General features: G+C 44.7%; 3 protein-coding genes and 2 long non-coding RNA genes across 11 annotated transcripts; 2 read left to right on the plus strand and 3 right to left on the minus strand.

Annotated features, from left to right (window-relative positions):
* Positions 1–610: 610 nt before the first annotated feature.
* LOC134808484 (uncharacterized) lies at positions 611–33776 on the minus strand. The gene is made up of 3 exons (XR_010151535.1): positions 32063–33776; positions 27175–27427; positions 611–901 (listed from the first exon to the last, which is right to left on the minus strand). It is a non-coding gene; the product is annotated as an uncharacterized LOC134808484 (long non-coding RNA).
* A 97154-nt stretch (positions 33777–130930) lies between these two features.
* LOC129137170 (collagen alpha-1(I) chain-like) lies at positions 130931–134160 on the minus strand. Its single transcript, XM_054667171.2, has one exon. It carries the CDS (start codon positions 134158–134160, stop codon positions 132340–132342), a length of 1821 nt encoding a protein of 606 aa, XP_054523146.1. The 3' UTR covers positions 130931–132339.
* A 513-nt stretch (positions 134161–134673) lies between these two features.
* Positions 134674–449347, plus strand: IGF1R (insulin like growth factor 1 receptor). 6 transcript variants are annotated; one of them, XM_016927493.4, is made up of 22 exons: positions 134674–134767; positions 192566–193111; positions 376223–376535; positions 381649–381797; positions 384353–384497; positions 393573–393787; positions 396192–396318; positions 397926–398164; positions 400845–401012; positions 401550–401754; positions 407019–407302; positions 408745–408881; positions 409394–409553; positions 414440–414542; positions 415118–415188; positions 419698–419927; positions 420191–420301; positions 424070–424229; positions 427793–427922; positions 433441–433575; positions 441950–442356; positions 442841–443680. In XM_016927493.4, exons 1-21 carry the CDS (start codon positions 134674–134676, stop codon positions 442320–442322), a joined length of 4095 nt encoding a protein of 1364 aa, XP_016782982.1. In that variant the 3' UTR covers positions 442323–442356; positions 442841–443680. The 6 variants fall into 6 exon arrangements, with proteins under 6 accessions (XP_016782982.1, XP_016782983.1, XP_054523143.1 ...); XM_016927494.4 differs by having other exon boundaries at positions 441950–442349; XM_054667168.2 differs by having other exon boundaries at positions 414443–414542.
* Positions 449348–453158: 3811 nt separating this feature from the next.
* PGPEP1L (pyroglutamyl-peptidase I like) lies at positions 453159–455920 on the minus strand. Its single transcript, XM_054667190.2, is given in 4 exon segments — positions 453159–453370; positions 453373–453491; positions 454229–454455; positions 455825–455920. Coding segments are annotated over 3 exon segments (447 nt in total). The 5' UTR covers positions 454438–454455; positions 455825–455920; the 3' UTR covers positions 453159–453251.
* Positions 455921–493595: 37675 nt separating this feature from the next.
* Positions 493596–513983, plus strand: LOC104002454 (uncharacterized). Of its 2 annotated transcripts, none has more exons than XR_010151817.1 (3): positions 493596–493671; positions 510809–510882; positions 513759–513845. It is a non-coding gene; the product is annotated as an uncharacterized LOC104002454 (long non-coding RNA). The 2 variants fall into 2 exon arrangements; XR_008539417.2 differs by lacking the exon at positions 493596–493671 and adding an exon at positions 500750–500859 and having other exon boundaries at positions 513759–513983.
* Positions 513984–576716: the final 62733 nt, after the last annotated feature.

Raw genomic sequence — 576716 nt, forward strand, 5'->3', positions numbered from 1 at the left:
GTGGTGGCTCACACCTGTAATCCCAGCACTTTGGGAGGCCAAGGCAGTCGGGATCATTTGAGGTCAGGAGTTCAAGACCAGCCTGACCAACATGGTGAAACCCCATCTCTACTAAAAATAAAAAAAAATTAGCCAGGCATGGTGGCACGCCCATAGTCCCAGCTACTCGGGAGGCTGAGGCAGGAGAATTGCTTGGGCCTGGGAGGCAGAGGTTGCAGTGAGCCGAGATCACACCATTGCACTCCAGCCTGGGTGACAGAGCAAGACTATGTCAAAAAAAAAAAAAAAAAAAGGCTGGGCGCGGTGGCTCACGCCTGTAATCCCAGCACTTTAGGAGGTCAAGGCGGGCAGATCACGGGGTCAGGAGATCAAGACCATCCTGGCTAACACAGTGAAACTCCATCTCTACTAAAAGTACAAAAAATTAGCCGAGTGTGGTAGTGGGTACCTGTAGTCCCAGCTACTCAGGAGGCTGAGGCAGGAGAATCGCTTGAACCCGGGAGGCAGAGGTTGTAGTGAGCCGAGATCACACCACTGCAGTCCAGCCTAGGTGACAGAACCAGACTCTGTTTCAAAAAAAAAAAAAAAAAAAAAAAAAACCCAACAACAATATATATGTCAATAAACAGAAATACGAATGCACTACTGGATCCCTAAAACCTGAAAATAAATCAGTTCTGCTTTCATGTCCTTCTAAGTTCAGCCTATGAGCACAACCATCATCTCCTACGGGTTTGATTCCATCCATTGTATATGATGAAGTCAAGATGCCCGTTTTTGAAATCCATTAATAACCACCAACCTGTCTTTGTGTCCTGGGGATTAACAAAACCAGTATCTTATGTTGAGGTTCATCACGGTGCACCGTGCAAAAGCAGACATATGAAGCTTCACGTTTCACCTGAAAAAATAATAAAATAACCGTTTTGTTATTTCATCATAATACGGGCACGGGAATTTACTTAACATTAATTAGCATGGTGTGCATTGAAAGAACACTGTTGCACGGAACACAGGCTTAATTTGACGGAACACAGGCACCACAAAAATGGAAACCTTCCCCATGCTGAGCTAAACACAAGGGGAATTTCAAAAACTTCTTCTCCCATCTCCCACCCAGCACACCTTTTCTTCCCCACGTCCACATGTCCATCTATCCATGTGTCAACTAGACACCTACTCGTCGGCCAATCACCATTCGGCTCTCCCTTCCAAACGCTTCCTACCGCAGCAGCTCTCTGGATCCCAATCTGCCCACCTCGGGCCCAGCTCTTCTCCCAGGGCCCCGGTGGCCACTGTATGGACACAGCCTGGGACGTGCCCGCCTCCCCTTGGGATGCCACTCAGGCTGCCTGCTGCCCTGGCTCAGTCCAGCAAGCAGTTTCAAGAAATGCACACCTTTGGCCAGGCGCAGTGGCTCACGCCTGTAATCCCAGGACTTCGGGAGTCAAGGCAGTTGGATCATTTGAGGTCAGGAGTTCAAGACCAGGTTGGTCAACATAGTGAAACCCCATCTCTACTACAAATACAAAAATTAGCCGGGCGGTTGTGCCAGATGCCTGTAATCCCAGCTACTTGGGAGGCTAAGGCAGGAGAATCGCTTGAGACTGGAAGGTGGAGGTTACGGTGAGCCGAGATCGTGATGCTGCACCTCAAGTCTGGGCAACAGGGTGAGACTCTGTCTCAAAAAAAAAAAAAAAGAAAGAAAGAAAAAGAAATGCACACGTTCTCTGGGCCCTACAGGCCCAGTCTAGGCTCCCTGTCAGCCCTGGGACAGAGAAGCTCAACACTGAGCACTTGTTTGTTATATGAGACAGAAACCAGTGTCTCTAATACTGAGATTGTCCCAGAGACTTCTCTGAAGTGCCCACATCCAAAGCCCTCTTTGTGGTCATCAAATGAAAAAGGTCAATGTGCTCTGGTACCAAGTCTGTTTTGAAAACCAAGAAAGGTATAAAAAAATTACAAAAGAACACATGGGCTGAGCTGGGCAGCCAGGTTGCTTGTTAAAAGTTGATAGCGGCCAGGCGCAGTGGCTCACGCCTGTAATCCCAACACTTTGGGAGGCCGTGGCGGGTGGATCACCTGAGGTCAGCGGTTCAAGACCAGCCTGCCCAACAAGGCAAAATCCCGACTCTACTGAAAATACAAAAAAAAAAAAAAAAAATTAGCCGGGCGTGGTGGCCAGCACCTGTAATCCCAGCTGCTCGGGAGGCTGAGGCAGAGGAATCGCTTGAACCTGGGAGGCAGAGGTTGCAGTGAGCCGAGATAGTGCCACTGAACTCCAGCCTGGGTGACAAGAGCAAAACTTTGTTTCAAATAAGTTGACAGCAGGCCTCCACAGTTTTAGAGAATGATTTCTTAACAAATCTTGCAACCTATAAATGTCTTGGTCTTTGGCGTCACTTTAATGAAGAGTCCCCAAGCTGGCCCTCCCGAAAGGTTGTGTGCAACATGGTTCATCCACAAGCCAGCTGTTACAGGCCATTAAACCCAAAATTTACAAAGCATTGGATCAACACAGAAAGACAGTTGAGTACAATGGCTCATGCCTGTAATCCCAGCACTTTGGGAGACCTCAGTGATCACTTGAGCCCAAGGCTTTGAAAGCAACTTGGGCAACATAGTGAGACCCCATCTTTACAGAAAATAAAATATTAGCTGGGCGTGGTGGCACATGCCTGTAGTACCAGCTACTTGGGAGGCTGAGGTGGGAGGATCGCTTGAGCCTGAGAGGTAGAGGCTGCAGTGGGCTGTGATCACACCACTTTACTCCAGGCTGGGCAACAGAGAGAGACCCTGCCTCAAAAAAAAAAAAAAGGAAAGAAAAAGGAAAAGGAAAAGGTGCTTGTTATAAACCACATTGTATTCGGAGAGTAATCTCACCCATGTTTTTTTTTTTTTTTTTTGAGAGGGAGTCTCGCTCTGTCGCCCAGGCTGGAGTGCAGTGGTGCTATCTTGGCTCACTGCAGACTCCGCCTCCCATCACCCATGTTTTAAGAAATGCAAAAATACAAAAGTCAAAAGCAAACACATCAAAATGCTCACAGCAGTTAACTATGGATGATTTTATTTTCTCCATCCTTTGTAACAGTTCCTAAATATTAAACGACGAGCATGTACTAGAAAAATTGATAAGTATTAATATTATTGTATCTTAAATGTGATAGGACAATTTCAAGACTGGAAAAGAGTTAATTATCAAAAGGAAATATTTTTAGGAGGACCAAAGTGAAATGACATGATGTATGTTCAAACCACTTCCTTATCTTTCTTTTTGTTTCGAAAAACTTCTCTGCATTCAAAAAGAAAAGTTAAACCTTTTCTTCTTTAAGCAATGAGGAGGTCCAATATTATTCCAAATTAGACTATTTCAACATCCCGAGTGGCAGGAGACGGCTCCCATTTCTTTCTTTCTTTCTTTCTTTCTTTTTTTTTTTTTTTTTTTGAGATAGAGTCTCTGTCTGTCGCCCAGGCTGGAGCGCAGTGGCGAGATCTCAGCTCATTGCAATCTCCACCTCCCATGTTCAAGCGATTCCCCTGCCTCAGCCTCCTGAGTAGCTGGGATTACAGGCACATGCCACCACACCCAGCTAATGTTTTGTATTTTTAGTAGAGCCGGGGTTTCACCATGTTGGCCAGGATGGTCTGGATCTCCTGACCTCGTGATCCACCCGCCTCAGCCTCCTAAAGTGCTGGGATTACAGGTGTGAGCCACCGCGCCCAGCCTCCCATTTCTTATTAACTACAAAAATAGTAAAATAGTAGGAAATCAAATGATTGTTTTCATGAAACTTTCTTTTTCTTTTTTTTTTTTTTGAGACAGAGTTTCACTCTTGTTGCCCAGACTGGAGTGCAGTGGTGTGATCTCGGCTCACTGCAGCCTCCGTCTCCTGGGTTCCAGCAATTCTCCTGCCTCAGCCTCCAAAGTAGCTGGCATTACAGGCGCCCACCACCACATCCGGCTAAATTTTTTTTTTTTTAATTTTTAGTAAAGATGGGGTTTCACCATGTTGGCCAGGCTGGTCTCGAACTCCTGGCCTCAGGTGATCCGCCCGCCTCTGCCTCCCAAAATGCTGGGATTACAGGCGTGAGCCGCTGCACCCAGCCAAAACTTCCTTTTTTTAGAAAGGGAAAAAGGAAATAGGTATAAAGTCATTTCGCATTCCTATCACATTAAAACAACTTAATTTTAGTAGCTGTCTTATGCTGTCACTAATAACACTAAAATTCTTCACTCACTGAGTATTCTACATATTGGGGCGGGGTGAAAGTAATGTAATCCATAAATATGTGTGAAATAAATGCAGATGATTGAAACTCCATCCTAAAGTACTTCAGGGCTAACTCTTGTAATTCTCCCCACTTTCGAGATGACCTAGCACCCCCACACTCCATGCAACTCTGCCCCTCACCACGCTGGCTCGCTAAGACAGCCACTAGCCTTGACCGAGCTTTTGTCTTTTTGGCTTAATAGCCACTAGGGGGCGCTAGAAGCGTGTGAGGAAAGCGACCTCCATCTGCAGATCAAAAACGTGGAGGCTTTTGATCACAGATGAGCGCTGGATTCTTCAGGGAATGACTGCGAGCTAGCATCTCCAAAATCTCAAGGAAGCCACACAATAAACTGTACAAGTCATTGTTTTCATTAACTCAGGAACAACTTCAGTGCAGTGAAATAAAACCCTGTCTTTCTCAACCAACTTTGCCCACCAGATAACAATACCTGCTGTGAGTGAAATTGTATCCGTATAAAACAAGAAAACTTTGTCTCTTTCAACAGATCAGCCTCAAATCTGAAAGAAAGGTAGCTGACATACGTATTGACTAAAACTTACATATTCTTTTTACTTACTGCAGGGAGGGAAATAAAGATCTTAAAAGTAACACAATTTTAATATTTCACCCACAATCCTACTGTCCTAACAAATGGTTTTCATTTCTCTCTGTTGCTTTTCAGTCCCTACTCAAAATGCATAGAATTGCATCAGTGCCAAAAATCAAAATTGATATAACTTCATTCCACATCACAAAGTTTTGGAACTGAATCAAACCTCGGAGACTGAAGACCAACCAATCCCCTCATTTACAAATGGGGAAACCGAGGTAGCTGGGCATAGCACACAGTATCTCACTTAATTCTCATAACAACACTATAAGATATGTGCTGTTATTGTCCCCAGTCTAGAGATGACAATACCGAGACCAGAGAGGTTAAGACACTTGCTCAAGGTCACACAGCTAGTAAGTGAGTGGTAAACATTCACACAGGCTTTCTGGCTCACTGCCTGGCAACTCTGGACGGACACTCTGGACTCCAGAATCCCAATGCAGGATTCATTCTGCTTCTGAGGGTGCACTTATTCTAATACTCCAGAATGGTTTTTTTTTTAATCTATTATATTCTTTCAATAACATTCTACTCTGTAAATTAGATTTTACAGAGCTCTTCGCCAAGGAAGATCACGTATACCTTCTCCCCAGTGGGAAGACAGAAAACCTCAGCTGGGGCCCCAGCTCCTTCCCTAAATGAGGCATAGTAAGCCAGAGCTGCTTCCTGATGTGCGTCAGGATCATCTTCCAACACATCTACTGGATACATGCCTGCTGGGGTGGAAGAGGCAAGAAAGGACATTAGTTTTACTCTTTTGTGAAAGGAAAGTCACTTATTCCTTGAGGAGTTTTTTAAAAGTGAACACTTGGGCCAGGCGCAGTGGCTCACGCCTGTAATCCCAGCACATTGGGAGGCGGAGGCAGGAGGGTCACGAGGTCCGGAGATCGAGACCATCCTGGCTAACATGGTGAAACCCCGTCTCTACTAAAAAATATACAAAAAATTAGCCGGGCTTGGTGGCGGGTGCCTGTAGTCCCAGCTACTCAGGAGGCTGAGGCAGGAGAATGGTGTGAACCCGGGAGGCGGAGCTTGCAGTGAGCCGAGATTGCGCCACTGCACTCCAGCCTGGGCAACAGAGCGAGACTTCGTCCCAAAAAAAAAAAAAAAAAAAAAAAAAGTGAACACTTGCTCTAAAAGTTATGTTCACCTATTTTTTTTTCTTTTTTTTTAGAGACAGGGTCTGGCTATGTTGCCCAGGCTGGACTTGAACTCCTGGGCTCAAGTCATCCTCTGAAGTAGCTGGGACTGTAGGCACATTGCACCTTGCCTGGCTCACCTATTTTTTAAAAAAATTAAAACAAACAAACAAACAAAAAGCAGCCCAGCAGAGGGTACCAAAGAAAATAGAAAGCATTCCTGATGGCAGGATTGGCCCCAGCCCCAAGGAGATGAAGCGTGAGCCCTCTTAAGATGGCTATAGAGTCAGCCTAGAGACCATGCAGACATGCTGGTACCCTGAGCATGAGACTAACGGGATAGAACTTGATGACTTGGTCAAAATCCAGCTTGAGTTATTATTTTGCTAGCTTACATTGGCCGTGCAGGTTCATAAGATTATGCCAATTCTTCTGCTTTAATTGGGCTAGTCTTTGTAAGACTCTGTAAGAACACTGCTAGTATGAATTATAAAACTACATGTCCACACACAGACGGGCTATCGTACATATTAATGTGCTGGTTATTCGTCAACTCTTCCTCTGCATCTCTTTCCTCTCACCTTACTTTTGGAGGTAAATTATATCCTTGAATACTCAGATGATGGTTTTGTGTGTGTGACAGGTCTCGTTCTGTCGCCCAGGCTGGAGTACAGTGGTGCGATCTTGGCTCACTGCAACCTCGGCCTCCGGGTTTCAAGCAATTCTTGTCCCGTAGCCTCCCAAGTAGCTGGGACGACAGGCACACACCACCATGCCTGGTTAGTTTTTGTATTTTTAGTAGAGCCAGGGTTTCACCATGTTGGCCAGGCTGCTCTTGAACTCCTGACCTCAAGTGATCCACCTGCCTCAGCCTCCCAAAGTGCTGGGATTACAGGCGTGAGCCACCATACCCAGCCAGCTAAAACAAATAGATAGCATCCAACTTCAGCTGAGAAGCAGCAGTCTGTTTCCCACTCTGCAGAGACCAAAGATTCTGGCTGGCATGTCCCCAAGTGGGGAGGGGCTGTATCCCCAATCTGTGGACCCCACCTCAGCCTCCAATTCACCTCTGAGCATCCCATAGGGGAAGGAGGCTGCCATAGCAACTGCCTCCTCCTCTGCTTCCTCCTCCTCTGCCTCCTCCTCCTCCTCCTGCCCCCCCCCCTTCTCCCCCAAGATAAGCCTGGACGTAAACACCCACTTGGTGCCCCTTGTGGAACAGCAGCTTCCCCTGCTTGTTTCGGAAGCACCATTCCCCCTGCCAATCGCTATTCTGGAATCAAAGACTGCAATAAGTGGCAAAAAGTGTCAAGTCTTCAGTCCACCAAGTTTGCCTAGGAAGAATTTCACTGCTGGGAATAGCTCCTGGAGGGAAAGGCTCCTAACTTTGGAGGATGTCAACAGCTTCAGTGGGCCAGAACTCAGCCTCTGCAGAAGCCTCACCTCCTTGTCCCCCACCTTCCAGGGTGAAAATGTCATGGGCATACAGAGTGGTAAATAAACAGCTGAGTAAACACATTCTTTCAGCCCCCTGGCCTGAATCTACAAGCCTTCCCTACGCCTTACTGGGCCCTCCAGGTGCACAGCTTAGGAGCCAAATGGATCCGTGATGGCACCCCAGTTCCTTCCTCAGGGACCATTCAGATCTGCCATAAACACCAAGCTGAGCCTGCACCCCCTCTCTCCCATCGTCCTGACACCACCTCTCTCCCATCGTCCTGATGTGCATCCCTTAGCTCAGGGCCGCAGCATCTTTTCTTTTTCTTTTTTTTAAGACAGGGTCTCACTCTGTCACCCAGGCTGGAGTGCAGTGGTACGATTTCAGCTCACCGTAGCCTCAACCTCTCAGGCTCAAGGTCCCCTCCCTCCTCAGCCCCCCAGGTAGCTGGGGCCACAGGTGCAAGCCACTATGCTCAGATAATATTTGGTGGTGGTGGTGATTTTTTTTTTTTTTTAGAGATGGGGTTTTGCCATGTTGGCCAGGCTGGTCTCAAACTCTTGGACTCAAGCATTCCACCCACTTCAGCCTCCCAAAGTGCCGGGATTACGAGCTTGAGACACCGGGCCGGGCCCTCAGCATCTTGTAACAACTATCTTCTCCATCCACCCATCCGCCCTCCCTCCATCACCAATTAAAATAACAACAGCAGCTGATGTGTTTTTGGCTCCAGTTGCCAACAAGATGCTGAGCACTCCACAGCCGTGATCTCACTGAATCCTGCTTAACTCATTTACAGAAGAGGAAACTGAGGCCTCTAGAGGATAATGCTTGGCCAGTAAGGGGCAGCACTGGGGCATGAGCCCAGGTCTATCTGATTTCAAAACCTGTGTAAAACATTCAGCTGGTGCTACTGACCGGATCAAAACAGTCCCCTTTACCAAGCTCAAATGCCATTTAAAAGTCCCAGGTCAGGCCAGGTGTAGTGACTCACGCCTGTAATCACAGCACTTTGGGAGGCCGAGGTGCATGGATCACCTGAGGTCCAGAGTTCGAGACCAGCCTGACCAACATGGTGAAACCTCATCTCTACTAAAAATACAAAAAGTAGCTTGGCGTGGTGCCAGGCGCCTGTAGTCCCAGCTACTCAGGAGGCTGAGGCAGGAGAATCGCTTGAGCCCGGGAGGCAGAGGGTGCAGTGAGTTGAGATTGCACCACTGCACTCTAGCCCGGGCGACAAGAGTGAAACTGTCTCAAAAAAAAAATTCCCAGGTCCCTCCTCTGCCGTACCCAGGGTGCCCTATGCCCTCCGCTTCAGAGCTCTCTCTGCCTGTCCATCCTCAAGGCCCACCTCAAATGCAGCCAGCTCTCTCCTGGAGCCCTAAAACACAAGGGCAAGGACTCTGGGGGACACAGTCCTGTGTTCAGCCCAGGATAGGATGAGCACATGTGGGCCACATCCTCTGTCTTGCCGGACTCCCTAACTCACAGCTCAACTCTGTCTCAGAGCAGTCACTCCCCAACTCACAACAACGAGAGGAGCTGGGGCATGCCGAGTACAACACAGCTTCCCTCCCCTCCCCAGCCCACCATGAAGACCCCTTCCCGTGCTTTTCCCATACAAAGCATTCAGTCCATTTGCGTGGTTGTTCAACTAAGCTCTCTGTTGAAACTGCTATTCATTTCAACTCACTGGGCAAGTGGCTTCCCACAAGTCTGAAAAAAGATTCACTGAACGTTCAAAGAAATTAAGAAAAACAAACTGGTGAGAGGGCTGCTTCCACCCTGGGGCCTGCACGCATGCTGCATGCTCCTCCCATGGAAACCAACTTCAATAGCGACCTTTCTCAAAACACACCCAGGAACTCCAGCGTTAAGGGGCAGGGACAGATCTGATCTTGATTTTTACTTTCTGTCGCTGGCCCTGTGTTCTGGGAAAGATGTTTGTCAGATCTGGACCACCCGTCTCCTACAGCAAGGTTGCAAGTTCAACGGAAGAGCACTGATTGACCAGCCCCAAGAAGATGCTGACCTTGGCCCTTTGTGAATTGACCTCCTGCCAGGGGAGTGCTAAGACACTGTGGTCATTTGGATTTGCAGGGAGGGGGGCACCTCACCCAAGGCCGTCAGGTCTGAGGCCTGGGTGCTCAGGGTCCTGCCTGATTCTTGCAGGAAGCCGAGACTTGCTTGGCATCATTTCTGGTCACATGTGATCAGGAGAAATGCAGTGAATGTTTTGCTCCTTCCACACCATGAAATCGTTTCCCCTACAGGTTATGCTGTGGGGGCTGTCACACTCCCTCAAAGAACTCAGTGGACTCTGTCCCAGGGCACCACTGCCCCAGAGCTCTAGTGCCTGGCCACCCAAGAGGCCACAGGGACAGGTCCCTGGGGGAGTGTTCTCAGCACTGAAGCCACCAGGATCAGCAGACACAGCCCAGCTCAATGATCCTGAGAGTGGGGGCAGCATCAGGCCCACCTCCGGAGAGCAGGGTCCCGGAGGCCGCAAAAATTAACCCTCTCAGACCACAGCAAACTGGGGGAGAGCTTAATGCTCATAAAGTAACGTGGCACCCAGAGGCTTGGTTCCCTTTTAAAGATTGAAAGCAGGACGCAGTCCCCTGTTTCCCCAGGAAGAAGAGCCACAGAGCAGGCACCAGGGCCACCTCTCCCGGGCCGTCCCTCAACCCAGCCTGGGTGACTGGTGACAAGGGGTGCCAGACTGAGGCCTGCAGCTCCAACCCACACCAAGGCCGCAGGCTGCCCAGCGTTTTTTGTTCAAATTTGTTCTCTTCCCTGAGGGATACTTCCCTCTCACACGGAGAGTGTTTGGGTTGGCTTTCTGGAAAACTGGGTGGGAGTGAAAAATAGCTGCTTAAGGCATGAGGGGAGGGGGGATGCAACACTCACTAGGAAGAAAGATTCCCCTCCCCACCCCCGGGAGAAAGAAACCCCCCTCATTACCCAAGAGGAAGACTCCTCCATCTCCATCCCAGGAAGAATGAACACACACACACACACACACACACACACACACACACCCCTGCCCTGGGAGCAAGGAAGCGCCAGGAATGAACACACACACACACACACACACACACACACACACACACACACACCCCTGCCCTGGGAGCAAGGAAGCGCCTCTCCCCCGCTCAGAACCCCCTCACTCCCCGAAAACCCGCAAGGCTGAGCTTTGGGAAGTAAACAAGTCCCAGCGCTTTACGCAGGCGCTGGGGGCCCAGCCAGGCCGCCACACTCGCTTCGCTGGTGACGGGAGGCACAGGCTTCCAGATGTGAAATGCTAACAGGCTGTAATGGCTTGAACTGAACAGGAAATATTTTTCCAAAGCCAAAAGAATGTAATCTTTTCAGTACAATGAAAAATGCTTTGATGAAAAAGGCACACAGTTAAAACGATAATTCACTGCAGACTGTAAAGAAACCGAAACCCCCAGCAAACCCCAAATTTAAGAATTGCCTTTAAGCATATGTGGACGTAGTTACCTTAAAAACAAAAATAATGGTACGTCTTAAGGTGTTCTTTAGGGAAAATGCTTAAATCATTCAGAATCTTCGTATCAAAGCTTGGGTTCCCAGGGCTGCAGCAATAGATTGACTCCCTCGGCCACTGCCTGTCCCATCAGCCACGACCACGGCTGGGTCAGCCACTGCTGATCAGTCCAGCAAGGCCTAATGTCCAAGGCCCTTCCTAGCACCTTTTGGTCCTTCCTATGTAAACTGCAAGGTCAACTAATGAAGACCTTCAACGGGATCAATGTTTTGCAATTAATCATTGATTTAGTATCACTAGCAAAATATTCTCTTCAAAGACTACCTTACCACAAAGGTTAGCAAAATCTTTTCAGTTTAACAAATGTAATTTGTATCATATGGGCCCATTATTTTAAGAAACATTACCGAAGATATTTTACATTTTACTAGCCTCACTCTTAGAAACTTGGACTTTGCCGAAAGCCACTACCTGGCAGTAACTATGAGGCAGTATGTCATGGGAAAAGCTGGCTGAAATCACTTGATTTTTTTTAGTAACGTGGGCTGTCATTCTTCAACTACAGTACGAACAATTCTTGCTCTGGATAATGTGAACACATTTTTAAGGACACAAAATTATGAAGTATTCAAGTCTTTTTGTTTCGTTTTCCTGTTTTTTTGAGGCAAGGTCTCGCTCTGTTGTCCAGGCCAGAGTGCGGTGGTGCAATCGCGGCTCATTGCAGCCTCCACCTCCCAGGCTCAAACAATCCTCCTGCCTCATTTTTTTATTTTTTTTGTGGAGACAAGGTCTCACTACAGGCTGGTCTCAAACTCCTGGGCTCAAGCGATCCTCCTACCTTGACCTCCTAAAGTGGTGGCTGGGCTTACAGGTGTGAGCCATTGCAGCTGGCCATCAAGTCATATATATATATATATATATATATATATATATATATATACACACACACACACACATATATATATACACATATATACACACACACATATATATACACATATATATACACACACATATATATACACATATATACACACACATATATACACATACATATACACACATATATACACATATATACACATATATACACATATATACACATATATATACACACATATATATACACACACATATATACACACATATATATATACACATATATATATACTTTTTTTGATATATATACTTTTTTTTTGATATATATATACTTTTTTTTTTTTTGAGACGGAGTTTCACTCTTGTCACCCAGGCTGGAGGGCAGTGGTGCAATCTCGGCTCACTGCAACCTCCGCCTCCCCGGTTCAAGCGATTCTCCTGCCTCAGCCTCCTGAGTAGCTGGGATTCCAGGTGCCCGCCACCATGCCCAGCTGATTTTTTTGTATTTTTAGTAGAGACAGTGTTTCACCATGTTGGGCAGGCTGGTCTGGAACTCCTGACCTCAGCTGATCCACCTACCTCGGCCTCCGAAGGTGCTGGGATTACAGGCATGAGCCACTGCGCCCGGCCTCAAGTCCTATTTTTAAACAATAGTTAGGAATAGATACTGCTTATACAAAACCTTTTTTTATTTTTGTTTTTCTTTATTTTGTCACATAGGTGGCCTGTTTCTTTCTTCACAAATCAATTTTCTTGTAAAAGGAATTTATTATAGAAGAAATCCTTATTAAATAAGAAATCTGCCAGAAGTGGGGGGGGGTTAAATGACTAATTTTGGGCTCAGCAGAGAGCATGAAAACTAGTTTCTAATCAGAAAGAGGACAACATCAGAAAATATAGGAAGCTTGTGGCAAGAGCTCTGCAGGGGTCTGAACCCAGGTGTGCCGCACACCCACGGTAGCGGTGAAGCATCCAAAGGGAGAAGAGTTCCAAATGCCACCTCAGCAGCTCAGAATCCAGAACCAGAAATGTAGCAGGGGTCCTGATTTCTAGGAAGGTATGTGCTTCACAGCACAGTCCAGTCCCCAGAGCTGCGTGTTCTTAAGTTGTATGCCTTAAGAAAACTCAATACTCACAAATGCAAACTTCATTCTGAGCCTCCAAACCTCACCACATGATGTTTTAAAACTCAGAGCTACTTTTAACTTAAAGTATGCTTATGTTTAACTTTTTTTTTAAGGAGGGCTGTTGGATTCAGTAAGGAATGCCCACAGTTGTGCGAGGCAGTGCCTGGCATTTATTTAATATCAAAGAATCTGAGGTTTTGTGCAGTCATCACCACAGCCTCCCTGGTATCATGCTGGCCCTTTCCCAAGCGCATCTTCGGAACGCTAGCTGCACAAGCTATGCTTCAGATATCCTCATGAAAGGGGGTTTCTGAAGTCAGCAAGATTAGAAAAGGGTGGCATGCTGCGCCTATCAGAAATCGAGGACTTTTGGAAATCCTGCAACAACAGAGTTTGCTTAACTCAGCATTTATTTCCCAAACGTACTTAACTAGAGACGCTTTGTCCCAGAACGTTGACAGGTAACAAAACCACCTTGGAGAAGAGTGCTTTGGAATGATGTCACAGTGGGAGGACCCATCACTGTCAGACAGAAGGCAAACAGGGAAGCACCCGGAGTTCAAGGTCAGAGCGTAAGAACTCATGGCCATTTGAAAGAGCCATGGTGACAGCAGCACATCCCTCTACCCAGAGGAGGAGAGAACAGAAGGTAAGGCAAATAAACACTTGGATATTTTTGTTGTTTTTCGAAGAGCATCTGATTGCCAAAATATTCTTAGCAAAGAATTTTTTTTTAAGTGGGAAGACAGAATGTAGAATATGTTAGAATTTCTTGAGCAGATGAGCAAAATTGTCAGGGAACCAGGAGGCACTGCTGGAGGTCTGCAGGTGGTGGTGGTGAAGGTTCTATTACCCAGTAATTGACAGGCAGCCTGTTGATCTGTTATCAGGTATTTAGTATTGGACAACGTGCAACTTGTCATTGCCTTGACTGAGAATAAATCACTTTTCCCAAATCTAAGAAGGTAAAATATGCAGATGCCTTTCTTTGCCACCCACACAAAGGTTTATATAATCCCAATTGCTTTTAATAAGAAGGTCTTGTAATCTGAGCATTGGTACCTCTTACTTTTAGGCAAAGTAAAACTATTTTTTACAAGATAAAACTATTTTTTCCCCTTGAATCAATCAAAAGGAGATGAGGTGGGACTAAAACATACTGTCCCTTTTGCATTCAAAGAGGTGTCACGTCTGGGGACCAATGGGTCTCTACATTTGGGACAGACAGGAAGATATAACGCCTCAAATATCTGCTTCCTTTTGAATGGTAACCAAAGACAGGTCCTGACCTTGACCCCGTGCAGGAAGCTCAGGCTTCCCTCACCACTGACCATGAGCCACCCCATCCCTGTGGTCATGATGATGTTGCCCTATTTGTCTAACCTTTACCAGGAAGGAAGAGGGCTTTGGCACATGCACAGGAAAACACGGAAAGCCCGACTCTTCGTATCCTGAATTTAATTGACCAAGAACTTGTAAAAATACCAAGTCCCAGTGTCAGTAATCCCACAACACCATGCGGCGGCCCCAAAGCTGGTGGGAAAATGCTGTGGTGGAACAACTGTCCAGCACGGATCCGGAGCCCGAAACCACACAGCACACATGAGAAGAAAAATAACCCCTCGTCACCAGAATGCGTTTACCCATTAGTCACAGAATAACATTTCTCAGAACTTACCCCCAAATTGTGTCTATTAATGGGCTTTATAAACTGTCGTCCAAAGATCACATCCTTACATGTTTATCTATTACATTTCAAACAATAAAACCTCTGAAAAGGAAAAAAAATGGTTTTGTATTTGGCATGCCTCGTTCTGTGCAAGTGATGAGGAGACTTGAAAGCACATTGGTCCTCGCCTGCACAGCCTAGTTCTGGGTTAAGCTGGTGCACACCATCTAAGTACTTAGACTCCACATATGCTGCACTCGAAAAACGTATGGTGTTGAACGTGTTTATCTTGAACTTAGACAATGATTTACCAGGGAAAATGCAGTCACTTCCAAATAATTGAAAATGTATTAAGATGACAATATTTTTACAAGGGCACTGAACTCATTTGTGTAAAACTGAAAAGTAAATGAGGAAATACATGCAGAATACTAATATTTGTATCAAGATTGCAATACTGGCGCCAATTCGGTTTTAAATTGAAGAAATAGTAAAGGAATGTAACATTCTGCCTTCTGCAAATAAACAATATTTCCGAAGTACTTACTGGGAGAAAATGTATGGTATTACAGAATATGGTGATAGGCTATATTAAAATGTACTCTTTTACACCTGTAATCTCAGCACTTTGGGAGGCCAAGGCAGGCAGATCACGAGGTCAGGAGATCAAGACCATCCTGGCCAACATGGTGAAACCCCGTCTCTACTAAAAATACAAAAATTAGCCGGGCATGGTGGCAGGCACCTATAGTCCCAGCTACTCGGGAGGCTGAGTTAGGAGAATCACTTGAACCCGGGAGGCGGAGGTTGCAGTGAGCTAAGATCACAGAGTGAGACTCCGTCTCCCAAAAAAAAAAAAAAAGTGATCTTTTAAACCTGACATTTGCATAGAGTTTTCCAGTTTACCAAGGGCTTTCACATTTCCTCTCTTGTTTGAAACTTACATCAACCCTATGAAAGCAATGAAGCACGAAGCCCTAACCCCATTTTTCAGGTGTGGAAACAGAAGTTCAAAAACAAGAAGTTATTAGTAATGAGGCTGGGGCTCCAACCCAGGTCTTGAGATTTCTAGCAGAGCCTTCACTGACTCACCTACTTACTAATTTCTATTGTCCTACCCACACACTGTGCAAACGGCAGCCAGGGCTCAGCATCGCACTGTTGAAAATACCACTGAACTAACTTGCACACCCACTTTCATAGCAGCGTTATTCACCATAGCCCAAAGATAGAAGCAACTCAAGTGTCCATTGATGGGTGAGTGGATAAACAGAATATGGTATACACATACAATGGAATATTATTCAGACTTAAAAAGGAAGGAAATTCTGACGCATGTTACAACATGGATGAACTTTGAGGACATTACACTTAGTGAAATAAGCCAGTTACGAAAGGACACGTGCTGAATGATTCCACTTATATGAGGTACCTAAAATAGGCAAATTCATAGAGACAGCAAATAGAAGTTAACAGGGGTTTCGGGGAAGGAAGAGTGGGGAGCTTTTAATGTTTAATGTTTGCAGAGTTTCTGTTTGGGATGATTAAAAAAATCCTGGAGATAGATGGTGATGAAGCTTGCACAACAATGCGAATTTACTTAATGCCAGTTAAAAATGGCTAAGATGGTAAATTTTATGTTATGTATATTTTAACACAATAAGTAAAATGTTGGCTGGGCACAGTGGCTCATGACTGTAATCCCAGCACTTTGGGAGGCCAAGGCGGGTGGATCACCTGAGGTCAGGAGTTCGAGACCAGCCTGGCCAACATGGTGACATCCCGTCTCTACTAAAAATACAAATAATTAGCTGGGCATGGTAGCGAGTGCCTGTAATCCCAGCTACTTAGGAGGCTGAGGCAGGAGAATCACTTGAACCCAGGAGGCGGAGGTTGCAGTGAGCCGAGATCGTGTCATTGCACTCCAGCCTGGGCAACAAGAGCAAAACTCCATCTCAAAATATAAAATAAAATAAAATAGGCCAGGTGCAGTGGTCATGCCTGTAATCCCAGCACTTTGGGAGGCTGAGGCAGGCGGATCACGAGGTCAGGAGATCGAGACCATCCTGGCTAACATGGTAAAACCCCATCTCTACTGAAAATACAAAAAACTAGCCAGGTGTGGTGGCACGTGCCTGTAGTCCCAGCTACTCGGGAGGGTAAGGCAGGAGAATTGCTTGAACCTGGAAGGTGGAGGTTGCAGTGAGCCAAGATCACACCACCGCACTCTAGCCTGGCAACAGAGTGAGACTCTGTCTCAAAAAAATAAAAGAACTAACTAACTAAATAAAACATCATAAAATGTTAAAAACACTGAATATCTGGCCCCTTCCTTCAAACGTTTTGTTTTATATGGAAAAGTATGACACATTATTATTTTAGATTGTTTTCACGGATGTAAAATACATGTAACATGAAGTTTCTCACTTAAACATTTTTAAGTATACAGTTTTGTGGCATTATGTGCATTCACACTGTTCTGCAATTATCATCACCACCTAGCTCCAGAACCTTCTCATTTTACCAACTAAACTCTGTACTCCCTGTACAGAAGTGACTAACCCTCCCTGGCAACAGCCATCCCACTTTCTAACTCTATCAATATCACTACTCGAGGTACTTCAGATTAAGTGGAATCTTACAATATTTGTCTTTTTGCAACTGGTTAGTTTCATGTACCATAATGTCTTCAAGGTTCATCCATGTTGTAGCACATGTCAGAATTTTCTTCCTTTTTAAAGCTGAATAATGTTTTTTTCAGATTATTAGGTTTACTGAAACCATCCTCTTTTTATTATACGTATAGACCACATTTTGTTTACCCATTCGTCTAGCAATGGACACTTGGGTTGTTCCCACCTCCTGGCTATTGGAAAGAAGGCTGCTGTGAACACAGGTGTACAAATATCTGTTCAAGTCCCTGCTTTCAATTATTTTGGCTATATATCCAGAAGCAGGATTGCTGGATCATACAGTAATTCTATGTTTCCTTCTTTGAGGAACATCTGCACTGTCTTCTGCAGCAGTGACACCATTTTACATTTCCATCATCAATGCACAAGGATTCCAATTTCTCCACATCCTCAGCAACACCTGTCATTTTTCGTGTTTTCGTTTGGTGGTGGTTGTTGTTATTTTGTTTGTTTATTCTGAGATGGAGTCTTGGTCTGTTGCCCAGGCTGAAGTGCCATGGAGCGATCTCCACCTCCTGGGTTCAAGTGATTCTCCTGCCTCAGTCTCCCAAGTAGCTGGGATTACAGGTGCTCACCATGACTCCTGGCTAATTTATTGTATTTTTAGTACAAACACGGTTTCACCATGTTGGCAGGCTGGTTTCAAACTGCTGACCTCAGGTGATCCTCCCACCTCAGCCTCCCGAAGTGCTGGGATTACAGGTGTGAGCCACCATGCCCAGCCAGTTCTCATGCTTTGTGACTTGCATTTCTCTAATGATTAGTTATGTTGAGCATCTTTTCATAAGCCTATTGGCCATGTGTATATCTTGTTTAAAGACATGTCTATTCAAAGCTGGGCATGGTGGCTCACGCTTGTAATCCCAGAACTTTGGGAGGCCGAGGCAGGCAGTTCACTTGAGGTCAGGAGTTCAAGACCAGCCTGGCCAACATGATGAAACATGGCAGGCCGAGGTTGCAGTGAGCTGAGATCGTGCCACTGCACTCCAGCCTGGACAACAGAGCAGGACCTTGAAGGAAGGAAGGAAGGAAGGAAGGAAGGAGAAAGAGAGAGAGAGAGAGGGTGAGGGAGGGAGGGAAAGAAGAAAGAAAGAAAGAAAGAAAAGAAGGAAAGAAGGAAAAGAAACAAGAAAGATGTCTGTTCGAATCCTTTGCCCATGCATTCATTTTTAACATCAACTCTGAAAAACTTCCAAGAGGGAGAAAGATAGATATTCATTCAGTAGGGGATAAGTAAGTGTGTGTGTGTGTGTGTGTGTGTGTGTGTGTGTGTGTGTGTGTTGCTTCCTCTAGAATATACTGCAATAGGAAACCAAATCAGAGAATCAGAGTGCCAAGAGTTCAGGCAAGACACAGTGACAACTTCGTCTAGTGATGGCATTGAAGATGGCATTGAAGAGAGGGATGGGAGACTCGAGCCAGGTTTTGGCAATGGACATGGCAGAACTTGCTGCTAAGCTGTAGATGCATGATGAGGGCCAAGCTGACCTTCTCCTTTAACTCTTCCCCTCAATAAAATTCAACTGGCAGCTTCCAAACTGTGACAGACTTAGACTGTTTCCAATGTTACTTTATAAACCTATTAAGATCCTAGCCTTCCCAAAGGGTTAAACTGATGAACACACCAACAGAAGAATGACATGCACATTACTCTAAAACAACAAATATTGTTAAGGTCTTTTAAACTGAGCAAGTATGAAAAGGAAAATGAAATGCCCACAAGAGGATGGCTTTCATATATTAGATTGAAACCTGGAGAAACTCAAAGAATGATACCACGACTCTCCTCAACATTAGGCCACGCAGATGTTTGGACACGAAGGCAAGGGCACCCACTTCGAGGTCATTCAGACTTGATTTCAAAAATCCCTGAGCATATGATTAAAGAAATTGCCAGGGAAGAACCAGCATAAACTACAGAATCGGACCCATCAAGACCACAGATATTAAAACTATTTCATATAGAAGATAATGATACTAAATAAGTTTCAGGAAATTTAAATAAAGAATTTAAAGGGCCAAGATTTTTCAAATTGCCCAATAAGATTCCAGGGGGAAAGAACTTCTAGAAAGGGATGTCTTTAATAGCCAAGAAACTGGAAAATGTGTCTGAAGAAATTACCCAGAATGCAGCACAGATGAACATACAGGTGGAAAACTTGAAAGGCAGGTTAAAAGAAAGGAAGAATAGAATGATAAAGCCCGGCAACTATCTAATTGAGGTTCCAGATGGAGAAATTAGAATGAGGAAGAGTCAAGATTTGAAAAAATAATGCTTGAAATTTTTCCAGAATTAATGAAAAACATCTACCCTAACATTCTGGAATTCCAACCAATCCCCAAAGCAGGGAAAATAAGAGAAAAGTCCCCACTTAAACACACTGTAGTCAAACTGCAAAACAATAAACACAAAAAGATGACTATAAAAAGAGCCAGAAGGGCTGGGTGTGGTGGTTCATGCCCGTAATCCCAACACTTTGGGAGGCTGAGGTGGGTGGATCACCTGAGGTCAGAAGTTCAAGACCAGCCTGACCAATATGGTAAAACCCCATCTCTACTAAAATAACAAAAATTAGCCAGGCGTGGTGGCATGCGCCTGTAGTCCCAGCTACTCAGCAAGCTGAGGCATGAGAATCACTTGAACCCGGGAGGCAGAGGTTGCAGTGAGCAGAGATCGTGCCACTGCACTCCAGCCTGGGTGACAGAGAGAGACTCTGTTTCAAAAAAAAAAAAGAAAAAGCCAGAAGGAAAAGACAGATCCTTTCAAGAGAATGGCAATTAGGGCCAGGCGCCGTGGCTCACGCCCGTAATCCCAACACTCTGGGAGGCCGAGGCGGGCAGATCACCTGAGGTCGGCAGTTTGAGACCAGCATTGCCAACATGGTGAAACCTCCCCCCCTCTACTAAAACTACAAAAATTAGCTGGACATGGTAGCACAGGCCTGTAGTCCCAGCTACCTGGGAGGCTGAGGTGGGAGAATCACTGGAACCCAGGAGGCAAAGGTTGCAATGAGCCGAGATCTCACCACTGCACTCCAGCCTGGGCGACAGAGCAACACACCGCCTCAAAAAAAAAAAAAAAAAAAATAGAGAATGACAATTAGATCAACAGCTGCCTTCTTAAGAGCAACTGTGGAAGCCAGGAGACAATGGAGTACTATTTTTTAAAGTGCTAGAAGAAAAATAACTTCCATTCTCCATCTAGCAAAAGTAACTTCCAAGTATGAGGCAAAATAAAGCAATATTTAGAAAAATAAGACCTGAGGGAATTTGCTACCAGAAGATCCCCCTAACATCATTTCTACAGGATGCACATCAGGGAATAGAAAAACAGGCCAGGTGCGGTGGCTCATGCCTGTAATCCCAGCACTTTGAGAGGCCAAGGCGGGCAGATCATGAGGTCAGGAGATCGAGACCATCCTGGCTAACACGGTGAAACCCCATCTCTACTAAAAAATACAAAAAATTAGCCGGGCGTGGTGGGCGCCTGTAGTCCCAGCTACTCAGGAGGCTGAGGCAGGAGAATGGCATGAACCCGGGAGGCGGAGCTTGCAGTGAGCCTAGATCATGCCACTGCAATCCAGCCTGGGCGACAGAGCGAGACTGCATCTCAAAAAGAAAAACGATTCCCGAAGAAGAGGTGATGGTTGCCATGCATGCATGAGGGCAGACCCCACTGCCACCACCCCAATGAAGCACTTTGGCAGGCACCCCCCACTGGAGTGTTGTGGCCAGTGGACGATGTGACACATTGGCCCCTGCAGCACAGCAGGTGCTTAACCTTGAGAGGCCAGAGAACAAAGCCATAGGCCTGGTCCCCAAGCCCCCCAGGGTTAGAGCACACAGCCCAGGAAGGCTGAGCTGTGCCTTTGGCCCCTGAAATCTTCCAGAAACCAAGCCAGTTGACTGAACCCACCTTATACCACAGTCAAACCCTTAAGAGCATCAAAGAAGATAAAAGCAAAAAACCCATTGAAAGGACAGCAACTTCAAAGATTAAAGGAAAATCAACCGACACAGAAGAGAGAGAACCAGCAAAAGAACTCTGTCAACTCAAAAAGCCAGTGTCTTCTCACCCCAAATGATCACACTAGTTCACTCTAAACGGTTCTTAACCAGACTGAAATGACTGAAATGACAGTCAAGAGGAATGAATCTGGACAGGAATGAAGACCATCAAGATTCAGCAGAAAGTTGAAACCCAATTCAACGAATCTAAGGAACCCAATAAAACAATACAAGAGCCAAAAGATGAAATAGCCATTTTAAGAAATAACCAGGCAGGGCATGGTGGCTCAGGCCTGTAATCCCAGCACTTTGGGAGGCTGAAGCTGGTGGATCGCTTGAGCTCAGGAGTTCGAGACCAGCCTGGGCAACATGGTGAAACCCCATCCCATCTCTACAAAAAATACAAAAATTATCTGGGCCTGGTGGTGTGCACCTGTAGTCCCAGCTACTTGGGAGGCTGAAGTAGGAGGACCTCTTGAGCTGGGGAGGCAGAGGTTGCAGTGAGCCGAGATCATGCCACTGCAGTCCAGCCTAGGCAGCAGAGCCAGAACTTTTCTCAAAAAAAGAAAGAAGTAAAGAAGGAAGGCAAGGTAAGGGAAAGGGAAGGGAAAGGCAAGGGGAAGGGAAAGGGAAGGGAAGGGAAGGGAAGGGAAGGGAAGGGAAGGGAAGGGATAGGGAAGGGAGAAAAGAAAGAAAAGAAAGATCAGGTTGCTCCCATGAAAGGACAAGAGAACGTGGTCCCTTTGGTGCTGGCCACGGTGGAAGACCAGGCCCCAGCCTCACTTCAGAGGCAGGGACAGCAAGGAGCATGGGACAGGGGGATCCAGTCTATGTTGCATCAAAGTTTTGTTTTGTGTTTTGTTTTTCATTTTCAGATGAATAATTCAGTGGCTATGCCAAGGTTGAAATATTTTCTGTTTTCAGTAAGATGTGAGAAAAGGAAATGAATTTTAATGAAATGTTTTGGTTTACTTTATCTGAGGCTTCCAGTGTAATGGGATTCCCACGCCCTAAACAGATGTCAGCTGTTTCATCCTCTTGCCTGAAAAAGGCAACAGAGAGCTGGGGGGCTCCCCTGCTCAGCCCTCTTGCACTCGCCTCCCCCATTTCCCAGATGGGCAGGACTACCTGTGAGCGCAGCACTGGGAGAACTTTGAATGTCCCAGCCATTCAGAAAACTAAAAGTGCAAGTGATGATTATGATGTCTTCACAGATGCAGATCAACAGGTCTCCATAGGTGAGAGCAAAGCACCTGTTCCAGGTTCCTGGGGCCTGTGCATCCCTGCCCCGCCAGGAGGCTCAGACTTTGGCAGATGGCCCACGATCTCTGAGCCAACGACTCCCAGGAAGAACTTGAGTGTCATAAAATTCTGAAAACAAGATTTAAGGAGAGGTGGAGAAATGTGGCAAGATCTCTAAGGAGAAGGCAGAGCTGTCAGGTGGAGGTGATGTCACAGACGTCTGAAAATCTGCCAGAGCATGAGCTAACTTATAGCTGCGGGCTCAGGACATGTTTCTGAGCAGAAGTTTCTGAACTAAGTTGGCAACTAACAGACCACATAAATTCCCTTAAATGGGATTACTGATGGGATTCCTTCTGATTCAGTAAAACACCTGCCCAAAATGAGCTGTCATCAATGGATCCATCAAAGGAATGATGCACTGAGCCCTTCCCAAGTGTTCGTGCAATTGGGGATGAAGAGGCAAAGATAACCAGACCCTGCCTGCAAGGGCTTATGAGAATATGCCTGTTGAGGCAGCGACCCTGCATGACAAACCAAAGAAAACCCAAAAAACGTCTGTAACCAAGTGCTCTTTGCCTAGATTCTCAGCTGCCACCACCCCTGGGGTGTCGCCATGTCTAGAGACCCGAGTGAATATCTGAAAAGAAAAAAAGAAGAGTAGTTGTTGAAAGAACACAGCTATAAAAGATTTATGTGGCCACTGGGGTGTCATCAGAATTCTCTTTTCATATCCTTTGCCAGTTAAGATTTTCAAATCACATTCTGTATCATGGTTCCCCTGGTATGAAAAGGGTGAAGGTCTTTGTCCTGGTTTTACTGGTGATTTAGAGCACTGGGATTCCCAATCCCAGCTTCCCAGCAGCAACTATGCTTGGCTTTCCTGTACTGTGAGGGGGTTGTCCAGCGGGCAGAAAACCCGAACAGTGGAGGACTCTAACGAAAGCCACACCAGAGCCTCCCTTGCTCCTTCTAGTTCTCCAACAGGGGAAATGTCCCAGGCCTTCCTGGTGAAATGTGACTGTGTCACCTACCTTCCCAAAAGTGGCCAGCAAAATGAGAAATGCTGTTAGTCAACTTTCAATGTCCTCTCTGCCCAGTGCTTTGATTCCAACAGCCTGTAAATGCTGTTTCTACACTGGATTAGTCCTTCAACCCCACCGCACACGCTGTCTGCTGTACTCAGTTTCATCAATCCGCATTACCTAGAGGCCAAGCAGACACCATCGTCGTCCCTTGCGGGTGAGAGGGTGATGGAGGGACCCTCAGGAGCCCAGCAGGAACAATGTCTATCTCCGCAGGCTTTGCAGAGATCCTGGAATATGATAATATGGCGGGCAGAGGCAGGTGGGAGAGGCATGTGTAGATCGGGCTCGAGGAATGGATCTGGTTAGGAAAAAAGGGATCAACAGAGCAAACGAAGCACTCCAGTGTGTAGACAGCTGCAACTAAGGGATGAATGAATCAATAAAAGCCTGTAGGAATGTAATATAATCCAGAAAAACACAGCTACCCCTTTCTCTGCCATTAGACAAGCTGATTCTCATTTACATGAGAGCAACAAACAAGAAAGACTGGACAGAAAAGCTGTGAAAAAATACAATGAGAAGGAAAACTTCCCTGCAAATAGAACAGACTACAAAGCCTTCATAATTAAAACAGTGAGGAAGTGGCCAAGTGTCCTCCAAAAATCCAGAAAGAGACCCAGAGACATACGGAAATGTATCTGGTGTCTCATTTCAGAGGAGGTAAATGTTAACATTTTAAATACATGGTGCTAGGACAAACGGATAACCATCAAAAAGACAGAGCTGGATCCATACCTCACACTGTACATGAGGATAAATTCCAAATGGATTGAAATTTAAACATGACAAATTAAATTTTAACAGTGTAGGAAGAAAACATGAACAAATTTTTTTGGAACTTTGGTGTAGAAAGGCCTGTCTTGATTTTAAAGATCCAGAAGCCATATACAAAAAAAAAAAATTGATTATATAAAAATAAAAAGCTTCTAGAGAGGGAAAAATACCATAGCAAAGCCAAAAGGTAGGTAAATGAGAAAAAAACATTTTCAACTCATACCTTCTTAATATATCAAGACTTCCTAGAAATTGAGAATATGAAAAACCTATAGCCCAAAAGAAAAGAGGCAAAAGATTGGAATAGAGAGTTCACAAAAAAGAAATACAAATGGCTCTTTTTTTTTTTGAGACAGAGTCTCACTAAGATTGGAGTGCAGTGTCACAATCTCAGCTCACTGCAACCTCCACCTCCTGGGTTCAAGCAATTCTGCCACCTCAACCTCCCGAGTAGCTGGGATTACAGGTGCCCACCATGACGCCTGGCTAATTTTTTGTATTTTTAGTAGAGACAGGGTTTCACCATGTTGGCCAGGCTGGTCTCAAACTCCTAGCCTCAGGTGATTCGCCTACCTCAGCCTCCCAAAGTGCTGGGATTACAGGCATGAACCACTGTACCCGGCCACTTTTTTTTTTTTTTTTTTTTTGAGAGAGGGTCTTGCTTTCATGCCCAGGCTGGAGTGCAGTGGCTCCATCACAGCTCACTGTAACCTTGAACTCCTGCGCTCAAGCAATCTTCCTGCCTCAGCCTCCTGAGTAGATAGGACTACAGGTGTGCACCACCACACCCAGCTAATTTTTAAAATTGTTTTGTAAAGACAGGGTCTCATTATGTTGCCCACGCTGGGCTCTTAAATTTATAAAAGATGTTTGATGAAGAAAGTTTCAGAACACCCTACAGGTGTCTGGACAAACGTAGCTCATGGAAAGACAAAATGGTTCCACTCTTGTGGAGGGCAATCTGGTACTTAAACATTTATCAGAATGGCTAATGTACTACTGTTGCCCGGTGATCCCACCTCTGGGAATTCAGTCACAGCTGCACATGGACAAAATTATGCATGAACAAGATCCATCATCGTAATATTATCACAAGGAGGAATATTGGAAACATCTCAAGTGTCCATCAATGGGACAGCGGTTAAATAAACCTTGTAACACTATGCAACTGTCAGAAAAAATGAATGAGGGGTGTTCTGTATCCTAATATGGAAAATTCTCCATAGTATAGTCAGGGGGGAAAGCAAGTCTTAGAATAGTGCGCTATCTTTTCTGAAAGAAAAGGGAGAGATAAGATTGCATATTCATGTTGGCATGTATTTGCATAAACACAAGAATAATACACAGGAAACTAATAAAAGTGGTTATGGGGATGTGGGATGGAACAGAGTAGCCAGGGGTGGGGCAAGGACTGAGACTTTTGGTCTGCATCTGGTCCCGAAGGGGAATCCAAAGTCTTCCCAGAGGAACCAAGTGGATGAATTAAATTTCAAATTAAAAAAAAAAAACAGGGTTGGGCGCGGTGATGGTGGCTCACACCTGTAATCCTAGCACTTTGGGAGGCTGAGGCAGGAGGATCATTTGAGACCAGGAGTTCAACACCAGCCTGGCCTCAATATCAAATAGTGAGACCCCCGTCTCTACAAAAATAAAGAAATTAACCTGGCGAGGTGGTGAACCTGTAGTCCCAGGTACTTGAGAGGCTGAGAGGGGAGGATCACCTGGGCCCAGGAGTCGGAGGCTGTAGTGAGTTGTAATCACACCACTGCACTCCAGGCTGGGTGACAGAGCAAGACCTTGTTTCTAAAAACAAACAAACAAATAAACAAAACAATAAAAACAACCAAGCAAGCAGTCAAATTTAAAAAAGAAAAAGTCAGTAGGAAGAAATTCAAATGAGAAAGAACTTGCTCTGAATGTCTGCTCCATCCTCCAGATCTTTAATCTGAGTTCCATCCCTCATTCTGTCAAAACTCAACAAGGAGCTCCAAGTTTGGAGTTGGTGTTTCCTGAGAAAATCAGTTACAGCTGATTTGCAGGTTTAGCATGGCTATTTGTGCAGTCTAAACGTCCAAGCCAGATTTCTACAAGACAGTAAGATTACACCACAACGGTGGGAGCACACATATATGTCTCTCCTATTTCTGATGTTATGTTGTAAATATTTAAAATAAAGCAATCCAGCCGGGCGCGGTGTCTCATGCCTGTAATCCCAGCCCTTTGGGAGGCCGAGACGAGTGGATCACTTGAGGGCAGGAATTCGAGACCAGCCTGGCCAACATGATGAAATCCCGTCTCTATTAAAAATACAAAAATTAGTCAGGCGTGGTGGAGTGCACCCTGTAGTCCCAGCTACTCAGGAGGCTTGCTTGAGAATTGCTTGAGCCCGGGAAGTGGAGGTTGCAGTGAGCAGAGATTGCGCCACTGCACTCCAGCCTAGGCAAGAGAGAGAGATTCCGTCTCAAAAAAAACAAAAATAAAAATAAATAAATAAATATCTAAAAATAAAAATAAAATAAAGCAATCCTTATGATGTTTTAAAAGACTATGAAAGGTGTATTTACAGGGTAGTTCCGGCCATGTTTTCTGAGCCGGTATTGCAGGGAAGGCTCTGCGTCAGACCTCAGGGCCCCCTTGCTACTAGGAGAACCAGCAAAGTCCCTGTGGGCTGGGTCTTCCCCCGCATGCTGTGCTGTAGCTCAAGCCACTCACCTTCATATTCTGTGCCCTGGCCACGCAGGTCTGTTGATTTCTTGCCTTCACCTCTGCTCTGCTAGATACTGTTCCCGCTGTTGTCTCCCTTCCCTCACTATCTGACAAGTTGACTTCTGTTCACACCTCAGGTCTCAGCTGAAGAGCCTCTCTTCACACAAAGCACACCTGTGGTTGCCAGGGGCTGGGGTGGGGGTCCTGGAGAATGGCTGCTCAGCGGGACAGAATTTCTTTCTGGGTTGATAAAAATGTTCTGAAATTAGATAGTACTGATGGTTATAAAACTCTGTGAAAATGCTAAAAACCACTGAACTGCAAAACTTTAAGAGGTGAATTTTATAGTATGTAAATAATACTAAATCATTCTTTAAAAATCCCTTCTTAACCGGATGCAATGGCTCACACCTGTGGTCTTAGCTACTTAGGAGGCCGTGGTCGGAGGATTGCTTGAGGCCAGGAGTTCAAGATCAGCCTGGGCAACATAGTAAGATCTCCCATCTCTACCAAAAAAAACCATTAAATTAAATTAGCTGGGCATTAGTGGCATGCACTTATAGTCCCAGCTACTCAGGAGGCTGAAGTGGGAGGATCACCTGAGCCCAGGAGTTTGAGGCTGCAGAGAGCTATGATTGCACCACTGTGCTCCAGCCTAGGTGACAGAGCCCTGTTTAAAAAAAAAAAAAAAAAATCCCTTCTTCAAGGAAGTCCTCCTAGGTGCACCTGGACCCTCTACCTCAGAGGACCCTGTGACATCCATTACAGCAGATACCACAATTATAGAGAGTAATGGTGTTACTGGTTACTAAATGCAGTAGGATACTGAGAGCAGGTAGGAGGGGTACACTGTCAATAATTTAAAAACAAGAATAAAACAAACCAAAAATTGATCTTCTCTTTACCATGCCATGCCCTGGCAGTTCTAAATAACATCAGTGATAAAAGTCACCTCCCCTCCTCAAATATTTTTTGGTTTAAGTTCTAAATAATTGCAGGGACTACTGTTGAGTTTGAGTGATATGCATGTAAGCTTCAAATTAACACATTCTAATTACTTATCCCTTAATAAGCATTATCATTCTACATGTAACTTAATTCAGAAACTTCCTAATTACAGCCAGTCCTCCACAGATGAACCCAAGCAATAGGGTTTGTTTGTTTTTGAGATGTTTGTTACTATAACAATGTGGAGTGGCTCAGCTAGCATTTCCCGCCCTGTGATACTATTTATGCCTGCTGCCTTTAAAGTGTAGAATCAAAGTAAACACTGATAGCACACTGATAATGGAGAAAGAAAACAGAATTTGATGTAGCTCAATTCTCTCACTCTATGTAACTGTGTGAGTTTTGATTTGTGTTTTAAAATTTGAAACAGTGAAACAGTGAGAAGTACAAGGTGTAATATTTTTGTTTGATGAATGCAAATTTTAGTCCATGCATAAAATATTTGACTAAATTTGACACTTAAGTTTATTCTTTTCTTCTAATTGTTGTTTGTTTTAAACTGAAGGACAAGGCTGGGCACAGTGGCTCACGCCTGTAATCCTAGCACTTTGGGAGGCCAAGGCAGGCGGATCACGAGGTCAGGAGATTGCGACCACCCTGGCTAACACAGTGAAACCCCATCTCTATTAAAAAATACAAAAAATTAGCCGGATGTGGTGGTGGGCGCCTGTAATCCCAGCTACTCAGGAGGCTGAGGCAGTAGAATGGTGTGAACCTGGGAGGCAAAGCTTGCAGTGAGCAGAGATAGTGCCACTGCACTCCAGCCTGGGCAAGAGAGCGAGACTCTGTCTCAAAACAAAACAAAAAAAAACTAAAGGACAAATTTTTAAAAATTGTTACATTAGTAATTGACTAAACTCTACCTTTTACACAATTTGGTTTTATTAAAATTCACTTACTAGTTACTGAACACTTACATAAAATAATATTACATGAGACTGTAACCAAAATATCAATGTTTAATCTTTAGTAAATATAAAACTGATTGAATAACTGGATTGAGTTTTTTCCCTTTTTTTGCATGATAACTTATTTTTATTCATTTTATTGACAAGATTATGTAAAGATTCAATATAAGGAAATTTCCAGTGTTTGCATTTATTTTCTATTTTTGTTATTAATTTTGTGTTATGATTATTGCTAAAAAATAATTTAAGCATATAGAGATTATTTTCTAACACTCCCTTTATTAAACTGTAATATTCATGAAGAATATATTAATGAGCTACAAACATGCTTTACATTTCTAAATATTCTTAATGTATATCAAATACATAATAAGTATGTATATTTTGAAGAATATTCATATTCATTTAAAATATCTAAAAACTGGTTTAATGCAAGGCTTTGGTAAATTGCTAAGTTTGGTGAATTGTTTGGTGATTTAGCCATTCAGTGATTTGTTTTTTGCCCCGTGAGATAGATAGTTTTATCATTACTTCCAAGGGAAAACTGAGGTATAAGGTATGTAAACTATTTGTCCATGGTCAGAAAACCAGTAAGAAGAGCTATGATCTCAATCAAGATCTTCTAATTCTAGCCATTATACTATATTGCTTCCTCACATACCTCCCATTAAAACTAAAGTTGACCATGAAATACCATCCAGCTATAACTTCACCAGAAATGCTGCCTCGGTGAGAATGAATAGCCACATGGGACTACAGACCCCCGTCTACACACCTATGAGTCCAGCTCCCACTTCAGCCTAGTCATCAAGAATTAGAGATCACACGGAGGCAACCCATCAAATGCCCATCAAGTGTCCAAAGTGGTTCACTGGGTCCATGTTCTGAGCCAGATTTTTGATCATGTTAGGTTCATTCCTGCCTCAGGGCCTTTGCACACACAGTTTTCGTTGTTGTTGTCGTTGTTGTTTTGGTTGTTTTTGTTTTTGAGATGGAATCTTGCTCTGTCACCCAGGCTGGAGTGCAGTGGCATGATCTTGGCTCACTGCAACCTCTGCCTCCTGGGTTCAAGTGATTCTCCTGCCTCAGCCTCCTGAGTAGCTGGGACTACAGGAACACGCCACCATGCCTGGCTAATTTTTGTATTTTTAGTAGAGACAGGGTTTCACCTTATTGGCCAGGCTGGTCTGAAACTCCTGACCTTGTGATCTGCCCACCTGGGCGTCCCAAAGTGCTGGGATTATAGGTGTGAACCACCGCACCCGGCCTGTTTTGTTTGGCCCTGGCTTTCCCCTCTGGCTTTTGAAATAACTCTTCCTCATGTTACCTCCTCAGAGAGGCTTTCCTTGACTACAATATCTAAAGTTACTCCTCCCAACCACTAACCATTGTCCTAGTGCTTTGTATTATTTCTATGCACCATTCACCCATCTATATTTCTTTCTCTCTTCTTCTATGTTATCAGTGACTTGTATAGAATAGATTCCTAATAAGTATTTATTGTTATTGAAAGAATGAGGCCAGGCACAGTGGTTCATGCCTGTAATCCCAGCACTTTGGGAGGCTGAGGCAGGCAGATCTCTTGATGCCAGGAGTTGGGATATCAGCCTGGGCAACGTGGCGAAACCCCGTCTCTACCAAAAAATACACAAATTAGCTGGGTGTGATGGTGTACGCCTGTAGTCCAGCTACTAGGGAGGCTGAGGTGGGAGAATCACTTGACCTCAGGAGGCGGAGGTTGCAGTGAGCTACAGTGGTGCCACTGTACTCCAGCCTGGATGACAGAGAGAGATCCTGTCTAAAAAAAAAGGAAGAAAAGCATGAAGAGATTAATCACAGTGCTAAGGACTCCTCTGAGGTCACATCCAGGCTCAGTGGGGCAGAGCACTGAGAAATGAGCCTGTGCTGTCATACGTAGGATGTGGGGAGGCCTGGCTCACCAGCACCTGAGAACCCTGACTTCCATATTATCCATAACGGGGGTACAGGCTAGGGCTTTCCCCCATCAGCACCCAGCAACACACTACCATCTGTCCATTCACAGGTGGGAGTCTCCAGGAGGGGAAGCAGGTAAGGCACAGGCAGGGCCCTGCGCAGGTGGAGACTGGTTTTGTGTCTGGGGTTTGTTCCTTCTGGTGGGTTCCTGGTCTCGCTGCCTTCAAGAATGGAACCGCAGACCCTCACAGTGAGTGTCACAGCCCTTACAGATGGCACAGCCCCAAACAGTGAGCAGCCGCAAGACTTAATGTGAAGAGCAAAAGAACAGATATCCCACAACATGCAATGGGACCCAAGCAGGTTGCCTCTGCTGGCTGGGGGGTGGCCAGCTTTTATTCCCTTATCTGTCCCCGCCCATGTCCTGCTGATTGGTCCATTTTACAGAGTGCTGATTGGTCCATTTTACAAACCTCTAGCTACAGAGCGCCTATTGGTGCATTTTTACAGAGCACTGATTGGTGCATTTTACAAACCTCTAGCTAGCTACAGAGCGCCCATTGGTGCGTTTTACAATCCTCTTGTAAGATATAAAAGTTCTCCAAGTTGCCACCCGACCCAGAAGTCCGGCTGGCTTCACCTCTCAGTTTCGTGTTCTACTCCAATACCATCTGTACACCTTCATGCGGGGATTAGGGATTTGACAGGTGAATAGGTTACTCAATAGCGTTCAGGGTTCATAAACCAAGAGTCTACCTGCTTCCCACAGCCTGCGTTCATGGGAAAGAGGCAAGAAAATAAAACCAGCCTCAGCTATATCGAATTCTTTCCTTCCCCTCCCAAGTCATTAACAAAGACTGACACTGTAGTATTTATCAAAAAATCTTGTTCCCTAAGTGGTGATACAGAATAATTATCTCAGCATGCAATCAGCTCAGCGATCTTCTTCAAAGCAATTTGTGGCAAGGATATGCAGTTTTTAAATAGATTAAATGTTCAAGAGCTTGCCTCTGAAACCTGGTCAGAATGTATTTACAACTCACCTGGTGAGATGATGCGTATCTTGAAGCTGGAATTCTCTTTCGTTAGGTCTTGCTTAATTGAATCAAGCAAAGTCATTTTGGGATCGTCCCAAAAGAAACCCTTTTATCTCAAGGCAAATGTGTTTTAACAAGGCCCTAAGGTAAATAAAAGCCAGGTTTCCACTCACCAGAGCTCTCTGCTCCTCCTTTCAAAAGCCTACCACTCTACTTCATTTGTTTTTCTTTTAAGTGAGGAAATTGCTTATGGAGTTAACTGCTGCCAGTGAAAGCAACAAGTTGCCTCTCCCCTCCTCTACTCTTAAGAAACACCTTGTTTCCCTCCCTCTCTTCCTTCCTTCTTTTAAAATAAATAAGTTATGCATAGCTGGAGCGTGCATGCAATGCTCAGGCGTGGTCCTGGTATAGCCAATAGCGTCATATTCAGCCCTGTTTAATTCCCACTGTCTTGGATCTAGAATTTAGGCTTTTGAGAAATCTTTATTGAATTAATGAAAACTCAAAGACCACGATTCTGCATTCCCCCAAATCCTGAAGTGCAGTAGGAGCCCATGCAGGGCTTGGGACGGGCTTTTTGCCTCCGCAGCCAGGACAGCCTCTGCATCCGTGACCACCTCCCCGCCCCCCTCCCATTCCCCCCCATCCCCTGGCGATATCCTTCTAGCGCAGGCTCGTGCTCTGGAGGCGGGGTGGGGCCGGGATTCTGCAGCTGTAACCAACTCCCCCGCTGGGGGCATGGGGCTGGTCCCTGGGGCGCACTCCAGCCTTGGAGAAGTTGTGACAGATAATTGACGTGATCGGGAGGGGCGTCCAGGCAGACCTCATGTGACTTCTAAAACCAACCCACAAATCTGAAGCGTGGCTTGCGTGGTCAGCCGCCTGCCTGGCACCCGGTGAACAGTTTCTCCCGGACTCTCTGCATCTAGCCCCAAAGAATCTAAGATTCTTTGTCTAGAAAAGTGCCCTGGTCTTCCCTGGCACCCTTCGCGGTGGGTTTCCTTGACTCCGCATAAACTCCCGTTCCAGCCCAAATCAGAGGCGGTCGCAGCAGCCGTTCGTCGTCTCCATCAGCATCCGCGTTGCCATTTCCCCGTCCGGAGCTGTTGCTCATATCAAATGTCACTCGGGAATGACTAAGAGCCGATGTTGATGAGGAGCCTTCAGCGTTACGGTAAAGGAGCTCGTGCAAACTTAGACCCCAGTCATCTGACGGTCACGTGGGCGGGCGTCGCGGCCCAGGCCCCCGCCTCCTCCATCCTCCGCGATTCGGGCATGACACGGTCCTCCGCGAAGGGCAGGCGTTACATAAACCCTGCGAGCTCACACCGTGCGGCGGGGAGCAGCGCGAACGCTCGACCCGGACACCTCCCTTCCAGGTCCCGGCCCGTAGGCGGGGCCGCTCCAGAGGCACAAGGAGGCCTGCGCGGCGCCCGAGGTGTCCGGATCCCAAAACGGGACCCCAGGAGTTTCTCACACTCAGGACTGGCCCCTAGTTGTCAATCCAGAAAAGGCATCCTCCGTCCTAGATCCAGCCTGTATTTCACGGAAAGCGTTTCCTCCCCCATCCCCAAAGCCGGCAGGGGTGGGGCGGAGAGGGGAGGCCCGGGGAGACTGACTCTATTATATAAACTTGTAATTGGCTCCGGTTCCTGCGGCTCGGGCACTGCGGGACGTTTCCAACCAGATGGGTTGTAAGGCCCGGCGGCTTCCTCCTCCTCCTCCCTCCCCCTCCGCGCCCGTCCCCTGGCCAGCCAAGCCCCACCCTTCTGCCTTCCCAAGGCTACCAGAATTTCCCTGTCTTTCCAGTCCTCCCCTGCACAGGAGATGGCACCCAGAACAGAAATGCATGATGATTTGAAAATGGTATTCCATTGTTAAACGAATGTTTTCCCAGTCTGCTAGTCCTGGCTCCAGCTGACTCTTAGAATCAATCACCTCAGTAACTCAAGTGTTGCAAGCTGGGAATCAGTCATCTCAGACCCGCATTCTCAAATCAGCTGGGGGTAGGGGGGTTGTCAAAACTCGGAGCGCTGAGCCCGACGCCCAGAATTATGTTCGATTGCTCTAGATTGGGCCCCAGAAATGCGTATTTCTTTATTTTTAGAGGCAGGGTCTCCTTCTGTCGCCCAGGCTGGAGTCCGGTGATGGAGTCATGGCTCACTGCAGCCTCCACCTCCTGGGTTCAAGCCATCCTCCTGCCTCGGCCTCCCTCATTATAGACATGAGCCACCACACCCAGCGAGGAAGGTGCATTTCTACAAGTTATCAAGTGATGCTGATGCTGTGGAATAGTATACACAGGAGCAGGGTGGTGGTTTATACAATTTTCCTTCCATTAAAAAGGTTTGCAAAACAAATTAATAGTGTGAACAGAATGTCAGGAAGACCAGCCTCCTCTCAGGGATTCTCTGGCAGTTTAGAAGTGAGAGGTGACAGCGTGCTGGCAGCCCTCACAGCCCTTGCTCGCTCTCGGCGCCTCCTCGGCCTTGGCGCCCACTCTGGCCACGCTTGAGGAGCCCTTCAGCCTGCCGCTGCACTGTGGGAGCCCCTTTCTGGGCTGGCCAAGGCCAGAGCCGGCTCCCTCAGCTTGCGGGGAGGTTTGGAGGGAAAGGCGCAGGCGGGAACCGGGGCTGTGGGAGGTGCTTGCGGGCCAGCGTGAGTTCCGGGTGGGCCGTGGGCTTGGCGGCCCTGCACTCAGAGCGGCCAGCCGGCCCCACCGGCCCCAGGCAGTGAGGGGCTTAGCACATGGGCCAGCAGCTGCTGTGCTCGACTTCTCACCAGGCCTTAGCTGCCTCCCTGCAGGGCAGGGCTCGGGACCTGCAGCCCGCCATGCCTGAGACTCCACCCCGCCTGCCATGGGCTCCTGCATGGCACGAGCCTCCCCGAAGAGTGCCGCCCCCTGCTCCACGGCGCCCAGGCCCATCGACCACCCAAGGGCTGAGCAGTGCGGGCCTACGGCCCGGGACTGGCAGGCAGCTCCACCTGCGGCCTCCGTGCAGGATCCACTGGGTAAAGCCAGCTGGGCTCCTGAGTCTGTTGGGGATGGAGAACCTTTATGTGTAGCTAAGGGATTGTAAACACACCAATCAGCACCCTGTGTCTAGCTCAGGGTTTGTGAATGCACCAATCAACACTCTGTATCTAGCTACTCTGGTGGGGACTTGGAGAACCTTTGTGTCCACACTCTGTATCTAGCTAATCTACTGGGGAGGTGGAGAACTTTTGTGTCTAGCTCAGGGATTGTAAATGCACCAATCAGCACCCTGTCAAAATGGACCAATCAGCTCTCTGTCAAAATGGACCAATCAGCTCTCTGTAAAATGGACCAATCGGCTCTCTGTAAAATGGACCAATCAGCAGGATGTGGGTGGGGCAGATAAGGGAATAAAAGCAGTCTGCCCGAGGTAGCAGTGGCAACCGGTGGGTGTATTGCGCTGGTATATGCGGCTTTGGTCTTTCGCTCTTTGCAGTGAGTGTTGTTGCTGCTTTTTGTTTGGGTCCACGTTGCTTTTGTGTGATGTAACACCGTGAAGGTGGGCAGGTTCATTCCTGAAGCTAGTGAGACCACAAACCCACCGGGAGGAACGAGCAACTCCAGTACGCGCCGCCTTAAGAGCTGTGACACTCACCGCGAAGGTCTGCAGCTTCCCTCCTGATGTAACAAGATCACGAACCCACCAGAAGGAAGAAACTCCGAACACATCGGAATATCAGAAGGCACAAACTCTGAACACGCCGCACTCGGCCTTTAAGAACTGTAACACACAACGGGAGGGTTTGGCTTCATTCTTTTAGTCAGACCAAGAACCCACTAATTCTGGACACAGAAGCATACATTTACCAACAACAAACATGTTCATTATAAGTTATAACATCTATATCTGTGCGTGATGAAGCAACTCTGCAGGAAAACCTCCGATTAGTAACCAAGGTTTGCTCACTCCAGCAACTTGAAATTGAGCATTTTATAGCAGCAGGTGACTTCAGAGACTGGCCAAGCAAAAACCTCATCTAATAGGTGAGAAACAAATGATGGGCAGCAAGGTCGGTGGATTTGTGTGGTGAACTGGGAAGGCTGACATCCAGGTAAGCAGGTGTAACTCTCTGAGTAGGGTCAGACTCCAGCCTCCACCTGTAGCTAGCTCCGTAACCTTCTTTTCCCCATTTCCCAATCTGTGAAATGGGATTAAAGTCCATCTTGCTGCAATGTTGTGAAAATTATATAGGATGTATAAAAACCACATAATTCAGATCAGGCTTCCATGTGTGTCATAGTATTGCTGTTATTAATGGTCAAAGCCACTGTGCTCATTAGCAGGATCCCTCATTTCTCATCCGGATTGATTTTTTTCCCACTGCCCTAATGAGTAGGGAATGTTTCTTTAAAAATACATACTTATGGCACTTACGGCTCAAGCTTCTCAAGTGAGAAGCATTTGCTCTTAATTAGTCCAAACAGATGCAGTGGGTTGGACTTTGTGGTTGTTTATGAGGCTGATGGAAGTAACAATCAGCCCAAGAACCAGGAGGATTCAAGATGCCACTTTGGAGTTTTTATGAAATGCATACCCTGAGTGGTGTGATTCAGTCTCTCCTGGTATTTGAGACGGAGTTTTGCTCTGTTGCCTAGTCTGGAGTGCAGTGGCGCGATCTTGCCTCACTGCAACCTCCACCTTCTGGATTCAAAGCAGTTCTCCCTGCCTCAGTCTCCCGAGTAGCTGGGATTACAGGCACCCACCACCACGCCCGGCTACTTTTTGTAGTTTTAGTAGAGACAGGGTTTCACCATGTTGGCCAGGCTGGTCTTGAACTACTGACCTCAAGTGATCCGCCTGCCTTGGCCTCTGAAAGTGGTGGGATTACAGGCATGAACCACCGCGCCTGGCCTCTCCTGGTTTCCAAAACTGGTGTTTTTCAAATGTCACAGGCCAGGGACAGATGTTGTATACGTTATTACTGCTGCCCCTGAGGGCAAATACTTTGAAAACTAAAGAATCTTTGAAACTTCAGTCTAGAGTTTAATATTGCTCTCTCTGAGCTCCTAAACGGGTGACATTAGTGCTGAAACTGCTTCCTCTGTATTTTCAGGAAACAGACTGTTACTCATACCTTTGCAGCCTCTCTCATTAACCCCCCTGAGAGACCTCTGCTGCTGGGAGAGTCCCAGGAATGAAAGGGATGGGGGAGGAAGGGAAAGCAATGGAAGGCTCCGGGTGGGTAAATTGGAAATATAGAACCTCCTGGTGTGGCACTGAGCACTATTGTGGGTGCTTGAGTACGTGGGTACGTGGCATTCACATTCCCACAAGAAATGAGATACTAAATTGCTAATGGCTTCCCAGGGGTTTAGTTCCCTGCTGCTATGCCTTCCATGATTTCATCAGAGTTTAGGCGCGTTAAAATATCACAATTTAGGCCCACATGTGCGGCATTCACTCATGTTCCTGACATTGATGCTGAAATCCTGTAAGGAAGAAAAACTTCTTTTCTTTGTAATCCGACTGCAATTATCAGTGTCAACGGACAATTTCAAGTGGGGGATCCCTCTTACTCTAAGAAGCAGTGATATCTGTGGCCTTTAAGTTGTTGTAGTGATACACAGAACAAGTTTGGCTTGTTGCTTTTAATTCTCAGAATTTGTGTCTTTTCCACATTAATTTGTTTTCCATCTCTCCAACCTAATTCAGCCTTCAGTTTTATTTCATAATCGCTCATAACATTTTTAATCCCCACCCCCCATCTTTGAGCCAAATGGTCTTTAAGATTTTGAATTTCTACTGTGATTCTCGTAACTCTTTGGATGATGAAACTACAGGCATGGTTTTTAAATCCAATCAAGCATACTGAGATGTGCGTGTCTAATGTGTCTTCAGGTAGGTGGCATCTGTAACTAGGTAGAAATCTGTAAATCAATATACTTACTAATCTGCACATTTATTCTGGGTTTTTTCAAGTTGTTGTCATAGAGCAGTCACTTATTTTGTCTTTCATCTTCTTGATATTTTCCTTCTGGGTTGGTAAATTTTTAGCATGTCCTTAGGTACTGTAAGAGAAAGATTTTGATTTATCCAACCTTTTACAAATTCAAGAGCATGGCTCACGCTTCTTGAGATTGCAAGTGAGATTTTGATTGTTTCTCTGACAATTATTGATGTATGTAATATATCCAGACCTGTCGTTTACAGATCCCTTCTAGGAGGCGGAGTTGATATAAAATTGAAATAATTGCTCACTTGGTGCCCTTTCAAAGTTGCAGTGAGATTGTTCCTCTTGGGTTAACGCTCGGGTGTTAAACACATTTCCTTATCTAGCAAACACTGAGAACCCATTGTGCCAGCCCCAATTCCTGGTGCTGGGCATACAGAGGGAAGTCAGAGAAGGGCCTTTTTTGTGGGAATCTGGTGATGGTGCCAAAATATGGACAGATTTTATCCTTAATGGAGCATAATAAGAAGGGCCAGGGGCTATGGAAGCCAGAGGAGAGGGACAACTGAATTGCCTCTGGAAGGCCAGAATGGCTTCCGAGTGCAAGCAACACCTCGGCTGAGCATTACAGGAAAAACGGGAGTTAGGCGGACAGAATAGGCCAATCAGTTTAAATGGTGCTTGAGGCCAGGTGTGGTGGTGCACGCCTGTAATCCCAGCACTTTGGGAGACTGAGGCAGGCAGATCACTTGAGGCCAGGAGTTCAAGACCAGCCTGGCCAACATGGTGAAACACTTGTCTCTTACACACACACACACACACACACAAATATATAAAAATTAGCCGGGTGTGGTGGTGCATGCCTGTAATTCTAGCTGTTCAGGAGGCTGAGGCATGAGAATCACTTGAACCTGGGAGGTGGAGGTTGCAGTGAGACAACATTGCACCACTGTACTCCAGCCTGGGCAACGGAGTAAGACTCTGTCTCTCAAAAAAAAAAAAAAAAAAAGTGCTTGAAAACACTCTATGTAAGTTAAGATCTTGCTTGTTTACAAATAGCCAAGACCTAAATGAATAATTGCTGAAACAAGATAGCTCATTTCTTTCACATATAAAGACCAGACGTGATTTGAGGCTCTCTGGCATCAGCAACATAAGGTCCTGCCATCTTGTTGCACTGCCAGGTGTGGCTCCATCTCCACATGACCTCTTGGTCTAAGATGGTTGCAGGAGCTCCAGCTGCAACAGCCTCATTCCAGGCAGCATACACATAGAAGGGAAGGAAAAGAAGCCCTCACCTTTTAAGGAGGCCTTTTGATGTGCCATACTTTCCTCATTGACCAAAACATATCACATTGTTCTACATAGCTGCAAGGAAGGCTAGGGTATGAGGTCTTTGACTGCATGGCAAGGTGTCCAGGTATTATAGAAGTCGGTGTCCTTACTGAAGAAGAAGGGTAACTACTGGGAAGCGACGAACTGTTTCTGCCCTAGTGATTGAGTGTGGGGAGAAGGCTGCCTGAGCAAGGGAGAGAAGGAAAGCTTATCTTGTTTCACAGAATAGATAAGTAAGTCAATTTGGTTTGCCAAGCGATAAGGCTGGGAAAATAAACAGATGCTGGGTTGTAGGAGGTCTTGCAAACTGTGCCCTGCAGGGGAGCTGGAGTTCTGTCCTCAGGACTATGGCGAGTGGTTGAAGGAGTTTTATCATTGAGGTGGAGGGAAAGGCACTGGGAGGTGAGAGCAGGCCCATCATTAGGAGGCACTCACAGCCTTTCAAAAGAAACTGACAGCCTGAACTAGGTGGTGGAATCAGGGATAGGGAGATGTGAGCAGATTCCAGAGATATTAGAGAGGCAGAACTGGTCAGAAGTAGGTGAGATGTAGGTGATACGTAGGTGTAAAGAGATTAATGATGGCAGACACCCAGGCATCTGGGTGGATGTGATACCTTCCATTGAGATAACAGGGATTCTGGAGAAGGTGGGTGGAGAAAGTGAGCATGGTTTGGGCATTGTATCTACACATACAGATTAGGTTGACCCATTTTTTTTTAGCAGCTTTGATGGGAGATAATTTACGTACCATAAAATACACCCATTTTAAGTGTACAGTTGGACAAGTTTCAGTAACATACAGTTGTGCAACCCTCACCATTACCCAGTGTTGGAAGACTTCCACTGTCCCAGAAAGCTCCACTGTGCCCATTTGCAGCCAAGTTCCTCCCACCCTGAGCTCCAAGCAGTCACTGATTTCATTTCTGTCAGATCCACCTTTTAAAGTGTAAATTCAATAAAATGATGAGTGCAGTGATTCTCTGATGGGGAAGGTGTGGGGGGTTGCGGAGAGTCATGATCCCCCAGGACAGTGTACAAGAATCATCCAGGAGGCTTTGTCAGACTGCATATCTGTCCCACGCCCCCTCAAGAGTTGAGTTCCCTTCATCTCCCCCACCCCGCAGAGTAAGCCATTGTTAGAGTCCTGAATAAGAAGTATTCAAGTTTGCTGGCCTGGCACAGTGGCTCACACCTGTAATCTCAGCACTTTGGGAGGCCGGGGCAGGTGGATCACTTGAGGTCAGGAATTCAGACCAGCCTGGCTAACATGGTGAAACCCCATCTCTACTAAAAATACAAAAATTAGCCGAGCATGGTGGCAGGCACCTGTAATCCCAGCTACTCGGGAGGCTGAGGCAGGAGAATTGCTTGAACCTGGGAAGCAGAGGTTGCAGTGAGCCAAGATCGTGCCAGTGCACTCCAGCCTGGGCGACAGAGCAAGACTCTGTCTGAGGGGGAAAAAAAAAGTATTCAAGTTTGTTGGGGCAGACGATGGAGAACCTATAAGCGTGTTTTTTCGTTTTTTGTTTTGAGACGGAGTCTCGTTCTTGTTTCCCAGGTTGGAGTGTAATGGCACGATCTCGGCTCACCACAACTTCTGCCACCCAGGTTCAAGCGATTCTCCTGCCTCAGGCTCCCAAGTAGCTGGGATTACAGGCATGTGCTATCATGCCCGGCTAATTTTTGTAATTTTTTTTTTTGTTTTTAAGTGGAGATGGGGTTTCTTCATGTTGGTCAGGCTGGTCTCAAACTCCCGACCTCAGGTGATCCGCCTGCCTCGGCCTCCCAAAGTGCTGGGATTACAGTCTTGAGCCACCACACCCGGCCGTGTGTTGGTTTTTAATAACTAGCTTGATAGATATTTTGTTTTACTCTGTTGTTTTCAACTAGACATTGACACTCATAGAACAGAGCTCAGATTTCTGTTATGTCCCAAATACCAGATGAGATGGTGCTCAAAAGCACACACTGTATGACATGGCACTTTTTGAGGAAGTCTCCTTGATTCCCCACAGAAAGTATCTCCATATTACCAATTGCACTCCTTGAATGAAGTTTTTCAAATGCAATTCAGCAATTTACAAATCCAAAGGGTGCCCCAGCCTCACTTGATACTATAACCATCTTTTTTGGCTGTGACTAATTCCACATGTAAACACAGATGGAGGATTCTTTTTTAGTGGCAATGCAACTCTGTTGAGTGGTTTGAGGACACACTGGTTTGAATGTCCCTGGTTTTCTTCAGGAAGACTGTTCCATCAGGGACACCTTTTCTTAGTACTTGACTTTGAACTAATTACAGTTATGTGAAGCCTCTCAGACTCCATGTCAATTATCTCTATCTTTAGTAATATCAAGATTTCTTAATTAGTTGCTAAAACCATCAATACTATGAAGCTTAAGATTGCTGTTTTACAGACGAGTATTACACAGGCACTTTTTCCTCTGCTGTCTTGTCTCAAAGCATGAAGGATTCAAAGTGGCTTTTGGGTGGAGACCGTAGTTCTAACAGTTTTCCATTGCCCAAAAGGACTTTTCTACTGTCTCACCCTCCCTTGCATAGGTAGGCAAAGTGAAAATATTAAGCACCATACAACCCAAAGCTTTAAAAATCATCTTATCAAATACTCTTCAAATTCAACTTACTTTCTAGCTGGCAGTACCGGTATTGTAAGTCTTTGAAATCAGTGCACAACTTCTCCAGGAAAAAAATGGCAAAGAGAGGTTACCAGGCATTTCTTCATCCCACACATATTTTTTGAGCACCTACTATGTGCTAGGCCCTGTTCTAAGCACATGGGATACAGCACTGAATAAGACAAGAAAGGGCTCTGCTTCCTGTGGTGGACTTTCTGGTGGGACAAGAAACAAACAATAGGTAGGATGATGTCAAAGTAGTAAAGTAAAGCAGACAGAATGCTGCTGAGTGATGTGAGGAGAGTCATCAGAGAGGCCTTTAGAGGAGGTGGGATTTACACTGCATCCCAGATAGAGAAGGGAGTAGCTGAGGTTGGGAGGACCATTCCAGACGGAAGGCCTGGCAGAGGAGAGGGCTTGGCATGCTCAAGGCATTTCCGGGAGGCGGGGGGTCTGCAGAAGAATGATTAGGGTGGGAGGAGACTGGTGTGTAATGGGGTGGGGGGGAACCACAGGGCACCATTCAGATAAGCTGGCCTGTAGCCCACAGCAAGACATTTGGATTCTATGGTAAGGGCCATGGAAAGTCACTGGAGGAGGGGCCTTAAGCAGGCTAGAAGCATGGCGCACTTGGCTGGGTAGGAAGATTACTCTGACTGTGGAGTAAGGGCTGGACTGTAGGTGGGGCAAGAGGAGGCAGGGAGACAGGTTAGGAAGCTATTACATAATGGAGGTGAGAGAGGACTATGGCTCGGAATTGGATAATGGTGTGGCAGGCGGAAGGAAGGAGTGGGATTGGGGGCATATTTTGGAGTTGGAGCGCTGGGCTGAGATGACATGGTAGTAAGGAAAGAGAGGAGTCAAACATGGCGAAAAGGCTATTAGCTAGACGACAAGATGGCAGGGGTGCTGTTTACCAGGGTGGGGAGGAGAGCGTGGGGGTATGGAGAGTTCTGTTTTGAACATGTTAAGTCTAAGATGTCTAGTCATTCATTCATTCAACTCTCCTAGAATGTACATTCTGTTTCAAACACCAAGCACTCTCACTGGAATCATAAACAAGCCAGAGCCCTTGCCTTCTAGACGTTCCTAGACGACTAGAGGACGTGGACCTGCAGGAAGAGGGCTATGATGGTCATAACAGAGGGGTGTCAATGGACCAGGCATGCCCACCTGAAGCAGAGCTTAGGGATACTTAGGAGACAGGAGCTCTCCGAGCTGGGTCTTGGGGGATGAGGCCAGTAGCCAAGTTTTCCCATAAGGGAGATTTCCTTTGGGCACTGGAGATGGTGGCTGTTGGGCCATAATCATCCAGCCCCAGAAGGGAGGACCTTACAGAGCAGCAATCAAACCACAGTGACTGTGGACCAAATTGAAATAGTTACACGTACCAGATAGCACTGATGAAAAAAAATGTACAAATATACTATATTACATTGGCCAAAAATAATAATTTTGAAAAGGAAAATGTATATTCTTATTATTTTATTTTTAGACAGGGTCTTACTCTGTCACCCAGACTGGAGTGTAGTGGTGCTATCATAGCTCACTGCAAACTTGGTCTCCTGGGCTCAAGTGATCCTCCTGCCTCAGTCTCCTGAGTAGCTGAGACTACAGGTGCGTGCCACCATGGCCAGCTAATTTTTTTTTTTTATTTTTGTAGAGGCAGGGTTTCTCTATGTTGCCCAGGCTGGTCTCGAACTCGTGAGCTCGAGCAATCCTCCCACCTTGGCCTGCCAAAGTGCTGGGGATTATAGGCATGAGCCACCGCGTCCAGCCAGAAAAGGTATTTTTCTATGTCTGGAGGTGTCTGTCCATGTAGGGGAATGTAGAGGAGTTAAGGAACTTGCCCAAGGTCACTCGGGTAATAAGTGCCCAGCCAGAATTTTATCCCAGTAGGTCTGGCTCCGATGCCCAGTCTTGCCCCTGCCCCTGTATGTGCCATCATGGGATGATTAGCTGGTGAAAATTAGGACATTTCAGAGCAGTGCGTTCAGCGTGATCATGATCCTTTTTATGTTTATGGGGGGGGGCACTTCATCACAAACATATATTCACATATATTCTGTGCATAGAATTTTTCTTTTTTCTCTTTTTTTTTTTTTTTTTTTTTTTTTGAGACGGAGTCTCGCTCTGTTGCCCAGGCTGGAATGCAGTGGCGCGATCTCGGCTCACTGCAAGCTCCGCCTCCCGGGTTCATGCCATTCTCCTGCCTCGGCCTCTGGAGTAGCTAGGACTACAGGCGCCGCCACCACCACGTCCGGCTAATTTTTTGTATTTTTAGTAGTGACGGGGTTTCACCGTGGTCTCGATGTCCTGACCTTGTGATCCGCCCATCTCTGCCTCCCAAAGTGCTGGGATTACAGGCATGAGCCGCCATGCCTGGCCAGAATTTTTCTATTAGGATTTTTTTTTTTTAACTTAAAGGTTACGTTTGGGGAGTAGTAATGAGGTTAGAGGAAAAGGAAACTTTAAATGTTACATGTTTCTGCTGCTTGGATTTTTCTTAAGTGAGAATGTATTTGTCATTAAAATCATAAGTTCAGGTCATCCAGGCAGGGCCAGGCCAGCATCCATGTTCCACCTGGCTGACCACCCCATTCCACCTTTGTGGAGTTCTTAGGATCCTGGGTCATTTTCCATCTGGCTGCTGCCCAAGACCATTTCGGGGCATACTTGGGTAGCAAGGACCCTCACTTTGGAGGCTTATCTTTTGTAAATTTAGTTCCTGAACCTTCTTACCTTCACCTCACACCGATCTCTATTGCCCTCACCTTGGAGCCTGAGGTCTAGAGAGAGGTCATAGAATTCTTTACTTGTTGCCCTGGGAGGAACATTCTCTATTGTCTTGCCCTGAAGGATTGCAATACAAGCCAGCAATCTTTTAGGAACTGGAACCCTAGATACTGGACAACCTGGAATAACTAGAGGGTACAGATGGCCCAAGCGGGGTACCTCCAGGCAGCAATAAAGGGGAAAAGGGGTGATTGGGGTTCAGACGTTTCTTTTCTATATTATTTACCTGACACCATCTCATTGTGGTAAATAACCATAGATGTGGCAAATAGGTTTTTACCATGAGTGCCAAATATGTTCAATGATTGTTGGCTGCCAGGAGCACTAAATTGAGAAAACTTCTGAGACAGAGTCTGAGCTCTGCAGAGAAAAATGAATTAGTAATTGATTAGTGATAACTGCCATTGGCAAGACCATTGCCATTGCCATAGATGCTTCAAGTATGTGTGCTAGGTAGTTCTCATCTCAACTTGAGTTCAATCCTGCCTTTGGCTTTGTCCTCAAATGAGATGAGTAATTCAGTCTCCCAGCTGATGTCTCTCTTTCTTCCCCTACCCTCATAGCACTTTGTTCATGTTTCTGGAACCACACTTGCCACAGCCTGCCTTGTGCCTGAGTTAGTCACACGTGTGTCTGTCTCTCTGGAGCTCACTGCTCCAGAGGGAAGGAGTGGTGGACAGGTTTTGCTAGAGGTGATGAAGAATGGGGAGAGAGGTGAGAAGGAAGAATGGGGACTGTCTTGAGGATGAGGAAAGGCCTCTGCTGGTCCTCTTGTTTCCAACCCCACTCCATGGCCTTTTATGGGGAATGGCACACAGGGAATGCTTGTGGGATTGAACTGTGTGGAACTGAATGTTCGTGGGGTCCCTGAGACATGGGCAAAATGGAGAGTCTGGAGGAAGCACAGCAAGAGAGGGGAGAAGCTGCGAAGCGGAAGCGGACAATGTGTATGAAATATTCATTTCATTTAGTATTATCTACTTATTTACTTGGTTTTGAGACAGGGTCTCTCTGTTGCCCAGGCTGGAGTGCGGTGATGCAATCAGGGCTCACTGCAGCCCCAACCCTCCAGCGATCCTCCCGCCTCAGCCTCCCGAGTAGCTGGGACCACAAGTGTGTGCTACAGTGTCTACATTTTTTATTGCTTGTAGAGACCGGGGTCTCCCTGTGTTACCCAGGCTGGTCTTGAATTCCTGGGCTCAAGAAATCCTCCTGCCTTAGCATCCCAAAGTGTTGAGATTACAGGTGTGAGCCACGGTGACTGGCCTCAATTTATTTCCATGGCTGCTGTAACAAGTCACCATAAACTTAGTGGTTTAAAACTCAGATTTCTTATCTTATAATTGTTACAAGATAAGAAATCCAACACCCTGGAGCTGTGTTCCATTTGAAAGCTCTAAGAGAGGATCTGTGTCTGCCTTCTCCAGCTTCTAGAAGCTACCCACATCCTTTCCATCTTCAGAGCCAACAACAGCATCTTCAGATCTCTAGATTCTCTTCTTTCAGCCACTTTTCCCACAGTTAGGGCCCCTTGTGTTTACATTGAGCCCACCAGGATGACCGCAGAGAGTCTCCCTGAATTTCCTTTGCCAGGTAAGGTGGTATATTCATAGGGACCGGGCATTCGGAATGGACATCTTTGAAGGAGCCACAGTTCTGCCTACCACATCTTCAGATAAGCCTACAGATGACTGAAGCTGCAGCTGGCGCAGTTGAGGGACGTTTCACCTGACTCAGAATCAGAGCTCTCCCTTCTTTTGTTTCACAAAGACCAGAGAGGCCCACAGGGCCCCAGGGGCATAACACTACCTTCCTGTCCATCATAGCAGCATTATGGTGGCATCAGTCAAGCTTCGAGGTTCCTATGGGGTGCCTTTCAGCTTCTTTTTTTTTAAGCTGGAGTTTCGCTCTTGTCGCCCAGGCTGCAGTGCAGTGGCGCCATCTCAGCTCACTGCCACCTCCACCTGCTTGGTTGAAGCGATTTTCCTGCCTCAGCTTCCCGAGTAGCTGGGATTACAGGTGCCTGCCACTATGCCTGGCTAATTTTTGTATTTTTAGTAGAGACGTGGTTTTGCCACGTTGGCCAGGCTGGTCTCGAACTCCTGCCTTTCAGCTTCTGTAGCATTATCCAGTCTGGGAACCTCAGCAGGGGCATCCAGCTTCCTTGAGTACCAGCAGGAGCCTTTCTGTGGCCTGAAGACAGTCCCCTCTCTCTCAGCTCTTCTTTGGGACTTCCAGCAAAATCTGTCCAACAAGCTGAGAGGTTTTCAAGACAGGATCCTTTTCTTCTAGACAGACACACACACACTTTAAGCTTTTAGTGAAGCAAAATTCCCTGAGGTGTAAATACTTACGAAAGGCCCAATGAGATGCTTGTAAATAGGGCGGAGGAGAGAAACACAGAGAAGGAAATAGACATGAATACCTCAGAAATGTCTCAGGCCGCACCTTTTGCCCAGTTTTGCCTGGGGCCTGTCTCAGCTCCGTGAATGCCTCATAACAACTCTGCCTGGGGTGTGCTTCCCATGTGGGCCTGGGCCATGGGAACCGATCCTCTCCAAGCCCTGGGCAGGAGGCGGCCCCCCTGGCCACTGGCTGCGATGCTCATAAATGCCCAGGCCAGGCTGGGCACGTCAGAGCATCTGCGGGAGCTGGCGCATGTCTATACAGCTGGCAGGGAGGCCCGGCTCAGCGTGAGAAGAGGCCTGTTTATAGTAGAACGCCCGGAAGGATTTATGGAGGGCCGGCTGCTGAAATAGAGTAGTCACGAAGGAGAGGTGGGCAGCCTTTGGAAGCGGGAGTATTTAGTAATGACATGGGCACAAACATTGGTCAGGGAGGGCCTTCCTAGAATGTGCTGTTTTCTATTTGCTTTGTGGGGGAGGAGAGTCAGCTGCCTTTTTTCGGAAAACAGGGATAAAAAGGTGTGGATTTAATGCTTGTGAGAGGCAGAGGAGAGCCTTGAAAACGAAAATCCTTAACTCAGCCCCAGAGGCAGAGGTGGGCCCTGGCTGTGACCCTGGGGCTTGCTGTGGGGCTGAGACCTGGGGGAGAAGGCCCTGGAGACCCACCCAAGCAAATCATGCCACCCCAGAGCTAGCTGGGAAAGACTTCTGGGTTTTCCATCTTGAGTGTACTTCATTTTATCTGCAAAGATCAGCAAGACAAGCTTCTACTCTTTCCCTTTTGGGATTCTTTTTAAAATTCCTAACGCTTTTGAAAGGACATTACCTTAGAATCTAAGGCTTAGATGGATATGTCTTTTGTTTTGTTTTGTTTTTTGTTTTTTGAGGCGGAGTCTCACTGTCACCCAGGCTGGAGTGCTGTAGCGCGATCTTGGCTCACTGTAACCTCCACCTCCCAGGTTCAAGCAATTCTTCTGCCTCAGCCTCCCAAGTAGCTGGGACTACAGACATGCGCCACCACGCCTGGCTAATTTTTGTATTTTTAGTAGAGACGAGGTTTCACCATATTGACCAGGTTGGTCTCAAACGCCTGACCTTGTGATCCGCCCGCCTCGGCCTCCCAAAGTACTGGGATTACAGGCGTGAGCCACCGCACCCGGCCCACAAATACGTTTTTTTAATGTAAAGACATTTTGTAAATTCAAATGAGCACTTAAAATAATACTGTTTTCCCAGTTTCTCCCTTTTGTTCATAATGGCTCATTTCCTCATTTGCAGTTTTTGTACCTAACTCATTACATCTTCATTGGTCCTGTAACCTTGAGAGAGCAGAGGGCCTGTTCTTGTCCCCACCTGCATCAGCAGGACCTTGCCCCAGGTCTTTTGGCCAGCTTATGCAGCTGAGGGGCCACCCTGTTGTTGACCGTGAAGTGCCTGTCATGAGAACAGAAGTCTACGCAATGGAGATGGTGCCCCAGTGCTCCCAGAGCTGCCTGAGAATGGTGCAAAGAAGGAACGTTAGTCACTGGGAGGCAGCATGGCGTAGTGGTTTATGGCATGGTTTCAGGAGCCAGAATAATCATAGTTCCATTCCGGAGCTACCACGTATCAGCTACATAAGGCTGGGACCTGCTCCCTAAGCTTTCTGTTCTCAATGGCCTTATCTACTAAATGGACCTGATAGTAATATCTAACCCATAGGGCTGGACTGGAGGAGTCAGCGAGTTATTGTTACTCATTGGACCCCAGATCCCAGAAGCAGGACTGGTTAGGCCCAGAGTCTCACAAAATTGTTCATGAAACCCCAGGTTAGTATTTCCCAGCTATGTAACTTCAATGAGTCATTTACTATCTCTATAAGCCCAGTTTTCCTACTTGAGAAAAGAGGATAATAACGACAGCATCCTTATAGGAATGAGCGAGGACTGGATAAAATAGCACTTGTCAAATGCTTGGTACATTGTAGCTGCTTGGGACATATTCACTGTCATGGGGACAATCATAAAAGCTCTTTCCCGACAGATTAGAATGGGCCCACCTAGCTGTCTTTGCAAGCAGCAAACCTCTCCCAAGTGTGAGATGTGACAAGGGGCCATCAGCCTGAGCTGGGGCATCAGGGATTCTGCTTCTAGTACATTCTCCAACTGTGTCCATACATGCTAACATATATGCATGTGAGCGCGCACACGAGCGGGGACACCTTGGGCCAGGAAGTCTCAGCCTTTTCTTGGACAATAGGCAATTGCTGTGAAAATTGGTTTCGATACTTTCTATTTGCCAATTACCCATTTTAATTCAAATGGAATCTCCTTGGGCTGCATCACACAACACTGTCCTCTCCAATTTCCCAGGTGAGGAAATGCATTTCCTGGCCAGGCACGGTGGCTCACACCTGTAATCCCAGCACTTCGGGAGGCCAAGGCAGGCAGATCACTTGAGCTCAGGAGTTCAAGACCAGCCTGGCCAACATGGTGAAACCCTGCCTTTACTTTAAAAAAAAAAAAAAAAAAAAAAAAAATTAGGTGTGGTGGCAGGTGCCTGTAATCCCAGCTACTCAGGAGGCTGAGGCAAGAGAATTGCTTGAACCAGGGAGGTGGAGGTTGTAAGCCAAGATTGTGCCACTGCACTCCAGCCTGGGCAACAGAGCAAGACTCCGTCTCAAAAAAAAAAAAAAAAAAAAAAGCATTTCCATGAAACTTTGCTCTTCTTTCAAAAGGTATTTATTTTAAAGGGTTCAATTTTCTTATTATGTAGCAATAAGTTGATAATTTATTTTAATGTAACTGGCTTTTACGTCATCAAATTTTACCTTTAACAAACTGTGTTTTTGGTTTGTTACTAACTTGATAATGTAGACATTGTCTGGTTTTAAATGGACTGTCATTATACTAGGATGATTGGTATGGTATATTTTATTCTCTCTTTCAGAGAAATACTGATGCTCTGGAAACAAAAAATTGTTGAACTTTTATGTTTTTTAAAAAGAAAACCGATAGGCTTTTTGGTCACTTGAAAGCTGAAAACAAATTACATTGATGTATTTAAACATGCCTCTGTGAACCATTATTTTCAAGAATGAAAAGTATGAAGAACTGGTATTTCTAAATCATCTTAGCTGAGAGGATGGGAAATCCCAGTCTAAACACAGCCTTGCAAAAGAATGGAGAGAGAAGTCAGTGGAGTAGGAGGAAGCATTCTGCCTGTAGGACACAGTGCCCACTGTGGCTCCCCTGGGCACAGAGGAACCCTTTCCAGGGCTGGCCTCAAACTTGATGGGCAGGCGGACCCGCGAGTGAATGAAAGTTCCATTCATATGGCTCTTTTCATCCCAGAACCAAAAAAGACTGCTGAGCGCCCAGGTCAATGAGCCGTGGTGTAACCGCAGACGGGCAGCCACCTCTGAGACGAAACACAAACCCAGGTTCTTGCCAGAATATTCCACCAAGGGGATGGGCAGCCGCCACACACACCTCCAAGGAGCCATGTGCCACACTCTGTTTCCCTAGATAGGCCAAATGTTTTGGCCCGTTAGCGTTCAGCTTAGCATTTTTTCCTATCTGCCTGTGTTTGTCTCTAGTCCCACTCTGATCTCCCCAGCCTGCTTGGGGCATTATAACTAGCCTAGCTCAGGTTTTGTCTGTCTTTTTTAAGAGACGGAGTCTCATTTTGTCGCCCAGGCTGGAGTGCTATGGTGCGATCTCAGCTCACTGCAACCTCTGCCTCCCGGGTTCAAGTGATTCTCCTGCCTCAGCCTCCTGAGTAGCTGGGATTACAGGCCCGTGCCACCATGACTGGCTAATTTTTGTATTTTTAATAGAGACGGGGTTTCACATCATTGGTCAGGCTGGTCTCGAGCTCTTGACCGCAGGTGATCCACCTGCCTAGGCCTCCCAAAGTGGTGGGATTACAGGCATGAGCCACTGCGCCTGGCCCCGCTCAGTTCTTAAAACCAAACAGACCGGCTGGGTGCAGTGGCTCACACCTGTAATCCCAGCACTTTGGGAGGCCGAGGAAGGCAGATCACGAGGTCAGGAGTTCGAGACCAGCCTGGCCAACATGGTAAAACCCCGTCTCTACTAAAAATACAAAAATTAGCTGGGCATGGTGGCGCATTCCTGCAATCCCACCTACTCAGGAGGTTGAGGCAGGAGAATTGCTTGAACCCGGGAGACGGAGTTTGCAGTGGGCCGAGATTGTGCCGCTGTACTCCAGCCGGGGCTACAGAGCGAGACTCCGTCTCAAAAAACAAAAAACAGACCAGGCTCTGAAGCCCAGCTGAGTGTCTTAACCAAGAATAATTTAACATATTATCTATGCATTGGAAAGTTTTAATTCTAACATCCCTTCTGGGCCTTAGTTTCCTCTTTGGTAAAATCACAATAAGTGCCTGCCATATAGGTTTGTTGTGAGGATTAAATGAGATAACCTGGAGAAGGCACTCAGGACAGAGGTTGGCACCTAGTACATTCTTAATACATATTAGTTATCATTTGTATTTTTATTATCACTGGAATATGTGGGTAGTCTTCCAAGGTTTTAAATGTCCTACTTTGAAGAACAGCTGTCACTCAATGACAAGCTTCTTGCATAATGTTAAAAAATAAGTTCTACATCATCACAATCCCACAACTTTAGGAGATGACACCTTCTATAAATTTGAACATGATTGGGGTAAAGCAATTTAAAATGTGGAAATGAAATAAATGTCAGCTCAATGATCCTACCCAGCGACATGAAAAAGTGGGGAGAGATGGCCTATGCATGGGAGGTTCTATTTAATCCTTTTGATCTCCTGCAATTTTTATTTCTCTCTCTAAAGTTTAATTTTAAGTTCCAGGATGCATGTGCAGAATGTGCAGGTTTGTTACATGGGCAAACGTGTGCCATGGTGATGTGCTCACCTATCAACCTGTGACCTAAGTATTAAGCCCAGCATGTATTAGCTATTTATCCTGATGCTCTCCCTCCCCCAGCCCCCAGAACAAGCCTCGGTGTGTGTTGCCCTCCCCCGGCATGTCCATGTGTTCTCACTGTTCATCTCTCACTTATAAACGAGGACATGTGGTGTTTGGTTTAGATTCTTTATTTCTTTCCTGCTCATTGGAATTCCATCACAGGTGGACAGGTTGGTGCACTGCTTGGTTTTCTCTCTGGAAGGCTTCACTTTCCCAGAGGCTGACTCCGTACCTTTGTGCTGACTCTTAAGCAACCGACAACCCTAAGTCACAGATTAAAAGCATCCAGTCTAACACATTAGTCAACACTTTAACTGTCACTCAAAGCTCAGACTTCTCTCCTTCAGGCAGCTGAGAACTGGATGCCCATACATCAGGGTTTGCCTAGAACAACCCCAGTTTACGTCTGTTGCCCTGACATCCTGTCCTTGTTGGTATCTGTCCTGGGTTTTCCAGTTTCCATGAAGTATTATTAATAATAGTTGCATTAAAAGAAGCTAGGATGGGTTTGGGGACCTCCACTTGGTACTTCCAGCGCTTCCAAGTTCTCTACTAGAAGCATGAAAATTCATGCACAATAAACGAGACTCATGCACGATTAACTCAAATGTGAAAACTGAAAGATGAATGAAACTCTCCCTAGTTCTTTCCAGACCCAAAGTAACTCACACCTTCATTTCGGGGATGGCATGTCGGGTGATGGCTAATAGAACAGTTTGCCCACACACAAGCATCTGGGGACAGCTGGCTCCTTTCAGTCTCAGTGGTGAGAGAATAATTGGCGCCTCTGGGCTGACCAGCCGCATGGTGTACCGGCCAGGCATACCATGGTCTGTGCTGAGTCACAAAGCTGCCAGGCTTCACTCGGCAGAGTTAGGATAATAACGAGAAATCATAGGTTAGGTGTGAGTGAAATATGTGCAGAAAATAGAAGCTGCAATCCTGCTAACAGGCATTTTAGAGAGTCATCTGAAAACCTTTGCTCTGGTGCTATTGTTACTTATTATATGATATAAATCCACAACTATTAATTGGTAATGATTTTTATTTTGTAATAGACCAGCAGCAATGACCCATAAAACAATGTAGGTGCATGTTTAATGAAATACATTAAGTACTGCATTTCCATTTCTTAAAAAACTTGATGAAGAATACATAATTTGCACAAGATGTCTGTCAACATTTCTCCCACCAGGGGAGCTGTGACAATTTTACTGACCACATAAAAAACAGAAAACACCAATCTGCTGAAAACACACTAACATCTATTACATATAATGCTTGCAATTGCAGACAGGGTTTTATATATTACTCTGGGAAGCATGACTTTTCATTTAGATCAAATGTCTTTCTTCAAATTGAATTTTGCTCATTTTCTATTCCACGTTTTCTTGTGCACATAGAAAAGGGAAACCGTAGCTGTTAATGTGCTGGCTCCACTGGAAGCAGAAGAATTTTGCATATGGTCAAGTCATGCCTGATTTATATCAGTGACGTCAGGTTCTTCAAACTCAAAAACAGTGAACTGTAATAGTAATGTAATGGTTTTCATCTAGTTCATGGTGTCAAAGTCAGGTTTTTGGAGGCTCACTGTCAACACTGAAACAGCTGATAGATGGATAATTTTGTAAATCCAAGTAAGTTCTACATTAAAGATAAAATTGTTTTTATAGTGATAACAGAATTACCAACTTTAGTGGAGCACATAGTATTGTAGTTAAAACATGGTTAATGCTAAATTAAGAAACTTACGGAGCAGAAATCGATTTAGAAGTGGTTGTGGTGCACAGATAATGTATTGCATGTAAACAAGCTGATAAATTTTCTTTTTAAAATGGAAGCAGTGGTTATCTGTTTATCTACCTTTCTACCCACCTATTAGTAACTGAACTACACATTTTTTGCAGCTGAGATGATGGTGAGCACAAAAACATACTTTGGCATGGCAGTATGTCACGTCCTTGGACTTTTTTTTCCCCTCTTAGTCATGAATAAGATTATAAACATATTGGAGCCTTTAAAGAAATATTTTATAAACCAACGAAAATATCCTGTAATGGAATTAAACATTTCTGAAAATGAGTCATCCAAATGTTGGTTGCATTTTGGTTACATTTTGTTCCAAACAAATTAGTTGGAATATTCAATCAAATATTCAAAGAATGAAGCAACCAAAAAAATAATCAGCTTTTAAGGCTTTTTAGAGAATGGCAATTGCTGAAAGTGGGAAAATATTAAATTTTTTTCTCCAAAAAAGTAAGGCAGGCACAATGAAATACCATTTTCATGCCACTGGGATGGCTATAATAATAATTCATTAATCAAATAGGAAATAAGGCCAGTGTGTGGCTCACGCCTGTAATCCCAACACTTTGGGAGGCCAAGGGAGGTGGATCCCTTGAGGCCAGGAGTTTGAGACCAGCCTGGCCAACATGGTGAAACCCTGTCTGTACTAAAAATACAAAAATTAATCAGGCGTGTGTAATCCCAGCTACTCAGGAGACTGAGGCAGGAAAATCGCTTGAATCTGGGAAGCGAAGGTTTCAGTGAGCCAAGATCATGACACTGCACTCCAGCCTGGGTGACAGTGTAAGACTCCGTCTCAAAAAAAAGAAAGAAAATAAGTGTTGGTGAAGATGTGGGGAAACTGGAATCCTCGTACACTGCTATGAAATAGCAGTGGGATAGAAAATGGTGCAGCCGCTATGGAAAACAGTTCAGCAGTTCCTCAAAAAATTAAAACTAGGATTACCATATGATTTAGCAATTCCACTCCTAGGTAAATAAGGCAAATAATTGAAAACAGATCTTCAAACACTTGTACAGGACTATTCATGGCAACACTATTCACATTAGCCAAAGGGTATCAATAATCCAAATGTCCATCACTGGATGAATGAATAAACAAAATGTGTAGTATATCCATACAACGGAATAGTATTCAACCATGAAAAGGAATAGAGTACTGATATATACTACAACATGGATAACCTTGAAAACATGTTAAATGAAGGAATCCAGAAACAAGGATCACATATTGTATGATTCCATTTATATGAAGCATCCAGAACAGGTAATTTCATAAAGACAGAAAGCAGAATAATGGCCGGGCGTGGTGACTCACACCTGTAATCCCAGCACTTTGGGAAGCGGAGGCAGGTGGACAACTTGAGGTCAGGAGTTCAAGACCAGCCTGACCAACATGGTAAAACCCCATCTCTACTAAAAATACAAAATTAGCTGGGCATGGTGGCACCTGCCTGCAATCCCAGCTACTTGGGAGGCTGAGGCAGGAGAATCACTTGAATCCAGGAGGCGGAGGTTGCAGTGAGCCAAGATTGTGCCATTGCACTCCAGCCTGGGCAATGAGCGAAACTCCATCTTAAAGAAAGCAGTATAGTGATTGCCAGGAGCTGGGGCTGAGGGGTGGAGAATGGAATCGGGAACGGCTGATCTGCTGAGTGGGTATAAGGTTTTCTTTTGAGGGGATGAAAATGTTTTAGAACTAGATACAGAAGACGGTTGTGCAACATTGTGAATATAGTAAGTGCCACTGAACTGTACACTTTACGATGATGAATCTTATTTCAGTTTTTTAAAAAGCAGGAGAGAAACAACATATTCAACTAAATCATCTGCAAGATTTAACTCTGAAATTCTGTAATCATGCTTTGAAATATGTTGATTTATGGAAGGACTATTTGGGTGGGGCTTTTTTTTTATTAGATGTTTAGTATTAAGTCGCAGAATAGAATGTAATTGAAATACCTAAAACATGGTGAAACATTTTTTAAAAAATAGAGAAAACAATTAATTGTGTCTTGCACAAATATTTGTCAAGGAAAGGGTATCTGAATGAATCCAAAATGATAATACCTGTGAACATATGTTGACTAAAATATTTTCATATTTCAAAGACTGAAGAAATAGAATACTCCAACAGAATTTGCTCTCTGGTTACCATGTACCTCACTCTGTACCTATCAAGAGAGGTTTTTGTTGTTGTTTTGTTTTTAAGCGATGGTCTCTTTCTGTTGCCCAGGCTGGAGTAGAGTGGCACCATCGTGGCTCACTGCAGCAAGAGGGTATTGTTAAAGTTATTATGGTCTACAGAGAAAACTCAGTTGAAAATGTTACCAATTTCAATTTATTATTCATAATAAATGCATAATAAAATGCATCTTTGAGGGTGGCTACAGCCAACTTTATTTTTTAAAAAAAGTTGACTGCATTTTTACAAAATATGTTAGAACAAATAAGGCTAAGAAACTGATAAAAAGTATGTGAATATGCACAAGATTTATATTCTGTTGTTGTTGTTTTGAGACAGAGTCTCTCTCTCTCTCTCAGGCTGGAGTGCAGTGGCACAATCTCGGCTCACTGCAACCGCCTCCCCGGTTCAAGCAATTCTCCTGCCTCAGCCTCCCAAGTAGCTGAGACTACAGGCACCTGCCACCACGCCCAGCTATGCTTATGTTTTTTAATGTTCAGATTAATCATAAAGGCATTTCATTTTTCTCTTTAATGTACAGAGATATTTTTATTTTTAAAGAAATGTATTTCAAAAATTATTTTTGAATAGGACTATTTTTACAATATAATACAACAGGCTGGGCGCGGTGGCTAACGCCTGTAATCCCAACACTTTGGGAGGCCGAGGTGGGTGGATCGTTTGAGTTCGGGAGTTGGAGACCAGCCTGACCAAAATGATGAAACCCCGTCTCTACTTTAAAAAAAAAAAAAAAAAAAAAAAAATTAGCTGGGTATGGTGGCGCATCCTTGTAATCACAGCTGCTTGGGAGGCTGAGGCAGGAAAATTGCTTGAACCTGGGACACGAAGGTTGCAGTGAGCCGAGATTGTGCCAGTGTACTCCAGCCTGGGCAACAGAGCGAAACTCCATCTCAAAAAAAAAAAAATACATACATATATATATATATAACAACAAATGTGTAATATATGTTTTAAAATAACATTTATGTTTAGTGCCAACTTTCACCCTCAAAAGTATCTTGTTTGGATAATTAATCATATGACCGCCCCAGGGGAGTGGTGGAAGGCAGGGAAGCGGACATGCCCCCACGCCTATCGCTTCTCTTTCCATCCTTCCCTCCCACAGTGGCTAAAGAAGGGAAGGGAGAAGGAGAAGGGTATTGGAAAGTCCACACCTGACTGGATGTTTTCAGCTCTCAGGGTCTGGAAGATATTTGAAGATGACTATCTCGTGGGCACTCTCACAGGCTCTATGAAGGTTGTCTGCATTGGGAACCTCCACTGAAGATCCCAGTAAGTCGGCAATGCATCATCTTTGGGGACCACTCCCCACCAGGCTCCCACCGCTGCCATTCGTTTGCTCTGATTCTGGCTACTGGAGTCATGCCATTCTCCAGGAGTTCCTGCGGATCGAGAGCAGAACTTAACATTAGCCTGGAAATCTCACACCAGAGAGTAAAGAAATGCTGAAAGACCATGTAGTCATGTCAAACGGACATGAGACTTCTCGAGTTTTTGCTGGCCACATTTAGACAATCTGTGCATCAAACTAATAATGAATATGATTGATTAGAACATATTGACTGTTTTTGTTTGTTTGAGAGTCTCCCTCTGTTGCCAAGGCTGGAGTACAGTGGAGTGATCTTGGCCCACTGCAACCTCCGCTTCCCGGGTCCAAGTGATTCTCCTGCATCAGCCTCCAGAGTAGCTGGACTACAGACATGCACCACCACGCCCTGCTAATTTTCTGTGTTTTTAGTAGAGACAGCGTTTTCCCATATTGGCCAGGCTGGTCTCGAACTCCTGATTTCAAGTGATCCACGCCTCAGCCTCCCAAAGTGGTGGGATTACAGGTGTGAGCCACCGTGCCTGGCCCTGATTAGAACATATCGAATGAATAAGTATTCATTAATGAATAAATAGAAAACAATGAGAATGCAGGGGGGAAAAAAGCAGCTCTTCTTTACTGAAAAACGTCGTCATCTGATAAATACACGGGTGTAGAATTAGAAAATTACCATTTTGAACCTTCAGTGTATCAACTGATTCAGGTAAGGGTCTTCCATAGGTGATAAAACTATTAGATGAAAAATTATTGGGGGACTGGATATCTGTATGATGTCAAAGCACTACTCTCTTAAAAAAGCTATCTTTGACCAGGTGCAGAAGCTCGTGCTTGTAATCCCAGAAGCTTGGGGGGAGGGTTATATTTGTAATTTTGTACGCTAAAAAAGCTTTTTTTTTTTTTTTTTTTTTTTTTAAGACCAAGTCTTGCTCTGTTGCCCAGGCTGGAGTGCCATGGTGTGATCTCGGCTCACTGCAACCTCTGCCTCCTGGGTTCAAGCGATTCTGCTGCCTCAGCCTCCCTAGTAGCTGGGATTACAGGCGTGCACCACCACGTCCGGCTAATTTTTGTATTTTCAGTAGAGACAAGGTTTCACCATGTTGGCCAGGCTGGCCTCAAACTCCTGATCTCAAGTGATCCACTGGCCTCAGCCTCCCAAAGTGCTGAAATTACAGGCGTGAGCCACCATGCGCAGCCTGAAAAAAGTTTCTTATACAGCTTCAGACGCTACAAAATCTGGGTCCCTTCAGAGGTGTCTTACCTGAACCCCAAGATTATTGAGATTATGCTATGAATGCCCTAAAGGCACCTCCTACTTTTGCTTGGTGGTTCTGACCATGGTTTATAGTTACACACTCATTATGGCATCTGCCTCCCCTCACACCTTAGCTTCTGAGAGGGCAAGGACCACATCAGGTGTTATTCCCAGTTATATTCCCAGTGCTCAGCACAGTGCCTGGCACATAGTAAATGCTCAGTAAATGTTTGTTGAATGAATGCATGAACAAATGAATGAATATATAAACATGCCTTGTCTCTTTATCAGCCTTAAGTAACCTGATAGTCTGTCAGTCTGATTCTCTGATTGTGTAGTGATTTCTCAATTTCAATAGGTGGCCTAAATTGTGAAGGTGGTAAGGTATTGCCTTGATGTGTTTTCTAGCTATTAGCTTTTTCTATGTATTTATTTTTCAAAAGACAGTTGATCATAAACCTTTATTTTATATCTGTAAAGTATTGTGCTGCAAAAGGTTTTCCTACTTTGTTACTTAAAAAGAAATAATGTTCTTTTTTGGTCTTCTCAAAAAAGAATGTATTTTCTCATGTACTAAACTTTCTATGCTTGTATAACTTTTGCTGTTAATGTCCCTGAAATGCTATCTTCCTGTATGAAAATTAGGTACCTTGGAGGAATTCATTCAGAAACCCGAAGGACTCTCAGTGGGTGTGGAGTACTAGGAGCCAGGGTAGTCCCAGCAGTGTCAGGTTAACCAGGAAACCACTCACTAAAATGGGGAGAGAAACTTCTCAGGGCAGTTCTGAGGATGGCAGGGAGATGCTGTGTTTGAAAAGTCCCCAAACCATAACGTATGTTGCATTTTTATTATTATTTTTTTGAGACAGAGTCTTGGTCTGTTGCCCAGGCTGGAGTGCAGTGGTGCTATCTTGGCTCACTGCAACCTCTGCCTGGGGAGTTCAAGTGATTCTCCCACCTCAGTCTCCTGAGTAGCTGGGATTACAGGTGCATGCCAGCATGCCTGGCTAATTTTGTATTTTTAGTAGAGACAGAGTTTCGCTATATTGGCCAGGTTGGTCTCAAACTCCTGACCTCAAGTGATCCTCCTGCCTCAGCCTCCCAAAGAGCTGGGATTACAAGCATGAGCCACTGCACCCAGCCCATATATTGCAAATATTAAGCTGCCCCTTTCTCTCCCGCTCCTCCCTCTCTTCTTCATCACAGTGTTTTACCATGGTTTTAACATTATTAAATAAATAACTTATACCAATTCAAGGTATTCACAGAAAAAAATCTTGGGGAGAAAACATAATTCTATATATTTATTACTTCTATTGCAACATTTTAATGAAATCGTATTTTTGTTTAAATGAAATGTTTTCTTCTCTAAAACAAGGCTATGGTAATTTTGTAAGTACTATAGCCCAGTTTTAAAATTTTTTAAATGGAAAGTTCTTAAGAATGATTTTCCAGAAACAAGAACCCTCTTATTTCAATTCACAGAATCCATTGCCAGTTTATTCTTCAGTAATTTTACATGAAGGGGAGGCTAGATTTCTTCCGATATCAGTTCATCTTTTGATAGCTATTACCATCTTGTGAGCTAAAATATAGAACTATTTTCTCAATGAAAAAGCGTCCTTTCATTGAGAATGCTCACAATGGAATATGAATTTCAGCCTTGTCTCAGTGCAAATAGGGGAGAAATGGGCTGAGTTCGGTGGCTCAAACCTGTAATCCTGGTGCTTTGGGAGGCCAAACGGGTGGATCACTTGAGGCCAGGACTTAGAGACCAATCTGGCCCCAACATAGTGAAACCTTGTCTCTACTAAAAATACAAAAAATTAGCCGCGTATGGTGGTGCAGGCCTGTAGTCCCAGCTACTCAGGAGGCTGAGGCATGAGAATCACCTGAACCCTGGAGGCGGAGGTTGCAGTGGGCAGAGATGACACCACTGCCCTCCAGGGTGGGTGGCAGAGCAAGACTCCATCTCAAAAAAAACCCACAAACAAACCCTGTGGGGGAGCAATGTACATATGAATGCATGGAAACAAGGAACCTTGTTATTAACCCCCTTAATCCTATGTCAACCAGAAAGGGTTTTTAATGTGTTTCTTTCTAAAATTAAAAATAGGCTCGGCATATTGACTCATCCCTGTAATCCTAGCACTTTGGGAAGCCAAGGTGGAAGGATCAGTCGAGCCTAGGACTTCAAAACCAGCTTGTTCAACATAGGGAGACCCTCATCTCTACAAAAAGAAAAAATATATTTTTTAATTAACTGGGCGTGGTGGCACATGAGTAGGTTGCAGCTACCCAGGAGGCTGATGCAGGAGGATCACTTGAGCCTGGAAGGTCGAGGCTGCAGTGAGCTATGATTATACTGCTGTACTCCAGCCTGGGCAACAGAGCAAGATTCTGTCTCAAAAAATAACAAATAAAATTTGTTTTATTTTTTGAGATGGAGTCGCACTGTTGCCCAGGCTAGAGTGCAGTGGTGCTGTCTTGGCTCACTGCAGCCTGTCTCCTGGGTTCAAGTGATTCTCCTGCCTCAGCCTCCCGAGTAGCTGAGATTACAGGCATGCACCACCACACCCGGCTAATTTTTGTATTTTTAGTAGAGACGGGGTTTCACCATGTTGGTGAGGCTGGTCTCAAACTCCTGACCTCAGGTGATCTGCCTGCCTCGGCCTTCCAAAGTGCTAGGATTACAGGTGTAAGCCACTGTGCCTGGCCAAAATAAATAAAATTTAAAATTAATATAATAACATGAATTTGACCCAAGATACTTCTCTTCAGCTCCGAGCTTGCTTATGCATCATTACTCATAAAACCTACCCAGGACTGGGGCCATTGACAGACACCCACTCCTACCTAAGATTCCGTCACCCTTACTGAAAGCTATCACAGGAATACAAATGTTCACAGGTACTCTATTTTTATCTGAAACAAGACAAGTAGAGGCTGAGCTGATGGTTCTGCCGATTTACCAGTGACCTCTGTCACCTGACCCTCAGGTTGATCACAGTCAGCTCCAGCGGGAATGTGTACCAGCAGATGGTTCACTACCACAAAGGTCAAGTGTGTTCACTGAAGAAAATTCAGAGAAAGGAGAAATGGACCCAAACCATATAATAAAAATTACTATAACCCTACCCCTGAGAAATAGCCTACTGTGAACATTTGTGTGGAAGTTCTTTCAGTATGTTTTCTGAGCATATATGATGATTTTTTTCATGATTGTCATCAATATGATTTGTAACTTGATGTATATCATGAGTGGTATTTCATATCATTGGATATATCCTTTCTTTCCTTTTCCCTTTCCTTTCCGTTTTTTTTTTTTTTTTTTTTTTTTTTTTAAGACAGAGTTTCGCTCTCGTTACCTAGGCTGGAGTGTAATGGCATGATCTCGGCTCACTGCAACTTCCACCTCCCGGGTTCAAGCAATTCTCCTGCCTCAGCCTCCCAAGTAGCTGGGATCACAGGCATGCACCACTACTACTACCAGCTAATTTTGTATTTTGAGTAAAGACAGGGTTTCTCCATGTTGGTCAGGCTGGTCTCGAACTCTCAACCTCAAGCAATCCACCCGCCTCGGCCTCCCAAAGTGCTGCGATTACAGGTGCAACTTTTTTTTTTTTTTTTTTTAAATAACCTGAGAGAGAGTCTTGCTGTGTTACCCAGGCTGGAGGATGGAATGCAGCCTTGACGTCCTGGGCTCAAGTGATTCGCCCACCTCAGCCTCCGAAAATGTTGGGATTGCAGGCATATGTCACCAAGCCCAGCTAAAGATATTTTAAAATCATCTTTAGAATATATCTTATGAGGCCAGGCATGGTGGCTCACGCCTGTAATCCCAGCACTTTGGAAGGACAAGGTGGCTGGATTGCTTTGAGCTCGGGAGTTTGAGACCAGCCTGGACAACATGGCAAAACTCCATCTCTACAAAAAATACAAAAAAGTAGCCAGGCGTGGTGCTGTATGCCTGTGGTACTAGCTACTCAGGAGGCTGAGCTGATCACTTGAGCCCAGGGGGTAATGGCTGCAATGAACTATGATTGTGCCACTGCACTCCAGCCCGGGTGACAGAGCAAGACCCTGTCTCAAATGAATAAATAAAATATCTTCATGGTAGCCATTCTAATGCTTGTGCCATAACATGCTTGTTCAGTATTTAGTGACATTTGTATACAATTTTGAGGATACCCTTTCCTGTACTCAGAATGCATTCTAAAAGTAGAACTTTTGGGACAAAGGATAGTCATGTTTTTAAAAGCTTTTGATAAATATCTTTAAACTGCTTTTTAGAGGGCTTCCAATAAGTTGAACCTCAGATGTCGTTGCCAAACTTTGATATTATCATCAAAGCAACAATATACTTAAAAAAACAATTGGCTGGGCACAGTGGCTTACACCTGTAATCCCAACATTTTGGGAGGCCAAGGCGGGTGGATTGTTTGAGCCCAGGAATTCAAGACCAGCCTGGGTAACATAGTGACACCCCATCTGATATGGTTTGGCTGTATTCCCACCCAAATCTCATTTTGAGTTGTAATCCCCATAATCCCCACATGTCTAGGAAGAGACCTGATGGGAGCTGATTGGATCATGGGGTGGTCCCCCCATGCTGTTCTTGTGATAGTGAGTTCTCACGAGATCTGATGGTTTGCAAGGGGCTCTCCCCACTTCACTCCTCATTCTTCTCTCTCCTGCCAGTTTGTGAAGAAGGTCCTTGCTTCTCCTTCACCTTCTGTCATGGTTGTAAGTTTCCTGAGGCCTCTCCAGCCATGAGGAACAATGAGTCAGTTAAACCTCTTTCCTTTATAAATTACTCAGTCTGGGGAAGTTATTTATAGCAGTGTGAGAATGGACTAATACACCATCTCTTAAAAAAAATAGGTGTGGTGGTGTGCCTGTAGTCCCAGCCTCTTGGGAGGCTGAGGTGGGAGGATCTCCGAAGCCTAGGAAGTCAAGACTTCAGTGAGCTGTGATCACACCACTGCACTCCAGTTTAGGTGACAAAGTGAGACCCTGTCTCAAAAAATAATAACATTAATTATATGTTTATATTCATCATTTGCATAGATTTTTTGGCGAGGGAGTTGGGGAGAGGAAGAATCACTTCTCCATGTCTACTAGGGCGAGGAGTTGTCTTTTTGTCTTATTGAATTGTATGAATAAGCCTAGTTTTTACAAATGACAAATTTCCAGGACACCAGAATAAGTTACTTGGTGATGGTCAGATTATGTTATATTGCACTAATATCATACTCATCTTTTGGATAAAACACAACAGGCACAAAAAATATTTTATAATGCCGATCTGCAGCTAAAGTGCCAAAGCTACTATAAACCCACCCTTGGCATTTCAAATTGGGGGTCCTTGGAGTGGGGTCCAGCCCCCATGCCCTCCTGGAGAGATGCCTTCTGAAGGCTACACCACCTCCAAGGGCACAGCTCCAATGTGCTACCATATTGCTGTGAGGGCCACTTCTGTGTGATGGTCTTGGGGAGGGGGCGGGTGTCCTTTTCTGTGTATGGGACCATGGAGCACATGGTGTCAGGTGGCTGGCCCCGGACACACCTGCTCTCAGGGCAGCCTGGGTCATTTGTGAGAAAAAAGACGCGTAGCCAGGCGTGGTGGCTCACGCCTGTAATCCCAGCACTTTGGGAGGCTGAGGCGGGTGGATCATGAGGTCAGGGAATCTAGATCATCCTGGCTAACACGGTGAAACCCGTCTCTACTAAAAATACAAAAATTAGCCGGGCGTGGTGGCGGTGCCTGTAGTCCCAGCTACTCGAGAGGCTGAGGCAGGAGGATGGCGTGAACCCGGGAGGCGGGGCTTGCAACGAGCCGAGATTGCACCACTGCACTCCAGCCTGGTCAACAGAGCGAGACTCCGTCTCAAAAAAAAAAAAAAAAAAAAAAAAATCGGTGGTAGCATCTCACTCATCCGATTGTGGTGAGACACAAATGAACTAAGATCACTAAAGCACTTTGTGTAACACACACACATCAATTTATAAGGAAAACCAGGCGGAGGTTGCAGTGAGTCGAGATCGCGCCACTGCACTCCAGCCTGGGTGACAGAGCGAGACTCCATCTTAAAAAAAAAAAATATATATATATATATATATATATTTCCATATATATATATTTTTTCCATATATATTTCCATATATTTCCATATATATATATTTCCATATATATATTTATATATTTCCATATATATATTTATATATTTCCATATATATATATATATATATATATGGAAAACCTTGTGTTTTAGAAACAGCAACCAAAACTAACTTTCCAGGATGGCTTAACTAGCTGGTTGCTTTCTGATGACTCAATTGTGGATTCACATGGACATAATCTCATACTCCTTTCTTGAATAAAACGTTCACTGAGCACCCAAAGTGATATTATTTCTATTATTTTTCTACAAGCCTGGCGGGAACAGGAGAGCAAGAGAGAGGAGAGGAAAGTGGGCTAAGATCTGGGCACTACGGAGCACCATTTTGGCACAGTTCGAGTTGGATAATAGCCCCACCAATCCACCCCAGACAACCCCTGCCACCACCTCAGAGCAGGATAGTCCCCATGAGCCTGGTCACTAAGTACACACTTTGCTCTCTCCTCTTGAAAAGCAGGTATCTTACGGGTGCAAGCCTCTCTGAGCTTCTAGTCCTATCCAATGTTGACTCTTACCCAACGTGGCAGAGCAGAAGCCACAAGGAAAACGTAAATGGAGCCCACATCCCCTGCCAGAATGCTCGCTGCAGCCAGACAGCTGGCCAGGACACTGTTGTCAGTGGAGGATGTGCGTGTCACTGAGGATTCCAAGGAATTTGGCTTGTTCTGCGCTCTGCCTCTCCAACTAAATGAGTTCCACTTGTACCCCGCACTACGGGCTCTGTCGATTAGGCAAAGTGGTGGTATCCCTTCCCGGCACAATTGACAACACTAATAAAAATAGATAACGTATTTTTAAAACTACAGCAAATTGTCATGGTAATAAATAATTGTATCATGTTGCTGTCATAGCAACGAAGTCTGTGTAACAGAGGCAAATCAAGCCTATATGGAATTTTTCTAAATTTAGGTGTTTGAAAAGAGTTAAAATAGTCTATAGTCATCGGGAGGTGCATTAAGAGAAAACTCCTTAACCTTCATTGGAGAACATATTTTAGTCATTTTTTAAAAATCTGAATTGCTTGTTTTAATATTTCTCCATTCTCTTCAAATGATAAAACTCAACTTTCCTTTTTGTCATATATATATATTTATATATCCTTAAGACCTTTCATAAACAGAAGACTAGAGCTCTCTCCCTCTGTCTCTGTCTATGTGTGTGTATCTCTGTATCTGTCTCACTCACTCTTTCACTTTCTCATCTTTGAAGTAATTTACAAGGCAGCATATCATAACTCTTGTACTTTCCCTTGGCGGCTAACGACACAATATTAATGAAATAACAAGTTACATTAGCTAAACCACGCCATATCAAATTAATAGCTAGTTTCCATACTCTTTGCTCCATTTTTTAAAAAAGCATTCATTACTGCATGATATGCAGTGTGTCATTAAGCACTATAGACTACCAGAGCAAACTATGATTATTTTCTGACACAGTAAACTTTCCTTCCTGACTTCAACTAAATGCTATTGAAATGACAAATAAGTGACATTGCCCAAAAAGGAGGGAAGGATTTTTTCACAGATATGTAATTATTGTGCCATTACGAGAAATCTCCAAGTCCAAAATAATTGCATGAAAAAATTCTGCAGTTTCCCGCCTGACAAGACCTATGTCCCTTGATTTTTTTTTCTTATATTTGGTTTTGATGAAATAAAAATGTCTCTGTTTTCCTCTGTAAAGGTTTCTTCTCTCTGAGTCCCCACTAGGGGCTGTTGTACCATAGAAATAGGGTTTAAATCGGAGCTGAGCTACCTATATCAAGGTAACTTGCAGCACGGATGGGCAGTATTCGTTAATTCTTTAAAACGTATAGGTATTATTTAGAAAAAAATTAGATTATAAATTTTTAAAGATAAAATAATTAGGCAGGGTGTGGTGGCTCACGCCTGTAATCCCAGCACTTTGGGAGGCTGAGGTGGGTAGATCACCTGAGGTCAGAAGTTTGATATCAGCCTGGCAAACACGGTGAAACCCCATCTCTACTAAAAATACCAAAAAATTTGCCAGGCATAGTGGCACACACCTGTAACCCCAGCTATTTGGGAGACTGAGGCAGGAGAATCGCTTGAACCTGGGAGATGGAGGTTGTAGTGAACCGAGATCACACCACTGCACTCCAGCCTGGGTGACAGAGCGAGATTCAGTCTCAAAAAAAAATAATGAGATAATATGTGCAAAGTTAGCTGCTGCTTTCAATTCAAGCCAAGCATTGAATTATATTCAACTTTAATAAGAAAGTAAAATGATGAGATCTTTAAACATCTTCTGTGATGTAAACATCTATGATGTAAAAAACGTAAGCATCAAAGTAAAATGTAAATCAGTGCCTCTAATGTTATTGATTTTTTAATGTGTTGTGTCCCTTTATAATTTTCATGACTTATTTTTCTCTGATGCACTGTATTAAAAGGTGACTGTCAAAGTGAACAGACACTGGCCTTAGGCAGAGAGGGAAGATGATATCACACATGACAGCATTACTCTACTGGGGGCCACCACTTTTGCTGCCTGGCACCCTGAGCAAGTGGGACTTCGTGGAAAGGGAGACACACCTTATGTTTCTGTGCCACCCCACGACCCCTAGCTCTGATCCAAAAACTTGATGGCTGAGTACGTATTAATGCCTGCAGAAGAAACCTGGGAAGGAATTATAGAGATTACAACTTGCCAAAAAACCAGAACTGAATATATTAATAAGAATAAAGTACGCAGCAAGCCCAGGAAAGGAGGTCCCATCTCCTTGCGGATTCCTCCCCCAGAGCAGATGCCTGCCTGACCATGGCTGCAAATGTGAGCTTTCCTCTTGTCAGCTATATGCAGGCACAAGGGCGAACTCAATGACTTTGCAGAGAGAAAACTTACTTTGGGGTGGTGCTGACTTCTAAGAGGATTCCTTTTTCCCTTTACTCTGGGGTTTCGTTTGACTTATTTCGTTTTGTTTTTAAAAACATTCAAACTTTTGGATAATATTTTAGAAGCAAGTCATCTCTTTTAAAGTTGTACACCCATAAAAACCTATCACAAGTGCAAAAAATCCTTCACCAAACACAGAAAGATGCGTGGCTTTGCCATTTTCCTTACTGCTGCAAAAGTTGATTTCACAGAATTACAAACCCAGATATATAGAATGTGAATTTTAATATACACTTCTAAAGACAGAAGAAAAAATAAAATTGTTACCTGAAGAGTAAAATTAATTTGTCATTTCTAGATGATGTTACTGTGGATGATTTTTTCCTCTCATATTTTACCCCATTTCTACAACTAACATTTTTATCTGGAAAAAAAACCTATAAGGGAAATAAAATTCACCTTCATGTGTATCAATTGCCCTAGCAATTCTGTGACCCCTTCGGCTTTTACAACCTGTGGGTTCAATTTCCACAGTTACCATGCCAACTGAGAAGAGGTGACACAGATAAAGTCATCCTGTTTTTTAGTTGTTATATTTATTGTTTTGGAACTATCATTAATACTGTCATTGCATTGCATATGAATTTTTTAAACAGTTTCAAATTGTTTTCACATTAGTTATTTTCTTTTGAGACTGTGACGTAACTTTACCCATTTTACAAAAAGAAGATTGAATCACCTCATATCCAGTTTTTCAGAAGCAGTTTTATATTGTCTCTAAGAAATCCAAAAGCCACTTAGAGTTGACATTGATTTATATGTGGTATATGATTGTGTGTGTGTGTGTGTGTGTGTGTGTGTGTGTGTGTAAGACAGAGAGGTGGCAGCAAATTCATCTTCCTAATTATGTTTTGCTTAGGCAAACATAAAAGTCGGCTTGCATTCTCTGAGCATTCGCCAGCTGGGAAGTGGAGAGTGTTTTGTGATGGTGGAAGTTGCCTTGAGATTCAAACTTGGCCGTATTTAAAAACAAACAAACAGGGAAAAACATTCATAGCATGTGACCAAGCACGTGTAGAATGTGTACATGGGTAGCAAGAGTTAATATCTTTATTATGTAATGAGCTTAGGCAAATTGATAACAGCAACGCTAAGATCTAACAAAACAGGCAATAATTTCTGTTTCTAATATTTTCCATGACTAGGAAAAGAAATATTTCTAGTTGAAAATATAGAAATGTTTGCTCGAACATTGCATTTTTGTTCAACTCTCTAGTAACCAAAGAAATTAAATTTAGACCAAATTGGGGTGAGACACGTTCTAAAATAAGCATTTACAATGTGAAATCAATACACTAATTTTGAATGTTATCCTTTTCAAACACAAATCTGTCAATACTGATCAATATGTATTAAGAGCCATCAAAATGTCCAGAAATTTTATAGTTTTAAGACAATTTTATATATATATGTGAAAAATGCAAGATGATGTTTGTGATATGTAAGAGGACTATGCAGCAATGTGAAAAAAAAAATCCTGATAAAATATACACTGGGAAAAGGAACACAAAATTACAAGTACCCTGTGGTTATAATGACTTAAAAATAACCATGGGCAAACAATGGAAAAGAAAGACATCTGAAAAACAGTGGTTGTGGAGGTTATTCTCGTTTCTTTCTTTTCTCAAATAGTGATTGTTGGGATTTTTTTTCTCTTTTATTTCTTTTCTTTTTTTTTTTTTTTTTTGAGACCAAGTGTCTCTCTGTAGCCCAGGCTGGAGTGCAATGGTGTGATCTCAGCTCACTGCAACCTTCGCCTCCCGGGTTCAGGTGATTCGTCTGCCTCAGACTCAGGAGGAGCTGGGATTATAGGCGCGTGTCGCCACGCCCGGCTAATTTTTTTTTTTTTTTTTTTTTTTTGGTGAAAGTGTCGCTCTGTCGCCCAGGCTGGAGTGCAGTGGCGTGACCTCGGCTCACTGCAAGCCCCACCTCCCGGGTTCACGCCATTCTCCTGCCTCAGCCTCCCGAGTAGCTGGGACTACAGGCGCCGCCACCACGCCCGGCTAATTTTTTGTATTTTTAATAGAGACGGGGTTTCACCGTGTTAGCCAGGATGGTCTCGATCTCCTGACCTCGTGATCCGCCCACCTCGGCCTCACAAAGTGTTGGGAGGAAAGGCGTGAGCCACCGCGCCCGGCCATTTCTTATTATCTCTATCCCTGTCTCAATTCTTTGTGTGTTTTGTTGTTGTTGTTTGTTTGTTTTGTTTGTTTTTGTTGTCTGTCCCCCGGGCTGGAGTGCAGTGGCGCCATCTTGGCTCTCTGCAAGCTCCGCCTCCCAGGTTCAAGCAATTCGTGTGCCTTGGCCTCCTGAGTAGCTGAGATTACAGGAGTGCACCACCATGCCCAGCTAATTTTTGTATTTTTAGTACAGCTGGATTTTCGCCATGCTAGCCAGGGTGGTCTTGAACTCTTGAGCTCAAGTGATCCACCCACCTCAGTCTCCCAAAATGCTGAGACTACAGGTGTGAGCCACCACGCCTGGCCCCTTTCTCAATTCTTTAATGAAAAAAATACAGCCGTGGACCATACATACCTGGAAAGCTGGGGGTGGGTCCACGACACCAGCAAAGTGATGGAAAGCAGACCACTGTCTCCCTCGAGGTCTAAGAATATATAAATGTCATCCTATAAACCAATAGGAACTTGAAATGGTTTTATATGGAATGATGTCTTTTTGTACATGTTTTTATCATCGGGACTACAGAATCTCAGAAATGCCTTTACTCAGTTACCATTTAAGGCCTTTTCTAAAGGGTGATTGTGAGAATAATCTATTTGAACAGAATTTTTCCCTCTTGTAAAACCATACTTCAGAATGTGGTATTCTCTGAACCACTCCCTCACTCTCTTAACAAGGACCTATGTCATAAATTCCTGCTTGGTTTAGTTCTAGGAAAAGTGTTTTTTTGTTGTTTGTTTTTTTTCCAGAGTGGATTAATTTGGAAGCTCTCTTCTTAAAAACAAAAACACTCTTCAGCCTCATCGCCTGGATGAGAACTCTTTTCTGTTACTCTGGGGTTGCCAGGGAGCCACGAGCCAGAGTCTTTGCCTTGTTCACTGTAATCACACCTTTGCCTATTTGACTGTAATCAATCACGCCACATGTCTGTAGCCTTGGTTTCCTTCAGGTTGTCTGTGTTCTGTGGTTTTGATGCTTTGATGTTTTATCTTGAAGTTCTCTCAGAAGTAGATAGGCGCAGAAATTGAAAATAAACAAATGAAAAATTTTGTTATACAAACAGAACATACTAATTGTTTTTATTTGAAGATGCAAACCATCTAAACAAATAGAAAATCAAAGTGTGCCTCTACCCAATCCTGTGCTGGGAAGTAACCCAGTCTGAAGTGTATCTTTTCATATTTGTAACTAGACAAACTTATTTTTTTCTAAGAAAAGAAAGACACGTGGAAACATGTGTTTTTAACAATGGGTTTAATGTTTTGAACATTTAAACTTTTTCAAAAGTGTATGCTTTTTTGAAACGTAGACTATGACATCCAGGTCAGGCAATTGCTCACAATTCCACGTATGTGAGGCATGCTGAGATTCAGGTGTGTTTTCCAAAAATAGAAGAATTGTGTTGTGTGTGGCAGAAGGACTGCAATTTTACATACAGATTAAGAAATCACTCATAAATCCAAATAGTTAATCAAACACCTCTCTGAAGAATCTGAGCCACTTAGCTTTGCAAATTCAAGTGAAAGCTCTGCAGAAACACAAGCGGGGAAGCCCTCGGTTGTTGTTTCTGGGTTTCATTGTTGGGTGTGTTGTTTTGATTTTGTCTTTTCCTCTGGTAGGAATGGAACTTTTGTTCCGATATTTCAGACGTGTGACCAAAAGTAGTGCTTTCCAAAGGCTGCTTCGGGTAAGTGTCACCATGGACCCTCTTTTCTGATCAGGAAGCTCTAGGACACCTGGAAAAGATTGGCCAGGCATGGTGACTCATGCCTGTAATCCCAGCACTTTAGGAGGCCAAGGTGGGTGGATCACCTGAAGTCAGGAGTTCGAGACCAGTCTGGCCAACATGTGAAACCCTGTCTCTACTAAAAATACAAAAATTAGCCAAGTGTGGTGGCACATGCCTGTATTCCCAGCTACTTGGGAGGCTGAGGCAGGAGAATCGCTTGAACCCAGGAGGCAGAGGTTGCAGTGAGCCAAGATCATACCACCGCACTCCAGCCTGGGTGACAAAGCAAGACTCCATCTCAAAAAAAAAAAAAAAGAATTCTTAATGATTTTAGTTGTTGTAGAAGATATAAAGACAGCTGGGGCCAGGCACGGTGGCTCACGCTTGTAATTTCAGCACTTTGGGAGGCCGAGGTGGGTGGATCACTTGAGGACAGAAGTTCAAGACCAGCCTGGCCAACATGGTGAAACCCCATCTCTACTAAAAATACAAAACAATTAGCCAGGTGTGGTGGCAGGCACCTGTAATCCCAGCTACTCAGGAGGCTGAGGCAGGAGAATTGCTTGAGCCCAGGAGGTGGAGGTTGCAGTGAGCCGAGATCACGCCATTGCAATCCAGCCTGGGCAACAAGAGCGAAACTCTGTCTCAAAAAAAAAAAAAAAAAAAAAGGATAGCTGGAATGTGTATCACCCCATCTCACATTATAAAAATTGGAGGCTGGGAGCCACAGCTCATACCTGTAATCCCAGCACTTTGGGAGGCCAGGGCAGGAGGATTGCTTGAGCTCAGGAGTTTGAGACCAGCCTGGGCAACATAGGGCGATCCTGTTTCTACAAAAAAATTAAAAATTAGCCGAGTGACATGGCACATGCCAGTAGTCCCACCTTCTCAGGAGGCCGAGGTGGGAGAATTGCTTGAGCCCAGGAGGTTGAGGCTGCAGTGAGCCGTGATCATGCCACTGCACTCCAGCATGGGCAATGGAATGAGACTCTGTTTAAAAAGAAAACAAAATTGGAGTCAAGTTAAAAAGTATAAAGAAAATTTTAAAATATCATAAACATAATAAAATACCATCAGCAATGAAAGGTTTATATAAATATTAGCATACAAAATAGCCTGATTAAAAAAATATTTTTGGAAGTATTAAAGAGAATTTAAAATCAGAATTATTTGTTATTTGCATGGCTTTCTTTTAGATCTAGTATTTATTGGCAGAGAATATGCTTGCAATTTCCCAAAAATGAATAACTATGTCATTACGAATTAATGAAAATAGAAAAAATTGAGGTGGAGTTATATTATTTAAATGACTATTGATCCTTTAAAATTATTTTTAATGAAAAGAGTGTAATTCCTGTTAAAATAAGAAATTATACTTAATAGTTAATTTATTCTATCTACAAGCCAAGCTGAAAAGTCTATATTACTTACAAAAGACATGTTTCATTTACTTAAAAGGCTACTTTTTTTAAGATGGTTATTAAACAAAATTTTGTTGAAAGTCTGGCTGGGCATATTGCAGAGAATGACTAAGGAAGGAATAGGGTTAGAATACCCTATTTCTTTTTACTGACAGGAAATACACATCCCAAATCAAGAATATTTGTATAAGAAAAAGCAAAAATATTCACTCGAAATATTCATGTGAACACTACACAATTCCCGTGTGGCACAAAGACAATCTCTTTGTGATGTACCATGTTAGTTTTAGGTGGTGATCAGAAATAGTACCACCCTGCCATGATTTACAGAAACTTCCTCCAAACCACAAAATCTGAGGGGAAAAAAACTACACAGACACACACACACAGACACACACACACACACATTCTCTCTGTCTCTCTCTCACACACACACCTTAAAAGCAAAGTTTTCTTTTACATTCAACTTCAAAAATTTGGCAATTGGCTAGGCACCGTGGCTCATGCCTGTAATCCCAGCACTTTGGGAGGCTGAGGCAGGTGGATCACTTAAGGCCAAGTGTTCAAGACCAGCCTGGCCAACATGGCAAGACCTCCTATCTCCACTAAAAATACAAAAAAATGAGCCAGGCATGACAGTGCGTGCCTGTAATCTCAGTCACTCTGGAGGCTGAGGCAGGAGGATCGCTTGAACCCAGGAGACAGAGGTTGCACTGAGCTGAGATCGCGCCACTGCACTCCAGCTTGTGTGACAGAGAGAAACTCTGTCTCAAAAAAAAGAAAAAGAAAAAAAGCATCAGGAGATTTCAAAAATACGTTTGATTTTTAAAATTCAGCATATTTTACTCTTAAAAGTTGTATTATTTTAGGGTGAATGGTTAAGCAAACAGTGGTATATTCACACCTTGGAATAATATTTAGCAATAAAGAGGAAGGAAGTAATGATACCTGCAATGACTTGGATGAATCTCAAGGAAATTATGCTGAGTGAAAAAGCCAATCCCCAAAGGTCATATTCTATAGGATTCTATTTCCATATCATTCTTGAAATGACAAAATTATAGAAATGGAGAACAGATTGGTGATTGCCAGAAGTAAAGGAGGAAGGGAAGGGTGGGAGAGAAGTTGGGGAGGCTGTAAAAGAACAGTGATGGATGATGGAGCTGAGGTGCTAAAATCTCATACCTACACATAGGATCAAACCGTAGAGAGCTAAATACACAAGTAAGTACAAGTAACAAGGGAAATCTGAACAATATCTTGGATTGCATCAATGTTAATAATTTCATTGTGATATTTTATTACAATTTTGCAAGAGGTTACCACTGGAGAAAAGAGTAAAGTGTACATGGGGTTTCTCAGTATTAGTTCTTACAATTGCATATGAATCTACAATTTTTTCAAAACAAAAAGTTTAAATTTTAAAAAGTCACATTGTTTTGGGATTATACCTTCTAACTTGAGTTCAAACAACATCTTACCTCTCAGAAGATGAATATAAGATATATATGGCTGGGAAACAGCAAAAAATGCTCACTTAAAATATTCAAGTGGGCTGGACATGGTGGCTCATGCCTCTAATCCCAGCACTTTGGGAGGTCGAGGCGGGTGGATCACTTGAGGTCAGGAGTTTGAGACCAGCCTGGCCAACATGGTGAAACCGTCTCCACTAAAAATACAAAAATTAGCCAAGCATGGTAACAGGCATCTATAACCCCAGCTACTTGGGAGGCTGAGGCAGGAGAATCACTTGAACCCAGGAGGGAGAAGTTGCAGTGAGCCGAGATCATGCCATTGTGCTCTAGCCTGGGTGACAGAGTAAGACTCCATCTCGAATAAATAAAAAATGAAAAAGTAAAATATTCAAGTGAATATCATCCCCAGTGGTCCTGTATCTTTCAGGGATCCTAATGACATATTTAATGGAGCTGAAGGGGCCTTTCACCCTTGGAACAACCCAAATGCTTCTGAACAGTTGGAAGCTCCAGGTATGGCCCTGCTTCTCCTGGTCTCAGTAGATGTTCAGAGAAGCTCTTTCAGATTCTCTAGAACAAAATTCTGATCTTGTTACCACATATAAAAGCATCAAGCTTCAAAAAGCACATGTTGTCTAAAACATTTTTCTCCTTCTATATAGACTTCGCTCTTTCCTCAGCTGGTATTGTGTTTAGATTTTTTTTTTTTTTTTTTTTTTCCCCCTGAGACAGGGTCTTACTCTGTGGCCCAGGCTGGGGTGCAGTGGTGTGACCAATAGCTCACGACACCCTCAAACTCCCTGGCTCAAGTGGTCCTCCTCTCTCGGCCTCATGAGTAGCTGGGACTACAGGCGTGTACCACCACACTGACTAATTGTTTAATTTTTTGTAGAAACAGAGTGTTGCTATGTTGCTATGTTTCCTAGGCTGATCTTGAACTCCTGGCCTCGAGATCCTCTCACCTCTGCCTCCCAAATTGCTGATATTACAGGCAGGAACCACCACACCCAGCCACTGTGTTTGCATAGAACCAGAAGAAAAGCTCCCTCCTTCCAAGTGTGTATTTTCCCAATCCTTAGGGTTTTATATGTATAGGAAGCTTGCATTCTAGCTTCATGTCCTCATTCATTGTGGCCACCAGAGGCTGTGTGCCTCCACACCCACCTTGGGTTTCTCTTGCTTCTTCCTTTTTTCCCAAGCCATGGAATAGGTCCAAGAAAACCATTGTCTGGAAAAGCTCAGAGCTGCCCCCTGTTGCGGAGCCCTCAGATCCTCCTCGCTAAGCTTTACAACCACGTTGTGATTCTCCAAACCAGTGGGTCTTTCTGGGGAAGCTGTTAACAACTGCTCTAGAAGGAAATAACTCTTACTGTTTCTAAAGTCAAGTATTTTAGCCATTAACACACGGAAGAGTTCTTCTGATTCATCCCTTTCTGTCTCAGAACCTGTCCAACTCTTGGCCCTGGTTTGGTTTTTGCTGTCACTTACCCCTGTTCTTTTCTGCTTTCTCCTGTGTTTGTCTCCCAGAAAGCACGCCTGTATCTTTTCCCCTTCGAGTCTGTCTAACCCACATATCTCCTGAGCCACGAACCCAACAGGTCCCTCCAAGAGGATGCCGCTTTCTCTCTCTCGTCATAGATGAAGTCCAGGAAACAGGACTGCCTTTTGCTGTTGTTGTAGGGGGTGAACCCCAGAAGGAAAGAATTGCCACGATCCTTGCGGAGGAGTTGACACGGGAAATGTTAACGTTCTTATCTGTTTGGAGGAGGCACCGTGTACTCCTTGACAGCAATGCTTAATAGATTGTCTCCCAATAAAGCCAGGGTGAAACAGGATTTACTAATTTACTAATTTCAGGGTGACCATAGTATATGTTATGTAAAATAGTTTTGAAACACTCCCTTCTTTGGTTTGCCTGCAATGATAGTCTTGAAACTTTTTTTTAAAATGAATGAGAAACCTTCTTGATGCTAAATACAATGAGGTGGGGAAGGCTCGTGCTCCGCTCTCCAGGCGGTTCCCATCCAGCCCTGCCTGGAGGGAAGGTGTGAAGATGCTCACAGTTCTCTAGGCTCTGTCACCTGCCTGCACAGTTGCAGGTCGCATGGTTCCCTCAGAAAGATGACAGTCAACATGAGCCACCCGGAGGTGACAGACACACCATAGTAGGGAACAGGTTAGGCCACCCGCCTCAATTTGGTTTAAAAGACTTCCTTCTCTCCCTGTGTCCCACCACCCCCCCCGCCCCCATCTATGGCCCACCTTGTGGCAAGCTAGCGAGGCAGATGTAGAGAGCCCCAGGTGAGACGAGCAAGGCAGCGGAGGAGCTGCCTCAAGAGCCAGCTGATGCCAGCATCCCCGCTCTACACGGCACTAGCTCAAGTCTGCAAGGCCAGTCCCACTCACCTGACCGACCACGGCCTGCTCCGCCTCCACAAGCCCCTCCTTAAAGGCTGTCTGACTTGGTCACTCCATTTCCCCACCTCCACTCTCCCTGCCAGCCCCTTGAGCTTCATGAGAAAGGGTTGGACAGTTGAAAGTTCTATTTGATTTCCCAGCTCTGTTTTTAGCTTTTCTATGCCCACGTTGTAAAAGAAACAACAACAGGGCTGGGTGCAGTGGCTCACGCCTGTAATCCCAGCACTTTGGGAGGCTGAGGCAGGCAGATCACGAGGTCAGGAGTTTGAGACCTGCCTGGTCAACATGGTGAAACCCCGTCTCTACTAAAAATACAAAAATTAGCCAGGTGTGGTGGCGGGTGCCTGTAATCCCAGCTACTTGGGAGGCTGAGGCAGGAGAATTGCTTGAAACCGGGAGGCAGGCGTTGCAGTGAGCTGAGATCGCGCCACTGCACTCCAGCCTGGGTGATAGAGTGAGACTCCTCTCGGGGAAAAAAAACAAAAAGAAAACCAAAGGAAGTTAGCTAGGCTCAATCGCTCCTGCACCTGGATCCCTGGCTGCTGGTGGGGTGGAGGTGGGAAAATTGCTTGAGCGCAGGAGTTTGAGTCCAGCCTGGACAACATAGCAAAACTCTGTCTCTAAATAAACGAATAAGTAAATAATAAAAAGCGAATTCCTATAAGATTTTGCGCATTTTGTGATGTGAGAGGCATAAACATTGGTCATCTGGGGCTTCGGAGACCTAATTAAAACAATCCGTGTGAAACAAAACATTGGCTTCTAGTCCTGTCAGACCGGTAGCCTCAGTAAAGTCACTCTGCTTTTCCAGATCTCAGTTTCTCCTTTTGGAATACAAGGAAATTGAGACACATTATTTCTGATGTTAGTTTCAAAGCTAACATCCTATGGTTCTAGGAAATATATATATGAATTCTTTTGAAGGAGGTTCCTAAAAAATGCAATGCCATTTTAATAGAATTAGCAAATTTAGGCTGAGTGCAGTGGCTCACGCCTGTAATTCCAGCACTTTGGGAGGTCAAGGCAGATGGATCACCTCAGATCAGGAGTTCAAGACCAGCCTGGCCAACATGGCAAAACCCCATCTCTACTAAAAATACAAAAATTAGCCGCACATGGTGGTGCATGCCCGTAGTTCCCTGGCACATGCCTGTAATTCCAGTTATTGGGGAGGCTGAGGCAGAAGAATTGCTCGAACCCAGGAGGTGGAGGTTGCAGTGAGCTAAGATGGCGCCACTGCACTCCAGCCCGGCCAACAGAGCCAGACTCTCTCAAAAAAAAAAAAAAAAAAAAAAAAAGGAATTAGCAAATTTGTATATTTTTAAAAAATTCAAATTAGATTTAAATATTAAAGGTCCTTCTATCAGTATTTATATCCAAGAACTAACGGTCACGAGGTCACATAGAGAGGTCAAAGTGACCACAACATGGAATATTGACTGACAAACTGATCACTTTTTTTTTTTTTTTCTTATTGGAGACGAAGTCTCTCTCATCCAGGCTGGAGTGCAGTGGCACGATCTTGGATCACTGCAACCTTCACCTCCTGGGTTCAAGCTATCCTTCTGCCCTCTGCCTCCCAAGTAGCTAGGATTACAGGCGTGTACCATCATGCCCGGCTAGTTTTTGTATTTTAAGTAGAGACAGGGTTTCACCATGTTGGCCAGGCTAGTCTTGAACTCCTAACTCAACTGATTCGCCTGCCTTGGCCTCCCAAAGTGCTGGGATTACAGGCGTGAGCCACCACATCCAGTCCAAACTGATCACTTTTAATACTTATTCTCAATTAACTAGGCTTCCAGGTGTAAGAGTAACACCCACCCACACCTATCACATCACTATTGTTTCTTTGTTATCGTTTGTTTTTTGAGACAGGGTCTCACACTGTCACCCAGGCTAGAGTACAATGGTGCAATCATAGATCACTGCAGCCTCAAACTCATGGGCTCAGGTGATCCTCCTGCCTCAGCTGCCCAATTAGCTGGGATTATAGGCACATGCCACTGTGCCTGGCTAAATTTTTTGTTTGCTTGTTTGTTTGTAGAGACAGGGTCTCAATTTTATTGCTCAGGTTGGTCTCAAACTCCTGGCTTCAAGTGACCCTCCCACCGTGGGCTCCTGAAGTGCTGGGATTATAGGCATGAGCCATTAAATCTGATCTCACATAAATATTATTTTAGGTCAGCCTCTTTCTGATGATGACACTATAAATATCTAACAATACAAGGCAAAGAAAAACCAAATTGGCCATAAAATGAGAGTATGAATTGTAAAAAAAAAAAAAAAAAAAAAAAAAGCTACAAAGTTCAGCCCTGATGAAAAAAATCGCATTATTTTATCACTGGAACTGTTTTGGCAAAACCCTACTACCAAAGACAATAGCTGAGTCACCCTTTGTTCTTACTTAAATTGGTACATGGTTTTTGTTATGGCCTAGATAATTTTCGTTAAATTTTAGTTTATGTTTTGGTATTAAGCTCCAGTTACACTGTTTTTCCCATCATTTGCTATACAATTTGGTTCCTGCTTTCAGTGTTTTGTTTGTTGGTTTGATTGGTTAGTTTTGGTTTTGTTGTTGTTTAAGTAAGGGATGATTCCTCCAGTATTGATCATCAGGCAATGAGAACCCATTAAACTTACTGAAGAAGACCAAAGAGACTGCCAATTTAGAAAGAGTGGGCTGGGTGTGGTGGCTCACACCTGTAATCACAGCACTTTGGGAGGCTGAGGCAGGCAGATCACCTGAGGTCAGGAGTTCAAGACCAGCCTGGCCAACATGGTGAAACCCCGTCTCTACTAAAAGTACAAAAGTTAGCAGGGCGGGTTGGTGGGCACCTGTAATCCCAGCTACTTGGGAGGCCAAGGCGAGAGAATTGCTTGAACCCTGAAGGCAGAGGTTGCAGTGAGCCAAGATCGTGCCACTGCACTCCAGTCTGGGCGACAGAGCGAGACTCTGTCTTGAAAAAAAAAAAAAAGAAGAAGAAGAAATAGTGGCCAATACTCAAGTAAATTGCCAAGTATAATGGATCACCAAAAACTTGCTCCATAGTGTCAATACTGAAGGGACTTGGGACTGAGTGAGAAGAGGGCTGTGGGGGACTTGTTGCAAATCCTGTTTGGATAATAATAGGTATTGTTTATTGAGGGCTTACTGTACTTCAGAGTTTATACATACCATCTCTTTTAAACTTCACAATGATCTTACGAGATAACGACTATTATTTCTCTGATTCTGTAGACCAAGAAGCAACCATAGAGCTGTGCCAAATGGATACATCTACTAAGAGACTAAGGAAGACACAGACCTAGTCAGTCTGGCTCCAAAGCTCAGGCTCATATATGTCAATAGTTCTTAAACCACATGGGGTCGCTAGAGGAGAGCCAGGGACCTGGGTCCTTTTGAAGGTTTCTCAGATATGGCTGAGTGCGGCGGCTCACACCTGTAATCCCAACACTTTGGGAGGCCGAGGCAGGTAGCTCATTTGAACCCAGGAGTTCCAGTCCAGCCTGGGCAGCATGGAGAAACCCCATCTCTACAAAAAAAAAAAAAAAAAAAAATACAAAAAATTAGCTGGGTGAGGTGGTGCACGACTGTAGTCCCAGCTACTCGGGAGGCTGAGGTGGGAGGGTCACTTCAGTCCAGGGAGTCGAGGCTGCAGTGAGCCATGATCGCACCACTGCACTCCAGCCTGGCTGACGGAGTAAGACCCCACCTTAAAATAATAATAATGACAATAATAATAATTCCCAGATGCTCCACTGTGCCTCGAGAAAGGAGACCATTGGCTCAGAGGAGCAATTTGATTCCAACGTGCACATGAATTCCTGGGGAATCTTGTTAAAATGCTGACTCTGGTCAGGAAGTGCTGCAAATTCTGTGATTCTATGGTTCTAATAAACTCTTAGGAGAAGCTCGTGTGGATCCATGGCTACCGTCTGAGGAGCAACTAAGAAATTCTTCCTCTTTAGGGGTTGGGGGGTCATTTTGCAAAAAGTTCTGGGGGTGGTGACCCCCTGCCTCATCTGCAAGCCGCCCCTTGGTGGCATCACTGCAAGGGACCCTTGAAAACTCACCATCAACCAATTTTCCACAAGCAGGTGGTCTCCCTTGCTTCACAGGGAGGGGAAGTAAAGGAAAGATTAATCTTTCATACTCTGAGCCACAGCAATGCCAACTTGATATGGGTAGGAGTGAAAGGAGAGTCCCCTCCAGACACCCTCTCTAGCCCCTTCCATCTTCGGTGGCTTTAACATCAGCCTGGGCAGCTGCTCACTAGTACCCAGGACTGAAGGAACTCCCTCTGTTCTGGCACTTCAAGGACAAACCTCTACTTTGCAAAGAGACCCTGAGGCCATTTTGGTTTCTTGTGGAGCACCATGATCAGTGCCAGTGGAGGGGGAATAGACGTGCTCCACCCTGGTGCCTGGGAGAAACGGAAAGCTTTTTTCTGAGAAGTGTTGCAACCCTCCTGCTTCTAGCTCCCGCTGCCCTCCAATCGTCCTGTCTCCCAGGGACACACATTGCTGATATCAAATAACTTTTATTGTTTAAAGGCAACTGAATACATTGTGTACAGAAAGATACCGTCATTACCAGATGGACCTAAAATCTACATGATACAGACAGGCACTAAAAGACACATAGAGAAAGTGAGTGTGCCAGAGAATTACATAAGGCTAGGGTAGACGGGGAGTCACGAGGATGGCGAGATGTTTATTGTCATGACGGTATGTGTGTAAAAAAGGAGCTGTGCCGTTTAACTTCAAAGTGGATGTGAAGAGCAGTGTATACGTTTGAGAGCTGCTGAGACAAAGCTCAAATGCCAGGAAACTCCAAGCATTTGGCTTCTGCCACTTCCAAAGAGATGTGCGCATGTGTGTGTGTATTTAAGAGGGAGTGATGAAGAGGGAGCTATTTAAAGGTAATCAGGATGATACAATATTTCCTTTCATTATGTTGCATTGTATCTGGAACTGGACCACGTGGTTTCCACATCTTGGCCTTGATGCTTGGGCTTTTTCACTTACCAAGAGCAACATTGAAGTCCCCTGCGAATATGCCCCAGAGGGACCCCAGGAAAGAATGGCACTGCACACTACTCCCACTCTGAAAACTTCTCCAGGTCTTTAAAATGTCCAGACCTGGGTGGGAAGGAGTCTTCTCTCTCCAGAAGTTAAATCTCCAAAACAAATGATTGGTTCGTTTTGTTCTTTGTTTTTGCTGTTGTGTGTTGTGTGAGTTGGAAGGCTCCTGAGCCAGACATGGGAGGGGAACATGCAGCTTGGCACCTCCGTCATTGTTGACACCCAACTGGTTCCTGTCCCACATGTACCCCCTCACCAAACCATCACGTATCCTTTGCACACGCAACCCCTCCTTTCTAGAAGCAACAGCCTGTGTCCAAAGCTACTTGCTTTGTGGAAGGGCACCTCAGCCACACCTGGTTTGATCAGTTTTGCTTTCTTAGCACTCCCCACTCCCAAAGAGTGTCTTGGAGCAGGATCTATGACTCACTGGTTTACCAGGAGTTCACAGCCCCGAGTCATTTAGGATCAGAACATCAAGAACAAAGAAAAGCCCCAGGATGCCTTCTAGGAATCTTATGGCATCCAAAAGGAAAAGTGAGGGTTCCCTGGACTCTCTAATCGCCTCGTGAAACACCAAACATACATTTTAAAAGACCAGAACATCTTCCATCCACTGCTACATCATGAATCCTCATTAAGATGACACTTTGCTCCGAAAATATTCCAGTTGGCATTTTAAGATATTTCCTTTTTAAAACTACTTAAATATCTGATGTGTGAAAAACATTGAATTTTACCATTTGTAATTGGAACCAACATTAAGCAGAGTTTGTCAACAAGGTTTGTGTAGAAATGTATATATACAGACTCTTCATGTACATATATAGCATATGTTGGATGAAGAGATTTATGAAAATACACAACATATAATTCCGTAAAGCAATAATTTGTTAAGCAAAAGAAAAAAAAATACATTTCAGGGTAAATTTTAGAAGATTTTTTTAAAAACTTTACATGAGAGTTGACTTTATGAGAAAGCATTCCCCTCTGGTAGGTCTGATTGTATCATTGGTGTCTTTCCCACTAGACTGTGAGCTCCACAGTCTGCAGAATGGGAATGTGCAATCTGTGTTTTCACTACCAAATCTCTAGCTCGCACTCAGCACAGCACTTGGCACTACAGTAGGGTTCTACAAGCATTTGTTGAATTAACTAAGTTATATTTGACTGCTAGGAAAGCCCACTCTTGCATTGAAAGAGAGAGAGAGAGGAAGGAAGGAAGGGAGGGAAGGAAGGAAAGAGGCTTATTGCTTTCAAATTGATCTATTTAATTCAACACCTGGGAAAGCAATCCTGTAGCTTGGTGTTCCACACATCACCGGTCATCTTACCAGATCCTAACAACACTTTTTTTTTTTTTTTTTTTTTTTGGAGACTGAGTCTTGCTGTATCGCCCAGGCTGGAGTGCAGTGGAGCAATCTCGGCTCACTGCAACCTCCACCTCCCAGGTTCAAGCGATTATCCTGCCTCAATCTCCTGAGTAGCTGGGATTACAGGTGCCTACCACCATGCCCGGCTAATGTTTGTATTTTCAGTAGAGACAGGGTTTCACCATGTTGGCCAGGATGGTCTTGAGCTCCCGACCAAGTAATCCACCCACCTCAGCCTCCCAAAGTGCTGGGATTACAGGCGTGAACCATTGCGCCCAGCCACAACACCTTTCTAAGTAGGTAGAATTACCATCATCACTATGCCCATTTTACAGATAAGGACAGTGAGGTTAAATTGTTGCCCAAGGTCACAGAGCCAGCAAGGGGTAGAGCCCGGATTCAAACCCAGGTCATGTGGCTCCACGCCCCAGCCTGAATTGCTGCAGATGCAGTTCTGCAAACCCATTCCTGGGAAAGAATGCTTTGTTTTTAGGTGATAAAGACAAGCCATCTACTTCTGCAAAATCTTGCATTTTAAATTTGAAATTCAAAGCTAGCAAAGCTCCCAATCAGAACCTACTGAACTCAAATCCAAGCTCAGAAGATGTGACTTCCAGCAAATTACTTGACATCATTGAAGGCTGAAAAAATACCCGTCTCCGAGAGATGATGTGCGGAAATTCTCTGGCTGCTGGTAGGTATGGAACTGACGATCACTAAGTGTGTTTAATGTCCTTGCTGGAGTAAAGAAAGCACTGGGCAAAGCTCGTGGCTCCTAGTACGTCCTCCGTGTCTGTTTTCTCCATCTCCCTTCTTCCGTCTTTCACACACATCGGGAGAAGAGTGTGGATGTTATGTCCACATCATTGAGATAAAAGATATTTATCAACAAACAATTGCAGTTGCAACGGGAAAGCAAGACAAGAGCATGGGATCCATGGTTTGTGTGAATGCAGATAGCAGGGATGCGATAGCATACATATGGCAAATATTATGTGCCTAAAAGCTGGAGAGCTGCAAAACAAACCATTCCTATTTATAGTGAGAATAGACAGCCCGCAGGCTTTGCCACCACATGTTCCTCTTGCTGCTCAGGATGAATGGGGGCTTCAGACCAAGTCCCAAGTTTTTAGTTAACAATCCACACCAAGTTTTAGATTTAACATTTCCAGGGCCCCTATGTCATGAACTAAATATGTGAAGTTCAAAAAACTGGAATGGAATTTAATTTGCAGTGGGATCAGGACCTTTTGCGAGTAGCTGATGACCTAGGGTGGATGTAACGCATACACATGTGCAGGAGAGAGCTTTAAGCACCAGGGCAGAGCTGAGGCCTTCTTAAAAAAAAATGGTAAATACAATTCCGAGAACAATCAGGCCCCTGTATTTCTTGAGCTGGAGAGAATTGGGCATACAGGTATGTTTACAAAGACTGAGCTCGCGGAAGAGGTTTTAAAAGACCAAAAAAAAAGTCTCAATGGGAAAAGATACCTTCTGCCCTGCCTCCGCCACCTCCTGCTGCTCCTCCTCTCTCTCTCAGCTCATGCGCATGTACACACACACATACACACGCACACTTACACACACATACACACGCACACATACACACACTGCACTGGCAAGGATCCCATCCCCAAGGCTCCTCGCTCCGGAGGGTGGTCACTCCCCAGAGAATGTGCTCTTTGGGGTTCCCCTGCTAGGGAGCCTGCAGCCCTCCTCCTGGCCCTGCCTGCTCTCTGTCGGTTGCTTTCACTCTCACTTTCTCTTCCTGGAAGCCCTTTCCTGATTTACACTGATAGCCTGAAATCCTATGAATTCAGAGCTGCCACACTGTGTTCATAGCAAACATACAATATATTATTTAGTTCGTTTTCAATTACAAAGATATTTCCTTGAAAACAATCATTCACAGGAACTTGGCCATGTTTTAAATACGGGAAATAACAAAGTGGCCAAGGAAAGCCTCAGTAAACACGCAGGGAGAGCACACCAATCAGTCTTCTTATAGACATTTTTGTTTCCTTACAAAAACTTGAACCTTCATAACTTTTCACAGTAGAACACTGAAAGCCAAGAGACACAAATCATTCTAAAATAGTGAGTTAGCCATACAAAATTACAGAAAAGTCTAGATAAGTTGAATCGTTGGTTTCACTTTTTCCTTTCAAAACACCTTATTGTTAAGAAAGTAAGGCCAAAAAGAAGCAAGTTAAAAAGGCAAATTGGAAAACAATGGGAAAAAATATTTGAAGGACCTTTTTTTTTTTTTTTTTTTTTTTTGAGATGGAGTTTCTCTCTGTCCCTCAGCCTGGAGTGCAGTGGTGCAATCTCGGCTCACTGCAACCTCCACCTCCCGGATTCAAGCAATTCTCCTGCCTCAGCCTCCCAAGTAGCTGGGACCACAGGTGTGCACCACCATGCCTGGCTAATTTTTTTGTATTTTTACTAGATACGGGCTTTCACCATGTTGGCCAGGCTGGTCTCGAACTCCTGACCTCAAGTGATCCACCCACCTTGGCCTCCCAAAGTACTGGGATTACAAGCGTGAGCCACCACGCCCAGCCAGATCCTATGTTTGATAAGGGACTAACATCCAGAATACATAAAGAATTCTTTCTTTCTGTTTCCCGCCCCCCCCCCGCCCCAAGGCAGAGTCTCTCTCTGTCTCCCAGGCTGGAGTGCAGTGGCACAGTCACGGCTCACTGCAGCCTGGACCTCCTGGGCTCAAGTGATTCTCCAACTTCAGCCTCTCAAGTAACTGGGACTACAGATATGTGCCACCAAGCCTGCCTAATTTTTATATTGTTTGTAGAGACAAGGTTTCACCATGTTGCCCAGGCTGGTCTCAAACTCCTGGGCTCAAGAGATCCCCCTGCCTTGGCCTCTCAAAGTGCTGGGATTACAGATGTAAGCCACTACACCCAGCAGGAATTCATATAGCTCAATAACAAAAAAAAAAAGACAAATAACCCAATTGTAAAATAAGCAAAAGATTTGATTAGATATTTCCCCAAAAAAGGTATACAATGACCAATAAGCACAAGAAAAGATGCTTTGCATCAGGAGTCCCTAAGCCTGGGCAGTGGACTGGTACCAGTCCGTGTGGCCTGTTAGGAACCCAGCTGCACGGCAGGAGGTGAGAGTCAGGCCAGTGAGCATTACTGCCTGAGCTCTGCCTCCTGTCAGATCAGCTGCAGCGTGAGATTCTCATAAGAGCATGAACCCTTTTGTGAACTGACATGCGAAGGATCTAGGTTGCACACTCTTTATGATAATCTAATGCCTGATGATCTGAGATGGAACAATTTCATCCTGAAGCCATGCTGCTCCCTCCACACCACGTCTGTGGAAAAACTGTCTTCCATGAAACTGGTCCCTGGTGGCAAAAAGGTTGGGGACCACTGCTCCACATCATTAGCCATCAGGGAAATGCAAGTCAAAACCACAGTGAGATGCCACTTCACGTCCTCTAAGATGGCAATAACGAAAATGACAGATGAAAGCAAGTAGTAGTAAGAATGTGGAGAAATTGGAACCCTCATATACTGCTGGCGGAAATGTAAAATAGTCCAGCCACTGTGGAAAACAGTGTCACAGTTTCTCAAAATGTTAGACACAGAGTAGCCATATGACCTGGCAATTCCACTCCTAGGTGTTTACCTAAGAGAAATGAAATCTGGCCAGGCGTGGTGGCTCACGCCTATAATCCCAGCACTTTGGGAAGCCAAGGTGGGCAGATCACCTGAGGTCAGGAGTTCGAGACCAGGCTGGCCAACATGGTGAGACCCTGTCTCTACTAAAAATATAAAAATCAGCTGGGTGTGGTGGCACATGCCTGTAATCCCAGCTACTTGGGAGGCTGAGGCAGAAGAATTGTTTGAACCCAGGAGGTGGAGTTTGCAGTGAGCCAAGATGGTGGCATTGCACTCCAGACTGGGCAACAGAGTGAGACTCCATCTCAAAAAAAAAAAAAAAAAAAAGAGAAATGAAATCTACATCCACAAAAGCTTATACATAAATGTTCGTAGCAGCGTTATTTATAATAGTAAAAAAGTGGAAACAACTCAAGTGTTTATCAACTATGAATAGATAAAATGTGGTATATCCATATAATGTAATATTATTCAGCCATAACAAGGAATGAAGTGCTGATATATACTACAGTGTGGATAAATCTGGAGAACAGTATCCTAAGTGAAAAAAAAACATGAATAAAATAGCACATATTATATGATTCTGTTTATATAAAATGTCTAGAATAGGCACATCTATAGAGATAGAAAGTAGATTAATGTTTCTCTAAGACTAGGGGTGGTGAAGACAGTAGGGAATGACTGCTAAAAGGTTTGGGGTTTATTTTTGGGGTGATGAAAATGTTCTAAACTTAGGCTTGGTGCAGTGGTTCACACCTATAATCCCAGCACTTTGGGAGGCTGAGGCGGGTGGATCGCTTGAGGCCAGGAGTTCCAAACCAGCTTTGGCAACATAGTGAGATCCTATCTCTACAAAAAAAAAAAAACAAACAAAAAACAAAAACAAAAAACCCCATAAAAATGAGCTGGCCATGGTAGCACGTACCTGTAGTCCTAGCTGCTCTGGAGGCTGAGGCAGGAGGACCGCTTGAGCCCAGGAGTTCAAAGCCGTCGTGAGCTAGGATCAAGCCACTGCACTCCAGCCTGGGTGACAGAGCAAGACCTTGTCTCTAAAAAAAAAGAAAGAAAGAAAAGAAAAATCTATGCTTTAAAATTAGATCATGGCGGATGATTGCATAACTCTATGAATATAGAACACCACTGAATTTAACACTTTAAATGGGTGAATTTTATGGTATGTGAATTATATCTCAGTAAATATATTTGAAATATAAAATTAGTACATAGTTAACATCTCTGTAACTCTGTGCTAAACACCTTAATTTATCATTTTGTTCATAACACACCATAGCACACCTGTTAGACTATTTCTATCCCTAATGGTTAAAAAAAATGTTTTGACATTAAATTGGAAAGAAATGACAATGGTTAGGAGTTAAACTTTCCACTTTTCTCAATATAAGTACTAGAAAATGTCATCATGCAAAGAACAGAATTCATTTACTTCATAGAACAACAAAGGATGTACTTTTCAAGGTCCTTCCTACTGAAGAATGCTAAGCACTTAAAAAAAAGTAATTCTTTTGAGAATTAGAAACACCACCTAAGTATTTTTTTCAAAACTTTCAAATAAACACACCCTAACAATTATTTCATTTTCTCAGGCACTAGCTAAATATCTCAAGTGGGGGCTTTTTTGGCGGTATTTCCCACCCCCCAAGCCCTTGCGTGCAGGTAGTGCCTCATAAGTGTTAAGAAAGTCTATGCACAAAGTAAATGACATCTGCCTACAGGACAGTGGTCCTACCGTTTACAGTATTTCCACTGGATACACGAAGAAAATATGGAATGATTTTCACACAATTTCTCTGAGTGTTAGGCCATGTATTCTCCTGCTCCTTCTGGAGATTCCAATTCAATACGTGCTCACCCACGAAGCATCTGGGACACACAGGGCATGTGACAAGTGCTTCCCAGGGAACAAAGGTGAGGAAGGTGGCTCCCATTCTTGTGGCACCTTCCATCCACGTGGAGATGAGAAGATCAGCCAACCACGAGCATCACAGAGCAGGGCCTGCCATCAGAGTGGGTGAGCTTCTTGGGGAGCCTGGGTTTGATATAGAACTGGGAGAAGGAGAGAAGGCAGCAGAAGGAGGGAGGAGTGCAGGGAGCAGGAGGGGGTCTTTCCAGACAAGAGGAACATCATGAATAAAACCTGGACCCTGAGAAGAAAAGGACCAACCTGGGAGAAGAGTTTGGGGGAAGGTGGAGATGACTCAGGGAAGCAACAAAGCCCATTTTCTTTTCTTCTTCTTCTTTTTTTTTTTTTTTTTTTTTTTTTTTTGACAGAGTCTGGCTCTGTCACCAGGCTGGAGTGCAGTGGCGGGATCTCAGCTCACTGCAACCTCTGCCTCCTGGGTCAGCCTCCCGAGTAGCTGGGATTACAGGCACGTGCCACCACACCCAGCTAATTTTTGTACTTTTAGTAGAGACGGGATTTCACCATGTTGGCCAGGATAGTCTCGATCTCCTGACCTCATGATCCGCCTGCCTCGGCCTCCCAAAGTGCTGGGGTTACAGGCGTGAGCCACCGCACCCGGCCTCAAAACCCATTTTCAGTGCCACCGGATGAGCAGCTCTGCTGGGAAAAAGTGAAGGAGAGGGAGCCAGGAGCACCTGTGGAATACGGATTTGGCAAAATGCCACCCAGGGAAATGAGGACATTGGCTGCTGATTCCAAGGGACTCTCCTCTGCACATGCGCGCTTAACAGGGTAGATGCAAAAGGCCCTGTGTTAGGGAAGGAGCTCCTGTGTCAGCTGATTGACTTCTCCAGTGATGGTTGGTTCTGCCGCGGGCCAGGACGACCAGCAACAGTAGCAAAGTCCGAAGTGTTGCACGTATGCTTGCTGTTTTTATGTTGGGTCTCAACGGACTAATAATTTATGGAAATATTTCATCATGGTCCAAAACAGAAGCAGAAACTTCCAAACAGTATTTGTTTGGAAGTTTGGGAAGGACCTGAGAACACAGAAATGGCAGTTAAAAACTCAGCATGAACCCAGCAGCAGAGGCTTACAGGCTGCAGGCAGCGGGAATTCCATTTTCTAACAATCCCAGGAAGGACGAGAGTTAGTGGGGAAAAGAAAGTTATTGAACAGTGGCCGGGAGCGGTGGTTCATGCCTGTAATCCCAGCATTTCGGGAGGCCGAGGTGGGCGGATCAGAAGGTTAGGAGTTCGAGACCAGCCTGGCCAACATAGTGAAACCCCGTCTCTACTAAAAATATAAAAATTAGCCAGGCATGGTGATGTGTGCCTGTAGTCCCAGCTATTCGGGAGACTGAGGCAGGTGAATTGCTTGAAGCTGGGAAGGGAAGTTGCAGTGAGCCAAGATGGTGACACTGCACTGCAGCCTGGGTGACAGAGCGAGACTCCATCTAAAAAAAAAAAAAAGTAATTGAACAGCTTCTGTTTCTCCTATCTGTTGCCTAGGGCCCCTCCCACGTGGCAGATGGGTAGTTTCTGGTATTTACCTTGACTGCTAGGTGAGCTAGTTGGGGCAGGAAACAACACTGAGGTTCCAATGGTCTCAGGAGGAGATTCCTTCCTCCTCATTCATTTATTCCTGGAAGGAAATCATTTCATCCTCTTGTACTTCAGGGAACTTTCTACAGCTTTTCACAGAGTAGTGGACTAAGGATTTTCTCATCACCAGTGAGAGAAAGCTGAATGAGAAAGTTGAAGATGGGTTGGGAGATGAAAACACAGGGGCAAATTGCATGGAAGATGCCTGCTCTTCACTCCTAAGATGCATGGGCCTCTCAGTCTACCAGGTAACCCCAACCCTCTCTGCAAGGCCATGCTTTAGCCTCTGCTCTTCTAGAACCTTCCTTGGCACCCTCTCCACGGCCACCAAGATGGCAGCAGTTCTCTCTGGCACCATGGAATCTTACCCATCCTCCCGCCTGCCCTCCCTGAGCTGGTTCTGAATCACCAGTCTCTCTCTTGGACAGAAAGAGGAGGCTGACCCAGGCATTGTCTGTGGGTCTGTAGCTTCTAGAGCGATACCGGCACACGGTAACCCCAATAAATGTTTGCTGAGTGAAAAACCAACGGTCTCTTTGGTATCTGATGGTAAATGCAGATGGAAAAGGTCACCACAGACGTCTTTTCTTCTTGCTTTGCCCTCAGTAGAGTCTACCTGGCCAGGGACCTGATCTCTTGACCTTTGAAATGGAGCAGAAAATAAAAACGTCTCAGGATTTAGGGATGCCCAAAGGTCACCTGATCTAAACTCCTACTTTTATGGATGAGAAAACAGGACTTTCCAGTGCTAACCCCAATTTAACCCGTCCCCCAAGTGCCCAGAACTTGCTGTGAGATCCTGTTATACATGGGAACAGACAGGGAGGGCATTGGGTAGGAACAACTCCTACAACTGCAGGAAGTAACATACAGATGATTGGCTCTAGAAGTGGGGGACCTTGGCTCAGGTCCTAGCCCCTCTGTCCTTTGGGCAAATCCAGTAAATTTTCAGCTTCAGTCTCCTCATCTAGAAAATGGACAAGAATCATTGTTACTATATGGTTTTCATCACAGGACTTTCGTGAAACATTTGGTCTGAAGGCTCTTGGAAATCTGTAAACGCCTTCTACATGTTAGCTATGGTTTCATTTGTTGTTATTCTCCATAAACCCAAGGCTATTTAAGAAGGGAGAAGACATAATTGCAGTGTGGCAGTGAATTTTATAAATGCTGAGAGATTCTAAAGATGGGACACCTGAGGATGCTCAAGGTTATTTTATTTTATTTTATTTTATTTTATTTTATTTTATTTTATTGAGATGAAGTCTCATTCTGTCACCCAGGCTGGAGTGCAGTGGTGCAATCTCAGCTCACTGCAGCCTCTGCCTCCCAGGTTCAAGCAATCCTCCTGCCTCAGCCTCCCAAGTAGCTAAAATTACAAGCATGTGCCACCATGCCCAGCTGATTTTTGTATTTTTAGTAGAGATGGGGTTTCATCATGTTGGCCAGGCTGGTCTCGAACTCCTGACCTCAAGTGATCTGCCTGCCTTGGCCTCACAAAGTGCTGGGATTACAGGCATGAGCCACCATGCCTGGCTTTTTTTTTTTTTTTTTTTTTTTTTTGGCAAGGTCTCACTATGCTGCCCAGGCTGAGGTACAGTGGTGCAATTTTGGTTCACTGCAGCCTTGGCCTCCTGGGCTCAAGTGATCCTCCCACCTCAGCCTCCTGAGTAGCTGGGACCACAGGCATCCCCACCACACCCCAGTAATTTTTGTATTTTTGGTAGAGTCGGGGTTTCTCCATGTTGCCCAGGCTGGTCTCAAACTCCTGGGCTCAAGCAATCCACCTGCTTCTGCCTCCCAGACTTCTGGGATTTCAGGCGCATGCCACCACACCCAGCCGGGTTAATTTTCAATGGATCCAGCCTGTCCCTTCAGGACAGATGTAGTCCAAGTCAACTGTCTGGGGCCAAGTCCTGAAGTCTCTCATTTACCTTCCTTGGCTGGCATTTTCTGCCCTGCTGTAAAGAGATAGCAAGGCCCCCTTCTGTCATTGTCTTGGGTGATAAGTGGGTGAGGAAACAGGGGTGATTTTGTGGTCAAGGCCCCAGGACACTAAGGAGACCCTCCACTCCTGTCTTCTTCCCTATTTGGAGAATACACAAAAGCACAGAACCCCAGTCCTGCCACTTGGCACCTGATTCTATATTTTCCCTCATGAATAAACTGCACATCATTTTCACACACACATCATTTATAAATTAGTAGGTTCAATGGCTGAGATGTCTGATGATTTTCCTGGGTTTATTTATATAAGAAGAGAATACTTCTTGATTGATATATATCTACATCTATATCTATCTATCTATATATGTATCTGTTTAGAATGGATTCCTCCCAAATACAAAAGCAATGCATGCTCAATTCATACATTTGCTCATTTATCCTCAGATTTGTTATCCTCTGTGTGTTAAGAGCTGTCCTAGACACTAGAGAAAGAGTAGTGAGCTAAAGAGACAGAAATCCCTGCCCTCGCTAAGCTTAGGTCCTAGTGAACTCTAGATGCAAAAAAATAAAAATTGAGGAAAAACGCAAAACATCCTCTTAATTTCAATTCCTAATGGTTTAGAAATGCCCATCCATTGCTTCTTTTATTTATCTCTTCATTCTGAGATCTTAATCATTTTTAAATAATAAATAATGTAGTCCATTCTCGCTACTTCTCTGTATATTTGAAATTTTTGATAAGAAATTTGTTGTTGTTGTTTTTTGAGACAGAGTCCTACTCTGTTGCCCAGGCTGGAGTGCAATGGCGTGATCTCAGCTCACTGCAACCTCCACCTCCCGGGTTCAAGCGATTCTCCTGCCTCAGCCTCCTGAGTAACTGGGACTCCAGGCACCTGCCACCACACCCAGCTAATTTTTGTATTTGTAGTAGAGACAGGTTTTCCCTATGTTGGCCAGGCTTGTCTTGAACTCCTGACCTCAAATAATCCACCCACCTCAGCTTCCCAAAGTGCTGGGATTGCAGGTGTGAACCACCGCGCCTGGCTTTGATAATACAAATTTTAAATCTGGGCAATCCAGGCACTTGAGCCCTCTCCACCTGTGTCACCTTTCTAGATGGAAACAGGTTGCCCTCTCAGTCTCCTGCCTGTTTTTTCCAGAATTATTCTGTGGATGTTCAGGCACATTTCTGTGCCAGCTTGGATTCCTACCTGTGAAACCCAAGAGGCTGTGCTCCCTGGACAAGCCCAGCCCACTCAGCCTCACCCCCAGATGATGAGGCCATGATGGTGGAACACTTCCTCGGGCTTGGGCTGCCTCTGTTCCATCCATTGGCCTGTACCCATGACCTGGGCCAAGGCTGAAAAGGCCTGGGCTCTAGGCAGGATGTGCACCTCCCACCAACGCTGTGCAGTCCAGGCACAGAACCACGACCTCCTGAGCCCCAGCGTTCACACTGGCAAGAGTGGATGATGGTCTCTATCTGGCCTCACAGTGGTCTCTGTGGAGTCAAGTCAGTTGGGACAGCACCTCACAGTCCTACTTGCCGTGCATTCGTGTAGTAAAAAACGACCTCAGAGCAGAGGTGCTCCCCTTGGTAGCACATTAGGATCCCCTGGGGAGATAAGAGATACATCTACACAAATGCCAGGTCCCACCTGGACCAGTTAAGTCAGCCACACTGGAGGTGGGGCCCAGGCACCGCCAGTTTTAAAGCTCCCCAGCTGGCTCCAGCAGGCAGCCAGGCTGTGGACCGGGATTCAGGAGCACGTTGACTCCCGCTGGAGTTTTGCGGAGTGAGTCATATAGGCAGGAATGCCAATTAAGTTGTGGTATGTGGGCTGTTTTTACAGTTCTGATTTGGGGAGAGCATGGTCGTTACCAGATTTGTTTTTAAGATCACAGGTGTTTCATAAAAGTCTGAGAGGACATCCACCAAAGTGTTCCCAGAGGTGATAAATGAGTTATCGTTCGTGGTTGGGGGGTGTGTATTCGTGGAGGGGGCACCCTGTGGGTGCTGGCTCTACAGCAGTTTTCAATTTGCCGTACACAGGAGTGTGCATCCAGCAGCACACGGATGATTTGTGCACTTTGCTGCAGGTGTGCTATGCTCTGTTAAAGCTTTATTTTGTTTTGTTTTTGAGACAGTGTCTCGCTCTGTCACCCAGGCTGGAATGCAGTGGTGCGATCTCGGCTCACTGCAACCTCCGCCTCCTGGATTCAAGTGATTCTCCCACCTCAGCCTCCCAGGTAGCTGGGAAGATAGGCGCGCAAGCCACCACGGCCGGTTAATTTTTGTATTTTTAGTAGAGATAGGGTTTCACCATGTTGGCCAGGCTGGTCTTGAACTCCTGACCTCAGGTGATCTGCCCACCTTGGCCTCCCAAAGTGCTCGGATTACAGGCATGAGCCACCGCACCCGGCCTGTTGTTAAAGCCTTAAAAGTCACACACACACACACACACACACACACACACACACACACATTCTGCCACAAAAAGGTTAACAGTAGTTACCCTTCAGGTGATTAGAATTCAAGCAATTTAGGCTTTTTTCCTTTGTACATTTCGACGTTTTTTGAATATTTTTCTGTGAGCAGGTATCATTTCACAAAAATAAAGCATTTATCTAAAAGAAAGTCAATGGAAAAGAAAGAGAGGGCAAAGGAAGAGAAAGGGAGAAGGGGGAGACTTTTTTGTTTTTGAGACAGAGTTTCGCTGTTGTTGCCCAAGCTGGAGTACAATGGCGTGATCTCAGCTCACTGCAACCTCTACCTCCCGGGTTCAAGCAATTCTTCCGCCTCAGCCTCCTGGGTAGCTGAGATTACAGGCACGTGCCACACACCCAGCTAATTTTTTGTATTTTTAGTAGAAACGGGGTTTCACCGTGTTAGCCAGGCTGGTCTTGAACTCCTGACCTCAGGTGATCCACCCACCTTGGCCTCCCAAAGTGCTGGGATTACAGGCGTGAGCCACCACGCTCAGCCTGGGGAGACATTTTATTGCTTATCAGGATAGTTCTGTTCGTGTCTCATACTTCAGTAAAGCAAATAGTCATGATGTGACTGCTTCCTATTTGAGATCTGTTCCCTAGCAAGTAGTCTACCTTGGTAATGGCTTTTGACCCTCTTCTTGAGTGACCCTCCTGAGTCCAGAGCCCATCTTCAGCTCCCAGCATCCCAGAAATATTGGCTACCTGGGCCCTGTCTGACCTTGGGCAAGGCCTCTGTTGAAGGTTAAGCAAGAACCCGGGCGTGCTCACCCCAGACGCCTACGCAGGGGATGTCGAAAGGGGCTGGGGAACTCCAGGCACAAGCTCCAGCAAGAGAGGTCTATTATGTGTGGACAGACTAACTCCACTGGGTGTCTGCATGAATGCCCCAAAATTCCTCCAGCTAGACTAACTGAAAATTCATTTTCCCTCTTGGACTTTATGCTTCTCTCAAAATTTCTCTGCTGGATAGAGAGGGGAAGGAGCAAGTGTTAATCAGTCCACTAGTGTGATCTGAGAGCATGATACACACCAACTATCAGCCCGTTGTAAAGTTACTCATCCCCTAAATAACTTTATTGGACTCTTATTGGTGACTGTTTTTATTGGACTGTAATTGATGACCTTTTTTTTTTTTTTTTTTTTTTTTTTTTTTGAGACAGGGTCTCACTTTGTCACCCTAGGCTGGAGTGCAATGGTGCCAACACAACCGACTGCATCCTTGATTTCCTGGGCTCCAGTGATCCTCCTACCTCAACCTCTGGAGTAGCTGGGACTACAGGTGCACCACCAGACTTGGCTGATTATTATTATTATTTTGGTAGAGACAGGGTTTTTCCATGTTGCCCAGCCTGGTCTCAAACTCCTGACCTCAAGCAATCCACCTGTCTTGGCCTCCCAAAGTGCTGGGATTATAGGCATGAGCCACCGTGCCCCGCCTGTGACCCTTTTATTATTGCTTGGTCAATGGAAGAGGAAGAAAATGTTATTATCTGCCAATATATCTTGTAGATTCAAAAATAGTATTTAAGTACACTATTGACTATTGCCCTGTAAACAATGAACAGGTCTCTATTTCAAGGAGAATTGTCCACAGCTGTGTCAACAAAGGTTTCATGCTCCCTGTCCACCAGTGGGAGTGCACATGATATTTTGAAAAACAGGTGTAAAATCCCCATTGCTCAGTCTAAGAGTGGTTGTGGATTTCTCCTGCCTCCTTCAGAGCTGGAATCATATCAGGTGGAAATGGCCCTGGCTGACATCTCACCAAGCACCTACTCTGAAGGCTGTGATGAGGTGGGCGGAGGAGTGGAACCTGCAGAATGGGAATTTTCTTTTTTTTCCTTTTTTTTTTTGAGACTGAGTCTTGCTCTTGTCGCCCAGGCTGGAGTGCAGTGGCATCTTGGCTCACTGCAACCTCTGCCTCCTGGGTTCAAGCGATTCTCCTGCCTCAGCCTCCCAAGTAGTTGGGATTACAGGCATGCGCCACCATGCCCAGCTAATTTTTGTATTTTTAGTAGAAATGGGGTTTCACCATGTTGGCCAAGCTGGTCTCGAACCCCTGACCTCAAGTGATCCTCCCACCTCAGCCTCCCAAAGTGCTGGGATTACAGGTGTGAGCTACTGCACCTGGCCAGAATGAGAATTTTCAACTCCCCTTCCCAGCAAAACACATTCTGAGAAATGGAATTCTGTGTAGAAGCAGCTTTCTTCTGGAGCATGCCCTTGGTTCCTGGGACTGGAAGTAATCATCTCGCAGGGCTCTGTCTCCGCCCTTTTGAGTGAGTTCAGTGGGAACAATATCAAATGAAGAAAGGACCTCAGTTCAAGTGCAGGCTCTGTGTAACCTTGAGCAAGCTTGAGCCTTGAGACCTTACCTCTGAAATGAACGATAACACACGGGATGATGGTTTTCTCTCAGGGTTCTTGGGAGGCTTCCATGAACTGGGACAAGGGAAAGTACTTTGCAGCCAGTCAGCCACCATGCAGCAAGAGACAGCTTTGCTGCAACCACAACTTCATTTCCTGTTTTCACTCTATCTTCTGTTCTCCTTGGAGTCCTGGCCACCAGTTGCATGGCACTTCCCATTGAGGAGGGGCCCAGGGTGAGGATTTACTTTACCAGGCTTGGAGGATAAAGGAGAAGGTGCCAAATCGTTTGCTTATTTACATGCTTATTATTTGTGTCGTGACATTACAATGCCGGTTCCTTGAAGACTGTCTGCTGGGTCTATTGCAGTATCATGGCAGCCAGGGCAATGCCTGGACCTCTGTACCAATACATCAGTTATCAATCTTATATTAACATTATCGTTGCTATTTATCATCAACTTATTATTTTGAGGTAGAGTCTTACTCTGTTTCCCAGGCTGGAGTGCAGTGGCATGATCTCGGCTCACTGCAACCTCTTCCTCCCTCGTTCAGGCGATTCTCCTGTTTCAGCTTCCTGAGTAGCTGGGATTACAGACGCTCACCACCACGCCCAGCTAATTTTTTCTTTTTTTTTTTTTTTCAGTAGAGAAGGGGTTTCGCCATGTTGACCAGGCTGCTCTCAAACTCCTGACCTCAGGTGATTCATCTACCTCAGCCTCCCAAAGTGCTAGGATTGCAGGCATGAGCCACCATGCCCGGCCTCATCAACATGTTATTAATTATATATTATTTATTACTTCCATTATATAATATTATCAATTATATAATAATATACCATCAATATTTTAAATTACAAACTCCCCATCAAGGGGCAGCCCCTGGGAGACAATGGCATGGATGATCCCACGCAAGAAAGAACTTGATGTCAGCTCTGTTGAAAGGGTCACAGCAGGCTGGGCATGGTGGCTCACGCCTGTAATCCCAGCACTTTGGGAGGCCGAGGTGGCCAGATCACTTGAGATCAGAAGTTTGAGACCAGCCTGGCCAAGAAGAGGAAACCCCCTCTCTACTAAAAAAATACAAAAATTAGCTGGGCGTGGTGGTGGGCACCTGTAATCCCAGCTACTCGGAAGGCTGAGGCAGGAGAACTGCTTGAACTCAGGAGGCGGAGGTTACAGTGAGCCGAGATTATGCCACTGCACTCCAGCCTGGGTGACAGAGCGAGACTCCATCTCAAAAGAAAAAAAAAGAAAGGGTCACAGCACTTTTGAGAAATGCCACCGGAACATTCAGACTTCAGGCCTTAGTGCTTTACAATGCCTCAGTGATGTGCCAGCTCAAGCCTTATCAGCCACTGGGGTTGCCCTCCCCCTGGCCATCTGACTAAGCTAGAATACCATGATTTACACGTGTCCTCACCAGAACCTAGAAGCTTCCATGACACCTCCAGGAGACTTTCCTTCTTGCTTAATATTTCTTTTTTATGAACTCCAGAGAAACTTTCTATTCTGCATGAAATGTTCAAAGCCTTATTAAAAAAAAAAAAAAGTATACTGTTCTCAATCCCATGTTGCACAGTTGGATGCATTTCCCCTGAAGGGGAAGCTTCTGAGGGCTGGAAGTTCCATAAGCTTCTTGAGTTGAGGCCCCACTCATAGAGAAAAGAAAGAGTTGACTAGGTGCAGTGGCTCACGCTTGTAGTCCCAACACTTTGTGTGGCCGAGGCGGGTGGTTCACTTGAGGTCAGGAGTTCAAGACTAGCCTGGTGAACATGGTGAAACCCCGTCTCTACTAAAAATACAAAAATTCGGTGGGTGTGGTGGCGCATGCCTGTAATCCCAGCTACTCCGGAGGCTGAGGCAGGAGAATTGTTTGAACCCAGGAGGCTGAGGTTACAGTGAGCCGAGGTCGTGCCACTGCACTCCAGCATGGGCAACAGAGTGAGACTCCATCTGAAAAAAAAAGAAAAAGAAAAAGAAAAAGAAACAATTATCTCAGGAAGGTCTGGGAGCCAGGTACATTGTCCAGGCATGCAACTGGGAAGGCATTTTACAGGCCTGGCATGTGGTGAGTGCCCCTCACATTTTAGTCGGATGACTAAACACAGAACATTTGATTTGTTCTTTCCAGAACCTGGAACTCAATAGGAGGCTTACAGAGAGCATCAGAAACAGAATAGGAACAATGGAGTTGAGGTTTGGCCTTGAATACGAGTAGCGGGGAGGCTACCTGCTGGAAAATCAAGGGACAGCAGACCCAGGCCAGAGGCAGAATAAAAAACAGTGCTGGGCCAGGCGTGGTGGCTCACGCCTGTAATCCCAGCACTTTGGGAGGCCAAGGCGGGCGGATCACGAGGTCAGGAGATCAAGACCATCCTGGCTAACACGGTGAAACCCCGTCTCTACTAAAAATACAAAAAATTAGCCAGGTGTGGTGGTGGGCACCTGTAGTCCCAGCTAGTCAGGAAGCTGAGGCGAGGGGAATGGCGTAAACCCAGGAGGTGGAGCTTTCAGTGAGCCGAGTTCGTGCCACTGCACTCCAGCCTGGGTGACAGAGCGAGACTCTGTTTCAAAAAAAAAAAAAAAAAAAATTGCTGCCAAACTAGAATCTAGGCGTCAACTAACCAGGGACTTTGTAACCTGCACTTTGTGAACTCACTCTTTTCTTTTTTTTTTTTTTTTTTTTTTGAGGCAGAGTCTCTCTGTCACCCAAGCTGGAGCGCGGTGGCGAGATCTCAGCTCACTGCAACCTTTGCCTCCTGGGTTCAAGCAGTTCTCCTGCCTCAGCCTCCCGAGTAGCTGGGACTACAGGCATCCACCACCACACTCGGCTAATTTTTTATATTTTTTAGTAGAGACGGGATTTCACCATGTTGGTCAGGCTGGTCTTGAACTCCTGACCTCAAGTGATCCGCCCTCCTCAGCTTCCCAAAGTGCTGGAACACAATACAGGCATGAGCCATCGCACCTGGCCTGAGCTCACTCTTTATTTCCATCATCTGTGTCCTTTTTCTTTTCTTAATTTTTAAGACAGTCCCTTGTGAAAAAGCCTCCATCCTGTTCCAGCTCTTCCAAGGGAAGACAGGGACAGGCCTGGGCTCTGTGTCTGGAGCCAGAGAGACAAAGGAGGCAAAGAAGGGACCCTGGCTTGGGAAGGGCTGTGACCACCCAACCTGTATTTGTGCAGCTTCTCCAGACCCAGGGAACTCTGTTTTCTGTTTTATCCTTACAACTGTGATATAATCAAGGTTGCTGGAGAGAATTTACATAGAACCCTACTGGGGTGGAAAAAGCTCGAGAGGAGCCAACTAGGGCAGCTCTCGTCGTATAAATGCAGACAGCCCCTCGACCAGAACTTTCCAGAGTGGATTTTTGGGGCCAGGGTTCTCTGGGTAGTGGCAGGCGTTTCTCAAAGAGAAGGTTTCAAGGTCAAAGCAGAAAAGCAGTCATTACCACAGGACATTCAGAGCTGCATCCACTCGTAGTCAGCTGAATAATAATAATGATCTCTAAAGAGATCAGGCCCTAATCTTTGGAACCACATATGGTAAAGGGGTCTTTGCGCATGTAACTAAATTAGGGATCGAGAAGAGAGATCATCCTGGATTGTCCAGGCAGACCCTAAATTGCAAGATACCTTATGAGTGGGAGGCTGAGGGAGATTTGGCACGGATGGGAGGGGAGGAGGCAGAGATGAGCGTAAATATGGCCACAAGTCAGGAAATGCTGGCAGCCACCAGAGGCTGGAGAAGGCGAAGAAGGGACTCTCCTGGCACCTGGGAGGGGGCGTGGCCCCGTGGACCCTGGCTTTTGACCTGGCCTGTGTGCTTCAGATTTCTGGCCTCCAGAACTGTGAGAGAACAAATTTCTGTTGTTTTAAGCCATCAGGTTTGTGGTCATTTGTTACAGTCCGCACAGGAAACAAATATGTTCATTTAAAACTGTAAATTGGCTGGATGTGGTGGCTCATGCCTCTAATCCCAGGACTTTGGGAGGCTGGGGTGGGCAGATCACTTGAGCCCAGGAGTTTGAGACCAACCCCGGGCAACATGACAAAACCCCATCTCTACAAAAATACAAAAATTAGCTGGGTGTGGTGGCGTGCGCCTGTAATCCCAGTTACTCAAGAGGCTGAAGCAGGAGGATTGCTTGAGCCCTGGAGGTTGAGGCTGCAGTGAGCTGTGATGGTACCACTGCCCTCCAGCCTGGGCAACAGAACCAGACCCTGTCTCAAACAACAACAATAAAAACCTTGTAAATTACCTGAAGGTTTGGGACTCTGTCTGATTTGTTTCCTGTTTCATCCTGAGCCCCTAAATAAGACCCGGCTTTGGTAAATGCTTAGTACATATTTATGGAATAAATGTTGGGTGTTCACGGGTCTCCAAGAGGAGGGTAATAATTTGTGGTGCTTCCCAAACTTCTTTACCAAAAGAACCCTTTTCCAAAAAACATCTTTTGTTTCAAGGGTTTCTCACTCTGGGAAATACTGATTTTTGTTGTTGTTCATGCTGCTGCTGAATCTTAGGAAAAATGTAGAGGGAGTTGTTTCAATGGTAGATTCTACAGTGCTGGTTTTTTGCTTTTTTTTTTTTTTTTTTTTTTTTTTTTTTACCCTAGTAACCTGGTTTTTACCCTTGGAATGCTCAGCACTTTACAGTGTCCCATTTTTCTTGGGTGATGGGACATGCTTGTGGCTGCTGATGCTCTGATTGTGAGGCAGAGTATTTATGGGAATGAATGGCTCTGATCCCACATTTGTATTAACAAAAATGTGGTGCTTTGAAATGTTTAAATGCCACACAGTCATTATTTACATATTGTCCATTTAAAAGGAGAGGCAGTCAGAAATGTCACGCCTGCCCAGTTTTACAGTAATAACACTATTTATTGCAGAGATACAAATTGTCACACTAGCGATATTTAGCAGTGGTATCCAGCTTCCCATCTTCAGCCTGTGCTGGCACTGTATGTTGTGTGTCAACTGCAAATGATCAATTACAGTTCTTCTGAAGGGGGCCCCCTTCTTTTCCTCTCCAAGGTGATTGGCGGTGTCTACAAGAATGAGAGAAGCCCTTACTCTCATTGCCTTTGCTAGTGTGTTTATTTTAGGTTTATAAAAGAAAAGTGCACACAGGTATTACTCAGATGTGTAAGACTCTGGAGCCAGAGGGTAGGTGGATGCAATCCTTTTTTTTATTTTTATTTTTATTTTTGAGATGGAGTCTCGTTCTGTCACCCAGGCTGGAGTGCGGTGGCACAATCTCGGCTCACTGCAACCTCCGCCTCCCGGGTTCACGCCCTTCTCCTGCCTCAGCCTCCCGAGTAGCTGGGACTACAGGCACCCGCCACCACGCCCGGCTAATTTTTTGTATTTTTAGTAGAGACGGGGTTTCACCGTGTTAGCCGGGATGGTCTCGATCTCCTGACCTCGTGATCTGCCCGCCTCGGCCTCCCAAAGTGCTGGGATTACAGGCGTGAGCCACCGCGCCCGGCCGGTGGATGCAATTCTTTCACAGCACACGATAACGCATAGCAGTGGGTCCTGCTGAGCCCTGTGCACGGGGTATTTTGAATTCACTCACAAGATGCACTCCTGAGAAGGAGGTCGAGAAACACAGGAACAAGCTGGTGAAGGTCCGGGCGAAAGGCAGGTAATAGTGGTGGCTGTGTTGAAACAATTTCCAGTCTGTTTTTTTGTTTTGTTTTGTTTTGTTTTTTTAATGGGGTCTGGCTCTGTCGCCCAGGCTGGAGTGCAGTGGCACCATCTCGGCTCACTGCAAACTCCGCTTCCTGAGTTCAAATAATTCTCCTTCCTCAGCCTCCCGAGTAGCTGGGATGGCAGGCGCGCACCAACATGCCCGGCTAATTTTTCTACTTTTAGTAGAGACAGGGTTTCACCATGTTGGCCAGGCTGGTCTCCAGCTCCTGACCTCAGGTGATCCGCCCGCCTCGGCCTCCCCAAGTGCTGGGAATACAGGCCTGAGCCCCCGCGCCCAGCCTCCAGTCTGTTTAAGAAATATTTTATTGCTTCCCCCCCACCCCACCCCTCCAAGAAAAGATAACTGTATTATAAATTCTAAGAAGTTCTGGAAGAGAGGGTATTACATACCCAGGTGGCAAGAGGTTGCTGAGAAGCAGAAGTATGTGTAAATGATTAGTAATGGGAGATCAAACTTCAGAAATCAAAAGATCCCTAAGAGAAGAGAGTTTTTAAAATCTAAGATCATAGGATTCAAAGGATGAAGTAAGTTCTCAAGTATGTCTCCCTTTCTAGAAGTCAAGAAGATTTAGTTCTGTTTTGTTATCAAGGTCAATTACAGTAATGGATACTATCTGTTGTTTCTCAAGATAAATTTGCATTTTCTGCAGGTTCTTTTGGAAAAGTCAGGTCACTTGGAAATAACAATGTTCTGGGTAGATGACTGAGCAAGAGGTTCTGTATGATAATTCTTCTCTGTTAATACCATCAAGATATCAATTTAAAAAAAACAGAAATCTAGAGACTATTTAGTGAATATATTAATATTGAGAGAGAAAGAAATTAGCCCTTCTTAGGAGTTAGGTTAAAAAAAAAAAGAAGAAAGGTAAACACTTTAAAAATAAGTGAAACCCTTATTCAGTACACACCATTAATAGCAAGAAAACCATTAAAGCTCCTTTCCCTTCTAAAAATAACAGCTAAAAGAATCACAATGAGAATATAGATGACCTTCATTCTCAAATACAGAGGAATGGGACAGAACAACCACTGAATCTGTTGGAGTTTTAAAACCATAAAATGTAGTGATTGCTTTAAACAGAACCATTTAGAACATTCTAGAAGCAGTAACAAAAGAGAGAGAGAGAATACTCCAGAATATTGAATTACTAAACTAAAGAATAACCTGGAAAATCAAGTGTATGATAAAGAAGGATTAACCCTTCCATAGATAACATAAAAGAAAAACCATACAGCCTGGTTTTCCAACCTGGCAGCCAGGGCCCAGAGATCAATAAATGTTAGCCACTGTTGAAACTATTCCTCCTAAGAAACAATTAAATTATGGCCCCAGCCCATAATTTAAACCATAAGCCAATAAAATTTCCAGAACTGATTAAAGAGGTTAGATTGGAAACTGAAACAGACAGTGGTGAATACATACATTTGATTTTATAGGCATTTAAAGTATTCCACATCTCATTCCAAAAAAGAATCTCAGCTCTATGGGGCAGTTACATAACAGACAAGCTATAAATAAAGAATGAGATCAATCGATATATAAATAAATGAACTCAGCGATAATGAAATCGTCACCAGAGGCTTGGTCCCTTTGACCACTCTCAGCACCTCTCTGGGAGTATCTCAGTGTTTAGGAAAAGATACTGCAGTCAGTGGCAGAGTTAAAACTCTAAACTCCGTGCTCCTCCCAGCAAGGGCCCATAAAGTCTGACAACCACACAACAGCAGCCAGATAGTAATGCTCAAGTTTCCCAGTGGAGAACAGAGAATGCAACCATGTTTTCTCAGTGTTCAGTGTAAAATGAATACAAGTGACTGGCATGATTTTACCTGTTCTATTCATGTTCTTATTTAAAATGTAATCAAGATGGGTGGTTTTCTGCTTTTAAAAAGTGCTTTACTGTAGCAGTTGAGACTGTAAGCTTCCTAAAAGCGATGGAAAACTATATATAGTCTTCCTAAAAAGGACAAAAAAAAAAAAAAGAGATTCTCACAGATTATCTACCAGATTTGATCTCAGAAAATGCTGCAGATACTCCCTGACCATACACTCCCCTCCGAATAGCATTTCCAGAGTCATAGCAATGAATGATCAGCATCAGTTACAGAAAAGTGTAAGAATTATTTAAAACTATTTTACAAGTTATGAGGAATGAAAAAGGAAAAGAGAGGGCAGGTGTAAAGTTAAACGTGCAAAATTCTAAATGTCAGATTTTTATGAGAAGTCATTATTATGTATTTAAAAAATACCAATGTTTGTTTTGTATTTCTTTTTAGAATTAAGTGAAGTAAAAGAAGCTTAAATATGACCCTTTCCCAAGTGAAGAAACAAAAAAGAAAAATAACAGAAAACAAAATAATAAAAATATGGTTACAATGGTTTAAATACAAAATTACAAGAGCATGCCAATAGATTAAATTTCAATATTTTCTTAAAAAGAGTTTCAGGTTGAATTCAAGAAAAAAACCAAGAATATTTTATTTAAAAGAGAAAGAAGATGAGATGTGGAAAGAACAAAAATAATTGGTTAGGTAAGAAAATATCAATTAAATATATTATGATATCAAAGCAGTATATAAAGCAAAAAGGGTTATGTGTGAGTTTGTGTGACAACAAAAGGCAAAACAATCACTAAAAACAAAAAGTATTTATATGAACTACAACACATTGCAACAAAGTACATAAAAAAACTTAGACCTGCAAGATGAAATTGAGAGAAACAAAATATTAGCAGAAATCCTTATCCCACCATAAAAATTAGAAGGATGAATTAGGGAAAAAAAAAGAAATAAGACTTTGTAAAACTGAAAACTACAAGAAAGAAGGCCGAATGAGCAATTTTATGGTGAGAATTTAAAGAGAAAATGCAGAATATATAAAACTTTCAGAGAAAAGAAATGAATGGAACTTTTCAATAAAGGAAAAACACTGATAATTGTATGCACTGTATTATGTGACATTGCTGCAAAAATGTTCATAGTTTATTTTAAATAAACGAAAAATAACTAAATATCAATGAAACGAAAATTCTATCACCTGGTCAAAGAAATTTAAAATATAACAACAAATCATTTTAAAATATGAAAAATGAAGATACTATTCAATAAATATTTGAACTTAGAGAAAAGATATATTTAAAGAAAATGTATTGTTTTACATGTTTTATTAATAAAGTAAAATTTAAAGAACTAGAAATACACTTCTAGATACAGGACCAAGCAAAACCCTCAAGACAAAAACACCTACAGCAGTAAACAAATTGATTCTGTGAAACTGTCACAAAACATTCTGCGAAATGCTAAAACAGAGAGCTCTCTTACTTTGAAAAGACAAAAAAAATCAAATTCGCTTTCAAAATTAATGAGATTAAAAACCCTAGAAAGTTTTGAAAATCAATGAAAAGAGACAAAATCATTAGAGATTATGGTGTCCATTTACAATGGTGATGCACTTAGAAATTTAAATAAGATGGATGATTTTACAAAAGTTAGAGAATATAAAATGGTATCATGAGAGACAGAAATGTGAACAGGCCAGTTGCGAAGGAAGAAATTAAGCAGGGTAGCCAAGAGACTGCTTTCCTTGCCACAAGGAATTAGCTGGAAATTTTTTCAAAATTTCAAATAAAAGTTAATTACACCTAATAAAAATTTTTCTTAAGTTAAATAGTTCCCAGTTTATTCTAGCAGGCAAAAATGATTCAGTTCTTAAAAAGTGTAATACTACAAAAGAAATCTGTCTCTAATGAAAACGCTTGTAAGTGTGAAGATATCTGCAAGTAGAATGTGATCCTATTTTTAAAGATTTGTTTACCATATCTTTATGATAGGGTTCATCACTGTAATATGTTTAGTTTAAAAATATAAAGTAATGAATAAAGTACACAATTTAAATAAATTCAGGAATAAAATTTTTATGATCTTCCTGATACAACAGTTAAATATTTGATAAAAATTTAATGCTCCTTCCTGTTATAAATTTAAATACAGAAATAGGAAAATATTTCTTTAACATGAGATAATTTATCAGTCTGTAACAGAGAAACTTTTGAAGGACTCCACTTAAAAACAAGCAAAACAAAGATTTTTTTTTCTTAAAATTATTTAGCATATCAATGGAGATTCTTGTCATCCTAACAGTGCTTCAAAAATGTGCTAGAGAATCAATATTATGAAATAGAAAACAGAATCATTAAGTTGAACCCAAAGAAACTAAGAATTCCCACTAAAATATTAGAAATAAAAAGAGAAGTCAGGAAAGTGTCCAGATAAAAGTGAAATCCACAAAACCCTAAAGCATTTCTACTAAAAACCAGCAAGTAACTGGTAATTGGTTTGGGGCAGTCTCATTCACAATGCTGACAGAAAATATGTAATATCTGATAATTTTCCTGATATGAAATATGCAAACAAAACTAGAAAATGCTAAACTTCAAAAGGAGATGTAAAGAAAGATGAACAAATGCTTTATATTAGGTGATTAAATATAAAAAAGAATTTATTTTATCTCAAGGTAATTTTTAGATCTGATTTATTTTTAATCAAACTATAAAAATACTTATAAAATCTAATAGCAAAAGCTATTCCAAATTTATAGCTGAAAAATAAATAGGCATGAATGGCAAATGCAATTTTTAGAGATTTTTCCTCATTATGAAATACCAAAAACAAAATAAAATGCATGCTCATTGAAAAATTTTAGAAAACACAGAATAGTGTAAATGTGAAAATTAAAATCACCATGGGCTTGGTTTAAATGCAGAAACAAAGTACAATAGAAAATGCAGAAGTAGATTGTGGTATGTGAGAAACTGGCGAATCATAAATATTAACAAAGCAAAAGGAAAAGTAATAATTATTTAATAAATGCTCTGGGGATACGTAGAAATCAGAATGAAGAAAAAATTAACCTGACCTAGACCTCAAATCCATTACCATAATAAATAGCAGGTAGATTAAATGGTAAACTAATAATAATAGTAATGACAGTAACAATAGAAAAACTAGGAGAAGAATAGAACTATGTATGAAAATAATTTTGATTATTCAAGAAACGGAAAAAGTAGACTGATATAATTAGATTTCTAAAAAATCATATAAGATAATGAAAAATATTTGAAATAAATTATAGGCAACTGTTTGCCTATAATCAATATCTAAAATTGATTAAGGATTTATACAAATTGATTAGAAGAGAAGCAAATACCAGTGCTCAAGAGACAAACGTTAAAAGCAAAGGGATGGTTTAAACAAAACAAAACACAAATAGAAAACCAACATCTGACAAACCAAACACCTTTTCTAAAATTTAAAGAAATTCAAGTGGAATCAATGTGTTTTCATTTCACACCCATGAAATTAAATGAAAGGAAAGAAAATGATAAAACTCACTGATAGCTGGACTTTGGGGAAAAAGAGGACTCCTATTTTGTTGATGGCAATAAAAATGGGTTCATCTCTTCTGGAAGGAAATGTGATGATCTGTGTCACAGACACACATAAAAGTTCCACCCAGAAACATTCACCTCTCAGAATTTATCCTAATGAAATTAGTTTTTTAAAAAATTATATACAGAGATGCTTATAATGGCATTGTTTAAAATTTCAAACCCTGAAAGCAGTTTAATAGCAATTTAAATATTACAAGAATAGTTGTAAATGTTAAAATCAACTTCCAAAATGGTTATGCAGGGCAGGGAGGGCACCCACCACACTATGGATGATTTTGTTTGATCAAAGACTTATTCTGCTAAAGAAAGTTTAAAAGTAACTCCTTTCCAGGACAAAAAGAATTTAAAGATAATTGCAGATACATTGAAAAACATGTAATAAAAAAGTGGAAAAGCAGAACATAAAAGTGCAGGAAAATGTGTAAAACTATGGATAATGGTGGTGTAAAATCCAGTAAATATAGGGATAAAAATCAGAAGAAAGGCTTAAAGTAATAGAAATAAACAATTTAATTAAAGAAGGTGAATATTGTTTTTAAATTGGTTTACTAAAAAATGAAATTAAAATCTTAGGCTTAAGAGTAGAAAAAGAAAGGATGAATCCTTAAATTCCAACTAGTGTACGAATAAAGTGCTTTTGGGTATGCATTTTTCAAATCTCAGCTTAGCAAGACCCCCTACTGGAGTAAGTGGTGGTGGGGCAAAGCAGAAGAAAATTATTTCAGATCTGGGATCTTTATCATTGCCTGGGGATCATTTTCCTTCAGCAAAAAATGCTCAAAGAAGAATTGTGAGTTATTTAAGCAACTTAAAGACAAATCTACTGACTTATTGGTGTTTATAATGTACCCGGGTATGTATTGTTTTTTCTAGTATCAATTAATATAATATTGGGTAAATATCTTTATGATATTTTGTTTAAAAAGTAAAACAAACATATTTCCATCAAAAACAGCACCATTGTTCCACTTATTGATGTTAAGTGTGTGTGTGTGTGTGTGTGTGTGTGTGTGTGTGTGTGTGCGTGATTCTAGGAACACATGGAGGAGGACAGGGGTCTTTGGGGCCAGTGATTCTTGCTTGCTCAGCCAAAGGAGCTTTCGAGGACAAGGACCATGTGAGTTTCATCTCCATATGACCATAACAGCCTAATCCAATTTTGCTCCTATATAGATCATTGTTGATAAAAATAACCAAACCTAACAAAAATACTAAAATAATTAGAAAGGAATATAATAAATTAGAATGATGGACTAGACAACAGTAAATTAATCAATAAATATAAGTGAAGTATATGTGTCCTTTAAGAGAATTTATCCTAAACGATTTGCTGTTAAAATGTGTTCTAAGCCTCTTATTATTAAGATGCCATTCAAATTTTCATCCTCAGAGCATCCACAACATCAGCATACAGTATCTTTATGCGTTTTTAATCCCGTACTTCCAAAAGGGCACACAAGCCCTTCCTTACATTTTCAGAAAAATTGTTTGCATGAAAGCCCTTTAGTTCTCTCGCAACTTTGCACCTTGACCTGATGTCTTAACATCAGAAAAGCTGCAAATCTGACAAAGAGTGGCCGCATTTTTGGAAAATCAGCTTGGGCTATCATGGAGAGCTCTCTGGACATGGGGACAGAAGTCTTTGGCGTGAGTTGCTGCTTTGTCCAGTTTTCCCAGACCTCAGAGTCCTCACATATAAAATGGGGTAATAGGCTGGGCGTGGTGGCTCACGCCTCTAATCCCGGCACTTTGGGAGGCCGAGGCGGGTGGATCGCTTGAGACCAGGAGTTGGAGACCAGGCTGGCTAACATGGCGAAACTCCGTCTCTACTGGAAAAACTAGCCGGGCGAGGTGCCACGTGCCTGTAATCCCAGCTACTCCGGAGGCTGAGACACGAGAATCGCTTGAACCCGGGAGGCAGAGGTTGCAGGGAGCCGAGATCGCGCCGCTGCAGCTGCACTGCAGCCTGGGAGACAGAGCAAGACCCCGTCTCTAAATAAATAAATACATACATAAAAATAAAATAGAGGTAATAATCATGACAGTGTATGCACTACCAAGTTTACACATTAGTTCTTAAAAATTTTTTAAAACTAGATAACATATGTAAATGTTAAGGTGTTACACAAACACGTTATTCTTTCATAATACCTGAAGACTATATTTCTTATATTTGAGAATCTGAGCACTCTTCAAGAATTGCGCACTCAGTATAAAAGGTACCGTGTTCCAGGCAGTGGGGTTGTCTGTCCATCCCATCCTGCCTCCCTGTCCCCACTCCCAAGCCTGGCCCACCTACTCATATAAAGCACAGAATTCCAATCTGGTGCATCAGCCGCCCCCACTCCCCATTCACTCCCAGTTTGCCTCCTCCCAGGTCCCAGCATCCTCACCCCTGGCCTCCTGCTTGTTTCAAATGATGTTGTGCCTTTGGCAATCCCCAGGCTCTCCTCAAAGCCTATTTTAGAAGGAGCTCACCACTCCTGCCCATTTGTGGGTTGAATTTGCACCTATGACGTTTCTTCTCCCTCATGGCCCCAGGCTGCTCACCTCTGGCCCACAGCGTTTAATTAGATGGATATTGAGGATTGAATGGGTCTGTACTTGAGGAAGGGCAGAAGTATTTCATGGCAAAGAGAATGACAGTAGCAAAAACTAAGAGGCTGGAAAGAGCTGCGCACGCTTCTGCATGTGACTTGGGGAAGGCTTGGATGGCTAAGGACAGCAAATGTAACTTCCTGGGCAAGGTAAATTCTCAGGGCATCTAGGTACAGATGATAGTGTTAGAGAATGGCTCAGAATTCGAATGTGACGAATTGCTATTGATTTCTTCCATCCATTTTTAATTTATAAAAGTTAATCTTTTTTCCTTTCTATACCATCATTGGTCCAATGTCATATTTCTATGGAATTATTCTGATCAATTTCAGAGACTTTTATAAGATGTAATACTCAGTGAGGATGCAATAAAATCTCATATTTGGCTGCTGAAGTATAAATAACAAAACTTCCTGTGGTACAAATTAATAGTACATATGCATTAAGAGATTTTTTTAAAATTCATATTCTTTGATCCAGCGATTTTACTTTAATTTATCCTAAGTAAATTATCAAATGCTTATAAAATTTTTGTACAAGGATGGTCACTACAAAATTATTCAAAATTGAGAAAAAATGGAAAACATTTTACATATCCAACAATAGTTGATAGGTTTGAATAAATTAAGGCTCACGGATAAGATTGAATTCTACTGATTGTTACAACGAGTAACAATACAGTGAGAAAAGCAGGCTCTGTGTAATCCTGTGTGTGTGTGTGTGTGTGTGTGTGTGTATGTGTGTATCTGCATACGTCTATACAGATCAGAAGAGGAAACTGCACCACACATTAATCACATGTTATCACTACTTGGTGGAAGAACAGGTGGCTTTAATTTCATTTTACTTTTCAAAGTTTTCCTAGCTTTCTTCAAGGAGTATTTGTTGCTTTATTGGAGGAGGAGTTTGAAGAAACCTCGTTTAAAATTTTTTTGTGGTAAAAGACACATAATATAAATTTTGCCATTTTAGCTATTTTTTAAGTATACAATTCAGTGGCATTAATTATATTCATAAAGTTATTCAACCATCACCACTACTTATTTCTAAACTTTTTCATTTTCCCCAAACAGAAACTCTGGACCCAGAAAACAATAACTCCTAATTTCCTCCACCCCCCTACAGTCCTTGATTACCTGTAACCTACCTTCTGTCACTATGAATTTGCTTATTCTAGATATTTTATATAAGTGTAATCATGCAACAATTTTTCTTTTGTGTCTGGTTTATTACACTTATAAAGTTTTCTAGGTTCACCCATGTTATAGCATGTATCAAAATTTTATTTTAAAGGGTGAATCATATTCCATGGTATGAATATACCATATTTTCTTTATCTCTTCATCTGTTGATGGGCACGTGGGTTTTTTCTACCTTTCAGCTATTGAATAATGCTGTAATGAGCATTGATGTATAGGTATCTGAATCCCTGCTTTTAATTCTTTTGGGCATATACCTAGGAGTGGAGTTTCTACATCATATGATAATTCTACAATTAACTTTTTGAGGAAACTGCTGCTTTTCATGAGAAAAGCACATATTTTAAATTTCACTGTGATTCAGCTTTCAATAATATAGTGTAGAAAGGGGAAGGTTGATGTCAGCATCTATCAGTTGTAAAATTGAATGCCTCAAAATGTTCTGTGTTTTACACATGTCCTCACCAGCTAGAAACTTAGGCCAACTTTTAGAAAATGTCAATATAAATTTAATTTATCCAAATATCCGTAAGAGCTTTATGTATGCCAAGCATTTCAGGGCTAGAAGCTAAAAGAAACTTTGTGATCAGTAACTCTTTTTGGAATGTTTCAAGTTGCAAAATCACCCCTGAGAAAACCACATCATTTACTTTATTGCAATCTTTTGCCAACACTTAGATCTTTTCCTCTCATTTCCACACGCTAAATTTTCAGTTCCAGGCAAACTCCAAGTATTTTCATTTAGGAATTGCTTTTTTTTTTCTTTATAATCAGAATGTCACTTTAAAAATTTAGTCTGAAATTCAATACTGTTTAGTTTAAAGAAAATTTTCTTAGGTAACTTGTCAGAAAAGGATGATTGATTGTGTATGGGTTGAATGTTTTAAAAATGAGAATCATGGAATTTAATAAAGTATATTGTTTTCTCTTGGGCTTAAGACATCCACAAAGGATCCAATTCAAATATGAAGTTTAAGCTTCTCTAATTTTTTCCTAAAAAATCTTTTTCTTATTAATCTGACAAAAGAGGTCTGGCCAACAGTTGTCAGGACAGGGGATATCCTTTTTTTGTCTATTTAAAAAACTCTTGTCTACAAAGAGAAGTCTCTATAAATAGGAGAATGGGTCAAATATCCTTAGAGAAACAAGAATCTCTATAAATACCTGAGTTTCAAACTTTTCTAGTTATACCATCTATTTGTATAATCTAAAACCACAGGTACCTAGGATATATTTAAAAAAAAAACCAGTGTATTTTATAGCAGAGTAGACATATTTTTCTAAATGGGCTTATATGGCAAGTGGGGACATTATGAGGAGAACATAAAAGTAGAAATTTAATAGACAAAGGATTCATATCTAGAATGCATAAAGAATTCCTATAAGTCAATAAGAAAAAGACAAACAATTCAGCTTAAAAAAAGACAAAGGGTTGAACTGGTAATACCCAGAAGAGAAAGCTGGCATGGCCAATAAGCATATAAAAATACACTCAGCTTCATTAGCAACTGGGGGAAAGAAAATTAAAACAACCATGAGAAGGCATTTTATATCCATGATATCAGTCAAAATAAAAAGATCTAATGACATCAGGTATTAGTGTGGAAGCAGGGAAATAAGGGCTCTCGTCTCTTGGTGGGAGTATAAATGGTAAAACCACTTAGGAGAGTAATTTGAAAAAACAACAACAACAACAAAAAAAAACTAGAACAGTTGAAAACATGCATCCCCTGTGACCCAGCTATTCCACTGCTTGGCAAACACCCTAGAGAAACTCTTACACGTGTGCTTAAGGAAACAAGTGCAATATCCTTCACTAAAATTGGCAAGTGTATAGGGGAAATACAGTTGGGGCATGCTGCTCAAAACCTATAGAACTTTGTCACCCTAGCACTAACAAAAGCTACAATGTTTTAAAAATTATGACACAAACAGAGTTGGTCCCATGCTGGCATTGTTCCCAGCATCCCAGGTGCCTGTCCTTTGCAGCCTTTAACCCGAGGCTCCTCCTTCCGGGACAGGTAGGTAGAGAACATTTTCATCAAGATTAAAAATATGGCCCCCGGACTGTATTTTTTAAGGTCCGCAGTTTTAATACAAGGAGAAATGCTTCCAATTTCTTTTTTTGTTTGTTTGTTTTTGAGACAAGTTCTCGCTCCGTCGCCCAGGCAGGAGTGCAGTGGCAAGATCTCAGCTCACCACAACTTCCACCTACCAGGTTCAGGCAATTCTCCTGCCTCAGCCTCCTGAGTAGTTGGGATTACAGGCGCCCGCCGCCACGGCCAGCTAATTTTTGTATTTTTAGTAGAGATGGGCTTTCACCATGTTGGCCAGACTGGTCTTGAACTCCTGACCTCAAGTGATCCACCCGCCTCAGCCTCCCAAAGTGCTGGGATTACAGGTGTAAGCCACCACCCCTGGCTGAAATGCTTCCAATTTCTTAACGTTATTCTTCTGCACCCACAGCAAAACCATATAGCTTAATAGCTCTATGGAAAACATAGTGCCCTCGAAGTCACTAACCCTGTAAGTATTCGCTCTGAAGGAAGACATTTTAGTAGATTTTCAGCTCCAGGTCTGTATTCATTGCTACGACATTTTTTTTTTTTTTCTTTTTTTTTGAGATGGAGTCTCCTCTGTTGCCCAGGCTGGAGTGCAGTGGCGCGACCTTGGCTCACTGAAACCTCTGCCTCCCGGGTTTAAGCGATTCTCCTGCCTCAGCCTCTGGAGTAGCTGGAATTACAGGCGCCCACCACCGCGCCCCGCTACTTTTTGTAGTAGAGACGGGGTTTCACCATGTTGGCCGGGATGGTCTCGATCTCCTGATCTCGTGATCCACCCGCCTCGGCCTCCCAAAGTACTGAGATTACAGGCGTGAGCCACTGCGCCCGGCTGACTTTCTCTTTTAATTGCTTTAAAACAGTAACATGTTGTGGAAAATCATGTGTAAGCTAACATGACTTCCGTGTTCTAACATCCTCCCCTTATTTACCAATTGTGTGTTAGGTAATTTGTACAAGAAGTAACCCGAGTTGTAATGAGGATGTACATTTCAGCATTGTTTGTTATAGCAAAGAGCTGGGTAGGGAAACTCTGAAAGTCTCTCACTTGGCAGTGGTAAGTAAAACCTGGTATATTCACATCATGGGATAGTATATAATAACTAAGGCAAATAAGCTAGATCCATGTCTATCAATATACATTGGTCTTGAAAACATAATATTAGTTTAAAAAGCAAGGTGCAGAACATGTAAAGTTAGAAAAATAATGAAACAATACTAAGGATTATATGCAGCAAAAACATAAAATGCAAATCAGAAAAATACATACCAAAATAATGGTCATAGTTTTCTCTGTAGTGGGCAAGAGGATAAAATCATGGAGAGGAACGTCTACTTTATCTCTGAATTTTATTTCTTTTTTGAGATGGAGTCTCATTCTGTTGCCAGGCTGGACTGCAGTGATCTCGGCTCACTGCAACCTCCGTCTCCCGGGTTCAAGAGTTTCTCCTGCCTCAGCCTCCCGCGTAGTTGGGATTACTGGCGCCCGCCACCATGCCCGGCTAATTTTTTTTTTTTTTTCCTTTGAGAAGGAGTCTCGCTCTGTCGGCAGGCTGGGTGCCGTGGTGCGATCTCAGCTCACGGCAACCTCCGCCTCCCGGGTTCAAGCGATTCTCCCGCCTCAGCCTCCGGAGCAGCTAGGACCACAGGTGCGCGCCACCATGCCCAGCTAATTTTTGTATTTTTAGTACAGACGGGGTTTCACCATGTTGGGCAGGATGGTCTCAATCTCTTGACCTCGTGATTGGCCTGCCTCAGCCTCCCAAAGTGCTGGGATTACAGGCGTGAGCCACCGTGCCCGGCCTCTAAATTTTATTTCTTTTAAACCAACAAAATTCAAGGCAAAAATGAGAAAAATGTTTTCATTTGCTAAATCTGGCTCATGGGTAAAGCGTCTCTTCAATAATTTTCTCCTTAATTTTGTGTCAAAATTTTTTCCCAATTAAAAAAATAGGAATTTAACTCAGTTTGGTAGACATTTACTGAATGCCTACTATGTGCAATCACACCCCTAAGTAACACTGGTGAAAGAAATGACACAAACTCTGCCGACACATCATTTACGAGGAGTGGAGATAGTAAAGAGGGGTGTGAGAATAGGAAGAAGGAAAAGCTAATTCCACCTCTGGGGAACCAGGGCTGCTCCTCCCTGAAAGACACCAGGCTATGTAGAGTGAGTGAGTGAACAGCGTTCAGGAAGGAGTTTTTTCTTTGAGGGATGACATGTAGATATAGAAGGGTTTCTTTCTGTTTCTTTCTAATGGAAAACCCAAGAAAATGAAACAAAAGAACCCAATGATTTCATCATAAATGGCACAAGAAACCCAAATTCCGCTTTTTTTTTTTTTTTTTTTTTTTTTTTGAGATGGAACTTTGCGCTTATCGCCCAGGCTTGGAGTGCAGCGGTGCAATCTCAGCTCACTGCAACCTCCACCTCCTAAGCTCAAGCGATTCTCCCACCTCAGCCTCCTGAGTAGCTGTGACCACAGGCACACACCACAGTGCTCAACTAATTTTTGTATCTTTTGTAGAGATGCTGTTTCGTCATATTGCCCAGGCTGGTCTTGAGCTCCTGAGCTCAGGTGATCCACCTGCCTCAGCCTCTCCAAGTGCTGGGATTACAGGTGTGAGCCACCATGCCTGGCCTTGAATGTAATTTAAATAAGACAGAATTTGAATTCCCCACCCATGGAAAGAAGTTAACCCCACTTTGCTCAATAAATTCATTTTGTAAAACGTATTTTAAAAATGATCACTATGTCTGTGTTTAAGGCAGACTTTGTAATGCTATAATACTGTAAGTTGCATATTTAACACTATCATACTGTAAGTTGCATAAGTTCTTGGGAACTTATGCTCTCCTTTGACTTCAGTTTCCCCATCTATAAAAATGGGTATGAAAATAACGACTATTTCTGTTTGTTAAGGAAATGGAGGTGGTGCGTTGTGTGCAATGTCTGGCTAAGAGCTTGTACTCAACAAAGTTACTTTCCTCTTCTTCTGTAAGAACCTGTTTATAGATAGAGCGAGACTCCATCTCAAAAAAAAAACAAACCTGTTTATATGAGCAATGTCTACATTGCACTAGTTACAACAAATATTTCTTATCGATTCATTAATGTACATTCTCTTTTATCACAATTTTTTATTTTAATAATTATTTTTATAATTTTGAAAATAATGAAAGCTACAATCTGTTTAAAGGATTCTGCAGTATAAATCCTTCCCTAGTTCTCAGAGTTTTCTTGTAACACAGAGGCAGTGAACACTTTGGTGTTCAAAGTACATCTGCAAAAGGCCTTAGAGGTCTCTGAACCCTAGAAAGTGTTTGCAAAATTGTGTGTATGAATAGAGACAGATTTTTCCAGGGAGAGGACCCATGACTTTTATTAGATTACTCCCACTTTACTCCAACTGCTGCTATAACCTTATATTGTGTGTCTTTTACAATAACTCAGCTTTGCAACTATACAGGAAATTGAAAACTACTTGCCCACCTTTATGTTAATAAAAATATTAAGGTGGCAAATTAGACTGGGGTATGAGGATAAAAGAGAATACATTAACTTAGAAAAGAAAAAGAAAGGAGCATGCTACAGACCAATAACAAGGAAGATGAGGCAGGGCATAGTGGTGCACGCCTGTAATCACAACATGGAGGTTACTCGGGAGGCTGGGGTGGGAGGATCACTTGAGCCCCGGAGGTGGGGGCTGCAGTGAGCCATGATCATGCCACTGCACTCCAGCCTGAGCGACAGAGTGGGTACCATGGCTCACGCCTCTAACCCCCAAATTTTGGGAGGCTGAGGAGGGAGGATCACTTGAGCCCAGTAGTTTGAGAATAGCCTGGGTAACATGGCAAGATCCTGCCTCTACAGAAAATTAAAAAATTAGCTGGGCATGGTGGTGTGAGCCTATAGTCCCAGCTACTCGGGAGGCTGAGGCAGGAAGATCACTTGAGTTCAGGAGATCAAGGCTGCAGTGAGCTATGATCGCGGCACTGCACTCCAGCCTGGGAGACAAAGCAAGACTCCATCTCTAAAGAAAAATAAAAGACAAGAAGTGAAAAGAAAATAGAAGTAAACAGCAGCTCAGCGATGGCATCTAATAAAGTCTTCTTCTCCTCTCCTTTTTCCTACTATCCTAGTTGTAGACCAAGAGGAAATATTTGATGAAAATTCAATGCCTTTATTGCAAATAACAAAATTTGGAGAGTGAGGAAACGTTTTTTTCTTTTCTTCCTCTTCCCCCTCCTCCCCCTCCTCCCCCTCCTCCCCCTCCTCCCCCTCCTCCCCCTCCTCCCTCCTCCTCCCCCTCCTCCTCCCTCCCTCCTCCTCCCCCTCCTCCTCCCTCCTCCTCCCCCTCCTCCTCCCTCCTCCTCCCCCTCCTCCTCCCCCTCCTCCTCCCCCTCCTCCTCCCTCCCTCCTCCTCCCCCTCCTCCCCCTCCTCCCCCTCCTCCCCCTCCTCCCCCTCCTCCCCCTCCTCCCTCCTCCTCCCACTCCTCCTCCCTCCCTCCTCCTCCCCCTCCTCCTCCTTCTTCCTCTTCGTTTTTTTTTTTTTGAGATGGAGTCTTGCTCTGTCGCCCAGGCTGGAGTGCAGTGGCATGATCTCGGCTCACTGCAAGCTCCGCCTCTTGGGTTCATTCTCCTGCCTCAGCCTCCTGAGTAGCTGGGACTACAGGCGCCCACCACCACGCCTGGCTAATTTTTTGTATTTTTAGTAGAGATGGGGTTTCACCGTGTTAGCCAGGATGGTCTTGATCTCCTGACCTGGTGATCTGCCCGCCTCGGCCTCCCAAAGTGCTGGGATTACAGGAGTGAGCCACCGTGCCCGGCTTCTTCTTTCTTCTTTCTTTTTCTCCTTCTCCTTCTTCTTTTTCTGTAGAGACAAGAGCCTTCCTGTGTTGCTTAGGCTGGTCTTGAACTCCTGGGCTGAAGCAGTCCTCCTGCCTAGGCCTCCCAAAGTGCTGGGATTACAGGCGTGGGCCACCATGCCACCTGCACATTTCTATCTTTATGCTCTAAGTGCTGCAGATTTGGGGGAAGCTCTAGCTCTGATGGGAAATGTCCGGACCCCTTTAATTTTCTTCACCCTGTTCCACAGGTCGGCGTCTTTATGCCTTCATGCGCCCTTCTCTCTTCGGTCTCTCAAGAGTAACTTGGTGCTTTCTTCTCTGTGGTCTTCGGAGTTCTGCTTATTCCTCTTCCTGAGGCCAGGAGACTGTTGGCTGTCCTAGTGATCTGATTGCATCAACACCCACTTTTTCTTCTTGGAAGCGGCCATGGTCACTTTTCCCATGGGCAGGGAAGAGCAGCTTCTGAGGATTACACGGAGCACAAAGGCCACGGAAGCTCCCCCCCAGTATAGGGGTGGGATCTTAGCACCTACCAGTAGGTTTTAGCTTCAGAAGGAGGGCCTTGGGTGCTCTGCCTGTAGGGAGCCCTAAAACCCCATCCGCAGCATGGCAGGACAAGCCAGTCCCCAGCCTCCACTGTCCTGAGGCGTCCCCTCCTCTGCCCGCGCTCTCTGCCTCATTCGTCCCCACCCCACCACATGGTCTCCTCTTAGGGGATCTCATGATAGGCAGTGGTTTTCAAACTTTTCAGAAAAAGTGGTGGAATCATTCATTTCAAATTAATTTTTCATCCAAAATCTAATGTATAAAACAGCTTGAAGCCAGGCAGAGCTTGGATGGTGGGATTGGTCATTTCTTTACCTCCTTAACTTCCTTTGACTCCTCCACAGCCCCTTCTTTTGACAACCCCCAGGAGGGGCTATATAGCACCCCTCAGATTCCAGGGACACCACTGAGGAGCCATTGATGGAAGGAAGCAAAGCAGTCACTGCTGGCCGGGCACGGTGGCTCATGCCTGTAATCCCAGCACTTTGGAAGGCTGAGGCAGGTGGATCACTTGAAGTCAGGGGGTTCAAGACCAGCCTGGCCAACATGGTGAAATCCTGTCTCTACTAAAAATACAAAAATTAGCACACCCGTAGTCCCAGCTACTCGAGACGCTGAGGCAGGAGAATTGCTTCAACCTGGGAGGTGGAGGTTGCAGTGAGCCAAGACCGCACCATTGCACTCCAGCCTGGACAACAGAGCGAAACTCCATCTCAAACAAAAAACAAAACAAAACAAAAACAGTCACTACTCACTATTCCTGTCAAAGTTCTTGTTCACAAACAGCAACATCCAACTGTAGGCCCTTGATCAGTACAGGAATTTATTGGAAGACTACACTACTGGATAGCTGAGAATTATAAGGAAGGCTGGGAGAACCAGGCTCAAAAAAAGGGGAAAGGACCATGGGGGACTAGATCGGCTGAGCTCTGGCCATGCAGTTTATGTTCTGTGCAGTTCCAGAGCATCAGTCACTATACTTGTGCAGTGCAGAGTCTGCACAGCCACCCATGTAAGTTCTGAGCAGGGCCCCTGTGACCCCCTTCAGGGGTCCGTGGTGTGCGGATGCTGGGCAGCCCAGAAGGACAGTGTCCTTCCTGCTTCTTTGTGCCAGCTCCTTTATTTATTTCAGCTCCTTTCATCCTATCCAGAGCCCATCCTAAAATCACCAGGGGACCTCGTTAAAATGCAGATTTCTAGGCTCTCTCCCACACCACCACCTACCTCCCCACCCCCAGGATCCTGTCTGATAAAAAAGTTCTGGGTGGCAGCCTGGGAAGTTCCATTTAACAAGCACCTCAGCTGATTCTGATGTGGGTGGCACAGGAAACACATTCAGAGAAACACTGCCCTGCATGCTAAGCTTTATGATTGCTATTTTATAAAGGGGTAAAGTTTCACTCACCCAGGATCACAGAGCTGGCAACTGAATTCAGACCCTTCTGGCTCCAAAGTGTATGCATTTTTCACCATAGTCAAGACATCTCTCTTCATACCGGTTTCTGAAACTTCAGTTTTTTTCCTGTTCCAAATGTCACTTCATATGTTTCTTTAAACTGATTTTATTAAAAATAAAACTGGCCAGGCACGGTGGTTCATGCCTGTAATCTCAGCGTCTTGGGAGGCTGAGGTGGGTGGATCACTTGAGCCTAGGAGTTCGAGACCAACCTGGGCAACAGGAAGACCCCGTCTCTTAAAAAAAAAAAAAAATCAGCCGGGCATGGTGGTGCATATCTGTGATCCTAACTACTTGAAAGGCTGAAGTAGGAGGATCGCCTGAGTAGGAGGATCGCCTGAGGCTGGAGTTTGAGGCTGCAGTGAGCTATGATCGTGCCACTGCACTCCAGCTTGAGCAACAGAGCAAGACACCATCTCAAATAAAAAATAAATAAAAATTGGCCGGGTGCGGTGGCTCACGCCTGTAATCCCAGCACTTTCGGTGGCCGAGGCGGGCGGATCACGAGGTCAGGAGATTGAGGCCATCTTGGCTAACACGGTGAAACCCCGTCTCTACTAAAAATACAAAAAATTAGCCGGGCGTGGTGGTGGGTGCCTGTAGTCCCAGCTACTCGGGAGGCTGAGGCAGGAGAATGGTGTGAACCGGGGAGGCAGAGGTTGCAGTGAGCCAAGATCGCGCCACTGCACTCCAGCCTGGGCGGCAGAGCGAGACTCCGTCTCAAAAATAAAATAAAATAAAATAAAATTTAAAAAAACCCTAGATTCATTTTTTAAAAAAAGTTATTATTTTCATAAATAGAAAACCATTATTACTTGCTATTTGCTATAAATCGGAGGTAACCATAAAAGCAAACTGGCAAACTGAGTGCAGTGGCTCTTGCCTGTAGTCTGAGCTACTCAGGAGGCTGAGGCAGGAGGATCACTTGAGGCAAGGAGTTTCCGGCCAGTTGCCCAGGCATCTGGTCTTTTTTTTTTTTTTTTTTTAAATCTTTTAAAATTAGTCGGGCACGGTGGTGTGCCTGCAGTCCCAGTTACTTGGGAGGCTGAGGTGGGATGATTCCTTGAACCTAGGAGTTCGAGGCCACAGTGAGCTATTTTATTTTAAAGAGACAGGGTCTCACTCTGTCACCCAGGCAGTGGTGCCATCATAGCTCATTTTAGCCTTGAACTCCTGGGCTCAAGCCATCCTCCCACCTCAGCCTCCTGAGTAGCTAGGACTAAGCCATTTTGTCTGGTTTATTTATTTAGTTTTTTGTTAAGATGGGGTCTTGGTACGTTGCCTAGGCTGGTCTTGAACTCCTGGCCTCACATGATCTTCCTACTTCAGCCTCCCACAATGCTGGGATTACAGGCATGAGCAACTGTGCCTGGCCTGCAGTGAGCTATGATTGTGCCACTGCACTCCCGCCTAGGCGACAGAGCAAGACCTGTTTCTTTTTTTTCTTTTTTTTGAGATGGAGTCTTGCTGTTTCCCAGGCTGGAGTGCAGTGACGCGATCTTGGCTCACTGCAACCTCTACCTCCTGGGTTCAAGCAACTCTCCTGCCTCAGCCTCCTGAGTAGCTGGGATTACAGGTGTGTGCCACCATGCCCAGCTAATTTTTGGATTTTTATTAGAGACAGGGTTTCGCTATGTTGGTCAGGCTGGTCTCGAACTCCTGACCTCGTGATCCACCCGCCTCAGCCTCCCAAAGTGCTGGGATTAGAGGCATGAGCCACCGCGCCCAGCGACCTTGTTTCTAAACAAACAAACAAAGTGAACTGTTAGTGACAGATCCTGACCATTCTGAAAAGAACAGGGCTGAAGTAGTGTAGCCTTCAGACTTGGTTACCCCTAGTCCTACTCCAAACACACACACACACACACACACACACACACACACACACACACACACACACACGGCATTCATGCAGTATACATGAAGCTTTCTTAACCTGAGGCCTAAGTATGGGCTCAGAGGAGGGAACAGTTTTTGTGCTGTTTGATCTATTGGAATGTTTTCCTGAGCTGAGCATCCATTGCCCACATTCGAGTCTCAAAGAGGCTCACTATTGAAAAAGGTGAAAAATTGCTGTTTGAAGTGAATGTTTCCAATCTCGCTTTTCTCTTTAGCTTATGTTATGTGATTCCTCCTCCCACCTAATTTTCTTCAAGGATCCCCTCCCACTGTGTCCTGGACTTGGTGCTCTTTATCCCTCACAACTGGGTTTCAGAGACCTGTTCTGAAGGGACATTTGGCCTGTGTTTCCATGAATGCCCCCTGGAAGGGCACAAGACAAGCATGTCCTGGCCCTGTAGAGAGGTCTGTGCTGGGAATGGATCATGACATGAAACTTCTCCCTGCAAATGTCTGCTTTGTAAATAGTCTGCATCTTTGGTCTGGATGCTGTAATAAGTTGAAGCATTTCTTAGCAGCATTTATTTTTCTTCTTAAAAAATTATAAATTGAGGCTGGGCACAGTGGCTCACACCTGTAATCCCAGCACTTTGGGAGGCTGAGGCAGGAGGAACACCTGAGGTCAGGAGTTCGAGACCAGCCTGGCCAACATGGTGAAACTCCATCTCTCCTAAAAATACAAAAATCAGCCGGGTGTGGTGCCAGGTGCCTGTAATCCCAGTTTCTTTGGAGGCTGAGACAGGAGAATTGCTTGAACTCGGGAGGCAGAGGTTGTAGTAAGCCGAGATCACACCACTGCACTCCAGCCTGGGCAACAGAGTGAGACTCGATCTCAAAAATAAAAAATACAAATTATAAATTGAACAATGATGGCAGATGGTGAGAACCAGGGTTCTCACTAATGGATGGGAGCAAGGGCAAGGGGAAGGAGGCTAGGATGATCTATGTGCTAATGGAGCAGTTGGAAACTTCAGTAGGAACTTCGCTTGGCTTCACAGAGATACAGATGGTTACATATTGAAATATTTTCAGATATGTGTAAATACACAAGTTAGTATGCACAGATGTGTTTCCTTATTTCGTCAGCTGAGAGGACCTAGAAGCAATGACACCCCAGTAGCAACAAGCACACCTGGCAGCTGGCTTTTGGTTTCTGAAAGCGTTCTCCAGTTTCCACTGGAACCAGGGCTCCTTGGAGAAGTAACTGATTCTAGGGCTGAGGCAGGAGATATATGAGATCAGCCTGGAGTATCTTGTAGTGCCGGAAACTAAAATTGCTAAAACCAAACCAAAACCCAAAATGATGGGGATATGTCAAGTGGACCCAAGAGGCAAATGAAATTACTCCCAATAGCCAAACCTGGAACAATCTGAGCAACATAATAAATAAAGTACTACTGGGTTATAACCCAAAATATGAAATAAATATCCACAAGCCTGTACTGATATAAATAAAAAGTTATTATATAAATAAAGGAGGAGAATAGACAAACCTGCTGTGCAGAAGAATTCTAGATAACTTACATAGATATGTTTCCCTTACGGAGGTGGAGCATAAGTGTGGGATAGGCAGAGTGACTTTCTTTCAAAGAGTACAACATATAAAGAGAGAGAAAAATAGAGATAACTTTACAGTAGAAAACTTGATGAACATCACCTCAGGCAGGTGATCAATGTTAACATCATGTTGATAGCGTGTATGCTTGTTATGATGTGATAAGAACAGCACTGTACCTCTGGAGTCTTTCTCCCAGAAACACATTATCCAACATGGTGAAACCCTATTTCTACTAAAAATAGAAAAAAAAAAGAAATTAGCCAGGCTTGGTGGTGGGCGCCTGTAGTCCCACTTACTCGGGAGGCTGAGGCAGGAGAATCGCTTGAACCCGGGAGGCAGAGGTTGCAGTGAGCCGAGATTGCACCACTGCACTCCAGCCTGGGCAACAGAGTGAGACTGTGTCTCTGAAAACAAAAAAAATCATCATAATAACGAAGTCTTAATATTGGTTCATTAGTTATGACAAATGTCGCATAGCAGTATGTTAATAATATGGGGAACTGGGTGTGGTTATATGAGACTCTCTGTACTACGTTTGCAACAGTTCTGTAAATCCAAAACTATTCTCTACTAAAAAGTTTATTTAAAAAAAGACAAAGGAAAAATTTATAAAACAGTTCAAGCCTACAAAAAATACACAAAATAACTTACAGACACACATGTACCCGCCGTCCAGGTTTAACAGATATTAACATTTTGGGTCATTTGCTTCAAATATCTTCTGCCTTTTAAACAAATAAAAGGTTGTCAGTATAGTTAAAACTATTCTCTATTTTTTGTCTCTTCCTTCATCCTGAGAGATAATGTCTCACTGACGTTATTATCTCTTCCATGAATATTTTATACTTTTGATACATATGTATGTATCCACAAACAATAATGCTATTGTTTTTGTATTGATAGTTACAGAAACAGTAGTATATCATTATTTAACCTTTGCAAATTGCTCTTTCACACCATATTGGCTGTTAAATCTATCTATGTTGATTCGCTTAGATCTAGTTCATTCATTTTAACCTCTGTATAGTATTCTCCCTATTCTACCGTACAAGTAAAGCACCATTATTCATCCTTCCACTGAGGTACCTAGATTGTGTCTAGTATTTTACTATTGAAAACAATGTTCCAATTAACATTCTTGTTTGTGTCTCCTGGTGCATATATCAAGAGCTTTTGGGGTATCCTCCTTATGAATGGAGTTGCTGGGTTGTGGAGCAGGTGTATCTTTAACCTTATGGATATTGCCAAGCTGCTCTCCAAAGGGTATGTACTAATTTATTTTCCCAGGAGCAGTGAATGAGAATGCAATTCTCCCCATTCATCCTTGTGAACAGTTGGTACTGTCCAATTCTTAATTTTGCCAACCAGGTTGCTGAGTATATTTTCATGCTTATTGGACGTTCTGGCTTCTTTTGTGAATTTTATGTTTATAGCTATTGCTATTTTTGTACTGGTTTGCTTATAATGTTCATATGAATATATATTTAATTTGTTACAGAGGCAACACAAGGTTTTCAGCTATCTTAGCCCAGTGATGTATCGGAGCAGGCTCACACTGTCTTACAAGAAACAACTGTGCACAACTTTTCAGACTTCTGTATCCAGTGACCTTACATTGGTAGCTCAAATTGGCCATGGTGGGAATATTTCCACAAGGGAAATTGGGAAACTGCAGATCTTGGCTTTCCCCGCCCCATAGTCCATGTTAAGCATTTACCAGCTTACCACTATCTTAATCTCCACCTTGGCCCAAGCATCTCTCACAATATGACTGACTTGAAAATAAATCTTGATCTAAGTTGGCTTTTCAGTCTGTTGGAACTGGGCCTTGGACCTCTTTCAGGAGCGATTTCATCAGGGTTTCTGTAATATATGAGAAATTCAATATCCTTTTGAACTAATGCATCTTCTACTCTGAAGTGGATCACTATTCATTTAAAGCAAAGTGAGGGTCCTTCGGCAGCTCATCAGTCACAGTAATCCAAGCACAGAGTAGAATCCAAGTATCCAGTGATCCTGGAACTGGAAGGGATGGCAAATGTCACCCCCCTCCCCCCCCACATACACACCCCTACCATCTTCTCAATCTTGTTTCTTTGGACAATTTCCACAGCAGGTATCAGTTCAGTCTCTGCATGGACATTCTGATGACAGAGGGATTTCTCTCACACCACGTAACTCTCCAAGCAGAGACTGCAAAATAATACTGACTTTTTGTTTCAATTGGAAAAGAAGAAAAATTCTTTAAAATAAATGAAACCTGTTTTCCTTCCCATTAGTCTAGTTCTGCCCATTGGCATTACCTGGATCAAGTCGAATGACCAATGGGCAGAGCTAGACTGATGGGAAGGAAAACAGATTTGAAAAGTCTAATGACTTCTTCAGGTATTTGAAACCAGAAATCATATACGACCTCTCTTAATGTCTATGTGTCTTAATAATTCCTCATGGATGTAGGAACCAGCCTTTTCCAGGTTCAGGTCCCTGTGGTCCCTGTTCAGTTCTCTGGTTGATCAATGGTACTCCAAGAACAAATATAAACAACTTGATTCTGCAGCTGATTCTCCAAATTGCAGAGCTGCAGATATCTGCATAACTTCAAAATCACCTTATTTTGTAGCCTGTTCATGAGGCCAGATATAGAGTTTGCTGCTAGTAAGGAGCCTGACACAATGATGTTGCACTTTAAAATGTACTGAAGAAATGTGCAAATATATTCTACAGAATAAGGTTCCACTAGAACTTAATATCCCAAAGAGAATGTTTTGCAGGAACATTCTCAATGATCAATTGAAGGATCCCTTTTGTGGGTTACCTGTGACCACTTCCCCCTGCCTTGCTGATGTTTCTGTTTGTCTTTCCATACTCACATTCTTAGGAGAAAATATATTGAAATTCAAAACTGCTAAAAAATATTTTATGCTATACTTTAAGAAACCCTGGCTGGGCATGGTGGCTCATATCTGTGATCTCAGCACTTTAGGATGCCAAGGTGGGTGGATCGCTTGAGCCCAGGAGTTTCAGACCCACCGGGGCAACACAGTGAGACCTTGTCTCTATTAAAAACAAACACACAAACAAACAGCTGGGTGTGATGGCACACTCCTGTAGTTCCAGCTACTCAGGAGGCTGAGGTGGGAGCCAAGATTGCACCACTGCACTCCAGCACTCCAGCCTGGGTGACAGAGCGAGATCATCTCAAAAAAAAAAAAAAAAAGAAAAGAAAAGAAAAGAAAAGAAAAAAAACCTCTAATGTGTGAAAAATCTGTATTAATAAAACAAATGAGGAAGCGTTTATTCCCTGAGCCTGGCTGCTGTTGCCTGTGTGTTCATTTATAGATTTATTAATTACTTGACAGAGAAGGCAAAAGTACAAAATGTACAACTAAAGTATGAGATATCAAGGTACCACTGTCAATTAAAAATCAAAAAAAGAAGTCATATTTTAGAGCGGAAAGGTCAACGTCAACATGATCATTTCATAGAGGAGAAAACAGAGAGGTGAAGCCACTTGCACAGAGTCACACAGCTTTGCAGAGTAGGGCGGGGTAGGGCAGAGGAGTAGCTTGTCTCTTCCTGGCATGCTGCTGATACAACATCTCAGAGCTGGTGGCATTAATCAGAGGGAACAGAAATTTTGATTTAACCCCACTTTTCATGTACATCCATGATGCATTTCAACAACGAAGAAGCATCTTTTGTACTGTCTGCCAGACAGGGATCCTTACTATTGATATGTTTGAAAGTTAATTACATGGAGGAGTGAAGACGGCACACCCATCTCAGAGACTAACCACTGCAAATGACAAGTGAAAAAGACGGAGCCGTTACAGCGATCCTGGTCGGGTTTATTTTCCCAGACTACCATGTGGGGAGTTGAACATACCCACCCTCAGGTCGGGGACAGGCTCGTGACGATGCTCAGGGTAGTGGTGGAGCCCCAGAAGCCTCCAGTTTCCATTTTGGACCCACGGAGATCTCCAGGGTGCCTATCACTCTTGGCCCAGGCCTGGGCTTTCCAGGAACTTCCCTGATTGATGTTTTACTGAACGTGGTGCCGAAAGTTAGTCACAGGAAGACATTATCTCAGCTGTCTCTGCGCAAATGCTCTCTGAAACCTCCACGTTGCTTTTAAAGCATCATGGAGAAATGTAGCATTTATGCCTTGGGAGCCAGCTATCTATGCAGAGCTAAAATAGAAAATCTTCTCAAGTTGAGTGTAAACAGATCCTCAACAAGACTGAGACTCTTGTTGCTTGTGGCTGTGTGGGGACTGGAATCAGCTACAGCATCACTTGTATTTTTCCTGCCCTTGGGGTGCTCTGTGGAGACCATGTGATGCCTTCCACAGCTAATGCCCCTAAGGAAAGACCTTAGGCAGATACACACTGAAAGTATACACATCTGTAGACAGCTGTGGGCAAGGATGTTGGAGTTTAGCATCTCTACTAACTCACCTAATAGTAAAAATGGGAAGCATTGTGCTAACATTTTTTTTAGAACAGCTGCAACTATCTAAATTATAATACAATCTTAACAATTTAACATTCAGATACAATTATGCAGAATGAAGTGCACCCATCTTAAGTGTACAGTCTGATGTGTTTTTACTACATGCATATACTAGCATAGCCAACACCCTATCAAGATATAGAGCATTGCCATCACCCAAGAAAGTTCTTTATGCCTCTCCCTAGTCATTTGAAACTTTCCCTCTCTACCCACCCAGGGCAGCCATGATTCTGATTTCTAGCTCTAGATCAATCTTGCCTGTTTTTGAGCTTTACATAAATGAGCTAATACAGTATGTACTCTTCTGGCTTATACATTATGCTTTGGAGACTCATTTATGTTTTTGCATGGATTAGTAGTCCATTCCTTTTTACTGCTAAGCAGTATTGCATTGAATGGATATATCATGATTCGTTTATCCATTCTCCTTTTGATTTACATTTGGGTTGTTTTAGTTTTTGCTATTATGAACAAAGCACCTATTGACATTCCCATAGAGGTATTTTTGTGGAATTTTCATTTCTTTTGGGTAAATAACTAGGGCTAGACTTGCTGGATCGTAAGTTAGTTGTATGTTTTACCTTATAAGAAACTGTCAAACAGTTGACATAATGCACTCTTAATGAAGCTTATTACCTGTGAAGTGAGGTCTTTTAAATTTTTTGTCTTTTGATTTTTGTCTTAAATTGCATCGATATTAGATGTGTGGACATTCTTCTGAAATATCTTAAGGATCAGACCTTGATTAACCGTGTTATTTTAGTAGATCTTTAATGCTTCTGAGTTATTTATAGGAACAGCTCGAAATCTGAACGACTCCCATTGGAAAACCAGAATGATCTCTTTCATGGATCTCTCCCATATTTTTATTTATCTTCCTTAATGTTTTATACATACAAAAATATGTAGAACATGTGTTAGTTATTAAGCATACTTATAAAATGGAAATTTGTAAATCCGTCACTCAATCCAAGAGTGAACACATTTCCAAATTACAATGGAAACCCATGTGCCTGTGGGCTTCTCATCCTCTCCAAAGGAATTCACATCCTTCATTAATTCTTTTGCTAAAACAAAAGCAAAACAAAGGAAAAATATTTATTATTTTATTATTTAAAGCAAGGGATTTCTATAAAAAATTTTCTGTAACTTTTAAAGTTTTCCTTGCTTTTAAGAGCTTTATCAAAATGGTGTTACGCTGTGTGCGTTTTTGATATTTGTATATTTTTACTCAGTGTGTTTCAAAGATCTGCCTATGTTGTGTGGGGCTGTAGTTTATTCACTTTTGCCGCTAACATTCCTTTCTGCGAATATATCACAATATACTGTATTACTTGATACTTGTCAATTGTTGTGCTGTTTCTCACGTTTGCACTTGATGTATATGATATACATTACATTTTTTGGGGAGTCTGGTACATTTAGCAGAATAATTTGAGATGAAACTGTTATCAAGTAAACGGCGTTTTTAAAAAATGAAAACAAGCAATCAGTTTCTGCTCCAAAAGAGGGAGAACCTATAAGATACCTGAGTAAAATGGTATAAAATAAAAAGTGTGGTGCATTGTCAATGTGGGTATAAAGCAAAGACTCCAATTAATTTTTGTCTACATGATTTTATTTCAAGGTTGAAAAAATAAGTTTGACTTGTGTATGTAAAATATAATCATTGAAGAAATACAAATCACCTCCTTTGTCCATGTGGTCAAGTTAGAGCGTAAAGACAACCTAAATTTTTGTTCCTTTCTTTCCCCTAAATATTAAGCTATATAATGATACATCTCCCACTTCACTGTTTAAAATAACTTAATACGATTGATTTCCTACTACTTCAGGAAAACACAAACATTTAAAAAATTGACAAATAAAAATCATTTTAGTAAAAAAAACACATAAAAACAAATAAATCCTACAACCCCTACAACAACCTGTATACATTTAAAAATTCTATAGATCTCTTTATGTTCTTGGGGACAAATAAACAGGCATATTTATTACTAATACTAAAAATACATTGGGTAGTATTTGAAGATTTTATATTAGCACTAGCCTTTTAAAAATCAGCTCTAAATTTTTGTCTTACAAGTATGTATTAAAAATTCTGAAATCAAGTATAATGAAATTATATATCAATATTCCTTTGCATTTAACTCCAGAGTGGATCTGCAGGAATCAAGACCAACCTCATGCAGAGAACTTAAGAAATATTTAAAAATTAGTAGACTGGACTTTAATTCTTCATGTGTAGTGCCTAATTTTTAAATAATACATTTTAAGTTTAAGATTCTAATAAATTTCTTTCACTGTTAAATCTAGGAACATCCAAAACTGAAACTCTTTATTTAAAAATCAAGCTGAATTTCAGTTAAACAAAACCATCCCATCATATGAATAACTTTCTTAGGTAAAACAAGGTTTATTTTCTTTCTATACAACTGACTCTGAATTGAGCTAGAAATTTCCAAGGAGGAAAATGATCTAGGAAACAACTTTAGAAAAAAAAGGGCTAAGTTTCCGTTATGATAGCTTTTGACTTGTTTTCAGCTCTTAATTTAAAAAATTATTTACGAACGATGGATACACGTTCTAACGCAGAAGTATTTTAGAATTAGAGAGTAATAAAAGAAACCTACTACCTTCCTTTACATCAGGTCCCTTCTTACCATCCTACCCGATTGTTTGAGACAACCACTTCTTATCTCGACAATTCACAACTCTTTTATTAGCTATCTTAAAAAAATTTATTACTGGCATCAATTAGCCTGAGTCATGAAACCGGACCACATTAAGGGCGACACATGGTCCAATCACTGTTTGTAAAAGTCCACGTATTTCAAATTCCTCTCTCCTGCCACTGCTGGGCTGTTTCCCTCTTTGAGGACCTGGTCTCCGCAGCATTTATTCATTAGATGGCAGTCCTAAGGAAGTCTCGCTTTGGGGAAACCTCTCCTCCTGCACATTCAAGAAAACCACCGCGGAGACTTAGGATCGGTACTGGTTTCCAGTCACTTACGTAGCAAACGAAGCAAGAGGAACGTGCCTGGGAGGACCCGAGACAGGTGCGGGTGGGTTTCCGCAGTAGCCGCTGATCCCGAGTGCATGCGGCGTGTTCCCGGGTCGGGACCGCAGCCAAGGGAGGCTTCCCGGCCCCAGCCTCCACCCCCTCCTCGGGGCCCCGGGACCCAGACACGCCCCCCCAGCTCCGGAGCCCCGCAGCGTGCACGCGCCCCGGCCGCTCCCCGCAGCCGCCCACGTGGTGGAGCCCTGAGCCGCGCGAGGCCGCAGAGAGCGCTCAGGGCGGGCGGCGGGTCCGGGAGGCCACGCCAGCGCGACCCAGCCGAGTCGGCCCCCAGCCCGGGCCCCCACATTTCCTCCCCCGGAGGGAGGGAGGCGACTCTCCGCGGGCTGCCCTCCCCAGCGCCCGCCGCGCCCTCTGGCGGCCGCCGCGGGGACGCGCCCGGGGCTCGCGGGGCTGCCTGTCTGGGCCCCCCTTCCGGGGCGCGGGGCCCGCGAGGGGCGGCGGGGTCCTCTCTCCTCGAGCCACTCCGGGCCGAGCCACACGGGCCGCGCCCTTCCCCCTCCGCTCCCCGCGAGCCCCCAAACTCCGGGCTCCACGGTCGCAACGCCGCGGGCACCCCAGCCTGGCGTGAAAGTGCCCGGCGTAGTAGCCTGGTGGGGGGGGGTCCCCTTTCTCCCAGGTGCGCCCCTTCCGCCACGTTCGGGCTTTCCAGTACGCAGCGAAAAAAATGCCGCATGCACGCACTTATTTATTTTGCAACAGCTGCAAGAAACAATGAAGCTTTTCAAGAACCGGGGAAACGCGCTTTCCAGCCGCGCTGTTGTTGTTTTCAATGAACCTCTCCCAGCCCCGCACTCCCCGCCCACCCCTCCCCTCTCCTGCCTACCCCTCCCCTGCCTAGCCTTTCTCTGCCTACCCACCCCTGCCCCGCCGAGACCGGACCGGCGGCGGGGGCATTGTTTTTGGAGTCGGGCGGGAGGGGAGGGCGCTTGCGGGGTGGCCGGCGCAGTGCGGTGGGGGCGGGAGCGGGTGGGCACGCGCGCGTGTCTCTGTGTGCGCGCGGGAGGCGGCGGGGCGGGAGATGGGGGCGGCGCCTCGCAGTCTCGCGCCCCACGCCCGGGCTCCGCTCCGCACGTCTTGGGGAACCCGGGCTCCGGTTTTTTGCGCGCGCCGGCCTGGGCCGGGCCCTCGGCGCGCCGCTGCTGCGGCGGTGGCCGCTCGAGTGTGCGAGCGGGCGCGTGTGCGCGGGCCAGGGCGCGCGCGCGCGCGAGCCCCCAGTGTGTGGCAGCGGCGGCGGCGGCGCGGCGAGGCTGGGGCTCTTGTTTACCAGCATTAACTCTGCTGAGCGGAAAAAAAAAGGGAAAAAACCCGAGGAGGAGCGAGCGCACCAGGCGAACTCGAGAGAGGCGGGAGAGCGAGAGGGACGCCGCCAGCGAGCCTGCCCGCGGCCGGCGCTCGCAGACCCTCGGCCCCGCTCCCCGGATCCCCCCGCGCCCTCCACGCCCCTCCCGCGCGGGGGCAGCTCCACGGCGCGCCTCGCCTCGGCTGTGACCTTCAGCGAGCCGGAGCCCCCGCGCAGAGCCGGCGGCGGCGGGCGGGGGCCGGGCGGGGGCCGGCGCGGGGCGGGCGGCGGCGCAGAGCCGGGCGGCGCGGCGGGAGTGCTGAGCGCGGCGCGGCCGGCCCGCCGCTTTGTGTGTGTCCTGGATTTGGGAAGGAGCTCGCCGCGGCGGCGGCGGCGCTGAGGGAGGAGGCGGCGGCGAGCGGAGCCAGGAGGAGGAGGAGGAGGAGGAGGAGGAGGGGGAGCCGCTCATTCATTTTGACTCCGCGTTTCTGCCCCTCGCCGGCCTCGCCTGTGACCCGGACTTCGGGGCGATCTTGCGAACTGCGTCGCGCCCTCCCGCAGCGGAGGCTCGGGCGTCCGGCCGTCTCCCGCGCGGCCAGGGCCGGGCTTGTTTTTCCTCGCCGAGGCAGATTTGGGCTTTGCCCCCTTTCTTTGCAGTTTTCCCCCCTTCCTGCCTCTCCGGGTTTGAAAATGGAGGCCGACGACGCCGACAGCCCGCCCCGGCGCGCCTCGGGTTCCCGACTCCGCCGAGCCCTGGGCCGCTGCTGCCGGCGCTGAGGGGCCGCCCCGCGCCGCCCGCCCCGTCCGCGCACCCGGAGGGCCCCGGCGGCGCCGCCTTCGGAGTATTGTTTCCTTCGCCCTTGTTTTTGGAGGGGGAGCGAAGACTGAGTTTGAGACTTGTTTCCTTTCATTTCCTTTTTTTCTTTTCTTTTTTTTTTTTTTTTTTTTTTGAGAAAGGGGAATTTCGTCCCAAATAAAAGGAATGAAGTCTGGCTCCGGAGGAGGGTCCCCGACCTCGCTGTGGGGGCTCCTGTTTCTCTCCGCCGCGCTCTCGCTCTGGCCGACGAGTGGAGAAAGTGAGTATGTGCCCGCCGCCCGCGGCCACTGCGGGAACTTTTCCTCCGAGGGGCTGCGCCCTGTTTGCGAAACCCGAGTTGCCACCGTCGCAGCTGTCGGGCCCCCCGGCTCGGGAGCGGCGGGGTGGGGCGCGGGGCGGCTCTGCCGGGAGGGAGGCTGCAGCGGACCCGGGTCCCGGGCTCGTTCGTCTGGAGCCCCGCGGGCCCTGGCTCCGCGCATCCCCGCGCGGGAAGGGCCTGAGGGGCTTTCTCTTTCTCCGTCCTGACAGCCCAGCCGTGTCCCCCGGCTAGGCGCGAGGGCTCGGTAGGGAAGTTGGTGCCGGGGCGGGCTCCGCGGTTCCCGGGCCCCGCGACCCGCACCTCGCCCCTTCCGTGCGCACGAGCCTCTCCGCACACGGCGCTGATCCCCTGCGGCGCGCAGGCAGCAGCGACAGCACCCTGGGCCGCACCGCGTCTCCGCTGCTGGGGCTGACCGGGCAGTGGGGAGCGGGCAGCCGCCCGGCCCGCGGGGTGCGAGTTGCCCTCGCGGGGGGAGGTGCCCTGCGGAGAGGCCCCGAAGCCCCAGGACACGTCTCCAAGCGCCCGGCGCTGCCTGCCGTCGCCCAACGTGCTTTTGCCCCTCGGGCTCCTCGAGTTCCTGGCCTTGCCCGTCACTTTGGCCCGCTCCTCGTTGGGTTACCTGCCCCCGGCGTCCCGGGGCTGGGCGGTGGGGTGAGGGGAAGCGCTCTCTGGGCAGCCCCCCGGGAAGTGCGAGGCCGGGAGTCTTCCTCAGCTTGTCTCTTTCGGGGAGCGCCACTGGGTCCCCAGTTCAGAGGGCTCTGGGATGGTCTCCCAGTTTCTCCCGGGCCGGGGGATGGAGGGGTAGTAGGGCCGCATCCGAGTGTGCGTTGGTGGGTGTGTGGTCGGAGCCGACGTGCATTCCGACACACGTGCTCGCAGCGCGGGGTGTAGTCGCCGCCTCACGGGGACACCTAGACGCCCGTCCCTGGCGAGAGGTGTCGTACGCTGTGGTTTCAGCTCCAGGGTCTGCGGCGGCGGGGGGAGGGTGTTGTGTTTTGCGAGCGCGGAGCCCTGGCCTTGGTTTTGTTGTGGTCGGCGTCGTGTCGCCCTCTCTTCTGCCGCCCCGCACTTCCTTTGTACGTAGTTAATAAGCAGTATCGCTGCACATTCGCTATCTTTTGCAATCTGATAGCTTTTGTTTTGGTGGTGTCGGGTGGGGGTTAGTAGGGAGGCGCGGGGATGCGGGGAGTGAGAACTCCCCCCGGTGTCTACGGCCGGAGGAGGTGGGGGTTTTATTCTTCTCAGAAAATTGAAAGTGTGGCTTACTGGTACATTCAAGATGGTAGGGTAATTTGAACACGATTAAAAGTTTAAATGTCGCAGAACTGGGACTGGGAACGGTGAGGGCGTGTTGGTGAGTAATGGTTGCCGAGGGTATGCAGGTGGTGCCGATTAACTTTGAAAAAATCACGACTGAGCCTTCAAGAGTGAGGCGGAGAAGTAGGAGGCAGCGGAGGTTGTATGGCCCCATCACTGGGGCAATTCAGAAAGGCTGTTTCTATAAACAAATCCTTAAACGTCTCGTAAGAAATGAGTCCGCGACGGAACGAGAGCAGATCGTGGTTCGCGTGTTTACTGCCGAGTGGGACGCGGACTGGGGCCGGACCTTCCACAGATCTGGGCTCTCCTGCTCTTTGTTTTCTAAACTTTCAGCGGACTCGATTGGGCGAAAGCCTTCCGGCTCCCTTTACTAAGTGGTTTAGGTGGTGGTTGGGGGGACAAAGGAGGGTTTTTATCTTTAAAAGGTAAGTACGGTTTAGAAGACACGGGAGAAATAATCCATTTTGTTATGTTATGCAGTTGAACTGGATAGCTTCTCTAGGTTTGTGTTTTTAATGTTCTGAAATTCAAAATAGCAGGGATGGCCTTCGCCGACGCAGGAGTCGGGCATTTTAAAATAGGCTGTTTTTCTTTTGGAGCGTTCTTCTGGAAGGATATTCTTTGTGCAAGACGGCGATTTTTGAGAACACAGGCAGGAGGGGAGGGGGTGTTGTAATGTATGTTTTTACTCCATGATACCAAAGCTTCCCCCCAGGATCCCTTTACAGTGGTTAGTTCCTGGAAGCCTGATGGGTGGTCAGAAGGCACCCCAAATCTCGATTATGGTTTGCTGAAGTCTTGACTGACTCAGTACCTGCCCCTCCCTCCATCTCTGAAATGTGGAGGATTAAAAGCTATGCCTGTGAACGGGCGTTCAGTTTTTAGCCGGGAAGGTGCTAGACCACTTAACTCTGATAGAAATAAGCTGCTGAGCCCTATCAGGGAGGGCGTTCTTTCAGCTGTTGTCTGGTAGAGAAATAAAGACAGGGTGTTGGTTCAGTTGCAGGTATTTTGCTGGCGTATTGAGAGATTAGAGTTTCCTCTTTGAGTGTGATGGCAGTAGAAAGAGTGTTGTTTATCTTAGAAAACTTAGTTTCTGAAGCAGAGGCAGTCATAAGGATGTGTTTGTTTTGTATCACCATAATGTGAACAGAGCATCTAAATGAAGGAGGTTCGGAGGTTCTGAGTGATAGCCAGATAATCTGAGGGCTATTTTGTTTTTAAAAAGTCAGCATGCACTTTAAATTTGTTGTACCCATCTCCTTAAAAGGATTCAGTCATCTTTCTACCCCAGGCATCCTGTTGTCAGGGAAATGTAGGTATGTGAAATGTTGGTGTTTAAAGAAGTTAGTGTTTTATTACCAGAAGGAGAACCCAGAAAAAGAACTTCTGAAAGAACCTAAACAGCAAATTATAGTTTAGATCCTCTAGAGAGACATAGCAAGCAAATGGTGTTTTGTGGAAGGGTGGGGTTTGTGTCAGGATTTGAAATGTAAAAGGTCATAATGTTTGATTTGTCGAAAAGATTAGAAAAGTTCAACTCTAAGAAATATGCTAAGGTTGAATAGATGAAGCTTAAAAATATCACAAAAAGTGAAAGAAGTCAGTCACAAAAGACCACATATCGTATGATCCGGTTTATGTGAAATGTCTAGAATAAACAAATCCATAGAGGCAGAAAGTAGATGAGTGGTTGCCAGGGGCTGGGGGTGGGTGGAATGGGGAGTGACTGCTAGTGGGCACAGGGTTTCTTTTTGGGGTGATGAAAATTGTTCTAAAATTAGTTTGTCGCGGTGGCTGCATAGCTCTAAATATACTTAAAACCATTGGATTATATACTTTAAATCGGGGACTTTAATGGTATGTGAATTATATCTCAATAAACCCGTTTTTTTTTTTTTTTTTTTTAAAGAAATGTGCTCAGGTTGAAAATAACTTGTTATGCTACCTTAAATTACATTAAAATTGTTACATATATTTGACAGGCTGATGTCTCTCTCTGTTTTCATTTATGAGTTTTTCAGATCTGTGAGTTGCAGCAATACAACAAACTGATAATTGAAGCTTAGCAACAGGGATTCAGTCCCGCAGTAGAAATGGGCAAGCAGGAAAAAAGAATCTTGGTTCTATGTAGCTTCAGTTAAGGATTGAGGAGCTGGATTTAAAAAACACAAATGCTGGTGGAGGGCAGATTTTTGACAATAGAAACCTCAGCTGAATCTGAAATGATGGTTTTTTTCAGGATAGAGTTTAGGAGCTGAGTCTGAAGGGCTGTTTGTATTTCCAGTTTTATTATGTTTTCCAACAAAGAAAGAAATTGCTGTTTTAAGATGTTTTAAACACTCATTTTTTGATATGCCACATTGACCACAAGTGGTAGTAAGGACTGAGGATGAACAGAACAGTTCATTTTAATGTAGTATTGTTGTTTCTTTTCTTTGCAGTTTTATTTTATTTCTTACATAGTTCCAGGGTCTGAGCAGGAGAAAGAATCTTTAGGATGCAGTAGTTTTAGGATACACTGTTTCAAGTATACAGTGATTTTTATAAAATTAAAATTCCTTACAGAACGAAAGGTTTTAAAATGTGGCAAAGGCATTTTTGTTTTGAAACTGTGTGCATTTATCCAGATTTACCCTGGCCTTTCAATAGGAAAAGACCTAGAGAATAATTGTTGTTTACATTTGCTTTTGGTCTTTGTCTAAGGCTTAGTTTACTAATAAAAATGTTTCCTGCCCTTCCTATTGTTGCAAGATCAGGGCAGTAATGAAAATCAACTGTATCATTTTCACTTGTTGCCTTAGAGTTTTTGCCAAGAGGAACCCTCAAGGGACGGTGGTTTCCTTTTAAATCTGGTTTCATTTGTTTTGTAAGAATGTGCTGTAAGAAGCAACTGAATCCAGCCAGCACTTATTGTGCACCTACTGTATGAAAGCTGACCTTGTGCTACTCAGTGCATGAACCTGCAAAGTCTTGCATGAAACCACCTTTCTTGAAATTCAGATTTTTTTTCAGACTCAGTATAGGGTGCAGTTTTCAAGTAGACAGTAGTTAGCATTTTAAAGGTTCTTTTAAAAATATTTCTGTAGACTTAGGACTCTAGTGTTGTTCATCAGAAGCCTTTACCCTATACCGTTTTTGCCTCATTGGTGCTTTCCGTTATATTGGGATGTCACTGTAGACTGTGACATACAGGTGATGTTAACCCATCTTGACTGGCGGCACTGCCTTCTTTATAACATTGGATGGCAATTGTGATTTACAAACTGCAGTGTTGTAGTTGTCTTTTTCCAAAAATTAGGAGTCACAGGTGTGTACATGAACGTTGCATAGCATGTTTTGAGTTGTAAGAAAGATGGAACTTATTTCAGAAGTTTTCTGGATTTACATATTGCTTAGTTAGCTTTCTAGAAATCAGGAAGCATTCATAATTTCAGGGCATTTTATAATTTGTAAATAACTTGGTGTTTTTAAAAGCGTGAGGGAGTAAGAGTGAGGAGACAAGTCCTGAAAGTTTTTGTTTTTTAATTGTAAAGCATACAAGATACATTTCTTTATAGGTTGTGATTTTCCCCAATTTGTTTTCAAAACTCATTTAAAAATCAGACCTAGTTCATGGAAGAGGTATTTGCGCCTGTGGGCGAACTTGATTTGAACTGCTTTTCTTAGCCAGCTTATGACAGGTGCTGAGTCCAGGAGATGAGCTCTTCTCAATTGTACTAAATATATAATAGTTGCACACATGTTACGGATATAGTTTCTTGATTTCCAGTCTGAGATGTTCTGAAGGAAAATTCTGAACACTTTAGAGACAACAAAGTGCCTAATGAGTGATGCACTCTGATCCCTCCTGGAAAATGGTGTTTGGCATCAGCTTAGCAAGAGGAGGTTTTCCAGTTATTTGTAAAGATGTGATGTGGCTTTAAGTGGGGATGGGGGAGGGCAGCAGCCCCAGTGTTTGTGGACATTGAGACCTGTTGACATTTGGGAAGCATAACTGAGTTCCACTATTTGAAAAGATTAAAACTTTGATATATGTACACATCCCCTCATGCCTGCAACCCCATCCCCGAGGGTCTGGAAAAGAATTGATTTGTTCTGAGGAAGGAACATATATTTGGAATATAAAATGGTTAGTAAACAAAGGATCTTTAAAACAAGTTAGATTGTTATCTCAAGAGAAGCATACTTCCTCGGCATGATGTTTTCTTTTGTTAAATTGCTTTGGTTTTATTTGACTCAAAGTATTAACAATACCTTTGATTTTGAGACTTTTGGACTTTTGAAGACTAAGTTTTTAAATGGTCAGTTTTACTCGTTTGAAAGTCCCAGATACCATTTTTGAAGATTTCTCTCCCTTTTTTTCCACTGATGCCGGCTTTACTTATGTTTTATTTTCAAATCTTAAGGAAAAACTGATATTTCCTTACTTGAACTGAGAAATAGTCGTTTTCCCTCCCTCTTTTCTTCCACAGTAAATACATGTTGAGTACTTACTGGATGCAGTTCTTTAGGTTTAGAAATTATTTGATACTGTAAAATGTCTTACCATAAGTTTTTAAAGATACCCGTCAAACTATAGATGTTACTGCCATGTTTATTTAAAAAAAAAAACGAAACAAACTAGTAAGCAAGCTTAAAATTTTTCTTTTTCCTACCCGGGACTACAGATTTTTTTTCTTTTTTTTTTTTTGAGACAGGGTCTCTGGTCACCTAGGCTGGAATGCAGTGGTGTGATCACGGCTTGATTCTGCCTTGACCTCCCAGGCTCCGGTGATCCTCCCAAGTAGCTGGGACTACAGGCACACACCAGCATGCCTGGCTAATTTTTTGTATTTTTAGTACAGACGAGGTTTTGCTATGTTGCTCAGGTTGGACTCAAGCGATCCACTCACCTCGGCCTCCCGGAGGGCTGGGATCACAGGTGCGAGCCACCGCCCCCAGCCTACAAGAATTTGTAAACTCATAGATTGCTCTTCTGTTTTCACTGGACCACAACAGAAAGTAGTTTCTTTTATGGTGAGGGATGAACACCTACGATTGCAATGTAAGTTGTTGGGCCTTGTGTCCATGGAGCTCACTTGGTGGTTGGTGGTCTTGAAGCACTCACATTCTTTGGAGTAGTGGGGCGGCTGGCTGGTCACATGGGGAAGATGTGCACACCTGTGGATGGGGCCATCACACACTGCAGCGATAGCTGGGCCTACCTTACTGCTCACCTGGCTGGGCACAGCGGCTCCTGCCTGTAACCCCAGCACTTTGGGAGGCCAAGGTGGGCAGATCACTTGAGGTCAGGAGTTCAAGACCAGCCTGGCCAACATGGTGAACCCCCTTTCTACTAAAAATACCAGAATTAACCGGGCGTGGTGGCCCGTGCCTATAATCGCACCTACGTGAGAGGCTGAGGCAGGAGAATTGCTGAAACCCAGGAGGCAGAGGTTGCAGTGAGCCAAGATGATGCCACTGCACTCCAGCCTGGGTGACAGAGCGAGACTCCATCACACACACAAAATACATATATAAAAATAAATTGCTCACCTGGTAATAGTCTGGAAAACATTTTTTTTGTTTTTTTGCATATTTTAAAGACTTTAGAAAGTAGTCTTGCTAATCCAGAAAGTTCTTGCGGGGAGGAGTTTGAAACTTTGTTTTATCTCCTCAGTCTTAGCCCCCTTAATACCATCGGTCTCTACTTCAGTAAGAGTTACATAATACGAATGCCGTTTGTTCAGAATTGTGTATCTCCATCCATCCGTCCATCGTCCAAATTCTGCGAGTTTGAAATACATTGTTGTTGCTGTTTTGTATACTTTTGTTCAGCCATTTTCTTTTTAACATGGCACTAGCTTTCTCAAACTGGCTTTGGAATTATTTGTCAGTTTAAAAATCAATACCACTTTAAAAATTACTCTTGACATGGGAGAACAAATATATTTTGATAGTTGTTAGAGCATAAATATTTTATAGAGCATAACTTGAAATTTTTCCTGATACATTGTGAGTGCTTTCAGCTTGTCCTCTGCTGTAAAAAGTACAGTCGTGCTTAGTCTCTGTAAAGTTGGTTATTGGGAATATATGCTTGATTACGTAAATGAGACATCACCAATTTAAGTCAGCCAAAGTTTAGTCAATAGAACTTTAAAGAACAGAAGTCTAATGGTAATTGGGGAGAGATGAATTTATTTATAGGAGTTTTCCCCAAAGTGTGTTAGTGACCTTTGATAACTTCCTGGAAAAAGTAGGAAGCATGGAGAGAAATTCCAGGTAGGAGCCCATGATCCAATTGACTGCATCAGCTTACAAAGTGTTTTCTAAGTCATTAGCTATTAATTCTGTCTAGATTGTAAAATCCCTCTCAGTTGTGTCCACATTTATCTGTGTTGTCCTGTATTTATTCTCTTTACCTAATTTCCCTGAGTCTCATTTTAGTGGGATAATACACAAGCTTACAGACTCAGGACTTTAAAGAGAAGCACAGATTGCCACGAAAACAAATGAACACAGAGACCAGTAGCAGCAGAGGGAGATCTGCTGTTAGGCTTCCCTTAGTTCTGTTGTCTGATTTCTGTGGATAATGAGTTCACTGCATATGTTAGGTCACAACATGATATCGTGTAGTCGTAGGTACATAACTTTTGTTATGGTAGCCTTTCTCGGTCAGGTGATACAATTGGGATTTTCTTTCTCACATGCACCTCAGTAAAATTTTCAGCAACAGAGATTGGCTCAGGATGGAATTTGTTCAGTTTCAGTTCTGCAGCCTGTCCTTTTCTGGGGAGACTCATTAATTGAATGTTTCCTTTCGATCTCACTGAGTCACTTGAAATCGCTCAGAATGACCCCTATTCCGAGATCCAGCCTGGTCCAGTGCAGACCTGCATTGACTCTGACTACATGCTGAGTTGGCCTCTGAACCAGTTCCTGTACCATTCCCTTAGTCTGATGGACTTGCCAGCTCCAAATACTCAGAATGTGCCTCTTGTGGTCCTAGGATCAAGTCCAGGGTCCTTAGAATCAAGTAATGAAACAGGTCCTTAGTAATCCTGTGCTGTAGGGATCCACTGTTAGTTCCTGGTACTCCCCAGCATCTGTGCATTAGCTTGATGGAAAGGAAGCCGTGTTATGCCTGTCTCCAAGTTTTTGCTTCTGCTGTTTCCATAGCTGAGAATGTTTTTCCTCTTCACTACTCTGCTACTTCTCCTTCCATGCTCAATACTGAATAGCAGAAAGTGCCGCTTAAGAACACAGGAAGGTCACCATAGCTTTAGTTTCTCCTTAGCTGCCAATTAGTTCTTTGGTCCTAAAGTTATTAACTTTTCTGAGTCTCGATAGAAATGTGGAGACTTAAAAATATTTGGGGGAGACATTTCTCCTTTTCTCACTAAACAACAGAATGAAAACCTTTTCTAACATGTTTAGAAAACCAAAGTCAGAAAAATTGTGAGGAAATAGAATAGGTTTTTTAAATTGAAATAATTTCCAAGTTCCAGGTGGATCTGTAAAATAGGGACAAGATCATAACTTTCAAAAGGCAAAACACTAAGTCAGGTGATTCCTTTCCCCCGTATGCCTTTTCTGTGGTTTGAATAGGTCAGAGATGCCATCTTTACATTTCCAAGTCAGATTCCTCTTCCTTCTTGAAGGTTTTTGGGATTTCCCTAACTTGTATAGATCTACTTTCCCATTACTCCTTTTGAGTTCATAACCCACGGTTTTGCTGGTTGACAGTGATTTGTCTTGTTCCTTGCTTGTAATTTTATTAGGACCATGGAGCCAAAGTGGCTGGTTTGAATCTCAGCTCTTCAGTAGCTAAGCTCTCAGGCAAATAATTTAATCTTCTTGTGCCTCAGTTTCCTCATCTGTGAAATTATAATTTTAATAGAATCTACTTTAAACATTCATAAAAATCAAATTCGTACACATGTCAAGTGCCTAGAATAGAACCTGGCACCTGGTATTAAGCCCTTGGACTTCAGCTGCTACTGTTCTTAGGGTTGTGACATCCTCGAACAGAGTTCTTTGGATAGAAATATAAGGCTTACTTGATGTTTGGTTGCCCTTGCCATTTGAATATGTTATAGAACCTGGCACATAGGTGCTCAATAAATGTATAATAAAACTTTATTTTGCTAAGGTGTTTATTAACAAGATGGCATGTTGCTTATTAAACAGTTGTGATTTTTTTTTTTCAGTAAACGATGGTCATCCCCCTGCAGTTTGCCTTCCATTTCAGAGATCTGTTTATTACACTTTCTCCCTTAATATTGTCATTTGTCAATTTCTGCTCACACCTGAGAGGTGTCCAGTGTGCACCTTGCCCATCTCGCCTATGCATAGGCTCCATCTAGTGGCCAGAAGGGAAATTCAGCGTATTCGGTGACTGAATTAATAGTGCCCCAAGGAGGAAGATAGCGATCCCAACCCACTCTCTGGCTTGCTTCCTGGGGACTGATTGCAAGAAAATGTGGATACTACAGACTTCTGTAGAAATCACTGGGCTACAGTTTTGGATTAAGGTTACTCTACTGTGTCAGTGCGAGCTGTCCTGAGAGAATTAGGGTCTTCCTAAATGATGCAGACAGGCGTACTGCAACTCCATGGCAGAGCTGTTAACACCTAGTGTGTCTTTTACAGTTAGAGTTTTAAGATAATTTTACAGGACTTTAATTTAAAGCTCCAAAATATTTGAGATTAGAGATTAAAAAAACACTACTGATTTCATTTGGAAAAATACAGCAAGATTTACCTTCCATTGCTCTGTTTAAACAGGTAGTAACACTTTCATTCTCTTCTCTCTCCCCTTTGGCTATTCTATGTGGTTAAGATGCTCGCCAGCCAGAAATTACTCACAGAGAATAAGAATAAATACATCCAGCGTTGTGTTAGGTCCCACACCGTCTATATTTCGCTAGCTAATTTTATGTATTTTGTTTCATGTTTTATTGATATTTTCAGAATCTTTCTTGCTGAGATTACACAAAATATATAGCTGGTTATTCAGTTTTACGTGTCAAAAGCCTTAAACCTGTTTCCCCATGATTGCCTTTTATTATTTTTAATTCGGAAATCTTTGTTTGGCTGTCTGAGAGAGAACTTCAGCCTCCCTTCCTCCCAGACATTTTGAACAATTCAGGCTGTACTCATTCGTGTCTCTTTGTCTTGGCAGGTGGAAGCCCCTCTGCTTGGAATAGCAAACAATACTACCAGCTTGCCCTCTGGCAAGCTCCTTTAAGAGTTAGCTGTAATTTCACCCTCTCTCTGGCCTTGATTCTGCATGCAGAATGATTGCACTGACTTGAGCTCCTGTGGTCTCTTGCTATACCTCCTATTTGGGCATCTCCCCCGTATTGCTTTCCCCCACCACTGGGGAGGGGAATGGTACCTTGGTTATCTTTGAATTCCCAGGAGGTGGCCCAGTGCCTGGTGCATAGCAGGAGCTGAAGAAACGGAAGACTTCTTAAAGGGATACTTGCCATTCACTTTGAAGCACTTCTTTGTACAACAAATTTATTTTCATCTGATCATTGCACCTCTGCTAGCCAAAACATTTTATCACACCAGTTACTGCTGCATGGAACTTGAAAGCAATAAAATTATCTTTAAAATCATTGTTTCGTTAGGCTTTTTGCACATTGAGGTGAATAAAAAAAATTAGAACTCCCGGAAGGGTAATTTGTGAGTCTGGCCTTGTGTCAAGATCGCCTCATCCCTGTGGATGGAAACTTTGTTCTATAAGTTCCCTGTAGATAAGATGTAATGAATAATTCATTGGCACCGATTTATGTCTGTAGTGTGCTTTTAAACCCTCCTGGAGCTGGGTGCCTGAGGAGGAAGCATCTGCAGGCTGGACTCGGCTGCCTGGTGGTCTCCGGAGTGGCCTGGTGCAGAGGGCCAGGGTGGCATCTCAGAAAGTTGGGTGGGTACTTGCACACCTGCTGACCTTGAGTGACAGGGTGCACCTAGGTCATTTCGCAGGCCCTTCCAGCCTTCAGATCTCAAGATACTAGGCAGAGAGAGAGATGGAGATTTGAGGGAGATGTGGTTGGAACAAGCAGAATCACCACGTATGGAAGTTGGCTTCTATTTTTTGCATTGTTTTCTTGGTGAGGCCAGTAAGCTTTTGCCTCACTCCTGGGAGGGACAGTAGCAAGGTCTTACAGGTCTCTCTATCATTGAAGCACCCTCCCCAACCCTGCCGGTTTTGGTTGCTGGTGAAGGCCTTTGACAGTGTCCTGGTAGGGCGACGGTGAGGCCAGCTCCCGACTTCTGGACAGAAGAAAGCTTACTTGTCTAGGTTGGTGTCAAGGGGACTCCTGAACTTAATGAACACCTTAGAAATTATCCTTAAAGTCTCCTCTTCCGAGGAGTGGGGTGGGATATTTCTTGCAGAAAATGTAAACATAATCATTTGAAGCTGGAATGTTAATTTTCAAGAGTAGCTTGTAAAAAAGCATCTTGTGAAATTCTCATGTGAATGCTGAACCGGCTGGATGTGAACTTAGCTGGACAGCCTGGCCTGTCTTTGCTCTGCTCTTCTCCGTGGGGTTTGCATATGTGCAGGGCTTCCTTTGAAGCCTTGTCCCCTCAAACAATTCACTGTCTCCCTCTCTCCCACGCATGGAGGCATGTTGGAAAGGGAGCTCCAGGCCTCAGTGTCTCTGCCTGTGATTGGAATAACACTGCTCTAGCAGGGATGCCAATGAGAATTAGCAATAGATAATGTATCCAAGCTGCCCAGCAAACCTGGCAAATAGAAAGCATCCAATAAATGGATGCTTTTCTCTTTTTTTCTCCTCCTCATGGTGGGTGGCCCTGATGGGCTCTCTCTGGGGCCTCCAGTCCTCCTTCCCCACAACACTGGGGCATTGCTGCCAGTTGAATAGGGCCTTTTTTTTTTTTTTTTTGGAGACAGAGTCTTGCTCTGTTGCCCAGGCTGGAGTGCAGTGGTGCAATCTCTGCTCACTGCAACCTCTGCCTTACTGCAACCTCTTCCTCCCAGGTTCAAACAATTCTTGTGGATCAGCTTCCCAAGAAGCTGGGATTACAGGCGTGTGCCACCACGCCTGGCTAATTTTTTTTTTTTTTTTTCTAGTAGAGACGGGGTTTAGGCATGTTGGTCAGGCTGGTCTCAAACTCCTGGCCTCAAGCAATCCACCGACCTCGGCCTCCCATAGTGCTGGGATTACAGATGTGAGCCACTGTGGCTGGCCAAGGAGGGTCTTTTTTTGCACATCTACAGTGAAAGGTTTGAACCCGGACGTCTGAGTCTCAGGTCAGTCGTTGAAACCACCAAGTAACCACCTTGCTTCTCTGTGCCTGAAGAGAATGGGTTTTTAGGTTAACCAGGCTGACTGGTTCAAGGTCATGTCCCTCTCTGTGGAAGGGGAGTGGGAGTGGAAGGTGAGTGGTGACAGAGTATGGAACCCTGTTTCTGATATCTAGATTATTTGAGGGCCTCCAGTGGTCTCTGCTCCATGGAAAGCATATGAAAGAATATGATTTTTTTTTTTTTACCCAAGGAGCTTGTTGTCTAGTTGGGAAAACTCAGCTACTGGTGGAGAGTAACAGACGCTATGAGTTTAGTGCTAAGTTAGGGGATGCTGACCGGAGAGAAGTATGTGGGCTGCAGGCAGTGGGGTCACGGAACTGCAGAATGGCTTGAGAAGCTTTAAGGAGGATGTCTGACTTTAGTGTGCCCTAAATATTTGACTCTCAAGATCCAAGGAGGCAGCTCCCCGGGAGAGGAAGGGACCATGTGTGGTGTGGGTGGCAGTGTGCACTGATGGAGTGGAGAGGGTGTCAGAATCCGGTGTTTGTGTGGTGGGAAGGAATTGACTGCTGGCTAGAGAATGAGGAGCGCTGAAACCTTTGCACCATTGCAGTGGACCCGCTGAGAAGGGTGTTCTGGGGAGGCTGCTCTGGTCTCTCGACGGAGTCAGGATTGGGGGACAGACAGACACCCTGGTGTGAGCCAGTGATGGTATAGATGAGGGAGGCAGTGAGGACAGGCTCAGGGAGGGAAGTCTTATCTCTAGACCTGAGACCAGGAAGCAGGAATGGACTGGACAGGTTGGCCCAGCTGAGGGAGGTGACTGGTGAGACGGGTCCTCGGTGTGAGGGGCTGGGTTGCCAGAGGAGCTGTGGGCTGGGGTGGTTTGTCGAGAGAGCGGTCCCAGTTGATGGAGAGGCAGGACCCGCAAAACAGGTTGGCTGCAGGACTGGGGGCAGTAAGTAGCACAGAGCAGCTCCCGAGGAGACACCTGGCACTTTTAAGGCATGGAATGGAGAGAGCTAGGGGAGAGCACACCTGCAGTGAGGCAATTCACATAGCAAAGTTCTCCGGAAACTGCAGTGTTCAACTTTTTTAAAGAATAGCTGGATGTTAGAAAAGTGGAGGAACTCTCACCTTTATTAGGGGCATCATGGATACCTGGTAGCATCAAGGGCTAGGGTTAAAACCCGTGGAGTAATACGCCCTCCTATTGTGTTCCTCTCTAAAAATGAAGGTGAAACTGTTTCAGGTGAGCGCCCTTGTTGTTCGTTTGCTGGGGCACTGCTTTCTGATTTTTAGAGGAGTCCAGGCTGGAGACTGACCCCTGCCTTTTTCTGAGTTGGGCCGGCTGGGCCCGAGGCTGGTTCTGGGCTGGGCCAGGCTGATGCAGTGGCCTTGGGCTTCCCGAGGCTGGGAGAGGGCGGTGGCCCCCGCTACCCTGAAGAGCTGGCCAGCGCGGCAGGGCTCTTTCCAGTCCTTACCATGCAAGTGAAGAGGAACAGTTTGTTTAAAGAGGGGTGCCAGCTTCACATCCAGGCCTGGACTTTGCCACTGGTGCTTTTGAACTTGTGTTGATTTATGTTTGTAAATTGACTGGACACATTGTGGTTCTTGATGAGAAGCAATTGCCCATCCTTAGCCCACGATTAGTGCCACTCTCTGGGTGCTGCCTGTTCTGCCACTGTAACTGTTTTCACTTGACAAATAACATTAAAAAACACAGTACTGCACGAGACTTCCTGGGAGGGTGATATCATTTGGCCTGTGGGCTTTTGTAATACTTTCCTGCTATTAGGAGAGTGAATTCTGAATTTTCAATCGTGTTCACCTGTTGGAGCAAGTAGAGTTTCAGACGGTCTCCGCTTTTCTCGACTAGAAAGCAGGCCTTCTCCCTTCCCCCCCCCGTCTTGTTTCATGACACCATTCCCTTCTGAGATGAGGGTTGGAGAATTAGAAGTCTACTGATGCGTTGTACCGGGGCACGTTATTTACCCTCTCTGCTCTCCTTTCCTCATCTGTAAAATGGAAGATAATGCCACCCATCAGGCCGAATGCGGTGGCTCATGCCTGTAATCTCAGCACTTTGGGAGGCCGAGGTGAGCGGATCACCTGAAATCAGGAGTTCGAGAGCAGCCTGGCTAACATGGTGAAACCCTGTCTCTACTAAAAATATAAAAATTAGCCAGGCATAGTGGCATGCACCTGTAATCCCAGCTACTCAGGAGGCTGAGGCAGGAGAATCACTTGAACCTGGGAGGTGGAGGTTGGAGGTTGGAGGTTGCGGTGAGCCAAGATCGCGCCACTGCACTCCAGCCTGGGCGAGAGTGAGACTCCATGTCAAAAAAAAAAAAAAAAAGTGTCACCCATCTTGGAGGATGGTTACCAATACTTCATGAGTGAATACATACACATTTCTTAGAACCTAGGGCTTATAAACACTAGGAGTTAGCTGATACTGTTGTTGCTAAGGATAGAGGAAATACGCATTAGAAGTTATTTACTTCCTTTAAAAAAAAAATACCCTTTGGGTGTGTATTGATTCTGATGTTTTGCTCCTAGCTACACTTGCTGTTTTTTTTTGACTGCAGAATTAGGAACCAGCTTCATTTTTTTTTTTTTTTTTTTGGATGGAATCTCGCTCTGTCGTCCAGGCTGGAGTGTGGTGGCGCGATCTTGGCTCACTGCAAGCTCCACCTCCCGGGTTCACGCCATTCTCCTGCCTCAGCCTCCCCAGCAGCTGGGACTACAGGCGTCTGCTGCCACACTAATTTTTGTATTTTTAGTAGAGACGGGGTTTCACCGTGTTAGCCAGGATGGTCTTGATCTCCTGACCTTGTGATCCGCCCACCTCAGCCTCCCAAAGTGCTGGGATTAAAGGCATGAGCCACCGCGCCCGGCAGGAACCCAGCTTCATTTCATGTAAAGAGAGTTTGACAAGCGCTCCACTGGGGATAGCAGCACAGCTTCCTCCTTTTCTGTCCCTGTCTCCCTCCTGACTCTGCATCTGCCTCCGTTTGAAGCATCCTCCTCCAGTAAGTGGGTCATTTGGATTCCAAGGCCCTTTTGAGGCCATGGTGATGGATCATTTGCGTTATCAGTGTGAACTGTGGATGTCCCTTCGCCCTTCAGTCTCTTCCTTCTTCAAGGAGGGGGAGGTAATTGGGGGTCATGTGGCCTGGGGAAGAGCCTGGTCACGAGCATGAGGGATGTGAGTGGGACTATGTTTCCAGCCAAAATTTAGGGCACGGGATCTGAAAAACACTTAGATTAAGTATCTGCAACACAAATTAGGGTATTTTAAATTGAATGTGGAGAACCCTGAGAACCTGTGCCCTTTGTGCGTGGATGGCTGCTTGCAAGGATGAGCATCCCCAGCTGGAGCGGCCCACGGCTGCCAGAGCAGGAGAAGGCTTCAGTCAGGTGGGAAGCCAGCTGCAGTGTGTTGCCTGATGCAGGATGGTGCGAGAAGGAGCTGCTCTCTTGCTCTGCTCCGTGGATCGCACAAGGTCTTCCTGAGACCAGAATTCAAGGTTAGTCCTGTTTAGGCAACTTGGTAGATGGACTTGAATGGTCTTGCTAAGCGAATATTGTCTATGGTGGTATTTGCAAGGAAAACAAAAGTGTTTTGAGCCCAGACTAACCGATTTAACAATGCTAGTAAGTAAGGATACTACTGTTTGCTTTCTGTGATGAGAGGTCTCTTAGGAGGAGGGGTTAATTCTTTTGATTTAAAACTTACTACTTGAGGCAAATAGGCACATGAAAAGATGTTGAAAGTCACTAGTCATTGGTGAAATGTAAGTCAGACCCACAATTGGTACTTCATACTCATTAGTATGGCTATTACCAAAAACACCAGATGATAGCAAGCATAGGCCAGGATGTGGAGATGTTGGAACCCTTGTACCTTACTGGTGAGACTGTTAAAATGGCACAGCCATTGTGGAAGATGATATGGTGCTTCCTCAGTAAATTCATCATAGAATTGCCATATGATCCAGCAATTCCACTTTGGGGTATATGCCCAAAAGAAGTGAAAGCAGGGGCTTGAACAGATATTTGTACACCCATGTTCATGGCAGCAAATAATTCAAAATAGCCAAAAAGTGAAAGCAACTCAAGGGTCCATCCATAGACGGGTGGATAAACAAAATGTGGTCTATCCATACAATGGAATATCATTGAGCCTTAAAAAGGAAGGAAATTCTATGATGTGCTGCAGTGTCTGTGAACCTTGAAGACACTCTGCGAAGTGAAAGAAGCCAGTCATGAAAGGACAAACAGTGCATAATTGTTACCCTTACATGAGCTATGTAGCGTAGTCACATTCATAGAGACGGAAAGTAGAATGGCGAGGGACGGTGAATAGAGGCTGCGGGGAGGGAGCAGTGAGGAATTGGTGTTTAATGGGTACAGAGTTTCAGTTTGGGAACATGTAAAAGTTGTAGAGGTGGATGGTTACGGTGGTTGAGCAACATTGTGAATCAGTGTCAGTGAACTGTACACTTAACAAGGGTTACAATGTTAAATTCTTTGTTGTGTATATTTTACCACAATTTTAAAAAGCTTATTTCTCAATTGTTTATGCGAGTATATGTGTGGAATAGTTGGGGAGACAAATTCAAGGAGACCAGTCCTTGTCCATGGCGGTCCTAGGTACCATAGGATCACTGGGGGGGAACTGTGAGGTCAGGAGAGGCCTTGAAAAACGCAGGTTTGAGCTGAGTCAGAGGGAATGGGTCTGTTTTCTATATCAAGAGACAGTATTGCAGATAATTTTTTCTTTTGAGGAAAGCAAGTCAGGAGTCAAACTCTCATGCCACCGTAGTCACAAATGAAATTTATTGCTAATCAGCCATGTGACGTGTAATTGCTTTTTCATTTTCTTTTTCCAGAAGAGAGATGTGTTTAGATGTTTGATTCCCTCACTGATTATGATTATACTGGAAGTTTTTCATTTGTTTTGACAGCTCAATTTTTTTTTTATTGTAAATGGACTCCCTCATTACAGACGGGGGAGCCCTTGAAAGAAAGGGATTGACTTCTGCAGGCAAGAATCTGAGCATCCTAAAAGTAGAAAAGGGCTAGAGGCTTCGCCTTACAGGCCAGGAAGCTTGGAGGGACGCGCTGCTAGAGACCATGGCACGCATGCTGTGTGTCGAAGGCCAGGTCCGCCTCTCCAGCAGATACTCTCTGGGGCTGTTTTTTTCTGCTTGGTTGTCATCCTTTGGTTTAAACAGGCGCCAGGGCTCAGGCCTGGACCTGCTGGATTCCAAAGAAGACTTCGAGGTGGCCGAGCTTGTCTGGCTTCCAGAGGAGCTTTCTCTGTCCCGCCCGGGGGAGTGGCTCACCTTGGTCTGAGACCAATGGGAGGAAGCCTGCTGCGGGCAGCTGGTCTGTGCCTGGAAGTTGGACTTGCATTTTCTCTGGACCTCCAAAGCAAACCCGAATGAGCACTCTCATCCTCCCAGTTTGCTTGTTTGTGTATGTGCTTGTTTTGCCTGGTCTTCAGGCAGGAGGTGGTGTCAGATGATGAGAGGTGTTGCTCGTCCCTGGGTTGGTTCTCTTACGGGGCTGTATGGATGTCGTCGCTCAGACTGCTGTGACAGGTTACTGTAGACTGAGGGCTAAAACCACAGACTTATGTTTCTCACAGTTCTGGAGGCTGGAAGTCTGAGATCAAGGTGCCGACCGAATTTGGTTTCTGTTAAGGGTCCATTTCTTGGCTTGCAGATGACAAATGTCTTGTCATGTGTCCTCACAGGGTGGAGAGAGCGAGGGGCTCTGGTCTCTTCCTCTCTATGTAAGGGCGTTGTTGCCATTATGGGGGCTCTACCCTCAGGAGCTCATCTAAACCTGATTACCTCCCTGAGGCCCCACCTTCGGATACCACTGAAGGTATCTGGGGGTTGGGGCTTCAGTATATGAATTGGAGGGGACACAGTCTTGCAGTTCAGAACAGTGGAGCAGTGTGCCCTAGTGAAGGGATCTCCAGACCAGGATTCTCTATGGAAGTTCTTGGCCAGGTCTGAGGGTTGGTTACAGATCATTAAAATTTACATAGAATCCAGTACTTGAAAGTACATGTCTTCAGGATGGCGCTGAGCACATTCGCCTCCGTAACCAAATGCCTGAAATGTGTAGTGCGCCTTCTGAGCACCCCATTGCTTTCCTTAAAGTGACTGCAGTTTGAGAGGAACTCAATTATTGAGAAATTTTATATGACCCCATTTCTCTCATTTTAGGACAGATAAGTTGCTTATTTTAAACTCTGCAGGAGCTACATAGAGGAAGTTATACTCCAGGAGAGCTTAAATTTCACTCTTTGAAAACTCTCTTCCATGTAAGTACATTCCTCCTCTCTCCCCTCCTCAGTGAGCACGCACCCATCAGATGTGTGGGATTCTATGAAAAGCAGCTCCTCGTGACCCTGCCCAGGGTCTGTTTTGTAAAGCTGACAGCAGCATCGGCGAGCTGGAAGGGGCTGCCACAGAAGACAGACTTACCGCTGCCGCCCGCTTCCGAGCTCTCAGTAGTTTTTCCTCTCCCAGCAAATCCAGGCGGCTGGGAAGGTGATTGTTAATTGTTTATAAGCATTAACTGCTTACCAGTCATTCTTACTATTTTAAATCTGACCCTGCTATTATGTTGTTTTGTTTCTGTTCACAGCTGAGCTTTAAGCTGGGTAGAATTTCGTGATGAGTCACTCCCATGACTGTAAAATCAGTATCGATCAAGCCTTCCTGTTCAACCATAAGCAGATGAGACAGGCTTATGGTTTCCACCGGCTCGGCTCCGTGCGTGTGCGGATTGGGCTTCCTGAGAGCCTGGTTAGCCCCTTTTATCTGCTGCTCTGAAACCTGCGCAAGGGTGTTTAGCATGCACCTTGAAACCTCTGCTGCCTGAAGACAGTGTGCTTAAATGAAGGGTATACAAACCCATGTGAGGTTTTCTCTTCCCTTTTCCATGAACTCCACCCCAATTACCTGTTTGAATTTTGCATGCCAGTTATTTTCAGGGAACTAGTGACCCTTTTCTTGCCACCCTGGGCTTTGAATTGAAGGCCAGTGTGCCACCTTTTCTTTGGCTTTGTTAGAACGTTGCCCTCAGGGTCATATGTGCTGGCTGCTATGAATTCTTACTGCTTGATGGACAGAGAAAGGTGAGGGTTAGATATCTGGACAGGGCATGACAGGGCGGGTCATCGAGTAGGAACATTGGGACCTTTTGCTTCCAGGCTTGAGCAGTGGGTGAGAAACACTGTCTTCCCATTAGGGCAGTGGGTGAAACACTGACTTCCCTCAATCCTCTGGGCAGCCTTGTCAGGTGGGTGTGGAAGCTGAGGTGTGTCTGCCCCAGGCTGTGCAGTCAGCCCCGTGTTCTAGCTTCCCGTGCCGAACCTGGCCCCAGAGGCTGTCTGCCTGGCAAGGGGGCTGCACAAAGCTCACAGGGGCATTTCTGGTGCTTAGTAGATGCTAGGCCGGCCCCCAGTGCACTGATAAGAGCATGGGCTGAGAGTGCCGCTTGGATTCGGCTACAGTGGGCAGCAGAGTAGGGGTGACTGGTGTTGCTTTTACTCTAGAGCAGAGGAGGCAGATGAGGTAGATCAGGGCCCCAGGGATGCTGAGCTGAGCTGGGTAGAGAGAATTTGGTTTTGTAGGATTTGGAGACAGAGACAAAGTTGGAGTGTTTGGATGTTCGGGGACCTGCAGGAGGTATGTGAGGTGTGTAAAATGCAGCCCCTGTTTTAAAAAGAGCTTACATTGCCTCTTGAGAAGATAAGGTGTGCCCAGCTGTGGAATGGAACCAGATGCTTTTATGAGTGAGGATAGAGTGAGCACACTGGGAAAGAGCCCTGGAATTGGAGGAAGAGATCATTTTGCCCAGAGGGATCTTGGAGGTCTCCTGGAGGAGGGTACTTAGATGATCAGAAGGATTATACTAGACTTGATGGGGTGGTCTTGGCATCAGAACTTTAAAAATGTATTTTGGGGCTGGAAGCAAGGCTGGAGAGGAAGGTTTGTTTAAGTTGTAGTGGGGGATGAGGCTGGGGGCAAATCGGGGATGGTTTTCCAGGTCTGTAAAGGCCGGGGTAAGAGGAATGGTTGGTTCTTAAGAGCAAAAAAAATCCCTTACATATTGGTTCTCTTATTTGTGCTAAGTTAAATACATGGGAGGCTACTGGTGTTTATGAAATAACCCTGAGCCTTTTTGGGGAGGTAGTAGTGGAAGTCTGATGGAAGAGATAGAAGGCTGGTCCCAGGGGTTCTGGGTGGCATCTTCCTCTCAGGTCATCACTGTGCTTTTGCACATTGCAGTTATATTTGACTACATTTGATTATGGCAGATTTACTTAGAAGGACACTGGAAAAAAGCCTCCCAAATTACAACTGACACAGGAAATGACTTTATTTTCTTCTATTTTTTTTCTTTGCTTTTCTCCCCCAATCAACATACATTTTTAAACCTGTCATCTCACATGACCTGCCGGTAGAATTGATATGTTTAATTTCTGTAGAAAATAACTGGAAATATTTCACAAGCTCCAGTAGCTTCCTGTTGTAGGGATGCTTAGGACTTTGGAATGAGAAGTTTTCTATTGAGTTGTCATATTTGGAAGGATAAAGGTGCCCTCTTTTCCCTCGATCCACATAGTAGACTCCTGTGTGCGGACATTTGTTTGGTGTCTCACGTTGATGCAAATGCAGCCATTGCAGAGTGAGCCCCGCTCTGTTACTGGATCTCCATTTGCTCAAAAGAGAGCAGTGTCCCCCTCCGAATCTGCATGTCTGAAAGCATTCATGCAGGTTCATTGCATGGGTCTTTGCATTTTACTTAGACTTAGCAAAAATCAGGTATAGTCTTTCCTGAAAACAAAAGTGACCATTGTTTTTAATCAACTGTAGGGTGTTTGGAGTTGTGAAATATTTAGGGTCCCGAGTCCATTCCAGATTCAACATTGGGAAAGAATGAGAAAGCTGAAGCCTGGGGCAGGCTCTGTCTGCAGAAACCATGGGCTATCGCCCCCCTCTCCTTAGCAGCATTGTAAACAAAACCCCATTTGTAAGGAGCATGTCCCAACTGAGCTTGTAATTATAGGGGCAAGATTTGTGTGGTGGTAGGGGCATGGAGCTGGAGACTGGGGGCTTCCTTATTGGTTCATTTATCCTGGCCCTTCTCTTTTCTCTCAAGTCTCAGCTCTTTTAAGATTCAGAAAATAATGCAAAATGCCTAAGATTTCTGAAATTCCTGGCTTCAGAGACTTGACTACATAAAAGAGCCAGGATTTTCAGGCTGGCCATTTCAGGATCAGCCATTTCCCACTTCCTGATTCATAGCTTCCAGGATTTGTAATGCCTGTAGACTTTTTTCTCTCTTGCTTAAAAGCGGCCATTGAAAGAAAAAATAAATAGCAAAATCCCCATCCCAGAAGTTCTGCTTCCTGTTGTTGTACTATTGAGCTCTGAAAAACAGCTTTGTAAGTTTAGGCTCTTGTTTGGACTATTTCAGTGGAATTCTTGAGATCTTTTTGTTTGGACAGGCAACTATGAAGGCGATAAGTCGAAAGAACTGCAGCTTACTCAGCACAGAAATGCAGAGGCTCAAATTTAAGTTCTTCCTTAGCTTTATGGTGTGTATATTAATATAATCCAAGCAATAGTGAGTTGCTTAGCCAGGGTGCACAGACATTTTCCACTATGCCAGTTGTTTCCCTCATAATGTTTAATGTTTATTTTTAAAGGACATATTTGGGCACACGTTTCATTTTTGCCTGTAAAAGAATTGGGAATATTTGTGATTTTTGCAACAAAGGAGAAGGATCCAAAGTAACCAAGAAAATGATGGACTGGCAGCCTTCACATTTTCCCACAACTCTTTTCATGAAATAAAATGTAGATAAGGCTGGGTGCCATGGCTCACGCCTGTAATCCCGGCACTTTGGGAGGCCGAGGCGGGCGGATCACCTGTGGTCGGGAGTTTGAGACCAGCCTGGCGAGCATGGCGAAACCCCATCTCTACGAAAAATACAAAAATTAGCCGCGTGTGGTGGTGTGCGCCTGTAGTCCCAGCTACTCGGGAGGCTGAGGTGGGAGAATCACTTGAACCTGGGAGGCAGAGGTTGCAGTGAGACAAGATGGCACCATTGCACTCCAGCCTGAGTGATAGAGCAAGACTCCATCTCAAAAAAAAAAAAAAAAAAGTGTAGGTTAGCAAAAGTGCCTACAGTTCAAATGCTTCCATGCTAACCGTTGTATTTCTTCCGGTCTCATTTGTGATGAGAGTCATAAGATTTTGAGAAATACAAAAACCTTTCCAGCTTTGTAGGATGATAATGGCTTGGCCACTCAAGTAGTTCTGATTGGGTTAACTAATTTGGTCCAGTAATCATTTCATTTGGGGTGAATGGATTTTTCCCCCCTAAATACGGGTTCCTGGAAAGTTGAAGTAGTGAATCCGGTGAAACTTAATCAGTGATTTCGTAAGGGTTAACAAATGTTTCTGGGTGGGATTCCTAATGTCCAGCTTCCTCTGTGTAGCTCAGTAAGTCTTCTTTGGAGACACTAGCCTGCATTGTAAGACTGTCACATGGGAGCATCTTTTTATTTTATTTTACTTTTTTTAAAAAAATGAGGTCTTGCTTTATTATCCTGGCTGGAGTGCAGTGGTGTGATCATGGCTCACTGTAGCCTTGAACTCCTGGGCTCAAGTGATCCTCTTGCCTCAACCTCCCAAGTAGTTGGGCTGATAGACATGAGCTACTGTGCCACGTAGCATTCTTGGGGATTATTGTAGGGTCCTTTTGGACCACACATGGTTTTATACTCTGTAGCTGATTGATGTACTGGCATGTCAGTGACATTGTGTGTATCATTACACTATTTGGTTAATTGATGTACTGGTGGAATAGCCATCTTCTGGAGGCTCTTGTTTGCATACTTCTCTTAGTGGCGGACTAGCGGCTGTACAGTAAATAGATGATCATTCTCGCTCTGTTTTACCTTTCCTCAGCTGCTCTTCTGGTAGGAAAAGAACAGCCCTCTTAGCTGTAGTCTTCTGGAGGCTCTCTCAATAATAGAAGTGGAAAGAAAAGACTCAAATCCCTGGGCAGTGACTTTTTAGTTGTTTCATTTGCTTGTAAAGCAGAAAGACCTTTAACTCTTAGTAGCCTTACAGATCGTATTTGAAAACACCTGTGCTTGCCTTGAATGGGGCGGTGACCACTGGATCCCCCCATGCTGGGTACATGTTTTGCAGTCACAGACACTGCTGGCCTCACCTTTGGTGGTGAAGGAATCTTTCCAATTTCTGCTGATGGTGTAGTGCTCTTGGGAGCTGGGTTCTCTGAATGAGCAGATGGGCAACTACTTTTTTAAGCCTGCTGTTCATTCTGCAAAATAGTTATTGTGCAAATACCTGATAAGCACCAGGTCTGTGCCAGGCGCTGTATTTTGTATTTTGCATGTCTGAGGCCAGCATCTTTTTCCCTGTTCCTTTTTCTCCTCATCCAGTGAACTTTCCACTGTGGTTGTAGTTTGTCTGAAAAAGATTTGGAAAAAATGTACAGCCATGTTTCTCTTGTCTAGAGAAGCTGTCTTAAGGACTTCGACAAGTTTCATTGGCAGAGTGAATGAGTGGTGGCCTCTGAATAGTTGAAATGTTAATGCTATCTATAGGTTCTAGAGAATCTGTGTCTTTAAAAGTCATAGCGATAAAGTCTCAGCTTTTTGAGAGAGTGGGTTTCAGACATATTTTAAAATACTACTATACAGGAAATCTGATTGTTGCGTTGAAACAGGATTTGTTATCACATCACGGTTAGACATACCCAAAAGGCAAAAACTACAGTGGTCATGGTTGCTTTACATAAAATTTTGGAGGAGAAACTGTTAGCTCCATGAAAGCAAGAACTGTGTGTTCACTCTTGAATGCCTGCTACCTGCACATGGTGAATGTTCTATAAATGTATATTAAAGAAATGGAGGTCCTTAGAGTTCCAACATCACCGTCAATATCATCACCCTAGGCTTCCTCGTCCTTCCAGTTACTTCTTTTCCAGAAGAGTCCATTGCCTCCTTTATATGAGGTCTACAGAGCGTGTTCAGAGGGCTCTTATCATTGATTCAGCAATCACGTGTACACATAGCACTAGAATGACTTCACATATTTGACCTGTTTAAAAATAACGTGCAGCTATGACGAACAGCGAACCTTTGATTAGGGACACATTTGCCTGCCGCCAGACACTACAAGTATTATGTGTATTGCTTTTTTCAAATTATAATAGTAATAGATGATTATGAGAAGAAAATTAGAAAATAAGTTTTCTGTCTCTCTATAAAAGGAAAATAAAAATTATCCTTAATCTCAAGGTAACCATTGTTAATATTTTGTTGTATTTTCCTGAGATTTTCCCCCTAGACTTATATGTGTATCTATATATTTAAAAAAATGAAATTAGTAGTATACTATGTACACACATATTGTGAATTTCTGCCCATAACATTATATCTTTATCACCTGGAATGAGGTCTTTAATGAAATTATTAAAATTAAAATTATTCTATAAATGCTAAATTTAGGTATTTTACAATTTTTTTTTTTTTTTTTTTTTGAGACAAAGTCTTGCTCTGTTGCCCAGGCTGGAGTGGACTGCAGTGATGCAATCTCAGCTCACTTCAACCTCTGCCTCCCAGGTTAAAGCAATTATTCTGCCTCAGCCTCCCTAGTATTTGGGACTAGAAGTGCATGCCACCATGCCTGGCAAATTTTTGTATTTTTAGTAGAAATGGGGTTTCACCATGTTGGCCAGGCTGGTCTCAAACTCCTGACCTCAAATGATCTGCCCACCTTGGTCTCCCAGAGTGCTGGGATTACAGGTGTGAGCCACTGTGCCTGGCCCATTTTATAATTTTGATCATTAAAAAATGATGTGATAAAATTATTGTGTATTGTTGTTGATACACTACTCTGATTAATTCTTTGGGCTAGATTCCTAAAAGTGGAAAGTAAGGAATAAGAATTGTGTAAGTGTGCATGATCCTAGATAAATATTGCCAAAATATTTTGCAGAAAATTCTTAGTTTCAGCTTCCAGAAGCAGTGTCTGTCATCCATACTCCACCAGAATTGAACACTAAATTGAGCTTTGCAATTTTAGCATTTAAAAAGTTGTATCATTTAATATAGAACAGCAGTCTCTTCATTATGATCTTCCCTTGCCTAGTAAGTTTATACTCAAGTCAAAATCGATTAATCACGCATATTGATTCCTTGTTTATCTTTTTCTTTTAATTCTTTAATACTTCTAGAATGTATTTGTAGTTAAGTGAAGTAAGATACCTCCTCCTGTTGACAATTTAGTTTCCCCACATTGTGCTGTTTTTTTTCTTCACTGGATTATGTAACAATATCTTTTCTTTTTTTTCTTTCTTTCTTTTCTTTTCTTTCTTTTTTTTTTTTTTTTGAGAGTCTCGCTCTGTTGCTCAGGCTGGAGTGCAGAGGTGTGATCTCTGTTCAAAGCAGCCTCCCCCTCCCCAGTCCAAGTGATTCTACTGCCTCAGCCTCTTAAGTAGCTGGGATTACAGGCGTGTGCCACCACGCCTGGCTATTTTTTTATTGTATTTTTAGTAGAGATGGGGTTTCCACATGTTGGCCTGGCTGGTGTTGAACTCCTGGCCTCAGGTGATCCGCCCACCTCACCTTCCCAAAGTGTTGGGATTACAGACGTGAGCCACTGCGCCTAGCCTAGAGACTCTATTTTATTAGTGTTTTTTGTAGACAAAGTCTCACTCTGTTGCCCAAGCTGGAGTGCAGTGGCGCCATCTCGGCTCACTGCAACCTCCACCTCCCGGGTTCAAGCAATTCTGCCTCAACCTCTCGAGTAGCTGGGACTACAGGCATGTGCCACCATGCCCGGCTAATTTTTGTATTTTTAATAGAAATGGGGTTTCACTATGTTGGCCAGGCTGGTCTTGAAATCCTGACCTTGCTATCCGCCTGCCTCGACCTCCCAAAGTGCTAGGATTACAGGCGTGAGCCACCGCTCCTGGCCGAGACTCTATTTTAAAGCTGTCTTCTCCCACTGATTTGCCTTTTGTTTGTGGTAAAATCATTTTGTCTTAAACACTGTAGCTTCATTATACATGTTAACATCTGCTAGGAAGAATCTCCACTCAGGTTAAAAAAAAAAAAATTTGAAGCACCATTATTTCAGGTGAACTTTGTGTGTGTGTATGTTGTTTTGTTTTTGCAATTCTTCTCCGCTACTCTTCCAAAAAAGAAAACACAAATTCATTAGGTTTTGATTGTTAATAAATCAGTTTGGGAGAAAACATTTCCAGATATTTGAATTACTCATTCAGGGACATTTCGTGTTTCTCCATTTACTCAACTATTATCTATCTATGAAGAAATCACAGAAGGTCATAGAGGTTGTATACTTTTCCTTTTGGGTTATTTCTGGTTAATGAACACTTTTTGTTGCTAATGTAGAAGGAATCTTTATTCCCCATTGTTTATTTTATATTTTTAAATTTTTTTTCATTCCTGAGACAGGGTCTTGCTCTGTTACCCAGGCTGGAGTGCAGTGGTGCAGTCGTGACTCACTGCAGCCTTCAGCTCCTAGGCTCAAGTAATCCTCCACCTCAGCCTCCTGAGTAGCTGGGACTACTGGTATGCGCCACCATGCCTGGCTAAATTTTTTCTTTTTCTTTTAGAGGCAGGATCTTGCTGTGTTGCCCAGGCTGGTCTCAAACTCATGACCTCAAGTGATCCTCCCACCTTCACCTCCCAAAGTGCTGGCATTGCAGGCGTGAGCCACCATGCCTGACCTTCCTTGTTTCTTTTAGGTGATTATTGGTTGTGTGTGAGGAAAGCTCTGGTATTTTCTGTACTTATCTTGTACCTACCCAATTTGTTGATTGCTCTTATTCGTTATAATAGTCTTTCAGTTGACTCTTCCTAATTTTTTTGTGCCGAGAATCATTGATGACAAATAAGGATAATTTGGTCTCCATTTTTCTGGTACATAATACGTCTTTACTTACCATCAGTTGTGTGTCACTTAGGAATATAAATGGCTGAAAATAACTGAAAGCCTGCCTAATAAGGGAGTAGGCCGACAGGGGCTGACTTTTCTCAAGTTCAGGCAGTCTGGAGGGAAGGAGTCTATGGCTGCTGTGAGGTGCTCAAAGAGGGTGTGAGGACTGGGCTCCTGGCTTCTGTTTGCTCATCCTTAGCCTGTGGCTTTTGTCCTCGTGAACACAAGGTGACCTCCAGGAATTATGTCTGTTTCAGGCAGGAAGAAGTTGAGAAGGAATGAAGACAAAAGGCAAAAAAGGCAGAATGACAGGTCAGCAAGCGCTGCTCAGCCAGTAGGCCCTGCTTCTCCTTGGCCAGAACTGAGTTGCATGCAGCTGGCTAGAAGGTGGGAGATGAATGGCTAGTGGGTTAGTGGGTTGGGCATGGGGGTGGGGCCAACCAAGCATGGTTGGTCATAGGGTCTTGCTGCATTAGCCTGCACATCCAGAATTGTTACATGTTGATTACAGGTATATTTGTCCTTTTTTGTCTATATTAATGATAATGCCTCTGTTTCTCAATGTGTAAGGCATCTTTTGGTTTAAGAGGTTTTCATCATGTTGAAGAATTGCCTGTCTTGTTTTCTTGGGTGATTTATTAAGGATGGGTGTTGAATGTCATCAGATGTCATTTTGGCATTCATTTAGATTCAGAAGTGGTTGTTACACCTGTTAATTGAGGTAGGAATAGATTACCTAGTAGTAATCCCTCCTCAGATTCCCGTGTTAAACTATTTTTGGTTGCGGTAGGTGGCTGTTTAAATTCCTAATTAAATTTGGTTTGCTAACATATTCAGATTTTTTAATCTCTTATTTTAAATGAGATAGCTTTACAGTTCTCTTTAGATGAGTTCTTTTCCAGATTTTGCTGTCAGGCCTAGACTAGTTTTGTAAAATGAATTAATGACTTTTCCTTTTTACCTTCTCTGTAACAGTTTTTATAGTGTGGCAATAAACTGTCCTTTGAAGGTTTGGAACAACTCACTTGTTAAATGCCTGGAGGCTGACACTTAAAAAAAAAAAAAAATAGTTTTTGTTGTGTTTCTTTTTGTTGGTGGTGTTGTTTTTAGTCTTCAGTGCAGTGGCATAATCTTGGCCCACTTCAGCCTTGACCTCCCAGGCTCAAGCAATCCTCCCACCTCAGCCTCCCTGGTAGCCGGGACCACAGGTGCTTGCCACCACACCCGGCTAATTTTTTTTTTTTTTTTTTTTTTTGTAGTTTTTGTAGAGATGGGGTTTTGCCATGTTGCCCAGGCTGGTCTAGAATTACTGGGCTCAAGTGGTCCACCTGCCTTCGCCTCCCAAGGTGGTGGCATTAACAGGTGTGAGCCACCATGCCTGGCGTAAAAAGATGGTTAGTTTTTGTTTTGTGACAGCTTTAAAAAGGTCTTCCATGGGTGTTGGTCTGTTCCAGGGTTGTGGTTCTTTCCCCTGATGCTCTTTTTTTTTTTTTTTTTGAAACAGGATCTCGCTCTTGTCCCAGATGGTGTACAGTGGTGCGGTCATGGCTCACTGTAGCCCCAACCCACTGGGCTCCAGCAAGCCTCCCACCTCAGCCTCTGGAGTAGCTGGGACCCATACCTGGCTAATTTTAAAATGTTTTTTAGAGACAGAGTCTCGCTATGTTCCCATGCTGGTTTTGAACTCCTGGGATCAAGCAACCCTCCTCCCTTGGCCTCCCAAAGTGTTGGGATTACAGGCATGAGCCGCCATGCTGGCCTTCTGGTTCTTTTTAAATCAATTTTAGTAATTTAGTAATTTCCAGCAAGTCAATTAAAAATTATAGCTCAGTTGTATGTAGTATTTTCTGTGTGGTGTTATTCCCTCTGTATCTGTTTTCTCAGATGGTTTAGTTGCTTTTCTCTCTTAATCTTGATTAGACCTGCCAGAGCTGTGCTTATTTTGTGTCCCCATCCAAATCCAGAATTAATTGCCGTGCTCCACATAATGTTTTGGTCAATGGTGGACCTCGTCTGTAACAGTAGTCCCATAAGATTATAATGGGGCTGAAAACAGTGCTGTCCCCTAGGGATATCGTGTCTGTTGCAGTGCAAGGCACTGCTCACATGTTTGTGTTGATGCTGGTGTTAAGCCCACTGCGCTTCCAGTCAGATGAAAGTGCAGCGCATACAACTGTGTGCGGTACCTAATACTTGATAATAAACAACCATGTTACTGGTGTATGTATTTACTATGCTGTACTTTTAATTGTTCTTTTAGAGTGTACTCCTTATGCTTATTAAACACAAAATTAATTGTAAAATAGCCTCAGGCAGGTCCTTCAGGAGGTATCCAGAAGAAGGCATTGTGATCATAGGAGCTGATGGCTCCCTCTGGGTTACTGCCCCTGTAGACTTCCAGTGGGACAGGATATGGAGGTGGAAGACAGTGACATGGATGATCCGGACCCTTTGTAGGTCTAGGCTAACGTGTGTGTTTGTGTCTTAGCTTTTAACAAAAAAGTTTAAAAAGTTAAAAAAAAAAAAGTTAAAAATAGAAAAAAGCTTATAGAATAAGAATATAAAGAAAATATATACAAGAACCAAAATTTAAGAAAAATAAAGTTTGTAAAAGTAAAAAAAGTTGTGGTTAAGCTAAGTTTAATTTATTATTGAAGAAAGAAATTTTTAAATAAATTTAGTGAGGCCTAGGTATACAGTATTTATAAAGTCTACAGTAGTGTACAGTAATGTCCTCAGCCTTCACATTCACTCACCACTCACTGACTCACCCGAGGGAGCAACTTCCAGTCCTGCAAGCTTTATTCGTGGTGGTACTCCCATATACGTATGTATACTTTTTTTTTTTTGAGACAGAGTCTCGCTCTGTCGCCCAGGCTGGAGTGCAGTAGTGCAGTCTCGGCTCACTGCAACCTCCACCTCCCAAGTTCACGCCATTCTCCTGCCTCAGCCTCCCGAGTAGCTGGGACTACAGGTGCCTGCCACCACGCCTGGCTATTTTTTTGTATTTTTAGTGGAGACAGCGTTGCACCGTGTTAGCCAGGATGGTCTCAATCTCCTGACCTCGTGATCCACCCGCCTCGGCCTCCCAAAGTGCTGGGATTACAGGCGTGAGCCACCGCGCCTGGCCTTTTGTTTCGTTTTTAAGAGACAGGGTCTAGCTCTGTCACCCAAGCTGGAGTGCAGTGGCGTGATTATAGCTCATTGCAGCCTTGAACTCCTGGGCTCAAGTGATTCTGTTGTGTCACCCTCCCCAAGTAGCTAGAACTACAGGCTCATGCCACCACACTTGGCTAATTTTTGTTTTTTAATTTTTTGTAGAAATGGAATCTCACTATGTTGCCTAGGCTGCTCTTGAACTCTTGGTGTCAAGCAAGTGCTTGGCCTCTGAAGTGCTGAGATTATAGGTGTGAGCCTGGCCATATGTACTTTTTTTTTTTTATCCTTCTTACTATATTTTTATTGTACCTTTTCTATGTTTAGGTATGTTTAAATACACACATACTTACCATGGTGTTACAACTGCCTGCAGTATTCAGTGCAGTAACGCACTGCAGGTTTGCAGGTTGGTAGCCTAGGAGTAATAGGCTATACTGTATAGCCTAGGTGTGTAGTAGGCTATACCATTGAGGTGTAAGTATACTCTGATCACACAATGATGAAATCACCTAACTGTGCATTTCTTAGAATGCATCCCTGTCATTAAGTGATACGTAACTCTGCTTCTTTAAGCCTCTGTAGCACTTTGGTTATGTTAGGATTCTGTCTCTTTACAAGTCTGCTTTGCTGATCGATTGTGACATCTTGAGGGCGGCTGCACTACTTTCTGCCTGCACCTTGTTTCGCATGTCTACCTGGCGCATGACATACACCTCGTTGTTTAGTTCTTGCTTCTCTGCTTGTGTCTTTGCATTCACCACCAGCTATTCTGATAGTTCTCAGGAGGTTTTCATTGATTGCAGTCTTGTGCAATGGGTGCAGGTAATGGGTAGCCTTATGGAGGAGAAAATGCTTACCTATTTGGGTTCATTCCAAGGAGTAGTTCAAGGATAAACCTCTAAGTTTAGGGAGTGCTGTAATTTGCTGGATATGTGAGCCATAGAAGACAGCTTGGATGGCATCTGATGCTTCCTGGCTGCAGGGATGGAGGCAGCAGACCCTCCTGCCTGGGGTGGTTGGATGCCATCCCTGTCGGGGGCTCATGCTCCACCCTCAAGGCTATTCTTGGGGGAGTTATGACATGGCTTTCATAAAAACTCAGTGGAATTTTACCCTGTGTATTAGTTAGTAAAGGTGAGTCTGGTTCAGTTGGTTTGAGTCAAAAAATCTGTTCATACCTCTGCTTTAGACCTGCATCAGGCTAATACTTGAATTTAGGGTCTGTCCCTGGTGTCATCTGAATTTTTGTTTGCTATGTGCGACCAAGGAGATGGTCACTCTTCAGGATGGGTGGGTGGAGGGGAGAAATGCTATGACTTCTGTTGGGTCATGTGAAATCAATTTGGAATGTGGATGGGGCCCTTACACTTTTTCTTTTGAGCTTAGTGATTTTCTGTGTAGGGTGGAGAGCGATTAGGAAGGAATTCACCACCCTTAGGTCCTCAGGCATAGGGTCTTCTAGGGGCAGGACTGATGAGTGAACAGCAGGGTGGATGGAGCAGAACCGTTGGAACATTCAGGGCAGGACCTGCCACCGTTATTTGGTCACAGGAAGTGTTCAGTGGTGAACTTGTTGGAAATGATTTTGAGTAACTTCCGTCTCCTAAATCATATTAGGACTCTTTGGTCTCCTGTGGTTATCTGAGTTGTTTTCCAGGAGGAGCTGGGAAGGTACCAGGAGAAAGATGACTGTCCCTCTCATGTTTGCTGAGGGTGTTCCTGTAAGGTGAGCTAGTGTTCCTTTTAGGGCCCATGGAGACCAACCTTCACATTGAAGAAGCGTATCTGTGCTCCGAGATGTTTTCATGGGGAGAAGTGTCAGATGTAATTATAAAAGGAGTCTTTCTCTTTAAATACTGTAGTCGATTTAGAAATAGTGGAGGTTTAATTGAAGAGCTTGTCTACGTTTTTACATTTTCCTTAGGCACAGAGAAACTAGTATCTTTCTCTGGGTTGCCTTTTTTTTTGGAGACAGAATCTTACTCTGTCATCCAGGCTGGAGTGCAGTGGCCTGATCTCGGCTCACTGCAGCCTCTGCCTTCCGAGTTCCAGCAATTCTCCTGCCTCAGCCTTCCAGGTAGCTGGGATTACAGGCACGTGCCACCATGCCTGGCTAATTTTTATATTTTTAGTAGAGATGGGGTTTCACCATGTTGGCCAGGCTGGTCTGGAACTCCTGATTAGGTGATCCACCCGCCTCTGCCTCCCAAAGTGCTAGGATTACAGGCATGAGCCACCACACCTGGCCTGGGTGGCTTTTTATATTCATACCTACTGTCTTATTTGGGTCTCAAATGTGATCAGTGGTTATACTTTTCTTGCTATGCATTTAAGTTGGAGCAGGCTCCGGGGCACCACTTCCCTCCCTAGAGTTGATGAACCCCTCATATCAGTGACCTCCCTATGTCACAGTGTATCTCGTGTGCACTGCTAGATATTCTGATCACACAGTGCTGAGATTACTGGTTTCTCTCCCTTTCTCTTTCTGTGGTTATAGGGATTCTTTAAGGGCAGGCAACATGTTCTTTGTTTCCATAGGATCTGACAAAGTGCATGGCATAGGTAGGTGTTCATCAAAAGAGGTGGAATAGGGTTGATCTCAAGGGTTTTAAGAGAGATCTGACTAGTTTGGGTGTGTGACTTAAAAAGCAGATATAGCGCCTTTTCACGGATACACCTCCGTGATTCCTCAAGTGGTCTGGCTGTGTTTATTTTAGGATTCTAAAAGTAAAGTGTTCTGTTCTGAGTCTTTCACGATCTGATGTTCTCCAGTTCTGTGAGGTCTCCTCCTTTAGTCCCATCATTGGGGCTGTTTCTGCTCGGAAGGCCAGGAAGTTGCTGGAAGTCTGCTGGGCTTTGCAAAGGGACTTTTGCTTGTGTGGGCATTGCCCAGTTGTGTTACAACTTGTTTACAGCCGTTGGTTTTTAAGGGATGAGGTAATCTTAGCTCAGCTTAGTGTAATACACAACAGTTTTGTTTATTGAGAAAATCATTGTTGAAGTTTTTCAGATGTTAGAGATGTTATGAATTGCAATCAAGTCGGTATCCTCTTATATAAGTGCATCTGACAAGCCCATTTCACAACTACATCTCATCAGTCACAGTTGGATGGCAAGGTTTATTGTTTAAAGTTTTTGTTTTTTCTTTTTTAAGTTGGGAAAGGAAGACAGATGGTTTCAGAAGCCAAGAAAGGGCACAAAGGCATGGATATTTGGAAATCTGGACATAATTCACCATTCTTCTTAATCTTTTCTCATCTCTAAGACACTGAGACAGCTGTTAATTGAATTCCTTGTTCACAGTATTTGAGATGTAATGAAATGTGAGTGTCCTAATCACCTGGCGGGCGTAGATCTTTGGGATCCTCCTGGAGGCTTAGTAGGGCTGCCCTGAGCGGTATTGTCTTCTCCAGCTGGGCCTCTGAGCTGTACCATGTGCCCGTGCTCAGCCTCAGTCCATCCCTCAGCCAGTTGTTAAATCACTTTGGACGTGTGACAGCCTCAACATGTCACAGCTTTAAAAGTTCAAATTTTAAAAAGGTAAGGAAATGATCTCCTAGTGAGACAACTTCTGCCTAAAAAATAAAAGCTTCTAAGACATAAATTCTGTGTTATGAACAACTTGCAATTTTCATAGTTTTCAGTTTTAGCTCTGGCAGCCTCTATGATAGATCTTAAATATGTTTATCACAGCTGGAAAAATGTTTTATTGTCATCTTTGTTTATCATAATATGCCACCTACTCTGGTTGTGTCTTACAACTGTAGCTCTGTGGGTTTTCTTTTGTTTGTTTTATGCTTGCTAATGGGGGAGGTGGGGGGTGGGGGCTGATGAATATAAATGATACCTAGAAATTGAAATAGGAAAAAAAAAAATGTATTCAGCCAGTACTCTTTCCAGGTTATAGCTAAACGTCAGTTGGCAACCTCCATGCTGTGGTTTATTGAGTAACACTTAATACTTAGCACAGCCCTCAGTGAAGATCTTTTATGGCCTTTTCTGAATGTTATACAAACATAACTAAAGCTTATCCAGATGAGGACAGGGACCTTTCTTTCCTTCCTTTTCAAATGGAGCAAAATTTGGCCACTGGGTTGCTGTGGATGAGAGAGTAGAAGGAGAAAGGCAGTCATCGGGAGACCCTCTGTGTGCTGAGAGAGCGCATGTGGGATTTGGCTTCAGGAAGTCTGGGCTTGCATTCTATCCAGCGCTAATATTTAGTGAGTGTGATTTGGGGCAAATTATTTCGTCTCCCTGAGCTTCAGAATGTTTGAAACTTTGTGAGGAGTCTGACCCCACACTGTAGGCTCCCTCCATGTATATATTTCTTCTTCCTTTTCCTTTTTTTTTTTTTTTTTTTTTAATTTTTGAGATAGTGTCTCGCTCTGTAACCCCAGTTGGAATGCAGTGGCATGGTCATGGCTTACTGCAGCCTCAACCTCCCAGGCTCAAGGGATCCTCCTGCCTCAGCCTCCTGAGTAGCTGGGGTCACAGATGTGTGCCATCACGCCTGGCTAATTTTTAACATTTTTTGTAGAGATGGGAGTCTCACTATGTTGCCCAGGCTGCACTCAAACTCCTGGACTCAAGCAGTCCTCTCCCTCCAGCCTCCCAAAGTTCTGGGATTACAGGCATGAGCCACCATGCCCGGCTGGAACTGTTGGCTTTGAAGAAGAATGATGCTGTGCTTGCCTTTGCAGCCCTGTCACCATACTTCCTGGGAAGTGGGTGGACACGCTGGATGGTAGATGTTGAGTTCTTTAGATGCCTGGATGCTTAGATGCTTTGTGTGGGTTCTTACTGGGGCTGTAACTTACTAGAGGACAGACCCCAACTTCTGCTTACTTAGTCTGGGGAGGTTAATAATAATCTAGGGCACCCGCTTCCCAGTGGGTTTCCATCAGTCTCCTCCAGCCCACTCTACTCTCTGTTAGCCAGCTGGGCACCTCTTCCTCTGTGTCCCTTCAGTATCTTCCCAGTGGCTCTTTCCACGACTGGCTCAGACCATGTGTATATCTGCTCATTGTCTGTCCAGGGTCCCTCCAAAGATGCCTCTGTGGGCTGGGCCCCTGGTGGTGCTTCCTCCAGATAATTGTTGAAGATGGAACAGGAGTGTGCAAGAACACCAGCATGCTTCCACTATTCAGGTCTAGCAGCAGGTCCCAGGCATCAGCGGCTCACCACTCCACCCCAGGTAGCCTGATTACCCAGCCTTGGAGCCGCAGCCTCCTTGGGTGGTGTGGCAGCTGTCAGTGTCTGAAACCATTTTGAACTTTAAAGGGTGGTGTCAGACAGCAGCTATTGAGGCTACTTAAAAGAATTTTTTTTAAATGTACGAGTTCAGTGGCATTAAGTACATTCATATTGTTGTGCAACCATCACCACTGTCCATCTCCGGAACTTGTTCATCTTCCCAAACTGAAACTCCATGTCCATCAAACAACTCCCCATTGCCTTTTCCCCCTAGTCTTTGGCAACCGCCATTCCACTTTCTGTCTGTAAATTTGACTATCTGGATACCTCATGTAAGTGGACTTGTACACTATTTGTCCTTTTGTGACTGGCCCATTTTATGAGCATAATGTCCTCAAGGTTCATTCAGGCTGTAGCATGTGTCCAGAATCTCCTTCCTTTTTAAGGCCCAATAATATTTAATAATATATGTATGTGTGATAACACATTTATATAATGTCCATTACCATGTGGTATATATGCTTATCCATTTGTCTGTCGATGGACACTTGAGTTGCTCCCCCGCTTTGGCTACTGTGAATAATATGACTGTGATCATGTATATGCAAATATTTCCTTAAGTCTTTCAGTTCTTTTGGGTATATACCCAGAAGTGGAATTGCTGGATCATATGGCAGTTCTATTTTTAATTTTTTGAGGAACCACTGTACTGTTTTCCATGTAGACTGCATAAGAATTCCAATTTTTCCACATCCTTGCCAACGTTTATTTTTATTTATTTTTAAAAATTTTTTATAGTAGCTATCCATTCTAATGGATGTGAGGTGGTATCTCATTATGGTTTTGATGGGACTTTTGAGTTTTAGCAAATATCAATGAAGTATTTAATTTTTTTTTTTTTTCTTAGAGACAGGATCTCACATTGTTGTCCAGGCTAGAGTGCAGTGATGTGAGCATAGTTCACTGCAGCCTCAACCTCCTAGGCTCATGCGATATTCCCACCTACGCTTCCTCAATAGATGGGACTATGTTCCTGCGCCATCACTCCTGGCGAATTTTTAAATTTTTGTAGAGATGCGGTCTTGGTACATTTTCTAGGCTGGTCTGGAAGTCCTGGCCTCAAGCAGTTCTTCCACCTGAACCTCCCAAAGTGCTGGGATTATAGGCGTGAGCCACCGCGCCTGGCTTATTTAAATTTTTATGGGTATGAATTCACTTAAAAGCTGAAGGTTTTGAGAGGAGAGGGAGCATGTGAAAAAACCTAAAGGTTTTGGGAGGAGGAGGAGAAGGAAGAGAGGGAGCATGTGAACAAGAGCAACTGATTACTTCCTTGTCATTCATTTGCCCAGTGTTTACTAAGCACCTGCTGTTTCTCAGACCTGTGCTGGTTTGGCCCTTGTGAAGGATAGTAAATACAGTGCAGTTCCAGCTGCGCATGGGATCACAGTCCAGTAGGTAAACGAGTGCCTAAACTTAAGAGAAATGAGTGCAGTCGGGGTCCTGTGGCGGTGAAGGGGCGAGTCTGCACCCAGGCGAGTGTTAAAGGCCTGGCCTAGAGAAGATGGGTGTTTTGATGGAAGGAGCTGCTGGGAAGCATGTGTACTCGGTGTCTTGGAGTTTAGAAACCTCAGTTGGCTCCACGTCTTGTCCTTGGTAAAGGAATATCAGGAGCTGAGAGTGGATGTATTGACACAGGTCAAATCACAGAGTCTTAGGCCATTTCAGGGAGGTTGGATTTTTCTCTGGAAGGCACAGGGAGGTTTTGAAGGACTTAATGCAGAAGAATGGGCACTGTCAGGTTTGTGGTTTGGAAAGTCCGCCTTGGTAGTAGGGTGGAGGGTGCATTATGGAGGGCTAGACCAGGGTCCACCCCCCAGCGAGATGCTGTGTGGTAACCAGGGGAGAGAGAGGTGGTGGTGTTAGAAGCCACGACTTGGCATAGAAGCCAAAGCATCCCCAGGTTGTCATTGTGTAATTAATGGTTAAGTTGGGGCAAGAAATAAAGCTCTTAAAAGTGTCCAGCTGTAGAGCTCTCTGCCTGTTTTTATCTTCAGATTTTTGTCTTTGCCATCTCTGGCCTCCAGTGGAAGGCCGAAGTTACTTATCTCCTTGCTGGAAGCAGGGCTCCTCCTGATTGCCAGCCCCTGTTTGGTAGTGGTCCTGGAGTGCTGTGGAAATGGGATACTTGGTGCCACTTACCTTGGGGCTTTGCTCCTGAACTGCAGCGGTGTCTTGTGCTCTGTGGTTTGTAGCATGGAACAGAGGCTGATGGGCGGGGAGTTTGAGTCCCAGTGATTGAGGCCCCCTGCCTGCCTGCACCTTACTGAAGGAAGGACATGGTGGCTTCTCAGTGTGCTCTCTGGTGATCTGAACCTAGATTCTTGTTTCACGGGTAGGGGGCAGGGTTTTGGATTCAGCCCTGGCCAGCCCTGGCCCAAGTTCATAGTGTCAGTAGTATAGTTCTCCCACCACCCCCTTCTCTCCCGCTCCTGTTTTCTCCCCCGCCCCTTCTCTCCTACTCTCCTTCTTCTCCCACTCTCCCTCCTCTCTCTGCCTTTCACTTCCCCCCACACACACTCTCTCCCCCGCTCCCAACTTTCTTTCTCTCTTCGACTCACCACACAACACACACCTGTGTGTGTGTGTGTGTGTGTGTGTGTGTGAGAGTGAGTGATGGCACTGTTATTTCATGTGTATACCTTTGCGTAGCTTTGGCACATGTGGGAATGCCATTATAATGCTTTCGTTGGGGGTCTGTGCTAACCACTGCTGAGTGTGCTTCATGTTTTCTAGAAATATCCTGCTTAGCATGAGACCAGAGCTCTCCACCTTGCCATTAGCTGGTGGGAGAATTTTGAGAAAGTCACCCAATTGCTCTTAAGTCCTCATTTTTTTTTTTTAATCTGTAAAATGGTATCACAGATGCTTATAGCTCAAGACTAGTTGATGAGGGTCTGTGACTCAAAAGGCCCCATAGATGGGGTTCAGAGGGCCTTTGGAAATGGCGTGCAAGCTCTTTGTAAGTGTATTTTTTTTTGGAGAAAGGGCCCAGCTTTTTATCAGACATCCTGAGAGATTCAGGACCTAAAAAATAAACCTTGATTAATCTTGGAAGCCTCTTTTTACGCAGTACGCTTTGATTCATCAGTATATGCATGTGGATGGGTTCTCAGATGGCCTGGTGTTTCTCCTCCTTCCTCTGTGTGGTGGGCGACGACTTTGGCTGCCCAGATGTTAACATCAGTAAGCAGAAGCTCAGTCAGTGTTAGCAAAATTAAATCACTCTGCAAAAATCAATGTTAGTGAAATTAAATCACTTGATCTTAAAAGCAGCATGAAATAGCAGTTTTTCATCTTCATTGTGCTGTTTTCCCACTCTATATATCTTGCAGATTTTTTTTGGTTGCTTGGTTGGTTGGTTTTTGGCGTCCTTTTCAAGGACAAGCAGCTTTGGACAGTTGCACTACTTTTTTTTTTTTTTGACAGAGTCTTGCTCTGTCACCCAGGCTGGGGTGCAGTGGCGTGATCTCAGCTCACTGCAACCTCTGCCTCCCAGGTTCAAGCAGTTCTCCTGCCTCAGCCTCCCAAGTAGCTGGGATTACAGGTGTCTGCCACCACACTCGGCTAATTTTTATATTTTTAGTAGGGACAAAGTTTCATCATGTTATTCAAATTCCTGACCTCAAGCCATCTGCCTGCCTTGGCCTCCCAAAGTGCTGGGATTACAGGCGTGAGTCACTGTGCTCAGCCAGTTGCACTACATTTTTTTTAGATGCCATTGTTGAGGATCCAGGGGTTTGTCATAGATTGATTAATCAGAAAGTATTAATCTAAAGTATTAGAATATATTGATTGCAGGCAGGGACCTTGCATAGTTTAAAGATGACTCAGAAGGCACATTAGGTTCTTGCCACACTTTGCTGCCATCACAGATGGATGTGAGTTGCCCCCTTATATAGGTCTCTCAGGATGCCCCAGTGGAGAACAGCATTGATGTTGAACAGATCCTGTCCGATGGAGAGATACCAGCGTTTCAGCCAGCGGTGTGAGTGAGGGCAGGGGCCACCTCTGAGGGTGCTTGCTCCCTCACACTGTCCTCACGCTGCCCTCAAGCTGTGGGCAAATGAGAGGGATCCTGTGCCATCACAGCCCTAGAAGCAGAATTCCAAAATGTGGGCTCCTTTGGGTGTGGTTTGGGGGTCAAGGAGATACAGCAAGTAAGGAATGAACTTTGAGGGTTTATGATCATTTTCATGATGATAATGACCTAAAAACATGCTTGGCTGGGCATGGTGGCTCATGCCTATAATTCCAGCACTTTGGGAGACTAAGACAGGAGGATTTCTTGAGTCCAGGAGTTCAAGACCAGCCTGGACAACATAGTGACACCCCATCTCTACAAAAAAATTAAAAAATTAGCCAAGCATGGTGGTGTGCACCTGTAGTCCCAGCTACTCAGGAGGCTGAGGCAGGAGGATCCCTTGAGCCTAAGAGGTCAAGGCTGCAGTGAGCCACTGTACTCCAACTTGGGTGACAGAGCAAGACACTATCCCAAAACAAAAACAAAAACACATGCTTATGGTAGGCAATTAAAACAGGAGGTAAGGAGTAAACATGCCAGGCCCCTCCTCCTCTCCTCTGACTCTTCCTTCTTCCACCCTGCTTCCCAAGGGTAAGCTTTGCAGATACTCGCTATGCAAGCAAAAATGCTATTCTTAGCCATCGTTTAAACACAGATTTGCAATTTGTGGTTTTTCATTTATATAAATTTTGGCTCTCTTCCTATAGCAGAATGATCTTTGTTTTTAAAATGATTTTAAGTATACAATTAATATGTGAATGTATGTTTCTTATGGAAATTAGAACAATACACAGTTACAGAGTAGAAGGTGATAGGTGATATAGCTCACCCTCTCCTCTTCCTGCTGCTCTCCCCAGTCTGCTTCACTCCCCAGAAGGAACTACTGGCCCATCAGCATGTCTCCTTCCAGGCATTTTTTCCATGTGGTTATGTCCACCTGCATAAGAAACTGGGGGCGGCAGGATGGGGCGGTGTTGGCGGGTCAGGCAGAAGCAAGCCACAGAGCAGTAAGGGTACTTTTTAAAAAAAACATTTAAATAGAGCCCTGTTGTCCTGCGGCTTACATGCTCATGCATACTCACTGTTTCTTTAAATAAACTTTTTCTTTTAGAATAGTTTTAGATTTACAGAAAAGTTGCCGCGATAGTCTAGAGAGTTCCCATGTACCTCTTAACAGCTTCCCCTCTGTTAACATTCTGTGTCACCATGGTAATTTGCCACAGCTAAGGAACCAGCATTAGTCCATGACTGTCAGTGAACTAAACTCAAGACTTTCTTTGGATTTTACCAGTTTTGCCCAATGTTCCTTTCCTGGTCTAGGATCCTGTGCAGAATAGCGCATCACAGCACTTTACATTTAGCTGTCTCCTTCGCCTCTTCTGCTCTGTGACAGGGTCTCAGACTTTCCTTGTCCTTGGTGACTTTGACAGTTTCGAGGGACACTGGCCAGGTTTTGTGCACACTGCCCCTTAATTTGGAGTTGTCTCATGGTTTTTTTTTTTTTTTTTTTTTTTTTTGAGACAGAGTCTCACTCGTCTCCCAAGCTGGAGTGCAGTGGTGCAACCTCGACTCACTGCAACTTCTGCCTCCCAGGTTCAAGCGATTCTCCTGCTTCAGCCTCCCGAGTAGCTGGGATTACAGGTGCCTGCCACCACACCCAGCTAATTTTTGTATTTTTAGTAAAGATGGGGTTTCACCAGGTTGGGCAGGCTGGTCTCGAACTCCTGACCTCAGGTGATTGCCCACCTCGGCCTCCCAAAGTGCTAAGATTACAGGCGTGAGCCACCCTGCCCGGCCCATGGTTTTCTTATGGTTAGTCTGGGACCATGGGTTTTTGGGAGCAAGACCACAGAGCTGAAACACCCTCCCTTCAGTGATTTGTCAGCATGACTTATCACCATTGTTGTTAACCTTGACCACCTGGATGAGGCGGTGTACGTGTGGGGACATACATCTATTTGCCCCACCGACATGAGGGTTGGATCTCTAGAAGAGGAGTCACTGTTCAGAGGTTATAGGCATTTGTATTTTTTGGCAGATGTTGTCCTTCAAAATGGCTGTACACATATGCTCCTCCCAAAAGTAGGAGAGTGCCTGTTGCCCCATGTCCTCACTCAAGCTTGGTGTTATTAGATTGGTAATTTTTTTGTGTGTGAATCTGTTAAGTAAAAATATTTCTTTCTTTGGCCGGATACAGAGTGGCTCATGCCTGTAATCCCAGCACTTTGGGAGTCCGAGGCGGGCAGATCACTTGAGCTCAGGAGTTCAAGATCAGCCTGGGCAACATGGAGAAACCCCATCTCTACCAAAAATACAAAAAAATTAGCTGGGCATGGTGGTGCTTGCTTTTGGTCCCAGCTACTTGGGAGGCTGATGTGGGAGGATCACTTGAGCCCAGGAAGTTGAGGCTACAGTGAGCCGAGATCGTGCCACTGCCCTCTAGCCTGGGTGACAGCGTGAGACCCTGGCTCCAAAGAAAAAAAGAAGATTGATTGAGATAGGGTCTTGCTTGTTCAGGCTGGAATGCAGTGGTGTCATCATCATAGTTGACTGTAGCCTTGAACTCTTGGGCTCAAGCAGTGCTGCTCCTTCGGCCTCCCAAAGTGCTGGGGTTACAGGCATGAGCCACTATGCTCAGCCAAGCTAAAAATATCTTAGTTTGCATTTCTCTAATTGTCAGAAGTGTATTTATTTACCATACCCTGGAAACCTTATGTAAGATGATGGTGAGTTTGGACTTTCCAGTAACATTTGGAAACTGTTTAGTACCAAGCTCTCATTAACAATACAAACAAAATAGGGGTCTACCCTTAAGGAATCAAAGCCATTATCTAAAAGCTCTTTCCCGCAACAACTACCTGAGATAATGTCCTTGGTCATATGCCCCAGCATTTAAAAATGGAGTTAGTGAGAGTCTGTTGTTTACCACCTGATACATTGGTAAGAGCTGCTTGATGGTATGGGGACATCAGTAGGGAGGATATAGACGTAGCCACCCCCGCCCTAGATACGAGGGGCCTCAGGGTGGGGTAAGCCTGGGTGGGAGGTGTGAGTGGTGGAACAGTGGGAGACCCTGGATCCTTAGTCTCCAGCGTGATTGCATTTTGCCAAGGCTTTGTCCCATGTCCGTTTGTCCCGTGTTCCATTTGCCCGTGGTGTTGCCTAGAGAGCATGGAGGGGCTGGTGGAGCATGCTCTATGGTTCCCTAACCCAGGGCTGTGTGGGGAGAGCTTGCAGCACCCCCCTGACCCCATATGAACGTCCTTGCTATTTCCTGCCGTGCCATCCAGCAACTATAGGCTGCTGTGCTGTGGCTGGGAGACCTGTTTGGTCTTGGAAGCTGGGTCCTGGATGAGCAGAATGAGGCAGGCATAGAGGTGATGTTGGCTACGGGCAGGGGAGCATTTGCTTTGCCTTGGAGTAGTGCCATTTCCATGTAGAGGGGCAAGATTTACCACCCTGTTGTGGGGATTTGAGACTTTGGGTTTTGTTTTCCTTTACACCTTGAGCTTTGTTCTACAGCAGGTGCCTGGGAAGACTGGTCCACAAAGCTGCTGAATGGGGCTGCTGTCCAGCAGCCCTGCCTCCTGCTGCAGAATGCAGAGGACGCTGTAGACTTGCTTGGTGGGTGCCTGGGGTTTTCTGCCTCCCTGGTGCACTGGGCACAGCGGCTTGCCTGCCTTTTGGGTCGTCTCCACCTCCCAGGGATGTTTTTCTTCCCTGATCGAATGACCTCCTGTTTTGTTTGTTTTTTGAGACGGAGTTTTGCTCTGTCACCCAGGCTGGAGTGCAATGGCATGATCTTGGCTAACTGCAACGTCTGCCTCCCGGGTTCAAGTGATGCTTGTGCTTCAGCCTTCTGAGTAGCTGGGACTTCAGCTGCGTGCCACCATGCCATGCTCATTTTTGTATTTTTAGTAGAGATGGGGTTTTACCATGTTGGTCAGGCTGGTCTCGAACTCCTGGCCTCAAGCAGTGCACCTGCCTCGGCCTCCCAAAGTGCTGGGATTACAGGCATGAGCCACCGTGCCTGGCCTGACCTCCTGTCTTCTGTTTTTGCCCACTGTCAAGGGTAGACTTCATCAAGGCTGTACTTGTGCTATCCTAAAGAGGAGTAATGGGAGACATTTCTGACTTTGTCAGCATGCTGCTTGGCAGCACCTGCCTCGTTTCTGGTGACCATTTGGAAATGTGTCCTTTATCTGGTAGCAAGGAGCATTTACATTGATCCCTTTGCACTTAATTGGCATACTTTTATTCCTCTGGATTTTTTTTTTTAAAGCATAATTGTTCGTGTCTACATGATGTAACATGCTGCTGACTTTTAAGCAAATTAACAGAGTTCGTGCTGAAGCGCAAGGGTGCAGGGAAACAAAATGGGAGGGTTATTAAAGGGGTGAGGCGGCTCCTCAAAGATGTCACTGCACCATTCATTCTTGTGTTCCTGGCCCATGGCAGGCTCATTAATCCTCCACGACAATCCATTAGCATGCCTGTCAACCCTTCAGAGAAGATGAGCCATAGGAAGGCTTAGGGATCCCCACTTGAACTGCTGTGTGGCTGTATGAACATCCCCACCTTCCTGGAGCGAGGTGGTTGTGGCCACCTGACTTTCCCCATTTTTTTTTTTTTTTTTGGACCTCAGCCTCCAGCCCTCCTGGGCCAGACTCAGGGTGGGGGGGATGCAGGTGCCAGTGACTGACACTTGGCCTCTCACACTTCACTGCCTGATTTGCTTTAAAGGCAAGGGTTGCTCATGCTTGTCTGAGCTCTCCATCTGTTTGAGAATTATATTGTTCTCAACTGGAACTTGTAAAAGAGAAAAAAATGTACTTCTCAATTTCCATGGAAGAATATAGATTTTCTGGTGGGGTGGAAACTTTCTTAGCATGAAGGGATCTTTGTGTGATCTGCGCATCAGCACTGAATAAAGAATGGGTGCGCCGAAGTCGGGGAGGCCGACTTTCCTGTGGCTTGCTGGGGAAAGTTTGAACTGTGTGTAAGCAGTGCGTGGAAGGAAAGCTAAGTGTGGAGATAACGAAGGGAATGGGATTTAATAGAAACAGGCTGTGATGAGTGGCAGTTGCCTGATGAAGTGGAAATCTTGTGTTCCAAATTTGTGAGATCCATTTCTGTCCTCTAAGGAAAATGTTGTATGTGCAGGAGGAGTTCATGTAGTTGGGTTAGATTGTGTTTTCTGTCTTTATTTTTTTTCCTCCCTCTATGGGTTGTGAACAAAAACAAGAATTTGATATTCTGCAGTATAGTTAACTCGTGCAAACAGTGTATGCTTTTCAGTGGAATATAAGGTCTGAAATAATAGGATTTTCCCTAGTAAGTCAGTTTCATTCCTTTACATGTGGGTTATGAGATACAGAGTGAAGCTCTGTAAAGCTTTTTACGAGCTCCCTGTGTTGCCCTCCTTTGACGGGTCAAGGCATTGGGGTTGACAGAGGTTTCTACTCTCAGAGGCTTTAAAGAGGTGCCCACTCTGGTGAGGTGGCTGTCAGCATGCACGATGTGTGTGAGAGAGCACCTCTTCAATCATATGCACCTGGCTGTAGCATCCTTGTCAGCCTTAAGAGATACCTCCAAAGTGGAATTTTCTACCCCTAGAGTCATGTGAGGTCATCTCAATTTAAGCCCCAGCTCTGCTCCCTAAATTACCTGAGTGATCCCAGGTAGGTCATTTGCTCATTGTTAACCATCAGTTTCCTTAGCTGCAAAACAGAGCAGATAACACCCCAAAAGAGTTCTCATAGTAAATCACATCAGGCTTACACAATCTCAGAAATGTGCAGCTCCACAGAAATCTTCATTACCTCTTTAGGCAGTCCAGTCTGGTTTCAGGTGAATCCTACTGTCTGTTCTTATATGGAACCACAGTCCCTCACCCTGTGTTGATCTAAGTTCTCTCTTTCTCTCCTCCAGCAGGGTCATAAAGAGCCTGACCAGTCCCCCTCCCTGGAGACCTTTGTGTGCTGGGTTTCTGCAGCCGTTCTCCATGAGAAGGAACTTCTGGTCCCCGCTCTCACTTGGATGTTCTTCCACTGACTTATCTCTCTTAATGTGTGGAGGCAGAAACCAAGTTTTCAGGGTCTCTCCCCTGGCCCCTTACTAAGTCTCCCTTAGGTACAGTCTAAGACTGCCTGACTTTTTCTTTTTTTTTTTTTTTGGCAGCCACAACATCACATCGTCACATACAGAAATTATATCCAATTAAATCTCCTAAGTCTTTTTCACACCTCCTACATTTGTGCATTTCTTTTTTTGCACCCAAGTGTCCAAATAGCATTTATTTCCTCTCTATTGCAATTCCAATCTGTTGATCTTTTTAGCTCTTGACTCTGTCATCCAGTGTATTTGCCATTGCTCCTGGAAACTTGTCATCTTTGAATTAGGTAAACATTTTATCTGTGCCATCGTTCAAGTAATTGATAAAAATGTTGAAATATACAGTACTCAGAAAGAGACCTGTGGCCTCCCACTAGAGACCTTCCTTGGTCTGTTCATTAATCAGCACTTTGTAGGGTAAATTGAACATTTACTAAGCTATTCAGATGTAGTTCCTATTTCTTCACCTTGTCAACAAAGAGATCTTAGCAATGCATTGTAGACCAAGTATGTGTTCCTGGAATATACCTATTAAGAAAAAATCCTTATGCCAAGAAAATGGGCACATCCCCAAAACCCAGGTTATTGTAGTTTACGGCTTCTGACCCAGGGCTTCACTTTGTAGCAGTGTTTTTCTTCTGTTTTTGCCTTTGGCTGATACCACTGCCAGAGTGCAGATAAGAGAATGTTACTACCAGGGGGCTTGAGTGTCGGGCTATGATTGGCTGTCATCTGGAGCAGAGTGGGACTGAGCTGCTCAGGAGAAAGGTCTTCAGGTGATTTTTTTGGGGAAGCTAAGAGCACTGGTTTTAGACATCCTCTCCTGGCTGATGATGGGATTGGCCTCCATGGGGCTGCTGTCTGGCTGGGCTGGTGGGCAGAGGTTCCTGTGGGTGTGGATGGAGAAATCCTAAATGCCGAGGGTACCTGGTCTTAGTGGAAATCGTAGGATGCCTCAGTGAAGAAGTCAGGGATGCGGATTGTCCTCCGGATGCTCGGATGAGCGTGCAGTGGAAAAAGTACTCCTTTGGGGGAAGAGGTGAATCTGGAGGTGTTAGAGCAGAAGAGTAAATGCAGAAGTTGTAGCAGATACAAAGGCTTTGGCAAGAGTGGGAGTGATCATTGAAGGGAAGGCAGGGGCTTGCTGGGACAGGCTGGAGCCGTGATGGACCCTCATAGTAACCCTGCTGCATTTTACAAAGGAAGAACTGTGTTGGGGTACAGATGTGCCAAACACTCAAAGTTAGAAAATCAACGCAGTCGGTTATAGCTTCTGCCCTTGAAACATCAGATAGTGAGAACCTGCCACTGTTCAGTTTGCAGAGTGGTTGGTTGCATACAGTGTTTTAGCTCTTGCCCACTCAATACAGAGGTTGCATGCGGGCATCCACCTGCTCCGCCACCTCTGCCTGCTTGTGGCTGTGTGCCCAGAGCCCATTTCCCTGGGGAGTCAGTGCAGCACTCCTGGGGGACCCTTCTGTTTGTGTCCTGACGAATCTGACTGTGCTGGATGCAGGCCCACAGCCACACCTGCTATGGGTGGCATCTTTAAAGGCCTGGCCTGTGTGTGCTGTATCTGCAGCAGAGCTGTGGCCAAACCTGCTTTCCTTCCATCTGGGTTCCCCTTGGTTCTCGGTGGTGGACGGGCTGTGTGGTCTCCCCTGAGCTGTCCACTTGCACTTGTGTTAAAATGTGGCAGAACTTTCCCTCTATACTTAAATTGTGGTGAAATACATATGACATAAAACTTACCATCTTAACTTTTTTTGATTGAGACAGGTTCTCATTCTGTCACCCAGGCTGGAGTGTGGTGGCGCGATCTCTGCTCACTGCAACCTCTGCCTCCTGGGTTCAGGCGATTCTCATGCCTCAGCCACCCGAGTAGCTGGAATTACACGCGCCCGCCACCATGCCTGGCTAACTTTTGTATTGTTAGTAGAGATGGGGTTTCGCCATGTTGGCCAGGCCGGTCTTGAATTCCTGGCCTCAAGTGATCCCCCTGCTTCGGCCTCCCAAAGTGCTGAGATTACAGGCATGAGCCGCCGCGCCTGGCCTCCCTTTTTTTTTTTTTTTTTTTAAGAGATGGAGTCTTGCTCTGTCGCCCAGGCTGGAGTGCCGTGGTGCGATCTTGGCTCACTGCAACCTCTGCCTCCCAGGTTGAAGTGATTCTCCTGCCTCAGCCTCCCGAGTACTTGGGATTACAGGCGCCAGGCACCATGCCTGGCTAATTTTTGTATTTTTAGTAGAGGTGGGGTTTCACCATGTTGGCCTGGCTGATCTTGAACTCCTGACCTCGTGATCCGCCTGCCTCGGCCTCCCAAAGTGCTGGGATCACAGGTGTGAGCCACCACGCCCACCGGCCTCCCATCTTAACATTTTAAAGTGTTCAGTTTAAGTACCTTTACACTGCTGTCCAATCAATCTCTAGAACACTTTTCATCTTGAAAAACGGAAACTCTGTACCCATTAATAACTCCCATTCTCTCCTACCACAGCCACGGGCAACCACTTTCTGCTGTCTCCGTGAGTCTGACTACTTTGAGTACCTATGAGCAGAATCCGCAGGATTTCTCCTTTTGTGACTGCCTTATTTCACTTAGCATAATGTCCTCAAGCTTCATCCAGGTTGTTGCATGTGAGAGGATTTCCTTTCTGTGCATGAACTAGAGTGACGCAGGGACTGACCTCTGGCCATGTGGTGGGTGGTTGGTGATGGATCCAAGAGGTAGCTGGTCTCTGAATACTAGCCCAGTCCTTTTCCTTGCTAGGAAAGTCCCCAGATCAGATAGAAAGCCTCAGTATTTCAAGAAGCTTCTGTTTTGACACCACATCCATGAAGAATCACACTGCAGGGTAGGGGAACAGATGAGTGGGATTTCTACACTGTTATCAGCTAGACTTAGATAACTGGCTAATTGAAAAGAGTACAGGTCACTTAAGGAAACTGGAGCATTGTAGGGCAAGGTAAAATGCTTTTGAAATGAGGATGTGAACTGTAACTGGAATGATGTAATGTGTTCTACAAAATGAAGCCAGTGAGAGGACAGGGGACACAGGGCCGACTTTTATTTAGGACATTTGCCTGGTTCTGAGCAGAAAGTTGAAAGTCACGAGAGAGAGGGAAAGGAAGGCAGAAGGAACTTGGTTTTTGCAGGTGCCTGCTCAGCATGGGCCTTGCCCCAGCTTGGCTGTACCTCACAGCACCATCCACTGGCTCTACAGTCTGTCCTTCGGAGGTTTAGGGTGCTGTCTCATGCACAGTGGGTGCTAGGTGGTAGTGAGGACAGGGTGTGGGACTAGGCAGGTGCTGCCCCTCGGAAGGCCTCATGGTGAGGCAAAGATCTCTGGCTCCGAGGGACTCTATCTCCTGGTGTCCTGCTTCATCGAGAAGCCAGCCACCCATGGGAACTGTGGATAATTAGAAAGGATTAGAGGCTCTTCTAAGGGTGTTTTTTGAAATACGGAGACTTAGAATATTGGGCTTTGGGATATTTTAAGATGAGAAAGGCCTTTGGAGTAACTGTCAGAGCAGATAAAGTTGTTTTTATGAAGATCCGGGAAAACAGTTGTTACAAATACACCTCTGCACCAATTCTGCGCCAATCTGTTTGGCTACAGATGCTTTCAGTGGAGGGGACACTGGGGCTTGTGTTCCCTTTAGTCTTTGAATTCCGGTTAAAGTTTCCCTGTCTTAACTGGCGTGGCAGGATAGAAACATCTCACCCATCTTAGTAAGTTCTTTGCTGTATGTAGCACTCTGGTTTTAACGTTCTGAGCCTTCAGGACTGCCCTTGATGTGTGCATTTATTTTGTTGATATGCATGATGTGTGGGTGGCTCTGCGGCAGTAAAACAGTTCACATTCAAATTACACTCGGTTTCTAATTTCTGTTCTCAGAGTTTCCTCTGTAATGGAAATCTCTTACATTCTTATCATTGCCTTCAGTTATTGAATGTGTTAGGTGGCCAGGATTGCTGTCTGTGTGAAATGGGAATGTATATATACAATGTAAACATGTTCTGATTGACACGTGAAGATAAAGGGCTTAACATGAATTGTGTCGGTTTACACTTACACAGAAAATTCTACTGTAATAAACTGAAGTGTCAGTAGTGTTTGTTATCATAACATTGTCTTTTTCCCTCTTTTCTGATCTCTGATTTTTCAATTAGGAATGAGGCCTAAAGAAACCCATGCTCTCTCTTCTCTGAGCGCAAGGAGGGGGTGCTCAGACCTTGAAGGGCACAGCATGGGAGGATCATGTACTAGGGAGAGTCTGTCTCCACCCCATTTTTCTTCGCTTTGCTTTGTTTCGTAGTTTCTACGGGCTTCTTGGGGGTTTTCTGAGAGAGAGAATGTCAATTTGAGAAGTAACAGGTGCACAGGCTTTACCTGCGCCACACTGCAGCTAAGGTGGGTAGGGAGGGTAGTGACAGGTGGTGTGGTGGGTTATTCAATTCTTTCCTAGGGCAGTGGGTCTCACAGGGTGGTGCTTAGGCCAGCAGCATCAGCATCACCTGGGTGCATATTAGAAACAAATTTTGGGGCCTCACCTCTTGCGTTTTAACAGTTCCTTCAAGTGGTCCTGATGCATGTTGAGGACTTTGAACACTCCTCCTACAAGCAAAGGGAAGTTGAGCTCCCACACGCTTGTCTCAGTCTAGCATCTGTCCCATTGCCTTTGTTGTTCTCCCCGCCACACGGGCTGCACCCCTGGGATTCCCCCAGCTGCCACCAGGCATCAGCTCCAGCTGCCTCCCAGGGTGTGCTCCTGCCTCTGCTTCGAGTACCCTGCCTCCCACTCTTCCTGGCAAGACCCTGCTCATCTTTCAGGGTCCTCTCTGCTGAGAAGTCTTCCTGACCTCCTCGGAGATAGGGAGTCGTGGGGCCTTGTCTTTATGTTCCCAGGGTTCTGTCTATTGCGCTATTACAACTTTTTTTTCATTTAATTTGCCACTTGCTAGAGAGATGGTTGTTCTGCCTTCCTTGTGCAAAATTCAGTGATACACTAATCCTCTCCTAACCTCTTAAATCATTTTGACTTTCACAGAGTGATAGTGTCTAGAGAGGGTTTTTGTTGTACTAAGTTATTGGTTCCAAAGAATTCATTTTAAGAGGAGTAAAGAACTATTATAGTATGCCGCTTACTGAGACACAACCGACTTCTCACATAAGCCCAAAGGTTTTGTTATGTTGGATTTTACCATTAGAGTTAAAGATGATGATTGGTTCACTAATGTGCTTTACCTTCACAGTGTGCCTGTAGACCTGTAGTAAAAGAAGGCTAATTATGTTTCCTGATGTCTTTTATTTCCAACTATAAGCTAAGCCTATCCCATTTTTTTTTTTTTTTTTTTTTTTGAGATGGAGTCTCGTTCTGTCGCCCAGGCTGGAGTGCAGTGGCGTGATCTCAGCTCACTGCAAGCTCCGCCTCCCAGGTTCATGCCATTCTCCCGCCTCAGCCTCCCAAGTAGCTGGGACTACAGGTGCCCGCCACCACGCCCAGCTAATTTTGTTTTTGTATTTTTAGTAGAGATGGGGTTTCACCGTGTTAGCCAGGATGGTCTTGATCTTCTGACCCGTGATCCTACCGCCTCGGCCTCCCACAGTGCTGGTATTACAGGCGTGAGCCGCTTCACCCGGCCAACCTATCCCATATTTTTAAAGAAGAGTTGATCAAGTAGTTACCCATTTTAACTAAATGGATAACTATAACATTCTTTAATGGAATTGTTGACAGAAGGATAATCAGTGTTTTTGCTAATTCATGCCACCCTCCTTTGTTGTATGTTAGTAATACTTACATTGGGGCAACAAAATAGATCAGTATTTCCATTAATGTTTACTTAATAACAGCTGCTAAAAGGTATTACTGTTTGCAGTAACACAAAAGCACTTGCCTGATTCTTATGCCAGCTTCTATAGGGTAGGTAGTGACAGCCCATTTTGCAGGTGAGGAAGATGAGGTTTAGAGGTGAGGTGTGTCTGCCTGAGAGCAGGAGCTGGTAAATGGCACTCTGGGCTCATGGGAGTCACGCCGTTTTTTTTTTTTCCTAGGACCTCAAGGTTGTGTCTAAGACATAATTTACAGTTCTCGTGTAGCTCTTCCAAATACTTAGCTACACAGCTTTGGGGCGTTTTCTCAGCCAAATGCTTTTCTTTAGCCCTTCTCATATTAACATTTAGTTCTTAGGGATTTATTTTCAAAATATATATAGCTTGTATATACCATTCACCTAAGTTGTTAGAGCAGACATTCTGCCTCTTGATCTTTAGCAAATACCTAAGAGTATTTTGTTAACAGTACTCATTTCAGCTGAAAGACTTTATTTTAAAATTTAATTTAATTTTATTATTGTTTTTTGAGACAGAATCTTGCTCTGTGTCTCCCAGGCTGGAGTGCAGTGGTGTGATCTTGTTGCAACGTCTGCCTCGTGGGTTCAAGTGATTCTTGGGCCTCAGCCACCCAAGTAGCTGGGATTACAGGCGTGCACCACCACGCCTGGCTAATTTTTGTATTTTTAGTAGAGATGGGGTTTCAAACTCTTGGCCTCAAGCGATCTACCTGCCTTGGGCTACCAGAGTGCTGGGACTACAGGCATGAACCACTGTGCCTGACTTTTAAGGCTTTCTTTAAAATGGCATCTTTTGGCCAGGTGTGGTGGTAATCCCAGCACTTCTGGAGGCTGAGGCTGGAGGATTGCTTGAGCCCAGGAATTGGAGACCAACCTGGGCAACATAGGGAAACCCTCTCTCTGCCAAAAAATTAAAAAACAAAACAAAACCTAGGTGTTATGGTGTACCCCTGTGGTCCCAGCTGCTTGGGAGCTGAGGTGGAAGGATTGCTTGAGCCCAGGAGGTCGAGGCTGCATTGAGCCACGATTGTGCGGCAGCACTCTAGCCTGGGTGACAGAGTGAGACCACGTCTCAAAAAACAATAAAAAATAAATAAAATGACATCTTTGGAGAAGTGAATTCTACCCAGGTACCAAGCCCCTGCCTGCCCCTCCCAACTCCCTTCCCTGACTCCCAGCACCCCCATCTGTTTTGGTTCTGCTGTTGCCATTCTCTGGCTTTGGGGACTTTGCTGAGGCCCCACTGTCCCCATTTTCCAGCTGTACCCTTTCTCTCTGCTTCCCTGCTTGTCTTATTCTTTACAGGGCTGCCTGGGATCTCACATTCCAAAAGTTTTTGGGTTTGTTTTTGGATCATGCCAATATCGGTTGCTTTGAGAAGGGAGAAAGGGTATTTTGCATTTTCCTTTTAATCATCGGTGAGTAGCCACAAAGGGTGTGTCTCTCCCTCCTGTGCTGTGTTTACTGTTTACTCCCTCAGTGCATGAATTATTTCATGGCACCAGTGGAGCATGTTTTCTTCTCTTTCCTGTTTGTGGCTTGCGCCTCCTGAACGCTGCTATCATTCATGGTCCAGCTTGGTTTTCTTTTTCACTGTTTCTATCACAAAACCTCCTGAAGACCAGTGGTGTCCGTCATAGGCTCCAAAACAGCTGGTTCCTAGGCCCTGCCCCGTGCTCTGTGGTTTGGGCTTGTCTTTTCTTCCAGAGTAAGTGGGTAGCTTCTTCCTACTTTTTTTCTCTTTTCTTCTATAAATGGGAGGAAAAGTGTCAAGTATGGAGACTGCTCTTTCATTTGAAGGAAATTCACAGTTCCAGCTCTGTAGCGTGGCCTCTGTTAACTAGTGGTCAACACTGACTGTGGAAGGGGGGCCAGATGGCAAAGTGAAGCAGATTCTTTCGTCCTGTCTGCATTTTGATTGCAGTATGAAGTTCAACTTGCTTCAGTCTTTGTCTTCATGTTGTTTCACTAGGTACTGAATTTTGTGATCTGTTGGAAATAACAAGTAAATAGATGCCTAACGCTTTATACAGGTTGAGCCTGTCTAATCCAAAAATCCAAAATCCAGAATGCTTCAAAAGTTTCAGCTTTTGGAGCACTGACATGACACCACAAGTGGAAAATTCCACACCTGACCTCATGTGATGGGTCACTTTTCAAAACTCAGGCACACGACACACAGTTAATTTAGTGTCCCCAAGGGAAAAAAGACCCTCCCGGCCCCCTTCAGCTGTGATGTGTCTTTTCCACACATGCCCAGATTCCCTCAGACACCTCCACAAAGGGTAATAAAATGGTTCGTTGTACACAAACTTTGTTTCATGCACAAGATTATTAAAAATATATATAATGACTTTTTAGAGAAGCGAGAAGAGAAATGAGAGGTAGGGGAGGGAGGGAGGAGTTGGGGGACAGTTGGGGGAATAGTTGAAGCTAAGGTGTTTAGGCAGAGCTCTGAGGAGGTGACGTTTGAGTGGAGACCCAGATGGCTAGAGAATGGGGCAGCCTCCTGAAGGAGCAGAAGCACTGTGGGCGGCAGGGTATCACAGAGGAGGAGCTCGGTGTGTTGGAGGTTGGTGAGTCCTGTGGAGTCTTGTCAGATGGTGTTGGGACAGGGACGGACCGTGAGGAGGCTGGATCATGGGGAATGTGTTGCTTTAGGCCAAGCTGGAGTTGATAGTGGCTCAGATCAGAGCTAAAGTAGTGGAGACACACAGACATTGAAAGAATGATGAAATTCACTCATTCTGCGTGTGTCCCATGTCATGTGTCCGCTGCACACCAAGTACTGTTTTAGGCACTGGTGATATAATTGTGAACCAACTGGAGCTGTGGTGAGAGAGACCATGAAAAGAAGGGCCAGAGCGGTGTCCTGCAGATGGTGGTGTACCTTGGGAGGGAAGTGTGTAGGGTTGTTGAGGAACAGTGTGCTGCACAGGGAGGAATGACGTGGGGCAGCATTGTGGGAAGAGCAACCAAGATTCTCATAGGCTTGGGAGCGGAAGCCCTGAGGTCTGTTGCTGGACTAGATATGTGAGGTGTGAGAGGAGAGAAGAATCAGGAATGACTCTTTGATTCTTAACGTGAGCAACTCAGAGAATGAGAGTGCTGCAGTTTACAAGCTTGGAAGGTGGATTATGTGGGGGGATGAGTGAGTTGTTTGACACCTCAATGGATATACTCAGATGGATGTATACGTTAGAGCTCAGAAGAGTCTGGGCCAGTGACATGAATTTGATCATATCTAGAGTATGAGTGGCACAGGAAGCCACTTGTCTGGATGAGGTGACAGAGGAAAAGGTTGAGGATAGCAATCAACATTTAGAGGTAAGGTAGAAGGCAGAGCAGTGTGGAATCAGGGAAGCCGAGAGGAGGAGGCAATGCCAGGTGACTGGAAGGTCAAGTGACACTTCGACAGTGTCACTGAGGGCTCTGCTAGGAGCTATTCGGTGTCATAATGGGGACAGAAGCTCAGTCGGAGTGGGTTAAAGGTAACCAGGAGGTGAGGGTGCTGAGAGGTGGGACTATTGACAAGCCTTGTGTCAAGTTTTGCTATGTAGGGGCTGAAATCTAACGTATGTGACTGTGTATAAGTGACTTGACTTCCCCAAATCTGTTTTGTCACCTTTAAAATGGGTGTTTGCCAAGTGCTGGTTTCTGCTATTCTTTTCTCTGTCTTAGGGGTGTCATTTTCTCTTTGGTAAAACAGAAGAATTAGATGATATGAAGTTTCACATTCTAAGTTCTCAAGCTTTGCCCACTCCTCAGCCCTTGGGTCCCTCCACTTCCTCTTCTCTTCGCTATCTCTGCTCAGTTTCTGTCTTTGATTGTAATGTAATGCCCAGTGGGACTTTTCTTCTCTCCCTCGTCTGTTCACTTATTCCGTCCTGCACTGGGCCACCAGATTAATCCTGCAAAAGGCCTCACATGGGCTTCTCTCCCACTCAGGAGCCTTGTGGGGGCTTTATTTCTCTGAGATGAAAGTTCTTATCCCCACATGTGATCCTTTATGACTTGGGTGCTATCAAATTCATTTCCTCACCTGCTCCCCTCTTCACCCTGACCATCAGATCTGCTGGCACATGGGCATACCTTGTTCTGCATTGTCTCTGGCCTGTGGGATATTTACCGAGCTTTAAATCCTAGGCACCCTTTGGGAGCCGGCCTGTGTGCAGAGCTCCCCTTAGCACGGTGGCACAAAGCTTGGACACCACCTCTTGTCTGTCCTGCTTAATTCCATTCACATCTAGAGTGGACTAGCTGTGTGCACACCACTGACCACCTGCCTCATGTGACAGTTGTTCCTCATGGGTCTTAGCTCTTTGCCTTCACCATGAGCCTCCTCAGAGGGCAGGGCACTGCCTGTTGGCATTTCTCGTGGTATCATACATGTTGGGTGCTTCCCAAATTAATTACATCAGTCAGAAAACTTCACTCTATCTGAGAAGCTTTAATAGTGTACTTGGGATTATTAAATCCCAAAAAAGGTTATCACAAAGAGTTTTCTTGGTGTGTGTCTGTGCTTAGAATTTAGAAAATAAGTCATCCAGTATTGAGGCCATTTTATGAAAAGCCTTTAAAATCTGCAAATGCGTTGGCCCAGCACTTCCACTTCTAGGGATTTATCCTAAGAAAATAGTCTTGGGTATCTGCCAATAATGTTCACTGGAGTGTTGTTTATAATGTGCAAAACAGGAGCTAACCTAAATGTCCAACAATAAGGGATTGGTTAAAAAAAAAAACAACCCTCATGGTGTGTATTCATACTCTGGAACTACTGTCCCCTTAAAATGGTGATGTAGAAGGACATGTATTGACTTAGTAAAATATTAAGTGAAGGAAGTGTGTTTACAAATGTCATTTTTGTCTGATTTCACTTACCTTCATTTATAGAGAGTGGATAATTGGCATAGATAGTGTTAACATTGTTTATCGTGGAATGTTGAGATCGTTGATGATTTTTACTGGGTTTTTTTTTTTTTTTTTTGGTTATTACCTCTAAACTCTGTAGGAAGCATGCTTTCTTGATCAATAAAACTTAAAGTTGGAGTTTATGCTGCTTTTATTCATAAAAAAAATCACGTTTTTAATCTTCTGTTAGGTTATCCTTTATGTCTACATTAATGCACGTGTGGAGAGAACACAGTCTACTCGGCTTATGTCAAATGGTAGTGGGAAGCATGGAAGCATGCGTTTTTAGTCCCCACTTTACAAGTCACAGTGACGGTTCTCCAGTGTAGAGTAGACTGATTGCCCTGTGTCCTTCAGGCAGGGTGCAGTAGTAAGTTATTGATACTTGGCTGCTGAGCTGTTGTTCAGGCCTTGGCAACTGACTCTCTGCAGAACGGACCAGGAGTGTGCGGTGGTGGAGTCCGGCTGGCCTGGGTTGCAGATTTCACTTTCGCCTCTGCGTGCCTCTGGGCTGTAAGCTTTAGTTTGCACGGTTAATGGGGATGGCCTCTCCCATGGTCGGTCGGAGTGTGTTGCACAGCGTCTGGTCCAGTGTTGGCACTGTATAAATGCCAGCTAACTGGTTAGCCACCTAAACTGTCAGTCTGCAACCCACAGCTCTGCAGTGAACAATTGAACCTCATTTCTTTAATAATAATACAGGATTCCTGAAAACCAACTGTATTATTGTTTGGAAAATAGTTTAAAAATTATTTCCTTCTAACTGAGACGTTTACCCTCTTGTCTCCCTTCAGTCTGCGGGCCAGGCATCGACATCCGCAACGACTATCAGCAGCTGAAGCGCCTGGAGAACTGCACGGTGATCGAGGGCTACCTCCACATCCTGCTCATCTCCAAGGCCGAGGACTACCGCAGCTACCGCTTCCCCAAGCTCACGGTCATTACCGAGTACTTGCTGCTGTTCCGAGTGGCTGGCCTCGAGAGCCTCGGAGACCTCTTCCCCAACCTCACGGTCATCCGCGGCTGGAAACTCTTCTACAACTACGCCCTGGTCATCTTCGAGATGACCAATCTCAAGGATATTGGGCTTTACAACCTGAGGAACATTACTCGGGGGGCCATCAGGATTGAGAAAAATGCTGACCTCTGTTACCTCTCCACTGTGGACTGGTCCCTGATCCTGGATGCGGTGTCCAATAACTACATTGTGGGGAATAAGCCCCCAAAGGAATGTGGGGACCTGTGTCCAGGGACCATGGAGGAGAAGCCGATGTGTGAGAAGACCACCATCAACAATGAGTACAACTACCGCTGCTGGACCACAAACCGCTGCCAGAAAAGTAAGAATGATGCTGACTGCTGCTTTCTGTCTGCCTCTCTCTCTCCTCTCCTCCTCCTTGACCTCCCTTCTCTTCTGAATGCACGAGTTCCGCTGGGCAGGGTGCAGTCGTGTTGCATTTAGGACGTGGCACGCCTGCTGTGCGGAAGTGGTTCCCAGCGGGGGTCTTGGTTGGCTTTCCTTTGCATCTGGGACTCTTGGATTGCGGGACTGTGGCGTGGCTGGAGGCCATCATGGCTGCTGTCAAGACTGTTCAAATCACATGTTAGAAATAATCCAGCACACTCCTGGGCTAGACACTTGCTGACCTTCAGCTTTGAATTCCTGATGAGAAAGGTGACCTGGTGTGTTTGGAAGTCCCTGAGCCTTGGCAGCTGGGGGCTGCTTATGTGTCAGCTCTTTCATCCTTTGTGCAAAGTGATATTTTTTGTTCTGCAGGACTTCCTTAGTTTGAATGGACTTGGAATATGGTTAAATAAAGGGAAGGTAAAGCACTAACTCATATCCTGTGAAAGTGGTCCTTAGGTCCTAGTGATGATGTTATGATACTCAGGTGTCCTGGTTATGACAGAGCACCTGGCCCAGGTGGGAGACCTCTGGACCCATTTCTGCAAGTCCCAGGTTCAGGCTGTACTTGCAGGTAGCTGTGTAGCAGGGTGCATTTTTAAACCTCTGGGATTCTGTTTTCGTTCTTTTATACCTGTTTACTGAACAGTTGTGAAAATCTTAAGATTTCACGAGTGAAGGAACTTTGGAAAGTATTTACTGTTCTGGGGGTCAGATGGTGGTATTTTGAAGCTTCTTGTATATTTATCTGCAATATGCTTATTTTCCCTTGAGAATAACTGAGCTCTTGCCTTCATGTGATCAGTTCCTTAAGAACCAGGCTGTTTGGTATTAAAATGTGACTCTGAGCCTTCACCTTATTGCATTCAGCAATAGTTACGTATATTGGCTAGGAAGCTTTTCCTCACTGGTTTGAAGTCAGTGTGTTAGCTATAAATAGCTATTATTTAAGTGTTGGCCCAGTTAAAGATGCAAGGAACCCATGTTCTCTAGTTATGAAGAACCAAGAAACCCCAAATTGTTAGACTTGCCTAAAATAAATAAAAGGCGAGACCCCACAGGGGTGAAGTGTGTAAAGTAAATAAAGGACAGACCTCACAGGAAGCCCTTACTTCAGTTCCCGTTCAGCCAGGCCTGAGGCAGGAAAAGGATCTGTGTACCCTGATCTGCCACACGCTTTTCTATTCTGCAGAATTGGATCAGTGCGTATGTGAACATTGATTAGTGAGGGCAGGGGTCCCACTGGCTGCAGCCAGTACCTTGTAGAGCTCTGAGAATGCAGTCAGGCCACTTTAAGGTTGGCTGGAGTTGGAGGGAGATCGTACGCTAAAGTCACTTGTGCGGTTGATTAAAACTGCCCTATCATGAAGTTACCCACTGGTTTGAGAAAACAACAAAATATATTTTTTAAATAACCTTGACATTTAAAAATTTTATCTGAAAAGTAAAAGGTGTTATCAAGGGAGGCAGCATGGAGTAGAAAAGAGATGTTGAATGGGGTGATGAGGGCCAGGAATGACCTTGGATGGGCCAGCCCTTCTGGGCTGTAGTTGGGCTTTTTTAGGATATTTCTAGGGCAGTCCAGTACATCCCTTAGTGGTGATCATATATGGGCATGAGGATGTTTTGAAAACTCATAAGCTCTTTAGAGAAGGGAGGTGCCATATGGAACGCCATTAAGTGGAGAGTTGTTCACGAACTGGGTAGGTCGTTACTTTGGTCTTGCCATGGGTTTTTGGCTGTTTCTGATGAGCTACTGATTGAAGACCCCTGGGGTAGGGGTGAGGCCTGCATTCTGGGTCCAAGTCTAAGAGTGGCGACTAGAAATGAGCAAGTTATTTAAATTGCCTGGGCCTTGGTTTCTTCATATGTGGAATGGGGTAAAGCCTGCCTTCCTCATAGGGCTGTTGGGAGATGAAAAGGAGGAAGGAAAAGCACCGTGAAAATGTAACGATGGTTAGAAGGTGGGCTCTGCTGGTGACAGACAGAGCCTTGATATCACCTGTTGGTTGGTCACCTGCTTCCCCAAGGCCACGCCCTGCAGCCTTCTCCTTGACCATCCCAGCCCTGCTGATGTTCCTTGTGATTTCACAATGGAGTACTTATATAAAATTGATAACTGCTTTCCGGGAAATTGACTTCCCTTCCCCTTCTCCTGAAAACTCAGGCATGGGCATATTTCTTGGAGATTTTCTAGTTGAATCAGAACTTCCTCTTGGTTTGCGTAGATTCCGTTTAGATCTGCATTGTCCAGTGTGGTAGCCGCTTATTGAGTAGGCCACATGGCTTATTGAGTACTTGAACTGTGGCTTGTCCGAATTGGGACTGCTTTAGGTGTAAAATATACACTAGATTTCCAAGACATAGTATAGCAAAAACTCTGTACACCATTTCATTAATAATTTCTATGTTGATAACATGTTGAAATATAACATTTTGGATATATTAGATTAAGTAAAATGTGTTCTTAAATTTCACCTGCCTGTTTCCTTTTTATACTTTTTTTTTTTTTTTGAGGCGGAGTTTTGCTCTCGTCACCCAGGCTGGAGTGCAGCGGCGCGATCTCGGCTCACTGCAACCTCCGTCTCCTGGGTTCAAGCGATTCTCCTGCCTCAGCCTCCCAAGTAGCTGGAATTACAAGCATGTGCCACCATGCCCGTCTAATTTTTGTATTTTAACTGGAGACGGGGTTTCACCACCATGTTGGCCAGGCTGGTCTCAAACTCCTGACCTCAGGTGATCCGCCCGCCTCAGCCTCCCAAAGTGTTAGGATTACAGGTGTGAGCCACCGTGCCCGACTCTTTTTAATTCTTAATGTGGCTACTTGAAAATTTGAAATTACAGGTGTGGCTTGCATTCTGTGTTGGTAAGCTGCTTTAGAGCATTTAACACCAGGAGTTCTTCCCCTCATCATCTTTTTGGCTGAGTGGTCACTGCAGCGCTCATAGCCCCGCATGCACCTCTCCAGCCAGAACCCTTAGGAATCATTTGGGGAGCTCCGTGAAGGGCATTGAGTCCAGGCAGAATGGCTACCTTGAGTTCAACATAAGCATTAAGATGGCCATTCGAAAACATTAAGCACAGAAGAATCCCATTCAGGTAATCTTCTGTTGGCTGGCTGTAGAACTAAGGAGAACATCTGGAGAAACATGTCAAGGGTGTGTGTGAAATCGTTGAGCCTACTCGATTTTGTCGTGCTGATGCGCGGTTTTCACTTGGCACTGTCCTTTAAACTCCTTCTGTGCCGTGACTCTGCAGTGCCTGGCAGCGTAGTAGACTCTACTCCCTCTATGGACGTGATCCCTCTGTGGGTTCTCTGCACACTTCTGTATTTCTCGGTTCTTTTTGGATTTAGGAGTGGATTTTATACATTTTTGAGTCATTCCTAAAGAGCGATTGACCCTTAAAGAACTGTGTACAGTGGTTTCCTTTCAGTAAGAACATAGTTGTGTGGCACCCCCTGACATGTGGTGTGGTTGATTCTTCTTCCTTGTCTTCCAACGCCACCCTCTTATGAGTCTCTTCCTACCCCCACAGGTGCCGCTTCTCTGTCTCCCTTCCCTCAGTCTGGCTTTTAACGGTGGTCTCCTGACATAGTCCATTCAGGCTGCTGTAACAAAATCCCATACCCTGAGTGGCTTACACACAACAGAAATACTGCTCACAGTTCTGGAGGCTGGAAGTCCAAGTTCAAGGTGCTTACCAGATTAACTGTCTGGGGAGGGCCCACACTCTGGTTCACAGAAGCACCTTTTCACTGTCTTCACATGTTGGAAGGGGCGAGGGATTTTTTTTCTGGCGTCTTTTTTATAAGGGCACTAATCCCATTTGTGAGGGCTCCACCCTCATGGCCTAATCACCTCCCAGAGCCATCATACTGGGGATTAGGTTTCAACATAAGAATTTTGAGGGGACATAAACATTCAGATCATAGCATGGCTGGAGTTCTGTCCTGGGCTCTCTTTTCACTTTCCTTGTTCTCATCTCATCCACTGGTAACTGCATTGCCTCCTGTCTCCACCTAAACTTCCAAGTATCTCCAGCCCAGAACCCTTTTGAGCCCAGGACCTGTCATTCATATCCAGCGCAGAACCCTTTTGAGCCCAGGACCTGTCATTCATATCAGACCACCACGAGCATTTCACTACAGCCTCTGATGGTCTTCCCTGTTTCCTCACTTTTGCCTATTTTTTTTCTTTTCTATTCCTTCTTAAGTGGGCCACACTTTTGTTCCCCTGGTTCTTATGTCAGGAATGTGGATGTCCTTTGGACACTTCCTTCTCCAGTTGGATACCAGGCCCTTTCCCTCCTGAATGGAATGGAAATGCTGCTTCAGCTGTGTTCCTCTGCTCCTCCCCCTTACAGCAGTGACATAGCCTCTCTCCTGCTATTGTGTCCTGTGGCTCCACCGAGCACTGGGGAGCTTTTCAGTATGCACTTTTTGTTTTTTGGAGAAAGAGTCTTACTCTGTCACCCAGGCTGGAGTGCAGTGGTGCGATCTTGGCTCATTGCAACCTCCGGGCTCCCAGGTTCAAGTGATTCTACTGCCTCAGCCTCCTGAGTAGCTGGGATTACAGGCCCGCGCCACCACACCCAGCTAATTTTTGTATTTTTAGTAGAGACGAGGTTGCACCATGTTAACCAGGCTGGTCTCGAACTCCCGACCTCAGGCGATCCACTGGTCTTGGCCTCCCAATGTGCTGGGATTACAGGCATGAGCCACTGCGCCCGGCCATCTAGTGTGCACTTTGGACTGATGAGCTCCCCTACCTGAAATCCTGTAGCAAGTCCCTATAGGATAGGCATGTGGTACAGTGTGAAGCTCCTGAGTGGTCAACAGCTACCCCGTGACAACATGCCACACTCCATGTGCCACTCCCTCCCGCCTGCCTGCTGTGTCTTTGGCCCCAGTGGTGCTCTCCCGTGCTGACCAGCCGGCACGGCTCACCCGGCCGAACTCTAGCCTTGCCTTTTCCTCTCAAGGATGTAAAGGCTCTGCAGATTTCGGGAGGCCTGTCTCCCAGCACCTGATGGGACACTTTTTGCCCCACTGTAAATTCTGGGTGTATCCTCCACTGTATGCTGTCACCCCAAGGGCAAGCACTGCATCTGCTTAGTGAAGGATTTATTGTTCGGAAGATACATTTTCCCCTTGAGCAGAGAGTAGCGTATCCTGGCAGTCTTCGGTGAGCCAGTTGTGCCAGGATTATGAAATGCAGATGTTTACTGTGTCATTGTTGCTGTCATTGCTGCTGAGGAGTACTGACCAGAATCATCTGCAACTCTTAGTTGGCAGAGAGGACCACTATGGTGGGTAGCTCTTTTCTTTCCTGCCATTGTGGGGATGATTCCAGGCCAAAGATGATGGAGAAGTATGAAAATCATCTGAAAGGTTGAAGCTTGGCGCGTGAAGCCATTCATGACTTTGTAAGGCAGTTTTGCTGAAGGCCAGTTCTGCCCTGGGAGGGATGGAGGTGAATCCTCCTGAGTGCCTGTGGTTTTCTTACTTCCTGCTGAATTTGCCTAAGTGCCTGTTGTTTGCTTGCCGTGGAGGCTTTCTGGTATTTCATTTCAGGTGCAGATACCTTCATTTTCCCACAAAAAAACCCCAACAAAACCTAAGACCTTACTGCAACTAAGTCTCCAAGTACTTTTTAACCCATTGGGATGAACAGCCTGTGGTCTACTCAGATCACCCTGAGTGCGTGTGAGAAGGCCTGGGCTTTGCCAGGAAATCCAGGAAGGCAGGGCCGGGCTGTGTTGGAAGCTGGCTTAGCTGGTGGGGCAGCCTTACTTCAATTAAAAGGGCATTGACTGGGAGCAGCAGTCCTGGAGTTTGTTGCATTTCCTATTGCCCTCAAAATGAGAAACCAGGAAAATAACAGATTGGAGCCTTCGAGAAGGCCGTAAATGGCTGTTTTTATTGACAAAAGGAAAACATTTTACTGCCATCTCACTGATGGCGTCTCACTGACTTAAAATGAAGGCAGGTTGTAGTAAAAAAAAAAAAAAGTCTACATTTTTCCCCCGCCACGTTCTTACATCCTTGTTTGTCAGCCACTGCTCACAAGGGCAGTGTTGTCTTGCGGAGTAGAGGCGCTCTCCTTCCCTCGTTTTCCTCTATAGGTTGGTGTGGCTGACCTGCTAGATCAAAGTGGAGGACCTGTTTAAGAATGTGTAAATTGAAGGCTGGGCGCAGTGGCTAACACCTGTAATCCTAGCATTTGGGGAGGCTGAGGCAGGAGGATCGCTTGAGTCCAGGAGCTCAAGACTGGCCTGGGCAACATGGTGAGACCTTGTTCATATAAAAAAATTTAAATAATTAGCTGGTTGTGGAGGCACGTGCCTATAGTCCCAGCACTTTGGGAGGCTGAGATGGGAGGATCCGCCTGAGCCTGGGGAGATGGAGGTTACAGTGAGCCGTGGTTGTGCCACTGCACTTCAGCCTGGGCGACATAATGAAATCCTGTCTGAGAAAAAAAAAAAAAAGATTTCGTAACTAAGTTTTATGGCTAGCTTTGAGAAAGGAAAATAATAATAAAAAAAGAATGTGTAAGTCACCTGCTGGATGGGGGGAAGAGGGGCACATTGTCTTTGTAGTGAGACTTCACTCATGTGATGTGCAGTATTTCATCTTAACATTTTTTTTTTTAAACTTAAGCTACTTGTGAAGAGCTGAGATGTTTCTGTTAAGCACTGTGTGGTCTGCTGCTGGTCTTCTGCAGGCCACTGTTCCCCAGACTGCTAAGACGATCATGACACAGGCTTGCATTTTCAGGTGGACTCTTGGGAGGGGCTTGTGGACCCTGGAGGAGAAGGCAGCCAGGAGAGGGGCATCTGGCTTTGTGTTGTTGGTAGGAACTTGTCTCGGTTGCCCTGGAAGGCCTCTGCTCTGGTCAGCTGCTCCCAGTGTGGGGGTGATCTTTATTTAGAAGGGGGTCACATGCCCCCAGGCCTCATTGCTATGCCTTTTATAGTCAGGCGTGGAGCTCACATTCTCTTCTGCCTGATTGCCGACGCTTGTTGCCGAGATGGTGAAGCAGTTTGTGTGCAGGTTCCCTGGGACCTGGCTTAGCCCACCTCATTTCTTGGGGCGTGTGCCTTGTGCCTCAAAGACTTTGCTTTTGGCTAATTGTCATGTAGTGATGGTGTCACCATCCTGGGCCTCCTTCAGAAGTTTTTAATAGGGATCTCGTCTAAGAGACCAAAAAGCTTTCAGAATCACTGACTTGTGGTGATTTTTGCATGCCAAGTATTTGGAAAATATCTGGAGCCCCTTCAGCTCTCACCAGTTAAACCTATTTGTACAATTGTTCTGGTTTCTTCCTGTGCTTGAAAAGCCTCTTTCTTTGTTGCGTTAATACCTCTGTCTTGCTTTCCTCATGTGTATGCCAGTGTGACATTCTCGGCAGAGTGGGGATGACGTGGAGCGTGTGGGCCCGTGGTTAATCTTGTCCTGAATTGCCTTGCTCAACTTGCGTGTATAGGGTGGTTCAAAAGTTAAGTTTGGCTGGTGGTGAAGTTGGAAGCATCACTTAGAAACACGCCTCCTTTGGGCATATGGTGTGAATCAGGGACTCTGGCTATAAAAGGTGGGGTCTCTGAGCACCATCCTAGTTGGAATGTTCCCCTGACTTGGAGGTAGCGAGAGACAGCCAAGGTGTTTGTTCCAGGGAGGCTGGTGGGTGGGAGATGGGATTTTTCTGTCTGTGGCACAGGCAGTATTAAGTAGAGCAGGCTGTTTAAATCACATTTTAAGTAAGAACCAAAGTGCACAGATGATTGGCAGAACTTCTGGGGGATAAGAAGCTGCTTTCCTCGAAGAAGTTCACCTGCAAACCAGCGCCCATGGCTCAGCAGCCAGCATGGCAGCCCCAGGGGTACATGGGACTTGGGCATGTGAGGCTGGTGAGGGACAGGGACAGCTGGGTCCAGCAGTGCCTTTCCTAGGGACGGTTGCCACGTCACCTGTCTGCCCTGTACTTCCATTTCCTTTCTTTGAACTCGGGGGGCTTGCATTGGACTACCTGTGCCATTTCCTCAAACTCTAAAATTGAGTAAGTTACTGAGGGTTTCCGTGGTCTGCTCTGAGAAGATTTCTTGCTTCCTGATCTGCCTGTGTGTTCGTGTTGCTTGGTCTCTCTCTCTGTCTCTCTCTCTCTCCTCTTTGATCCTAGTATATACAGGCAAGGTATGCAGCATTTAAAATGTTCATAACTCATCAAATGGCACACTGATCATCATGTATAACTTGGGAATCAGGGTTTAAGAAATTTAGAGATCATTTATATGGAAGAAGGAACCCCAAGTAGAAACCCAAAATCTAGACCATTCTGGGTTCTAGTGTGTACCTGCCACTGGCTAACATATGGCTTTAAGCTGGATGTTACAATGAGAGCTGGAGTTTCGTCTGATTGCACATAGCCTTGCTTTTCTGTCTTTGGAAAAGTAGCTCACTGCAGAGCCCTGGTAAACGTTTGAACTGCATTGCGGGAGTAGGCAGAAGAACAGAACAGTCCTTGGAGCTTGGTAGGAGGTGTGAGGGCTTATGGGGGACAGTTGTCTTTTCAAGTCAAGGAGGAATAAGGGCTTCTGGGGCCGGTGGAAAGGGTGAGTCTTAGGCAGGGAAGGGTGACCATCCAGGTTAGATCACTTCTTCTGCGGGGTCAGCTTGGCCGCTGTTAGGTTTTCAGGATGTCATGGGGCTGGCCAGGCCTCACCCCTGATATCCCTGAGCATCTGTTCCTCACAATATTGTGGAGTCCGTGGGGGCAGAAGCTACCATCCTGTGCCTGCCCTCACTCTCAGTGTGACTGGTCTTCAGGATGTTTAGGTGGCTGCACACGCGGATGTACAGCTTTCCCCTGCTTGTTTTCCCCATGGCATATTAACAGCGAGATCTGCAAGAATACATCGTTTTGTACAGAATAGGATGTATTTCTTTTAAACTACGTTCCTGTGTGGACAAGTGGTATCATATGCAAAGGTTTAAGGACCGTTGATGCCTTGAGATAGTGCCATCTGTTTGCCTCAGGTATGTGGTGCTAGGACACAGCTGCCAGACCTCACCTTCCTTCAGTGAGACAGGAATAGGACAGTATTTGAAAAGCATCTAACATGTTTCCAAGCACATAGGTTTTTGGTAAATGGTGGCAGCTGCTGCTATTTTTTTTTTTTAATTAAACTATCTAAGAGTTGCATTCTGAGACCATCTAAAATTCTGAGTCTTAAGCTGTGTTGACTCTGTATGTTCACTACCATAACTAAATGGTCCTTCTGTATTGCTTTTCTAAATTGTAGAATTTCAATTATTGTAAATAGCGGGCCATACTGTAGGTGTGGTTCTTGCTAATTTGATTCGTACTGTTCAAATTCTTGTGTCTGTCCAGATAAACTGTATCTTTAAAGAACATTCAGCGAGGTACATATGTCTATATCGGAGTACCAGTGGAGTCCCCCTAGTCATATGTAAACTCTATTTATTTGGTTCCAAAGCTGAATTTATTTTGTTTGCAAGTTTGGTATTTGGGAGCATTTAAGAAATATCCATAGATTCTTGTATGATACTGACATTAAATCATTAAATACCATATTTTTTAAATGCCTCTGTCTGTTTGCATGGATAACATTAAAGTGGTTAGAGTGGGCACAGTTATTGGTAAAGATTACAAAGATGTGCATTTTTATGACAACTTTAGGTCTCGCATAGGTAGCCAACCATCTGCTCCAGGATGAAGCATGTGCCTGTTTATCCTCTTCTTTGGTAACGCTAGGTGTATGTGTGCACACGTGCACGTGTGCGTGTGTGTTTGTGTATGTGCATACCACTTTATTCTCCCACCCAGCCTCTTCTCCTGTTGTGTTTAGTTTCATTTTCCTCCTCTCACCCCCATTGCAGGAAACAAACACTGGCTCTCTGTCCTCCCTTAGGTCTTCCTTCCGTTCAAGGGGATCAGGTGGGTGGGAAAATGTTGTGCAGGAATGCCAGGCCTCTGCCCGAAGCCGGGCTTGTGTTTCATCTCATTATCGAACAGAAGTCGCTTTTTGTTTCTTTGCCTTGGTCACAAACAAGCGCCCAGTCCTCTCTTCTTTCTTCCTGCCATTTTTCCCAGAATCCATGTGGGATGGGAACAGAGGCAGCGTATTTAGGGACTGTCGGTTGCTTGATACCCATGGCCTTGTTTAGAGAGGCTGCACCCACTGCCCCAACGTGTAGCTGCATCTGATTTGTTTTTGCAAGCCCTAATGAAGGGGCCTGGATGAAGTTAGTGAGGTTGCCGTTCCTGGGGTTAATGCAGAGTGGCCCATGGAGCTTAGCCACCCTTCATGCAGAAGGTGGGGCTGAGGGCAGCCAGTGTGACTGAGGCTCGCTGGCCCACCCTGAGCTGCTTGTGCCCACGGGGCCCCTGGGGAGGAGGGCCCAGCTGCAGTGCGCATACATCTGCCCTTGGCAGCAGATCTGTGAACCCAGGCTGCCATTCTGGATTTCCGGATAGATGCAAAGTGCTTGGACGTGTTTTAGCAGCTGCTGAGACCAGGAGTTGGGCTTAGTAGTAAAAAGGGGGAACAAAATAAAAGAAGATCAGGAGACAAAGAGCCTACAGTACAAAAAAGGAAAGACGAAGGTTGATATTATTAGAAATATTTCCTGGGCAGCCTTACTGTTTGAATTAGGATCACCCCCACCCCCACCTCCCAGAGGTATTAGTTGTAATGCAGAGACAAATGGAAACTAGTCAGATCCTTGGGTCCTAGAAAAGACCAGCTTTGTTCCTGGGGTGGTAACCTAGTACAACGTTTCCGTTCCTATTTCTTGACCTCTGAATGGCCCCTTCTGCTTTGCTAAGTAGATGATATTATTAGGTGCTTAGACTATTCTTCAGATAGGATGTAAGGATATATTTTTTGTTCTCTTCCTCAGTGAACTTGAAATGATTGGATTATTTTGTAATACGTCGATACTACTTTTAGAAGCTTTTGAATAACTGTGTCAAAGAAGCTTTAGAAGAGGTTTTAAGCAGGGTTGCAGAGAATGTACTGAGTGTGTTTTTCCACTCACAAGGAAAGACAGCAGCTGAATGCAGAAGTGTGTATCTGGTTCTAACTCTTTATCACTTCAGGGACTGTCCAGGCAGCACCATCCGTTGGATCTCCTGCCCTTCCTCTTCCCACCCCTGCCTTATCCCTGGCCATTCTTTTGTGACCAGTAGTCGTTTATGAATGGAATTCTGAGAATGTATAATTTTCTCAGAAGAATGCTTCTTTAGCTCACCAAATATTTCTTGTTTGCTGAGGGGGGAAAAAGATCCTCCTTGGAAAAGTCACTGGGTGCCAAAGGTGGGTGATTAGGAGAGATGAACTTCTGGGTGTGCCTAGCAAAGCTGTTTCTGTTGATAGGCAATTAATAAAACAGCCAAACTTGACCTAACAGACTGCCATTTTGAGAGGAATTTGTTTTGCAGGATTAATTGGCTTCGAGGTGTACTGGTGGCTGTGCAGTGATGACGGCTGTCGTGCCTCCTGTGTCTTCTGCTCATTGTGATGCAGGGCAAGTGCTTAGGCCTCAGACACAGGCTCCCTGAACTTCATGTTCAGTGCTTTAGGGTGGGGGGACTTGAGACCCTTGACTTGACTCGGTCCCACTGGAAAGCTTCTGTTGCTTATTTGGGTAACCCCAACTCTATCTTATTGGGCAGTAGTGTTATCCTAATTCTTGGAAATACTCAGTGTAGAATAAAGAGCTGATGAAAATGTGTAAGAAGGGAGTAAGTGGTCATTAGAGAGAAATGGTAATTGGGATGATGCTCTGACCCCTTCAGCAAAAAATAAAAGGTGAATGGTTTATTATGAGCTAGTTCAGATTCTGTTTTTGGAAACGAGCTTGGTTATACATAGTGCATTTGAAAAGCGTGAAGCACGGACTTTCAGATGCCAGCTCCTCAGCCTCCTGTAACTCCAGTCGCAAAATCCCTCCAGTGTATCTAAATAAATGCAAACTCATCAGTGCCTTACCATTATAAAGCTGGGCTGGAGAGGCAGGTGGCCTGGATAATCAAATGACAAGAAGTATAGGGAGCAGCCCAGCTTCATGATCGGGGGAATTTGCATGAAAATTGTGTACACTTAAGCGCCATTGTCTATTGCAGAAAGCACGATCTGGCCTCTTCTACTGACTTTCCTTCCAGCTCTGAGATTCAGTGTTGAAGACAAGGTTGTTGGGGACCTCAGATAGATCTGTTGGCCGTGGCTTTCAGTAAACACTACGAGAGACTGAGGACATGTTCTAGACTTGGAATGGTATGAAGCAGTCGAACTCTTTAGGATGGGCCCTACCCTTAGGGACTGCCTACAAAACTAGATCTAGAAGAGGAGGCTGTGGACATTAGGAGGTGGCTGCAATTGGAAAGTTCCAGAGAGCTTACTGAGGGATAACGGATGTAGGACAGGAGGCTGGCAAAGCACCTCAGTGATAGGGCAGAAGGAAATAAAGTGGTTAGGGAAGGAGTTGAGAGCAGGAAATTCAGGTAGGATTGATGTTAAGTCTTAGATCTTTGAAGTGACTTTCTCTGGTCTGGCTTTTGCTGTTACCAAAGTGAATTATTCATAAGTGCATATGAGAAATGCTGATGTAACTCGATTATGTGGAATGAATTTAAATTCATTTAAGTCATTCTTTTCCACTAAAGTAAGCTTTCCCTCATCCAGAATCTGAGCAGCCCGATAGCCAAGCAGGAGTTTCCTTGTGCCATGGCCAGTGATTGATGTCTTCTTCTATGATGCTGCTGAAATGCTGGGGACTCTGAAGCGCAGCTGGAGTGATCAAAGCAAAATTAAAATACTTTCTCAGTGGTTTGGGAGTTGGGTGCGTTCTGCTGTATTTTTTGGTTTTCAGCATCTGGGTTTGGTGTGCATGCATGGTGAGCTCTAGCTGGAGCAGACGTTACCTGCTGAGGCCACGCTCTTCGTGGTTTCTCCTTAACCGTCACCCACTTGATCTCCCATGAAGCCCCCCAAATCTTCCTTACTGAGGACTCTTGCTTCCAGGTTGCTTTTGTGCTCATCCGTTGCTGGGTTATTTGGTCAGTGATGATGGTTTCTCTGTCCTTTTTATCAGTAGGTTCAGAGGACCTTGTTTACTCCTCATTCATCTCTCTCCCCAAACAGTTGAGAAACCACTTGTGGGTTAGGACTCATGCTTTGTTTATAATGTTTGATTCTCCAACCTCACAGCTAATGGGAAGCCTGTGGAGGAGACACTGTGTAAAAATCCATCTCCCATGTGGGCTTGACCCCACTGAGTGTCTGAGTGGTTTGGTCCTCATAGTTCTCTTGGGGGAGGAGGAAGGGAAGGAGGAGGTGGCGGCGATGGCAGTGGCAGTGGCAGTGGCAGCAGTGGTGGCATCTTGGACCAGAGTGAGAAATCTTGGACCAGAGACCAGAGACAAAAGAGGTCTTCTCTCAGGGTAGTGCACCATGAGAGGGAGCACCTGTTTACATTTTGTATCCTGGACACCAATCTTGCCTTGCTCTAGTGCTGGCCCTGAGAGGTGCAGCAGTTTTATAAAGAGATTTATAAAACATTTTTGGATGACCAAATTGGTCCCTGGTTCTAGCTGGAATGAATAAACAAACTAAATAACAGTAGAGTTTGAGAGTAAGTGTGTGTGCTAGAGAATGTGTGCACATGTATGGCCTAGGTGAGTTCTTCACTTTGCTGACTTGTGAATTATTTGGGGTCCTATGGTCCTCCCCATCATTCTTATTCATGTCAGTCCACCATCATTAAGGAAGTGGAAGCGAACACATTGTGTACATATCACTCCCATAGAGAGGGAGACTGGGGAAGAGGTTTGAGTTATAAGTCGCACCTAGGTTAGGTCTGGATGTGTCTTTGCAGGTTTCCTTGCTAGTTCCTTGGCCAGAGTTTCCATCGTGTCCCTCAGCTGCACAATTAAGGTGCCCCCGTTTTGTGCAAGTCTCATGCTAGGCAGTATGAGATGAGACAAACTAGGATTCTGTTGTGAGATAAGATAAAAACACTTGACATTTAAAAGAGAGAGACAACTTATGCTGTGTGACGAGACACTCTACGACTTTTGCCAGAAGAGAAATAGAGGCAACAAGTGCTAGGAGCTCAGAGGAGGGTAAGTTCCACATTTGGAACTTTGGATTAAAAGAATATTTGGGTCTGGTTGAAATCGAGGCCTTTCATGAGAAATGTCCACACTTGCTCAGTACTGTTTGCCGAGCACTGTATACAAGGCCCTCGACTCGTGAATGAGTTGTAATGCAAAACTTTGCCAGGCATTTGGAATGTGGAGTATATTATTTTGTAAAGATGAGGTCTGAATGGTGGTTTAGGTCCCAGGCCAGTGTCCCTCTGCCCCCCACCTCCATATGTGCCCTCAAGCCGGTTTGGCTTAGACATTATTTATCTCTGACTACTGTGTACAGCTTAGTTCCATGGGGAGGAAAAGGCTTGATGAACCCTACCCTGGAAGGCTGGTGGCTCTGTTTTCTGATGGATGGGGTAGGAGTGGTGGAAAGCTGGTAGTTTCTACTTTATGCCTGTTTAAGAAGCCCCCTCTGAGGCCTTAGCACTTACCAGATGTTCAGGATTGGGGGAATAAAGAAGCTGCCTTTGCAGAGGTCTGTGGGCATGCAGTGGGTGAGAGAGCAGGCACTGAGTGCCCCGAGTTTCCTGCCTGTGTGGGCAGGAGGATTCTCAGTGGAATCAGGAGCATCTCCGCCTGGTGCTGGAGGTGTGGAGTTGAAGGTGGCATTCTTCCTCTTGAAGGACTTGAATGAGTTTCTTTGTGGCTGAACAGAAACTGGGTCAACACCCATGTCATGATTTTTGTGAAGCGAGGACTTGGGGTCCCAAGTCTAGGTTTTAGGTTCCCTGCTGTAACCCGTGGCCACCGAGAGAGAGTTTTATGATAAAATGTCAGCAAAGTATCTGACAACGTCTCACGCTAGAATGAGTTTCGTACATGTTTAGTTCCCTCTCTCTTTATTCCACGCCCCCCCACCCCAACTTTAAATCAGAAACGTGAGGGTGCTGATTGAAGCTTTTTATAACTTTTCTTATTGAGAATTGTTCTCTGGAGTTGTCTCCAAGAACAAAGGAATTCCAGACGTTCTCCTTCTCTCCTTGTCTCTTCTGTCCTCCAGTCAAAGAAAAACTCTGCATATGATCTTTGGCCTGGAGAAATATTAAATCTATGTTAAGTATGCAGACACGAATGGGCAGATGAAGGATTTGTGGCAAAGAAGATCTGCCGAAACAAATAAGTCATGTAAATGGGCAGAGGGCAATATTAAATTGATTGCATCTTTCAGCTCCTGGTACTTAATGCAAAGATAAAGTAGTGGGAAAAGGTTGTCATTTGAAATAATGGAAAGATGAGGGAGTTTTGAAGCTAGCTGGGATTTTTCTGCCTGTTAATAGAGTGACTTGGATTACAGACTATAAAGATAGAGTAGGGCCGTTGCATTTAGTATGGATCATGATGCTGATTGCTGTCTGAGCAACCTCTGTACTAAGGGAGGAGAAGCTAACATCCCCGGGCCTGGAAGATACTGGATACCAGCTCATTAAACTCTTGTGAGAAGCCTTCATTAGCATTATGGGAAGACTTGCTATATCTATATTATGAAGGCATTTAGATTTTTTTTAAAATGCATGTTCTTAACATTTTTTGTTTATTAAGTGGGGCAGTAGATTAGGACTGAATGGATTTGATCCTCTCATCCTACATAGTGTGCCCAGAAGCCAGAAGGTTTCCCAGAATTTGTATTATGGCAGCGAGGGCAAATTTAATTAGCAGATAGGAAAAGCTTTGGAGCAGTTTAGGCCAATCCATTTAATTGTATCAGCAATTAATATTTTGAGAAAATGGAAATAATTAAATTTACATTTCTTCTAGGACTTTATTTTGTTATCCTTTAAGGTTATTGTAAATGAGGAGACTTTTGAACTCACAGACTAAAGCAGACTACACCAGATAATCATTAACTTTTTCTATTGTGTGCCACCCTTCCCAACCAGATTGTTCCATAGTATCACTTATGAACCAAGAACCTGTGAGCTTGCAAAACGCATTTTTAAGGAGTCTCAACTTTTCTGATTTGTGTTAAAGTTTAGGTGTGGGTCCCAGAAATGAGTTTCATGGAGGGGAGAGGTTGTCTCTCTGGGTGGGTAATACAGGGGCCACTGGGGGCTCACTGTGGCTTTCTGGCACAGACAGTTACGAAGCAGGGGTTGCTAAAGTGGGAGAGAGCAGCCAGTTCTCCAGCAGCCCCAGTGAGAGCTCTCATGGATCTGCCTATTGCACTGGGGTAGGAGCCATCACCGTCAGCTTTTCTCTGGCCCACAGTGCCATTTTCTGATTAAGCTGAGACCTCTGTAATAGACACGTTGTCATTTTTTCTTGTGTCTAAAAGTTTGCTTGCCTGCAGTGGGTCTCCAGCTCAGAGCAGGTCTGGCTAGAGAAAACAGGAGGTGATGACTGGAGCACTTTGCCCTTATGGAACGTGCTCTGATGTAGAAAGCAAGAGGATTTTCCTTGCAGTCACTGAAGGTACCTTGTGTACACAGAAAGAAGACAGAGGGAGCCCCGGATGCCTCGGTATCCCTCAGAGCCGGATCCTTCAGACCTGTGCAGTACCTGTGGATTTGGTTATTCGATGATGCGCTGCCATTAAAACAAAGGCATCGGCCCTGGAATAGAGAAGTTCAGTGAGAACCTCTGTACTCCATGGGCATTTTCTAGGAAATAATTTCACCTGCCCTGTTTAATTCTCTGGAAGAATCACAGTGAGTTGGAAGGAAACTTAAGACTTGGAAAAGGATTGAGAGGTTAGCCCAGACCACACCAGGGCTCTGAAGGCCCAGCTGGGGTTAGAACCTGGGACACCCTCCAGCCCACTGTCTCCTGTTCCCTGGCCATTTACTGCCCCACTCCCCTTTCTACTCTCAGGGGCCCTGGATCTAATGAGGGGATTCGTGCAGTTTGCTGCACTAATACATTGCAAGTGGTGCCAACCTAAAGGTATTCTGATGGTGGAATCAGAGCTGTAGCATCTTATTAGGTCAGAATCTGTATCTCCTCTTAAGATTTTTACATGATTTAGTGTTTTCTGAATTGGAAAAAAACAAAAACAAAAACACACAAAAAAACCATGTCTAAATCCTAGCATTTCATCCCATGTTGATGAAAGGGCATCTTTTTTTTCCCCTAATCTGTGGTTAGAACTCTCAGAAACTTTTAGAAGATCCCTCCTATGTTTTGGAGGTTTGCAGATTTGAACCCCAGTTCCTCCCACAGTGCTTCTCCAACTCCTGGAATGAGGTAAACCTCCAGGCAGCCTGTTGACCCAACCCATGCATGTCGGTCTTTGGGACTCCTAGATGTGGACCCTGGAGTGAATAGGGATCAGGTGGGAAATGAGTTCTTTTGATCAAGATCTTTGTACCAGTGAACTGACCCCACTCCCCGTCTGGATTCCTGTGGTGATTACCCTCTGTATTAGTCTGTTTTCATGCTGCTGATAAAGACGTACCCAAGACTGTGAAGAAAAAGAGGTTTTAATTGGACTTACAATTCCACATGGCTGGGGAGGCCTCAGAATCATGGCAGGAGGCAAAAGGTACTTCTTACATGGTGGCAGCAAGAGAAAATGTGGAAGAAGCAAAAGTGGAAACCCTGATAAACCCATCAGATCTCGTGAGACTTATTCACTATCATGAGAATAGCACGGGAAAGACCAGCCCTCATGATTCAATTACCTCACCTGGGTCCTTCCCATAACACATGAAAATTCTGGGAGATACAATTCAAGTTGAGATTTGGGCGGGGACACAGCCAAATCATATCACCCTCTTAGCAAGGACTGTGTTCGTGATCATGCCTGGCATTCACTGAACAATGACTAGGTGCCAGGCACCTCGCCAGTATTCTTTAATCTTTGCACAGTCTGTAGGGTGGATATGGATATTACTGTTCCATTTTTTGTGGAAGAGGAAATGGAGGCAAGAGACCTGATTATAACTTGTGCAAGGTGCCATGCAGCTAAGCAGCCAGCCCAAATCCAGACCTGCTTTCCTATGATTTTCCTGCCCATTACTCTCCCATCGTAGCTCACCTAATACTTCCTAGTGGGCTGCTGCTGAACACACACCCAGGGATGACTTAGTGGCTTGTCTTGCTCTGAAGAAGGCTAGGCACCATGTTGGATGAGTTCTTGAAGATGTCTTGCTCTAGTCAAGAAACTTTTAAATCTTTGGAGTTTTTGTCCACATCTGCCTAGTTCTTAGTAAACATGATGTGGGTTCTGTTAGCATGGCGCCCTCCCTCCCTTCCTACCACCTTTATATGAGCGGAGAACATCTATGACTCTTATGAGAAAGGAAAGATGAAAATCAGAGTGACATAGTATAGTTAAATTGCAGATGCTTAATTATAAAACAGCTTGTTTCTGAATTTTAATACCTTGCTTTTCTCTGACTTTTTAAATTCCCCTCCTTAGGCAGAATTCATTTTTACATTGATGATTTTTTTTTTTTTTTTTTTTTGAGATAGAGTCTTGCTCTTGTCACCCCGGCTGGAGTGCAATGGTGTGATCTTGGCTCACTGCAACTTCCGCCTCCCGGGTTCAGGCAATTCTCCTGCCTCAGCCTACTGAGTAGCTGGGATTACAGGCACCTGCCACCATGCCCGGCTAATTTTTTGTATTTTTAGTAGAGATGGGGTTTCACCATGTTGGCCAGGCAGGTCTCGAACTCCTGACCTCAGGTGATCCACCCACCTTGGCCTCCCAAAGTGCTGGGATTCTAGGTGTGAGCCGCCACACCTGGCCTGATGAATTATTTTCATGTGTGGAACAAAACTTTGATGCTGATCAGTGATTAGGTGCCTTTGTTTGGTTCATTTTTAACTAAGGAGATTTCTTTCTTTTTAAAACCATTCTTTAATCTTGTAAAAATATCATTTAATGGGTGGATGTTTTAGCTGTGATGAATGACAGGTTGTCGTAAAGGAAGAAAGGTATGTGGTTTCCAGTAAACTTTTAATTCTTTTGCAAAATAAAAATAACAGTCGTACAGAGAGTAAAATATATGAAGAGTCAGAAAGTGATTTATCAAAATCAGATCTTGGACTGCTGAATTTACCATGAATTAGGCTCTTGGAAAGTGATTGGGCCAGTGTAGCTTTACATTTTTTTTTTCTTATTTTATTTGTCAAAGCAAACTTGTGGTTGCCTGCCCGTAGTTTAATTCTGCCTCCTTTGGGCAAACAACCGACTTTTACTGGGAGTCTTTCTCAGGGAGATAAAGGTGCACCCTGAAACTCTGCTCTCTGATTCCTCAGCAAAGTCAGTCCTGAGTATGGGGCTTGGGTGTCTCTGCAAGGCCTTGCAAGTGAGATGGGCTGTCACCTGAGCTCAGGTGGGGCTGCTCCTGCCTTGGACAGCCTCCCCAGCTTCTCCTGCAGTATACCCAGGGGCTGGAGGGCAGAGAGCAGGTCTTCTTCTGCTGGTCGGGGCAGCCACAGGCTTTCCTCTCGGCCTGCTTGTCCTCCGGGTGGGTCCAGCACCCGCTGGGATTCCTGTGGGCTTAGTCACTGTGTGGCGGCGGCAGAAGGACTGGGGAAACCGCCGGCCGGCCCTGGTGCGCTGTCACCCCGAAGGAATGCGGGCCAGGCCGGGGCTGCTGGGCCTGGAAAGTTCTCCAGTCCCTGTTGCAGATCTGGCCTGCCGACTCAAAGTAAATCTCTCTTCCCCTTTATTTCCCATCAAATAAAAAAGGAACACGAGGTAGCCACTGTACTCACTGAAGATGCATTTTTTTTTTTTTTTAAGCGAGCAGCAGCAAGATTTATTGTGAAGAGTGAAAGAACAAAGCTTCCACAGCATGGAAAGGGACCCGAGCGGGTTGCCCTGAAGATGCATTTTTTAACTTGCTTTTTAACTAAGTATTTTTGTTCTGAGCTTTCCTGGATCTGTAAACACACCCCCAGCTATTCAAGACGGGCTTCTTGGTGAAAAGTGATGTGTCCTAGGAGAAATCACGCCTGTTGTTGCCGCTGGCCATCATGATCCCGGTGCCTGTCTGTGAAAGGCTGGCCGGGCTGGGTGGGGATGAGAATGGTTGGGTTGTCTAGACTCAGCCTGGACTGTCTTTGACTGGAGGGGCCTGAGCTCCTCCTCCACTGCTCAAGACCCCGGTTAAGGGGACAGCAGAGCAGGGATGAGAAGTGGCCCTCTTCACATCACCTCCCAGCGAGAGGGCCTGACTTAGTGCTCCCACCATTGCCAGCCCCAGTTTCAGGGTCCCACTCAGTTGCATTTGAATAGGTCTCATGACATGTGCTTGAAGAGCGGCTATTAGCAGCAACGTTCAAGAGGCTGAGCTCAAGCAGGTGAGCATGTTCTGAGCCATTGTGAACCCAGTGAGGTGCCTATGCTGATGCCCAGGGCCGCCTGGGCGGGGTCAGGCCTCCATCGCTTCTTCATCCTAGCTCTGGGAGTGCATTCTGCACTCTCCCGAGGCCAGCTGGTGGCCTTTGGTGATCACCCTCTCTGTAAGTTTTTAAGTGGCTTCCTTTCCTCTGGTGGAGAAGCCAGCACCTTTATCCTATGACAAGAAAGCTCTTTGTAGTGGGTGGTAGTAGAATCAGACAGATCTGGCTTAAAATCTTGGCTGTGCTACCTCTTGGCTCTGCACGTTGGTGAAGAGAATTTACCTTCCTAAGGCCTCTCAGCTACACGACTGAGGACACTCAGCTTCCTTCTAAGGTCGTTGTGAGAGGTAAAGAAAAGGGGTTAGTCCAGGGCCAGACATGGCACAATGCCTCAATGAAATATTAGCTGATACTATCGTAATTTTTAAATTCCCATAGGACTCACTGTTAAAGGATTACAAGGCTGACACAAAAAATACTGCATTTTGAATTTGTGTCTGATTTATACATTTCCAAAGAGTGGAATTCTCACTACAACAGCTGTTCTTTGAAAGGTTAGATCTTTGTTCTGAGATAAATTAAGTGGAAAAAGGTGTAGAGCATTATATGTACTGTGATTCTTCAGGGCTTAATTTAAAAAGAGCATGTATGCTGGTGAATGCTGGTTCAATCATTAAGAAGTTTTTGAGAAGGAATCCCAGAAAGCAATAAGCACTTATTTTTCATGGAAAGGAACCGGAAGTGCTTGGTGACCCCCACAGGTAATCTTGTATTATTTTTGCACTGTTTGGAGTTTTTTAACCATGTGCTTTTATTTCTTCTATTCTTTTCAGAGGTCAGTAGGTGTTATCTGGACAATAGGGTTCTGATCTGTTTTCTGTTTTCTTCATTGTACTGTGCATTAAGAAAAACCCTAATGTGCTTTTTTTTTTTTTCAAGTGAACTTTTCCACATCTTATTGTCCTTCAGTGAGAGCAGGCTGTGTGTGTGGTCTTGGTGAACTGTCCCGTTCCCTGGAGACAGTATCTGGGGGCCTCCCTGCCCTTCCCAGTAAGAGCTGGGCCTTCACGGGAATAGAGGCCTAGGATTCGCCTTCATCCTCTTGAAGAGCCCTAACAGTAGGTCCTGGCTGGGGTCTGGCATAGAATGCCCTTGGCACGACATGTGTGAGTGTGTCTTTCCTTAGTAAATGGCCTTGAAAATGCCATGTGCTTCTGGCAGGCCTGGATAAGGTTTGCCCTGCATAACCCTTGGAAAGCACAGTTCTCACTTGTAACACCCTGTCTGCAGGTCCATGATATTGTAATTAAAGAGTTATGGGATCACAAGGGCCTATTTAAAGGGCATCTGGTCTAAAGGCACAGTTAAAAGCAGAATTTGTGTCAGTGGCTCCCTTAATTTATCAAATATGGTTCTGTTTCTAAATTCATCCCACTGGATGTCTGTGTTGAGTTTTCTGTTGATGAAAGAATGTTTAAAAATGAGGCGGATCCAAATTCTAATGTCTGAGTGTACCACTGCTTAATTACTTTGGGCAGGTCACCTCACCTCTCTTGGAAAGAAAGGTGATATACTACATCTGTGATTTTCAATTTTTTTTTTTTTTAACGAGACCCACAGTAAAACATAGATATACACCATGATCCCAGGACAGAATAAGTATATAACTAAAGTAAGTGTTTTGAAATCACTTCTTGTCTGACACAGCACTCACCCTTTCTATTCATGTAGTAGCATGATACTTTCTTCTATTCTAATGTTGGTAAGAGATGCCTTAAACTGATTTTGAGAACTACCAGTGGGTAGCAGCTAGCGGCTTAAAAAGGATGTTATTAAGGTCCTTTTCACCCTGATTTTGACTCTGTTGGCTCTCAGCTGAGTGCCCCATACTTAGTGCACATAGAGTTGGCCTCTGAGGTCAGCCTCCTGTTTTCCTGTGAAAATGAGGATGGAAGAGAGTCACTTGTTTCCCTCCTTCATGGCTACCCCCTGAGGACTGGGAAGAATTTAAGAATTTGAGTGTATGTTCCCAATAGCATGATGTGTTTCATTGTTCATCTGTAAGCATTTTTAAATATTCGAGATCTGTATCTTGAGTAATTTTTATCAACTTTTTATTTGTAAAATAATTTCAAGTCAGTTATTAAAGTAACAAAAATAATGGCAAACTTGATACCTTCCCGTATTTTTTTTTCATATTTTTCCTTGAATGCTTACAAAAATATTAAAGAATATTATCACATCATTGTAGTCACCAATGAATTATTTTCTGGTGGCTTATGATTAGAAGAGCTTGACTCGGAGTGGAAACAGATAACATTTGAGTGCTCTTTCTGTTAACTCATCCTTGTCAATAACCCCATTAGCTAACTTCCAGCAAGGCTGTGTTAGGAATGTGGAATCAATTAGATGAATTTTGAAAATAACTTGGTCTGTTCTAAAAGGCCCTATGAGATCCAAACTGTTGTGGCCTGGTGCCTGGTAACTTCGATGGCCATTTTGAAATGTTACCATAGTGATAATTCTTCTGGAATCTCAAGTCATTAAAAGTGATATGGCTAACTCTGGGCCCTGTGCTATAAAAATAGATGTCATGGGATGTGTGAATCCTTTCTTCAGTGTTATAGTTAATAGCAACTGAAGGAACGTTTTGGTCAAATCCCGAATACTTATTAGGGGCTCACTGCTTGGCTGCATTTTTCTCCTCTGCGTAAATCATCTATCCATGTAATTATTAACCCCTAAGAATGAATAGCATTTTTAAAAGGGTTCCATTTTCCCCTCATTTGACTTTGGTTCATTCTCCTCCTCGTTTCTGTCTCTCAGTGAACTTTCCAAAAGATGGGTTATGATGAAAGATGAATCATCGTTGATAACTGCTCTTACTTATCTGTGTATCGAAACTGCAGGTAGTGCTCTTCAGCTCTGTGGCTGGATTTAGTGCCTCTTCTAGGGAGGGGTGGGTGTTGGCACAAAGCGTATCCCATTTCCCTGAATGTCGTGTGGACACGTGAGAGGACAGTGCACCCTTTGGGCTTGGTGCTGCCCCCTTCACGCTACTGAACCCCAGGGTCATAATTAAAAGCTGTGTTAGCTCTTCTCTGGTTAGAGGCATACAGGTTGGAGGCTTGTAAATAGCCGTGAGCCGGTTGGTCTAGGCCAGGAAGCAAACCATTGGAAAATGTGGTTAGCAGTGACAGTTGACAGCATGTTTGCCTGCAGTAGTGGTGGTTGGTGCTGAGTGTTGACTGGAGTTGCTTGCATTGGGAGAGCCTGACTTGGCCAAGTGTGTAGCTTGAGACCAGTTGGATTCCTCTCACAGAGACAGTCTTCACCCCCAAGCTCTGGGTGTTGGGCGTGCAGCATTCGTATTCAGCAAACATTTGCTGATTTCCGCCTCTGCAACTACTGAGCTCAGCTTTGGGGATCTGAAGATGAATAGACACAGCCACACTTCTGGGGAAATCTCCCTGTGGGGAGGCTGACATGGAAACCAACCAAATGGGAGTGTGGTGCATATCTTATTAGAGCTTTGTGCAAAGTGCCACAGGAGGCAGGAGAAGGGGTAGATTGGTGTGGAGGGGGCAGGGGAAGACTTGCCTAGGAGCAGGGCCTCGCAGGATGCAGAGGAGTTTGCCAAGTACCAGAGATTGTGGGGTAGGTGAATAAAGGCTGAGTATAAGGATAAGTCAATTCAGGCAGATGTCCTCTAAGAATGAAGGTGAGAATGCTGGCGGAAACCAGTTGTGGCCCTGTCTGCCTTCCCTAGGATACTGGACCTGACTTTACAGGCAGTGACGGTGAAGCAGGGCAGTGCCACGAGCAGATTTGTGTTTCCTGAAGGGTCTCTGGCAGCTGTCTGGGGAAGGAGGGAAGCTGGCAGAGCCGTGGGTGGAGGCAGATGCCATTGCTATGGAGTGAGCATGGGGAAGGGGGTCGGAGGCCTTTTGGAGATAGATACAGCAAGACTTGGTGAAGGATGAAGTTGGGGCAGGTAGAGGAAAAGCAATGAGCTTACGGATGACTGGAGACTGACTGGAGAAGATGACCACCCTTGCCATTAACTAGGATAGGAAAAAACAAAGGGTAGGAGTTTGACAGGGGAGAATGTTTGTGCTGTTGAGTTGTTGAGTTTAGGTGCTTGTGGCATGAGCAAGGGGAGTGAGCTGGTCTAGGAGGTTTTTGGAAACACTGACCTGGCTGCAGAGAGGGAGATCCTGGGACACCTGTTTTGGGAGTTATCCCAGTGGGGAGGGATCACTGGGAAGGGGGCCACCCCTTTGGGAGGGGTCAGTGGGACGACTCCCAAGGGAAGAGGTTGGTTGTAGGGAGTTAAAAGAAAGGAGCACCCCTCACACGAGCCCATTTTTCAAGGATACATGTTTGTCTTTTAGATTCTATAAGGAGTAGCTGCTACACAGAAAGATATCTACGTGTGGGTGAACACCTGGCGTATCCCATGCAGGGAAGCTTCAGCAGACCTTGGTGGCGATGGAACCACCACAGTGATCCGAGGATTGGGTCTGAAGGCTCCTCCGAGTCTCCAATAAAAGGGGTTGTTTTGAAGGGCTCAGGTTCTTCCTGGGCTTTTTTGGGACAGTCTTGCTCTGTTGCCCAGGCTGGAGTGCAGTAGAGGCAATCATGGCTTATTGCAGCCTCAGCCTCCTGCCTCTGGGCTCAAGTGATCCTTCTGCCTCAGCCTCCTGCGTGGTTGGGACTACAGGTGCATACCACCATGCCTGGCTAATTTTTCATAGAGATGGGGTCTTGGGCTCAAGTTATCCTCCCACCTCAGTCTCCCAAAGCGCTAGGATTACAGACATGAGCCACTGTACCTGGCTGAGAACGTTTTGTTTTTTTTTTTCCCCCTTCCAAACCCCCATGTGGTCCAGACGAGGCCAGAGGATCTCCCGGGAATTCCCTCTCCGGGGAGCCTCCCCTGCTATTGCATGGCCCCCAGCATAGTCATTTGAGCGAAGAGCCCTCCAAAATCATTAAGCTGATTTGTAGAATCAGTTTGCTGTCTGACTACCTGATGAAGATGAGAAGTGGTAGACCTCCCCCCACTGTAAGGTCTTAACAAGATCTAGGTGGAACATGGGACTGTTTGCAAGCGACTTCTGTTTCTGAAATCACATGCTTGGGATCCCAAGTAATCTACTGAAAGGTGTCTTCGGGAGGCAAAGCCCAGGGATTTGTTTTGTTTGCCCCTAATCATCTCTTCCATCCCCTTTCTCAAAAGTCTTATATCTAGATAATTTAGTACATTTGATCTACTAACAGCCAGGGCCATAACAGGAGCTGATATTACATACCCCGGAAGTCCTTTGCAAACACACTGTAGTGGCGATTGATGAGTGTTCCGAGCCATAGGTAACATTAGCCTGCCTGGTAGGACCCTCAGATGCTGACCGTATCTGCTGCAGTTCTTAGATGTAAAAGAGCGCGCATCGTATAAATCAAAACTAGATGATTATTTTCATTTGAAATTGTTGTTGCACTGTAATTTCTCAGGGTTTTGTATTTTCCAACAGTGGTGTCACTTAATGGGAAGATCGCTCAGGCTTTATAACTGGGCATAATACCAGGTATTCTCGTTTGGGCATTCTGCTCAGTAGTATTAACCTGAAGCCATAGGACATGCCAATGTTTTTTTCCGTGTTTTTAAAAAAAATTAAAATGGTTGGCTACAAATGCATCCTTTTTTACTTCAGAGTAAGTCAGCCTTGGTTAAGTCTTAATATTTCTCATGCCTATTTTTTTTTCTTCAAATGAAAACATACGGAGAGAAAATAGCATGTTTATGCCTTTTGGTTGTACCCAGCACTGCCCAGAATGGCTTACAGAGTTTATACCCATGGAGGTTTCATAAAGGTGACATTAACTTCGCAGTAAAGTCACTGACCCCGAACCTGTGTCACTTCAGGCTTAGCCAAATGCTAACAGAGCAGCTCAAAGCTTAAGCAGAGGTATGTGCTTGCTAAGTAAGTGTGTGTTTTGGACTAATTGGTGACTACCATTCTGAACATTAACTGCCCTTTGTGTTTTAATGTTGCCAGGAGGCCGATTGTGTAACCTTTGGAGGCTTCCCTGAGTTTGGGGAACTGAATTCATTTGGTGACTTCCTATTTATAATGTCTTTGGGGGAGCTATGAAATAACTTTTCTTCTACGTGTGATTTTTGCTTTTTTAAAAGTTTTTATGTTGTTGTCAATTGGGTATTTCCCTTCTATGCCAAGACGAATTGTAGGTTCGGGTTTCTATGCAGCCTGTATGTAAACACTGGCCCTAAAGAAGGACTCTATCACTCTACTTTCAGTTTCTTGCATTAAAACAAGTACGGGTAGCGGTATCCTTCTTATTTCTGCTTCCTGGTGCTGTGTGAGACCCTGAAAGGTCCTAATGGCAGCGCTGATTAGATTGTGGCCGGGGTTCACCCACAAGTTCCGAAGCTGGGGAAGGTGTAAGTGCTGTTAACTGACTTGTCCCATGTCTGGGGTTTTGCAGCCTGGGGAGAGGTGACCACCCCTCGTTTCAGTCCAGGTAGGGTTTTATGTCCCTGTCAAAAATGTGTTGTGTGAAGTACCTTGACTTTCATTTCCCAGGGAAGAAAGCCCGTTTCAATTGGCTCAAGCAGAAAAGAGCACTGTGGGTCCACTTAATGGAAGAGTCTAAGAGTGGCTTCAGGAAGTCCACTGGGGGCTCCCCGTGACTCTGCCCACCTGCATATTGTCTTCATTCTAAGGATCCATGTGGTAGCAAAAGGGTTGTTACAACTTTAACCCTGCATCCCCACCTTCAGGTTCAGTACCCAAGGGCGAGCAATCTGTTCCAGTGGCACAGACCTGTTTCGAGAGGTCTCTAGCCGTGATAGTGCTAGGCCACTGCCCTCCACCAGTGTGTTCCAGAGAAAGATGCTCTGATGTGCCAGCCCAGGCCATGAGGTTCCCGGCCTCAGTAAGGAAGAAGGAGGACAAGGTGGTCCCTTAGGAGAAAATGTGGATATTCAAGAAAGAGGGTCGCAAAATAGCAAACACCCACTATGGCTGGGCAGTACAGGGTTGCAGAAATATATTTTGATGTGTGAGCGCATTGGAGCTACTTCAAAGAGCAAACACACCACTTTGATTTATTTCTCTTAGTGATACAGTATTTAGAGAGGGAGATACTTTTTATCTTCATGGGATACTTACAGTGGTGCTCTAGAAGCCATGTACTGCTTCTGGCTTCTCCTTCCTTTCCTCCAAGGCTCCTCCTGCCTCCTCCCAAAGCTCTGTGCCCTGAAAGAGCCTTGTGCCATTGCTCAGTTGTCAAAATTGTATTAAGCAGACACATCAAATTAAAACTTTTGGGATCACTCACCAATATGGTTTCCTGTACAGTACTGCCCTGAGGGGGGATTACAAGTAGTTATGCATCCATTTCATTGATGTATCATTTTTATTAAAAAGAAAAAAAATCCAACCAAGAGAGGAAGTGTAGCCAGCTGCCTAAAGAGTGGCGATGATGGGAGATGATATTTTGATTACATTAATCCATATCCTGTTAGTTCACTTTGCTTCTGTCGCTGCTGCTGGTGAAGTTACTAATGTGAACTAATTACATTTGCTCTGAAAAGCCAGAATTTTTAATGCATCTCAGCAAGAAAGGTTAATATTATCAGTTTAACAGCATGAATGAAACATTGTGTGTATTGAACTTGAACTGTCCTAAAAGCTTGGATAATAAAAACCCAGTGGCTTCTTTTATAACTCACTGGATAAACAGTTATTGGTGAGACATGGATAAGGCTTTCTTCTCTTTCAGTTTTATGGGGGGTGGTAGGCAGTCAGCATTAGATGCTGTCTGTTTACAGGGTGATATCGTAACTTCGTGAAATTGGAGGCCACATTTAAAAAGGCACTCCTTCCTTTTAAAAGCTTTGCAAGGGGGCTGCATATATTTTCCTAATTAGTAGGAATATTTTCTTTTTTCTTTTTTTTTTTTGAGACAGAGTTTCACTTTATTGTCCAGGCTGGAGTGGAGTGGCATGATCTCAGCTTACTGCAACCTCTGCCTCCCGGGTTCAAGCAATTCTCATGCCTCGGCCTCCTGATTAGCTGGGATTACAGGCATCTGCCACCTCGCCTGGCTGATTTTTTGTATTTTAGTAGAGACGGCGTTTCACCATGTTGCCCAGGCTGGTCTTGAACTCTTAAGCTCAGGCAATCCGCCTATCTCGGGCTCCCAAAGTGCTAGGATTACAGGCGTGAGCCACCGAGCCTGGCTGGTGGGAGTATTTTCAAAGAGAAAAACAATTCACCACACCCCAACATGGTAACAGTCTTTTTGTTTTAGAGGCATCTGTGAATTGCCAAGACTCGTAGAACTAAGATGTATTCAAAGTCAGTCGATTTTCTGGAAACGACCCAGCCCCTGAAGATAGTCTTTTGGGGAGTCGAGTGTTTTGAGAGGGACACCCCCTCTACAGGGACTTAAAATGGAATGGCTTTTTGTGTGTGCACATGGTACCTGCAGTGATTTCTTGTGTTTAATTACTTCCTGCACTCATCTGACTTACACAGTGGTAAACAATGAGGATGGGAACAGGCGGCAGCTGCTCTGTGCCATCCACCGTCTTGGGAACCCCAGCGTGGCATTCTCTCTGGGGCAGCATGTTGAAGTGTTTGGCTGGTGACATTTTGGTGACCAGTTGGCTCCTCATTGTCTTTCAATGTGGAGATTAGGAACCGAGCGAGGATTTGGAACCCTTGCGTTTGTTCTGCCAAGAACATGACTTGCCTCTGGCCTGAGAGCAGTGGAGTAAGCTGATAGGAGCTAGAAATACTGTTTTGGGTAGGACTTACCCAAAAGAGTGGGCTGAGTCACAGAACTCCCAAGTTTGAGCCCTGTCAAATAAATTCTGAATTGTTCTCAGGTATGTTTCTCAATTGGAATTTTTTTAAAATTTTAATTTAAAAAAGACTTCAAAAAGTTACCTTGTTCTCATTTTTCTTCTCCCTCTTTGCCCCGTCCCCACAATATCTTAGGGCGAAGCAAAGCAGGTTTGAGAAAAGCTTTTTTTCATCATGTATTTGTAATAGCTGGAGCCTGCTGAGATGATGATGTGGAGTGGAGGGAGAAAGAGACCTTGAGGAGGTGTGGAGGGGGAAGGGGTGGAAAGTTCTGTTGTCTTCTGTGCCTCTCTCTCTCTTGCTCAGGGTCTCCAGTCAGCCCTCTGGGTTTGTGCCCTTCGTGCTGCACTGACAGGTCAAAGCCGACTCAGGCCTTTGATGTCTGCTCTAGGAGCAAAAGTGATTCCTGGTCCCGCAGCCATTCCCACTGCCTTGTGTATGAAGGTCTGCTGCTCTGAGGTGGATGGTGGCTCTAGGCAGGCTGTTTCCGCTGGGTGCGGTTGTTGCTGCAGGTTTTTCTATATAGCTTGGTCATGCTCCTGTATCTAGATTAAAATCCTATGACAGATGGGCCTGCTTATATCTAAACTTATTCAGAGAGCCTTATGATAGGCAACAGGTTACCCTTTACCGGGGTAAAACATGGTTTATTCTACAGTTTGGTCCCGTTGTAAGGCCAGGAGATAGAGTCTCACTAGTTTGCCCCGGCTGAACTCAAACTGCTGGACTCAAGGGATCCTTCCGACTCAGCCTCCCAGTTAGCTGGGACTGTTGGTGTCAGGCACACACCACCTTGCCTAGCTTGAAGATCTTTCTTCTAAATGAGTGGGCTTTAAAGTGAGCAGTGGGACCTGGGCAGGTTGGCTCTTGCCTATAATCCAAGTGCTTTGAGAGACCGAGACAGGAACATCACTTGAGCCCAGGAGTTCGAGGCTGAAGTGAGCTGTGAGCACACCAGTGCACCCCAGCCTGGGCAACAGAGTGAGACTCTGCCCCAAAACAAGATAAAATTATCCCACAGGATTTTAGTCCTGACTTGTGTATTACTACGCAGTTGTGTCTGTCTGAGGCTCAGATTCCCCCCCATTTAGGATTTGTGTGGCTAAATCTCAGATCTCATTTTCAGGTGAATTTCTCTATTAAGGTTATAAAAGACCAAAATAACTGGAAATTCAACTCTGTACTTGAATACTTGGTAATGCCCAGCATTCTCTTGACTATCCCATTTCACAGTTTGCCGCTCATTTCCCCAGTGTACTCACTGGATTCTTCCCGCAGCCATGAAAGGTAGGTATAATTAACTCCAGTTTACATTCAGGACAATAGAATGTTCGTCAAAATGCTTTTGCACATGTTTTCTCACCCTGAGTGGCTACACTTGTACTGTCATACCCTCCAGACTCTAAGATGTATACTCTTACATACCAAAACACAAAGAAACAACAGGAAGTAAGAACAAAACTCAAGAGGTCTGAGTGACATCTTGCCTTGCTTCACAACTTCAGAGTTTGCATTGCTTTAAAAACATTGGTTATAAGTGAGTGTGGAAACAGTGTGTTCACTATTTTTATGCTGTGGCTGTGCTGTGCAGGAGCTGGGCTTTTCGTGCATTTTAGACAGAATTGACCTTGGTTAATGCTTGACTTGGGAACTATGCAGAAACATCCAGGAAGTGGTGGTGGCTGATCCTGACCGTCCTCAGTTTTGTGAAGCAACAGCCTCTGTGCCTCTTTCTCTGCATGCTCTGTTGACGGCCTAGTCTTGAGAGAGAACCTGCTGCTGTCCCGTCTGTCATAGCCTTCCTAGCAACTCTTAGGCCTGCGTGCTGTGTTTTCGTGATCTCCCCCAAAGCGGCACTTTGATGTGTTTTCAGAGTCAAAGTATCACTGTGGATATTTATCCCAAACAAAATTGCAAACTGATCAAATGTTATGTCTTGTGATACCAAATCAAAAACGATTCTTGGTGGCTGATCAGGTTGTCTCCTAAAAATTTGCCTTTTGAACCTATACTGCCTTTATGAGATGATTATGAAAGTAGAAAATAGCCTGTGAAAAATGGTACCTTTGCTAAAAAGAAAAAAAATTTTTTTTGAAACTAAGAGTCTCTGTTGTCCTGGCTGGAGTGCAGTGGCGCTATCTTGGCTCACTGCAACCTCTGCCTCCCAGGTTCAAGCCTCCCGAGTAGCTGGAACTGCAGGTGCACGCCACCACATGTGGCTAATTTTCATATTTTTAGTAGAGATGGGGTTTCACCATGTTGCCCAGGCTGTTCTCGAATTCCTGAGCTCAAGCAGTCTGCCCACCTTGGCTTCCGAAGGGGCTGGGATTGCAGGCCTGAGCCACCGCGCCTGGCCTGCTGTAAGAAAATATTAAACTTAGGATGGGAAATGTGATCTGAACAGGATTCCTGTGAAGGTGCCCAGCGTAGGTCTTAGTCTCCTCTCCAGTGTACATTTATGGAGGGGCAAGATTTCACCGTTCTGTGAAGAACTCTGCGTGTTGATGACTGCTCACGCCTAGGGAATAAATTTCAGAGCATGCGTAGATAGTGCCATTTTCTACTTAAAATATTATAATCCATTATTTACTTCGGAAAATAAAAGCATTAAGGCTGAAAGTTTTGGGTTAGTAATCTTGATGTTTTAAAATGCCTTAGCATTCCTTCATTTGTTTTGCTTGCCACGTGGTTTTGCTCTGATTTACACACCTCTGTGCATGGCTAATCCACTGTGCCACTCTTGGGGCTTTATTAACTCTTCTCTGCCAGTTTTTCCCTTAGAGAATATCATGGCCATTCTCTAAGATGATAAATGGGACTAAGAGTAAATGCAGGCTGAAAAAGCATTTAACAGGTCAAGGATCTGAAGCTTTTAAGAAGGCAAAACAATAAACAAGAAACCCAAACAGAGTCTTGAAGCACACCCATCGAAACCCAAGTTTCAGAATTTGCTGCAGCCTTGCTGCCAAATCACAGTAAAAGCTGAAAAGGCTTTTGTGGTTAGTTACGTGTGATACAAGAAATCGATGTGTCTGAGAGAAGTAGGATTTCTCTTTTTGAGGGGGAAAAATACAGCAAGGGGAAATGTTTTATTAACAATAAATATGCGGCTTACCATATCTGTAGGGCACAGATTTGGTTAGTAGTATTTTGAAGGCAGGATAAAGGAAGATCCTAAAATCTCTGTGCTGCGTAGCTTCCATTCGAGCTGCACATGTTAAAAACATTCTAGAATCCACACAGTTTAAACAAGGTGGCTGGCTTAGGAAATGCTTCTCCCCATTCCTTGGCATCCCCACAACCCTATTCCCCTACTTTCTCTTATGTATCTGGACTGGCTTTTAAAAGAGATTTAGTGAAATTTAATTTTCTAGGGAAACTCCACTTTGTCAAAAGTGTAGTATTCCTCAAGGATAGCTTTGCTGGTCGGCAAATCTCAGTTGAGTGTATTTGTGGTTTAAAAAAAATTCTTTCTGAATAGAAATACAAAGAGTGATAATGTTTAACATTTTATTTTTTAAAAAGCTTTACGCTGTGTAAATTGTGGGTTGACTTCATGTTTCTAAACTTTGTCTTTTAGAATGACTCTCTTGGGTAAATTATTAGCAGACACTCTCGTGTTGACATCTCCATTTTCCTTTCCATTAAGCTGTCTCCGTTGCAGTTCTGTTGATACGGCTTTATATAGTTTTCCTGAGCTTTTTTTTTTTTTTTTTTTTTTTTTTTTTTTTTGGTAACAAGATACCTATGCAAGCTGAAAAACTCTTGGCTTTTTAGTTTGTATCACTTCCAGAAACTTTTAGATGCTACGTATAGAAGTGGCTTTCTTTTAGGGTTAGGTAAGATACTTCCTTTTTTGGAAATAGTTTTGCCATTTGGTCTCGCTGCCTGATTTGTGCTTTTTCTTCTTCAACAGGTAGTGGGAGGCTGTGTATTGTATTGCCTTTTACCAGACACCCAGAGGGGTCATGTTGGAAAATAGCATCCTCTTAGCAAAAACACAATCCCCTCTCTGAGAATAAATTGCGAAGTCTTTCCAGGTCCTTGATGGACTCTCAGGTGCTGCATTTCTGCACGTCGGGGAACAAGGGTGAAGAACAGAGCTAGTCCAGCACTGCTCCGTACTCCCGCGTTTCTTCTTCTGTAGAGTCGTTTGCAAACTAGAGAGTCTTGCAGAGAGTTGTTGGGTTTTCTCAGGAGATACTGTATGCAAAGAATTGTCATGAAGACATAAAATCAAGTCTTGGTGTAAAACTTTTAATAAATTTAAAGGCATGTCTCTGTTTTTCTCCTCCTCCATGGGGATTTTCATGTGGTTAGTAATAAAACTGTAGGCAGTTGTATGTCTAGATTTCTATGTAATTTGTTTGTGTTCGTATATGCACACCTGTATACATGTGCACATGTATTCAAGAAAGACCTGCAGTATGCTTGAAAGGATTGAGGTGCCTAGTTTGTGGTAGTAGCTGAACAGAGTGGGAGGTCAAAGTTAAGTCAGTGTGAGGCAAGGGAACTTGACTTAGCCCTTTAAGAATTGGTCTGTCCCTGCTAAGCCAAGGCTATTAGTGCTTTCTTCCCTAGCTGTATTCTGAAATGGTTCACCTGACATTCAGCTGGGTTGGGGGAGAACCTCTTTAAACATCAGATCTTACTCCGGAGGAGTGTATCCAGCCTTCTCACAGCATATCCTGTTAAATATCTGTTCAAGGTTAGCCTAGGCCTGGAGTATGGACAGCATGAAGCCAGATCTAAAACAGATCAGTTCATGGATAAATGATGAATTTAATAAAATTTGAAAATAAACCCCACATAACTAGTGCTGCTATTGATCATTCGTATAGCCAGCAGGAGTGGTGAGAGGCTTGGTCTGCCTGAGGTGTGGAGATGCTTGTGGCGGGGGGCAAGGTGGACGAGGGCTGGGGCTGCTCCTGGAGCATCTTAACGCGGGTGGAGGAGCTCTGACACAGTGGCAGTGTTTGTAACACTTTCCAAAGGGATTAAAATAATTCTGTAGAGTTAACCCTAGGCTAGTGTGGCTTGATCTGAAACAGTCCCAGCCAGAAGGTAAGAACTCCTGTGTTATGTTGTTAGCATACAATTTGCTGAAGTTCACATTTTAAATTTTATATTTAAAAACCAAAAAGTAGTACTGATCATTTTGGACTGTTTCAAAGTGAAATTGTTTTTACTTGTTACAAACATTGGCTTGCCTGCATCTAATTGCACTCACAATGGGCCGGACGTGGTGGCTTACACCTGTAATCCTAGCACTTTGGGAAGCTGAGGCGGGTGGATCACCTGAGGTCAGAAGTTTGACACCAACATGGTGAAACCCCGTCTCTACTAAAAATACAAGAATTAGCCAGGCTTGGTGGTGGGTGCTTGTAATCCCAGCTTCTCGGGAGGCTGAGACAGGAGAATCACTTGAACCTGGGAGGAGGAGGTTGCAGTGAGCCAAGATTGTGTCATTGCACTCCAGCGAGTGCAGTGTAAATCCCTTAAGGAAACAGTGTGTTGTGGTAATCATGATATCATAGTAAATAGGTTTTGTTCGTTATTTTTTTCTTTTACTTCCTTTTCTACCAGTGACTAGCCCTAATGTGTTCTAACTTTTGAAAATAAAGTACAAATTAGATGGATTTAAACATACGGGAAGTAAGATGGAAATTCATTACTTTTAAAAAACAATTTGTTGTGGATAAGATTTAGAAATGGAAACACAATAAACTGTGTTTCCATGACACAGGTATACTACCAAGTTCTTACAATGTACCTTTGAGGTAACGAATTTTCATGTCATTTGGAGTAGGGTTGGGCCAGTGAGTCACTCATCTCCTTGTTCATTCATTACGTGAATACCTAGTAAATGCCACTAGGCACCCTGGAGTCATTTGTGTAGAGTGGCATCTCTATACAACTGTTCGACTAACTGTCGGAGACACCCTAATCACCCCAGCCACAAACAAATAGAACATTGTATGTGTACTGAATCCCACAAAGGCCAGACATGATGCCATGAGACCAAGAAGGAAAAGAAATAATGTGGAAAGGGTTTGGGGTGGAAAGGTGGGGAACCTGGAGGCGGGCCACATGGGGCCCCCGAAGCCATGTTGAGGGTTTTGTCTTCACCAAAGGATCAGTGGGAGATTAGTGTAGAACATTAAACAGAGGTGGGGTGTGTGTCATATTTCCATTAAAAAATTCATCCTGGCCACAGTGTGAAGAATAGATTAGGGAGGAAGCCAATCAGGAAGCAATTGGAGTAGGCAATGCAAAAGGCAAAGTGAACTTGGACTAGTGGTGGAGATAAGTTGACTGCAGAGAGAGTAGGAAGTAAAATTGGCCAGGCCTGTGTTGGGGGTGGGCTTGTGAGCAGGATGTCAAAGATAATGTCCAGGATTCTGGCTTGGATGACAACTATGGCAATGCCCATTACTGAGCTAGGAGATGCTGGAGGAAGATCAGGTGGGGACTGTGAGCATGAGTTTGATTTTTGCAGATACTGGGTTTGAGACACTTCTGAGTCAAGCAGGCATTTGGAAATGTGGACTGGTGCCGAGAAGGAATTCCCAGCAGTGATTTGGTTTAGGTGGTCCTGGAAAGTAGAAACACCCATGAGATAATTCTGGGGATGGAGCTTAAAGGGACGTCAGCGTTCAAGGGCCAGGTAGAGGATCATGAGCTGTAAAGGGGACCCAGGTGGTTCCGGCACAGCGAGGAAAGCCTGCGAGTGTGATGGCCAGGCTTCCAGGGAGAGAGGAGGGTTTTAAGGAGAACAACATGCTGAAAGCCACTAAGAAGCCAAGCAGAGTGAGAAGTGAAGACCTCCACTGGGTCTTGCAAGAGGGAGGCCTTTGAGGACCTCACCTGAGAGCTGATGAATGAAGTGATGGCTGGAAGCAGCTCTGGAGAGGGAGGAAGACTGTGGGGAGGGGAGGAACTGAAGAAGTAGAGAAGCATGGCTGTGCACAGGGGAGGTGGGATGGCAGCCAGGGAGGAGCAGAGGTGGAATGTGGATCTTGTTTTCCCCAACAGAGATAGAGGGGGGCTAAAAGTCCATGGAAGGGACTCTGCTGAGAGGGAAGGGTGGATCCATGAGACAGAAGGGGAGAGCTCCAGTAAGGACCCAGAGGTCTGAGGACAGGCCAAAGCACAGATGGAGGGATTAGCTTTGGATGGTAAGAGGAAGGACAGATGGCCCCTTAAACATGACAGTAATGCAAACTGCTCTGTTTTTTTTTTTCTTTTGGCGTTTGTGATGAACTTTGTATACGCTTTCCTTGTTTGATCCTTATCAAACCTTATGAGAAGAAACTACCATTCTCCTCATTTGATGGATGAGGACCCTAAGCCCTGGAGAGGCCAGGAAACATTCCCAGAGTCCCTCAGGAGGAGGACTAGTGCTGGGCTCCTTTCCTCCTGTTCTGCTGCCTCCGAGAGGAGCCAGGATTGAATCGTAGCCTTGTCCTCTGACCTGGAGGTCTGGGAGTAACTCTCTTATGACTTTTTTAGCCTAGTAAAATTGAACATGAACTTCATGTTTTAAGGGATGGTTGCATTTGTTTGAATGGTCACTTCTTTTTCTATTACTATTAGCTAATATAGGGAGAAGGAAGTCATGCTTCTCAAGTAAAGCAACAGTATCTGTGTATCCATTTACTTGATTGAGCTTTCTACTGAATTACAGGAGTTAAGTTATACTTTGTTACACTCTTGGTATTACAAAATGATGGCCATGCCTTTATTATAAAATGACAGCAGTTACTCTTTCCTGGAGGATGTGCCTTGTGTCACTAGCTGCACTAAGCACTTCCCCACTAGTGGCCCCATGTGGTTGTGTGTCATCGCTGACTACCTGTTACAGGTGAGGAAGCTGGGTGGTGCAGAGACAGAAAGCCGGTGGCCCAGTCAGGAGCTCCTAAGTGGCAGAGCCCTGTCTCCTGGGTTCCTTCTCCTGTCTTTCTTGCCTCTCACTTGAAATAAGAGAGGACATCAGAACTGGCCTGAATGGGGCCCTGGTAGGGCAGGAACAGGACACCTCTGTGGTTTTGTTATGATGTCCTGAGGATAAAGGAGTGAAAAAAAAAATCTTTGAGGAATTGAAGATTTCTTTATGAAAGATGGCTGAAACTCCTGACAGCTTTTCAAATTCATCTTTGGAGAAACTTCCGTTTTCTCTTTCCTGTTCCGAGGCTTAAAGCTGCCCTGAAATCTACACATTTGTCAACAGTCTCTTGTCAAGACTCCAGGGAGACAAGAACTCTTACACATTGCTGTTGAGAGTGTAAAACGGTACAACCTTTATGGAAGGCAAATTGGCGTTATAAATGCGTGTTACCTTTGACCCAGAAATTCTACTTCTAGGAATTTATCTTACCAATACACCTGCCCACATACAAATTGCAGCATTGTTTTTGATAGTAATACGTTAGAAATAACCCACGTGTTCTTCAGTGGGAGACTGGTTAATACACTAAGATATATGCACAAAATGGAATGCTCTGCTGCTGAGAGAAACCACAAGTATGCCCTGTGCCCCGTGTGAATAGATCTCCAGTATATTAGGTGGAGAAGGCAAGGCAGGCTTCTTTTTTGTAAAGTTAAGGAGGGTAAATAAGACTGCATGTTTGCATCTGCTTGTATTTGTGCAGACTGACACTAGAAGGGAAACCAAGTAACTGAAAAACACGATGATTCACCGGGGTAGGTGGGGAAACATCTAGGTCGGAACAGGTATGGGAGTGACACACCTCAGTGTACATCTTTGTATCGTTTTTAAAAGCCTGTGCTTGCATTATGTATCAAAACTTAGTGCTATCTCCTCAGGTGCAGGGTTCTCTGGAACTCTCTCTAGGTTGGTCTCTTGGATGGCATTCTTGCAGACTTGCCGGAAAACCAAACAAAAGGTGTGAGTGCATGCCTCCTGGATAGATGTCCTTTTAGTGTAACTTAGCTCACCTTGTACACTGTCAGGGCGCCTCTCAGATAAGTCATCCCGGCAGCCCCTGCTCCATGAGTGTCTTCCCCACAGTCCTGAGTGCTTCTAAAATCATCTACACCAGTGGAGGCAAAACTAGATATTTTCTTAGTTTGCAGAAAGGAATATTTCCAGACAACATGAGCTTGTTCTCCTTTGGTCTCCTTTTCCTTATCATTGTTCAAGTCACAAGGTCTGCTGATCAAATTTCCCCTTGGGTTTCAAAAGAACTTGCTTTTTTGGTTGTTGTGTTTTGCCTTTTAATTTGAGAGTTGAGGCCCCCAGGTGCATGTGGTAAAGAATTCAAAGGGCTAAATGGGTGTGTGTTGTTAGTTATTTCTTTGAACCTCTTGGCACTTGAATGGTGTCAGTAATTTCACTAATTATGGTTGGCAAAGAAACTCTGACACATGGCTTTGGAGCTGTGTTGTTCTTACATCATATCTCTTGAGTTGAACCTATGCTCTCTTGATGGATGAACTCGTAATTCACCAGGTGCGTGGATCGCTGTGATTAATTTTTTTAAGCTATCAGTTATTTAACTCTCTAGTGCCAAATGTTCAGGAGAAAATGTAAGTGCAGTGTAATGTAAAATCAAGCTGGCAACTCCAGCAATTTGCTCTTCAAACTATAGCTCTATCAGTTCCCATTCATTTATACACTTACACTACTCAATTTGTCATTGTTTTTGTTGTTGTTGTTGTTGTTTTTGAGACAGAGTTTCACTCTTGTCACCCAGGCTGGAGTGCAATGGCACGGTCTCGGCTCACTGCAACCTCCACCTCCCGGGTTCAAGTGATTCTCCTGCCTCAGCCTCCTGAGTACCTGGAATTACAGGCACCCACCGCCACACCCAGCTAATTTTCTGTATTTTTAGTAGAGACAGGGTTTCACTATGTTGGCCTGGCTGGTCTCGAACTCCTGACCTGGTGATCCGCCCGCCTCGGCCTCCCAAAGTGCTGGGATTACAGCCACTGTGCCCTGGCACTACTCAATTTGTAATAAATCAGGGTAAGTTATTTTTGGTGCCAAGTCGATTAATTGAATATAGGTTATTTTGCATCTTAGATTCCCTCTGACGACTAAATCTTATAAGCAGAGGGATGTGAGCATGAGAACTGTGTCGGGTGGTCCTGAAGAGATTAGTGGATTCGAAGGAGATTTGGAGATTTTTTAAAAAGCCTCTGGACAGTGAGTTAAATGGTGGGTTGACACTCTGTGGTCGGGACTTTTTGGAGAGTCTATAAAGTTCTGCTGTATTTCTCAAGAGCTAGAGAGAGATGATACTATGACCAAATTTGGTTTGAATGTATTATAATGTACTGAGTATCACTAATTTGTTGGGAAATGACTGTTAAAAATACTTACCGACTCTTAAAAATATCACCTATAGCATTAGTATAAGTAGCCAACTGATTTACATATATTTCATGTGTGTGTTGGGGGAGGGGTGTGGATTAGTTAGGCCAAAGATTTCGGTAATATATTTGGAAGAGATAAATGAAGATAAAGAGATAAATTACCTTTTGAATAATTCCAAAACTAAAAATGCTTCCCTTAATTTTTATTTCTGATTGTCTTATTTCTATCAGAGAAATGTTTCTCATGTGACAAATATAATGCTTTCATATTTACTTCTGCATGCACAACTTTTAATTAAGTATTAATTGATTAATTTTTTAGAGACAGGATCTTGCTGTGTCATCCACTTTGGAGTGCAGTGGTGTAGTCATAGCTCGCTGGGACCTCAAACACCTGGGTTCAAGGGATCCTCCTTTTTCAGCCTCCTGAGTAGCTGGAACTACAGGCATAAGCCACCTTGCCCAGCAAATTTATTATTATTATTATTTTTGTAGAGATGGGGGTCTTGCTGTGTTGCCCAGGCTGGTCTCAAACTCCTGGCCTCAAGTGATCCTCCTTCCCCAGCCTCCCAAAGTGCTGGGATTACAGGCGTGAGCCACCACATGCAGTCCGTGTACACTTTCACACCTTTTAATTTCTTTACTCATTAGGTGCATTCTTTAGCAATTATGTGTAAAGTGGAAATGAGTGTGCAAATCGTCGTTTTCTATTGACTTGCACTCCAGAATTGGAAAATTGGAAAACTGTAGGAAACTGGAAAATTGGAAAACTGTAGGATCTAAAACAAATCGCTTCTATGACTTATAATATTCACTTGTAGAACTCACTGGCCTTTGTCAGCTTTCAGAGTATGTGAACACTTTTTGCCATGTAAGTAGTTAGTCCATTGGCAATGGATATATGTAAGTTGGTATCTTCACTGCAAACATTTAGTTAATTGCGTTTATTCTTGAGCCATTCTTGCTCTACCCTTAGGACTTGATTTTCAGTAGCTACAGTGGTTATTCCAGAAGTTGTTAGAATTAAGAGCCAGGAGGAGGTACTGTGTCAGCCACATTTAGACTCCACTGGACACTCACATATTGCACGTGGAGTATCTTAAAGGGGTTGTGTGCTGTGGTCAGGGTGGGAATCATCTCTTTTCTTTCCATGAGACCTCCCCTGTGCATTATTTAAGGGCCTGTCAATTGCCCATTATTCAAGTTTTGTTGTTCTTGGAGGACACTATTGCCTATTTCTTTCCTTGTTTAAAAAATTTCATTTAGGTAGGCTTAGCATAGTTGCAGTAGAATTTAATAAATCCTTTTTTTTTTTAACAGAATAAATCCTTTTATTACATAAATACCCTTTAATTTGCCTATTTTTAAAATTCTTGTTTCTGTGCTTACCTTGTTGTTAGACAGCCAAGGGGATATGCTGCTCTTTTTAGTGCCAAGGTAAAAAGGTAAAGCTGTATCTTAAATATTTGTATTTCTCTTTGGTCTTGGTGACCCAAAGTGATTTGGGTCATTCTGACATTTAATCAAGTTTAAACGACATGGCTCTTAGAAGTATGTTTACCAGGTAATCTGAGGGCTGGTTACCTGGTAACGCAATTGAGAAATTTCATCAAGACTAATTGATTAATTTATTAAGCACTTATTGTCCAGTTTGCCTTTAATTTTCATTTTTCTAAGTTTCCATTAGCTATCATGGCCTCACTTGTTATTTAATAATGAATGGTTACAAATTGTTTGTGTGTTTTTGTAATTAGAATGTAATAGCAATCGTCTACCAGATGAGCTGACATTGTAATGACATGAAGTCAGTAACAATTATGCCTTACAGGAAAATTAATTCTGTAATCCTATCATCCCATACTTTGCCTAAGAGATTCGATTTGGCTGCTGCTAGGCTGCTTAGGCAGGTGACAGCATGGTGGGACACTTCTCATTTTTCTGGTTAGACTACTTAACCATAACGTTCATGGTGCCACCTGAAAAAATAATTTTATCGTTTTAGACTTTTAAAATATTTTTAGGCTTTTTTTTTTTTTTTTTTTGCTTAAAAAAAGAGTCTGTTCTACTTGGGTATTTTGTTCTCCTTATTTCTTAGTGAACAAAGATATTTGCTCGACTTCTATCCCAGAAGGACCATCCTTTCTTCTTCCTTTTCCTTACCTCTAAGGGATATGAAGCTGTGAGAGGGAATTGCATATAGCAATACCATTTTGATTCCAGTGACAGTTCTTACCTTTCTCTTTTGTCATTCTCAACCTCTTACCTGAAGAGTCCATTCCCTCAGTATATAGAGCATCTGGAAGTCTAAGGTGCAGGCAGGACTGAAAGAGCTGAGAAAGGCCTCACATCAGGTGACACTGGGGCACCTGGCTGTGCTCTCTTGTTGGGGGGTCCCTTGGCCTGGGCAGTTTTGCCCTTCTCCCTGTTTCCCTGTGCCCTGAGACTTTGTGGGTCACAGGCAAGGGGGCTGGCCTCCCTGATCAAGGGCCCTTGGCCTAGGAGGGCCCCTGGTTTATCTAGTCCAGCTTCTCGTCGTCCAGGTGCAAAACTGATGCTCTGAGATGTTTAGGGATTTGTCCAAGGGCAGAGTTGGAACCACAGTCCAAATCTTCTGAGCCTAGTATGGTATTCTGTCATCCTTGGTTTCATTTTGTTCTGTTCATAAAAATTGCCCAAAACTGCTGGGCAAAGTGGCTCATGCCTGTAATCCCAGCTCCTCAGGAGGCTGTGGAGGGAGGATTGCTTGAGGCCAGGAGTTCAAGCCTAGCCTGGGCAACATTGGGAGACCCTGTCTCTTAAAGAAAATAATTGCCTAAAACTATTCAGGGTTAAAAATTTGTCTCTAAGCTTAAGAATTTGGAAAAACTCAGAAAAGTAGCCACCTATAACTCCAGCATTCTGAGAACAGTTAAGTGTATTTTCTTCTAGTTTTTTGTTTGTTTTTGAGATGGGATCTTACTGTCACCCAGGTTGGAGTGCAATGGCGTGATCACTACTCACTGCAGCCTCTACCTACTCAGGCTCAGGTGATCCTCTTCACCTCAGCCTCCTGAGTAGCTGGGACTACAGGTGTACACCACCATGGCCAGCTAATTTTTGTGTTTTTTTTTTTGTAGAGACAGGGTTTCATCATGTTGCCCAGGCTCATCTCAAACTCCTGGCCTCAAGTGATCCACCCACCTCGGCCTCCCAAAGTGCTGGGATTACAGGCGTGAGCCATCATGCCCGGCCTTCTTCTAGATGTTTAAAACAAACACATTTTAGTGTAGTTGAGCCTCTGATCGTTACATGTTTATTTCCTAGCATTTAAAAGCCTTTCAGTGACATATACTCCTTATTAGCTTAATTTTTTCTTTTAAGAGCCGTGTTCTTGCTCTGTCACCCAGGCTGGGGTGCAGTGGTACCATCGTAACTCACTGAAGCCTTGAGCTCCTGGCTTAAGTGCTCTTCCCACCTTAACCTTCTGATTAACTAGGATTACAGGTGTGCATCACCACGCCCAGCTAATTTCTAAAAAAAAAAAAGTTTTTTGTAGAAGTGATGCCTCGCCGTGTTGCCCAGGTGTCTGTCTTGAATGTCTGGCTTCAAGCGATCCTCTCCCCTCAACTCTCAAAAGGCTGTAACCCTGATTTTAATGGTAGTGTAAAGTGACATGCGATGAAGGAACCATAACGTTCTTAAAGTTTCCCCAATGTTGGGCATTTGCATTGGTCCCAGTTTTTTATAATTATAAGTAAAGAAGGCTGCAGCAAACTCTGTTGTACCTTAGTCTTTGTCCTTTATTTCAAATTATCTCCCTACAGTACATCCCTTGAAATAGGATTTCTGTGGAAAGGTATCAGTTTAAAGCTCTTGACCCATATGGCCAAGTTGCTTTCCAAACAGCTTACCTGTTGAGACTCGGACCCATGCTTCTAAAGCCTATTTGTGAAATGTTCACATTGTCTTTGGGAGAAACTCCCCACGAATAAGAAAAATAAGGGAAGAACAAATAACATAATTGTTTGGATATATGCTGTGGTTTGTGTGGACGTCTCCCACCCTTTCCCTTCCCCAGCCCAAGTCAGTCTTCTGTATAAACAACTTACATAATACAGACTCTTCACTGTTTGTATTATACATGTATTTTGTGAGTCTGTGTCAGTATTTGTTTACACGGGAATTAGGGCATCAGGCTGTCTTCCTAGGGTTCCTCTGTGCAGACTTGTAGACAGTATTGGTTCTTTGCGTGCTGAGTTGAGGTGGCCCCAGACCTTTTAGACAGTTGCTCAGATACCTGGCAGTTGCTCATTTATCCTTCCAGACCTTCCTGCCTCTATATTAGCCAATGACAAGCAGACGCTTTCCACAAAACATTCGTGTGTAAACTGTTGACATTTACGACTGTTTTCTGAGCCCACACCGGGTCATTTTTCTATAAAATCAGAACTGTGAGAGCTCAGGGCATGTGGCCATCCTGGATAATGGGTCCTGCTGTCTGGGGAGTCGTTTTCATCAAAATTCACTTTTGAAGAATAGAGTGTTTATTAACGAAAATATGTGAGCCTTGGATGGGCACTGTGGCTCCCGCCTGTAATCCCAGCACTTTGGGAGGCCGAGGCGGGTGGATCACAAGGCCAGGAGATCGAGACCATCCTAACGCGGTGAAACCCCGTCTCTACTAAAAATACAAAAAAAAAAGTTAGCTGGGCGTGGTGGCGGGCACCTGTAATCCCAGCTACTCTGGACGCTGAGGCAGGAGAATGGCATGAACCCGGGAGGCGGAGCTTGCAGTGAGCGGAGATTGTGCCACTTGCACTCCAGCCTGGGCGACAGAGCGAGACTCCGTCTCAAAGAAAAAAAAAAGAAAGTATGTGAGCCTTCTCCCCCAAATGTACCTGAGATGTGAATAATATGGCTCAAACTAATGATGTGTATAATATTAAATTGACTTTGTTATTATTAAGTGATACATAATTCAATTTTAGTTAAAATGCATTATTTCAATCAATATCAAATATTGCAGAAGGAAAACCTAAAATAGTAGCCAAAGTTACTCAGATGAGATAAAGAATATGTTTAGGGCTGGAAAATCATACTTTTTTTTTTTTTTGAGATGGAGTCTTGCTCTAGTTGCCCAGGCTGGAGTGCAGTGGCATGATCTTGGCTCACTGCAACCTCCGCCTCCAGGGTTCAAGCGATTCTCCTGCCTCAGCCTCCCAAGTAGCTAGGACTACAGGCACGTGCCACCACACCTAATTTGTTTGTGTATTTAGTAGAGACAGGGTTTCACCATGTTAGCCAGGATGGTCTCGATCTCCTGACCTCGTGATCACCTGCCTCGGCCTCCCAAAGTGCTGGGATTACAGGTGTGAGTCAGTACGTCCAGCCTTTTTTTTTTTTTTTTTTTTAAAGAGGGTCTCAGGCTGGCGTGCAGTGGCACGATCTCGGCTCACTGCAGCCTTGACCTCCTCTGCTCAAGCAATCCTCCCGCCTGAGCCCCCCAAATAGCTGGGACCACAAGTATGCACCACCATACCTGGCTTTTTTTTTTTTTTTGTATTTTTTTGTAGAGACGGGGTCATTCTATGTTGTCCAGGCTTGTCTCGAACTCCTGGCCTTAAGCGATCCACCTGCCTTGGCTTCTCAAAGTGCTAGGATTACAGATGTGAGCCACTGTGCCTGGCCGATAATTATATAAATTTTGATATAAATTCCTGCTCTTAAAGGAGATGTGGGTTTTTTTTCCTCCTGAGAGTATATTTATAAAGTTAATTGGATTTTACACAAAAGAAGCTTTTGACTCATTTCATTTAGCTTTTAACTTTATCATCTGGGAGGAGATGGTGAAGAATTCTGTTAGCCAAACCATGGCGAATTAATGTTTCTTACAGATGGTTTTATTACTTTTTATGATATTATTTGGATCATGAAACAAGTATCTTGGAAAATGTGAGATACAAAGATGTGAGTTGGGAGGTCTCTCTTGTATGTGAGTTCCTTCTATAACAGAGAAAGGATACTTTCAGTTTAAGCTGAGATGCTTTTTCCTTTTCACTCTTGAAAAGTCTTTGTTGCAGGAATTTTCTGTGCCCTCCCTCCTCTGGGACAGATCTGCTTCTTGATACTGCAGGGCTCCAGCCTTCCTTCCAGCCAGCTCATTTCTCAGGGAAGCCTTGTTTTCCTTTTTCAGAAAATTTAAATGTATATTTAAACCACAATTTAACTCCCTTTCCTGTTGATAATTTTTTTCTTCTTCATATTTTGTTATTAATAATAGCTTACAGAATGGGATCAGTATCAGGATCGGGAGGTAACCAGGTATCCAAGTTTTCCCTTTCGTTTTTCTTTTCTGCTTTTAATGAGCCTTAATTAATCCAGGGAGCTAGGCTGCAGTATCTGTGGCTCTCCCTGATGTTTTCTTTCTGCATTTCTGTCTTGGAGGGGAACCTGAGAATTTGGAAGTAGAGGGCTCTACTAGTGCTTCCTTTGTCCTTTTCTCATTGTCCAAAAGCGTCTTAAGCGATCTCCAGGAAATCCCCTGCTCCTGCCAGGAATCTGCCTGTGAGTATTTGAGTGAGTTGCTGCTTTTTAAGTACCAGTTGAGAAGCTGAAGGTTGGTGTTGTGGTTGTGATAAACTCCCAACATGAAAACTGAGGACCACCAGCGTTTTCAGCTCACCTTTGACTCACGCTGGCAGCTCTAGGAACACTGAACAGGAGTCCCCACTGAACCTTTGCTGCGTTCCGAAGCAGCACAGCCATGGTTAGGCACTGCCAGGCAGCTCTTGGAAACCACAGGGAGGGAAGTTTTGGTTCCTTCTTTCTGTCTTTGTTTTTGAGAGGAATGAGCTTGGAATAAAAGAATGCTAGTAATGACTGATTTGCAGGTTAGGTGTAAACATTTAATCCTCATAACAGGCTAATGAGAGGTGGGAGAAATTATCCCCATTTTACAGATGAAGGAACAGAGGCTCCTAGAGACTAAAGAACTTGCTACTCAATGAGGTCAGGATTCACACCTAGGTTGACCTGAGGATAGCTGCTGCAGTGCTCACCCTTCCTACCTTCCCAAGAAACAATACGCAGAGAATTTCTTTTCTAAATATTGTGTGCCTAGAAGGTGCTTTGTGTTATCAAAACAGATATATATGTGTATATCTGGTCTCTTTAAAATTCTCTTTAATAAAAACGAAAAGTGATGCTAGTGTAAAATAAAAGATATATATAGAAAATTGTGTGTCCTCGTTAATCTTCTTTAGGAAAAATATATGCATATATGCAGTATAGTTTTGGGTTTTTATAAAAATGCGATCATGCTATTAGTATAGTGAATAGCCTCTATATAGTCTTCCGTAACATTTTTACTTTTTCTCGGTGTATGGATATCAATTTAGGTCAGTTGCTGCGGAGTTTGAAACGAGTTAAAATTTCAGCAGTTCACAAAATGGATGATTCATAGTTTAGTCGAGCCATCATCTGTTGATGGACAGTCATGTGGTTTCTTGTTTTTTCTTTCTCTGTGTTTCACTAATGAAACAGGATTACAGTAAATTGACTCGTGTATGTGTATACATCCATCTTTGCTGGTACTATAGAAAAGTGTATTGCTGGCTGGGCATGGTGGCTCATGCCTGTAATCCCAGCAATTTGGGAGGCTGAAGTGGGTGGATCACCTGATGTGAGGAGTTTGAGACCAGCCTGACCAACATGGCAAAACCCTGTCTCTACTAAAAATACAAAAATTAGCTGGGCGTGGTGGTAGTGGAGGCTGAGGCAGGAGAATTGCTTGAACCCGGGAGGCGGAGGTTGCAGTGAGCCTACAGCGTGCCACTGCCCTCCAGCCTGAATGACAGAGCAAAACTCCATTGCAAAAAAAAAAAAAAAAAAAAAAAAGGCATTACTGCCTTGTTCCTGATTTAAGTAAAAATGTGTTTTAACAAGGAATATGTTAAGTTTTGGTAAATATAGTTTATCATATTTAAGTTGTGTATACTCATTCATGTTTTAATTTTTATCGGAAGAGGCTGATGAATTTTATGAAATGCCTTTTTGGCATGATATAATTGTGAGCTTTTGCTTTTATTTGGTGGTGTAATAAATTACGTTGATTAGATTTCCCAATATTGAATCATCTTTGCATTCCTGGAATAAGCACTCATTTGTTATGGTGTGGTATTCTTTGGATATGTTGCTATTTGATTTGCTAATATTTTTTTAAAAATTGTGACTGTAGCCTACAAAGCCCTACAGATAGGGGTCTTTAGTTTTTTTCCTTGTTTGCATTCTATCAGGTATTGATATTAGGATTATGTTTTTTAAATAATTTAAGAAGAATTTCACCCTTTCCCAGCGTCTAGAAGCATTTACATAATATAGGAAATAACCTGTTTTTTTTTTTTAAGTTAGAGTAAAATTAACTGGAAAACTTCATAGGCATCCGCTGTAGTCCCATCCCAGAACATTTTAAAACAAATTTTTTAGTTTTTCAGAATATATTATAGTTGTTCTGTTCAGCTTTTAAGCCTTTTCTCTGGATTTTGATATTTTCTACTTGCTGGGAAAGAATTTATCTACAATTTGAGTTTATCGCACAGTTATTTGTAATATTGTTATCATTTCTCTGGTAATCATAACCCTTTCTCATTACTAACACATATTTTTGCTCTTTTTTTGCTTTTTTCCCCCTTAATCAAGTTTATTAGAAGTTTATATATTTTATTGTCTTCAAAAAACTAGGTATATTAATTTTATATTTATCCTGCTTTTAATTTCATCTCAGTATTTAATTTTTACTCACTTTTTCCTTCCTTTAAGTTTATTAAGTTGAATGCCTGTCTCATTTGCTTTTTAGTCTTCTTAAAATAATGGCATTTAAGGCTATAAATTTTCTTTGAAAATTGCTTTTGTTACGTATTTTTGGTTTTAGACAGTTGATCTCCTTTTTGTTGTTTTCTAGATGGTTTGTAATTAAAATATTTATTTGATCTTTGATTCTGACATTACTTAGAAGTATGTCTGTCCTTGAATTTTTCTTTTGCTTACCTTTTGATATTGTTTATATGATTTATGAATGCAGCTCTGAGGTATCTGAGGGGATTTATTAACGTTTACTTGCGTCCAAGTACATGATTAAGTTTTAATTGCTTTGTGGACATTAAAAAATTATGCCCTTGGTAAAATGCAAAGGTTTTATTTTCTATATTTAGTAAATCAAACTTACTGATTGCATTATAGTCAGATCTTCCAAATTCATGTATATTTTCAGTTGTCAAATTGACAGTTAATGATGTTCTTTTATAATTTTTTTTTTTTTTTTGAGACGGAGTTTCACTCTGTCGCCCAGGCTGTGTAGTGCAGTGGCGTGATCTTGGCTCACTGCAGCCTCTGTCTCCTGGATTCAAGTGGTTCTCCTGCCTCAGCCTCCTGAGTAGCTGGGATTATAGGCACATGCCACTGCGCCTGGCTAATTTTCATATTTTTAGTAGAGATGAGGTCTCACTATATTGGCCAGGCTGGTCTCAAACTCCTGACCTCAAATGATCTGCCTGCCTTGGCCTCCCAAAGTGCTGGGATTACAGGTGTGAGCCACCACACCGGGCCCCTTTTATAATTTTTAAACTTTTCATATTTCCAAGAGAAATGCTTAGTGTATTTATCTGCCGTTTTGCTTGATGCATCAATATGTGTAATTTTTTTATTTTTCAGGGATTACATATTTATCACATGCAATATCCCTCTCTGTCCAGTTTAACGCTTAATGGCCTTGAGTTCTTGGTTTGATTTTACTATTGCCAGCTTTGCTTTCTTTTTACTTGACTTTGCTTGGTAGACTCTTGTTCAATTGTTTGTTTTTAAATAGAGCTGGACTTTTAAAACCCAGTGAGACATTTTTGTTCTCTATTAGGGACGTTCTGCCTTGTCTTTCTTTACTGTGATAATGCATACATTTTGCTTTATTGCTTTCATCTTATTCAGTGGTTGCCATTTATTTTACTTTCTGTTATTCTCAATTCCCATGTTAATTGAACAAGTCCTTTGCTAATTTGAAAAGTGTGTTATTTTCAAAGCTACCGGTGCCTAACAGTTTGAAAATCTTTATTTTTCTCCTGAAATAGGTACCAGCATTAAATTACTAATTCTTCCACCAGGGTTTGCATTTCCGCAATTTCTGCCGTTCCCATGACGTTCTCTGTCTCCTGGATGTGTTCTCTGTCTTTTCACTCATGGATTCTAGTAGATTCTTATTCCTTGCTCTTGGGCGCTCGCATTTCTTCTTCTTAATCCTCCAGAATCTGATACTCTAGAGCAATAGATCTTTTCTGTTCAATTTAAAATTTTAAAGTTTTTTTTTTTTTTAATTCCTGAAAGTTGTTATACTCCAGTTGTGTCTCCACATATGCTCTTAGACTCCTCTTCCCGTCTAGTTCTCCTTTCTTGGTTCGATTAGTTCTGTTTCAGCTGGTGCCACCTGTTGCAGCTGAGCTTGGTCACCCTCCCTCAGGCTCCTGCGTCGTCCTCAGTGGGTCATGGTTTTTCTTTGCTTGCCGATGGCTGCCCTCAGCCGTCACACAAGTCATGGGTTAGTGTCACTCAAGGAATGGCAGACCAGCAGATGGTAGATGATAAGCCAGGAAACAGATACTGTGCCGCTGAGTTGCTCTGTTCCCAGTCTCTTCTGACAACATAAGGCTTGGGAACAGTTCCACCTTCCATGGAAGCCCCCCTTCCCTCTGGTTTCACCTGGGACAGCAGGATGAGCAGGGTGCAGGGCCTTCTTCCCTGTGGATGGACTCTCAGTTACACTGACCATGGAGAACTGTACCCGCTCTCTGTTTTGGAGATTTGGGAGATCCTGAGGGCCTCAGAAGGCCCTCACTCTCATCCCATGCACTACCTGTAAGCTCATTCGATTACTGTCCTTGTTACTTCAGAGAGGGGACTGTGAGGGAGGCAGGACCAAGTATGTTTATTCAGGCCACTGTCTTCCCCATAAAGACTGTATTTGTGTACATTTTTCTTTGCTGTATTGTGAGAAGGAGGTAGAAAAAAGATGTGCATGTCTGCATTTGGAAACAGTTCTGAGAGTGGTGCTGCATCAGCGGGGCTGGATTGCCCTCAACTATAAGAAAGTAGGATACTTATATAAAGGAAGCATAATATAGCATGTTTCTCTTACAGGAAGGACTGTTTCTTAGAGTCCTCATCCTCTGTCTCCATCACTCAGTATAGCAAATCATACATTCCATCAATGTTAATGACATCAATTGTATGCCTGTAAGTATGTACACACGCACAGGGGCAGGGGGCACTTCTTCACTCCACAGCTGGAAAACTTGGGACAAAATGCCTAGCCAGCTTGGCCCAAATTTGAGGGTATTGCCATCTGTATCTCAGTGCAGGTGTTTCTGTCTGATGTTCACAGTCTGTTTATCCAGAGTGCCCCAGAAAGGACAGTAGTGTTAGGTTAAACCTGTGTTTTAATAACAGTCCTGTCTTTGGAATTATTTAGTGTGTTCTCTCATTTCTCAGGAAGTCAGGATGTTAGTACCGAAGCACTTCTCTGACTTGGTCCGACATTGAAGTACCTTCCCCTGCATTACAGAAGAAGGGCCCACCAGGGGGTCTGTTTGATGAACACATGTATTACTGCAGTGAGATACTCTAGAAATAGCTTCATGTCCTTGCAAAATTGCCAGCACAAGTAAGGACCTGGAAATTGTTGCTATGCATGTATGTCAGAAGATTTCTTAACCACTTCTGTACTGAATAAAATAAAATTTATTTTCAAGTTTTGTAGGGACCTGGGGCAATATGTCAGATAGAGTTGAATATTTTCAAGGCATTTTTAGTTCATGGGGCACATAGTTGGTTTAAGATATCTATGTGTATCAGGACTGAAAGGTAAAGTGCCCGAACCTGCTAATGAAAGAGGTGTCTGTGTGGCCATCTGAGGTTCAGCCACAATGTGTCTTGCAGAATTACTTTATTTTGCCAGTTTTTAATTTCTCAAACAGTTCAGCTGCCTGTCCCATGGTACCGTGAGACTTCTAATTCAAGATGACCAGTATTTGCAGACAGAGCCACTGCCTTTGCTGCCACATTTTGCTTGGTTATTGTGTGAGAACACCATTTTTCTCTTTTTAAATGAATCGTGTTTCTCTTTTTAAATTGAGCATCCGGCTGGGCGCGGTGGCTCACGCCTGTAATCCCAGCACTTTGGGAGGCCACGGTGAGTGGATCACCTGAGGTCAGGAATTTGAGACCATCCTGGCCAACATGGTGAAACTCCTGTCTCTACTTAAAAAAAAAAAAAAAAAAAAAAAAACGCAAAAACTAGCTGGGCATGGTGGTGCACATCTGTAATCCCAGCCACTTGGGAGGCTGAGGGCAGGAGAATGGCTTGAACCTGGGATGCGGAGGTCATAGTGAGCCAAGACTGTCATTGCACTCCAGCCTGAGCAACAGAGAGAGACTGCCTCAAAAAAAAAAAAAATCCGTTTACATAGTGATAAATAAAGTAATTACTATAGTGGTGGCATTCTGCCTAAGTCATCTTGAAAACTGAATGCAAAATCTTTTTAATAGCTCCATAATGGTCTCTTGAAGTGTTACAGATTTTTATAACGATAGCTGTAATACAAGTGCCTTTATTTACTGTGAGACTTGAACATTTTGACCATTTACATGGGTACTTGTGTGTCTCCAGCTGAGCTGAGTGCATGTCGCTGCGGCATTGCAGGCGTGTGTGCATGTTGGCTCTTGCAACAGGGCGTCTGCCAGGGGTTGTCTCGGGCAGGAGAAGAAGGCCAGACTGGCACCACTTGTAGTGATTGGAATGTGTCTAGTCCAGCTCTTCAGTTCCATGTAGGAGGTTTTAGGATGGAGATTGTGTTTTGGGAACTCCAAGTCACTGTCCAGTTTGGAGAGTATTATGTAAGAAGGCTTATGTTTTCTGATTACCCATCCTTCGATACAGACCAAATAATACCACAGTGATAAAAATGGGAAAGGAGCTGTCGCTCAGCTCTTCTTGGCCGTGTTGTTTGCTTTTCGATGTCTAATTTATGAAAGCATTTCAAAGTGACATATATACTGAACAGTTTCGTCTTGCCAAATGTAAAATAAACTGGAGATGAGTTTAGCACAGAGCTTTGTAGATTGTTGTCCTCTTGGTAGAGTCGGGGCCTAAACACCACCTGGCCTCTGTGCCAGTGGACAGGTGACCTGCCTGTCCTACTGCTGGTCTCTGCAGCTCTCTGTCTTAGGCAACCCTGGCTCTGAGTTCCAGAGTGTTCTCCAGTAGGAGAGTCTGCAGGGGCACTGTGGAGCACCTGGGTATGTGCACATCTGTTGTTGGCTGGCGTTGTCTCTGATGGCTTGGGGTGTCACAGAGACATGACAGTACTGTCACTGCATACGTCTCAAGCTTTTGCTGAGTCCTACATGAGTTGCAGTGGCAGAGAGGGAGGGAGAAAACAATGCCTAGCCACACTGAGAAAGGGGAAAGTGCTACAGAGTCCTGGAAGGAAGCGAGGATGGACATGGACGGGGAAGCATTCACACCAGGCAGGAAAAGTGACTTCATGGACCAGTCACAGAGGACAGGGCCAGGGATCAAACCTTCATAATTTGCCTCCACAGTTTGTCTGAGACTGGCTACCTGGTTGAGTCTGCCAGAGCCCTGTGTGCAGGTACTACCACTCACTGTCACCTCCAGGCAGGAAAGGCCATGTGAATGCATGCATCTTTGCAGGAACTTGCCCCTTTCCGCTGAGGTTTGAGGCAGACTCCAACCACATTTCCATCCAGTGGCTTAGTGGTCTTACCCGTGAGCTTGAACTGTTGTCCCTGCCAGGACAGTCTTTGCCTCTGTAAGTATCTCCATATTCCTCCATCCTTTCAGGTCCCATTCAGTCCCTAGGTCCTCCATGATGGAATATTGGTTGATGCACTTATTCCACAAACATTTGTTGGCCACCTTTCAAGTGCCAGACAACCCTTCTAGGTATGGAGGGGTACAGTGATGAGCAAGCCACTGTTTCTGGCTGCAGAGGGCTCACTGTTTAGTGGGAGAAACAGACAAATCATACATCTTAACTACACTGCCCTTGATTGCTCTTTACCTGTTATATCAGTCGATCTTGCCTGCCTAGCATTTGTTCCCTGTTTGGGGGCCTGTATGATGTTCGTTTGGATACCTCAGGGTACATTTTCCCATCTTTGTGATGATGTAGCTCACTTGGTCTGAATGATATGTAATCCTGCACATGTAGAGTGACCATTATATTTGCATAAAAAGCATTGGAGGAATATATAAGAAATGAATAAAAGTTGTTATATCATTTGATTTTTCTTTTCTTTTTTTTTGAGATGGAGTCTGGCTCTGTTGCCCAGGCTGGAGTGCACTGGCACGAGCATAGCCCATCGCAGCCTCAAACTCCTGGGCTCAAGTGATCGCCTGCCTCAGACTTCATTTTGATTTGTGAACCTTGTGATTCTATTACTTATTCCACAAAAAATTTTAAATGAAAAAATATTTCAAAAATACATATATTCCGGCCAGGCATAGTAGCTCATGCCTCTAATCCCAGCACTTTGGGAGGCCAAGGCAGACAGATCACCTGAGGTCAGGAGTTTCAGACCAGCCTGGCCAACATGGTGAAACCCCGTCTCTACTGAAAATACAAAAGTTAGCTGGGCGTGGTGGCACGTGCCTGTAATCCCAGTTACTCGGGAGGCTGAGGCAGGAGAATTGCTTGAACCCGGGAGGCGGAGGTTGCAGTGAACCGAGATTACATCATTATGCTCCAGCCTGGGCAGTGAGTGAAACTCTGTCTCAAAACAAAACAAAACTAAAACTAAAACAAAAGCAAAACAGGCTGGGCACGGTGGCTCATGTCTGTAATCCCAGCACTTTAGGAGGCTGAGTCGGGCCGATCACAAGGTCAAGAGATCAAGACCATCCTGGCCAACATGGTGAAACCCCATCTCTACTAAAAATACAAAAATTAGCTGGGTGTGGTGGCAGGTGCCTGTAGTCCCAGCTACTCAGGAGGCTGACACAGGAGAATTGCTTGAACCTGGGAGGCGGAAGTTGCAGTGAGCTGAGGTCGCACCACTGCACTCCAGCCTGGCGACAGAGCGAGGTTCCATCTCAAAAAAAAAAAAAAAAAATTCCTCCACAACATATATTTCAATGTTTAGTTTTTCTGTTACAGAGATCACATGTACTCTAACTTGTCAACTAAATTTAAAAGGAAAAGACAACTTTGAGAGAAAATTAAAACCAATGCAGTGTGTGTAAATGCCATTTTGATAAGCTCTTATTTCATGTTGACATATTCTATGGTGCTCGTCTTACATAACCTAGTTAGGGAAATGTTTTGTTCCAGTCTGGCTTTGTTTTTCTTCATGTGTTCAGGTCCTTCCACTTTCCTTTTGTTAATTTTTGGTGTTGTACTTCAGGAAATGAATTGAGGGTTGCAAATGACCTGGAGGGCCTTAGTTTGTTTGCTTGTTTGATTTTAGCAACAGTCACCGTGGTACAACTGACGTGGCTGGGACTCCAGATTTTTTTTTTTCTTTTTGAGAACAAAGAATGTGTCCTTGTCTTGGCATGGACTGGGTAGCCTTGTTCACCTCCCCACCCATCTCTCCTTATTGGTGAGGCATTGTAAACCGTGTTAACAGGTAGCATCCACAGAACCCTGGAAAGGTTGTGAAGTCCCTTTGGAAGCCTAAGGGTTTTGATCTCATCCAGGTTGTAATCTTAAATTCTGGTACAAATTCCCTTGTTACAACTGGGTTAAGTGGTTTTAGCCTCTTTTGTGCCTTCATTTTGAATGCTTAGACTGGAAAGTCGTTTAGAGACTCCTGACCGAATAAAGCCTACTTCCAAATGCGTGGGTTGTCCAGGTGTGCTTGTAGATGTCACATACTTCTAACAGGGCTCTGCAGCTGCGATGTCACCTTGCCCAGCGTGACCTCATTAGCATGTATGTGGCTTTCAGTGGCCATGTACTTTGCTTCTAGAGCTTTCTTTCCCATTCTGGGTTCTTAGGAGGGGGCTGTGCTTTGTGTGTGGCCAGGCAGACGTGCATGTTTTAGCTTTTCAATTCTCCTGAAGAAAACAAATGTTGTTGATAAGAACACTTGTCATGGCATCTGATTTGTTCTTGTGAGGGCTGTATTAGCAATAAATAGACATTTAGTTTGCATATTTAACACCCCATCTTCTTTCAGCCCACACCTCCTCACTACAGGATTAGCTTTTCATTACTTAGTAGAGCTTTTAATTACCTGAAGCTTTCGTGTCTTTACTGGGATATAACTTTTCTCCTTATTAACCAGAAAAAGTCACAGAAAATCTTGTAATTTATAATGCAATGGAGTAATATTCACAAACAGGCTTTGGCAGGATTTTTTTTGTTATTGTGTTTTTTTTTTTTTTGTTACACTAGGTTTATCACAAGACAAGAAAGAGGGGAACTTATAGAAATAAAAATTATGTGCTAAAATAATTAACCTTCCTGAGTAACACACACAGAATGTTGGTATAGTGTTTGCACCAGAGGAATTACATATGGAAGAATGCTGGGATCTTTTACCAAATAAGGGAAAGTAGAGTTCATTACAAATAGAGGCTTCTAGCACAGAAAAGAGGACATTTTATAAATACTGTGAAGCATTTTCAGAGATAATTAAATAATAGAAAATATTAAACCAATTTAAACAATTTGTAGTTTTTTTCTAATAACCAGTAAGTTCTTCGTCTTCGAATAATTCTTTTATACTGTTCTATTTCCAGCTCCACTGAGTGCCCATGTGTTTTCAGAGAAAACAGGAGTCTGTTTTAGACTTCCTCTTTGGTATATATGGTGGGAGATTTGTTTAAAAAAAATTTTTATAGAGGTAAAATTCATATGACATAAAATTGTCCATTTAAAGGTGAACAACTCAGTGACATTTAGTATATTCATACTGTTGTGCAATTGCCATCTCTATCTAGTTCCAAAATACATTTGTCATGCCGCAAGGAAAGCCTGTACCCCTTAAGCAGTTAATCCCCATTCCCCTTTCCGCTCAGCTCCTGGCAACCACCAGTCTGCATTCTGTTTCTATGGATTCACCTATTTTGCATAGTGCATATAAATGCAGTTATGTAATATGTGACCTTTTGTGTCTGGCTTCTTTCACTTAGCATAATATTTTTAAGGTTCATCCATGTTGTAATGTATCAGTACTTCATCCCTTTTTATGGGTGAATAATAGTCCATTGTATCCAGTTGTATCCAGAAGATTTGCTTTTCATTGCCTAACTTCAGGGCTTCAGACACCTCAATCTTTGTTCTGAGATGGATGTAAAGTTAATGTATATCTCTCTCTCTCACCCAATGATCATGCCAACACCTTTTTTTTGAGACAGTCTCGCTGTGTTGCCCAGGCTGGGGTGCAGTCTTGGTTCACTGCAACCTCTGCCTCCCAGGTTCAGGTGATTCTTGTGCCTCAGCCTCCCAAGTAGCTGGGGCCACAGGTGTGAGCCACCACACCTGGCTAATTTTTTTTTCTTTTCTCTTTTTTGTTTTTGTAGAGATGGAGTGTTGCCATGTTGGCTAGGCTCGTCTCGAACTCCTGGCATCAAGTGATCTGCCCGCTTCAGCCTCCCAAAGTGCTGGGATTACAGACATGAGCCACCTTGCCTGGCCATGCCAACAATAATTATTTAGAAGTATGTTGAGAATACATCCCAATAATAGAAGTGAAAGCTCTTTAAAAAGAAAAATATTCAAAACTTACCAGCTGATCTTATGTTTCATTTAGAATGGCTGCATTCTTTGCAGGACCCTAGGGTTGTAGAAATTCTCCCCCATGATTGCACAACCCACTCCTTCTCAGCCAGTGTGCACCTGGAGTCAGCTGTGTTTGGCCTTAAGATGTCCATGGTCCAGCAGGGAGAGGGCAGATGGGTCAGTGTTGTCCTGCTAGTGATGAGTATCCCATGGTGGGCATGCTGATGCCACGCAAGGGAGAGGGTGTCTGGTTCTGTGCAGTGGCAGTGGTGCAACCCCTTACCAAGGTACCATGGGGACCTGGGTTAGGGCAGGAGGAGGAAGGTGTTCTCTACAGACTGCAGGACTTGGAGGCAGCCTGTCATGGGGAAGGGCGTGGATGAAGGGTGAGCCGGGACCCCAGGCAGGTACGGAGCAGTTCAAGGCCATCAAGTGTGCTTCATTCTTCAGTCATTAGGGTGTCTCTGAAAGGTTTTTCATTGAATCAGAATTCCCCTAATTCATGAATTCTAAAGCTTAAGTAAATTCAGTAATAATAAACTGTCAATTATCCAAGTGACGAATATAAATCCATAAGGTTTTTCAAATCCCCAGAAATCCCTTTCGTCTCCCACCTGGTTTTGCTGAGCGCCTGTCTCTTTTGTCTCTTTTCTGATTCCCACCTTTCACTTTTCCTCCATTTTTCGCTTAATGGATTTATACTTTAAAGTAGGTATTCTGAAAATTCTAATTTTATGAATGGTGTGACGGTGAGAACTTTGATTCATTGAAAGATAAAAATAATCATTACATTTTATACTGCAAGGGTCATCCTTAATATTCTTCGTATTTTTAATATAGCTGCATGATTTGAGTAGTTGAGTTGGGGATTGGATAATGTATTTATTGATTGATTAACTCTCTGGGGGTCCATACATACCCCTCTTTATATCCCTGTGGTCCCTTTTTAGTCCTTTTGTAAAAACTTGATAATGTTAACCTCTGCCAAAGTTGATGCAGTAGTTGTGAGTGGTGGGACGCAAGCGTGTTGATTTATTCTTGGAGACAGCAGAAACAGCACCACCTTCAACTGTTTTGTCATGATCATCTTGTAACCATAATTCTGTCCTAAGTCAGAATTAATGTTATTTTGTTAATTCAGGTTATTGTGAAAATCTCCACAGGAGGTTATTTAAGCAAGTAACAAATTTATGATTCTGTTTGTAGAAAAACTCCAGCTCATCTAGCCAGCTACATTATTCCAGGGCTGCGTGGTGTCAGCGTAGGGACCAGGCTCAGTGTAGAGACCAAGGGTGCCTTTCCCCCTTCCTTTCCGCCCGTTAATTGCCTACTCGCCCAGTGGTACCTTCTGAACTTTTAGAAATCCAGATAGGATTTCCACATGGTTCATTAGAATACATTTATTTTTTTCCATCTGTATTTCTTTTTGTTGTACTCTCTAGATCATTATTTTTAGTTACTTTTTACATGCATTGGTTAGGTTTTTCATGTAATCTCTCAGTAAGCGTACTGGGGGATGAGTGACCTCAGTATTTAAATTTTTCATAGGTGGGATGAAATGTCTTTTCTGAGTTTGAGTATTTCTGTTCCATTCTTCTTTTCCAGGCAGGCTCTCATTCTGTGCTGCAGTTTGGATTCAGGGAGCACTGACACTTCTGTCAGGGTTGCTCCTGCTATGAAGGATGGAAGGGCATTTTGATACATGAGGCATAACTGTAATTACCCGGTGGGGCTTGGTTTGTGCTGTTTTCCACCTCTTCATCATATTTTGGAAAACTGAGGCCAAAAGCAAAGTTCATTTTCCCCTTTAAAAGCTTCTTTAAAAAAATGATGAAAGAGCTTTATCAATGTTTTGAATAACCCAGAAAATATTTCTTATTGTTGATAATCTGCAGTTTGCAAGTGCAGCGAATCTTGTAGGTAGATTTACCTTGAGTTTTTTGAAACGGTAGAATTAATATATTAAAACATATGGTTTTTAGTTAAAATAGGATGTTAAAGGAATAGAGCGCACGAACAAAAAACTTTCCACTTGAACCCATGTTGTTTCATCTGGCAGTGGATATGGTGTCCCTGGCAGGATAGGGCTTCCACCTCCTGCTGGTGCCGGTAGGACAGGGGAGAGGTGGGGAACACTGTGTCTCCACCTCCCAAGCGTCTTACCTCCCAAGTCAGATCCCTGGCATTGTTTGAATACTTGCGTGTTTGTGTGTGGGGTGATGTTTTCCTGAGAATGTGGCAAAATAATAGAAGGTCCCAGGGTTCCTCAGTCTGCAGACCACAGCTGAGTGGTGTGTGCCTCTAGCCATGAGGTGAAGCATAGGTGAAATTCAGATCCATAGGAAGACAGACAGACTTTGCAAGTTAGTAAGCTAACTTGCTAGAGGAAACAGTAGACTCCTGTGCTGGCTGCCAACTAAAAAGCCTTTCTCCACAGTTCTGTTCTCATGTACACCTTCAGGACCTTGGATGAGCTTGTGTGTTCAGGAAATTGGGCACCGAGATTTTTTTTGTATCTTTGATTTTAGTTGATATGTAGTCCTTCCAAGGAAAGTATTCGTCGGATGCCCTTTCTACACTGTGGCATTGTGCAAGAGGTGTCAAATTTTAAAGTAAAAGTGCACAACCTGGCCGGGCGCGGTGGCTTACACCTATAATCCCAGTACTTTGGGAGGCTGAGGCGGGTGGATCATGCTGTCAGGAGATCGAGACCATCCTGGCCAACATGGTGAAACCCCATCTTTACTAAAAATACAAAAACTAGCTGGGCGTGGTGGTGCGTGCCTATAATTTCAGCTACTTGGGAGGCTGAGGCAGGAGAATCACTTTAACCAGAGAGTTGGAGGTTGCAGGGAGCCGAGATCGCACCACTGCACTCCAGCCTGGGTGACAAAGCGAGATTCCATCTCAAAAAAAAAAAAATGCCCACAACTGGGCATGGTGGCTCATGCCTGTAATCCCAGCACTTTGGGAGGCTGAGGTGGGCAGATCACGAGGTCAGGAGATCGAGACCATCCTGGCTAACACGGTGAAACCCCGTCTCTACTAAAAATACAAAAAAAAAAAAAAAAAAAAAAAAAGCCGGGCGCGGTGCCGGGCGCCTGTAGTCCCAGCTACTCGGGAGGCTGAGGCAGGAGAATGGCGTGAGCCCAGGAGGCGGAGGTTGCAGTGAGCGGAGATCACACCACTGCACTCCAACCTGGGTGACAGAGCGAGATTCCGTCTCAAAAAAAAAAAAAAAAACCACAACAACAACAAAAAAACCTCACAACCCTGGTCTCCCAGAGCTTCCATATTAATACATCTAGACAGTGTGAAATGCAAATCCACTTAATATTTGATGCAAAAATAATTTATTTGACCTGTTATTTTAACTCTTTGACATAAAATCTCTAAATCAAAATAATCAGCAACAGTTTTAAGTGTATAAATATGTATTTCTTTCAGTGCTTGAACATTTTTAGACAGGAGGATTCTTGATCTTCTTTGTAAGCAAATAGCATCAAAGAGTAACATTTCTGTACCTTTGTGGTATGTACCTTGTGGCTAATTTGTCCATGAAGGGATAGGCATTGTGTTTTGTTGCTTAAGTCGCTTAAGGCCTTTAAAGCATTTCCAAACTCACCTATTTTTGCTCTAAGGGGTATAAGGTGTTAAAAAATGAATGGAAGTTAACTCATTCTCACCTTGTCTGCTAACTTCCTTTTGTTCTTTTTCTGTAAGAACTCATAAAGCTGTCTGCATCAGCTGCTCCCAGGGGGCCTTCTAAGGCCTCGGTCCAACAACAGTGCTACAGGTGAGGAAAGGAAAGAAGACACTATGTCATCATGTCATTCTTTTAGACTTGGTAAGAAGTATATTCAAGCAGATCAGATGCTCTCAGAATCACAGCGTGTTGTACTGCTAGTAATTAAAACTGAAGTCCACATTGAATAAGAAATAATTTGTTATTGATTGCTGGCATTTGTGAGAAAGGGTTTAATTAGACCAGGATATGGAGGGGACTTATCGACAGTTCCGTTGTACATTGTTGACATGGTTATTTTCTGTATCTCATTTTGCCTGGGAATTTGTCATTCTCTTCTATTTTCTTATCAGTAGCACTGCTTTTACACTTATTAGCCATAGCTGTTTGTCTTGCTTATTTAAACTTGTACATGGCACATGCTCAAAGGTTTTTCCAGGCAAAATTTCTTTAAAGCAGGATTTGAGATTTTCCATCCCCTTCCGTCTGCTGGATTATTCCGGTGAGTGTTAATCTCCCGTCTTTGTCTTAGCCTCTCTGTGGTCTTCGGTTGCTTCCTTGTTCTCTGTAGATCTCCTGAGTTGGCCATTAGCTGTCAACAGTCAGCACTTGCTGCCTCTCAAGTCTCTTCCCCTCCTGGCTCTGCCCTGGTTTTGCTCTCTGACGGGGATCTAAATTGGGATTCTTTCCAGTGTGGAATCCTGGGTGTCCACCATGTCACTCTGACTTCCAGATGATAATGAGTGTGACCATGCGCTGAATGAATGTCTCTCTGCTGGGATTAAAAGTTAGAGGAAGGCAAAGACAGATATTGCGTGTTCTCACGTATACGTGGGAGCAAAAAAAGTTGATCTCTTGGAGGTAGAGAGTAGAGTGATGGTTACCAGAGACTGGGAAAGGGGGCGATGAAGAGGGGTAGAGAATGAGTACAAACATTCAGTTAGATAGAGGGAATACATTCTAATAGGGTGACTATCGTTAACAGTAATTTACTGTATATTTCCAAATAGCTAGAAGGTTAGAAATGTTCCCAACACATAGAAAGGATACATGTTTGAAATGATGGATATCCTAATTATTCTGATCATTATACATTGCATACATGTTTCAAAATATCATATTAACCCCATAAATATGTACAAATATCACACATCAATAAAAAATAAAGGGGAAGACATAGGTGTAGGCATAGATTTTTAAGCTGAGAACCTTTTGACAGGGAAGACCAGGGATGGTTTTAGGGTGTGGGGAATCTGTGTAAGTTGGCCGTTAGCTGTCAACAGGCAGCAATCACTGTCTCTCAGGTCCCTCCCGCTCCCGGCCGTGTCCTGGTTCTACTTGCCGGCAGGGATCTAAGTTCGAATTCCTTTCCAACATGGAATCCTGAGTGTCCACTATGTCAAAATTGTGTCAAAATTCGTCTGTATGCATTTTTCTTGGTAGAAGGGTCCCCAAAAGTCACCACATTCTCAGAGACTTCTGATCCCTAAAACTTTAGATCAACAGTCAATAAAAAGGTCCCAGTTGTGTCTTCTTAGTCCCCATGGCAGTACTTTTGAACATTTAAAGGTGGAGAATTGCTACTGAGAACTTTGTTCTGTGGATGAAACTTCGAATGAGGATTGTTGGTGAGAGTTGGATTGTTGTTGCATGAGGAAGTGCACCTTGGAATCTAATGGGGTCTTCACGGAGGGGGAGTCAGCTGTGGCACTATTTGTGTATTCCATTCATCATTCATCCCTCCATCCAAGCACCCACGTGGAGCTCAGAAAGATGACTAACACATACCCCCTGCTGCTCCTGTTTTTCTAATGTGTGCTGGGACCATTTACATTTAGTTCTTTGGAGAACACAACTCCTTAGGATTTTTGTTGTTGTTGTTGTTTTCCTGTACATTGTCTTCCTATTTCCCTTCTGGTACCCATTCCACCCTCTCTCCCCTTCCTCACTGCCGTTGCGTAGGGGTTCTCAGATTCCTGTGAATAAAGCAAACCGATGTGCAGATATGTGTGCTTACACATGTGGACGTATTTGAGGAGGTAAGAGGGACCTGCACAAGGCTTTAGTGAGTAAGCAGAGAAGTTATTTATATATAGTGAGACCCAGTAAACGGCGATGCCGCAGGTGAGGCAGTTGATCTGGTCAGAATATGCCTCCAGAGACATCACTGGGGAGGCCTGCATGCATGTTGAAAAGAGTGTATCTTACATCTAGGCTTGGGTTTCCCCCTGCAGCTCACTTATGAATAACAACGTATGGAGGAGATTTGAACATTTTCATGTTCAAATGAAACATGAAAAGGGAAAAAAATTTAAGGTGACGGTTAAGTTTGGATTGTTTGCTTATTGGTTTGGTTATTGGCAGTTGCTGCAAAGTCCAGGGTGTTCTTTATCAGCAGCAGCTTATCAAGTTACTGACGTTCAAGCTGAGTTTCCTTCCCTCCCTCCTTCCTTCCTTCTTCTCCACTGACTTTTTTTTTTTTAAATAGGTAGGGAGGCATTTAATCTTGTAGCAGCATGAGAGTAGCTTCAATGTCCCTCCTCTAGCAGTATGTTTATAGCAGCGTAGGTAAGGAAAGCCCAGCTTGCACAGCTGAGCTCTAAAGTGCATACATCCCTCAAGTTCTCATACACACACTGGCCAGTGAGACCCCCAAACTGCGAACAGAGAATTCTAATTGAAGTAAAAGCATGAAGTTTTTCTTTCTTGACCATGTAGCAACTGTGGAATCATTTGAAAATTTCTGAAAACATGAAACAGGTGTTTATAAGGAGTTTTCTGACTTAACAAAATTGGTGAAATACCAACTTTACTAAAAACTACTTCATAATTTTTTGATTAATAATTTCTAGTCTGGAAAAGAGGAACTTTTTGAAAATCACTGATATTTTTGATACACTGTTGTTTTCAAATTGAGTTCTCATAGTGTGGTCGGCTCTGTTCTATGGAATCAATATTGAACAAGCTGTTCTGAACCTAAGAAAGGTTTGTAAAAAATAAACATGAAGGAAGACTTCATTCAAGAGGCCACTTAAAAATTATTATTATTATTATTGTTATTTTAAGAATTAGGTCTCTGTTGGCCAGGCTGGAGCACAGTGGCACAATCATAGCTCACTGAAGCCTCAAACTCCTGGTCTCAAACAGTCCTCCCTCAGCCTCTCTAGCAGCTAGAACTGTATATGTGCACCACCACGCCCAGCTAAGTTTTTTTTTTTAACTTTTTTTTACTTTTGAAGAGGTGAGATTATAGGCACTAGCCACTGTGCCTAGCCAAAAGGTCACTTTTTTTTTTTTTTTTTCTTGTTGGGGAGGAATCAATAACAGGAACACCAGTCATGATTTGGTGTTTTTTCCAGGGCAGACAAATAAAGATGATATTATGATGTTTGTTATCACAGAATATGTTTGCTTTTGATAGGGGTTGGGTGCTGAAGGGTAAGTGGTTAGAATCATTCTTTTTCTAAGGGTACAGTCATTAATACTCCTTGATTCAAATCACTGTTTAAGTTATAAATACGTGGATTTATTTTCTAACCTCAAAATTATAGCATCTTACCACATATTTGCATGCCTCTCTTGAGTTAACTACTGGTGATGATTCTTAGCTCATCTGTGGCCAAGTATAGATAAGAGAATTAGAAAGTTGTTTCCAGCGTGTGAACTTTTATGATTTTCTTCCTTGGTTACTGTACTCAGTTCTTTTTTGTTTTGTTTCTATACAAGATGAGTAGCTGGTGGCTCAGATGACCCCCATGCTGCATGTACAGTCCCATCCAGAGAGTGTTGGGGGCTGTGTAAACCTCGAGGCTCAGAGTGGCTGCCATTTTCCTAAAAGAAAAGTATGGCTGCTGTTGGCTTCAATGTTCAGCTTTACAAAAATTCACATAATTAATGAAGATCAAGGCATCTGCAAACATTAATGGGATCACAAGGGACAAATCAATTCCTTGAGAGGGAAAAAAGTTAAAATGCTAGATTGCTTACTACTCCAAACAAGGCATTCTCAAGAAGTATGTGCAGTTTTAGCACAAGGATTAACATGGAGCATTACTCGAGCCATGGGGTGCCTTGGGGTACATGGATCAGCAACCATTTCCTTTTGCTCACAGCGCCCAGATTTTGTTCTGGGGACCACTCTTATCTGCACTGCATAGCAGCCACACATTTTGAGTGAAATTAACCCCAACTAGCATTAGAGCGTCCTCCCCTCCCTAAAAGATGGACTGTACCCCACACTGTAATCAGCAGGGAGGCATTTCCTGGCCACAGTTCAGGTTGGTCCCTTAGAACGCTGCTCAGAACTGTGGTTTGGTGGCTCTGGGAAGCAGTGCTCTCTCTGAGTGTGAATAAGGATCCACATAGCTCCAGTAGGTGTCTGACGACATCTTGTGATCCGGGGGGAAGCCAGCCTAAGGACAAAGCCATTGTGGGGTGAGAGACAGGATTGGTACAATCACTGACAACCGCAGTAGTAGCCCAGAATAAACTGTGCCTGAAACCTACCCTATTTTTGTATTTTTTCCAGTTTTAAGGAAATAAATCCCCTTTATTGTATACTCAGTTTGAATCAATTATTTTTATCTCTTTGGGATTGGTTTTTGGTTAATCTCAGCAATTCAGAAATAGCTGAAGAACTATGCTGTGGGTTTAGACATCATGCTGTGACAAAAAGAAGAGGATCTTAGAAGCGGGGGACATTCACTGAAGCTTTATGAGCCTTTCCTGAATCCCTTCAAATCAGATCAAGTTCTCTCTCTCCTGTGCTTAGAAATGCTGCCTGTTAAGTCACGTTGGCTACAGCACCCATCTCGGATCCCTTGTGATTCAGTTGTAAAGTAGATTCTTCTGGTCTGAATTAGAGGCCAAAATACAAGACAGATAAAAAATGGAGAACATATTGCAAATTTCCCCACAAAAGACTGAAGGATGTGTTTACCATTGATTGCACAGGGACTGCAGTGTCTATGCTTTTAGGCATGGAAAATGCAGGGTTTGACTATAGAGTTTAGATTTTAAAGTTGAGAATTGTTTCTTTAAGAAGAAATATAGAATATTATTCAGTCCTAAAAAGGAAGGACATTCTGACACATGCAACAGCGTGAATGAACCTTGAGGACATGATGCCAAGTGAAATCAGCCAGTCACAAAAGGACAAATACTCTGTGATTTCATTTAGATGAGGTTCCCTGGAGTAGTCGCATTCAGAGACAGAAAACAGAATGATGACTGCGGTGGTGGGGGGTGGGGGGCGGTTTGGGGAAGGGAGTGGAGTGATGGTTTCACTTTTGCAAGATGGAAGAAGTTCTGGAGGTGGCTGGCAGTGATGTTGTACAACAGTGTGAACTTACTTAACATTGCTGCACTCTGTACTTAAAAATGGTTAAAACGGTAAATTTTGTTATGGATATTTTCCCACAATTAAATTTAAAAGGAAGATGAGTAGTACTCGGCTCATTATTGGATATTACATCAGGGAACTGGAGGTAGGGTCTCACTTACTAGTTACGTAGCTCAGGAACCTGGAACCAGACTCCTTCTCCAGCTGGGCAGTCCCAGGTTTGAGTCCTGGCTCCACTGGAGGTTGTCTGACTTGGAGGTTAATTATAACCTGCCTTAGTCCCAGAGTCCTTAGAGGGAAAATAGGTTATAATACCTGAGTCCATGTGCATCAAGCCCTTGCTGGTTCCAGGCCCCTGGAGCACTCAAAAATGGATGACCCCCAGCTGGGTCAGGCCAAGTCCTCCCTGCTGTAGCAAGCGGGACCATTGCCTCACTCCCCTCCACCTCCACATGGAAGGTGCCTTTTGTGTCCTGCCCCATCTCTGTTTTAACAGTCACAAGACTGTAGGCAGATCTAAACTTGTTTGCACATTATTATCACCTGGGGAGCTTTGACGATTCCAAAGCCAGGCTGCCACCCCCACCTCTAGACCAACTGAATCACCGTTTCCAGGGGTGGGACTGGGCATCCGTGTTTTCGAGGCTTCTGGGTGAGTACCTTGTGCAAACAAGTTCAGGGACCGTTGCCTTAGACATTGTTCTTCCCCTCATGTCTCAACCTGGGCCTCCTACCACTGCCACCACCACAGCTATGCCACCTGGGATGTGTCCCAAGCCCCCACTTGTGGGGGAAGCAGCTGGGGAGGGGTCTTTGGCCACCTCTGCAGCTATAAGGATCAGAGCGACACCTGGCTTCTGTGCCTGTGGCCCCTGCTGGTGCTGGGTCCCTGGTCCGCACTGAAGGATCCAGGCAGAGGACAGTGGGTCTCCCAGGTCAGAATCCCCTGGGTTGCTTGTTAAAGCTCACAGGGCTGGGCCCCACCCCAGGGTTTCCGATTCAGCAGGTCTCAGGCTGGTTGGATGATGAGAATTTGCATTTCTGTCAAGTTCCCATGTGATCCTGTTTGGGGTCTGGGACCACACTTTGAGAACCACTGGTCTATTAAACAAATCTTTGCAAATTAGGGAGGTGTGTTGTGGGAGGAAGAGACTGATAGTTGAAAGAATATTTGCCTAAATACAGTGCCTAGTATTTGCCAAGTACGCAGCCTTCTTTCTGGCTTTAATCATACAGACTTTCTCAATCACATGTAATTGCACATCCTTTAAGCAGCTTTTGACTGACTTTGGTTTTCTCTTTTGTGGTGATTTTCCTTAAACTCCCGAAGGGAGGGTGGAAGGGGCAAGAGAAATTTCTATTTATTTATTTTAATTTAATTATTTTTTATTATTTATTTATTTATTTCTTTTGAGATGGAGTCTCACTCTGTCGCCCAGGCTGGAGTGCAGTGGTGTGATCTCAGGTCACTGCAAACTCCGCCTCCCGGGTTCCAGCAATTCTCCTGCCTCGGCCTTCTGAGTAACAGGGTCTATGGGCATGTGCCACCATGCCGGGCTGATTTTTTGTATTGGTAATAGAGATGGGGTTTTGCCATGTTGGCCAGACCGGTCTTGAACTCCTGACCTCAGATGATCCACGCGCCTTGGCCTCCCAAAGTGCTGGGATTACAGGTGTGAGCCACTGCGCCCAGCCAGATTTTATTTCTTTAAAAAAGAAACTTACTAGTTATCAGGACACTTGTGTTCTTGGTACTTGATTTTGTCAGCATTATTTTTAAGAGCCTCTTCCCTCCTTCCCCCTACCTCCCTGTTGAGCCCAGGCTCTGAAATAACATAGGTGCACGTGAAGTTCCCCTACCTGCCATTACCAGACATCAGTGCTGGGCAGCGCTCACCTCCACCGCCTCTCACCTGAGGCCTCAGCGGTGTGCAAGGATGTGGCCTGTCTTGAGTGTGTTTTCAAAGCAGCTGTTTGGTCTGTGCCTTGGATGTTTTTCCACAGATAAGCCCTAAAGAGAACCACATCTTAAAACGCCCGTGACCTTGAATGGTCTTTCCGGAGGGGCGGCTGGATTTGTGCTCTCATCGTCTCAGGTATGTGTCAAGCCACTGTTGTTTCAGAGCTGGACACAGGTGCTTAGGAAAATTCCTCACTGAAGGGTTTTCAGGATTTACAAGTTCTTGCTGTTTTTGTGACCTTGTGTGGTTTCTGGTTTCACAGAAGGCTTTGTTTCTTGGTTCTTGTTGCTGCTTTCAGCCTTGGCCTGTAATCACTGGGCGCCAGGGAGGGCTGCGGTCTGTTTCCCGGGGTGTGCTCAGGGGTGTGCTCAGATACCGTGTCAGTTCACATGTGTTGCTGCAGCGGCAGGGGGCCAGGCAGGAGGGGCGGGTGTCCTGAAGCACTCTCAATTTGCTGATCAGGGCCTTCACTTGGATTTTGCACTTGCCGCAGTGGAGGCATTCCTCATAGCTACTCAGTGTGGTTTGTTTTAAGTGGGCCATCCGTTAATTCATGTGACCTGGAACTTGGTTAATGTACTTGCCAAGGTTAAAGTTTAGACGCTGTTTGTTAAACCTTTCAAAGAGGGAAGAAGGTTGCCTTGAATTCAGTTCCAGGGTTTGGGAGTCTGAGAGGGAGGTGGTGAGGGGCCCGGGGAGGCCCTGAGAAACAAAATGCTGGTTAAGGACACAGTCTGCTCACCGACCTCGGAAGTCTCTAGACTTCTAAAGAAGTCCAAGCAAGGAATGATGACCAAAGGGGAACCTCAGGGGTGCAGGCGGCTCTGGGATCTCAGCACATCTCAGTGATGGAATGAGCTGCCGAGGAATGACCCCTCTGGGGGCTGTCCAAAGTCAGAGCAGACACAAACGTAGCTCTCCAGGCCCCATACCATGGTGGGCAAGAGGGCAGCAAGTGCATCCTCACAGTTGATGGGGAGAGCAGCATTTCAGCCTACAGAAAAGAGAACCACACAGATGTAAGATGAGGTCTGCACTCACTTGCCTGGTCATGCAGAGACGGAGCTGGGAGCAGCTGCATGACTTTTCAGAGAAGTGGCACACGTTTACTGTAAGGGTCCCAAGTGTAGACCACTGCAGATGGTAAGGTCTAGATGGAGGGACCAATAGTAGGGAAGTAGGGGAGAAGAAAGTAAAACCTTACAGTATAAAGACCCGTAGATGCTTTTTTGTTTTTGATGTGTGTACGGGGGTTAGGTATTTATTGAGCACCTACTGCATGACAGAGTGTTCAGCAATGACAATGCAGAGCTTAATAAGAACAGGTTCTAGACTAATCTTTTAGGGGGTGAGGATAGAACAGAAATAGGTAATTATGTCCTGAGAACATGAGAGAGTGTTGGTGGACAGATTGGCGATGTATCCCCAAGGGCAACTGAAGCCTTCACAGAAGATGCAAAGCCTGTACGTGGTCCTTGGAGTCATGCCACATGGTGACTGGTTATCTCAGTCGTAGGAAAACTGAGAAGCTGTGAGGCATGTTCTATCTGTCTTTGTGGGCATCATCTTCATTATTTGAACAATTCAGAGTGCTTGATGCCTTTTGCTTCGTTCTCACAATCCTTGACACTAAGCTGTGGGCTTGGGTTATAGTCACTCATTCTGTTATTCATGTCATTTTGCCTATCCCTCCACCTCACAGATGAGAAGACTGAGACCCAGAGAGGGTCATGGTTTTCATTAGCCAAATGGTGCAGAAACCCAGTGGTCACAGTGGCCCTCTAGCTCTTTCTCACCCACAGGGCCCTCGACAAGAGTACGGTCTTTCTCCAGGGGAGCAGGGTTGAGGAGTGGGGGCAGCCCTGGCCTGGGTGGCCATATCCTGATTTACCCTCCCTTGGCCCATAGCTCTGTATCTTGGGTGAGGTGAGAAAGTAAGGCTGCTCCTTGACTGTGGTCCCTTTTGTGTCTGTCCTGCACTGGGCCACCTTCCCAGGGGCCTTGCGTCAGCCTGGTAGTGGTGCTAGTGGCCTTGAAGTGAGAGTGGGTGGATCACACATGGCAGATCTCCGGCAGTGACCTTTTCTGTGGATTTCCGGTGACTGATGATAGCCTCTTTGGAAGTCAGCATATGCATAGCCCTCTGTCTTTTGAAAACAATGGAAAAACCCACCACCAGCCCCAAAACCAGCTGTCTTACTTCTTATGAATAGATATCCGTGAAAAGCAGAAGAGTAGTTTCTTGTAAGTACTCTGGGAGTGCATACTACACTTTAAATAAGATTAAAAATTATGTTTTATTCTTACTAGCATCACTGTCAGGTAATTGAGCGTGAGAGCATTCAGTGCTGTGTGCTTGGTACGAAGTAGTAACATCAATTCAGTGTTCAGTACATCCACTTTGTTCTAGAACAGTGTATTCAAGGTCGGTGTATTTTGGCTGTGCCACAGAGTTCTGGAAATTCCCAAGAGAATAAGTTTTCACCTGTTATATAATCCAGCACAAGTGACTGTGTAGCAGCAACCTCATGTTTCATGATGACTTTAAAATGCAATTGATTCTAAAATTTAGCTTTTAAAAATTTCGACTTCAGATTTTCTCTGAAGGTTTAAGGTAGGCTTCTCCTTTATTAATTTTTTCAAGAAATATTTAAGAACACTGCTCTGTGCTGTGTACTATTCTAAGCACTTTACAGATACTAATTCATTTAATCCTCAGCCTGGTTAGGTAAGTACTGCTATTCCCACTGTACAGATGAGGAAACAGCCTCAGAGGAGTTAAAACAAGTTGCTCAGGTTACACCGTCAGCGGTTTGGACTACTTCAGTTTCAGATAATCACTGTGAAATTTTACTGTTTTGAGCTACGTGTTTCAAAATCTTTTCTGATGCGGAACTATCATTACATCATATAATCCGCTTCTCTGGAGTCAAAGGTTGACAACACATTAGCACTTGACTCGAGCCTCTCCCTGGAGGACATTCCATCTGCGGGGAGCCGAGTCCGAGGCTGGAGCAACTCTGGAACCACAGCCCTCCAGTAGAGGGCACCCGAGAGCAGGCTATCTGTGGAGACATCCTGTTGGCACAGGGGTGAAGATGACAGAGGCGAACCCAAGCAAAGAGAGTTAATAGCAGAGTTTGCCCTCCAGGCTCGGAGGGCAAGTCAGCCTGGGGATCTGGAGTTAGTTCCCTTTTCAGCTGTGACCATTGAAGACATTCATCAGGTTCTCTGGCTCCGGGATGTCAGCTGTGGTAGTGACTTGCATGGGAGGTTATCCGACATACCTCACACACTTTAACTCCACCTCTTCAGAGTTTGTGGCCAAGAATGGAGCCAGGTGGCTATTTTTTTTTTAAATTTATGTAATAACAAACATTCACATTTATTGAAAACTTAAAGTATAATAAAAAATAAATAAAAGAAAAAAGAAAACTTATTCCTGTGTCAGGCACTTTTCTAAGTGCTTTGCAGTGTATTGTCTCATTTAATAGTTGTTTAAATTAAGAGAGTAGGCCGGGTGTGGTGGCTCACATCTGTAATCCCAGCACTTTGGGAGGCTGAGGCGGGTGGATCACCTGAGGTTGAGAGTTCAAGACCAGCCTGACCAACATGGAGAAACCTCATCTCTACTAAAAATACAAAATTAGCCACAGTGGTGGCGCATGCCTGTAATCCCAGCTACTCAGGAGGCTGAGGCAGGAGAATCGCTTGAACCCGGGAGGTGGAGGTTGCGGAGAGCCAAGATTGCATCATTGCACTCCAGCCTGGGCAAAAAGAATGAAACTCTGTCTCAAAAAAAAAAAAGAGTAAATAAAATTGTAAGGTGAATATGTAATCTACTTGATGGAATTTTTTAAACTACCTTGAAAAGTTTTATAGTTTCCTATTTACAGATGAAATTAACATACTAATTATAAATCATGCCTCACTATTCACTTTAGGCAGTCTATCTCTTTAAGGATCTCCTTACGGTTTAGATAGATAAGTGAATTGCTTAATGTTTTTGGAAGTAATAAAACTGCATTTCTTTTTAATTAAACAATCCAGATAACAAGAAGTAATTCTAATAGGAAACTTGCAGGATGTATTTACAGAAAATCTACACAATCTTACTGAACAATGTAGAAAAGAAGATTTACCAGCCTGGGCAACATGGCAAGCTTTGTCTCTTAAAAAAACAAAACAAAACAAAAATTAGCCGGGAGTCGTGGCATACAATTGTCATGTCCAATTCTCAGGAGGCTGAGGTGGAAGGACTACTTGAGCCTAGGAGGTCAAGACTACAGTGAGCCACATTTGTGCCACTGTACTCCAGCCTGGATGACAGAGCGAGACCCTGTTTCAAAATAAAGAAAAAGAGATTTAAATGAAGCGAAATGCCATTTTCTCTAGGTGAGAAACTGGAATATTATCAATGTCACTTCTTCCCAAATTGATTTATAATTTAAAAACAATTTCAGTACTTCTGCAGCTTGTTTGGAGCTTGATAAAATGATTGTAGAGTTTGTCTTGAAGCTTTAATAGTGAGGCAGGTTTAAAATTGGGGGCAAAAAAGAAATGGGTTAGGGTGTAGAAGGGACTTGCCTGATCACTTTTGCTAGAAATAAATGTCCCTCCAAATTAAATTACTAATGTAGCACATCAGATCGTATTTAAATCCATTAGAAGATTTTACTGTTCCATTAGAGCTACCCATAGCTGGTGAAGACTCTGCTTATAGTGGAACCTAGTTTCTCAGTTTTCCATTTATATTTATTTACCTGAGCTTTTTGTAAAGTAGTAAGTACTTGACTGAATTTCTGCTATTTATCAAATGCTTTTTGAATAGAAATAATGAGTTAATAACATTTAGCCTTTTTTAGTAAATAGTATAAACAAGATAGGGCAAATATGTAAACTACTTAGAACTTTATCTACCTTGCATATTTTGTACCTCTTATTTGCATATGCATGTCACATGCTCCTTATGTACCATGTGCTATTACTGTGCCGGGGTACTGGGGCTATATTCAGTCTATTTCCTGTCTTTGTAGACTTGATGGATAATTTGGACAGCATTGTGATATTCCAGGTTTAAGAGTCTTAAGGTTCAAGACTACATTAAATGTTAATGTAGTCCAACATTCTCGAACTCTGAAATCCTCTGAGCATCTTTTCATGCACTGGCCTAAAATGTTTTCATAGCCCAGCAAAAGGCTGATTACTTATTTCCCTCCTATTGATTTTTTTTGAGATGGAGTCTTGCTGTGTTGCCCTGTCTGCTTGTGAACTCCTGACTCCGGTGATCCTCCTGCCTTGGTCTCCTGTTTATGTTTTAAATAGCATTTCTCAAACCTATTTGAGCAAATAACTTTCCTGTTAATATGTAGTATTCCTTGAAAGAATTGAATTTGTGAGTCCCTAATCTAGACACTTTTAAAGAAGAAACAAAACTCAGTAACACATTTGGATAAAAACCTGAATATGTCCATTTTGGGATGAAAGGAAGCAGCTTTGTTTACCATGTTGAATTAAGTGGAAAACATCTTATTTTAATCATGATTGATAGAAATCTAAATTTGTAAATTCTGATTTTTTTTTTTTACAATGAAAATACATTTTAAATGTCACCATCCCCTTCCCCATGAAGTCTTCATTACAACTAATTTTGAAAATACTCTCTCATTTATTTATATTATATATGCATATGTTCTACTGTATAATTTTAAATACTTAAATGGGGTTATCTTTTTGCATTGTTCTGTATCTTTTTTCAGTTTAATAATTTACCTTGCTTATAATTATTGTCAGTGCTTGCGGACCTGCTCTTTATGCATTTTTAACCATTGCATAAAGCTGGAATGATGGACATGATTTCTTTAATCACTCCAAATTAGTCATTTAGTTGTTTCCAGTTTTTTAGTATTACAAATAACTCTGCAATAAACATGTCTTGGGTATGCATTCTTTTAGTTTAAAATAGTCTTGTTCCTTCAGAAAGTTGCTCAATAATAGACTTAGAAATTCTTTTGTGCTAATTACTGTAATTGCTCATTTTAAGATCTCCTTTTATTGTTTTCATAGTATATAATCCTAAACTGTTACAACTGAAATAGTCCTTGAGCTAAGAAAGCAATGTGGCTTAAAGATAGGATTTCTAAATAGAGACTTAAAAATTAACCTTTTTGGAGCTGTGACTTCCTGATGAAGTGGCAGCACACAGGCTGAATATGTTCTACATCTGGATGGCCCAACATCATGATGCTGTGATTTGCGAGAAGCTGTCTGCCTGCCTAGGCTGCTGGAGGATGGCAAGTTAATTTATTTGTTGTTGGGAGACCTCCCCCCGCCCCCATTAAAAAAACTATTTTGAAATACTTGTAGATTCACATGCAGTTTCAAGAAATAATAAAGAGTAATTCCATGTACCATTTTCCTCCAATAGTAACATTTTGTGAAACTAGTACAGTATCACAGCTAGGATATTGACGTTAATATAGTAAGGATATATGTCATCACCACAAAGGTACACCTACTTCCCTTCTATCTCTCCTCTCTCCTTCATGCCTGGTTACAAACTAACCTGTTCTCTCTATATAAAATTTTATCATTTAAGAATGTTCTATAAATAGACTCATAGTATGTAACCTTTTGGAACTGAAGTTTTTCCATCAGCATAATTCCTTATAGATTCATTCAGGTTGCTGTGTTTATCAATAGTTTGTTTCTTTTTATTGCTGAATGGTATTCTGTGGTGTAAATGTACTACATTCCATGAGCATGGCATGTCCCTCCATTTATTTAGTTTTTCTTTGATTTACTTCATTAGCATTTTGTAGTTTTTGTAGTCCTGTGTATGTTTTGGTAGAGTTATACCCTAAGTATTTAATTTCTTTGCTCATTGCTAGTATATAGAGATACAACTTATTGAACTCACTTTTTAGTTTATGCTAGTTTATTACTAATTATTAATATATGCTCAAGATATGTAAACTTTTATTTTTATTAGGTGTCACTTGCTAAATTTTGTGGAGAATACTGATGCTATTGCTAGAAAGTGCTGCTGTCACAAAGTGGGTTTATATATAGTACCATGCTATCCTTCTTCCTACGCTAGATTAGAAGTTATTTATGTGCTATATGCACATAGAGTTTTTGATGGGTCTATTGCAAATACTATGGCATCTGAACTTTTTTTTTTTTTTTTTTTTTTGAGATAGAGTCTCCCTCTGTTGCCCAGGCTAGAGTGCAATGGTGCAGTCTCAGCTCACTGCAGCCTCTGCCTCCCGGGTTCAAGCGATTCTCCTGCCTCAGCCTCCCAAGTAGCTGGGATTGCAGGCACCCGCAACCACACCCGGGTAATTTTTGTATTTTTAGTGGAGACAGAGTTTCACCGTGTTGACCAAGCTGGTTTCAAAGTGCTGGGATTACAGGCGTGAGCCACCGTGCCCGGCCCCTGAATCCTATTTTTAAGTATAAAAAGTCTTTTTTCAGCTCTGGATTATGGTGCTGCAAGCTGATATTCTTCTCATGGCAGTAAACAGAGAAGTCCTAGGGGTAATCTTACCCCTCTGGGGAGTCCAGGATATCTGAGCATCTCCCTTTTCTTTTTACTGCTAGGAAGAATTTCTGCTAGTAGAATTTTTATTTTGGCCAACTCTGACCCCTTAGGTTGATATCAGAATGAGGTGTACCAACCTAGGTGGTCAGAGTTGGCCAAAATACACATTTTCCTGCTGAGCAATTTAGTCTAGGTTAAGTCATACTTGACCATATGCCCTAGTTTAGCGTCCAGTTTGTGAACATTCTTTACCTGAGTTATTGTAATTCTAATCTCTTATGTAAAACTGCAGGTAGTCAGCCCTTTGTCTCCTTCAGTTCTACATCTGCGGATTCCTCCAACTACAGATTAAGAATATTTGGGGGAAAAACAGTAAAAAAAAATTATAATACAACAATAAAGATAACAAATTTAAAAACTAGTATAACAACTTTTTATACAGCATTTGTATTGGGTATTGTAAGCTAGAGATGGCTGAAAGTCTCTGAGACGCTGTGCATACGTTATATGCAAGCGCTGCCATTTTATTGCAGAGACTTGAGCATCCAAGGATTTTGTATCCGTGGGAGTCCTGGAACCAATCCCCCTTGGATACTGAGGGATGACTGTATTTACAACATGTCTAGATTTTCGACAACTTGAATTAAACCAGAAAGAATATGAACACACAGAAGTTCATGTGTATATATATATATGTGTATGTGTTTAGAAGGGAGCAAGCTGTTAAACATGGGAAATAGTTGCTAGTAGTTTGTAATTTTATGATTACAATTTTAAAATTCAATTTTGCAACTGGAATTTGACTTGATTGGTTAGTGCCTTACAGTAATTAACCTCCAAATCATCAGAATGTCATCTTGTTATTTAGGTAATTGAATCTACTTTTCTTGTATACAGAATGCTTTTTGGAAACAATACACTGTATATCTAGTTTGTACCAAGAACTAATTGTACACAGTCAGATACTTGCAGTTCTTTTGGACTTGAGTTTCTTTATCCTTCTATCAGATGTCACAATTCCCTCTTCCCTTTGTAGCATATGAAAGTAGTTGTGTGTGCACTGTATTTGGGAATATCAAGTAATAGAATCTCTAGAAAACACTAATGATTTCAGTCCCAGGTAATCCAGAGTTAAAAATAATGTTCATAAGGAAGGGTAGCAAAATTTAGATTTTAATACTTATAGGAGGTGTGTTAATTGGCCCCAGGGCCACAGGCTTTAGCATCCAGAGGACTTTAGCCCCAAAGGTTTTGTGGAACTTTTCCAGAGTCCTCACCAGTACATTGGGAATAAATGGAATGCCTTTGGAAGTACTTTGAAGATTGAATTCGATAGTGTTGGTAAAGCAGTCTAGCCTGCTGTGATTGTGCTATTGATGCAAATATTCTCTAGCCTGTATTATTTTTCCTTGGAGCTCAGGAAGTGATCCCCACCCACCTCAAGCAGTAAAGGAAAGAGAGGCAGGAGGGTCTGACCATGTGAGGTGCCCCAATAAAGCATCTGTATTGTAAATCAGGAATGTAGGTATTGGGTTTCCTTAAAACAAAGCACACCTACATGACCACTAGCTGGAGCACAGTGTGGGCTCGGTCTGCTGAAAGAGTCAGTTGGTTGCGGCTGTCTAATCCAATTATGGATGGTCCCAGCGCTCAGCCTTTCAGCTGCTGCCCCTCCCCTGCAGACTCTGCCTCTCTCACCCTCCCTTTTAGGGCTTGGTCTGTGGCTACCCCAGAAATCACGTGCACTCCTAGGCTTCAGCGAGTACAGCCTTGTTAATCTCAGACGTGGAAAGCAAGTTGCCTAGGTCTACAGATGAGTATTCAGTTTCCCCACCAGTTGACCTCAGTGCAGGTTTTGTTGGTTCCAGTCATTTGGGGTCAGCACCTGTTTGAAGCCAGGACACTTAGAACAAGGTGGAGGAAAACCTGAGGGTACATACAGTGTGGTTTCCTTGGCTCATCTAATAGAGAGTCAGAATGATTAGCCACATTGCAAATTGTCTTTACTCAGTGGTTTAATTGTTAACCAGGTAGTTAATTTTTTTTTTTATTAAACAAAGAAGAAAACACCTCTAGATCTTTCTGGGACAGATGGCCCCATTGAAAGAAGGCCACGTGCTGCAGCGAATGGCCAGGCCTCGGGTGTGGCAAGTGCCTTCCAGCTCAGTGGTTGCTTTGTGCTCCTTTGCCTATTTGAAGACATGTGGATGAATCAAAATCTATAAGCCTATTTCAGTCAAGTATTCTAAGGAACCTGGAAACACAGGGGATTTCTCTGTTGCCTCTAATACAGTGAAAAACCACTGTCTTTTGTTGTTGTTGTTGTTGCATTGGGGGAAGAAAGTCCAGGTTTGCATGTACATTTTCACTCATAGGATTTTTTTTTTAGAATAGTTTGGGGAGGACATTGTGCTCTGGCCAACAACTGGGCCAGTGTCTGGTCACAAGATGATCAGGCAGGTGCCTGCATGACTGTAGGACAGAGAACTGGGCAGCTAGAGAGCCTGTGTGGAACGTGAAGCCTTTCCCCACTTTGTTGCCGTCCTAACCTTTTCTCAAGTCATGGAGAATTGATCCTTAGACATTCCTTACCTCTCTCACCCACTTGAGGATTGCTCAGAGCCTGGGTTTCGGATTGAAATAGCACTATTTCTGGTTGGTGACGACATTCTGTGAGCCAGCAATGTAGTTTAAATATCCACAAGAGCGCCCTGGTTCCATCAGCACCCCTTCGTAATTGGTCATGAGACTTGGACCTCCTTCGGGGCTGGGACTCGGGCAAGGGAGTTGAGTAGAGCTTCTCTTTCTGGGCTCCTGGGAAGGATTCATGGCATAAAAGTGGGACTTCAGCATTCTCCGGGCACACCTGTCTCTGTTTTTGTCCTCTCCTGAATCTTTCTGGCCTGCAGAGCAGAATAAAGTCACTCTGTGCCAACCTGACTTTTGTTCATGACTATATTAGGGGCATGGATAGAAAGTGCCCCCATAGCACTCTCAGATAAAACACCTTCAAACAAACCCAGAAACCCATGCTCACAAAACCACCCACCTTAAATTATGAAACTTTCAGGCTGACTAAATCCTGAAGGCGTTGGAGCGTGAGCAAAGGGAAAATGGTGACACAGAGTTTGCCCTTCCTAATCCAAATGAAAAGCTCTGTAACCCTCCCCCCACCTTTGCTATCAAGAAATGTTGGACCTTTGGGAAGCAGATGTAGAGTATTGATCCTTAAAACAGAGACCTCTCACCCTAGGTAGATTTCTAACTGAAGTGGGTTCCACATTGGAAGTACTTTGCAGAAACTTCTATTACCGCAATTACTTTTGCACCAACAAATAGTATCCTCAACTCAGAAGGAAAGAATTGGAACACTCAGCTGGAGGTGTCTGGTAGGGACATGTGTCTGCTTTTTGAATCAGTCGTATATGTTTTTGTTCCTGTGCCTGGAGGCCCTTTGTGGTGTGAGAACATTGAATTTGGAGAGGGAAAGGGAGACAAAAGAGAAATGGGGGTGATGCTTAAGGGAAAGTAGGGTTTTTAGTTTGTTCACCACGCTTGATGGCAGATTTGCCTCTGGATCCTCAGGCCACGTTCCTATGGTGGGTAGGGATCTCTCTCTCTCTCTCTCTCTCTCTGTGTGTGTGTGTGTGTGTGTGTGTGTGTGTGTGTGTGTGTAAATAGTGATTTCTCTAAGTTAATAAAGAATGTGGGGTGACCTCCTACACATGCCCGTATGCTATTGTGTAGGAACAAATGCATGGTAGGAATGGGTAGACTCTAATCTGAAAGCATCAAGTTGTATGCATCTTCTGCAATTAGGAATCTGCTCACCAGCACGAGTGCTGTGGTTTCTGTAGTTCTGGGATTCAGAGGAGCATTTTAAAGATGTAGGATGTTAGAGGAGGAGGTGCAGGGATCTCCCCTTGGGTAAAGAGTGGAGACAGTCTCTGAGTCATAATCTGGGACCAGTGGAAGGTCAAAGGGAAGAACTGTCCTGTTGTCTGCTAAGTCACAGGCTTCCTTCCTGTTCTCTGAGCCCTGTCACTTACCCAAGGTGCAGCAACAATTAGTGTCTGTTTACACATAACAGACATCTCTTTCATAAAATAATTTTTAAGGCATTTGTTTGGTAGAAGCTTCCCTGTTTGGGGGAGTCTTTTCCCTGAATGCATGTAAATAACTTCACAGTTTGCGCAAGTTTGCAAACGGTCTATACTGCTCAGCCTTGATTGGGCTACCCAAGGATGCGCCCGCCCTGCTGAGGTCTGACAGCTCTGGGAGGCCAGTGAGGCCTGTCCTAATCCCTGTTCTGGCCGGTGATTCAGCTCCAGGTGGAGGCTGTGCAGAAACAGCCCTGGTCATCTTTGTGTGAAATACATTTGTCGTCTTCATTTTATTTTTTCTTCTGCTGGTATCTTCATGGTTTTCAGCAAAACTGTGTACATTACATTTTTTATTTACCATTTCTCTGTAGTTATTTCTAGCATTTTTTTTTCAGCTGATGAAAGCAAATGAAGAATTTTTATGCTCCATAGTCAGTCAAACATTGATTTCTCTGACTTTTAACTTAGAAAGTCATTTTGCAGTGGCTTGCGTGTGTGTGTGTATTTAGACTGTGCTTCTACAAAAAAGCACACGTAGGCTTATGGCTCAGTTTACTTGTTCCAGCTCACTTTCCTGTTCATTTACCTTCTTGTAAAATGGAAAGACAAACATACCTTAAACTTAACTCAGATCGTGATTGCCAACTTTGTTCTCTGTGTGTAAGTAGTTATATTATTCCTAGGTTATGGTATCTTGATTTATCTTTGAAAGAGGAAAACCCTCACTGAGTTGACAGGGACACATTGTTCTAGGCTTCTACAATCGTGCTGATGACGCTTTTTCCCATTGGAATGACAGGGATGATAAGGTCGGCCGGCTAGCCTTTTTTTAAAATGTAGAAAACCACAACTTTAATTTATAGCATCATCATTTTCCTTATGTATGTAGTATGTTTGTAAAATAATCCAATGTCAGATTCTTGCTTCTGTGATCAAGGTCTTGTTTTTGCCCTTTCTTTGCTCACCACCTCCCTGCCCCTGACTCCGAGTCCTCTCCTTAGAGGAGGTGGTCAGCTTATATTGCAACATTGAAAATGTTATACCTTACAAAGAAGGTGATACGCCATTTCTTAATTATAATGATGTGCAACAGTGACTTCTGAAGTAGACCTTTAACATTGGGCCACGCAGCTTTTTCTTTGGAGGAGGGGCATTTCAAATTGGATGATGCTCTTATAGTTTAATAAAGAAACAAGCAAACAAAATAGGCTATGCAGGGCATGTGTTCTTAAACTCTGTGACGGTGGAGGTGAACCCAGGGCCCTTTCATGGCCTTGGGAGGGTCCTCAGCTTTGGGGACGAGTTATCTGGGTGGAAAAGCACCACAGGAGGAAGAAGTCAGAGAGGCGGGGTTGCTGGAGCTCAGAGAATAAAAGCAAGTCTCCGCCCTGAAAATGGCCCTGATTTGCTTCAGATGTACTCTGTCTGCCAACATTTAGTGTCTGTGACTTAGCCAAAGGAAATGTACAGTAACTGTTCAGTTTCTATGTAGTTTGTGCTCTAGGATTTTGCCTCCGGAGGATTTCTGTGAAGGAAGCTCGGTTCAAGTGGCTCTGTTCCACTTGGGTTTGGAAAGAGGCCGGGACAGGTGATTTCGAAGGAAGGATGAGGACAGTGGAGGAGATGGGCTTGGTCATTGCAGTGTGTGAGGTGGCCCAGCTTACCTGGCATTTTGGGGTACTATATGTGCCATATGAGGTGGGAAAGGGGGTGGCCTGGGCAACTTGTGTCCTTGCCTAGAAAGATCATCACTCTTTTTATTTAAAAGAAACATGTGAAAGAGCCATCAGGGATAGTTTTGTCCTCCCTCTTCTTACAAGTGATCATTCCCTTGATAGGGCAGTGCCAGACCCTGCTTGTGAGCACAGAAAACGCCATAAGCTCCTCATGAAAGCATGTCTGGGGAAGCTTATCTCAAATGCAGTTTGCACTTGCAGAGGTCCTGTGGTATAGCCGGGGAGCAGGGGAGATGGAGTCTGGGAGTGGTGAAGGCTGGGTCACTAGCTGGCTTTGTAGCCTCTGGGCGTGTTGTTTTTATCCTCAGAGGGGCCACTGCACCTGCTCCATGGTCACTTCCCACAGCAGACCCTTCTGTCTCTGTGCCTTGAGGGGCTATGTGGAAAGCAGAGAAAGACTCAACCAGAGTCTTCCCTTAAGGAAATCGGAAGGAAAACAAAATTAACGGCATTAGAACTGAGTATGTATTAAAACTTCTGTCTTACAAAATTTAGTTTTCTTTCTTATTTTTCTTTCCATGTTGACTCAGTAGGTAAATGGACTAAACACACATTCATTTAGGGCAGGAAGAACTTCATCCTTTGATTACCTTTAGTTCATTTACCTTATAATGCCTAAAACAAAAGCAGAAAGTGACGTTGGTTAATCAAAAAGATCACTTTCTTTTTTGTGTTCTTTTGTGCTATTGTGAGATGCCTCTTCTCCAGCAAGCTGTAGTTGTTCACAAAGTAAAGCTGTTCCTAAGCCTTCATTAGATTGAAGCTTGTCCCAGACTTTCTTTAAAGAAGTTTGCATAGCTTAGTTCATGCTCAGATGATTCAGTGATGATGATGGGTTGTTGGTTAGAAATTACTTAAAAATGCCTAATACATTATTGACTGATAAATGTTAAGACATATTCTTTAAGGGTCTAAATCCTATTCTTGTGGAGCTGCAAAGATCTTGGGGGTGTGGTTGCCCTTGTCTGTTGCATCATCTTTCAAATGCAACAGCTGTAATGATATTCTGTATCTTGAAAAACTTAAAAAAGCAACAACTAACTTATTTGGATCTTTTCCTCTAATATTTAGTTTTTACTTCACTTGTAACTTATTACATGTATTAAGGAGTTTATTTTTATATGACATTTTACTCATAAAAGGATGAAACCAAGATTGGTGATCTGTTCACATAGATTAAAATCCTGTTTGTGACCACTTAGGTGTGTAATGTGTGACTTGTGGACTGTGTCAGAGGAAGATTTTCCAACCAAAAGTACCCATTGGTATCACAGATGAAAAGTCCTTATACCATCTGAAAAAAAGTAGAAGGTGGGGAGAAGCTTGAAAACCTAAGAAGGCCATTAGGAAAGGCTGTATATTTTCTGATTCCGTTTAAAATTTTAAGTTGGTGAAAATACTGTGTGATCGAAGGATGAACATATTTTAGTAAATAGAGTTATAGTACTACAATGAGATAAATTTCACAGGTAAATGTGACGTAGCTAATGCATAATCATTCTTCTTTGTGTTGCATGGCAATTCTGTACAAATAGAAGGTAGCATGTTTAACGTTCCTGTTATTTCACATAAATACAGACTGAGAGTTTCAGTGGTCTGGTTTGAAAGGGAAGAAATAGAAGAAGGAAGGAGAGAAGTTGGCAGAGGAGCAATCTGCTCTAATATCCTCCAGTACACAATCTAGCTATAGGTCCTCATCTGGCAGGGTTTGAGGATCAGAATGGTGGCTCAGGTTTAGACAATTCTCCCTGTTTGTGGGGCCCAGCAGCTAGTTAAGAGAAAAATCTTTTTTCCTTCCCTATTACCCTAAAAAGTCCCCAAATTCATTGTATGTAGAATACTTGAGTCAGAATAACTTTCCTAACACTTAGGTTTCAGGTTTGTTAGGTATGCCTGACAGCTCTCTTATCAACTCCCATTTATTTGCTAATCTAAATGAAAGTTTGATGGTAGAGTATTGTAAATGTAGGGGAGGTGAAGTGTTCACCTTCAGATGGTAGCTATTTATCTCAGCAAGAAGAGCAGATGACTAACACCCAAATACATAACCATTATTATATGACTTAGCATTTATAAGGCATTTCTATGCATCCTGAGAGACTAGAGCACTCTCAAATGAGGTTTCAGAGTAAGATTCATCTTTGCAAATGAAGACAAATTAGCAAAATCTTCCTATTTTTAAAGTGTGCCTTTTGATTTGATACCTATTTATTTGTTTGGAAAGAAGCTTTTAAAATCAAAACCATGAATCTGTGGTTATCTTCAAAGGATAAATTATGGTGGGTAGTTGTTACCCAGGTTACCATTTTAAGATGATTATGGCTGGCCCAAATTAGGGGATCTTTTCATATATGTATTATATATTTTAACTTCAGTCTTTTAAAAATGAATATTCCTAGGTGGCATGGGAGGGTGGGAAGGTCAAAAGCCCAAAGTTCTCTTACTTATTGGCTGCTTCCTTGAACTTAGCGTTTTTCTTTTGGAAAAGTGAGCTTTTGTTTTTGGATATTTTGTACTGATATTCTGTGCCTACACAGATTTTGTTTTGGTTCAATAAGAGTTGATATTTTGCCAGGGGTTGCCTCCCATGAGATTCCAAATACAGATGTAAGTTTAACAGGCTTCTGAACTGGATGTTTCTATGCGCTGAAACTCTGTAAACGCGTGTAGCTTTGTCTACCATTGTATATTGCTGTATTGATTTGTTGGGTTGTTTTTTTTCTTCCTCCTGAAAAGCTCTGGCCTGTCCTCTGCTGATACAAAGACTGGTCCATTCGCCAGGGTCACTGCAAGAGAACCTCCAGGGCCTGGCCACTGTTAGATATTACTAATCTGTGAAGTTGCTCCAAATTCTCTTGCCCCGATCATAAAGTTCCATTGAGTTCAATTTTACTGAAGGTTCTTTGTCAAAAGGAAGAAATTTTTATTCAGCAGATCCAGTTGTTGTCAGCATTGACAGATGTGAAAATTAGCAAATAGCGAGAAGTCTCCCCTTTAGAAAAGGAAAACAAGTACTTAAAAAAAATCTTGTATTGTTAATAAACAAGTCCATTTTAAAAGCATCTTTGAACGTGTGTAATGAAAATGGAGGCCTTAGGTTGTATCAGGGTTTATGAGGAGCCAGCTTATATGTGATCAGATGTTCCTGTTACTGTTATCACTGTAGTATAGGGCTTAGTTCTGCCCTTTAAGTCACAGACTCAAGTTACTCCTGATTTTACCAGCAGTCAGAATACATTTTTCTTTAAAAGGAAAAGAGACGATATCCCAGTGCTTCTCTATACTAAAACAGGAAGAGAAGCTTCCTTGTTGAAGTGACAGTTTAGATGTTGTTATTTTGACAGAAATATTAGTAAATATGTCACATCATCCCTTGCTAAATATTTATAGCATAGAACGTATACTCTGATGCATAATATTTTATGAAAGAAATATCTTTTGCCTCAAATCCCTTTCACTGTTTTGACATGAATCTATAATTTATACCCAGAGGTCTGCAGGAAAAAGACTTTATTAAGACCCTTTTATTTCAGCCAAGATAAAACTCCATCCTAAGAGGGAACACCCTGGAATCTCTGAGACCCTTAAAGGTGGGGTATTCTGAAATACCTGTGTTCGTTCCTTTGCTAGAATTTAGATAGCTTCACTTTTGCAAAAAGGCACAAAATGAGGGCAATTTTTGATGGAAATTTTTAGTTTTTGAGATGAAGCAGGGGGCACAGTGGCGAGGTGCCCTATCTTAGCACTTAGGTAGCAGCCGTAACAGGTGTCCTGGGTATTCCTCCCTAGAAAGGAAATGTTGGTCACAAATGGCAGTGTCCTCTGCATTCAGTTCAGCTATGTGACTGAAAGACACTGTTCTTCAGCAGCTGTGAGTTTACAAGATGTCGCACATTGAGTATTTTTCTCTAGCTTATTTAGAAACGCCAGTCTAGACTTACGCAGTTTTAGATTTGTGGCCATAGTTTTGGCCTTTATTAGATGGCCCTCAAAGGTACTTTTCAGGTGGACATTGATTTCATGCCAGCTGTCAGAGATGATTTTCCCTAGAAATGGCTGGGTATATGGAGACATTCTGTATTAGAATGGAGGTATACACCCATCTCTTCTGTATTAGAGAGCAGGTGTTGCCCCCCGTGGTGCTCAGATTGCTTAGTGTGAGAAGGAAAAGACCAGTGATAAGAGGAGGAAAACTGCGCCTTCCATGTAGCTCAGTTAACAGCATCATGATTCTCCAGGATGGCCCCATTTCTGTTTTTATTTACAAAATGGACTTGAGAATTAATTAGTAAGCAAACCGTCTCCATTAGGTAAGTGGCATTCTGATTTGTCTGTGTAAAGTTCCATTTCCCAAGTAATGTGTTCCAAAGCATTTTTATGTACAACTACTGGAAACTGCTGTACAAATGTTTGCTGCTATTTGGTTGTAACAAAATCAGTAATGAGTTTCAAAATGGAATAATTTCAGAGCCCTTCATTTACAGTAGTTTGGGAAACACTTGAAATACCAAGTGATCTGAATTCACTGCAAGCTCTCTAACTAGAAAATGTGCCTGGTGTCGTCTTCAAGCAAGAATCCCCCACCCCTTAACCACTGCTGCTGTGGACTTGAGTCTTCAACCTTGTTTTGTAGACTTTAGCATTCGTATTGTGTCATCTTTGACATCTCCCCAACCCCAGCCTTCCAAGCTTTGATTGCTTACCTTAGCAATTCTCTCAGCTTGGACCAGAAGGCACGGATGTTTCCCTGACCTTAACCTCACTGTGTATCAGCTCAAGGAAGAAGCCGGATTTGCTGATGTTGTAAGCACGAAATTATGTTCATAACATTTAACCCTCACATCCATAAGCAAACTAAGTGGGAAAATAAAGATTGACTATTGTAGCAGTCATAGATTGTTTAGGAAGCAGCAAAAAGGCAAATTTTTCTTTAAAGTTCAAAAAAGTGGAGCGAAAGAGGGTAGGAAAGGAAAAGTTTATTAAGAAAATTGTATACTACATTAATTTGACTTTGCCGTCTAGACTTAAATTAAATTCATGTATTTTTTTGGTCTTAACACATTGACATGTATCAGTAAGTTAAAAACTTAAAAATACACAAATGATTAGATTAGCATTATTATGTGTTTCTTTCTTGTGTTTTGTTTTGTTTTGTTTTGTTTTGTTTTGTTTTGTTTTGAGATGGAGTCTCACTCTGTTGCCCAGGCTGGAGTGCAGTGGCATGATCTCGGCTCACTGCAAGCTCCGCCTCCTGGGTTCATGCCATTCTCCTGCCTCAGCCTCCCGAGCAGCTGGGACTACAGGCGCCCGCAACCACGCCTGGCTAATTTTTTTGTATTTTTAGTAGAGACAGGGTTTCACTGTGTTAGCCAGGATGGTCTCGATCTCCTCACCTCGTGATCCGCCTGTCTCGGCCTCCCAACGTGCTGGGATTACAGGCATGAGCCACTGCGCCTATTATGTGTTTCTTATAGAAAATCTCTCTAATTTTTTAATAAGCATGTTTTTACAAATGCTGTTTCCTGAGAACTGTCGCACCTAGATGGAACATGCCAGATATTTGTGGGTGGCCCCTTCGTGTCACCTGTGCCTTCTTACCAAGTAATTTGAAACACCCGTGTAAACTACCTTTGGCAAATAGGATAGCTAAATCACCGCTAAGATTTATAATTTACTTTTTGGATATCTGAAACATCAACAATATAGCCATCCATGGCGTGTTCCTCTGGAGTGTGGTCCGTGCCGTCTCTGCCTGCTCCATCTGGCTGATCCCAGGCAGGCAGCTCAGCTCTCAGCAGACACAGATCCCCAGCACATATGAACGTGAAAGAGGCTTCTCCGTGGGAGCGAAGTGGCCAACAGGTGTCACAGGCTGTGTGGGCCCAGCATCGTGTGGGCACTGTGCTGGGGGAATCCCATCACAGCATGTGCTGGCGTTAGTAGTAGACTGTGTGTGTCTCAGAGGGTCCAGAAAGTAATACAGTAAAGGCGCCTGGGGGTGTGTGGGGGTGGTTGGTTGGGGTTTGCTTGTTAGTTTGTTGTAAAAGCCCAGCTTTTCATTCTTGGAAAGATTTCAGCCAACTCGAGAGGGTTACCTGCCAGGAATGCTGCAGAAGCAAGAACTCAGTGGGTGAGCACTTCCATTTCTTCAACAAATGCTTCTGAGTCCCTGACCTGTGCCAGGTGCTCTTCTTGAGCTGAGAATCCTGCAGGGAAAAAAGAGATAAAGACCCCATAGTCCTGTGGTTTACCTTCTAATGAGCATACTTTTGTCGATCAAACAGGGTGACCTCTCTGGTGTCTCTGCACACTACCTGTATGGTCTTTCCGTAGCTGATGGGGTCTCCTGACTAGTGATTGGTGATTTTAATCTGGATTTTGCCACAGCACTTATTTTCTGACATATGACTTAATTTACTTAATAATTGTGTCTATTGAATGTATTCTTATACATACACACAGGCATGCACACACGGACACGAATATAAGCTTTACAAGGACAGAAACCTTATCTTTTATTTATTTCTTACTTGTGTATCCTGAGCACTGAGAACAGCCTGGCACAAAGCAGGGCTCAGGAAATGTTTGCTGAATGCATGTTCACACTGGATGTGTTCGAAGGCTCTCACTCGCGACTCCTGTTGGCTTGTGGAGAGTGCATCTAGCTGTAAAAGCCATGGTGCTTGGATGTCTTGGGGTGCTGAGCTTGTTCCCCCCTCATTTGTGGGTGTGGTGCTATGCTGGCGTTTGGGTCCATGCCCCGCGTTTCTGATGGCTGTCCCATCTGCCCTGTGTGGGGTGGCAGAGTTCTGTGTACACAGAGTTACATTTCGTTGTTCCTGGCTTCTCTTTGGATGACAGCAGCACTGATAAATGCCACACCTGCTTTCTCAGCAGTCTTGCGGGGTGATTTTTCCTCTTAAGGAAGTCACCTGATGTCCATGCTGAGTAGGAAATGCATCCAAAGCTTTGGGAGCTCAGTGTTGGCCCCTGGGCTGCAGTCCGAGCCCCGTTTTAGAGCTGTGTCTCCCAGGCAGCTGTGATGACTGCTCGAAAGCCCACTCAGGGGGAAGGTAAACCTGATGCCCGGGTGTTTGGACAGTGAGCATGGCGAGTGGACCGTTACCTGTGCATAGAGTTGTTCATATGTGGTGACAGATGTTGGGCTGTTATTTAGTAACTTCAAATTGTTTTTCTTTGCATCGGAGCCATGTCTAGGTTCTGAGTGCTTCTCCCAGGTCAGATGGAGAGCTCTTCATTTGGGGTTGGGGGAGCGGGGTGGTGTTTTCAGGTGCCCAAGGCATTCCATGCACATGCACCTGCAGGGTATGTGTCATCTGGGGTAAGACAGAGCCCTCCCGGTTCCTCTTCTGGATGTGTGCTTTTAGTTTTTAAAGAATGTCAGTATATACATTGCCATTTATTCAACAAATACGGAATGAGCATTCTGTTGTGCTGACGTAGCTACTTGGGGTTACAGAGACAAAGCCAACTCCATTCTCCAAATGGAAAACAAATGGAAACATTCTAGTGGTAGAAACAGACAACAAACAAGTAGACAGAAAATAATGTCAGACAGTGGTAAGTGCTATGAAAAAAATACAGACTCACTGATTGTGATGGAGACTTTAAGTTGGATTCTCATAGAAGGCCTTTCTGAAGAGGGGACATTTGCCCTGACACTGTGAATCAGCCATGAGAAGACGTGGAGAGGAACATGAGGTGATAGGCCCCAGCGAGGGAAAGATTTCCATGATGGCATCGATTATTCGCTCCACAAATATTATTGAGCACCTGCTGTGTGCCAGGCACTGTTCCTGGTGTCAGGGTTATAGCAGTGGACAAAATGAGGCCTCTGCCTCTATGGAGCTTTTATTAAAGTAGGGAAGGGGATGGGAGGGCTGGGTCACGTGTTAGGTGTGGGGTACAGGGTACGGGGTGCCAGGCAGGTATCCGGGTACCTTTTTACGTAGGGTATTCAGAGAAGGTCTCTAGAGAGGTGACATTTGGACGAAGACGTAAAGGAAAGGGGGGGAAAGGCGAGGAGCTTGGAGAGCTTGGTGCATCTTGGTGGGGGATGGGGTAAACTGAGTCAGTTATGTAGGGCCCTGGAGGCCACGGTGAGGACTTCGGCTTTGACTCTGAAAGGAGATGGCAGAGTTTGGAGCTGGTGTGTACGTTAACAGGACCATGCTGGCAGCTGCGTTAAGAGAGACTGTAAGGGCAAGGACAGAAGTAGAGAGACTAGTAGGGAGTAGGCTGTTGCCCCAGTGTAGGGCAGAGAAGATGAACCTTAGACCAGGATGGTGGAGATGGTCAGTGGAGAGAAGTAGTCATCGAGTCTGGAAGCACCAGCAAGACTGTCTGGTGCACACAGGATGCACGTGGGATGTCCAATGAGGAGGATGAGATGAGGTTGGGTGGCTGGAGCCTGGTGAGTGACAGGCAGAGAGGGCTATTAGATCACATGGGCCCTGGAGCCATGGTGAAGAATTTGGATTTTGTTCTCTGTGTTGGAAAGTTAGCAGAGAGCTTATATGGGGGGTAAGATGGCATAGGGGCAATGTTAATAACAGCAACGAATATTTATTGAGCACTTACTGTGTACCAGCTGTTGCAACAGCCTCTCAAGGGTTCGTTCTGCTATTAGAGCCATGTTATAAATGAAGAAACTGAGGCACAGAGAGGTTAGCTAACTTGTCCAAGATCACACAGTTAGGGAGAAACTTGTCAGAATTATGTGTGTCCTGGTATGTATTTCAGTTTTCTTTAGGGAAGGTACCACAACTTTGGGTAACTATGCCCCTACCCCAGGATTTAAGATGTTTTGATGATTGAAGGGCGATGTTTAAGAGTGGGACCAGAGAATATTGAGGTATTAAAATCTCACTAAATCTGTATTCATTATATCTGTATTCATGATATAATTCATGTGCCTCCCCCTTTCGTGAGCCCCTCAAACATGATCATGAATATGTTTTCTCCACCCGTAAAGTACGTTCATATTCATAGAAAACCCACAGAGAACTGCAGACCTGAAGGTTTCTTTGTAAGAGCTTTCATTGGATAGCTAGAAGGGCTGCAGTAAGTTAAAAAAAAAAAAAAAACAAACCCAAACCACCCTGGATTCCAGGCTGCACAGCCTCTAGGAGGTGTGGGTAATCCCTTTAGAAAGCTGGGCATCATTTCTGTTAAGACTTGCTTATTTTGCTCTCAGCTTGCTATCTTGATATGTTTGCCTTTGAGGAGGTTAGAGTTATTGTGATTTAATCACATACCATGTATTTCGCAAGATTCATTTGGTATCTCCAGCTTGTTTTCTTGTTTCCTCGGCTGTCAGTCCACAGGCAGAGGTGGGAGGTGGCCGGCATGGGGGACCGAGTGTGGTAGAAAGGAGCGTTTACTTAGCAGGGGGGAGTGCTGAGGGCTGCTGTTACCTTCCCAGAATGGCTGATCCCCAGCAGTGATGAGCAGGCTGGGATCGTGGTGTTAAATTTGGTATTTTCTAGAAATATATAGCAGGCTTTCCCCTCCACCTGCCCCCCTTCAAGGTTTCGAAGCCTTGTGTTTTGCAAGAGTTGAGAGGGGAACAGTTAATAGCTTGGATTATCTTGTCTCTGGAGAGAATTTATGTATCAATTCACCGGAAGACTGCTCTGGTATTAGGGCAACAAGAATGGTTTTATTTCTCCCTTCCTTTCCTGCACTCTGTTCTTATGTAATTCTTGTATTAAAACCATTCCTGGTAAATTAGAACATGCTCTTGTATTTGGGCCCTGCTTTGAAGAAGGCTGCTGAGTCTAAAAAGTTTGGTAGCCTCTCGTTTCTCATGGTGATTTCTGAGATTTCTAGGGACTTTGTGTTTTACAGAGCTTGTTGAGTTGCACACACCAGCCTCCTTGGCCCTTCTAGGTGATAAAAGATGCTGGGCCCGGAGGGCAGCTGTGGAAAAGGGTGTGGGCGAGGGAGACAGTGCTTCATCCTGCCTGGATGAAGCATGTTGGTTGTTGGTTTATTCATAAATTAGAAAAATATATTAAGAATTGAAGTTGTTCCTTATCTCATAAGATTTCTAGCAGGCTGCATAAAGTCTGTAGATGGTGATATCCATTTAAAAGTGGACAATGAAAAATTACCTCTTTGGGAGTTGTGTTGCTGTCTCTACCCCAATTTGGCAATCTTTAATTAACTTGGCAACCCCCGTTTTACCAACAAAGAACAACCTTTGATTAAAAAAAAAATAAAATGTCAGGGAGTGAAAGATATGGAGTGTGACTCAGCAGATGGGAATTCCTTTAATAACACGCTGGGTGTCAGCGTTAGAACCGCCACTGAACAGCTCTGCAGGATGCCCTCCCAGCCCTCCCAACGCCTATTTGGATTAGACCAGGAGACTGCAGCAAACTTCTCAAGGGGAGGCGAACTTGGTGTTGGTATCTGAGCGATTGTCTGTTTCAATTGTTTCCCTCTGTCTTGGAAAACACCGGCACAAAACACAAATCCAGTCCCGGTTCCTGCAGCTGCTGGGGCAAAGCAGGCTTTTTATGAATGAGGCCCAGAAGGGGGAGGAGAGGGCTTGTGTTACAGCAGCAGTTGGGTAATACGTTTCATTCACTTGCAGCCATCCAGCCCAGGCTTCATTTTAAAGGATATTGTTCATTTTTGGCAATTCAGATTAGACTTTTTTTCTTCCTTGTGCAACTGTTGGTAAGTTAGAACACGAAGCATGTGTGTGCATTCTTTTTGCTTGCTTTTCTGAGTGTTTGCTCCTTTAGTTGGGATAAATGGTAGGAGAGGTAGGAAGGCTTTGTCATCCCTGGGGACCTTGCTTACTTCTCCCTCCCAGCACCACTTAAGAAGAGGTGGCCTCCCTCTCCCCAACCGCAGAGCCCTCAAAGCCCTTGATAGTGAGCCTGAGCACTTGTTAGGAGGTGACTTCTACCTGGGGTGTGCTGGGGTCCACATGTGCCAGTCTCTCCGCCCTGCTCCCCGTGGGTGGCTCTTTATTTGTGGCCCTTGAGGCCCCATTGTTGTGGCCACCAAAACCTGAATTGGAAGCTGTGTGACAATGCTGGTCCCCCTCCCTGCACTGCTTCCTGCTGGGGGCAGAACAAAGAGAGCAGGCATTGTCTCTGGCATAAATGAACCTCTATCAAAACAAACACCCAGAGAGAGGGGCAGCCTGGTTACAGCTGCCTGTGTGAGCCTCGACAGTGGGCCTCATTCCTCACAAAGGGAGCTTTGAGGCCTGGAAGAGGCCTTTCCTTGATGATCGAGCTGTGCACAGGGAGCAAACCCCAAGCCGACTGCTTGTCCGTGCCACCCTCAAACAATGATTTCCCCAAATTGGACAGCCTGGGTTTGTATCCTTGAGCACGTTTTTGGGAAGAGCATTCCGCATGAGGCATTGCAGCTATGTATATGGAGTATAATTCTGTTTTCAGGTTGCTCTGCCACAGAGGTTAAGAACTCCCTCTTCCAAGGTAGACATTGAGAACAGAGACGACCACACTGGGTTTTCACTCCAGCTTTTAAACAGGATGACTCCCAGCCCCCACCCCCATGGCTAGCAGCAAGCAGGGACTCTGAAACACTGCAAGCCAATGGACTGAACATCTTACTTTTGCTGTCCATGTTTTGGTGTTTTGTAAACACATCTGGTAATGACCCTGATGCCCGATGTCCCAGCAAGGGCATAGGTACCTGCCATTGTGCACCAAAGTCCCTTTCCTCATGGCCCTGGCTGTTCTCCTGCATGGGGTCATGTGTGTCCCGTTACCAAGTTGTGGCCCGTTTTCAACCTTGAGTGCCACATCTGGGCTGTTGTAGGCATGGGTAGTACAAGCTGGGTTTGTTACTCTAAAAATGAAAGGGAGGATCAGTTGTTAATACCTTCCTGTAGGTGCGAGAGGGAATGAGTTGAGGATTCGATCACTGTTTATAGCCAGTCTTGGATCCTGATTGTGAAGTCATTCTTTCTGGATAATAACTACTATATCCAGCATCTTGAGAGTATAAAATAAAGGCACATGTTGTACGTCAACTCTGAGATGTAGCGATGGCTTGGACTTTGGAGGCTGATTAGAGAAAACTCATGGTGGTGAGCTGGAGCAGGGTGTGGCTGGCGGATTCTGAAGGTGCTAGCCCTAGTTTTACAGCTGACCAGGGAAGGTCATTGAACCCTACAGTCTTGGCCCTGAGAGAACCTTGGAAGACTTAAGGATGGAGAAAGGTGACAAAAGAGATGCAAGCCAACAGCAGTTTTGTGGAACAAAGTGTGTACAGGATTTGAACTTAACTCTGCGAAAGACAGGGGTTGCTTGTATGCACGAATTCACATCTGAAGAATGCATCTGATTGTGGCTGCAATTTCTGTGGACGTGCAAACATCTACCTGTGCATTTTATTTGTCTAGCATCATTGAAAGAGTTTTTTGCTTGAGTTGATTTCCCAGGTAATTGAAGCTTACTTCTCAAAGCACAAGACATTTTTTCTCATATATTAGCGGTCTTAAGTGAGTGAGACCCCTAAGAATTCTTAATTCCTTTATCTTACTTTTCCTACAGGAAACTTATTATGTTTTCCTAGATAGGAATTGTGCTACCAAAAATGAAAAGTAAACGTAATATGTAATGTTCTACTGGTAATTGTTTCCATTTTAGGTTGACACCGAACTAATGATATTTAAATTGTAGCTGACTTGAAACACAGTGAAAAAATGGTTTCCTGCTGTTTTTTTAAAGCTGGATTCAGTAACATGAAGGTAATTAAAAATGTACAGCTCTCAGCAATAGACAGTCATATGTTGCTTAATGACAGGGATATGTTCTGAGAAATGCATTGTTAGGTAATTGGATTTTATCACTATGCCAGCATGATAGAGCGTACTTTCACAAACTTAGTTGATACAGCCTACTACACACCTAGGGTCCATGGTATAGCCTGTTGCTCGTAGGCTGCAAACCTGTGGAGCATGTTGCTGTTCTGAACACTGTAGGCAATGGTAACACAGTGGTAAGTATTTCTGTATCTAAGCATAGATAAGGTGCAGTAAAAAATAGAGTGTAAAAGATAAAAAAATGGTACACCTGTATAGGGCACTTACTAGGAGTCAGGCTTGCAGGACCAGAAGTTGCTCTGGGTGAGTCAGTGAGTCAGTGGTGAGTAATTGTGAAGGCCTGGATAAATACTGTACACTTAGGCTACACTTAGTGAATATTACATTTATTTTATTTATTTATTTATTTATTTATTTATTTATTTATTTATGAGATAGGGTCTTGCTCTGTCCCCCAGGCTGGAGTACAGTGGTGCAATCACAGCTCACTGCAGCCTCGACCGCCAAGGCTCAAGCGATCCTCTTACCTCAGCCTCCTGAGTAGCCGGGACTAGACGCACACACCACCATGCCCGAGTAATTTTTGTGTTTGTAGTAGAGATGAGGTTTCACCATGTTGCCCAGGCTGATCTCAAACTCCTGACCTTAAGTGATCCACCCGCCTCGGCCTCCCAAAGCACTGGGATTACAGGCATGAGCCACGGCGCCTGGCCCCAGTTAACTTTTTTAATAAGTAGAAGGTGTACACTGTTAAATAACTATAAAAAGTATAGTAAATACATAAACCAATAACATAGTCACTTATTATCATTATCACATATTATGTACTGTGCACTGTTGTACGTGCTGTACTTTTATACAGCTGGCAGCACGGGCTTGTTTGCACCAGCATCCCCACAAACATATGAGGAACATGTACATCTTACCATGGTTGCAATGTCACTAGGCAATAGGAATTTTCTAGCTATATTCTATCCTTACAGGACCACTATCGTATATGCACTTCATCTTTGAAACGCTGTTAGCTGCCTCATGACTGTATTTCTATTCCGCAGTCATGGGCTCACCATGCAGTACACATGTGTGGTCACTGGAGGGAATGGAAGAACACTGAGGAAATGCATAGCCTGTTTCATATATTTATTACGCTATTATTTATTTAGAGGAATGTTAAGAAATCTTGCTTTTATGTAGTTTTAGAATGCCATGAAATATCTAGTTGGGGCATTATCATGCCATTTTGCAAGGTCATCTTCCACTTCTGAATAATGTTACAAGTAGCCCGCGTTTGGAGGACTGATTTGGGACTAAGGCAAGGAATTTAGGAGGCACAAGTAGAGGGGAAGAAATAAACACATGACTTTTGTTTTTGTTGTTTTTGTTTTTTGAAAGAAGGACAGTGGTTTGCTTGTTGATTCTGCTTTGAGAGGATGGGGATGCACTCCAGAGAAAGTGAAATGGGGCTATGGGAGGAAGAGAGCAGCGCACACACAGCACCTGCATTTGATTGTGAATGCGATTGTGACTCCTTAGGCAGGAAGGAGAGTGCTAAGACCGTCATCATGGACACTCAGAAAATACCTGCTAATCCGTTTACTGGAAGATACAGGGAGCTGCAGATAATTATTGTTTTTTAAGATGGAGTTTTGCTGGAGTGCAATTGTGCAATCTCGGCTCACTGCAACCTCCACATCCCCAGTTCAAGCAATTCTCCTGCCTCAGCCTCCCGAGTAGCTGGAACTGCAGGCGTGCACCACCACGCCTGGCTAATTTTTTGAATTTTTAGTAGAGACAGGGTTTCACCATGTTGGCCAGGCTGGTCTCGAACTCCTGACCTCAGGTGATCCTCCTGCCTTGGCCTCCCAAAGTGCTGGGATTACAGGCATGAGCTGCCACTCCCGGCCGCTGCAGAGAATTTTTAAAATAAATGATAGATTCTCACAGATAAGAAGTACAGGATAATTATTTGCCAAAGTTTGAAACTGCCATTATATTCAAAGGCATTCTCTTTTGGGAGTGGTTTTATATTTAAGGTTTGAATTTAGATGACCTCAATCTTGAGATGTTATCGGAGCATTACAGGGGAGTCTTATATACATGCAGGTGCGATTTAATTTGAAGATACTTGCATTTAAACTTTATGCTGCCAGAGTTGGCCAGCTAAGCAAAAAGAATTCTGATAGGTCTTATTCTCCTCCCCATCCCACACGCTGATTTTTTTTTCTTTATGTTTGGCCGAAACATTTTACATTTCTCATTTTTCACAGAGCTACTGTTTCTCTAGGATTGTTTTCCCTGAAGTGTGTACCCTGTGTTTGGGCAGAGCAGCAAGACCAGACTTCCAAATGGCATGCTGCGTTTTAATGTGCTTTCATAATTATCTGTTCTAAAAGGGTGCCTGTGTGTGTATGGTGTGTGTGTGTGTGTGTGATTCAGAGCACCTGAGAGCACACTGCCCGTTGTCCCCTCCAGCCCTTCTGAAATGCAGGCCACCCTTTCTGTTTCAATTGCCCCTTGGGTAGCAGTCTGTGATAACTCAAGGTCAGGAGGAAGTATTTGTTTTGGTTGTCTTGTTTAACTAATTAAATCTTTAATCTTGGTCCTTAAAAGAAACTAAAATAAAATCGTAAAGTAGTTCTGATAAGTCCATGCCATAAATTATTGCTTTTGTAAACACACATAAAGGACTCTGAACTGTTGCTACTCATAACATTTCTGACGCCAAACGTGTGGGGTTTTTCCATACCAACAACCAGTTCTGTAACTCTCCAGACACCAACTGGGGGCCTTACAATTCAGTGCAGTTCTGACACTCACCACCTGGAGTTAGCACAGACTCCACAGGGATGCGGGTTCAGTCCCACGAGTCTGCCCTCGCTGCAGATGCGAGTAGCAGGTATGGGGTGCCCACACTTCTGACTGACTTGCCTGAAAGGTTGAGAGTTTGTTGCCAGGCCCCTTGCTCTCAGGTCTGATAACTTGCTAGGTTATCAAACCTGAAACTTGATAACTTCTGTAGATGTTGAAATTAGAACGGCCTCACTCACCTGGGCTCACAAAATTCCACAAAGTAGTTGACTTCCTATTACTGGTTTACCGTGAAGGCTCTATGTCCAGAGTGGACAGGACAAGTGGAAGAGTGGCACAGGGCGAGGTGTGGGGGGTGGCGTGGAGCTCCTTTTCAGGAGTCTCTAAGAAGGTGGGACTCCAGCGGCAATGCCTTGTCCATGTGCTAAGCCAGCCGAGGGCGCACGAAGTGCTGTGTGGTGTCCAAGCTGACTTGGGAGGGACCAGTTTGGGGCCAGCCCCCCAGCCTCACTTGTCATGTCCCACCTCTGCTGGCATCTGTGGGCTTAAAGTGCCTTCACTCCCATCCTTTTCAACTATTTCTTGATTAAAAAAAAAACAAAAAACTGTTGAATAGTAGGAGACTCTCTCTCTCATTGGTATTTGTGGGAATAAATATTAAATAAACACTTTCTAATAGGTGTTACCAGGACGCCTAAGGAAATTATCTCACAGAGTTTTCAACACTGTGAAAAGAGAAGCTGACTGCCAGGGAGAGATCCCTTTTCCCTAGTCCTTGTGAACATGTGCTGGACAGCCAGGAGTGGCACTGTGGCAAGAAACACCCGTTCTCTGGCATTAGTAAGAGAGATATAGCGAAGGGTATCTGTATACCAGTGTTAGGCCCATACATCCATAAAACATTGATGTGAGAGCTTTAGGGCACAGCTGACGCTAAGCCTAACGTGATCATTAATGTCATGAAAATTGGAGAATTGGTCAGGCGCGGTGGCTCACACCTGTAATCCCAGCACGTTGGGAGGCCGAGGTGGGTAGATCACTTGAGGTCAGGAGTTCAAGACCAACCTGGGCAACATGGTGAAACCCCATCTCAAAAGAAAAAAAAGAAAAGAAAATTGGAGAATTTATAACGTCTGATGTGACCTGTTCTTTAGGTGTTGAAATTAGAACGGCCTCACTCACCTGGGACATTCTTCAGCTCACACCCTGTACCTGGCTTACAGTTGCTCAGTGAAATGCTTTCTTAATTGTAGCATGGTGGGATTTTTATAAATCCAAATGACTTAGAGGTAGGTGTCACATTTTTAGCAGCTAAAATCATACTAATCGTAAAGCTCAGATTCCTGTAAGTAGGGCGCTGAGCACAGGCTGCATCCTGGATATATGAATAGATGAACCAGATCGTGTACACGTGGGACACGTTCTTTGTCCTTTGGGACTTTCTTTTGCTTGGATGTTGGTAGTAACCATGTAAGTTCGGGCAGCTTTCTAGAAACTTTCCTTGTTGTGCAACATTATGCAATAAATGCACTGCTTTGTGATATCTGAGACGTTTTGGTTTTCTTCAGCTTGTTTGAGTTAAATTTAGACTCCTGGCATAGTTTTAGGTTTGAATGCATTCTCTGAGATAGGATAAGGACCAAAACATCCACTCAGCAGCCAGATGGGGTTTCATCCTTGTGCTGCCGTTTTTGAGACCCATGCCTCTGTTTCACTCTCTGTAAGATGGCATTCATAGTGAGGGGTTGTTGTGCTGTGAGGTTTAAATGAACTAATCCCTGTGAGGAGTGTACAGCAGGGCCTGGGCCATAGTGAAACACTGTGTATGTGGAAGCCCCTTCACTTCTGTCATAGCTTTGTTGTCATTAGTGTATACCCTGTCTCCTTGCCGTTTATGGGTCCTTCTTTCAAGCAGTCGGATTTTCTGTCTGACATAGTATAAGTTTAGAGGAAACAATAGCAGCTGTAAGATAATAGTAATTTTCCTTCTGAAATCATTTTGGTGAATTTAGTCAGAATATCTGATCCATAAACTCTCATTATAAAACATTGCCTTATGATTGGAATTTTTTCTAAGAACAGTTCCAATGAACATGATTTTTTGGTGGTGAGGTACTATTTCTGTGCAGTAATGAAGTTGTGAGGACACACAGATACCACATCCATGTTGTTTGGGAATTGTTTGGGAAAGGTACGTGGGATAGCCTGGCATGGGGAAGAATGATGTTAGGGTATTCTCCTTGAGGAGCTCAGAATAACCAAAGGTAAAGCATTTGGTGGTATAAGATATATTCATCTTAAAAATAAGTTGAAAATAATAAGATACTGGGAGATGTTAGCCACCGAAGTAAATAACTACAGTGAAATAGCTCTTCATTAATTTTGAAACCTAAAGTTGAAAGAGTTCCGTATTATTTGTCAGTATCTTTATCCTCTTCAAAAATGTTTCCAGCTTTGGGATAAATTGTGAATAATTGTTTCACTTTGTTTTTTAATATTGGCTATGCAGTGATTTTGCATTGAACTGTGATATAAGAATGATCATCAGCCCCTTGAGATTACTGTGTGTACCTGTGTCACCAGTGGCATATAGGGGCTTAAAAGCAAATAAGTTTAATATATACATTCATTGAGAACACACTGTAGACTGTTAGGATTTTCGGTGCTGGAGCCATAGTGATGAATATGACAAGGCCCTCACCCTTGAGGTGCCTATAGTCGTGTGGAACCTAGGTGCTTGCAGGGACTCTAGGGCAGGTATGTTCTTGAAAGATTTTTTTTTTTTTTTTCTTTTTGAAGAGACAGGGTCTTGCCTTATTGCCTACACTGGAGTGCAGTGGTGCGGTCATAGCCCACTGCAAGCTCAAAGTCCTGGGCTCAAGAAATCGTCCTGTCTCAGCCTCCCGAGTAGCTAGGACTACAGGTGTGCACCACCACGTCTGGCTAATTTTTATTTGTATTTTATTTTTATAGAGACAGAGTCTTACTCTATTGCCCAGGCTGATCTTGAACTCCTATCTCAAGTGATCCTCCTGCCTCAGCCTCCCAAAGTGCTGGGATTACAGGCATGAGCCACTGTGCCCTATGTAAAAGATTCTTATCAACAGTTAAAATAAGAAGCCGCTCAAGACATTTACCTATCCTGAATGTTCCAGGCCCTCAAGGTGCCAGGTAGCTGCAATATTGTTCTAGTGTAGAAAAGAAAACCCTCACGAGGTCTATATATTCCAGGACTCTGTCTGAGGCCCTTTGACACTCCGGGGGCACCCTGCCCTGACCCTGACTCTTTCCTGCATGTACTGAGGATGGAGGTAGCCTATGGGTGGCACAGAGATTTGCTGCCTGGCTAGCAGTACTTCAGGGTACTGGGTGGCTTGAGGACCTCCTGTTAGAAGCTTGGATTCACTTTTCCCAAGGCAACCAGGATTGGATTCTATTAGTTCTGGGTCTTGAGAGCCTGCAAGGGCTTGCTTCTGCGAAGGTGAGTCTGGGAGAGACGCCATGGAGTCAGTGTGAGTTCTGCAGCCTCCCAAGTTCCGCTGGCATGAGAGGCTTGCCTGGTGCCAGGGCTCTGGGCATTGGGAACATTGCCTGGTCTACCGGGCAAGAAACGTGAACCACCACAGTGAACTGGCAGCGCGTTGGCATTTTTCCCTCCATGTTTTTATAAAACCGCTGAGTAGACACCAGATTATAAATCCTGTGTAAATAGTCTTGAAGAGTTTCTGGGTTCAGCCCCAGAGAAGACTGGTTTGGGTTTTGAGGAATACTTCAGGAAAATGTTTGTTGGTTCTGTTTTCCAACGTAAAGTGCTGCACAAGGACTGTGCTGTGAGATCCAGGAGTGTCTTTTCAGCCCTCAGTGAGTGCCTGCAGGGTACACAGCTGCTTTGGAGGAACGTGGTTCCAGAGGGTTTCCCACTCTCCATCCTAGTTGCTAAAGTCACGTTCCACGTATTGTGTTCTGATGATAGAATGAAAGCCCACTCCCCGCACCCTGGGGTCTAGGTGGGGAAAGGAGAGGTGTATATGGGATAGCCACGGGGTTTGGCATGAGCTCAGTAGAGACAGCAAACTGACCCAGACAGACTCCCGCTTTAGGGAAGCTGGGATGAAGTAAGTGAAGGTGGGTCATGGGAGCAATGCTGAACCATTCTGGTGGTTACAGTGAAGGCTGCTACACACCCAGCTTTGGGAGGTGGGGCCCAGGGTGTCCAGCTTTGTAGAAAGGCATGGTGTGGGGCTGGCTGGCGGAAGGGGTGGTGGGTGGTTTTCCTCTTGCATCTCTGAGAAACTTGACTGGTGTACTGTTCTCTGCTTTCGTCCGTAGCTGTGCTGGTGGTTTGCTTGGTATCTGCATTACATCCACTCTGTGCTTCAGCCTGTTTGTCCAGTTACTGTGTCTAGTGAAGCTAGCATTCACATATTTTAGATTAAATTCCACACTCCACCCCCAAATTAAAACCCTGCTATTTAAGGTAAAAATAATTTTAAAATGTTTTATTTTGGTCTCTTTGGATAAATTAATCTTGAGGAAAGCAATACTTACTGAATGTTGATGTGTGTATATGTCTTTCTCTTTGTACCATACTTACAGGCAAGTAACTCTCTTGTAAAATCAGATTCTAAATGATTTTCTTTTCTTTTCTTTTTTTTTTTTTTTTGAGACGGAGTCTCTGTAGCCCAGGCTGGAGTGCAGTGGCGCGATCTCTGCTCACTGCAGGCTCCGCCTCCCGGGTTCACGCCATTCTTCTGCCTCAGCCTCCCAAGTAGCTGGGACTACAGGCGCCCGCCACCACGCCCGGCTTATTTTTCGTATTTTTAGTAGAGACGGGGTTTCACCGTGTTAGCCAGGATGGTCTCGATCTCCTGACCTCGTGATCCGCCCGCCTCGGCCTCCCAAAGCGCTGGGATTACAGGCGTGAGCCACCACGCCCAGCCTCTAAATGATTTTCTTAAGTGTAATTCAGGAGTTGGCAAACTACAGCCCATGCTGCCACATCTGGCCTGCCATACCTGTTGTTGCACATAAAGTTTCATTGAGTCACAGTCATACTCATTTGCTTTCATATTGTCAGTAGACAACCTAGAATGTTAGAAAATTCTTTCTCTGGCTGGGCGCGGTGGCTCACGCCTGTAATCCCAGCACTTTGAGAGGCTGAGGCGGCCGGATCACCTGAGGTCAGGAGTTGGAAACCAGCCTGACCAACATGGAGAAACCCCGTCTCTACTAAAAATACAAAAATTAACCAGATGTGGTGGCACATGCCTATAATACCAGCTACTCGAGAGGCTGAGGCAGGAGAATCACTTGAACCCAGGAGTTGGAGGTTGCGGTGAGCCATGGCTCATGCATGTAATCCTTGCACTTTGGGAGGCCGAGATGGGCGGATCACAAGGTCAGGAGATCGAGACCATCCTGGCTAACACGGTGAAACCCCGTCTCCACTAAAAATACACACACACAAAAAAAATTAGCCAGGCATGGTGGCAGACGCCTGTAGTCCCAGCTGCTCGGGAGGCTGAGGCAGGAGAATGGCTTGAACCCAGGAGGCAGAGCTTGCAGTTAGCCGAGATCACGCCACTGCACTCCAGCCTGGGTGACAGAGCGAAACTCCATCTCAAAAAAAAAAAAAAAAAGTTATTTCTCTATGTAAACAAAGAAAACTCTCCTTCCTTATAACTTGTATGTGTTGGGTCTATTTGTATTCTGTGAACCATAAGAAATAAGTCAACTATCAGCTGGGCGCGGTGGGTGACGCCTGTAATCCCAGCACTTTGGGAGGCGGAGGCGGGCGGATCACGAGGTCAGGAGATCGAGACCATCCTGACTAACACGGTGAAATCCCGTGTCCACTAAAAATACAGAAAATTCTCTGGGCGTGTTGGCGGGCGCCTGTAGTCCCAGCTACTCCGGAGGCTGAGGCAGGAGAATGGCATGAGCCCGGGAGGCGGAGCTTGCAGTGAGAGATCGCGCCACTGCACTCCAGCCTGGGTGACAGAGCCAGACTCTGTCTCAAAAAAAAAAAAAAAAAAGAAATAAGTCAACTATCTCAAGGTAATTACCCTTTTGAATACTTGAGGACATCTTTTCTGTGCCCTCTGAATATTTCCTTCTCCAGATAAAATATTTCTAGTTCTTTTACCTGTTCTTTGTTTCAGAGTTTTAAGTCTCCATTTGATAAAGTATAGTTTAATAGCCTTCGAAACCACATCGTTGAGATTTAAAAAGCCCTCCTTGAGAGACATGACCAGTAGAAATCATACCAGGACCGTTTAGCACCCTAACTCTGGGAGCCATGGCTCTTGGGATGCGGCTGAAGATTGTGTTATCGTCCTGAAGCTCTCTTGGACAGCTGACTCAATGACTGGAGGCAGGAAAGTTCCTTGAACTCTTTCTTGTGCCCTTCCAGCTGTGAGCTGTGTCACCACTGTATTATTTTTACATTGTTGTTGTTCTTGAAAAAGCTTTTTTTTTTTTTTTTCAAGGCAGAGTCTTACTCTGTCGCCCAGGCTAGAGTACAGTGGTGCGATCTCAGTTCACTGCAATCTCCGCCTCCTGGTTTCAAGCATTTGTCCTGTCTCAGCCTCCCCAGTAGCTGGGATTACAGACGCCTGCCACCATGCCCGGCTAATTTTTTTTTATTTTTAGTAGAGATGGGGTTTTGCCATATTGGCCAGGCTGGTCTCAAACTGCTGACCTCAGGTGATCCTCCCACCTCAGCCTCCCAAAGTGCTGGGATTACAGGCGTGTGAACCACCATGCCCGGCCGAAAAAGCTTTTAAAAATTTCGTTGTATAATATTATGGCCATCCTTCCAAACGTGACCTTTTTATGTCGTATTTTATCTAACTAATTTGCTCTTGCCCCCAACTTTTATCTTGGAATTTCTTACGTATTAATATACTGTCAGGGTCCCTGCTTGGGGCATTGTCCTTGGGCTTGTCATTAGATAACTCCAAGTTGGCTTGACTCCAGAGGAGCTGCCTTCACACGTGCTGTGAAATGTACTGTTGTTGACCAGAGACCATCGTTATCATTAAGTCCACAAACCCGCTTCCTGTCTCTTAGGCTGTTGCAGTTTTCTGTCGAAAGACAGTGGTTTAAGTGGCTTCTCCGATAGTGCTGGTGAATTGGAAGCTTCTTGTCATCTCCCTTGGCTGGGGCGAGGCTTACTTCCCGGGGCCTTGGCAGTTTTGATCTAATTGACTTATGTTACCTTTCTGTATTAATCAAGCCTTTTTATTTTCCATACTTCTGATGCTTTGACATCTTGGGGCCTTGCTGACCCTGAAGAGACCAGCCCCCCTAGGGTTAGCCAGTTCCAGGTAGTGAATGAGTACAATGCTCATATGCAAAATAACCAATCCAGAGGCCACGCCCCTCACTCATATGCAAAATAACCAATCCAAAGGCCACGCCCCTTACCACCTTTATTGGGATTTCATACTCCAGGCCAATATTGCCCTACCTTAATCACCCTAGGGCCAGATACCAGGCAAGAGACAGCCCCTACACCCCAGAGCCTGTCAGAATTACTCCAGCCAGCTAGTCCTAAACCTGCTTACCTTGTGTGATTTATTCCTTCCCAAGGAAACCACAATAAAGGCTCTCCTCCATGTTTTCCTACCATTCCCTCTGCCTCAGGACCAACCTTGGTTCTTCTCCGTGTGGCCCCTCGGCATGGTGCACTCCCTCTTCTTGGGGACTGTGAGTAACAGACTTTTTCAGTGGCAATTGTCTTTTAACTGTTGGCCTCACCGTACCTGAATAGCAGTAAACCCTACATCTTAAAATACTTTGAGATTGTCACATACAGTACCCAGAATAGGTGAGGATGAAGGCAATTTACTGGATGCAGAGCGGCCCCAGTCCATTCCTTATGTCCGAATGCTAAGACTTGAGAAAGGTGGAGAGGAGCCTGACTATCAAGAGTTGCCTTCTTGGATGAAGTGGGCTGAAGACACACGAACCCCTTCCGTTAATACATCTACATGTTTTCCACCATTGTAATTGTATTAATAATTGGAGAAAATAACAATGACTGTCAACAACAGTAGCTTAATCCAGTAGAGATGAGGTCCGGAATAGGTTCTGGCCTACCTCAGTTCATGTTTTTTACTTTCAGTGCTGAAGCACAAGCAAATGCAAAAGCTTCTCTTGAATGTTTTGTAAATTGTGGGATAATTGAGGTATGTGACATGGTTAATAACCCAGTGTCTCCTCATTGAGCACTGGGTTATTAACCATATATAGCAAATGGAGCACATCATCGTGGGTTGCTTGCGTCATTAGATCCTGTCGCAAAACCAAGATTCAACTTTAAAATACATTTCAATTTAAGTTACTCTTCCTGGCATGAATGATACATCACTTTGGAGCAACACTTACCAGGCAGTGAAGGCTTTTTTTAATGCCCTGTGTAGCACTGCTTTCGGTGCCCTTATATGATTTGGATGGATGGATGGATGGATGGATGGTTGGATGGATGGATGGATGGTTGGATGGATGGATGGATATAGCCACAGGGTCTTGCTCTGTTGCCCAGGCTGGAGTGCAGTGGCACCATCATAGCTCACTGCAACCTCAAACTCCTGGGCTCAAGCGATCCTCAACCTCCTGAGTAGCTGGGACTACTACAGGTATGTGCCACTATGCCCAGCTAATTTTTAAATTTTTTGTAGAGATGGGGGTCTCACCGTGTTGCTGGGGTTAGTCTCAGACTTCTGGCCTCAAGTGATCCTCCCACCTTGGCCTTCCAAAGTGCTGGGATTACACGTGTGAGCCGCTGTGCCCAGCCTGTTTATATGGTTTTAAAAACAAAAATGTATATGCTCTCAAGATGGCTTTCAGAGAGCTTATTAGTGTCTTGGCCATTTGGAATTCCATTTCACTTAAATTAGAAGAGTGAAAGAGAAATGAATGGAAGACCAAAAATGGGGAGAAGAAACCTCTTTGTATCTGATATAAGCGTGGCTCTACCTGGGAGAATGGCCATTCCGAATTACTGGAAACAGGAAGAAGACTTGCTACGATGCTTCCTTATATCTGTGGGGGAAAATCAAACTTACATTCTGAAAGGAAACTTAATACTTCATGTTTTTAAACACAAAAGGATATTTTTTCAGAGTAGCAGTTATAAAGTTGTTAGTTTAATATTTTAGTTCAGCTTTTTTTCTTACCAGAAAAATAATTAGTAGTACAAAAATTTATGCGTTTGTTTTAGCTCTATTCTGATACTGTTAAGAAGATACATGACATAAAAACAGGAATATTTTCAGTCAGTGATTACAATTTAAAATCATATTCGAAATTTAATAAAAAGTTTAAAAGAAATCACCAGCATAAGATGTTGTCATTTGGATCTTGGGGCAAACCAGCTCTCTTCTGGTGAAAGAACTTTCTGGATGAGGTCGAAAGGCAACAGAAAACCTGGGGAACAATGGCTGTCTTTTTAATGGGAGTTGCTCCTATTCCTGGTGGTAACAACCCCTTCCTGTTGCTCCTTTCCGAATGGAATTGCCTCAGTGAAGTTGTTGAAGAAGTGAGGAGGGCGAAATATGCCCATCCTTCTACAGTGGGGAGAGGCCTGGCGCATGAAAGCAGGCCTTTGTGTATGCCGAGCTGGGCCCATGCAAACAGGGCACAATCAGGCTATTGTTTGTTTGGGAAAAGCTATGGCATCCTATTGCAATTATTTATGGAAGAAAATATTTGATGTTTTTGGAAGAGGTTGGGTGTGGGGGGTGATGAGGGAGGGAGGAAAGAGACTGGGCTTACCTCTTGTCCCATTCACTCCAAATCTCTCAGTGCGTAGGATAGGGCCCATCTGGTCCAAAGGAGAGTTTTGTGTGACTCTGTGTGTTGGAGTGTTTTCGAAATGCAGAGAAATTCAGAGCTTCTCTAGCTTTGGCTAGAGAAGGAACAATGGAAGTGGGTCTTATTCTACCTAAGTTTGGTGTGGGGCAGCCTGTTCTGTAGTTGCCTTCCAAGCCCTTCTTCTTTCTGATGCTTTCTTGGTACCATTGCCCACATGCTGCCTCCACCCTGGATGAGGTCTAGACCTGTTACACTGATTCCCAACTAATTAAAAGTCAATATGGTAAAATATTTGCAGCATTCCTTTTCCTTCCCTGTGTTCATTTCTGAAGCTCAACAGTCTTCCATGCTCAAGCTGTGGGGAGGTCCCTTTCTCCTTTGACACCAGCCATTTTGTGATCTGCCCTTTCAGGCCACCCCAGCCACCCTACTTTCCCAGTCTTGCCTCTGCCTACTTCACCTCTTCTCTCGAACCTCAGAAGCTTCTGGAGTCTTCACAGTGGCCCTAATCATGGATCTCATCCTTGTTTTCCTGTCTCTTTGAGGTTCCAGCAGCCAGCTTTGCCTCATCAGGCCTTTCTCTGAAATTCCTATCAATAACTACAAGATCTGCCCAGTACCTTGTGCATATCAGGTCTCAGGAAATTGTGAGTTTCTTGTTTCATTAAACATTTTTCTTTCCAGGAATCATCATTCATCGCATTGCCATATGTGTCCAGATCCCCCTTTTCAGGGAGCCAGTAATTCGAAAGCACCCGCCTGTGTTGAATATGGTGGAAAAAACAAATGTCAACCCTAGCCGGCCATCACTCCCCATCAGCCCACCCCATTCTCTTGTGCCAGTAGGACTTGCCTGTGTTTTCTTTGGGCAGTTCAAAGTTGGGCTCTTGAGAAGTTGCCTGTAAATTCCATTGAAGTGACCAGATCTCATCCTTACCCACTCTGTAGCTGCAGATAATAAACACTGGGGACTTCCCTTGTGCCTGTGTTTTAATGTAACCTTAAGACTTGATGCTCCCTGGAGTGTAAGAATATGAATAGCTACTCACTGTGGATATTGCAGTTAATTACTCCTTCCTGTCCCATGTGGTTCCCAGAGGAATATGAGATTGCCACAAACATGGCAGCTTTCTTTGGGGAGGTGGGAGAGGGAGATCAATCTTGGGGCAAGGCACATTCTCATAACCATGTGGCTCCAGAAAGCTGCCTGACTCAGAGAATGGCTATAAATGCCCAGTTGTATGGATCTGAGATCCTCAAAGGCAGGTTCATTCACTTATTTATTAATTTAACAAACATTAGGCAGCTGTGGTGCTCTGTCTGCTCCAGCAGTGATCAAGACAGAAAAGCTTTCTTCAATGCTGCGTGTGGTGGCTCACGCCTGTAATCCCAGCACTTTGGGAGGCCAAGACAGGCGGATCACCTGAGGTCACAAGTTCAAGAACAGCCTGGCCAACATGGTGAAACCCCGTCTCTACTAAAAATACAAAATTAGCTGGGCGTGGTGGCCCATGCTTGTAATCCCAGCTACTCGGGAGGCTGAAGCAGGAGAATCGCTTGAACCCGGGAGGCAGAGGTTGCAGTGAGTGGAGATCATGCCACTGCACTCCAGACTGGGCAGCAGAGCGAGAATCTGTCTCAAAAATAATAATAATAATAATAATAATAATACTGGGGTGGGGATGGTAGGATGCACAGTAAAGAGAATAATAAGCTAGTGATGAGTATCTAAGAAGAAAACACAAAACAGTACTGTCATCACAATGCAGGAGTGCTGGGTTGGGGGCCAGGTGTGGTTGAGGGGTGCTGTATTAGGCTGGGTAGTCATTGAGGCCTCTGTGAAAAGGTGGCATTTAGACTAAGGGAGATTGGAAGGTCCAGCCATGGGAAGTTCAGGAGAAAGGATAAGAAGAAAAAGCTGTCACATGGGCACATACTGATGACCAGCAAGGTTGGAACTTGGAAGATGAGGGAAACTGAGAGTGATTGTCAGCTCAGGCTGCTTTGACAAATTACCGTAGCCTGGGTGGCTTAAACAATAGACATTGCAGCATTCCCTCTCCCTCTCTGTGTTCATTTCTGAAGTTGAATAGTCTTCCATACTCAAGCTCTGGGGAGATCCCTTTCTCCTTTCACACCAGACATTTCGTGATTTGCCCTTTCTGACCACCCCAGCCCTACTTTCCCAGTCTTGCCTCTGCCTACTTCACCTCTTCTCTCCAGCGTCATGGTTGGAGAAGCATATTCTCATGGTTCTGGATGCTGAAAGTCCAAGGTCAGGTGTCAGCAAGGTCTGGTTCTAGTGAGGACTCTCTTCCTGGTTTGCAAACAGCTGCCTTCTCACTGTGTCCTCACATAGTGGCGGGAGAGAGCAAGCTGTGGTGTCTCTTCACTGATTAAGGACATTAATCCAATTGTATTCAGGGTCTCACCCTTATGACCTCATTTGATCTTAATTGTCTCCTTAACGGCCCTATCTTCAACAGAGTCACATGAGGGGTTAGAGTTCCTACATATGAATTGGCGGGGTGGAGGTGGGAGGTGGCCGGGGGTGAGACACAATTGATTTCATAGCGTCGAGTTATAAGATGGGTCACAGTATTAGATGGGACCAGAGCAGAGAGGGTCTGTAGGCCATGGCAAGAGTGAGAATTTACTCAATACACAGTGGAAGTTGGGGATGAGTGAGAAGCACAAGAGTGGCGCACTGATTTCTGCAACAGTCAGTCTAGCTGCTGGGTGGAGAAGGGGAGAAGGAGGAATAGTGGAAAAAGCAGGGAGACCGCTTAGGAAGCTGCTGGGACCGTGCATATGAGAGATATTGGTGGCTTGAACCAGTGCTGGGTTTCTCAGCATTGGCAGTATTGACATTTTGGGTGAGATAATTAGTTGGGGAGTGGCAGGGCGGGGGGTAGGGGTGCATTCCTGAACCAGTGCCAGGTTTCTCAGCATTGGCACTATTGGCATTTTGGGTGAGATAATTAGTTGTGGGGGGCTGTCCTGTGTATTGCAAAATGTTCAGCAGCTTCCCTAGTCTCTACCTGCTAGATACCAGAAGCCCACCCACCCTGCCCCCTAGTCATGACAATCAAAAATGTATCTAGACATTGACAGATGTTAACCTGGGATTAGGGGGTGGGGACACCAAAATTGTACCCTGTTGAGAACCACTGGACCAGAGTGATAGCAATTTGTAGTGGATAGATTTAGGAATATTTGAAGACTTGTAAAATATAGCCTGAAGGGAATGGAGACTGGGAGAGTGAAAGTTACCTCTGAGACATTTTGGCTTGGACAGAACAGGGGGTGGAGGCTTCCATTCCTGAGCTGCAAAGCAGTGGGGAGGGAGGGGCAGCGTAGTTTGGGAAGTGTGTGGTGGAGAAGACAGATGGGGCAGGAGCTCTGTCTTGCATCTCTCAGGTCAGAAATGCCTCTTAGACATCCAGGGGGGCAAGCTAAGATGGAGTTGAACACAGCAGCGTAGGGCTCAGGGGACAGGCCAGGAATGGAGAGAAACATTTGGCACTCATCTACTTGTAGCTTCCCTGTCGAGAAAAATGAAATCATCCAGGGGTTTTCAAATTCAGTGGTCTCTGGACCCCTTCACACTGTTAAAAATGTAAAACCCTGCCACTGTCTACATGTTTATGTTGCCCCAGTAATCTATACGTTGCAACCTAATCACCATGTGATGATATTAGGAGCTGGGGCCTTTAGGAAGGGATTAAATCGTGAGGGTGGGGGACCTTTATGAATGAGATTGTGCCTTTATAAAAGAGAGCTGCTTTGCCCCTTCTGCTAGAAGGTGCCCTCCGTGAACCAGAAAGTGGAGCCCTCACAAGACACTGAATCTGCCAGTGCCTTGATCTTGGACTTCCCAGACTCTAGAACTGTAAGGAATAAGTTTCTGTTGTTTAAAAGCTACCTAGTTTAAGGTGTTTTGTTACAGGTGCCCAGACAGGCTAGGACAAACGCCAATAAGCTTTCGTTTATACTTGCTGTATGAAAAATTAAAATTAATAACTTTAAAAAGATTTATTGATTCAGAAACAGTAACAAAACTTAATACGCGTTAACGTACTTTTATGTTGGATAAAAACTACATCCCACCCCAGTATGTGAATAGAGTGGCATTGTTTTATGTGTTTAATCTCTGGCTTAATAGAAGGCAATTGGATGATCATACCTGCTTCTATGTTCATTCTGCTGCCAATATCACACAGCTTCTGGAAACTTCCACGGCACACATTCATGAGACAATAAGAGTTAAAAAGGTAAACAGTGTCTTAGTAGTGTATGAAAATAGTTTAATCTCATAGACCCCCTGAAAAAGCTGCAGAATCCTTAGGCATCCACAAACCACACTTTGAGAACTAAAGATCAAGGAGTACAGTTTTCTCATTTTTATGCTGTTCAGAGTGTGGTTGAAGTTCAGCCATCATTAGTCCTTCACGGACACTTCATACCCCAAGTTGATGGCCTTGTGGAATTGCTGACGCTATTTTCATATATGTATAATTCTAGCCTTTTTCTCTGGTCTTATAAGAGTCACATACGTAGGTAATTTCATATCCTACAAATATGTTCTAAACAGCAGAATATTCCAGGAAACCTTAAGTGATAACTGAATTGAAAGAGTCATATTTTTTAAGCAATACAATTTAAATAATTTTTAAAGGAAACATTTCTAAAGGACATTTTACATTGCTTGCATTAAAAAGAATATAATGATCATAATCCAACTTTTTCTCAATACTCAGGGTCATCACTGTGAAAGTAACTTCATTCTATGATAAGATAATGATGCTCCCAGGTGGGCAAGGCAGTTTTTCATCTAAGGTAATCGAGACACCTTTTAAAAGCAAAAGATAAATTCACATACCCTCAGTGTCATTATAAATTACTTGGTATAAAGATACTTAAATACCTACAGCCTTATAAGGCCTAGGTGTCAATTTTTTACGCTTGCAGATCTTTTACAACTGTAAGTTAAATGATTTTACACATTAAGTGCATATAAAACAAAAAGATTCAAACCCAAATATTAATTTAATGTCATGGGTAATATTTTGCTAAAACTAAACCACTGCTCAGAATGTGAATAAACTGACCTCGAAGGCCTGAGTATGTTTGAATTACGGAACACCTCTCTTTGACATCACAATTGAATTTTTTCTTTAAGTATTGCAAGGCCCCAGTTCACGGAAGTACCACAACATAAGTTGGTCTTCACTTGGTATGTGAACACATATTTATATGTTAAATGTGTCTTTTCTTTTTGGTGTATAACAGCTAGAGTAATGCAGTTTGCTTGCAATGTGTTTTTTATGTAAACGCTGATGCCGAAACCACTTGGCAGCACTGAGTTATAAGAAGGTTAAGTAGATGAACTAGAAGATGGATAAACGAAGATAGATAAAATGAAGAAAAACAAAAATCAAGGAGAACTCAGGCGTCCAAGAGTGTGTAAACAACTTCTGGTGTGAGACGCGCTACATTGCGCTAAATGGCCTGTGCGCTTCTGGTTTTTCCCTTCCTCTGTTGATTTTTTATAGTTGTCTTTTATTTTAAACACGCCCCCCAACCCCTCTTTTTAAACTGATTTTACCATCACTCTCTCTAGCCCTGCCTCCCTAGAATTAGCTGCTTCTTACCTCCCTTGGATCTGGAACTTAAATATTAACGTGTATATAAGTTAATAGTAAGTAGACCGTGAATTTAGAAGAGTAAAACAGAATCATGAGTACGTAGTCACTGTGGCCCCTTTTTTGCTGGATTTCAAGTTCGTAAGCATTTTTGGAAGAGAGTGGAAGGGGAAGGGGTGGCTTGCCAGTCAGTTGAGTGATGCGTAAGGGAGGCGTTAAATGTGCATGATGCACTAAAATGCATGTTTCTAGATCCAGTACGACTGCTCTTCCATAGATGATGAAACCAAGGCAGAGAAATAAGATGTAACTCTCTTACCTTGATTAGTGATGAGAATGGGACAGCTTTATTCATGAAACCCTGAAACCACTAGCCCATTCTTGGGATGATTGATATCTGCAAGGATCTTCAGGAATAGTGTACCTGGGGCTCAGGAGCCAAGACTAGAAGTGTTGAAAGGTGAGCAGGAATTAGCTGCTGGCCTCAGACGTGGAGAGACACACGGGTGTATGTGTGCACACACACACACACAGGCACACGTATATTCATGATGGCTTCTTAATTCCCACTCCAGGCCAACTCATTTCCCTTTCCCTTCCACAGGTACTTATACCATAAAAGGTGTATGAAGTGCTAAAATACTTGTAGGTATGTTGTCAATATGAGCTACTCTGTAAATGATAAATAATAATTGACTGGTGAGTCTAGGCAAGGCAAGTCAGTGAGATTACAAGAAAAGAGATGTTAGGCCTTCAGAAAGACGGAAAATTATCTTTGTCCCTGCAGGGACTGTTGCAGAGCGTTAGAGCCACCCTCAAACAGTTACCCAGTGAGTCTCCTCAAAGCAAGTGGCACTGAGATACAACCTTCCTACAGGTTTTCAAATCATCTCGAGTGGTGCACAGTCCTGGCTCTACCTCGAAGGCCCGGGCGAAGTTTTCCTGAGTGTGTATACTCATCTCTTTGTGTTGTCTCTGGCAGGGAGCAAGTGAGTACAGGATTGGAGTAATAGGCATTTTTAGGCTTGAGATGGCTTTGTGTGTTTGGTTAATGTCACTACATTTCCTAGGGGATAATAAAAGTCTAGCATGATAAAAGATCTTGTCTTACAAGGTCCCAATGTAAAGTTTGGAGCCTAACTTAGAATTTAAAATAAAATACATTTTGACCCATTGTATTGAGAGCTGGTATAATTTAATATAGTGAGCCCCTCGGCTTCTGGTTGGTTGGGTTATAAAGCCTGTTATTCATTCGCTCATCCATTCATGCATTTCTCCTATGAGGAAGCTTTTTCCTTTGAGCTGAACACACAAAATTAATCGTGCTCGAACTCTCCAAATTTTGTGAGTTCCCTGGTAACTGACTATATGGAAGACAGAAATAAAAATCAGAATAAACTTTTATTTTCTGAATCAGAAAGCAGTTGCTCCAGCTTCTGGTGGTCACATTGCTAAGATGTAAAAAACAGAAGTTAGGTGAAATAAATTAAGAATAATTATTTTGGAGAAAGAGAGGGTAGTGTTTGACTAAATTAGAAACATTCTCTGAGTCTTAGAAGCGTGAATGATTTAAATGAGACTCCAGCATAGTATTGCATGTGGTTTCTATTTTAGAGTTTTCCCACTTGAAAACAAACTTTGAGGATTTTTATTGAAGTCCATCAGTTTTAACTTACTCAAAGCTTAGCAGCCACCTTTTGCTTTTCTTCCCGTTCCCCCCGCCTCATGCTGTGAAGAAAGTCATACACCATTGTGGTGTTGATTGAAACCTTTATTTCTCCAGGTCTCCTCTCATAAACTGGGCTAAGAAACACAAAGGACATTTGACACTTCATGACTACATAAGATGTGCTGTTCCTCTCTCTTTCTGTTTGAAAGTGACTTGGCAGGGTGAAGTTGAGAAGCCCCTGGAAAGGAGGAAGCCGAAATGCAAACAAAGTTGAATCATGAAGTGATGTCACTCTGAACCAATTGGAGCAGTGGTGTCATGTGCCTGGCAGCTACTTCAAATGCCCACAAAACAGGAGTAATGGTTTAAGCTGTTTCCCTCTTCCCCTCCCACCACCAATCAGCAGCAGACTGCTAGAGGACAGATGCAAAACAGTTATTAGACCAGGCTTAGTTAGACATGGAGGATGCATCTTAACAAGTTAGTACCTTTTTGCAAAGCATAAAGACTAATTCAGAGTCTATTTTCTGTTTTTGCTCTACCAGTATGGCCAAAACCATTTCTTTTTAAGTGAGAAGTGGGGATATGGTCAGGTTTGATTCCAGTTGAAGTTGTGAGCTGCACAGGGCTGGTCTAAGCCCAGTGGCATCTTTCCAGGTGTCAGAGCCATGATTTTAAGCTCCTGTTAAATTCACAGTGCTTAGTAACCATAACTTCTTGGTTTCATGATCATAGGGGTTTTTGCATAGCTGCCACCCCCATTTTCTGTTTGTGATCCAGTAGTTAAAACTCCCAGAAAATATTTCTCACCCTGGTTTAAATAAACAAAACAGCCACCACAAAAACAAACAAAAACTTGGCTAACCACTATTTTCAGGCATATTCTGAGAGAGAAAGAGGGGGAAAAAAAGACTAGACATCCTAAAATTAAGCAACATTATTTTTGGAATTGTGTTGTTTCTTATACTCAGTCATTTGTGAATGATGTGGTTCAAACAAAACTGAAACAAAAATAGTTTTTCTCATTAAAAATATGTTTGTCGTATAGCCAGCACTCGGAACTAGGGAGGGTAACATGGAAGTATTGTCATTCTCGGCGCTGACTGGTTGACAGCAGCCTATACAGGAGTGGAGAATATTGACAGGGCTGCCCGTTCTCCCCAGGTCGAAGAGAGCAAATGCACATCCCTGTGTGCACGGCCACCTGGTTCCTCTCCTCACTTGCTGGTGAGTATTGAACGGCTCACATAATTAGGCAGGACTCAGGAACTTTCCTCCCTATCTCTTTCACTCTTCTGAAATGCCCTTTATGTTTTCCTCTGCTCTTTCAGTCCCAGTGCCTTTTCTCTGGTGCAGCCTCATGGTTCGGTCTCACCTTCAGCTTTTCCTTCCCTCCAATACATCCTGTAAATTATTGTCAGACTTCTGTTTATCTAAATAACTCGTTTAGGTAAGGTACTCATATGTTCAAAATACCACGGTGGCTCCCTGTTCTCTGTGATGTGAAGTCCTAACCATTAGACTCAGCTTTCCCCCAGGACGCCTTAGCTTATCTTCTTGCTGCTTTCCAGAGGCATGGGCCATTAGACTGGTTTTCTGAAGGTTCTGCCAAAAGGCTGGGCCCTTGTCTCCCACCCCACTGCTGTTACTCATGTGTTCTCCCACTTGCTCGGCATTCTTTCCCATGCTTTTTCCTTGATCATCACTCCCTAGCTAACATCTATTTTTTCCTAAACACTCTGTTGCAGTTGTAGTCTGCAGTCACTCTCCTAAGACTTGATCATGTATTACGCTGTTTCGTTCTTTATTTTTTAACTTTTTTTCTTCTTTTTTTTTTTTTTTGAAACGGATTCTCGCTCTGTCACCCATGCTGGAGTGTACTGGCACAATCTCGGCTCACTGCAACCTCTGCCTTCTGGGTTCAAGCGATTCTCCTGCCTCAGCCTCCCTAGTAGCTGGGATTACAGGCACGCGCCATCACACCTGGCTAATTTTTGTATTTTTAGTAGAATCGGAGTTGCACCATGTTGGCCAGGAGGTCAGATCGAACTCCTGACCTCAAGTGATCCACCTGCCTTGACCTCCCAAAGTGCTGGGATTACAGGCATGAGCCACCATGCCCGGCTGTTTTGTTCTTTAATTTTACAAACTTGGCATAGCTTAGAAGACCATATACAGTGGCACCATATACAGTGTCACCATATTAGTGGCACCATATACAGTTTTCCCTGAGAAAACTGGTACCTCCCAACAGATACCAAAATCTGAGACCACCCCAACAGATAGCAAAATCCACAGATGCTCAAATCCCTTTTATAAAATGGTGTGATACTTGTGTATAACCCATGCTCATCTTTCCATATACTTTAAACCAGGGATCCCCAACCCCTGGGCCACAGACCAGTCCCGGTCCATGGCCTGTTAGGAACCAGGCTGCACAGCAGGAGGTGAGTGGCAGGCCAACTAGCATTAACTGCATGAGCTCCGCCTCCTGTCAGATCAGCAGAGGTACTAGATTCTCACAGGAGTGAGAAGCCTATTGTGAACTGAACATGCAGGGAATCTCAGTAATGCCTGATGATCTGAGGTGGAACAGTTTCATCCCAAAACCATCCCTCTCCCCCACCCATCTGTGGAAAAATTGTCTTCTACGAAACCGATCCCTGGTGCCAAAAAGGTTGGGGACCACTACGTTAGACCATCTGTAGATTACTTATAACACCTAATACAATGTAAATAGTTGTTACCATGTATTATTAGGGAATAATGACAAGGAGAAAAGTCCATACATGTTTAATACACAAGCATCCTATTTTTTTTCCTGAATATTTTTGATCTGCAGTTGGTTGAATCCATGGGTGTGGAGCCCTCAGATATGGAGGGCATGCTATACTGATCACCCCTATGGGTGTGAATGTTGGGCAGATCCTCCAGTGTCACCAGCCATGTGGCCTTGGTGACCTTTCCATACTTTTCAATCAGAATGATGATCTCCACCTCTCAGGAAAGTTGTGGGGATGAAATGGTATAGTCTGTGTGTGTAGAGTTCTTAGGCTGGGGCCTGCCATGATAAATGCCCATGAAGCAGGTAATTATGGTAGTAGTGGTTGATATCTTGAAATCAGGGGGATTCCCAAATTTCTACCCCAAATCTGGATAACTGCATATTGCAGGAGTTCAGTAAATATTTGTTGCACTAATACTTATGTGCATACGCTGAAATAATCTAAATATTTAAAAACCAAACTAACGGTAGGACTTTCTTCAGGGATTTAACGTTTGCTGTAGAAGACTGAATGATAGAATATATAAGCTATATTTTTCTTGTGATTCTACACATTGTCCATGTTGCAACTTAAATATTTTTGGAATGCAATGTAAAAATGATTTACTGTCCTATAATTGTTTTCCTGAAAGCAAAATGATATTTAAGTGAACTGCAATGAAAAATGCAACGACAGTAATTTATCGTTGAAGAGCATTTTCAAAATGTATAGAATGACTAAAGCTTAAGTGTATTAAATATTCTAGAGGAAGACATATTTAGGCTATAAATCTAGACTTCCTTTGGAATTTGTTTCCTTTTTCTCTGCCAGGTGTATGAAGATTTTAAGTTCTTAGGCCTCAGTGGGAAGAAGATTTAAGGTTCCAAGAGTACATTTGTATCTCTTTTAAATTTTCTATTGTTTATCAATGACATATGTAAATGTTTTAGGGAGCTGTTTACTGTAACATTACCTACTTTAGCTCTGTGCAGTTGTCTGGCAACCAGTGTGATAAAGACAGAAGGAAGTGCTGTATTTTGTTGCTGACAAGTATATCTTAAAAGTGCGGGTGCACCTGAATAGGCAATAAAGTATTAAGAGCTGCTCCTGGAGCAGTTTGCTCTCTGTGACGTGTGAAAAGTCTACGGGGTTTATAATTGGTCTGGCCATACGGCTGCCTAGGATTAGACTCTTTTCATATCCCACTAAACACTCTCCTTAGAAGCAAGCACAAGGAGATAGTTTATTTTAAAATGTAATTGCTATGTTACTAAGATTTGAATTTGAGTACCGAGAATAAACCATATTTCTGTTTAGAGGCTGGTTGGCTTAAAATTGTGTCTAATCCTTCCCCTGCCCCCCAACCCCGAATCAGAGAATGAATAACAAATAAACATGACAATGAAGTCTCATGCTGTTGTTTTCATATTTGTATTTAGGAGTTTCAGAGCAAATGACTTGGAAAACAGGCAAATCCACTGACATGGGCATTTTTAGCCACCTTGGAATCCGAGGAGGGATTCTGCACTATGCCCTGTAACCTCGTTCACATGCCATTTGAATGTATACCATGAAGACCCCTTAGCTCAGGGAGCTTTGCTCTATTTAAGTAATGTTTACATTCTTAATGAACCAAAGAGGAAGTGGTTATGGGAAAAGAGCCAGGACTAGATTTCATTCTAATGCTTATAAGGAGAGTTCTAGGAAACCCTCAGACTTGGTAAACCAAGGCATTTGGAGATACTATGAATTGGTTTAAAAGGCCATTTACCACTTCTTTTGTAATTGGCCTTTTAAACCAACTCTCACTTAGCTGATTAAATGTGGTCATTTAAACTGCTAGTTAACAATCGGAAGTGCAGTGGCACAATCTCAGCTCACTGCAACCTCTGTCTTCCGGGTTCAAGCGATTCTCCTGCCTCATCCTCCTGAGTAGCTGGGATTACATGCGCACGCCACCACACCCGGCTAATTTTTGTATTTTTAGTAGAGATGGGGTTTCACCATGTTGGTTAGGCTGGTCTCAAACTCCTGACGTCATGATCCACCTGCCTCGGCCTCCCAAAGTGCTGGGATTACAGGCATGAGCGGCCTAAGATTTCTTATTGTGGTATTCTGCAGTGGAGAATGGGAGTTGGAAAGACATGTTTTCTCCCACACCTGTCCCGCTCCTGTCTACTGAAAGCTGATTAATCAGTCAGATAGTGAGTTCCTATTGGTAGTAAGCCTCCAAAATTTGGAAGAGGGGAGGTGGCGTGATGTGAAAAAGCAAGGCTTTAGGGAGAGATTCCCGCTGGGGGCATTCACCCTCTAGTCCAGCGTGCCTGTTACAGTGATCACTCCATAGTGGTTTTGCATGAACAAGACTGCCCAGTTTGCTTAGGAAGAAAACAAAGGACATAAGTTAGTTCTCATGTCTTCCCAGCATCCTAAATACTCGGGCTTAACTTCCACAGTCAGACCGTCAGCTTCAGGAAGGGCTGCTGTTGGGAACTTTTTTTTCAGTTTGCAGTTAGTTCAGCTCCAGCCAAAAACCTACAAAAAGCCACTGCAAGCCCTCTGCCTGCTCGTATAAGACACCTTGGTTGGACCCCTGTGACTGTCCATCCATAGGATGGTTGGCCATTGGCTGCACAGAGAGGCAGGGCAAGATAAAATGACTCATTTGTGGATCTGACTTCTTGTACTTCTGTTTGGATTCAAACAGAGGAAGATAGAGTAGTGGCCTTGGGAAACCGTGGAGAGAGAAAAGGCATAGTCAGAATGTTTTCAAACGAGCGCAGACTTTTCAAAACCCCTCTCATCATGTTCCCACTGACCTTCAGTTCCAGTGCTGTGGCCACAGGGTCTCTGCACCCCAACTTCTTTGCCAAGAAATTAATGATCTGTGAAGACACACAGCCATGAGGCGGACTTACTATTTAAAGGAATCCTGAAACGAATATTTTTCTGATACATATTTATCCTAATATATTTGCTGAGCGTGGTTTTTTTTTTTTTTTCCTATTTTGGAGTTTTTGGGTTTTTTAAGCCTAGAGAATGCCTAATATGTACTGTGGAGTGCATTTGTTCATTTATATCCCAGTGCATTGTAAAGTCGAGCAATTCAGTGCCTTAGAATCCTTTCTGTGAACTTGATGCTACGTGAACTACTTGAGAACAACTACTTTCAAGCCCTCCGAAGCACTCAGTTACAACTGTCGGTCTAATTGCACATTATTCTAATTCATTAAAAAAGTCCCCAAGGGCTTCTTAGGATACTGCTCTGTGTTATTAGAAGTCCTTCCAAATAGAAAAACTTTATTAATTTAAAAATAACCGCCAATTCAGACTTCCATTCAAACAAGGCATTTTACCAAGTCCGGCTGAAAGAGCTTCTTACCACATCTGGCATGTAGAATGGCAGAAGACTATTTTTGCTAGATTCCTTGTTGCTGCAGCCGTTTCTGATGTCCTTTTCCCCTTCACACCTTTCGTGTTACACATGTCTGAGATGACATGATGCTAAGTAACCAAAGTACTGCTGCGATGGAATTGCTCTGATGTTTTTTTCCAGAGTGAAAGCTGCTATTACTTTAAAAAAAAAAAACTTGAGGTTTGGTTTCTTTCCCCCTTTATCCGGGTGTTATACAAATATGTAATTAAGATGTTTGGGGGTTCAGATGACAAACAAGGAGTCTACTTCTAAGAATGCATTTGCAAGCCAAAAGAGTGGTGAACCACTTCAGAGTGCGGGTCTGTGGGGGATGATGTCTGCTTTGCTTCGTTTTGTGGAATAATTTTTAACATTTCTATTTAGCATTCATGATACTCTAAATAGAAGCAGGAGAACACTGTGGCTCTCGGATCCAGGAGAGGCAGGCCACGAGGGCTCCTGCTGTTTGGGGACAGTCTGTAACTCTAAATCTTTTTATATGCAGCAATTATGACCTTAAAAATGGGTGACTCTAATACTGGCATTCATTGCCTAAAAATAATTTTAATGTGCAAATGCCAGAGACCAGGTCATCTCAGAAATGGACTAGAATTGACCACTGCTATGTTTTGGTGAAACCTGATAACCTTGCTTTTCTCCGTGTACCTTGTTTTTTATTGTAAAACTATTTAATTATGAAAATGAGAGTGTGAAAGGCAAAGTATAATTGAATTTAGGGGGCAGTTCCATATAGTTGTAACAAACTGATTATCAAATGTCCGCCATTTGTATGTTAAAATACGGTTTTCTAATACTGAGACAACAGGGATGGAGCAGCCTATCCACTGAAGTCTTGTTGTTTGTCCCTGCTGCGTCCCAACCTGGAATCTCTTTCTTCTTCCTTCAGCAGACCCTTCGAGCTCAGCTTAAGCTTCACTGCCTTAGAGAAACTTTCCTGTCTACCTGGACTGTCTTCTAGATTTCTAGAGCAGTGTTCCTGCCCTTTTCCTTTCTAAATGGGGTGGGAGTTCTCAGAGAACTCATCTTCTTTATGGCTTTATCCATCACAGCCACACAGATAGGTTCTGTCTGGACCATCCTTTTCCCTGAGCTTTCTTCTCCTTTGCCATGTGTTTTCATTTCTACCAGACACTTGCATTGGGGAAGCCTCCCATCATCTCACACTCAGGGTGTGAAAAACAAAACATACTTTGAAAAACAAACCTGCTTTCTGGACTCTACAGTTTGTTTACTAGCCTAAGCCGAAAATCTTGAAATCTGTCATCAGTGACTATTGTAGTCCATAGGAATACCCAAGACTGGGTAATTTATAAAGAAAAGAGGGTTAGCTTTTTTTTTCCCGGCTCATGGTTCTTCAGGCTGTTCAAGCATGGTTCCAACATGTGATCATCATCATTTTTTTTTTTTAGACGGAGTCTCATTCTGTCACCCAGGCTGGAGTACAGTGGCGCCATCTTGGCTCACTGCAACCTCCCACTTTTGGGTTCAAGCAATTCTCCTGCGTCAGCCTCCCAAGTAGCTGGGATTACAGGTGTGCGCCACCACACCCAGCTAATTTTTGTATTTTTAGTAAAGATGGGGTTTTGCCATGTTGGCCAGGCTGATCTTGAACTCCTGACCTCAGATGATCCCCCCACCCTGGCTTCTGAAAGTGCTGGGATTACAGGCGTGAACCACCACGCCCGGCCAGGATCTGATCATTTTCTAGGAGGCCTCAGGGAGCTTTTACTCATGGCAGAAGGTGAAGGGGGGAGCAGTTGTATCATGGCAAGAAGAGAAAGAGAGACGCCAGATCTCCTGGTAGATAACTAACAGAGTGAGAACTCACTCTTTACTGTGGGGAGGGCACCAAGCCCTTCATAAGGGATCCACCCCATGACCCAAACACCTCCCACCAGGCCCCACCTCCAACAATGGGAATCACATTTCAACATGAGATTTGGAGGGAACAAACATTCAAACTATATCTATGACCAAATTTTCCTAATTCCTTTCTACTTAAATGCTTTCTTTTCCATTTATTTCACCCACATCTGACCCTAGGATTTCAACGTGTTCTAAAATGAATTTCTTGCACCCATTTTCACTTTCTCTCCACCAGAATCCATCTCACCACCCACCTGCCAGTGGCATACTCCTTGCATAGACCCTGCTCTAGCATGAATATAGCCCACTGTTATCTGTTGTAGAACCTCACGCCCAGCTTCCCACCCTGTGTGAAATCTTCACCCTCTTGCCCTGGCTTGTGCCATCCACATTCCGATCTTGATGACTCTGGTTCTCTTCTCTTTGACGGTGGAGGGTGGATCCCTTCCTTCCCCATGATCATAAAAGGTCATGCCAATACTCCTAAAACAAAAGATAGATTAATAAGAGAAAAACCTAACAAATTTATTATATGTGTGCATGGGAGTCATACAAAATATGAAAACTCAAGAAAATGGCCAGATGGTTGATCCTTAAATGCTTTATTTATTGGTGAGAAGGTATTGGGGGTGTAGGAGTAAATGATTTTCAGGGAAAATGAATATTTCCCTGAGACAGCAATTTACTTGTAAATGATGCTCTTTAGAATTTGAACACGCTCCAGAGGCAGAAATTATCTTGTGAAAAAGTCTGTCTGGGTATGGTTGCATTCCTCAGTCTTGAGCTGGTGGATGGCGGGGTGCAATGGCAGGCCGTTGTGTTCCTCTTTGGGGATCTGGTTTCTAGGTGGATAAGGGAACTTCAGAGAACAGCCTTGTCCTGTGCTTTGCGAGAGACAAAGGATGAGGAAGGGGGGTCAGGGACCTTGAGGCTGCTTCAGCATGTCAGAGTGCCATGTTTGGGACGCCTCAACACTGGAAATAGCCTTCGTTCCTCTGCTTCTTGGGTCTGGATCCTTTTCTTTAGACTCCAAGAAATTCTTCCTTTTGCCCCAAACTCACATTGTTTTTGTCTTCTGTCCCTCTATTTCTATGTAATTCTATTATTATGCACAGATTCTGTGTGCCCAAGGAGACTGTAAACTCCAGGAGGGCAGGAATTATGTCTTAAAACACTAGAGGTTAAACAGTTAAGAGGTGTCTTAAAACATTCCTGTAGCCCCAGCTACACTCTTGGGTGCAGGAATCACAAGTGCCTTATTCCCCACAGGGTCCCCAGCGTATTCCAGAAGCTCATTATGTTTTTAAATGAATGACCTACTGAAGGCAAGAGACCAGGAAGGAAAGTTTGTAAAAGTTTACATTATTAGATTACCCCTGAGATGTGTAACCTTCTCACGAGTTAGATTTCTTGAACCGCTGCCCGGGTATTGTATTCCTACTCTAGGAGCTTGAAGGATTAATGATAATCCTTTTACAGATATATTCACAAGTTTCTGTGAATGTGAATTAAGTATGTAGATCTTGATTGCCTTTCTTGAGTACCTCGTTTTTTTCTAGAAAAACAAATTTAAGTTAGGTGGGACACCTAATAAAGCTCTAGGCTCCTTTCTTTTCCTCTTTTAAGACACAGTTAATTACCTTATGCTAAGTTGGAATATAGGAATTATCTTCCAAAACTGTGCTTGCTGTGTCTACATAAAAATTGATACAAGGTATGCCATGAATTTCTGGCACATTTACCTGGTCTCTGTTACAGGTTTGTGAAACCAATTTTTTTTATTGTAAATAGTACGTTACCAGCTTAATTGCTTTAGAACCTAGACAGTCTATGTCTGTGATAGTAATTACATTCTTTCATGACTTTGTTTGGTAACCTGAATGTTGAACTAGCTCTACAGATTTAGGTCATGTCTGATGCTAGCCATTCCTAGGAAAAAGTGGTGAGGACTACATTATGGGCCCTTCCCCCTAGACTTAAAACTGTGAAGAAGTCATTTTTGGGTTGAGGTATCCCCTGGTACCCTCTCCTGAACTTCAATAGAATAACATGATGTGGTGAATGAACCATATTAGAAAAACCAGCCAATCAGCCGAGATTCTTGTATTGACTCATCTGATCTCCCTCTACCTCTCCTTTCCCCATCTGCCAAACAAAGGGTTTGGAACAGTTAAATTCTAAAGTGGTGTCAATGATGGCTCTCAGTATTCTGTGGACTTTCCTGGTTGATTCAGTACTTGTGATTGACCTGGACCCCCTGGTTTGGTCCAGCCTTAGAGCGGGTTTGCAGGTAGACACCTTCCTAATGTTTGTTCCACGTAAGCCCCCGGAGTACAGTATTTCCATCAGCTATTTTGTGGAAGTGAGCGATTCTCTTTTGGTTGTAAACCTTCACTATTTCATGTGGGTGACTTGACAATGGCTCCATTTTTGAATGGCCCATTGATAGTTGTAGTCTAAAAATTTCCAGAGATTACACAAGGGTTTATTTAAAGGGAATGGGAATAGGGAGAAGGTATAACCTTTCCAAAACAATCTTTAAGGCAATTATAAGCTGTTAGGAAATGTCATGTAATAATAACACAGATACCCAAGCTTATATCACATAAATCATTCATTTTGCATGCTTTTGACAGGGAGATTTATTTTCCAGGTTAAAAACAAAAAAGAAAAATCTTAAAAGCTTAAGCTTTTATTGTTTGCTTTTTTATTAAAAAGTAATTTGGAGCCAGTAACTTAACCTGTTTTTCATAAACATGCTATCTAGAGGCAGCCAAAAAAATATTCATGCTTGCATAGTCAGGGTCCTCAAATGAACTTATGTGTTGGATCATGATAACTCTGGTAATTACTCGAATTACCCTTGTTGAGTAATAGTATGGACCCTGAATACAAGGGTTTGATTTATGTGGCCAGCTCTGTGCTGCTGGGTTTATGAGGACTTGCCAGATGTCATCTCCTAATTAAAATCCTTCTTTACCCTTAATATCCTCTCCTCTGTCCCCAAGAAATTAATCCATTCTATTGCTGGAGCATGTAACAGCTGATGTTGAAATTACAAGTTTACAGCTTGAACTTTGCCTAGACTGTACCTTTTTTGGGAAAGAGTTTGCAAAGCTTTTAAGCCTGACTCTTGTCTTTAGATCACCAGCATCACCATGGTGCCTGGCATCAGTGGAGCCTCAGCAAGTGTTTATGGTGGAAACCTCAGAAGCTGTCACTTTCTCTGGCTGTAACAGTTGTCATCTTTGTTTACGGGGAAAATGCTCTTGAGAAAATGGAGGCCATTAAACACTCCAGCTTCAGCAATATCATCAGAGCTTTCCGTCCCGTGAGTTATCTCACAAAAGGGTCAGATTCTGGTAAAAACTCTTGCCTTCACACTTACTTCTGTTTTATTTTGCCTTATTTGACACTTCACCAGAATTGATCCATAGGTTCAATAAGGCTCCATTCTGTTGGGACAAATCAAGCTAGAAAGACACTGAACTCTGGGGGTTACCAGAAATATCTGAAAGCAAAGCAGTGACTGTGAGGTGGGAATCTCTCTGAGAATCCTTTGCAGAACCATGTAACAGCTCTGCATCACTAGACGAGCCAAGCGAAGTGGTCCTGGATGGTTCAGTAGGCTCAAGCATTGAGGACCCAGAGCATCCTTTGCCCCTGGACATGGAAGGGTTTTAATTGGGAGATGGCATTTAGGGCATCCTTATAAACGAGCAGGAATGAACCTAGCAATAAAAACCAAACCTCTGCCTTCAGAGGTGTATACTATTACTTCTGCTTAAACCGTTGTCAGAGCTAACAGTTTTGGTTAGGGATTTTTTGGGTCCAGGGCACGCCCAGACACCCAGATGCTTGTCTATGTTTGTAAGATGGCGAGTGTTGAGATGTCTTATAGGCTTATATTGAGTGAAAAGGAATAGGATCCTTTGTCAGTAGTAACTTAGGCTTTTTGGATGGCCAGGGCAAGAGAACACCCGCCTACACACACACACACACACACACACACACACACACACACACACACCCCTACACCCACACACCCCCACCCCTACACCCACACACCTTCCCACACAGACCTACACCCACACACCAGGATTTGAAGGCTCTGCTAAGAGGCTACAACAACTGTAGGATACAACTAGCACAATTGTTGCTATTATGTGCAGGGGACTAGATGGAAAGAGTGCAGGTAGGACTACTTACCATTCACCCCTACCAGCAAAGTGGAAGCACTCATCTTCTTTCCCTTCTTACCCTTTCAAAGCAAGTTGTTGGGGGATGAAGAGGAGAGTGACTTTCATCGTGGCTTTAAGTAGAGATTTTCTTTAGGAATAATTGTTTCTCTCGACAGAGTGGATAGGCTTCCATAGTTGTCTTAATACCTTTTGTCCACCCCAAGGATTGACCCAGGCAAGGAGGATGAACCCTCCTCAATTTGGGAAAGTTAAATTTTAGGCACAGCAGGTCAAAGAGTGGGGAAGAGCTGCAGTTGTTGGAACCAAGTGACGTTGATTTAGTCTGGAAAGGAGTCAGAGGAATCAAAAGCCAGACCCTCCTGGCAGCTTTAGATGCGGTTGGGGGTCTGGGAATAATTCCGGTCCCAAAATCACCTCTGGAACTAACTCCTGTAAAATGAAGCCTCTGCATCCTTCAGTAACTTACTTAAAATTTTGTTAGGGCTGCATTTTCTTCAAAGCCAAGTTCTGAATAAGAAGTATTTGTTTTGGACTCTAGCCAGATTACTGAAGTATTGTTGAGGGAGATTTGCTGTGGAAGGGGTTGGGGGTACAGGGATTGTGAAGATAATGTAAAATATTTAACATTTTAAAAATTGTCAGTAAGTTCTCTTTCCCCAATGTCAGCATGACTTCTTCATTCATGTTCTTCCATCACTCTCCATTCAGTTAGAATCTCAATTGTGTAATATCAGTGGTAGCGACGATTATGAAATTCGTCCAGTGAGGAAAATCCGCAGAGCTAGAGCCCAAACCAGCAACTTTGTAGTGAGGATGACCCCACTGGCCGGGGAGAAACTGAACTGATGTGTTTTTTTTTTCTCTCTCTCTCTCAGCTTTTTATTTTGAAATAATTTTAGACTTACAAAAAAGTTGAAAAAGCATCCAGGCATGGTGGCTTATACCTATAATCCCAGTGCTCTGGGAAACCAAGACAAATCTCTTAAAGCCAGGAGTTTGAGACCAAGCTGTGAGACTATCTCTACAAAAAAAAAGAAATTAAGTAGCCAGCAGTGGTGGCACGTGCCTGTAGTCTCAGCTACTTGGGAGGCTGAGGTGGGAGGATCTCATGAGCCAGGAGTTCCAGGCTGCAGTGAACTATGATCATGCCACTCACTGCACAACAGTCTTGGAGACAGATTAAGACCCTGTCTCTTTAAAAAAAAAAAAAAAAAAAAAAAAAGGTTTGCAAAATATCACCCAGTTTTCCCTAACGTTAGCATTTTACATAATCTATACACCAGTTCTCACAGCCAAGAAATTAACAATGACACAATACTGTTAACCATGGACTATTTGAATTTCACCAGTTTTCCCACTAATATCCTTTTTCAGTCCCAACATCCTTCATTGTGTTTACTTACTATATCTAGTCTTCTCCAGTCTGTAAAAATGTGTCTATCTTTGCTTGTTTTTCATGACCTTGATACTTTGGAAGAGTATGGACAGGTTGTTGCATAGAATGCTCCAAATTGGTTCTAATGTTTCTCATCATTAAACTCATTTTTATACATTTTGGGGAAGACTACTACAAGATTGACATTGCATCTCAGTGCGTCACATCTGTGTGATGTCAGCATCTTATCACTGATGATCTCTTAGCCTTGAACACTTGATTGAGGTGGTGCCTGCCAGGTTTCTCCAGTGTAAATTTTCTGCTTTTCCCGTTGTTACTAATATCTTAGGGGCTGATACTCACAGTATGCAGATGTCTTGTTTCTCTTTTTTCATATTTCTTTTTTTTTCTTTTTTTTTTTTTTTTTTTGAGACAGTCTTGCTCTGTTGCCCAGGCAGGGGAGTGCAGCCTCAGACTTCTGGGTTTGAGCAATCCTCCCATCTCAGTTTCCCAGGTAGCTAGTGTGCACCACCACTAATTAGCGCCCCAAAAGTTTTTTTTGTTTGTTTGTTTGGGCGGAATCTCGCTCAGTCGCCAGACTGGAGTGCAATGGCGCAATCTCGGCTCACTGCAACCTCCAACTCCCTGGTTCAAGCAGTTCTCCTGCCTCAGCCTCCTCCCAAGTAGCTGGGATTACAGGCAGGCACCACCACACCCAGCTAATTTTTGTATTTTTAGTAGAGACGGGGTTTCACATGTTGGCCAGGATGGTCTTGATCTCCTGACCTCCTGATCCGCCCACCTCGGCCTCCCAAAGTGCTGGGATCACAGGCATGAGCTACCATGCCTGGCCTTCACCAATTTTTAAATTTTTTGTAGAAACTCACTATGTTGCCCAGTCTGGTCTCGAACTCCTGGCCTCCCACCTCAGCCTCCCAACCACAACTGGCCGAGGTCCTGTTTCTCATCACATTGTCACTCACTGATCTTGTCATGCTTTGGTGGAGCTTCTCTACAATAATTATTACTGCCATGCTTTAATGGCAATTTTCTATCTTATTGTCAGTTATTCATTGGAATTTTTACATAGGAAAGACCTGCTCCTTCTCAAACTCTAAACAGTTTCATTCACCATACTTTTCTCCAGGTAACTTTCTGGGTGGCTGAAAGTGACTTTCAAAGAATGGAGATATCTTTTCAATGTTGAAATCGAGTGGCAGTCTGCTGGTTCCCAAGATGCCTTCTTCACCTAGCATTGAGACTCTGCAGAATGCCTTGACCACAGTTGCGATTTGGATCTGTTGGCTTGCAAAGCCCATTTGAGAATTTACAAAATCATTTTCATGGCCTGAGAGTCTTTTAGGTACTGATTTTTTTCATCTTCTTTACTAACAGACTTTATTTAGTAGAGTATTATTGGACAGGTTTGGGGTTCACCTTTATGAGAAAAAAACTTAGATTTTCTAATTTCAGCTTTTTAATTTTCTTCCACCAGTGGGACAAAGTTGACATCGTTGGCTAAAAGTAATTTCTGTGATTATCTGTGTATTTCAGTTAACCATGTTCTTTGGACAAACTGTGGTCTTCAGCAGGGATGGTGGCCAAACTAACTATGTTTAGAAAGATAAAAATTAAAATGACATCTGCATCCTGCATGTAAACCAATAAAGAATAGCACGTGACCCTGAAAATCCTCTGCCTCTCATTCCAGGCTTTACAATTGAAAATGCTATCTGGGATGTTAAAAACTAAAACTATTCTAGGACTTACTGGAATATTGATAGTTAGGGAATGCTGTTTGCTTTCTTGAATTTTAAACCTGTTATTTAGAAGGTAGATGCCGCCTGTTTACCCCAGGAAGGCTCCTCTTTGAAGACAGTGCTCCTGGAGCACATGGCCTTCTCATGCCCTTGCCTGTCAAGACTTTTCCAGTACTCTAAGGTCAAAGGGCGTTGGGCCAGGCTGATCTAATCAGGGTATTAACCTTGCCTCACTCATCTTGATTTATTCCTAGATCCCAGTTCCCAGAGCATCCCTTTAGAGCCTCAGAAATGGAACAAAAGACAGCTGAAATAAGCCCGTGGCCAAAAGGCACTCTGAGCATGAGGGAAGTATGCAGGCTTCCCTGTCACTGCTGAGGCTCTGTCATCCTGCCCCAGCTGTCCTCTTGTGATCACTCAGCAGACCCGGGAAAAATTCAAGAATTTGTTTTTTAGTGTCAATGGGAGACGTGGGGATCCTGCTTTTGCTGGGAGAGCTTCAGTTGTCTGAGTCCCCACTCAACCCCAGGCTCCTGCCAAGGCCACCAAGGGCAGGAGCACTGGAAGGCTGACTATGGAGTGAAGAGGCCACTGGGTTTCACAAACAGCACTGTCAGCCAAAGCTGTAGCTTGTTAGCCATCCAAAAGAATCTTGCACCTGCTGCCAGTGAGCTTACACCTAGATGACAGCTGGAGCTGACACTCATTCAGCCCTCACTCTATGCCAGGTACTATTCTAAACACTTGCCATATACTCAGTTGTCCCACAGATACAACTATTTATCCCCACTTTAGAGACAAAAAATTGAGGCACAGAAAGGTTAAGTAATTTGGCCAAGGAAGTGCAGCTAGTAAATGGCAGACCTGGGGTTTGAACCGAAATCAGTGTGACTCTAGAGTACCTACTCTTAGACCCTACTCTCTACTGCCTCTCATTAGAAGTCTCCCCCACGTCCCTACCACCACCATCACCACCCACCCTCCCAGCCACATATGTGCTCACACTGGGTGGTTCAGCTGGCTAGAAGTGGCAGCTCAACCTTGTGTGCCTCGGACACGAAAATATTAGGTTCAGACACCACTCAGACTTCACATTTTCATTAGTTTTGGGTAGAGGAATGAGAATAAATGTTCAGCGAGACAGCCTTTTCTAACTGCAAGATTGCATTCCTCTTCTTTGTAGATGTAGTGGCAAGAACAGTACCCTGGATGGTGGAGCTGGTAGTGGTAGATGAGATAGAGCAGTCCGTTGATACTGCTTTGTCCCCATTAATGACAGATCTGAGGGCATCCAGAAGGAATCTCCACAAGCCCAGCCTCCACGGTGGCCGCTTCCTCTACATGGTAGAGTGGTGCTCACCTCCACTCCTCCATAGATGCCAAGTCATCTGTGGTATAGATGTGGATGTCTTTGTTCAAATGGTCCTTGAGTCTTTGCTCAGATGATCCTTGGTTCTTCATTTCACCTGGGAAAGAAAATAATGTGCCTGTTGTCATTTTATCCGTAATATTAAGAAAACTTAATGGCACAATCTAAGCTTTTTACCATGTTATTTATCATGGGATTACCTTTTTCAGGTGTCTTCTGAACATGCAGTTGTCCCACCAAACTTTGACACTGCCCTTGTGATTAATTTTTGCCTCCATTAATCACTCTCCCTTGTTTTAATTGCACATTACATTCTTTTCTGTCCTTCCCGGACATCTTTGCTAGCACAGTGAGTGCAGGGAGGACTGTCACGGGCTCTCTCCCCTCTTGAATGGGGGCATTCCAGCAGAGTGTGTTACATGAGCTCAGAGCACATGATGTGAGAGCCTCGTGATGAAAGATACCGCAAAAACAGTGCGCACTGTTATCAAACCCGACTGCCTTCACCTCTTGCTTTCTGTGGTGCAAAATAAGGTTTTTATAGTGTCCTGTTTCTTCTGTTATCATCTAAACCAATGGGGAACGGTGAGTAAGTAGTAATCTTCAGAAAAAAAGAAAAGACAGGGAGGAGAAAGCGTACTGGAGGCCTGCTTTACCACTAAGTTGTTAAGATGGAGTCTCACTCTGTCACCCCGGCTGGAGCGCAGTAGTGCAGTCGTGGCTCACTGCAACCTCCAACTCCCGGGTTCATGCCGTCCTCCTGCCTCAGCCTCCCAAGTGGCTGGGGACTACAGGTGTATGCCACCACAACTGGCTAATTATTTATAGAGATGGGGTCTCATTTTGTTGTCCAGGCAGGGTTGTTTTTTTTTTTTTTTGAGGTGGAGTCTTGCTCTGTCACCGAGGCTGGAGTGCAGTGGTGCAATCTCAGCTCACTGCAGCCTCTGCCTCCCAGGTTCCAGCAATTCTCCTGCCTCCACCTCCCGAGTAGACTAGCTGGGATTACAGCTGCGTGCCACCACGCCTGGCTAACTTTTGTATTTTTAGTAGAGACGGGGTTTCACCATGTTGGCCAGGCTGGTCTCAAACTCCTGACCTCAGGTGATCCGCCCGCCTCGGCCTCCCAAAGTGCTGGGATTACAGGCGTGAGTCACTGCGCCTGGCCGTCCCGGCTGGTCTTGACTTCCTCTTGCTTATAGCCTCCCGTAGTGCTGGGATTACAGGCGTGAGCCACCGCATCTGGTCTCTAAGTTGTTTTTGAAAGTGTGTGTGTATGTGTTGAAAAACAATCTTACTGCCATCATATTGAAGTTACCTAGTGCATTTCTTCTTCAGGCTACGAAGAAAAAAGAAAAGTATGTCCTGTGGTTGATAGAAATCAGTAAAGTGGAGCCCTGTACGAGGAAGTGCTGACGAGACTCCAACTAACTCCATTGAGATGAGCTACAAAAAAAATACTGATTGGGTTCAAATCCTTGGCCTGCCATTTACTGGCTGTGCTTCCTTGCTCAAATTACTTAACCTCTCTATGCCTCAATGTTCTCATCTCTAAAGTATGGAAAATAATTGCATCTGTGTGAAAACTGAGTTACTACACGTAAAGTTTTTAGAATAGTACCTGACATACAGTAAGTGCTGAATAAGTATCAGCTAGAGAGAGAGAGAGTTAGTTTCCAGCAGCCTGTTTCTGTTTGGGGTCACATGTGGTCTCTGTCCACCTGGCTTTGCAGGCCTCTCTTACCTGTTCCCTGTTTATCCTTGCCTGCCCCAGGGAGGAGTTTGAGTTGGTACGTCCTGACTGGGTACTCTGCCTGTGGTTAGCAAATACTCTGCATGTTGAGTGCTTTCAAAATACAGAAACAAACAACTTGTGGAGGCATTGGAAAAGTGTGTTTGAGAAACAAGCAGCCTCACCATGAATGGGAGTTTGTTTCCCTTTCTCGTCTTTCTGGTCATCTGCTGCACGGGCAGGAGGAGCTGTGGGTTGCTTTTCTTCCTTGGAACATGGAGCACCACTCTCCCCTGTGCTGATACACTTACAAAGAAGTTCACCTGCTCCTTGGAAAGTTCTGGAAAAGGGGCTTCTACACTGTTGGCCTCTCGAGGAGAACGGTTTTTGTTTCTGTCTTCCTGGAAAAGAGGTGACTGCTGGCATCATCTTTCTAGATAAACTCCTTGCTATGATGCCATTAGAAGCAGTGTTCTTTTGTGTTTTGCTTTTGTTTTTCCCTGTAGACAGGAATAACGTTTTGACTAGAAACTTCCCTGATGTAATAACGAAGATGGCCTCCTTAGAAAATTCCAGAACAGACCCCTTCACCTCTGTCCCCAGAAGCAGAAGTAGGTGATGCACTTTCTTGGCAAGCCACATAACTACCATTTCTCTACAATCGAAGCTCAAAAATCTGCTTATATACGTTCATTTTTTGTTTTTACTTCTTTACTTCCTTTGATAAGACAGAAACTTCTGTATTAAAACTGATTTAACTCTGAGGGGCTAAGTGAACAACAATCTGTTGTCCTATAGAGGTCAAGGCAGTGCTCACAACAGGATCATTGTGCTGCTGTAGTTCAGTTTAGGGGACGGGGAATGCTTATAAAAACAAAGTTTTGAAATGAGGACAGGGAAAGGCTTTGTTTACCTGGGGCTCCAGACTTAAGGTACTCATTTTGCCTGCAGAATAATGAAATGCAGAGTTGTAATTAGAAAAGGTTGATGTAATTGATGTGTTAACAATTTTTGAGGTTTTTCTCTTTCCACTTTAGGACAGTCATGCAATTATTTTTCTGAACCAAAATCAGAACCATCAGTCGAAGGCTAAAACAGGCCTGGGGAAACACTGTCTTTTGGCAAAGAAAGACAAAGATCCTTGTTCTCTAGGCCAGTGTGCATATGTGTGTAATGCTTTAAAGAACAATTTTGACAAGAACTCTTAGGATGCAACTTGTGGAGTGATTTTTAAGGAGATGCAGTAGGATTTGTGCAAGTATTCTGCTATGAGCCTAAGATTTTCAACATGGAAATCTAGCCATGCAGTGACTCGTTCACTTTGGCAGTGTCTGTCTTAGTCTGGGGGTGAGCGTTTGTAGAAAATATTTAGAGACTCAAGTACACTCATTTGAATTTTTGCTGTTAGCAAATAAATGGCAATATGTGTAACGTGGTGAATGGGATGTAAAGCTGTCTTTATATTACCACGGTTAGAATTTAATTTTGAAAGTTGCAAGTTAAACTACTTCCTCTTGCGTCGTTAAGTTGTGCCTCGTTTGCTCACCGGCATGTGTGTCCTTGTGTCATTTTGGTTGCTGTGAAATTGCTCTTACATTCTTTCATCCTTCAACCTGCTGTGCTACAATCCTAACATGCTGTTTTTGTTGAAAATGCATTCACTCTTTTTGGCATCTTTTTTCCCCAGAAAGTTAGAATATTGGAAATTCATTGGTATTAGTGAAATTCCCACCTAATGCAGCAGTTTTTTTCTCTTACCTGCATAATAGACGCAGAACAAATTAACTCTAAACGGATTAGAGCTGTCAACTGACAGATACTGTGCAAGATACTGAGGAAGCCTCAGAGATGATACCAATAAACAGGACAGGGCCTTCTGGTCGTGCTTCTACTTCTCTTATTGGTTTGTCTTAGCAATTTTGAATTGCACTGAAAACAAAATTTCATAGGTACACGATACAGTAGTTAGTTTTAAAAGTTTTTAAAATATTAAAAAATTGAAAGTATTTAAAAATATTTTTAAAATATTTTAAAATCTGCTGTGTGAGATAGATAGGAGACCTAGCTTTTCTTCCTTCTTACCTTGATCCATAGAGAAAGCAACCCTGAAAGAAGAAAAACTCACCCATTTGAGCTTTCTTTTGTTTCCACTGAGCAATACGGAAGAAATTCACTGCTGGTTATAGGTCTTCAGTGCTTTCTTCAGAGTGGGATTGTTTTTTGTTTCACCATAAGTAGTAGTCTATTAAATTAACAGTTGCTAGAGAAGAAGCTGTATCTATATATGCAGTTCTCTTCTTGTCAAGCAGTATATTTTCACAATAGCAATGAAAAAATTCCATCCTCACCAGCCGCTGAAACATAGTAATACTGCAGAAATTCCTGTGAACTATGTGTTTGCTGCTTCCTTTTGTTTGTTTGTTTTCAGAGCAGATGGGCTTGTTTGCTTTTTGCTTAAACATTAATCAAAAATCAATTTATGGCTATGTAAGTGGCATTAGATAATTCTCGTTCTGACTACAGTAAATAATATCTATTTGTTCATGTTAGATAAGTCTGGGCGGCAGTGGAATGTAAAATAGAATTACATGAGATATGACATATGGCTATGTGTTTTATAAATTAATGCTTTTATGCATGTGGGAGGAGAAGTAATTTAGCTTACTGACAAAAAGAAAAGCAAAGGAAATTCCAGAGAAAGAACAGGATACCAAGTCTAAATAAATTTGGAAGACAGAGAATATCATAATTTAGTTCAACCTTTTAAACAAATTGTCACAATTTATATGTTGGGATAAGAGAACCATGAGAAAAGGAATATTCTGAGTCCTGAACATCTTTCTATACCCCGAAGATGTTTTTATAGCTCTTCTGCTGACTCCCTGCCAAAAAAAACTATTTACGGTTTGGGGTAGGGGCGTGTCATGCCATACAGCTAAATACAATTTTTTCCTAATCTAGGAGGCATGTCTACTTACAAATAAATTGCTTAAACTAGTTATGCTTGTGTAAATGTAACTGACATTTCCTTGAGATTAGAAAGTTTTGCTGATTAACTATATTTGTGTGTGTATTTAGAGAGAAGGAGGGATTTTATAATTATTACAATTTGATTTGAAATATCTAGAGAAAGTGAGAGATTATGGAAATTACCATAAATGCTCCCTTTTTCATAGATTTAGATCTGTTAATTGCAAGAAATCTTTTTTTAAGTGCATCAATGGGAACTTTTAATTTCTTCCCTAAGATTCATTTAGCCTTGAAAGGGCCAAAAGTTTAATGAAGCTTCTAAATGCCAATCTTTCCCTCCTTCTGTTAAAGAGTATGCTTCAACTATAATTACATTTGCATTGTTTAAAATATTAGTAATTCTACAGCCAGACCTCTGAGATAGCTGAGAAACCAAAAAGTGAAGTTCAAAGACATCATCAGGCACCCTCTCCACACACAACATACCAGGCCCACCAAGGAGTTTACATGAGTGTTTCTGCCTTGTTAGCCATGGAAAGACCTGGGCAGTACCCAAAACTTAGCAAACTCTTCTTGTACCTTGTATTCAGTAGATGGTCAGTAGCACCGAGAGTAGGGAGAAGAGTAAATATGTTTCTAATACTTTATTCAATGTATGTTATTAACAGTGTAGACACTCTGACTTTCCTTGTGAATTGCGCCTCAGAATTCAGTTTTCATTTACCCTGGATCAGATAGGGCATGATAACCTTTGAGGGGCTTTGTGCATATGTAATTTGGAATCTGAGTCAGTCGGGCTGTGTCTCTCACAACTTCCCTTCTCATATTCTTCTCTCTCCTCCTCCTCCCCTCCCTCCTCCTCCCCCTCCCTCTTCCTCCCCTCCCTCCTCCTTCTCCCCTCCTTCCTTCTCCTGCCCCCTCCTCCTCCCTCCTCCTCCTTCCTTCTCCTCCTCCCTCCTCCTCCCTCCTCCTCGTTCCTCCTCCTTCCTCCTCCTCCCCCTCCTCTCCTCTTCTCTCGTTTCTCCTCTCTCCTCTCTCCTCTTCTCTCGTTTCTCCTCTCTTCTCTCTCTTCTTTCTCTCTTCTCTCTCTACCATTGCTGTCAGTTGAGATGAGCCTGTGCGGCACTTTGTTTGCAGTTGATTGGCAATCTTCTGTTCTACTACTGCGTCTGAATCATCACTTGCTTCCACCAGTTCTCTGAATGTCTTACCTAGTGATCCTGGTGGGGAAGTTACAGTGATTAGTGTTCCAATTCTTGTTTGCCCATAAGTGTTTCAAAGTAGTATTTTTAAAAACTCTTCTAAGACATTCTCTCTTCTCATAGTAGATGCAGTGAATCTTAAAGGTGCCCTAACTAAAATTTTTGTACTATAAAATTGGCAGCTTTACAAAATAAAAGGTTCGAGATATGAGCCTGATTAAGGCTCTGCATTTGCAACAATATCCTTGGTTTGCCTGGCCCTGTTATATTTTGCTGTTGTGATATGACTCCTGCCAGTGCTATTTTCATTTAACCTTTGTTTTTCTAAAAGGCAGTAATAATTTTTCATTTCTAGGGAGTCTCTGACATCAGCTAAAGGAAAGACACTTTTCTTTGACTGTATGTACATTTCTCCCCATTTCATTAATATCAAAGTTGCTCTTTCAAATGGCTTATAAAATTTTAAAATTACACCAGTTGCATAAGCCTGCATAAAAAGCAGACTCCTACATAAGCTGACAATGCATTTGTACTGTGGTGTTGAGCAGTTTTAACATCCTCCATGCCTCTGTGCTTCTGCTAGCTACTGCTCTGATAAAGTTATCAAGGTATCATTGGATGCATTGACCAGGATGAAGACACAACAGTATGGCCTTATTAAATTTGGAAATAATGAACAGACGAGTAGAGAATTTAGGAGCAATATAGGCAAGCTTAATAGATCTTTACTTTGGGGCCTGTAACTCCAACTACATATGGAAGAATTTAAGTACAGGAAAAGTTAAGCTCTTTTCCCAGTAGTTCTGCTGACAAGTTGGGTGACTTTGGGATGGTTACCTCTTCATGATACCACACGGTGATGGTAACAGAGGCACTGTCCAGTCTCTGGTTCATGCACACTGGTCTTCTCAGGGGTCCCTGTATAGGTGACACAGTGGAGAACAGGGCAGTACTGCCAGACTCAGGGACCCAGTTCATCGAGAGGGGCAGTGTTTCTCTTATGCTGCCTTAAAGGCATTGGATGCCTTTTGGAAAGCCAGTGGACAACTCCTGCATCCACCCAAGATTAATGTTAACAGCTTAAAGAATCATTGCAATCAAGGGAAATTTTGCAACACTTTGTTGGGATATTTTTAAATAAATGTGTGAACACCTTGTTTTAGGCTTGCTGAAAATGACCCAGGAATTCCTTGACCTGGGAATATAGTATATGGCTGCCAATTATTATATTCCTTCATCAGACAAAGGCAGAACAGTTCACTCTTTTTTTTTTTTTTTGGACACAAATTCTCACTCCCTCACCCAGGTCAGAGTGCAGTAGCGTGATCTCGGCTCACTGCAACCTCTACCTCCTGGGTTCAAGTGATTCTCATCCCTCAGTTTCCCAAGTAGCTGGGATTTCAGGCGCGTACCACCATGCCTGGCTATTATTTGCATTTTTAGTAAAGACAGGGTTTTACCATGTTGGCTAGGCTGGTCTCGAACTCCTGACCTCAAGTGATCCTCCTGCCTTGGACTCCCAAAGTGCTGGGATTAAGGTAGGAGCCACCTTGCCCGGCTACCGGACAGTCCACTCTTTACAGGGGGGCGTCTTGGTATAAGTATGGAAACCTCCGTAGATGCCATGTCAGTCCATACCCTCACCAGCTTCTTGACCCTGTGCCGATAAACTAAGAGATGTGGGCAGTGTACCATCTGGAAAGGAAAAGGCTTTGGAGCCAGGTAGTCCTGCCTGCATTTGAATCTGCTTTCTACCACTTACTTACATCAGGTTTTCCTTGTCTATAAAATGGAAGTGCTTGTACCCACCACCTAGAATGGAAGTGAGGATTAATCCAGACCAACGATGAAGAGTCCAGCATGCAGGAAATGCTCGTTTATAACCATGGAAGTTTCAAGGACTTTTGAAATTCGATGACATTAACCTTTGAGGTGCATTTTAGTTGGCTTGTGTGATGAGGCCTTTCTACTTCTAGTTCCAGAATCGTCTGGATCTACATTATGTGGGAATGTTTATTCCCCCCTTTACTCTCCCAAAATTTGCTAAACATTTTCGTTGCTATTTGAGTTTTTTAGGAGACAGACTGAGATGAAGTTAGGGATGTGAAAGGTTTACTGAGGATAACACCAATGAAAGGAAGAGAGGGAGAAGATGATGGGTGTGGGGAGCGGTTTGACCAGGACTCTGATAGGACAGACACTCTGCCAGCCCTCTGGGAGCTCATTTGCAGAGCCCCCTGTTAGATGGATATAACCGGGCCCTGGGACCATTGCTGGGCTCAGTTACTGGCCAGGAGCTGCCTAGGAAGAGTGTGACCCAGGCCAAAAGTTGAAGTGGACCCTAGAAGAGCTAGCAGCTGGAGGGCATCTGCTAGTGACACTCTGGAGCTGGACAGCAAGTCCTTTCTGAAAGAGGATCTGAGCTGAGTATCCCTGTGGTCCAATATTTCAAGTTGGAACCTCTAGGTTTGAAAAATACATGTTTTGGGTGAGAGTTTGATTATTCTTAAAGGGACGTATCTTTCAAACATATGGCTGTGGAAGAGGAAACTTGTTTTTGACTTGTAAAATACCAGCAGAGCCCTGCAGTGATCACAACTTATGTGAAAGATAGCCCATCACCCACAGTTTACGTGTTCACACTAAAGTGCCAGTCTCTCTATGGGTTTTAGAGCTGATTTAGATACATGCATTGCTAATACAGTCAGCCCAGCCAAGATAGTGCCATCCTCCGCAAGCATCCACTAAGGCATGGAGTCAGCTTCCGTCATTGTTAGATCAGTCCTTGTTTCTTTCCCTTGCTTATTTTTCCTAACCTCTCGGAACCTGCTGTGTTGGAAGCTTAAGGAACATCATCCTCTGTTGGGCAGAATTCTTCCTTGGCCACCCCAGCATTATGCCCCACACCATTTGACTTACTCATTTGTGAATGCCAACTCAGAATGTATTGCTTTGATTCTTGATTAGGATCTCAACCTCTATTTATTGTTAAGACTATCACCCTTTGATTCCCCCCCATCCCATTGTGTCCTTCTAAAGGCACAGAATAGAACATCTTCTGCCAGAAATAACATACAAATTTATCATCATACAACTGTACAATATGCAAATAACTTGCTAGATGATATTACTGAAGATTCTACATCCAATTAAAATAAAAAGAGAAAACACCTTAAGATAACCATACTATTAAAAGATACAGAAGACAACTGGAATAAATGGAAAGACATACCATATTTATTAGACAGGAATAATCATCATTAGCAAGATGGCAAGATGTCAGTTCTCCCTAAGTTTTTCAATTTAATATAAATCCAAATACAACCGATGTTTTTTCTTTTAGTTAGATTCTGAGGTTATCATTAAAACAAAAACAAACAAAAAAACTGAACAAGAGCAAGGAGTCCTTACCAGGTATTAAAAACTTCCGTAGTGCCTAAATAATTAAAATAGTGAGATACCAATAGATGAAGAGACAGACCAATGGAACAGAATAGAAAGTCCAAATGTAGATGCAAGTACCTGTGGAAATTTAGTTATTCGATAAAGGTAGCTTCACAAATCATTGGGACTAAGATAAACTCTTGATTTACTGGATTGGGGCATGTAAATTATGGCCCAATCATGCCATGTTTCTTTTCTCTGGAAAAGAAAGTAAATTAGGTTCATACATTATACCATGTACCAGGCTAGACTCCAAGTGAATCCAAGGTAAAAATGTAAACAAAACTATGAAAGTCCTGGAAGAACACATAGCGAGTTCCTTTTTATAACCTTGGAGCAGAGAAAGCCTTTCTAGTTTCAACTCAAAATCCAGAAGCCAGAAAAGAAAACATTCATAAAAATTGAATTTAAATTACAAAAAAACTTTCTGCATGGCCAAAAACCATAAGCAAAGACAGATGCCAAACTGAGAAAAATATCTGAAACTTCTATCACAAAGAGCTAATCTCCCTTGTTTAAAAAACAAAGTAAAACAGAGCTCCTAGAAATTGTTAAGGAAGAGGCTAACAGTTCAATAGGATTTGGGATGAAGTATTGAGCAGATAGCTCACAGAAGAAGAAACACAAATAGCTAAGCATAGAAAAAAAGTTTGATTTCACTCATACGAGAAATGCAAATTAAAACTACACCAAGATACCATTTTTTCACTTCTCATATTGGAAAAAATCCAAAATATTTGATAACACACTCTTTGGAAAACAACCCCACATGGCTGGGAGGACTGCAGAATAGCACATCTATAGAGGAGAATTTGGCAATATCTCTCAGGTTATAAACACGTATTCTTTGACCCACCAATTTTAGAGGGGGCATTTACCCCATACACTTGCACACATGTGAAATGACAGTTGTGCAAAGTTGTTCATTGTAGTGTTTCAAATGGCAAAAGATGAAAATGTCCCCAAAATTCCATCACTGAGGGAATAAGTAAGTTAGGGTGATAGCTCCCAAGCTTATTTTCTCTTCAGAATCACCTCATGAAGAAAATGAAGGTCTGTGTGATAGTAGCTGGAAGGTGGGCATGGTGGTGGGGATGGTGTTTGAGCGGAGACCTGAATGAAGGTTGAGAAGGAGCCAGCCACTCACAGACACAGAGGAGGCCTTCAGGCTGAGAGAGCAGAGAAGGACCCTGTGGCAGAGACAAGCTGGAAACAGCACTGCTTCCATGGTCTGGAGACTGGAATATGTGGGTTCTGCAGACACCTGGGGGGGCACCACCTGGTAAATCTGCCTTTCAGCTCTTGGTTCTTCCAGCAAACCATGCCAGCTGTGGCTCTGTAGCCATGTCCTCGGAAGATGGCAGAGTTGCAACGAGGCCTCTCTGAGGTGCTCTGGGAGCACAGAGGAGTCAGGTGGAACTTGTGGCATGTTGCCAAGGGAAGAAGTGATTTTTAGACAGAATAGGAATTTGCCAAGAAGAGAAGTCAGAAAAGCATAACTGGCAGAGGAAGCAGCATACGTTACAAGTGACTGCATGTGTACAGGGAACCACTGAGTGATGGACAAGGGCTTGGCACTTGGTGGGGTGGTACCATGTTAACATGTTAGCAAGAAACTAGGTAGGGGTACTTGACTTGGGGGCAGCAGAAGCAGGTGTGAGTGTTGGAGAAGACGAGAACTGAGTGCTGCAAATGTTTGGCAAGACTTGATTGAGTGCATATTGTGGACCTGTGTCTCCACTGGAGACACAAATTAGAATATAACACCTTGCCCTGGTATGCTCAGGATCTACTGAGGTGGAGAAACCTGCAAGTAGAGTCGGAGTACAGTGTTGAAAACACCATCTGCAACCTTAACACAGTGCTACCGAAACCGATTTCGGAGCACTCCTGCAGGAAGTGGGATGGCCAGGGCAAGGGAAGCCGTGGAGAACAGTGGCCTCTCCCGGGCAGGCAGGGTAAGGCCTAGAAAGAATAAGCTGAGTGAAGGTTTGTGTGTGGCCCATCCAGGGACCTGCGACAGGAACACAGCGGCTGAGGAACGGATGCTTGGAGAGGAGGGGGTGCTTTACATGCCAGGCGGGCAGGGCCGGGGTGGGGCCAGATGCTAAGGAGAGGGCTGGCCAAGGGGTGGCAGAGAGGCCCCCCAGGTGGCAAGTTTGCACCCTGTTGCTTCCTGCAAGGAGCTTTTGTTTACGTTTTAAGCTTGGACAGTCTGGCTGTCTGGCCAAGAGTGACAACGTGACTTACCATCAGAGCGAAGCACATAAATGAAGTGGAGATCCCTCCTGTGTCCAGCCTCCCCCTCCCCGTTGCCTTCTCCTACCTTCCCAGTCCTCCATCAGTACCCCGGGGCCTTGCCAGAATCTCAGAAAGAATCTCTGGAATCTGGCTCAGGACCTCTGAGGTGATTATGCATCTAGAGGCAGCCCCAGGTGCTGCCCAATTTGGGGAAGCAGCACTTCCCGCTGGAAGCTGGGAAGTTTCCCCTGGCTGGGGGTCCTGTGCGGATGGAGAGGCCAGAATGAGGAATGGGTTGTGAGTCAAGACCAACCAGAAGGGAACTTAGCAATGTTCGATGATAGCCTGGGTGAACTACATCCTGTGTGGAAAAGGCAAGGTGTAACTGCTTATTTCTTGTCAAGTGAGCCTAATATCATCATGTTTCTTTTTATGCATGCTGTCAAACTCAGCCCCTCCGAGTGAGATCACAGCTCCAGGAACTTGCAAGGAAAGGGACTAACGGGGCATCTGATTCACCCGTGTGCCCTTAATGGCGTATTTTGTGAATAAAGCAACAATTTTTAGTACAGGGATTTAAAACAACTTCTGCAAAGACAGAACTAAAAATTAATCTTAAAAGGTGGAGGGTTGGGGTGGAGGGCAGGAAAGAGGAGAAGCTAAATCGCCATTCTCTTTGGAGACTTTCTAAAACCTAAGACGAAGAAGAGGAGCCGAATTATGGAAACAAAACCTTTGCGGTTTTCCACAGAACAAAAATGATGTGAAGCTGCAAGTCAGCAGTTCTGGCGCAGGGGCTCCGGGGGACGCTCGCTCGCCGGCTGTGGTGTGCGCCCTTCCTGCTCTCCCCTCCGTGGGGCTGAGGCTCCTTTTGTCTGGCGCGCGCGCCCCACCCCGCCCCGGGCGAGGGAACAGGGAGCGGGCACCCCGCGCCCGCGCCGCCGCCGTGGACCAAGGTTGTTTACTACTTTCCACTCCGAATAACACGCCAATCACCAGGGCCCACCCTCCCCGCCGGCCAATCGCTGCGTTGGGAAATTCCACCTTTCCGCGGGGCCCGGGCAGCGACTGGCTGGAGTGTCTGTCAGTCAAGTGGGCATCCCGCAAGGATGCAGCAGGAGTATTAGGGACGCGATCACCAGAGCAGAGGAGGAGTAACCTTCCCCATAAACAAGATGTGTTCCCCCCCACTAAGAAAGCGGGTGGAGGGTGGAGGAGCCAAAGCACATCCCAGCCCCGGGGCCCCACCGGAGCGAAGCGGGCCGAGCGCAGAGTGCAGAGTCGGGGAATCCCTCCCTCCGCCTCCCGCCGTCGCTGCAGTTGTAAACACGTTTTCCTCCATGTCTGTTTTCCCTTCTCTCTCACCGTGGCCATTACGGGCTGCTGTTTACAAAAATCCTGCAGGCCTTTGACACCCCGTCCTCCCTTCCCCCGGCATCCCTGCCCTTATTCTGGCTTTTTTCTCTTCCGTCTCCTGGTGAGCACAGCATACTGTTCTCAGGCTTGTTTTCCTTTTATTGCTCTCCATGTGGGACAGGTCATGCTTTATCAACATGTACCATTTTCTACAAATGCCGCCCTTCCTCTTTAAATTGCTTGGATGGGCAGATCGATTTTGATTAGCAACACTGCAGCAGAAACAAGGTGCATCTCTGGAAGGACTGGGTGGTTTTCTCGTTATTGTTGCTGGTTTGGGTCACATCGGATGCTATTTTAAATTCTGTGTTTTATTCCACGATGGGTCTTGAATCCTTTCCCTATTCCTAGGTTTGAAATATGTTTCCTCCCTTTAAAAAAAAAGAAGGGGGGCAGTATTGTGTTGAACCAAATGTTTTTCTACCTTCTCCTGTGATCTGAATCAGGTTTCCCATTTCCAGCAGTACAATGTGGTTGTATTCAGTGTGATAGGGGCGTAGTGGACATGAATTATTTGCGACAGGGCTGCCTGGAAGATGCGGAGCGGAGTTTGCGTGGCCCGGAGCAGCTCCAGTGTCTGAGGCTTCTCTGTGTCACAGGCTCCAAGCAGGAAGCGCAGGCAAAATGGCAAAATACAGCATGTGGCATTCAGTTCAAAAATGCCCTTTTTTAGAAGTCGGTATTCTAAATGACATCCAGTCTTGCTTAGTTTTTTAAAAGAAAGGAAAAATAATCTATGAAGATGGTTTGGAATATTTTGTGAAAAGCCTTTTCAGCATAAAAAAGATGATCTTGAGGGTCTGGTTTGCGGAGTGGAGGATAAGCCTCCCTCCTGAGATTCTGAATTGCTTTTTGGTTTGTAGGAATTTCAGGAACACGTTGCAAAGCCGTGGCCGCTTGAAAGGGTCGGTGCCCTGCGCCCCGTCTCAGCCCCTGCGGCCTCTGCACTTTTTCAGTGATGGGGCACTCGGGGAGAAATGCGGGGAGTGAAGGAGGAGGGGAAGGTGCATTGCAAATAGAAATGTAAGGCGTGGCCTGGGTGGCCAGGATGTGCCAGAGCAGCCTCCAGACCTACTGAAATCCCAGGAAAAGTCCTGCCTCACGTTAGGCACAACATCTGACTTGGATTTCTCTCTGTTTTTTCTCTTCCAGTTGTCTGTCTGTGCGCCCTCTCCCACAAGGAATAGTTTTCCACACTGATGGAATTAATGCATATCGTGGTATTATTGGTGGAATATGTTTAACCTTTGTTTCGTGATTTGAGAGGAATGGTTCTTGTGTATCGTGTGGTGACAGCAGGTTAAGGAGAGTGTCAGAGCTGGTGCAGAGTTTTGCCTCGGGGCCATGAGGTTCTGGGCATCATGACTCTCTTATGAAGTTACAAAACTGGGCAAGTGATTGAAGGCAGAAAGACACTGTAATAAAGTGTGCTCCAGTGATGTGTGCTCCGGCTTCTCTCCCTTACTCATCTGGGCCAGGTGCTTTCGCCACAGTGAGCCTGGGTGTCCCCTGCCTGAGATGAGCACAGTGATGTCTATGCGAGGTTGTAGGACTCAGTGAAGTGCCTTAGGGATTTTGCCTGGCACTCTCCTGGGCTCATGAGGTGCCTAGGGCTGAGACTTTCCCTTCTCTGTCTGGTAAATCATCTCTCCCATTCTTTCTTCTGTGGCCCTTCATGTGAGCTTTGTAATTTACTCAGGGTGGCAGGGTGAATTCATCTTTTGCTGGGTTTCTGCATCACCTGCTCCTTTCTGGCCAGGTCAGCCTGTTCATTTTTTCCATGCCAACGGCCTCTAAGTGCCAGTAAGTCACGTCTGAACAACCAAAGCATGTTTCCCTGTGGGAGAATGCCAGGGCAGGCGGGTCTGGGAGCCAAGTGGATTTCTCCTGTTCAGATAAGTCGGGGGAATAGAAGAGCCCTGTGACTTGAGACAAGCTTTGAGTGACACCCAGTGAATCTCCCGTCACTACTTTAATCCCTGCCCCAGTGTTCTGGTTCCCCCTTTCCTGCATGAGGCAGTACAAGTACCCTGGCCTGGCTTTGGGTTCTACACGATCTGACTTTAGCCTGCCTTGGCCTTTCTTCCCCTCTCACTCCCTCCACCCCTGCCCCCCCCAACACATGTGGAGTACCTTACCCTGCCTTCCTAGTTCTGGAATGGCTGCCCCTGTGCCAGGCCACCCCATTTTCTAGAACCACCTTCATACAGCCCCCGCGCATCCCACGGTACTATTTCCTTGTTTGTTTTTCCTGTCAATCTTGCCTTCCGCGCTAATGGGACACTGATGCTGTATGGTGATGTGTTCTCCCACAGTCATCTTTTCCTCCTGTGGTTGGGGTGGGGAGCTTTCTCTGTGTCCCCCCATGAGAGTGAGGACAGTCTCATTTAATGGCACCATGGTCTGCGGAGCCAGGCAGGCCTGTGTGTCTGACTCCCCTTCAGCGCTCTCAGCCAGCGTGGGCACCTCGGACCCAGACAGACGCCCCGAGCCTGTCTTTCTGGAGAAGGAAGTAGTAATACCTTTTCCTTGAGGGAGTTATGAGGATTAACTGTGCCTGGCCCTGAATTCGTGCCTTGCAGGTACTTAGGAAGTGAGTTATTACAAGCAGTGCTTTTTATCATCCATAGATGGAGATGTTATCTACGCTATAGGACTGCAGAAAGAATTACAGAGAATTATGCAGAATCACTAGGGACTTGATTAGTATTTGTTTACCTTTCCCCCACATGGATTGATGTCCTTTATTATACTTTTGTACCCCCGCTTGGCAAGCCCTCGACAAATATTGATTCAACAAAAAATTAGCTCTTTAATGTATACGTTTAGAACCTGTTGCTTTGTCAGTAGTGGTTTTTATCAAAATGAATGCTTATAGGTCAGACTTCTGGAAACCCTAATCTGAGGGAATTGGGCCAAATAGGAAAGTGAGCCCCTTAAAGGCAGTTGTCTGACCAGTACTTGGAGCACAACAGGTTCTTGCTAAAGCACTGTGTTTTTACAACAGTGGAGTTACTAGGTTGAAAGTCTGAATAGCAAGAAAAAGAATAATGGAAGTGCTGCCAGCCCCGCGATGCTGGTGCAGCTGGTCAGTTTGCAGAAGGAGGCCAGTTACTAGAGCAGAGTGGCCGTAGAGGCTGCAACACGGTGGCCAAAGCATGAAGCTGCTGTATAGTGGCAAGGTCACAGTGATTTCCCCGCAGCCTCGGTTTAGAGGGAGACGGGGTGTGCTGAGCTGTGCCTGCTTCTGTAGAAGGGGCCTTCTCCAAGTCTGAGTAGCCTTAAGCCATTAGGACTGCTGAGTCTTTCTCCACAAAAATATGTGGGAGGCCTGCAGGGCAGGTGCTCAACTAAGCTCTGGGGCTGCAAAGATCCAGAGCCATGCCCCTCCTTGGAGGCAGGTCCTTGTAGACGAGGACGATCGTAGCCTTCCTGATTAAAGCAGGAATTGTCCAGTCGGGCTATATGACGGGCATGGTCCATAGTCTTCACCAGGGGAGCTTTTCTGACTATACATCTCTAGCCCTGTGGCTTGAGCCAGTCACTTAATTTCCCCTAAGCTTTGGTTTCCTCCTCCTGGTAGCAGAGAGACTATCAGAGTGAGGGGCAGATGCAATAGCATATGTAAAACACTTAGCGTTGGGCCTGGTGTTTAACTGCAATAAATGTTAGCTCATATTTTACTATGACATAGATGCTGTATGCCTTTTGCTGAGTATTAAAGATACTGAGCTGTAGCATGCATACTTGCATGAATCAGTCTGCTAAGTTATTTTAAGTTTGCATTTGAAAATAAAGGGTGGATTGCTATCCAAATATAAAGAATTGGAACCAGGCTCTAAAAGGATGTTTGCTGTTCTTTAGCAAAATACCATTCTTCTTAAGTTTCATTCAATCATTCCACAAAAATTTAAGCATCTGTTTTGTCCCAGGCAGGCACTGTGCTTGTAATGGGTGTGCAATAGCAAACAGAACACTTGCTTTCAGCTCACACAGAGCTGACTGTTGGGCAGAGAATTTCGACAGTAAAGGAATACAACTGTGATGAAGGAGAAACCCTTTGGTACTACCTGCTATATGTTTTAATATTTAAATGTTGACTTAGGGAGGTCTTTCCATCTAAAAATAATGATTTGCCCTTTCTCCTGTAAATGACCCCTTTCTTTTAAGTTTTGGGTGAGAGATTTTTTTTTTTTTTAAGGAAGAAAGATATTTTACAATCAAATGTACAACTGAGATAATGCTTAGGAGAGAATGTATACTGGGTTTGTGCCTTGGAAGTTGCTTAGGGGAAACAGTTATGTGCAGTTGGAAAGCTGATGCTTTAAAGAAGTTTCTATAAAGTGACCCCACAATTAAACTGCTTTGTGTACATCTTTATTTTTTATTTTTATTTTTTTTTAATTGAGACAGAGTCTCACCCTTTCGCCCAAGCTGGAGTGCAGTAGTGCGATCTCGGCTCATTGCAACCTCCACCTCCCAGGTTCAAGCAATTCTTCTGCCTCAGCTTCCTGAGTAGCTGAGATTACAGGCATGTGCCACCACACCCGGCTAATTTTTGTATTTTCAGTAGAGACGGGGTTTTGCCATGCTGGCCAGGCTGGTCTTGAACTCCTGACCTCAAGTGATCCACCCACCTCGGCTTTCCAAAGTGCTGGGGTTACAGGCGTGAGCCACCACGCCCAGCCTGCGTCTTTAAAAATAAATGTAAATACCCAAAGCTCACAGTTCCGTTCTTCCATCTAGTCTAGCACTGTCCAGTGGAAGTTTCCACCATGATGGACTGTTCTGTGGATGCCCTGTCCAGTACAGGAGCCGCTAGCCACATGTGGCTGTGGAGCACTTGAAATGTGGCTAGTGCTACTGAGGAACTGGATTTTGGATTTTTTTAAAGTTTTAATTTAAATTTGAATAGCTACATGTGGCTAATGGCTACTGGACATCACAGATCTAACACAGGATTAACTGACAGAATTCTTTCCTCTTAAAAATATGTGTTTATTTTGATAAGGATAACTGAGACCTGTACATTTCATTTTTCCTGTCGTATTTAGGGCTCATAAAGGGGGTGGTATGCACATTTTAAAAAATGCAACACAACCAGTTAAACCAGCTGTCTAATTGTACACATTTCCTGGAGCTGTTGGTGTTGATTATTAGCAAATACTAAGTACTTGTAATGACCTAAGAACTATAAGACAAGCAAGTCGTCTTCTGTAACTGAGTATCAGCGGATTCAAGCGTTAAGGAAAATGATTAAGAGAAAACAACCAAAAAAGTCTTAATGGTTCTGTCAATCACGTGGCTATCAATTCATGGCTATTCAAAAGCTTTTGTGGCTATGAAAATAAACTAGATTGAAAAAATTCTAAAACAAAATTGAAACACTCATTTGAGTTTAAAATTTTAGTTGAGTTGATTTTTATTTCTTCTTTTGGTTCATTTGTAGTTTCCCCCCTCTTCGTTGTTTCCTCAGATATGGAGCATAAAGCCTGGCTGGTCAGTTTCAGTTTTTATTTAAATTCATTTTGTCTTCATTCCTTTTAATCTAGCACAGTCCTGTGATGTATTGGGATCACAGTGCTCTGGGGAAACATTGAAATATAAAAACATTTTCCTGAAAACATTTCCAGTTATATTTAATTTTCCTTCTTGAATAGAAAAATATTTCCAACTGAATCCTCCCTCTCCCCTCTTGAAATGAATTGCATGCTTTGGAAATAACATCCATCCACCCAAGTACACAAGGACAATCTCAGCCATTTAATCGAGATATAAAGGCTCAGAGAACTCTGGCTTCAGAGGCACAGACTCCACCTTTCAGGATGCTGATAAACGTGGACGAGGTCTCGCCTGGGCTTCCTCCTCCATTGTTCAGCGCAGCAAACCAGCACAGCACTCCGTGGCCAGGGTTTGCGGGGAGAAATCTCTCACTCTGTTTTAGTAGCATCGTCATCCTTATCAGCACCCCGCTTTTATTTTTGAACAGCCAAAGTTCCTCTTTCCAAACTTCGTCTGACATCTGGGACCAGCTATGCTTGAAGGAGTCTGAACATGCCACAGAGTGGCTCACGCTTTTAAGGCAGGAAGGCCAGTAAGCCTCCTCAGTGGCAGAATTCTACTTTCAGTCTACCCTTTGGTTCTGTTGTGGTTGTTCCTTAGAACTTTATTCTGCTCATTAGGAAGCCCAGCCTCCGGGGGGGTGGTTAGCTTCTCATCTAAGCAAGAAGTAAAATGTCATAATGGAGGAAAAAAAAAAAAAAAAAGTCCAAACTTTTTTTGGACTTTTAGAAACACATCCACTTTGAGCGCCACTGAGCTATCATTCCAGTTACAAAGCCCATGTATATTGAGATCGGTGTAAAAATTCAGCATGTCCACCTGCATAACTATGACCAGTGTATTGAAAGCACATTTCATTTAGTTTTGCAACAGCCGATGAGGTAGATTCTACCAACATTGTTTTACGGAAGAACAAATGGAAGCCTGGAAAAATAAATTGTCTACCTCACACACTTCGCAGGTGGTAAACACAGGATTTGAACTAAGACATACTTGATTTTAAAGTGTTTGCTTTTCCTTTGCACTACTGCATCTGCGATCTTTGCAGTCAGACACTCTAGAATATTTGGTGTTGCATGTTTTTGCCCCAAGAAAGAACCCATTAAAATGAAACTTTCCAGTTTGTAAGCTTTGCCCTCAAGAAGGGAAAGAACTTCTTGCAAGGTTTCTGAAACAAAAAGAAAATGAAAAGTAACTTTACTGTATCTGGGTTTTCTGATTAAATTACGGTTTTTGCAAGCTTGTGCATTTCTCAGTGTCCAGATAGCCAGGATTTTTCCTTTTAATAAATATCACTTTAAAAAACATCACATTCTTAAATGCATGATTAACTGTATAGATTGATTTAGTTATAAGATGTCCTAGCCTAAATATAAGAAGGTGTATGTGTTAGAATTAATTTCTTCAATAAAGAGAAAGAAATTCAGGAATTGTGGTTCTCTTGGTCTTCTGTACTGTATATTTTTGTGCAGCCAAAGCAGCATGCCTTGGTTCTTGGTTTCATGACCACATGGGTAGTTTCTTGAAGTTCTTTCTTTTGAGATGGAGTCTTGCTCTGTAACCCAGGCTGGAGTGCAGTGACGCGATCTCGGCTCACTGCAACCTTCACCTCCCGGGTTCAAGCAATTCTCCTGCCTCAGCCTCCCGAGTAGCTGGAATTACAGGCATGTGCCACCATACCCGGCTAATTTTTGTATTTTTAGTAGAGACGGGGTTTCGCCATGTTGGCCAGGCTGGAGTTTCTTGAAGTATTGACTGATCCTTGACTCTGAACTGTATGATCAAAGACTTTTGAAATGGCACACCGTTTCTTAACATTTAGGCCAATTTCAGTTGCTCATATCCAAAAATAAGTCATGATTTTCGGAGTCAGTGCGCAGCACTTAGTACAACAATCCAAACCCTTGTACAGACCATCCTAGTAGAAATGTGGATCTTGAGTATCTCAGCTTCTTAGCAGATTTTGAACTCCGTGAAAGCAGGAGCCAGGCCTCTCACAGCAAGTCTCTCCAATATGCTCAGTAAATATTTGTCAGATCGAGCAATGACCAGATGATGAAATACATTAAAGCCTTAGGGAGAACTGAGACTACTGCACCAGTTTTTGTGCACTATCATGCTGGAAATCTTTCCAACATGTATTCTGTACTTCTTTGCTTCTTACTACAGTGAATATAATTTAATCATTTCTGGCCAACTTGAGGACATCAGCGAGCATAAATTGTTGTATTATGCATAATACAGTGATACCCTCAAGGCTGAGTGGGAGGCAGTTTGCCCTCTGCTGAAGGTTTCTTGTGCTTATTGTGTTCTTATGGTTTGGTTTTATCATTTTTATGTCTCCATTTCTGTTTAATAGACTTATTTCAGAAAGAAGAGAAAGCCGTCTCCATCAGCACCTCTGTAGGTGATTATTTGCCGCTTCCTTTTTGCTGTGAGTGCTTTGAAAACAGATTTCTAAGCTTGTTAGAATTATGTGTTAAGAGTAAACAGGCAGTAAGTGAAACCAAGCTTCTTCCTGGTGCTTGACTACCCCAGAAATGTTTATTTGCTGAATAGTTGAGTTCTGGAAAGGTGAGGTGTCAATGTGTGATAAATTTATTCCTTTGCATGATTGTTCTTTTTTTCTCTTTCTTCCCTCCCTCCCTCCCTCCATCTATGTCTCTGTCTTTCTCTGAACATCTCTCCGTCTCAGTCTGTCTCTCTTATGATAGTTGCTGGAATAATTTAAATGAATGTAACTCATTTACCCACATCGAAGCCCAACTCAGTAGTGAAAAAACAAATCTTCCAAATGAATGCACTTTCCCCTTGATGTGCTGTATACAAGACCTTGGCACACCTAGTTCAATGACATAGTATTTTAGAAGGGCCTCCTTACACCTTCCTCTCAGATAAATACACATGCAGGGACATTCTGAAGAAGTTTGTTATCGGTCTTCTCCCCTCCTGCTATTAGCTCCGCTCTCCTAGTCCTTCTCTTTCACCATGCTGACCCGCGTAGGGAGGACCCTTATACCCTCTGCATGCAGCGCTTGTGCTCCTTAGTGTTCATAACCCCAACCTCCATGGCCTCTCTTGCAGTTCTCAGGTTAGGCCCTGCTTCTAGGGGACATTAGCTTTCCACCCGCTACTACATACTTCCTAGTTGTTGCAGCCTTTGCAAGCAAAACTTGTTTTCATTTGGGAGACAGCATGGTCTGATAGAGCCTAGATCCTGGGGTGAAGACATTCTGAGTTTGTGTCCCGTCTTTACCACCTCTGAGCCTCTGATGCTGGTCAAGTCAGCAAGTCTTTGCACCTTAGTCTCCTTTCTGTAAAAAGGAGCTTATGGGGATGTAATCAGAGAAGCCTTAGCATGGCTCCTGGTACAAGGCACGGACCAAATCCATGGTACACTCACTCCTTTCCTTTCAGTAATACTGCCTAAATGGGGCACATGTACCTAAAAGGATTTTGTACATTCCTTGACAGCAGAATTCTCATCTTCTGTTGCATATCCCATAATGCTGGGAACACAAAATAAAAATGGTAGCTTTTCACATTCACTTTTGGCCTCAATTTTTTGTTATTCCCCAATGAGGATCATTTCATTTGGGGCTGGTCTCCGGAAAAAAGTAGATCAAGCTTTTCAGATGAGATTTGGGTGAAACCCTGACAAACTCTTTTTATTGCCTTCCCTACCACATAGTGGTGGATCAGGAAACTGTAGGGCTTGTGATGCTGGGAAATTGCTGCTAATGCAATAAAGATTTTTGCTGTTGAAAGAATTTGATCTGTTTTATGTATAACATGCAGAGAGCAGAAACATATATTATCTGTAGCAGATGATAGAGCAGGGTATATGGGCAAGTTAGAAAAACACAGTTCTCACTACATTTGAAGAAAAAGGACAAGGAGTTGTCACAAGGATCCAGGAGAGTCGCACATAATTTTCTGTCGTGCATTTTGTTGACTGTTCCTCTTTGCATCCTTCAACCATCTTAACTTCCCACTTTCACCTCGCTGGAAGACAAATCTAAGCTAAATTAAATGCTAGGCAATATGTCAGAATGGAAAGGGCCCTCAACTTGGGATGCCCAGTTCTCTACCAGCCTGAATAAACTCCAGCAACAGTATTTCTCTAGGAATCATCTGTAAAAAGTAGAGGGTTGTCATATCTCTAAACTAGGGATTCACCTTATTTATTAAGCTGTCAGTGACATCATCTTGAGGTGCACGGCTTTTAGTAACTCTGGTTCAAGTGCAAGGAATGCAAAGTTAAGTGTATCATTGGAGGTGGGATTTTTGAGTTTGTCAGTCATTTATTGATTTGCATGTATCCTTATAGTTCAAAGGTCTTTTTCTCAACTTAGTTGATTATCATGCTGTAAGTTGTTTTCTTTTGCTTTATCAACTTTTAAAAACGTTTATTAACTTTTAAATTTGAAATAATTTCAGACTTGCATAAAAGGTTACAGAGTACCAGGAGTTCTGGAACACCCTCCACCCAGCTTCCACAGATGTTAACATCTTACATAACCATAATACAGTTATCAAAACAGTGTTCACTCCATACTCCAGTGCTGATAATCTCCAGACTGAATTCGGATTTCACTATTTTCCCACTGATGGCCCTTTTTTTTTTTTGTTCCAGATCCAAGAGACGATCCTACCTGGCATTTATTGTGTTCAGTTTTTCTAATTCTGGGACGTTTCCCTGGGTTTTCTTTAGTCATTCACGAAGTTCGCGCTTTTGGAGAACATGGGGTCAGTTATTTTGTAGAATATCTTTCTGTTAGAGTTTGTGGATGTTTCCTCCTGATTAAATTTGGGGGGTACATTTTTAACTTGGAGATCACAGAGGTGCTGCTGTTTATGTCTTTGCGCATCCTGTCAGGAGATGCGTGATGTTTCCTTTCTTGGTGCTGTTAGCTTTGATCCCTTAGTTAAGGTGGTCTCTGTGGCTTCCTCCATTATCATTACTATTTTTCCCTTTGTAATTAGGAAGAATCTTTTGGAGGTAGATACTTGAGACTATCTAAACAAACATTCTGTTCCTCATTATTCTTTCACCCACTAATTTTAACATCCATTACTGTGATGTTTGCCAAATGGTGATTTTCTATTTCTGTTTTCTACACTTAGTAATTGGATTCTACTCTCAGGATTTTATGTATTTTTTAACAATGAGGGACATAAACTTTTTAACTAGCAGTGGCAAGTCCACTTTTATTTGGGAGGACAATTACTAGTCACATGAAGAAGAAAAAATATGCAGAAGCTTAAGAAATCCCACATATGAATGTTATTTGAAATGTTCTTGCCCTTTCTCCCTACAAAGGAGGTGAAGAAGATGACAGGAGATGTTAATTGCCAAAATAGTCTCATAGTTTTGGTCCTGGCTGCAAATCTCTCGTTTTTGATACTCAAGAGAATGCTATTGGGGAACTGACTCTGAAGCACAGCCCAGATGCTTTAGATGGGTTGGGAAGGTTTACATCAACACCATGAATTTAATTTATCATGTGACATTTTATTTCTGAGTTTTTAAAGCTGTAATTAAAAGAAGTGTTCAAAGTGTTGCTTTCCTCTTTTAGAATAAACGTGGCTGGGTGTGGTGCCTCATGCCTGTTATCCCAGCACTTTGGGAGGCCATAGGCAAGAGGATTGCTTGAGCCAGGAGTTTGGGACCAGCTTGGGCAACATAGGGAAACCACATCACTACAAAAAACAAAAAAAAAAATTAGCCTGTCATGGTAGCATGCACCTGTGGTCCCACTTACTTGGGAGGCTGAGGTGGGAGGATCACCTGAGTTCAGGAGGTCAAAGCTGCAGTGAGGTGTGATCATGCCCCTGCTCTCCAGCCTGGACAACAGAGCAAGACACTGTCTCAAATAAATAGGCAAACATTACCAACATGGCAAACAAGTTGGAGGAGGCCCCCTATTTAATTAAATTTCAGCAGTCCCAAATCTAATTGGTATGAAGAAATCATTATTCAGAATTTTCCATCACTGAAATACTAAAATCACTTGTTGTTTGAGACATCTTGGCCTGTCACCCAGGCTGGAGTGCAGTGTTGCTCTCATAGCTCACTGGAGCTGGAGCCTCAACCTCCCAGGTTTAAGTTAATGCTCCCACCTCAGCCTCCTGAGTAACTGCCACTACAGGCGTGTGCCACCATGCCCAGCTAATTTTTTAATTTTTCGTAGAGATGGGGTCTGTGTTGCCCAGGTCCCTCTTGAACTCCTGGCCTCAAGCTATCTTCTCCAGTCGGCCTCCCAAAGGGCTGTGATTACAGGCGGGAGCCACAGCGCTCAGCCTAAAAATAACTCTTTATCCAAAAGAAAGTTTTAAAAAATTGTCTATTGTATTCTTTGATTTTACTCTATGTGGTCTTTTCTATTATTTTTAAAATAAAAAAGAGTTATACTCCTCAAGTGTAACATTTTATCAAATCTCATGCTTCTGTTTGATGAAACCGAATGGCTGAATTTTTTAAATATCATGCAATCCATCCCAGTCTGTAATTTTATTATGGCCCTCAGACAAGAACATGCAAGCTATACTAAGCTTCCTGTGGCCCTCGTTTTTCCTCACTGATATTTGTAACTCATTCCAAATTAAATTTTAGGAGTCTGAAATGTAGCTGTTATATTTGGGAGATGTGAAGAAAAGAATCGTAGGCATCTCAGTAGGCTAGGTATCAGATCACACATGCTTGCTGGACCAAAGAGGACTCCTTACAGTAGGATACATGATTCTGAGTTAGTTTGTGTACTGAGTATATACTATATAGCTTTTGAAGGTGAGACGGGCACAGAATTCACAATATCATGCACTAAGAGTTATTTTGTGTTTGCAGTTTCCAGATGAATGTTTTAAAGTTGGCTGCAGAATACAGCGAGATAGGTAAAATCTATTTGAGTATTACTTATAGACCCCAAAGGATATCCCAAAGGATATGTTGGACTAATTCCTAAAATATCCTGTAAGTCATTGCAGGTACAGGCGTGGATCTGGGTTTGGAAACGCCGCCTGGATCGCTGGCTGGGCTCCGGCAGCCGCCAAGGAGGGGCTGGCTGGAGGTGGGGCTCGGCGTGCATAGCGGCCACGTGACTGCGCCCCGGCCACGCCCACCGTCCCTCACGTGGTCCCAGGCCACGCTGGACTTCGGGATGTGCTAAAGTGGATGGAAAAGGGAGTGGGGCCCGGGCGTGGCTTTGTGGTTCGGGAAGATATGAACTCCTTGGGGTTTTTTTTTCTTTTAATTCTTTAATTTTGATATTTGGAAACGCATAAAAGGTTCTTCATTTCTCCTTGACCACGTGGTCCAAATCTCAATTTCCCCAGCAGAACGCGGTTTCGATCACTGGTGGATCCGTCTCACAGCACCAGTCATGCTGCCTCGCTGGGAAGGGGAGGGCTCAGGATTCCCGTGGTTCACGATCCATTTTATGTTGGAAGGAAATCATTTTGAACTATCTCAGTACACACCCTAGTGTATCTTTAAACGTAATTGAGTGTTGATGGAAAATCTGCGGCCCGAGAACCGTAAGAAAAGGGGAGGCTCCCACCTCCCGCTCTGGGGTCGCCACTTGCCTCGCAGGCAGGAGGAGGCTCCCAGAGTAGATAAAACTTGCCCGTCACCCGGATGGGTTGGTAGTGCACATATGCACGGGGCGCAGTTTAAAATGAAAGTGAAAGATGCAAATGTGTTTGCAAAAGAAAAATTAACATAGGATACGTGCGGGCGTTCTCAGTTGAACTCGGTCTTACTGTTCCACGCGACCACCCCATGACTCAGAGTCCAAATCTCAGCGGAACAGCCCAGGACGCTCCTGCCGTCCACAGGAAGACGCCTCTGTCTCTGTCCCCCGCCGCCACCACACAGATGCACGTACTCTCTTCACTTCCGTGTACCCAGTAAATGCAGATCCTGATTTAAATCTGCAGCACGCTGCTTTCTTCCCATTGCGTGTGGGAAGCTTCAGGTTCTCTTCGGTTTATTTTCTCATCACCTTTATTAAAATGCAGTAAAGCAAGGAGTATATTAATGCGGGCCTCTGCAAATAGAGGGAATTTATTGAAAAGCAGAATGGCTTGAAAGATTCAACTTCATCTTAAAAATCAGAAACAGACTCTTGTTATTAATAGCTTTAGAAACGAAAATCTAACTTCTGATAAATTATTTCAGAGGAGTGGTTCAAACGTGTAGTAGATAGCTCTGCCTGGTCATCAATTATAGTGACGTCCTTGCATCAGCTCCAGAAAATCAGAATATTCATGAGCTTTCCAGTCTGACTCAGGCCTTCAGGAGCCATGAAATTTTCCTGTTGGGATGAGAGGAAGCGCTGGCGGTCGTTTCGGCAGCTTAATGAAACCAGAAATAGATAAGCACGAGTGAGGGGTGATGTCCGCTTGTTTGCTCCCATCATGTTGTTTTTAATGTGTGAAAGTGAAAGTTTTAAAAATCATACTAAATGTGTGATCCTTTTTAGAATTCACTGGGTACGGGTACGTGGAGGAAGTGTTTTTGTTTTTGTGAATTTGTTTAAACAAATGACTGAGGCTTTGTTTTCCACTCTGTCTGGCCAAGCACCATTGCTACACTTTTTTAAATTCATGACATCCTGAGCAGTGAAGCTGTTCTTCAGCCCGCCTCTCCATTTGTGACTGGAAGACAAGGAGGCAGACACCAATGGCGCCTCTCACAGTGGAGGTTTATTTTTCTTAATCTAAGGGAGGGATTGTAGATGGTGTAAAACTTCCTTGTGCCAGGAGAGAAAGGGGGGGAGAGAGAGAGAGAGAGAGAGAGAGAAATAACCCATTCTAAACAACTTTAGGAATAGATGATCCGTAGGCATCAACTTTGCGCAGCAACAAAAGCCACTTTCTGGACCTCGTTCTGTGAAGTTTTAAAACAAATTGGGTTTGTTTAATTAAAATATTTCTTAAAGGCAAAAAGCACTGAGATAATTTTTAAGAATTTTAAGTTATATATTAATATGAGTAGTGATTTATAATTTTCTGTTGAAATACATAAATTCGAGAAGCCCCACCCCTACCACTTGCCAGTCTTGAGTCCCCACGGCTCCTTTGCCTAGTTCTAAAGTCACTGCTTGCACACTCCTGCCTTGCACATGCCTTGCCATCGTGTGGGCCTCTTGGCTGGAAGTGTTCTTGTCCTCCCGTTAGGTATCTTTTATGACGTGAATCCTTACCTCGAATTACTATCTGTGTGTACATCTCATCACCTGCATCTGACTGTGCGCCTTGTGTATGTCTCTTAGCCCTCACAATTGCCTGACATGCCTTACAAACGGGTAGACCAAGTGTTAAATGAACAAATATTTAATAAGAACTTAAAAGCTTTTTGACTTTATATATTTTTAAAGCGATTGTGATTAAACACTATGTTTGATGTGGTGCTAATTCTGTGCTTTATCAACTGTGTGAATTGTAGTATTTTTAAAGTAGGAATAATTGAGAAATATTTTGAAGTTAAGTTAAGCATAGCAGTAAAGTTTCCACTTTTTAAAATAGCCAAATCCAGGCCAGGCGCAGTGGCTCGTGTCTCTAATGTCAGCACTTTGGGAGGCCAGGGTGGGCAGATCGCTTGAGGTCGGGAGTTCGAGACTAGCCTGGCCAACGTGGCGAAACCCCATCTCTGCTAAAAATACAAAAATTAGATGGTTGTGGTGGTGCACGCCTGTAATCCCAGCTACTCAGAGAAGTGTTTGAACCCGGGAGTTGGGGGTTGCAGTGAGTTGAGATTTCACCACTGCACTCCAGCTGGGGCAAAAGAATGAGTGAAACTCTTGTCTCCAAAAAAAAAAAAAAAAAAAAAAAAAAAAAAAAAAATCAGAGCATGGTGGTGCACACCTGTAGTCCCAGATACTTGGGAGGCTGAGATGGAGGTCAAGGCTTCAGTGAGCCATGATGGCACCACTGCACTCCAGGCTGGACAACAGAGGAAGACCTTGTCTCCAAAAAAAAAAAAAAAAAAAAAAAAAAAGCCAAATCTGTTGGTTGTTTTTTTTGTTTGTTTGGTTGGTTTTTTTTTTTTTTTTTTTTTTTTTTTTGGTCCTTTAGAATGGCCCTGACAGATCTTTAAGGCATGGAAATGAGCCTTATGCAAGCTCCTGGCAATCAGTACATGAGTTCTGTCTTCTTGGCAAGATACAGCCTCTTAGACCCTCAGTCTGGGGAAATAATGCTGATTTCTCCTACGAGTTTCGAGAATTACGCTAGAAAACTCTGTGGCGCATACAGGTGTCCTGTAGCCTGTTGGTTAGAAGCACTGACCCTGGAGTCAGGTCGCCCAGGTTGGAATTCCAGCTCTGCCTTCTTCAAGCTGTGTGACTCTGGGAAGCCACACACACTCTCTCTTTGTGCCTCAGGCTCTGGTTCTGAAGATGGGAACAGCAGGCCCTCCCTCTTTGGCTTGTTGCACAGATGAAATCTGACAGTGTATGCCAAGCGCTTAGCATGGGTAGCAGTGAGTGCCCCGTAAATGTTAGGTACCTTCCTACTACTACTAAACATTCGTTGTTCCCTTCCCTGCTAGTACCTGCAGCTCTTACTCATCTCACACCCTTGAGAGAGAATTATTTTCATTAAAAAGTTTTTGGTCTGCCCAGAAGCAAGTGTTACCTGTGAGAGAGCTGGGCTTATGCATAGGTTAAATTATTTCTTTGGGTTATTCCCGGGGAAACCTGCAAAGAAATGCAGCCAGAGGACTCTGGTTCATTTTACTGCTCATCTCCTAAAAGTGGTTTCTCAGATTTTTATCCTTCTTTTCTCTTTTTCGAGGAAGGGGCAAGGAAATATTTTTTCATATTATTCTTGTCATCGTCTATTTATTTAATAACAGTTGACTGTTGAAACATAGGAAAGTACTTATCCGCCAGGAAACTCCATTCTATTATTGGACTTACTTGCTTTCCATTTATATGTTGTCTAATTCCAAAGAGATTTCGAGACAGCTTTCAATTAAAAAAAAAAACAGACAACAACAACAACAAAAAAAACACCACATGCCGCATGGGTATTACACAGGACCTGTATGGTCAAATTGGCAACGACCACACCACATGAGAAGGAAGATTATTCTTCCTGGAACCTGGCTCCCTTGAGATTCTTTTTTTTTTTTTTTGAGACGGAGTTTCGCCCTTGTTGCCCAGGCTGGAGTGCAATGGCACGACCTCCAGCTCACCACAACCTCTACCTCTCGGGTTCAAGCGATTCTCCTGCGTCAGCCTCCCGAGTAGCTGGGATTACAGGCGTGTGCCACCACACTCGGCTAATTTTGTATTTTTAGTAGAGATGGGGTTTCTCCATGTTGGTCAGGGTGGTCTCGAACTCCCATCCTCAGGTGATCTGCGCGCCTCACCCTCCCAAAGTGCTGGGATTACAGGCATGAGCCACCGCACTCCCTTGAGATTCTTGTAAACCAAGGCAAAAGAAGAGACATCTTAAAGTCTGTATGTGCACACCTGCCTCCCCCCATTTTATATACAATTCAAGGGCTTTGCTTTTGGAAAGTTTGCCTATGTAGTCGTCCAGGGCTAAATTAACACCTGTCTCTATCTGTGTGTAAGGCTCTCTGGGAGGAGCCGTGAGGCAAATAAAAATAAGGAATGGTGTCCCACAAGGAGCTTACAATGTGTGCATTACAAGTATATACTGAGCATGGCCCCGGGAACACAGTGAAAAAAACAGGATTCCTGCCCTAGTATAGTGTACACTAGTGGAAGAGAGACAGGCAGTAAACCTAAAAATAAGTCTTTTTAAAACTGTGGTAAAACGCACATAACATAAAATTTACCATCTAACCGTTTTTATGTGTACAGTTCAGTGGCAGTAAGAACATTCACATTGTTTTGCAGCCATGACCATCATTTATCTTCAGAACTCTTTTCATCTCGCGCAACTGAAGCTGTACCTATTAAACAGTAACTCCTCATTCTCTCTTCCACCTAGGCCCTGGCCAAAAACAAAAATAAGTCTTTGATTGTAAACACGATCAGTGCTTTGAAGGAGATGGGAAGGATGTTATAAAATGATGCGGCTGCAGGAATGGCACCTACCCAGAGAGGGCGGTCAGGAGAGACCTGTTGGGAATGATGACATCCAGCAGGCAGGTCATTAAGGCATCTCTAGGCAGGTCCAGAGTGCAAGGAGGCATAAGCCAGGCAGGTGGAGCAGCGTGTGTGAAGGCCCAGAGTCAAGAAGTGGTCTGCTTCCTTCCAAGGAAAAGAAAACAGCCAGTGTGGTTGGAGCAGGGGCTAGGAGAGAAAAGATGTGCGTGTGTGTGTGTTTGTGTATCCCCATCATGATTTAGTACTGTCAGCGCTTCTGTGTTCTGAACCTGGAGTACAGGCAGACACAGCCGCATCCCAGAAGCTCAAGAGTGCCCGTACCAGGAAATTACAGAAATCTTTGCCAAATGGATGAATGAATGCAACTTCCTTGATACAGGGTCAGAGAGGGGAAATCTGAGAAAAGCAGGTGGGCAATGTACTCCTGACATACTCCCTTCCGTTGCAATGGCCTTGAGTGATGGAGCAAGGGTGAAGGAATGTTCCCATGGCACCGGCACCAGGATGATTTTTTGTGAAGCAGAGCAGTTGGTCTTAGATAGTGGAGGTGCGGGAGGCATGAGAACTGGGCAGTCTGACGGCTGCACCAGCCAGTTGGCTGTCCTTGCCACCTCCATGCCCAGGAGCTGGCCCAGGGCACGCATGCACAAAGCCAGTGCTCTTTTCAATCAGAAAACAGCCTGCGTATGTTCTTGCTTGCAACTCAGATATCCAGCCCACTGATCCAGGAAGAGATTCCTTTGACCTGGGAAGTCATAATGGCAGATATTTAGACCCAGCTCTCAAGCAAGCCTCCAAGTTGTTCTGGTGAACCCGTAACTTCGAGTAACCTCTGATTGAACCAGAGAGTAGGAACTAGGTGCAGAACCTTGTTGAATAGAATTGTTTAGCATCGTCCATTTGTTAGAGCATTTCAGGATGCCTATCCTAAAATTTGGTATCATAATGGTATTTACCTCTCACTCACCTCCATCTCAGCCCAGTAATTAATAACAAGGGACTTGCTTCTTCACCTGTTTCTTTATTGGTTGTAGGAAGTCTTTTCCTTACCACAGAGGAAGGAGCTTCTGGATCCCTTCGCTACGTCCAGAGAGTTTTCATCTAATCTGGGTGTATTAGTCCGTTTTCACACTGCTGATAAAGACATACTCAAGACTGGGCAATTTACAAAAGAAAGAAGTTTATTGGACTCACAGTTTCATGTGACTGGAGAGGCCTCAAAATCATGGCAGAAAGTGAAAGGTACATCTCACATGGCAGCAGCCAAGAGAAGAAGAGCTTGTGCATGTGAACTTCCATTTTAAAAACCATCAGATCTTGTGAGACATATTAACTAATAACAGCAAGGGAAAAACCCACCCCATGATTCAGTTAGCTCCCAGCGGGTCCCTCCCACAACATGTGGGAATTATAGGAGCTACAAGATGAGATTTGAGTGGGGACACAGAGCCAAACCATATCACTGTGTAAAAGTTGAATAAAGTTCTTTAGGAGCACGTTGTATTGGGAGTTTGTTTGTTTGTTGAAGAGCCAAGTAAAGTCATTGGAAGCATGGGAAACTTTTTTCCCTGTCTAAAAGGAACTCCTTCCTAGTGGAAGTTGAAAGCTTTCTTGGCAGCCTCAGCCCCCACCCTACCTCCATCACCCCAGTGGGTACCTGCATCCTGAAGACCCTTCACAATAGCATCTGAACTATACTGGGCCTTCAAATGATGTCTTGGGTAAACCCATGTCCAACCTGCACTAAATGAAGATTGTTTTTGAGCGAATGGATTGAAGAACAGTGCTGAAAAACTAGAATTTGTAATATTTTCATTTGAGCAGAGGTGAAATTTGAAATATTTTAGAATCTTGTCTTATGATTTTTTTTCTTTCTTTGCCACATAGCCCTCCCCTGGAAATTAAATCTGTGGATTCCTAGTATATGAACTGATCAGAGACATGGCTTGGGGTCTCCCCATTTACCCACTTCCCAGCACGTTATAATCCACTGGACACCTCCAAGGATGAGAGACCAGCGGGTCATAATGCGAGACTGGACATCTCTCCTACCCCATGTACACTTCAGCTGAGCAGGCAGAATTAGCAGAGTCAGGACTAGAAGTTCAGTCTAGGGATCAAATAATAATAGTAGCTAATGTTCAAAGAGTACCTAAGATCCGCCAGGAGACATACTCAATATAGTTCCGTGGTTTGCCACATTTCATCTTATACCAGTAGCACAGGTGAAATTTGTTTTATGTGTATACTGAGGAAAACAAGTCCCTCTGATACACAGCAGCCAATAAATGACAAAGCTGGGATAGAAGCTTACTTCATTCTAACCCGAGAGTCCCTGTTCTTGCATGGGCACAGCCTGCCATCCCCATGCTCTGCCTCCTAAGCAGAGGATGAACTTAAGCATCTTAAAATTTTAAACATTGACTTTCCCTAAAACCAATTTAAAAAAAAAAACAAAACAGACAGACAGACATGACTTGTGCCCTTAAAAATGCAGCCAGGCTGGCATATAAATGGACGTAGGCTGTTTCTAAATTTTTTGCTTTAAATTTTGCCAGCATAGCTTCTGGACTGGTAGTTTTGTTTGCTTTTTAATATATTTTTGACACTGTGTACAGAGGAATGCTACCCCGCGTCATCATGTCCTCCTCCCTGAAGGCAAGCCAAGGATGTCAAGGGGCCACTTCAGGGGATGTGCACCCTGAAGGTAAAGCTGCTCCAGTGGGAGGGGTTGGGGTAAATGACAATGTTAGCAGCTGGTAAGTTTTTTTACATGGGATATCTCACAAGACTTATTGATGCACGTTATACGTAATAACCTGAGGCACATCAACATTTTCCACTTTTTCCTATTCTTTCTGTATTTTCACTGATACTTTTTTTTCAGAAAAATCTCCAATAAGTTTAGGATCAGCTTCAAGATTTCTCTTTAGGTAAATAGATTTGTATTTTTGATGGCCATCCTAGTCCAGTGTAAAGATATGGACAAGAAACCCCACATAAAGGAAGCAAGATCGCTGGCTGCTTTCTCTAGGTAGCTTGAGTTGTATACTAATTTGTAGATTATTTCTCTTCATTGAAAAAACAAAACATTCTGCAGAGGGCAGTCATGTGTCCGCTGTGCCTCTGCTCCTCTGTGCACCATAAAACTTGAAAGTGAGCCAGAATTTGAAAATATTGGATTGGGATGTGATTTCTTTAAGCCTCTGGCTAATTTAATATAAAGTGTTTACACTTCATTTTTCTGGCAGTGGATTTTCTATGTAGGTGGTGGAAGATTTCCTGTAAGTTTTGCAAGTTCCAGGGCAAAGAGAGTTGCAATATGCAATATCTTCTGTGGCCACAGCAACAGAAAGGGCGATTTCTTAACCTGCTGCAGTTACATGTGTAGGTGGATGCTGGATATTACACATGGTATCCTTTCAACCCTCAAAATGGTTGCAAGTTCACAGGTATGTTAATGAAAATGAATAAGTGGCATTTTTAGGAATTCCAAATACTGAGTCTTGGAAGTAGATAATCTTTTCCCTAAATGTATGCTCCGGTCAGAACTGCTGCCTACCACACCTCGTGGGTGAAACAGATATTTCGAGCATGACTGAGCTTATTAAGAGCCCTGCGGCGCTTCCTCTGCCGGGGGTTTAGAAATTTCAAAGGATGGGGGTTGAGGGAGGGAGGAGTTATGGGCATGTGATGTGGACAGGGCGGGCAGGAGGATGGAAGTAACAGGTTCAAAATGTATCTGGTGGCCCGGCAGAGCTCTTGCATGGGGTGAGAGTGGTAATTTAGGAAGAGCAAGTCTTCCCATCTGTGAAGCAGAAGAAAAAAGTGGACTTAAGGAGAAGTTTGGGTGCTGCTTATTTAGATAGGAGTAAGGAGAGTGCAGTTGGGGAAAAGCACTTCATAGGCTTTACTTAGACTAGCAGAAGTCTGTTTGGCAGGGTGGGAAACAAGTGCAGTTGGGAGAAAAACGTTTTCAATAGGCAGTTTCAGAATTGGAAATTGGAGGAGGGCAGTCCATTTCAACATTTCCAACAGTGTTAAAGAAAATTTGCGGGTTGTTTGTCAAAAGGGGTCATATGCTTTAAAGATTGAGAGATCTTTTCGGTGAAGTAGGGGAGCTGGGGACATCGTGATGTGACAAGAGCCGTGGGCTCAGAGGCTGGGGACCTGGGTGTTTAGCCCAACTCTTGTGAGTGGTGTGGCTTTCATAGCTTTGGTTCTCTGGTCTTCACTTTATCTGCCAAATGAAGACATTTGACTGGATGTCATGATCTTGAGTTGCTTTCAGCTCCAGAATTCGAAGACCCCTTCCATGGGGCATTCATCTAATTTCAGAGATGCTCCCTGGCTCCAGCTCTGCAGTGAAGCAGAACAAACTGATACAGCTAGCTTGGGGGCGGGGAGTCGGCCCTCCTTTTTCCCTCCCTTCCCAGGTCCTCTGGGTGACTGGGGGAAACTGAGAAGCCGTTCTCTTCTCCAGAACACTCCATTTAACAAGCATTGCAGAGCCTGGCTCGTGCCGCAGTGAACAAATGCTGACTTCAGCCTTTACCCTGGGTTTCAGGTCACACTGATTGTTTGCAAAACATGTTCTTTTTTTGTCACTTGCCAGTACTTGTTCTCTGTGAGTGAAACACAAACACATCCTCAGGGATGCTGCACACCAGTTTGCAGCACTGCAGCTTCTGCCCTCTGGCCTGCCCAGGCCCTCGGCTCCGGGTCGAGGATGCTCCGGGATTTCGGGAGACAGCAGTTGTTTTGACATGAATCTCGAAGTTCCCACAAAGCTTATTTCTCTGAAGAAGGCCAAAAAAAAAAAAAAATTAAACATTTTCAGATCTTTGTTTTCAGATTATTCAAGTCCAGAATGTTGGATAAGATTTTTGAAGAAGAGATTTATGCTTGAGATTCCTTTTGGTTTCTTTCTTTCTTTTCTTTTTTTTCTTTTTTTTTTTTTTTTTAAGGTGACTTGGCCAGTTTGGGTTTTTACGGTGTTCAGGGAAAGGGTTAAGAAGTTAATTTGGGAAGTACAGTCATGTGTTGTACAAGTTGCTGTCTACTGATCCCTTCACTGAGCAAGTAAACTTCACACATTCTCGTGTCTGCAAAGCATGTGGATGCATGGGCAGTTATGTGTATGAACTTTTTTTTTTTGCGAATGGCTTTAGTGTTCAGACCAAGGATGGAATGAAAGATCACATGTGCTTTCCACTGTAGAGCTGCCCTGCTTGTTTTGATTTTATAGTTATTCTAAGTGTTAAGTTCCTTCATCTTTCAAAGCAAATTCCTTTGATCCCTGAAAATCAGCTAATGTTTGGGAGGCAATTAAAAGATGAGGCTGTGGGGTGGGGTGAAGGCTTCCCCAGCAGGAAGAGAGGAGAAGCCCACTGGATCTGGGAGCACGGTGCTAGGACTCTCTAAGCGTGACCTCCTTCAGTTTGGCCCAGAGTGGTCAGATAGTTTGCCGGGGCATAGGATGGATGACAGGCCTCACACGCATCACGTCTGAAGGGAAAGCCCTTGAATTTTCCACGCTACTTTTTAGTAACAGTAGGCTTTGTCATCATTGGCTTCATGTTCCAGCTTTCCTAAAACTGTAAGTGATGTTGGGTGGGCCAGCAGCAAAATAATTCACTTTATAATTTGCATGATAGTCTGGAATGAGCCGAATACCTAAAACCAGGAAATAATAGTAGATATTTAATGGTTTGGGGATCAAATAAGAATTTACTCCCAGATGTTTCCTAATTAATTGGAAAAAGCAGAAGGTTGCTGGAAGGCCATCTCCATTGGGCATTTACAGATGAAATTCACTCTTTCAACTAGGATTTTACTCATGGGATGCCTGTGTTCTTCATTTGAACCCAATTTTACCTGTCATCTACAAAAAAAGAAAACTATTAAGAGTTAAAAAAAAAAAAAAAAAAAGAGAGAGAGTCTTGAACTTTGAAATCCTTCATCCACGTTTTATAAAGTATGGGGTCAGATTTTTTCCCTAGTTGAAACTGAGGAAATGAGAGTTGCCAATATGATTGGATTTGTACTGCCAAGATGGGGTTTTAGCACTTCTAATGCATTCTGGCAAGGCTGGTATACTTGTATCAAGTGCACAGCCCCACTACCACCACCTCTACCACCCACAAAAATAAAAACTAAGCAAAATAAAATATGAGCCAACAGAATTCTGTGGGAATGGCAAGTGTTTTGTTTTTGTTTTTAGTAGTAGTCTTTGCGAGAACATTCCAAAGATGATAGTTTTACATTTGTATGTGTTTTTCCGAGGCACTTTTGAATCACCAGATAGATTAAATATAAGTTCCATGTATTTTTGAAGGTGGGAGTGTTCTTTGGTACAGTTCGCCCAAAAAACTGGTTCTCATGAGGCTTATGTGGTAATTCTGTTAACAAGAATGTATGATTATCTGGGATACTCTGTTCTGCTCTCCATCCTGGATAAGAGTTTACTTTGAAAGTCTAGTTGATCTTTTGTGATTTCTGCACAATGTAAAAGGTACTTTAACTTCAGGAGATAGGGCAAGCAATCAGATTTGATGATGGAAAAGAGTAGTGTAGCATTTAAGCATAATGTGTACTCTATAATAAATGTTTACAAGTCCAAAAGTGTGCCATCAGAAAGTAACCAGATCAAAGGAGAGGTGACCAGAGAAGCTGGAAAGATAAGAAATAAACAAGTTTCAAGGTTACTGATCTGTAGCTGTTGCTGTCCATGCTTCTTGGCAGATTTAATTATGACAGGGAGAGGGACCCAGAGGGAGAGAGAGAGACTGACTTACACATAAAGGCATTTTATCACCAAGCCATCTAAAACAAAAGTGTTAAAGGCACAATGCTGTGTTTAAAAAGCATGTACTTCTTTAAGAGCTCAAATTTAAATATATAATACAAACTTAAGATCCAAGGAAGAAAATGGACCCAGGACACGAAGAGAAGTTAACGCCAGAGGTAATGCAGATGGCCAGGAGATGTGTGGAAAAGATAATCCAGCCTCACCAACAGCCATAGAATTCAAATGAGATACCTGTTTCTGCTTCTGGCATTAGGAAAGAAAGAAAAATGGCACTAGCAGCCTTTTTTTTTTTCCCCAAAAAATTTGCTACTCTTGAGGTTCTGTCAGAGAATGTGCTGTGGCCTCTAGAAGCATTTTTAAAAAGAGACTTTCACAAGTGATTGTGCAAAATTGTGAGGTCACTGAATAGGTGTGTATCCTCCTAAGGAGGTAGCGTTGGAGGAGCTGTTCTTGTTCAATTTACTCAGCACCTGTGAAGAGGCTTCACTGTGATTTACCTGTACAGGTGTGCAGGTAAAAATCTAAGTTCCACAGGTAGTGCAAAAAAATCTACCTCCCCAGGTACCTCGTACATTTATCACAGTTTCCTGGTAAACAGTTCTGCTGTTGTTGACAAAATTTTATCAGAAACATTGCATACTCTTCTCTAAATAGTAGTTTCCCTACAAGTGGCTGTCTTCAGTTTAGTCGTTTAAGTTATGTTGACATAAATGATTATGTGTGTGGCAGGGGCTTTTGCGTAGGTTGTTGAAACATTGCACCTTTTGGACTAACAGTTTTTACCAAAATAGGCAGAAGTGACATTTGCAGCCACAGCTGTGTGGCATTGAGCGTCTAAGGTATGTCTAATAGGCAGTGTATCGGTAGCATTGATACCTTGGTCAACACCAGTAAGCCATGTAATTGCCCAGAAGTGGGCTCTAACACTGGTTTTAGGAGATGCAGCCAAAACGACAAAGCTGGAGGCCTCTCCCTCTGAGCTTGGCCTCCACTTGGTCAAAACAGTCCCCAGTTTGTCCCTACGGGACACAGGCCTGCCTTGTTAGGAAATCAGCAACATTTAGGAGCCCACAATACCTCACATAACTCTGTGTACAGTAACAGAGAATGGAAATAGGGCTGTAAGCATGAACAACCAGTCAAGTTACAAATATAGAATACTCTCTCAATTCCACTTTCGTTAGTCATGGAGGGACAGTGTGAGTTTTATAAACTTATAAGGAATATACAAACAGTTCCAAATTTAAAATAACTTGAAGTAACTTTTAAGTGTGTGAAAAGAATATTTTTTTCCACCCTGTCCATTTAAGCATCTGTGACAGGCAGTATTAAGTGATGGGTGTCTTTACGTACACATGCCTGTTGCTCACAGTACTGGGGAAGAGTTGCAAAATAGTCACCCATTCTGCAGTGATTTCTCTCTCCTTATTTGTGAAAGACTCAAAAACAAAAAACAAAAACAAAAAAAAAAACACCAAACAAACAAACAAAAAAGGCCAGGCACGGTGGCTCAGACCTGTAATCCCAGCACCTTGGGAGGCCGAGTCAGGTGGATCACAAGGTCAGGAGAGCGAGACTATCCCGGCTAACACGGCGAAACCAACCCCGTCTCTACTAAAAATACAAAAAATTAGCCGGGCATGGTGGTGGGCGCCTATAATCCCAGCTACTCGGGAAGCTGAGGCAGGAGAATTGCTTGAACCCGGGAGGTGGAGGTTGCAGTGAGCCGAAATTGTGCCATTGCACTCTAGCCTGGGCGCCAGAGCAAGACTCTGTCTCAAAGAAAAAAAAAGTAGGGGGGATGTGGGTTGTGAGAGAGACACTGTATGTCCATGCGTGAAGAAACCCGGCCCATGATGACCTCGCCCCAGAACGCCGAAGAAGCAGGGCCGGTCCAGCCTGGATTCCACAGTGTTCTTCGTTGCCTTTGTCCTTGATTTTTTGTTGTTACCATTATAACTTATCTCTCTTGCCCAAATTTATAAGTAGGCTTTGGATATGAGTTTAAAAGAAAGAATTTGGGGATGATTTCAGAGTACACTAGAATATTTTTTAAAAGAATATTTTATAAAAATACAGTGATAGTAAAAGAAGTAGAAGGTCAAATTCCGCCCCCAGCCCCTTCTTAATATTGGACTTTATTCCTTTGCTTTTTTCCCTTGCTGCCATCTAAGGAGGCTTTCTGTGCTACAGCATCCAGTTCCTCTGCCAGGCATTTCTGTAAAGATGAGGCTCATTCCATTGTTTTATTCTCCATCATTAGAGCACGTGTCCTGCTGACTCGGAGCAGAGGGGAGGCACACGGGGGTGAACATTCCCTGACAGATTGGATGTCTCTAACTCTTTTTTCCTGGTATCAAAGAATGGCACAATTTAGTCGATTTGATAGCGTTACCAAATCGTTTTTCCTTTAGAATGAATCTAGAATGCAGATAGATTCTGAGGTCCAGCTGGGCCTCTCTCCACCAACCTGTGACCAGTGTACCTGTGATTTTATCACTGCACGTTCATAGAAAGGTTACAGGGCTAATCTTCCTGTGATATGAATCATGAAAGTCAAAATTTATGAATGAAAATAAAAAGGAATGAAGTACTGATATATGCCACACCAGAGATAAATATTGAAAACATTACCTATGCTAAGTAAAAGAAGCCAGTCACAAAAGACACTACCTGTTGTCTGATTCCATTCATGTAAAATATCCAGAATAGGCAAATCTGTAGAGACGGAAAGTGTAACAGTGATTGCCTGGGAAAGGGGCGTGGGAAGCATGGCTAATGGGTATTGGGTTTTTCCTTGGGGTGATGAAAATACTGTTAAGATTAATTGTGGTGGTGTTTGTACAACTCTCTAAATATACTAAAAGCTACCAAATTGTACACTCTAAATGGGTGAGTTATAGGGTATGTGAATTAGATCTCAATAAAGCTATTGTAAAAAATGTGTGAAGGAAGGGGAAACATCCTATAACCTATACCATCCCAACAGCCCAGCTAGAGGATGATTCTTGAGCCTCCTTCTCAGCCTTTGTGTTAATTCTTTGCATTGATGACTTCTCTCTCTTTACCCTTACTAATTAGCTCTCAAAACCTCTATTTAATAATGATGCTATTTATAACTTTCCTCCTTCTGGTTTCTTGCTTGCCCTTTTTGTGGTGTGTGTTTGTTTTTCTTTTTTCTCAATACTCTGCCCAGCGTTGCGTGTTGGTTCCGGAGACTTAAATGATCCAGTGGGCACTGTCAGGCAATTATTTCTTTTGCTCATTAATTAAGTGTTCACAGATACATTCAGCAGCCAAACCTTGTGGCATGCCTTCTGTCCCAGACAGTGAGAATCTACTTGGAACTTGGATATTTCTGTGAGCCTTGATTATATGCACCACCAAGGGGACGGCATAGAACTAAGTTTTTTCTTCTTCTCCACAACAGAGTTTGTTCTTTAATTTCACAAGCTTGACATCGCCTATAAGACATCACAGTGGTACCATAGACAGTTTTCCCTTGATGCCCATGGGGGGTTTGTTCTGGGACCTCCCACAGATACCAAAATCCACAGGTTTATCAGCAAGGGTCACTGCTCAATTGCAACAACTGAAGCAGAAGCTCCTCTCATCAGAGGCAGTTACTGCAGCATGTTCTGTAGGGCAAATATAACCATATATAAGTGACTGTGCTATCAGGAGACAGAACAACAAGACCCAGAAAGACTCAGTGACCCACAGAGCCAGTTCCACCCAAACAAGTCTTACTAATGAGATTAGATAATGGGAGTGTATTTTCTTCATCAATTCATGTAGCTCAGCAAGACTGGAAACTGCTTGCACACTTCTGCAGAGAAAAAAAAAAGTTCCATTTGCTGGAACTCAATAAATAAAGAAGGCCTTAGTGGGTACGTGTTATCTCCTTAGCATCACCTGGATGCCTGACCCTTTTCCAGAGTGTCATGTTTCCTGGGTTTTGTCCTTCAGTCTAAGTGATACACCTCTTAGTGTGGCGGAGAAAAGGGTGCTGTATTTCTTCCTGATGGATACATGCTCAAATGGAAAAGTAGCATGAGATAAACTCCCATGGCCCCTTCCTTTTATTATTTTTAAAATATTCATTTATTTATTTATTTATTTTTGAAATGGAGTCTCACTCTGTCACCCAGGCTGGAGTGCAGTGGCACGATCTCAGCTCACTGCAACCTCCGCCTCCCAGGTTCAAGCAATTCTCCTGCCTCGGCCTCCCGAGTAGCTAGGACTACAGGTGTGCCCACCACCACACCTAGCTAATTTTTGTATTTTTAGTAGAGATGGGCTTTCACCGTGTTGACCAGGCTAGTCTTGAACTCTTGACCTCAGGTGATCCACCTGTCTCGGCCTTCCAAAGTGCTGGGATTACAGGCGTGAGCCACTGTGCCTGGCCGGCCCTTCCTTTTAGACAATAGAAACATGCTGCAACCACATACCACCATAAACACGGTGGGGGAAGAGGCTGCAATCAACAGTCAGGAGGATCTGGGTTCCAAGCCCAGGTTTGCAGTGTAACAGCTGTGTGCTCTTGGTGCGACCATTTGGTCATGTACAAATGAGGGTAATGATACTGCCCCCTTGTGATCATTAGGGGGATTAAATTAAATGCAGAAATGTATGTGAGATGCTTAATGTGTTGTAAGGCGCATGGAATATATTTAGTGAATATTAACTGTATATTAATACAAAGTCCTGTATTCAGAATCTCCAGTATAAATTACATTTATATAGTAGAGATATGAATAGTTTTTGTGAACAAGAAGACCTGGAACTTCAGGTGACTAGAAGCTCAGAGTGAGCCAGCTATGTTTGATGATAGTTATTCTTAAGATCACACAGAGAAACGGCAAGCAAGCTGCTTTGGGCAAAAAAGAGCATTTCCACACTGTTCAGACTGCCTCTGTACTGGTAGAATAGGTCTAGGGCGTGTTGCGTGAGTGGTGACTGAGTAAGATGTTCAGAGGGAAGCCGTGACCGTCATCTTGGAATATTGTTTGAAAGTCTGACCTGTACAAAGCAGCACTCACTTCCCCTGCGTGTCAGACACCTGCATGAGGGCTGGGGAGGGTCCAGTACAGGAAAGCGCATTTTTAATATGTGTATGGAGGAAGTTCATCAAGATGGGTGCCATCTGGCAGTGGAGTAGCACTTCCTGGAAAGTAATGAGCTCCCTTGGACTTTGTTTGAAGGGTCACCCAGGTTTTTGTAAAGAAGTGTTTCAGATCAGTATGCAGTGGAGGACTAAATTTCTCTTCAAATCTAAGGATCTGTGATTGGATGAAAGGGATAAAGGACTGCATAAGTGCTTGTTGCTTGTAAACTGGGCCAGGTGGATGTCATGGCCCTAGGAGCTTCTTGCCTGCCTTTGCATGCCATAAAGCAGTCCTGCAACCCAGTGTCACCTCAGAGGGATGGGAAGGTAGAAGAAGAGAGTGAATAGGGACAGTGATGAGGGGTGAAAATATGTAACTCCTTGCCCCTTCTGTATACCCTAGTACGTTAGGAAGTTCACCCTTGTCTAGGCTTCTTCCTGTTAGGAAGACAGCAGACTCAAAATGGAGTCTCAACCCCTTTCAAAGACTGCAAGATCTCCTTGTACACACTGGACTTGGGAGAAAATGAGAGCTTTCAGGCCTGCTATCTTAACAGGTTCAGAAAGGTGTCCAGCCCCGTGACTAACCAGCCCTGCTGTGCACACTGAGAATTCTGCTCAGGTGTACCTTTCTGTGTGCTCCTGGGTGCACCCCCAAAGTGCTGGTTCTCTTGAAAACCTTTTTATTTAGGTTCAGACAGACACATTGTGGTATCTTCCATTCTGACCATAAAGTGTTTCTTCTGGGTCTAACTACTATAGTGGGATATTTTCTCTAGAACAAGAGGTTGTTTCTTTTTGGCATTGAGAAATGTTGCCGATGTGATTTTCTTTTGTGAACGTTTAAGACACAGCGCTTGCCACTTGAACTTTCTTTTGCTGTGCGTAGCTGATTCCACATAATGGCTGCAGCTCCAGGCAGAAACCTGTTTGGAAGTTGTTTTAAACTCTTCCTGGAATCTCTAGGCAGTGGCTCAGTGGGGTTTTTCTTCAACCATTCCTTAGGATGACCAGAAGCTTGACAGAATCCTCTTGTCTTCATTTTGAGAAAATATGTCTTTACTGTGTGTATGTGCAGCATTTGGTTTTACCTCGTGGGTCTAAGCATTTTCAACTAAGCTTCCTTTTCCAACCTAGCAGACTTGTTTAAAGAACTTCAAACTAATAGCCAAGGTGTAATACGGTGGCTCTCTCAGCCTGAGAAGCCTGTGCTCACCGTCACTCTCTTCTTCCCTGGGGTGATAGGGGTGGGGAGTAGTGTGTGTGAGAGGACAGAAGCGAGGATTGAGTGAAGATTATTTTACGAGGCGAGAGCATGGTGGCACACCTGTCAGCTGAGTGGACTCAGCGCCTGCCCCGGCTAGGCTGTCCTCCTCCTGTGCCAGCCGTGGGTTCCCTGAGTCCCTCTGCAGTCATTCATGGGTGCTGGAAATAAAGATATCCTTTCTGTCGAAAGTGTTTGCCGGGCTGCCTCTGCCTCCCTGGAAAAGCAGCAGGGCACACAGGCTTCCTAAGCAGACCCTGAGGGAGGGGCTCTTTTTATTGTCACTCTGGTTAGTTTGAAGACCAGACAGAAGGCAGCAAGAACCACCCCTTGGTTGAAAACTCTTTGCCTTTAGGCCCTTGGTACCATGTTCATGAGGCTCCAGATAATTCCACACATACATTATTATTGTTACCTAGACTTGAGGACAGAGAAGGGTGAAACATGGGTCTGGGAATTCACAGATGAATATACTGTAATCCCCTCGAGCACATTTCTTTTCAAGGAATGGGGGTATTCTAAAGGAGTGAAGACTCCACTGGGGGGCTGCTAGGCCCCTGTGAACGGTGGCAGCCTTGGCCACGGTGTGTGCTGTGATCTCTCCTGGGTCCCCCGGGCATCCTCAGACCTCCCCCACACCCAACCCACTGTCCCTTCCTTCTCCATCCATCTGCTGACCACACCCCAGGATGTTTCCAGCTCAGATCACGCCTGATTGCATCCACACAAACTGCACGCCAGGCATTTCCGTTTGGATGTGTACACAAAAACAACACGTCCCAGACTGAGCTGATCATTCTGTACCCCTCAAAAGAAAAGTTCTGTACCCGGCCAGGCCTGGTGGCTCACACCTGTAATCCCAGCACTTTGGGAGGCCAAGGCAGGAGGATCACGAGGTCAGGAGATTGAGACCATCCTGGGTAACACGGTGAAACCCTGTCTCTGCTAAAAATACAAAAAAGTAGCTGGGCATGGTGGCGGGCGCCTGTAGTCCCAGCTACAGGAGAATGGCAAGAATCCGGAAGGCGGAGCTGGAGCTTGCAGTGAGCTGAGATTGAGCCACTGCACTCCAGCCTGGGCGACAGAGCGACACTCCGTCTCAAAAAAAAAAAAAAAAAAAAGAAATTCTGTACCCTTCCAGATGGTCCTGGACATATCTTGAATCTACCCTGCTTTTCCTCATCTGCACTGCTGTCCTCTTGATCTGGGCTACTGAGGCTAGAATGCACATCTGATCATGTGCCTCCTGCTTAAAATAGTATTTTTCCTCTTAAGAGTAGTCCAAACTCCTATTGCTGGATTAAAAGGCTGTTCCAGGCTCTCCCTACCTCAGGGCACACCATCTTTCCTCCCAGTCTCCCCTCCCCTCTGTCTCCAGTGCTTCCATCCTTCAGTCGTGCTGAGGTTGTCTTTGTTACCTTTGCTTCTCTTGGCCTGCACTCTCTGTTGGCTCTGCCAGCATCCCTATGCACCTGCTAGCTCCTACTCACTTGTCCAGCTTTGGCCTGGAAGTCCCTTCCCCTGGCAGGCAGCCCTAAGCTACCCTTTGCTTGCTACTGGCTCATATTCCCACTGCTTGTCCTCAGGCTGTGAGCCCTGGGAGGGCTGGGCTGAGTCCCCGAACCTGCCATGTCTATAGGGTGTAACCTACCTGAGGCCTGACTGCTAAAATCAAAAGAAGCCTTTCTCATTCGCTCAGCTGAGCTAAGTCCTTTCTGGAGAAGAATGCCCACGTCCTGGGTGGACTTCTGTTCGGGCTGGGGCAGGACGCTGCATGTCAGTTCACCTAGAGCCCCTCGCTTGCCCTCACCCCTCTCCCTTTCCTTCTCCTCCCCGTGTTGTCTCATGGTCAGTTCCTCTCCTGGCAAGGCAAGAGAATCATAAAATCTCTTTGGACCATGTGTCTCTCTGATGCACTTTGGAGGTTGAAGCTCACTTTCGTGAAGTTAGGAGCGGTTAATCCTCCTGCATGAGGATGCATGACTGCTAGGGAAAGCCTCCCTGCATTTATATGGAACAGTGGTGTGTACCTTAGGGCAACCCAGAAACAGCTGAGATGGCCCTAAACTCTTCCGTATTTTGATTCAGAAGCTTTACCTTATTTGAACATCTACAGAATAAGTTCTTTCCTTTAGAAATGATTGGGGATAAAATTGCTTGCATTGTGAAATATTGTATGGCCAGGTGGCCCCTCTTTCATGTTTTGTTCCTTGTGAAGAGGTTGAGTCTCCTATTTTTTTTTTGGAGATGGAGTTTTGTTCTTGTCCCTCAGGCTGGAGTAAAATGGTGCAATCTTGGCTCACTGCAACCTCCGCCTCCTGGGTTCAAACGATTCTCCTGCCTCAGCCTCCCAAGTAGCTGGGATTACAGGCACGTGCCACCACACCTGGCTAATTTTTGTATTTTTAGTAAGAGATGGGGTTTCGCCATGTTGGGCAGGCTGGTCTTGAACTCCTGACCTCAGTTGATATGCCCGCCTAGGCCTCCCAAAGTGCTGGGATCACAGGCGTGAGCCACCACGCCCAGCCTATGGTGTGCTTTTAAAAATGGTTTCTCTGAACTGAACTAATGATTATTTTAAAAAAAAAACTCTGGCAAGAACAAAAACAAATGGTTTTTTCAAAACTCTAGAAATAATTTGATACATTCAAGGACTCTGGAGAAGGAGAGAGTGAAAGGCTGATGTGTGTGACTCTTTTTCCTCTTCCCCCAAGGAAAAAAAATGAAGAGAACGAGCTTTTAAGTGCAGTGCCTCGTTTTTATGTGATTGCAAACCTGAACCAATCCTTTTAGTGGTGGATATGGGACATGTTAGCTTTTCCAACAGTTTAGATGGGACTTTGTTTTTATTGTTGGTCACTGTAAGAATTCCAAGGAATAGAAGGATCTCATGGGCAAAATCAGTTTGCTTTTTTCTCTGTATATTTGTTAGTTTATAGCAGCTTCTATTTTCCTCCTATTTTTAAAAGCTGAAATGCCTTTAATCGCACTCAGTGTGTTCATTCATGGAAGCCAGAGAAGAGGGTCCCTTCCTTTCCCCCATCGCGCCGTAATTGGAAATTGGGTAGTACTAGATGAAATTCTCAGTTTTGGCGCTCACATGGAACAGCCATCCATCTGCTGGCGAGACGCACTGCCCGGGGCTTTTCAAGAACTCCCTTAATGGTCCTGAACACTAATAATATTTATATACATTGAGATGAGACAAAATTTACAGCGGGCTCTGGGGCTGGCTCCAGGACTCCCTAATCCCACACTTGCTCACGTTCTCTTGCTTGCCTCCTAGAATCCTTTCAGGTTGCGCTTCAGTGAGGGGAGCATGGTGTCCGTCTCTGCAGCAATGCTTATTTATGCAGTTTGTCCTCTAACAAACAGAGCAACTTTCCTTTTGACCTTCCCCTCTTCTCCCCATCACATTCCATTGCTGCCCCCGCCTAGAGCATGTGCTTATGCATAGTGTGCATCATTTAACATGAAGGAACCCCTTGATTTGTGATCCCTTTAAGAAGCTGCTCTGTATATAAAGAAAATGATTTTTCCTGGTTGGTTTTACTGAAGTTCCTTCAGAAATAGCTGCCACCACCGAAACACACCTGACTTCCCCAGCCTGTGTATCGGTTGTGGCACGAACTGACTGACTGGATGGTCTAATTTCACTCACTCCTTTGGGAAGTTTCGGGGGACCACTGCTCAGATGTGTGGGAAATGCGGAATATATCTACAAGTACTTTGTCAAGTTTTTTTTTCTTTCTTTCTCATCCTGGAAAATCCCGATATTGATATTTAGGTATAACTATTTGCAAGCAAGTGCAGAGGGACATTTTTCTGTTCTTTTCAACGTTCTTGAGTTATTACTACTGCATTAATAGCTACTTGATCTTAATGTCTGTTACACATCATTTTATATAATGTTTTCTTTAAATTGTCAGGGAAAGGGATTCTGCAAGTAGATGTTGGTCCCCCCAGTTAGTGTCTGATGATGATGGTAAGATTCTCAGAGTTTCCTTCCTCTAATGACAAAGCATGGTGATGGTGATGTCTGAAGAGCAGCCTCGGTGCTCCGAGATGGGTGTATGCTTAATACTGCTGGCACACGCCTGGCGAGCGGGAATGTGAGTGTTGTTTCTGTAACCAGTTTTATTGAACCTCACAGATCTATTATACGACGTGAATTTTGTGGGAATAACATAGGCTGGGAGTCTGCTCTCTTCCAGCCTGGTCCCTCTCTTCTTTCAGCCCTACCCTCTCTGATCATCATGTCCCTTGCACTGCGGCCAGGTAACCTTTCTGATACGAAGATCTGGCCATGTTGTTCCCTTGCCGAAAACTTTCCATGGTTTCATATTATCCACAGTTGGGCTAAACCCTCTTGGACAGGCCTTCAGTGCCTCCCCGAGCAGTGGTCCCTGGCCTTCTTCATTAACACCCAGCCCTTGCACCCATAGTGACCTCGTTGCTTTTACAAGCATTTACATGTGATTGCATTTACATGCCATGTTCTTTATTCCTCCCTTGCTCATCTTTCCACTTTCAACTCCACAAAACCGTCCCCGGCACCCAGAAGCCCAGGAAACACCAGGCAGCTCCACTCACTCCCGTACTTGCTGTGTCGTCCGTTCCCTGGGGACAGGATTGTCGCTGATCCTGCGTGCATCTGTCTGGCACACAGGTGCAGCACACATTAAATAGCTGCTAAATGAATAAATGAAGAATAGATGGAATTATATTCTGTTGTGACCAGTTTAAAAACATGAAATTGGAATACCCAATTTCAGTGTTTCTTTAGATCTTGGACCTTGAAGTGACCTCTGTAATGGATATATTTGAAATTATTAACTGTCTTCAAGTGGGGGTTTGATGATAGAGAGAGAGAGAGAGAGAGAGTGTGTGTGTGTGTGTGTGTGTGTGTTTACAGAAAATATGCTAGGTTTGTAAATTCAAATTTGTGTTATCCTCTTCAAGAAAGTCACCTTGGTAGACAGCATATATATCCCAACATTTTAGGAACTCATAAAATGCATACTTTTTTGGTGTGATCAGAGATGGGTAACTCCTTATTACTTGTGGGTTAGATTAGTTTTTGGAAATAGCCTGGAGTCATTGAGAGCCAATCCTTATCAACAAAATGGCATAAACGGACAGGAATGGGTTTCTTCTTCACTTTAGAGAGAGCTCTGAAGACATGTCTCAGTTGGGATTAGTTCAGTTGCATATATGAATAGCAGTCATTGAAACAAGATAAAAGTGTATGTCTCTCACATCTAAAGAAGTCTGGAGTAAGCAGTCCAGGGTTAGCCTAGCGGCCCCACTCTCATAAGGGATTAAGTTCCTTTTATCTCGCTTCACCATTCTTGATGTTTCGCCTTGTGGTCCAAGGTTGGTACTTGAGCTCCAAGCATTACTACTGCATTCCAGCCAGCAAGGAGGAGGATGGCCATGCCCTCTTTGTGCTCAGGAGTCTTCCAGAAAGTTCCAGTCACAACGTTTGTTTATATCTCACTGGCCAGAACTTAAGTCATATGGCCACCTCCAGCTACAAGGAAGGCTGGGAGATGTAGTCTGTAACTGGATGGCCATATTATCAACTAAAAATTACTGAAAATGACAAGAAGAATAAATAATGGAAGGCAACCTGTTGTTTCTGTCAAAGGATGACTTCAAAAGAGAAAGTTGCAAAAGTATTTCAAGCTTGACAGTATCATGACAGTTTTCTTCAGAGGTGACGCTATTCATTTGCATGTCCAAGTTCTGATATCTCTTTTCAAGTTCACCTATTTGCAGTGAAATAGGAACTCTTGGAGGCAACTAGTGGGTGTGTAAACCGGTACAAACTTTCTAGAGGACAGTTTAACCCAACAAGATGAATTCTGGAAATTGATCCTAATGAAATGTTAAGGGTGCTCATGAAGATTGCTTTGCCGATTGCAATAATAAAAAGTAAAGAAAATATCTTATAATTGGGGACAGGTGTAAGTTATGATACATTCCACAATGGAGTGTAATACTGCTGTTAAATGTTTGTGGAATTCACAATCTTTTATGCCAAAAGAAAGCTTTCAGAATGGCTTGTCTTTTTTGTAGATACTTGTATTTATATGTCCACGCACATACATAAGAAAGGACCAGGGAAGGTCTGCGTGAAGATATTAATAAAGGGGTCACTTGTGGGTAGGTGGACTGACTTGTTCTCTATATTTTCTTTACTTGTTTGTGATCTCTGATTTTTTAATCATGTATTTTTATTACAAGAAAAAACAAATTCTAGAATCTCCTCAATATTGCATGTCAGAGTCAAAAAGATACACATTTAAATAATTTTGTATTGTTTTCCAATTTGAGGATAAAGTAGGAAATGTATAATGCAAACCAGGTTTCATATTTTGTTGATTTATACTTAATTTACAAGTAAGGCTGACAGCCCACAGAGTGTGATCACGACTGCATTGTTATGGAAATAAATGCCAGCTCATGCATTTGGGATGTACACCATGGATCTGTGGTTATTAGATACTGATTTCACTTTAGCACACGAAGAGGCTTAGCGGAGGTGGCTTCTAATATCCTATGGTTCTGTGGGCTCGGAGATACTACTCACCCACTTGTCAGAGGCATTGAAACCAGAGCAACTGCATCTTGAATAGGAGCTAGGTAAAATGAGGCCGAATTCCCAGACAGTTAAGACATTCTGAGTCACAGGATGAGGTTAAAGGTCAGCACAAAATACAGGTCATAAAGACCTTGCTGATCTAGCAGATGCAGTTAAAGAAGCCGGTGCAAACCCACCAAAACCAAGATGGTAACGAGAGTGACCTGTGGTCGTCCTCACTGCTGCACTCCCACCAGCGCCATGAGTGTTTACATGTCATAGCAACATCAGGAAGTTACCCTATATGGTCTAAAATGGAGAGGTATGAATAATCCACCCCTTGTTTAGCGTGTCATAAAAATGGGCAACCAGCAGCCTTCCAGGCTGCTCTGTCTATGGAGTAGCCATTCTTCTGTTCCTTTACTTTCCTAATCAACTTGCTTTCAGTTTACAGACTCACCCTGAATTATTCTTGCGTAAGATCTAAGAACCCTCTCTTGGGGTCTGGATCAGGACTCCTTTCCTGTAACACACCTATGTTCTTGGACTTAAGAATGACCCTCAGACATGGTGACTTCTTGGTCATCTAACAGCTTTGGCTTATTTGAGGTAAAACCTTTGATATCTAAGGCAACAGAAATTTCCCTGAAGTCATTTTGAATGGTATCATCTTTACTATAGTGTAGTTTAATCATTTTCAAAATAAGCATTTCTGCACACTAAGGCTTTAAAAGAGTTTTCAGTAAGGAACATATTTGAAATGGAAAGTGAGCAGAGCACAATGCCTTTTAAATTACTGATAAACCATAGAGTTCCTGTAGGGCTTCCACTGGCTGACCCACGCCTGAGGCAGCCTTGAAATGTGGGTATTATCCCCCTCATTTTACAGATGGGAAGAGAGAGGATCAAGATCACAGAAGCTAATGGTTTGTCCCAGACCAAACAAGGAGTTCCTAGGAGAGACTGAACTTTAAAGATATCGACTCTCTGCAGGTCTAAGTGGGATGAAAGGACAGTGGTGGGGGAGAGGATTTCGTAGTGTGTTTTTGCATTGTCTCCTCAATGAGTGATCTGGTGCTGGTGGTAGCAGTGAATGACCCAGAAGGATGCTGGCCAGGCCCAGAGAAGGCGGTGCCTCCCCTGCCCGGTCTCATCTCCGTCTCTCCTCTCTCTCCACAGTGTGCCCGAGCACGTGTGGGAAGCGGGCGTGCACCGAGAACAACGAGTGCTGCCACCCCGAGTGCCTGGGCAGCTGCAGCGCGCCTGACAACGACACGGCCTGTGTAGCTTGCCGCCACTACTACTATGCCGGTGTCTGTGTGCCTGCCTGCCCGCCCAACACCTACAGGTTTGAGGGCTGGCGCTGTGTGGACCGTGACTTCTGCGCCAACATCCTCAGCGCCGAGAGCAGCGACTCCGAGGGGTTTGTGATCCACGACGGCGAGTGCATGCAGGAGTGCCCCTCGGGCTTCATCCGCAACGGCAGCCAGAGGTCAGTCGCGGCCACACGTGTGGTCACTACCCGCCCCACCTCACCCGCCACCCTAGCACACAAAGGTAGACCCTGTCGGTTGTTTCATCCGGGTGCAGCCCTCAGGAAGTTCACTGAGGTGGGTCATTTTGAGAGGGCTGGCTTACCTTAAATGTTTGGTGAGATTCTAGGAACAATTGGCATGGCTTACCGCCCCCCTCACCAGTTTGTTTTATATTTTAAGTGCATACTGCCTGGCCATTTGAAATTAAGTACTTGCTTGATGGTTTCGATACCCAGAGTTCATGGTCTCTCTGGGTACTTGCCAAGCTGCCATCTAAGAGACAGGGAACTGTAGTTTTGGATTTTCCTAGTCTGGGTGCTGCTAGCCAGGTGAGGCTTTGGAAGTGCAAAAGAAAAGACATGCTAAGCCCCACCCACCATCCTTGAGACCAGCAAGCGGACCCAAACATCTTAGTGCAAGAGCTAGCAGCAGCTCAGAGTAGGCAGTAGCTTAAAATAAGGGACATTTTTCCATCAGCACTTCCTTCCTCTCATCCCCCTCTACCTTGACCCTCCCTCAGTGCTCATCATGTCCTTCATTTTCCTTCCTGAACTTTGAGACTTCACTTGGGAAGCAAAGAAGTTCCTTATGGCCGGGCACGTGGCTCACACCTGTAATCCCAATACTTTGGGAGGCTGAGGTGCTTGGATCACTTGAGGTCAGAGTTTGAGACCAGCCTGGCCAACGTGATGAAACCCTGTCTCTACTAAAAATACAAAAATTAGCACCTGTAGTCCTAGCTACTCCGAGGCAGGAGAATTGCTTGAACCTGGGAGGCAGAGGTTGCAGTGAGCCAAGATCACACTACTTCCTTCCATCCTGGGAGACAGAGTCTCACTCTGTCTCCAAAAAAAAAAAAAAAAAAAGAAGTTCGTTATAACAAATGCCATATGCCCTTTTGTACATGTCAACTGGACTTCTATAAATTTGTCATTGGTTTATGCTTTTGAAAATAAGATGTTAGCATTGTTTAAAAATGTGATAACTATAACTTTGAAAGCAAAAGAAGATTGGAGATTTGGGGTTGCTATTCCCTTTCCTGGAGCAGAGTAAAGAACTTTTAGGGGCTCACGCCTGTAATCCCAACACTTTGGGAGGCCAAGGTGGGCAGATCCCTTGAGGCCATGGGTTCAAGACCAGCCTGGGCAACATGCAAACCCCATCTGTACGAAAGATTAAAAAAAAATTAGTTTGGCGTGGTGGCACACACCTGTAGTCTCAGCTCCTTGGGAGTTGCAAGTGGGAGGATCACCTGAGCCCTTGAGGTCAAGGCCGAAATAAGCCAAAATCGCCTCACTGCACTCCAGCACAGGCAACAGAGACTCTGTCTCAAAAAAAAGAACTTTTGGGAAAGTTCTGTTTTAGTGGACTAAATGCCTCCTTCATGATTAGCACCAGGGGGCCTGTCTTTCTGAGTCTGTCAAAATCTATTCTACAAATATAAAAATATCGTTAGAAAAGTAGGTGTTAATTTTAAATATAATTTTTGCTGCAGCTTATGAAGTACATTGAGGAAGTGTTTATAAAGGGGATTCTTTTTCTAGTGTATTATTTGGAGACGCAGCTTCTACTGTAGGCTTACCTTCAAATCAAAGATAATACATTCTTTTATAGTATTAGATGTAGAGCAACTTTCTGCCTCTTATAATTCGTATAACCATTAGGATAGTAACAAGAAGAAGAAAATTACTCTGAATACTTTAAAATGATAAATAGGCCAAGGACTTCAATGAGCTGTAGAGGATACATATTACATCCAAAATCAGTCTACCACATTGTACTCACATTTTGTTGGCAGCCTTCGAGTGTAAAAGGGCTTTTACTGGTGCACACCTCGGGCCCAGGGGCAGTGCCTGGAACCAAGTTGAGGCTCAGACACTATTCAGACGTCACCTTCCTCCTTGGGGTGGGGTTAGGGGAGTGGTAGCTTGTCCATGAACTCAGTGTGCTGTCGTCTTTGTTTTGTGAATACATTTTCTTAATGACATTTGGAGGCCTTCAGTCGTTCTGCAGCCACCAGAGTTGTGGCAAAGTGGGAATGCTGTCCATTTGACAGTGTCGTTTCTTCCGCTCTAGTGCACTCTTCAGAGAATTGAGCCATTATTTCCCCTATTCATTCTTACAGTCCATTAAAAACTATACATCTACCTTTTTGTTTAAAAATAAAACACCAAAAAGAATAATAAATTCCCTTCTCTCAGCCTTTGAGGCTTATTTAACAATTACTTTGAAATATTTATTTTTTTCATCTTGTTTATACCTTCTCTATACCATAATGGATTTGAGGAAGCTTAATCTATAAACATGTTATCGAAACACTTCCTTAGAAAAACATTTTTTAAGTGCTTGATGACTCCTAGACTTTTTACCAAAGATGATTGGTTCCATTTTTTTTTTTTCTTTTCTTTTCTCTTTGATAGACTCTGGCTGTGTCACCCAGGCTGGAGTGCAGTGGCACAATCATAACTCACTGCAGCCTCAAACTCCTGGGCTCAAGTGATCCTCCTGCCTCAGCCTCCCAAAGTGCTGGGATTACAGATGTGAGCCACTGTACCCAGCTTCAGATTTTTCTATTTGAGTGAAAGATGGAGAGAAACTAAACATACACTTATGTTCCAACCCAGCAGTTGTAACCCTGGATATTTATCACAGAGAAATGAAATTTATGTCAACACAAAAATATGTACACCATTGTCCATAGCAGCTTTATTTGTAATAACCCCAAATTGGAAATTACTCAGATGTCCTATGACAGGTAGTTAGTTAAACTGTGGGACATCCACACCATGGAATATTATTACTCAGCAATAAAACGGAACAAACCATTGAAGTACACTACTTGGATGAATCTCAAGGACATTATGCTCTGTGAAAAAGCCAACCTCAAAAGATCACATACTGTATAATTCCATTTATGCAACATCCTCAAAATGACAGATTATAGCCAGGCACGGCAGCTCACGCCTGTGATCCCAGCACTTTGGGAGGCTGAGTTGGGTGGATCACCTGAGGTCAAGAGTTTGAGACCAGCCTGGCCAACATGGTGAAACCGTGTCTCTACTAAAATTACAAAGTTTGGCCAGACACAGTGGCTCATACCTATCTCAGCACCTTGGGAGGCTGAGGCAGGCAGATTGCTTGAGGTCAGGAGGCCAACATGGTGAAACCCCATCTCTACTAAAAATACAAAAATTAGCCAGGCGTGGTGATGGGTGCCTGTAATTCCAGCTACTCAGGAGGCTGAGGCAGGAGAATCACTTGAACCCAGGAGGTGGAGGTTGCAGTGAGCTGAGATCATGCCGCTGCACTGTAGCCTGGGCGACAGAGTGAGACTCTGTCTCAAAAAAAAAAAAAAAAAAAAAAAAAGACAAATTGTAGACATGGAAAATAGATTAGTGGTTGCCAGGTGTTAGGGACATTGGGGACTAGGTTGGGCAGGGCAGTGAGTATGAACAGGTGGCATTAGGGAGAGCTTGGTGGTGATGGAACAGTTCTATATCTTGATTGTAGTTGTGATTACACAAATCTACACAAGTGATCAGTGACACAGCACCACACACACACACAGACACACACACATACACAGTTAATTTCCAGGTTTGATACTTATATCATGTAAGATGTAGTAAACATTGGAGGAAGTTGGATGAAGGCTATGTGGGATCTCTCTGTAACTTTGTCATAAATCTTTGCAGCTTTTTGTGACTCTATAATTATTTTTAAATAAAATGTTTTTTTTAAATGGAAAGTTTATAGGTTATGTAGATAAATTAGAAACAACAGAAGGCCAAGTAAAAAAGTGCTGAAGGAAGCCTCTACCCAGGCTGGAAATGAGAATGTTGAATGCAATGGTAGAGGAAGGACTCTCCCCATCTCTGGGTGGGTCCAGTTCCTGTAGGACCCTTGGGGAAGCCATGACCCCCATTCTCCCAAACACACAATAGGAAAATACCAGAGAAGTTTTGTTTACCTGTTAGCTTTGAAACAAAACAGAACCCTGCATCTTTGTCTTAGATACAAAATAACCTTCATGGGTAGGGGGAAGGGACATTAATAAAAAGAGCTATAATTTACATTGTTTTTCTTGAATGTTTTTACTTCACGAAATTTGAGAGATGATTTAAGAACAATAATGTACATATAATGGCTCCCCAGCTTACCATCCTATTACACACACATCGCATAAGTTCGTATTATTTGTCTTGTTTGGAAATCAGTCCAACTTTCTGACCCTTGTTCTATATATAACTATAGATCCCAAAGGTTCAGCTGCTGGGTTAGCATTTTGTCTGCTATTTCCTAAATAATGGTAGGTAAGCAGGAAAAGTGCCAGTCTTACTTGTCCCTGACTCTTGGTGGTTCGTGGCATGTTCAGGATAGTATTTGAAACAAGAGCTCATTACAAAGTAATGGAAACCCCTTGCTTTTATTGTGTATGCAGCAAAAGCAACATTTGGATCAATTTACAAGTTTCTGCAAAACACCGTCAAGAAATAATTTCGGTTGTGCTTTAGCAAGAAAATAATGGATCTGTGCTATACCACATGCCTTTTGGTATCCCTCACTGGGCTTTGCCAAAACACTGACTGCAGTAGCTAGACTACTGTTAGGCAGAGACACTGCACTCCCTTTGCTGTCCCTGCCTTCTCTCCTAGCGACTCCTCCAGGTACACAGGCCAGGGTCACAGTATCAGAAAGCAGCTCTGTTTTCCTCCAGAACCCCCAGAGCTTCCTTTCTGCAACACTGTCTCTCCCACATGGAACCAGCTGGCTCACCAGTCAACAGCCTATGACACACAAATGCCTTGAGGATGCAGCATTTATTTTGTCTGGAAGCAAGCAACACGCTCTTCCTTTGTAGGCTGTTTCTCCTTTTGCTTGCAATGTGAGTGGCTTATCTTGGGTGGGCTTGGGGGTGAGATACCATGTGACCACATGAACACTTCAAAACAGTTGCTTTTTCTAATGCATGCTGTAATAACAATGAAAAGCGTATCCTTATGGTTTTTTTAATACAAGAAGACAGACTCAATTATGTGTGTTTTTGATTTTTTTTTTCTTCTTCAACAGCATGTACTGCATCCCTTGTGAAGGTCCTTGCCCGAAGGTCTGTGAGGAAGAAAAGAAAACAAAGACCATTGATTCTGTTACTTCTGCTCAGATGCTCCAAGGATGCACCATCTTCAAGGGCAATTTGCTCATTAACATCCGACGGGGGAGTAAGTATTCCATCCCCCTGGAAAAACAGCTAGATCTCATGGTTTTCTTTTGTTGATGCTTTTCATGCTCCCATCCCTGAGTCACCACTAAAATATGGGCTTAGATAAACAACATGGTGTGTAAGCCTCATGCATGACGTCTCTTCTTTGAGTTTCCCTGAAAGATAAAAAACAGATTGAAAGGCACTCTGTCTTTTAGCCATTGGCACGTCGTTTATTCCTGTAAAGAGGGTCATCGCTCATCTTTTTGTTAGTCACATCTTGCATAGGAGAGGCAAGCCCTGACACATACAAACCCCAGAAGAGACCATTGGATCAGACGTGTGACTCAGCAGACTCCAGCAGACTCCAGCTGTAGCCAAATCCACACATCTTTCAAGTCTAAAGAGTTTTGGTTACTTGAATTTACTGAGAAGACTGAGCAAAGGGAAGTTTAGTGATATCACGTTACAATTTTATGAAGTCCAAAAGAATGCTAGATTTCCAAATTTACTTGTGAGAGACAAAAGGATACAAGTGTGTGTCATTGTGTACATAAAGTTTCGGTCTCACCCCTGTACAATGACCTTTATTTGCAGTAGATGGCATTTCTGGTAAGTTGCTTCTAAGTTGGATTTGTGCAAAGGATTTCCCACTGACTTAGCCTATGATCTCTCCACTTCTTTGGTTTTTTGTGTGTTTGTTTTTTGGTTTTGTTTTGAGACAGGGTCTCACTGTATCACCCAGGCTGGAGTGCAATGGCATAATCATAGCTCACTGTAACCTGGAACTCCTAGTCTCAAACAATCCTTCTGCTCAGCCTCCCACGTTGCTGGGACTACAGGCACACACTACCATGTCTGGATAATTTTAAAAATCTTTTCACTTCTGATTTTTCATTGCCAAGGGCTTCTAGTAATGGTGCCTTAAATTCTCTGCCACTGGGACCACTTGGTGAAGGTACTGATAGTTTTATAAGCTAGAATAAATATCGTAAAATGGCTTTGAAGTTGAAAGGAATTTTGGGGGGAAATCCTTTTATGAAGAATTTTTTTTTTTTCACAGTTTGAGAGGAAAAATAATGTATTTTGAGAATGTGTTTTCCTTAATATTTGTTAAATGAGTAGACTGTATTCTTAAGGTTTAGAAAGGACAGAAACAGGTTTGTGCTTAGTTCTTCTGAATTCGTTGATATCCCTTGTTGCTGTTCACAATACACCCACTCCCAGCCCTCCGTGATGGAGATAACTCTGTTCCCCACAACTAGGGCTTGCTACTCTCATGGTACTTCTGAAGTTTAATTCTTTTGGTTGTGTCTGCATTTCCTCATTTACTTTTAATTTGCTTATCCCTAGAACGTACCTTTTGAGTGCCTAAACTTTTTTATCTTCCTGTCCTGAAGATAAAAATTTAATCTGTGAATTAAACCCATGGAGAAGTATCATTTATGAAGGAATTGGTACATATTGATGCATGATGATGAAATGTGTCTTCCGGTTTATGTCCATTGCAGGAAACAGATTGGATTTAGGATGATGGGACATCTCATTAGAGGGGAAATTTCCTGATCTTGACTAAGGCATGCTTCCTGCCCCACGTTTAAAATTCAGGATCTCTTCCTTAAAACATCAACTGCACGCAACCGCTCATCTTTCCAACTTGAATTTCCCTTTAATTTTTCTTGGAAAGCTATTAAATTAAATTAGATGTAGGGCTTTATCCTTTAGTACCCTTATTATTTTATTTGTATCAACTCAGAGCAAAATAGAGCATTTTATTAAATATGTCTTCATAAATTATGCACAGTAAAATCCCATTAATTGAACCACACCCAGTTCATTATAGTGTTTATTATAATTTTAGCATTAGTTGAACTGAAAATTGGTTTTTGTTTACTATGAGAAAAAGGTAGACTAAACAAGATGAAACCTGTTGTTTGCATATTATGTTTGTACATCTTTATTAGCAACTATTTTTCCAACTATTTTCTAGTTATAAAAGCAATACATAAATAGTATAGAAAACTTAGCAATGCAGAAATGAATTTTTAAAAATCCCTCATAGATAGCCATTGTTAACATTTTGGTGTATTTTCTTCGAGTCTTAGTAAAATGGAACCTTTCAATATAGATCCCTGTATCTTAGGAATTAGAAAGACAGCAAAGGCAGTTCCTAATGAGATGGAGAAGATGTTGATTTAGTCATGCCCTTGTACTGTGGAGGCCATCCTGTCTGTTCACAGAGCATGTTAAAAGACGTTCCCTACATTCGTCAGCCTTAGCTAATTGGCAGTCTGGTATTTATGATTTTATGTTTTGTTAATCAGCTTGGGAGCTGCAGTACCCCCCAGCCTCCTAGAAACTTGGCTTCCCCTGCCTGGGAGGCCTCGTTCCAGGAGTCGTTGTTGAGAGTCAACCCAGGGAAGTGTGTTTTTGTCAGGGAGCGGCCAGTCCTGTGCTGGGAGCATCTCAGGGGGCACCTGCCGTTGAATTGTTCTCACTTGTGTTTGTAAGAATCCAAGTATGTCACCCTTACACCAAGTGAGCACACAGTGACACAATCCCCTTTCCATGTAGATAACATTGCTTCAGAGCTGGAGAACTTCATGGGGCTCATCGAGGTGGTGACGGGCTACGTGAAGATCCGCCATTCTCATGCCTTGGTCTCCTTGTCCTTCCTAAAAAACCTTCGCCTCATCTTAGGAGAGGAGCAGCTAGAAGGGTAAGTGCCCCAAATTTCGTGAGCTGACGTTCTATTACAAAATAAGCAGCGTGCTTATGAAACTGTGTTGCTGAGGTAAGAGCCCTCCCTGCCTTGTTAAATAGAAGAAAGGAGGAAGCCGCAGTATGGCCTGTGCTGCTCGAGTAGGTCTTGGGTAGAGTCCTGATTCTCCATTCTTAGGAGGTTGCTGTTTTGGAAAACAGAGATGTTTTCACCCTTACTGGATTTTGCCTCATCAGTCAAGGGTTGCGTGTCTGACTGTGACCAGTGAGACGGCAGACAGGGGTGCACTTAGGGCTTTTCTGCCAAGAGTGACAGCAGTTGGTCTGGAGTGCTCACCTCCCTGTGAAATCATTGTTCGCGCGACCCTCATCTGCCTCAGGATGCTGTACTCTACTACGCACAACTGCTCCGTCTTTTAAGATATTGGAAGTGAGAGCGTTGGAGGAGCATGGGCGGTTCGTTTTGTTAGAAAGAAACCCGGATTCACGAGATTCTTTTTATTGATTAGTTTACAGGATTTGCACCATTGATAGAGTTTTTGCCTTGGCACAGGCCTGCTTTGTGATAGGGGTTTTAAAATAACTGTGGGCTTTTCACTGGAGGATAAAAGCCAGTGCTTATTGCATGCACAATTGCTTTCCAGCCGTCAGCCTGTGTGTACCTTTGCATATGTACTTTTCTCTTTAAACTCTCCCTTTTAAATACGACTCTTGCCAGGCTTTAAGTGAATGCTTCAAAATAAAAGGAGTTATCAATTAAAGAGTGAATTCCTTCTAAAGAGAATTTGGGAAAATAATTTAGGAAAAGAAGAGGCGAGAAGGTCATGGGAAAGGTTGTCTTTGCTGATTTATCTGCCCCAACTGGATAAAGTTACTGCATAAGGGTTTCTTTACAGCCTCCCTGTTTTTCTCAGACTAACTCTTGGTCAGTCTTAAATTCTTAAAATTCCATCATCTGATAGAGCTAACGAGAGCGGGCAGCTCTTCATTCCATCCTTGAAAAGCACAGTGCCCTCCCCACTGGGGAACACCAATCCTTAAAAAACTTCTTTCTCATTGCAAATCGAAGGAGGCTGCCGCTGCACCCAGCCCCAGACTCCTCAGTCACTTACCTGGCAAGCTGAGGCCCTGCCAGTTTAAGGTGATGATTATTGTTTCTTGTATTAAATTTTAAAATGAATTTTTCTTTCTTTTTTTTTTTTTTTTCTAAGTAGGTTTATGTTTCTGGAATCTCGGGTGTCTGTGAGCTCTTCTTCAGCAGATCAGTAGCTGTCCAATTTTCTTGTTGCTTAATGATATACTTTTTTTTTCTAGACTAAGCAAATGATAGACATAGAGGTGAATGCTGAGAGGAGAGTTTAATTAATTTCCATTAGGAATTATTATGTGGTTACCTTTTCATGGAGTGTTAACTAAGTATTGTGCACTTAAATGTAGTTAGAAATTAAAGCCTGATTTTTATTTGCAAGAATATTTATGATGTCTTTCTCATTATCTGAAACTTGCATAAAACCTGAAGCATCAGCAAAATCTTTTTAAGGTTGCGTGCTCAGCTGTTTGGGAGGCTTTCCAGGTAAGCCTGGGCCCCTGGCCTGCTCTTAACCATTTTAGATGCAGGGGAGGGCAAGTGGGCCTTGGGTTTTCCCTGCTGCTGCTGCTCCCCAGTAGTCCTGCAGCTCCAAGGATGCTGGCTCCAGCCTTTCATTCCTGCGTGCAGCTTCTAAGAGGCTCTTTCTTGAGCTTGGGCTCTTAAGAATCTTTTACCTCCCGATGGGAAGTTTTCTCTCATCCTGTCTCCCTGGCCCATGACCACAAAGGTATAGCCCATCCTCACGATGATGAGCTCCCCAAGAGCTCTGTTTGCTTCAGGTGTTGAGACCGCTAGCAACACCTCAGCTGTTCATTTCTCCTTAGACTCAGGGACAGAGTTAGATCTGGCCCCTTCACTAGCTGCCCTCACTTCTGCAAGAAGGGAAGAGTCAGAGCGAGAAAGAGAAGGACGGGATACGATAGTCAGATAAACATCAGCAGTGCAAAGCAGAACTCGCACAGTGATACAAGGGAAAGAAAGAAATGTGCCCTAGGCATGGAGAAGAGCCAGATACCTGAGAAGATCAGACAGGCTTCTGACAAGAGGTGGCATTTGAGATGGGCCTTGAAGGCTTTCGGGAAAAACTTGGGGAAAGCAGAGGATTGAAGTGAAGAAAGGCAATTCAAGGTAGGGTGGCAGGAGCAAAGGCAACGAGTTGGGGCATCCTGGGGCCTGTTGGGCAACTAACACTGGAGAGGTGGGTGGTACTAGAGTTACGTAAGATGTTTTGCACGCAGGTATAAAGGGTTATAATTTAGGAAGACCATGGAACGTATTCAAGGCTTTTGAATAGAGGAGTGTTAGCAGAGCTGTCTGAAATTTTTATTTCGGTGTGCTTTTGGTTTAAGCCAAGATAGCTTTTATCTCAGTGTTTCTCAAACTTTGCTACACATTATGGAATCATTGGGGGTGGGGGCAGGGGTGGAGTTGAGAAATCCTGATGTCCAAGTTGCACCCCCACCCCAATTCAATAGGAGCGTTTGGAGTTAGGATCCAGGAATCAGTGCTTGTCTAAAGATCCCTAGGCACTTCAGCAGGCAGCAAAGATTGGAAACCACTGCTTTATCCCTTCATTTCTTCCCATGTGCATATCACAAAGCACTTTGACGGTTTTTTTCCTAAATATTTTCCGCTCACTCTGCTGCCTGATGTTTGAGAGGTTCACCCATGTTGTTAACACGTGTCACACTATTTTCTTGAACTTTTTTTTTTTTTTTTTTTTGAGATGGAATCTTGCTGTGTCGCCCAGGCTGGAGTGTAGTGGCGCTGTCTCGGCTCACTGCACCCTCTGCCTCCTGGGTTCAAGCGATTCTCCTGCCTCAGCCTCCTGAATAGCTGGGATTACTGGCACACACCACCACGCCCGGCTTATTTTTGTACTTTTAGTAGGGACGGACTTTCACCGTGTTGTTCAGGCTGGTCTCAAACTCCTGACCTTGTGATCCGCCCGCCTCAGCCTCCCAGTGTGCTGGGATTACAGGCTTGAGCCACCACGCCCGGCCTTCTTGAACTTCTTTTTATAGCCAGTGATAACATAAATGTTTCCATTTGGTTCAATAGGATGAAAGTTCTGTTCTGTAGCCTTTTGTTTTTGATGGAGAACAGAACAATTCAAGGTACAGAGATCCTTCAACTCTGACAACCTTGGCTTTCCAAAATGTCACTGAGATCCCCCTCAAAAAGTCTCCTGAGCCATCCAGAACAGAAAATTCAAGCATTTTACCTAGAGTAGAGCTCTTATTCCTCACTCAGAGCCTGTTGCCTTTTATATCGCACTCGGCGTGAGCTGATTTTGTAACCCAGTTACAAAAGCCATAGCCATGGTTTCCTCAAGGACACCATAGGGTGTATTTCTAGAGTAATGACCTTAGACATTAAGAAAATCAAGACCGCTCTGCTGTTTACAAAGGAAACGGGTTTTGTAATCCACATGTACACAATTTTTATAAAATAGCTAATTTTTAAGCTCTTGAGTAAGAGAATATTTTCACTATCTGGAAAATCCCCTTGTTTGGACAACCTTGTTTCCTGATGGCATCAGATAAATAAGGAGTTAAAGTTTCACATTCTTTGGTGCTACCAAGGATTGTTGCCTTGAAAAGAAGAAGGAAAAAGTAGATGGAGGGTGGTGAGTTAAAAGAATTGAAATTCGCGGATGGGCATTTCTATGCTTTTGTTCCTGCCACTCGACTTTGCAACACGCAGTGCTTTGTAATACCTTCTTGGAGCTCAAAGGTCAGGCTGAAACATGGCCGCTTTTTCACATTTCCCTGGGACTTTTGGAAAATATACACTCAACCCTGTGACCTAGCAATTCCGGGATCCACCCAAGAGAAATGAAAACATGCCCACACAAGACTTGTGTATGAATGTTGGTAGCAGTATTACTCATAATAGCCTCCCGGGACTCCCCCGACCCCCAGCCCAAAAGAAAGACCCACTGGAAACCATTCAGATGTTCATCAGCAGATGAGTGGATAGAAAGATAAATGGATAAATGAAATGTGGCACAAAGGACAACTGACTACTCAACAATAAAAAGACGTGAAGTATGACACGTGTTACAACATGGGTGAACCTCTGAAACATTAGGCTAAGTGAAAAGAAAAAATCCAGACACAAAAGACTACATATTATATGACTCATTCGTATGTAATTTGCAGAAAAGGCAAAACTATAGAGACAGAAAGCAGACCAGGGATGGCTGCAAGGAAGAGGTGGAGATTGACCACCAATGGGAATGAGGGAACTCTTCAATGATGGAAGTGTTCTGGAACTGAGTAGCGGTGGTGGTTGGACAGTTGTGTAAATTTACGGAAGCTCATGGAACGATGGGTGAATTTTTTTTTTTTTTTTTTTGAGACGGAGTCTCGCTCTGTCGCCCAGGCTGCAGTGCAGTGGCGCTATCTCGGCTCACTGCAAGCTCCGCCTCTGGGTTCACACCATTCCCCTGCCTCAGCCTCCCGAGTAGCTGGGACTACAGGCGTTCACCACCACGCCCGGCTAATTTTTTTGTATTTTTAGTAGAGACAGGGTTTCACCATGTTAGCCAGGATGGTCTCGATCTTCTGACCTCGTGATCTGCCTGCCTCGGCCTCTGAAAGTGCTGGGATTACAGGTGTGAGCCACTGTGCCCGGCCTGATGGGTGAATATTTAATAGGCGGGTTATACTTCAGAAGTAAAGCTATTTTTAAGAAACACCTAAAAAAACAAAAGGAAACATTTTCTGAATATCTGTATGGTGCCTGGTTCCACCTAGATAGACATATCCACCCTTGCTGAACCCCTAAGGTTGATGTAAATATTGGATGTGGGGGAGAGTGGACATGATATAAACCAGCCCGTTTGCAGATGGATTGGTGGGAGCATCTGCAGAAAGGCAAAAAAGGCCAAATACTCCTATCAGTTGCAGATGGCTCTGTTGCTGATGACAGCCTGTGTCCTGGGTTCTGATGCCCCCTAGAGACAGCCGTGAAGAGGCAATTTTCTCCTCGAAGAAAGGAACTGGAATGATTGGTTGTATAATTGCAGAATTGTTTTCAGTATGTCAGCAAGCACTGAAAATGGGGAAACTGTCCCTTCCTACCTCTGTAGGCTGGAGATCTCGGGTTCAGCTCCATTTATCAGGGCACAGGACCTTCCTGTTCTGAGACTTTGTTCCAGGGGACTTTCACACTTCAGAGAGTAGCACAGGTCATCCTGCACTTTTGTGGGGTGATTAAAAGCTCACGGTATCCTTTTATGTTTAGCCCATCCAATTCTTCCAACTGGCCTCGGCCAGAAAAGCAAGGAAGACACCCCCAGTTTATAGCTGAGAGACTCCAGCCTGGGAGAGCTGAATAAATCTTTTGCCCAGAGGTGTTCCTCAGTAAATGCTGGAGATGAGGCTCAGACCTGACCTTTGGATTCCCAGATGGAGTGCTCTGAACCGTGTACCTGGGGCTGTCTTCACCACTCAAATATCGATAGAGATAACATAGAGATGTCCTCAGGAAGATAACCAACTGTTCCCATCCTGTGTGGTCTACAGATTGGGAGATAGGGCCTACCCAAGTGTAGAAACAAACATTTTTTACAACATAGAGAAGGCTGAGAACCAGGATACCAATATTAATAAAATCTGGATATCATAGAGCATATGGAAGCTAAAGAAAAATAAGTAACTGGTCAGGTGTGGTGGCTCACACCTGTAATCCCAGCACTTTGGAAGACCATGGCAAGGCATTGCTTGAGCCCAGGAGTTTGAGACCAGCCAGGGCAACATGGTGAGATACCAGCACTTAAAAAAAAAAAAAAGAAAAGAAAAATTAACCAAGCATGGTGGGGCATACCTATGGTCCCAGCTACTTGGGAGGCTGAGGTAGGTGGGTAGCTTGAGCCTGGGAAGTTGAGGCTGCAGTGCTCTGTCGTTGCACCACTGCATCCCAACCTGGATTACAGAGTGAGACCCTGTCTCAAGGGGAAAAAAAAAAAAAACCTAATTTTTAACAGCATTCTCTGAATGTAAAGGCAGTAAGCTAAGAAACAATTAGGAAATCACATTTACTGAGTAATTTACTTAAGTAATCTTTTTCTTCAGGAAACAATGATAACTTCAGCGTATGCGTATTTTAAACATGTGCAGACAGGTCTCTGCCTTTTACCTTCTCTTAATTCTCACCTAATCATGGAAGGAATTTAGCGGGGAGCCTTGCCCCAAGCTGTGGCTCGAAAAACAAGCATGGTATTGACAGGCAGCTCATGAATGGCTTGATTATTATTTTGACAAGGGTTTTATTTTTATTTTTCTTTAGCTTCCACAGGCTCCATAATGCCTGGGTTTTATTGATATTGGTATCCTGGCTCCCAGCCTCTTCAATGATAGTAAAAAATGTTTGTGTTTACTGTAAAAAGATAATCTTGCTTTTCAAAGTGATTAGTCAAATACACAGAATTTCAGTGTGCCTGCCATTCATTTGTCAAATTCCTGGTTTATAATTCATGCTTCCTCCCGTGGGGGAGAAGAATGTTTTGTTCAGAAGGTATTTTTGGTGTGGTTCCGTTCCCTGCTAGTGAAATTAGTTTACGAAAACAGGCCTGGTTCTGGGTGTAGATGGAAGTTTGGCCTGATTAATTGGTCCTTACCGGCAGCCCAGAGGTTTCTTCATCAACAAGGAGATTTTGTCCTGTAACTAACTCAGGTACCCGGAAGCAGCCTGACATTTGGGGGTGCATTGCTGCAGTCTCCTTTGGAGCTGGAGAAACCCATGAGCAAGAATGGGCTTATGATAGGACACATCCATTTCCACTCCATCCCTCCTTCCGTTGTATGACTGCATGGAGCCCCTCTGACCTCCAGCAGTGTCACCTGCAGCCTGGTAGTGAGAAACAGCAGGTATGGATGGGGTCTACCCCCAGCAACAGTAGCGCCAGCTGGGCCATATCCTGGCACTGCTCCCCAGGAAACACACCTTGTGTTGCATTGACCAGATCTGGGATCATTTGGACAATGTCTTATGCTGCTTTTCCAGGATAGCTGTGTGTTCAGGAGGGAGCCCTTACTGAAAGGAAAGAATTGTTGACTTGCAAGTTTTTGCCACCGATTTGGTGGCCACTAATGTGTCCAGAGGCCTGAAGATGGGCTTGTGAGGAGCCTGACTTAGCTTCAGAGGCTCTGTCTTTCGACTCACTTGTGTGCTCACTGCGCCCCTGTGCTGGCAGGACTCCGACCTCCACCCCCAGCACTTGTGTGGACAGAGAGCCCAGTGCTCAGGAAAGGGTTGGGCTTCAGGCTTGTGAGGCAGATTCCGTGGTGGCTCTGTGACTCCTTCTGGGCGTTCTTAAAGTAGACAGGGAGCTTAGATGTCACCTGTGCATTCCCCTTGTTGTCCTACGAGTGAGTAAACAGGGCTACAGATAGCACTAAGGGATCGGCGCATGGCTGTGCAGCTCATTCATGGCATTTCTGGTCCTGGGTCCCAGTCTCTGAACTCCTTCCTGGCCTGACCTCCCTTTGTGAATGTTCAGGAAAATGTCACAGGGCTGCTTGGCAGCATTGTAACCATAATTTGTGCTTTACTGTAAATGAGAATCAGGCTGAGGATTGACCAGCTGGTTAGAGGTCCTGGTTTGGGTGTAAATGAAGACCCTCACCAGATGCAGAGAGATCCCCAATGGACATAGCCTCCAGGGCAGACGAAGCCTTAGGGGTTCTGTTTTGTCCTGGCTACGCTGGCTCTGCAGGGAGGGCTGGGGTCCTTTCTCCTTTGTGTGTTTATACATTAGATCTGTGAGTGGATCTTAGAAGTCACTCAAAGTACTGCACTGATTCCCAAACTTAGTAAGAAGCAGAGCAGGAAGAGGAGAAGAAGGATTCACGGTCCATGGGGATCAGGCCCATCAGCACAGAGGACTCAGAAGTCAACCCTGGCATTGTCTGCTGCCTTCCTGGGGAAGCCAGAGAGAAAGGCCCACTGCGGGGATCTTTCTCTAGACCCAAGCCGTAGCTGTCTGCTTTCTTGCCTCTCCAGGGATGGACTTGTCCTGCCACCTGGGTAGCCAGATAGAACGGCTTCCTGTGCTGGTTGGATCTGCTACTCGTGTGCACACCCTTTGGGGCAGAAGCCACGTCTGGGTTGGTGGGCTTTGGTCCTCCACCACCTCACTGGAACTCAGCCTCTCCTAGATTGCTGGTTCTCCACGTGTGGTCCAGGGACCACAGCAGGGGTCAGCACCACCTGGCATTTGTGATAAATGCAGATTCTTTGCCCACCCCAGCTGAATCAGAAGCTCTGGGGGTGGGGCCCAGCACTTTGCAAACAAGCTTTGTGCACGCTGAACTTGGAGAACCACTGTGTTGGACTCCGAGTCCTCTTGCCTGGATGAGAGGCCCGAGGGCACTGCCTGTTAGTGGCTCTTCCTCCTCCCCCACACCTCCAGGGACTGGAGCTGGGGCTTCTCAGAATGAAAGACGAATGGGGGAGGGAGAAGGCCCAGGGTTGACCCCCCACAAGCTTGTCTCCCTGTCTCACGCTGTCTCCTATCCCATCATGCTGCTGATTGGGCAGGATTTACTTCCATGGATAATGGGAGACTTTAGAGCAAAGTGTACGCTGTTCCGATTGGGTAGCAGAGCATGTCTGTTCTCTCATGGACTGCTTTGAAGCACGTTGTACATACTTGGCTGAGAAAAATAACCAAAGGCATTTCTTGGGAATGATTCTAGTAACATCCTCTGGTACAAGAAGCATTATTTGATGGTAATAGTGGTCATAAAATTAATTAGCATCTTACCGATTTTGATATGTTATCCTTGAATCATGTTGTTGCCATTGTTAACATCAACTGTCTGTTCTCCTATAGTGTTAATAACTAAATCTCTTATTGGCAAAGGAAATGTATTGTGGAGCAGGTGGCAAAGAGGACCTGTGTTACGTGGCCAGCAGGCTAGAGGGGACTGTGGCCAAGGGCAGGTGCGCTAACATCGATTTCTGTGCTTCTAGGAATTACTCCTTCTACGTCCTCGACAACCAGAACTTGCAGCAACTATGGGACTGGGACCACCGCAACCTGACCATCAAAGCAGGGAAAATGTACTTTGCTTTCAATCCCAAATTATGTGTTTCCGAAATTTACCGCATGGAGGAAGTGACGGGGACTAAAGGGCGCCAAAGCAAAGGGGACATAAACACCAGGAACAACGGGGAGAGAGCCTCCTGTGAGTGACAGCATCCAAAACCCCGTGGGCCCAACCATCATGATAACAGCAGACCCTCCTCCCATGTGTGATGGCAGCTTTCCTCTGCCGCCCCTCCTGGTTTCACATGGGGGACCACTAGACCATCTTAACTAGCACTTTGCTCCTGCTTATATGTCATCACAATCAGTAGTGGGCAGATCTGTGATGTATTCATATTTATAAATTCTGTACATCTCTGTGAGTGTGTGAAACACTTATAAGTAGGTTCTCAAACTTTAAAGTGCTGCTTACAGAATGCACAGTTAAATGTCCTTTTATACACAGGTGCACAGTTAGATATTTCTCTTTCTTTTTTCTTTTCTTTTCTTTTTTTTTTTTTTTTTTTTGAGATGGAGTCTCACTCTGTCACCCAGGCTGGGGTGCAGTGGCATGATCTTGGCTCACTGTAACCTCCACCTCGGTTCAAGCGATTCTCATGCCTCAGCCTCCCGAGTAGCTGAGATTACAGGCACCCGCCACCATGCCCAGCTAATTTTTGGATTTTTAGTAGAGACGGGATTTCATCATGTTGGCCAGGCTGGTCTCAAACTCCTGACCTCAAATGATCCACGTGCCTCAGCCTCCCAAAGTGCTGGGATTACAGGCGTGAGCCACCATGCCCTGTCCGATTATTTTTCAGGGAAGAGCCAGTGTGCTCCAGCCCTGTGAGCTCTACCCTCCTGCTCCCAAGGAAGGGAAGCACAGGCCTGTGGGGTGGAGGGGGCTCTGCCCTAAGCACAGCCCCTGTGGGCCACGGGTTTCCTGTCCCTTACACTCGGCCGCCTTGTTTCTCCCACCCCAACATGAAAAAGATGGAGTGAGCCTGCAGCCCTGAGTTGATATTGCTTTTTAAATTGAGAACAATATAATTACAGCCTTGTACTGGTTATAAAACTTTAAGGTCTCATATCAGAGATACGCAGTGCCTTTCTCATCTAACCCTGTGTAGAATACGGCTGCTGAGAATGGTGTGGCTCTCTTTGGCTGGATAGGGTTATAAAAGTAAATCGTCTTTTCACCTTTGGCTTTTAATAAGGGAAGGGTATTAGAAAAAAAAGTAATTTGTATGATGAAGGGTGATTTGTGTGTGTGTGCACACAGACACACATGCGGGGAGGCAAATCAGAACTGATGCGTGTTTGGCTTTGGCTTGTTTTGCTGGTGTCTGGATTTACCTGGCGACACTTGTTGCTCTCGGGGATCTTAGAGGGAAGCACGCTGACTGACCTAGGGCTGAACAGCAGGCTGACCACCAGCGCCGCCTCCCGCCCCCTGCCCACTCTATCCCTGCAAAGCCCCTGCCTTGCTCCCTGTTCAGATCATAGTAAAATCGGATGTATCAGAGTATTTCAGAGTGCTTGTCTCCTTAGAGTCAGCCAGTCTGACCTGTCAGATCATAATACATAGTAGCCATTTATTTTCTTTTGAAAGCAAAATCATGGTTTCCTCTCTAAATAACACTTCAGCAGGAACTGTGACATTTCCCGATCTCAGTTGCGCACATTTTGTCCTAAAGACTTCTTAGCTCTTTTGCTGTCTTCAGTCCCTCTGCTTCACCTCTTGAGTGTGTAGTGGGATTCAGGCAGATAAGAGGGCGAAAGGACAATTCGTCAGAGAGCTCTGGGTCTCCATGAGGGTGGGCAGTCATCAGTCTTTCCCTGGTCCTTATCGTAGTTTGAATTTGGTCCAAGGAATAAGAGAGACACTTGGCACAGCTTCCCTGCCATACCCGCCAGCCGGGCTACTTCCCATAGAGCACGTTAGGCTTGGCCAAGTGAGATCTTCTTGTCAGTGCTTAATCCAGCCTCCCGTTGTTTGTCAGTCCTAGCTGGAGGCCTCACAGGAGTTCCTGTGTCCTTCCAGTTTGATACCAAGTTTGGACCAAGAAAAGTTCCTTTCTGTGGCACACCTGTAGTCTCTTACCTGTCTTTGGTGGTTGTACAGGAACAGGCAGATATCCACAACTGCAGAACAAGTGTCATCGTCTCTCTAAGAAGTTTCAGGGCAGCCTAAAGGCTCACCTTCACCCTACCAGGCCCCGTTTCATAGCCAGGATCTTAGGGATGGAGAAGAAAGATAAGTTCACCTCGTTCACTGAAGTCGCCCCTTGTTTTCAGGTTAGGAAACCCAGGTTCATGTCCAAGTCCCTGGGCAAGTAGCCAGCGTAACTGATTGACCTAAAACAAAGGATGGAGCCCTTGGAGCTCTGCATAGTGAAATGTATGATTTCTTAGTGGAAAACGAGAAAGCCACTGAGGAAGCCCAGAAGGGAACTTAGCATATACAGCCAGCTTTGGGGAAGGGGGAAGCAGTGCCAAGCAAGACAGGTGCTTTTCAGAGACACGTGAATCTCTGTCACTCACGGATGTACTCTTTGCCCCAGGTGAAAGTGACGTCCTGCATTTCACCTCCACCACCACGTCGAAGAATCGCATCATCATAACCTGGCACCGGTACCGGCCCCCTGACTACAGGGATCTCATCAGCTTCACCGTTTACTACAAGGAAGCGTGAGTTTCTGCTTTGGGTGATGCCATTCTGTTGACAGGGCTACGAATGGGAGAGGCCAGTCTTTTGATCCTTGAATGGGCTGGCTGAATACAGGGGGTCAGCAGAGTCCCCAGGGAGAGCCACGCCAAGCATCCCTACTTCATCCTCATACACCCTCTCGGGCTGTCCCTGTGATGTCAGTCACAGCCAGTGACAGCCATGATTGGGAAAGTGTTAGCTCGAGGCCTGTCATTCTTTAGTGAGTGATTAGAGATGTTTGAATAAAATAAACCCAAAGTGGGGAAAGGTTGTTATTTCCAGAATTAGGTCAGTCCAGACTCATAAACAATGATGGGGGACTTCACTGAAATATCGTTTCAGCCTCCTTACCCACTAGGCCTACTCCAGGAACACCCTGCAGGCACGTGGCTCTTTTGTATCATCTTATTCCTGTCTCTCTCTCTGTGTGCCTCTCCCAAGCTGTGGCCCTCTGCTCTAGGTCATGAGCCTTCCAAACAAGCGAAGAAAAGTGGAGAGAGAACAACCTTCATGTCTTGAGCCTTTTGTGACTTCTCCTAGACTCTGTTGGGAGCTTTTCCTGTGTGATCACGTGACATTCACCCATCTAAGCAGCCGAGGCTTATTCCTCCTGACTGCAGCCCTCTTTGATCTCCCTCTTCCTTCCTTTGCCTCCTGTATCCAGGTGGCTACCCCGGTCTACTTAGCCATCCCCCTTACCCAGGTCCCATGTTAATCCCATAGTTCTCTTTCCCAGATGTGTGGCTTCCAAAGAGCAGCAACCAGAGGCACCTTATGACAGCATCTTGTACTCTTTCCTCCTGCCAGAGCTGGGGTCCTATGAATGAGAAATTGGGTACTTAGGATTACTAGGCTTTCAGAGTTTGTACACAGGGGAGCCCCTCATGATCTCCCATCCCATGACAGCAGACAGTGTTTTGTTCATGTATGTTTCAGAAGCCAGCGGCCAGCAGCTGTCCAGCCCTTTTAGCTGATAAATATAAAATATCTACCCAACCATGCATCTGTGCAAAGTACTGTATTCTCTTTGATAGTCACACCAATGCTTTGGCAGTGTCAGCTGGTAATTTCACTGAGGACTTGATGCTGGTTTCTAAGGCAATCTGGAAACTAAATATTTGAATATTATAAGATGCTTAAGCATCAGAATTGTTTATGAGCAATTTGAATTTTAGAAGCTACTTCTGTTTGTCTGTAGGAAAGTCATTTTTCTCCAACAGTTACCTTCTTTCAATATCTGATATTTGCATTAACTGACTATGCTTGTTTTTTTCTTAATGATGAAAAAATGCTGCAATCAGAAAAGAGAAAAATAGTTTTTGCATATGTTCTTAAGGAGTAGTAACTATTGAATCCCAGTAACTGTTGAAGTGGCTCTTCCTGAGGCAGACCATTCAATTCTATAATGCCCGACTGGGGAAGCCCAGAGTCCAGTCACTTCATTTCTTCTTCTATAAAAGTCTAATTGGTTATTTGTTTATTTAGACCTCCCATTATAGAAAGTGTGACATGCTGGGCCTCTGGGGAAGATTTTTGAGGGTTTTGATGTCAGAGCCCCGAACTTTCTCTGAACTTAATTGTCTTTCAGACCCTTTAAGAATGTCACGGAGTATGATGGGCAGGACGCCTGCGGCTCCAACAGCTGGAACATGGTGGACGTGGACCTCCCGCCCAACAAGGACGTGGAGCCCGGCATCTTACTACATGGGCTGAAGCCCTGGACTCAGTACGCCGTTTACGTCAAGGCTGTGACCCTCACCATGGTGGAGAATGACCATATCCGTGGGGCCAAGAGTGAGATCTTGTACATTCGCACCAATGCTTCAGGTATCCATGCCTAGACAAGCCCCCAGCATCCACGCTTCTTCACAAGCTCACTGGCCTTGCTTGTACCAGGTGTCATTGTAGGGTTAGCAGTGAGCTATGCCTGTTGTCTTTCTTGTCAATAGGTAATACTGTGTCATATTCATTTCCACACTGCTAACACATTAGGCTCTTCTGTGCCATTTTCTGGCCTCGGTACTATCTTCCATCATCTCCTGCTTTGTGCCTATGAGCCCAGGTCCTCCAGGGTGCTGGGCTGGTTTCACTGGAAGGCCCAGCCTGGAAACAGCCGTCTTCAGCTGCCCTTGTTTCTTGTTTATTTTGATGTTCAATCCTCCAGGAACTGAAACCATGCTGATCTGTGTTCCACTTAATTCATGTAGCTCACTGGTTTTCCATCTTCATTCTGGAGCCTATAGAGTTCCAAAGAGGTCAACAAAAGTTGAAAGCCTGCAGATGTAGTATGTTGTGGATATTCAAAGTATTCAGTGATGATGAGGTTCCTCCTTCCTTTATCTTTAGGTTCTAAACCATCTCATTTCTCAACTCCAGATCTGGAAACAGTAAAAGCAAACGTTAATAGTTTCCAGTATATAAAAACTAGTTTAGAAGTAGGAAAATCCACTTCAGTTTTAAAGACACTGATTGTTTTAGTGTGTTGGAGCTTCTATCACAAAAAAAACAGTGTAGCCTGGGTGGCTTATAAGCAATAGAAATGTATTTCTCACGGTTCCAGAAGCCACAAAGTGCAAGATCAAGGCGCTGGCAGATTTGGTGTCTGGTGAGGGCCCACTCCCTGGCTCATAGATGGCTGTCTTTTCATTGTGTCCTTGCATGGTGGCAGGGATGCGGGAGCACTCTCCAGGGCCTCTCATAGAAGGGCCTGGATTCCATTCATGAGGGCTTCACCCCCATGACCCAATCACCTCCCAAAGGCCATGCCTCCTAATTCCATCCCCTTAGGGGTTAGGATTTTGACATGTGAATTTTGGTAGGGGACACAGACATTGACTCTATAGCACTGATACACATTCTTTGATAATAGCCATTATTTTAGTGGGTAAGGTGTTTTTAAATACCCATAAGCGAGCACAAAATCAGTTTAAATGGCAGAGAGGAGGGTGAGAAGAAAATGCTGGTGGGGAAAACCTTTTGCTGTGCACGCCTGCTTCTTCCTCCCCTCCTACCCCATTTCCATGACCCTGTAAGTGGCCACAGTCATGTCACTGGGTAAAGTGCTTATTAAAACAAAATTGGCACAGGCTTCTGATCCTGCGTGTGGGTTGGTGTAGCAGAGGTTCAGTGCAACAGAATAAGTTTTTCATCTTAAAATATGGAAGTAACCCCTGCTCAGCAATTCACTGTAGTGTTTGGGAAACATAGGAATATCTGCTTATTGTGACAGATTCTCAAGAAACCTGTTTCCTTTCCGCAAAGATGGAAACCAGGCACTGTACCAATGAGTCAGTTCACTACGTTTTGTCCTCTGTCCTTACACGCAGCAGAGACAGACAAGAACTTGGTCCTCTGCCTCTGCTGTTTGGTGACACCTGTCGTAAGAATGTATCTAGGAATGAGCTGTTTGTTTTTGAAGTACTTATTTTTGGAAACCCTAAAGTGGCCGAGCATCAAGTGGTTGTGTTTTCTCTGAAAATGCCAGTATTAGTCATAACCTTTTTCCAAAGTATCATCCCTTAAAGATGTTCAGAACCTTGTGTGTATCGTATAACCTGGAGCACCCTCAAGCTGTCCGCCCTTTTCAAGTTTTAAAAATGGCTTAGGCAAACATATTGCTTAAGTGATATCCAGTGAAGGTGTCTCCTGCGCTTTGGAAAAACCGTCAACATTGATGCTTTTTTGTGACCCAGTAAGGACAAGATTTCAGTGGTTCTGGGATGCATTTGATCTTTATGCACACTTCAGCTCTGGGTTTCGGTTCAGGGGTCAGCATAAGTAAAGCTTGATCAGATAACTATGCTTTGCCTATAATCGGCATTCATTCTGCTGGTGACAGAGTCCTTTGCTCGAAATGAGGCTTCCATGCGTTTGCAGTTCTAAACTGCTTTTCAGAGTCATGCCTCAGTCATTGTACTGAAGGATGCCTGTGGAAATGGTGGACTTCCATGTTCTTTGCATTGCCTCTCCCCCATCCCTCTTACACACAGCTGTGACATGGGCACGCACACTCACACACACAGACTCTCCAGCCCCCTTTCCACTTCCTCTTTCCATTTGGCTTCATGACATTTTTATCAGAGATTCAAAATCTCAGATGAAATCCAAGTCAGCCTGTTTTACCAGTTGTCGAAATTGCCGGAGTTCAGCACTGTGGAGAATGGCAGTTGTAATAAATGAGAAATACCAGGTGTTTGAATTAGCTGTAGATTTTCATATTGTCTCTTCTAACCCTGCTTGTGCCCCCGCAGCCTTTTTCCATTTACAACTCAGTAATGTTTGTTTTCACAGAGATTACCGGAGGAAATAGATTATAAAGGGAAATGATGGCATTTAAAGTAGTACTATTTCAAAATAAGGTTCACTTTTCACTTTGTATTTCATTGTTCATTGTTATTTTCTTATCCAGGTCAAACTGGCAGTTTCCTGTTGGCTTGCCAGAGTATCTGATAGCCTGACTCTTTAAGTTCATTTCATTTTCTAGAATGTTCTTTGTTCCCCTCTCCAGTTCCTTCCATTCCCTTGGACGTTCTTTCAGCATCGAACTCCTCTTCTCAGTTAATCGTGAAGTGGAACCCTCCCTCTCTGCCCAACGGCAACCTGAGTTACTACATTGTGCGCTGGCAGCGGCAGCCTCAGGACGGCTACCTTTACCGGCACAATTACTGCTCCAAAGGTAAGGGTGCAGCAGCGGCCTGGACGGAGGGTGTGACCGTCCATTCCTGTGGTTTTAATGTGCCTGAGCCCTAATATTACACGTATCAGATAACAGTGTAGTTCTCCATTGGAAACCAGCTATCTTCTGGTTTTTTTTTTTTTTTGAGAGAGAGTCTCACTCTGTTGCCCAGGCTGGAGTGCAGTGGCACGATCATGGCTCACTGCAATTTCTGCCTCCCAGGTTCAAGCATTTCTCATTCCTCAGCCTTCCGAGTAGCTGGGATTACAGGCATGCACCACCATGCCCGGCTAATTTTTGTATTTTTAGTAGAGACGGGGTTTCACCATGTTGCCCAGGCTGGTCTGAAACTCCTAACCTCAGGTGATTCGCCCGCCTCGGCCTCCCAAAGTGCTGGGATTATAGCCTTGAGCCACCACATCTGGCCGAGACCAGCTATCTTCTTGATTAAAGGTACTGAGAGCTATTATTTTTCCTTACAAGCATGTATAACGGCTTTCATTCCCACTCTTGTTTTGGCTTTTCTTTTCCGAGAAGACAAAATCCCCATCAGGAAGTATGCCGACGGCACCATCGACATTGAGGAGGTCACAGAGAACCCCAAGACTGAGGTGTGTGGTGGGGAGAAAGGGCCTTGCTGCGCCTGCCCCAAAACTGAAGCTGAGAAGCAGGCCGAGAAGGAGGAGGCTGAATACCGCAAAGTCTTTGAGAATTTCCTGCACAACTCCATCTTCGTGCCCAGGTACCCAGCTCATGTGAAATTTCAGTTGGCAAAACCCACTGCTCAGGCCGGTTCTGTTGCCTTTCTCCCCACCAGGTAGTGTGTAAGTCAGCAGCTGGGGGGTACAATACAGTAGCCACTGAGATGGAGCCGAAAAAGATGACAGGTTCGGTGAAGTGAGTCCCTGCGGAAGCCAGTCAGCCCTGAAGGGAACAAGGACCAGGGCTTGGGTTGCTGGGGCCACCGGTGTGACAGGTACTGCTGTCTCAGCCACAACCCCCCACAGAGAGCAGGTGGGCACCCTGTGGTAGAGGCAGGGAGGGGAAACTCAAAGAGTATTGACAGCTGCTGCCTGGTGAGAGGAAAGGCCAGGATTTGGGTCCATCTCTGCCCTTCCCAATTCTCTCTACTGCCTCTCTCAGCCTCACAGAGGAGGAGTGAAGCAAGAGGGAAAAAAGTCAGAGTCTGTGTTGGAAAGGGCCTGACTTCAAAACATAGCCAGGTGCCACAGGCATCCTTTACAAGTAAGTTTGGGAAGTAGTGTAGGGTGACAGCCTGCATTGGCTGTTTATTCCGTGGTTACTCTGCCTTTCAAAGCAACACAGCCCCTGCCCCAGGGACTCTGCTCCTCTGCTGTGGTCTTGGTTTCTGGGGAGTGGGGACAAAAGCAGAGGAAAGTAAACGTTCATAGCAGGACTGTTCATAGTAGCCAAATCTGGAAACAACCCAGTGTACATCAACAGGTCAGTGGCTCAATAAAATGGGCTCGAACCATACAGTGGGATATTATTCAGCCATGAAAAGGGAGGAAATTTTGATCCATGTCACAACACAGATGAACCTTAAAGACACCATGCCAAGTGAAACAAGGCCAGACACAAAAGGACAGATAGTGTATGATTGTATGTTGTGTGAAATATATGGAATGGGCAAATGTATGGTGACAGAAAGTAGATTTGAATTTAGGGGATGGGGATAGAGTGTGGAGGGGAATGGGAATTATTCCATAATCGATAGGTTTTCTATTTGGAGTGATGAAAATTTTTGGAAATAGATAATGATGATAGCTGTACCATTCTGTGAATGCAATTAATGCCACTGAATTGTACCCTTAAAATGATTAAAATGGCAACTTTTTATCTTACATATATTTTGTTTTGTTTTAAAATTTTATTTTAACACAATAAAAAATGTTGAACAATTTTTTTTTCCTTTCAAAAAAGGATTAGCCCAGTAGTGTGTGGGAAAGGAGATGGAAGCACAGTGGTGCTCCCTGGCCCCCTCTTCCTGTAAGATTATAGTGCAGATTTTGGAAACGACCTCATGCCTGAAAACTAGGCCAAGGAGTTGGATTTAAATCAGCATGGCACCCATGAGGTGCCCATCCGCAGTCCCCACAGCCCCCGCTGCCAGCACCCCACCCAGCACGTTCCCTTCCCCTCACTGCCCCCGACCCTGAGAGGAGCCTGTAGCTGCTATTTATTCCACAGTGCCTCTGCTCTTACAGGCTTTCGTAGGCTGTAACAACAAATGGTTTTTAAAGTGATTTTTTTTTCTGCCAAGTGACCTTTTTGATATTTGCAAAATGGTTGAAATAGCTGTCTCACTTCGAGAAATCAGTAAAGTGGGAAATAAAGACTGGTTAGAACTGGAGGCATTGTTTCCTTTTGAGAGTGCGCCTCTTCATTGCTTGGTGGCTTTTTTCTCCTCCCCTCCTCTCTCGAAGTTAAAACCACCAGAGCAGCCAGGCGAGGTGGCTCACACCTGTAATCCCAGCACTTTGGGAGGCTGAGGTGGGTGGATCACAAGATCAGGCGTTCAAGACCAGCCTGGCATCATGGTGAAACCGTGTCTCTACTAAAGATACAAAAAATTAGCCAAGCGTGGTGGTGCACACCTGTAATCCCAGCTACTTGGGAAGCTGAGGCAGGATAATCGCTTGAACCTGGGAGGTGGAGGTTGCAGTGAGCTGAGATCGCACCGTTGCACTCCAGCCTGGACAACAGAGCGAGACTCCATCTCAAGAAAAAAAAACACCAGAGCTGCGAGAAGGGCCTGCGAGGCCCTCATGGCCTCTCCTAGCCTGCCCTGCTGGGGGAGTCTTCTGCCTGCTGGTGGGTGGCAGGGCTTTGAGTGTGAACCTTGAGGTTCAGTGCCCAAGGCCATTTTCTTATCCAGGATATCTTTGTATCACTGGTGGTTCCTAGAAAGCAGAAAGTTTGAGGACTAGAAAGATTGCAAAGAGGTTTGGAAACTGGAACTCAATGAGGTTTGGTGACTTCTCCGACATCCTAATTAATTAAGAATCCGTTTGGGACCTGGTCCTCATTCCCACACACCGACTCTTTTCCCCCTCTTCTCCTCCATTGCGTTGCTTCTCGTGGTCCTTTCCACCTAGACCAGCAGAGGCTTAGCTCGTGGCAGCTCCTGCTGGCCGCCACACGGAAGGATGGATTTAGAGTGTCCCAAAGCAGGCTGGGCGGGAAGTTTGTTTTTCTCTATCATGGGCCCTTGGTTACGTTGCTGTCTTGTTCCACCAACCAGCAGGAGGTTTGGGTTGTGAGTCAAGGTTTTGGAAAGATTTTGCTGAAAGGCCCCTTGCTTTCAGTTGTAGTTATGAGGCAAGACCTGTTTTTTTCTCATCAGATGTGGAGCACAAGGTGAAGTGACGTGAAGGCAGAGCTGTGATTGACATGTTATTAATGCACAGCATTGGTGGTGTTGGGTTCAAAACAAGTTTCCTGTGTTCTACTGGAGAAGTGTGTTTATCTGTCCCCCGAGTCCTTCCTTTCTCTCTCCTAAGACAAGTCCAACTTGTGATTCTCTGTTTTCATGGATGTATATAAAGACAATATTTTGTCCGTGGTGAGAGGCCATAATTTTTAAGAAGTTAATGTTTGTTTTTTTGCCTCCTACTGAGTTCTGGCAGAGTGCAGGTAAAGGAGTGTCCAGCAGAGAGAATGACTGAATCACAGAGGCTGGCTTTCTGTTTTACAACTGGATTGTCCGAAAATGGATTTGATTTCTTTCAGTTCATTCTGAGAACAATGTATTTGTGGGATAAAACCAGTTAAGTAAGATTTAGTTCCTTATAAATTGTCCAGAATATCCTGTATGTTTTGAAGTACAGTGGAAGCTAGAGTTTGTAAAACTTACTAGTTTCTGAAGTCAATATTCGCAGTAAATGCCTTTCTTTGACTACTGTCTTTATTTTGTAAATCACATAGTTTGGTTTAACTAGCTAAAATGTTGACAGATGTTGGAAAGGAAAAGGTTTTCCAATAGGGCTAGGTTGTATCATGGGATGGAGTGGGGAAAGTTGGCAGTAATGTTTGCTTTTGGGCGTACGATTTGGAAATGTAGTTGTTTACCAAAAAAATGATGTATGGGCCATTGTGCTTCCCCTGTTCCTGCCTTCCAGATAATGTTCTGTGTCACCTCCCTCCTCTTGTCACTGCCTTGATGTCATCAGCATTGAGAGCTGTGCAGTCCCTAAAAGTGTGATGTTGATAAACAAGTAAACTACTGAGTATACTTCATGAAGTAATCCCAGTTAAATGGGGGTGGGCTGAGCTGGGAGAGGGGTTTTGACAGAATTATTTTGCGGTGCATCAAACCTAAGCAACTTCTGACAGACACAAGTGTATGTTGTGTTGGTTTTGAAGGTAGGCAGGAAATTTGTTGATGATGTGTTGACAAAGATTTCCCTGACAGTAAATGTGGTTTCTTGTGTTTTTCCCTTCCGGGAAGCTTGGTTAGCTAGTTGGTTGGTTTGCAGAGTGTGAGGATTGTGGATGATCAGCCTCATGTCCTTACCCTTCCTCCCCCAGTATTGTGAAAGCAAATGTACACGCCCTGACCTTGTGGTTTGCTGCTTGTTGGAACGAGCATATCTGTGTTGGGCAGTTCATGCCTTTGGTAGGACCCCCCTGTGCCACTACACAAAGAAGGACCGTGTTTTCCTCAGGGGAATCCATGGGCTGAGAAGACTGGGGAGCCTCAGAGGCCCTTTCCCAAAGCCCCCTGCTCTCCCCTTCCAGGTTCTGACCTAAGGACCAGCCAGAAGCCTGCCGAGCGTCAGCCGAACCTGCAAGTGGCTTCTGGGCTGTTCCGTTCCCTGCATGAGCTTTCCCTCTCTGCTGCTGCTGCCGCTGTCTCCCCTCCATGGCACTGATAAGCTTCCCACGTTCTGGACTTTCTCATTTCCCTGGGCAGATAGAATTCATCCCATTTGCCCCCTGCCTTTTGCCTGTTCCTAAGACCAGTGACCCCAGCCGAAGGCCTCAGCCCTGTTTTCTCACCATTCGTCCGTGGCTGACCTGAGGGTTGCCCTTTCTCCATCTGGGTGCTCCTCTCGTATTCTGTTTGTTTTTGTTGGTTCCTGTAAACATTAGAATTCTGTTTTAAGGTTTCTAGGGGGAGCCACAAAGCCCATTTTTTCATATTTGACCAAAGCAGCAATTAGAGGGTCGCACCCTCATGCCTCATCTGCCCTTTTCGGTGAGAATGTCCTTTTTGTGATGACTTTATGCACTCCCTTTTGCTTTTCGGTTGTTCCAAACCCCATTCAAATCCATGACAAGGACTCTGCTCTCTCATGGGCAGGACCTTGGTGAGGCCACAGGTGCTCACTGCTGAGTGGGAGGAAGCCTGGGTGGGCTCCAGGGACCCGCAGAGTGTAGCAAGCACAGACGCTTGGGGTTGGGGGTGGGCCCGCAGCAGGAGCCCCCAAGAAGAGCCCTGGGGTCCGTGGAACTGCTTGCTGCTAGACTCCAGGCATCTTTATTTCCACAGTCAGAGCACATCCAAGGAGCCACCACCACAGGCTTTCATATCCCTCTGCCCCAGGTCTCTGGGGCCTCTGCCACACACCTCACCTCTCCCCTCCTGCCCTAATAAATCTTAACCACAGCTGATAGGTTTGCCACCTTTAAGGCTTAACCATAAGGTCTGTGACCAGATGGCCTGAGTGTTCTGATGACACAGCCAGGACTGCCTGGCCAAGAGTGGCAGAGACACTATTTGCCTCTAGGTAAAATCGAAGAACCACTCTGAGAGCCGGGGGGTGGGGGTGAGAGTTTGTGTGCCCATTCTGACACTTGCAGAGTAGAGAAAGCAAGATAATGAGGAAGGACATCCCTGTGTTATTCATGAGTTCTTACCTAAGGGGGCTCAATAGCTCCTTCTATTCCACGGTTAAGATTCTTCTGTTACTCTTACTCAAGTCATAGAAAAGACAAAAGAGGTAAAAGTACTTAAAAGCCACATTTCTCTCCTCCTTGCAGACCTGAAAGGAAGCGGAGAGATGTCATGCAAGTGGCCAACACCACCATGTCCAGCCGAAGCAGGAACACCACGGCCGCAGACACCTACAACATCACCGACCCGGAAGAGCTGGAGACAGAGTACCCTTTCTTTGAGAGCAGAGTGGATAACAAGGAGAGAACTGTGATTTCTAACCTTCGGCCTTTCACATTGTACCGCATCGATATCCACAGCTGCAACCACGAGGCTGAGAAGCTGGGCTGCAGCGCCTCCAACTTTGTCTTTGCAAGGACTATGCCCGCAGGTACAGTATGATCCAGCTGGCCCCATTGCCACCTTCCTCACAACCTAGTGGAGAAGATGTGTTTTATGGACACAGGGTCTGACACCCAGGGCCATGACCCTTAGACTCAGGCCTGCCTGCTAAATAACGTGCAGTCATTGGCAGGTGGCGTGTAGACCAGCTGCCCAGGGAACAGAGCCCACGCTCTCCTAGTGACACCACTCCCAGCTTGGTCTCTCCATAGAACATGCTGGGAGCAGGGAGCTCTCTGCAGGGTCCACCCTCCACCTGCTACTTGGTGCACATCGTGCATTCCCGCTGTCCTTTGCCCCTCTTGCGCACAAATCGGGTTGCCCCCTCCTGAGGTCTCACATATCCAGAGATGTCTCCAGTTAGTTGCCTTGATCCAGAGTAAACATTGCCCCTTGAGATCAACTCCTGGAGTAGCCTCTGGTCTTGCTTATTTAGTCTTTGGCTTTCCCTTGTTGTTAGACACTGCCTGTCACTCGGGCATTCATCTGTCTTTGAAGGTGGGTGCCTTCAAAGACAGAACAAGAACTGCCCTGTCCTTTAGGAGGCCTCAGGTGGTAGAAAGAGCACGGAGGTGACGGGAGTCTGGGGCGTGGGGTCCTCCTGGGTGCAGTTCTGGCACTGAAGTCCATTGTAGCGTGCCTTGAGGCAGGCGTCAGGCTCCCTGCCTCAGTTTCCTTAGCCCTCCTAGGAGAGACATAGCCAGCTAACCCCTCAAGTGCCTTTTCCAGCTGTAACTTTCGTGACCTTTGCTTATCACCACTTTGTTCACTGCTTCAAGAAGCAAAAGCAAGAAAGGAACCACCGCAAGGTCAGTCAGCCGCTGGAGGAGTTGATGCCGGCAGGGAGGGCTTGCCCTGCTCTTAGCATCAGCCTCCCAGCAGCTTCCTCACAGGCCGGGCTCAGGGCCATCCTTCATGCCTGCATAAAAATTGCAGTTGCTGCGTGTAGCCGCGGGCCACGGAGGGTCCCTGTCACAGCCGGCAGGCCCCGTGTCCTGCTTCTGCTTACTCAGCATCTTTCCAGGGCTGCTTGTGTTTGATGGCTTCACAAAGCTTTCTTTTTTCAAGTGGTAGGCACAGGGTAGAAGAAAGTTACTTAGGTTGCCAAGATTTTCCTGCTGTGCTTGGCAGCAGGCTTTTTTTGTTGAGGGACTGGGGAGAAAGGAGGATCTTGTGGCATCTTGAGACGTCCAAGTTGTGTGGTTGGTGTATTCTGAACCCTCCACTGTGTGAGCAGCCCGCTCAGGGGCAGTGTACGTGGCTGATCTCCAGAGTCCTGCCCGCATGGATGGGGGGGTTATTCTCAGTGTACGTGGCTGATCTCCACTGTCCTGCCCGTGTGGATGGGGGGGTTATTCTCAGGTCAGCCCAGTGTTGGCCTCCCTCCCTGGGAACCCAAATCCAACTTTGTCACCTGTTTAAATTGTACAGAAGGAGCAGATGACATTCCTGGGCCAGTGACCTGGGAGCCAAGGCCTGAAAACTCCATCTTTTTAAAGTGGCCGGAACCTGAGAATCCCAATGGATTGATTCTAATGTATGAAATAAAATACGGATCACAAGTTGAGGTAGGACTGGGGCGGTGGCCCATGCCTGCATGTACTTCCATCCATTGACAGCATATGCTACCTGACTGCACAGGTTACCTCCTGGTTAGCATAGGACTTAAAACAATAAAATCCATGCCAAGTTGGTGAGGATTTGGGTCTTTCTACGCACTCTGTACTCTCCAAGGAGTACTGCATAGTGTGCAAAGAGCTAGGCTGCTTTTTGCCCTCAAGAAACGATTTCATTGTGTAAGATAACCTTGTGGCATAGGCCAGGTCAGTTCTAATAACTTTTAATCCTTCTGGAGTTCTTGGTTACAAAAATGTTTGGTTAAAGCTTTTGGGTGTGCTTAAAGCTACTTGAAGACGACCTTTTAAGATTTGATTTCTTCGTCTTTACTGACACTCAGGATCACTGTTAGGTGGGAGGTCAGATCAGGCAGCTGGAGTCCCCAGTGTGGTGAGTTTAGTTGGCAGGCCCCAGATTTCTCCTGCATTCATGGGAAATTGACATGTATGTTTTATTTCCCCAGGATCAGCGAGAATGTGTGTCCAGACAGGAATACAGGAAGTATGGAGGGGCCAAGCTAAACCGGCTAAACCCGGGGAACTACACAGCCCGGATTCAGGCCACATCTCTCTCTGGGAATGGGTCGTGGACAGATCCTGTGTTCTTCTATGTCCAGGCCAAAAGTAAGGCTTGTGGAGGGAGAAGAAACGTGGTAAAACTGAAAGCAGGGTGGTCCAGGATTAGGACAGCCCGAGTGTTCATGGCTGTCTTATTTTCTGTTAAAATGGAGTTGGCCAGCTTCCAGAAGGGTCATGCTAAGGTGCCGGCACATACTGGCACTGTGTGTGAAAGGTTGGGCAGGGCAGATGCCGAGCTTTGGGCTCCTACCTCATGTGGCAGGAAGGGAGAGGATCCGAGCCTCTCTTTTGAGGTGGTGTAACCACTGGAGAGCCAGAGGAGACCGTTGCTTCCAACCTGGCTTATATTCAAAGACTTTTTTTTTTTTTTTTTTTAAACAAAAGACATTTTATAAAGCATTGAATTGACCATTCCACCTCCTACTTGGTCAGTAAAGCTAGATAGGGCTCGGATTCAGGGCTTGAAATCCTAAGGGGTATAAGGAACTCCAGAGGTCATCTGGTTCAGCCTGCTACAAGGCAGGAATCTCCACGGTAGCATCGCAGACCCTCCACTGTCCTTTTAAAGCCCCCACATGCATTGGAAATGTACGGTGCTCACCCTTTGGTACAGAGACTGAGGAATGTGAGTTTATGCTCAAGTCATTAACAAGACAGAATTCTTAGGCTGTTCTGTGTGATGACTTCAGATTTTAAAACAAGTTATAAGATGTATAAGCGCAACAAGGGCCACATACTTGTTTGACCCACAAAACTTAGTATTTTGGTGAAATTATTTCTGTATTGAGTTTCTGTTATTTCAAACCCAGTTTTTAAGATTATTTCATGTTCCTGGAATGGGATCAAATTTGGCATAACACATAAAACAGCAATGCAGCCTCGCTTAGTGGTAACACTTTTGGGTCTAGTGGGCTGATCTTTCCTGGTGTCCACATTTCTGCTACTCACATCTGGAGTTAGGTTAAAACATGCACTCCACTGGGTGCAGTGGCTCACGCCTGTAATCCTAGCACTTTGGGAGGCCAAGGTGGGTGGATCTCTTGAGGTCAGCAGTTTGAGACTAGCCTGGCCAACATGGGTGAAACCCCGTCTCTACTAAAAATACAAAAATTAGTTGGGGGTAGTGGTACACGCCTGTAATCCCAGCTACTTGGGAGGTTGAGGCAAGAGACTTTCTTGAACCTGGGAGGCAGAGGTTGCAGTGAGCCAAGATATGTCACTGCACTCCAGCCTGGGTGACAGAGCAGAACTCCATCTCAAGAAAAAAGGAAAAAAAACAAAAAACAGCGCACTCAATAGGTCCAGCAATCTCACTTCTAGTATATTTCCAAAGGCAGTGAAATAGGTATGTCAAACAGCTCTCTGCACTCCCATGTTCACTGCAGCACTATTCACAGTGGCCAGGACATGGAATCCACCTGATGTCCATCACTATGTATATGAATGGATAAAGAAAACCTGGTACATATACATTATAGAATACTATTCTACCATAAATTAGAAAAGAAAAATGTCGTTTGTGGCAACCTGGATGAACCTGGAGGACATGATGTTAAGTTAAATAAGCCAGACACAGAAGGAGAAATACCACATGATCTTTCTGATAACGCGGAATCTAAGAAGTTAAGCTCATGGAGAGTAGAATGGAGGTTACCAGGGGCTGAGGGTGAGGGAGCAGATTTGGGGAGATGTTAGTCAAAGGATACAAAATTTCAGTTAGATAGGAGGAATAAGTTCAATAGATATATTGTACAACATGATGACAGCAATAATGATGTATTCTTAAAAATTGCTGAGACAATAGATTTTAAGTGTTCTCACCACACAAAAAAATGTGATGTAATACATATGTTAATTAGGCTCATTCAGCTGTTGTACAATGTATGCATATTTCAAAACAATATGTTGTACATGATAAATATACAATTTTTATTTGTATATTAAAATTAATTAATTTAAAAAAAAAAAGATCTCCAGTAGTCACCTGGTCAGCACCAGATATTCTAATCTGTTTGTGATATCTGAAAATCCTAATACAGACAGCAAAAGCAGGATGGGGTGAATAGAACTGCAAATCTTGAGCCAACATTTTATGTGCCTGGCACTGTTCCTGGGTTCAGATTTTTAGGGGTAAATGGATGTTTAGGCAGATAATTTTGTCAATTAAAATAGTCTGAATTCTCCCATCTAGTCCAGTTAACCTAGTCTCACCAGTTAGTCTGTGCCACCTTTGCAGCGCCTAGAACCTTCATAATATTCCTGCAGCCTTGTCCAGAGCAGTGGCTTGCTTGCTTTCTCTCTTTCTCTCCCCAGCCTCCTTCCCTCCTCTTTTTCCTCCCCTCCATCTCCTGGAAACAGATCCTAGTTTGGGGGTCTGTGATCTGTGAAACAGCAACCTTGGCTTCTGGGGTTGAGTGAACTCAGCTTGTTTTGGTGACATGACATGTTCCTGTCTGCCTTTGCTGCTCCATTTTTAACCTTGTAAGTGCCAGGATGCCAGTGGGAAATCGGGAGTCCTTCTGATAGAATTTTTCCAGCAGATGTTATCACATACTGCAGGGAAATTGGATCTGCGTGCTGGCCTTACTGTTGAGAAATTTTTCCTTATGTCAGACAAGACTCTGTCCTGCTACAGTTTAGTCTCATTTCCTCTTATTTAATCCTCAGAGGAGATGGAAGGTTTGGAAGCTTTCAGGCAACTGCCTTCCTTTTAGGAACTCCTTGTGTGCCTGAATACTATTAAATTACTCCTCAGACTTCTCTTTTCCAGATGAAATAATCTCAGGTCTTTTGGCCTTTTCTTGTAGCCCAATATCATACACCAATTTCCTAGCCATTTAATCATTTTTGTTATTCTCTGGATGTGTTCCATTTTCTCCATGTCCCTGTTGAAATGTGAAACTCAAAAAGAACACAGTACAGCCTGACCAGTAGTATAAGTGATATAAACAGTGCTATAAGGGCCTCGGGGGAAGAAAGAAAAATCTGCCAGCTTTCCGTTGGTAATGATCACCTCTGAGTGTTTTTAGGAATTGCAAAATGCTGGAGCCTGCATCCATTTTGAGAGATATAATATCAATAAAAATATCTTTTTTCTTTGATTAAAATACTTCTAATTTTAAAAATTAAAATAGCTGTAGTAGTCTTTAAAGAGTAACCATGATCACAGTTTTTCATGGCAAAATAATCATTGATAGGGGACTTACGATTAATGTTTACTTGATCCCCAGTGATTCCAGGCCCATTTCCACATAGACATCTGTATTTGGATGTCTCAGAGAGGTCTCAGATTCCTTGTGCCAAAACCAAAATCACAGTTGTTGCCCTTGAAAGGCCTCTTCTGTCCTTTGCTCCTTAGCTCAGTCAGTGGCCTTGTAATCCATTTGTTACCCAAGCCAGGAACCTCACAGCATCCTTCACTCTTCTTTCTGTCCAGCCACCCCTTTTTCATTCCAACCCAAGCCTCATGGATTCTGCCTCTTAAATGTCTCTGGAATCCAGCCCTCTGTCACCACCAGCACCGCCACAGCTCAGACTCCAGGGCACTCGCCCTGGGGGGATGGTATGAGCTGTCATACTGTATGAGCCTCATCCTGGGGCCATGACTTACCAAGCCAGATCATCTCTGTGAGTCTGCCTGGTGTAAAGACAAGGATCAGTGACTTCTTTGTAGGTCTGAACTGGGTAATGCAGAGCATGCCCTGGAGACATGGCGTGTCCCCCCAATTCTCCAAGACATGACAGTGCCTTCTCTTACTGCCAGGTCCCTCCGTCTGTCTTCAGCACAGCCATTTCCCTGGAACTCGAATCTGATCAGTTCATTGCTGGGCCTGAAAGCTTTCGCTGACTCCTTTTAATCTGCAGAATGAGGGTGAAACTGCTTAGCTTGGGCTGGGTCCCTTGTGAGCTGGCCCTGACTTCTCTCCAGTATCATCATTTTCTAGGAAAGCCATTTCCCCACACCCCCCAAGGAAAGCATATCATAAAGAAGTTTTCCCTTGGGGAGGTGCCCTCGACTCCCTTCTCTCCTCTCCCTTCCTCTCTGAATTGTTGCCATATGTGAAGTCCACTTTTCTAGTTGTCATGCTACCTGTTGACACTAATTTCCCATGTCCCACAGAATGTTCCAGGGTATGGGTCCATGTGCCTGGTGCCCAGCCTAGCATCTGCCATACAAGTGCTGGTTCTGATGATCAGTGGCTTCTGTGGTCTTAGACTTGTAACAGGACTCAAATGTCTGCAGCGGCATTGGAAAGGGGTGCCGTCCAGTGTGTGCATGTGTGTGTGTGTTTATTTTAAATTGTCTATGGAACTATCTCAAAGATTGAGGCCAGCAGGACTTGACCTATACATAGATGTAGACTGTACATAGATGTAAGAATTTCTATTCATTTTATGAAAATGAATAGAAATTTTCATTCTATTTATTAGAAATAGAATGCTTGCTGCTGCAAGCATTTGAGTCCTTTTACAGGTGTGAGATCACAAAGACCGCTTACCAACAGAACCAACTCTTGTATGGCAGATGCTAGGCTGGGTACCGGGGACATGGACCAAACCCTGGAACATTCTGTGGGATGTGGGAAATTAGTGTCAAATGTATGCATTTTCACTAACAGTCATTAAACTGCATACAAAGATTATTTTTCTTCAGTCTATCATTGAAACTATTACACCGGAATATACTGTACTTTAAAAAATGAGTATATGCCTCAGTCTGCACATATTTACTCTTTTTTCAAATAATTGTTTGTTTGCCATGTTCTATTTCTGACACCATTTACCTTCAGGAATTCTTACTGTATGATGGGGAGTAAACGAATATACAGGTATTTTTTTCATACTTCTGACTGAACGACTGAATGTGAAGAAATGAAATGAGCAGATTGTTCACCTGCTGATATTTTGTCGTTTCCTCCTCTTTGCTGCAGCAGGATATGAAAACTTCATCCATCTGATCATCGCTCTGCCCGTCGCTGTCCTGTTGATCGTGGGAGGGTTGGTGATTATGCTGTACGTCTTCCATAGAAAGAGGTCAGTGATGTGCAAAGTTATGACACTTTCTGTGGCTGAGCGGTTTGATGATTTGAATGTGAGTGAAGGTGATATTTTTGAAGATTTCAAGGAAATATTTTATGGACTGGAAAACCTGATTTTCCCATCAAATGTTCTTCCAGGAAAAGAGAACCTTTTCTAATGATTTTAACAACAGCCAAAATAATTTTTCTATGGTACAGACCTTCCCCTGGCTGGCTTTTCTGGTATACAGATACTGCTGCTTGGTGCATACTTTTCCAAACGCGATGCGCTAGCCTTCCCAATCAAATAAGCCTTTTTATTTCCAATGAAGTAAAGAAACAGATGTTTCTTACAAAGCGCTAATCTCAGGCTACTGAGGAAGCCAGAAGATGTGTTAGCAAATGTCTGCTGGCTCACCCAGGCCTGAATTGGGAGTGTAGACAAGAGCTGCTGTAAACAGTAAGCTCTCCCCATTCTGTTCTGATACCGTGTGAGAGAGGATAAATGAAACTGTTGTAGCGAAGATGAAAGTATATACAGGAATGTATGGAGGTGGGGTTTTGTTAACGTGAATTTAATCTTTTTGACAGAAATAACAGCAGGCTGGGGAATGGAGTGCTGTATGCCTCTGTGAACCCGGAGTACTTCAGCGCTGCTGATGGTAAGAGTCCGGGCCACCAGCACTGCCAGCGTGCAGGGCAGGTAGATCGGGAGCTTTCAGGAGGGTTGCTAATTTGGGAAAGGAAGGAGGTTTGCATTATTTTGAGCTACCTTTGGCCTAGGATCTGTCTTCATTAATATTTCTTTCTTTCTTTTTTAATCAAAGTTTTTAGCAGTTCAGTGAATATGTCAAAACTTGTGGGACTGTATGGGGTGCCCCAAGGAAACACAGGCTTTAGAGATGAATGTGGCCAGCGCAGTAATCAATTTATTTAATTGCTTGAGATGTTATGCTAGAATGAAAACAGCTTTTTAATTGTTAACATCTAGTCAGAGGATATGCTGCAGCTGACAAAACAGTCCTTTTAAACTAGTTTCAGCTTGAGTATCATCTCATTATAATTGTCTTTGATGAATTACAGCTCTGCTTTTTTTTTATCATGGAATTTTTCTGTCATTCCCTTCCGACTAGGGTCATACGCTCGTGGCTCATTCACATTCCCCTTGGTAATAACTAATGAGGGCCATTCAGTTAAGTGGCTGGGAAGGTCTGACATGGAAGTTGGGTGATCCTCAATGGTTATTTCCTTTTTTGCTCTTTTCTTTCTAGCATTTTTATATCCAGACCTTTTGAGTGAGTCGGATTAGGGTGAGGGGTTGGTCACTGAGTCCAGTGATACCTAGGACCCTTAACTGGCACTTTGCTAGGGGCTTTTACAAACACCATCCCATTTGTTTCTTAAACCCCTGCAATGTGAGTTTTCTTAATGCCCATCTGCAGGTGAGGAAATGAACTCTGGGAAAAAACTTGTGCAGGCTCACATAGTTAGACAGTTGAGAAGTCAGGAGGAGAATGGAATCACTGTGGAAAGGGCTGTGAGGTCCCCCGGGCAGGCAAGGAAACAGCCCTCAGGAGGGGCTGGACCGGATTCATCAAATGAATAAATAAGTGCATGATGTTGAGTGAGTACGTTTAGAAAAAGTGTTTGCTGTCTTCTTGCCTCGGGAGAAGTGAAAGTAGATGCAGGGGATGTGAAATAAAGAGACATGATTATTCTAATTATTGTGATCAAATAAAACATAAGAAAATACTTTAATAATGTGAAAACACCGTTATACTATGTAGGGTTTTACTATTGTTTCTTTAATAATTTCTAATTCAGTTTATAGTAAAGTCAATCAAAAGCAGCCTCCTCTGAATGGGAATCAGGTGCAGAATAATGACATTATTTCTGTCTACCTAAAGGTCTCACAAAGTTGGTTTTTTAATAGTAATATATATATACATACTTCTGTAGTGTGTGTATATAAGGCAGAGAGAACATTCTGGACGGATGCACACCACACTTACAAGAGTTGTTACTTGTGGAGAGGATCTTTCCCTTAAAAAAAAAAAAAGCCAGATGTGGTCGAATGCACCTGTAGTCCCAGCTACTCGGGAGACTGAGGTGAAAGGATTACCTGAGCCCAAGAGCTGCAGTGAGCTAGAATCCCACCACTGCACTACAGCCTGTAGAGCGAGACTGGCTGTTAAAATCCAGCAAGAAGATAGATATGCATTGTTTGTAAGAATAATGGCTTCTAAAAAGAAAATCAGTAAGGAAGGGAGTCATCCCAGATAATGGAATTGATAAGAACAAGGCAAGACCACTTTCCCCCTCTGTGAGGGTGGACTGTGACTCTACCAGAGAAGCTATTCTGCTTTGAAATGCGGCACTAGAGGTTGGTGTGTGTAGCTTTTGACTGTGAAGTGTCCAGGAAGAGAAAGCATCAATACAACAAATTCAGATTCTCATGGCTCTCATGACTTGAATTCACATTTTGTGTCCTTCTAGAATGTTTTCATGATATGTCTTGGTACTTCATTACAACAAAAACAAACTTATTGCCACCCAGGTCGACAGGTGGGAACAGTGTCACCTTATTTGAACTTAATTTATTCGGCCTTTGACAAGCACCTTATAGCCAGTTTCCTCGAGGGGCAAAAAAATGACATTGCAGTTCAAAAGTGCTTTAAAAACTTCTTTTTCCCAAAGCTATAATCTGCATGTCACCATTGTCCAGAGTACATTGAAAATCCCCTACAGGAAAGTGCTGATAACATTGTGCACAGAAACCGCTCCTGGCTGGTGGCACTGGGGGGACGGCTGCTTAAAGTCGGAGCCGTTGGGTTGAATTTAGAGAAAAGGATTGAGCGTATTGACTTCAGGGACCTCCCAGGAAATGAATGTGATTGGTTTCAACTCCATGTTTTATGGCAGGCTAAACAGTTAATTCTGATTAAAAGCAAGCCTGGATTCTCAGAAATAAATGGCTGGAGACAGTGAACTCTTTACACTTTCTGAGGCGCATTGTGAAGAGCCTTGTCTCCTGGGTTGTCTTGCATACTTACTCTCCCCTGACAAGCACCCGCCTCTTCTTCAGGGGTGCAAGCCACCTGTGCCAGCTGGAGGGCAGAGTTCCATTCGTGAAACCCTTGAAACATATGTACTATGAAATACAAAAATGTGTAGGAAAGAAAACAAGATTATTAATGAAGTTCATATTGGACACCCCTCAGAGGTCTCAATTGATGGTGCCCCTCCTGGGCCTAATTTATAATAAACATCTCTCCTTTGGGACATCACTTAAAGGTCGATAGTTGGGATATGGAGATGTTAGGATACAGCTGTCAGCCTCTCACATCCAGCCACAGGCCCAGGGTCAGCATCTGAAAGCATGAAAGCAAAAACAGGCACCTTCTCCACCTCCTTTCTGAGCCAGGACCACCTCCTTCCCACAGTCAGTGTGTGGTAGAGCCTGGTGGCAGGTCCCGTCAGGCAAGGACATTACCACACAGCATCAGAGGAATTACTGACATTTCGTATGGATCTTATGGAACAGGTTGATTTTATTTTCATTTTTACCCTACCCATTTGGAGGTGTAGAATTGAGCCTCTGTTTGGTTTTGTTTTCTTTCTTTCCAACCTTTTTCCTTTCTTTCTCTTTGTTTTGCCTTCCTTCCTGCATAGAAATATTTATTCATTCATTCATTCATTTTTTTGAGACAGATTCTCACTCTGTTGCCCAGGCTGGAGTGCAGTGGTGCAGTCTCAGCTCCCTGTAGCCTCAACCTCCGGGGCTCAGGCGATTCTCCTGCCTCAGCCCCCTGAGTAGCTGGGATTCCAGGTGTGTGCCATCACACCTGGCTAATTTTTTAATAGAGACAGTGTTTTGCCATGTTGCCCAGGCTGGTCTCAAATTCCTGGGCTCAAGCGATCCTCCCATCTTGGCCTACGATTACAGGCATGAGCCACCGCACACGGCCCATTTATTTTCTTAAGCCAGATCGAATCTAAACAGAAACAGAAACTGGAGAAGAAATCCTATTCAGGCTTGGTATCTACTGTGCATTCCTCCCAAATCTCTACCCATTGGTCAAGGTCCCTGAGTTCACAGAGCCCAGGCCAGAGCCCTGGAAACGCCTCTGCTCGTCTGCTGCCTAATTGCCTGTCCACACTGGGCACCACCAGGTCTCTCCTTCAGTCTCAGAGCTCAGTTGCTTCTGCGCCTCATCAGGGATCCAGCCATCAAAGCCAAGGCTGGGGGACACTTGGACTAGAGTAATCCTACCAATAATGCAGTTCAGCTTTGTAACCGCAAATTTTCTAGTAGCCGTATTTTTTAAAAGTAAAAAGAAACAGATCAAATGCATTTTAATAATGTTTTTTAGTTCCAATAATACGTTTCATGTAACCCAGTATATCCAAAATATCCATTTTAACATGGAGTCAGTATTAAAGTTACCTAAATATTTCACTTTTTTTTTTTTTTTTGTCTAATCTTTGAAATCCCATGTGCATGTCTCAAATTGGACTAGCCACATGGAATGCTCAGGAGTCCCATGTAGGGACCAGCTGCCATGTTAGATAGCCCAGGCATAGCATCTGTGTTGAGGACCCTGACACCTCTTATGGATTCATCCAAGAAGTAGGACCTCACATGCACCATCACCACCTCTCATATGTGACTCTGGCCTTCTTCCCAACCCAGCATAAGAACTCTTCCCTCTCCCTACTACTCTCCTCCTTTCTACATTTGCATTTTAATCTGTTGGTGAAGATGGGTAAAGTCCTGCTTGACCATTTCATTCAGTTTCTCAATCCCCTGTGGTTAATTTGTTTTTTTCAAAAATGTATTTTTATGTGATGAAAAGAAATTTTTAAAAAACAACTGCTTTCTTTCCTATACTAGACTTCCTTGCTTTGTTCTGGTCCTTCTATCTGTTAGTATCCTCAAATTATCTTGAAATCCTCAGAGATCTGAAATACTAGTACTGACTATACAGTTTTCTTACTCAAATCTATAGCATGTGGAAAGTTGACAGCAAGCCATGCCATCGCCTCCTGGTATTCTCCTCTGTGGGTTTAAGGAAGCAGCATCTTATATTCTTTGGCTTAGAGTTCCCCCAAAGCACGTTTTGTCTAAGGGCTTGTTTCTGTACCTGCTTTAATTACGGTTTCTTCTCCAGTGTACGTTCCCGATGAGTGGGAGGTGGCTCGGGAGAAGATCACCATGAGCCGGGAACTTGGGCAGGGGTCGTTTGGGATGGTCTATGAAGGAGTTGCCAAGGGTGTGGTGAAAGATGAACCTGAAACCAGAGTGGCCATTAAAACAGTGAACGAGGCCGCAAGCATGCGTGAAAGGATTGAGTTTCTCAACGAAGCTTCTGTGATGAAGGAGTTCAATTGTCACCATGTGGTAAGAGAAAGTTCCTGAAAAGCCAAAATGCAGCACAGGGAGAGGGTATCACACAAGCCTCCCAGCATGTTCTTGGCTGCATGTACCCGTGGGTTTGGTGTCTTGCCTTTGCCTTCTGGATAGTTACCCCATTACCTCACCGTTACCTTCAGACCCCTGTGCTCAGACCCGGCCGCAGCACCACAGAGACAGTTCCAGACAACACAGGCACCAGCAAGGGCCACCCTGACCCTCTGAGTCTTTCTCTTTTTTATTCCTCCCAGGTGCGATTGCTGGGTGTGGTGTCCCAAGGCCAGCCAACACTGGTCATCATGGAACTGATGACACGGGGCGATCTCAAAAGTTATCTCCGGTCTCTGAGGCCAGAAATGGAGGTCAGTTTTCATTTCCACCGGTATTGCATGTTGCCTGGCCTGCTCTCTTTTCCTTTACAATCTCCCTGCAAGGAAATGCTGCGTCTTTAAATCAGTTTACTTTCCAGCATCCAGTGTTTCTTACTGCATGCTCAGTTGTAGGTCATTTATGCAAAGGATTTCCCCAACTAGAGTCAGACTCTGATCTTCGTGAGGGGAATTTCCTGTTCCTTGGATCCCCTCTGCTAAGCCCCTCTGTGCCTTTGTTCCTGCATTTCCTCCACCCCCAGTCCCCTCCCCACATCAGTGTCCACCTGCCAAGCCAGGCCAGCGCCACTCCCTCCCCGAAGCTTTCCTGCCCCACTCCAGTAGCTATCTCCTCTGCTAACTTCTCGATGCGCTTGACTCACATCCTCGTATGTGTTCTCTCTCGTTATGTTGTGTTGTGCTGTTGTTGGAGTGTGTCCCCCCTCCACCCCGTTGTGTTTAGCTTTTCATCTCAGTCCAAGTGTGTGGCTCAGGGCCGCATTTGTGGCAGGCACTCTGTCAATAAATGTGTGTTACAGTTCAAGGTTAAGCTGCCTGGATTCTTGCCCTTGCATCTGGGAAGTTGCTGGGTGATTTCCCACCCAGCTCTGTGCGCAAGATGTGCACTCATTCATAAACCCCTCCCCACACACAGTCCCCTTCCCCGGCATTGTTGGCCGTCCTTGTCTTTGCCACTGGGAATCTGGTTTCCTCAGACTCTACGTCCACGTTTCAGGATTGATCCAGAGTCAGTGTCCTGCTTGCGCTTTTGAATGAATGATCCCACCTCAGCTGCAGGATTTCTGCTTAGTTTCCTAAAAATTTCACTTTGGGTTATGAGCTTCCAATTCTAAACCTGCTAAAGTCCTATGCAATTTTTCATTAAAAGTCACCGTGGTGTCTCCCGCCTCTGTAGTATTAACCCACAGGCCAGCTTTTTAACATATGCGGGCCTGACTTTTGAGTAATTAATTCTACAAATAAACTGGGAGATAAATGCTGAGAAATAAAGCCAGCAAGAACTGAGTTTTCATTTGGTTGCCTCCGTGGGTCTGAAGTCTTTGACCCTTACTTTGCTACTTACTGGGTAAGCAGTGTGTCTGCTTTTATTCCTTAGAAGCAGTAACTTCCCCTTCTCAGCCCCTTTAGAAATTCTTTTGCCGTTCTTCATTTGGGCTTAATTTTTTTTTTTTTAATGTTCTTTGAATCGGCAACTTAATCATCTCCCAAGTGACAGTTTCTTAATTTTAGTTCCAAACACCTGTTCACATATGACTTCATTTATTTACAGCACATGGTGTTTGGGGCCAAGTGTGGACTGGGGCTTCAAGCAGGATGGTTTACAAAACTCCCACCCTCTGTTCTGCCAAGCATTGGTCCCCAGCACCCCTGGGTGTTAGTGCCTCTTCCTGGTTCACTCACTTACTTTCTCTGGCCCTCTCTGTGTCTCTCTCACTCTCTTTCTTTCGAGATGGAGTTTTGCTCTGTTGCCCAGGCTGGGGTGCAGTGGCATGATCTCAGCTCACTGCAACCTCCACCACCTGGGTTCAAGCGATTCTCCTGCCTCAGTCTCCCAAGTAGCTGGGATTACAGGTGTGCACCACCATGCCTACCTAATTTTTGTATTTTTAGTAGAGACGGGGTTTCACCATGTTGGCCAGGCTGGTCTTGAACTCCTGACCTCAGGTGATCCACCCACCTCAGCCTCCCAAAGTGCTGGGATTACAGGTGTGAGCCGCTGCGCCTGGCCCTTGGTTCACTTTAATACACAAAACAGCATGAAGGAGAAAAGCTTGATGAAATAGGTGACTGGAGATCTGGCAGAGTATTTCTTGCCAGCATCGATTGAGGCACCTCTGAAAAGTCCGAAACTCACTCCCTTCCTCCCCAGTTTCAGGCACAGAATAAAAATTCAGAACACATGGCCTTGGTCCTGGCTCTGCGGCTGGCTGCCTGTGGTCCTCAGACAGCCGCTGCAGGTTCCTAGGCCTCAGTGTCCTCAATATAAAATAAGAGGGTAGGACAAGATTACTGAAGTCCCTTTCAGAACTAAAATTCACCTTTAGATTGGTCAGATTTAAACTTTTTCTTTCTAGCTCATGTCAAGTATTAAAGTGTGCGCACTTACCCTGCAGTTTCATTATATTCAACCTGCTCCCCCGACCAAGTTTCACTTACATATCTCACTACGAGTAGGTGTATATGTATACTTGTCTTAAATAGCTCTAACCAAATTAAAGGAAAGAATGGCAGTGTAACACCATGAACTGACAAAATTTCAGCCCTCTATCTTTCTCCATGCTTAAAGTTGAGTGCTTTTGTTGATTCTGTTGTTCACGGCAATTATAAATGACCACTTCATAACACATATAGGTCATACTGTAATATTTAAGAATTGTGAGCATAAACTTTACATTTCATGTGCATATTTGCTCATGCATCACACGTATCTAAAGCCCTGAAAAGTAGTGATTTGGACTTACCCCCAGTGACTTAATGTTGCTTCCCCAGATAACCACGTGATAAGTGTTTTAAGTCACCAAGAGACAGCTTTGACAGCCTGTTCAGAATTCAAAGGTTTGTGTCACCAAGTGTAGAGAACCAACCCAGAAGTACCGAGGAGTTGTTATACTGATTCCAAATACTAGCTTTCAGTAGAAACTAGCACCTCACAGGGCAGCAGCCAGCATCCACTGGGCATTGACTATGTGCCACGCACCACTGGGCACTTTCTGTGCGTGGCCCCAGGTCATCTTCTCATCGGTGAAACCACTGTGATACCCCATGTGGAAAAGCCTGGGCATGCTCAGCTGGTGGCTGGCCTGCAAGTGTGGGACCTGTCAGAGCCCTATGGCTTTGCAGTGCTATGTGAGATGCTTTGTGGTCAAGAAAACCAAGGTAGAGTCTGTTGCACTTGTATATGCAAAAGTAAAAGGTAACGTTAAAATTAGGGACTAGTGATTGTTTTAGGATGGAGAGACTTGGGCATGTGTTTTATATAAAACTTTTTTCTAAATGGATGTATTATTTAAGGGTAATTCTTTTTAATTCCAAAGCCAGCATGTTGCTGTCCTCTGCAAAGAGGAATGCTTATCCCTGTTACTTATTCCTGGTTTCCTCCAAGACAAGTTTCAGCTGGACTTCAGTTGCCAAGGACTTGTCTTCCGTAATGCCCACAGAAAATAATAATGCCACATTGTAAGGTGAAAACAGTAATCCTGGTATTTTTGTATTTTAGAAGAAGGTTGAAGGGAAAGAAAAGGATTAAATAATTTATAACGATGCTTTTATGGGAAATAAAATATACCATGTCCATTTGGAAACACATTTGCTTACTTCCACACAGCCTTTGTAACGTGCTCTCCTTCCTCTTACCTGTACTTTGGTGATGGAAATAAAAGGAACATATAAACAAATAGGAATTTGAGTGACTGAGAATCCTTACTACCAAAAATGGCTTGTTTCACTTTAAAAAAATGTTGCCCTACCCAGAATAGAAAATGTTGGTCCTAAAGAGTGCAAATTGGTGTTTCCCTCACCAGCTCTGATGTGGTCAGGGAACAAGTGCAAATAAGCTTGCGGGGAGCAAGCAGGTGCCATGCTCTCCATGATGGTTTGTTCCTTCCGAGCAAGTCCTGGTTTCTTAGCATAAACAACCCACGGTGCCCAGATTGAACAAAGATGATATGCAAACCTCGAAAGAAATTGGCATGGAAAAAAAAATCCAAAATTCTCATGTGAATTTTTTTAAATCTCCAACAGAATAATCCAGTCCTAGCACCTCCAAGCCTGAGCAAGATGATTCAGATGGCCGGAGAGATTGCAGACGGCATGGCATACCTCAACGCCAATAAGTTCGTCCACAGAGACCTTGCTGCCCGGAATTGCATGGTAGCCGAAGATTTCACAGTCAAAATCGGAGGTGTGTCCTTAGCTTTCCAGGTCTGGGCAAGAACTAAACTCAGGTGTTTTGAGGACCTTGTTAGCATTAGTCTGCCCCCGGAGAGGTTTTCTAGTGTGTCCCTTGAGTGCACGGACTTCTTCTTGGGAATGATGTGATTGTCTCCAGTTGATGGTCACAAACCTGGCACGGTCGGTCTCAATGCTGATAGCTCATGGACATGGTGGTTCAGGTACTGGGCACGGTCCCTGAGGCTGGCTCTCCAGACGTTTGAGGCATTTCTTGGTAGAACACCTCTTAGCATTGGTTACAGAAGTAATTAAGACAATGTCTTCAGGAGATTTTGACTTGGGAATAAAACTCACTGTCCAGCCTTGCATTCATCCCTCCAATTTTCCTAGCTTTTAAGGAGCATTGCTCCCCTTCCAGGGACCCACATTGGTTTCTAAGAGGCAAGCTGCCCTAATGACGAAGCCTCTGCACGGAGCAGGAGCAGTGGCAGGAGCTGGCATGGCAGTCCCTTAGGTGAGGGACGATCACTGCTCACTGGGTTTCACGGCTGGGGCTGGCCAGCCTCCAAGCTCTCGACCACTCTCTCACAACACTTACTGTCCTGCTCTTAGCTCACCAGCCTACTGGTTAGACTCCCTTGTTGCCACCACCCACTGTCACACCAGAAAAAAGGGTTGGATTGAATTTCTGAGCAATGGTTAAAACCCACTTCAGCCTTTAGGTTTGTGTTTTTACCTCGGTCTTTTAATCTGCCTGATAAAAACACACATAACATCAGGGCTGCTCAGGAAACCACCTGCTTTTACCAGGATTCTCATCTTCCCACTATGATACAATGATAGTTTAGAAAAATACCAAATATTTATCCTGAGAAACTGCAGGGGAGATTTAACACCCAAAAGAAGCTATTTCAAATGGACCTCTGTGTCTAGTTCTTGAACTGCCTTTTCTGGAAGTGTTCACCTTCCTTTAGTAACATATTTTTTTCCTTTAGTAGTGATGTTTTAATGAAATGTTTTAGCCCCTTTGGTGAACAATGAGAATCTTTTAGAGAACGGTTTCTTTTTTTGAGATGGAGTTTTGCTCTTGTTTTCCAAGCTGGAGTGCAGTGGCACAATCTTGGCTCACCACAACCTCCACCTCCCAGGTTCAAGCGATTCTCCTGCCTCAGCCTCCTGACTAGTTGGGATTACAGGCGCGTGCCACCACACCCAGCTGATTTTTTGTATTTTTAGTAGAAACAGGTTTTCATCATGTTAGCCAGGATGGTCTTGAACTCCTGACCTCAGGTGATCCACGCACCTTGGCCTCCCAAAGTGCTGAGATTACAGGCGTGAGCCACCACAGCCAGCTGAGAATGGTTTCTAAAGTAGGGGTGAGTGTCTTTCTTTTTACTCTGTAGGAGCTAGAGGTATTGAAATGGAACCATATCCCAGAGCCCACATCCCTCCGTCATCAGAGTTCCTCATTCAGGGTCCACCAGTGTGTCCCTAGGTTTGGCACGTTGAGACATCCTCACGTTTGGTGCTCTGTGAAGCTGGGCAGCCCTCAGAGAGGCAAAGAAGTCCCAAGAGGCCGTCCTGCCTCAGGGCTCCCAGGAAAGAGCCGCCCGCGTCCCTGGCTGGGCTTCCTTGGTGCACCCAGCTCATTTCTCCTTCCCTCTCTGTAGAACTCACATTGTCCCCATGGAAATGCCAGCCAGCTCCCCTTTCCCAGTGCAGGGGGGAGCCAGGTGGGCCTGAGGTGGGCCAGTTCTGCCGCTCATGGATGAGAGACTTGGGCCAGGTGCCTTACATCCGGGAGCCTCAGTTTCCTCACCTCGGAAATAGGGTGATAATGTAACAGACCCCATGGGGTTATGAGAAGGACTTGGTGCAGGAAAGCAGCAGCACGTGCCTGGCACGGGGCAGGGCCTCTCCAGATGGCAGTTCCTGTCTGTGTCTTACTCCCACCCTCCGGGCACATGGGGGGAACTCAGTTTCTCCCCACTGCGCGTCACCCTGGGAGAGGTGTTTTTTGTGCCAATTGCCATTTTAAATCCAAATCAGCAGGGATCACGTTTGCTGTTCAACCATGTGGCATATTTATAGTGATTTTTTTTGTAATCATGGTTTTTTCTTTCTGGAATTTCAAGTTTTTCATTTGTGCTGAGGAAGGTCGTTTGTGTTTGTTAATAGGATTCCTTCTTTTCCACCTTGTGCAAGTAAAGGCGCATCCCCTATTTGCATGTCCCTGGATTAATTCACAGATAACACTTTCACACTTCATTTTTATTCTTCACAAGGGTTCAAGATGTTTTCCCAGTGCCCAGCGTCTCATGGATGACAAATATGACAAGTAATTTTACCAGAGGCAGTTTGAGGGCTCTTAGCATAGCACAAGTAAATTATGTTGGTTCAAGTCCAAGGAACTTTGTTCTCTTTGTGTTTGCTTTTGTAGCCTTACCTCTTTGTGGCATGAGTTAGAGACATACATGAGCATTTTAAAGTGGAGCAGCCCTTTCTCCTGGGAAGGAGAACGGAAGAGTCCACTTAAGAAAAGATTGTATGATTGAGTGCAAAATCAAAATCTGACAAAGCAGCAATAATTTAGGATTATAAAGCGAGCCTGCCATCAAACATAATTATGTGGCATCTTCTGGAGACATGGAAAATGGAAGAAATTTTCAAAAATGAGTGGGAGGATTATGTTGAAAAACAGTATTGAGTAATAGCTTCAGGGGCCTCGTAAATAGCATCTCTTCGGCATCTTACTGGGTACTTTTGTCATCATGAATTGTTACCCTGAATATTTTCCCCCTGATTAAGCAGTGAAATTATTTACTTTTCTCCAGTGGTGGGGCAGTGCTACCAAGTTAAGTAAGCATCTGTACTCTCCTGTTTATTTGGTCAGGTTTTCAAACCATGTGTAAATGACCAGTGGTCTCTGCAGTACTATATATTTTCTTCAATTGTGGGACTCTAATTTTTACACCGCTTCCTTTTTTCTTATTTTTATTCTCAAGACAGGGTCTCACTCTGTCACCCAAGCTGGAGTGCAGTGTTGTGATCGTGGCTCACTGCAGCCTCAACCTCCAGGGCTCAAGTGATTCTTCCACCTTAGCCTCCCAAGTACCTAGGAACACAGGCGCACACCACCACTCACAACTGGCTAATTTTTAAATTTTTTTATACAGACAGGGTCTTGCTATGTTGCCCAGGCTGATCTTGAATTCCTGGGCGCAGGCGATCTTCCTGTCGTGGCCTCCCAAAGTGCTGGGATTACAGGCATTGAGTCACTGCACTCAGCCTGCCTCTCATTTAAATGCAATAAGGGAATTAACTTCTTAAGGGAATCAAATTGTAAATATATTAAAAGTGGAGATTGCTTGGTATTTTCTCATCATGTGATTAATCATCCCTTACTGTCTCCACCTTATAAAATTGCAAACCCTAATATTTGGCCACCTTAAAGTGGGACGTGTCTGTGTCTTGCCTTGCGTCTCTCCCCACATAATGAGTGTAAGGTCCTCTGCTGTGACAGCAGTGGTGCCTGCTCCAGCGTGTGACTCTGCGCCCTCTCTTCCCTTACAGATTTTGGTATGACGCGAGATATCTATGAGACAGACTATTACCGGAAAGGAGGGAAAGGGCTGCTGCCCGTGCGCTGGATGTCTCCCGAGTCCCTCAAGGATGGAGTCTTCACCACTTACTCGGACGTCTGGTATGAGAACCTTTACTGCATTGCCAGCCTGGAGCCCCCGGCCTCCGCACTTTCCACCAGCTCAGTCTCTAGGGCTTTATCTTTCTCTGTTCATTGTTACCTGTTGCCAGCTGTAGCTCAGTGTTGTGTGAGCCACACTTCTTCATCATTGAGGTGTTCCTGTTGTCAGTGGGCTAGCTAAGGGCAGAAGGGCATTTGTGGGATTTTAAAGAATTTGTGGGACCAACATTCTTTCCGCCTTCAGCAGATACCGATTATGTTTCCAGGAGCTGGGATGTGCCAGAAGCCGTCACCTCTTTTTGTTTCTCCCCTGCCTGCCTTCTTTCTCTTTTCCTCTTTCTCAATAAACAGATACTGTCTGTGTGTCTGCCTCACCTAATCTAACCCTCAGATTGCAGACAGTGCTTTATTTAGACCCAAAGCTTATGAGTCCTGATTGTGTTTTCCTGCTGGTCCCATCTGCTGTCTGTCTTTCAGTGGGCATCCACCGTTGTGGACCCAGGGATGGTTATGGGAAGCAAAACGTCTCCCTTAATCATAAACAGTGTCTACCAGTGGAAGCCCATCGGCCGAGGGATCAGAGGCCTCTCAGTAGTATTGTTTATTGCAGTTCCTTGGCAACATTGCAGAGAGGCAGTCAGGTTCTGAAATACAACTGAGGTTATTGGCAGGCTGAGGCCCTGGCACAGGCACCTTCTAGAATGTCAGCTAGTGTCTTGGCTTTCCTCTGGGGGGATCCCGTTGCTGTTGTGTTACAGAAATGGCAGTTGTTTACTCCAACAGTCTGGATGACCGCATAGAGGAACTATTTCAATAGTGACTGACATTTTTTTTTTAACCTCGTAAACCTTTCACAGTTCAGGGGCCTTGGATCTTATTTTGAAGACAGGTGCAAATTGGAAATAGCATTTGAATATGACCCGGCAAAGCATGATTGCTTCTTAAGCTCAAGTATGAGATCTGTTTTGCAATCAGCTTGTCCAAGATGGTTATCTCTTCACTGTCAAATCAAAGTGCTCTGCATGGTGTTTAGAGATTGGGATGGTGAGGAGAGAGCAAGCCTGGGTATGTGCATGCATCTGTTTATTCTAGGCTTCGTGCCTCCAGGAGCTTGGAGGTCAGCTTGTAGTATAATGAAATAGAAAACTATACAGCCGGGGAGAACAGAAGCAGAATAGAAGGATAAAGTGTTGTTCATATCTCTCAGGCAATTTTTACCCAAATTCTGACGAGCAGTTACTGCACAAGCAACAACAAAGGGACCTAGAGTGTGTTCATTGCCAATTCTGTCCATTTGGCTACATAACTACTGTGAACCAATACGAAAAGATACATATAAACATGAATAGGCATTTGGTATTCATTCCATGAAATGCTCAGGCACTGACAGCGCTTCAGGTTTTGTTTGCTTTTTAACACAGGCTTTGAGGATAGCACAGGTCAGGAAGGCTAGGGCGTTGGAGCAGGTTTCTCAGCTGTCCAGGCTCTAAACTAAAGCTGTCCCTCTCAAAAGAATGGAAATGATCTTAGATTGTATCAACAGCACGAAGCAATGATTCCTAAATAGTTAAAAATCTAGAAAGAAACACTAAGAATTGTATTTGACTTTGTAGAAGAGACCCCAGAATTTTAGGATTGGGATGTATCCCTGCAGTCAGGCCCAGTCCCCAGTGCACCTGCAGATCTTTGACAGCTGCTGGTTGAGCTTCTGCTAAGAGGTTTCCTTCCAGGGACTCCATGTTCACTGCCTCACAAAGGCAGGCCAGCCTCACGCTTTAGACATCCTTGCTCTTAGCCAATCTTCCGTGTTCTGCTGCGTCAGCCTCTGTGTGACACCCACTGGACCTTCTCTCTGTAGCACAATTGCGTACCTTGCTCTGTTCTTGATAAGGCAGGTCTAGGAGTCATCGAAGGAGGTGTGTGTTTTCTAGCCAGAACACCTCCAGGTTTCCTGCTGTCTGCCAGGACTTCATTCCCAGGCCCTTGGGCACTGTGGCTGCTCTCCCTGCAGCTCCCTGTAGCACCACGTCCCTCTGAAATGACAAGGGTGCCCTCTAGGCATGGAGGAAACCAGACGAAGGACTGGGGAGCTGCACCCCACAGCCTAGAGCTGTGCCTTCTTCCCGAGCATCTGGATCACCCAACACATAATCTTTATTTTTTATTAAGAAGCTTTCCAAATAGTCACAAATAGCCAAGGTTATTTGCTTCTTTCATGGCTAATTACCATCTGTGGGGAATGTGGATTTCTCTGTAGGTTTTAATTTGCTGGTGAGTGGGCCATTGCTACCATCCCCTCCTGGTGTGGGGAAGTATAGTTACTGAATGCTGCCTCCAGCCAGCACGGGCATTGCGGGGGCACTCACAGCCGCCGGTCTGCCCCCTGGGGAAACAACGTCAAGGTTCCTAATTAGAAAGGGCTTTACACAGAGACATTTATCTAATGTTTGAAGATTAAATCTGTCCATGAAATGGAAGACTTGATTTTATATGAAGTCATGAAGAGCCAACACCACATAGTAAAATACCGGCTTTGAAAAACACAGAGGTGTTGCATATTTCTCAGTGCTTCTGACTGGCTGTGTGGCCTTGGTTAAACCTCAGAGCTTCTCTGGCCTTCGGTTGCTCCATCTGTAAGGCAAGGTCTGTCTAGAGAAGTCTGCGGTGCCTGACTAGATGTTTAATTGGCTCCTGTGGCAACTGGTATTGTGTAGAGATGGTTCAGTGTCCACACCTTGCAGTTGTCACGTTAAGCTGCGAAGGACGACTGACTCCAGCACTCGGTGGCCCTCAGTGGCAGGTGATGTTGACCTCAGACAAGAGTTGCTCAGGAGATAGGCTTTGCAGTTCAAGTCGACAAGCGTTTGTGGAGAGCTAGGTCTGCTGCCTCCTGTATTGTTGCCTGTGTGTGATGGTAAGGCTCTTGGGGGTGTGGAAGATGCAGGGATGATGATGATGACGATGATGACGATGACAGCGACAACAACGTCGTCGTCCTGGTCCTGGAAGGATAAACTCTTGTGGAGAAGAGGAGGCAATTCTGACAGTTTGGGGTTGCAGAAGCCTTCACAGAAGAGATGAAGTTGTGTAGGCGGCACCCTAAGTATGGATTGTCACAAAAAGAGCACTAGGGGGCGGGGCGGGGCAGGGGTTGGGGGTTCCTGGCAGTGGGAATGCTGGGCAGGCATGGCAGTAGGGAGCACCTGCTGCAGGTGGGGTTGGTGAGGTTTCCTTGGGGGACTTAGGCTGCAGAGAGATCAAGACAGGCCTCAGCTGTTGTATTAGGCATCCTGGACTAATTCTTTAAGCCCTGTTAAGGTTTCTGAACCAGAGGGTGATTAGAGCGGTGCTTGAAGTTCTTGTTAGCTGGAGTAGACAGCTGCATTGAGCAAGATGCTGTAACCAAAGAAGAGAGGTGGTGGCGGGCCAGGCAAGCAGGATCCTGCACACTCAGGGAGCTCTGAGGGACGGAAGGAGGGTGCCAGACCTTGGACAGATGTGAGCCTGCGTGGACAGGTCGCAGTGGGACTCCGAGGAGGCCGAGGGCATGGGTGACAGCAGGCAGACTGCTCGGGTGGAATGGGCATCAGCTGCAGGGAAGCCGGAGGAAGAACAGGGCACAAATCAGAGTTCAGTGGGAGACGCAGTGAGTTTGTGGGTAGCTCAGTAACTGGGAACTTGGAATGGAGCTGTTGGGCCGGGAGGGCCAGGGTGGGAGCCGTGCCGTGAGAACTGGCTGCCCGCAAGCCGCTGACACAGCCAGGAAAGGCACGTGGGGCAAGAGGAGAAGTGGGTCTGGGAGGGAGCCACATCCTCAGGCCATTTCCCAGACCAGCCTGCAGTCAGCAAAAGCAGAGAGCTAGTCATTTCTTCTTTTTTATTTTATTTTTAATTTTTTGTTGTTGGAGAGCTAGTCATTTCTTGTACCAAGCTGCATTTCAGATGTGTGGGTACTACTGCCACTGGCATCTGAGGCATGCTGCCTGTATGGCTGGGCTGGTTGTGGAAGGCAGAGCTTCCCGCACAAAGCTGATGGAGAGCCCCTTCTCCCCTGGGCCCAGGCCTCGCTAAACTGCGCTTTTGGCCTCTGGGTCTCTTGTACAACATGAAGACGACAGCATTTCTTGGTCACTTGTAATTAAAAAGGACCTTGGGTTGGTCTGTCCTCTGATTGCTAAGATTCTATTTCTGTCTAACATCTACTTTTAGTATCAATTTGTACAAAAATCTTTGATTCACCGAAAGTAGCTGAAGCAGCAAATAAAACATTCTCATACAGTCAGGAGCACTGTGGGCTTGGGCACAAGGTCAAGGTCCCAAGAGCTCTTGGTTGGAAATCTCCTGCCCCAGGTTTTTCCATGTGGCTTGACCAGCACCTGCAGCCCAGGACAGGTCCAGCTAGAATCCCTGCTCCCCACCTTGCTCCCGCCCCTACTTGGTGATGAGTAGCCTATTTTACTCCACCAAAGTGAACCACATGGAAAGGCACACAGGTCAGGGAGAATTTGTGAATTACGGAGATTTGCCCTGGGAGGGCACATTTGTTTTGCAGATTCCAGCATTGTCTTTTTTAACATTCTGTCTGAAAGTTGTGTGTGTACTCTCTGTTTTGTTTTCCAGTGGTTTGATCTTCTAAACTGGCAAAGCTGCATGCATATGGCAGAATTGCTCACTACAAAGTTATTCCTCAGCCAACTTCTCTGCTTAAGGATTCTTTGTCCATGATACCCCCTCCCAGCCAGTGCAGCCCACCCTGGTCCCCCCACCTGTGACACAGAGGCCCTGCAGGCCAGCAGCTCCCCAGCTCTGTTGTGGGTAGGGGAGCAGCAGGAGTTCTCTTCTCCCTTGGCCCGACTGGACCTCAAGATCCCTATAGATCTTTTAAACATTCCAGGACCCAGGCCCTCACCCCAGACCAATCAAATCGGAGTTTCTATTGGGTGCCCAGTCCTCTGTTTAAAAACCTCCCCAGGAGATTCTCCTGTGCAGCCAGCAGTGAGAACCACTTGGGTAGAGGTTTCCAAAATTGTCTGATTGTAAAAATCACCTGAGGAGCTTGGTAAAGCTTGACTGTCCCAGGCCTCATTTGAGGCTACTAAGTCAATGTCCAGGCTGGGGCTTGGACAAGAATGTCATTCTTTTTGGGTCAAAGCCAGGTTAGGTGATACCGCCTTGCCACATAAATGGCCGGGACTAGGTAGATGCTGAACCCAGTATGCTCTGCGTTCAAAGCGCAGATCAGGGGCTTCCTGACCGTGCAAGGGATGCCGGAAGCGCCCTCACCACCTTCCTTAGCTCCACCACCGGGGCTGAATTGAGTCTACGGGGAACATTAGCAGCAACAGAGGGAGGATGATATCCCGCACTTAGCCCGGGGCCTGGCTCGCTGTCTGACAAGCACTGTCACCATAGCAAGGACAGTTTATCTGCTCGGGATGTAAGAAGTGCTGGAAAGGAGGGGGCAGCATTGTTCAGTCCAGCCCTTTCCAAGCTCCTCACAGTCTTTTTCTCCCTGTAGGTCCTTCGGGGTCGTCCTCTGGGAGATCGCCACACTGGCCGAGCAGCCCTACCAGGGCTTGTCCAACGAGCAAGTCCTTCGCTTCGTCATGGAGGGCGGCCTTCTGGACAAGCCAGACAACTGTCCCGACATGCTGTACGTACTTTCTGGGCCCTCCGTGCTCTTCTGATGTCTCAAATACCTGTTTTCTTGGGTCACAGGAGATGAGGAGATTAAAGCCATTCTCTCTGGTCCTGCGCCTCCCTTGCGAGGCATGGCTAAGAGGTTTGTCCTTGTGGAAGGAGCTGAGTGGGTTGGTCGACCTGTGCCTTTCCGTGGGTACCTTAATTCTACCCCATATTCCGTAATGCTTTCGTTCCGATTTGCAGTTCACACTGTAGTTTCTCAGGCCAAATGTCTCTGTGAAATGTTTGGCCAGAGTAATCCATCCTTACTCATCCTCTCTGTGTGAGGTTTTTGTTTCTTTTTAAAGAAGGCAACAACACAACACATACTACTCTGAAGTCGAATTCAAGAGCCCCCCGCCCCACCTGTGGCAGGCCTGAGGGAGCCGCCGCAGTGAGTGTGCACAGAGCTGCATGGCCAGGACTCCGGCATGCACCACGTAGGGTCAGCTTGGTGTCTTCTGGACCCTGCCCCACCTGTCTTCTCTGTTAAGTGTTTACGAAAGTCATAAACCATCTAAGTAACATGCTCTCCGGAGCTTCATCTGCTGACCAGTGTGGACCTGGAGCGTGTGTGAGCTGACATCCCTGCCGACAGAAGGATGCCAGTGCTGGTGAATTTGTCTTCTCACTGCACGTTTTTTTTTGTTTGGTTTTTTTTTTTTTTTTTTTTTTTTGAGATGGAGTCTCGCTCTGTCGCCCAGGCTGGAGTGCATTGGCGTGATCTTGGCTCACTGCAACCTCTGCCTCCAGGGTTCAAGCAATTCTCCTGCCTCAACCTCCCAAATAGCTAGGATTACAGGCACCCACCACCACTCCCAGCTAATTTTTAGTAGAGATGGGGTTTTACCATATTGGCCAGGCTGGTCTTGAACTCCTGACCTCAGATGATCTCCCCGCCTCAGCCTCCCAAAGTGCTGGGATTACAGGCATGAGCCATCGCACCTGGCAACCCCACTTATTTTGAAAAAACACTTTGCAGCTTTTAGTCCTAAGTTTTGTCAGATGACGAGAGAGAGTCTGTGACGCCTTACAGTGTTTGTGAGGCCTCACTGCTCAGCGCTCCCTGGAGAAGCCCCCCTTTTGGTGGAGGACTTGCCCTGTGTCCGTGGACAGTGCTGTTCTGTGGCTCAGTGGAGGTCAGAGCTACTGGAGCAGGGAGGCCTCATTGTCCTTCCTGGAACGAGTTTGAGGAGGGGGTGAAGGTGTTCTAGTTCAGTCATCAGGTGCACAACAGGTACAGGTTGGGAGCAATGGCCTTGCTTTTGACATGCACTTTAAGGCAGGCTTCAGAGATTGATCTGGATCTCCATAGCTGAACAGGAAGGTGGGCTCCCACTAGTATCTCAAGACCAATTCAGGAGATTTCCAGAAATGCTTTTCAGGACAGGTTTGGCTTCATTTTGGAAAGGATCCTGAGGAATTGCTGGGCTGTTAGGTCTGCATGAAGGCACCCAGCTCCTGTCTCTCACCCATCCACCCCCCTGGAGCCAGCACAGACTCAGGCTGGGCCCACAGTGGCGGGATAATAGATAGATATGAACCAGACATGTGTCAGGTGGACAGGAGGGAATGAGGGCTCCAGCAGCCACAAAAGTTTTGCTCATTTGGTCTCCTACAGTGTCTGTGGGCCAGGAATCCAGATGCAGGTGTTTTTGCTCTCAGCTCAGAGTCACAGGAGGCAGAAATCAAGATGTCAGTGGGGCTGCAGTCTCACCTGAGGCTCAGGGACATCTTCAGGCTCCTTCAGGGTTCTGCACTTGCAGGACTGAGGTCCCCATATTCTTGGCACCTGTCAGCTGGGGACTGCTTTCAACTCTTGGAGGCCAAGGCCACTCACAGTCCTTGCCATATACACCCTCCATAGGCCCTCTCATAACGGCAGCCTATTTCTTCAAGACTGATAAGAGGACAGCTCTCTACTGCTTCCACTGGTTTTTTACCTGATAAAGTCAGATGTACCCAGGATACTCTCTCCCTTTTAAGTGATTCACAGTCAATTGATGAGAATCCTGATGAGAGGAGTGAAGTATCCTCTTATGTTCACAAGTCCCACCCGTACTCAAGTGAGGGGATTATATGGGATATTTACACCAGGGGCAGCGATATTGGGGGGCATCTTAGAATTCCATAGTCTCAGAAATCATTGTCCTTAATCAAACAATCAAGGTGCTATTTTTTTTTCAAAGCACTTTGAGTGTTGCTACAAATACTGAATCCCTAAGCTCCTTGTAAATGGCTGGCCAACGGAGGGCATGGGGTGGGGAAGACTGGATACACACCCCTGTGCTTTGGGAGTACGTTGGCTGGGCGTCATGCTCATTAGCTGCTGCTTCCGAACATAGGTTCAGCTGAAGTGTATCCCAGGCAATGGACACTTTGTGTGGAATTCGGAAAGGTGGCTGCAGGAAGGATGCCAGGGAAAGCCAGAGTGAAGGCATCACCCTCGCACAGCTAGCACATGTGGGGGTTCCCATTGTCCCATCAAGGCAGAGCCAGAACCAGAAAGTCGGCTGGTGCCCTGGGCCTGGGCCAGTGATGGGAGGCTCCTCTTCTCTGAGGGTGGCACCTACAGATGCAGTGGCACTGGGTTTCCTGGAGCCCTCATCAAGGAAACTTCCCAGCATGGCCTCTTCAGAACTCCACAATCCAAACGTGGAAGAGACTCGAAAGACCACTTAGTACCTTTTCTTGCCCAGTATAGAAATTCTTCTTCTCCCCTTCTGTGTTAGTTTTTTATCGCAGTATAACAAACTACCCAAAACCTACTAGTTAAGAGCAACAGTAAACATGTATTATCTCTCAGAGGTTTCTGAAGGTGAGGAACACAGGAGCGGCATAGCTGGCTGGCTCTGGCTTGGAGCCCTTCTCGTGGTTGCAGCCCAGCTGTCCGCCGGGGCTGCAGTCATCTGAAGGCTTGCCTGGGGCAGGCAGACCCACTTCCAAGGTGTTGCTGCATAGGTAGTATGCCCTGCATGAATCGCCCTGTTCTACGTGGGCCTCTCCGTAGCACTGCCCGAGTGTCTCAGGATGTGTAGCTGGCTTCTCTGAGTGCAGAGTTCGGCACACTCTTTCTCTAAAAGGCCGGCTAAAAAATGTTTTTGGCTCTGTGGGCCCATACGACCTTGACTGTGACTACTGGACTCTGCCGTTGTGGAGCAAACACAGCTGTAGGCGTCAAAGCTAGCGTGGCTGTGTTCCACTACAGCTTTATTTTTGCATACTGGAATTTGAATTCCACATCATCTCTGTGTTGTCACAAAATATTCTTATTTTGAATTTCTTTTAGCCATTTACATGAAAACCATTCTTAGCTCATAGACCTTGGAAAACTAGGCAGCAGGCCAGATTTTACCCACAGGTACATAGTTTGCCTGCTGTGCCCTAGAGTAAAAGATCCAGGACCTGAGCAGAAGGCACGACGTCCTGTCTGACCAAACCTCAGAAGTCACACTCTGAGGCTCTCACCTTCTCCTTCGGGTTACACCATGTGGGAGTCAATCACGTGGGGATGTGAGCTCCAGGACACAGGGGAGAGGACCACTGGGGATCCGGGAGCCTGGCTACCCCCCAGTACCCCACCAACACACACACACACACACACACACACACACTGCCCCTCACAGGTGACCATCTGCTCCACACTTTGAGCAGTGCAGCCACTGTTTTCTTGCCAGCCATTATGAGAAAAATCATGCTTTCAAATCTGAATATAAGCCATGGAGTATGAGGTCTGATGACCACTGAATCTGCATAAAGGTACAGTGCCAGAATCTAGGCTAATACTAGAACTGGTGGTATTTTAGCAAGCTTAGAAACAGCCCATGAAAGTAGGTGTGAGTTCTGCTCCTGTGGTTTAGGGTGGGTGAGGGAGAGCGGTATTGTTTTGTGCTTTCTCTTTGACTCGGGTAAACGTTTATCTACAAGAGACTTGTGGGATTCTTACTTGGTCCACCTCCAGGTGACTGGGCTTTTACTATTAATGTAAACTGCCTGGGACGCAGCCCCTGCCATGGGAAACGCAGGGCACTTCCTGTTCTCAGCATAGAGTGACAAGGAAATTTACTCAGAGCGGTTACTCTGACATTCAATGTTTAGTTCAGGAGGCATTTCTGCTTTGCCATCGAGAATTTTTCTCCCTTCTAAGAAAATGTTTTCTCCTGAGAAATTTTTTCTCCAAGAAAAGAGTAGAATGAAAGGAGGCAACTTGGTTTCATAGGGAGTGTCAGGTTGTCCTTCTGAGTTGACTGATGAGCTTACCTGAGAAAGGAGGGTTCTAGCATGGGAGTTCTGTTGTTACAAGACATGAAAGAATGGCCTCTGTTTATCCCAGAGAGGAGAGTCCCTGAGCCCTTGGGAGTTGCCTTGAAACCTCTGCCGGGTCCCAGGTGAGAAAGTGTGTGAGTTGTGTGGTTCTGAGATCTGAACAGGCACTATCTGGTGACATTAGGGGCTGAAGGAGCTCAGTGGCTGCAGGTGGACTGGAGCTCACCATCAGGAAGTAGCCAGATTCTCACCCCTCAGTGTCACCGAGTGTTCCGGCTTCAGAGGAAGGACTCCGTGGTCCCCAAGCCACAAGGTGTCGAGGTCTGAGTCCCAACGCCATGACTCAGTGTGAATTAGCTTAGCAGGTGTCACAACATCAGATTTGGGTTGTGGTTCCCTGCTGGGTCTGTACTTTAGATTGATGACAAAGCCCATCCTCAGCCTTATTTCAGCCCAGATCTCAGTATTTATGCCACAGATACTGTTGAGCCCCTCTGGGTGCGTGCTGACCCTGAGGTCACACAGATGAGCCAGGAGTGGCCCTGGCTTTCAGGAAACGTAGTGACGTAAAAGGTCCCGGCTGCTGCGGGATAAGGGCCAGGGCAGAGGTGTGAACGCAGCCGTGGAAGACTTGGGCTAGGAAGCCATTTGTTCTGCTGCTAACACTTCCACAGCTCCACGTGTCCAGACTGTTGCCAGAGAAGTCTTTGGTCTACAGGATTCAGGAGGGGATCTGAACTTTTAGCCTGGAGCATTATCAACTCGTAGATGAGTCTGAAACAAACTTAGTGAAATCTGATGTTTTTTGTAGTTTTCCAGTACAGTTTTTCCCATCGCTGGAATCCTGGTTTGGTTCTGCGGGAATCGAGTGCTTGAGTGGGACCCAAACAGACAGGAAGGGCGCTCCTGCTCAGCCCCAGTAAGCTCACTGAGGCACACAGACCCCATGTCCACAGCCGCTCCTGGCTGAGGCGTGGTTCCTAAGACGACCCTTACTGTTGAGAGCTGCCAGGAGAGAGACACATTCAGCCCCGCAGGTCCTCTGGAAATCCGGTGAGCGTCGGCACCGGGCTGGGGCCGTGCTGATTCCCGGCAGCGTGTGGGAATGTGCGGGTGCCTCGTGGCCTGCTGACATCCCACACAGGTCACAGCCTGTCCAGTTCAGGACATCAGGGCCAAGAGTGAAGTGAGAATACGGAGGCACCTCCGTGTGCTCACCCTGCTGACTGTCACCCAGCCTCCGGGGTGGGGCACAGCTGGCCCCCAGGAAGCTGCTTCCCAGCAGGGCAGGAATTCCATTTGAGTCTTGTCCCTGTTCCAGGAGAAGGGCTGGGTATGTGTCCCCCAAAGGGGAGAGCATTCAAGAAGGATGGCGCCAGACTCCCCAGAACTGACCTGTGGTTAAAAAAAAAAAAAAAAAATTGTGCTTTTTAAAAGATGAGTTTTATCAGCTCACACATCCTTCTAGAGTCTAATGGAGATTTTTTGTGTGTGTGGAAGTAGTAAACAAGGTCTTGAATCCCACAGAGCAAAAAAGACTTCCTTTCATGGGCAGCACTGGAAGGGTTGTTAGTCTGGAATGGTTTAAAAGAGGCGTCACATGGCTTGTTTGTTCTGATGTCACTGCCTCGCTGCTCTCCTGTGGCACCTCCTCGGTCCCCGGCCACAGGGCACAGAGCCAAGCACATCTCATGCTCTTGGCCCAGTTACGCTTCTGCCCAGGGGTAAGTCAGCTGGAGAGGAATTCACAGCCCAGGCACGGAGATGCATTTCATGTCGTTATGGCCTATTTTAATTTTTTTAACCCCAATCATTTTTCTTAGGAAGTGATGGGGAGTTTGGAAAGGCAGGCTTATTTGTCATCAAGCTGTCAGTTTTTATCAATGCAAACCACATCCCTGTGACATCTGTGACTGTTCCTTGGACAGTTAGTTAGGTGAGGGAGGGTCTCCTGGTGGCCCCAGGGTTACTCTTATTTAGGTTGAGAAAAATTCCTTTTTCCAGGATCCTTGGTGATCAAAGTGTAGTCATTCTGTTGCGCAGAGAACTCCATCCCAGCTCCACCCTCATGAATTTTGTAATCTTGGACAAATTATTTAGTATCTTCGTGCTTCTGTTCCCTCATCTGTAACATGGGGGTATATTATAGTCAGTAGCACCTGCTTCACAAACTCGTGAGGACTTCAGCAGTTCACACACATAACTGCCTCACTGCCTGGCACCTAGTGTGCACATGGCATTCTACCATGGGGTAGACTTTTAAAATTCTGGCTACAGAGATATTTTTCCATAAAAGTGGCCACATGGAACTCTCCCAATCTAAGCAGCATCCTGTGGGGGCCTCCATATTTTGTCTAATTCCTTTCTCCCCAGAACAGGAACCTGCACCCTTCCTTCTTTAAAGGGCGACGTGGTAAATACACATTTTTAGACTTGCAGGCCACAGTCTCTGTCCTAATGTCCTCAGCTGGTAGTTGTAGCTGGAAAGCAGCTGCAGCCCACATGGAAATGAGGGAGCGTGGCCCCATGCCAGTGCAGCTGATGTAGAGGCGGGCAGCCCCGGGTTAGGCCCTGTGGAGACGCAGGCCCCCGGGCGCTAGAACGCTGAATTCTAGTGAATTCTGGATGGCTCTCCCTCACACCCAGGCCCACCCTCCGTCAAGGTTGCACCATCTCCACCTGAAGGAAGCTGCCGGGTGGCCATAGGAGCCCTTCTCTTGGCAGGCCAGCTTCCAGGCCCAGTGGCTTCTCTTACATCAGGGGCCTCCCCTTGGAATGTTCCCTGAAGGCCAGACACGGGCAGGTAGTCTGTGGTCAAGTAGCCACCCTGACAGGAGGCTAGATGCCACTGGGTGCTTTGAGTTTCCTAGATGTGGAGAGTTCTGTGTGGCCACTTTTACGGAAAAGCATCTCTTTAGCCAGAATTTTAAAATAAAGAGGATAACTTCCTGGTGAGAACAGAGGTGGAAAGGAAGGCACTTTGGTTTCACGCTCATGTAAGAGAGGGCTGTTGGCGGTCACTCCTCAGAACTATGGCCAGCCCTGGACGGTAGCCAGCTGCTTTTTGCCCCAAAAGTCTGTTTAGCTGGGTTTCTCTGCATTCTGGAAGCTTGTCAAAGCCCGGGCCTTTCCTGGGTCAGGGCAGCCGGCTTTCCTTGTCCACGTGCAGCCGGCTGTTTTCTTGGGGAGCCCCGGCTGCAGCCGGCAGGACTCCCTTTGCTCCATGCGACTCTGAGGTCCTCACAGATATTTGCAGCCCAGGTGCTGTCGGAGCCCAGCCGATGCGACCGAGACACAGCACAAGCGTCATCCTGTTCTGCCTGTCCCTTGCGTGTGGAGTGGACTCGTGCCCAGGGCTTTCCTTGCTGGCTGGTTGGAATCTGGCTTCAGGTCTACACGGGGCCTCTTGTTTGGTCCAGAACAGCCTGGTTTATCGGCTGGGGCTTGCTTGTGCAGGGCTGGAGCGAGCACGTGCTAGATGGAGACAGCAGACTCGGAGTGTGCATTTCTTCGTGTTGCAAGCCTGGCCTCATGGTGCCTTCTTCCTTTGGTTGTCTGCCAGGGGTAGCCCTGCACCAGGAGGAAGCTTAGAAATAGCACAGGTGGGAACCGGAGAGAGAGCACTGTTGGGGAAGCTGCGGTCACTCATCAGCCTTCCTGGTGAGAAACCAGGGGTTTCCTGCTAATTCTGGAAAGGATGTTTCAGCAGTGCCTGCATGAGATGCCTCAGATAGAAAACTGGTTATTTTTGTTTCTTAGCACTGACACCATAGATAACAGCTGTCATGATGATGGACAGTGTGGACCTGGATTAGTCCTTCTTGGGAAAGGAGAGTTTGGGTTTTGTACCGTGGTGGTTCTGGGGGAAGAGAATGGAACCGTACGAGGTAAAACAGGAGACTCTGAAGGCCACTTGGCCATCCAGGCAGAAAGCCAGGGACGGAGAGGGGCAGCAGGGCTGTGTTCAGTGCTCCCGCCGTACGCTCGTATGCGGGAAACCACTGCAGGTGGCCCATGAAGCCTCCTGGCCACGTGCGCCCTCCCAGTTTGGACCCCCCTCCCGTGTGTCTTGGCTGCAGGTTTGAACTGATGCGCATGTGCTGGCAGTATAACCCCAAGATGAGGCCTTCCTTCCTGGAGATCATCAGCAGCATCAAAGAGGAGATGGAGCCTGGCTTCCGGGAGGTCTCCTTCTACTACAGCGAGGAGAACAAGCTGCCCGAGCCGGAGGAGCTGGACCTGGAGCCAGAGAACATGGAGAGCGTCCCCCTGGACCCCTCGGCCTCCCTGCCACTGCCCGACAGACACTCAGGACACAAGGCCGAGAACGGCCCCGGCCCTGGGGTGCTGGTCCTCCGCGCCAGCTTCGACGAGAGACAGCCGTACGCACACATGAACGGGGGCCGCAAGAACGAGCGGGCCTTGCCGCTGCCCCAGTCTTCGACCTGCTGATCCCTGGATCCTGAATCTGTGCAAACAGTAACGTGTGCGCACGCGCAGCGGGGTGGGGGGGGAGAGAGTTTTAACAATCTATTCACGAGCCTCCTGTACCTCAGTGGATCTTCAGAACTGCCCTTGCTGCCCGCGGGAGACAGCTTCTCTGCAGTAAAACACATTTGGGATGTTCCTTTTTTCAATATGCAAGCAGCTTTTTATTCCCTGCCCAAACCCTTAACTGGCATGGGCCTTTAAGAACCTTAATGACAACACTTAATAGCAACAGAGCACTTGAGAACCAGTCTCCTCACTCTGTCCCTGTCCTTCCCTGTTCTCTCTCCCTTTCTTCTCTCTGCTTCATAATGGAAAAATAATTGCCACAAGTCCAGCTGGGAAGCCCTTTTTATCAGTTTGAGGAAGTGGCTGTCCCTGTGGCCCCATCCAACCACTGTACACACCCGCCTGACACCGTAGGTCATTACAAAAAAACACGTGGAGATGGAAATTTTTACCTTTATCTTTCACCTTTCTAGGGACATGAAATTTACAAAGGGCCATCGTTCATCCAAGGCTGTTACCATTTTAACGCTGCCTAATTTTGCCAAAATCCTGAACTTTCTCCCTCATCGGCCCGGCGCTGATTCCTCGTGTCCGGAGGCATGGGTGAGCTTGTCTGGTTGCTCCATTTGAGAGACACGCTGGCGACACACTCCGTCCGTCCGTCCGACTGCCCCTGCTGTGCTGCTCAAGGCCACAGGTCTCAGTGCTTCTGACTAGGTTATTATTTGGGGGAACTGGACACAATAGGACTTTCTCAGTGAAGGTGGGGAGAAGCTGAACCGGCTTCCCTGCCTCCCCACCCCCTGCCCAACCCCCAAGCATCTGGTGGCCATGGGCCCCGAAGCAGCCTGGCCGACAGGCTTTGAGTCAAGGGGGCCCCATGCCTGCTTCTCTCCCAGCCCCAGCTCCCCCGCCCACCCCCAAGGACACAGATGGGAAGGGGTTTCCAGGGACTCAGCCCCACTGTTGATGCAGGTTTGCAAGGAAAGAAATTCAAACACCACAACAGCAGTAAGAAGAAAAGCAGTCAATGGATTCAAGCATTCTAAGCTTTGTTGACATTTTCTCTGTTCCTAGGACTTCTTCATGGGTCTTACAGTTCTATGTTAGACCATGAAACATTTGCATACACATCGTCTTTAATGTCACTTTTATAACTTTTTTACGGTTCAGATATTCATCTATACGTCTGTACAGAAAAAAAAAAGCTGCTATTTTTTTTGTTCTTGATCTTTGTGGATTTAATCTATGAAAACCTTCAGGTCCACCCTCTCCCCTTTCTGCTCACTCCAAGAAACTTCCTATGCTTTGTACTAGAGTGCGTGACTTTCTTCCTCTTTTCCCGGTAATGGATACTTCAATCACATAATTTGCCATGAACTGTTGGATGCCTTTTTATAAATACATCCCCCATCCCTGCTCCCACCTGCCCCTTTAGTTGTTTTCTAACCCGTAGGCTCTGTGGGCACGAGGCAGAAAGGCGGCCGGGCACCCATCCTGAGAGGGCCGCGCTCCTCTCCCCAGCCTGCCCTCACAGCATTGGAGCCTGTTACAGTGCAAGACATGATACAAACTCAGGTCAGAAAAACAAAGGTTAAATATTTCACACGTCTTTGTTCAGTGTTTCCACTTACCGTGGTTGAGAAGCCTCACCCTCTCTTTCCCTTGCCTTTGCTTAGGTTGTGACACACATATATATATTTTTTTAATTCTTGGGTACAACAGCAGTGTTAACCGCAGACACTAGGCATTTGGATTACTATTTTTCTTAATGGCTATTTAATCCTTCCATCCCACGAAAAACAGCTGCTGAGTCCAAGGGAGCAGCAGAGCGTGGTCCGGCAGGGCCTGCTGTGGCCCTCGCCACCACCCTCACTGGACCGACTGACCTGTCTTTGGAACCAGAACATCCCAAGGGAACTCCTTCGCACTGGCGTTGAGTGGGACCCCAGGATCCAGGCTGGCCCAGGGCGGCACCCTCAGGGCTGTGCCGGCTGGAGTGCTAGGTGGAGGCAGCACAGACGCCACGGTGGCCCAAGAGCCCCTTTGCTTCTTGCTGGGGGACCAGGGCTGTGGTGCTGGCCCACTTTCCCTCGGCCAGGAATCCAGGTCCTTGGGGCCCAGGGGTCTTGTTTTGTTTCATTTTTAGCACTTCTCACCAGAGAGATGACAGCACAAGAATTGCTTCTGGGATAGAAATGTTTAGGAGTAAGAACAAAGCTGGGATACGGTGATTGCTCGTTGTGACTGAAGATTCAACACAGAAAAGAAAGTTTATACGGCTTTTTTGCCGGTCAGCAGTTTGTCCCACTGCTTTCTCTAGTCTCTATCCCATAGCGTGTTCCCTTTAAAAAAAAAAAAAAAAAGTATATGTAGGAGTTTTCTTTTAATTTATTTTGTGATAAATTACCAGTTTCAATCACTGTAGAAAAGCCCCATTATGAATTTAAATTTCAAGGAAAGGGTGTGTGTGTGTATGTGTGGGGGGTGTGTGTGTGAGAGTGATGGGACAGTTCTTGATTTTTTGGGTTTTTTTCCCCCCAAACATTTATCTACCTCACTCTTATTTTTTATATGTGTATATAGACAAAAGAATACATCTCACCTTTCTCAGCACCTGACAATAGGCCGTTGATACCGGTAACCTCATCCACGCCACAGGCGCCACACCCAGGCGATGCAGGGGGAAGCCAGGCTGGATTCCGGGGTCAAAGCAACACTAACTCACCTCTCTGCTCATTTCAGACAGCTTGCCTTTTTCTGAGATGTCCTGTTTTGTGTTGCTTTTTTTGTTTCGTTTTCTATCTTGGTTTCCACCAAGGTGTTAGATTTCTCCTCCTCCTAGCCAGGTGGCCCTGTGAGGCCAACGAGGGCACCAGAGCACACCTGGGGCAGCCACCAGGCTGTCCCTGGCTGGTTGTCTTTGGAACAAACTGCTTCTCTGCAGATGGAATGACCAGCACATTTCGTCCTTAAGAGAGCAGTGGTTCCTCAGGTTCTGAGGAGAGGAAGGTGTCCAGGCAGCACCATCTCTGTGCGAATCCCCTGGGTAAAGGCGTGGGGCATTGGGGTTGCTCCCCTTGCTGCTGCTCCATCCCTGCAGGAGGCTTGCGCTGAGGCAGGACCGTGCGGCCATGGTTGCTGCATTCATTGAGCACAAAGGTGCAGGTGCAGCAGCAGCTGGAGAGCAAGATTCACCCAGCCTGTGCGCCAGAATGCAGAGGCTCCTGACCTCACAGCCAGTCCCTGATAGAACACACGCGGGAGCAGAGTCCCCTCTCCCTCCAGGCTGCCCTCTCAACTTCTCCCTCACCTCCTCCCCTAGGGGTAGACAGAGATGTACCAAACCTTCAGGCTGGAAAGCCCAGTGGTCGGCGCCAAGCCTCGTGGCGTCACCCCTCCCCCGCCAGGGCTGTACCTCCATCTCCCTGGTCCTGCTGCTCACAGGACAGACGGCTCGCTCCCCTCTTCCAGCAGCTGCTCTTACAGGCACTGATGATGTCGCTGGGAAGCGTGGCGGGCAGCTTTGCCTAAGCGTGGATGGCTCCTCGGCAATTCCAGCACTAAGTGAAGGCGCTCAGGAGCCTCCTGCCGGAACGCGACCCATCTCTCCCAAGACCCCGGGGATCTTAAGGTCATTGAGAAATACTGTTTGATCAGGGTTTTCTTCCACACTGTAGGTGACCCCTTGGAATAATGGCCTCTCCTCTCATGCACATACCTACCGGTTTCCACAACTGGATTTCTACAGATCATTCAGCTGGTTATAAGGGTTTTGTTTAAACTGTCTGAGTTACTGATGTCATTTTTGTTTTATGTAGGTAGCTTTTAAGTAGAAAACACTAACAGTGTAGTGCCCATCATAGCAAATGCTTCAGAAACACCTCAATAAAAGAGAAAACTTGGCTTGTGTGATGGTGCAGTCATTTTACTGGACCAACCCACCCACCTTGACTATACCAAGGCATCATCTATCCACAGTTCTAGCCTAACTTCATGCTGATTTCTCTGCCTCTTGATTTTTCTCTGTGTGTTCCAAATAATCTTAAGCTGAGTTGTGGCATTTTCCATGCAACCTCCTCCTGCCAGCAGCTCACACTGCTTGAAGTCATATGAACCACTGAGGCACATCATGGAATTGATGTGAGCATTAAGACATTCTCCCACACAGCCCTTCCCTGAGGCAGCAGGAGCTGGTGTGTACTGGAGACACTGTTGAACTTGAGACCCAGGTCTCCTTCGTGGGATGTCATGACGTTTGACATACCTTTGGAACGAGCCTCCTCCTCGGAAGATGGAAGACCGTGTTCGTGGCCGACCTGGCCTCTCCTGGCCTGTTTCTGAAGATGCGGAGTCACGCTTCAATGGTAGGAAAAGTGGCTTCGTAAAATAGAGCGGTCACCGTGGAACTACCAAATGGCAAGATGCTCGGTGCACACTGGGGTGCTTTGGAATAAAAGATTTATGAGCCAACTATTCTCTGGCACCAGATTCTAGGCCAGCTTGTTCCACCAAAGCTTTTCCCACAGCAGTGCACCTCTGCAGGCTGGCGGCCGAATGGCTTGCAAGTGGCTCTGTGGCAAGATCACACTGAGATCAGATGGGTGAGAAGGCTAGGATGCTTGTCCAGCGTCCTTAGCTGTCACGTTGGGTCCTCCCAGGGTGGCCAGTGTTGGCCACTCCCTTCTAAAACACAGGCGCCCTCCTGGTGACAGTGACCCGCCGTGGTATGCCTTGGCCCATTCCAGCAGTCCCAGTTATGCATTTCAAGTCTGGGGTTTGTTCTTTTCATTAATGTTCCTCTGTGTTGTCAGCTGTCTTCATTTCCTGGGCTAAGCAGCATTGGGAGATGTGGACCAGAGATCCACTCCTTAAGAACCAGTGATGAAAGACACTTTCTTTCTTCACTCTGAAGTAGCTGGTGGTACAAATGAGAACTTCAAGAGAGGATGTTATTTAGACTGAACCTCTGTTGCCAGAGATGCTGAAGATACAGACCTTGGACAGGTCAGAGGGTTTCATTTTTGGCCTTCATCTTAGATGACTGGTTGCGTCATTTGGAGAAGTGAGCGCTCCTTGATGGTGGAATGACCGGGTGGTGGGTACGGAACCATTGTCACAGGGATCCTGGCACAGAGAAGAGTTACGAGCAGCAGGGTGCAGGGCTTGGAAGGAATGTGGGCAAGGTTTTGAACTTAATTGTTTTTGAAGCTATCAGACCACATCGAGGCTCAGCAGTCATCCGTGGGCATTTGGTTTCAACAAAGAAACCTAACATCCTACTCTGGAAACTGATTTCGGAGTTAAGGCGAATTGTTCAAGAACACAAACTACATCGCACTCGTCAGTTGTCAGTTCTGGGGCATGACTTTAGGGTTTTGTTTCTGCGAGAACATAACGATCACTCATTTTTATGTCCCACGTGTGTGTGTCCACATCTTTCTGGTCAACATTGTTTTAACTAGTCACTCATTAGCGTTTTCAATAGGGCTCTTAAGTCCAGTAGATTACGGGTAGTCAGTTGACGAAGATCTGGTTTACAAGAACTAATTAAATGTTTCATTGCATTTTTGTAAGAACAGAATAATTTTATAAAATGTTTGTAGTTTATAATTGCCGAAAATAATTTAAAGACACTTTTTTTCTCTGTGTGTGCAAATGTGTGTTTGTGATCCATTTTTTTCTTTTTTTAGGACACCTGTTTACTAGCTAGCTTTACAGTATGCCAAAAAAGGATTTTTCCCTGACCCCAGCCGTGGTTCACCCTCTTTTCCCCCCATGCTTTTTGCCCTAGTTTATAACAAAGGAATGATGATGATTTAAAAAGTAGTTCTGTATCTTCAGTATCTTGGTCTTCCAGAACCCTCTGGTTGGGAAGGGGATCATTTTTTACTGGTCATTTCCCTTTGGAGTGTACCTACTTTAACAGATGGAAAGAACCTCATTGGCCATGGAAACAGCCGAGGTGTTGGAGCCCAGCAGTGCATGGCACTGTTCAGCATCTGGCTTGATTGGTCTGGCTGCCGTCATTGTCAGCACAGTGCCATGGACATGGGAAGACTTGACTGCACAGCCAATGGTTTTCATGATGATTACAGCATACACAGTGATCACATAAACGATGACAGCTATGGGGCACACAGGCCATTTGCTTACATGCCTCGTATCATGATTGATTACTGCTTTGTTAGAACACAGAAGAGACCCTATTTAAGGCAGAACCCCGAAGATACGTATTTCCAATACAGAAAAGAATTTTTAATAAAAACTATAACATACACAAAAATTAGTTTTAAAGTTGACTCCACTTCCTCTAACTCCAGTGGATTGTTGGCCATGTCTCCCCAACTCCACAATATCTCTATCGTGGGAAACACCTGGGGTTTTTGCGCTACAAAGGAGAAAGATCTGGAAATTATTTGGGTTTTGTTTTCAACTTTTCATTTGGATGTTTGGCGTTGCACACACACCCACCGGTGGAAGAGATGCCCGGTGAAAACACCTGTCTGCTTTCTAAGCCAGTGAGGTTGAGGTGAGAGGTTTGCCAGAGTTTGTCTACCTCTGGGTATCCCTTTGTCTGGGATAAAAAAAATCAAACCAGAAGGCGGGATGGAATGGATGCACCGCAAATAATGCATTTTCTGAGTTTTCTTGTTAAAAAAAATTTTTTTTAAGTAAAAAAAAAGGTAATAACATGGCCAATTTGTTACATAAAATGACTTTCTGTGTATAAATTATTCCTAAAAAATCCTGTTTATATAAAAAATCAGTAGATGAAAAAAATTTCAAAATGTTTTTGTATATTCTGTTGTAAGAATTTATTCCTGTTATTGCGATATACTCTGGATTCTTTACATAATGGAAAAAAGAAACTGTCTATTTTGAATGGCTGAAGCTAAGGCAACGTTAGTTTCTCTTACTCTGCTTTTTTCTAGTAAAGTACTACATGGTTTAAGTTAAATAAAATAATTCTGTATGCATTTCTGTCTCTGGTTTGGTTTTGTCCCTCCTGGAAGCATCACTACACTTTGGCGGCAGGGAAGCTGAGCTATGTGGGGCACGTGTGTTCACGCATGTTGCCTGGAAGCGTTCTCCAGAAAAGCACTGCTTCTTCTCTGACAGCTGAGCTTTCTCAGCATGCAGATTGCCAGTGAAGACGACAGGGAAGCTATCTGTTTCTCCCTCCATTAAATCATCGGAAAGAAATTTGAAAACATAAATTACGGAACTCTGTACTGCAGTTCCGACTGATTTGTAGACTTTTTTTCCTATACCTTCCACTAACAACAGTCAGGCCAAGGCAAGTCTGATCTGCATGACCCCAAGGCAGAGGACTGCAGTTCTTCACACATTTCCCATGTGCTTTTTGGTCTTTCACAGCTGACATGCCCACCTCGGGGGGTGCTGGTGAGAACCCAGTGGGCCTCACGCAGAATGTGGGTCACTGGAGGAGCTCCAAAGTCTTAGTTACTTTCTAGCTGCTGCTCAGTGATCTCTGTCTGCCCCTAGGGACCCTACAATGTAAACATTATTTTTGTCAGGGGAAATGGCATGTATGGCAAGGTGTGTTCTAGAATCAGACTAAGGATTCATAGACACATCAGGCAGAGAAGCTGGTCATTTCCTTCAACTTTATCATGGGAAATTATGCTCCAATAGCAAAATCGGGCCAGTAGAAGAAGAGCTGTCCAGCAATGTATAGGTAGGAGAAGTAAACCGAAGATCATGGTTACTTCAGACCTGTTGAGCCTCAGAAGTGTTTGCACCTAAAAGCAAAGGCCTTCCTGAAAGGGGACTCTCAGCTGGGGTGCGGTGGCTCACGCATGTAATCCCAGCACTTTGGGAGGCTGAGGTGGGTGGATCACATGAGGTCAGGAGTTCAAGACCAGCCTGGCTAACATGGTAAAACCCCATCTCTACTAAAAATACAAAAAATTAGTGGGACATGGTGGCGGGTGCCTGTAATCCCAGCTACTTGGGAGAGTGAGGCAGGAGAATCGCTTGAACTCAGGAGGCGGAAGCTGCAGTGAGCCAAGATTGTGCCACTGTACTGCAGCCTGGGTGACAGAGTAGGACTCTGTCTCAAAAAAAGAGGGTACTCAAGCTTGGCATTGCTTCAGAGTTACTGCTCAGTGTTGTCACCGAGTGCCTGGCACTCAGGGGATCTTCATTAGGTGACTGATGATGAGGTCTCAATTCTGAGGCTGGAAAGCCCAACAGGGCCGCCTCCTTTCCTGGTCAGGTAGATGCTGCCCTTCCAGGTTGCCACAGTGCAGTCTGCACTTGGCCTGCCCAGCCAGAAGGAGCAGCAATATCTAAGGATGAAGGTGCTGGGTCTTTAGAAGCATTAGAACCTTTCCCCTCCATGCCATTTCTTAAGACTGCAAGCCCTCAAGAGCTATTTCTGCATTTAACCCCCAAGTCCAGGTATGAGTCCATACTCACTCAGATGTGTGATTTTTGTAGTGTTCTAATGTTACTAAAAGACCTTCACATCCATTCTCTCACCAGATGTTCACAATCACCCTGCAAAGGAAGGATTTTAGTTACTCTTACAGATGAGCAAACATACAGGCATGCTCAAGACCCCCCCCCCCCCCACGCCCCGCCAAACCTCCCCGCCAGCTACCAACTCAGGACTCAGCCTTTTCTGCTGTGGTTCTCAATCTGGCTTCAGCACTGCCAGAACTAAGCAGGCTCTGTGCATACTGACAAGGGATGCTGGGTGAAGTACACAGCCCAGGTGTGAATGAGACCTCTGGGGTTCTCCCTGGAGAACTTCAGAGGCCACAGTGGGGGGAAATGATGGGGAAGTTCTTGAAGAGGGAGCTCTGGGCCTCCCAACTGGATAATATCTAAAAATTTTAAAAATGTTATGGCATGCTGCCAGGCAGTCTGAAATATAACACTGGAGCCCAGTCCTGGGGGCCCCTTGCTTGCCAGTGCCCTGGGACAGAATTGCGCATAGCACAGGCAGATCTCCACATTAGCAACCACACAGCCAGACCTCTGCACACCGCCCTGCACCACCTCCCCCCATCCCCCAATATGTGGGCTTTGATCTGTTTTCTAGCAAATGATCCAGGTGTACTTGCAAAGGGAGTCCCCTAAAGGCTACTCCAAATGCAAAAAGCGTGCTGGCGGCCTTGACTGCTTCCTTTGGTTTTTTTTGTGGGTTTTTGTTTTGTTTGTTTTTTTTTTGAGACACAGTTTTGCTCTTATTGACCAGGCTGGAGTGCAATAATGCAATCTCGGCTCACTGCAACCTCCGCCTCCTGGGTTCAAGCGATTCCCCTGCCTCGGCCTCCCAAGTAGCTGGGATTATAGGCACCCACCACCACACCCGGCTCATGTTTTTGTAATTGTAGTAGAGACTGGGTTTCACATGTTGGTCAGGCTGGTCCTGAACTCCTGGCCTCAAGTGATCCGCCCACCTCAGCCTCCCAAAGTGCTGGGATTATAGGTGTGAGCCACTGCGCCTGGCCTGGTTCCTTTGTTAGGAAGCTGCAAATGCTTTTCTTAATAGTGAATGAATCCAAACACTAACTGATGAATTTTTTAAATGTAGTCAAGTGAAAAATGGTAGTCGTAAGCACACCAACGTAACGAAATTTCCCAGAGCTTACCTACCTTCACTCACTCCCTCCAAAAAAAAAAGCGATGTTACCGATGGGACTCCCACAGGAAATCTGCCCCTTGAAAACACTGAACAGGTAGAATCTTGCTGGGAGAAGCTTGGCACCAGACCCGGTGCTGTGTCATAAAAGCAAAACAAACATGAAACAGAAGGAGATTCTGCTTTCAAAAAGGGAAGACACCATGGCGAATTAACCTGCGCCTTCAAACCAAACACTACCAGTGTGACTGTAAAATGATGCAGCCCCTGTGCAAAACAAAATGGCAGTTCCTAAAAAATTAAACACAGAATTAGCATTGAATCCAGGAATTCACCTCTGGATATTGACCTGAAAGCAAGGACTGGGATACATGTTTGCACGCCAGTGTTTGTAGCAGCATGATTTGCAAGAACCAAAAGGAGCAAGTAACCTAAGTGTTCATCTACAGGTGAATGGATGAAATGTGGTCCATACATACACTGGAACATTATTCAGCCTTCAACAGAATGAAATCCTGTCCCATGCTACAACGTGGATGAACCTGGAGGACATGAGGCTGAAATAATAAGCCAGATGTAAAAGGACCAGTGCCGCATGACTCCCTCATATGAGCTACCTACAGTCAGATTCATAGGGATGGAGGGTGGAGTGGTGGGCACCAAGGGCTGGGAGGAAGGAGGAATAGGGAGTTAATAGGTACAGAGTTTCAGTTTGGGATGAGGAGAAAGTTCTGGAGATGGATGGTGGTGATGGTTGTACAACAAGGAAATGTACTGTATACTACTGAACTGTATGCTCGAAAATTATTAAAATGAGTAAGTAGTAAAAGGGGCAAACACAGAGACAGAGAAATCATACAGTAGAGCCTCGGTGGCTTCGAGGCTACCCAGGACCTGGACACACAAGCTCAAAGGCCAGGAATGGGGCCCCTGGAGCAGCGGCTGTCTCTGTGCTTCTGTAAGCATCTCCAAAACAGGTCTGTGGTCCCCACAGTCTGGGCAGGATCACACAGACCCACTGTGTAGATTTTTGGAAGAAAACATGACTCAGATTTCATTTTATTGTCATGAAAACCATAACTGAAGCTAGTTCATCCCCTGTGAAATGTCCACCTTTCAGTGTTTTCTCCTGACAATGAAATAACGCTTTGTGATTTTGTTGGGCTAATTCAGAGTTTTCCACCCTCTTTATCTTACAAGCAATTTTTGAAAAAGTTTCTCAATGCACAGATGAGTGCTACATACAGGATTGAAACATTTAATTTTCTCTAAAGGAGCAATCCCCCGGTCAGTTCCCTTTGGCTGGAAGGACCATGGTTGAGTTTTCTTTGAACTGGGCTTTGTGCTTGGGCTTTCCCACCTCTTCCAGCATTTCCTGGATGATGACTCTCAAGGCTCTTCCCAGCAGGCTGGCCGGGAGCCCGCGTGATAGTGGAGGGACATGGATGAGTGCCGCACAGCCCTTTCCATGATGCAGAGACAGGTAATAGGTATAATCACAGACGTATCTGCAACCACAGGAAATGCCACATTAATTCTCGGACCAGCCTCTAACCTCAGTGAAACATACGCAGAAGTGGCAATGCAACACCCACAAAGCCTGAGGAGGGAGCACTGCCACCCAAGGGAGACTTGTGTTGTTTCACCTCAGAAAGAACATGGTGCCGGGATGAGCTGGGGAGAGCTGGCTCTTGGCCTCATGGCCTCATCACCGGCAAGTGGCCAAGGCAGAAAGGGGTCAGATATTCCACAAACCAGTCCACAGCACCTGCATCCCAGTGAATCCCTCTCATTCATGTCTTCGTTGAGTCACTTACTCATTCATTCCTTGGGGAAAGGGGAAACCACCTACTGGGGATCGGAGTTTGGAGAAACAAAGGTAAATCAATCTTTATCTGGGGCTACATCAACACAGTTAACTCACAACTTCGGTCACCCCAAAAATCAAAATCAGAAAACATTCACGAAATGTTAGTGGCTCTTGAAGTCTGCCTTCCCATCTATTTTCCTAGATCAACACACCAAAGACCGTGTTTCCACAGGGAGGTCTCACAAACGAGACCTCAGGCAAGGTGTGAGCAACTGTGCTGGCCTGCACACAGCAAAGAGGGGCAATCTGGGGGCGGCACCGCATGGCCAACTGGCCAGCTGGACGATACAGGATGGCTTCTTGGAGGTCGGGGGGACGCTGACGGCCATTGCTTCTCTCCTACCTGCTCAGAGTCCTGACACCCACAGAGCATACCTGCCTGCATCTCGGGAAAAGATCACGTCGACACCCTCCACAGCTACGCGCTTGCAGACTGCCTTCATGCAGACCCCTGACTCCAGCACGTCTGGGCTGCCAGGTAGGCACACGCCGCCCTCGGGCCAGAAGCCGCGGATGTCGGCGTCCCGGTAGCCTTGGTTCTTGCCAGACTGTTCCAGAATGATCGCCTTGGCGGCGGTGTCCATGCCCACATGCACGACGAGCTGTGTGAACAGATAACAGCAGAGAGAACCCAGGAAAACGAGGCCCACCCTGCTCACCAAATGTGCAGAAGGGCCACTCCTTTTGAGAGCCCGGCTCCATGCAAAACATCTCAAACCCCAAATCCACTGGGAAACCCCAGGATCCCCCACCAGTGTCTCCTAATTAATATGGCTGGAAAGAAAAACAGCTGGATTCTTTTAGCTGGATAAAAACTCATGCTGCATTTACATTTAAATACTTTTTACTTCAAATTATTCTTACAGGGTAATGTATTCTCTTTTTGTAGGGGGAGGGTTGGAGGGAGGAGAGGCAAGCTGGTAAGTGGTGAGGCTACCACAGCAGAGGCTTCGTGTTTTGGTGGAATCCTGAATCTTTTTTATATTTTATTTATGTATTTATTTATTTTTATGAGACAGAGTCTGGCTGTATCACCCAGGCTGGAGTGCAATGGCACCATCTCAGCTCACTGCAACCTCTGCCTCCTGGGTTCAAGTGATTATCCTGCCTCAGCCTCCCGAGTAGCGGGGACTCCAGGTGCACCACGCCCAGCTAATTTATGTATTTGTAGTAGAGACAGGATTTCACCATGTTGGCCAGGCTGGTCTCAAACTCCTGACCTTAAGTGATCCGCCTGCCTCAGCCTCCCAAAGTGCTGGGATTACCGGTGGGAGCCACCGTGCCCGCCTCCTGCATCTTTTTTTAAATGAAACTTTAATAAAGGAAGTTAGTGGCCATCCAGTGAAATCTTCTTAGAATTTATTCAAGCTGATTATTTTTCCTTTTTGAAAAATAGCTGCCCAAGTATGTTATCAAAACATCTGGGGCATTGTCTGAATGGCTTGATAGTGTATGTTTTTTTAACCTCATCATCTGGTCCTTGTTTGGGGTTTTTTGGGGGGGGGGGTTGTATCTGTTTTTTATACAGTAATTATGTCCAGATAAAATGGGCTCGTGCTATGAAGATGGGCCTCCCCTAGGCTGGCCACCCTCCCAATCGCTCCCTGGGCACAGAGGTCCTTGCCTCACGTCCACCTTCAAACCTACCTGCCCCTCATGGGTATGGGTGGGGCCCAACCCAAGGGCCTCTCCCTTAGGTGGAAACTATTTTTGAGTCCTGGCTGGGAATGATACTTCCTTTTCCTCCTCCTTTCTCTCCAGATTTTCTATTAAGATCTAATCCATATTTTGGCTTAAACTTTTACAAACACACCCAGAACTTTACACAATCAGCTGGGACCTTGCATGACTGGTGGGGCCTGGGGACGGGGTGCCCCTCAACCATCAACCCTAGAACCAGGACCCGGGGGTTCACAGGCTCCAGCTCCACATCGCCAGTCCCATGCCCCACTGCCTCTGGCCATCACTTACTTGCGGCTGATGATCTTCCCAGATTCCAGTGACCCTCCGCTTAGCCTCCCTGTAATCTACAGGCAGCTCCAGAGTCCGCAGCTGCACCACTGTTTCATTCCCCAGGCCCAGCTTGGAGAGCTCCTGCGGAAAGCGGCAGGTGGACTTGCCTCAGTTGATTGGGGGGGGTGGGGAGGGCACCAAGAGTCCCTGAAAACCCAGTCCTTGGGGTCTACTTCCAGGGGTCTTCCGTGGCCTGGACTTTGCCCTCAAGGAGCTCACAAAGTGGCAAGGGGCCAAAGAAGAGAGCCACAGTTCCTACCGGAGAGGCAAATGCACACAGCAGCACCTGTCTGTAATCCCAGCTACTTGGGAGGCTGAGGCAGGAGAATCACTTGAACCTGGGAGGTGGAGGTTGCAGTGAGCCCAAATAGTACCACTGTGCTCCAGCCTGGGTGGCAGAGCTAGACTCTGTTTCAAAAAAAAGAAAAGAAAAGAAAAATCCAAAGTGTGAAGAAAAAAAAACCCACCAACAACAATACTGTACCCAGCAAAGCTATCCTTCAAACATGAAGAAGAAATAAAGACTTTCCCAGACAAAAGCTGAGGAAATCAATGCCAGACCTGTCTTACAAATCTAAAGAGTTCAACTTGAAAGAAACAGATACTAACATGTAACAAGAAAACTTCTGAAGGTATTAAACTCACTGGCACAAGTAAGAAAACACATTCAGAATACTCTAATACGGTAATGGTGTTAAGTGAATCATGTACGTCTTAAGTGTGAGACTAAAAGACAAAACTATAAAAAATCATTACTACAGTTGGTTGAGAGATAGGCAACATAAAAAGATAAAAGTGAAACACTAAAAAGTCAAAAATGAGGGTGAAGGTTGGTGTTAAATTGTAGAGTTTTTGATACTTTTCTTTGCAATCCATGTTCAGTTGTTATCATTTAAAAATAAATTATAACTATCAAATTTTTTATAAGCCTCATGGTAATCACAAAAGAAAAACCTATTAGAGATACACTAAAAATAAATAGCATGGGCCAGGCATGGTGGTTCACACCTGTAATCCCAGCACTTTGGGAGGCCGAGGTGAGTGGATCACTTGAGGTCAGGAGTTCGACACCAGCATGACTAACATGGCAAAACCCCATCTCTACTAAAAATACAAAAATTAGCCAGACATGGTGGCAAATGCCTATAATCCCAGCTACTTGGGATGCTAAGGCAGGAGAATCACTTGAACCTGGGAGGCAGAGGTTGCAGTGAACTGAGATCCGCCATCCCACTCCAGCCTGGGCGACAAGAGCAAAACTCCGTCTCTAAATAAATAAATAAATAAATAGCATGGAATAAAAACATTCTACTAGAGAAAATCACTTAACCACAAATAAAGATAGTAAGAGAGGAAAAAAGGAAGAAGGGATCTACAAAGCAACCAGAAAATAAGTATCACAATGGCAGTAGTAAACACCTGCCCGTCAATCATAGCCTTGAGTGGACACAATGGCAGTAGTAAACACCTGCCCGTCAATCATAGCCTTGAGTGGACACAATGGCAGTAGTAAACACCTGCCCGTCAATCATAGCCTTGAGTGGACACAATGGCAGTAGTAAACACCTGCCCGTCAATCATAGCCTTGAGTGGACACAATGGCAGTAGTAAACACCTGCCCGTCAATCATAGCCTTGAGTGGACACAATGGCAGTAGTAAACACCTGCCCGTCAATCATAGCCTTGAGTGGACACAATGGCAGTAGTAAACACCTGCCCGTCAATCATAGCCTTGAGTGGACACAATGGCAGTAGTAAACACCTGCCCGTCAATCATAGCCTTGAGTGGACACAATGGCAGTAGTAAACACCTGCCCGTCAATCATAGCCTTGAGTGGACACAATGGCAGTAGTAAACACCTGCCCGTCAATCATAGCCTTGAGTGGACACAATGGCAGTAGTAAACACCTGCCCGTCAATCATAGCCTTGAGTGGACACAATGGCAGTAGTAAACACCTGCCCGTCAATCATAGCCTTGAGTGGACACAATGGCAGTAGTAAACACCTGCCCGTCAATCATAGCCTTGAGTGGACACAATGGCAGTAGTAAACACCTGCCCGTCAATCATAGCCTTGAGTGGACACAATGGCAGTAGTAAACACCTGCCCGTCAATCATAGCCTTGAGTGGACACAATGGCAGTAGTAAACACCTGCCCGTCAATCATAGCCTTGAGTGGACACAATGGCAGTAGTAAACACCTCCCGTCAATCATAACCTTGAGTGGACACAATGGCAGTAGTAAACACCTGCCCGTCAATCATAACCTTGAGTGGACACAATGGCAGTAGTAAACACCTGCCCGTCAATCATAACCTTGAGTGGACACAATGGCAGTAGTAAACACCTGCCCGTCAATCATAACCTTGAGTGGACACAATGGCAGTAGTAAACACCTGCCCGTCAATCATAGCCTTGAGTGGACACAATGGCAGTAGTAAACACCTGCCCGTCAATCATAGCCTTGAGTGGACACAATGGCAGTAGTAAACACCTGCCCGTCAATCATAGCCTTGAGTGGACACAATGGCAGTAGTAAACACCTGCCCGTCAATCATAACCTTGAGTGGAATGGATTAAATTATCCAATTAAAAGGTGCAGTGGGCCGGGCACGGTGGCTCACGCCTGTAATCCCAGCCCTTTGGGAGGCCATGGTGGGTGGGTCACGAGGTCAGGAGATCAAGACCATCCTGGCTAACACAGTGAAACCCCCCCATCTCTACTAAAAATACAAAAAATTAGCAGGGCATGGTGGCAGGCACCTGTAGTCCCAGCTACTCGGGAGGCTGAGGCAGGAGAATGGCGTGAACCCAGGAGGCGGAGCTTGCAGTGAGCAGAGACCGTGCACCACTGCACTCCAGCCTGGGTGACAGAGTGAGACTCCGTCTCAAAAAAAAAAAAAAAAAAAAAAAAAAAAAAAAAAAGTGCAGTGTAGCTGAATGGATTTTGAAAAAATAAAAACAAGATCCAACTATACGTTGTCTACAAGAGACTCACTTTACCTAAAAAGATATGCACAGACTAAAAGTGAAGGGTTGACAAAAGATATTCCATGCAAACAGAAACCAAAAAACAGCAGGAGTAGCTATACTTATATCAGATAAAATGGACTTTAAGTCAAGAATGGTGAAAAAAAGGACACAGAAGAACATCATATAATGACAAAGGGATCAATAAAGCAAGAGGATATAGCTATTATAAATGTATATGCACCTGACACCAGAGCACCTGAATATATAAAACAAATATTAATAGACCTAAAGGGAGAGATTAACTGCAACCAATAATAGCAGGAAACTTTGATACTCCACTTTCAGCAATGGACAAATCATCCAGACAGAAAATCAACAAAGAAACATTACAGTTAAACTGCACTCTAGACCCAATGGAAGGAACAGACGTTTACAGAACACTCCATCCAACAGCTGCAGAATACACGTTTTTCTCAACAGCACATGGATCATTCTCCAGAATAGTCCAAATGTTAGGTCACAAAACAAGTAACAAATTTTGAAAAATTAAAATTATATCAAGTATCTTTTCTGACCACAATGGACTAAAACTAGAAATCAGTAACAGAAGGAATGTTGGAAACTGCACAAACTCATGAAATTAAACAGCATGCTCCTGGACAATGAATGAGCCAGTGAAGAAATTAAAAAGAAAATTTAAAAATTTGAGACAAATGGCAGTGGAAACACAATATATCAAAACCTATGGGATACAGCAAAAACTGTTCTAAGAGGGAAGATTATAGCAATAAATGCTTTCGTCAAAAAGATAGAAAGACTTCAAATAAACAGCCTAATGATGCACCTAAAGGAACTGGCACTAACCAACCAAGCCACACATTAGTAGGAGGAAAGAAATAATAAAGATCAGAGCAGAAATAAATAAAAATTGAAACTAAAAAAGCAATACAAAAGATTGCTGATATGAACAGGTGGTTTTGGGAACAAACAATCAACAAGCCTTTAGCTAGACTAAGAAAAAAGAGAAGACCCAAATACATAAAATTTGATATGAAAAAGGAGACATTAAAATCGATACCCCAGAAATACAAAGGATCATCAGACACATAATGAACAACTATAAACCAACAAATTGGAAAATATAGAAGAAATAGGCTGGGCACAGTGGCTCATGGCTGTAATCCCACCACTTTGGGAGGCCAAGGTGGGCAGATCACTTGAACCCAGGAGTTCAAGACCAGGACAACATGGCACGAACCCGTCTGTACTAAAAGAATACAAAAATTAGCTAGGCCTGCTGGTGCACGCCTGTAATCCCAGCTACTCAAGAGGCTGAGGTAGGAGGATTGCTTGAGCCCAGAAGGTTGAGACTGCAGTAAGCCAAGATCACAGCACTGCACTCCAGCCTGGGTGACCGCATGAGACCCTGTCTCAAAAATAAAATAAAATAAAAATAAAATAAATTTCTGGACACATACAACCTACCAAGATTTAACCATGAAGAAATAAAAAACCTAAACAGATCAATAATGAGTAACAGGTTGAATCAGTAATAAAAAGTCTCCCGACAAAGAAAAGCCCAGAACCTGATGGCTTCACTGCTGAATTCTACCAAACACTTAATGAGCCGATACCAATTCTACTCAACTATTCTAAAAAATTAATGAGGGGCCGGGCGCGGTGGCTCATGCCTGTAATCCCAGCACTTTGGGAGGCCAAGGCAGGTGGATCACCTGAAGTTCAGAGTTCAAGACCAGCCTGGCCAACATGGTGAAACCCCATCTCCACTAAAAATATAAAAATTAGCTGGCATCATGGCACACATCTGTAGTCCCAGCTACTCGGGAGGCTGAGGCAGGAGAATTGCTTGAACCCTGGGAGGCGGAGGCTGCAGTGAGCCAAGATCGCACCACTTCATTCCAGCCTGGGCAACAAGAGCGAAACTCCACCTCAAACAAAAACAACAACAACGACAACAACTAAAAAGAGATGTACCATATTATCCAGAAATCTGACTGCTGGGTATATATCAAAATAAAGGAAATCAGTATATCAGAAAGATATCTGCCTTCCCATGTCTTTTGCAGCATTATTCATAATAGCCAGGATATGAAATCAACCTAAGTGCCCATGAATGAATGAATGGACACAGAAAATATGGTAATCATACACAATGGAATATTGTTCAGCCATAAAAAGAATGGAATCCTGTCATTTGTAGCAACATGGATAGAACTGGAGGTCATTATGTTAAGTGAAATAAGCCAGGCACAGACACACAAACATTACATATTTTCACTCATATATGAAAGCTAAAAAAGTTGATGTCATGGAGGTAGAGAGTAGAATGATGATTACCAGAAGGTGGGAAGGGATGAAGGGGAGGGAAGTATGAAAAGAGGTTGGCTATTGTATACAAAAATGCAGTTAGAAGGAATAAGTTCCAGTGTTCAACAGCATAGTAGGGTGACAATAGTTAACATTAATTTATTGTACATTTCAAAATAGCTTGAAGAGATTTAGAACGTCCTCAGCACAAAGAAATAAGTGTTTGAGGTGATGGATATCCTAATTACCCTGATTTAATCATCAAATGTTGTGTATGTATGTGTCTAAATATCACTTGTGCCCCATAAATATGTACAATTGGCCTGGGCATGGTCGCTCATGCCTGTAATCCCAGCACTTTGGGAGGCCGAGACGGGCGGATCACTTGATGTCAGGAGTTTGAGACCAGCCCAGCCAACGTGGTGAAACTCCATCTCTACTAAAAATACAAAAATTAGCCAGGCGTAGTGGTGCGTGCCTGTATTCCCAGCTACTTGGGAGGCTGAGGCAGGAGAATCGCTTTAACCCAGGAGGCGGAGGTTGCAGTGAGACAAGATCACGCTACTGCACTCCAGCCTGGGCGACAGAGCGAGACTCTGTCTTAAAATAAATAAGTAAATATGTACAACTATTATGTATTAAGAAAAAAATTGAAAAGAAAAGATGTTTGGTGAAATGAGCCAGATTTAAAAAAAAGACAAATGTGTGATTTCACTTACATGAAGTATCTAGAATAGCCAAATTCTTAAGAGAAAGAACATACAGTGATTACCAGACGTTGGGGGAAGGAAGGCATGGAGGGTTATTGTTAATGAATACAGAGTGTTAGTGTGGGACGATGGAAAGTTCTAGACACGATAGTAATGATAGTTGTACGACAATGTGAATGTACTTAATGCCACTTACTTGTACACTTAAAAGGGTTAAAATGGTAAATTTAATGTTATACATCAATGTTATTGTTATACATCAATGTTATACATATTTTACCATAATGTTAAGAAAATTATGGCTTTCACCATCACCAACATTTTTTAACCTGACTAAAAAGTTTGCTCTGAACGAAGACTAAATCCGTAGTAAATCATTTAGCTCAGGCTAACATCCCTCAGGGATAATAATTAAGTTGGGATTTTAACTAAGCGTACTCTTTTCCATATCTGAAAGCCTTCTAGAGTTCTATGGAATCACAATCTAAAAGTCATTTTCTCATATCACAACAATAAAATCTGAAGCCTAACAGTATTTAAGCTGCTGGTTTGCTGAAAATGTCTCAGGACTTGAGGTGTCCTGAAGAGAAGTCATTATGGATGGCAATTATTCCCATATAAATGCTGTATTGCAAAAACCCAGATCAAAACATAGATGTTTTCCTAGGAACAGAAGAGGCAAGGAGGGGCAGTGGCCACTCCAGAATTTTCTGGTGGCTGAGGCCTAAGCACGGTGAGCTGGCTGGAGGAGGGCATGGTCTTGGTAAGGGAAGCTCATGAGTAGATTATGTTTACTTGCTGCATCTCAGAGACATGAGTAAAGATATGAAAATTTTAGTGAAGATAATAAATTTTTACAGATTATTATTTTATTTCACTGAATTATCACAGCAACCTTTCAAGTTAACAAGAGGAGAAATAAGGAGGGCCTGGTCAACTTGGGCCTCATGCTCCTCACCTGTATGATGGGTACAACAATACTGTATCCACCATAAGGATTATTAGGACCCCAGAGAGGTCGAGTAAAATGGCAAAAAAAAAAAAAGAAGTCTGTAGTGACTTTGATAAGAGTAGTTTAAGTTTGGAACCAGGCCTGGAGGCCAGGCCACAGTAAATAAATTTAAAAGTTAATAGGAATGGTCTCTTTCTCTCCTTTTATTTTTTTTCTTGATCAATCTAAATGAAGGTTTATCAATTTTATTAATTTTCTCAAAATATTAACTTTTGGGTTTTGGTTTGATTTCTATTATATTTCTGCTACTTCATTGATTTCTGCTTTCATCTTTACTATTACCTTTCTTCTGCTTAATTTGTTCTTCGTTAGTATCTTAAGATAGAAATCAAAGTCACTGATTTGAGAACTTTCTTCTGCTATAATATTGTTTAGTGCCATAAATTTCCCTCTGATATGTTTTAATTTTCATTCATTTCAAAATGCTTGCTAATTTCCTTTTTATGTCTCCTTTCATCTCTGGCTTATTTAGAAGTATCTTGCTTGGTTTCCAAAATTTAGGAAATTTCCAGATGTCTGTTATTGATTTCTAATTAAAATCCACTGTGGCCAGAGAACACACTTTATGTGACCTGAATCCTTTTGAATTTATTCAGACTTGTTTTATGGCCCAGGGTATAGTCTGTCTTGGCAAACACTCCATATGCACATATGAAAGTGTGTTCCATGCTGGGTGGAGTGTTCTACAAATGTCAATGAGGTCTGGTAGGTTGGTAGGGTTGTTAAAGTCTGCTGTATCCTTTTTGGTCTATGTGTTCTGTCCATTACTGAGAGGGGAACTGAAATCGTTGACTATTAACTGTGAATTTATCTATTCTCCTTAAAGTTCTATTAGTTTTTGCTGCACATATTTTAGAAGCACTGTTATTAGGAGCATGAATGTTTACATCTATTATGTCTTATTTATTGACCATGGTTCATTGAATGCTTAATACCTAATTGCTACACGACTTTCTGACTCCACATTGTGAGCTCTAGAACACAGCTACCAAGGGAGGTAAAGGTCAGAATAGTCTTACAAGTGGGCAAAAAATAGGGTGAGCCCAGCAGGCTGTTGGCTGAGGGCTGCTACCCAAAAGGCATCTTGTGGCTCCCCATTTCCCCATCTCTGGGGGACCCGGTGCCTGAAATTTCACCTCCAGAGATCTTTTGGGTTCATTAGTCCCTGTCAAGATAGTTTTGCAAATGCCTGCAAGAGAGGAAACACAGCAGAACACATGCTTCCCTGATGAAAGAGAAGGCACTGTGTGTGAGCACTGGGGCCCAGAATGGAACCTGAAACTGGGAGAGTCGGGGCACCCCTGAAAGGTGCAACTTCCCAAGGCTGGTCTGGGGTATGGAGTAATCACCTGTGATTACAGATGTCAGTGTAGAGTCCAGGGACCTAATTAATGGCATCTCAAACTGGCTCACAGCCTGCAAGCCCAGGCAGGCCTACTGGATTTTGGAATCCCAGATTTGGCATCTGTAATGTAATGCTGACATTTTTCAAGATTTGTACCATGGAAGTGGATGTGAGGATGGAGATGAGAAAAGGTTTGCCCAGTAGACTTCCCTTTTTTATGTTTCTTCCCCAAAAAAAACTGTTTAGAATGGAAAAGAACTAAGACTTGTCTTCTGAATCCCAGACCAAATTAGACATTCTGCTGCCCTAAGTAACCTGCCTGATTTCCAGGGCCCCACTTATTTGTGTCTTTTTCTCTGGCATTAGGCTGTGTGTGTTGCAGGAGATTTATATATATATATATATATATATATATATATATATATATATATTTTCTTTTTCTTTTTTTTTTTTTTGAGGCAGAGTCTTGCTCTGTCACCAGGCTGGAGTGCGGTGGCACGATCTCGGTTCACTGCAACCTCTGCCTCCTGGGTTCAAGCGATTCTCCTGCCTCAGCCTCCCGAGTAGCTGGGACTACAGGCACGTGCCATCATGCCCAATTAATTTTTGTGTTTTTAGTAGAGATGGGGTTTTACCATGTTGGCCAGGATGGTCTCGATCTCTTGACCTCGTGATCTGCCCACCTTGGCCTCCCAAACTGCTGGGATTACAGGTGTGAGCCACCATGCCTGGCTGCAGGATATATATTTATCACATTTATGGCAGCACAAATATAGCCCTAATGCCCTCAAGATTCTGGTCTGGATTCTGTGAAACAAGATAAACAGGTCAGAATGTTTCCCATGCTGACAGAGTGCGTAACCCAGGAAGGATGTGATGGATTTCATCAAATCTAAGTTCCAGAGATGGAACATCGAGCATTACTGTACGAACCAGCAAGACAGTAAAAGTACTGCTCAACTATGACAAAGCATAAGATGCAGCTGCCTGTGAGATTCATCTGATTTCAGGATGCCAAAATTAAAACAAAAAAAAAAACAAAAAACACCTGGCTCTTTGCATCAATAAAATATGGTAGGCGATGAGAACAAGAACAGGAGGACATGCACATAGCAACAAAGCACAGACTTCTATATGTAAGTAGTGTGGTTAATAAGTGCCCAACAATTTTCAATTGCAGAAATGTGAAACCAGCCCAAATTCCCATCAATCAATGAGTGGATAAAGAAACCGCAGTATATAGATAGGATGGAATTCTACTCAGCCATAAAAAGAAATGTATTAATGGCACTTATAGCAACCTGGATGGGATTGGAGACTATTCATTTTTTTTTTTTTTTGGAGACAGAGTCTCACTCTGTCACCTAGGCTGGAGTGCCGTGGCACAATCTTGGCTCACTGCAACTCTGCCTGCCGGGTTCAAGCGATTCTTCTGCCTCAGCCACCAGAGTAACTGGGACTACAGGTGAGTGCCACCACACCCGGCTAACTTTTGTATTTTTAGTAGAGATGGGGTTTTACCATATTGACCAGGCTGGTCTCGAACTCCTGACCTTCTGATCTGCCTGCCTCGGAGACTATTATTCTAAGTGAAGTAACTCAGGAATGGAAAACCAAACACCATATGTCCTCACTCATAAGTGGGAGCTAAGCTATGAGGATGCAAAGGCATAAGAATGATAGAATGGATACTGGGGACTCGATGGGAAAGGGTGGGAAGCGGGTGAGGGATGAAAGACTACAAATTGGGTTCATGTATACTGCTTGGGTGATGCTGCACCAAAATCTCACAAATCACCACTAAAGAACTTACTCATGTGACCAAATACCACCTGTTCCCCAAAAACTTATGAAAATAAAGAATAAATAAATGAAAAGTGTCCAACTTAGTCTAACTTTCAATACAGCTAAACACACAGCCATAAAAACAGTGTGTGGACTCGTGCCATTTCCCTTGGAGCAGAGAAACCTGAACGATCAGGGAGGCATTGTCCTAGGATAGTAAAGGGAGGAGGGAGGAGGTAAAGGTTTCAGGAGACAGACTTTCAAAAGGAAACAAGCCATAGGCCAAAATATGAGAAATAAATATTCATGAGTCCATCCTGATCTAATGAAATGACTACATACATAAGTAAACAAGTAAGTAAGTGGGTCCAGGAGGAGGACTCAGCTCTCTCATGCACTTGCACTCCCAGTAACTGATGTAACTCCTCTGCCCTGAAGCAGAGAGGAACTCCCCCACTCGAGTGTGGGCTGCGTATACTTCCTTCCTTCCAAAGAGAACAGGATAGAAGTGGGGACAAAAAGTAACTGTATGGTGGCCAGGTGCAGTGGCTCACGCCTGTAATCCCAGCACTTTGGGAAGCCGAGGTGGACGGATCACCTGAGGTCAGGAGTTTGAGACCAGCCTGGCCAACAGAGTGAAACCCCGTCGCTACTAAAAATACAAAAATTAGCCAGGCGTGGTGGCATGTGCCTGTAGTCCCAGCTGTTCAGGAGGCTGAGCCAGGAGAATTGCTCGAACCTGGGGGGCAGAGCTTGCACTGAGCCAAGATCACCCCCACTGCACACTAGCCTCAGTGACACAGAGAGACTCCATCTGGAAAAGGAAAAAAAAAAAAAAAAAGTAACTGTATGGTAGAGAGGCCTGAAAAACACTCTCTCCACCAAGTAAGATCAAGGTCATCATGGACAGTGCTGTCACATTGATACTGTGTGCCCTTGATCTGACAGGATGAAAGTGACACTTTACCTCTGTCTTCCTCCCCCTAACCTCAGTCTGATCATGAGAAAAGCAGCAGAAAAGTCCCAATTGAGGAACAAACTATCAATTCCTGGCCAGACTCTTCAAAACCATCAACGTCATCAAAAACTAGGAAAGTCTGGCCGGGCGCGGTGGCTCCCGCCTGTAATCCCAGCACTTTGGGAGGCCGAGGCGGGCGGATCACGAGGTCAGGAGATCGAGACCATCCTGGCTAACACGGTGAAACCCCGTCTCCACTAAAAATACAAAAAGTTAGCCGGGCGTGGTGGCGGGCGCCTGTAGTCCCAGCTACTCGGGAGGCTGAGGCAGGAGAATGGCACGAACCCGGGAGGCAGAGCTTGCAGTGGGCCAAGATCGCGCCACTGCACTCCAGCCTGGGCAACAGAGCGAGACTCCATCTCAAAAAAAAAAAAAAAAAAAAACAACAACAAACAAAATTAGGAAAGTCTGAGAAATGGCCACAGCCAAGACAAGCCTACGGAGACTCGAGGACTTATGAATGTGGTGTTCTGGCTGAGATTCTGGGACAGAAGAGAGGCATTAGGGGAAACTGAGGGAACCCAAATAGACTATGGACTTTATGTAAAGGTAATATATTCCTACTGGTTCCGTCACTGTGACAAATACACCATACTAACGTACAAGGTTAATAATGGGAAGAATTGAGGAATATATATTCTGTGCTATCTTCACAACTTTTCTGTACATATAAACGTATTTTTAAATAAAAAGTTTCTCTAAAAAAATAAACAGCAAACAAGCTGGAGAGGCTGCTCTGTTTAGCACCCTGGAAAAGGGTGAGGACTCTAGACTTGCTGGGGGCCATGTAGGAAGTAGGGGGACCCACAGTAACATCCCGGAAAAATGTGGGGGTCATTCTGAAAGATCTATCATCTTGGTCTGGTTTTTCTGGCTTGTCTCCCTGTCAACGTGGGAATGGATTTGGGGTTTAGCTAGAACTAAACATATGACTCACTTGTCTGTGAATAGCAAACTTTTCTCCAAATAAGCAGAAAAAATATGTTTCCTTGAGCATTTACTAGGAGCACAGTGTTTGTGGGGAGGACTGTGAAGCCACAGCAGACACCCTCCATGCACGTGGACCGTGGGGTCTCCTCCACCAAGGTGTGGATTCCATCTGCACTCGCCTCGATCCTTGGGAGCTCCCTGAGTGCGGCCCCTTGTGCAGGCGACTGGGGCTATGAGAGCAAAGCCTTCTGCCCAGAGCACAGGCTCTTTGCCATGGACTCACACAGTCCCCATATTCTTGTGGATTCTTGTGTCATTTCGAAGTGAGAATGCAAGGACAGTCCTATTTCACGCTGTTCCAAGGCCAGCGTGAACTGTGTATCACCACTTGGTTACTTCTCTTCCCACTAACAAGGTGGGGCTCACACTACAGTCACCAGACTGAGAAAAGGAGGTGTAAGACGTCATGGCAAAGTGCATTTGGGTTATCCAACCGTGGAGGCAAATGTTCAGATAACCCATTGAAGCAGGTGCCCAGGACATGGTTGGCGCTGAGCTGGGGGCTATCATAGGTGAGGTCTGTGTAAACTAGAGAGACGTCTGAGGTCTCCCTTCCTCCTCACTCTGGTTATTTTTATCTGAGGCTTTTTTTTTTTTTTTTTTTTTTTTTTTTTTGAGACAGTGTCTTGCTCTGTTGCCCAGGCTGGAGTGCGGTGGCATGATCTTGGCTCACTGCAACCTCCGCCTCCCGGGTTTGAGTAATTCTCATCCCTTAGCCTCCTGAGTAGCTGGGATTATAGGCACCAGCCACCACACCCAGCTGATTTTTTGTGTTTTTAGCAGAGGCAGGGTCTCACCCTGTTGGCCAGGCTGGTCTCAAACTCCTGGCCTCAAGTGATCCACCTGCCTCAGCCTCCCAAAGTGCTGGGATTATAGGCGTGAGCCACCACACCCAGCCTGAGGCTTTCTCATTTTAGTCAAGAAAACAAAACAAACCCACTCTGGACTAATTGGAAAAATGTCTGTCATATATATGTTTGTATTTACCTAGGTTGGAAAAAGGTTTTGTCCTGGGATTTGGTGGGAAGAATAAAGGTTCTCTTGGGAAAAAAAATAAGAAGAAGAATCAAGAGAAACAATTTTCTTTCACTTGGAAAGGTTTGCAGTTACTTCCCTATCCCTGAACAGGACTCAGCTTTCATCCTAAAGCACCGTTCAGCTTAGAAATTCTTTGACTGTTCTGATTCACGGCTCTTTATTCATTATTATTATTATTATTATTATTATTATTTAAAGCAACATGTAAGAAAGGCACCAGGCCACCTCATCTCTGGGGCAAAGAGAAATTATTCTGCATGTCAAGTTTATCAAATATGAGAAGAGCCCTGACCTCTTGGCTGCCTAGGCTGTATTTTAAGGGCAGTTACGTAATGTCTTGGCCCAACTGACCTGGGGTGTGTTTTCAAAAACCCTTGCTTTATTTGCTGACTCACCAGGCTGAGGCACTTAAGAGCTAAGCATGTAATTTCTTTTGAATGAATATGAGGTGGTAGTGGCTCCAAAATTAGAGTATCCAGAAACCAGGGAATAATGATGTAACTACTGCATAGGTCACTATGTAAAACTTGAGACTAAGAAGGGAAGAGTGCCCGTCCTAGTCTGGCTCAATGTTAAATATTTTGGCACATACTGCAAACAGCATTAAGTCGCTTTTCTGGGAGTTTGTAGGAACTGCCTCTTTTCCTTGTGAACTTTTAGCATGTATAATAATCTGTCTGTATTTTTCTTCTTTTCAAAATATCCTTTTCCCATTCATGAGCAACCACAATAAAAATGCATTTGAGTTATTTGTTAAAAGCTCACCTCTCTTAGAGGCAAAATGCTGCTGGTGTAAAATTGAACATTTTTTTCCTTACTATCTATAATTCCATGAGTTCCCATTTATAATGCCTGGCAGTGGAGTAAGTAGTCTTTTTTTTTTTTTTTTTTTTCTATTTTGAGTCTCACTCTGTCGCCCAGGCTGGAGTGCAGTGGCGCAGCTCACTGCAAGATCTGCTTCCCGGGTTCACACCATTCTCCTACCTCAGCCTCCCAAGTAGCTGGGACTACAGGCGCCCACCACCACGCCCGGCTAATTTTTTTGTATTTTAGCAGAGACAGAGTTTCACCATGTTAGCCAAGATGGTCTCGATCTCCTGACCTTGTGAACCACCCACCGTGGCCTCCCAAAGTGCTGGGATTACAGGCCTGAGCCACCATGCTCGGCCTGGAGTAAGTACTCTTTAAACATTGCTTGGTAATGCTCTTGATATTGATAAAATTGACTTTTGCTGGGAGAATGCAGGAGAATAGAAAAGAAAGCTATTCATTCATGTATCTAGTGAACACATAGCCGGGCCCTTGGTGGAGATGGGGATATGTTACGCAGGTCCCTAGAGACAGTGAGATGCTTGTATTGACTCAAGATGCCATGTGCCCTTTTGTTCATTATTCAGCCCATCTAAGTCTATTTCTATACCCCTGTAATGGGTCAAATGAACGTCCATGAACATTACCTTAATACAGCCACTTAGGTGATTATACCTACTATGGACACTTTTGGCTGTATGCTGGCACTTTCAGTGGGTACTACCAATGAGGTCCCAAACCAGAATCCCAGTGGAGTCTACAGACATGTTAGTGGAGGACCTGAAGTGACCCAGGATAGCCCAGGAAGGGACAGTGGTCCTGCAGTTTGATAGTGAAGAGAGCTTCTAAAGAGGTTGCAATGGACTCTGCCCAGACGAAAATACCACCAAGAAGGGGAAAATGAAAGCTAGAGACTGATAGCAAGGACAGTGGAGAAGACAAACTCGACTGGCAGAGGGTACCGGAACCCTGGACGTGGGCCTGCCAGCCTAGGAAACTGCTGCTTCCAGATGCCATTCCTGGTAGTGCTCCTTGCGGGTCATCTGCTGTTACTGGGGCTTCTGTTCTGGTCACCACGCACACGGCCCTATGGTGAGCAAGAAGATTGAGCAGCCTATAATGCAGTCTATGTCTAAGGCACTGGACGCAGAGCTTGAGGAGGGGCAAATATGAACTCACGGCACAGGGACAGCCATGAAGAGATGGATATAGGGCTGAGGCATTAGGGTGACTATCCTCACTTCGCTCACCCTCAAGTCCTCGGGTTCTTCTATCGAGTTCTACTACATTTTAAACCCACTGGCTGGGTGCAGTGGCTCACACCTGTAATCCTAGCACTTTGGGAGGCCAAGGCGGGAGGATCACCTGAGGTTAGGGGTTTGAGACCAGCCTGGCCAACATGGTGAAACCTCATCTCTACTAAAAATACAAAAATTAGGTGGCGTGATGACAGGTGCCTGTAATCCCAGCTACTCAGGAGGCTGAGGCAAGAGAATTGCTTGAACCCGGGAGGTGGAAGTTTCAGTGAGCCAAGATGGTGCCACCACACTCCAGACCGGGCGACAGAACAAGACTCCATCTCAAAACAAACAAACAAACAAAAAACCCACTCTTGTGCTAGAAGTGATCCTCTTCCTCTGAACTAAATGTTTCCTGACCCCAGGAGAAGAGCGCAAGTGGGCTGAACCTGGCCTTCCCTCACCAGGACCAACTGAGGTTGGAATTCAGGCACCACCACTTTGTGGCATGTGCCCTCAGGCCAGATGTGCAACCTCTCTGAGCACCCCCTTCCTCATCTGCAAAATGGGAACAATTTCAATGCCTCTGGAAAGCAGGAAGAATTCAATGAACTACTCTGCATAAAAAGTCACTTTGAGAATTTATTCCAGCTTTCCAGAAGAAGTTAGCCTTCACTGCTGCTTCCACCAGGCAGCCTTCCCAGCTACCCTCCCTCCAGGGTACAGTTTCTTTTCAACTTTGCTTGAGCTTCCTCATTATGTTGCTTTCTTCCATATGTTTTTCAGAATGAAATTAATGTCTTTTCTTCCTCAGATGCCTACAGTGCAGCGTGCAGCTCTTCTTAGAATCTGCTTTGTGTTGTAATTATTTTGTTTATGGACCATGTCCTCTCCCTAAACAGGAATCGCTATAGGGAACTGTGGTATAAGAGAGAGTATACTTAGCCTGTGTCCCTAGTTCCAGGCACAGAGCTTCAAAAACCCTTAGAATTTCATAAGTGATAGAAGTGTCTTTCATGGGAATGAGGTGACTCATCTGGGCCCCTAAATAGCTTCAGGATGGGATCTGGCCACCAGAAAAAAACAATCAAGTGATCAGAGAGTTAGACTTTCTGGTACCAGATCTTCAAAAAGGGGAGGTGGACTGAAGATTGAGTTTAATCATATGACCATTGATGTAATCAGTCATGTCTACATAAGGAATCTCCAATAAAAACTCTGGATACCAAAGCTAAGTAGAGCTTCTTGATGAGTGTCTGGATGTGCCAGGAGGGTAACGTGCCAACACCATAGTGAGAGGGCATGGATTTGGGATCCTCCCAGACCTCACCCTTCATAATGAAACTGCAGTGTAAGTATAGCACATTCCTGAGTTCTGTAAGTAGTTCTGGTGAATCACTGAACCTGGGGTTTTAAGAACTCCTAAATTAATAGCCATTTGGCCAGAAGTACAGGTGGATCTGGTGACCCCTTGAAGTGTGGCTGGCATCTAAAGTGGGGACAACTTCATGGAGAACTTTGCTCTTAGCCTATGGGGTCTGTGCTAACTCCAGATAATTAGTGTCAAAATTGTATGCAGTACACCCAGTTGGGGTGGAAATGGAAGACGAAGAGACTAACATAATAATAGTCTTTGTGCTCCACATCAGGAATGGATAAATATGTCAGACTTAAAAGAGCTAATTTAGGCTGGGCATGGTGGCTTACACCTGTAATCCCAGCACTTTGGGAGGCTGAGGCAGGTGGATCAAGAGGTCAGGAGATGGAGACCAGCCTGGCCAATATGATGAAACCTCGTTTCTACTAATAATAGAAAAATTAGCTGGGTGTGGTGGCGTGCACCTATAGTCCCAGCTAATTGGGAGGCTGAGACAGCAGAATTGCTTAAACCCGGGAGGCGGAGGTTGCAATGAGCCAAGATTGTGCCACTGCACTCCAGCCTGGGTGACAGAGTGAGACTCCATCTCAAAAAAAGAAAAAAGAGCCAATTTAATTTTTGATATTCATATGGACATTTGTTATTTCTTTGGCCTTCCTCTCTGCTTGGGGACACCCCTGATACTGGAGTGTTGGTGGTAGCATCTGGCTCTCACTACACCTGCTGAAAAGGCCAGAGAGTCTCTCCTGCAGCCAGGACAGGGTCACATGACTTAGGCTCAGCCAATATGATGCACTCACCCTCAACATTCCATCAGGAGCAAATGTTTCTGATAGAAGCAACAACACCAAGCTTCCCAGGGCAGAAGTAAAGCCTGAGGTGGGCAGGGGTGGTGGTGGGGTTGTCGTGGGTGCAGTATCCAGTGGCATGGGGACAACTACAGTGCCTAGTGTTCAGCAGGGATGGCAGTGGTGCCTTTACCCACCTTGTTCTATGGGGTGATTTTTGGTCTCTATGACTGAAGCTTTGTTTGTTTACTTATCTGTTTTGTAATTTTATTGAAACCACATACTCTATACTTCTACTCTTTAATAGTTACTCTTGAAGATAGCCAAATAGGAGCAGCTCCAGTCTGCAGCTCCCAACGAGATCAACCAGAAGGCAGGTGATTTCTGCATTTCCAACTGAGGTACCCAGTTCATCTCATTGGGACTGGCTGGACAGTGGGTGCAGCCCACAGAGGGTGAGCTGAAGCAGGGTGGGGCGTTGTCTCACCTGGGAGGCACAAGGGGTCAAGGGATTCCCCTCTCCCCGCCAAGGGAAGCTGTGAGAGACTGTACTAGGAGGAACAGTGCACTCCAGCCCAGATACTGCGCTTTTCCTATGGTCTTCGCAACTGGCAGACCAGGAGATTCCCTCCGGTGCCTAGGCCACCAGGGCCCTGGGTTTCAAGCTCAAAACTGGACGGGGGTTTGGGCAGACACCAAGCTAGCTGCAGGAGTTTATTTTTTTTCATACCCCAGTGGCACCTGCAACACCAGCGAGACAGAATCGTTCACTCCCCTGGAAAGAGGGTTGCAGCCACGGAGCCAAGTGGTCTGACTCAGTGGGTCCCACTCTCCCACAGAGCCCAGCAAGCTAAGATCCACTGGCTTGAAATTCTCACTGCAGCACAGCAGTCTGAGGTCGACCTAGGACCCTTGAGCTTGGTGGGGGGGAGGGGCGTCCACCATTGCTGAGGCTTAAGTAGGTAGTTTTACCCTAACAGTGTAAACAAAGCCACCGGGAAGTTCAAACTGGGCACAGCTCATCACAGCTCAGCAAGGCCACTGCGGCCAGACTGCCTCTCTAGATCCCTCCTCTCTGGGAAGGGCATCTCTGAAAAAAAGGCAGCAGCCCCAGTCAGGGACATATAGCTAAAACCCCCATCTCCCTGGGACAGAGCACCTGGGGGAAGGGGCAGCTGTGGGCGCAGCTTCAGCAGACTTCAATGTTCCTGCCTGACAGCTCTGAAGAGAGGAGCGGATCTCCCAGCAGTGTCTGATCTCTGATAAGGGACAGACTACCTCAAGTGGGCCCCTGACACCCATGTATCCTGACTGGGAGATACCTCCCAGTAGGGGCCGACAGACACCTCATATAGGAGAGCTCTGGCTGGCATCTGGCAGGTGCTCCTCTAGGACGAAGCTTCAGGCGGCAATCTTTGCTGTCCTGCAGCCTCTACCAACAATACCCAGAAAAACAGGGTCTACAGTGAACCTCCGGCAAACTCCAGCAGACCTGCAGTAGAGGGCCCTGACTGTTAGAAGGAAAACTGACAAACAGAAAGAAATAGCATCAACATCAACAAAAAGGACGTCCAGACACAGAAAGCCCATTTGAAGGCCACCAACATCAGAGACCAAAGGTAGATAAATCCATGAACATGGGGCGAAATCAGTGCAAAAAGGCTGAAAATTCCAAAAACCAGAATGTCTCTTCACCTCAAAAGGATCACAGCTCCTTGCCAGCAAGGGAACAAAACTGGATGGAGAATGAGTTTGACGAATTGACAGAAGTAGGCTTCACAAGGTGGATAATAACAAACTCCTCTGAGCTAAAGAAGCATGTTCTAACCCAATGTAAGGAAGCTAAGAACCTTGAAAAAAGGTTAGACGAATTGCTAACTAGAATAACCAGTTTAGAGAAAAACATAATTGACCTGATGGAGCTGAAAACAGAGCACAAGAACTTCAAGAAGCATACACAAGTATCAATAGCTGAATCGATCAAGTGGAAGAAAGGATATCAGAGATTGAAGATCAACTCAATGAAATAAAGTGAGAAGACAAGATTAGAGAAAAAAGAGTGAAAAGAAACGAACAAAGCCTCCAAGAAATATGGGACTATGTGAAAAGAACAAATCTACGTTTGATTGGTGTACCTGAAAAGTGACAGGGAGAATGGAACCAAGTTGGAAAACACTATTCAGGGTATTATCCAGCAGAACTTTCCCAACCTAGCAAGGCATGCCAACATTCAAATTCAGAAAATATAGAGAACACCACAAAGATACTCCTTGAGAAGAGCAACCCCAAGACACATAATTGTCAGATTCACCAAGGTTGAAATGAAGGAAAAAATGTTAAGGGCACCCAGAGAGAAAGGTCGGGTTACCCACAAAGGGAACCCTATCAGACTAATAGCGAATCTCTCAGCAGAACCCCTACAAGCCAGAAGAGAGTGGGGGCCAATATTCAACATTCTTAAAGAAAAGAATTTTCAACCCAGAATTTCATATCCAGCCAAACTAAGCTTCATAAGCAAAGGAGAAATAAAATCCTTTACAGACAAGCAAATGCTGAGAGATTCTGTCACCACCAGGCCTGCCTTACAAGAGCTCCTGAAGGAAGCACCAAATATGGAAAGGAACCACCGGTAACAGCCACTGCGAAACCATACCAAATTGTAAACACTACTCATGATATGAAGAAACTGCATCAACTAACGGGCAAAATAACCAGCAAGTATCATAATGACAGGATCAAATTCACACATAACAATATTAACCTTAAATGTAAACGGGCTAAATGCCCCAATTAAAATACACAGAGTGGCAAATTGGATAAAGAGTCAAGATCCATTGGTGTCTCATGTGCAAAGACACACATAGGCTCAAAATAAAGGGACGGAGGAATATTTACCAAGCAAATGGAAAGAAAAAAAAAAAGCAGCAGTTACAATCCTAGTCTCTGATAAAACAGACTTTAAACCAACAAAGATCAAGAGAGACAAAGAAGGGCACTACATAATGGTAAAGGGATCAATGCAACGAGAAGAGCTAACCATCCTAAATACATATGCACCCAATACAGGAGCACCCAGATTCATAAAGCAAGTTCTTGGAGACCTACAAAGAGACTTGGACTCCCACACAATAATAGTGGGAGACTTTAACACCCCACTGTCAATATTAAACAGATCAATGAGACAGAAAATTAACAAGGATATCTAGGACTTGAATTCAGCTCTGGACCAAGCAGACCTAAGAGACATCTACAGAACTCTCCACCCCAAATAAACAGAATATACATTCTTCTCAGCACCACATCACACTTATTCTAAAACTGACCACATAATTGGAAGTAAAACACTCCTCAGCAAATGCAAAAGAATGGAAATCATAATGAACAGTCTCTCAGACCACAATGCAATCAAATTAGAACTCAGGATTAAGAAACTCACTCAAAACCGCACAACTACATGGAAACTGAACAACCTGCTCCTGAATGACTACTGGGTAAATAACGAAATTGAGGCAGAAATAAAGATGTTCTTTGAAACCAATGAGAACGAAGATACAACGTACCAGAATCTCTGGGACACATTTAAAGCAGTGTGTAGAGGGAAGTTTATAGCATTAAATGCCTACAAGAGAAAGCAGTAAAGATCTAAAATCAACACCCTAACATCACAATTAAAAGAACTAGGGAAGCAAGAACAAATTCAAAAGCTAGCGGAAGACAAGAAATAACTAAGATCAGAGTAGAACTGAAGGAGATAGAGGCATGAAAAAACCCTTCAAAAAAATCAATGAATCCAGGAGCTGGTTTTTTGAAAAGATCAACAAAATAGATAATATGCTAGCCAGACTAGTAAAGAAGAAAAGAGAGAAGAATCAAATGGATGCAATAAAAAATGAGAAAGGGGATATCACCACCGATCCCACAGAAATACGAACTACCATCAGAGAATACTATAAATGCCTCTACACAAATAAACTAGAAAATATAGAAGAAATGGATAAATCCCTGGACACATACACCCTCCCAAGATTAAACCAGGAAGAAGTCGAATCCCTAAATAGACCAATAACAAGTTCTGCAGTTGAGGCACTAATTAATAGCTTACCAACTAAAAAAAGTCCAGGGCCAGATGGATTCATGGCCGAATTCTACTTCTGAAACTATTCCAAACAATAGATAAAGAGGGAATCCTCCCTAACTCATTTTAGGAGGTGAGCATCATCCCGATACCAAAAACCTGGCAAACAACAAAAAAAGAATTTCAGGCCAATATCCCTGATGAACATTGATGCAAAAATCCTCAATAAAATAATGGCAAACTGAATCCAGCAGCACATCAAAAAGCTTATATACTACAATCAAGTCAGCTTCATCCCTGGGATGCAAGGCTGGTTCAACATATGCAAATCAATAAATGTAAGCCATCACATAAACAGAACCAAAGACAAAAACCACAATTATCTCAATAGATGCAGAAGAGGCCTTTGACGAAATTCAACACCCTTCATGCTAAAAACTCTCAATAAACTAGGTACTGACGGAATGTATCTCAAAATAGTAAGAGCTATTTATGACAAACCCACAGCCAATATCATACTGAATGGGCAAAAACTGGAAATTCCCTTTGAAAACCAGCACGAGACAAGGATGCCCTCTCTGACCACTCCTATTCAACACAGTATTGGAAGTTCTGGCCAGGGCAGTCAGGCAAGACAAAGAAATAAAGGTATTCAAATAGGAAGAGAAGAAGTCAAATTGTCTCTGTTTGCAGATGAAATGATTGTATATTTAGAAAACCCCATCGTCTCAGCCCAAAATCTCAAGGTGATAAGCAATTTCAGCAAAGTCTCAGGATACAAAATCAATGTGCAAAATTTACAAGCATTCCTATACACCAATAACAGACAAACAGAGAGCCAAATCATGAGTGAACTCCCATTCACAATTGCTACAAAGAGAATAAAATACTTAGGAATACAACTTACAAGGGATGTGAAGGACCTCTTCAAGGAGAACGTCAAACCACTGCTCAAGGAAATAAGAGGACACAAACAAATGGAAGAACATTCCATGCTCATGGGTAGGAAGAATCAATATCGTGAAAATGGCCATACTGCCCAAGGTAATTTACAGATTCAATGCCATCCCCATCAAGCTAGCAATGACTTTCTTCACAGAATTGCAAAAACTACTTTAAATTTCATATGGAACCAAAAAAGAGCCTGCATAGCCAAGACAATCCTAAGCAAAAAGAACAAAGCTGGAGGCATCACATTACCTGACTTCCAACTGTACTACAAGGCTGCAGTAACAAAAACAGCAAGGTACTGGTACCAAAACAGATATATAAACCAATGGAACAGAACGGAGGCCTCAGAAATAACAGCACACATCTACAACCATCTGATCTTTGACAAACCTGACAAAAACAAGCAATGAGGAAAGGATTCCCTATTTAATAAATGGTGTTGGGAAAACTGGCTAGCCATATGCAGAAAGCTGAAACTGGAACCCTTCCTTACACCTTATACAAAAATTAATTCAAGATGGATTAAACACTTAAACGTAAGAAACGTAAGACCTAAAACTGTAAGAACCCTAGAAGAAAACCTAGACAATACCACTCAGAACATAGGCATGAGCAAAGACTTCATGACTAAAACACCAAAAGCAATGGCAACAAAAGCCAAAATTGACAAATGGGATCTAATTAAACTAAAGAGATTCAGCATAGCAAAAGAAACTATCATCAGAGTGAACAAGCAACCTACAGAATGGGAGAACGTTTTTGCAATCTACCCACCTGACAAAGGGCTAATATCCAGAATCTACGAGGAACTTAAATTTACAAGAAAAAAAAAACCCCATCAACAAGAAAAAAACAACCCCATCAAAAAGTGGGCGAAGGATATCAACAGACACTTCTCAAAAGAAGACATTTATGTGGCCAAGAAACATATAAAAAAGCTCATCACTGGTCATTAGAGAAATGCGAACCAAAACCAAAATGAGATATCATCTCATGCCAGTTAGAATGGTGATCATTAAAAAGTCAGGAAACAACAGATGCTGGAGAGGATTCGGAGAAATAGGAATACTTTTACACTGTTGGTGGGAGTGTAAACTAGTTCAACAATTGTGGAAGACAGTGTAGCGACTCCTCAAGGATCTAGAACTAGAAATACACAGATACAGAAAATCAAACACTGCATGTTCTCACTCATACTGGGAGTTAAACAATGAGAACACATGGACACGGGGGTGGGGGTGGGGGTGGGCATCACACACCGGGGCCTGTCAGGGGGTGGGGGGTGGGAGAGGGATAGCATTAGGAGAAATACCTAATATAGATGATGGGTTGATGGGTGCAGCAAACCACCATGGCACGTGTATACCTATGTAACAAACCTGCACGTTCTGCACATGTACCCCAGAACTTAAAGTATAATAAAACAATTACATGAAAAAAAAAAGAGAACACAAAATTGAAAAAACAAAACAACAAAAAAAAATAGTTACTCTTGAAATTTTGCCATATATGCATAATTTAACAAAGTCTAAAGCTGATATCTGGATGCCTGTCCTGTAGAATACAAGGACCTTAAAAAACTTAAATTTTGGCCTGGCACGGTGACTCACGCCTGTAATCCCAGCACTTTGGGCGGCCGAGGCAGGTGGATCATGAGGTCAGGAGATCGAGACCATCCTGGCCAACATGGTGAAACCCCGTCTGTACTAAAAATGCAAAAATTAGCCGGGCGTGGTGGCACGCACCTGTAGTCCCAGCTACTTAGGAGACTGAGGCAGGAGAATAGCTTGAACCTGGAATGTGGAGGTTGCAGTGAGCCAAGATCATGCCACTGCACTCTAGCCTGGGTGACAGAGCAAGACTCTATCTCAAAAAACAAAAACAAAAAGCTTAAACTTTGATTATCCTTCTTGGCTTATAAAAGCTTTCATTGTCTTACATTTTAGTTCAGTTCTCTATTTAAAGCCTAACAAGAAGCTACTGGCCCGGCGTGGTGGCTCACACCTGTAATCCCAGCACTCTGGGAGGCTGAGGTGGGTGGATTGCTTGAGTCCAGGAGTTCAAGATCAGCCTGGGCAACATGGCAAAACCTTGCCTCTAATAAAAAATACAAAAATTAGCCAGGCATGGTGGCACGTACGTGCCTGTAGTCCCAGCTATACTGCATTCCAGCCTGGGCAATTGGAGTGAGACCCTGTATCAAAAAAGAAAAAAAAAAATGGAGCTATTATTACTACGACCTTATACAAATAATGCTAGTTTAGATTTTCCCTGCGGGCTCACTACCCCTCCTTGCATTTCACACTGTCTTTCTCAGATCATTTTCCTTCCTTTTGAAGGACATCCTTTATGTGTTCCCTTAGCACTGTGTCTTTTGATAGTAAACTCTTGGTGTTTGTTTTTATAAAAATGTCTTTGCTTCATTATTCATGTTTTTGAAACAATTTTGCTGGGTACACAATTATAGTGATAATTTTTTGGCACTTTGAATATATTACTCTACGTATTCTGGCTTTTACTGTTGCCTTTGAGACATTTACTCTAATTAGATTGTCAATTTTTCCAAGTAATGTCTTTCTCTCTGGCTAAAGACCTCCTTGTCTTTGGTATTCTGTAGCTTAACTATAATGTGTATCGGTGTGGATCTTGTTTGTCCTTGCTTGGTCTATTTTGTGCTCATCTCTGTGGATTCATGCCTTTCATCACTTCTGGAATATTCTCAGTCACTATCTCTTTGAATATTGCTTCTGTTCCATTCTCATTGTTCTCTCCTTCTGGAACTCCTACTAAATGTATTTAGAACATCACATTTTATCGTCCACATTTATTTTCTGTCTTCTTTCTGTATCTCCTTATGCTGCTCTTTTGAGTAGTATCTTCAGATCTATCTTCTAGTTCACTAATTTTCTCTTCATTTGTCTCTAAACTTCTATATATGCATATGCATGTATATCTATATGTATATCTAATCTGTCTTTATTGAGATATAATTCACCTCCCATACAATTATCCCATTTAAAGCCTACAATTCAGGCCGGGTGCAGTGGCTCACACCTGTAATCCCAGCAGTTTGGGAGGCCAAGGTGGGTAGATCACCTGAGGTCAGGAGTTCGAGACCAGCCTGGCCAACATAGTGAAACCCCATCTCTACTAAAAATATAAAAATTAGCTGGACATGGTGGCATGCCTGTAATCCCAGCTACTTGGGAGACTGAGGCAGGAGAATCTCTTGAACCTGGGAGGCAGAGGTTGCAGTGAGCCAAGATGGCACCACTGCACTCCAGCCTGGGCAACAGAGCTAGACTTTGTCTCTAAATAAAGTCTACAATTCAATGGTTTTTAGTAAATGCAGTTATGTAACCATTACTACAATCAATTTTATAATCTATCATGCCCAAATAACCCCATATTCATTAATTGTCACTCCCCATTTCCCCCACCACCTTCCTCCTCTTCACCTACCCTAGGAAACCATTAATCCTCTTTTTGTCCCAATAGATTTGCTTAATCTGGACAATCATATAAGTGGAATCTTACCATATGTAGTCTTTTGTGACTGGTGCCTTTCATTTACCGTAATTCTAACCTGCCTTTTCAATCATCTGTTAAATTTTTCACCTCAACAACTGTTTTAAATTTCTGTAAGTTTTATTACTCTCCTTTTCATTTTACCTGATCTTTTCAGTCTTTTTGCTTACTTTTGTGATTCTATCTTTAAGTATTTCATATGTAGTTATGCTATTTTCTGAACATTCTTGTAGCTGAAGTCCTTGAGCTTCTAAATCTGCTTCTGCTGATTCCTACTCATGGTAGTTTGCTTCTCTGTATATTTGGTGATCTTTAATTGGAAATTGACATTTAGTTTATCTTAATTTGTGAAAAATCAGAAGTTTTCATTCAAGAGAAATTGCATAAGCTTCTGCAGGAGTCAGGGTGCTTGAGACCACAAGGTCCCTTAAGGGACTGACTTAAAGAAGGGTCAGACCACAAGGTCCCTCAAGGGTCTGACTTAAAGAGGCTTGGTTTCATCTCCACCCCCCTTGCTGCTCACAATGCTGATCATGAAACTCACCCTCACCTGTGTATGTGTGCTAACCACTCACTCACCTCAGCCTGAAGCTCTTGGTATGTGTATATGGGTGTATGTCTAGATGTATACATGCATGTGTATATAGGGGTATATGTGTGTGTGCATATGTATATGTATGGGTGTGCATGCATGTATTATGTGTGTTGTGTATGCTTGTTGTATGTGTATATGCCTGCATGTATGTGTTGTGTGCATGTTGTATATGTATATATGCATGCACGTGTGTATGCCTGTGTGTTGTGTGTGCATGTTGTATATGTATTTAGGCACATGTGTATCCATGTGTGCACGCGTGGGTATGTGTTTGGTCCTCAGAGCTGCCCTTTACCTTCTGCTTGCCCAGCCATGCAGAGGCTCTATCTTACCTAGTGGTATCTACCTTATCTGTGAATCATCAGAGTCAGATCCTATTTGCCTGCAGCTAAGAACCTTGACTCATGGAATAGCCTTTTAGTAATAGAAGAATTGTATCTGTGAGCACTGGCAATATGCCCCACCTGGTTCTAACGGGTTTACATGTGTTAACTCCCTTAATCATCACACCTTCCCATTTCACAGATGAGAAAACTGAGACACAGAAAAGCTGGGTGACTTGTCTTGGGTCTCGCAGCTTGCCACTGTTGGAGCTAAACCCAGGAGGCCTGGCTCTTTTCCATTCTCATGACTGTAAAAAGAAACAGAAGGGTTCAGGATCATCGAGGATTTGGCAAAAAAGGTCCTGTGTTTTGAGGAACTGCCTGCAGACACACAGGAGCCCATGAAAGCCCCAAGCTGGCCTTTCTGGTATGTTGTGTGCAGCAGTGAGGCTTGGCAGTGGCTCTGGGATGCCCTCAGCTTTTTCCTGGTTGAAAGAAACCTAAATTCTAACTCAAGAGTTGAGAGTTTTCCTTGACTGCATCTGTACTGACAGCCTAGAAAACCGATGCTGCAGCTGCTGCAAATGCACGGTGCAAGGGGTTTTGCTGCATTTTCAGCTTGACCGAGAAACTCAGAATAAAGACCCCACCTTGATCCAACGGAGGCATGAAATTGATGGCCAAGTGTGAATAAGCAGTTGGCGGTGTGTCACCTGAGTGACAGCTGTATGGGGACAGAGAGCAGACAAGTGCCCCAAGGAGAAGAGGCAGTTCCCTCCTCAAGGCCTGTCTGAGGTTGTGCTTTCTCCTAGTTGGCTTTCTTACAAATAAACATGTTGTTTATGACAACAGACATTTATTAAGTGCTTTCTCTGTGCCCAGGTGCTAAAATAGCTGCTTGTACAAAGTGGCTTTACATTACATACTTACCTCTTTGGGTCCTCAGAACAACCCTGCAACATCTGCTCTATTATTCCCTCATTTCATGAATGAGAAAACTGAGGCTGGGGGAAATGACTTTCCCCTGGGCCCCATAGCCAGAAGGGACACAGACAATAGAAACCTCACTCTGGGCCAGTGAACCTGCTCTGAGGACACTCCCCATCCCTCCCAGGAGGGTCCCTTTAGGCCCCTTTCTTTACTTCAGAGGCAGGAGGGGCATGAGGCAGACAAGTCACAACCCAAGTGCCAAAGACAAGCTGTTCTCCCAGGGGCCCATGCACTTGTTTTTCCTCCTGCCCCTGTGGATCTGGTTACTGACGGGCCTGAACGCCGGAGGTTTCTCAGCAGCCACAGAAGAAACTCATTGGGCACTGAGCTCCTGGGTCTTGAGCTACAGGGTTTTTACCTTCACTGCTTCCCAGCTGGAATTCACCAAGTGCTGCCGGAAGGGCCCAAAACCTGAAACCAAACATGCCCAGGTTTGCTCAAGCCAGACCTTGGGACTGGGGCCTCTACTCCTGGCTGCACTCAAGCACCAGGTCCCACCCCATAAGACTCTGTTCCTGCTCCTCAGACCATCTTGGGCCCTAGGGATCTTTGCACGTCCCCTTCCCCATGGAGGCTGCAACTGTGCCAACCTGGGAGCATTCTCAGAGTCCTCACATGTGAGGCATTGTTGGGGAGCAAAGAAAGAACATGGAGCTGACCCACTGCCAAGCTGGGAGGGCTTAAGAACATGTGTGCACAGATGTCTGAATAAAAAGCATGCTTTGTAAAGAACCCTGGAATAGACCCACATGAATATGCCCAATTGTTTGTTGACATAGGTGCAAAAGCAATTTCAATGGAAAAGGGATAGGTTCGTCAACCAATGGTGTTAGAACAATTAGACACTAACAGGCAAAAAACCTGAACCCTTCAACCTAAGCCTCACCCCTTACACAAAACTTAACCCAAATGAATAATGGACTTAAATATAAAAAGCAGAAGTAGCCTGGCATGGTGGCTCATGCCTGTAATCCCAGCAATTTGGGAGGCCAAGGTGGGTGGATCACCTGAGGTCAGGAGTTCGAGACCAGCCTGGCCAACATGGCGAAACCCCATCTCTACTAAATATACAAAAATTAGCCAGACATGGTGGGCACCTATAATCCCAGCTACTAGGAAGGCTGAGGCAGGAGAATCGCTTGAACCCGGGAGGCAGAGGTTGCAGTGAGCTGAGATTGTGCCACTTAACTCCAGCCTGGGCAAAAGAGCAAAACTGTTTCAGAAAAACAAACAAACAAAAAACTAAGTTTTTTGGGGGGAAGGAGAAAATCTTAGGCTATAAGGCTAGGCAAAGAGTTCTTAGATTTGAAACCAAAAGCAGGCTGCATAACAGGAATAATTAACAAACTAGATTCCGTCAAAATTAAAAACTCTTGCTCTGTGAAAGTCCCTGTTAAGAGGAGGAAGAGATAAGCTACAGATAGAGAAAATAGTTGCAAATCATGTATTTCACCAAGGCTTTGTATATAAAATACATAAAGAACTCTTGAAACTCACAGTCCAATCAGCAGATGGGCAAACCACATGAAGAGACATGTCAGTGATGAGGATATACAGGTGGCAAATAAGCACATGAAAAGATGTTCAACATCATTAGCTATCATAGAAATACAAATTAAAATCTGGATGAAATGTCACAACACACTTATCAGAGTGGCTAAAATAGAAAGAGTGATAACACCAAATGTTGGCAAGGATGAGGAGAAACTAGGTCACTCACACATTGCTGGTGGGAATATAAAATGGTACTGTTGCTCTGGGAAATAGTTTGACAATTTTTTTTTTAATTGAAAGTGGATTTACTAGCATTTGCACTGCTGGACATTTATCTCAGAGAAATGAAAACTTATTTTCATACAGAAGTGTATACAAAAACGTTCATAGAAGCTTTATTTGTAATAGACCAAAGCTGGAAACTACCCAAATGTTCTTCAGTGGGTTAACAGTCAAACAAATCATGGTTCACCCATCTCACGGAATACACTCAGCAGTGGAAAAAAAAGTAGAAACATCAAAATGTCCATCAACTGATGAATGGCAAACAAAATGTGGTATCATCCACACAATGAAATATTATTTGTCAATAAAAGGAATGAAGTACTGATACATGCTACTAAGAGGTGACAGCATGCTGGCAGTCCTTGCAGCCCTTGCACACTCCAGCCCCTCCTCTGCCTGGGCTCCCACTTTGGTGACAGTTGAGGAGCCCTTCAGCCCACCACTGCACTGTGGGAGCCCCTTTCTGGGCAGCCCAAGGCCAGAGCCAGCTCTCAGCTTGCAGGGAGGCGTGGAGGGAGATGCGCGGGCGGGAACCGGGGCTGCGTGCAGTGCTTGCGGGCCAGCGCGAATTCCGGGTGGGCGTGGGCTCCACGGGCCCTGCACTGGGAGTGGCCGGCCAGCCCCGCCAGCCCCAGGCAGTGAGGGGCTTAGCATCTGGGCCAGTAGCTGCTGTGCTCAATTTCTCCCTGGGCCTTAGCTGCCTTCCTGCCGGGCAGGGCTCAGGACCTACAGCCTGCCATGCTGGAGCTCCCCCTCCTCCGTGGGCTCCTGTGCCAATGAGCCTCCCCGACAAGCTGGCCCCCTGCTCCACGGCGCCCAGTCCCATCGACCACCCCAAGGTCTGAGGAGTGCAGGCGCAGGGCGCAGGACTGGCAGGCAGCTCCACCTGCAGCCCCAGTGCGGGATCCACAGGGTGAAGCCAGCTGGGCTCCTGAATCTGGTGGGGATGGAGAACCTTTATTTCTAGCTAAGGGATTGTAAATACACCAATCGGCACTCTGTATCTAGCTCAAGGTTTGTAAACACACCAATCAGCACCCTGTGTCTAGCTCAGGGTTTGTGAATGCACCAATCGACACTATATCTAGCTACTCTGGTGGGGACTTGGAGAACCTTTGTGTCCACACTCTGTATCTAACTAATCTAGTGGGGAACTTTTCTGTCTAACTCAGGGATTATAAACACACCAATCGGCACCCTGTCAAAATGGACCAATCAGTTCTCTGTAAAATGGACCAATCAGCAGGATGTGGGTGGGGCCACATAAGAGAAAAAAAAGCAGGCTGCCTGAGCCAACAGTGGCAACCCACTCGGGTCCCCTTCCACACTGTGGAAGCTTTGTTCTTTCGCTCTTTGCAATCAGTCTTGCTGCTGCTCACTCTTTGGGTCCACACTGCCTTTATGAGCTGTAACACTCACTGCAAAGGTCTGCAGTTTCACTCCTGAAACCAGCGAGACCACAAACCCACTGGGAGGAATGAACAACTCCAGACGCGCTGCCTTAAGAGCTGTAACACTCACTGCAAAGGTCCGCAGCTTCACTCCTGAGCCAGCGAGACCATGAACCAACCAGAAGGAAGAAACTCTGAACACATCCAAACATCAGAAGGAATAAACTCTGGACACGCCGCCTTTAAGAACTGTAACACTCACCACGAGAGTCCGTGGCTTCATTCTTGAAGTCAGTGAGACCAACAACCCACCAATTCTGGACACACTACCACGTGGCTCAACCTTGAAAACATGCTAAATGAAAGAAGCCAGAGGCAAAGGACTACATGTAAAATGATTCCATTTATATGAAATGTCAGAAGACGCACATCTATAGGGACAGAAAGTATATTAGTGGTTGCCAGAAGCTGGGTATGTGTGTTGTGGGGGGACGTGAGTGGTGAAAGCTAAGGGGTGTGGGGTTTCTTTTTGGGGTGCTGAAAATGTTCTAAAATTGACTGTAGTGATGAATATGTAACTCCGTGACTATACTGAGCCACTGAATGTTACTTGCTTTAAATGAGTAAATGGTATAGCATGTGGATTATATGTCAATGAAGTAGTTTAAAAACTTTTTATAATGAAGGGACTATTGATACATACAACCTGGATGAACCTTAAATTACGCCAAGTGAAAAAGAACCAATCTCGAAAGGACATGTACTGTGTGATTTCATTTATATAAGATTTGTGTTTTTTACTTTATTTTTGCTTGTTTGCTTTTTGAGACAGAGTCTCACCCTGTCACCTAGGCTGGAGTGCAGTGGTGCGATCTCAGCTCACTGCAACCTCCACCTCCTGGGTTCAAGCAATTCTCCTGCCTCAGCCTCCTAAGTAGCTGGGATTACAGGTGCCCATCACCATGCCCAGCTAATTTTTGTATTTTTAGTAGAGATGGGGTTTCACTATGTTGGCCAGGCTGGTCTCGAACTCCTGCCCTAAGTGATCCACCCCTCTGGGCCTCTCAAAGTGCTGGGATTATAGGCATAAGCCATCGCACCTGGCCCTATTTTTATTTTCAGACAGGATCTCACTCTGTCATGCAGGCTGGAGTGTAGTACCACGATCATAGCTTACCGCAGCTTCCATCTCCTGGGCTCAAGTGATCCTTCCACCTCAGCCTCCCGAGTAGCTGGGCCCACAGGTGCATGCCACCATGTCTGATTAATTTTTTGTATTTTTGCCAGGTTGCCCAGGCTGCCCTCGAACTCCTGGTCTCAGGTGATCTGCCCATCTCAACCTCCCAAAGTGCTGGGATTACGGGTGTGAGTCATTGTACCCAGCCTACATAAAATATTGGTAAAATAAAATGATGATACAGATGGAGAACAGACTAATGGTTGCCAGGTGTTTGAGATGGGAGGAAGGGGGTGGGTGTGGCTGTAAAGAGCTAGCACGAGTGAGCTTTGTGGTGATGGTACTGCTAGGTATCTTGATTGTGGTGGTGGTGATAGGAAGCTACACTAGCTAAAATTACACACACACGCACGCACACATACTGCAAGCACAAATTTTGAATTATACCAATGTCAATATCCTGGCTTTTATATTGAAAATGTTAATATGTCAATATCAGGAGAGGCTGGGTAAAGGGTACAGGGAACCTCTGTACACTTCTTGGCAAATTCCTATGAATATTTCAAAATAAAAAGTTTTACAAAGTGTGTGGCCTCCTGTGTGGGAGACTAGCCAGTGCCAGATATGCCTGTGATGGAGTCAGGTGCTCAGTTAAGTGGGCTGCAGATACAAGCGGAATTCTCTAACTCAGCTTTATCCCGGAGTACAGCTGAGGTTTTCAGTTCCACCTCTGATTCCTGTGACATATTTCTCAAGTCATTCATATTCTTTGATGAGGAAAGGGCTGTGACTACATGTCAGTCTCTGAGAACCCAGCTCCCTGGACCTCAGGCCTTTACACTAGGAACCAGTTCCGGAGAGAAACTTGAATTATGCCTTTGCAATTCCTGAACATCTGGGTCTAGACCCACAAACAGGGTAGGCTCATGAGGAAGTAAAAACTTTCTCAGGGAATGAAAAAGTTTTGGACAGAACGTCCCAAAAAGCCCATGGTGTCCTACTGATTCAACCAAATCCTTCAGAATAAATAAGACTTTAGCTGCCCCTGGAAACAGCAAGAAAAAAAAAAAAAAAGGGGGGGGGGTCCATTATAGAAAATAGTGAGATTAAGAAGAAAAAAAAAAAAAGCACTGAGAAGCCAGGTACCTCCTGGGATAATAAAAATACAATAAAAATGCAGCAACACACACAAAAATCACATTCTGCTTTAGAATCATATTTGTATCAGCAAATATGACATCTCTTATCTGTTTTAAATTAGAAAAATCAACTCTGCAAGTGAAGGTTTGAAGCTCTTGTGTTTCAAGTTCAAACCTCACTTTAAACTTGGTCGGCCCCCAGTGCAACTTGCAAAAGGAGCTGGAGAAATCTTAGAATTCTGAGAGGCCCATGGGAGGGATGCATGTTTTCTCACTCTTGTGGTTATCGTTGGTGCCAGTCTGAACACCTTGATCTCGAAGCAATTTGTCGGAGCCCTGGTTCTCCCACCATCTGTCTACATGCCAATTGTCTTGGCGAGATTTACACACGAAGCAAATCCAATTAAATGAAAAGACTGCCCCTGGCAGCTCTAAGCATTTCTAACACAGGAAGCCCACGCTCTGGAATCCAGCGGGCATTCCCGAATCATGGCTGATTATCAGGTATTTCATCAAACAATTTCCAGTTTGCCAGCAAACCACAGGCTGACAAGACAAAGGCAGGGGTCAGTGTGATTCTAAGATGGTGCTTCAATGTTCATATTTCATTCATGACAAGCATTGCATGCATTAGAGTACAGTTTCCTTAGGAATTCAAGAGTAATTTGAACCATTCAATCTCCAGAACCAAAATAACACAAATAAGAGCAAGGGAGATAAAAGGTTTCCCAAAGAACTTTTTCTCAGAAGGTTGATAGGAGTCAGAATTATAGTCTGAAAAGATTAAGTGACACAACTTTCAATTTCCCATTCATTCAGGAAACTCTGTCTCTTCATCCAACACAACTCAGAAAACTTAAGACTAGCCAAATGTGTCTAACTAAAAATGAAGGCTGGATACGATAGCTCATGCCTGTAATCCCTGCATTTTGGGAGGCCAAGGCAGGAGGATCACTTCAGCCCGGGAGTTAGAGGCCAGTCTGGGGAATACAGGAAACCGTTTCTACTAAAAACTAAAACTGTGGGGTGTGGTGGTGAGTGCCTGTTGCCCTAGCTACTCCAGAGGCTGAGGTGGGAGGATTACTTGAGCTCAGGAGTTCGAGGCTGCGGTGAGCAGCCTCTGAGTCACTGCACTCCAGCCTGGACAACAGAGGAAGACTGTCTCAGAAAAATTAAAAATATAAAAATAAAAAATAGGGCCGGGCACAGCGGTTCATGCCTGTAGTCCCAGCACTTTGGGAGGCTGAGGCGGGCAGATCACAAAGTCAAGAGATCGAAACCATCCTGGCCAACATGGTGAAACCCCATCTCTACTAAAAATACAAAAGTTAGCTGGGCATGGTGGTGAGCGCCTGTAGTCCCAGCTACTCGGGAGGCTGAGGCAGGAGAGTCGCTTGAACCCGGGAGGCGGAGGCTGCAGTGAGCTGAGCTTACGCCACTGCACTCTAGCCTAGCGACAGAACAAGACTCTGTCTCAAAAAAAAAAAAAAATAAAAAATAAGAATAAAGAGCTTTGTGAAGATCAGGCCCCCAGGGACCAGCTGGGATGCTGACTTGGTGAGGCAAGTGTGGGTGGGGGTGACTCTGGATGTGCTGGTGTTTGCAGGAGTGAGCAGCCACCATTCCTTCCAAGTTGACCTTCTGGGGCTCAGGGTCTCCAGCTAGTGGCTCTCAGGGGGTGCTTCAGAGCTCCCTGAAAAATGGAAGTTCTTACTCTAGGAGTGGGGACTGTGTGTTCTTTTGCGGGTGGCTGTTGTAGATGGGTGTGCAAGCCTTGTGAGGGCCCTGTGGTTTCTGGGCCTATAGATCCCTCTTCCTTGCTATGAGCCTGCACCTCCAAGGGATACCTCACGTGCCTCGGGCCCCACTCAGGGAAAACAGGTACCAGCCTCAGCTTCCTCCCTGCTGGGTTGAAAGGCAAGGTCTGAGCCTAAGCCACCAGTGGCACCTTCGTGCCCGCCACTCGAGAGTTATTTGAAGCGAATGAGCCACAGAAGCAGAAATGCCTGTGTTCCTGATTGTTTATTAATGGGGCACAGCAGCAACTTCGTTTCCATCTGGAATTATTAGCACCACCAGTTGCCACTGTTTTTTTCCTCAGGGAACTATTTAAGACCCAGGATCAGGCCAGTGCGCATTCCAGGGGCAGGCTAAAAGCAGCAACAAATAGGAGAGAAAAAAATTATATAGTCTTACCAGTCACCACCACGCAGCTGGGCTGGGAATCCATGAAGACGGAGTGGGAGCTCACGCTGCACCTCCCTGGGTCAGGCGGCGGCCCAGCGGCCGGGCTCTGCGTGCTCTGAGCTCCGGGCACCTTCTCTGCCTGGCCGCGTGCTCGCCGGGGACCGCTGTGGAGCGGGAGCCCAACCCCTCCTGGCCGCCCGGCTTCCGTAGCGTTCTGGGCCCCGAAAGGCCAAGGATCTAGGGGAGGGTGATAAAGCAATGCCCCTTGAAAGCAGAACGATCCAGCTCAGGACAGCGGGTTGGAGCGCCAGCAGGGACTTTCTGGACATTTGAGTCTGGGTCACTTTGTTTTTCAGGATGGTTCAAAGGTGAGCTAAGGGTTTGGCTACCAGCTGTCCCGGTTTGCCTGGGACAGAAGGGTGTCTGGGACGGAACACCACATGGTGCTCAAAGAGGTACTGTCCTAGGAACTGTGGGCTACCCTACAAGTCGTTTACTTCGATCTTATTTTTTCCTCTTTAGTAATCCCCGCTCCCTGCCAGAGCCCCTTATTGTGTTTGGCCATTATGATTTGGTAAAATTTGATTGCTCTGAAAACTAATTCCACAAAATATGTGAGATGTGAGCAGAAAAAAAAGAGAAAACCATAGATGAATCTTATGGCGCCTGCCTTTAAAATATTGATTGCAAGCACCGCTGCCTAGAGCTGTGGGTCCTCAGGGAAGTTAACCTCTGTGCTCAGGTTTCCTGTCTTGAGAAACGAGGATCACAGCACCGGATCCTGTATGGATTCTTTCTGTGCCCCAGGCACTGTCCCCAGCTTCATCAGCCCTGAGGAACAGAGGCTTGCCACCTAGCTAGCGTCTGTGCAGGCTTGCTAGCTCTGTGCTCACCACCCTGCGTTCTACCTGCGAAAAGTGCTTGCTTGACACTGTGCTGGACTCCTTAAACATGCCACTGACCGTGAGCCACAGCCGTGGCATGCCACCTGGCTCTGCAGACAGTCCTCTTTTTCATTGTGTCAGAATAACTGAAAAAGGCTAACATTTGAGGCTATTTCCTCTATTGAAAAAGCTGTTTTCCAATATCTTAATCTTTCAGAGAATTCTATTTAAAAGCAAAACAAACTTTTGGCCAGGTGCACTGGCTCACGCCTTTAATTTCAGCATTTTGAGAGGCCAAGGTAGGAGGATAGCCTGAGGCCAGGAGTTCAAGATCAACCTGGGCAACATGGCAAGACTGCTCAATTATCTTTTTCAAAACGTGGTATACGCCCATAGTCCTGGCTTCTCAGGGAGGCTGAAGCGGGAGGATCACTTGAGCCGTCAGTCATAACTGCACCTCTGCACTCCACCCTGGGTGACAGAGTGAGACCCTGTCTCTAAAAGTATTCTTAAGCTTTTTTTTTTTTATCTGAAAATACTTTTTTCCTAAAGCTGTATATTAAGAGGAAGAAGACCCATGATTCTCTGTCCCCATCTAGGTCTGGGGAGAAGCTCCCTTCAGGGAAGCAGGCAGAGCCTCTCAAGCACCCTGCGGCCTCTAGAGAGCTCAGTGTGACAGCAGGACCACGTGGCTCCATCTGCTGAATTGTCCTCCTGATATAAAGCGCTCCCTTTTAATTGGGATCACCCCCGCGGATTAGACCCCACTTAATGGCTTTCTAGGATTCTGAACCAGGAACAATTCCCTTTCATTGGCTCCTGGTGTGGGCTGCAGGCCTCTTTACAGCCAACAAGTGGGAAGCGCCATTTGCTCCCACTGGTCTCCCACTCCCTGCCCTGAGAAGCTGGGCCCACCTTGCCATGAGTGGGATGCAGAGGATTTTGTACTTTGCCTCATTTCACAGAAGTTACCCAGTTTCTCATATACCCCGGATGCACTTGTAGACTTGGTCTCTACCTCCTCTGGTTAGCAGCTCTCCTGGCTCCTATCACTTACCTAGTTCCATCATGGTGTGTCCGGAATCGGCGGATTCTTAGTCTCACTGACTTCAAGAACGAAGCTGCGGACCCTGGCGGTGAGTATTACAGTTTTTAAAGACAGCGTGTCCCGAGTGTGTTTCTTCTAATGCTCGCATGTGTTCGGAGTTTCTTCCTTCTAGCTGATTCGTGGTCTTGCTGACTTCAGGAGTGAAGCTACGGACCTTCACCATGAGTGCTACGGCTCTTAAGGTGGCGTGTTTGGAGTTATTCGTTTTTCCCGGTGGGTCCGTGATCTGGCTGGCTTCAAGAATGAAGCTGCAGACCTCCACGGTGAGTGTTACAGCTCATAAAGGCAGTGCGGGCTCAAACAGTAAGCAGCAGCAGCAACGTTTATTGCAAACAAGCAAAACAACAAAACTGCCACAGCCCCAAAGGGAACTCCAGCAGGTTGCTACTGCTACCTGGGGGGGGGGGGGGGGAGCCTGCTTTTATTCTCTTATCTGGCCCCACCCACATCCTGCTGATTGGTCAATTTTACAGAGAGCCGATTGGTCTGTTTTACAGAGAGCTGATTGGTCCGTTTTGACAGGGTGCTGATCGGTGCGTTTACAATCCTGGAGCTGGACACAAAAGTTCTCCACGTCCCCACTAGATTAGCTAGATACAGAGTGTGGACACAAAGGTTCTCCAAGTCCCCACCAGAGTAGCTAGATACAGAGCGTCGATTGGTGCATTCACAATCCCTGAGCTAGACACAGGGTGCTGATTTGTGTGTTTACAAACCTTGAGCTAGATACAGAGTGCCCATTGGTGTATTTACAATCCCTTAGTTAAACATAAAGGTTCTCCAAGTGCCTTCCAGACTCAGAAGCCCAGCTGGCTTCACCCAGTGGATCCCGCAGCAGGGCCGCAGGTGGAGCTGCCTGCCAGTCCTGTGCAGTGCGCATGCACTCCTCAGCCGTTGGGGGCTCGATGGGACTGGGTGCTGTGGAGCAGGGGGCGGCACTCGTGGGGGAGGCTCAGGCCGCGCAGGAGCCCATGGCGGGGAGGGGAGGAGGCTCAGGCATGGCGGGCTGCAGGTCCGGAGCCGTGCCCCGAGGGGAGGCAGCTAAGGCCCCGCGAGAAGTCGAGCACAACAGCTGCCGGCCCAGGTGCTAAGCCCCTCACTGCCCGCGGCCGGCGGGGCCGGCTGGCTGCTTGGAGTGCGGGGCCCGCGGAGCCCACGCCCACCCGGAACTAGCGCTGGCCCGCAGGCGCGGCGTGCAGCCCCGGTTCCCGCCCGCGTCTCTCCCTCCACACCTCCCCGCAAGCTGAGGGAGCCGGCTCTGGCCTTGGCCAGCCCAGGAAGGGGCTCCCACAGGGCAGCGGCGGGCTGAAGGGCTCCTCAAGTGCCGCTAAAGTGGGAGCCCAGGCAGAGGAGGCGCCGACAGTGAGTGACGGCTGCGAGGCCTACCAGCATGCTGTCACCTCTCAATGGGGGCTTGGCTTCCCCTGCACAGTTAAAGGAAGAGATTGGACCATTAAGAAATGCATACTTCTTTTTTTTTTTTTTTTAGATGTAGTCTCGTTCTGTTGCCCAGGCTGGAGTGCAGTGGTGCGATCTCGGCTCACTGCAACCTCCGCCTCCCAGGTTCAAGCAGTTCTCTCCCTCAGCCTCCGGAGTAGCTGGGATTACAGGCACCTGCCACCAGCCCTGGCTATTTTTTGTATTTTTAGTAGAGACAGAGTTTGACCATCTTGGCCAGGCTGGTCTTGAACTCCTGACCTCGTGATCCACCTGCCTCGGCCTCCCAAAGTGCTGTGATTACAGGCGTGAGCCACCGCGCCCGTCCAGAAATGCCCACATTTGTAAAGTTGGTTGCTGCTAGGGTCCAACTCTGCTATCAACATTCACCGATGAGGTCTGGGAATGGGAACTTGTGTTTAAGGAGACTCCTTAAGTGCAAAGACTGCCCATCTTTAACCGTACTACTTTTCTGATAACAAAGCTGAAATTTTCATCATTTTTTTTTTATTTGACAGGAGCTATTCTTATTTTAACTAAACTGGAATGTGTCCTGGAGTTTTCACTTCCCCATAATTCACTTATTTTTTTCTGTTCTAAAGTTTTCTCTAATTTTGAAATTAATAGAAAAAACAACAGACATAAAATATTTTACTTAGTCACAGTGATATGTCTATTTTTGTATTCATTCACCTCCCCTCTCCCCACACAAGAAACCCCCAGCACATTCCTACTTTCTGGAATGAAAATAGCTCCGAGAAGTATGGATTTTGAGGTTCAACATCTGCACTTTTATTTCTTTTTCCATTGTAAAAACAAATGGTCTCTAATAATTGATGTCAAACACAGTCTTCAGGCTGATGAAATACAGTAAGCCTGAGAACGAATAAGGCAACTAAATGGAGCTGTTTTATTTAACAGAGAGCACAGTGATCTTCCTTACGAGCAGGATTCCCGAGAGGAAAATGTTTGTAATCAGATTTGACTCTAGGATTAAGAGGGCAAGATGCGACCCTCTTAGTGAACCGGAAAGTAAGCAACAGTACACAAGTGTTCTCACCAGGGACAGCAAATGGGAGTTGCCAAGATTACAAGATCCCAAGACCTAAACTATTTCACGTGCTGAACTAAACTCAAAACTTTGTGGGATTTGTTTTAAATTTCTCATTGGCAAGTGGTGACTTCCTGCTCTCGCAAGAAAAATGATTAAAGGGGTTTGTTTACTGTCTCTGACACAAACAGCTCTTACAACACATTTTGTACACTTAACATAAATGAAATTTAATCAAACTGGTCAAATTCCTTTGGGAGGTGGGGAGAAAATAAATCAATCAGCAAGAAGCACTTGTGATTTCCAAAATAATGATAACATAAGTCTTTCTCCATGTCAAACATCACTGTTTCCAGATAAGCGACTTAGCTCTACTATAAAACACAACCCATAGCCAAATTGCTTCTTGTCAAAGCACTAAGGGATCCTCCAATAATGTCACTCTACCAAGGCAGATTCAGAACTCACCCTCCTCTATACCTCTGCCTCTGCAGCTTTGTACGCCAGCAGGGGCCAGCCAGCACACGATTTCTGAAAAGGGCCATAAAATAAATGAATAAATGTAGTAGGCTTTTTTTTTTTTTTTTTTTTTTTTTGAGACAGGGTCTCACTCTGTGGCCCAAGCTGGAGTGCAGTGGTGCAATCTCGGTTCACTGCAACCTCCGCCTCCCGGTTCAAGCAATTCTCGTGCCTCAGCCTCCTGAGTAGCTGGGATTACAGGTGTGCACCACCACACCCGGCTAATTTTAGTAGCGCCTGTAGTCCCAGCTAATCAGGAGGCTGAGGCAGGAGAATGGCGTGAACCTGGGAGGCAGAGCTTGCAGTGAGCCGAAATCGCATGCTGCACTCCAGCCTGGGCGACAGAGTGAGACTCCGTCTCAAAAAATAAAATAAAATAAAATAAATAAAATAAAATTCCTGGTAGTTTTCTGTGATATATCACAAGGTGATATTTCTGTTACATTTTGTAGGAGAAGGATTTGTCTTTATTTTTCTTCTGTCTTATATTTTTCCCTCAGACTTTTGCTAAGCCTTGATCACTTTTTTTTTAGGGACTACAGCTCCTTGACTGCAAAGTAACAACTGTTGCAAAAGGAAGTTTTCTGTTTGTTAAAATCCAGTAGCTTGTTAGCCCTATTGTTTAAATACTGGATTTTTCTTTCAAATTTCACAAATATCTTAGGAATGACTGGAACATTTGTGTTCTTAACACTGAGGAAATTCCTGTGTAGACAAATGAGGCCAGATGGAGGGTGCAGCAGAGAGCTTAATATCCTCTTGGAATGGAAGGGGGGCCACACTAAAACATGCACCAGGCCTTCGAGGGGCCGCTATTTTCCGGTATACACATGTAAGAGGCATGTTTCTTTTTTCCTTGATTGGGGCCGAGGGTAACTTTCGTGTCAGAAGTGAGTGCTAAGTGGCTGAGTAGGTTTGGGAAAGGCTTAGTGATCCAGCTTATTTATAGACAATCCCATTATAATATTTATGATCATTGATTTTTAAAAATTACTGGACCTCTTAAAAATGGTTGGATATGAGACTGGTATATACTGAAGCTAATAACTTTCTCTTTTTAAAGAGGTAGTGTCTCTCTCTGACGACACACAGGCTGGAGTGCAGTGGCACTGTCAGAGCTCACTGCATCCTCAAACTCCTGAGCTCAAGCGATCTTCCCACCTCAGCCTTCTGTGTAGCTGGGACCACAGGTGTGTGCCACCATGCTTGGCTAATTTTTTAATTTTTTCTTTTTTGTAGAGATGGAGTCTTGCTATGTTGCTCAGGCTGGTCTTGAACTCTTGGCCTTAAGCAATCCTCCTGCCTTGGCCTCCCAAAGTGTTGGGATTACAGGTGGGAGCCACCTCTCGGGGCCTAAGAGTTTTCTTATATATCAGCAATAACTAATTCTAATGTAATTGGAGAAAACAGCCCATCCACAATGCCCTTCAAATATCAGAAATCTCTAGGAATAAACCTGGCAAGAAATGTATGAGATCCTTTTGTGGAAAACTGTGGAACTGGCGGGGTGCGGCGGCTCACGCTAGTAATCCCAGCACTTTGGGAGGCCGAGGCAGGTGGATCACCTGAGGTCAGGAGTTCCAGACAAGGCTGGCCAACATGGTGAAACCCCATCTCTACTAAAAATACAAAAATTAGCCAGGTGTAGTGGTTCATGCCTGTAATCCTAGCTACTTAGGAGGCTGAGGCAGGAGAATCACTTGAACCCAGGAGGAGGAGGTTGCAGTGAGCCGAGATCGCACCATTGCACTCCAGCCTGGGCAACAAGAGTGAAACTCTGCCTCAAAAAAAAAAAAAAAAAAAAAAAAAAAAAAGAAAAAAGAAAAGAAAACTGTGGGACTTTAAGAAAAAAACATAGAAGACCCGAATAAAACAAAGGATGCCATGTTCTGTAACGGGAAGATTCGAAACTTTAAAAATGTTAATGCAAACCGATGTTAAAGACTAGATGCAACTGGCTTGCCTTCCCAGATATCCAAATATATGCTAAAAGCTAGGGTAATTAAAATAGTGCAGTGTTGTTGTAGAAATAGGAAAACTGTCAATAAAACAGCTAGAATGTATATGAGAATTTAATATACGGTTAAAGAGATAATTCAAATTAGTAGCAGAAAGAATATACCATTTAATGGTGTGGGAACCATGATATACAATCAGATCCGTTCCTTATGCCATATAGGTCAGTAAATTCTGATTGGATTAAAATTCAAATCTGAAAATCAAGACAGTAAAAATACTGGAAGTAAATTTAGAAGAATTATTTTCTAGTTTTGGAGTAGTTTCAAAATACTCATGCGAGACGCAAAATTCAGAAACTAAAAGGAAAAGAGGAGGTATTTGACTAATACTGACTTTGGATATAGGAGTTGAATGAGAAGCAGGGAACTTTTCAGTTCATTATTCTTTATATATACTGTATACACACACACACACACACACACACACACATATTTTAAAAGAACTGTTCAAGCTCTATACATGTAATTTTTTTTTTTTTTTTTTTTTTGAGACGGAGTCTCGCTGGGTCCCCCAGGCTGGAGTGCAGTGGCGCGATCTTGGCTCACTGCAAGCTCCGCCTCCCGGGTTCACGCCATTCTCCTGCCTCAGCCTCCCGAGTAGCTGGGACTACAGGCACCCGCCACCACGCCCGGCTAATTTTTTGTATTTTTAGTAGAGACGGGGTTTCACCGTGTTAGCCAGGATGGTCTCGATCTCCTGACCTCGTGATCCGCCCGCCTCGGCCTCCCAAAGTGCTGGGATTACAGGCGTGAGCCACCGCTCCCGGCCCTATACATGTAATTTTTTAAAAACAAGAGAACTTTAAAAAATGTAACAAAAACGTACACCAAAAAAGGTATACTTCTTCATACCTTGAAGAAATATATTTTACATTTTTACAGCAGACATTAATGAACCTTTAGTCCTGTGTGTCTGTGGCTGACTGCCACAATTACTACTTGAGACCGTCACTACGACAGTTATTGTTACTACTTGAGACCGTCATTACAGGACTGAACGAAAGGACAAACGTAGAAATGATTAAAAAAAAATCTGTTTTAAAGGAAGGGGAAACAGGGAAGAAGGGAGCCCCTGCTTCTAGTGAGCAAAGGCAGCCCCCCGAGCTTCCACAGCCCTTCGCATTCATTGGGAGAATGAGCAGGGAGGAGGCGGTAAGACTGGTCAGCTGTTTGATTATCACAAGTTCTCATTCCTAACAGGCTTCAGTTGTGTCTAATCATAAACACTTGCACCTGGGTGGTGACTGCCCTCAGCAGTCCTTCTGGGCGGCAGACACAGGTTGTCAGTTTGCCGACATCCTGCTCTCATGAGAAACAGTTTGCTGCTTACTCACGTGGCCTCCAGTGGTTACTGAGTTGATCACGACCCTCAATCTTTCGGCCCCTAAGAGCCGCAGGGGGGTGGGGAGGTGCCAGCCTGCTGAGGCCTTTGGGTTCCTAGGCTGCTGGCATTTTAAAACCACCACTGTATTCCACCTCCCCTTGGATAACACCCAGAAACAGGCCAAGAAGAAATACAGGAGAAAAAATTACCTGCTGTTGGTTATTTCTATTTCAAATGAATACTAGCTGAACATTTACTAAATGACATTGTCAGGTTTCAGCAAAAGCGGCCTGTAATAGTTGGGTGAGGACAGGGAAAGACTTTGAAATGGGCAGAAAAGATTACGGGATGTCCTGCAGGTTCAGTGTGCTTTGGCCTATTTTTCAACTGTCTAAATTTTCACCGCCAAAGTCGCTAAAACCGCCTCCGCCGCAGCCTCCTCAAAAGCCGCCGCCGCTGCCGCCAAAGCCGCCGCCGCCGCCGCCGCCGCCGCCGCCGCCGCCGCCGCCGCCGCCGCCGCCGCCTCCTCCTCCTCCTCCTCCTCCTCCTCCTCCTCCTCCTCCTCCTCCTCCTCCTCTTTCTCCTCCTCCTCCTCCCTCACCTCCTCCTTGCTTCTAGTAAGCTTACTGGAGTGAAACTTGAACGTTTTCAAAAAAAGATTCATGCAAATGATTCTTGTCCAAAGAAACAGAAATAATAGAAGTGTGAAGGGGCGTGGGAGGGGGTTGAGATGTGCCGCGTTCAGGCCCGGGGCACTGGCGAGGGTGGGCGTGTGTGAGTGGGGGGTGGGGGCGTTAACGGTGTCTTCTCCCCACAAATGAAAGAGAAATAGTAAATTCTCCTGGGGGTGGCGAATCAGGTGGGAAGGTGGAGCCAACAATCTTTGCAAACTCTCTGGGGAGCCAGGGGTTGGTAGCTGGGAAGACTGTTGGGTGGTGACCCTGGGGGAGGGGAAGGGGCCGGGGAGCGGGGAACGGGGGCAGCCCCTGGGGAGGAATGGGAGAGGGAGGAGGACGCCAGGGGCACTGGGACAGCCTCCGGGGCGGGGCGCGGCGCCTCCCGAGCCCGAGGATGGAGGCTGAGGCCGCCCGTGGAGCTGCAGGTAAGGGGAGCCGCTCTGGCCCGGCCCAGGGCCGCCCGCCTCCCTCCCCGCGCACCGCGACAGCTCCTCCCCGCGTCTCGGGTTTCAATGGCTCGACCTGCCTGAAAGCCCCGGGCCCCCGCGCTGCAAGAGGATCCCGTAAACAGCGCGCGGCGGCCAGGGAAACTTTCCCCGGAGCCGGCGCCGGGGTGCGGCGAGCCGCGCACCTGTTGTTGCCTCGGGACTGAACTGCAGCGGCGGACCGGCGGGCGGGGGGCCTGGACGTCGAGTGCGGGGCCGGCGGGGCTCCCGCACTCACCCTCGGGAGCGTTTAAGTCCCTCCCGGGAAGAAGGGGGAGGAAATGCTCGGGGGAGCCGGAAGAGGCACTGCCAGCATCAACTCCACGCGCGCCCCGGCCTCGGCGCCCGGCCTCGGTCACGGCTTCTCTCGGAGGTCCCCCGGGGACACCGGGCGCCGGGACTGACCTGGGCTTGCTTCCCAGGCGCGGGAGGGTGGGGAAGTCCCTGCCTTCCCAGGGTCTCCGCTGTCTCGTCTGTGAAATGGGAACCGCACAGTGGGGGAGAATTCTTTACGGCCGCTCGGGTTACTGCCAGCGCCCCTTCCGCCCCCGCCACCTTCCCTGGGCCGGGACGCCTCGGCTGTGGTCGGGGGCGCAGAGGTGGAGCGGGTCGGGGTCGCCGGAGCCCGGGCTTCGTGCCATTTCTGGCCCTGGAGCGCGCGCGTCCCCGAGCCTGTCGCTTCCCGGGCCCCAGGGGGTGCCATGCTTGGCCCTATCTCCAGAAAACCAGGCAGAGCGGGTGCACCTTCTGAATCTGAAAGCACGTGAAACAAAACACCCCAAAGCCCATCAGCCCCTGAAGTGCTCGGATAGGAGCAAGAGTAGCGCCCTTGGATGCTGAGAAAGTGCCTCTTTACCTCCTGCCCCTTCCCTTCTCCCTGTGGGGACATGTGGCAGGGCCGGGTGTGAGAATGAGACCCGTTTCCCGAGGGAAGGAGGGCGCGGTGACCGGCTGTTCCGGCCCCTTACACGTCCAGTCCGACCCGTTAGGCGCCCTGGCCGCAGGTGGCCCGCCCTCCCCAGCAGCAGCTCAGCCGCACACTGGCCACTTTCTCCCGCCACACGTCTCGGTAGGGAACAAAAAATCTCATAAAGCCTCCTCTGCCTTTTCTTGGAAGGCAACTTTAGCGGCGAATTACGCTCTTTTATGACTTGCTCCAAAAGCTGTGACTTAGAGTTGCTTTTCTACTGATTTTAGGCGAGTTAAGGAGGGAAGGTAGCTATTAGCCAATTGTATGGATTAGTTACATTTTTCGTGGACGTTTTAGTTGGCCTAGAGATTGAGAAAGGGTTTTTTGTTTATTTGTGTGTTTGTTTTGAGACAGAGTCTCTGTCACCCAGGCTGGAGTGCAAAGGCGCAATCTCATCTCACTGAAACCTCCGCCCCGCCCCCACCCCCTCCCGGGTTGAAGCAATTCTCCTGCCTGAGCCCCTCGAGTAGCTGCTTCTACAGGCGCCCGTCACCATGCCCGGCTAATTTTTGTATTTTTAGTCGAAACGGGGTTTCACTTTGTTGGCCAGGCTGGTTTCGAACTCCTGACCTCAAGTGATCCGCCCGCCTAGGCCAGGCTGGTTTCGAACTCCTGACCTCAAGTGATCCGCCCGCCTAGGCCTCGCAAAGTGCTGGGATTATGGGCATGAGCCACCATGCTCGGCCAAGAAAGGTTTTTTGTCTTTCGTTTTGGAAGGGGACATACTATTTCTTTTTTGATTGTTTTCTCTATGCTTCTTTCTAGAAAGCTGGGTTTCACGGTTGTGGATGGCAAGTACTGTTTCCAGTTTACACGTTGGAGAACTAGGACGAGGAAAAAAAGTGATTTGCTCTTTGAATCTCATCTTCCTCATCTACAAAATAGAGGAGATTTTGCCCACTTAGGGGCTTATTGTAGAGCAGTATTACACCGAGGTTCTCCCAGAAGCTCCTCCCTGCCCCTAGGCCTGTGAGTGATTTCATGAGTCAGAGGGTTCCTTCCAAGGATTGCTTTAGAGATCTGTCTTACTCTACCCAGTCTCCTTGCCTTTTAATGGGAAAAGTAATGGTAATTTCATCTGCTGGAAAAGTATAGTTGGCTTAAAACAGTTAAAGGATTTTCCTGTATTTATTTCAACTTTTGCTGTGGCTTTGATGGTTACTGATGGCCAAGATGACACACAGCAGTTGCACATTAATCATTTCAACATGTGCTACGTCCTAATGGATTGGAGTTTTACATAGCTGAACCACTGCCTGAACTTTGGTAGCCTCTTTCCAAAAAAGAGCTTGAGCAAATCATGTCTACTTGGGAATCTGATTTCCTGTAGCAAGGAAGCAGGAAGCTAAGAATTAGGCTTTCCGGTAAAGCTGTATCCCAGGTCCCGCGGCGCTCAGGTGCTGAAACACAGCGAGCAGGCGCACGACATCCCCTGGGAGCTGTGCTGTCTGCATAGGGCTCCTCACTGTTGGTGTGTCTGGTTTCCAGGAGGCAGGCGTGCTGTCTGAAGAGGCTTTGGAGGTAACCCAAATAATTCAGGTCTCGACCTGCCCCAGGGCCACACACATGCATATGCTCTCTCTGTCTCTCTGTCTGTCTGTCTGTCTCTCTCTCTGTCTCTGGATTTCTCAGAGTGTGTATGTGTTTTTAATTTCCCCGATGCTGCAGACCTTCTTAGGTTCCACCAGACCATCTGTTGCTGTCATTTCAGCTTGGAGTGCAGTGGAAAGAAAAAAGAAAGACATAGCCCGATTCTGTTACCACCCTCATCCTTTACCTTGGCCTTCCAACATCTATAAGAACTTAACCTGCCTTGTAAGGATTAGATGAGACTGTGTGCATAAGAACCGACCGCCAGGCCCGTGGCAAAACTGAGAGTAGATTGTGGAGAAAGCCATTTGTTCTGACCTCCTCCTTTCTGTTTACATACAAAACCGAAGCCTTTGTGAGAATTGTGTATGTTATGACCTTCATTTAGGAAGTCAGTTAAGTGTTTGAATTTGGAAAAGTTGGGTGTTCTGACAATTTGCACTGGTAATAAAGCAGAGAGGGGCCAGTGCGGTGGCTCAAGCCTGTAATCCCAGCACTTTGAAAGGCCAAAGTGGACGGATCACCTGACGTTAAGAGCTCGAGACCAGCCTGGACAACATGGCGAAATCCTGTCTCTACTAAAAATACAAAAATTAACCGGGCTTGGTGGCGGGTACCTGTAATCCCAGCTACTTGGGAGGCTGAGGCAGGAGAATCGCTTGAACCTGGGAGGCAGAGGTTGCAGTGAGCCGAGATGGCACCACTGCACTCTAGCCTGGGTGACAGAGCAAGACTCTGTCTCAAAAAAAAAAAAAAAAAAAACAGGGCTAGTAGACTAGAAAGATAGCAGGTGAGGAGGAAAATTGAGGGTGACTCAGAAGCTTGGGTTTGGGGACGGGGAACAGGGACAGTGGTGACACCCATAGAGGAACTGGCTCTCAGCGGGGGAAATGGTGCAATAGAGACATAGTGATTTCAGAGTGTTTCAGGACATATACCTCCCATTGCAGATATGAAGAATTGGGCAAAAACTCTAACTCCCGAGCTTAGGGGGAATTTAAGTGCTAATTCTAGAAAAGCCAGTGCCTGCACCTGAGCTCTGAGGGACCCCCTGTTACTTAGTGGAGAGTGAGCAGAGCAGATGGAACCCCGGGAAAGGCTGTCTCATCCTTTGGAGCATGAGAGTAGAAGAGGAGCTGAGGACAGGGGCAGAAAGCTCAGAGAGTGACAAGTGCTGAGGACCTGGTTTTGAGACAAGGCCCCAAAGGAGGAGAGACCAAAAAGGAAAGAGGCCAGGGGCGGGCCTGATGCTGAGGGAGACTGAGACGTGCAGGTTTGGAGAGGCCCAGAAAAAGATCAGGGAGGGGAGAGTTGGTATATCTCGGGACGTTGAACAGGGTTGGGCACAGCTGCCATTTCCAAAGGGTTTGCGGGGATAAGAAAAAGGAGGAGGCTGAGCTTGAAGCATTAGGGAAGGTGGCTTTTCCTTTGTGTTTCTGGGTGGGGGAGGCTTGAATACATTTTTAGTAAACGAACCTTTAGGAACAGTTTACTATATGCCACGTATGGTGCTAAGCCCTTTCCTACATTACCTTAAATGATTTTAACAATAAATAGTAAACATGGATCCAAAAGTTCCCCCTTATCCAGGGGGATATGTTCCAAGACCCCCAGTGGGTGCCTGAAACCAAGGACAGGACTGAACCCTGTATACACTAGGCACGAATTTCTCTTTCCTTCTTCACAGACAGCTTCATGGATAGAAATTTGTTCTTACTGCAGATCTTAGCAAGCTCAGTATAGGATTTTTTTCTTTCTTTCTTTCCTTACTAAATTGAGAACTTTCACCTTTTCGCTTAAAGAAAACACTTTACTAGCTGGGCATGGTGGCTCATGCCTGTAATCCCAGCACTTTGGGAGCCCGAGGTGGGCAGATCGCTTGAGCCCAGGAGTTTGAAACCAGCCTGGGCAACATGGTGAAACCCTGTCTCTATAAAAAAATGCAAAAATTGGCCAGCTGTGGTGGTACACACCTGTAGTCCGAGCTACTTGGGAGGCTGAGGTGGGAGAATCACCTGAGCCCAGGGAGGTTGAGGTTGCAGTGAGCTGTGAATGGTGCCACAGCACTCCAGCCTGGATGACAGAGACTTTGTCTCAAAAAAAAAAAAAAAATATATATATATATATACACACACATATATGAAGGAAGGAAGGAAAGCAAGCAAGCATCACTTCACAGCATCTCTTTGGCATTTCCGAATGGCCAGCATCCCTACTTTTACGCTTTGGGGCAGTGATTAAGTAAAATAAGAATTACTTGAACACAAGCACTGTGACGCCAGGACAATTAATCTGATCACTGAGATGGCTCCTCACTGACTAATAGACAAGGAGCATTGACAGTGTGGATCCGTTGGACAAAGGGATGATTCATGCCTCCGGTTGGACAGATCCGGATGCCTCGAGATTTCATCATGCTACTCAGAACAACATGCAATTAAAAACTTTCAAACTGTTCATTTCTAGAATTTTCCATTTAATATTTTCAGACTATGGCGGTCTGCAAATAACTGAAGCCTCGGAAAGCAAAACTGAGGATAAGGGGGGACTACTGTATTGTTATGATTCTCATTTCACTGGTGAGGAAGCTGAGGCACAGAGATGAAGTAACTTGCCTAAGGTCACCTGGATAGTAAGTGGCAGTGTGGCCATGGGGTTGGTGGCGGTTTGACTCCCAGAGAAAGGAATCTGTCATGAGGGTGAGGTTCAAAGTGGATGCTCCCTCCCCTCCAAAAAGTGGGGGTCCCCTCCAAAAAAGTGGAGGCCCAGAAAGTAAATAATTTATGATTCAGTTTCTAAGGGAACTCCTTCAGAGATGACCTCATGGAGACATAAAATTTTAAAAAACCAGAGGCAGGTGGATCACTTGAGGCCAAGAGTTCGAGACCAGTCTGGCCAACATGGTGAAACCCCATCTCTACCAAAAAAATACAAAATAATAGCCGGGCACAGTGGCTCATACCTGTAATCTCACCTACTCGGGAGGCTGAGGCACGAGAATTGCTTGAACCTGGGAAGTGGAGGTTGTAGTGAGGCAAGATTGCACCACTGCACTCCAGCCTGGGTGACAGAGTGAGACCCCATCTCAAAAAATAACAAAAAACTCTCCCAAACCAAATAGTCTTCAGCCATTTTGGATCTTCTCTAGTCCATGGTGTGTAAGTGTCTCTGTAGGGGAACGTGGACCCAGCACGTCTGGGATTTCAGTTCTTGGGGAGCCGGGTCTCACTGGGGACCATGGGCAGGGACTGGGCTGGATATTTGGACTCATAACACTGCCACAGACTATTCCCATTCCTTCATCAGTGTGAAAGGAAAGGATGAGGTGGCCTCTGAAAGTCTACCTGGCCATGGAGGTTGTCAGTTACTTCTCACCCAAGCAGATAGTACAGTCTGTGAGGGCAGTACCCATGCTGATCCTCTAGCCCTAGTGCCCTGCCTGTACCTGGCACACAGCAGGCACTCCGTGAGCGTGGAATGGAGGAAACATTTCCTGTTAGATGCTGCAAAGACCCTCATAGGTTCTGTGGTTGTAGGAAAGTGTGCTAGGAGGGATTTTTTTGTGATTGGGTGTATCGACGAGCTGGCTTGCCACCACCTGGCCAGGGCTCTGGGCAGCCCATCCCCTAGAATGTCTTTCCAGGGGTCCTGTTCTTCCTGGGAGGGCCGGGTCCACAGTGAGTTCCCCTGATGGCCAAGGCGTCTGTATTTCCATCTTCTGTTGTGATTCCTTGCCATGTAGTGGCATCTACACTAGAGATGGCTCTTATCACCCCCTTTCTACACATCAGGGGCTGTAGGATATCTGTATGAAATGGGATCTCCACAGCATAAGATGGCTGGTGTCCTGTCCCTCTCCACATGGGTCCTGCCATGGCCTGGCAGGACAGAGTGAATGACCAGACTTGGATAGGGTGGTGGCAGGGCAGTGGATGCTGAGTGTTGTCGTTTTGAACTTTGAAGCCCTAGTCTGGCGGCCAGCTGACCGGCCTTTGCTGGGCTCCTGACATTGGCTGGCTGCTGGTTCCTCTGGTATTCAGATTTACAGCTTAGCCCTGGGAAATTCAGAGGATTGTAGAAAATGGCTGTTTTGTGGTATAGAAAGAAACTTTAGGGAAAAATGTAAATGCTTGGTCAGATGCCCCGGGGGTCACATGACTTTTAAAGTCAGGGTTGCTGGAAGGCTGGGGAGCAGTTGCAGGTCAGTGACACCTGTTGGACCTGAAGGTCTGGGACTTTGGCACACAACAGTGGTGGTTTAGAAATGCCATGCCTTCTAGTGTGCCCACCTGTGGTTGTTGGTTTGCTTTTCCTAGGCCAGCAGTCAGCAGGCTTGGGCAGAGGTGGGGCACACAGGCTGCGTGAATCCAAAGGCCACTGTTGAAATCCAGCCATGTCCCTCCACCCACCACTGCTCTTCTCCCTGTCTTTCTTTCCTGTCCCATTCTCTGGTCCGCTCTGTGCCTTCTCACTTCAAACCTTTTGCATTCTATATCCTCAGGCAATGGCTTCATTTCCCTCCTAAGAGGAACCTGCTCAAACCAATGGCTATTAACTCTCAAGGCACAGAAAACTTTCCATGCTTCTTTGCTCTTCCAAAGCAGGGCAGCCACAGAACCACCAGGAACTGCCCTGAGGCTGAGGCCTGGGAGTGCCTGGGGAGGGCAAGAGGGGAACTCCTTGTGATGTGTGTGTGTGTGTGTGTATATGTGTGTGTGGAGGAGAGGCTCCCATGGCCCAAACCCTCATAGACCACTTGGTTTCCTTTACTTGCAGAAATTAAGATAAATGTGTTTTTTTTGGAAACCGAGTCTGTAACCACAATTGGTAAATTCCATTAACATAGAGAAAGCTGCATTCATTTCTTCACTGCATTTTGCAATGAAGTTGATTTTACGGAGTCTTCATTGCATAAAGCTCCTCCCAATACTGCCCCCCGTCCAGCTGTGTTCTATTAGACGGGTACTTAGCAGATTATTTTTGGTGTGTGCATGTATGTGGCAGAGTTGTATAATATTCAAACAGCGAATTATGGTTGGTTATTCATTTTGACCTTTATGTTTCCCAACAAGTGATTTGTGTGATACACGTATACTGCCCACATTTGACCTGCTGGAACATCTTGAAAAAAAATTTTTTTAAGCTGTGCAGGAGGAAAGATATTGCTTTGTTTTTTCATAATATATGAATACTAAATTAAAATATTATTAAAATATTTAAAAATACTTGGGGTTAAAAAAAAAATCTCTCCTCCAAAAGAAAAGTCTAGTTATTTGTTGATGAATATCTGCTTTTAAGAATAACACTTAAACATGGTTATTGGCAGATCATCTTCTCTTCATTTCTTGCCTTCTTTTATTTGTTTATTTATTTGACGGAGTCTTGCTCTGTCACCCAGGCTGGAGTGCAGTGGTGCAATCTCGGCTCACTGCAACATCCGCCTCCCGGGTTTAAGTGATTCTTGTGCCTCAACCTCCCAAGCAGCTGGGATTACAGGTGCCCACCATGATGCCCAGCTAATACTTGTATTTTTAGTAGAGACAGAGTTTCACCATGTTGCCCAGGCTGGTCTTGAACTCTTGACCTCAAGCGATCCTCCTGCCTTGGCCTCCCAAAATGCTGGGATTACAGGCGTGAGCCACGGCGCCCTGCCTGTTTCTTGCCTTTTAAATGAGTTGAGATTCCCTTCACCTCTGCACCAGTCCCATTTTTTTCTCTCTCCTTTGAAATTTAATACCTATGTTTCTATTCTTTTAGAAGCTAACTTAGAAATCTTAATATGCATGTTTCACTTTATTTTGAAATCAATGATTTTTAAAGCTTTTTCTGGAAAAATATAATGTTCTTAGAATGCTTATACTCCAATTACTCCTTCTCACCTTGTGTACTACTGTTTGTAGCACCTTAGTTCTGTTATGACTTTTTTAGCTCCTCAGATTAGATGCTTGTGTTCTGTATTCTCAGCATTTTAACTTAGATTTATTCACGTGTTGATTTTGTTGTTGTTCCCATTTCTTCTTGACTGTCACCTCTTTTTTGTTGTTGTTGTTCGTTTAAATTCTTTTTTTTTTTTTTTTCTGAGATAGAGTCTCGCTCTGTCACCCAGGCTGGAGTACAGTGACGTGATCCCGGCTCACTGCAACCTCCGCCTCCAGGGTTCAAGCAATTGTCTGCCTCAGCCTCCCTAGTAGCTGGAATTACAGGCACACACCACCATGCCTGGCTAATTTTTGTATTTTTAGTAGAGACGGGGTTTCACCATGTTGGCCAGGCTGGTCTTGAACTCCTGACCTCGTGATCCACCTGCCTCAGCCTCCCAAAGTGCTGAGATTACAGGCATGAGCCACCGCACCTGGCCTTAAATTCTTTTTTCTTTATTTTTGTCTGACCAAGTTAACCCAAAGAACCCATCTTTGAGCTCTGAGATTGTTTCCTCAGCTTGGTCTTCTGCTGTTAATACTTCTGAGTGTATTATGAAATTCTTGCCGTGAGCTTTTTTTTTTTTCAGCTCAATCAGTTTAGTTTGGTTTTCTTTCTTTCTTTCCTTTCTGTCTTCCTTTCTTGATGGAGTCTTACTCTGTAGCCCAGGCTGGAACGCAGTGGTGCAACCTCGGCTCACTGCAACCTCCATCTCCTGGGTTCAAGCGATTCTTTCGCTTCAGCCTCTGGAGTAGCTGGGACTACAGGCACCCGCCACCACGCCTGGCTAATTTTTTGTATTTTTGGTAGAGACGGGGTTTCATGGTGTTAGCCAGGATGGTCTCCATCTCCTGACCTCATGATCCGCTCACCTCGGCCTCCCAAAGTGCTGGGATCACAGGCATGAGCCACCGCGCCCCCTTCCCTCCCCTCCCCTCCCTTCCCTTCCCCTTCCCTTCTTTTCCATTCCCCTCCTTTCCTTTTTCTTTCTTTGATTTTCTAGTGTGGGTCCTAGGACTGAAGATCACATGTTGTCATGACTCCTGGAACTGCAAAACTTGGAGGGGCACTGGGAGCCCAGGTGGGGGCAAACCAGGGAGGTACAGGCACCTGCCCAGAGAGAAGGCCTCTCACTGCTCTCTGAAGCCTGGGCCAGCCAGGAGGGGAACCTGTGACCCACCCATAGTTCCATTACCAGGCTATAGCTCCTGGGCCATCCTCCTGCGGCTGCCTCTGCTCTCCACCCTCCCTGGAGGCTGATGCTGAAAGAGGGGGCCAGAGGCCTGGATACTGATCTCCCTCACTCATGCGCACGCCCTCAGCGGAGGGAGTGGGGCCCGTAGGGACGATGATGTCCTCTGGATGCCGCCTTCCTGGATTGTTCATTTGGAACTTCTCTTCCATTTCTAGTTTCCCTGTGATGCTCATTTTAACCAGATGGCACTTGCTTAGCAGTTTGGAGGAGAAGACCTGTTCCCCTGCAGGTATGGGCCTTTGGGATCGTTACCCTCTCCAGATCTGGCAGCTCCATCAGGTGGTGGCTCTTTCTCCAAACGTCCTTGACACCTTTAGTGCTCCTCCTTCTACTGTGCCCTCTGGTGAGCGGGGGTTTTCTGCATCTGTGGTGACCATATTTCTGAACCCAGACGAATCATGGGTATGAGAATTCTTGGGGTGTTCAAGGGAACAAATATTTATTTATTTATTGAGATAGGGTTGTACTCGGTCTGAACTCACCCAGGAGTTCAGTGGCATGATCGTGGCTCACTGCAGCCTCAACCCCTGGGCTCAAGCTATCCTCCCACCTCAGCCTCCCTAGTAGCTGGGACTAAAGGCACATGCCACTATACCCAGCTAAATTTTTGTACTTTTTTTTTTTTTTAAGAGATGGGGTTTCACCATGTTGCCCAGGCTGGTCTCAAACACCTGGTCACAAACGATCTGCCTGCCTTGGCCCCCCAGAGTGCTGGGACTGCAGTGGGAGCGGATCATTGAAATTGTGGCTGCCCTGAGAAGCCAGGGGCACATGGCAGTTGTACCTCTGCTGGGGCATCCTGGGAGCTTTCCAGCGATGGGACTTCCCTTTCGGATATGGTCAGACTAGTTGCATGCCTTTTTATTTTGCTTGTTACCTAGGTTTCTCCCTCATGAAATTCACTTATTTCAGTTACCAAAAAGTACTTTGTAGATAATGATGGGGGCTTCTTACATTGATGGCCCAGAAATGCTGGAAGATGTAGGTTAACCAGATGGCCCAGGCACAAAAGCCATATCCACACATTCTAAACAGGGAGAGTGCTGAGAGCCCACCCTTTGCTTTGTTTCTGGGAAAAAATATTGCCTCCTTCCCCCAAGAAACTGATCTGATTTTTCAGTGTGACCGTCAATGTTCATCTACCCTAAGGATACTCAACTCTATTTCATGTTGTTGTGCAAATAAAGCCTAAGGGTTGGTGAGAGGTTCTGGCTTCCCCTAAAATACTCACTCACTGGTTGTGAACTCTTCTGTGAGAGGTGGATTCTGAAAGTGAATGTGTGGCTCTTGAATACTGGGATCAACACCAGCTGTGTTGGCAGCAGAACTTGCAGGGTTTTAGGGAAAGAGACCTGGGGCAACAAAGGGAGGGTAGCTGGGCAGAACGGGGGTGAGTGGGGCGGAGCTGGAATGGGGAAGGCCAAGGTAAAGATGGACCAAGAGCTGAGACTAGCTGAGGAGCCCTGGTCTGCATGGCTGGGGCAAGTCTGGCTCAATCTCAGCTCACTGCAACTTCCATCTCCTGGGTTCAAGCAATTCTCCTGCCTCATCCTCCTGAGTAGCTGGGACTACAGGTGCCTGCCCCCATGCCCCGCTAATTTTCGTATTTTTAGTAGAGACAGGTTTTTACCTCACTGGCCAGGATGGCCTTGATCACTTGGCATTAAGTGATCCACCCACCTCGGCCTCCCAAAGTGTTAGGATTACAGGCATGAGCCACCATGCCCAGCCCCTTGAACACAGCTCTTTAAATGGTTTATTTAACAAATTCTTACAAGAGTCTACAATGGGCTTGACTTATGTGGAGGAAAGATGCCTATTGTGGAGGAACCCTTACAGTGGACTTTTTTTTTTTTTTTTTTTTTTTTGAGTCAGGGTCTCACTCTGTCACCCAGGGTGGAGTGCACTGGTGTGATCATGACTCACTGCAGCCTCGACCTCCTGGCTCAGGTGATCCTCCCACCTCAGCCTCCCAAGTAGCTGAGACCACAGGTGCACACCACCACGCCCAGCTAGTTTTTTTATTTTTTGTAGAAATGGGGTTTCTCCATGTTGCCCAGTCTGGTCTTGAACTCCTGGGCTCAAACGATCTGTCCATCTTGGCTTCCCAAAACCTGAAGCCAGGCCAGGTATGTTAATTTCCTCGGGCCCCCATGTCAAAATACCACAAACTGGGTGGCTTAAATGTTGATCATTTTATTGTCTCACCTTTCTAGAGTCAGAAGTCTGAGATTAATGTGTCAGTAGGGTTGGTTCCAGGCATTTGGAGGTGGGGCACTCATATTTCCTTCTGAGGGCTGTGCAGGAGAGTCTGTTCCATGCCCCTCTCCTAACTGCTGTTTTGTTTTGTTTTGTTTCTCTTTCCACCATCTTGTGGATGCAAAAATATAAACTGACCCAAGAGATTCATTATTTAGAAAGTGATGCCTTACACCCAGGATTTAGTCAGTGGCTCTTCAGGTTGTCATGTAGAAAGCAGCTTTGCTGGCTGCCACTTTTGATCAAGGGCTAAACTCTGAGGGTGACATGCCACTAAGGAGCTGAACAGAGCCTGGGTCCTTGTAGCAGAGGCTGGTCTCCAGTCCTGTCTGTTCTTCTTCTTGGGCACACAGCTAGGCTACATTCCCTAGCCTTCCTTGGAGCTTAGAATAATTCCTAGCCAATAGCATTTGAGTATAATTGAGTGGGCCACCTCCAGATGTGGCCCATTACAAGTCACATTCTCTGCCTCCAACCCAGGTTACTTCAGGTAATAATCCTTCTGCCTAGAAAGGTTGGGCACCCTGATATGCACAAATCTGCATTAACTTCACAGATGACTCAATTAGCAGGTGATGACTTACAGGCAGTGTTCATTACGGTGGCCTTTCTAGTTGTCATCTTCCCAGATGACATTTTTAGAATTTCATCTCTACACTTTCCAAAAACACCACTTGACACCTGTGGGTTTTAAAATGAAATAACCTCAGATATGAAATAACCTTTCCCCAATCCATTCATTGTAGTTGGAAGCTGGTCTTACTAATGGCAGGGTGACTGTAACACTTGGTTATGAACCAGGGTATTGCCTCCAACCAAGCCTTAACAATCTCATCCTCCCTTTAGCCTTCCATGATTAGACCTCAACTCATGAGAACTCTTGCCTTGCTCACAAGTGGAAGTAAATGCTCATAGCTCTAGAAATCTCCCAGGAACCAGACACCACGGAAGCTAGAAAGGCTAAGGGAGTCCAGTCTTCCTCTAAACTGGCCAACAGAAGAGTGGTGGAAAGAGAACAAGCTGCAAACCAGACAGACCCAAGCTTGAATCTCACCTCTGCCAAGCTACCAGGTATGTGAGTTTTTCCAAGTTATATCACTCCCCTGATGCTCAGGCGCCTCATTTGAAAGATGAAGCCTCTTCCTATCTTACAAGGATGAAGCATATGGAATGGAAAGCCCTCTGTCAATGTGGTTATCTTTGGAAGTGATTGCAGCTCTCTTGCTTCATTCTCGCACACCTCTGGAGCCCTTGGTCTCAGTTAGAATCCCAGCCCTGACACTTAATGAGGTGTGTAACTTGTCCAAATAATCTAACTTCTTTGTACTGTTTCCTCATCTTTAAAAAGAGGACAATAATAGCACTACCCACACAGCACTGTTGCAAGGATTTAGTGAGTTAAAGTGTGCGTAGTACATACAGCAGAGCATGTAGAAGTATCCAGTGAACTGTTATTATCATATGAAGAGACTATTTGGTTGATCTCGTCAAGGACAGAAAGCTCCTTGGGGCTTGAAACCTTGCCTGTATACCAGTTACAGACTTCCTTTTGCTGTTAAACCCAGTCCTTAGGATGCTCAGTCAAATCCTGTGGACTTACTGGCTGGTCTGCTGACGTGGAAACAAGGTGGGGTGTGAACCATCTCCAGGCGAGTAAACTTTTGGGCACCTGACAGTGTCAGAGCCTCGGGTACCACCTCTAAATGGATGGAACCCTGTGTCTGTGCCCACAGCATTGGTCTGGTCTGTCATCAGAAAGGAATCTTGCTGTCAGATGATCACACATCCTCCCATAGTCTAGTTTAGTTTAGTTTAGTTTAGTTTTTTAAGACAGGGTCTCGCTCTGTCACCCAGGCTGGAGTGCAATGGCATGATCATGGCTCACTGCAACCTTGACGTCCCAGGCTCAAGCGATTCTCTCACTTTTGTCTCCCAAGTAGCTGGAACTACAGGCATGCACCACCATGCCTGGCTAATTTAAACATTTTTTGTAGAGAAGGGGTTTACCAGTGTGGCCCATGCTGGTCTTGAACTCCTGGGCTCAAGCGATCCTCCTGCTTTGGCCTCCCAAATTGTTGGGATTATAGGCGTGAGCCACTGCACCTGGTCCCCCAGAATCTAAAGGATGGTGCAGGTTCTGTTTTTAAATGTACCTGTTGAGTATGTATTAGCTCAAACAGAGTTTACCTGAGATGTGCATCTGGGGTCCACCCTCTTTGGCACTGTCCCTCATTTTCCTCCTCCAACATTCTCCCAATCTCTCTCTGTTAACCCCAACAACCTGCCACCCCTCCCTAACAAAGGATTCCCAGCTCAAGGCCAATTGGATCGAGTTTTTCTTCTGCAGAAATTGTGGGGAGGTGGCTTCAGAGGCTCACAAGCAGAACCCCACCCAGACACATAAACCTTTCTTTGGCTGGTACCAACTCCTCTATTGCAGGGTATGGTCCAAGTAGGTTATACAAGTCTCTACCTCTTCTAGCTGAAGCCAACCTCCCAGGAAAAGGATGAGAGGAGAAAGCCATCCTGCCTGGTGTGTGGATAATACCACCACCAGAGTCTCCTGTAATTTTGATTCGATGGCATGCAGCTGCGTGACCTAAGGCACGTATCTCCATTCACAGGGTGTGGTCAGTACTCTGTGAATATCAGGTGTTCTGTCTGCCCTGTCTCCTGTCTTCCTGGAGCCTGCCCTTACCCAGTGAGTCCCTGGAGAGAACATTCTGGCATCTGGCTGTGAGCTGTCACAGACATGGGTTTCTTTCGGTTCCCAGAATGATGGGATGCCAGCCGCTGGCTGCCCCCAAGAAGCTTGGGAGCAGGACAGGCTTGGCTGTCTCAGAGGAAGAGCCTGGCATTGGGCCAGGAGGCTCAGGAGGGAAGATGAGCTCATTCTGCCCAGCTCGGTTCTCTCGTATGCAGACCAGGTCATCACAGGGACCTGCCTCCACATTTGCATCCCCCACGGCATATTTTCCCAGCACGTGCAGCATTGGGAACTTGAACGTCCCTCTGCTTTTCCTTGGTGAGACCCACCAGCCCCGCATTAGGAAGGAGGCTGAACATTTGACGGAGCTTTCCTGTCACCTGTGAGTGACGTGCACGCTGCTTCCGAAGAAAGAGACATCCCCCTACTGTCTTCTCACAGTGGGATGATTCAACTTTTTCTTTCTCACAATCCCAGATAATCATATCTTCCCAGGTTTTGTCATCTTCGAGGACTACTCACTATCTAGTTATGAGTCAAACAAAACCCAATTTAACTGATAACTAACCAGCCATCACGTATCCCTGAAGATAAACCTGGTTTATCCTTTTTATACCCTCTGGCAGAGCAAAGGAACAAGGAGTTTGGGGGAAAAAAAACAAACAAACCACTAGAAACAGCACTGACACATGTCGTTAAATACAGATGTGACCAGCCTTGATTACAAGTGTTGTCATCCTCTTTGAACAGGGACCTACCCCGAACTTTCATGAACCCCTGGTAGCTGAATAGCAGCTTGTCTAAGCGAGGTGCAGGGATTTTGTCAAAGTCGGCCTCGGTGTAAAAGGCAGGGCCACCTACCATGAACTTCTCTCTGTGACTTTATTCTTTAGCAGTGCTCAAGTGTAAATAAACTTGTTTACCAGGATCAGAATGGCCATGTTAATGAAGTCTTATTTGTGTCACCACAATGACAAGTAATTTGTGCACAGTTGGACTCGGAGAGTGGACAAAACCAGAGAAATTGTATTTCTGTTCTGAAGTTTCCATACAGATGCCTTAGGCCAAAGTTGGTACAGCCAATATTTGCCTGTTTCTTTGGATTGTGTGTCTATGCTGGAGAAAAGCCTTGTTACCGTGCCCAGTGTGGTAAACGAAATTATATGTACGCAGTGAGAAGAAAAATGAAATAAGAAGCACTGATGAATGTATGCATGGGTGTAACCTTGGTGGCCAGTGTGTGGTTTTTATGAAATGGATGCATGAATACGAGGACCCTAATTATTGCTTTCAACGGACAAAGTATGGTGAATATATAGAGAACGTTGCTGTACAACACTGGCTGTGTCTCAAAGCAGCTTTAGAAGTAAATATAGAAATTCTTTGGTACATGGTATTGCATAGAAAAGTCATTAAGAAAAAAGCAAGACAATTTGTTAAGACCTTGTTAAGTGGAGCTGGGGGATGATTAATTTTGTTTGTTTGTTTTTGTTGTTCCCTGGTAGAGCTCAACAAACTACCGACCATGGGCCAAATCTGACCCACCGCTGCTTTTGTAAATAAAACTTTATTGGAAAAAAGCCACATTTGTGTATGTGTTGTCTGTGGCTGCTTTTGTGCTACCGAGACAGAGGTGAGTAGTCACAACAGAGACCATATGGATCCACAAGACCTAAATTATTTATGTATTTATTTATTTTGTATTTATTTATTTATTTTTTGAGACAGAGTCTCACTCTTGTCACCCAAGCTGGAGTGCAGTGGCATGATCTCAGCCCACTGCAACCTCCGCCTCCCAGGTTCAAGCGATTCTCCTCCCTCAGCCTCCTGAGGAGCTGGGATTACAGGCTCTGGACATCATGCCCAATTAATTTGTGTATTTTTCTAGTAGAGATGGCTTGTCACCATGTTGGCCAGGCTGGTCTCGAACTCCTGACCTCAGGTGATCCACCTGCCTCGGCCTCGCAAAGTGCTGGGATTGCAGGCGTGAGCTACCACGCCCGGCCCAAGATGTAAATTATTTACTATTTGGCCTTTTACAGAAAAAGTTCACCAGCACCTGTTCTTTTGGAAACAGTTATTTCAGAGAAGGTTTGTTCATGTGGAGTTAGTGTGGTGATGGCCAGATGGAGTAGAGAAAGAAAAAGTCACAGGATAATGGGAAGGAAGGCACAGTATTAGAGTATGTGCGGAGGAAATTGAGGCCTTCAATTAGGAGGTGAACAGGGAGAAGAGAGGGCTACGTGGGTTGTGATTCCATTCTCTAATAAGCAGTCTATGTGGAGTAAAAGTCTAAATGGAAATGCTCAGGTACAAAGGGAAATTACCATGTAGGTTTTCATAGAGGTATTAAACATTTTATCAGCTCATGGGATCTCTGACTCACAAATAAATCACGTCAAAATCAGAACTACAGTACAGCAAAACATTTCTTTGGAAGCTCAACCATGGAAGGCAAGGGTCCTGACTTCCTCTTGCAGTTGGGTTCTCTGGCTTTGAAAGCTCTGTCTGAAGGCCATCACCCACATTTGCACTGTTGCTGCAAACTGAGAGAAAAGAAGCATGGAGAATTTTTCTCCTGCCACAGGGATCTATTGCTCAATAGAGTTTATGACATTAGGCCTGTGCCTACCTGTTTAATAATTCTGAGTCTGGGTTCAGTAGCCCAGTGGGTTATAAGGAAGGTACTGGCTGTAGATTTTACTGGAGATGGGGATCTTTCAATCCCAAAGGTAGGGCTGTGAGATTGCTCTGAGTAGACACTAAATTATTAGACTATTAATACAATAATAGCTCATTAGCCCAGATAGCCCAATGTCTGGGCCTTTTTTTTTTTTTTTTTTTTTTTTTTTGAGACAGAGTTTTGCTCTTGTCACCCAGGCTGTAGTGCAGTGGCGCAGTCTCGACTCACTGCAACCTCCACCTCCCGGGTTCAAGCGATTCTCCTGCCTCAGCCTCCCGAGCAGCTGGGATTACAGGTGACCACCACCACGCCCAGCTAATTTTTTGTATTTTTAGTAGAGATGGGGTTTTGCCATGTTGGGCAGGCTGGTCTCGAACTCCTGACCTCAGGTGATCTGCCCGCCTCAGCCTCCCAAAGTGCTGGGATTACAGGCGTGAGCCACCGCACCCGACCTGTCTCATCCCTTTTAGTCATGCAAAAGGTGACTTCCAGTTCAAAAAGTCCTAGCAGAACTTTTCTTGCTGCCTTTCCTTTCTGCTGTCTTGGTGAGAATAGGGCCTGTGTACACAGCCAGGCAGTGTGGCTCCAGGCAATCTATGCTTTGAAAACTTTTTTTTAGTGGATCTCAGATTCATAGAATTAGATTAATTACAATCTTCTTGTGCATGGGCTCTCTTTTACTTAGTGAAGTTACAAATCATTTAATATATACACACACACATACACACACATAATCTTAGTTTAGGCTTCCACAGAAGCAGACTCTGAGACAGGGATTTGAGTGCAGATGGTTTACTTGGGAGGTGAAGGGAAATCAGCAAGAAAGGGGGGAAGTGAGACGCTAAAAAGAAGGCAGCAAATACAGAGTACCTTCCTCAGGAGCAGCCACAGGGGGCAACCAGAACTCAGTCCTGCTGGCAAACTCTGGGAAACATCTGCTTCAGAATTGCCCAGTGCAGCCCAGGCGCGAGGGAGTTGGGGTATTTATACACCAACCCCAGTCTCTTGCTGGTTGACAGATTCTGGGGAATGAAGGGAAAACCTTCATGGACGAAGATACAGATCCCAGTAGTTTGGGATCATCTGGGGTACATGAAAAAGTGGAATCCAAAGCACTCTTTCTTTCTTTTTTTTTTCGAGACAGAGTTTTGCTCTTGTTGCCCAGGCTGGAGTGCAATGGCACGATCTTGGCTCACCACAACCTCCGCCTCCCAGGTTCAAGCAATTCTCCTGCCTCAGCTTCCCAAGTAGCTGGGATTACAGGCATGTGCCACTACGCCTGGCTAATTTTGTATTTTTAGTAGAGATGGGGTTTCTCCACGTTCGTCAGGCTTGAACTCCCAACCTCAGGTGAGCTGCCCACCTTGGCCTCCCAAAGTACTGGGATTACAGGCGTGATCCACCATGCCTAGCCCAGCACTATTTCTTGATCTTTTTAATTAAATCATTGCCACCCCTAAGTAGCTTTTTTTTTTTTTTGAGATGGAGTCTCGCTCTGTCACCCAGGCTGGAGTGCAGTGGCACTATCTCAGCTCACTGCAACATCTGCCTCCTGGGTTAAAGCGATTCTCCTGCTTCAGCCTCCCAGGTAGCTGGGATTACAGGCACTACCTGCTAAATTCTTTTGTATATTCATTTCATCCTCTATCAGCCCTGGGAGGTCTACATTATTTATTAGCTTCACTTTACACAGAAGGAATTAGCGCTTAAGAGGTCATGTGATCACTCCCCCAAAATCTCACAGAGACTTAATTCTGGGCCCAAGTCATTCATCTTTTCATGAATCAAGTAGCAACTGAGTATTAGTAGGTGCCAGGCAGGGTGCTGGTGCCTGTGAATTAAGTGAAGAACAGAACAGACTGGACTTTGCTCTCAAGAAGTTTAGAATCTACTGGAGAGACAGACATTAAAAGAACAATTGTAATGCTTTTTTTTTTCTTGTTTTGTTTTTTTTTCTTGAGACGGAGTCTTACTCTGTTGCCCAGGCTGGAGTGCAGAGGCATGATCTCGGCTCACTGCAACCTCCGCCTCCCAGATTTTAGGCGATTCTCCTTCCTCAGCCTCCTGAGAAGCTGGGACTACAGCCACACACCATCACACCTGGCTAATTCTTTTATTTTTAGTAGGGACAGGGTTTCACCACGTTGGCCAGGCTGGTCTTGAACTCCTGACCTCAGGTGATCCACCTGCCTCAGCCTCCGAAAGTGCAGGGATTACAGGCATGAGCCACTGCACCCAGCCCCTAAGTAGCTTTTTTGAACATTTTCTTTCTAATTGCTTCTCCACTCCCCCTGAAATTTTAGTACCACAGATATACTGTAGATCTGTTTATGTACTGTGCCCCTTTGGAGGGACCCAAACCATTAAAATATGCAAATTTTTTTGTCCCCACCGTCCCACCCCGGATCGATTTTTTTTTTACCTGTTAGCAGTGTTGCCCCTGTTGAGGAGGTATGACCCTAGTGCCATGGGCAGGACAGTGCCCGATGCATGTGTACAGCAGGCCCCAAACCACCCTGCCCTTATCTCTCTATACCTGTTATTTGGGGCAACTCATTGGTGCTGGAGTGGTGACTCCACAGGAACAGAAAGAAAAACACACTGCATCAGTTCATTCTTCTAGTCTGCGGAGTCTTGGGAGTAGGAGACGAGAGAGGTGGGGCAGATGGAAACAAATGGTTATCTTTGATCATCTATCACAGCAGAAATGAAGCTGTGGTTTTCATTATTTTCATGGATTCCTGTGCAGTTCTGATTTCCCCAAAAGGAGCCCCAGCATAAAGCAATGAGGCCCCGCTTGCTTGGTATTTCGCTGCTGTTGAAATCAGATGCTAGAGAGGATGTGAACATCCCTCTCTATGCCTGAGTCCCACCACAATCTCGCACCAATGTCAAGCTAGCTTCTCATGTTCCCAAGTTGAAAACAGATGGTGGCTGACACCTTTCTCAAGAATCCTGGAAACCCACCAGTCTACCCACTGAGGCACGAAAAAAAAAAAAAAAGGGATCCGAAAATGTGGTGTAGAAAGAAAAATGACTGAAGTAGGATGAGCCCAAGAGAAGCCTGTCCTGCTCAGTGTGATGGAGCAGTGTTCTCTAAGCGTTCTCACAAGCCAGAAATTTGGGAGCAGGGGCAGGTGACTTGCAACACCTTACGTGAGATGTTGCTGCAGCCAGGAGTCTAGGACCAAAGAGCATTCCGACCCAGCCTGGGCACTGGGAAACTCTTTCGCCCAAAGACTCTGGAGATGAGTTAGAGCAACGCATTCCAAATTTTTATGCTTGCCTTAAAGCAACAGAATTCCTTCCAGGTTCTAAATGGAAGCTTGAGTTGTGAAAACTAGATCATAGAAAAAGTGAAGAGAAGAAAAGGAAAATCAATGCAATATGGCATACCTACATTTTCCTTGAGAAAGCAAAGCACACCACAAACCCATGTCCACTCTTAAGCACTGAAGATCAAGCAAGGACATTTTCCAGGCTTGTTAGGATAAGAAAAAAAAGTCTTGTTTCCTTGTTAGGATAATAAAAAAGTCTAAGCAAAGAATGTCTTTGAGGGGAAAGGAAAATCTCAGCTTTAATCCCCAAGTAACACCTTGGTAAGATGTATATGCCTGCCTTTATGCTTAATGATTTCAGATTTTTTTAAATAAATAGGGCAATAAGTGTAGCATATAATCCAGAACCTATGCCAAATTCCTTCCCTCTTTTATTTAACTTGAGACATAATAGCTATATTACATTTGTCCTGTAACAAACTCATCTTTCAGCCTCAGTAAGAATTTTGTGGCTGGCCACCTAAAAATTACTAGAAATGAAACAAATGTAGCAGAGTTGCTCTAATTTGTTTTTTTCTTTTTAGACGCAGACTCACTCTGTCACCAGGCTGGAGTGCAATGGCGCCATCTGGGCTCACTGCAACCTCCAACTCCCTGGTTCAAACAGTTCTCCTTCCTCAGCCTCCTGAGTAGCTGGAATTACAGGCACATGCCACCATGCACAGCTAATTTTTCTATTTTTAGTAGAGATGAGGTTTCATCATGTTGGCCAGGATGGTCTCGAACTCCCGACCTCAGGTGATCCACCCGCCTTGGCCTCCCAAAGTGCTGGGATTACAGGCATGAGCCACTGAGCCCAGCCCAAAGAAAGGAAGTTTAAATGAGCTGACCAGGATCTCCTGCAGTCAAGGAAAGAGCTGGGATCAGGAACTACTAAACATTTCTGACAGCATATCTGTTTACTGGAGCAGGTTTTAATAGAATCGTAGGATCCCTCAGTTAACAGAACCCAATTTCAGAAAGGGACGCATGAGATGATCTTTTCGGATTTGGAAGAAAATATTACATTTTTTGTTTTGATTTTAAGTAAAATACGAAGAAGAAATTCATTTTTACTACTATCTAATACGTAGGTAATGTCATTGCTCTCCTTTGGTCAAACATCTCTGGTGTGTAAGGTACCAGGAATCCTGGGGAAAGAGAGGGAGGTCTCATCATAATACATTGCTGTCTGAGTGTATGAAATAAAGCAGCTTCACAAATTATAGTACTTAGTTTTAAGTAAACTAACTCTAACAAAATGGACAAGTGGAACCTTTGGTGTACAAGTGATGAACTAGGTTACTCAGAGTAACTCTCTGCTGAAAACATAGAAATGCTGGACACAATATATTTTTTAAACTTTTCTTAAAATATCAAGGAATTGGCAACATAGTTAGGAATTCCTAGGTAATTGAAAATTGATGGAAAATTGAGAAGCTTAAGAACCTTTGTTCTCAGGGCACTTGCTGATCTAGGCACATAGGAACATTAGATTTTCCAGGGTCATGGGGAAAGAGGAATAGAAATCAAAACCATAAGAAGCCATCTCCCAAATAAGCTGGGACCTCAAAGGGATACGCTCTCCAGGTATAGGTGATCCGGAAGTGAACCAATGGGTTGAATGAATTTGAAGCTCAAAGTATCACCTTTTGGGAGCACTAAACCCCTGCTAGCTGTGAACCTCATTTGAAAGAAACTCAGACTGTAGTCCTTTGAGATACTCAACAGAAACAAACACAAATCCTCTTGTGAGAGTACTTCCTTCTAGATCTCAAATTATTCCTACAAATAGTTTTTAGTGACAAAAAGCAGCATACACTAAAAATAATCAAGCACATAGGAAAATAGACATTGTGAATGAGAAAATAAGAAACAATACAAAATAGAAACATTTAAAGACTTCATATTTCAGAACTTCGTATTTCAGATCTGTCAAACACAGATCATAAACAAATATGCTTCCTACATTTGAAGATTAAAGACAGCTTTAAAAATGTATATAGGGAATAGGAAACTATAGAGTATGATAGAAGATTTGAAAAAGAACTAAATAAAATTTCTACAAATGAAAAGTTCAAGAATTGAAATGAAGAACTCAATAGATGCATGTAAAAACATTCTAGATATAGCCAAAGAAAGAATTTAATAAGATGGAAGATATGCTTGAAGACATTTTCCAGGATGCAGAACAAAAAGATGAACATACAGAACAGAAGTTACAAGACATGGAAGATAAACAGAGAAGATCTAACATACATTTAAGCAGAGTCCCTGAAGAGAGAAGGGAGAGAATGATACAGAGGCATTATTTTAAAAGATTATGGCTGATAATTCAATAATGAATCATTCCATAATGAATTTAACAATGAATTCAAAGCAAGATAAGTAAATGAAAATCTAGATACATTGTAGTGAAACATCAGCACACCTAAAATAAATAGAAAGTCATAAAGGAGTCAGAGTAAAAAGATGTACTTCCTTCAGTGGAGTGACAGACTGACAACTAACTTATCAGCTGTAAGAATGGAAGTCATAAGATAGTGGAATGATATCTTCAGTAGAATGAAAAAAATGGCTGCCAACCAAGGATTCTATACTTGAAGACAACATTTTTCAAGTATAAGAGCAAAACAAACAAACAAAAATCTGCTTTCAGAAACAAAAACTGTGACTTCACCACTGGTGGACTTTTATTTAAAAAAAAATTCTAAAGGCAGAAAGAAATTTGTCCCAGAAAGAAGATAAAGAAGGAATGAAGAAGCAAGAAAGAATATATAGCCAATTCTAAATAAACATTGACTGTATAAAATAATCATAGTTTCTTGTGAGGTTAAAAGTAGAGAGAGAGATGAGGGGAAATTGTAGTGGTGACAGCTCTTTTCTTGCACTGAATCTCCACATATTAGCAAACAACAATTACAAAAAACTGTGACAAGATATCTTCAAAAACCCTAAAATACAAGTGGATATGTGGACAAACCACCAATAACCTCAAGATCTTTATGATTTTGGAATCTGTGTGGAAAGGGGAAAAAAGAAGCAACAAAGTGGCATTTGATATACCTGAGAATAGCAGAACCCCAGTAGGAATTTGCTGGAAAACATTGAGAACCAATTGAGAACAGCAGTTGAATCTGGGAGGGGCAAATACTGGGCAATGATATATATGGATCATGAACCCTAAAAGCTAGCTGTCTAGGGCTTCCTTCTAAGACACAGTCCCAATGAGGAGAAAGTGCTGGAAGTAGAGTTAAAACTGAGCAGGATGAAGACAATATAGATGAAGGAAAGAGAAGGTCCAGTTCAAAATAGGAGAAGGAACCAGAGACGGGAAATCTCAGAAAGTAAGCCATTATATTTTTAATGTACATTGCACAAAAACAACAGAAGAAGACACTTTATGTTAGAAAATTTTCCTGAACCCCACTTCATTCTAAAGTCAAGAATATGAATTTCACCTAAAACTAAGGTCAAATTCTGTATAAAGTTAGAATTTTTTAAAAAGAGAATAAGGATCAAAAATAATAAAACACACAAAAGTCATGCCCACAAAATAGACCAAAAAATGTAATTTACTATTTCAAAACAATTAAAAACATTAAGAAAATTATAAAAGACATGGAAATACATCAGCATTATAAAAACTTAGAAATGAAGTGAGAGAAATAATTAAGAAGTAAAAGACAAATTCACTTCAGAAATGAAAACTAAACTAGATGGAACATGGGAAAGAATAAACAACAAATAATGCCTTAAGAGGAATATAAGATTTTTTAAAAGTTTTCAAGCAAAAAAGAAATGAAGAAAGGGATAAAAAGGATTTAGGAGAAAGTAACAGTTGCAAATGATAGCCAAGGATTATATGCCTTCTTCAAGAAAACCTGAGAAAGCAAACCAAGAGAAGGACCAAAAGAAATATTAATACTAAAGACTATAATTAACCCAAGAAAACTTGCCTAAAATTGTAATTAAAGGATTTGAAATTACATGTTCAGGAGGACACTATGTACTTATGAATATTGACAAAAAGTTATTAACACCTGGAGATATTCTAGTATAACTACTGGACTTTAGAGATGTTATTTGGTTGGGAGGCTGAGGCAGGAGAATCACTTGAAGCCAGGAGTTCGAGACCAGCCTGGACAATATAGCAAGACCCAATCTCTAAAATAAATAAATAATAAAAATAAAAGTTATTTGGGCATAAAAAGAGAGAGAGAATGGAACTTGAATAGAAAAGAATAATAGATTATCATTAGACTTTTTGAAAGCAGTACTTTATGCCAGAAAAAAAAAATAGTCACATATTTAAGAAAAGGTGCATCCAGGATTTTATAATGCAGAAAAGTTGAATTTCAAATATTAAAAACAAACTATTATCAACAAGAAAGATCTAAGGGAATATTGTTTCCATGAGTCTAAGAAGTTTAGTAGAGAACAAAACTTCAGACAACCAAAATGACCCTTACTGATGTGAAGGCAGATGGCAAGGATTAAATTTAACTTGTAGAATTAAGACTCAATAGTGGCTAAAAAGGATTGTGTATAGACTGTCCTGACCATATATTCTGATAATACATAGCACAACTTTTGAAAAATGGAGAGAGGGCTGGCGCGGTGGCTCACGCCTGTAATCCCAGCACTTTGAGAGGCCAAGGGGGGCAGATCACAAGGTCAGGAGATCGAGACCATCCCAGCCAACATGGTGAAACTCCATCTCTACTAAAAATACAAAAATTAGCTGGGTGTGGTGGCGCATGCCTGTAATCCCAGCTATTTGGGAGGCTGAGGCAGGAGAATCGCTTGAACCAGGGAGTCGTAGGCTGCGGTGAGCCAAGATCACGCCACTGCATTCCAGCCTGGCAACAGAGTGAGACTGTCTCAAAAATAGAAAAAAAAAAAGAAAAAAAGAAAAATGGAGAGAGAATGGGAGAACATACACAAAAGATTTATTTTAATGTTTTAAATAATCATATTGATAGTAAATTAGTATTTTAGCATTTTTATTCCATGTCTGTTGTGTGTATACTATAGGATTCAGGAAATTATTAATTATGAGAAATTCTAATTATATAATTCCCTGTATTCTTGAGAACCAGGATTTGTGATAGAGAAGAAAGGAGTTACAGGTGTAATACAGAAGAAGTTAAATAAAATTGGGGTAGTTTTGAATTAGAAGTATCAATATTGACTCATGATCTATTTTGTTTTTAAATATATAATTCTGGCCAGGCAAAATGGCTCACGCCTGTAATCCCAGCACTTTAGGAGGCTGAGGAGGACAGAACACTTGATGTCAAGAGTTCAAGACCAGCCTGACCAACATGGTGAAACCCCGTCTTCACTAAAAATACAAAAAATTAGCTGGGCGTTGTGGCATGTGTCTGTAGTCTCAGCTCCTTAGGAGGCTGAAGCAGGAGATTCTCCTGAACCCAGGAGGTGGAGGTTGCAGTAAGCAGAGATCATGCCTCTGCACTCCAGCCTGGGTGACAGAGCAAGACTCAGTCTCAAAAAAAATTGTGCATATGTGTACAACATATTTGAATATGTGTTCTAATACATCAGAATTAGAAACACTCAGAAGTGTGTGTGTATGTGAGTGTGTGTGTGTGTGAGAGAGAGAGAGTATTTAGCGCCACAGAAAAGAAACAATGACCAGTCTAGAGAAATGAGCTTTCCTAGTGCTGATATTATGTATTCAAGTTCCACATCACACTACAAAGGACCAGGACTTCTTGCAGAAATGACTGAATTCAGGTCTGGTCCTGGAACATCTTGTCATATCAGAAAGCAGCAATGTTAAAGACTTCTAGCATCATGCCCAAAGGACTCAAGAACTAACCTAAAGAGGTTCGCACTAGCCAAAGTCAGAATAATTTGAAGCTACAGTAAAGATAATGTTTAAATTCGTGAGTACATAATAATATTGAAACAATAAAAAAGAATTAGTCACCCTCAGAGGATGACAGGAAACCAATTCATTATCTTGGAAACTGACGAATAAAGGAAGAATCTAGCATCTATCCCCGTTTCTATATGAACTGTACTGCTGGGTAACCAGATAGCAGTTGGAGAAGCATCTCCTTAGAACAGTATTACAACCATTAAATAACAAAACAATAAAAAAGATAGAATGTCACCATTTTGCATCCCCAGTGAATTATTAGATGTAGGCACTAAGCATCAACAACTGCTAACATCAATAAAAGAGACAACAGGGCTTTATACGCCTCCTATTGTCTTGCCAAACCAAGGGATCAAATCTGGATCTGATACAGTTTCTGGATCCAGCTGCCCAAATTTCTGGAAATACAGAAGGCAGAGAAATGCAGTGTACTGTGAGGATGTGAGCAGCAAACTCTAAGCTGAAGGAAGCTAAACCACTCAAGGAGAGCCCAGGTTCCCCAAGAGATTATCTGTATGGAAAAGAAAAGGATGAGAGGGAATTTACAGATTAAAAGAGACTTGAAGTCTTAAATTCTTTAACTCGGCAAAGCAATGCTGTAGTTTTATGGATACACCATTTGGTTGATAAAATTATTATTATTATTATTATTTTTTTTTTTGAGATGGAGTCTTGCTCTGTTGCCCAGGCTGGAGTGCAGTGGTGCAATCTCAGCTCACTGCAACCTCCACCTCCTGGGTTCAAGTGATTCTCCTGCCCCAGCCTCCCGAGTAGCTGGGATTACAGGTGCATGCCACCACACCTGGCTAATTTTTGTATTTTTAGTAGAGACCGGGTTTTACCATGTTGGCCAGGCTGGTCTCAAACTCCTGACCTCAGGTGATCTGCCCTCCTCAGCCTCCCAAAGTGCTGGGATTACAGGTGTGAGCCACCACACCTGGCCAAATAAAATTATTTTTAAAGGAACTAATAAGTATAGAAACCAGCACAGTGGTTACTTAAGAGATAAAAGAGGGTTTGTGATTGGGAAGAAGCAGACAGAGGTGCTTCTGGGAAGACTGGCAAAATTTTATTTCTGACTTGAATGATGTTTATCTTAAAATCATTCAGTAAGCCACACATTTGATTCATGTGGCTTTCTGTCTCTGGGCTTTCTTTCACAATAAGAAGATTATTTTAAAACATAGATTTGAATACATGGCAATAATGTTACATAAGGTTGGAAGAAGGGCAAGTGGAATTAAAGTGGCCTAAAACCTTTCTATTGTCCTGGAAGAGGGCAAATGTACTGATTACCTTTAAATATACTTCATTGTAATGTGCATATTGTATACATGCAAATATACATAATTTCTAGAATAGCAACTAAAAGAATAGAAATAGAATATATAACTCTCAATGCAGTAGAAAGAATAAATGAAATAATAAAACTTATCCCACATTTTTAGGCAAGAAAGGAGAGAAAAAGAGGCATGGAGCAGGTATATTACGGGTTGAATTGAGTTCACCAAAAAGATATGTTGAAATCCAAAGCCCCAGTGTCTGTGAAAGTTACCTTATTTGGAAATAAGGTCTTTGCCAATGTAAAGATAAAGTCATGCTGAATTAAGGCGAGCCCTAACCTAATATGGCTGGTGTCCTTATAAGAAGAGAAGAGACAGACAAAGAGAAGGAGTCCATGTGACCACAGGGCCAGTGGAAGTGATGCAACTGCCTGCCAAGCGCACCAAGGATGGGTGGCCACCAGCAGAAGCTCGGAAGATGCAAGGAAGGATTCTATCCAGAGTTACAGAGGGAGGATGGCCCAGCTGACACCTTGATTTCAAACCTGTAGCCTCAAGAAATGTGGATAATGACCTTCTGTCATTTTAAGCCACCCAGTCTGCAACACTTTCTTATGGCAATGTGATGGGTAAGCTTATGTGTCAATGTGACTGAGCCCCAGGATGCTTAGATACTTGATGAAACATTATTTCTGAGTGTATCTGGGAAGGGATTTTTGGAAGAGATTAAATTTGATTTGGTAGACTGGGTAAAGCAGATTGCCTTCCTCATAGGAGTGAACCTCATCCAAGCCATTGAAGGCCTGAATGGAATGAAAAGATGAGTAGGAAAGAATGAGCTGGGACATTGGTTTTCTCCTGCCTTCAGACTGGAACTGACATCATCAGCTCTCCTGGGTCTCCAGTTTGCTGGAGTTTGGACTTCTCAGCCTTCATAATCACATGAGCCAATTTCTTATAGCAAATATCTTTGTCTATTATCTATCTATCCATCATCTATCTATCAATCAATCATTTACCTAATTGTCCTATTGGCATATGTATCCTATTGGTTCTGTTTCTCTGGAGACCCCAGGCTAATACAGCCATACCCAGGAAACTAATACAAGGTAGAACAATTGGAAAGCACAAAATAAAGTGCCAAATGTAACCAAATACAGGTGGTGGCTCATGCCTATAATCCCTGCACTTTGGGAGGCCGAGGTGGGTGGATTAATTGAGGTCAGGAGTTCGAGACCAGCCTGGCCAACATGGTGAAACCCCATCTCTACTAAAAATATAAAAATTAGCCAGGCGTGGTGGTGCACGCCTGTAGTCCCAGCTACTCGGGAGGCTGAGACAGAAGAATTGCTTGAACCAGGAAGGCAGAGGTTTCAGTGAGCTGAGATACTGCCACTGCACTTCAGGCTGGGTGACAGAGCCCCGTCTCAAAAACAAAAACAAAACAAAACAAAACAAACAAATGTAACCAAATATATCACAAAATGTAAATGGTCAAATGTTCCAGTTAAATGACAATGACAGGGTGATTTTTCAAAATTTCAACTATATGCTGTTTTCAAGAAAAACATCTAAAATAAAAGCCCACAAAAATTAAAATTAAAAGATTGAAGAAATCACAAAATGAAGCTGATGTGGCCACATTAGTATCAAACAACATATGCTTTATGGACAATAGTTTTAGCAGAGATATGACAATCACTTCATGATAAAAGATTGAATTCAACAGGACTATATAATAATTTAAAATGTATATGTACCTAGTATCATTTCCTCAAAATATATCAAGTAAAAAATGACAAAATTAGGCCAGGTGCGGTGGCTCACGGCTGTAATCCCAGCACTTTGGGAGGCCGAGGTGGGTGGATCACCTGAGGTAAGGAGTTTGAGACGAGCTTGGCCAACATGGTGAAACCCTGTCACTACTAAAAGTACAAAAATTAGCCTGGCATGATTGCGCATGCCTGAAATCCCAGCTGCTTGGGAGGCTGAGGCAGGAGAATCACTTGAACCCAGGAGGCAGAGGTTGCAGTGAGACGAGATTGCACCACTGCACTCCAGCCTAGGTGATAGAGCGAGAATCAGTCTCAAAAAAATAAAAGACAAAATTATATAGAGAAAGAGACAAACCCTCATCAATGTGGAGATTTTTAACAAAATCAATGAGTAGCTTAAAAAGATGTGGAATATTATCATACTAAAAGGTTACACTATATAATATGTATGTTATATCCTATAATAATGCAAACATAAGGAAACCAAACAAACTTGTAGAACTGGCCCTTCTCTTACTCCTACTATAAGCTCTTAGCTGCATTGAAAGATAAAAACAATGATGAACTAATCAGATTAGAAGCGAAGTCCAAACAGTGTTATAATTGCCAAGTATAGTCTTTTAAATAAGGGTTCATATGAACTGTCCTTAATGATGAATGTTGCCCTAAGCGTGCACTGCACCTAGAGACACTTGCTGATAGTAAGATACAGTCACCAGGATTGCTTTGACACTTGAAAGCTAACCTTCACTTTCCAGGAAGGGACACTGGAGCCACTGGATATCCCCATTGTGGGAACTGGGGAGAACTGTGTTCCCCACCTAAAAAATTAATGCAAGATGGATACCAAACTTACATGTAATGTTTTTTTTTTTTTTGAGACGGAGTCTCGCTCTGTCCCCCAGGCCGGAGTGCGGTGGCGCCATCTCGGCTCACTGCAAGCTCCACCTCCCGGGTTCACGCCATTCTCCTACCTCAGCCTCCCGAGTAGCTGGGACTACAGGTGCCCACCACCACACCTGGCTAATTTTTTGTATTTTTAGTAGAGATGGGGTTTCACCATGTTAGCCAGGATGGTCTGGATCTCCTGACCTTGTGATCCACCCACCTTGGCCTCCCAAAGTGCTGGGATTACAGGCGTGAGCCACTGCGCCCGGCCAATCTCTCCAATTTTTCTAGCAATCTTGAAAGTAATGAAATATTCAATCCATACCTTAAAACATTTCATTAAATGCAATGGTAAACATTTAGAAACCTCTTCTAAGGTTTTTGGCACGAAAGACCAAAACTCACATATCATTTGTGGATATTTGATCTTTTTTTCATGTAAAAATAGTATAAATAATGTATGGAAAAATAAAGACAAAATTAAAGAGAAAGTGAAATGCATTCATTTGTCCGAAAATACTGCTGAAGATTTGAAAATAAAAGTACTAGAAAAATAAGCAATAAGAGACATTTACTGTGTAGTCGTATAAAAGTACAGTGAGTTTTTTACACGTATTAGTCTATGGTATTTGCCTGATTTTGTTTCAATGATTTAAAAAAACAAATAATTTGATTGTTTGGAAGCTACTAAGGAAAAGATGTAGCAGAGAAGATATATCCTCAATAGTATATACTTTATCAAAGACAATGTTTGGTGGGAAAACAGTGTAAATGTAACTAACCACAGCAGGGATGGCTGGGGTTTTTTGTTTTGTTTTGAGATGGAGTCTCACTCTGTCGCCCCAGGCTGGAGTGCAATGGCATGATCTTGGCTCACTACAAGCTCCACCTCCCAGGTTCAAGCGATTCTTGTGCCTCAGCCTCCCGAATAGCTGGTGCCCACCACCACGCCCGGCTAATTTTTGTATTTTTAGTAGAGACTGGGTTTCACAAAACATGGTGGCCATGCTGACCTCAAGTGATCCACCCGCCTCAGGCTCCCAAAGTGCTGGGACTACAGGTGTGAGCCACCACGGCCAGCCAGATGACTGTTTTGATTGCAATTTTCTTTTTATAAAAGGTTTGAGGTAGGCCGGGCCCAGTGGCTGACACCTGTAATCCCAGCACTTTGGGAGGCCGAGGCAGGTGGATCACAAGGTCAGGAGATCGAGACCATCCTGGCTAACACGGTGAAATCCCATCTGTACTAAAAAATACAAAAAAATTAGCCAGGTGTGGTGGTGGGCGCCTGTAGTCCCAGCTACTCAGGAGGCTGAGGCAGGCGAATGGCGTGAACCCGGGAGGCAGAGCTTGCAGTGAGCCGAGATCACACCACTGCACTCCAGCCTGGGCGACAGAGCGAGACTCCGACTCAAAAAAAAAAAAAAAAAAAAAGAGGTCTGAGGTCAGATTTCAATCAAGACGATTCACTACATCATCCAGACGCAAAGTATTGCATGAGAGAACTGGAAGCCAAAAGCACACAAAGTGATGGAAGAAGTCATCAATGTGATTAATTTTATGAAAACAAGGTGTTTAAAATACAGTTAAATCTATATAGACTGTCATAATGCCAGGTGCTTAAACTAATGTCTTCTTTGACCAAAAAAAAAAAAAAAAAAAAAAAACCCAGCAACAACAAAAACAACTGCTCTCGATTTCCTGACCTTTCCCGAGATGACAAGTGTTTTTGTTTTTTTTTTCTTTTGTTTGTTTATGTGGGTGTGTGTGTGATGGAGTTTTACTCTTGTTGCCCAGGCTGGAGTGCAATGGCGGGATCTCGGTTCACCTCAACTTCCACCTCCAGGGTTCAAGCGATTCTCCTGCCTCAGTCTCCTGAGTAGCTGGGATCATAGGCGTGCGCCACCACTCCCGGTTAATTTTGTATTTTTAGTAGAGATGGGGTTTCTCCATGTTGGTCAGGCTGGTCTCGAACTCCTGACCTCAGGTGATCTGCTCGCCTCAGCCTTCCAAAGTGCTCGGATTAGTGAGCCACTGCACCCGGCCGACAAGTGGCTTTCAATAATACATATATATAGCAGGTAAAATAGAAGGAAGAAATGGGTTTCCTCTCTACCTTCAAGTAAAAGTGCTGCTTTGAATAATAAATTAGAAATGAACTACTTTTTAAAGAAACATGCTACACAGAGATCATTGTGAAACAGATGTTTTTAGATGTTTCCAATATGTTGTTTTTTATTTTCTTACCAAAAAACAATGTGTGGCCACAATAAACTCTTCTGTGTACCTATTTTAAAATTTAGAAACAAATTTTTTATTTTCCAAGTGGAAAAGGAAATATGTAGTTGAGGTGTGAACCCAATTATTAAAAGTATAAAACTGCATTGTTGTTGAATGGGTAGAGTTTTAGTTTTGCAAAAGATGAACAAGTTCTGAAGACTGATTGCACAGCAGTGAGAATGTACTTAACACTACTGAAGTGTGCACTTAAAAATGGTTAAGATGGGCAGGGCGCGGGGGCTCATGCCTGTCATCCCAGCACTGTGGGAGGCCGAGGCGGGCGGATCACGAGGTCAGGAGATCGAGACCATCCTGGCTAACACGGTGAAACCCCATCTCTACCGAAAATACAACAAATTAGCCGGGCGTGGTCGTGGGCGCCTGTAGTCCCAGCTACTGGGGAGGCTGAGGCAGGAAAAGGGCGTGAACCCGGGAGGCGGAGCTTGCAGTGAGCCGAGATCGCACCGCTGCACTCCAGCCTGGGTGGCAAAGTGAGACTCTGTCTCAAAAGAAAAAAAAAAGTTAAGATGGTAAATTTTATGTTATGTGTACTTTACCAGACTTAAAGCAATATAAAACTCTAATATGTTCCAAATTAGTTTTCAAGAGTAACTGATTAACATGAAAGGAAATGGAGAATCACTAACCAATCTCATTTAAAATTTTTTTTGATCAGTTGATGGCTGGAACCAAAAAAACAAAAAAAAGTCATGATTCACTAACTATGGCCAGTGATGCCTGTCTGCCAATTGGAATCAGGCATCTTTGAAAATTATATTATACAGCTCAACAGTTATTAAAACCAAGTATTCAAGGAAACTGGCTTCCACATTACACTATTACAGAGTGGCAAATCCATGAGACAATAATAAAATATTTTCAATCATATGGCCCTAAAATACCAATAATTAATCTAATACTTGTGATAAAGAATTTTTAGCTGGGCAAGGTGGCTCACGCCTGTAATCCCAGCACTTTGGGAGGCCAAGGTGGGCGGATCACAAGGTCAGGAGTTCGAGACCAGCCTGGCCAATATGGTGAAACCCCGTGTCTACTAAAAATACAAAAATATTAGCCAGGGTAGGGGGTGGTGGGCATCCGTAGTCCCAGCTACTAGGGAAGCTGAGGCAGGAGAATCACTTGAACCCAGGTGGCAGAGGTTGCAGTGGGCCGAGATTGCACCACTGCACTCCAGCCTGGGTGACAGAGCGAGACTCCGTCTCAAAAAAAAAAAAAAAAAAAAAAGAGAGAGAGAATTTTTAGTGTTAATTAATAAAATAAAAATTAATTCAAAATAGATTTATTTCATTTATTGCTCATTCTTTTAAAAGTCTATTTTGTGATGGTCTTTTATAGGCATATGTATTATTATTATGGTAGAATGTGATATACATTTGCATAAACACACACACACACACACACACACACAGGCTGCATCCTCAAAATACTCTCCTGATAGGAGTGCTCAGTGCAAACACTTTGAGCCCATCACCTGGTTCAACGGCCCACCATGCTTAGCTTGCTTCTTCTACATCCCAAGTACTTGACCAGCTGATGCTCAAATGTATCCTATACCCGGGAATGGCTGCATCCCAGTGGCCTAGGGCTCTTAGAAGGAGCTGGGAGTTTCTGCCCTGTAGAAAATCAAAACCCACTTCCCTGGATGTTCTGCTCATTGCCTCCAGCCCCAGCCCTGCCCTTACAGCCCGTGGTCCACACTGGTTCCTGCTTGACCCAGCTGCTCTTCAACACATTTGCAGATCATCCAAGTCTCAGACTTACCCTCTACTCTCACTCATTTTTTGGTCCTCTAACATCCCACTTCATTTTTAACAATACACTGAATTTCATCTGGGGCATTCCCTGAGAAGCCTTGTCCTGAGAGGGGGCAGCCTGTGCCCAGGGGCTTGGTCTCTGTCCAGCCTCAGCGCCCCTAGGAAACTTGCATGTAATGTCCCAGGACTTCGGATCTTAAGCAAGGGACACAAAGATGTGGGATAGTTGGAGCTTATATTTTCCTCAGGGATCCTTCTAAAGGTCTGTGTGTCTTAGTGCGACCCCCAAACACAAATAAATCTCCCGATTTCCTAGCCACCCGCACCTCAGTAACTGGCATCTCATTGGGCCAAGAACCTGGGAGTTCTTAAACTTCTCTCTTTCCCTTCATACTTTATCTAATCCACTAGTACTGTCAATTCCACCTCCAAAGAATATCTAGGGTCTAGTTATTTCTTATTCCCTACTGGAACAGCTCCCTCAACCCCTATCACCTGTTGCTGAGACCCCCACCTGGGTGCCTCCTACCTGGGCTCTCTCCTGGATGCTTCTCCACTTCATGTTCCACACGTGGAAGTCAGAGAGATTCTTCCAGCATGTTGGCTGGGTGTAGTGGCTCATGCCTGTAGTCCCAGCACTTTGGGAGGCTGAGGTGGGCAGATTACTTGAGCCCAGGAATTCAAGTCCAGCCTGGGCGATATGGTGAAACACCATGTCTACAGAAATGCAAAAATTAGCCAGACGTGATGGTGTGCACCTGTAGTTCCAGCTACTCAGGAGGCTGAGGTTGGAGGATGGCTTGAGCCCAGGGAGACAGAGATTGCATGATTGAGCCACTGCACTCCAGTCTGGGCAACAGAGCCAGACCCTGTCTGAAAAAAAGAAGGATTCTTTCAGCTTGTAAATCAAATCGGGTTAGGGTTATTCCCCTGTTCAAATCCTTCCAGTGGCTCACCATTTCACTCAAAATCCACAGCCCTCACTGTGGCCTGCTCAGTCGGCAGTAGCCACATGGATCTAACTGTTCCCATGACAGACAGAGCTTGTTCTAGCCCCCATTCTTTTGCTGGGGATGCTCGCCCCACAGAGATTCTCAAGGCTGCACCTTCTCTGCATTCAGGAATCTCCTCTGATCGCATCACTGGAAAGGACTTCCTGTCCCCTGCATCTGAAACAGACCGCCCCCCCCCCCCCATGCCCTGTGTGGCTCTGGGGCCCTCTTTCACCTTCATACATTCTTATCCCGCCTGCTGTTCTGTTACCTGTGGATGGGCTGTTGCTTGGCACCTAGTAGGCACACAGTAAATGTTTGGGGAATGAAAGAACAGGGGATTCCTGCTGCCTGACCATCTGGAGCCATCTTCGTTCCTGTCCATTTCCTAAGCCATCAGGTTTGGTGAGTTCTGTCAGCCTCCCAATGAATGCCTTTCTTACGTAAGCTTGCCTGAGTCCATTTTTGACACTACTTTCCAGGAGCTCAAATTGATGCACCTCTTACAAACACACACGCTCCTTTCTTTCAGGTGTTCCTTATATTATCTCATCCTCTCTTGAGATGAGGGATCCATAGGAGTGGATCCAGCGATGAGCCACCACACGCTCGACAAAGATGTGGCAGGGTATGAGGCAAGGCAGACAGAGAGTGGCAATCCCGCTGACTTTAACTCCTACCCCCCACAACTCAACCACCAGCTCCTCTGGCCCAGCTAGCGTCATCTGTCATCTGGACCCCAGCAAGAACCTCCCACCCAATCTCTTCTCATAATTTGGATCCTCTCTGGATCACTGTCCACACTGCAGCCAGAGGGGTGCTTCTATCCCTCTGTGAGCTGTAAGCCCAGTCACAGCAGTTCACAGCAGTTCACATGGTTCTCGGCATGGTTCAAGTTCTGCCTGGCCCCCTCAGCCCCCCTGCTCCCCCTCCCCCCGGCACACACACCTCAGAGGAGCATGTCAGCTCCTCTGATCCCTCCTGGTTCTCAGACCCCTGCCCAATTTCTGCACCTTTGCCCCACCCTGGGATAGTGGGGCAGACACTGTGAGTGCCCTGGGACCTTGGTGGACAGCTCCGTGGTCCCAGCTGACAGCTCCGTCCCTCCAACACCTGCCTCTCTGCCTGAGAGTCCTCTGTGGCTACAGCCAGGCAGCCAGCTGGCTCAGGGTGCAAGTTGGGAGAGCTGTGGGATCCGTGTTCTCCTAAGAGCATCGGAATTTGGAGATAAGCACCTAGCTCCTGGCTTTGTGGGTGGGACGCTCCTTAATGCGTTTCACATGGTCCCTCAGGAGATCTCCAGCAGGCCTGAGCTTCCATTGCCCATGGCAGAGAGCCTCCCGCTGATATTCCTTTCACTGACTCCCTTCCCTGTCTCCCTTCCCCATCCCCTGTCTGAGTTTACCTCCCAGATGAATTCCTCACACACAAACTCTGTCTCAGGGTAAGCTTTCCAGCAAAAGCTTTTTTTTTTTTTTTTTTTTTAGACAGGGTCTTGCTCTGTCACCCAGGCTGGAGTGTGGTGGCACGATCACCTCTCACTCTAGCCTTTACCTCCTGGGCTCAAGTGATCCTTCCACCTCAGCCTCCTGAGTAGCTGGGACCACAGGCACGTGCCACCATGCCCTGGCTAATTTTTTGTAGAGACAGGGACTTCCTCTGTTGCCTAGGCTGGTCTTGAACTCCTGGCCTCAAGTGATCCTCCCACCTTAGCCTCCCAAAGTGTTGGGATTACAGGCATCAGCCACAGCACCTGGCCAGCACCTCTCCTTCACAGCATTAAATATACTTTGTAATAATAAGCATTATAATTGCTTTTCAAATATCTGTCTCTCCAGTAGATTCTAAACTCCCTGAGAACAAAGTCCAGTCTTCTGCTCTTCACTAAATTAATAGGCCCCAGCACCCTGCCTGGCACCTACTAACACTCAGTCACTACTTGATTCATGAAAAGATGAATGACTTGAGCCCAGAACTAAGGCTGCTTTTATCTACTTCCTCTCTGTGAGATTTGCGGTGAGTGATCACATGACCTCTTTAAGCACCAATTCCTTCCGTGTAAAGTGAAGCTAATAAATAATGTTGACCATCCAGGGCTGACACAGGATTAAATGAAATCGTATACAAAAGAATTTAGTAGATGGTGAATGCTCAATACAGTCACATGCTACATAACTTGTTAGTCAAGGATGGACTGCCTACAGGACGGTGACCCCATAAGATTCTAATACATGCAGGCCAGGCGCGGCGGCTCACGCCTGTAACCTCAACACTTTGGGAGGCCCAGGAGTGCAGATCACTTGAGGTCAGGAGTTCGAGACCAGCCTGGACAATATGGTGAAACCCTGTCTCTACTGAAAATACAAAATTTAGCTGGGCATGGTGGCTGGCGCCTGTAATCCCAGCTAGTCGGGAGGCTGAGGTAGGAGAATCGCTTGAACTTGGGAGCAGAGGTTGCATGAGCCAAGACCACACCATTGCACTTCACTTCAGCCTGTGTGACAAGAGTGAAGTTGCATGAGCCAAGATCACACCATTGCACTTCACTTCGGCCTGTGTAACAAGAGTGAAACTCGGTCTCAACAACAAAAAAGATTATAATACATGTTATTATGCACTTGTCAAAACCCACGGAACTATATGACACAAAGAGTGAACCTTAGTGTAAATTCTGGGTTATAGTTAATAACAATGTATCAGTGTTGGTTCACTGATTATAAGAAATGTACCACATGTAAGAATTTCATAGGATAAACCACGGTGGGGCGGGTGAGAGAGCAGTGGATGGGTGTATGGAATTCTATGTCTTTTTGCTCAATTATTCTGTAAATCTAAAACCGTACTATAATAAAGCTTATTGTTTTTAAAAAGATTATAATGCTGTATTTTTACTCTGCCTTTTCTATGTTTGTTTAGATATACAAACACTTACCATTGTATTACAATTACCTACAGCATTCGGGACAGTAACATGCTGTACGGCTTTGTAGCTTCAGAGCAATGGGCTATATCATACAGCCCAGGGGTGTACTAGGCTATGTAGGTTTGTATAAGTAGACTTTATAATCTTCATACGACAATGAAATCACCTTATGACAAATTTCTCAGAGCGTATCCCCGTTGTTAAGCAATGCATGACTGTAGCTGGTAACTGTCGTTACCATCCTCAGGTCCAAAATAGACCTGCACCGCAGGGCACCCGAGGAGCACACGGATAATGCCTGGAGGCAGAGAATCAGGAGACAAGTGGGAGGAGGTTGACACATTCCGGAGATGCAGACATCTGTGCAGGGTCAGTTTTTACCTGCCCTCTGTTCCTGTGTGGGACGTGACATTGAAGTGTTCCTGCACAAATGGACACCCGGCATTGACATCAAGGGCAACTGCACCGTGACTGCTCTCTGAATGGGGATGCAGAGTCTCCATCCCGGAGACTGGGATGGTGCAGGATGGGGCGTGGCATGTAAAAGGCTCAGAGGGGAGACCCAAGTGTTGGGAGACTCCCCAGGCACAAGGTGGGAGGCTTGCCCACTTTCCAACACCCTCAGCCTTGCAATGTGGAGTGTGCCTCAGTGGCCTCTCCCTCAGCTCAGGGCACGTTTAATGGCAGGAAAGCAGCACCTTAGTGTTTGTCCAGTGACTGTTCTCAAGCTTAACTATTAGAGAAGTGACCAAAGGTCCGTGACATCTAATAATTTGCCAATTTGCTCAGGCACTGGTTTGAATTGCATCAGATTGCTGTGAGGAACAGGTCATCACGCAGCTTGTGACCAAACCTAGTCAACAGCCCGGCATCCACCCTCAGTGTGGATTCGTAATGTTTTATTTATAGTTGTGTGCCCTGACTCTCATTAAGGGTCTACCGGGATCTTTAGTTCAGTAGGTTCAGTCAGACTTTACTGCATTTTTACATTTATTTATTATCATTATATAAAATATCACATATGTACAAATATGTACATTTATACTTATTTGTAATATTTACATTGTTAATGCACTTTGTTATGTATTCTGTTTCTATTATTATGAATCATATTGTTAAAGCATTCTGCTACACTAGGACACTGAAGATTTCTAAAGTCCTTCACACCCAGTCTTTATGGATTTCAAGGTTTTTCTCTGTTATTTATTTATTTTTGAGACAGAGTCTCCCTCTGTCACCCAGACTGGAGTACAGTGGCTCCATCTCGGCTCACTGCAACCTCCACCTCCCAGGTTCGAGCAATTCTCCTGCCTCAGCCTCCTGAGTAGCTGGGATTACAGATGCCCACCACCACGCCTGTCTAATTTTTGTATTTTTAGTAGAGATGGGGTTTCAACATATTGGCCAGGCTGGTCTCGAACTCCTGACTTCAAGTGATCTTCCCACCTCGGCCTCCCAAAGTACTGGGATTACAGGCGTGAGGCACCACACCTGGCCTTTCTCTACTATTTAAAAGGGGCTAGCCTGACCCAAAATGGGAGGAGTATGGGTCTCCTGTATAACCCAAAACGCTTCTAGTTACCCCTCCCCTGCCTGCTTGGTTTGTGAGTGCCGTTAGCAGCGGAATTGATCACTGATATAGTCTGGCTTTGTGTCCCCAGCCAAATCTCATGTCGAATTGTAATCCCCAATGTTGGAGGTGGGAGTCTGGTGGGAGGTGATTGCATCATGGGGGCGGATTTCCCTGTTGGTACTGTCATGGAGATAGTGAGTTCTTGTGAGATCTGGTTGTTGAAAAGCGTGTGGCGCCTCCCCTGCTCCTCTCTTCCTCATGATCTGGCCATGTGAGATGTTGGCTCCGCCTTTGCCTTCCACCATGATTGTAGGTTCCCTGAAGCCTCCCCAGAATCTGATGCCATGCTTACTGTATAGCCTGCAGAACTGTGAGCCAATTAAACCCCTTTTCTTTATAAATCACCCAGTCTCAGGTATTTCTTTATAGCAATGAGAGAATGGACTAATAAATTCACCATTAAACCATTAAAGTTTTTTCTCTATTATCAGTCTTTTTTTTTTTTTTTTTTTCCTGAGGCAAGTCTCTGTCACCCAGGTTGGAGTGCAGTGGTGCAATCTGCAACTTCCGCCTCCTGGGTTCAAGCAATTCTCTCATCTCAGCCTCCCAAGTAGCTGGGATTACAGCCATGCACCACTATGCCCTGCTAATATTTGTATTTTAGTAGAGATGGGTTTCACCACGTAGGCCAGGCTGGTCTCGAACTCCTGACCTTAAGTGACCCACCCACCTAAGCCTCACAAAGTGCTGGGATTACAGGCATGAGCCACCTGTGCCTGGCGTTTTCTCTACTATCTTTCTGATCCATGGTGTACTTGGTAGGGTGTAGTGGACATCTGTCATATTTGCCTGCTCAGCATCCCTGACCTCTTTGAATAAAAGGAACCATGATTTCTTTTAGAGACCCAAGTCTCTAAGTTTTCTTAGGCCTGGCCAACAAGGGACAAAAAAAGGGTCACTGAAAGAGCCAACCTGAGAATAAAGCCAACAGGGAGGAAAACAGGGCTGAGATATGGAGAGGGCCAGTCCATATAATCTTGTTAATCTCCTGGATCAAGCTATGCCTGAAGCTGGACCTTTCCATTATCAGTTTCATGAGCCAATTAAATTTCTTTTTTGCTTAAATCAATCTGGGTTGGATTTCTGTCTTTTCCAGAAAACAGAAAGAGTCCTGACAAGCCTGGGCTTAAAAGGGCTGCCGTGGATTTAAGAAGACAATAGTTAGGCGACCCAAAGGTAGCTGCCGTCCACTGACATTATATCTACATGTGTAATTAGCCTTCTGTCACTGGCTTCTACATCTGGTTCAAAGACACATGGCTAACTGCCAGTTATTCACACTGAGGAGTCAGTTTTAATTCCTCTCCATGAAGACCCTGCAGCTCACTTTACAGGACTGTGTATGATTTATTCTTTCTTCCTAGGTTGCCTGTAACTGCAAAGCCACACACTTCGGAGCCAGATGGATCCTGGCCCTGCTGTATACTAACTGTGTGACATTGGATAATTTACTTAGCCTGATTCTGAGTTCCTTGTATATGCAATAATTTTGTCTACATTCTAGGTTTCCATAAAGGTTCAAATGTATATGTAAAGAGCCTTAGTTTGTAGCATATAGCTGACCCATCAAAAGAAGTGGCTGATTATACTACTGGCCACATGACTGAGCCCTCTCTTAAGTGCTAGGCCCTGTGCTAAGGGCTTTACAGGCATTATTTCATGTAACCCTCTGAACTGCCCTGGGAGGTATGCCCTCCTGTGCTCCTCAGGGGGCAGGTACTGTGTTAAGTCCTTCGCATATGAAGATATCATTAAATCCTCACAACAGTGGGATCACAAAGAGTTTAAGGAGTGTGACCAAGGCTGTGCAGCTCTGTTCCCTATGACTTTGCTCCATTGCTGGGCACCACTGCCCCTCCAAACAGGGCAGTCCCTGAGATGATGGTGGGACAGTGTGACATTCCTTTGGCTCCATCTGCCTCAAGGCATAAACGGAGAGCAGAATCCAGGCAATGGAATGGAACCATATCTCCATTTGGGAGTAGTTTCATGGTGAGGAGAACCTCAGGAAGAAGTGAAGAGCCAAGGCAGGTGTTAGGGACCCCCGGGCTCCAGCCTGCCAGAGCATCTGGAAGGGAAAAGGCAGCAGCCATGCTGCTACATTCCTGACCCTGCTAAGGACTCTTACTGGCTCCTGGGATGGGGACCTGGGCTCTGGGATGTCAGGGCAAACCCGGATGGGGTTGCCCCCAACTGGAAGTGACTGCTGGTTCTCATGGAAGCTGGTGCCTGGGATCAGCACCAAGGAGAGTGAGCCTACCTCCTGGCCTGTCAGCTAGGAAGTGCCAAGCAAGGGACCAGCAACAAAAGGTGCAGTCCTGAGCAAGACACGAGAGCAGTGGAAAAGGCCTGGGTTTTTCCACTAGGAGATAGGAGGCCTTACTGGAGCTGATCAACTTGTTCATACTGTGGAGTTGACTGTAACCAGTACAACAATGCTGGAAAGTAAAAGCTACAAGATATTCTCGCTGTCCTTTTCCCACAGAAATATACTATGTATCAAGCTAAGTAAATGTCTGGAAACCTGGAAACCCCCCAAAACTGGTAGAAGCAGTTTCTTTTCTTTATTCTTTTTTTCTTTTTTTTTTTTTTTTTAACTATTTCACACACACAAAAAAAGAGCTAGAGAAAAACCATGTTTCTTGGATTTAATTTTGTTCACACAAATTTTCTTTTTTAAAAAAGAATAAACTGGAACCATCTAATCTAAGGTAAGCATGAAACTGTCCCAGTGACTCTTTTAAAAGTTGTCTGTAATTGTGTGACTTGGAAAATTAATTTCTTTCCAGATGAAGAAACCCGAGGCAGGTCTTATGAGTGACAATTATTAGTAACCACCTCAGGAAGCAGCTCGAACAATGAGAAGGGGCGGAGGACCGTGTGAGACCTGCAGGCAAACACAAGGGCTGCTTGCAACTTGCCTAAAATAGAAAATAGAAGTTAGCAACAGCTTCCCCGCCTGCCAGGCCCCTCTTTGGAAGGCTCTGTGCAGTAACAAGTACCGTGGCAGGATGCTACCCAAGAGCCTCTCTGGAGATGGACAAGAGCCCCTGGGGCAGTTGAGGCGAAACGAATGCCCCCTGGCTTCCTTCCCACCTCTGGGGCGCAGGTTCCCCACTAGAGTCACCTCCAGGTGCTGACGCCCTTTTGCTTCCTTCTGCTGAAAAAGTCAAACCAGTTACTGTTTTGATTCTTTTTTAAAGGTCTTAGAAGAATGACACATATTACACAAGCTTTATTTGGAGGAGTCATTGGCGAGGTAATGTGCTCTTAACCGTGGAACAAGCCTTGGCGCTGAAGCGTGAAGGACGGGGTTCGAATCCCAGCTTGGTCACCTTCGCCTTTTTGAGCTGCCCAGGATAATAAGAAGGTTGGGCAAGGCTCAGCCTGCACGTGGCTAGAAACATAATCCCAGCACTTTGGGAGGCCTAGGCGGGAGGATCACGAGGTCAAGAGATGGAGACCATCCTAGCCAACATGGGAAACCCCGTCTCTACTAAAAATACAAAAATGAGCTGGGCGTGGTGGCGCGTGCCTGTAGTCCCAGCCACTCGGGAGGCTAATCGGTTGAACCCGGGAGGCGGAGGTTGCAGTGAGCCGAGATCGCACCACCGCACTCCAGCCTGGGGGTCAGAGCGAGACTTCGCTACACATCACCAGGCTCACCTGAGAGGCTGGAAAAGCAGGGGCGGAGGGAGGAGTGAGGAAGGGAGGGAAGGGGGTGGGGAGGAAAGTACCCGAGCCGACACCGATCCCCAAATTGTACCTTTTCAATTATCTTAGTAACTGTCACCCCAATGGCACGGCTTATCTTAACACTGATTACCGCACCCCGCACCCCCCGCTATTCTCCCCCACTCCGCGCACTCCCAAATGCTTCCCATGAAATCGACATGGCAAAGTCACACCCTCGAACTGAAACGGTTTTCCAATTTTGGAAGCTTGACTGGCCATAAGAAGGTTTTGTTTTTTTCTTTTCCCTCTTCTTCCCTGCCCGTGACGCCGCCCCCTCCCCCGCCCTCCCTCCGCCCCCGCCCCCACCCCCGCCCCCACCCCCTCCCCACTCTCAAGAGCGGATCCGCGCCGGCCGCGGCGGAACCTACGGGCCTGTTTACCAGCGGCTGCTCCCCGGCGCTGCCCGGCGCCGCCCCCTGCCGGCGGGAGTCGGAGCTGCTCCCGCGTGCGTGCCGGCCGCGGCGGGCTGATGACCCAACGCCGCAGGCATCCGAGGATAACCTTTCCCTTTTCTTTCCAAGACCAAATAAGGGGGCTCTTCCCTCTGCGCGCCAGGCCCGCGGCAGTTAGGCCAAGGGGCGTGGAAAGGAGGATCCGGGAACGAGGCTGACAGTCGGCAACAACCGAGCACATTGTTCCCGCGGCGCCCGGCCTCCCCCTCCTCCCGCGCGCCCGGCCCGTGCCCACCCTGCAGCCCCAGGCGCGGGGAGCCAGGCGGGATCGGCGCGACCCCGGACCCCGTCGGCAGCTCCGCCAAGCCCTCCGGCCCCTCCCCCGAGAAGAAGTGAAGGGCGGGGTGCCCGCGGGCCCTCGCCCCGGTGCAGACCCTCTAGGCTCGCGTGGCAGCCGACCGGGGACCCCGGCGGGGGCCAGGCCCGACTGCCCAGCCTCGGAACCCTGGCATCGCCCCCGACGGAGGGAGTCACTGGTGGTTGACAGTGTTTGGTAACCACAGAAACCGAGATCTGACCTATATTTTCGAACACGGCCTCAACTCTAGCTTTCCTTCTAGAAATCAAAGTGAGAGAATCTGACTTGCTGCTAATTTTCCTCCTGCTTTATATTCCAAAATGCCACCCGGAAGGCTAGGCAAGTCAGGAAACCTCGCTGGCGGTGTGGATGGCTGGTGAGGGTCCCCGGTGCTCCAGTTAGGAGGCAGGGGCTGTCCCCTCTGCAGCCTCCTGCCGGCCACAGCGTCCTCCTGCCCACCAGCGGCTGGTGCATTTCTGGAGGGCAATTGGATGATATTGATCAGGATTTAAAATAAGTGCATTGTTTGACGATTTCATTCCACTTCTCGGTGTTTATCCTAAGTAGGTGCTGAGAAGGGTGCACAAAGACAGACATTCTAAGCACAGAGGATGGCCACAGTCCTGCTTAACAGTAACAGTAGTTGGCCGTAACTGAGCATTTACTAAGTGCTAGAAACTGTTCTAAACATTTTACAAATAGCTACTCACAACATCCCTATGCTGCGGGAACTGTATTATTTTTTATTTTTATTTTTATTTTCTGTTGCCCAGGCTAGAGTGCAGTGGCGCGATCTCAGCTCACTGCAACCTCTGCCTCCCGAGTTCAAGCGATTCTCCTGATTCAACCTCCCGAGTAGCTGGGACTACAGATGTGCGCCACCACGCCCGGTTAATTTTTTGTATTATTAGTAGAGACAGGGTTTCGCCATATTGGCCAGGCTGGTCTCGAACTCCTGACCTCATGATCCACCCGCCGCGGTCTCCCAAAGGGCTGGGATTCCAGGCGTGAGCCACCGTGCCCGGCCAGGGACTGTATTATTAATACAGCCAACCCTCCGTATCTGTGGATTCAACCAACCATGCATGGAAAATATTCCGGAAAACAAAATTCCGCCAAGTTCCAAAAAGCAAAACCCGAATTTGCCATGCGCCAAGTACTACTACATTGAACCCACAAGAATGAAACGAAGTGTTGGCATTGTATGGGGTATTATAAGTAATCCAGAGAGATTTAAAGTGTACAGGAGGATGTGTGCAGGTTATATACAAATATCACACCATTTTATATAAGGAACTTGAGCATCTGCGGATTTTGGTATGGGGCTCCTGGAACCAATTCCCCACGCATACCGAGGGACAACCGCACCCCCATTTAATACATGAGGAAACTTCTCAGAGATGCTAGGTTTCTGCTGACCATCACCCAGCTGGGGAGTTGCACAGCCAGGAATGATGCCACGCTCTGAGGCTCCAGAGTCTGTGCCCTTGACCGCGACACTAAATGTTTATCAATGGGGATTTGATTAATTTAGAATACATCCGTATAATGGAGTATTTGCCGGCCGCTTAAATGGTGATGTAGATTGGGAATAATTGGCATGGAAAAATGTCCATGACATATTGTTGAGTGAAAACAGCTGGTTATACAAGAGTGTGCCTAACGGGATCCCGCAGTTGTGCAGAAGGGCGCTCACGGCTATGCTAACCATGGTCACCTTTGGGCAGTAGAATTTCAGGTGGCTAATTTTACAGGTATGTCGTCTTTGTTGTTGAACTCTTTTTTTTTCTTATTGTTAATCACAGTCCAGGCTGTGCTCAAATCCCACTTTCTTCACGTAAGCCTTTCCTGATCCCCAAAGTTGGAAGCTGCAGCTCCCCATGATTCTGACAAGTGGGAACTTGTATTGGAAGGTTATTCAGTGGCATGAGTGTGTACCTGTGTTGTCAGCTAAACTGTGAACTTGGAAGGGAGGCACAGACTGTTTCATCTTTTTCGGTATGCCCATTTGTACATTGCATGGTACTTTACCCACTGCAGGATTCAAATATTTATCAGTAATTTGGTATAACCCAATGATGATGGAGCAATCCACAGAAAAATTAATTGCATAATTAGTTGTTTGAGAGCTGCTTCCATTAGCTAGGTGGTAAGTTCCCTGGGGACAGAGATGTACCTGTTCCTTTCCTGTCCTGGCACTAGGGCAGTGCCTGCACACAGTAGGTGCTCCATAAATGTTCGCTAAGTGACTAAGCCCAGGCTGCTCTGCCCCAAGCAGCCTTCCTTCTTGAGGAATCAAAATGAGAGCTTATTTGCTTTTCTCAGGGACCTCTGTCTGTCAAATGATTAGTCACCTATATGGACCAGACCCCTCAGCAGGAATTGGCTCTGGTTAACATAGCAGAAAAGGGAAGCTCTTGGAATGGATGGGAAGGCAGGAGAAGAAGGCTTGGAAATTGGGCAGGAAATAAAGGAAGGAAGGAGAGGAAGACTTGGCCAAAGTCATGCCAGGGAGAGGCAGCTGACGCTGGCACCCTTGGGCACTGCCACCACCCGCACTAGATTTCCCCCCTGCCCTGCCATGGCCAGCTGCCCCTGCAGTACGTGGATTCTGTCTTGTTCCTGTGTCTTGGATCACTTGATTGAGAGTCAAGGCCTCAGAGGGAGGATCAGGTGGCTAAACCCAAGTGCTGTGCTGGGTGTTGGGCTGGGAGATGTTTAACAGCTTTGCTCACCAGTGGGAAAAGCCCAGATTTGCAGCATTTGCTGACTTCCATGGAGACATTCCCACCATGACTGATTTTTATTTGCCAACCATTTAACAACCAGCTCGAAGGATTCCTGAGAATGTAAAAGTTGGTGCCGGTGGGCTGGTGAGCTGTGCTCCAGCATAGTCCTGTGTGTGCCCCATTGTCTGAGATTCCCACAGTAGGGAAAATCCCCTGGAAAGGAAGTGGGAAGGTTGCCAGGTAGCCCCGCAACACCAGTACGTGTCCATATCTCAAAGCAATCCAGGGTATTGTGGCAAGGGCGCTATAACCCAAAGTGTGCTAGCCCTTCTACTTGTTAACAGGAGCTTTCAGAGATAATACCCAAAGGAAGGTGAACGATGAAATTTAAGATTGTGGGGCAGATGTTTGAAGGCAGAGGGGGATGAGGGAAAGATGTTTAGATCTGTACCCTTCAGATCTCAGTCAGTGTCCCTCCTATACTTGTAGCTCTCCAAGAACAAGGACCCAGCCCTGAATTATCCAATAAGTTGTCGGGAAACAGAGAAGCCTTCTCTAGGAGGGATTTACCTCGTTTCCCAGGTTTCAAGTCCAAGGACAAGAATAATTACAACAGTGGCTACTATTGTGTATAAAGAGCTTCCTGCATGTGCCAGGCACTGTGTGAAGCACAGTCCTTCACCTAGGTAGCTTTTCTAAGCATAGGTCACTCATGGATAATCCCCCTGGGATTTGAGCCCAGGCTGTCTAATGGCCAAGCCATGTTCCTGATCACAAAGCCATCCTGACTTGGCCCATCTGTTGGTTGTCTCTGAATGAACCACGAGGCATGCCCACATTTTGGAAAATGGAGACCCATTCAAAACCCTGGAGCTCCCAGACACACATTAGATTAAAGAGACTGCAGGGACAATGTGGTCAAACTGATCTACACTGCCATCTGAGGTCTGCCCCTTGGCAGCTTCCTTCTATGTAAAAATGAATCCAGGGATGCCCAATGCCAGGGCTATGGTGGAGCCAAGTTGGAGCACAGGACATCTGACACATCATAGGCTGTGAGTGTCATTATGCATTTTTAGAAGATTGTTTACTTAAGTCGAAATTACTACGGACATTTACTATTTTTGTTTTAAAAATCGTCTCTCAGACATCGCTTAGAGATATTCACACATCGATTTTAGAGTAAAGACGTCGTGGGAGACTGGCTTATTGAGCAGGCAGTACTCCTGGGATGTCATCATGAAAGTAACTGATTTTTGTCTCACGTTTTCCCTTGAAATGTCCCTCAGAATTGCCTTTTCTGGTTCTGGATGAAGTCTCAGGTCAGTTCCATGTCTTTCCTGGTCACTGTTTGGGGCATAGGATGTTGGAGGTGACAACAGAGACAGCCTCCTCTCCAGAGACTGGTTACATGCGGTGCCGGCTGATAACCAGAGTCTCTGCCTTCCTTCACAGTGACAGCTGCTGCCCCTCCACTGTAGGACCTACTGCAGGCAAGGGCCTGCTGCACAGGAATGGGGGAAGAGAAATGGTCATTGTCTCCCTTTCCAGTCCTCTTCCACGGCTTGAAGACGACAGACAAATTCAGACTCTTCTGGGCTGAGTGAAAGTCACATCTTTTTTTTTTTTTTTTTTTTTTTTGAGACGGACTTTAGCTCTTGGCTGGAGTGCAATGGCGCAATCTCGGCTCACTGCAACCTCTGTCTCCCGGGTTCAAGCAATTCTCCTGCCTCAGCCTCCCAAGTAGCTGGGATTACAAGCGTGCACCATCACACCTGGCTAATCTTGTATTTTTAGTAGAGACGGGGTTTCACCATGTTGTTCAGGCTGGTCTCAAACTCCTGACCTCAAGTGATCCACCCGCCTCAGCCTCCTGAAGTACTGGGATTATAGGCATGAGCCACTGTGCCCGGCTGAAAGTTACATCATTTAAGAACCACTTAAGCAATGACCCATCTGAAGGGACACCTGGCCTTGGCCCTGCCTCTGCTGCTGCCGCGGGAAATGGGGTGGGGAAGAGGGGAGCAGGAAAGGGGGCAACAAAGCACATCATTCCTCGCTCAGCCGTGTCATAAGAGCTTTCCTGCTTGTGGGGCCTGGCAAGGGGCTTCCATGGGTTCTTTGGCCGGCCCCAGTGGAAATATTTGACTGCATATGTTATGACAAAGGCGGTGCATTTCCCCCAGGCAGGCTCACACCCCTGGTAGTCTACGCCACACGAGTTCTTTCTGTTGGGATTCTATTGCCCAACAGGGTCACACCTGCTCCACGGAGAAAGGTCACACATTTTCTGTTCCATCAAATTGTGGGAGTAGAGACCCATTCCGTGCAGTAGCCCCTCAACAAGTCAGCTCCTCCCTTGTCCTCAAGGTTTCCTGATCAGTCATCAGATACCAGTTCACTGGGTCCCCCTTGATGACAAGGGACACATGTCAAGCTCTCCATGTGGTCCCTTGAAACCCCATTCTCCTGATTGAGGGAAGGACGTAGGCAGCTTCACTCCACCCTTCCTGGATTGGTTCTCTCAGCTCAGGCATCTGCAGAGCCGTACCCTTTATAAATCTTCTCTAACACCTAATGACCCAGTCCCTCAAGGGGTCTAGGCTTGGAGAGTCATAGGACTGGCTTCATGCCCACCGCTTTGGAATGCTCACCACTCCAGCATCTAAAGTTCCAATTTGGCATCCTGCAAGAATTCACCAACTGAGTGATGATTACAGGGGTCTTGGCCTGATGATATTTTGCTACATCCTACACTTAGGATTTAGGCATTTCATTCTCTGTGAATGAAAGAACAGACAAAAATGCTTAAAAAGGTATACACTGGGCCGGGCGCGGTGGCTCACGCCTGTAATCCCAGCACTTTGGGAGGCCGAGGCGGGTGGATCACGAGGTCAGGAGATCGAGACCATCCTGGCTAACACGGTGAAACCCCGTCTCTACTAAAAATACAAAAAATTAGCCGGGCGTGGTAGCGGGCGCCTGTAGTCCCAGCTACTCGGGAGGCTGAGGCAGGAGAATGGCGTGAACCCGGGAGGCGGAGCTTGCAGTGAGCCGAGATCGCGCCACTGCACTCCAGCCTGGGCGGCAGAGCGAGACTCCGTCTCAAAAAAAAAAAAAAAAAAAAAAAAAAAAGGTATACACTGACCGGGGCCAGACGTGGTGGCTCATGCCTGTGATCCCAGCATTTTGGGAGGCTGAGGCAGGAGGATCACCAGGTCAAGAGATCAAGACCATCCTGGCCAACATGGTGAAACCCCGTCTCTACTTTTTAGTACAAAAAAGTAATTTAGTAATACAAAAATTAGCCAGGCATGGTGGCACATGCCTGTAATCTCAGCTGCTTGGCAGGCTAAGGCAGGAGAATTGCTTGAACCCGGGAGGCGGAGGTTGCAGTCAGCCGAGATCGCACCACTGCACTCCATCCTGGTGACAGAGCAAGACTGTCCAAAAAAAAAAAAAAAAAAGTATCCACTGACCACCATGTGAGATGGGAAAGAACCGGTAGAAAGGAAAATGGGCTGGTTCTTGGACAGACTGCAAGACGTGCCTGTGCTCATTTTCATCATGATCTGGAATCTTAAGAGATGTAAGAACATACTAGGAAGTGGAGTGTGATGTGAATCTAGAAAGGAACCCCAAGGGTGAGGGATCTAAGACAATGGCTGCTGGGAAGATAAGACTTGAAGAAACCATACTCTGTGTCCTGTTCTCTCTTGCAGATTAACCATGTTCAGTCGTGGGTTCTACACTGAGTCCTCTCATGTCTTCCCATCAGAGTAGTAGCAGTGACTAAAAAGGCCCCCTGTGGAAATTGTGCCTCCCTGGCCCTCCACCTCTGCATCTGTGTTCTGGTATCCTGGAGGAGAATGCCAGTCATCAGCCATCAGCCATGGCCAGTAAGTGTCACCTAACAGCCTCCCATCTCTCTAGACCCTATGCAGTCTGCGCCAGTCAGTTTAGTCATGCTTTGTAACAAACAACCCCCAAATCTTGGTGGCTTAAAACAATGATCAGCTGGGCTCGGTGGCTCATACCCGTAATTTCAGCACTTTGGAATTACACGCCTATAATCCCAGCACTTCTGTTGCCAGGCTGGAGTGCAGCAGCGCTGTCTCAGCTCACTGCAACCTCTGCCTCCTGAGTTCAAGTGATCCTCCTGCCTCAGCCTCCCAAGTAGCTGGATTACAGGAATTTGAAGCTGAGGTCAGGAATTTGAAACCAGCCTGGCCAACATGGTAAAACCCTGTCTCTATTAAAAATACAAAAATTAGCAGGGGGTGGTGGTGCACACCTATAATCCTAGCTACTTAGGAGGCTGAGGCAGGAGAATCGCTTGAACCTGGGAGGCAGAGGTTGCAGTGAGCCGAGATTGCACCACTGCACTCCAGCCTGGGTGACAGAGTGAGACTGTCTCAAAAACAAAAACAAAATAAATCAATGAAGATCTATTTCTTGATCATGTCACATGCCCATTGTCAGGAGACTAGGGGCTTGTCCTGGCACTATCCTCACCCCAGGACCTAGGTGGGCAGAGGAGCTGTGAGCCGGAGTGTTGCCAGGTGCCTGGCAGAGGAAGAGAGAGCTTAGCAAATAGTGCACAGGTTCCTGAAGCTTCCACCTGGAAATAACAGCTCATTTTCGTTCACGTTTTATTGGCCAAAGCAAGTCATAGAGCTAACTCCATGTCACATGGCTAACTCCAATCCTATCATTACCCGGAAAAAAAATGAGAACTATTTAATGAACAACACTAAAGATGACCCCTGGGTCCTTCTCTCAGCCCTGTCAGAGGCATTCAGAGGACAGGTGTCTGGGTAAGCAGGAATGGGACACACACCAGAAATGGGTTAAATAATTTGGGTTAAAAAGAAAGGACCAAGGAGAAGGTTCTACCTGTAAGACAGTGGTGGTAGTGGGCTTGGAGGGTAGGTGGGGGGAGCGGTTTGAGAGAAGCAGCCTGAGTGGCTTGGTGGGAATGGAAGAGAGTCAAGATCCCAGGAGAGTGAGAAGTGAGTGAGGAGGTTTTCATTGTCAGCTCTTGACTTCTCTGGATTCCCAACCATGGGACTTGCTTTGTGAGTGTAGTGGACTCAGCTTGGATCCAGCTGACTTTTGTTAGCTGAGCATTTGATCCACCTCCTGAGCACAGGGAAGAAATATTGACTATTCTCCTCTGCTCTCTGTGCTGTCCTCTCTGACCCTACCAGAGCTGCCCTAAGCCCCTAACAGGGCATCTATCTTCCTTCCCCTTAGAAATGGGAAATGCCTCATTGAGTTGCCTGAAGAATCCTTTATTTATTTATTTATTTATTTATTTATTATTAATATTTGAGACAGAGTCTCACTCTGTTGCCCAGGCTGGAGTGCAATGGCACGATCTCGGCTCACTGCAACCTCTGCCTCCTAGCAGAGCAATTCTCCTGCTTCAGCCTCCCAAGTAGCTGGGATTACAGATGTACACCACCACGCCTGGCTAATTTTTTTGTATTTTAAGTGGAGACGGGGTTTCACCATGTTGGCCAGTCTGGTCTCAAACTCCTGACCTCAGGTGATCTGCTGGCCTCGGCCTCCCAAAGTGCTGGGATTACAGGCATGAGCCATCATGCCTGCCCTATTTATTTATTTGAGATGGAGTCTCCCTCTGTCGCCTAGGCTGGTGTGTAGAGGCGCTGTCTTGGCTCACTGCAACCTCCACCTCCTGGGTTCAAGCGATCCTCCTGCCTCAGCCTCCCAAGTAGCTGGATTACAAGTGTGGGCCACCCTCACCGGGCTAATTTTTGTATTTTTAGTAGAGACAGGGTTTCACCATGTTGGCCAGGGTGGTCTCAAGCTCCTGGCCTCAAGTGATCCACCCACCTCGGCCTCCCAAAGTGCTGAGATTACAGGCATGAGTCACCATGCCCAGCCAGAGTCCCTTTATTTTAAAAAAAATTATAAAAATTTCCAAATACTGGCCAGGCGCGGTGGCTCACACCTGTAATCTCAGCACTTTGGGAGGCCGAGGCAAGCGGATCATGAGGTCAGGAGATTGAGACCATCCTGGCTAACACGGTGAAACCCCATCTCTACTAAAAATACAAAAAATTAGCCGAGCGTGGTGGCAGGCGCCTGTAATCCCGGCTACTCAGGAGGCTGAGGCAAGAGAATGGCGTGAACCCAGGAGGCGGAGCTTGCGGTGAGCCGAGATCGCGCCACTGCACTCCTGGGCGACAGAGCGAGACTCCATCTGAAAAAAAAAAAAAAAATTCCAAATACTGAGACATAGAGAGACGAGTACAGTGCACCTCCATGTAGACATCGTGAAAGATGTTTTCCGCAGTTGCACTAAGAACAGAATTCTAAGTTGCACCATGCTAAACTCTGCAGAAACTTGGTCCCATCTTATCTGCATGAGAGCCTTATTATTTGTCCCATTTTATAAGTGAGGAGCTGGGACCCAGAGAAGCTAAGCGACTTGGCCAAATTTACACAGCTAGTGAGGACAGAGCTGATGGCACATCCACCCCTGGCAGGGCCGCTGGACGGTGCTACAGCCTCAGGGGTAGATAGAGCTTGGCTAGAGGCCATGGCAGGGAAGCGGGCATGTCTGTCTTAACAAGGTGCTAGCCACATGTGAGCCTGGCTCCCCTTCCAGCCTGCTTTGCTCTGAGCCGGGGCGTCACTTATCAGGAGCTAGAGGAGGAGGCAAAATCCAAGAAATCAGAAGGACCCTTATCCCCAAAGAGGGATCGTCGTGAAATGCAATAGTGTGGGCGCACAGACATTCATCTGCCATTTACGCTAGCATTTATTCATTCAGTATTTACTGAGCACTGACTCTGCACCAGCTCTGAAAATACAAAAATGAGTGAGCTAGGCCTGGCCCCTTGCCCTGTAGGGGAGACTCCTGCCTTCCTGGGTGACTGACTAGATAATCTCAGACACCTTCATTGGAGTCTCCGTTTCCTCACATGTGAAATGGGAATAATGAGCTACTGAATTATACACTTTAAAGTGGTTAATTTCATGTTCTAGGAAGTTTATTTCAATTTTAAAAATAGGCAGAGTGATAGCCTCTGTACAGCAAGACTGTTGTGAAGATTAAGTCAGCTCATGCACATAGATGAGTGGGAGCTGCTACCTCCTTCCATGCCCATGGGCAGGGGTAGCATTCCAAGTACTGAACAACCCAGAAGGCATAGGCAGCAATCACTGAGAAGGTCAGAGCTGAATATGGGCCTTGGTGTTGCTGTGTTTTCACAGATAGATCCCTAGATGGCTCTGGTTAGTGGGTGCTGTTTGGTCTTATGAATAGGTTTCCGGCTAGGCATGGTGGCTCATGCCTGTAATCCCAGCACTTTGGGAGGCTGAGACAGGCAGATCACTTGAGATCAGGAGTTCGAGACCAGCCTGGTCAACACGGTGAAACCTCATCTCTACTAAAAATACAAAAATTAGCCGGGCATGTTGGCGCACACTTGTAATCCCAGCTACTCGGGAGGCTGAGGCAGGAGGACAGCTTGAACCCAGGAGGTGGAGGTTGCAGTGAGCTGAGATCACACCCCTGCACTCCAGCCTGGGCAACAGAGCAGAGCAAGACTCCATCTCAAAAAAATAAAAAAAATAATAATAATGAGTAGGTTTCCCAAAGGTGGCTGGCCTCTCGACCCCAGCTAGGCTGAGGCCCATCCATGCTGCTGGTCTCCAGGGCTGGAAGCACATGTGGATGGACCCCACTCCTAACCTCCATACCCATCCCTTCTAATACACCTACCCTTGTAAGTGCAGGGCCAAGAATATCTGGAGAGTAACAAAAGATTAGAGACATACCCAGATCCTCCTCTCGTGCTTAAAGCCTGTGTCTTTCACTGCGGTGGGTGTCTGCAAGAGAAAGAACAGTTTGCTACTCTCGCCTTGGTAACGAACCCTTTCTAAGGACCTGCCATGTCCAAAGTTCCCACAGAAGGATGCATCAGTCCCCGTGTACCTGCTGGAGGGGAAAGGTGTGAGCAAGAGCTTTGCCCGTTGCTGCTATGAATTCACCTGAAATAAATTAATTTGTTCTGTGCTAGTTACAGGCATGTTACAAAGCTTCTTCTTTTAAAGTGGCAGCAAATGTCTCCTGATATTAATGAGGATAATTCTGGGGGAAAAAAAGTCTCTAGAAAGGTTTTTTCTTCTTCCAGAACGTTAGGCTGTCTACATCTCATTACTTGGGGAAGGTTCTCTTTCTCCTGCCTCTTCCACGTTATTAAAAACCAGTTTGTTCCCATGTTCATGTGTGGCTACAGGATTAGACCACATGCAAGAAATTCAACAACAATTGGAACTGGGATTGGAATTGGGGTCAGACTGGGGAGAAAAAGTCTGCCAGCTCTATTTGCAGAAACCCACATGGAAGATAAATTGCAGTGAGAAACTGACAGTCGAGTGAAATAATTAATACATCACTGTGAAGTATTTGAAATCACATTCCTCAATATCATTTTCCCCATTTGGCTGCTACCAGTGAATTGAGCTGTGTGATCCTATAGTGTAGTGCTGCTCTCCCCCCAAGAAGCTCACTGGGATTAGGAAATGCTAATGAATTAGGTGGCACATGACTCTGAATATGCTATTATTACACCTACGTTACAGCTAAGAGACTGAATCATCAAAAAAATGTAAGTAATCTGCTTGGTGTCAACTTAGAAGTCACGGTGATGGGCTGGGCGTGGTGGCTCATGCCTGTAATCCCAGCACTTTGGGAGGCCAAGGTGGATGGATCACTTGAGGTCAGGAGTTGGAGACCAGCCTGGCCAACATGGCGAAACCCCGTCTCTACTAAAAATACTAAAAAATACCACCGGGCATGGTGATTGGCACCTGTAATCCCAGTTACTCGGGAGGCTGAGGCAGGAGAATAGCTTGAACCTGGGAGGCAGAGGTTGCAGTGAGCCAAGATTGTGTCATTGCACTCTAGCCTGGGACACAAGAGCAAGACTCTGTCTCAAGAAAAAAAAAAAAAAAGTCATTGGTGATGATTTGGAAGGATCCACTGCCCTACCCTGGCTGGTATAAATTCATAGCTTCCCCCAGGCCAAGCCTAACAGACAAAAGTGAGGGGCAAGATATGTCCTGAAGTCTCTGGCCTTCAGACCTCTCCCCATTGTGTGAGGGGGGAAAGGGGAGGCTGGGAGGAATCCTGCAGAGACAGGAGGCATCTGGGAGGACCAGTGTGGGGACTGCACACCTGCTGTTGACTGACTGTTGCTAGGAGGACAGGGTCAGATGGATTCCAAATAGAGAAACAGGCACATTGCTCCAGGGCTGCAGCTTCGGGCCCCTCGCTCAAAGTTATCTAGAAGACCTGTATGTCTTTGACATATGGCCCTGAGGGGTGTGGAGCAGGTGAGGAGGCGGGGTGCCTTGCACTTTCCCCAGTCCATTCACCTCCTATTTTGAGGCCAGGAGGATGGGACAAGCTTATGTCTCCCAAAGACTGCTGAGAAGAGACCACTCACATCGCTTTGAGCTCGGTCCAAGAGAGGAACCAGAGCTGGGAAACTTGGAGAGGTCACTGGGTCCTGAAAACGTTGTCATTTCAACCCTGGCGGAGGCGGGGGCTTTTATGTTTGCAGGAGATGGAGGCCTGCAAGCGTCTTTGGGAAGGTGTTTCCCTAGGTTCTGGAAAAGCCACCCAGACAAGCACACACGTAGGGAGGCCATCTCCCCCATGCATGTGCGGGTTCTTGAACAGGGATGCAAACCACCGACTGCATCCACCCTTCTGATGTGATCTGTTTGGCCTAAACAATGTTTTAAAAATAAACAAGTTCACAGTTAAAAATTAGAATCTCCTTACTTCTTTTTTATGTTTGTTTGTTTTACTTTGAGATGGAGTCTCGCTCTGTCACCCAGGCTGTAGTGCAGTGGCACAAACTCAGCTCACTGAAACCTCCGCCTCCCGGGTTCAAGTGATTCCTGTGCCTCAGCCTCCAGAGTAGCTGGGATTACAGGCGCGCGCCACCACACCTGACTGATTTTTGTATTTTTAGTAGAGAGAGGGTTTCACCCTGTTGGCCAGGCTGGTCTCAAACTCCTGGCCTCAAGTGATCCACCCACCTCAGCTTCCCAAAGTGATGGGATTACAGGCATAAGCCACCGCGCCCGGCCTTACTTTTTTCTTAAAGCAACAAAATCTGAAAATCTAGCATCGCTCCACCTACATTTGCAGATGGTCCCAACTCCCCTCTGGACAGGGTTTGTAGGCTCCAGTGCACCCCTCCTCCATAGCACCAATATTGCTTGTAGCTCCCCCACCCCACATGGAAGCTGAACACTTATCACTTCATTTGCACCATTGTTTTCATTATAGAAGAGCCTGTGTTTCTTTGTACCTGGGTCTCTATCAAACATAGATCAAAATAATATGGTAAGGTGTCTCTGTGACTCCTCGGAGGCATTTGGGTTTGCATCCCCTGATACAGGAGATTTTCTCTCTTGAAGTCAGAAGCCAGTGAGGTTTCCTTTGGATAATATTTTTCCTAAAAAGAGACCTAGACAACCTGCAGCATCCAACTGTTGTTTGTTTTTGAGGAAATATTAATAATAAAGCTAACATTTATTGAACACTTGCTCTGTGCCTGATAATTTTCCAAGCTCTTTACATGAATTTTTTTTTTTTTTTTTTGAAATGGAGTTTCGTTCTTGTCGCCCTGGCTTGAGTGCAATGGCGCGATCTTGGCTCACTGCAACCTCCACCTCCCGGGTTCAAGCGATTCTCCTGCCTCAGCCTCACAAGTGGCTGGGATTACAGGCATGAGCCACCACGCCAGGCTAATTTTTGTATTTTTAGTAGAGACGGGGTTTTACCATGTTGGTCAGGCTAGTCTCGAACTCCTGACCTCAGGTGATCTGCCCGTCTCGGCCTCCCAAAGTGCTGGGATTACAGGTGTGAGCCACGGTGCCCAGCCTACATGAATTAATTTATGTAATTCTCACAAGGATATGCAGTAAATACAATTATTGCTAATTTATTTTTTTTAAATTTTTTTTGAGACAGGGTCTTGCTCTGTCACCCAGGCTGGACGTACAGCAGTGCGATCATGGCTCACTGCAGCCTTGACCTGGCTCAAACGATCCTCCCGACTCGGTCTCATGATTAGCTGAAACTATAGGCACGTGTCACCATGACCAGCTAATTTATCTTGTTTTGTTTTTTTGTTGTGATGGGGTCTTGCTTTGTTGCCCAAGCTGTACATTACTGCCATTTAATAGGAGACGAGACAGAGGCATACAAAACTTGAGTAATTTTCCCAACGTCTCTCAGGGAGGAAGTGGCAGAGCCAGAATTCAAATGCAAGTATCACAAGCCATGGGGCCCCAGAGATGGGGCAGTTACCTGCTATGCTATCCTGCCTGCGTGGGGCTTTCCTGGACCAGTTTTCACAGGTTCATCAGTCAGGATGGGCTACTAGACCATGCTACATACAGAAGTAACCCTCAAATCTCAGTGGCTTAAAACAACAAAAGCTTATTTCTTGCTTATGCCACATAATTACTGAGGGTCAGCTGATGTGTCATCGTGGTCCTGGACAGACAGAGCTAATCCATCTGGAACACTGCCAGTTGCCATGGCAAAGAGGAAAGAGAGCATAGCCCCTATGTATCAGCTCTTAAAGGCTTTTCCCCTAGAAAGTGGAGCTCATCACTTCTGCTCCAGTTTCACTGGCCAAAGCAAGTCACATGGCCAAGCCCAACTGCAAGAGGCTGGGACAGTGCAACCCTCCTGCAGAGAGAAGGGCTGATGAGTAGTTTGCAGAAGAGGAGATGAAGCTGACTTGCAAGACGCGCATTTGTGAGCCTCAGAAAATAAGTAGAGCTGTTTGGGGGCCCAGAGGACAAAGTTTGCACAGAGTTAGGAAGATGGCTTTCCTCCCTACCTCTGCTGCAGCTCCTCAGACAGCACTGGTGGCTTCAGAAAACTCAGGATGCCCACTTATCAGGACTATTGGCATGCAAAGGGGCACATTTCTGTACCCATTGCTTTGCATATGCTGTTTCCTCTGCCTGGGTCTCTTCCCCACCCCACCTCCTCACCTACTTAGTTCCTTCATCCTTCATATCTCATCAATAAGTTCAGTTCCTCTGGGAAGTCTCTCTTATAGCTTCCACTGGATTAGACGCCCTGCTATACTGCATAGCACCCTTTGGTTTTAATTGCCTGCACTTATTAAAGATTATCCTTGCATGTGGATCTGCATGATAATGTGATTGCGCTTATTTTCCCAAAAAGCCTGGAAGCTTCATGAAGGCAGGCTCCAAGACTGTCTCACTCACCTTGCACCCCCAGCACCTGGCACAGTATGAGGCACATCACCAAGTCTCTCCTTAGTGCCAATGAATGCCAGTGAAGACAGGCCATGCAGTGGGGGACTGCAGCTGATAAACAGGACTGTGGGCACATGGGAGGTTCCCCTTCTAGGACTTCAAGAAATAATTTAGGGGAAATTTCCAGGGGTTCAGAGGTCCTGTAGCTGAGGTAGAGTCAAGACAGGAGAGAGTTCATAGGAAGGATAAGCAATATTTTATCAGAGGCCCCCCAGAACCCCTGATCCTGAGTCAAGGATCAGGAGGCAAGCAGTTTATATGAGAGGTGATCTCAAGGCACACAAGCAGGGGACTAGGGAAGGAGGCAGGAATGGGGAGGAAGCCATTCTCATTATCAATGTGGCCATTGAAGCACATCCCACCCACCACACGCATTCTGGGTGTGGTGTAAAACACATGCCTAGAGTTATCCCATCTAAGCAGTGAGGGAGCTGGGGTATTTATACACTGACTCCAGTTGATCATTGATCCAGGGTTGCTCTCAGGGGTCTGCCAAGTGGACAACAGAGATGGCTTCTGCAGCAAGAGAAAACCTCAAATGGAAATGCAGGTGCTGGCAGTTGCAGAGCAATGGGTATGGGCAGGGCACAGTTGGCATGTGCTTCACTAAGGAAGAGTCCATTTACACCATTCTCACTGTGGCATCTCCTATACTGTTGAGAGCTGAGGTTCTACTCCAAGCTTCTCAACATCCATTTTGCATTTTCTGGCTCTCTGGGAGGGCTCTGGGAAGTCCTTACATAGACTCAGGCTAGTCTGGTGTAGAATTTATGTTTACGGCTTGGCCATATCTCTACTGCTATTTCATTCATCATTCATTATTTCACTTAACAGAACCCTCAAACGCTTACTGAATTTCTCTGTGTGGCAGGCACTGACCTAGAGGCTGGGGTACAACAATCAGATAAAGCACAATCTCTGCTTTGAAGTACTTTATAAAGCAGTATTTCCCAGGATTTAGAGAGGTGCTAAATGCCAAACAAGATATTTTGTTAAATAAGTTTGAAAAGCTTTGCAAAATACAACCTCTTCTTGGATAACTGCAAAGCACACTGACATATTAAAGGCTCTGAGAATGTCTGCAGAAAAGATATCTGTTTATTTTACCTAGGATTTTCCACACTTATTTGGCACTGGAGCCCTTTTCTACCAAATTGCCTTTATCAACATCCCAAGGAACTTGAATTCTGTGGAACATACTTTGACAAAGTTATTGGATTTCCATCTAATCCACTGAAGGCCTTAATAGAGAAAAAAAAAAAGGGCTGAGTAAGCAAAAATTCACTCTCTGGTCTTTGAGCTGGGTCATCAGTCCTTTGCCTTTGGAAATTGGACTTGAACTGGAACTTACATTATTGGCTCTCCTGGTCTCAGGTCTTTGGCCTCAAGACTGGAACAATACCATCAGCTTTCCTGTGTGTCCAGCTTGCCAACAGCAGATCTGGGGACTTCTCAGCCTCCATTATCATGTGAGTTGCTTCTTCATCATATATGATATATCCTGTTGCTTCTGGTTCTCTGGAGAACCCTAACTGATACAAATTTTGGCTGAGATTTTTGATGGGATGGTCCACAGGGCCTCATGGCTCACAGGCTGCTTTATAGATGAATAGCTACAAAGGATATCTCGAATCCTTCACATTAATTACCTGCCCTGGGATACAGACACTATCTGTCTCTTCATGGAGTCACAGTTCTTGGTTCTCAGAAACATATAATTTGTATATTCATTAAAAACACTATTTATACATTCTGATGGGAAAAAGTCCAAATAATAGAAACACTGACACAGTAATTACACTTAGTTTTGGAGCTAATTTTATTGCAAAATTGTCCTTAAATTGTTTCTTGACTTTGCCCTTAATCATGACGTGTTAAACACTCACAGGAAATCAGCATATGGCTCTTTAATGAACCAGCAGTGCATGACCAAGAAGTGTGGAGGTTGGTGTTTATTTTGAGATCAAAGGGAGAAAAATGAAGCCCAGAGGTATTTGTTTTCAGAAAAAAAAAACCACACTCTTGTGTGTGAGGGTGACGGGAATCTTCTTAAGTTTTCTCCTGACTGTCCTATTTACTCCCACCACTAATCTGAATCTGTAAATAGGGTTTACATATTGCCCCTCTGGCTGTTTACTACACAGTCAATTATTTACTTTTAATTAAGAGATTTCCAAAGAGCATCCTTCCATTTCACCCTTGCAGCCAAACAACAGAGGGTGTGGCCTTTCCACAAAGAACGACTTTCTGTAACTCACATCCAAGAAAAGACACTGAAACAGGAAGAGACTAAGGAGCAGCTCCTCTCTGACTTGAAGGAAAGTCAGGCTTAATGATGATAATTTTTTCCCCCAGAACTTAAAAAAAAGCTGTATGCTCACTACGTGATGCAGGATGAGGCCCGAATCTGGCACAATTCCTGGTCCCAGGTCTGTTCCGTTCGATCCTTGGTTGCTTCCTGCTTGCCTCCGTCCTTCACCTCCCCAAGAGTTCGGCAAAACCCTGGTTGTCGAAATGCTGTAGTGTGGATAACACGCCATCTAGTGGTTAACAGGACAATTGCAAAAATAGCCTCACAGGTCATATGTCAAACTATTCCAAAATTGGGCTTCAGACCTCAGTTATCTATGCCACTGGTTCTCAGGGTTTGCTTCACATTAAAATCACCTGAGGAGCCTTTAAAAAATCTGATGTCCAGGCCGTACCCCATCACAATTAAATCAGAATCTCTGGACGTAGGGCCCAGACATCAGCATTTTTAAAAATCCCCAGGTGATTCCAAAGGGCAGCCAAGCTTGAGAACTGGTGACCTTTGCAACCAAAATAATGTATTAAAAGGTAGAAACACTTTATGCAGTGATTATAAATCACATGTATCATAAAAAACATTTCCTGTATAAAGCATATATAGAGGTTGCTTTTTTCCTTCTTTATATTTGGATTTTGTTGATTTTGTTTAGACAGGGTCTCACTCTGTCCCCCAGGCTGGAGCGCAGTGGTGAGATCTCGGCTCACTGCAACCTCTGCTTCCTGGGTCCAAGCGATTCTTGTGCCTCAGCCTCCCGAGTAACTGAGACTACAGGCGTGTGCCACCACGCTCGGCTAATTTTTGTATTTTTAGTACAGATGGGGTTTTGCCATGTTGGCCAGGCTGTCTTGAACTCCTGACCTCAAGTGATCCACCTACCTCAGCCTCCCAAAGTATTGGGATTACAGGCATGAGCCTGCCTGGCTTATAATAGTACTTTAACATTGCTTTTTCAACTTAATATGTTATGGATATCTCAATATAGTCAATACGCTAGATCTAACTCATTTTCTTTTTAAAAAAACTTTTAGGTTCAGGGGTACATGCGCAGGTTTGTTATATAGGTAAACTCATGTCATGGAGGTTTGATGTACAGACTATTTTGTCACCCAAGTGTGAAGCCTAGTTCCCAATAGTTATTTTTTTCTGATCTTTTCCTCCTTCCTCCCTCCACCCTTAGGTGGTCCTCAGTGTCTGTTCTCTTCTTTGTGTCCATGTCTTCTCATCGTTGAACTCCCACTTATAAGTGAGAACATGCAGTATTTGGTTTTCTATTCCTGTTAGTTTGCTAAGGATAATGGCCTCCAGCTCCATCCATGTTTCTGCAAATGCCATGATCTTGTTCTTTTTTATGGCTGTATGGTATTTCATGGTGTATATGTACCATATCTTCTTTATAAAGTCTACTATTGATGGGCATTTAGGTTGATTCCATGTTTTTGCTATTGTGAATAGTGCTTCAGTGAACATAATGTGCATGTATCTTTATAATAGAATGATTTATATTCCTTTGGGTATATACCCAGTAATGGGATTGCTGGGTCGAATGGTGTTCTGTTTTTAGCTCTTTTGGGAATCGCCACTCTGCTTTTCACAATGGTTGAACCAATTTACACTCCCATCAACAGTGTATAAGCATTCCCTTTTCTCCACAACCTCACCAGCATCTGTTATTTTTTCACTTTTTAATAGTAGCCATTCTGACTGGTGTGAGATGGTATCTCACTGTAGTTTTTATTTGCATTTCTCAAATGATCAGTGATCTTGAGCTTTTTTTCTTATGCTTGTTGGCCACATATATGTCTTCTTTTGAAAAGTGTCTATTCATGTTCTTTGCCCGCTCTTTAATTAGATTGTTTTCTCCTTATAGATGCTGAATATTAGACCTTGCAAATATTTTCTGCCATTCTGTAGGTTGTCTGTTTGTTTTGTTGATAGTTTCTTTTGCTGTGCAGAAGCTCACATATTTTATTAGATCCCATTTGTCAATTTTTGCTTTTGTGGAAATTGCTTTTGGTGTCTTCACCATGAAATCTTTGCCAGTCCCTATATCCAGAATGGTGTTGCTTAGGTTGTCTTCCAAGGCTTTTATAGTTTTGGGTTTTACATTTAAGCCTTGAATTCATCTTGAGTTGATTTTTGCCTATGGTGTAAGGAAGGGGTCTAATTTCAATCTTCTGCATATGACTAGACAGTTATCCCAGCACCACTTATCAAATAGGGAGCTCTTTCCTCATTGCTTGTTTTTGTCCGCTTTGCCAGAGATCAGATGGTTGTAGGTATGTGGCCTTACTCAATGCTATTCCTATCAAACTACCAAGGACATTCTTCAGAGATCTAGAAAAAACTATTTAAAAATTCATATGGAACCAAAAAAGAGCGCAAATAGCTAAGGCAATCCTAAGCAAAAAGAACAAAGCTGGAGGCATTACCTTACCTGGCTTCAAATTATACTACAGGGCTACAGTAATCAAAACAGCATGGTACGGGTACAAAAACAGACATTTAGACCAGTGGAACAGAGCAGAGAGCCCAGAAATAAGGCCTGATTTTCAATAGCTGTGAAAAATGAAAAAGCATCCGTAAATATGTGTCCTTTGAGGTATAACATCCACCAGTGGATTTCTTTGGTTAGATGGTGTATATGTTTGACATTTAACCAAAGCTTCTGGCCAGCGTTCTTCATCCAAAGGACAGTAATTCACTCTCCCACTAACACTGTATGAACTGTTCCATCTACACCTTCATAAGCACTGAATGCTATCAAGCTTTTTAATTCTTGCCAATATGATTTGTGAGAAATGCTATCGTGTTACCTTATAAAATACATTGCATTTCCCTGTCTAGTGAATCTGGGGATCTTTCATTTATTGACCATTTTCATTTCCCTTCCTATGTATTGCCCAGTCACGTCCTTTCTGCATATTTCTATTGGGTAAGTTTTTTTCCTTATCAGTTGCAAGAGCTCCTTATATATTACAGATATTAACTCAGAAATCAAGAATGTTGCAGATATTTCCCCCAATCTGTTCTTGTGTTTTAACTTTTATTACTTTTTATTTATTTATTTATTTGAGACAAGGTCTTGCTGTGTTGCCCAGGCTGGAGTGCAGTGGCCCAATCACGAACTCCTGGGCTCAGACAATTCTCCCACTTCTGCCTCCATGCCTGGCTAATTTATAAATTTTTTGTGTAAAGACAGGGTCTCCCTAGGTTGCCCTGGCTTCTCTTGGTGTCCCCAAGTGATCCTCCCACCTTGGCCTGGCAAAGTGTTGGGATTACAGTCATGAGTCACTGCACCTGGCCATGTTTTAACTTTTTATAGTCAAGCTTGTCTTTTCTCTTCTGGATTCTAGATTTCCTGTTATGCATAAGCAATAACCCCCACCCATGCCATGCTCCAATCTTGAAATTATACACATTTTCTCGTAAATTTATTCCATTTTTTAATTTTTCATTTAGGGTTAATTCATTCATAATGATTTTATTCATGGCTGGAGGTGTTATTTTCCAGATCAATAACTAATTATGTTAGCAGTATTAATTAAATAAATCATCTTCTCTCCCACTGAACTAAAATGCCATCTTTATCATGTATTAAATTTGAATATATACTCAGATTTTTTTTTGACTTTCTGGTCTTCTGATCTGTACACTTATTTATAAGCTAAAGTCATACAGTTTTAAAATTATTATATTAGCTTTCTAGAAAGTTTTAATAGCTGGTAAGGGAATCCCACCCACTGTCTTTTCACAATTAAATATTTTTGTTGTCAGTTCTAAAACATTTAGAATTTCTCCAATATAAATGCTAAGTACTTTTTGTATAGCCCCAGGAAAACACCATTGATATTCTGATTGGAATTAATTTAAGGTACATATTTATTTGGAAATCACTGACATTTATGATGATTAATTCTTCCCATTCAAGGACATCCTGTGTCTCACAATTAGTTGAAATATTGTTTTTACACCCTGTAACAAGATGTATAGCTTTCTTCATGGAGGTCTCATAATTTTTGGTAAATTTTAACAGTTAATTTTTCTAAGTAAATAATATAATGGCTATACAGCACTTAACCCAAAAATCCAGTGTGTAGTAACTATTACAAATGTTAGGTATTAAAATTATTGTTGTTATTTTGATTATTAGCTTTACTTATTCTCATTAAGTAAAATCATAGAAAATATAAAGCTTGAAAAAGCTCTTTGCTGGTTAACTCACATGGACCCTCGATATTGTAAAAATGTAATTTCTCCCCCAAAATTGATCTATAGAATCAATACAATTCCAATAAAAATTCTAGGAGATTGTGTGTGTGTGTGTAAATTCACAAGTTGCTTGTAAAATTTATATAGAAAGACAAAAAGCCAAAAATAACCAAGCCAATCTTGAAGGAAAATAAGAGGACTTATACTAGAGGATACTGAGACTTCTTATGAAGCTCAATAATTAAGACAATGTGGTATTTGGAGCAAGATTAGACAAATGACGAATAGAACAGAATAGTCTAGAGGTACACACACATGCTCAATTTATGACAAAAGAGACAAGTCAGAGCAATGGGAAGGTATGATCTTTTCAATAAACAGTGCTGGGTCAATTAGAAATCAATGTTTATGTTAATCTCTATAAACATTTTACACTAAAATCAGTTCCAGATGGATTATAAATCAAAATATAAAAGGTAAAACAAGAAAACATATAAAAGACAATATAGGAGAATGCCTTCATGACCTTGGGATAGACAAAGATTTCTTTCACAGGATACAAAAAAACAAAAGAAAGTAAAATATTGGCTGGGCATGGTGGCTTATGCCTGTAATCCCAGCACTTTGGGAGGCTGAGGTGGATGGATCACTTGAGTTCAAGAGTTCAAGACCAGCCTGGCCAACTTGGTGAAACTCTGTCTCTACTAGAAATACAAAAATTAGCCAGGCATGGTGGTGGGCGACTGTAATCCCAGCTACTCAGGAGGCTGAGGCAGGAGAATAGTGTGAACCCAGGAGGTGGAGGTTGCAGTGAGCTGAGATCACAGCACTGCACTCCAGCCTGGGTGACAGAGCAAGACTCCATCTCAAAAAAGAAAAAAAAGTAAGTAAAGCATTAATAAATTGACCTATATTAAGATTAAGAACTGTTTATTGAAAGGCACCATTATTTGGCTCAGCATAAGAAAATCAATCAATGCAATATACCATATTATTGGAATAAAAGAGAAAAAACAACATGACCATCTCAATATATGCAGAAAAAGCATTTGACAAAATCCACCGCCCTTTCATAATAAAAACACTCAACAAACTAGGAATAGAAAGGAACTCCCTTAACCTGATGAAAGGCATCTATGAAAACCCCACAACTAACATCATTCTTAATAAAGAAAGACCTAATGGTGAAAAGGCAAAAGACCTAAGATTCTCCTAAGATCAAGAACAAGGCAAAGATGTCCATTTTCATTATTTCTATTCATCATTGTCCCAAAGGCTCTAGCCAGGGCAATTTGGAAAGAAAGTAAACTAAAAGGCATCCAGACTTGAAAGGAAGAAGACTATCTCTATTCGCAGATGAGATGATCTTGTATATAGAAAATTCAAAGGGATACATACCAAAGAAACTTATTAGAATAAATGAGTTTAGCAAGGTTGCAGAATACAAGATCAATATACAAAAATCCATTGTATTTCTATATATGAACAATGAGGAATCTGAAAATGAAATTGAAGAAATAATTCCATTTATAGTAGCATCATACGGAGTAACATAGGAGTAAATTTAACAAAAGATGTGCAAGATTTGTAAACTGAAAAGTACAACACATTGTTGAAAGAAGATTTAAAGAAATGAAAAGACATCCATGTTCATGGATTGGAACACTTAATATTTTTAAGATGGCAATACTCTCCAAATTGATCAACAGATCCAATTCAATTCCAAGCAAAATCCCAGCTGCTTGTTTTGCAGAAGTTGAAAGCTGATCCTAAAATTCATACAAAATTTTCTGATTCAAGGGACCCAGAATAGTCAGAACAATCTTGAAAAAAAAGAATGAAGTTAGAAGACTCAAACTTCCTTGATTTCAAAACTTACTACAGAGCTACAGCAATCAAGGCTTTGTGGTATTGGGATAAGGATAGCCATATAGATCAATGAAATAGAATTGAAAATCCAGAAATAAACCCTTGTACTAATGGTCAATTGATTTTTGACAAGCATGCTGAGGCAATTTAATGGTGGGAAGGAATATTCTTTCCAATAAATAGCGCTGAACAACTGAAGATCCACGTGCAAGGAGTGAAATTGGATCCCTACCTCACACCATACCCCAAAATTAACCTAAAATGGTGGATCATACACTAAAGCTAAAACTATCAAACTTAGAAGGAAACATAGGTGCAAATCTTTATGATTTTGGATTAGGCAATGATTCTTTAGACATGATACCAAAAGTACAAGTAACCAAAGAAGAAATAGATAAATTTGACTTGTTCAAAATTAAAAACTTTTGTACTTCAAAGGATGCCATCAAGAAAATGGAAGACAGCCCATAGAATGATAGAAACTATTTGCAAATCATATATGTGATAAGGGACTTGTAGTCAGATATAACTCTTACAACTCAACAAAAAGAAACAAATAATACAATTTAAAAATGAGCTAAGGATTTGAATAGACATTTCTTTCTCTCTTTTTTTTTTTTTTTTTTTTTTAAAAAACAGAGTCTCACTCTGGCAACCAGGTTGGAATGCAGTGGCATGACTTTGACTCACTGAAACCTTTGCCTCCTGGGTTCAAGTGATTCTCCTGCCTCAGCTTCCTGAGTAGCTGGGATTACAGGCATGTGCCGCCATGTCTGGCTAATTTTTGTATTTTTAGTAGAGATGGGGTTTCACCATGTTGGCCAGGCTGGTCTTGAACTCCTGGCCTCAAGTGATCCTCCTGCCTTGGCCTCCCAAAGTGCTGGGATTACAGGCATGAGCTATTGCACCAGGTTGAACAGACATTTCTTCAAAGAAGATATACAAATTGCCAATAAGTAGATGAAAAGATGCTGAACATCATTAACCAGGAAAATGCAAATCAAAACCACAATTAAATACCACTTTCTATTCTCTAGGATAGCTATAATAAAAAAGATAGACAATAGTAAGTGCTGTCAAGGATGTAGAGAAATTGAACCGTCATACCTTGCTGATGGGAATGTAAAATGATGAGGTTGCTGTTAAGAACAGTTTGGTCATTCCTCAAAAGGTTAAACACAGTTACATATGACCCAACAATTTCACTCCCAGCAATAAATTCAAAAGAATTGACATCATATGTTCACACAAAATTTTGTACACCAGTGTTCATAGCAGCATTATTTATAATGGCCAAAAAGCAAAAAAAATTCAAATGTCCATCAGCTGATAAACTGATAAACAAAATGTATTATATGTATACAATGGAATACACATGTCACAACATGGATGAACTTTGAAAACACTTTGCTAACTAAGCCAGACACAAACGGTCATACATATTGTATGATTCTATTTATATGAAGTGTCCAAAAAAGGCAAATACAGAGAGACAAAGTTTAGGTTAGTGGTTGCCGAGGATGCGAGGAGAAGGGAATGGGAAGTGATAGTTAAACGGAATGGAGTTTTTTGGGGGATGATGGAAGTGTTCTGGAATTGGATAGTGGTGATGAATGAACAACCTTGTGGATATACCAAAAACCACTGAAACATACATTTTAAACATGTGTATTTTATGGTATGTAAATTAGATCTCAATTTTTAAAAGATCTCATTAAGAAAAAGAAAAGTCAAGACTCAGTGTGCGAGGAAATATTTGCAATGTGTAACCATAGAGGTACAAACCAGAGATACAAGAAAGTACCTGTGGCCTGGCGCGGTGGCTCACGCCTGTCATCCCAGCACTTTGGGAGGCCGAGGCCGGCGGATCACGAGGTCAGGAGATCGAGACCATCCTGGCTAACACGGTGAAACCCCGTCTCTACTAAAAATACACAAAAAATTAGCCAGGCGTGGGGGCGGGCGCTTGTAGTCCCAGCTACTCGGGAGGCTGAGGCAGGAGAATGGCGTGAACCCGGGAGGCGGAGCTTGCAGTGAGCCGAGATTGCGCCACTGCCCTCCAGCCTGGGTGACGGAGCAAGACTCCGTCTCAAAAAAAAAAAAAAAAAAAAAAAAAGAAAGTACTTGTATTTCACACATATAAAGAACAAAGCAGGCAGGACGTGGTGGCTCACGCCTGTAATCCCAGCACTTTGGGAAGCCAAGGTGGGCAGATTGCTTGTGCCCAGGAGTTCGAGACCAGCCTGGGCAACATGGGGAAACCGAACTCTACAAAAAAATACAATAATTAGCTGGGTGTGGTGGTGTGCGCTTGTAGTCCCAGCTACTCAGGGGGCTGAGGTGGGATGATCACTCGCGTCCAGGAGGTCGAGTGATGGCGCTGCCGCACTGCACTCCAGCCTGGTGACGCTACCGCACCCCAGCCTGGAGATGTCACCGCACTAGTGACAGCCTAGTGACAGAGTGAGACCTTTTCTCAAAACAAAACAAAACAAAGAAACAGAAAAGCAACTCAATGAGCAAAAGACACACAGCCCTGCAGAAAAATGAGCAAAAGATGTGGACACTTCATAAAAGAGGTTATTAACATAGCCAATAAATATATGAAAATAAATGTTCAGTTTCATTAGTAATCAGAAAACTGTAAGACCCTAATCCTAACCCGACTACTACTCCTAACCCTAATCCGAAACCTTAACTCTAAATCCTACCGTAACGGCTATAATTTAAAATTTAAAACTCTTGGGACATTACCCTTCCTCTCCTCCCCAGAGGGAACCACAGCTCTTGCTGCTACTGGCTGGTTGTGTTTGAGTTTGAATGGTATATTCTTTTGAATCTGGCTTCTTTCACTCAATGTTCTGTTTGTGAGATTCACCCACACTGCTATGTCTCGCGCCAGGTCATTCATTTTGGTTACTGTGTTGTATCCCATTGTAGAATAGATTACAGTTTACTTATTCATTATTTCAGTTGCTGAGCATTTGGGTTGTTTCCAGTTCTGGTCTATTACAAATAACACTGCTATGTGGAGTGAAAGAAGTCAGATACATAAGAATGCATACAGTGTGCTTCCATTCCACTGGCTCACCCAGTCTATTGGTGTGTGTGTGTGTGTGTGTGTGTGTGTGTGTGTGTGTGTGTGTGTTCTGAGACAAGGCCTGGCTCTGTCGCTCAGGCTGGGGGGCAGTGGCACAATCTCACCTCACTGCAACCTCCACAGCCCAGGCTCAAACATCCTCCCACCTCAGCCTTCCAAGTAGCTGGGACCACAGGTATGTGCCACCACACCCAGTTCATTTTTGTATTTTTGGTAGAGATGGGTTTTTTCCACGTTGGCCAGGCTGATCTTGAGCTCATGAGCTCAAGTGATCCACCCGTCGCGGCCTCCCAAAGTGCTGGGATTATAGGCGTGAGGCACCATGCCCAGCTTCCAGTCTACGGTTTTAAAGGGAAAGGATAGTACCTGGCAGAGGACATGAGGGAGGCTCTTCTGTTTCTGGATCCTGGTGATGGCACAAGGGTGGGCTCACTTTGTGATTCTGTGAGTGGTACACTTAGGATTTGCACCATTCCACACTTCAATCAAAACCGACTTAGGAAACTCAAAACTCACTTGAGACCAAATTGGGCAATGTATTTCCTTTGCTATCCACAAGCTACTAAAGCCACTTTCTGAAGACAGGCAAGCTGGAGCTACTCCAGATGGAGGCTGGCCATGGGGCATTTGTCATGGGTATTATTTACAGGCTTGAGTATTCCTCCTAGGCTGCCCTGCTTTTTGGTTTACTTCTCAGACATCCTTGATTCATGGGCTCTATATAGTACCTCCTTGGGTCTTCACCCCATCCTCACAGTTGCTGGCGATGGCTGTTCCATTCTTGACTGTAAGTAATAAGAGCTGATAGTATCAATGACAATAGAATCCATTCACTCTTTTAGGGACTTCCTTTACTGTAAGTAAATTACTAACAATGATGGACATTCGGGTGAAATGATCGTAAGAAAAGATATTTCCGGCTGGATGCGGTGGCTCACAACTGTAATCCCAGCACTTTGGGAGGCCAAGGTGGGTAGATCACTTGAGGTCAGGAGTTCGAGACCAGCCTGGCCAACATGGCAAAACCCTGTCTCTATTAAACATACAATACCAAAAATTAGCCGGGTGTGGTGGCTCACGCCTGTAGTCCCAGCTACTCGGGAGGCTGAGGCAGGAGGATCACTTGAACCTGGGAGGTGGAGGTTGCAGTGAGCTGAGATCACACCACTGCACTCTAGCCTGGGCGACTGAGTGAGACTTCCTCTCAAAAAAAGAAAAAAAAAAAAAGGAGGAAAAGATATTTCCTAACTATCCTAAATTCTGTTACATTGACACAAACAAAGATATTTGTTCCATTATAAGTTTCTGGAGAAATCAGAATGAAAAGCTCCATGCCAGTATTATTTCAACAGTCCCTGAAACACGGCTTTGGTGAAGCACTTGAAGAGCTAATGCTTTATACATGGGCATCTCCACTCGGCATCTGGAGTGTTAGTTGCACTTGCTATATTTTAATTTATTAGAATATGTATTTTAAAACAGTAGGCTGGAAATCTGACATATATCCTGATTTTTTTTGTCACATTGTCATATAAGGGTGTTTCTAAATTCAATGCCTTTCAGAAGAGAATAGAGCTCCTTGAAAATCGATTAAGTATATTTAATCATGCAATCCAGTCTCTCAGAGGCACCGGAAACATTCTGCTGCTCCCTTGACAGGATGGGCTGTGAGTCTGGCCAGGCCTTTCTGCCTAGCCTTACTGCACAGTCATACTTCTCCTCCGGAATCCTGCCACCCTCCCAGATGCCGCGGCCTCCCTGGTTGTTCCTCTGCCCAGGATAGAGCCCAAGGGAACAGGTCACAGGCGCCCTTCCCTGGGAAGCATCAGTCCACTCCCGGCCTTCTCGACAACTCTTCCACTCTGCCAAGGGGGAAAAATTTTTCCTGGCCTGGGGGTTCAGGGTGGAGGGCAGAAAGCTGTGTTCTTTCTCCAGGGTAGTTCTCCCAGGTGCCGCATACACGAGGTTTCTTCCATCACCCCAAGACTGAGGCATTGGAAAAGCGAAGGCCAGTGTCTGAATCTTTGCCCTTCCCTACTTTCTGCTGATCATCCTTCCCTAAGTGACCTGGAAAGCTGACAATATGGGGAAGGGGGATCTGGCTATTATTTCAAATATTACCCATCCCCTCCCATACTAGCAGCCCTGGGTCTCTCGTGCCTCCTGTCTAATCAAATCCCAGAAAATGACTGAGCCTCCACCTGACTCAGTATTCATGTCTGCCCAGGTATTCTAACCTTGTGTCCTGCTGTACAAAGTTCAACAGGAATTACTTCCAGGTTTGAGTGTGGTCTGGGGTTGTCTTCGAACCATGGCCTTCTACTAACTTGCCAGGTAAAGACTCGACTGTTTGGGATCCGCTGCCTCCCCGCCCCCTACCCCCACCAGCCAAGATCCCTGTGTCAAAATCCAGTGTGATCTCAGTGGAAAAAGCGTATCTAGGACCCAAGATCTGGTACTTGTCACCCCATGACCCACTCCGACTCGTCCTGTCACACTGAGCAAATTGTTCAAAACTCTGTGGCTTGGTCTTGTTGCAAAGTATCAATGACATTTGCTTCCTCCCTTCCTGACAGTTACGTGGGGAGAGCCAGTGAAACACTGTACTACCGTCACTAGCAAACAACAGCTTATTGGACTTGAGACACTTACACATCTATTATCGCATCTATCCAAACACTTGGCTTCAGAAAAAATAATCCTCATGGGGTATACAAATATAAAGGAGGAGAAATTGCTCTTTAATACACCAAAAAATACCGAGTTCCTTTATCTTCTGGAATTCCGTTCCCTAGTACAGTATTTCCATTTTGATGGGTTTTTCTGCTATTCACTCCCCAAGCATGTCTTTATTTCATTCACAAAGGGAAAACTCACATGGTGGAGCAGCAGTGCGTTCAGCTCTGTGTGGTCCAGCAATTGGAAAGGGATCTCTTGGAAGGAGCAAGGAAGCTACCGCAGTGATCTTGGTGAAGTAGCCAGGTTTGCTGAAATCAATAGGAGGTTTGCAGCCAAACGACTCTCTGGTCTTGGCCGGGCGCGGTGGCTCACACCTGTAATCCCAGCACTTTGGGAGGCCGAGGTAGGCAGATCATGAGGTCAAGAGCTCAAGACCATCCTGGCCAACATGGGGAAGCCTCGTCTCTACTAAAAATACAAAAAATTAGCTGGGTGTGGTGGCACGTGCCTGTCGTCCCAGCTACTCGGGAGGCTGAGGCAGGAGAATTGCTTGAACCTGGGAGGTGAAGGTTTCAGTGAGCCGAGATTGCACCACTGCACTCCAGCCTGGTGACACAGCAAGACTCTGTCTAAAACAATAATAATAAAAAAAGAACTCTCTGGTCTTAAGTCCCCTAAAAGACTTGACTCTCAGACTGGGCATCCCATCAGCTTCTCCCTCTTCCCTCCAGCCTCACACATCTTGTTTCTTACCCATACTTCTCCTTTATTCCACAGCAACACCAAAAAGTCCAAAGCTCCCCAACCAGTTAAGACTATTTAGATCTTTTTTTTTTTTGAGATGGGGTCTTGCTATGTTGCCCAGGCTGGCCTTGAACTCCTGGGCCCAAGTGATCCTCCTGCCTCAGCCTTCTGAGTAGCCGGGAATATGGGCATGGCGGCTTCAATCTTTTTGATTCAAGAGGCAATTATTAAGTTCAAGATGGGGTTTATCTAAATGACCACATTACTTAAATAAGAAAATACTGCAACAAAAGCCCATTTGATAAAGCAAATGCTTTCAGAGCAACACACTTTTAATCTTCCAGAGTCATCTCCCACCCATCCACACCTCTTTTCTTATTTTTCCTAATTTCTTTTCTTTTTTTTTGAGACGTAGTCTCACTGTGTCACCCAGGCTGCAGAACAGTGGCATGGTCTCGGCTCACTGCAAACTCCGCCTCCCTGGTTCAAGTGATCCTCCTGTGTCAGCCTCCCAGGCAGCTGGGATTACAGGCATGTGCCACCACGCCCAGCTAATTTTTGTATTTTCAGTAGAGACAGGGTTTTGCCATGTTGGCCAGGCTGGTCTCAAACTCCTGACCTCGGGTGATCTGCCCGCCTCAGCCTCCCGAAGTGCTGGGATTACAGGTGTGAGCCACCGTGCCCCTTTTCCTAATTTCATTTTCACATGCACTCCCATCCTTTCAACAAACCTATGTTGAGGGTCTCTTCCATGGAACACCAAATCTAGAGACCCATAGTGGGCAGAACAGACCCTTGCCCTCCAAATGTGCTTTATCACCCTCAGCATTCTCTTTCCTCTTCCAGCCCCTTCTTACCATCTTTCCAAACTCATCCCTGCACTTGTCATCAGCCTTTGTCATCAGCTGATGAGGCCATCAGCTGCTTGTTTTCATCTGGGGAACCACCAGGGCTCAAACCACAGCCAGAGAAGACACATGCCTCCTGAACCCACCCTCCATGCTCTTAATTTCCTTCCCAGCCCCCTGTTTATCATGGATGGTCTCCATTTTAAACAGAAAATCACTTCTTGTCACCTGTCCTGTCAAAAGTCTTCTGTTAATCCAGTCTGACCTGGTAGCCCCATTGCCCAGCTGTCTGTTTCCAACCTTCAGCTATTT

This window comes from Pan troglodytes, chromosome 16 (assembly GCF_028858775.2).
Source record: "Pan troglodytes isolate AG18354 chromosome 16, NHGRI_mPanTro3-v2.0_pri, whole genome shotgun sequence".
NCBI classification, from domain to species: domain Eukaryota; kingdom Metazoa; phylum Chordata; class Mammalia; order Primates; family Hominidae; genus Pan; species Pan troglodytes.

Bases quoted from the DNA above. Each gene is read 5' to 3' on its own strand.
- LOC129137170 (XM_054667171.2), bottom strand. From the start codon at position 134,160: ATGAGCGGCTCCCCCTCCTCCTCCTCCTCCTCCTCCTCCTCCTGGCTC.
- IGF1R (XM_016927492.3), top strand. From the start codon at position 134,674: ATGAAGTCTGGCTCCGGAGGAGGGTCCCCGACCTCGCTGTGGGGGCTC. The intron at 384,498-393,572 runs GTAAGTGCCCCA...CTGTGCTTCTAG, and splicing joins GGAGAGGAGCAGCTAGAAGG to GAATTACTCCTTCTACGTCC. The intron at 401,013-401,549 runs GTAAGGGTGCAG...TTTTCCGAGAAG, and splicing joins GCACAATTACTGCTCCAAAG to ACAAAATCCCCATCAGGAAG.